This window comes from Anomaloglossus baeobatrachus, chromosome 6, assembly GCF_048569485.1.
Source record: "Anomaloglossus baeobatrachus isolate aAnoBae1 chromosome 6, aAnoBae1.hap1, whole genome shotgun sequence".
NCBI classification, from domain to species: Eukaryota; Metazoa; Chordata; class Amphibia; order Anura; family Aromobatidae; genus Anomaloglossus; species Anomaloglossus baeobatrachus.
The window spans coordinates 216,881,385-217,336,486 of record NC_134358.1 but is presented as its reverse complement, the minus strand read 5'-3'; the positions used below and the strand labels follow the sequence as shown (position 1 = coordinate 217,336,486).

The 455,102-nt window shown below is 46.9% G+C and overlaps 6 protein-coding genes across 8 annotated transcripts; 3 read left to right on the top strand and 3 right to left on the bottom strand.

The window, feature by feature from the left end:
* The first annotated feature begins 61,132 nt into the window (after positions 1-61,132).
* On the top strand, positions 61,133-104,718 carry MRS2 (magnesium transporter MRS2). Its single transcript, XM_075314689.1, has 11 exons — positions 61,133-61,396; positions 63,397-63,470; positions 63,865-63,901; positions 74,355-74,467; positions 77,867-78,040; positions 82,725-82,855; positions 82,954-83,070; positions 84,727-84,879; positions 98,597-98,714; positions 99,800-99,913; positions 101,142-104,718. Exons 1-11 carry the CDS (start codon positions 61,204-61,206, stop codon positions 101,202-101,204), a joined length of 1,287 nt encoding a protein of 428 aa, XP_075170804.1. The 5' UTR covers positions 61,133-61,203; the 3' UTR covers positions 101,205-104,718.
* Positions 104,719-130,473: 25,755 nt separating this feature from the next.
* On the bottom strand, positions 130,474-220,267 carry GPLD1 (glycosylphosphatidylinositol specific phospholipase D1). Its single transcript, XM_075316432.1, has 25 exons — positions 220,165-220,267; positions 205,468-205,523; positions 195,042-195,120; positions 188,211-188,308; positions 187,943-188,053; positions 183,133-183,181; positions 179,096-179,150; positions 177,377-177,484; positions 177,265-177,292; positions 177,044-177,183; positions 176,390-176,455; positions 174,675-174,807; positions 166,874-167,007; positions 166,397-166,583; positions 164,773-164,883; positions 155,624-155,698; positions 155,373-155,529; positions 155,142-155,283; positions 152,464-152,554; positions 150,356-150,449; positions 140,886-141,062; positions 135,957-136,117; positions 134,412-134,438; positions 134,289-134,339; positions 130,474-130,764 (listed from the first exon to the last, which is right to left on the bottom strand). Exons 1-25 carry the CDS (start codon positions 220,250-220,252, stop codon positions 130,684-130,686), a joined length of 2,499 nt encoding a protein of 832 aa, XP_075172547.1. The 5' UTR covers positions 220,253-220,267; the 3' UTR covers positions 130,474-130,683.
* Positions 220,268-228,511: 8,244 nt separating this feature from the next.
* ALDH5A1 (aldehyde dehydrogenase 5 family member A1) lies at positions 228,512-266,101 on the top strand. Of its 2 annotated transcripts, XM_075314687.1 has the most exons (11): positions 228,512-228,575; positions 228,753-229,045; positions 232,159-232,242; positions 239,555-239,725; positions 245,589-245,705; positions 245,795-245,938; positions 247,918-248,061; positions 249,409-249,567; positions 250,100-250,269; positions 252,717-252,775; positions 262,477-266,101. In XM_075314687.1, the coding sequence occupies exons 2-11, from the start codon at positions 228,791-228,793 to the stop codon at positions 262,680-262,682; spliced, it is 1,509 nt and encodes a 502-aa protein (XP_075170802.1). In that variant the 5' UTR covers positions 228,512-228,575; positions 228,753-228,790; the 3' UTR covers positions 262,683-266,101. The 2 variants fall into 2 exon arrangements, with proteins under 2 accessions (XP_075170802.1, XP_075170801.1); XM_075314686.1 differs by lacking the exon at positions 228,512-228,575 and having other exon boundaries at positions 228,583-229,045.
* Positions 266,102-282,094: 15,993 nt separating this feature from the next.
* Positions 282,095-357,522, bottom strand: KIAA0319 (KIAA0319 ortholog). Its single transcript, XM_075314685.1, has 21 exons — positions 357,355-357,522; positions 353,239-353,361; positions 349,486-350,198; positions 345,058-345,241; positions 341,896-341,994; positions 336,011-336,108; positions 332,562-332,649; positions 330,333-330,425; positions 329,977-330,109; positions 325,746-325,974; positions 324,214-324,337; positions 322,302-322,434; positions 320,475-320,623; positions 302,932-303,083; positions 299,787-299,925; positions 294,457-294,616; positions 292,905-293,047; positions 292,666-292,788; positions 286,855-286,945; positions 284,836-284,927; positions 282,095-284,564 (listed from the first exon to the last, which is right to left on the bottom strand). Exons 2-21 carry the CDS (start codon positions 353,300-353,302, stop codon positions 284,386-284,388), a joined length of 3,186 nt encoding a protein of 1,061 aa, XP_075170800.1. The 5' UTR covers positions 353,303-353,361; positions 357,355-357,522; the 3' UTR covers positions 282,095-284,385.
* Positions 357,523-380,080: 22,558 nt separating this feature from the next.
* On the bottom strand, positions 380,081-431,567 carry TDP2 (tyrosyl-DNA phosphodiesterase 2). Of its 2 annotated transcripts, none has more exons than XM_075314682.1 (7): positions 431,367-431,567; positions 415,648-415,766; positions 413,706-413,882; positions 396,819-396,910; positions 390,383-390,501; positions 388,859-389,029; positions 380,081-380,552 (listed from the first exon to the last, which is right to left on the bottom strand). In XM_075314682.1, the coding sequence occupies exons 1-7, from the start codon at positions 431,520-431,522 to the stop codon at positions 380,271-380,273; spliced, it is 1,116 nt and encodes a 371-aa protein (XP_075170797.1). In that variant the 5' UTR covers positions 431,523-431,567; the 3' UTR covers positions 380,081-380,270. The 2 variants fall into 2 exon arrangements, with proteins under 2 accessions (XP_075170797.1, XP_075170798.1); XM_075314683.1 differs by having other exon boundaries at positions 415,672-415,766.
* Positions 431,568-431,714: 147 nt separating this feature from the next.
* On the top strand, positions 431,715-438,872 carry ACOT13 (acyl-CoA thioesterase 13). Its single transcript, XM_075314684.1, has 3 exons — positions 431,715-432,041; positions 434,545-434,729; positions 437,566-438,872. The coding sequence occupies exons 1-3, from the start codon at positions 431,958-431,960 to the stop codon at positions 437,720-437,722; spliced, it is 426 nt and encodes a 141-aa protein (XP_075170799.1). The 5' UTR covers positions 431,715-431,957; the 3' UTR covers positions 437,723-438,872.
* The last annotated feature ends 16,230 nt before the right edge of the window (positions 438,873-455,102 follow it).

The following is a 455,102-nucleotide window of genomic DNA, read 5'->3' as shown; positions in this document are numbered from 1 at the left end:
CTCTGACGGCCTCTCCCTCCCACCCCCTCTCTCATACTCACCGATCCCCGATCACCGGCGTGGTGCTGCACGGCTGTCACAAAGCTCCGACGGCTTTTCCTCATTATTCCATCTAGTATTCACTACTTTCCCCGCCCACTGGCGCCTATGATTGGTTGCAGTCAGACACACCCCCACGTTGAGTGACAGCTGTCTCACTGCAACCAATCACAGCTGCCAGTGGGCGGGTCTATATCGTGCAGCAAATTAAATAAATAAATAATTTTAAAAAAATGGCGTGCGGTTCCCCCCAAATTTCATACCAGCCAGGGTAAAGCCATACTGCTGGACGCTGGTATTCTCAGGATGGGGAGCCCCACGTTATGGGGAGCCCCCCACCCTAACAATATCAGCCAGCAGCCGCCCGGAATTGCCGCATCCATTAGATGCGACAGTCCCGGGACTGTACCCGGCTCATCCCGAATTGCCCTGGTGCGGTGGCAATTGAGGAGTTAATTATAATAATAAGTAGTTAATGGCAGCAGCCCATAGCTGCCAATAAGTCCTAGGTTAATCATGGCAGGTGTCTCCCCGAGATACCTTCCATGATTAACCTGTAAGTTAAAGAAAATAAAGACATACACCAAAAAATCCTTTATTTGAAACACATACACCCGAAAAAAAAAATTATTTGGAATAAAAGACAAAAACCCCCCCACCCTCGTTCACCACTTTATTAACCCCAAAATACCCATCCAGGTCCGGCGTAATCCACACAACATCCCACAACGCTCTCAGCTCTCTCAGCTACATGAAGCTGACAGGAGTGGTCTCTCTGTCATCTCCACTCAGCAACTGAAGTGAGCCGCACGATCAGCAATGACATCAGTCAGGTTACCCGCGGCCACCACTAGATCCTCCAACTGTGACAGCAAGTCACCCGAGTGACTGAAGTGAGCTGCGCGATCAACGATGATGTCACAGGCGAGTTGCAGTCTCGGGTGGAGGACTCCAGCTGGCCACGGGTAACCTGAGTGACAGCAGCACTGATTGCTCTGCTCACTTCAGTCACTTAGGGGATTACCGGTCACCGTTGAGTCCTTCACGGGTGACCACTAATCAGGACGTGACACACAGACAGAGCCGCGGCATGACAATGAAGTCGGGTGAAGTTTATCCGAGTTCATTCTCATCGCGCGACTCTGTCTGCTGTCAGCGGGCATGTAGCAGAGCTCAAATGCCGTGGGACCGCACTGTCAAAAAATACATCCAAAACGCATGCAAAATGCATGGAAAATGCATCCAAAATGCATGCGTTTTGGATGCATTTTTTTTTTACAAACGCAGTGTTTACAGTTCTGAAGTTGTGTTCTTTTTCACACTGCACAGAATGCAACGTACGCACATACCCTCTATGCTCCTGTACATGACTGTAATGACTAATAGCTGCTGAGAAAAAAATGGATCACATACAGATTGAATACTCACATTGCAATTGCATTGCACACGACTCAACACTCGGACAGAGCTCATCCTACTCTCAGGCATGAGAATCGGACCGATTTTTCAATCGCAAGTGTGACTCCAGCCTAACACTGGTCCAGGTGCTATCCGATGTTCTATCACAGATCTGCACTGCCCCATAGTATAACACTGGTTTGTGTACTATCCAATAAAACATTGCAGATCTGCACTGCCCCATAGCATAACACTGGTCCGGGTGCTATCCAATAAAACATCACAGATCTCCACTGCCCCATAGCATAACACTGGTCTGTGTGCTATCTGATAGAACATCACAGATCTGCACTGCCCCATAGTATAACACTGGTCCGGGTGCTATCTGATAAAACATCACAGATCTGCACTGCCCCATAGCATAACACTGGTCCGGGTGCTATCCAATAAAACATCACAGATCTGCACTGTCCCATAGCATAACACTGGTCCGGGTGCTATCCAATAAAACATCACAGATCTGCACTGCCCCATAGTATAACACTGGTCCGGGTGCTATCTGATAAAACATCACAGATCTGCACTGCCCCATAGTATAACACTGGTCCGGGTGCTATCCAATAAAACATCACAGATCTGCACTGTCCCATAGCATAACACTGGTCCGGGTGCTATCCAATAAAACATCACAGATCTGCACTGCCCCATAGCATAACACTGGTCTGTGTGCTATCTGATAGAACATCACAGATCTGCACTGCCCCATAGTATAACACTGGTCCGGGTGCTATCTGATAAAACATCACAGATCTGCACTGCCCCATAGCATAACACTGGTCCGGGTGCTATCCAATAAAACATCACAGATCTGCACTGTCCCATAGCATAACACTGGTCCGGGTGCTATCTGATATACTATGGGACAGTGCAGATCTGTGATGGTTTATCAGATAGCACCCGGGCCAGTGTTAAACCATCACAGATCTGCACTGTCCCATAGTATAACACTGCTCCGGGTGCTATCTGATATACTATGGGACAGTGCAGATCTGTGATGGTTTAACACTGGCCCGGGTGCTATCCGATAGAATATCACAGATCTGCTCTGCCCCATAGCATAACACTGGTCCAGGTGCTATGCAATAAAACATCACAGATCTGCACTGCCCCATAGCATAACACTGGTCCGGGTGCTATGCAATAAAACATCACAGATCTGCACTGCCCCATAGCATAACACTGGTCCAGGTGCTATGCAATAAAACATCACAGATCTGCACTGCCCCATAGCATAACATTGGTCTGGGTGCTATCTGATAGAACATCACAGATCTGCACTGCCCCATAGTATAACACTGGTCCGGGTGCTATCCAATAAAACATCACAGATCTGCACTGCCTCATAGCATAACACTGGTCTGGGTGCTATCCAATAAAACATCACAGATCTGCACTGCCCCGTAGCATAACACTGGTCCGGGTGCTATCTGATAGAACATCACAGATCTGCACTGCCCCATAGTATAACACTGGTCCGGGTGCTATCCAATAAAACATCACAGATCTGCACTGCCCCATAGCATAACACTGGTCCGGGTGCTATCTGATATACTATGGGACAGTGCAGATCTGTGATGGTTTATCAGATAGCACCCGGGCCAGTGTTAAACCATCACAGATCTGCACTGTCCCATAGTATAACACTGCTCCGGGTGCTATCTGATATACTATGGGACAGTGCAGATCTGTGATGGTTTAACACTGGCCCGGGTGCTATCCGATAGAATATCACAGATCTGCTCTGCCCCATAGCATAACACTGGTCCAGGTGCTATGCAATAAAACATCACAGATCTGCACTGCCCCATAGCATAACACTGGTCCGGGTGCTATGCAATAAAACATCACAGATCTGCACTGCCCCATAGCATAACACTGGTCCGGGTGCTATGCAATAAAACATCACAGATCTGCACTGCCCCATAGCATAACATTGGTCTGGGTGCTATCTGATAGAACATCACAGATCTGCACTGCCCCATAGTATAACACTGGTCCGGGTGCTATCCAATAAAACATCACAGATCTGCACTGCCTCATAGCATAACACTGGTCCAGGTGCTATCCAATAAAACATCACAGATCTGCCCTGCCCCGTAGCATAACACTGGTCCGGGTGCTATCCAATAAAACATCACAGATCTGCACTGCCCCATAGCATAACACTGGTCCGGGTGCTATCTGATATACTATGGGACAGTGCAGATCTGTGATGTTTTATCAGATAGCACCCGGGCCAGTGTTAAACCATCACAGATCTGCACTGTCCCATAGTATAACACTGCTCCGGGTGCTATCTGATATACTATGGGACAGTGCAGATCTGTGATGGTTTATCAGATAGCACCCGGGCCAGTGTTATACTATGGGACAGTGCAGATCTGTGATGGTTTAACACTGGCCCGGGTGCTATCCGATAGAATATCACAGATCTGCTCTGCCCCATAGCATAACACTGGTCCAGGTGCTATGCAATAAAACATCACAGATCTGCACTGCCCCATAGCATAACACTGGTCCGGGTGCGATGCAATAAAACATCACAGATCTGCACTGCCCCATAGCATAACACTGGTCTGGGTGCTATCTGATAGAACATCACAGATCTGCACTGCCCCATAGCATAACACTGGTCCGGGTGCTATCCGATAAAACATCACAGATCTGCACTGCCCCATAGCATAACACTGGTCCGGGTGCTATCCAATAAAACATCACAGATCTGCTCTGCCCCATAGCATAACACTGGTCTGGGTGCTATCCAATAAAACATCACAGATCTGCACTGCCCCGTAGCATAACACTGGTCCGGGTGCTATCCAATAAAACATCACAGATCTGCACTGCCCCGTAGCATAACACTGGTCTGTGTGCTATCTGATAAGCCATCACAGATCTGCACTGTCCCATAGTATAACACTGGTCAGGTGCTATCTGATAAACCATCACAGATCTGCACTGCCCCATAGTATAACACTGGTCAGGTGCTATCTGATAGAACATCACAGATCTGCACTGCCCCATAGTATAACACTGGTCCGGGTGCTATCTGATAAAACATCACAGATCTGCACGGGCCCATAGCATAACACTGGTCCGGGTGCTATCTGATAAAACATCACAGATCTGCACGGCCCCATAGCATAACACTGGTCCGGGTGCTATCTGATAAAACATCACAGATCTGCACGGCCCCATAGCATAACACTGGTCCGGGTGCTATCTGATAAAACATCACAGATCTGCACTGCCCCATAGCATAACACTGGTCCGGGTGCTATCTGATAAAACATCACAGATCTGCACGGCCCCATAGCAAAACACTGGTCCGGGTGCTATCTGATAAAACATCACAGATCTGCACGGCCCCATAGCATAACACTGGTCCGGGTGCTATCTGATAAAACATCACAGATCTGCACTGCCCCATAGCATAACACTGGTCCGGGTGCTATCTGATAAAACATCACAGATCTGCACGGCCCCATAGCATAACACTGGTCCAGGTGCTATCTGATAAAACATCACAGATCTGCACGGCCCCATAGCATAACACTGGTCCGGGTGCTATCTGATAAAACATCACAAATCTGCACTGCCCCGTAGCATAACACTGGTCCGGGTGCTATCCAATAAAACATCACAGATCTGCACTGCCCCATAGTATAACACTGGTCTGGGTGCTATCTGATATACTATGGGACAGTGCAGATCTGTGATGGTTTATCAGATAGCACCCGGGCCAGTGTTATACTATGGGACAGTGCAGATCTGTGATGGTTTATCAGATAGCACCCGGGCCAGTGTTATACTATGGGACAGTGCAGATCTGTGATGGTTTAACACTGGTCCGGGTGCTATCTGATAAAACATCACAGATCTGCACTGCCCCATAGCATAACACTGGTCCGGGTGCTATCTGATAAAACATCACAGATCTGCACGGCCCCATAGCATAACACTGGTCTAGGTGCTCTCCCATAAAATATCAGGCAGTCCTCCGCTGTGTACGTTCGTGTGAGGGCGCCCTTACTAATATTATATACAAAAAGCTGCCTATCAGTGGTGGGGCTGTGTGATACAGAGCTCATAAGTATGCTGGACTACCTGACATCAGGTGATGATAAAGTGATTTGATCAAATCTATAGCAAGCAGCCCAGTAAGTGATACATCCTTGGAATTAGGGTCTCTGTCTCTACATCATGCTGCTCGAAGATTACATAGCAAAATCTTGGTGAAAGATTCTTTTCAATATTATTTTTTTTGTATAGTAATCTTCTACTATATACAAGTATTATTTCTGTTATCCGGTGTCCTACAATATCTACCAGTTTTTACCTACATTTAAGGTATACATTTCTCTTTTTAAAGGATAGACCCTTTTTTCTTACTCTCATTTCTCTTTCTAGCACCATGGTTGCCGTACATGGGAGTGGCCCCACCATGTGATAGCTCTATGGCAGTGTTGGCATAGCTGACTACACTTTTGTATACAGCTGAAACAATACAAATGTTGCCATCTGTCCAGTGAGTGGGTCCTTGTGAATATATTTGGCATCTGCGCTGGAAATCAGGAACATAAGAAATAGTTTTGAGATTTCCTATAGTGTTAAAGCGCCAGTCAAGCGTTTGGGTTTTTTTCAGTGCTGGAGTGGTGCCTTAAAGGGGTGGTTCACCCATATTTATTATTTGCTAGTTCGATATTATATTGAGAAACAATGTTTCTCTCAAATACCTTATGTTTGCAATAGTGCCTGTGAGTGGTGCTATTGCGGACCGCTCTTCCCAATCGCCTGACCCTCGGGCTCCATGATCTCAGGGATCCAGTGATGTCACGTTAACTTCCTGCTGACCTGACATCACCATAGCCGGCTGCAGTCTCCGTGAGTGATTGGCTGTGGGCGGTGTTTCACCGCTCATCACAGCCCAGCGTGACAGCCCATCAGCTCCCGGCTCCCTCACAGAAGAGCGCTGCAAGCAGGAGAGATGCTGGGCTGTGCTGAGCTGTGAAACACCGCCCATAGCCCAGTGACTCACGGAGACTGGGGCCGGCCACGGTGATGTCACGTGATCAGGAAGTTGACATGACATCACTGGATCCCCGAGGTCACAGAGCCCGGGGTCAGGCGATGGGGAACAGTGGTCCGCAATAGCGCCTCTCACATGCACTATTGCCAATATACGGTATTCGAGAGAAACTGTTACGTCACCGCCGGAGTCTGCTCCAGCGATTTCTGCTCCGATCGCCAGGCGACGCCGTGTTCCTGCCTTGGATGGTGCTGGTGATGGGAGAGGAGTCGATGCCAGCGGCACCGGTGGGCACAGGCTCAGATCATCCGCTGGGCTGGGTTATCTTGGGATCTGCAGTACCGCTGGCTGACTGTGGGTGGCATGTGTCCTCCAGCTGAAGTTGCCATTGTTCAGCTACAGCCAATGGGAAGACACCACACCCTTCTTATTCCCCCTCCTGTCACATGACCACTGCCAGAGATAGTTCTGTACTCCTGGCTCATGTGCTGTTTGTATTTTGATTCCTGTGTGCTGACGTCTGTGTGTTTTTTGACTACCCTTCTGCCTGCTGCTTTTGTACCTCGCTGCCCGATCCGGATCTGACCTCTGCTTCGTTTTCTGTTTACATCTTTGCCTGCTGATTCTGTCCCTGTTCTGCTATTCCTGGTTTGACCCTGCCTGACGACTACTCTCATCGGACTGCAGCCTTCCACAGGTAGTGATCTCCAGGGCCCTGTGTAATTCCAAATCCCTGTATAGGGGTTAAAGGGTTTCAGGGTTCTGGGGGTCCTGCTTGGTGAAGGGCTTCCCCCTAGTATGTCCATTACATCCCACCTGAGTCTGTTGATCCAGGCAGGCGTTACAGAAACATAGTTTCTCAACATAATATCAATCTAGTAAATAATAAATATGGGTGAACCACTTCTTTAAATCTAACCCCCTGTCATATACTCACCTTCTGGCAGCTTCTCCTTTTACCAACGCCACTCCGATGCCACGGCACCATCTTGTGACTGTAACTTCTGAATGGCCTGAAGTCAGAAATTACATCACAAGCTCCCAATGCAGCTCTATGAGAGCCAGCACGAGACCAGAATGAGGCCCTCAGATTTTCATTTAGTTGTAACTTCTGGCTGACTCCATGAAACACTGGAATTTTCGGCAGGTCACAAATTGCCAGAGACTGATCAAAGAGGTGGCGATAGAAGGTGAAGCCGCCGGAGGGTGAGTATCAGACAAGGGGCTGGGGACTAAAGGGGGCTTTACACGGTAGCGATATTGCTAGCAATTTCTAGCGATATCAAGCGTGTAAGTACCCGCCCCCGTCGCGCATGCGATTGTTTGTGATCGCTGCCGTAGCGAACATTATCGCTAAGGCAGCGTCACACGTACTTACCTGGTCGGCGGCGTCGCTGTGACTGCCGAACAATCCCTCCTTCAAGGGGGAGGGACGTTCGGCATCACAGCAATGTCACCGCAACGTCACTAAGCGGCCGGCCAATCAAAGCGGAGGGGCGGAGATGAGCAGGACGTAACATCCCGCCCACCTCCTTCCTTCCGCATTGGGGCCAGTGGCAGGTAAGGAGACTGTCCTCGCTCCTGCGGTGTCACACATAGCGATGTGTGCTGCCGCATGAGCAATGAACAACATGGATAAACAACCCTTACCGATTTTTGAGTTTGGGACGACCTCTCCATGGTGAACGATTTTCACCATTTTTGAGGCGCTTAAGGTCGCTGGTCAGTGTCACACGCTGCGATATCGTTAATGAAGCCGTATGTACATCACTAACAACGTGACCCCGACGATAAAACATTAACGATATCGTAGCGTGTAAAGCCCCCTTTAGATTTAACGGATCACTCCAGAGGTACAATAAAAAAAAACTATGGAGTGGGGCTTTAAGCAATATAAATTGTGACTATAAATCTATTAGCATAGCATTGCTGTGGTATCTGATCTCACACAACTTTTTTTTTTTACTAATGAAAACTTGCTCTTTGGAACACTTTCTGGAATGTCTACAAAACACACAATGATCCATCCTGTGGACCAAGGTCTTAACTGTTCTGCGGGCTGGAAACCCCCCACTGAGCTTAATAACACAGGGTTAAACATTAAATAGAGCCTGGTTACAGCCACACATTACACATAACATGCGGCCAGTCTGGGGATTTTTGCAGGATCACTGAAGAATTCACATAACTTTACCTTAGTTGTTCCTCTCTGTACAGACTAACATCGTCATGCGTAGTTCATTTTCTTACTCCCTTTCTTATTTAATTTTTATTTTTATTTTTTTTGCAATTTTGAATTTTTACAAGTAATGGACAAACACACATCAGATTAAAGTTGGCTTTGCCTGACAATTTCGGTGTGACCTGCGCGGGGCATCCTGACTCTCCACAAACTGATTGCATTAGGGAGAGAAGATTGGCAAGGTAGAATTAGAATGCCATGTCCGTTTGTTACCCTCCGGGAAATAAAAGATTTTTCTTTTTAATTTATGTATTTTGCATTAGGAAATATTGGTTGATTCAAATAAATATAGGGACAGCTGTGGTACAGCCTTAGTACCCATGGACAGCTCTCATATAGCCTTACTACCCAGGGACAGCTCTCGTATAGCCTTACTACCCAGGGATAGCTCTCATATAGCCTTACTAGCCAGGGACCGCTCTTCTATAGCCTTACTACCCAGGGATCGCTCTCATATAGCCTTACTACCCAGGGACAGCTCTCGTATAGCCTTACTACCCAGGGATCGCTCTCATATAGCCTTACTAGCCAGTGACAGCTCTCATATAGCCTTACTACCCAGGGATAGCTCTCATATAGCCTTACTACCCTGTGACAGCTCTCGTGTAGCCTTACTACCCAGGGATAGCTCTCATATAGCCTTACTAGCCAGTGACAGCTCTCATATAGCCTTACTAGCCAGTGACAGCTCTCATATAGCCTTACTACTCAGGGATAGCTCTCATATAGCCTTACTACTCAGGGACAGCTCTCATATAGTCTTACTACTCAGGGACAGCTCTCATAAAGCCTTACTACTCAGGGACAGCTCTCGTATAGCCTTACTACCCAGGGATAGCTCTCATATAGCCTTACTACTCAGGGATAGCTCTCATATACCCTTACTACTCAGGGACAGCTCTGATATAACCTTACTACTCAGGGACAGCTCTCATATAGTCTTACTACTCAGGGATAGCTCTCATATAGCTTTACTACTCAGGGATAGCTCTCATATAGCCTTACTACTCAGGGATAGCTCTCATATAGCCTTACTACTAAGGGACAGCTCTCATAAAGCCTTACTACTCAGGGACAGCTCTCGTATAGTCTTCCTACTCAGGGACAGCTCTCATATAGCCTTACAACCCAGTGACAGCTCTCATATAGCCTTACTACCCAGGGACAGCTCTCATATAGCTTTACTACTCAGGGACAGCTCTCATATAGCCCTACCACCCAGGGACAGCTCAGCTCTCCTCCAGCCCTTCTACACAGGGACAGCTCTCCTTCAGCCCTTCTACCCAGGGACAGCTCTCCTTCAGCCCTTCCACCCGGGGACAGCTCTCCTCCAGCCCCTCTACCCAGGGACAGCTCTCCTCCAGCCCTGCTACCCAGGGACAACTCTCCTCCAGCCCTTCTACCCTGGGACAACTCTCCTCCAGCCCCTTCTACCCTGGGACAGCTCTCCTCTAGTCCTTCTACCCTGGGACAGCTCTCCTCTAGTCCTTCTACCCTGGGACAGCTCTCCTCTAGTCCTTCTACCCTGGGACAGCTCTCCTCCAGCCCTTCTACCCAGGGACAGCTCTCCTCCAGCCCTTCTACCCAGGGACAGCTCTCGTGTTGCCCTTACACTCACGGAGAGCTCCAGTATAGCTCTTCTACCCAAGGACAGCTCTCCCACAGCATTACTATGCAGGGACAGCTCTCATATAGTCCTTCTACCCAGAGACAGCTCTCCTAGAGCCCTTCTACCCAGGGACATCTCTCATAGAGCCCATCTACCCAGGGACAGCTCTCGTATAGCCCTTCTACCCAGGGATAGCTCTCTTCAAGCCCTACTACCCAGGGACAGCTCCCGTATAGCCTTACTATAAAGGGATAGCTCTCATGTAGCCCTTCTATCCAGGGACAGCTCTTGTATACGTCTAATACCCAGGGATAGCTCTCCTATAGCCCTTCTACCCAGGGACAGCTCTCTTAAAGCCCTACTACCCAGGGACAGCTCTTGTATAGCCTTACTGTCATGGGATAGCTCTCGTGTAGCCCTTCTATCCAGGGACAGCTCTCGTATACGTCTAATACCCAGGGATAGCTCTCCTATAGCCCTTCTACCCAAGGACAGCTCTCCCACAGCATTACTATCTAGGGACAGCTCTCATATAGCCCTTCTACCCAGGGACAGCTCTTGTACAGCCTTACTACCCAGGGACAGCTGTAGTATAGTCCTTGTGTAGATTGTAAGCTTTCACGAGCAGGGTTGCCTTTTTTTACCTTTAAATATTGTATCTTCTATAATTGTTACTTGTTTGTATATGTTTATGTATATGATATGTATATGAGCCTCCTGAATTGTAAAGCGCTGCGGAATATGTTGGCGCTATAAAAATAAAGATTATTATTCTACCCAGGGACAGCTCTCACATAGTCCTTCTACCCAGAGACAGCTCTCCTAGAGCCCTTCTACCCAGGGACATCTCTCGTAGAGCCCATCTACCCATGGACAGCTCTCGTAAAGCCCTACTACCCAGGGACAGCTCTCGCATAGCCTTACTATCCAGGGATAGCTCTCATGTAGCCTTTCTATCCAGGGACAGCTCTCGTATACGTCTAATACCCAGGGATAGCTCTCCTATAGCCCTTCTACCAAGGGACAGCTCTCCTACAGCCCTACTATGCAGGGACAGTTCTAATATAGCCCTTCTACCTAGGGACAGTTCTTATATAGCCCTACTACCCAGGGACAGGTCTTGTATAGCACTACTACCCAGGGACAGGTTTTGTATAGCCCTTCTATCCAGGGACAGGTCTCATATAGCCCTTCTGTCCAGGGACAGCTGTCGTATAACCCTGCTACCCAGGGACAGGTCTCGTATAGCCTTTCTATCCAGGGACAGGTCTCGTATAGCCTTTCTATCTAGGGACAGGTCTCGTATAGCCCTTCTATTCAGGGACAGGTCTCGTATAGCCCTTCCATCCAGGGACAGCTCTTGTATAAACCTTCTACCCAGGGACAGTTTTATATAGCCTTTCTACCCAGGGACAGGTCTCATATAGCCTTTCTACCCAGAAGCCAAATTTCCAAACTGTTTGCCCTGCAAATGTTGGCGTTTAGGCTTGTGGACACTGATTATTTCCGCCATCTGATGGTGGTGGCTGTCTCTCGGTACCTGATCTCCAGCTCCCACTATTTCTTCTGCTGTGTCGTCCTTACCTTACACAACCTCGTGTCCCATAAAATCACCTCATAGTTATTTTGGTTAGGACTCGCACTGACTGCAGATCCTTTGCCAGTTTGAGAGTCAAGAATAAAGTGTTCTTAAAACTGATCCTAAACTGGAATTATAGTAGACTGTCTCCTTTATGTCTATTACTGACTGTAATGCCATGCCTCCTGCCCACTTTGACTAGGCCTTGCACTGACTGTAGATTTTTGCCAGTTTGAAAGTCAAGAATTAAGAGTGTTTCATTTTGGCTAGGCATCACATTGTCTGCAGATCTTTTACCACTTTGAGAGTCATTAACCCATTTACCCCCGGGCGATTTTCCATTTTTTATTTTTTTTTTTTTGCTCCCCCTCTTCAGAGAGCCGTAACCTTTTTTATTTTTCCGTCAATCTTGCCATACAAGGGCTTGTTTTTTGTGGGACAAGCTGTACTTTTAGAGTAAATCATAAGTTTTACCTATAGTGTACTGGAAATAGCAAAAAAAATTCCAAGTGCGGAAAAACTGCAAAAAAAGTGAGATCACACAATAGTTTTTGGAATATTTTATTCACCATGTTTACCATATGATAAATCTGATGTGTGGGTGTGATGTCTCAGGTCAGTATGAGTTTGAAGACACCAAACATGTATAGGTTTACTTTTATCTAAGGGGTTAAAAAAAAATCACAAGTTTGTCCAAAAAAAAGTGGCGCACTTTTTGCGCCATATTCCGTAACCCGTAGCGTTCTCATTTTTCGGGATATATGGTTCAGTGACGGCTTATTTTTTGCGTCTCGAGCTGACGTTTTTAATGGTACTATTTTTTGCACAGAAATAATGTGAGGAGATACTCCAGCTCACCCTTCTTCACTCCATAATCCACCACCAACGCACGGAAAATGCCCTGACCCGAGCGGGAACAGCAAAATCAAACGGAGGGATCCAGCGTCTCAAGGAGAATTGAAAGCGTTTAAAAAGTAAAAAACTTTATTGCATCCATTAAAACATTCAGAAGTGGACACACAAGAAGCACATAGGAACAGGACAGAGGATATTTCCTATGTGTTTCAACCTATTAAGGTCTTAATCATGGAATGCGCAAAAGTCTCCATAAAGGGGTTATTTAAATGCACCACACGTCATGAAACAGGTTTGAAATAATTAAATAAACACACCTATCTGAATGTTGTGTGAGCAACAATGAATGTGATATGTTAAACAGAGACAAAAAAATGCACTTTAAAACCGCACAAACAATGCATAGTGAAATTATAACTAAAATTAAAAAATATTAACAAAAATTATCAAAGAAGCCATATTTATTGCTATGGAAAATAATTTCTACATGACATTATATGGATATATATATATATATATATATATATATATATATATATATATATCTTACTCATGTTAGAATGAGAAAAACTCTCCTAGTATAAATATTATGACAGAGGAATATATCCATATAAAAAACATATAGAAACAAGCTATATACAATATGGTGGCTGTAAAACCAAATGTTAGAAAAAATAACACAGATATACTGTATAGCAAGACCCCATTTTAAATATATTGAATCCATATACGCTCTCAAATATGGGAGAGAAGTAACCAGAAATGTAATAAAACACCTTATAGAGAAAACTATTACATATACTGTATTATAAGATCCTTCCAGGTATTCCTGCCATGTGGAATCCTAGTGCCTAACTTGAAAATCCAAATAGATTCTTTGTTGAGAATCTTTCTCCTGTGGTCCTCTCCCCTGCCAGGTTTGTACACCTTTTCAATGCCGGTAAAAACTAAAGAATCCAAGCATCTATTGTGAACAGAGACAAAGTGTCTGGTAACCGCAGACACATTTGTCGCAGAGGGATTGAGTGTATCCGACATGTGTCTTCTAATACGTTTTTTAAGGGGACTCTCCCCTACCGTGGAAGAGGAACCTGAAGACCCATCTCTTCCAACAAGCCTACAACCTACAATAGCCCTCAGTCCAGTACACCACTGCGCAACCAGCTCTGTCCTCACCTATTGTACCATCACCCATTCCCTGTAGACTGTGAGCCCTCGCGGGCAGGGTCCTCTCTCCTCCTATACCAGTCTGTTTTGTACTGTTAATGATTGTTGTACGTATACCCTCTTTCACTTGTAAAGCGCCATGGAAAAAATGTCGCTATAATAATAAATAATAATAACTTGTACATACAACATACTGTATATGACAGGATGTACATTCAATCAAGTATATGACATTAGGTGTGTTATAGTTTATGAAATCTTTGATGTCATAGGAAAGACCAGTATTGGTCGAGGTAAAAGACTTGCTCTTTTTTACATGTTTGAATGAAATGTAATAATTATGACCGCAATCAAAAAAACCAGTACATGAAATCCAACTTCTATGAACATTGTTTTTTTGACTAACTGCTAGATTGGGTGAGAGGATCTTAGCAAGATTAGGTGTACGTTTGGCCACAAAATTAATTTGATTTTTAGTCAAAATTTGGTTAAGTAGGTTATCTTGGTGTAAAATCGGTAGATATTTCTGAATAATTTTAATTATATCGTAATATTATGGAGAAAAATTGGTAGCAAAAGTAATCCTGTCTTGATTGTTACTGCGTTTATTTTTGCCTTTGAACAAATCAGATCTATCGATTTTACTGACTATTGCTTGAGCCCTGTTCAAACACCAGTCTGGATAATCCCCTCTGTTTTAATCTGGTGAGTGTTTTCATGGATTCGTGGAGAAAAAGATCAGGTCTGGAACAGTTACATTTTAGTCTGATTAACTCCCCCACCGGAATGTTTTTTACAGTATGCGGAGGATGGCAGGAACCAGCTTGTAAAATGCAATTAGTGTCCGTATCTTTTTTGTAAGGCTATGTGCGCACGTTGCGTATTTGCATGCAGTTACGCTGCGATCTGCACCGCAGCGTAACTGCATGCGTCCTGCGTCCCCAGCATAATCTATGAAGATTATGCAAGAGACGTGCGTAAGTGGTGTATTAGAGTGCAGCGCTTCGGCTGCTGCCCGAAGCGTGCGTTCTAAGAAGTGACATGTCACTTCTTTCATGCGCTCTGCATGCATCCCCTGCTTTGTCTATGGGAGGGGCTGCACTCAGAGCACATAATCGGCTTTTTTTTTTTTCTTTACGGACTCTTTCTGTAGCGATTTGAAGTGCACGTGTGCTGTTCAAATTGCTGCAGAAATTTCTGCAGGGATAGAACACTACGTGCGCACATAGCCTAAGGATGTATTTCTACAACATTAGAATTACCTTTTAGGGTTACATCTAAGAAATTAATTTGATTGGGATGTATATTAAAAGTGAATCTTAGATTGAAAGAATTCTGATTCAAATAATCAATGAATTGATATGCTTGTGTAACATCCCCTTTCCATATAAGTAAAAGATCGTCTATGTAACGTGTGTAAAAAACTATTTTATCTGAAAAAATGTTGTCATCATTGAAGAAGTTCTTCAAAAATAGCCAACACCATATTAGCCAGAGAGGGGGAAAATTTCCGCCCCATAATGACGCCGCATTTCTGCAAAAAAAATACTCCTTTACTAAAGTGAAATAGTTGGGAGTCAACAAAAAAATTAATTGCAGTGATGATAAATTCCTGAATTTTAACCGGATAAGAACTGTGCTTAAAGAAAAACTGTTGCAAACAATCAATGGCCACATGGTGTGGTATGGAAGGATGTAGACTACGGTAACTATTTCACAGTTCAACCACTTATATTCTCTATGCCATGAGATAGAATTCATGTTGTTAATCAATGATTTAGTGTCTCTCAAGAAACCCGGGAGATCCCTCACAAGTGGCTGTAGGAAATGATCAATCCAAGCACCCAACATTTCACCCAGGGAGCCAATGGCAGATATAATTGGCCTGAAGGGAAAATACCCTTATGGATTTTTAGGAGGGCATGATAAAGGGGAGTAACAGGGTGATCCACCTTTAGATAATCATAAATTGTTTGCGAGAAAATGCCCTCCATAAGTCCCTCCTCCAAAAGTTTATCAATCTTTGTTTTAAAAAAACTTGTGGGGTCTCCCTGCAGATGGATATAAGTGTTCTGATCAGACGAAATGATGTTATTCATCTTGAAATACAAAGAGGAATCCAAAATGACAACCCACCCTTTATCAGCTTCCCTGATGATCAAATGGGTGTTGGATTGCAAATCCTCAAATCCTTCAAAGTCAAAATTTCAGAGGGATTGAGGTTATTGTGTTTAATACTCGCTGTTTTATCAAGAACAATAAGATCTTCCTCAATTTTTTCTTGAAAAACATCTAAAACAGATTGTCTGGACTGGATGGGGTAACAAAAAATGGATTAGATGTCATAAACGTGAATGATAATTGATCATAAGTCCTACATTCAGATTCCAGTAGTCATAAGTCTGATAATCTTTTTAACTCTTCAAACCCAGGAACGACCATAGATTGGTATCATTATAGTTCAAGTTGGATGAAAAACGGCTTTCCTCATGTAATGCATCCTCAGTATTGAAGTGACATTTCAAAGTCAAGTTTCTGGATAACTTGTTCATGTCCAGTAATGTATTGAAAATATTAAATTTGTTGGTAGGACAGAAACTTAAACCTTTTGATAAAACTAAGAAATTATGTTCTTAAAGAATTTGAGCAGAAATATTCCAAACGGGGCAGGTTAGTATTTCAGTTTCCGATGATCCGGGTACCTGGTGTTTCCTATGTTTCCGACCCCCTCTTCTGATCCATTTTTTGGCATCAGATTTTTTCTCTTATGTTTTTTGCTATGTGAAGCAGGAATTACTATTTCTTTGGATGAAGTATCAGAGGAGTTGTCTACAGAGTAACTCGTAGTAGCAGAGGAGACACTTGTATCTCCAAAACCTATTTTTCTGTTACAATTTCTCTGGAAAAATTTCTTGTTGCTTTTGTTATTATTCCTCAGAATGGAATTAAATTGGTGTGAAGTCCTCCAGGTATATACCTTATCCGTTTGATAGTCCATAATATCTCTATCAAATTTATGTTTTTTTCTCTCAATAATTTTATCCTCAAGAGCAGTAAGATGTTTATCCAGATTCTCTTGTAAAGTTTTAAACTTCGAAAAATCCTTAAATTTATCTAAGGCCCTTTCTGTTTCTTCAATGTAACTTTTGCACATATCCAGTTCATGCTCTTCATGTTTAACTATAAGCTCCATTAGTTGTATGGAGCATTTGGAAAGAATGGTATTCTAACTAACCAGAAAGTCCTCAGAATAAGCTGAAAAAGTGGGAGTTTTTAAAATCCTTAGCCCTCAAGGAATCATGTTCTTATCAATATGAGAGCGTAGTGAAGTGTAATTCCACCATAGTTTAGCTTCTTTGGACTTATTTTTTCCAGCAGCTTGTGTAGTTGTAGTAAATCCTCATTATCTTTATTGTAAACCTCTCTGGTGGAAGCATCATCATGTGTGTTGAAAATAGACTTAAATTTAGTTCTCCTATTGTTAGGTGGATCCATATGGAGTGGAATATAAAGGGTTTAAAAACCCTGGATAATAAAAGAACTCCAGTGAGTATAAGGGGAGCACGAAACAGTCAATTGCAAGAAAAAATGTGAGGAGATAATCCAGCTCACCCTTCTTCACTCCAGAATCCACCACCGATGCACGTAAAATGCCCTGACCCGGGCGGGAACAGCAAAATCAGACAGAGGGATCCAGCGTCGCAAGGAGAATTGAAAGCGTTTAAAAAGTAAAAAACTTTATTGTATCCATTTCAATTCTCCTTGAGACGCTTGATCCCTCCGTTTGATTTTTGCGCAGGTGCTACGTTTTGATCGCCTGTTATTGTATTTTGCGTAAAATTTGCGGCGACCAAATAATTTTGTCGTTTGGAATTTTTTTGCCGCTATGTTGTTTACCGATTGGATTTATTGATTTTATATTTTGATAGATTGGGCGTTTCTGAATGCGGCAATAGCACATATGTATAAATTTGTTTTAACCCTTTAATTTTCAATGGGCTGAATGGGAGGTGATTGCAACTGTTAGGTTTTTGGGGTTTTTTTACATTTTTTTAAAATCATTTTTTATTGTTTCATTTTACTAGTCCGCTTTTTTACTAGCCAGAATTTGAGGAGCATAACCGAGCTTACTACAGAGATATGGGAGCATTACTGAGCTTACTACAGAGGTATGGGAACAGAAATGACATTACTACAGAAATATGGGAGCAGAACCGAGCTTACTACAGAGGTATGGGAGCAGAGCCGTGCTTACTACAGAGATATGAGAGCAGAACTGAGCTTACTACAGAGATACGGGAGCAGAACTGAGCTTACTACAGAGATATGAGAGCAGAGCCGCCCTTACTACAGAAGTATGGGAGTAGAAACGAGCTTACTACAGAGATAAGGGAGCAGAACCGAGCTTACTACAGAGACATGGGAGCAGAACCGAGCTTACTACAGAGATATGAGAGCAGAGCCACGCTTACTACAGAGATAAGGGAGCAGAACCAAGCTTACTACAGAGATATGAGAGCAGAACCAAGCATACTACAGAGATATGGGAACAGAACCAAGCTTACTACAGAGATATGGGGGCAGAACCAATCTTACTACAGAGATATGGGAACAGAACCGAGCTTACTACAGAGATATGAGATCAGAACAGAGCTTACTACAGAGATATGGGAGCAGAACCGCGCTTACTACAGAGATATGGGAGCAGAACCGAGCTTACTACAGAGATACGAGAGCAGAACCGAGCTTACTACAGAGATACAGGAGCAGAACCAAGCTTACTGTACCCATACAGGAACAAAATCGTACTTACTCAGTCTACTACATAGAAACAGCAACAGGACACCAAGCCTCCTACATAGCTATGGGAACAGAACAAGCTTACTGTATAGAAATAGTACCAGAACTAAGCTTACTGCTTAAATATGGTACCATAACTGAGCTTACTGTATTGATATAGGAGCAAATCCACACTTGCTACATAGATACAGAACCATAACCCAGCTAACTACATGTACAACAATTACAAAGTTTATCCTTTATTTTCAATGTTAAACTCCTACGGAACACGGCTGGCACATGGACTATATACACTTATGCCATCTGTGTGCTGTACGTGTTTTTCACAGCCCCATAGACTTCTATTGGCCCTTGTCATGTGCGCTGCTGGGGAAAAAAAGATGTCTCTGTAGGGATCACACACGGTCTGTGTAAACACACAGACATGCGAGCAGCACCACAGGTTATAATGGGTATGTGTGGTAACCATAAGAAAAATGGATACATGGATACAACACGTACCAGATACATAGACACGTGAAGGAGGCCATAAGGTGGTGACATAGCTACGTCACAGTGCAGGGGTTAATTTCACTTTTCTTTTCATAAACATGGAAAGACAAATGAAATTCCCTGACACATATGTGAGTGACCTCTTAGGGCCCGGACCCACGATCAGTGTCATGAGCATCTTGACGCAAAGTGTTTTCAGTCCAAAATGCTGCATTATACAGTACAGGCACAGTGGATGGATTTATAGAAATCTCCGGCCCCCTGGGCTTCTTTTAGACGCTCCATAAACTGACCTGTGGCGCTGCTTTCCTATCCTCAGCATGTCAAATTATTCTAACAGCGATGCTAGTGCTCTGAGCGGGAGAATACAGCGAATATCTGCTGACAGTCACTCTGATGGTGTACATGGACAGCGCGATCTCCTGCCCAGGAGCCTTGCGTCTCCACCAGAGAAAGCACGCTGCATCTAGACTGTGAAGACGCCTGATGGTGGGCACTCACCCGTATAGATTAGTGTTGTGTCCTAAAGATACGTTTTACACATACACAATACGGTTACATGCCCACGGTTTGTACATGTTGTGTCCTGGACGCAACATATCCTCTCCTGCAGGGCCACGAGTGTTCTCCACAGGTACCACAGATGCCTGTGCCCACAGTCAGGGTTCAGGCCGCTGTGGTCTCTATCTTCTGTTCTGTCTGTGGAGACAGTTGTGGCTACACAGCAATAAACTGACATGCCAGGGCTCGGGAAGCCACACCACAGGTCAGTTTTCGCTGTGGGCTGTAGACACACAGTGGGCATAGGATTTCTAGAAATCCCATCCACTGTGCTTGTACTGTACAATGCAGCAAAAACACTCTGAATCTAAAACGCTGTGATCCCTGATGGTGGACACGCAGCCTTACATACAGGCATCGTATACACATACCCAACTCCAGAAACACGGACATGTAAACATACAGTACAAAGATATGTACACACCTGCGTACAGCCGTATACACCTACACACACCTGCGTATGGCCGTATACACCTACACACACCTGTGTACGGCCGTATACACCTACACACACCTGCATACAGCCGTATACACCTACACACACCTGCGCACGGCTGTATACACCTACAGACACCAGCTTACAGCCGTATACACCTACAGACTCCAGCGTACAGCCGTATACACCTACACACACCTGCGTACAGCCGTATACACCTACACACACCTGCGTACAGCCGTATACACATACACACACCTGCGCACAGCCGTATACACATACACACACCTGTACACAGCCGTATACACATACACACACCTGTGCACAGCCGTATACACCTACAGACACCAGCTTACAGCCGTATACACCTACAGACACCAGCGTACAGCCGTATACACCTGCACACAGCCGTATAAACCTACAGACACCAGCTTACAGCCGTATACACCTACAGACACTAGCGTACAGCCGTATACACCTGCACACACCTACATACAGCTGTATACACCTACACACACCAGCGTACAGCTGTATACACGTACACACACCTGCGTATGGCCGTACACACCTACACACACCTGCGTACAGCCGTATACACATACACACACCTGCGTACAGCCGTATACACATACACACACCTGCGCGCAGCCATATACACATACACACACCTGCACACAGCCGTATACACCTACAGACACCAGCGTACAGCCGTATACACCTACAGACACCAGCGTACAACCATATACACATACACACACCAGCGTACAGCCGTATACACATAAACCAGCGTACAGCCGTATACACCTACGGACACCAGCGTACAGCCGTATACACCTACAGACACCAGCATACAGCTGTATACACCTACAGACACCAGCGTACAGCCATGTACACATACACAGACCTGCTCACAGCCGTATACACCTACAGACACCAGCGTACAGCCGTATACACCTACACACACCTGCGTACAGCTGTATACACCTACACACACCTGTGTACAGCTGTATACACATACACACACCTGCGTACAGCCGTATATACCTACACACACCTGCGTACAGCCGTATACACCTACACATACCTGTGTACAGCCGTCTACACCTACACACACCTGCGTACAGCCGTATACACACACATATACACAGAACATACACAGATATAGTCACAAAGACACGTATACATATTTGAAAACATTAACATACAAATAATCATACACATAGACAGACACAATCCTATACACACAGACACATACTGGGGAGCTTTATACTGTTGATGATTGGGGGACACTTCTCTCCTTTTCTTCTCTCCTGTGCAGCCACAGACTTGTTTGATGGTAAATCCCTGTAGGTTAAAGGACCTGAGGTGATGTCACGCTCATGTGACCAGAAGGGGCGGGCCTCAGCAACACAGCTGATAACAGAAAGAAACTCCAGGTGTCCTGGAGTTCTTTATAATAGATGCAGGGTCTGAGGTAAGACCTCCTGATGGGGGGTGCAGGGAGGGTGGAGAGGGGGAGGGGTAAAACCTGCATGATTATACCAGATGGGAGGAAACATGGCCACGCCTACTTACAAAGCCGTTTACGCCCACTACCCAGGCAGCTTCTAGCCACTGGGATGTAGCAACCCTTGTCTGATGCTCCTCGGCTGGATGGAGGCAGCGCGCGCTGCATGACGTCATTATAACACACGTGGCCGTGCACTGTGAACTGCGCGCGGCCGTGTCTCTTGTACTATGCGGCCGCCCAGCACTGTCTGCACCTGTAATGTCAGTGGGCCCGGCCACATCACAGTGCAGGAGACACGGCCGTGCGCAATTCACTGTGCGCGGCCATGTGTGTTATAATGACATTATGCAGCAGGCGGCCGGCCCTCTACAATAGCTGGGAGAGCAGGTTGGGGGCAATAGTCGACTAGGTGGGCCAATTGCCTGGGTCCACGATCATTCTTTTCAGCTATTCAGGTGACCACACTGCCTCTTCCCCTCTGTGCTATGTGCTGTTCAATCCTCTGTGAAGGATGCAATTGTGGTGGTGGGCACCAGGCAGGCAGCAGTGTAGTCGTTTTGGCAGCAGAGGACCAACAGGTCACAGCACAACCTGCTGTTAACCCCTCACCTCCCCATCGCCGCACCACACACAGGACAGACTACGTTACAGTCTCTGGTGACAGAAATCTTCAGATAATAAAGTCCAGTCTAAGTGCTTCTTCATAAGCAGATCAACTTTATTTCTGGCACCAGGGCACTCCGTATTCAGTCTAAGGCCCTTCAGTTACCTCACTCCTCTTCATAGTCACCTGGGGTCTGCTTCACTGCAGAGGTCTCCCCTAGGTGACAGGTCATCCAGCTATACCCTCCTCACTCTCCAGGGGGGTGCACTGACCTTATCCAGGGTGGTGAAGTTTCCTCCTGTTCCCACCAGCAGGCACCGATGCTGATGTAGCGCCCCTGAAGCCATCAAGGAGCTACAAGGTACTGCGTCCCCACCAGGATGCAGGGCCTACTGTTATGATTCAGGGACCGAGGAGGATCAAAAAATGCGGAATCCTAAAAAGGTAACAGAGTGGTTGAAGACTTAACGGACTGCGGACCTAATCCTGACACACAACTAGAAGTAGCCGTGGGGCGTGCCTACGATGACCTGGACGCCTCGACAAAGCCGGAGAACTAAATAATCTCACAGATAGAGATATAAGAAAGCTAATCTGCCTCGGAGCAGTCCCCAAAGATAGATAGATATCCCCCCACATGTAAAGGCTACTGTGATATAGAAAAACACAATACAAAGCCAGAAAAGACAGATTTCAGCAAAGGTGAGGCCCAAACTATCTTTATAGGAAAGGATCGGAAAGAGCAACTGTCTGCTGCTGTAAAAACCCTAATATATACCAGCTACCAGCACTTCTGATATGGAAAAATCCTGAGGTCACACAACCTCTCCCCCACTGAATCAGCACTCAAATGTTACTGCGATCCAAAAACTCTAATACAGATGAGGGACTGAATTAATACCAAGCATGTCAAACACAATACCTTGCAGAATCATGGAGCAGATTATACAGACACTCCCAGCAGGCAATGATCCCATTCCACCAAGAACTCCACACAGACAAAATAGGAATCAAGCCCTAGTATTAAAGCAGAAAAAACAACAAGAAAGTGGAAAACAAACAGCAAAGGTACAAAGACCACTTATCTGAGAGGAGTTCTGCTAGTGAGCAGAGCTGGTTACAGACTGTCCTTAACACACAGGAGACATTGACCACCAGCAAGTAACAAGAGAAAACTACTCAGTTAAATAGCTCAATCTGACCCTGATTGCCAGTCCTCCACAGGTGTATGGCTTTCATTCCACACATCAACTGTACCGCCAGCACAGACCACAAGAGGGAGCCCAAAACTGGAAAACGTATTCATAACAGCCTAGCCCCCAGGAACCCAGAAGACCAGTGCCGGTAACAACAAAAACATTTCAGTTAATCCCTGTTTTTCACCAAATTCCCCAAAGTCTGGTGCCAGACTAGGGTTGGACCTAATAGATGGCTACCTAGTGGAGGAGCTGATCCAGTCCACTGGACGACCAGGTGGGAGGGGCAGACTGTGGACAGTGAGTTAGTTAGTTGGTGACAGAGGAAGCAAATGGAAGAACTGACAGGAGTGTGATGGTGACCTGAGGGCCCAGGCGTGTGGTTGCCGATAGAGTACGGCGGAGTGCTCCCGGAACCATAGCACCAATGGTGTACAGAATCCTAGGTCAGGCAAATGTTCCAGGCAGACCTGATAAAATCTGCACTGTAAGGGGATCATCAAGGACCTCACTGACCTTGAAGTTCAGGACACAGTAGCAACGGGAGAACCGGGGAACAGGACCAGAGACTCCGACCCCACAGGGTTCTCGCTACCGTCATACGGACTACCCTTGAGAGACTACCGGGAAGGGACCCCCAGATGCTCCAAGCCACTGAGACCCACTAACCAAAGACAGGTGCAGGGGAAAGAAGCCACCAGGTCATTAAACCGGCACTGGGACTAAGGGCACCAGCAGTCAAGACCAGCCTTCCTAGGGTGACCAGTTTCCATCTCACTGTGAGTAAATGAACCAGTTACAATGCAACCCCTTGTGTGGCCTACCTTCTTTCTGCACCCATCCACATCAACTATCCTCCGGGTCCCGGCCCTGCTTGCAGAGGGCCTAACATCCAGGCTGCCACCATCACCAGCCCCAGTAGTGAGAACCGTGCAGTGGCAGCTCCATCTATATAGCCGCAACCCGCAAGTGGCGTCACGTTATAAACTTTCATTTAACCTCTCCTGTATACAGTATATACCCCTTTTAAAAAACGTCCCCAGGGACACGGAACCGGGCAACAGCCACCAAGTGACACCTCCCCAGCACTACACCACCCTCGACCGAGTGCCCCATAGCCCAAGGCGACACAACTTTTTTCTGGAGCTGTGAACAGGATTGAACTGGACCCGGTTATACCAGGTGATGTGTGCCTTATAGACTGTTTCATGGACTTTGTTTTACTATTGATGAAACCGCCACCATTTTTGGTGTAAAAAGTGGCAGAGACGTCCCCGGCCCGATCAGACCAGGCCGCATCACGTTCTCTGAAGGAGAAGGATCAAGTAACACCTCCTTCTGACCCAGTGATGACAGACCAGGCTGCATCATCATAGGGAGCCGCGGGGAAGGCCGCCGCCATCACTGATGACTACTCCCAGGTGCTGTGCCCAGTCGCTGTCGGGGACCCGGCAGTGAGCTACCCTGAACCATGTAGCGGGAGAGCAGCGGTCGTCACCTGGGAGTGGGCCCGTGTTGAGGATGATACCCATGGGGCATGCCAGGCCCTCATCACCAAGCTGGCCCGGGAGCGGGAGCAGCGGGAGGCCCAGCGGGCGCAGGCGGAGGCCAGGGACCTCCAGGAAAAACAGTGCCTGAGGCGTGCCAGCTGCTGGGCACAGTGACTGACGTACCAGGGGATGGTGGAACGCTTCAACCTAAAAAGGGGGTGGGGTTTCATTGCGGAGCCCGGCTTGAAGGAAGGAGTCTTCATTTCCGGCCGGGATGTGAGACCCCCATCTCCCCAAAGGACAACCCGACCAGGACTTGCACGTTGGAGACAAGGTCACCTATATGCGTCACTACGGGGAGTGGGGCTGGTACGCCTTTAATGTGGAGGTCGTTGCAGAGAAACCAGCCCCGCTCCTACTACAGCACCAATTCCTCAGCTGCCACCAGGAGGCAGTAGAGGTGCATGGGACCAGTGTACCCAGACTGTGAGTGCTGATCCCAGGAGGCCAGTTGACCCAGATGGCTGCTTTCCAGTACCCTGGTAGCTGTAACCTGCTGAGCTACCCAAATGTTCTTTTTGTTGACTGTTCCAATTAAATAGTAGTGTAAATATAGAAAAATAAGAATAATTGAAAAATGTTGCATTTAACCAGTTTGCACAAGTTGATTAAAATGGACCCAGACTGCAGGACTGGCAGCAGTCAAAAACTTTAACCTTTAACCCCTTCACCCCCGGCCATTAAAACACCCTAATGACCGGGCCATTTTTTGCAATTCTGACCAGTGTCACTTTGACAGGTTATAACTCTGGAACGCTTCAACGGATCCTGGCGATTCTGACATTGTTTTTTTCGTGACATATTGTACTTCATGTCAGTTGTAAATTCAGGCCGATACTTTTTGCATTTAGTTGTGAAAATTTAGGAAATTGTGCGAAAAATTTGAAAATTTTGCAATTTTCAAACTTTGAAAATTTATGCCCATAAATCTGAGAGATATGTCACACAAAATAGTTACTAAATAAGATTTCCCACTTGTCTACTTTACATCAGCGCAATTTTCGAAAGAATTTTTTTTTCGTTAGGAAGTTAGAAGGGGTCAAAGTTCATCAGCAATTTCTAATTTTTCTAACAAAATTTACAAAATAATTTTTTTTAGGGACCACATCACATTTGAAGTGACTTTGAGAGACCGAGGTGACAAAAAATACCCAAAAGTGACCCCATTCTAAAAACTGCACCCCTCACACTGCTCAAAACCACATCCAAAAAGTTTATTAACCCTTTAGGTGCTTCACAGGAACCAAAGCAATGTGGAAGGAAAAAATGAAAATTTTACTTTTTAACACAAAAATGTTACTTTAGCCATAAAATTTTCATTTTTACAAGGTAGAAAAGAGAAAATTCACCCTACAATTTATTGTGCATTTTCTCCTGAGTACGCTGATACCCCATATGGGGTAAAAATCAATTGTTTGGGTGCACGGCAGAGGTCGAAAGGCAAGGAGTGCCATTTGAATTTTTGAACGCAAAATTAGCTGCACTCATTAGCGGACGCCATGTCGGGTTTGAAGACCCCCTGAGGTGCCTAAACAATGGAGCTCCCCCACAAGTTTATAACGTTGAGCCGTGAAAAGAAAAAAAAAATTTTTACCACAAAACTGTTGCTTCAACTAGGTAGCTTTTTTTTTCACAAGGGTATCGGGAAAAAATGCAACATAAAATGTATTGTCCATTTTCTCCTGAGTACGCAGATACCTCATATGTGGTGGAAATCAAATGTTTGGGCACACGGCAGAGCTCAAAAGGGAAGGAGCGCCATTTGAATTTTTGAACGCAAAATTAGCTGCACTCATTAGCGGACGCCATGTCAGGTTTGAAGACCCCCTGAGGTGCCTAAACAATAGAGCTCCCCCACAAGTGACCCCATTTTGGAAACTAGAGCCCTCAAATAATTTTTCTAGATGTTTGGTGAGCACTTTGAACACCTTGGGGCTTCACAGAAGTTTATAAAGTTGAACTGTGAAAAGAATTTTTTTTTTTTAACCACAAAACTGTTGCTTCAACTAAGTAGCTTTTTTTCCACAAGGGTATCAGGAAAAAATACACCATGAAATTTATAGTGCATTTTTTTCCTGAGTGCAACGATACCTCATATGTGGTGGAAAGTAATTGTTTGGGCGCATGGCGGGGCTCAGAAGAGAAGGAGCCCCATTTGACAGCAAAATTTGTTTGAATCATTAGCGGATACCATGTCACGTTTGCAGACCCCCTGAGGTGCCTAAACAGTGGAGCTCCCCCACAAGTGACCCCATTTTGGAAACTAGACCCCTCAAGGAGTTTATCTAGATGTTTAGTGAGCCCCAAGGGGCTCCACAGAAGTTGATAATGTTGAGCCATGAATACAATTTTCTTTTGTTTTACCACAGAACTGTTACTTGAACCAGGTAGCTTTTTTTTTCACAAGGGTATCAGGAAAAAATGCACAATAAAACGTATTGTGCAATTTCTCCTGAGTACGCAGATACCTCACATGTGGTGGAAAGTAATTGTTGGGTGCATGGCATGGCTCAGAAGAGAAGGGCACCATTTGACAGCAAAATTGGTTGGAATCATTAGCGGACGCCATGTCACGTTTTTAGACCCCCCTATGGTGCCTAAACAGTGGAGCTCCCCCACAAATTACACCATTTTGGAACTAGACCCCTCAAGGAATTTATTTAGATGTTTAGTGAGCCCCTTGTACCCCCAGGGGCTCCACTGAAAGTTGATAACGTTGAACCGTGAAAATTATTTATTTTTTTTAATTTTTTTTTTAAATTTTTGCAGCAACAAGATAGCTTTTTTTTTTCTTTTTACAACGGTATCAGGAAAAACTGCACCATAAAACGTATTGTGCAATTTTTCCCGAGTACGCAGATACCTCATATGTGGTGGAAATCAATTGTTTGGGCGCATGGCGGGGCTCAGAAGACAAAGAACGCCATTTGACTTTTCAAACGCACAGACGCAGTGCACTGATCGGCCGCTGCAGGAGGCACGGTCGGATGAGATACAAAAAGCGCTGGGGATACGGAAAAAAAACAAAAGTCACGCCAAAAATTGAGCAGGGATGCTGATCCGCGCTCAGCGGGACGCACGGACAGATGCGATACTTTTTTTTCCGTATCCCCGACGCTTTTTGTATCGCATCCGTCCGTGCGTCCCACCGAGCGCTGATCAGGGATGCACATAACGGATCGGCATCCCTGCTCAATTTTTGGCGTGACTTTTTTTTCCGTATCCCCGATGCTTTTTGTCACGCCAAAAATTGAGCAGGGATGCTGATCCGTTATGTGCATCCCTGATCAGCGCTCGGCGGGACGCACGGACTGATGCGATACAAAAAGCGTCGGGGATACGGGAAAAAAAGTCCCGCCGAAAACTGACCACGGATGCAGATAAGTTATCTGCATCCCTGATGAGCGCTCGGTGGGACGCACAGACGCATGAGGTGTAAAAATGGACAGGGGATAGAGGAAAAAAAAGAAAAAAAAAAAGTTATACTCACAGTACCCAGAGGTTTAGCAGGAGGAACAGCTTTACAGGAGCAGCAGGCAGGAGGTTGGACAGCTCAGCAGAAGACCCAGGAAGAAGGACCCAGCGATGGAGGCAGATGTGATCGGCCGGTGAAGACAGGTAAGAGGACGTCGGGGGGACAGCAGAGGGGGAGGGGGACAGCAGAGGGGGAGCGGGACAGCAGAGGGGGAGAGCAGAGGAGGAGGGAGATACCGGAGGAGCTGCAGAATAGAGATCACGGGGGAGGCCGGCAGATTGGGATGTCGGGGGGCAGATTGGGATGTCGGGGGGCAGATCGGGATGGCGGGGGCGGATCGGGATGGCGGGGGGCGGATCGGGATGGCGGGGGGCAGATCGGGATGTCCGGGGGGCAGATCGGGATGCCGGGGGGGGCAGATCGGGATGTCGGGGGGCAGATCGCAGGGGGGCACGGGCAGGGGTCATTACTGGAGCGCGCAGGAGCAATCACAGGAGCGCGCAGGGGCTGCAAGGTGAGCACAATACTCACCGCTCCAGCTCCGTGACGTGACAGCAGCGGCAGCAGCAGCGGTGGCGTGGTACCACTAGTACCAGCCAGTGCTGCACGCTGCAGACATGTTGGGGGAGGGTCCCCAGACCAGCACAGGCCTGGAGAGGGCGACCACCAGCAAATCAAACCGCCCCACTGTACACTGATTGGAGCGATTGCGCGTCATAGCACGATCGCTCCAATCAGTGCTGCAGGGGCTGGGGGCGGCATGTTTGAGATCCACCTATGATCTGCTGTACCTGCTACGGCGTCCCATAGCCGGATTTCACAGTATCGCACTATGTCCGGCATTATTTTTACCGAAATCAGTGCGAAAGATGTGGTTGGCGGTTCAGATTTGAACAGCCAATCACATCGATCGTCGATGGGGTGAAGCAAAGGTCCCCTGCTGTAAGAAACAGCAGGGGACATCATTTGAAAGCCGTTGCTATGGCCACGGCAATCAAATGAACTTTAGGCAGTAAAATTACATCCCTGGTCGTTAAGTCACGTTAAAATAGGACGTAATTTTACTGCCGCGGTCGTGAAGGGGTTAAATAGTTGCACCAGTTGTGCAATATTAGAGTACAACCTTACCAGTGGACCCTAATTGACACCACCACCAAGGAGAGGATAGTTGCAGGAAGGATCTGCGGCAGAGGCGGCTGAGACCTGGTCACCATGGAAACCGGTCACCTCCCTCCTTGCAGTTTTGGGACCAGGACCTTTGGGTGGTGGGTGAAGGGATAGGGGTACTCCAGTTGCAACGTTCAAGCAAATGCCTCCCCTGCAAGGGAAGAATGTTGTTGCTGATAATGTTTGCCATGTATAATAAAAAGTGTTAACCTGTGTCATATTTCAGCCTGAGGACGTGCTGGAATTAACCAACGGGGAGCTACAAGGTACTGCATCCCCACCAGGATGCAGAGCCTACCCCCAGGAACCCAGAAGACCAGTGCCGGTAACAACAAAAACATTCCAGTTAATCCCTGTTTTTCCCCAAATTCCCCAAAGACTAATGCCAGACTAGGGTTGGACCTAATGGATGGCCACCTAGGGATGAAGCCAATCCAGTCCACTAGACGACCAGGTGGGTGGGAAGGGCAGACAGTGGACAGAGAGTTAGTTAGTCGGTGACAGTGGAAACGAGTGGAAGCACTGACAGGAGTGTGATGGTGACTGAGGGCCAGGCGTGTGGTTGCCAGTGGAGTACAGTGGAGTAGTCCCGGAACCATTGCACCAACGGGGTACAGAATCCTAGGTTAGGCAAACGCTCCAGGCAGACCTGATAAAATATGCACAATGAGGGGACCATAAAGGACCTCAACGTTCGGGACACAGTAGCAACGGGAGAACCGGAAAACAGGACCAGAGACTCCGACCCACAGGGTTCACGCTACCGTCATACAGACTGCCCTTGAGAGACTACCAGGAGGGGACCCCCAGACGCTCCAAGCCATGGAGACCCACCAACCAAAGACAGGTGCAGGGGAAAGAAGCCACCAGGTCATTAAACCGGCACTGGGACTAAGGGGACCAGCAGTCAAGACCTGCCTTCCACGGGTGACCAGTTTTCATCTCACTGTGAGTAAAGGAACCAGTTACACTGCAACCCCTTGTGTGGCCTACCTTCTTTCTGCACCCATCCACATCGCCTATCCTCTTGTGCCCGGCCCTGCTTGTGGAGGGCCTAACATCCAGGCTGTCACTAATACCAGCTGCAGTAGCGAGAACTGTGCAGCGGCAGCCGCAACCCGCAAATGGCATCACATTATAAATTTTCATTTAACCGCCCATGTAAATATACCCCTTTTAAAAAGCTTCCCCAGGGACACGGAACCAGGCAACGGCCACCAAGTGACATCTCCCCAGCAGTACAGCGCCCGGGACGGAGTACCCCATAGCCCTGGGCAACACACTGAGCCCCCGACTACCAGACTAGACCCCTCTACATTGGGGAAGCGGTTCCGCCATTCATTCTGGAACACGCGCTTCGCAGTCGCAGGGATGATCCTTAAGGTCCGGATCCCACTTCAGGGACATCCTCACACTACATCTTCTCAGTCCCACTCTCCTGTTTCCTACTTCCTGTCTCTCCCTTATATCTAACCTACTCTCCTCCCATTTCTCTCTCCCTACCCATCCAGGTGCCACCTGGTGGATTTTTATACAATTTACACACACATTATACATTACACTTACATTTTACACAGTTTACATACACATAACACACTATGCATAGACCATCCGTGGACTTTATAAAGTCTTACCTTTTCCTATGCAAATCTTTTTTTATAGTCACGGGGGCGGGCTTTCTGGCGTCCATTATTCTCCCTCCTGGTCCTTAATGCCATCCCCAATCGCTCCTTTCCATAGCTGATGACACCGCCCAGTGCTCCTGCGGTCCCCGCGCATGCCCAGTGCCAGTCTCACGGGACTGAGCACTTAGCACAGTGTGACCGCTGGTGACGTGTGCGCAGGCAAGAGATTATGGGCGGCGCTGTGATTGTCATCAGCAAGTACCCGCCCATAATCTCATGCCCGCGCTTTCCCCTCTACCTCCACCGTTCTGCGCAAGTGCTGGCCAGATGACCCCACGTCACCTCCCATCTATTTCCTGCTCCAGGGAAAGATTAGTAAGAGGTGACGTGCGGTAAGGGACAGTAAAGTGATCGTGCTGCTGTGCCTTGCTGCATAAGTACACAAAAAATGTTCATACCAACCTTAGGCTATGGACCCACAGTGCTTTTTTTTCAGCACAAAAAAAAGCATGTCTTGGCAGGAAAAAAGCTGCTTTTTTCATGCTTTATTTGCTTATTTTCATGCTTTTTTAATGCTTCTTTTCTACTGAGATAGGGAAAAAAAAGTAGAAACAATTGACATGATGCTTTTTTTTCAGCAACAATAAAAGCAAGGAAAAAAAGAAGCAAAATGGGCACAGCAAGTCACGATTCTCATAGACTTTGCAGGGATGCTTTTTACTTGCTTTTTATCAATTCAAAAAAGCAAGGGAAAAAAGCCCTGTGGGCACAAGGCCTTATTGTACTGTGACGGCCTGGCCTATTAGGTCATCACAGGGTAATGTGAAATCTGCTCTTCTGCACAGTATCCACCTCCTCCTTGGTTACGGGTCCCTGACTTTTGGTGTTGCTAAGAACAAGCTAATCAAAATCCTAGAAACACTCTGCACCACACCCACGAGACACACCAGTGGCTAGCCTGAAGAGAATAGGGGTGGCCACTTGGGGGGTTGGTTAAAGGGTGGCCACAAGTGTCAGGAGACAGTTAGTTGAGTAGTGACTCTCGAGAGGAGAGGTCAGGAGCTAGGCTCCTTGTTACTACTAGGTGGCAGACGTAATCACCGGGCAGGGGCCAGGGCACGACGGGGTACGTGGACCCTAGGCTAGGAAGTAGCTTCAGGCGTCCTGGTAATTTACCCGACGAGGATGGAGCCTTCAAGATCTGTTCTCCACCCGCTCCAAAATCGGGGTACTAGCGCAATGAGGGGGATAGGACTTTCCCACTATATAGTCCAGAAAAACCCCAAGCGTGAACCCTGAGAGCAAGTTCACCCAGTTAGCCATACTGGTGAGCGGGACCAGATTAGTTCTATGCTAAAGGAACCGATTAGAAGGAAGGTGCCACAGAAAAAGCCACAGGCTAACAAGCAACACCAACGGGCACGGGATCCAGGCGTGCTCCCTCCCTGCTGCAGCGATATCAAGGACTTTGGTTTACCACAGTTGACGGTGTCAGCGTTATTGGACTGAGTGAGTACTAAAGTGGTCCCTGACCGTCCCAACGGCACCTCCCCGACACCCTCACCGAGCCAGGGGCATCCCCCCTACTCGTGGAGGGGTTAAACACCTGGCTGCCCACACCATCGCCACTGGGTACTCCCAATCACAGCGGTGGTACTCCATCTTACCACACACCACGGATGGCATCACGAACTTTCAACACCATCCCCTGTAAATACCCTCCTTTATTCCGGGTGGCCGCGCGACCCCGACCCCGGGTCCGGAGACTCCTCAAGCCACCATGGATCCGGATCCGAGCAGCAGTGGCAGGCTGCTGACGCGGGGGCGACACATCCTGGAAACTTTGGCGCCACGAACAGGATCCGAGCAGGACCCACTTACCTCGGTGACATGCGCCTTAGAGCCGAAAACTGCGAGTCAAGATTCCTTTTCCCGCCAATTCCGCCATTTTCCACCATCTTTTCATGCCAAAACGCCATCTTCCCCGTGAAAGTGCGCGAAGAAGAAGCCCCGCCCTTCGTCCTGCATGTGAGGCCGGAACTGGAAGTTCCCAGAGGGCCACAGCGTGCGAAAGAGTGCTGAGTGAAAACCGAGGGGGTGTGCTAGAATGTAACCACAGCGGAGGAAAAGCAGGGACGCCAGGACTCTGCCATAATGTTCCTGGATGACACATAGGAAAGATGGCGGAGCGGGACTGGTCACCGGAGCGTGCTGTTCCCGGAACCGCGTCTTGGATAGAGGAAGAGACAGAACAGCTGTGCAGGAGAATGCGGACGCAGTTCCTGTTCATCTTATACCACTGGAGGGAAGAGATGAGGAGCCTGGCGATGGTGGTGCGAGCCCGTGAGATTGAAATCCCACATGAAGAGAGGGTAATCAGTTACTCAGTCCCTATTGATTGCCCAAATTCGGCCACAGCGACTGAGGGATAGGGACCGCCCCCGCTCGCGGTGAGCCCTACACCGTCACCTACCCCGTCCTCGGCGGACGCCGAGCTGCCCCCACCAATCCCGGCAGTGGAACCTTCGGTGCCTTTAAACAAAGCTCCAGCTGCAGAAACCACAGTGCTGTCCCTCATCCCTGTCATGACAGCGGTCATCTGGACCCTGGCCGGACCAGAACCGGCCGCATCACCAGGCCCGTTCTCAGTGGCGGAGCACCCGGACCCTGCAACCCCGGCTGTGGAGCAGTCAGTCTTCCATCTACAGATGCAGAAGTGGAACCTAAAGATCCACTGGTTCCACTGCCGCGCGGCATACCAATGGCTGTTAGGGCCGCAAGAGTCCAAATGAAACCAGAGACAGCTAAGGAGCTGAGGCCGAACGCTAACGCCCCCTACTGGGAATGACATCACCAGCAGTTGCAAGCAGAAATAGCAACCCGAAGCCAGCGACAGCTGACACCAGCGATGACAACTCCAGACTAGCGGCAGCGGGAGATCGTTGCCTGTACACAGAGGGAGAAACAAAATCTGAGGAAAGCCACCTTTTCGTGTTCGAAGGCCGCAATGAAGGCGCCTCGTGTGGCGCTTCAGCCCTGAGAAGGGGTGGGGTTTCCTCTGGGAAGTGAGTCTCCCCGATGAAGTCTTTGTAGCTCGAAGAGATATCGAGCAGCATCTCCCGATGGATCACCCGGGCCGTAATCTGGAGCCAGGGGAAGTAGTCACTTACACACGGCACTGGAGTGAGCGGGGCTGGTACGCTCTCGATGTGAAATGGCTCGCTATGGTGAATGAGCAAGTTGTGCCAGCTGCTGCTGTTGACTACCAGCCTCCCAGTGAGTGGTACCAGTAATTTGAAAAATGTTGAAGTACCAATAGTTTAACGATGCCATAGAAATGTTAGGTATCGGTGCTTTCGTTTATTGTTTTTCACAGTTTGTTATTTTTCATATAGAGATGTTAGTAATTGAGTGCCTAATTAACCAGTTTTAATGAGCCAAGTGAAAATAACGAGATTTGCTAGTAGATTGCTAAAATGTGTACACCCGGTACATGGACTCCGTTAAGTTTTTATATTTAGTAAACATGGACCACGGTCACAGGACTGGCGTGACCAACACAAACTCGTGTTTTGTATATAGTTGCACCTCCTGTGCCCACCAGAGTCGTCTAACACAACGCCGGAGACCTTAACCTGGTCACGGACCCACCATAGTTATGCAGCGTGTCAGGTTGTTTGGGTGGCGAGTTAATGGGATCCGGGACACTGGGACTGGACTGTCGTGGGTAGAGGCTGCAACGGTGCAGGTTGAGTGTCCACTACCACTGAAACCGGTAGCGTCTCATCGTTGAGGAGATGAACTCTTTAAAACAGTTAGTAACGTTTAAGTGACAAGCCTCCCCTGCGTGGGATGAAAATGTAAATAAAAATGTTAACCTTTTTCTTACCTTTTCCTACAGTTTTCAAAATAAAAAAAATAAACCTCTGGTGTCCTGTAGCTCGGGGACAAACTACGTTTAACCAAGGGGGAATGTGATGCCCTGGCCTATCAAGTCGTCACAGGGTATTGTGCAATCTGCCCTTCTGCACAGTATCCACCTCCTCCTTGGTTACGGGTCCCTAACCTTTGGTGTTGCTAAGAACAAGCTAATCAAAATCCTAGAAACACTCTGCACCACACCCACGAGACACACCAGTGGCTAGCCTGAAGGGAATAGGGGTGGCCACTTGGGGGGTTGGTTAAGGGGTGGCCACAAGTGTCAGGTGACAGTTAGTTGAGTAGTGACTCTCGAGAGGAGAGGTCAGGAGCTAGGCTCCTTGTTACTACTAGGTGGCAGACGTTGGTCTGGGCTTGGTAGGAGCTGGACCCCGGTCGCAGGGGATCGTGACAAGGGGCACGGACTGTCGAGGAGGACAGCCGGTGGCCTTGTGTAATCACCGGGCAGGGGCCAGGGCACGACGGGGTACGTGGACCCTAGGCTAGGAAGTAGCTTCAGGCGTCCTGGTAATTTACCCGACGAGGACGGAGCCTTCAAGATCCGTTCTCCACCCGCTCCAAAATCGGGGTACTAGCGCAACCAGGGGGATAGGACTTTCCCACTATATAGTCCAGAAAAACCCCAAGCGTGAACCCTGAGAGCAAGTTCACCCAGTTAGCCATACTTGTGAGCGGGACCCGATTAGTTCTATGCTAAAGGAACCGATTAGAAGGAAGGTGCCACAGAAAAGGCCACAAGCTAACAAGCAACACCAACGGGCACGGGATCCAGGCGTGCTCCCTCCCTGCTGCAGCGATATCAAGAACTTTGGTTTACCACAGTTGACGGTGTCAGCGTTATTGGACTGAGTGAGTACTAAAGTGGTCCTTGACCGTCCCAACGGCACCTCCCCGACACCCTCACCGAGCCAGGGGCATCCCCCCTACTCGTGGAGGGGTTAAACACCTGGCTGCCCACACCATCGCCACCGGGTACTCCCAATCACAGCGGTGGTACTCCATCTTACCACACACCACGGATGGCGTCACGAACTTTCAACACCATCCCCTGTAAATACCCTCCTTTATTCCGGGTGGCCGCGCGACCCCGACCCCGGGTCCGGAGACCCCTCAAGCCACCATGGATCCGGATCCGAGCAGCAGTGGCAGGCTGCTGACGCGGGGGCGACACATCCTGGAAACTTTGGCGCCACGAACAGGATCCGAGCAGGACCCACTTACCTGGGTGACATGCGCCTTAGAGCCGAAAACTGCGAGTCAAGATTCCTTTTCCCGCCAATTCCGCCATTTTCCACCATCTTTTCGTGCCAAAACGCCATCTTCCCCGTGAAAGTGCGCGAAGAAGAAGCCCCGCTCTTCGTCCTGCATGTGAGGCCGGAACTGGAAGTTCCCAGAGGGCCACAGCGCGCGAAAGAGTGCTGAGTGAAAACCGAGGGGGCGTGCTAGAATGTAACCACAGCGGAGGAAAAGCAGGGACGCCAGGACTCTGCCATAACGTTCCTGGATGACACATAGGAAAGATGGCGGAGCGGGACTGGTCACCGGAGCGTGCTGTTCCCGGAATCGCGTCTTGGATAGAGGAAGAGACAGAGCAGCTGTGCAGGAGAATGCGGACGCAGTTCCTGTTCATCTTATACCACTGGAGGGAAGAGATGAGGAGCCTGGCGATGGTGGTGCGAGCCCGTGAGATTGAAATCCCACATGAAGAGAGGGTAATCAGTTACTCAGTCCCTATTGATTGCCCAAATCCGGCCACAGCGACTGAGGGATAGGGACCGCCCCCGCTCGCGGTGAGCCCTACACCGTCACCTACCCCGTTCTCGGCGGACGCCGAGCTGCCCACACCAATCCCGGCAGTTGAACCTTCGGTGCCTTTAAACAAAGCTCCAGCTGCAGAAACCACAGTGCTGTCCCTCATCCCTGTCATGACAGCGGTCATCTGGACCCTGGCCAGACCAGAACCGGCCGCATCACCAGGCCCGTTCTCAGTGGCGGAGCACCCGGACCCTGCAACCCCGGCTGTGGAGCAGTCAGTCTTCCATCTACAGATGCAGAAGTGGAACCTAAAGATCCACCGGTTTCACTGCCGCGCGGCATACCAATGGCTGTTGGGACCGCAAGAGTCCAAATTAAACCAGAGACAGCTAGGGAGCTGAGGCCGAACGCTAACGCCCCTTACTGGGAATGACATCACCAGCAGTTGCAAGCAGAAATAGCAACCCGAAGCCAGCGACAGCTGACACCAGCGATGACAACTCCAGACCAGCGGCAGCGGGAGATCGTTGCCTGTACACAGAGGGAGAAACAAAATCTGAGGAAAGCCACCTTTTCGTGTTCGAGGGCCGCAATGAAGGCGCCTCGTGTGGCGCTTCAGCCCTGAGAAGGGGTGGGGTTTCCTCTGGGAAGCGAGTCTCCCCGATGAAGTCTTTGTAGCTCGAAGAGATATCGAGCAGCATCTCCCGATGGATCACCCGGGCCGTAATCTGGAGCCAGGGGAAGTAGTCACTTACACACGGCACTGGAGTGAGCGGGGCTGGTACGCTTTCGATATGAAATGGCTCGCTATGGTGAATGAGCAAGTTTTGCCAGCTGCTGCTGTTGACTACCAGCCTCCCAGTGAGTGGTACCAGTAATTTGAAAAATGTTGAAGTACCAATAGTTTAACGATGCCATAGAAATGTTAGGTATCGGTGCTTTCGTTTATTGTTTTTCACAGTTTGTTATTTTTCATATAGAGATGTTAGTAATTGAGTGCCTAATTAACCAGTTTTAATGAGCCAAGTGAAAATAACCAGATTTGCTAGTAGATTGCTAAAATGTGTACACCCGGTACATGGACTCCGTTAAGTTTTTATATTTAGTAAACATGGACCACGGTCACAGGACTGGCGTGACCAACACAAACTCGTGTTTTTTATATAGTTGCACCTCCTGTGCCCACCAGAGTCGTCTAACACAACGCCGGAGACCTTAACCTGGTCACGGACCCACCATAGTTATGCAGCGGGTCAGGTTGTTTGGGTGGCGAGTTAATGGGATCCGGGACACTGGGACTGGACTGTCGTGGGTAGAGGCTGCAACGGAGCAGGTTGAGTGTCCACTACCACTGAAACCGGTAGCGTCTCATCGTTGAGGAGATGAACTCTTTAAAACAGTTAGTAACGCTTAAGTGACAAGCCTCCCCTGCGTGGGATGAAAATGTAAATAAAAATGTTAACCTTTTTCTTACCTTTTCCTACAGTTTTCAAAATAAAAAAAATAAACCTCTGGTGTCCTGTAGCTCGGGGACAAACTACGTTTAACCAAGGGGGAATGTGATGCCCTGGCCTATCAAGTCGTCACAGGGTATTGTGCAATCTGCCCTTCTGCACAGTATCCACCTCCTCCTTGGTTATGGGTCCCTAACCTTTGGTGTTGCTAAGAACAAGCTAATCAAAATCCTAGAAACATTCTGCACCACACCCACGAGACACACCAGTGGCTAACCTGAAGGGAATAGGGGTGGCCACTTGGGGGGGTTGGTTAAGGGGAGGTCAGGAGTGTCAGGAGACAGTTGAGTAGTGACTCCCGAGAAGAGAGGTCAGGAGCTGGGCTCCTTGTTACTACTAGGTGGCAGACGTTGGTCTGGGCCTGGTAGGAGGTGGACCCCGGTCGCAGGGGATCATGACAAGGGGCATGGATTGTTGAGGAGGACAGCCGGTGGCCTTGTGTAATCACCGGGCAGGAGCCAGGGCACGACGGGGTACATGGACCCTAGGCCAGGAAGTAGCTTCAGGCGTCCTGGTAATTTACCTGACGAGGACGGAGCCTTCAAGATCCGTTCTCCACCCGCTCCAAAATCGGGGTACTAGCGCAACGAGCGGGATAGAACTTTCCCACTATATAGTCCAGAAAATCACAAGCGTGAACCCTGAGAGCAAGCTCACCCAGTTAGCCAAGCTGGTGAGCGGGACCCGATTAGTTCTATGCTAAAGGAACCAATTAGAAGGAAGGTGCCACGGAAAAGGCCACAGGCTAACAAGCAACACCAACGGGCACGGGATCCAGGCGTGCTCCCTCCCTGCTGCAGCGATATCAAGAACTTTGGTCTACCACAGTTGTCAGTGTCAGCATTATTGGACTGAGTGAGTACTAAAGTGGTCCTTGACCATCCCAACGGCACCTCCCTGACACCCTCACTGAGTCTCAGGGCATCCCCCCTACTCGTCGAGGGGTTAAGCACCTGGCTGCCCACACCGTTTCACACCATCGCCATCGGGTAATTCCAATCGCAGCGGTGGTACTACATCTTACGACACACCACGGGTGGCGTCACAAACTTTCCACACCATCCCCTGTAAATACGCACTTTATTCCGGGTGGCTGCGTGACCCCGACCCCCGGGTCCGGAGACCCCTCGAGCTACCACGGATCCGGATCCAAGCAGCAGCCCCAGGCTGCTGACGCGGGGGTGACACAGTACCACTTAGCAGGGTGGTGAGAGAACACTCCTGAAGGCCGAACAGTGCCAAAAGGTTGTCGGTTGGATGGCAGATAATGTGTTAAAAATTATCCCAGAATTTAATCAGTCTTGCCTCTCCATCTCTTGCTGCATGTACAATTCCTTCCTTTGAATTTTAGATAGTCCTTGATATAAGTGCATAGGCTGTACCAGGGTAGGAGCTGAATCCTTTTACAATTGACACAAAATATAGCTGCAGGAGGTGGTCATTTTGTCCACACTCTTACTGAGCTTTATACTGTTTTATATGTATTATTAATACCGCAATTAGTCCAAAAACAGCTTTTAGTCATGACACCCAGGCACTAAATCTAACAACAATTCCATTATACTAATAAGACAATGGATACAGAAGATTCATGCAATATTGATTATTTTATTGTGATTATCAAAAATAGAAAATGTGTACATAAAACAGAGACATTCCATTGAGAGACAAATTAGATCCTGTTGAATTAAGCTGACATTTTTTCAATTGACCTAAAAAATAGCAAGTTATATATTATACCTTTATTGTGAGGATTGTTGGTGTATAACAGCATTCAAGTCTGTCTCTCCACCCCGACGATCGTTTCACTCCCAGGCTTCTTCCAGGGAGCATGTGGTGGTGGGGGAATTACTAGCTTTATATAGTACACACTGGTTAATCTGATACTGGTCAGCTGGGAGCCGCGTCACTTCCGAAGCAGGTGAACGAAGATGCGCATCATCACATCTGACGTAAATTCCCTGGTTGTATAGGTGGACCGCACGCTTAACATAATGACGCAAGCGGTTTCCAAGCAACAACCTGAAAGCTTCTAAAGTTAACGGTGGATGTGTGCGCATAGCGACCAAACAAATTACCTAATATAAACACAAGAGGGTATCTGTGGCGCATGCGTTGATATGCCAAGCCTCTCAAGGTGGAACTTACTGATACCGCACAGTCAGCGCACATCAAGAAAGAACCGAGGGTCGGTAAATCAACGCATGTGCACATCCTCTATAAGGAAACCAGTGTAATTATAAGGGTATAAATAGCGCATGCATGAGTATAGCAAAACCTCTAATGGGAGCCTTGATAATAATGCACAAATAGCGCACATCAAAAAAGCTCCAGAGTTTGCGAACAGACGCATGCACTCACCCAGAGGGAAAGAGATGTTTTCAGAATGGGCGTACTGTTCCAATTGTTACATTAATACAATATGGCATATATACCTGGAGATACATATAATAAGATACTATATATTTATATCAAAAGTGAAAAATATGACATCAAAGCAATTGCTGGAATAATTCTCTGAAAGTTGACTGTCTGGATAGATGAATTATGTCTTCAAGGTAGATTATCGCAAGGTGGTCTAATTATCAATTTCTCCCAAAATTATCCCTCTGGATGAGGGAAAAATGATGTAAGCTAGAAAAATATATAAGAATTAATTAAAATACAGAAAAATAAGAAAATTAAAATTAAAATCATATCCCCACCCCTAAAAAACTTCAATGGATAACATCGCTAGAGATAATGATACTGCACATTACAGAAAAGCGCTAAATCCCAAATTTTCATTCAATCCCAATGGAGGAAGAGCTTGTAACCTGTAAATTTATTTGCACTCTATTTGAGCAAGTCTTTTGGCCAGATCTCCACCGCGAACACTCATGGAGATCTGGTCAATGGTAAAAAAAATTAAACCCCTGGGGTTGCATCCATGGAATTGATAGAAATGTCTGGGAATTGTTTTTAATGTGGAGATATCTTCTATAGTTTTAGCATTTTCAATGTCACAAATGTGTTCGCGTACCCGCTGCATGTCAAATTAGCATATCCAGATCGGCTTATACTGGTTATTTGATATTAGTGCGGCACATATTCTGATTATTATGCCTGCTTTCTAACATTTTGGCAAAGCACATTTTGCACATTATTCCTGTACATATAAAATAATTTTTCTATAAAATTTAGTGTTGTTTTCCAAAATATCTTACAATATTAATATATTTATGGAATTTTTATAAATAATCAGTGTAGTAACTTTTGGAATATAAGTACAATTTAATCTAAATAGCGGGTCATATCTTCTACAAATTTATTACATATACATCAGAAATATTAATCTAATTATTTTTGTAGAGGAAAATAATTTCTTTTTTCCCGTTTTTTTGTCTTCTTGATTGAATCTGTATGCAACTTTGTGCTATTTTTGAGGTCAATTGAAAAAATGTCAGCTTAATTTGTTTTATGTACACATTTTCTATTTTTGATAATCACAATAAAAGAATCAATATTGCATGAATCTCCTGTATCCATTGTCTTATTAGTATAATGGAATTGTTGTTAGATTTATATGTATTATGTCAAGTGTGTATTGTATGGACTGTGCTGCTCCAGGAGGATGCGGTTCCCCAATGTAGCAGAGCGAAGACTGTGCAGTGGCCGGCGCCACCTAGCACTGAGGCCTGGTAAAGTCAATTGTGAGTGTGTGAGTGTATTGTGCTGTAATAACTGTATTTGGTAATGTGTAGTGTGACCTGTTACAGTATGTGCAGTTAATGTGTTAATAGTATAATGCCAAGTATAAAACTGTTAAGCAAGATGTCATTTATGAGAAGTAAGGCAAAAAAGCATAGAAATGTTATTTAGATAGATTTTGTTAGTGAATAGATGTAACAGTGAAGCTACGTTCCCTAGGAACAAAGGTGGGAGGTGTGACAGATAGCCATAGGGTTGGCCCTCTCTGGCAAAGGAGTGCGAAGCCCTCATGGCCCAGCATCCGAATCTCCCTTCAAGTGACCCTGATCGCAGTGTCTATGGCCTTTGTGGTGCCGGATTCTTCCTCATTCAATGTCCCATCGTCACCAAACTTTCAGGGTGCATAGAGGACTTATAGAAATTCATCTTCAGTGGTGTCACAAATTTTGAAGTTCTGGGGTTAGGGAACCCAATAAAACATCAGAGATACCTATTTTGTAGCCCTAGTTGTCGTCTACATACCCTGAAAACTTCAATGGTACATTTTTTAAGGGAACAGCTGCATCTATAAGTAAGGAAACTTAGATCCCTTGTTAAACCTATCAGCAGTGGGGGGTACCACACTTCTGTTGTCAGTTCTGTTCTCTGCCTCCCAAGAATCCATTGTCACCAAATTTTCAGTGTGTATAGAGGACATCTAGGGATACACCTCCAGTGGTGTCCGGGGGTTAGGGAACCAGGCTTCCTCGTACTCTGTTACCGACATCTCTGGTTCTGAAGGCTCAATCGAAAATAAGAGAAATATGTTTTGTAACCTTAAATGTTTTTTACAAACTCTTAAAATTTGGGAGGTTGCCATTTTTTGGGGGGAGCAGCCCGCCGAGAAGTGAGACAACTCGGGCTCCATGGTAAGTCTATGGGTGATTGGGGGTGCCCCCATTCTGGTGCCGGGTTTTCCAACATCCAAGGTCTCACAATGACCAAACTTCCAGGGTGCATAGAGGACATCTAATGCTACAACCCCAATGGTGGCACTAATTTTTGGGCTTGGGGCTCCCCCAAACTCCGGTGCCGCTATCTAAGGTACTGAAGCTCCAATAAAAAATATGAGATACACATTTTATAGTGCTAATGTCCTGTACAAAACTTAAAAACTTGGGGTTGATGCCATTTCTCTTTGGGGAGCAGTATACCAAAGAAATGAGGCAACTCGAGCCCAATGTTAATTTTTTTGGACTGTTGGTGTGCCCCCTACTGGTGCAGGGTTCTCCATCATCGAAGAATCCATTATAACCCACATTTCAGGGTAGGTAGAAGAAATGTATGGCTAGACACTCAGGTGTGTCACAAAATTTGTGGTTTGGGGGCTCAGGAACAACACTTCCCTGAACCCCGTTACTAATACCTCCACTTATGAAGATTCAAATAAAAATCTGAGATATCTATTTTTTAGCCCTAGATGCTTCCTACAAACTCTGAAAATTTGGGATGGATGCTATTGTTTATCAAGGAGCAGTACCCATGAGAACTGCAGCAACTCTGACTCCATGTTAAGTCTACAGGTGGTTTGGTGTGCCCCCATTACAGTGCCAGGTTCTCCACTGTCCAAGGTCCCATCATCACAAAACTTTCAGGCTACTTAGAGGACATCTAGAGTTACACCCAAAGGGGTATCACAAATTTTGAAGTTAGGGAGCCACACTTTCCCGAAATCGCTTAGTATCCCTTGAAGTACTCAACAAACTTTTCAAATCTGGTTTGAATGAACTTTTTGTTTTGAGGAGTAGCACCCACAAGAAGTGAGGCAACTCAGGCCCCATGTTAAGTCTATGTGCTGTTGGGGTTCTCCGCCATTCAAGATTCCATCCTCACCAAATTTTCAGGGTGCTTAGAGGACATCTAGATCTGCACCCCCAATGGTGTCACAAATTTGGGGTTTGGGAGTTTGAGAACCAGGCTCAAAAAAGACTCCAAAATTCCAGATATTTTTTTTGTAGTCCTAGATGTTCTGTACAAACCCTAAAAATTTGGGGTGGATGCCATTTTTTTCGGGAGCAGCACCACCGAACAGTGACACAATTCGGGCCCCATATTAAGTCTATGGGCTGTAGGAGATGCCCCCATTCTGGTGCTTGGTTCACCACCATCCAAATTCCATCATCACCAAATATTCTAGGTGCGTAGACCACACCTACAGCCAGGTAAGAACTTGGGAGCACAGAATGGATAAATGGGAGCTTGGGGTGATAACATGGATAAGTGGGACCATGGAGGACAGTATGGATAAGTGTGAGCATAGGGGGGACTATATGGATAAGTGGGAGCATAGGGGGGACAGTATGCATAAGTGTGAGCATAGGGGGAACAATATGGATAAATGGGAGTATAGGGGGCACAGTATGGATAAGTGGGAGCATAGAGGCGACAATATGGATAAGTGGAAGCATAGGGGTACATTATGGATAAGTGGGAGCATAGGGGGGACAATATGGATAAATGGGAGTATAGGGGGCACAGTATGGATAAGTGGGAGCATATGGGGAACAGTATGGATAAGTGGGAGCATAGGGGAGACAGTATGGATAAGTGGGAGCCTACGGGGGACAGTATGGATGTGGGAGTATAGGGGGACAGTATGGATAAGTGGGAGCATATGAGTGACAATATGGATAAGTGGGAGCATAGGGTGGACAGTATGGATAAGCAGGGGCATAGGAGGGACAGTATGGAGAAGTGTGATTGTAGGGTGGATAGTATGGAGAGGTAGGTGAACTATTGTATATCTTGAAGTGGGAGTGTGGGTGGACAGTATGGAGAGGTAACTCTGGTTTACCTTACCATTGTTAAAGAAACTTCCCATTAAATGTTGTATTTATTAAAAGTGTGTATGTGCATGTGATGTAGTGTCGTTGTGATAATATATGTACACATAGACCCCAACTAAAACATAACATTTAATGATTATTTTAAAATGGTCTGAAACCACAATACAAAACAGTAAATCAGTGCACAGGAAGGAGGAGGAAATAATTCCCTACAATGTCCACCCCCCTTGTGTCCTACCTAGTCATGGAGGTTGGCACCCTAGATGTACGATATGGAGCCCCACTCCTCGACAGCTTTCCCTGTCCTAACCCTGTAAACCCCTGAAACAAAAGATAAAGTGCAGTGGTCAAATTAAAGTGCTTCAAGTGCAATGGCTGGGTTCACAAAAACTCCACGGAATACCCAGGAGGTCACAATGGTTCTCTAGGAAAACAACAACTTAATCAGGGAAAGCCTAAAGTATAACTTATCTTATCGCCTCATGCCTTGAAGCATTTCCCCAGCTCTCTGGTTCATCAGGAGGCCGATAGTTACCAAATGTGGCTAGATAAACCAACAAGCAGCACCATACTGCTGGATATGAATGATACTAAGGCAGTGATGGCAGTGATAATATACTCACCTACCACTGCTCTCTCTGGTGTCCAGCACTGGCATCCTCCTCTCATTGACGTCACCATGCTCTAGACTCCCCGGGATACGCTATTCTGCGTGTCCCAGATGTGACTTTTAGCCTTGGGGGGGAGCATACACAGTTCTTGCACAGGGTCCCCTTGCTCTCAGCATCCGCCCCTAATATAACGCATTACATATTTCCTAATCCACAGTGCCCAAAGTTATTCTGGTACACTGGAACAATACTACTGCCACACAACGACTGTTTCACTCAGCAGTAGAATGGGTATCAAAATAATACATTTATATTGGTTATCGCGTATAGACTGTAGACTGTGAGCCCTCGCGGTCAGGGTCCTCTCTCCTCCTATACCAGTCTGTACCTTGTATTGTTCATGTTTATTGTACTTGATTTTATGTATACCCCTTTTCATTTTTAAAGCACTATGTAATAAATGGCGCTATAATAATAAATAATAATAATAATAGACAACCAGTGCAATGACTGGCACAGAGAGGATGCATTGGTGTAGTGGATAGACAGAAATGTGAGCCTGGCTGAATTTACAATAGATTGGAGAGTATAGAATTTAATAAGAGGGAGATTAATTAGAAGAAAGTTGCACTAGTCCAGATGAAACTGAATTAAAGCACCAGAATGGGTTTTTGCATTGTCAAAAGTAAGGAATAATTGTATTTTAGATATGTTTTTGAGATGGCGGTGTCATAAGTAAGCGATTGGAAGTGCAGGAAAGATCTGGATGAAATATAACAACTAAAACAACAGGCAGCTTGGGAGTTATGGTAGAGCCTTAAACGGAAATGGCAATATCAGCTTTAGGTAGGTTAGCAAAGAGAGGAAACACAAATTCAGTTTAAGAAAGATTTAATTTCAGACATGATATAAGAGACAACAAACAATCAAAGGTATTTTGTAGTAATGTGAAGGCAATATCAGGAGAAGATTGGAATAATTGGGTGCTATCAGCATATAGATGGTACTGAAAACTAAATCTACTAATGTTCAATAGGGTCAGTGTATAGAGACCAGAGGACGGTGCCCAGGAGTAGAGATGGGCGAACCCGCAGATGGTCAGGTTCTGCGAGTTCGGCCAAGAACCCGAACCACATATAAATCTATGGGAACCCAAACTTGTGTGCTGTAAAATGGTGGTAGTAAGGGTTGGGGGCTGCAAAAGGAAGCAAAATGGGGATTAAAGCAGGGCAATTATACAACTGAGTCTCCCCGCCCACCCTCTGTGACAGCATCTATGATTGGTTGCAGTCAGACTGCTGGCGTCTATGTTTGGTTGCACCTGTAGTAGGAATGTGAATAGCGCCCTCTTTTACGAATGTGATGTAACTATGTATTACAAGTGTACAGATACAGATAAGATATATTGTAAATGCTGTGTATGATATGTTCAGGTCCCCTTGTGCCCATGGTGTAAAATTATGTATAGTATTAGTAACAGATAAACTTAGGGGTACTTCTCACAAAGCGAGATCGCTAGCGAGATCACTGCTGAGTCACAGGTTTTGTGACGTACCAGTGACCTCATCAGCGATCTTGCTGTGTGTGACACTAAGCAGCGACTTGGCCCCTGCTGTGAACTCGCTGATCGTTACACACTGCTCTGGTTCATTTTTTGCTTGTTGCTCTCCCGCTGTGAAGCACACATCGCTGTGTTTGACAGAGAGAGAGCAACGATCTGAATGTGCAGGGAGCAGGGAGCCAGCTCCTGACAGCTGCGGACGCTGGTAACCAAGGTACACATCGGGTAACTAAGCGAAGTGCTTTTCTTGGTTACCCGATATTTACCTTGGTTACTAGCGTACGCCGCTCTCAGGCTGCCAGTACTGGCTCCCTGCACTCTGTTACACATCGGGTAACTAAGCGAAGCGCTTTGCTTAGTAACACGATGTGTACCCTGGCTACGAGTGCAGGGAGCCAGCGCTAAGCGGTGTGCGCTGGTAACCAGGGTAAATATCGGGTAACCAAGCAAAGCATTTTGCTTAGTTACCCGATATTTACCTTGGTTACCAAGCGCAGCATCGTTTCCGCGAGTCGCTGCTGGCTGGTGGCTGGTCACTGGTGAGATCTGCCTGAGTTATGGGGAGATAAGGTATGCACACCAGTGACTATGGAAGGGGAATACATGCAATAGCAGAAACTGCTGTGTGAATACTGACATGAAAAATTCAATAGCTATGTGTAAGAATGAAATGTGAAAAATGGAACCTGCATTACTGCCATGAATATATGAATAAAGAGAAATTTAGCTACTGAATTGATCAATGCAATAGAGCCCCAACACTACGCCAAAGTATTTCTCTACGTTGGGGTCCCTAGCTTGTGTGTGTCCTCTCATGCAGTTAAAAAACTTACCGTGTATGGGAAGCTGAGACCCATGCTATATATACGATGTGGATTGGCAATAGGTGTGTATGGGGAGGGTTCACAAACGAAAAACTACTAACATTAAGGAATAACGTTTGGAACTCCATTCTATGTCTGAACTGGGTGCAAAAAACCTAAAAAACATCACTATGGGGAGATAAGGTATGCACACCAGTGACTATGGAAGGGGAATACATGCAATAGCAGAAACTGCTGTGTGAATACTGACATGAAAAATTCAATAGCTATGTGTAAGAATGAAATGTGAAAAATGGAACCTGCATTACTGCCATGAATATATGAATAAAGAGAAATTTAGCTACTGAATTGATCAATGCAATAGAGCCTCAACACTACGCCAAAGTATTTCTCTACGTTGGGGTCCCTAGCTTGTGTGTGTCCTCTCATGCAGTTAAAAAACTTACCGTGTATGGGAAGCTGAGACCCAGGCTATATATACGATGTGGATTGGCAATAGGTGTGTATGGGGAGGGTTCACAAACGAAAAACTACTAACATTAAGGAATAACGTTTGGAACTCCATTCTATGTCTGAACTGGGTGCAAAAAACCTAAAAAACATCACTATGGGGAGATAAGGTATGCACACCAGTGACTATGGAAGGGGAATACATGCAATAGCAGAAACTGCTGTGTGAATACTGACATGAAAAATTCAATAGCTATGTGTAAGAATGAAATGTGAAAAATGGAACCTGCATTACTGCCATGAATATATGAATAAAGAGAAATTTAGCTACTGAATTGATCAATGCAATAGAGCCCCAACACTACGCCAAAGTATTTCTCTACGTTGGGGTCCCTAGCTTGTGTGTGTCCTCTCATGCAGTTAAAAAACTTACCGTGTATGGGAAGCTGAGACCCAGGCTATATATACGATGTGGATTGGCAATAGGTGTGTATGGGGAGGGTTCACAAACGAAAAACTACTAACATTAAGGAATAACGTTTGGAACTCCATTCTATGTCTGAACTGGGTGCAAAAAACCTAAAAAACATCACTATGGGGAGATAAGGTATGCACACCAGTGACTATGGAAGGGGAATACATGCAATAGCAGAAACTGCTGTGTGAATACTGACATGAAAAATTCAATAGCTATGTGTAAGAATGAAATGTGAAAAATGGAACCTGCATTACTGCCATGAATATATGAATAAAGAGAAATTTAGCTACTGAATTGATCAATGCAATAGAGCCCCAACACTACGCCAAAGTATTTCTCTACGTTGGGGTCCCTAGCTTGTGTGTGTCCTCTCATGCAGTTAAAAAACTTACCGTGTATGGGAAGCTGAGACCCAGGCTATATATACGATGTGGATTGGCAATAGGTGTGTATGGGGAGGGTTCACAAACGAAAAACTACTAACATTAAGGAATAACGTTTGGAACTCCATTCTATGTCTGAACTGGGTGCAAAAAACCTAAAAAACATCACTATGGGGAGATAAGGTATGCACACCAGTGACTATGGAAGGGGAATACATGCAATAGCAGAAACTGCTGTGTGAATACTGACATGAAAAATTCAATAGCTATGTGTAAGAATGAAATGTGAAAAATGGAACCTGCATTACTGCCATGAATATATGAATAAAGAGAAATTTAGCTACTGAATTGATCAATGCAATAGAGCCCCAACACTACGCCAAAGTATTTCTCTACGTTGGGGTCCCTAGCTTGTGTGTGTCCTCTCATGCAGTTAAAAAACTTACCGTGTATGGGAAGCTGAGACCCAGGCTATATATACGATGTGGATTGGCAATAGGTGTGTATGGGGAGGGTTCACAAACGAAAAACTACTAACATTAAGGAATAACGTTTGGAACTCCATTCTATGTCTGAACTGGGTGCAAAAAACCTAAAAAACATCACTATGGGGAGATAAGGTATGCACACCAGTGACTATGGAAGGGGAATACATGCAATAGCAGAAACTGCTGTGTGAATACTGACATGAAAAATTCAATAGTTATGTGTAAGAATGAAATGTGAAAAATGGAACCTGCATTACTGCCATGAATATATGAATAAAGAGAAATTTAGCTACTGAATTGATCAATGCAATAGAGCCCCAACACTACGCCAAAGTATTTCTCTACGTTGGGGTCCCTAGCTTGTGTGTGTCCTCTCATGCAGTTAAAAAACTTACCGTGTATGGGAAGCTGAGACCCAGGCTATATATACGATGTGGATTGGCAATAGGTGTGTATGGGGAGGGTTCACAAACGAAAAACTACTAACATTAAGGAATAACGTTTGGAACTCCATTCTATGTCTGAACTGGGTGCAAAAAACCTAAAAAACATCACTATGGGGAGATAAGGTATGCACACCAGTGACTATGGAAGGGGAATACATGCAATAGCAGAAACTGCTGTGTGAATACTGACATGAAAAATTCAATAGCTATGTGTAAGAATGAAATGTGAAAAATGGAACCTGCATTACTGCCATGAATATATGAATAAAGAGAAATTTAGCTACTGAATTGATCAATGCAATAGAGCCCCAACACTACGCCAAAGTATTTCTCTACGTTGGGGTCCCTAGCTTGTGTGTGTCCTCTCATGCAGTTAAAAAACTTACCGTGTATGGGAAGCTGAGACCCAGGCTATATATACGATGTGGATTGGCAATAGGTGTGTATGGGGAGGGTTCACAAACGAAAAACTACTAACATTAAGGAATAACGTTTGGAACTCCATTCTATGTCTGAACTGGGTGCAAAAAACCTAAAAAACATCACTATGGGGAGATAAGGTATGCACACCAGTGACTATGGAAGGGGAATACATGCAATAGCAGAAACTGCTGTGTGAATACTGACATGAAAAATTCAATAGCTATGTGTAAGAATGAAATGTGAAAAATGGAACCTGCATTACTGCCATGAATATATGAATAAAGAGAAATTTAGCTACTGAATTGATCAATGCAATAGAGCCCCAACACTACGCCAAAGTATTTCTCTACGTTGGGGTCCCTAGCTTGTGTGTGTCCTCTCATGCAGTTAAAAAACTTACCGTGTATGGGAAGCTGAGACCCAGGCTATATATACGATGTGGATTGGCAATAGGTGTGTATGGGGAGGGTTCACAAACGAAAAACTACTAACATTAAGGAATAACGTTTGGAACTCCATTCTATGTCTGAACTGGGTGCAAAAAACCTAAAAAACATCACTATGGGGAGATAAGGTATGCACACCAGTGACTATGGAAGGGGAATACATGCAATAGCAGAAACTGCTGTGTGAATACTGACATGAAAAATTCAATAGCTATGTGTAAGAATGAAATGTGAAAAACGGAACCTGCATTACTGCCATGAATATATGAATAAAGAGAAATTTAGCTACTGAATTGATCAATGCAATAGAGCCCCAACACTACGCCAAAGTATTTCTCTACGTTGGGGTCCCTAGCTTGTGTGTGTCCTCTCATGCAGTTAAAAAACTTACCGTGTATGGGAAGCTGAGACCCAGGCTATATATACGATGTGGATTGGCAATAGGTGTGTATGGGGAGGGTTCACAAACGAAAAACTACTAACATTAAGGAATAACGTTTGGAACTCCATTCTATGTCTGAACTGGGTGCAAAAAACCTAAAAAACATCACTATGGGGAGATAAGGTATGCACACCAGTGACTATGGAAGGGGAATACATGCAATAGCAGAAACTGCTGTGTGAATACTGACATGAAAAATTCTATAGCTATGTGTAAGAATGAAATGTGAAAAATGGAACCTGCATTACTGCCATGAATATATGAATAAAGAGAAATTTAGCTACTGAATTGATCAATGCAATAGGTTTTTTGCACCCAGTTCAGACATAGAATGGAGTTCCAAACGTTATTCCTTAATGTTAGTAGTTTTTCGTTTGTGAACCCTCCCCATACACACCTATTGCCAATCCACATCGTATATATAGCCTGGGTCTCAGCTTCCCATACACGGTAAGTTTTTTAACTGCATGAGAGGACACACACAAGCTAGGGACCCCAACGTAGAGAAATACTTTGGCGTAGTGTTGGGGCTCTATTGCATTGATCAATTCAGTAGCTAAATTTCTCTTTATTCATATATTCATGGCAGTAATGCAGGTTCCATTTTTCACATTTCATTCTTACACATAGCTATTGAATTTTTCATGTCAGTATTCACACAGCAGTTTCTGCTATTGCATCTATTCCCCTTCCATAGTCACTGGTGTGCATACCTTATCTCCCCATAGTGATGTTTTTTAGTTTTTTTGCACCCAGTTCAGACATAGAATGGAGTTCCAAACGTTATTCCTTAATGAGATCTGCCTGAGTGACAGCTCACCAGCGACCAGGTAGCGACACACCAGCGATCCTGACCAGGTCATATCGTGTTCGGAATCGCTGGTACGTCGTTTAGTGAGACGGTAACCTTAGTGGGAACTAGGGAACAAGCGGTAGGCGGTGGAGGAAGGAGTAGATCAGGCAGCTAGATAGTTAACAGGATTTAGTAGGAATACAAGAAAGAGCAGACGTGGGGTCGTTATAGAAACGGAGCTAAGAGGGGAGGAGAGAGCAGAGGGGACAGTAATTGTGAGGAAGGAATAGAATAAGTTTGGTGAGCGACAGCAAAGGTGTCAGGCATAGGCTTATGTTGGAGCTGGCCTGAATTGGAGGGAATCCCTTCATAAAGTGTCAAGACCTCAACCGGCTGACCAGCGGAAAATCGACTTCGGACCAGTTGGACACTGTAGCCAGCCAACTTCAGGGAGACCTCATACTGGTGCCAGGAGAAGTTGCGCATCCGGGGCGCGGGCACGAGTGAAACACCGCAGCTGCATAAGGAATGGATACCGGGTAAAATAAAGTTATAGGACTTAGCTGCTAGAGGAAGCTTCCTAGGGCAAGTCAGCAGAGTTTTCCCCTGAGGAGAGAAGGACACAGCATGGGGGTCCTAAGTGCCAGAAAAGTGGACGTTGAACGTGCAAGAATAAACAGGTTCCAGTTATATAAGGGGCCCCATGCAGCTTCTTTTAAATTATTTAAATTAAAAAAAAAAATAAAAAGAACGGCTTGCAGTCCCCCCTCCCAATTTTGATACCCAGCCAAGATATAGCAGACAGCTGGGGGCTGGTATTCTTAGGCTGGGGAGGCCCATGGTTATTGGACTCTCCCAAGCCTAAAAGTAGCAGCCTGCAGCCGCCCCAGAATTGGCACATCCATTATATGTGCTAATCCTGGCGCTTACCTGGCTGATGCCGATTGCCCTGGTGCGGTGGCAATTGGGGTAATATAAGGGGTTAATGACAGCTGTGATTTGTCAAAAAAAAATCATAGCTGCAACCAAGCCCTGGATTAAGAAAACCCAAGATAAAAATAATATCAACATATATCCTGCTGTAAATAAGTAAAAGCAATAGTGCATATAAATAAACATAGTGTACTTAGTAAACATTATTTTTGATCAAAAAGCCCTGGAAAAATAGTTGGGATGAGTTTATGAGACCCCTATTATTCAATGTAAGTAAAAGAAATAAACACAAAACACAGAGAAAAATCCTTTGTTTAAAGGAGTTGTCCGACATAAACTCAAAAATTTTTGTTAAACTAATCTGTTCTGTATTGACATATAAAACACCCCTACATTGTTATTTTTTGTTTTCTAACTTTTGTTCCTCTTGAATTATGACTTTATTCTCTGCAGCTCTTTGTTTACATTCAGCTCCAGGAAACATGATAACTTCCTGTGCCACACCTCCCAGTCACAGCTGGCACCGCCCGGCCTCAGTGTAAGCCCCACCCCAGTGTCCAGCCTCACCCTCTGCCCACCCCCTGCACACATATTCCCTGTCAGTATTCTGTCCCAATACCTGACCTGTTATTACTACAACATTGCAAATAACAGCCCCACATAGGGCTCTGCACCTCACACATCGGGCTCTGCGCCCCCCACACACATATGGCTCTGCATCACACACACATCGGACTCTGCACCACACACACACACATATGGCTCTTTACCCCACACCACATCGGGCTCTGCACCCCACACCACATCGGGCTCTGCACACCACACACACATATGGCTCTGCATCATACACATAGGGCTCTGCACCGCACACACACACATAGGGCTCTGCACCACACACACACACACATCGGACTCTGCACCGCAGACACACATAGGGCTCTGCACCGCACACACACATCGGACTCTGCACCGCACACACACATATGGCTCTGCACACCACACACACATATGGCTCTGCACCACACACACATAGGGCTCTGCACCGCACACACACATAGGGCTCTGCACCGCACACACACATAGGGCTCTGCACCGCACACACACATCGGACTCTGCACAGCACACACACATATGGCTCTGCACACCACACACACATATGGCTCTGCACCGCACACACACATAGGGCTCTGCACCCCCCACACACACATATGGCTCTGCACCGCACGCACACACACCCACACACGGCGCTCTGTACCGACCCCCCCACCATCGTTCTGCACGACCCCCCCTACCCTCTTAGGGAACACATGTAGGGAATACACACTCACCCGTCCTCGGTCCCTGCCGCTCCTGCACGTTCGCACGCTCTCTGTGCTCTGGCCATATCAGCACAGTAGTGACGTCACCTCTGTCCTGAACTGTCAGACACAGACTGCACGGGCAGTGATGAGAAGCAGCGCAGCGCTCTCTCTTTCATCAGTGCTTTCAAATATATCGGCATCTGTGATCTGTGATGCTGGTACATTTGAATGTGTGATCCTGAGCAGGGGATCGGTGCTGGCGCTGACACCACGGCAGCCGCCGCCAGGCCCCTCCCCCAGGTCACGGACCTCACAGCAGTGCCGGGGAAGGTTGCGGGGGGAGTACGGGGTGTGGAGGAATGTGTGGGAGGGTGCAGGGAAGGGGGCGGGGACTCCACGCACTGTAGCCGCCCAGCAGGGCGGCAACATGCTGTTTCCAGATTTGCATGTCAACATGGTCCTGCCCATGTTGACATGAAATGACAGGAAGTAGCAAAATCGCAGCAGGAGCGGTCACATGATCACTCTGAGCCGGGGGAGAGGGTCTGACAGCGGGGCAGGTAAGTGGTCTCTATCTACTTACCTGCCCCAATGTAGCCCAATAGGGTAATAATAAAAAAAAGTCAAAATAAGCTGGATAACCCCTTTAACAAACAAAACACCCTGTTTCTCCAATTTATGAACCCCTGCAGGTCCGACGTAATCCACACTATGACATCCCATGACAAACCCGACTCTGAGGTTGCAGTGCATGGTCACATAGAAAACTTGACCGACCACTACGGCATCAGGGACACACTGACGGAGCTGCAGCTATGAGAGTGGTGATGTCAGTGAGTTCACCTTAGGTAATAGCTGTTTTTTCCCACTGTTCCCCAGCTATGACCTCAGGTGAACTCAATTAACCCTCTCCCGACCTTGGACGTACTGGTATGCCCTAGATCGGAGGTACTTACCGATCTAAGACGTGTATGTACGTCCTGGCAATCGGGCGGGCATCGGCACTGTGTGTGTGTGTGCGCGATCACCAACGAGGACTCGGCTTTCCCGAAGGCCAAGCCCCAGCCCTCACAGCCAAGAAAGATCTTCTCATTGTCCCTGGCTGTTTAACCCCTTAAATCCCATGCTCTATATCGATTGCAGCACTTAGACGATGGATTGCACTCCCTTTCCAATCCGACGGGATCCTCGTGGGGGCCCGATCGTCGTCATGGTGACCCGAAGTCTCCAGACATTTTTCACAATGTCATTCTGGCAATTTTGACAGTTTCAGATTGACAGCAATTGAGTTGATATCACGATCTACCAGAGGGGGCGATAGAAAACATAAACTTCTTAAGACCCGCAACCCACATCCGTTTAATTTGTACGTGTGCGGTACGTATTTGCACGTACCGGAGACACGTACACACGGAGACCCATGTTATTCTATGGTAGATGGCACACACACGTAAAATCACACGGAACGTGTGTCCGTATGGTAAGTACGTGTGTGTGCTTTTCTACACGGACAACATGTCCGTTTTTGGCCGGCAGCACGCAGGCACGGACCCGCTTTAGTCTACGGGTCCGTGCCTGCACGTACCGCACACGGAGTATGTCTGTGTTCCGCACGTTTCGTGCGTGTGCGTTTTTACACTAGCGATCTTATTTTTTGTTTTTTTTAAATTAAATTCAGTATACTTACCTTTTTTTCTGCTGTTCTCAGTCATACTTACATTGGCGCTCGTTTTTTTTCTTCCCCCGGCTCATACCGCTCCCCGATCACCAGCGCGGCGAGGAACAGCTGTGCAGAGAATACGCGGCAACAATTACTTTGAATATGCCGGCCGCTCATTAATCAATCTCGCATTCCCTGCTTTCCCCACCCACAGACGCCTGTGATTGGTTGCAGTCAGACACGCCCCCCACGCTGAGTGACAGCTGTCTCACTGCAACCAATCACAGCAGCCGGTGGGCGTGTCTAAACTGTGCAGTAAAATAAATAAATAAATAATTTAAAAAAACGGCGTGCGGTCCCCCCAATTTTAATACCAGCCAGATAAAGCCATACGGCTGAAGGCTGGTATTCTCAGGATGGGGAGCCCCACGTTATGGGGAGCCCCCCAGCCTAACAATATAAGTCAGCAGCCGCCCAGAATTGCCGCATACATTACATGCGACAGTTCTGGGACTGTACCCGGCTCTTCCCGATGTGCCCTGGTGCGTTGGCAAATCGGGGTAATAAAGAGTTTTTGGCAGCCCATAGCTGCCAATAAGTCCTAGATTAATCATGTCAGGCGTGTCCCCGAGATGCCTTCCATGATTAATCTGTAAATTACAGTAAATAAACACACACACACCTGAAAAAATCATTTATTAGAAATAAAAAACACTAACAAATTCCCTCATCATCACCAATTTAATAAGCCCGAAAAAGCCCTCCATGTCCGGCGTACTCCAGGATGGTCCAGCGTTGCATCCAGCTCTGCTGCATGAAGGTGACCGGAGCTGCAGAAGACACCGCCGCTCCTGTCAGCTCCACGCAGGTAATGAAGGGAATAGCGCGATCAGCGGTATTCAGCGTTGGCCACGAGTAACCTCAGTGACAGCTCAGCTGATCGCGCTATTCCCTTTGTAGTCTTAGGGCTGCTTCTCACTTGCGAGTTTCTCGCAGTACAGCAATGCGAGAAAATCTCACATTGGAATCGGACACATGTTAGTCAATGATTCAGCTCGCATTTGCGATTTTTTTCTCAGTCCAAATCGGACTGAGAAAAAAATCGCAGCATGCTGCTTTTTTGCGAGTTTCTACTGTGAGTCTCTCCAATGCAAGTCTATGGGAGCGTGTAAAAAAATGGATGTCACCGGACGGCACTCACACCATCCTAGTGACATCTGATTTTCTAAATACATTTCTCGCATGTTTCCTAAAACACTGGAAACGAGTGATGTCTCACAATGTCTGTCAATCACTATTCTCTGTCAGTCGGTCTCTCCCTCTCAGTCTCTATTCTCTCTCTGTCGGTCCGTCACTATCTCTGTCCCTCTCTCACAGTCTGTCGGTCATTTTCCCCTCCTCTCTCATACTCATCGTTCCCCGATCTCCGGCGCGGCGCTGCATGGCATTCACACTGCTGCGGCGGCTTTTACTATTTTGAAAAAGCCGGCCGCTCATTAAACAATCTCGTATTCCCTGCTTTCCCCGCCCACCGGCGCCTATGATTGGTTGCAGTGAGACACGCCCCCACACTGAGTGACAGGTGTCTCACTGCACCCAATCACAGCAGCCGGTGGGCGTGTCTATACTGTGCAGTGAAATAAATAATTAAATAATTAAAAAAAATGGCGTGCGGTCCCCCCCAATTTTAAAACCAGCCAGATAAAGCCATACGGCTGAAGGCTGGTATTCTCAGGATGGGGAGCTCCACGTTATGGGGAGCCCCCCAGCCTAACAATATCAGTCAGCAGCCGCCCAGAATTGCCGCATACATTAGATGCGACAGTTCTGGGACTGTACCCGGCTCTTCCCGATTTGCCCTGGTGCGTTGGCAAATCGGGGTAATAAGGAGTTATTGGCAGCCCATAGCTGACAATAAGTCCTAGATTAATCATGTCAGGCGTCTATGAGATACCTTCCATGATTAATCTTTAAGTTACAGTAAATAAACACACACACCCGAAAAAATCCTTTATTAGAAATAAAAAACACTAACAAATTCCCTGGTTCAACAATTTAATAAGCCCCAAAAAGTCCTCTATATCCGGCGTAATCCAGGATGGTCCAGCGTCGCTTCCAGCTCTGCTGCATGAAGGTCGCAGGAGCTGCAGAAAAGACCGCCGCTCCTGTCAGCTCCATGCAGCAACTGAGGTGAGTATCACGATCAGCTGAGCTGTCACTGAGGTTACCCGCGGCCACCGCTGGATCCTCCAACAGTGACAGCGGGTAACCTCAGTGACAGCTCAGCTGATCGCCCTACTCACCTCATTTGCTGCGTGGAGCTGACAGGAGCGGCGGTGTCTTCTGCAGCTCCGGTCACCTTCATGCAGCAGAGCTGGAAGCGACGTTGGACCATTCTGGATTACGCCGGACATGGAGGACTTTTTGGGGCTTATTAAAGTGGTGAACCAGGGAATTTGTTAGTGTTTTTTATTTCTAATAAAGGATTTTTCAGGTGTGTGTGTGTGTGTGTGTTTATTTACTGTAACTTACAGATTAATCATGGAAGGTATCTCGTGGAGACGCCTGACATGATTAATCTAGGAGTTATTGGCAGCTATGGGCTGCCATTAACTCCTTATTACCCCGATTTGCCAACGCACCAGGGCAAATCGGGAAGAGCCGGGTACAGTCCCAGAACTGTCGCATCTAATGTATGCGGCAATTCTGGGCGGCTGCTGGCTGATATTGTTAGGCTGGGGGGCTCCCCATAACGTGGAGCTCCCCATCCTGAGAATACCAGCCTTCAGCCGTATGGCTTTATCTGGCTGGTTTTAAAATTGGGGGGGACCGCACGCAGTTTTTTTTAATTATTTAATTATTTATTTCACTGCACAGTATAGACACGCCCACCGGCTGCTGTGATTGGGTGCAGTGAGGCACCTGTCACTCAGCGTGGGGGCGTGTCTCACTGCAACCAATCATAGGCGCCGGTGGCCGGGAAAGCAGGGAATACGAGATTGTTTAATGAGCGGACGGCTTTTTCAAAATAGTAAAAGCCGCCGCAGCAGTGTGAATGCCGTGCAGCGCTGCGCCGGGGATCGGGGATCGGTGAGTATGAGAGAGGGCTGCTAACTTCAGTCGCTCAGGGGATTAGCGATCACCGGTGAGTCCTTCACTGGTGACCGCTAATCAGGACGCGGCACAGACAGAGCCGCAGCATGACAATGAAGTCGGGTGAAGTTAACCCGAGTTCATTCTGATCGTGCGGCTCTTTCTGTGTCTGCTGTCATCTGCCATTCAGCTCTGCTACATGGCTGTCTGTGTCTGCTGTCAGCGGCCATGTAGCAGAGCTGAATGGCAGATGACATAGTAAAAAATACGCATTACACACGCATTACACACGCATTACACACGCTAGTAAAATCATTAATTTATTCAGAAAAACCATCGCACTTGCGTTGCACTCGGACCTAACGTGAACTAAAATCAGCCGAGTTTTTTTCAGCCAACTCGGACCGATTTTACTCGCATAGATGTGTTTCCAGCCTTATGCTCTATCAGTGCTGGGTATCAAAATACGAGGGACCCTATTTTTTCCTATTATTTTTTTATTTTTACACTGGCTCCACTCTGGGACCCAGACAGCTAGTGTGAGGGCAACTAATAACAGATGCTGTCACAGAGGGTGGGTGGGGGAAGCAGGCCATATTCCAGCAGACCTGGATGCAGTGTGACAGCCATGCAGAGACTTGGTAAGCATAATTGTCCTGCTTTAATCCTCATTTTGCTACCTTTTTTTTTACATGTTTAGGCCCCTTTCACACGTCAGTGATTCTGGTACGTTTGTGCTTTTTTTAAAACGTACCAGAATCACTGACATACGCAGACCCATTATAATGAATGGGTCTGCTCACACGTCAGTGATTTGTCACTGCACGTGTCTCCGTGCGGCGTATCCGCGTGTGCGTGTTTGCCGCACGGAGACTTGTCCATTTTTTTCTGGCATCACTGATGTCCCACTGACCACGCAGTGGGGTGGTCCGTGAAACAATTGCCAGAAAAAAACGTGCTTTTAAAATAAAAATCATTTTTACTCACCCGGCTCCAGCGATGTCCTCTGCAGCCCGTTCTCCCTGCTGCTTCTGAGCCGGCTCATTATTGTCGCGCATATTCATTATGCGCGACACAGCCGACCCGGAAGCAGCTGCTGCGGAGGTCAGCGCCGGCCGGATGCTGCACCGCAGGAGCGATCAGCACCATGGACAGCGGGAGCGCGCACAGGTGAGTTGTTTTCTAAGCGCAATCACGGGCCACGGAGAACGGAGCCCGGATTGCACTTAGACAACCCACGTGTGCCGTGAATCACTGCACACGCAGGGACATGTGCAAAACACGCCAGTGAAAAACGTCTCTGTTTTTCACTGACGTGTGAAACGGGCCTTATGCAGGTGGCCAAAACCCGGACAGTAACACTTCCCTGAGAAGTCTGTGTTCGGGGTCCATGCACGGACATTAGGTGTCCGGTACGGACCCCAAACTTGGTAGTTCGGGTTCGCCCATAACTACACATGAAACAACTCCGCAGCTGTTAGAATGAGGAGGAAGGAAAAAGAGAAATACTATGCTGCTGTTCTATAGGGGGCAGTGTTATCCACTTTCCTACCGCTAACGCTAATGTAAGAAGGTCTCCGACAACATGGCTTCCACAGAGGAGACACAAAGTGATACAAAGTTTCTCTCTAGTAGCCGCAACCAATGAGAGCGCAGTAACAGTTTCCGGTCGGGCGACCCATGTGGAGTCCTGAATCCTGCTGAACTACTACCGTGTGCGAGGAGGGTCATGCGGTGCATGTGAAGTGATTGCCATGGGTGTCTGCAGAGCGCTCCACAGGCTGGCGGCGGCCGGCAGGAGGCTGCACGTGCCCTGTGTGCGCTCCCAGCAGGCGGCGACGGTCAGCACTCACCCCGGCTGCCTGCTCCGGAGCCACACTGTCCCCTACTGCCTGCTCCAATGCTCCTGGGTGAGATGTGGACGGCGGCGCCTCCTTCCTCTCAGCAGTGAGTGATACACTATTGTAGGCTCAATACTAGGACATTGCGCTCTATTTCTCTCCGGTATCAGCCACCTTAAGTTGGGGACAGTTTGTAAAGAAAATTACAAGTGCTGCCACGTGGGTCTGTAGGGTCTTTGTTGCAGTCCTATGTAAATCCAGCATCTTACTGCCCATTTCTCCTCTGGGACAGTTAACCCCTTGTGGGACAGGTTGCTTTTGGCAGCACTCCTGATAATTGTGCTGCCACAAACCGAGTAATCGCTGTAAGGCCGTGTTCACATGTCCCTTAATCATCCGGTAGAACGGCGGAAATCCATTGTCAAAAACGTTTTGCTGACACAAGTTTTCTTTATTTTGTGTCCGTTTTTAAACTGATTTCTACCAGATGAGTGTAACACTGCAGTCTATGGAAAATTGATCTATTTGTAATCCATTGGTTTTTCTTCAGGCTCAGGCTACTTTCACACATCTGGCTGTAGCAGTGCGGCACAATCTGGTGCTCTGCTGAAAAAACGAAAACGCCCCGCGGGTTTCGTTTTTTCCAGCATTGACTTGCATTGGCGCTGCATGGGCTTGCGTTCGGTCCGGTTTTTGCCGCATGCGGCAGATTTAGCCGATGCGGCGGCCGGATGGAACGTTCCCTGGCACGGTTTTTGTTCCGGCAAAAAAACGCATCGCGCCGCTGCGGCGCATTTTTCAAGGCATGCCTATGGATGCCGGATGCGGCGCCATGCGGCAAAAAACGCATCCGGCCGCCGCATGCGGTTTCTTCCACTGCGCATGCTCAGTAGCGTGCTGCAACCGGAAAAAAACGGACGGGCCATATGTAAAAACTTATACAAAGGATGCGGTGTTTTCGCCACATCCGTTGCATAGATTTCACAGCCGGATTGAGCCGCACTGCTCAAACCGGATGTGTGAAAGTAGCCTCAGTATACTGCTTACTGGATCAGTCTCAAATGGAAGATAACACATGGCTATTTAATGGATCTGTTTTGCATAGACTTCAAGGGATCCAGTGAAAATTTTTATTTTTTTTGGTTGGGACAAAAAAAATTGTCAGCACCGCTGCTGGGTCCGTTCTAACATGACTGGACTCGGTCTCTGGCCCTGTGCGCACACTGCATTTTTTACCACGGATTTGCTGCGGTTTTTGTTCCTAACCTTTCTGCAGTCCTTCCCAGCAAAATCTATGGGAAAACCAAAATGCTGCGTGCTCACTGCGGTTTTTTACCTATAGGTTTTGCTGCAGAATGAGCATGTCACTTCTTTTCCCCAGGTACCTGTTGTTTTGCCATAGATAATGGTAAAAAACCGCAGGGACCAACCCACGGAAAAACCAACAAACTGCGGTAAAACCGCATGCCAATTCCGGGTGCATTTTTACCGCGGGTGCGGATTTTTCCCAGTGTGCACAGACCCTAAAACTGGAAAAATCCCAACACTTGTTCTTATAAAGCTTTTACACTGTGCGATTAGGATGTTAGAAGACCGTGTTATTGTAATACAGTAATAATTATATAATGACAACATAGTTCAGAGGGGACATATACAGACAATATCGCACATTACAGAATATCACAATTCAACAGATACCAAGTGGAGAGTGGGTCCTGCTCGCAAGCTTAGTCTATGTTGGCCGGAGTTTAATAAATGGCTTTACGTGGGATAACTGCGCTTTAGGCGCTCACTGAGCGACCAGTAATTGTTCAGCGCACATTGGCATCAGTGTTTTTATAAACTCTAAAACCTATAGAGGTTTTTTTTTTCCCCTTCCTTTGTAACTAGTGATGAGCGAGCCCTGTCATGCTCTAAGAGCAATTGGCTGCTCGGATGGGCTCAACTCATGTAAATGAGTATACTGGAAGTCAATGGGGAACTTGAGCATTTTTCTCAAGATCTTCCCCATTGTCTTCCATTATTTTCAAGACGCCTTGTTACAAGCACCTGAGCATGGTAGTGCTCGCTCATCACTATTTGTAATGTCAAACCTCTGTTTTTCAGGTCCATTTTCCCGGCATATACAGTCTGACACGTCTCCAGCCACATTAGCCAGTGTTGCTCCAGTGTTCTCTGTGGTAAGTTTAAGTTTTACAGGTATCTCGTGTGTGTGTGTGTGTGTAATATATATATATATATATATATATATATATATATATATATATATATATATATATATATATATATATATATATATATATATATATATATATATATATATATATATATAATGTGTGTGTGTATAAAAAAAAAAAAAATCGCCCGCCTCTTGTTGCATCTTTACCACACATTTTCACCCTTTACTATGCATTGTCTACAAAGATTTAATTCCACAGGAAAATGTGCACTGGAAGAATCTGTCAGAATAGTTATTATTTTACATTAAAGAAAAATCTGACTTTTACAATAATGTCAGTGATTTATAGGTGGATGTTGTACTTTCCTGTGTGACATTTTGCTTCTTGTTCACAGATGAAATTTGACAAAGAAGGGAACATCCTGTCATTTGGTGAGTGGCGTGTGTGCCCGGCGCGTGTGTGCCCGGCGCGTGTGTGCCCGGCGCGTGTGTGCCCGGCGCGTGTGTGCCCGGCGCGTGTGTGCCCGGCGCGTGTGTGCCCGGCGCGTGTGGGCCCGGCGCGTGTGGGCCCGGCGCGTGTGGGCCCGGCGCGTGTGGGCCCGGGGCGTGTGGGCCCGGGGCGTGTGGCGCGTGTGGGCCCGGGGCGTGTGGCGCGTGTGGGCCCGGGGCGTGTGGCGCGTGTGGGCCCGGAGCGTGTGGCGCGTGTGGGCCCGGAGCGTGTGGCGCGTGGGCTGGATACAGTTCCCATTAGAGGGCATCCAGCTGATCAGGAGAATAGAGTACAGGCAGCAGTTGATGTAGTTGTATACTCGTAAAAAATGTACAATTGACAGAATCTGAAGTAAAAAAATATCACCAGTAATGTTTTCAATTCATTATCGGTCAGCAGGTTTTACATATGTCAGTAGTTGGATGGCGGTTTGGACTCTTGTCCCCATTAAAATATATACTTACTTTTTTTTTTTTTTGTAGAGATCCGATGTACTAGTCATAAGGAATCTAGCATAGAAGCCATATTCAATCGCGCTGGTACCTGATTAGAGGTGTAGAAAAAACCAGTCCAGGGTGATGACTCCCCAGTGCACTTCATGCCTCATTTGAACATGTATTTTATGGTGGATTCCTCATGACTGACACGTCAGATCTCTGGGGAAAAAAGTTACATTTTCATTGGGGAACCATTCTTTTTAACTCGCCCATAGATAAAAAAAAACGTTTGACCGGTCCGCGTGCCACTCCACAGTGGTATTCTAAAACGCCATGTCCTAGTAGAGCAGCTGCACACTATTATGCTGGAGCGAGGAGCTGGACAGCCATTAGAGAAGGCAGAGGAGGTTTATTATAGTCTCTGTCTTTCGGATCACTGGGTACACAGCATATATTAAGTTCTAACTGTGCCTCAGCCTTCGGTCATGTGATCACTGGGAGTATGCCGGAGCAGGGGCTGCTGGCTGATAGCTGTAGACCTACTTCATATGTCCATGTTTCCGTTGAACCCCACTTCCAGGAGGAAAAGAACTTAAATCATTCCAGCAGCATTTGGGTTTGTCACCGCTCTATATATGAAGAGTGGCGGCTGTAACCTGACTGATAGCTGCTCAACAAAAGACCCGGCTGTCTGTCAGTGCCGGGGGGCGATTACAGCCACCAATCTCCATACACAGAGCGGTTACTGAACCCATGCCACCTCGATGACTGAAACCCAAACGCTGCCGGGAGGAATAAAGTTAATTTCCTACCGGCAGCGGGGTTTGAATTGCAGGTGCTGGGCAGGTTCAGAATGCTATTAACCAGCAGATTAACCCCATATCTGTAGGTTAATAGCATTTTTTTCACATGACAGGTTCCATTTAACAGTGGTAAGGTTAGAAAGCTTGTAATTTTAATTACCATATTTTTCGGATTATAAGACGCACTTTTCCTCCCCAAAATTTGGGAGGAAAATGAGGGGTGTGTCTTATAATCCAAATGTAGATTACTGGGAGGTGGTGGAGAGGGTTAGCATGAGGCAGGTGCAATGCTGTGGGCTGCTATGCAGTGGACCACCGGGGGCCGCTGCGCCGGGGGCTTGGGGAGGCTTGGGGCCGCTGCGCCGGGGGCTTGGGGAGGCTTGGGGCGGCTGCTGCAGGGCTTGGGGAGGCTTGGGGCGGCTGCTGCAGGGCTTGGGGAGGCTTGGGGCCACTGCGCCGGGGGCTTGGGGAGGCTTGGGGCCGCTGCGCCGGGGGCTTGGGGAGGCTTGGGGCGGCTGCTGCAGGGCTTGGGGAGGCTTGGGGCGGCTGCGCCGGGGGCTTGGGGAGGCTTGGGGCCGCTGCGCCGGGGGCTTGGGGAGGCTTGGGGCCGCTGCGCCGGGGGCTTGGGGAGGCTTGGGGCCGCTGCGCCGGGGGCTTGGGGAGGCTTGGGGCGGCTGCTGCAGGGCTTGGGGAGGCTTGGGGCCGCTGCGCCGGGGGCTTGGGGAGGCTTGGGGCGGCTGCTGCAGGGCTTGGGGAGGCTTGGGGCGGCTGCTGCAGGGCTTGGGGAGGCTTGGGGCGGCTGCTGCAGGGCTTGGGGAGGCTTGGGGCGGCTGCTGCAGGGCTTGGGGAGGCTTGGGGCGGCTGCTGCAGGGCTTGGGGAGGCTTGGGGCGGCTGCTGCAGGGCTTGGGGAGGCTTGGGGCGGCTGCTGCAGGGCTTGGGGAGGCTTGGGGCGGCTGCTGCAGGGCTTGGGGAGGCTTGGGGCGGCTGCTGCAGGGCTTGGGGAGGCTTGGGGCGGCTGCTGCAGGGCTTGGGGAGGCTTGGGGCGGCTGCTGCAGGGCTTGGGGAGGCTTGGGGCGGCTGCTGCAGGGCTTGGGGAGGCTTGGGGCGGCTGCTGCAGGGCTTGGGGAGGCTTGGGGCGGCTGCTGCAGGGCTTGGGGAGGCTTGGGGCGGCTGCTGCAGGGCTTGGGGCGGCTGCTGCAGGGCTTGGGGCCTGGGGCGGCTGCTGCAACCCAGCAGTGGACTTAAGGAAAATGACACCCGGAGGTGGCGTGTGCACAAATGATATCTCGGGTTGTCATTGAGCTGATAGGTCATTCTGTGCATGCGCTGACTCTGGACGCCATTTCTTTGAAGCACGCACCGCCAACTATAAGGATTGCCCCTGCCTCACTGCCCGCAGCACAGCGGCCCACAGCAGTTTCTGGATCTTGCCTGCCTCAAGCTGCCTGCAGCGAGCATCTGGGACACCCACTGCACCATCGCCCTGCTCCACCACTGGCCCTGCCTCCTGTGACCCCGCTCCACCACCGCTACTGCCACCCTCCCTCCAGTAAGACTCCACTGGATTTATAAGACGCACCCCTTATTTTTAATTTTTTTTTTTCCTCTCTAAATTTGGAGTGTGTCTTATAATCTGGTGCGTCTTATAAACCGAAAAATCCGGTATTTCTTTATCCATACTGGGGAAAAACACTGATGCTAGAAACGGAATCACAGATGACACACTTATCCCAAACACTGATGACTTGTCACAGATGTGTGAAGAAGTCTTTACTGTGCAGCCAGGACAATGAATTTCTCCTGTAACTGGGGGTAATTTAGGTTAAAGGGAACCTGTCATCAGAAATTTCGCCCAAAAGCTAAAAGATTCCCCCTCTGCAGCTCCTGGGCTGCATTCTAGGAAGGTCCCTGTTATTATTGTGCCCCATGTGAGTCCAAAATAAAGCCTTTATAAAGTGCTACCTTTTTGTATGCAGCTTCTGTAAATGTGACACGGGGGCGGGCTCTCTGGCGTCCGTTATTCTGCCTCCTGGTCCTGTATGCCGCCCCCATCGCTCCTTTCCATATCTGATGCACCGCCCACTGCTCCAGCCATCCACGCGCATGCCCAGTGCCAGTCTCACGGGACTGAGCAGTGTGACCGCTGGTGACGTGTGCGCAGACAAGTGATTATGGGCGGGACTGTGACTGTTATCAGCAAGTACCCGCCCATAATCTCGTGAGCGCGCAAACCTCTCCAGCGGTCACACTGAGCTCAGTGTAGATGCTAGACTGTATGGGCTGCTTCCAGGGATGACGTCCCTTTGTCACGTGATAGTATTTTGAACACGCCCCTATCACGTGACAAAGGGACGTCATCCCTGGAAGCAGCCCATACAGTCTAGCATCTACACTGAGCTCAGTGTGACCGCTGGTGAGGTTTGCGCGCTCACGAGATTATGGGCGGGTACTTGCTGATAACAGTCACAGTCCCGCCCATAATCACTTGTCTGCGCACACGTCACCAGCGGTCACACTGCTCAGTCCCGTGAGACTGGCACTGGGCATGCGCGTGGATGGCTGGAGCAGTGGGCGGTGCATCAGATATGGAAAGGAGCGATGGGGGCGGCATACAGGACCAGGAGGCAGAATAACGGACGCCAGAGAGCCCGCCCCCGTGTCACATTTACAGAAGCTGCATACAAAAAGGTAGCACTTTATAAAGGCTTTATTTTGGACTCACATGGGGCACAATAATAACAGGGACCTTCCTAGAATGCAGCCCAGGAGCTGCAGAGGGGGAATCTTTTAGCTTTTGGGCGAAATTTCTGATGACAGGTTCCCTTTAAGAAAAAAAGTATATAAAACTTAAAATGCCCATCATAGGTCTTTTGTGACCTATAGGGTTTACTATGTGAAAAAACTGAAAAATAATAAGCAGGGGAAAAAAAACATTTCTGCCAATCCAAATTGCTGTTGACCATCAGGGGAAAAAAAAAAATAAAGTATCTGCGATTATATAAAAATATGTTTTGGAAAGAGGAACAATGTATTTCTTCATCGTTCCTTATGGGAGACCCAGACCATGGGTGTATAGCTTCTGCCTCCGGAGGACACACAAAGTACTACACTAAAAAGTGTAGCTCCTCCCTCCGAGCATATACACCCCCTGGATAACCAAATCTAGCCAGTTCAATGCTTTGTGTTCAGGAGGCACACATCCACACATGCATTCTCATCTGATTTTTGATTTTAAAGAGTTGGAAGAAAAGCGGGTCCAAGCTGGACCCCCGGCATGTCCCTTCTCACCCCACTGTGTCGGCGGTGTTGTTAAGGTTGATTTCAAGGCTGGAGCCTTACATGCCGCGCTCCTTCACCATCCCTCGGGCTCTGGCTTGAAGTGGGAGCCAGCACGGTTCTCACTGCTTTGCAGGAGACCGGTCTCCATCCGCAGCCCTTTCAGGACCCTGCCGGACGGAGCACTCATCCCTCAGGGACCTGGCCCTGCGTCTCACAAGCTAAGTATTTGAGACGTTATTGCAGGGGGTCCTTTGCATCTTTATTGTTGGGGAGAGTGTGTCAGGTTACTTTGGTGACATTTCCGGCCGGTTCTCCGGTTTTCACCTGAGAACTGCGCCGAGGGTGCCTGCTCGTCGGCCGCATTGTAAAATTTAGGCCCCGGCTTCGGCTGCGGCCTACTTTCGGTTTCACTGCCCCTGCATGTCAGTCATGCAGAGGGACAGTGCGGCGCCGCCCATCGGCCGTTCACCACAGGGGAGGACACTCCTCTCTGAGGAGATGTTTCCCTCCCCTCTATATCTCCTTGGCCCTCCGGTTCCCGCTCTTGGACTAGGCCCCGCCCGCCCCTCCTCACTCCGGCGCCATTTTATCAGCGTTCTCATCCAGTGCAGACTGTCACACTGATCGGCGCTGGCTGCTGCATCTCTGCAACCTGTCTGGGGGTCCGAGCTGTGGGATCCGGAGGGCACACAAAACGGTCTGGTAAGCCACAACCTCTGGTTGTGGACTTTCTTATACACTCTCTGGGGGTCATTCTGAAGGAGTGTGTTCTTTACTGCAGAGCCTCCACCTCAGCAGCATGTCTCACACTAGGAGCAAGGCTGTACTCAATATGCACTGCATGTAAGCTCGTACTGCCTAAACCGAGCACATATCCACATTGTGATGCCTGCTCTAACATGGTGGTGCCCCAGACTGGAGTCTCACTCCCAGTGGTCCCTCCAGCTGCTTCGGCTCCGGTGGCTGAACCCCCGGCTTGGGTAGAATCCTTCTCTAAGTCTATCTCCCAGTCCTTTGCCGACTCCATGGGACAGCTGTCCCGGACTCTGCTGAGCATGCATCAGCCCCCTTCTCAGGGCGCCTCTGCTGCTTCGGCTCGCTCTGCAGAGCTCACAGAGGATTCTTCATCTGCTCCCAGACCCCGTCCTCCTAAAAGGAGACGCAGGGTCCCCTCTCCCTCCTCGTCCCGCGGCTCTGATTCACGAGCCGACTCGCAGGACGAGGAGGATGTCTTTACTGGGGGCTCGGTCGCTACCTCCATGTGCCCCATTGATCTGACCGAGGGTGATGCGGATGTTAGTGATTTGATTGCTTCCATTAATTCCGTACTGGACCTCAATCCGCCAGTATCAGAGGAGCAACCCTCTCTGGCAGAAAAGCACCAGTTTACCTTGCCTAAGAGAACAAGGAGTGTGTTCTTTAACCACTCCAGTTTTCAAGCCACTGTGTCCAAGCCCAGAGCCTGTCCTGACAAACGCTTCCCAAAGCGTGGTTCTGATGACCGTTTTCCTTTTCCACCAGAGGTGGTCAAGGAGTGTGCTCACTCACCAAAGGTAGACCCTCCGGTGTCTAGACTCTCAGCCCGGACAGTTGTATTTGTGGCTGATGGCACCTCACTTAAGGATCCCACTGACCGCCAGGTTGACCTCCTGGCCAAGTCTGTCTATGAGGCGGCAGGGGCCTCGTTCTCCCCATCCTTTGCAGCAGTGTGGGCTCTCAGCCATCTCTGCTTCCCTAGAGGAGATGCATTCCCTCACTAGGGACTCTATGCCTGAATTGGTTGCCTTAACTTCCCAGGCTTCAGCCTTTTCAGCCTACGCCATGTCTGCCATGCTGGAGGCTTCTCACCGCACTGCGGTGGCCTCCGCTAATTCCCTCGCTATCCGCAGGATCTTGTGGCTTCGACAGTGGAAGGCAGATGCTTCCTCAAAGAAGTACCTTGCTGGGCTCCCATTTGCTGGGTCCAGGCTGTTCGGTGAACAACTGGATGAAATAATTAAGGAGGCTACTGGCGGGAAGAGTACTTCCTTGCCACAGACTAAAACCAGGAAACCTGTCCAGGGCAGGAACCAGTCGAGGTTTCGTTCCTTTTGTTCCTCTAACTGGTCGTCCTCTAAGCCCTCGGCCTCGTCCACTAACTCAGCCAAGGACCAGAAGCCCACCTGGCGCAAGAAGCCGCGTCCACAAAGGTCCGCAGGAGCTGCTGCCACCAAGGCAGCCTCCTCTTGACTATCTGGCCGAGCCAGCAACGTCCTTGGTCGGTGGCAGGCTCTCCCACTTTGGCGACGTGTGGTTTCAACACGTCTCCGATCAGTGGGTGCGGGATATCATCTCCCACGGCTACAGGATAGAATTTTCTTCCAGCCCGCCAAACAGATTCTTTCCGTCAACTCCCCCCTGCTCCAAGGCCGCCGCCTTCTCTCAGGCCGTGGCATCCTTACAGGCCAACGGAGTAATTGTACCGGTTCCCGCCAGGGAACGGTTCAGAGGTTTTTACTCAAATCTCTTCCTAGTCCCCAAAAAGGACGGTTCCTTCCGGCCCATCCTGGATCTCAAGCTTCTCAACAAGCATGTTCAGGTGCGGCATTTTCGCATGGAGTCTCTGCGATCAGTCATTGCCTCAATGACCCAAGGAGATTTCCTGGCATCCATCGACATCAGAGATGCCTATCTGCATGTGCCAATTGCTGTTTCACACCAGCGTTGGCTACGTTTTGCAATCTGAGAGGAACATTTCCAATTCGTGGCTCTCCCCTTCAGGTTAGCCACGGCCCCTCGAGTATTTACCAAGGTCATGGCAGCAGTGGTTGCGGTTCTGCACCTCCAGGGGTTGGCAGTGATTCCTTACCTGGACGACCTTCTTGTCAAGGCTTCATCCAGTGCAGACTGTCAGCGGAGTGTCTCGTTCACTCTCGCCACGCTTGTTCAATTCGGGTGGCTTGTCAATCTGCCCAAGTCCACTCTGACCCCGACCCAAAAACTTACGTACCTAGGGATGCAATTCGAGACTCTTCCGGCACTTGTGAAGTTGCCCTTAGTCAAACAGCAGTCCCTTCATCTGGCGGTGCGCTCTCTGTTGAGGCCCCGCCGTCATTCCATCAGGCACCTCATGCAGGTGCTGGGTCAGATGGTGGCGTCAATGGAAGCGGTTCCCTTTGCCCAGTTCCATCTGCGTCCTCTGCAGCTGGACATTCTCCGCTGTTGGGACAAGCGGACTTCTTCCTTGCACAGGTTGGTGGCTCTGTCGCCACAGACCAGGAGCTCTCTTCAGTGGTGGCTTCGGCCCCTCTCTCTGTCTCAGGGACGCTCCTTCCTGATCCCGTCCTGGGTGATTCTCACCACGGATGCCAGTCTATCCGGCTGGGGAGCAGTATTTCTCCACCACCGAGCACAGGGCACTTGGACTCCGTCCGAATCAGCCCTCTCGATCAATGTGCTGGAAATCAGAGCTGTGCTCCTAGCTCTCGTAGCCTTTCACCACCTGTTGGCGGGCAAGCACATTCGAGTCCAGTCAGACAACGCGACAGCAGTTGCCTACATCAATCACCAGGGCGGGACTCGCAGCCGCCTGGCAATGTTGGAGGTTCAACGCATCCTTCAATGGACGGAGGACTCCAAGTCCACCATATCCGCAGTCCACATCCCAGGCGTGGAAAACTGGGAGGCAGATTATCTCAGCCGTCAAACCGTGGACAGCGGCGAGTGGGCTCTGCATCCGGCAGTGTTCCGGTCGATCTGCCGCAAGTGGGGCACTCCGGAAGTGGATCTAATGGCATCCCGGCACAACAACAAGGTCCCGGTTTACGTGGCTCGCTCCCATGATCCTCAGGCCTTTGCAGTGGACGCGCTGGATCAGGATTGGTCCCAGTTCCGTCTGTCTTACGTGTTTCCCCCTCTAGCTCTCTTGCCCAGAGTCCTGCGCAAGATCAGAATGGAGGGCCGTCGGGTCATACTCATTGCTCCAGACTGGCCCAGGCGAGCTTGGTACCCAGACCTGCTCCGCCTGTCCGTAGAGGTGCCGTGGCATCTCCCGGACCGCCCAGACCTTCTCTCACAAGGTCCGTTTTTCCGCCAGAATTCTGCAGCTCTCAGATTGACGGCGTGGCTCTTGAGTCCTGGATCCTGACGGCTTCCGGCATTCCTCCCGAAGTCATATCCACTATGACTCAGGCTCGGAAGTCTTCCTCGGCCAAAATTTACCACAGGACTTGGAGAATTTTCCTGTCCTGGTGTCGTTCTTCCGGCCATGCCCCTTGGCCTTTTTTCCCTGCCGACCCTTCTGTCCTTCCTGCAGTCTGGTCTGCAACTAGGACTATCCCTCAATTCCCTCAAGGGACAGGTCTCGGCTCTGTCAGTGTTGTTCCAGCGGCGTATCGCACGGCTGGCTCAGGTGCGCACCTTCATGCAGGGCGCATCTCACATCATTCCGCCTTACCGGCGGCCTCTGGATCCCTGGGACCTTAATCTGGTCCTCACGGCCTTGCAGAAACCCCCTTTTGAGCCTCTTAGGGAGGTTTCTTTGTTTTGACTTTCACAGAAAGTCGTCTTTCTGGTGGCCATAACTTCTCTCAGGAGAGTCTCTGATTTGGCTGCGCTCTCTTCGGAGTCACCTTTTTTGGTTTTTCACCAAGACGAGGTGGTTCTCCGTCCGACTCCGGACTTTCTCCATAAGGTGGTGTCTCCTTTCCACCTTAACCAGGACATTTCATTGCCTTACTTTTGTCCGGCTCCTGTGCATCGCTTTGAGAAAGCGTTGCATACTTTAGATCTGGTGCGGGCGCTCCGGATGCTATGTGTCACGCACCGCCGTTCTTAGGCGGTGCACCTCTCTTTTTGTGCTGACCACAGGTCAGCGCAAGGGTCTCTCGGCTTCTAAACCGACCCTAGCTCGTTGGATTAGGTCGGCCATATCTGATGCCTACCAGTGTACTCAGGTGCCTCCCCCGCCAGGGATCAAGGCGCACTCGACCAGAGCTGTCGGTGCCTCTTGGGCTTTCAGGCACCAGGCTACGGCTCAGCAGGTCTGTCAGGCTGCCATTTGGTCTAGTCTTCACACCTTTTCGAAGCACTACCAGGTGCATGCTCATGCTTCGGCAGATGCGAGCTTGGGCAGACGCATCCTTCAAGCGGCTGTCGCCCATTTGTGAAGTTAGGTTTTGCCTACTTCTCAGTTTTCTGTTTATTCCCACCCATGGACTGCTTTGAGACGTCCCATGGTCTGGGTCTCCCATAAGGAACGATTAAGAAAAAGAGAATTTTGTTTACTTACCGTAAATTCTTTTTCTTATAGTTCCGACATGGGAGACCCAGCACCCTCCCTGTTGCCTGTTGGCAGTTTTCTTGTTCCGTGTGTTTTCACCGGCTGTTGTTGTAGACAGAGGTTCCGGTTGTTCCGGGTTTTGCTCTATCTCTACTTGTGGGTGGATGTCCTCCTTCAGCTTTTGCACTAAACTGGCTAGATTTGGTTATCCAGGGGGTGTATATGCTCGGAGGGAGGAGCTACACTTTTTAGTGTAGTACTTTGTGTGTCCTCCGGAGGCAGAAGCTATAGACCCATGGTCTGGGTCTCCCATGTCGGAACTATAAGAAAAAGAATTTACGGTAAGTAAACAAAATTCTCTTTTTTAGTCGTCCTTTTGTGGTTATATAAAAAAGTGAACGAACAAACACATTTATGAAAATAACTTAAATATTATGCGCCATGTATCATGAAACAGATGGAAAGTTATTTAAATATTCAAACAAGAAATAAATGTTCCCGCTTATTAAACAGCATGTTTTCAAAAAGGTTTGTGACTTTACAGTGCAGCCTATGTACTGTGAATTCTAACAAAAGTCTGGGTTCTCCTTTGTGATTGTCATTTTGTTTGGACAGAAAGAAAGAAAACGGAATTATATCAGGAGTTGGGACTCCACGCACGAGATCTGAGGTTCCAGCATTTAGTGAGCATCAATTCCAGAAACAACAAGATCATTTTAAGAATGGAGGTAATATTTATCCATCCTGTCGGAACGTTATTTAGATTCTGTTCAAATCTTAGAGCTGTGTGGTGTACGTGCCATTTATATTCTGATATATTTTATCAGCTCTATGGATCAGTATCGGATCCTGTGTTTTCAATAGGAGCTGATCTTCAGTATGCAGCCACAAAGCTGTGATACACTGGAGGTTTTCTTCTCCATGCACTATTTACATCTGCCTCTTCCAGCCCTGCACTTAGCTGATCGGTGGGCTGTCGGACCCTTACTAGTCTGATACTGATGACCACTTTGATAATTACTTTACCCTCTTAGGATAGATCATCAGTATCAAAGTAATTGAAATCCCCATTTAAAAAGGGTATTCCCATCTTGCCATGTTTATCGCATAAGATTAGCATGTGGGAGCCTTCATGCATACATTTTGGCATGTCCACAGTATATGCAATAAATGAATCCATAAAAGCAGAGAAGGTGGCACTTCACGATGGAGTTATGCAGTTTTTTTAATGTGCAGTTATAAGCGGATTACAGCATGAGTGGGGAGTGCAGGTACGCTGGACGACGGCCGTTTCGTACTGAGGCAAAGTGCTTCCACGGGTTCGAGGGTACTCGGACCCGTGGAAGCACTTTGCCTCAGCAGTTTGCTTCAGTGCGAAACAGCCATCGTCCGGCGTACCTGCACTCCCCCTTCCCCACTAATGCTGTAATCCGCTTATAACTGCACATTAAAAAAACTGCATAACTCCATCGTGAAGTGCCACCTTCTCTGCTTTTTAGGGATTCATTCGATTTCTCCTCTTATGATGGCTGAGCACCTCTGGGGATTGCTGGAAGTCTGTTATTAAGTAAAGCTACAATCCGTGAGTACCTACCTGTGGCTGCAGTGCCCGGCTGTTTCTACTTACGTCTGTATGCAATAAATGATTGAGATGGTAGATTTTTAAAACTTTTTTTTTTCTTTGTCTGCTGTTCAGTTTTGCACCATTTTCCTGCCCACGGATTCCTGCTTGTCTGGGATGGTGATACCGTGTTTTTCCAAAAATAAGACACTCTTATATTTTTTTTTTTGCCCCTCAAAAAAGCACTACGGTTTATTTTTGGAGGAGGTCTTATTTTTGGAGAAACATGGTTGGGGGTACGTTTTTACCCTCCCACCAAGCCGCTACACCCCCTTCCCCACTGCCCAGGGGACTCATACTTACCAGACTTGGATGTCTGCATGGCTCCCAGGTCCTCCCTGTGATCTCCAGCGGGTGCTGCACGCCATGCTCCCCTGCTTCTAGCTGACACACACACACACACACACACACTCTGCATCCAGCTTTACAGAATACGTCTGGCTTCAGGGAATGATTGGAGGAAGTCACGTGTCCGGCCCGCAGGTCCTGTAAGCAACTATTGTGGCAGGTCCTTGCGCTCCACAGCACAGCCTCCCAGGATTCTGCCAGCCAGAAGAAATCGGTGTCGATGGATGTGGTGAGTGTGTGTGTGTGTGCGATCTGATTGTGTGTGTTTGTAATCGGATGTGTGTGGGTGTGCGATCACTGCAGTTCCTCTGCTCGTCATCTGGTGAGTATGATCGCGGGGTGCCCGCTGTCTATAATGAAGTGTCCTGCAGTATCTGTAACATATTTTTAGCTGCATGGACACATCATTATTGAACCGCGACTAGGGTTTATTTTCGGGGGAGGGCTTATATTTAAGTCTTGCTCCGAAAATGCTGAAAATCTTCGCTAGGGCTTATTTTTGACGGAGGGCTTATTTTTGGAAAAACACGGTAGTTGGTAGTTCGGGGACCAGCAGTATGGCTGCACTTCTGGAAGCTTTGCCTCTGCAGCATCATAGATGTACAGGTGCACTGGAGCTCGGCAGATACAGTGATCTTGTCAGCTTCAGGGCAACACTTGCAAGCGCTATCGCAAAGAGCTTGTAAGACTTGTGCTTCTTGCTTATGAGACTGATCTCTACTGATAGGCCATGTGTCCACGGGACGCTCGTACCTGTTGATATATTCGCAGGTATGGCCACATGTTTCCCGCAACTGCCCGCCGGCATCCGCAGCTATTTTTAGCTGCGAGTTTCCAGCGGAATAGCTGCGGGAAACATACGGAGTTTCACGCGATTTATCTGCGGACGTCCCGGCCTCTATCTCCATAGCTTAGTGCCGGGATCTCCGCAAGTAAATCCACATGAATAATTGACATGCAGTTAGGTGCGGCTGAGGGATCTCCGCAGGAGATTCCACAGCCGCACTTTCCGCAGCGTGGACACACACTCCCCATATCACATGGGGAGTGCCTGTACATGCTAGAACCTGCGGATTTATCTGGAAAATCCAGAAATATCCGCAGGTTTTCCGCGGCAAACTCCACAGCAAAAAGCTCCCGTGGGCACATGGCCATAGACTCTAGCTGTGGCTAGTAACCTAGGCAACAAGCAAAAGGGTATTGAATTTAAAAATCATTAATTTCTTGAAAACTTAGAGGATTTTTCATAAGGGATACTTTGCAAAGTTTGTTTTTACACACGGTTTAAGAAGATGAAGCAACGCCATTACAATTAATTTTATTAAATGCCCAAAGAGTTATTACTTTAGCAAACCTTTTTATTAAAGAGGTTATCCACTACTAGGACAACCACATCTGATTCTATGTCCCCCCCCCCCCCATCCCCCGGTACAATTTAAAAGGCTGCACTCGCCTCCCATATCGGCGCTGTTCCAGCAGTGTCACGGGGCTCATGTGGGGTTGTGATCTGACGTGAGCCCTGCATACAATCAGCACTGGCTTCTGTCTCCCTGCTATTGGATCAAAGAAGGTAATCAACAGAAAGTGAGTGCTGCATTCAATTCCTGTTGATTGCTCGCTTGGTCCGAAAGCAAGCCGCCAGAAGCTGATGCTGAATATACGCAGGCTCACATGATGTCATAACCGCATGTGAGCTCCGGAAACACGAACCGCAGCACTGCTGGAACAGCACCGGTACGGGAAGGGAGTATAGTCTTTTTCATTTTACCAGGGGAAACATTGAATTAGAAGAATTTGTCTTAGTAGTGGACAATACCTGAGTAAAATAAAGAAAATATGATTATACTCTTCTTCTGTGTCATTCCAGTTATGTCAGTGGGGATTCCCTCAGCACTCCCGTAATATTACTTCACGTGTGTGCCGGTGCCAATCAGCACCTGCTCAAATAGCACCGGCACAGGTGTTGAGTATACGGGTTTTTTTTTTTACTTGGACTACAGTATTTAGGAAGGGATTATTCCAAGTAGTGAGCAGCCTCTTAAACATGCACCATATTCAATCTCATCAGAAAAGCCACTTCACCCCATCTTCACTCGTATAATCTCATCCTGTGATGCATTTTCAGTTCTGTACATCTTTTTCCCCTATGGTTTTGCAGTTTGTGAAGGCCGTTATCACTTCTGAGTATCTTCTAATATTGGATTATCGCAACCTCCATCTGGAGCAGTGGTTCCTCCGGGAGCTGGCCCCACAGTTAGCCGGAGAAGGACAACTGGTCACATACTCTTTACCTTTTGAATTCAGAGCTTTAGAAGCAATCCTGCAGCACAGGGTAAGACATTCTTGTTCAATCATTGTACATAAAGCTGGGTGTGATATTGTAGAAACTTGCTTTGCTTTTTGAGGCCTAAACGGAACTGGAAAAAAATCGTACTTTTTGCTCCATTGACAACAGCCGATGTACTCTCCCAGATGTCTGTTCCAATTGGGCTACATTCACACGACCGTACAGTTTTTCCACGGGTGCATCTGTGTGACAACTGCATCCATCTTGTTCTGTATACGGTCCGTGTGTCATTTATGTGACTTCCGGGTTTTTTTGCGGACCGCAAAAAAAAACAAAACAGAAAAAGTTACATACAGTCCAGGGTATCTGGCCAGATGCTGGTCCCCATTATAAGGTCTATGGGGAACAGAATCTGGCGCAAAGGGGTAGGAGCAAGCGCTACATACTCACCGATCACCGGCACGGCTGTCACTGCTCCCGTGGCAGCTCTTTGTTCTTCCCGAGGTGGCCGCTCATTAGGCTCATTTCATGTTCACTACTTCACTCTCTCACCAGCGTCTGTGGTTGCAGTCATACACTCCCTCACAGTGAGTGACAGCTGTCTGACTGCAACCAATCACAGCCGACGGTGGGCGGGTCTATATTGTACAATAGAATAAATAAAACAAAAACAGGGCGCGGTCCTCCCCAATTTTGATACCAGCCAAGATAAAGCCCCACAGATGCTGGCTGGTATTCTCAAGCTGGGGAGACCCACCTTATTGGGAGCCCCCCAGCCTAAAAATATCAGCCAGCAGCTGGCCGGAATTGCCGCATCCATTAGATGTGCCAGTCCTGGGACTTTACCCGAATGCCCTGGTGCGGTGGCAAAAGGGGTAATATATGGGGTTGATACTGGCTGTGTAATGTCACCTGGCATCGAGCCCTGGGGTTAGTGATGTTACGGCGTCTATCAAATACCTGAGATCACAAACCCAATCAATAATAAAGAAAAAACAAAATAGACGACAAACGCTCCCCAAAACATTCTTTCTTTCACCAATTTATTGGAAAGAAAAAACAAATCCGTGTCTGGCGTAATCCAATAAGGGGGTCCCACGATGATCCATACCATACTCTCTGTCCTAGTCAATGAAGATCAGAATGTTCCCCATTGGCTGGGAGAGCAGTGCAGTGACCTGAGGTAACATCATTAGGTCAGCCCAGGTCACCGCAGTGAATGACGAGCGCTGACTTCATGAGGTTAGCTAGGTATATTACCTGGGGGATGAACGCCGTTGCACTCCTGACGTTAGTGCTAGTCACTGACTTCCATTTTCCGCCGCGTTCACAAGCGAAGTATCACGAGCAGCCTGTGACGTCACCGCTAGTCAGTCTCGGCCGCCCTCGAGACTTGATGTGAGAACACAGATGGCATGGAAGTCTGTGCTGAGCTCTGACGTCAGGAGTGAAGGACTTCATCACCGCAGGTAATGAACTTTGCTAACCTCCTAATGTCGGTGCTCGTCATCTTCGCAGCTGCTAACACACTGCAGTGCAAGCAGCCGGGGGGGCTGGCACAGAAGCGGGACACAGACACCCGACGGAAGTCACACGGAAGTGCTTCCGTGCGGCTTCCAGGGATTTTGCAGAGTCGGAGACTGCACCGCTGGAGAGAGGTAAATATAGAAAATCTTTTTATTAAAAAGACCAGTGATTTTCTCTGGTACATGTCACACTGTCACACGGATCACATCAGTGTGCGATCCATCTGACACCCGTGCTACCGGTGAAAAAACGGACGTGTGTGTGTGCATGCGTGGCCACGAGGGGTCACGCGGTTTGTGTGAAAACACGGACGTGTGAGTAACAGCAAATAACAACATGGGTTCGTGTGGCATCCGTGTGAAAAACGGATGTCACATGTACCTAAAACATGGACATCTGAAACCGGCCTAAAGTTGACAATTTTCTAAAGTGAAGAATCACAAGTTCATTAAAGTATATCATCTCATCATTAAATGATGTAATTAGTTCCTCCATATTTTCATTGAATCTTTGTATTGTTTAACTTACTGTTTGTTTATGGAGGGTTAGTATATACACTATATACAGTAATGGGTAAAACTGAGTTAATTATATTAGTCCGGCCCTCTAAAACCATCCCAATTTCTCATGCGGCCCCTTGGGAAAATTAATTGCCCACCCCTGCTCCAGAGAGTCCTACGAGAGGCTCCCTCTTGTTAGGGATCACAAAAATAAGCTCCAAATAAAAAGAAATTTCAGAATCACAAGTTAAGATTGAATAAGGATGGCTTTACATGTTAGGGACTGTCAGCCTAATAGGCTGATTTCAGTATGACCGCCTGACCGTGTCCGGTATGTCCAGGGGCAATGGGTGGGCATTTTGGATTTCGGCAAGCCACATCTTTTTGTTCTCCCTTCTAAAAACAAACACAAAGTGAAATAGCTGTAATAAGTGATGAGCAAGCTCTGCCATGCTCAGTACTCGTAATGAGGAGTCAGATGCTTGTGTAGTGAGTATAATGGAAGTAAATGGGAAACTAGCATTTTTCCAGGACATCTTCAGGGAAAAATGCTTGTTTCCCATTGACTTCCATTATAGTTGGTTACTCGAGTCACGCCTATCTGAGCATCCAGCTGCTCGTTACAATGATGGCGCTCACTCATCACTAGCTGTAATATCTCAAGTGTGTGACCATCTTAAAAGGGATGTAGAGGCAGACAAAACTTATTTATTGTTTTAGAAATATAAAATTAAATGAGCTTCCAAATATACATAGGCCCTGACTCCTCACAAGACCATCCGCTAGTCTTGAAGGGCAAGGCACCTGATTTGTCAAGAGGAACACTCCTCTTAATGAACAGGTGTGTACTTCCATATGTGCCCCGCCACAAATCTTATTCTTCCCAGGGACTGGAGTAATTTTTGTGGCCTAAGGAACGCCATCGCTCATCATGAATTAAACAGCCAGGGGTTGCCACGCACCATCCCAGACCTGCCCACTTTGTTGAAGCTGGGACATTTTTGCGCAGCCTTGAATTGTGTAAAACATTTGCAAACTTTCAAAGCTTTTTAAGTCCGAATCCTGATGTAAAAGCTTTGATGAGGCAACCATTTTCGTTGCCTTCTTGGAGCCTTAAGTAGTCCATTTGCAGTTCCTCCACAGTAACCTCCCCCCATTCCTTACCCCAGCTGTCCTTATGCACACTGAAAGACCGTAATGGCTGCCATCTTGGTACTCCTGTGAGGCCCATAGGTTCATAGGAAACCAACCTTCACAATATATAATGTAATACTGTGGTATTATAGAATAAAGAACAGTTGATCAAAGGATCGTATTTTCAAGGTAAGGAATAAAGGAAAAAAGTTTTGAAAAATTATAAATATTTTCAAATCAACCCCCACTTCTTTTCTCACTTTAAAAATACATATCTGTCATCATCACAATCGTAAAAGTCTCATTTATTAAAATATAAAAGTAATCTCATGCGTTAAAGGGCATAGAGAGGGGGAAAAAAAACGCAAAACGCCACAATTAAGGTCTTCACACCTACTAGAGAAAAAAATAAATTAAAAGTGCTGAAGATGTTGTATGCACCTCAACAATGGCATCAGTAAAAATTCCATGCATAATGCAAGCCCTCATACTGACCCTTTGCTGAAAAAAAAAAAAAGTTGTGTCTCAGAAAATGCTGGGGGGGGGGGGAGGGGACACTTTTTCAAAGTTTATAATTAGGGATGATCGAATACCTCAAATATTCGGCTTCGCGAATATTTGCCGAATAGGTCGTCGCTATTCGACTATTTGCGAATATTCGATGCTCAATGGGAAACCCGAATAACAACTATTCTGAACTATTCGCCTTCCCATAGACTTACATTGCTCATCGAATATTTGCATAGCGGCGACCTATTCGTGCTTTTCAGTACATTGTATAGTAAAATGAATGTCATTCAAAACTGCGACTTTCCTGTAAAATCAAGCCTCTGCGCAGCTATGTTGATTGAAAAATAAAAACCAAGTTATGTCTATAGGGTAGGGGTAGGGTGCGACATAAAATTCAAAAGCTAAGAATCACCTGGTACTTACGGGAGTTATAATTGAGATGATCCATGCTGCTTTGAAAACTAAAATATTAGTTTTTTACATTTCAAAATAATAAAAAAAAGTTCTGATTTCTGAAACCTCTTTAACGTGTGTATTAAAGTAAAGGTATTACCTTAGGTAATGTGTAAATATTAAGTTAAAGGTAACACATTTCCCTGTTTGTTTTATCACAGGAGTGCAGTTCTGTGAGCTCTTCATAAATCCAGTCTGTGACATGTAGTCTCAGCGGCCACTAGAGCTCCTATACCACTGACAAGATTTATGATGAGCTCTGAGGACTGGTGACACTAGCCACATGGCAGAAGCGCTCCTGTGATAACACATTTCCCTGTCTGTTTACCTCAGAAGCCCTGGCTGTTACAACTGTATACTCACTTATCATAAGTGACTTATGCTTTGATCAGGAACTCTTACCATGAACTGGGGCAGCTCTGCATGATCAGACACAGCCATTACACAGTACATAGCAGGAACATTCTTTAACACCTCTAATTATGGATCTTATTATTATTCCAAGATCTATTGTTCAAAATCTACTTTCTTCTTGGGACAATGCTTTTAAGTGGATATACATGTATTATACACTGTATAATTTAATACATTCTTTTTGTCTCCAGATTAGTACTCTGCAAGGAAGACTTCATTTTTTACAACCTCGTATTCTAGAAACTCTCGAATCTTTGGTGGATCCCAAGCTTTTATCTGTAGATAGAAGTAAACTGCACATCCTGCTGCAAAATGGGAAAACGTGAGTATGATAGTGGGTGGGGGTAGAACTATGTGTTCTATATGAATCTGGAGGAGGCAAAATGTATCCACTGTATCCAATCCCCATTTATTTTACAGTCTATCTGAACTGGAAACTGATGTCAAAGTTTTTAAAGAAGCCATTCTGGAAATCCTTGATGAAGATGAGCTTATTGAAGAGCTGTGCCTGACCAAGCTGTCTGACCCTCAAGCACTGTATGTATTACCTTAACAAAATATATAAAATATACTGTAGTTTTATTTGAATTAACACTGAGTCACCATGATGGTGTCTGACATTTTGATTGCTGTATAGGGTAAAGCTGACCACTACAGGTATGTATAGAATCAGCATGATAGTGCCAGTATAGCACTGGCTTTAGCGTATATACGAAAATCCTGGTGATTGGTTACCTTTAAGCGGTATGTCTCTTTTAATTGTGCCAACTCAGATATGGACCCAAGCCATCGGCTGCTGTACATTGTTCCTAATTTATGCCTAGTCCTGCCTGAGTTCCACCCATTAAAAATAAAAAATAAAATGTAGCATGGCTGATCAGGGCTAATGCAAAACCCCCAAAAATCAGTAAACGTTTGCACAGCTTTAAGCTGAGAAAAAAGTGTTCTGATATTTCAGTTTTGGTGAAAATTGCCCCAATGTCTGTTATTTGGCTAGCATAATGATCATTAAAGACCCCTTTACACGCAACGACATCGCTAATGCGATGTCGTTGCGCTCACGGAATTGGTGACGCACATCCGTTCTCGTTAGCGACGTCGTTGCGTGTGACACGTACGAGCGACCACTAACTATCAAAAATACTCACCTTATCGTTGATCGTTGACGCGCTGTCCAGTTCCCAAATATCGTTGCTGTTGCAGGATGCAGGTTGTTCGTAGTTCCTGCGGGAGCACACATCGCTGTGTGTGACACCGCAGGAACGAGGAACCACATCGTACCTGCAGCTGCCCGCAATGAGGAAGGAAGGAGGTGGGCGGGATGTTCGTCCCTCTAATCTCCGCCCCTCCGCTTATATTGGGCGGCTGCTTAGTGACGTTGCTGTGACACCGAACAAACCGCCCTTTTAGAAAGGAGGCGGTTCGCTGGTCACAGTGACGTCGCTAGGCAGGTAAGTAGTGTGACGGGTCCGAACGATGTTGTGCGCCATGGGCAGCGAATTGCCCATGATGCACAACCGACGGGGGCGGGTACACACGCTAGCGATATCGGTAACTATATCGCAGCATGTAAAGTGGCCTTAAGATATAGTGCATTTCATATAAATATACTCTAGGAAACAAATATGTAGTAGCTTCTAATTCTGGATTACATATGGCTGCTGAGACTTAATATAATATATTTAGCAACACACTGTTCGCCGTTTTAATCAGGTCATGATAGAAATCAGGCAGAGTATGGGCTCATGGACGTTCGCTTGTCCCTTACACCACTTTTGTGCATGCAGTTCAGCCTCTCAATCAGTGCAATGCAGTTTTAAGCAGTCCGTGGGGTCTCTGAGCTGCAGCCCCCACAGATCTGCTGCACATGTGAAGCTAATGCCTATAATAAAAAATAAATGTAAATGAAAGGTACTTTAACTTGAGGAAACCAATAAGGTCTCATGCAGACGTCAGTGCAACATGGTCCAAGCATGGTTTGCAATGTGCAAACTGCCCGCGGGTTTCCCAACCCGTGAGTGGTAGCTTCGGGAGACCTTCTGCTAGTTCGTGCTTTGCAGTCCATGTACAGACGTCTGCATGAGACCGAAGTCTCTAATGCTAAAAGTAACTGGCTTAAATAAAAGGGCATCTTAAGAAAGACTGATGAGGAAATACCTGGTGAGTGATGGCTCTAATGTATGTTATTTGCAGTGAGGAGGGCACTTCTCGGATAGATCACTCAGAAGAAATGGAGCTGCTTCTTGAGAATTATTACAGACAAGCTGAAGATCTGGCAAATGTTGCCAGAGAATTGCGTGTGCTAATCGATGACTCGGAAAGTGTGATTTTTATTAACTTGGACAGGTCAGTTTGTCTTTTTATCTTGTACATGATATGTAATTATATACTGTACATCATACTTTTGTTCATGTTGTTGGGAAAAAAATAATCATGTACAGACCTTTTAATGATTGAATTCCGTTTTTTTTATACAGTCCCATTGCCACAAGTGTATAAAATCCACCATCTAGTGCTGCAGTCTGCCTTTACTGATACCTGTGGTTGTATGGGTGATTCTAACGAGCCTGCTGATTATGAGCATGGCATAGTAATAAGTTGCCAGTGAAATGTATCTCCTAAATACTCCACAATCAATTGTGAGTGGGTGTTATTGAAAAAATGGGATTGTTTAGGAGCCAGAACAATTTGGCACTGAATGCTAAGATGGATAAGTCACCAACGCTCCGTCAACATCAGCACAAAAACTGTGCGCTGGTAGTTTCATGGCATGGGTTTCATTGGTAGAGCAGCTGCATGCATGCCTTACATCACCAAGCACAATGCCAAGAGTCAGAGTTAGGTAGAGTATGCTAATAATGGTGGAGGTATAATGCTATGGGTTCTTTATCAGATTGTTCTTGGCCCCTTAGTTCCTGTGAAAGGAAATCTTAAGGCTGTGTGCGCTCGGCACAGCACACAAAAGGGCCGCTTCAGAGCGCAGCTGAAAAGCTCCGTTCTGAAGCGCCTGGTGCCTGCAGAATTCGTGGGCTCTGCATGCTGCCTCTCCCTACAGACAGCATGCAAAGCGCACGAAAGACGTGACATGTCACTTCTTAGAACGCACGCTTCAGGCAGCAGCCGAATCGCTGCGTTCTAATACGCCACGTGCGCACGTCTAATGCACAATCTTCATAGATTGTGCTGGGGACGCAGGACGCTGCGGTGCAGAACACGTGCGCACATAGCCTAATGCATCAAAATATCAAGACTGTTTGGACAATTGTATGCATTTAACTCTGTGATATCAGCATGTGGAAGGCCCCTTTTCTACTCCAGAGCACACAGCAGGGTCCATAAAGGCATCTGTTTTTCTCATGCGAGTACTATCCATGGTTTTCTCACTGATGAATTATTGAATTACTACAATATTGAACTATTATTAATTGTATGTATATTGTGTGTGTGTGTGTGTGTATATTTATGTATATATGTATGTACAGTTAGGTCCAGAAATATTTGGACAGTGACACAATTTTCGCGAGTTGGGCTCTGCATGCCACCACATTGGATTTGAAATGAAACCTCTACAACAGAATTAAAGTGCAGATTGTAACGTTTAATTTGAAGGTTTGAACAAAAATATCTGATAGAAATTGTAGGAGTTGTACACATTTCTTTACAAACACTCCACATTTTAGGAGGTCAAAAGTAATTGGACAAATAAACCAAACCCAAACAAAATATTTTTATTTTCAATATTTTGTTGCGAATCCTTTGGAGGCAATCACTGCCTTAAGTCTGGAACCCATGGACATCACCAAACGCTGGGATTCTTCCTTCTTAATGCTTTGCCAGGCCTTTACAGCTGCAGCCTTCAGGTCTTGCTTGTTTGTGGGTCTTTCCGTCTTAAGTCTGGATTTGAGCAAGTGAAATGCATGCTCAATTGGGTTAAGATCTGGTGATTGACTTGGCTATTGCAGAATGTTCCACTTTTTTGCACTCATGAACTCCTGGGTAGCTTTGGCTGTATGCCGTCCGATCAACTTTGCGGCATTTGGCTGAATCTGGGCTGAAAGTATATCCCGGTACACTTCAGAATTCATCCGGCTACTCTTGTCTGCTGTTATGTCATCAATAAACACAAGTGACCCAGTGCCATTGAAAGCCATGCATGCCCATGCCATCACGTTGCCTCCACCATGTTTTACAGAGGATGTGGTGTGCCTTGGATCATGTGCCTTTCCCTTTCTTCTCCAAACTTTTTTCTTCCCATCATTCTGGTACAGGTTGATCTTTGTCTCATCTGTCCATAGAATACTTTTCCAGAACTGAGCTGGCTTCATGAGGTGTTTTTCAGCAAATTTAACTCTGGCCTGTCTATTTTTGGAATTGATGAATGGTTTGCATCTAGATGTGAACCCTTTGTATTTACTTTCATGGAGTCTTCTCTTTACTGTTGACTTAGAGACAGATACACCTACTTCACTGAGAGTGTTCTGGACTTCAGTTGATGTTGTGAACGGGTTCTTCTTCACCAAAGAAAGTATGCGGCGATCATCCACCACTGTTGTCATCCGTGGACGCCCAGGCCTTTTTGAGTTCCCAAGCTCACCAGTCAATTCCTTTTTTCTCAGAATGTACCCGACTGTTGATTTTGCTACTCCAAGCATGTCTGCTATCTCTCTGATGGATTTTTTTTCTTTTTTTTCAGCCTCAGGATGTTCTGCTTCACCTCAATTGAGAGTTCCTTAGACCGCATGTTGTCTGGTCACAGCAACAACTTCCAAATGCAAAACCACACACCTGTAATCAACCCCAGACCTTTTAACTACTTCATTGATTACAGGTTAACGAGGGAGACGCCTTCAGAGTTAATTGCAGCCCTTAGAGTCCCTTGTCCAATTACTTTTGGTCCCTTGAAAAAGAGGAGGCTATGCATTACAGAGCTATGATTCCTAAACCCTTTCTCCGATTTGGATGTGAAAACTCTCATATTGCAGCTGGGAGTGTGCACTTTCAGCCCATATTATATATATATATAATTGTATTTCTGAACATGTTTTTGTAAACAGCTAAAATAACAAAACTTGTGTCAATGTCCAAATATTTCTGGACCTAACTGTATATGTGTATATATATATATATATATATATATATATATATATATATATATATATATATATATATATATATATATATATATATATATATATATATATATATATATATATATATATATATATATATATATATATATATATATATATATATATATATATATATATATATATATATATATATATATATATATATATACATACATACATACATACATACATACATACATACATACATACATACATACATACATACATACATACATACATACATACATACATACATACATACATACATATACATATATATATATATATATATATATATATATATATATATATATATATATATACACACACACACACACCGTATTTTTCGCTTTATAAGACGCACTTTTGTTCCCCCAAATTTTGGGGGAAAGTAGGGGGTGCGTCTTATACACCGAATATATGGATTATATACTGCAGAGTCCAGGGCTGGTGAAGCTGAGGGAGGGAATCTTTGATCTCCTGCTCTCGCTCATATATTATGCAAAGCCGCTGTCCATAGCTGTGGTGCTGAAACTACCGCGGCGATGGGCTGGGGGAACGGCGCATATTATACCTGCCCGTGTCCCTTTGATCGCACATGCACCCCTGTGTTAGCTATGGCCCCCATGCTGCTGCCCATAGTAAAATAAAAAAACTCTTTACATACCCCCTCCAGCGTGTCTCCCTCCTGGTGCTGGGATCAGGCACGCAGAGATTTCACTCTGCTGTGCCGATCACATGACTGGACGGTGAACCAGGAAATGCAGGCAGGAGGCCGGAGCTCAACCCTGAGGAGGGGGACACGAAGGAGCACAGTGCTGGAGAAGGTAAGGAAAGAGTTTATTTTGCTAAAAGCAGCAGCCTGGCGATATCTAACACAGGGGGGCCGTGTGTCAGCCACAGGGGGAGGGGGGGGCCGTGTGTGTCAGCCACAGGGGGAGGGGGGCCGTGTGTGTCAGCCACAGGGGGAGGGGGGCCGTGTGTGTCAGCCACAGGGGGAGGGGGGCCGTGTGTGTCAGCCACAGGGGGAGGGGGGCCGTGTGTGTCAGCCACAGGGGGAGGGGGGCCGTGTGTGTCAGCCACAGGGGGAGGGGGGCCGTGTGTGTCAGCCACAGGGGGAGGGGGGCCGTGTGTGTCAGCCACAGGGGGAGGGGGGCCGTGTGTGTCAGCCACAGGGGGAGGGGGGCCGGGTGTGTCAGCCACAGGGGGAGGGGGGCCGTGTGTGTCAGCCACAGGGGGAGGGGGGCCGGGTGTGTCAGCCACAGGGGGAGGGGGGCCGTGTGTGTCAGCCACAGGGGGAGGGGGGCCGTGTGTGTCAGCCACAGGGGGAGGGGGGCCGTGTGTGGCAGCCACAGGGGGGGGGGGCCGTGTGTGTCAGCCACAGGGGGGGGGGGGGCGTGTGTGGCAGCCACAGGGAAGGGGGGGGGCGTGTGTGGCAGCCACAGGGGGGGGGGGCGTGTGTGGCAGCCACAGGGGGGGGGGGGCGTGTGTGGCAGCCACAGGGGGGGGGGGGGCGTGTGTGGCAGCCACAGGGGGGGGGGGCGTGTGTGGCAGCCACAGGGGGGGGGGGGGGCGTGTGTGGCAGCCACGGGGGGGGGGCGTGTGTGGCAGCCACAGGGGGGGGGGGGGCGTGTGTGGCAGCCACAGGGGGGGGGGGGCGTGTGTGGCAGCCACAGGGGGGGGGGGGGCGTGTGTGGCAGCCACAGGGGGGGGGGGCGTGTGTGGCAGCCACAGGGGGGGGGGCGTGTGTGGCAGCCACAGGGGGGGGGGGGCCCGTGTGTGGCAGCCACAGGGGGGGGGGCCCCCGTGTGTGGCAGCCACAGGGGGGGCCCCGTGTGTGGCAGCCACAGGGGGGGGGCCCCGTGTGTGGCAGCCACAGGGGGGGGGGCCCGTGTGTGGCAGCCACACAGGGGGGGGGCCCCGTGTGTGGCAGCCACACAGGGGGGGGGCCCCGTGTGTGGCAGCCACACAGGGGGGGGGCCCCCGTGTGTGGCAGCCACAGGGGGGGGGGGGACCCGTGTGTGGCAGCCACAGGGGGGGGGGGGGGGGGGCCCGTGTGTGGCAGCCACAGGGGGGGGGGGGCCCGTGTGTGGCAGCCACAGGGGGGGGGGGGGGCCCCGTGTGTGGCAGCCACAGGGGGGGGGGGCCCGTGTGTGGCAGCCACAGGGGGGGGGCGGGGGCCCGTGTGTGGCAGCCACAGGGGGGGGGCGGGGGCCCGTGTGTGGCAGCCACAGGGGGGGGGCGGGGCCCGTGTGTGGCAGCCACAGGGGGGGGGCGGGGCCCGTGTGTGGCAGCCACGGGGGGGGGGGCCGTGTGTGGCAGCCACAGGGGGGGGGGGCCGTGTGTGGCAGCCACAGGGGGGGGGGGGCCGTGTGTGGCAGCCACAGGGGGGGGGGGCCGTGTGTGGCAGCCACAGGGGGACGAGGGGCCGTGTGCCAGCACAAGGGGGCTATATTCAATATAAGGTGGCCATATCCAGATTAAGGGGGCTAATTTTAGGATGGGGGGGGGGCTATGAGGGACATATACACTATATGATTTCTTAGACGGACACAGGCATTATAAGAATGACCCCATTTATTTAAAAAAAATTCTCTCTTTCTTCACCAAATTTGGGGGTGCGTCTTATAATCCAGTGCGTCTTATAAAGCGAAAAATACGGTGTATATATACATATTTACTTTTTTCTTAATCCAAATAAAATGGATGAATTTCTGAGCAAACTTTGGGTCTCTGGTCAAAGATACTGAAGAGACTCTGACCTTTTTGTTGCATATGAGAAAAAATTACTGACGTATGAAGGAGCCTTACTAGTGCAGGTGGTTGTGGGCATGTGCGGTAGGGACTTCCATCCCGGTACTTCATGTTTGTGAAGATGTACCTGCTGTGGACATTCTGATTGAAGGAAAAAAATGATTAGAAAGAATTCTGGAGATACCAGGGGTGCGGGATAAGAAACTGCGCACACTGCTGCCCACCCTGTCTTTGTGGAGATACTCGGGATACTGTGATAAGAGGCTGCTGTCCACACTGTGTTTGTGGAGATATCTGGGATACTGTGATAAGAGGCTGCTGTCCACACTGTGTTTGTGGAGATACCTGGGATACTGTGAGAAGAGGCTGCTGTCCACACTGTGTTTGTAGAGATACCTGGGATACTGTGAGAAGAGGCTGCTGTCCACACTGTGTTTGTAGAGATACCTGGGATACTGTGAGAAGAGGCTGCTGTCCACACTGTGTAGAGATACCTGGGATACTGTGAGAAGAGGCTGCTGTCCACACTGTGTTTGTGGAGATACCCGGGATACTGTGATAAGAGGCTGCTGTCCACACTGTTTGTGGAGATATCTGGGATACTGTGATAAGAGGCTGCTGTCCACACTGTGTTTGTGGAGATACCTGGGATACTGTGATAAGAGGCTGCTGTCCACACTGTGTTTGTAGAGATACCTGGGATACTGTGAGAAGAGGCTGCTGTCCACACTGTGTTTGTGGAGATACCCGGGATACTGTGATAAGAGGCTGCTGTCCACACTGTGTTTGTGGAGATACCTGGGATACTGTGAGAAGAGGCTGCTGTCCACACTGTGTCTGTGGAGATACCTGGGATACTGTGAGAAGAGGCTGCTGTCCACACTGTGTCTGTGGAGATACCTGGGATACTGTGAGAAGAGGCTGCTGTCCACACTGTTTGTGGAGATACCCGGGATACTGTGAGAAGAGGCTGCTGTCCACACTGTTTGTGGAGATACCCGGGATACTGTGAGAAGAGGCTGCTGTCCACACTGTGTTTGTGGAGATACCTGGGATACTGTGAGAAGAGGCTGCTGTCCACACTGTGTTTGTGGAGATACCTGGGATACTGTGAGAAGAGGCTGCTGTCCACACTGTCTTCTGAATGCGGAGTGTGTGCTGTGATCTAGAGATAACTGATACCAAGTAATGTCCTCTCTAGGTGACAACAGCTGGGCTCCCTACTGCACATGCTCACAAGCACCAGTCCAAATAACATTGTAAGACCAGCTTGTCAGTATAATAAGACAAAAGATATTTTAATGAACTTTTTGTAGCTTTTTCTAGATTAATTGAGCGTGATTGTTTTTTTTTCTTCAATCAGCATTTTTTTTTTTTCTGATCAGTTTTTTTATATAGAATATATGGCATGAGCTTACGGTTTTACGGATACCATTTTTGGGTAGATGCAATGTTTTGATCACCTCTAATTGTATTTTATTGCATATTGCTGGTGTCAAAAAACGTAACTGGCGGGTTTTTTTCTCGTTACACTGTTTACCGATCAGATTAATTTTTCTATAACTTGATCGGAGATTTCTGAATGCAGCGATGCTAAATGTATAATGTTTTTTATTTTTATTTTCAATGGGGCAAAAGGGGTGTGGATTTGAACCTTTATGTATTTATTCAGAGATTGACAGCGGGATTTAACTGGTTAACAGCGGCTTGTGGATTTCCAATGCACCCACGCCTGTTAGGGGCACATGTCTGCTGATTAGATCTAACGACTCCTCCCCCCATAATGTGTGTAGCAAGTAGTTGTGATACCCAGGATTACAGTAGTGGCGGATGATGATGACATAAGAGGGATGACAACGTGTACAATGTCAGTGTGCATGCTTGTTTCCCCCACTGCTGTGCGATCCTAGAGGGAGGTGACTGCGTACCTGCACTGATATGCAGGGGGTGAGCGCATGCACATGATGGCAGTGTGTGCCTGTGCCCATCCTCTCCTTTCAGCATCCGCTTTCTCTGCCTTGTAACCCTGTGGGCAGTGAGCGGCCTCCAGTGTCGGCACATCCAGGCGTTGTGGTGCTGGAGTGGTGGGGGTTTGAAGTGGTACGTAGCATTTATTTATTCTATACCAATTCTTTCTATCTGGACATTTTCAAAAGCTTAGGCTATGTTCACGTTATGTGATGAGGGGGGTTGTGTTCATTTCTCTATCGTTTCATTGGGGGACACAGGACCATGGGTTATGCTGCTGTCACTAGGAGGCTGACACTAAGTAAACAGAAAAAGTTAGCTCCTCCCCAGCAGTATAACCCCTGAGCCGGAGGCGGGCTCAATCAGTTTTTTGCTTAGTGTCGTAGGAGGCTGATGTGGGCCGACTGGGCCCCCTTCAGCCACTTGATTTTTTGCGTATATTTTTTTCATTTTTTCTCTCGGCGACGCTCGTCGCTCTCATCTGTTGGAATTCTTTTTTTCTGCAGGTATCGTTCTCTCTACTCAGCTCTCGCAGCCCGTGTGGGTACCACTCCCCTGGGTCGCAGAAGCTTGACTCGTCGGGCCCTCTCCCCCGTCCAATTCCACGGTACCACTCCCGGGTTGGCATGTGGGGCTATTCCTTCCGGGGCACCCCCTATTCACCCTGCGGTATCACCCCAAAGGGTGCAAGGGGCATACAGCAGGGACTGGACCTCGCAGCGCGTCTGGATGATGATCGGGCCCGCAGCGCTGCTTCACTACAGGGGGCTCCCTGCCCCCACCGGCGTCCACCTCCCTGCCTGCCTGCCTGCCTCATTCTTCTTCTGCGGCCCGCAGCCAGCCCTCCGGTGTGCGGAGCACGCAGACACAAGTGCAGAGCTCCACGCCTGCACACTGCCAGATGCGGCGCCGCCGACCAGGTAGGACACTCCCCCTACCTTCTCCCGGGCGGCTTCAAGATATAGGCCCCGGTCCGGGCCTACTCACAGTCACCGAGCACCTCGGCCGGTGCCCGGACATTCCTGCGCGCTGCCGCTCCCGCAGGTAGGACCGTCGGTCGCTACTTTTCCCTGCGCCGGCTGTTGCAAAATTTAGGCCCCAGTCCGGGCCTACTCACCGGGCGCCACCAGCCACGTCCCCATCTGGCCCTGGAGTCCTCTCTACACCCGCAGTGCTCGGCCGGTTCCAGCTGCCGCGCCGCCGCTCCCGCGGGTAGAACCGCGGTCTCTAGATCACACGCGCCGGCTGCCTCAAAATTTAGGCCCCGGCTTCGGCCCTGTCTCCGGCGTCACAGGCCCGCCCCCCGCCGCATCGCTATTGGTCGCTGGCCGCTCCGTCTCCGCCCTCCACTCAGCCCCAGGCATCACAGTGGGGGCGGTGGATGCTTTTTCCCGCTCTCCTGGGCCCGCCTCCAGCCTCCCCAGCGTTCATCAAAGAAAAAAAAAAAAAAAAAAAAGGGGATTATGTCAAACTCCTGGTATGCGGTTTGCTGACGCTGCAGCAGCCCGTATATCAGGGGAAAATAGACCCAAGTCTTCCATGTTTATTAAATACAGTGGGGTTTTTTACTCAGGGCTGGCGTTTTGTACATTATATTTTTTTTAACCCCTTCAGGTACCTTTTTCGGGCTTGCATCAGACACATCCCATAGGGTTAGTCTATAGAGCTCTCAGAGCAGAGTTTTTTGTTATTTGGGGCCAGTACCTCAAGTTTGCGTTTTCCTTAATGGTAATTTTCCGCACATAATGGCAGATTGGGGTTGACAGCTACCGCAGTCACTGGCTCCGCACGCCCCTGTATCTCGCCCCTGTCGGCTGGTTAATACCCTGTCTCAGGCCAGATATTCCCTCGCTGACGTCCCTCGGGTTCGTACACATGCGCCGCGTCCCCCGCCGACGCTTGGTCATACCATCCACAAAACGGCGCCATTCCCTCGGGGAGTCGAGTTCCGTACCAGGGACTTTTTTGCCTAGGCTAGAAGCGGACCCGCCAGGTCTCGCCTTTCGTGGCCCCCCAGTTTTTCCACCTTATTCCCAAGGTCCAGACTGCCCCTCCTCCGGTAGTCTTCCGACCTCCCGGGTGATGGCCCAGGCTTTCCACCTCCGCTGGACTCCGAGCAGGACCTGGATGTTTTGGCGCAGGACGAATAGCATGCTCGAAACGGTGAGTCAGGCCGTAAGGCTACGGACAGCCCCTCTTCTCTCTGTGCACCCAGGTCTCCTTTAGGGCGTTTGGAGCAGACCCTTGATGTGCTCGGGGGACATCCAGAGTTCGCCGAGTTACCGCGTGTTCACAGACATCCACCAGACACGACGTTTACCAGCGGTAAGCCATGTCATTGTCATTATTCCCTTCTCCAAAGGGGTTTTCGGAGAGTATGACCATGCTGCACTGGAGTCGTTGACCACAGACATCTACCAGACACGGCGTTTACCAGCGGTAAGTCGTGTATTTTGGTCATTATCATTCCCCCGTAGGGCTCTGGAGAGAGGGGGCAGTTACCTTGCAGAGACGAAGAGGGCAGGCCCCTGCGGTTTCATTGGAATACAGTTCGCCGTGTGACTGCGTTATCACGGATAATCCCAGGCCTTGATTTTTACCGGTGGTAAGTCCTTTTATTGTCATTACCCCTTCTAGAAAGGGGGCTCCAAATGGAAGGGGCACCCCACCCTGTAGTCGACCCGCCTGTGTTCCTCCGGGTTTCTCGTCCCGAACGTGGCGTCCCTCGGAGAATCAGCGAACTCCATACGCAGCGGACCAAGTTCCACCTAGGCTGTCCCAGGACTGGTTATCATCTTCAGTGAGTACCCTCTCTTCACATACCTGGGGCCTGCCTGCCGCTCGGCCTGAGCCTCTACCATCAGTGTGTCCACCCGTCGAGGCCTCTGACTCGGGATCAGGTACGCAGATTCGGCATCTAGGAGGCCGCTGACTTCCCTTCGGTCCTTAGGGAACGCCCCTCTGAAGATAGGCGAGTTCAGTGGCCCCCCTTGGCTACGTCAGGGTAGAGTACTTCTCTCCCCTAGACTACGTAAGGAAAGGGTTCATCCCTTTCCCGGCATCGCTCCAAAGGCATCAGGATCGTCCCCTCACACTAGGTTCCAGCCGTTCGCGCCGCTCTCGTCAGGAAGCCTCTATTCCTCCAACAGCCCCTCCGCCTTGCGTGGCAGTGGACCGTTCCAGTTTTTTATAAGAGCGCTGACAGGGATCTCTGTCCCTGCGCACCCTACTCTACAGGGCTGCTAGGTTCTCTACGCCCAAGTACGGCCGGGAGGTCCAGGGTTCTCCCTTCAAGGTTCCTTGCTTGAGGTTAGACCGTCATATTCACTTTCCGCTACTAGAGTAGCTGAGATACCGGAACGAGTCCTCCCAGACCCCGGCTCGGTCCATCATCCCTTAGGCACGGTTTTTTCGAGCCCGTTCAGGAGGAAGTACTCCTCACGCAGGAATAGTTTCCTTCCTGGCACAGAGTTCCGCGTACCCATGCCACCCGCTCCCGTTCTGGCTATGCGAGCCCTCGGCGGTTTGTGCAGGTGATAGCGACGGTGCACGTACCAGATTTCACCCCTTCTCTCCAGTGGACCACACTGAAGATTAAAGACAAAGAGGGTTCCGTCTTCATGGTTGATCCGCCAATTTTCTCATAGCGGACCAGTCTTCGAAATCGTCCCTTGAGAAGCTTCCCTTCCCTCCGCTGGAGGATATTCTCAACCGTCACCAGTCTCCCGTGCTGGGGTATGCTACCCCCACTTTTTCCTCGGCACGGTCCCGAGGGTCAGCCCTAGAGCGTTGTTTCCCCTTCAACATTCCGGAAGCCAGAGCCATCCGGTTAGCACGGCTACAATTCTTCTCTGGGTCGGGCCTTGCCCAGTCAGTTTCCAGTCGGACCATGCCACAGCGGTGACATGCATCATCCACCAGGTAGACCCAGAGAGTGTCATGGCAAAGGAAGAGGCCAAGAGGATTTTGCCCTGGGACGGGTCCATTAACTCGCTATCTCGGTCAGTCCATCCCTGGCATGGACGTTTTGGACGGCCGATTTTTTCGGTAGGAAAGACCTCCCTTAGGAAAAGTGCTCCTCAACAGGGAAGTCACCAGTCAGTTCACGGGCGAGGGAAGACCTCCAGTCGTGGACTTATTGTTCTCCCGTTCCAACTTTCAAGTCAATAGTGCTTCGAGTGTACCACCTGCTCTGGTCTAGGTGCGACTCCCTCGACCGGTCGTGTAGCCTGTTCAGGTTCTCCTGCATCTTCCCGCAGCTTCCCATGGTCTCGAGGGTTCTCAGGATGGACCAAGGCAACGATGCCTCTGGAGTGACCCAGGCGACCATACTTCGCAGAGCCTACTCAACTCCTCACGGAGGCCCCGGGGCTCCTTCCCGACCGCCAAGTTATCTGTGTCGGGGCCCCTCTCCTCTACCGGGACTCAAAGGCCCCAAGTTCGACGGCCTCACCAGTGGATCCCGGGTACTGCCTCAGTCATGCTGTTGACAAGAGGATTACAGACAACGTTGAGGGCCGGGAATCAAGTTTCCTCCAGGATTTATTTCCACTAGGAAAGAGCTCCCCCGGTGGGTGAGGACCACATCTTCCCTCTTTTTTGCTGGCATTCTTCCAGTCAGATCCGAACGCGACCCTCTCGCGCGTCCCTGTATGGGCCAGTTGTTGGCCCGTTTCGCTTCGGATTTTTTCGGAGTCTTTTCACTTCCGTCATCCAATCAGAGCCTTCGCTCTGAGAAGCGTCCATCTGGCTCGGCTGTTTCATCGTTTCACCAAAAACGTGGATTCTTTTTCCAGTGAGGGGTTCGTTCAAGGTACCCCCTTTTTCCCGGCTCCACCTGTTTTTGTTAGGTGGGCGCCTCGTGGCCATCTCGTTGTTACAGACAGCATCAGGGCGGACAGCCCTCTTGTCGTTCTTCTCCCCTTTTTGTTTTCCAGCGCCTCCAGCAGGACAGGGGGAGGCTCCGGCCAGAACTCTTCGTTTCTGTCCAAGGCAGCTCGCTGTTTCCTTCCAGAAGAAGTGTTTAGTATTGAGTTTTCGGTTCTAGTCTCCTCTCTCATCCGGGAAGGGGCCTAGTTCGTTCCAGAACTGGTACGAGCCCTCAGTCTTACATGTCTGCAGGACACCCTTTTCGGTTACACCGACAACCAGTCCACCCTTCCACCTGGTCCCAGTAGGCCCATGCCAGCGCCAGGGGCCTGATTTGTTCACATGGATCCATTACTCCATGTGTGAAGACTATCGCATGAAGGGCGGACTTCCGCCGCGGTCTACCGAGCAAGGGATACCCCTTGGGCGATTGGACTACAGATGTCGACCGTCCAGGTTCCCTGGGCCGCCACCCGATCTAGTCGGCATACCTTTACTAGTTTCTACCAGGCTCACACCCAAGCTTCGGCAACGGCCAGCCTTGGAGTAAGGTTTGCGGGTGGCAGTGACACACCTGTAACAACGTCGGTGCTTGTAAGTCTGGCGCAAGCCCGACGGGGAAGCGGTTACCTTCCTATCTCCGGTGATGGTTTTTCTTCCCACCCAGGGACTGCTTTTGGACGTCCCATGGTCCTGTGTCCCCCAATAAAACGATAGAGAAAGAAGGATTTTTGTGTACTCACCGTAAAATCTCTTTCTCTGAGTCTTCATTGGGGGACACAGCACCCACCCTGCTTGTGTTATTTGTTATATATATTTCCTGTCGGTTACCTCAGTGGCTATTTCCCCAGGCCACTGGTCACACGACTACTATTCATAGTTTTTATCTGTATTATCCAGAATGGTTTGATTCTCCTCCTACTGCTTGTGCACTAAACTGATTGAGCCCGCCTCCGGCTCAGGGGTTATACTGCTGGGGAGGAGCTAACTTTTTCTGTTTACTTAGTGTCAGCCTCCTAGTGACAGCAGCATAACCCATGGTCCTGTGTCCCCCAATGAAGACTCAGAGAAAGAGATTTTACGGTGAGTACACAAAAATCCTTCTTTTTGAGCTGGTCCTACGAAAAACTCTCACATAATGCTCAAGGGAATCTTTCTATTTACATCTATGGAAAAACAACTTTCTGTTCATATGTTCAGTCTTTTCAGCACCTTTCAAGAAAACCCGGTATCTCTTTTGACAGCTGTTTATACTTGTACAAACCATATGTATGTTACACTCAGGATTTGGTGTTTGTGGCTTTGCCGTCTTTCTAGAGATTTGTCACGTTTGTATCTTTCAGTCATCGGAATGTAATGATGAGGCTCAATTTGCAACTGACCATGGGAACCTTTTCCCTTTCTCTTTTTGGCTTAATTGGAGTGGCTTTTGGGATGAACTTGGAGTCCACTTTTGAAGAGGTTTGTTTTGCTTTATATTTTTCTTATCTGGGGAATATTTTAACCATACAGATGTATCCGGCACCTACATAGCAGGGAGCTGCATGTTATGGCTGCGATGCAGCCTATCCTATTGTGTAGCTTGCCTTTTGATGGATATGGAATGTGCTAAGGGAGGGTTAACTCTGTAGATTGTGCAATGTTGATTTTTGTGCCTGCTACAAACACATCTTTTGATATTAAAGGGGTTGTCCAGTCTAAAGCCATTAGTCAGCAGTCACTCTATGTAATCACTCTGACTGCACTTGTGAATCCTCACATCTTGTGCACTGAGCGGATCTCTGGTGTCATAGCTGGGAAAGGCAGGCACATGGCCGCAAGTATGTGGTGTATATATGCCTCTGCAGAATCAGACTATAGGGGCGCATAGCCATGTTCTGTACTTCGATTCTTAATGGACATATCAGTATTGCATACACGTGGCCACACAATCTACATTCCCAGCTCAGACATCATAGAATCCTCTCAGTGCACAGTGCATGAGATGTGAGGACTTGCAAGTCTGCAGTCAGTGATACATAGTGACTGCTGACTAATGGCTTTACACCAGGCAACCCCTTTTGAAGGTAAATTCGATGTACACTCCCATCAATCATTTATGTTGTGCAACTTGAGTCTTCACATTGAGGCTTGGGCAACACAGCTACATGTGTCGCACAACAGCAATTCTAAGACAAGTTGCTCAACACAAAAAAATTTGTGCAACTTGCTGACAACTGACTATTTGAGTGGTAATTGTGCTGCAAAAAAATAAATAATAAAAAGCCTAACTTGCTGGCAAATTGCAGTTGCGTGTGACTTGCATTAAAGTCTGTGGCAAGTGAGTCATGTGCAACTAGCAACAGTCCAGCAAGTCTGAAGAATTGCAACTCCGTCACAGGTCGCATGCAACACCATAGGAAAGCATAAGATGTAAAGTCGCAATGTGACACTTGTTGCACAGACTCAAGCCATGGTAAAAAATAAATATTAAAAATAAAAGGTTTTTATTCCAGCATTTCCATCCTTTAAGATTTTTTTTTTTTTAATCTCCTTCCCTTCTTTAGGATCCACAAGTTTTTTGGTTTGTTACTGGAGTTATGTTCCTAGGAAGTGGCCTGATCTGGAGACGCTTGCTCTCTTTTCTCGGAAGACATCTGGAGCCATCAAAGCCACCTTCAGTATGTAATAGTACAGTGTGTGTATGTGTGTGGATATGTGTGTGTGTGTATATATATGTGTGTGGATATATATGTGTGTGTGTGTATATATATATATATATATATATATATATATATATGTATATGTATATGTATGTGTATGTATGTGTATATATATATATATATAATATTTTTTATTATTATTATATGTATGTGTGTGTATATATATATATATATATATATATATATATATATATATATATATATATATATATATATATATATATATATATATATATATATAAATATACTGTGTGTATGTGTATATGTGTGCGTGTATATGTATGTATGTATGTGTGTATATATATATATATATATGTATACATACATACACACAGTATATAATATTATATATATATATGTGTGTATGTATGTGTATATATATACATATATAATTATAATATATAAATATATAATGTATATGTACTGTATATTATATATCCTCTAGATTTATCTGTATGGTAACGCAGAGGGGCGTATCCTCTTTTGGTGCCTATCTTGTGGTCTGAGACAAATTTGACCTTTCATACATGAGGTCCCCCCAAATTCCTAGTGGTAAAGTGTCCCCATCACAAGGTGTACCCTAATCGGGATGGTCCTATCCTCAAATATTAAAATCTCTGCCTGGTGACAAACGTCCTTCTTTGCCCCCATCTACATTGATGTAATTTGGCTTAAGGTGAGGTTTTAATATTGGAGGTCATGACCATCCTGATTGGGGTACACCTTGTAAACAATTCTTTATTCCATATGAACAATAACTATATAATGTCGTATATGTGCTTTATATTATTGTTATTGCTTTACTTGCATTATATATTATGTAACAATCTTATTATGATCTGCCATTGGTTAAACTTGATGGGGAACTAATCTGGCTGTTCCATTATTCAAGAAGGAGCAGTTTGTGGTAATATGTGCTATGTGGATGTGATTGATGTATGCAGTCGTCATGGTTGTTCTGAGACATCCCAGTTTGGACCTCTCCGGTCTGGGCATGTGCTCTGGATATGGTAGAACACCAATGATGGCGTCCTCTGTGGTTATGGCTCTGTATATCTTTTGTAATCAGGAAAGCCATTAGTGTACCCCCTTTAAAATTTAATTTCATTTTTTCATTTGTGAATTTTTCAAAAATGTTTTTTGTTTTCTTGCTGTTAATGGGTTTTTCAATCCTTTTGTCTTTAAGATCTGGAAGAGAGCATTTCCCTTCAATGGAAGAGCAGATGCTACAAATGGGCATAAAGTTTAATTTTCATTTAGGGGTCAGAAAACCAAGCTCCATAGACCGGACTGCTACTGACCTGACTGTTACAACGCTATTCTTGGTCATGTGGTTGCACACTCCAGGGTGCGGAAGTCAAGTTGTGTGATCTAATATTCTGCAGATCTGTGTGAAACACCACAAGGCATAGACGTGTCACCGAGCAAGCCCGCTTCCCTACAGCATATACTGTCCCTTGAGCTTCATTCATTTGCACCTTATGATATTTTTGGTTTATCATTATTTTTTTCTTAGAATTTAACAAATTTTGTAAAAAGAAGTATGTAATCAAAACCTCAGATTTCTTGGACTGACGTTGCAGTAGATTAGCCGGCTGATACTACTTTAATGTACAATGTTCATGTTCCCTGCTGTACTGTACTTTGCTGCTATTAATCTAAAACAACCCCTAACATTATGAGCATCTATTTATTATCTGTGGATCTAACGTTGCATCCTCTTGTGCCTTACTGACTGTTGTTCCTTACTAGCTTAAAGGGAATCCGTCACCATTTTTTGCCACCTAATCTGAGACCAGTATAATGTAGGTGCAGAGACCATTACTACAGCAATGTATCACTTACTGAGCTGCTTCTTCCAGTTTTGGTAGTCTGCTGGTGATAAAACAGGGATTTTTTCACTAGAGGACTAGTAAACTTGCTGACATGTAGTCCTCCATATTCATGGACTCTAACTTTCCCGTGTAAATAACATCAGAGAAAGACAAGGCCCTACCTTGTAGCCACCTGCTGTGTAATCATGATCTCTAGATAACCCCGCCGTCAACACTGGCAGCTCCCTACCTATGCACAATTTACATAGAAAGCTGGCAATCAGTGGTGTGTTACTGACCTCAGGATTCAGAGAACTAGTAGATCTGCAGCAGACACAACAGTAAAGCTAGGGTCACATGTTGCGACGCAGGAGCGATCATGACTGACGACCTACCTTATCATGATCGCTGCTGCGTCGTTACATGGTCGCTGGTGAGCTGTCAAACAGGCAGATCTCACTAGTGACCAGCCCCCAGCCAGCAGTGACATGTGGAAGCGATGCTGTGCTTGGTAACTAAGGGAAATATAGGGTAACCAAGCAAAATGCTTCGCTGGTTACCCGATATTTACCTTGGTTACCAGCACACACCGCTTAGCACTGGCTCCCTGCACTCCGAGCCAGAGTACACATCGGGTTAATAAGCAAACCTTTGCTTATTTACCCGATGTGTACTCTGGCTACACGTGCAGTGAGCAGGTAGCCGGCACTGGCAGCCTGAGAGCGGCGGACACTGGTAACCAAGGTAAATATCGGGTAACCAGTGAAGCACTTTGCTTGGTTAACCGATGTTTACCTTGGTTACAGCTTACCGCAGGTTGCCAGACGCTGGCTCCCTGCTCGCTTCAGTTCGTCGCTCTCTCGCTGTCACACACAGCGATGTGTGCTTCACAGCGGGAGAGCAATGTCCAAAAAATGAAGCAGGACATTCAGCAACGACCAGCGACCTCACAGCAGGGCCCAGGTTATTGCTGGATGTCACACACAGCGACGGGACGTCGCTGCTACATCACAGAAAATGGTGACTTAGCAGCGACGTCGTTGTCGCTGTGTGTGACACCACCTTAATTTTAGCAAAACTACAGCAAGTAGCTTAGTAAATGATACATCTTTGGAATCAGGGTCTCTTGCCTCTACATCTTGCTGCTCTCAGATGGGATAGCAAAAACTAGGTGACAGGTTTCCTTTTAAGAATTGAAGAACATGGCCATATAATAATTTATATATAATATATATTTTATGCAGGAATAGAGCACCCACAGCAATTCTTGGTGTCCTTACTCTACCTCAATTTGAGTTTGTTTTGGAATCTACAGATTTTGCAGACAAATCTTTCCATGTTTTTTCAGAAATGTCACTTCTAAACTTAGAAGTAATACTTGACCAAGCATTTTATGATGGTACACAGATTCCCTGCCTCTTCATAGCATGGAATCCAATTGGAAAGCCATAGATCACTAATATCTCCTGTGCCGTGTGGATCGGCCCCAAGATTTGTAGATAACTGAAGTACTTACGGGAACTAGTGTAATCTGAATAGTTAAAATGGCTTAAAGTGGTTTTCCAATAGGTCTAATCCACCTAAGCGCACATTTTATGATCACATTAGAGTCGGCCAAATCAGATTTTGTGTATGGGGGGGCCTCCTGATTGTCCCCCGACATGATATTGTAGGTAGGAATGATCAGCAATTGAAAGTTCCTTTTGTTTTCATGGGAGACCGGTTAACAATACATGAATACAGAGCTGAACAGAGTGCTCCTGTATGGGGGAGCTGGGAAAGATGATTGTCCAAATGTACATTCGGTAGACTGCCATCTCAAATATGTGGCTAATTTAAGAATAGACTATCGATGTTAAAGGGTTTGTCCCTTAGTGTTATACTGATGAACAATCCTTAGGCTAGGTTGTCAATATTAGATGGCTAGGGATGCGTCATCCGGCTCTTCCCGCTGCTGGCAAATGCAGGATGTGATCAGTTGTGGAGTGGAGTAACACAGCTCCGTTAACTGTATTGTTGCCACATTGGGGTTCTGCAGATCTGCCCCTATTCATTTTAATGTGGTACCCAGCAGAGCCCACTGTGCCGTTGGCAGAGCCCACTGTGCCGTTGGCAGAGCCCACTGTGCCGTTGGCAGAGCCCACTGTGCCGTTGGCAGAGCCCACTGTGCCGTTGGCAGAGCCCACTGTGCCGTTGGCAGAGCCCACTGTGCCGTTGGCAGAGCCCACTGTGCCGTTGGCAGAGCCCACTGTGCCGTTGGCAGAGCCCACTGTGCCGTTGGCAGAGCCCACTGTGCCGTTGGCAGAGCCCACTGTGCCGTTGGCAGAGCCCACTGTGCCGTTGGCAGAGCAGTGCTGTGCAGCTTTGCGACTGATCACATCTGGCCACCTCCAGCATCGGGAGCAGCTGATTGCTGGAGGTGCTGGTTCTCACACCCCCACAACTGAGGATAGGTCTGTAATATAAAAGTAGTGGACAACCCTTTTAATTGTTACAATTTTCTGTTTACTGCTTAGGCTGCTTTCACACTACGTCTTTTTAACATGCGTCCTGAACGTTTTTTTTGCTGCAAAAGCGGATCCTGCTTTTACAGCAAAAAATGCATGCAAACGCATGTCTTATTTTGCAGGATCCTGTCACTGGATGTTTAGGGGCGGGCATTGGAGTCATGTGATCGGGAGTGAGGGGAACTAAACGTGCCAGACTGGGAGCCGGCATCTGACATCTGCGAGGCTCGTAACCAAGGTAAACATCGGGTATACTTGCTTGGATACCCGATATTTACTTTGGTTACAAGCGTCTGCAGCTGCTAGGAGCCGGCTCCCTGCACACGTTACCAACGTAAACATCGGGTAACTAAGATAAGTGGTTACCCGATATTTACCTTGGTTACGAGTGTCCGCAGCTCTCAGGTGGGAGAGAGAGACAGGAGAGGGAGGGGGAGAGACAGGAGAGGGAGGCGAGAGGGAGGGGGAGAGAGACAGAGGGAGGAGAGAGAGAGACTGATCACGGAGGCTGGCTTCTGGGCATGCTCAGTAGAGCAAGCAGGATCCTGTCTATCAGCATGCCAGCGTTCACCTGCGTTTGCATGCTGTTTAGTCAGGATCCAGCAATTTGCAGAAGTTGGACGCAGCTCAAAAACGCTACAAGTAGCATTTTTGAAAGATGTTAAAAAACTGCAAGTCGCTGGATCCTCACTATAACGCACGCAAACGCAGGTGAACGCATGTTAACGCGAGTCCATTGCAAATGCATTGAAATGAAAACTTATTTGCACTGGATCCGTTTCTGCGTTAAAAAAACGTTCAGGACGCATGTTAAAAAGACGTAGTGTGAAAGCAGCCTTATAAAAGCTGTATGCAGTTATTACTTTACAGATGAATACAGGGACTTGTACCCATTAGTACATTAGATGGTTTATTTACCGTCATGTTAAGTGTCTAGTGTATATATTGTCACATGTAAATAGATTTTAAGTAAATTACGTATACTTTTGTGATTTTAATACAAATTGTATATTTATTATATTTGGAAAAGAGCTTTATGTATTTACTTTATTACTATGTAATTCTTCTGAAGAATCCAAAAATGAACAATAAAGTAACTATGAACACAATGAAAACTCTATTCATATTTATTAGCAGTCTGTACCAGAAGTAAAGATCAGTATGGTTAGGGTACATTTTCCATGAGACCATCCACCACTCTGCTTTTTGTTTTAGGGATCAGTCAGGGTCTCTGCATCTGAACCCCAGTGATTATAGCGTTTAACGTCACAATGTACCAATATGTACCCTTGAGGAAAAAACACAACAAAAACTAAAGATGACCAGTGTTGAGAATAAAAAACAATTTATTTTTTCTTTATCGCTCCTAATTGGGAGACCCAGACAATTGGGTGTATAGCTACTGCCTCCGGAGGCCACACAAAGTATTACACTTAAAAGTGTAAGGCCCCTCCCCTTCTGGCTATACACCCTCCCGTGAGATCACGGGCTCCTCAGTTTTCATGCTTTGTGCGAAGGAGGCACACATACACACATAGCTCCACTGTTTAGTCAGCAGCAGCTGCTGACTATGTCGGATGGAAGAAAAGAGGGCCCATATGGGGCCCCCAGCATGCTCCCTTCTCACCCCACTTTTGTCGGCGGTGTTTGTTAAGGTTGAGGTACCCATTGCGGGTACAGAGGCTGGAGCCCACATGCTGCATCCTTCCCCATCCCCCTTAGGGCTCTGGGTGAAGTGGGATTTACCGGTCTCCAGGCACAGAGACCGTGCTCCGTCCACAGCCCCTGGGGAATATGCTGGATATGGAGCGGAGTATCGTCAGGGACAGGGCCCTGCTACGCCAAGGTACTCTGTGTCCCCGTACAGTCCGCGCGCACACTGCAGCTTGCTGGGTGTGTTAGTGCGCCGGGGACAACAGCGCTGCGCGCTGGTGCCATTCCTATCTACAGCTTGCTGAGAGGGGACATGTATGTGAAACTGCCGCGCGGCCGCTGTTGTCAGTTTTTGCTGCGGCGCGGCTGGGACTTGTAGTGCGCCGGGGACTTCCGCGCTGGCCGTGCATATATCACGGCCGCGCTTATTACTAGAGTCCCCGGCTTTTGCGGCCTAGTTTCACTTTGTTCCCGCCCCCAGGCCTGCCAGTCAGGGGAAGGGCGGGATGCTGTACAGATTGTCAGCGCAGAGGGCTGGAGTCTGCTTTGCATACTCCAGCCCTCACACTGGGCACAGTGGGACGCCAGTTTCCCGCACTTTTGTTTGAGGCACGCCCACGATCCACCTCTCTTCTCAGGACGCCGGCAGCCATTCCTGTGTGCAGTCTGAGCTGGAGAGAGGAGGCTGGGAGACCCAGACACGGGATTCTGGTGCCCACACACCCGCTTTTCAGCGGGCGGTAAGCTGCCCTCAAGGGCTGACCCCCACTGGTGCCGAAGTGTATATTGTATTTTATGCTTACAGCTTTACATTGCACTGTACGGTCACTAGGGATCCTCTGCTATATACTCTCCTAGATTCTCAGAGGACACAACAGCATGTCGACCGCAAAAAGCAAAGGTGCCAAGGCACAGGTTTTCTATGCTGCTTGTACCGCTTGTGGGGCTGTTCTACCGGCAGGTTCCACTGACCCCCACTGTGTGCAGTGCTCGGCCCCTGTGGCACTTGCTCGGCCGGGGCCTCTGCTGGAGGTGACCCAGGCAGAACCGCCTGTAAATACTGTCCAGGTGACAGGGACGGAGTTTGCAGTCTTTGCTGACAGATTGTCTGTGACTATGACTAAAATTCTTGAAACATTGCAGTCTAGACCAGTACCTCAGGCCATGGGCACTGTTAACTCATTGCTCCCTGGTCCCCCTCAGTCGGAACAGCTCCTGGTTCCGGGGGTGTCTCTTGCATCCCAGGGTGATGGCTCTGACACGGACGACAGTCCCAGACAGCCTAAACGAGCTCGCTATGAGCGACCCTCGACTTCATCACACTGGTCAGGGTCTCAGCAGGACTCTCTGTATGATGAGGCGGAGATAGTTGATCAGGATTCTGATCCTGAAACCGCTCTCAATTTGGATACACCAGATGGTGACGCCATAGTGAATGATCTTATAGCGTCCATCAATAAAATGTTGGACATTTCTCCCCCTGCTCCTCCTGTGGAGGAGACAGCTTCACAGCAGGAGAAATTCCATTTCAGGTATCCCAAGCGTAAATTAAGTGTATTTCTGGACCACTCTGACTTTAGAGAGTCAGTCCAGAAACACCACGCTTATCCGGATAAGCGTTTTTCCAAGCGGCTTAAGGATACACGTTATCCTTTTCTTCGGCGCTCTATTGGGAGACCCAGACGATTGGGTGTATAGCACTGCCCTCCGGAGGCCACACAAAGCAATTACACTAAAAAGTGTAAGGCCCCTCCCCTTCTGGCTATACACCCCCAGTGGGATCACTGGCTCACCAGTTTTCTGCTTTGTGCGAAGGAGGTCAGACATCCACGCATAGCTCCACTGTTTGTAGTCAGCAGTAGCTGCTGGCTATATCGGATGGAAGAAAAGAGGGCCCATATGGGGCCCCCAGCATGCTCCCTTCTCACCCGCGGTGGTGCTTGTAAGGTTGAGGTACCTATTGCTGGTACGGAGGCTGGAGCCCACATGCTGTTTTCCTTCCACATCCCCTGGAGGGCTCTGTGGAAGTGGGATCTTGCCGGCCCCCAAACCCTGAGGCCGGGCTCCATCCACAGACCCAGAGAACCTGCTGGATTTGGAGCGGGAGTGCCGTTCAGGGACAAGACCCTGCAACTTTCAGGTACTCTGTGTCCCCAGCAGGCACGGACACTCTCAAGGCTTGCTGAGCGTTATAGTGCGCCGGGGACAGTAGCGCTGTGCGCTGGGGTTAGGTCACTGCAGCTTTGCTGAGTGACGTTACATGTTGGGAACTACTGCGCCGACCGCTACTGGAGCGGCGGCGCAGCTGCGACTTGTGGTGCGCCGGGGACTTTGCGCCGACCGCGCTTTTACGGCGGCGGCGCTTCTAACTTTAGCCCCCGGCTTCTGCGGCCTAGCGCCGCTTCGTTCCCGCCCCCACCCTGTCAATCAGGGTAGGGGAGAGACGCTGCTCAATTGGCAGCGCCGAGGGCTGGAGCCTTATTTACATGCTCCAGCCCTCTCACTAGGCACAGTGGGAAGCAGGCTTCCCGCTCTTCGTCTGTATACGCCCAGGGCCCGCCCCCCCTCTCCACAAGGACGCCGGCAGCCATTACACATGCGGTCTGGCTGGGGAAAGGCAGCAGGCTCTGGGAGACCCAGACTAAAGGGATTTCGGCGACCACACACCCGCTCCTAAGCGGGCGGTAAGCTGCACTTTAGTGCTGGCCCCACTAGTGCCTCAGTGTTATATTAGTGTACTTTTTTCTTGGTACCATATATATATATATAGTTGCACTGTAAGGTCGCTTCTTGGCTGGACACCCTGTACTGCTCTGAGGAGGCAGCAACATGTCATCCGCAAAACGCAAGGGTGCCAAGGCACAGGCTGTGTACACTGTTTGTACTGCATGTGGGGCTAATCTACCAGCAGGCTCCAATGACTCACATTGTGTGCAATGTTCAGTCCCAGTGGCACATCGTCAGCCAGAGCCTATGGTGGTAGTGGCCCAGGCAGAGACGCCTGTGAACCCTGCCCCGGTGACGGGGACAGACTTTGCAGCTTTTGCTGATAAAATGTCTGTGACTATGACAAAAATCCTGGAGACCTTGCAGTCCAGGCCAGTTACTCAGACCATGGACACTGCTGTGTCTATGCTCTCCGGTCCCCCTCAGTTGGAACTAATCCGTACTTCAAGGGGGTCTCAAGCATCACAGGCTGAAGTCTCTGACTCAGATGACAGTCCCAGGCAGCCTAAGCGAGCTCGCTGGGAAAGACCCTCGCCGTCATCACACTGCTCAGGGTCTCAGCGAGAAGAGTCTCTCTGTGATGAGACTGAGGACGGTGATCAGGATTCTAATCCTGAGGCCCCTCTCAATCTGGATGCCCCTGATGGTGACGCCATGGTTAATGACCTTATATCGGCAATTAATAGACTGTTGGATATTTCTCCCCCAGCCCCTTCTGCAGAGGAGGCAGCTGCACAGCAGGAGAAGTTCCATTTCCTGTATCCCAAGCGTAAATTAAGTGCTTTTTTGGACCACTCTGACTTCAGAGAATCGATCCAGAAACACGACGCTCATCCAGACAAGCGTTTCTCTAAACGTTCTAAGGATACCCGTTATCCTTTTCCCTCTGAGGTGGCCAAACGCTGGACCCAGTGTCCAAAGGTGGATCCCCCAATTTCCAAGCTTGCGGCTAGATCCATAGTCGCAGTAGAGGATGGCGCTTCACTTAAAGATGCCATCGACAGACAGATGGACCTTTGGTTGAAATCTGTCTATGAAGCTATCGGCGCGTCGTTTGCTCCAGCATTCGCGGCCGTGTGGGCACTCCAAGCTATTTCAGCTGGTTTAGCACAGGTGGATGCTATCATACATCCAGCAGTGCCGCAAGTGGCGTCCCTAACTTCGCAAATGTCTGCGTTTGCGACCTATGCTATCAATGCTGTCCTAGAATCTACGAGCCGTACCGCTATGGCGTCCGCCAATTCTGTGGTTTTGCGCAGAGCCTTGTGGTTAAAGGACTGGAAAGCAGATGCTGGTTCCAAAAAATGCTTAACCAGCTTGCCATTATCTAGAGACAGACTGTTTGGTGAGCCATTGGCTGAAATCATAAAACAGTCCAAGGGTAAGGACTCTTCCTTACCACAGCCCAGAGCAAGTAAACCTCAACAGAAAAAGTGGCAGTCGAGGTTTCGGTCCTTTCGAGGCTCGGACAAGGCCCAATTCTCCTCGTCCAAAAGGACTCAGAAAGAACAAGGGAGCTCAGATTCCTGGCGGGCTCACTCACGCCCCAGGAAAGCAAATGGAGGAACCGCTTCCAAAGCGGCTACCTCATGACTTTCGGCCGCCTCCCTCCGCATCCTCGGTCGGTGGCAGGCTCTCCCGCTTTTGCGACATTTGGCTGTCACAGGTCAAAGACCGGTGGGTAACAGACACTCTGTCTCGCGGGTACAGAATCGAGTTCAGTTCTCGGCCTCCACTTCGGTTCTTCAGAACCTCCCCACACCCCAACCGAGCAGATGCCCTGCTGCAGGCGGTGGACTCTCTAAGAGCAGAAGGAGTCGTGATCCCTGTCCCCCCTCAGGAACGGGGGCGAGGATTTTACTCCAATCTCTTTGTGGTTCCAAAAAAGGACGGCTCCTTCCGTCCTGTTCTGGACCTAAAACTGCTCAACAAGCATGTGAACGCCAGGCGGTTCCGGATGGAATCCCTCCGCTCAGTCATTGCCTCAATGTCTCAAGGAGATTTCCTAGCATCAATAGACATCAAGGATGCTTATCTCCACGTGCCGATTGCTACAGAGCACCAACGCTTTCTACGCTTCGTGATAGGAGACGACCATCTTCAGTTCGTAGCTCTGCCATTTGGTCTGGCGACAGCCCCTCGGGTGTTCACCAAGATCATGGCGGCAGTGGTAGCAGTCTTGCACTCTCACGGACACTCTGTGATCCCTTACTTGGACGATCTACTGGTCAAGGCACCCTCTCAAGAGGCATGCCAACTCAGCCTGAATGTTGCACTGGAGACTCTCCAGGCGTTCGGGTGGATCATCAACTTCCCAAAGTCAAATCTGTCACCGACCCAATCACTAACGTATCTTGGCATGGAGTTTCATACTCTCAAAGCGATAGTGAAGCTTCCGCTGGACAAGCAGCGGTCTCTACAGACTGGGGTGCAGGCTCTCCTTCAAAGTCAGTCGCACTCCTTAAGACGCCTCATGCACTTCCTCGGGAAGATGGTGGCGGCAATAGAGGCGGTTCCGTTTGCGCAGTGTCATCTGCGTCCACTTCAATGGGACATTCTCCGCCAATGGGACGGGAAGTCAACATCCCTGGACAGGAAAGTCTCCCTTTCCCAGACGGCCAAGGACTCTCTGCAGTGGTGGCTTCTTCCCACCTCATTATCACAGGGAAGATCCTTCCTACCACCGTCTTGGGCGGTGGTCACGACAGACGCGAGTCTGTCAGGGTGGGGAGCAGTCTTTCTCCACCACAGGGCTCAGGGTACGTGGACGCAGCAGGAGTCCACCCTTCAGATCAATGTTCTGGAAATCAGAGCAGTGTATCTTGCCCTACTAGCCTTCCAGCAGTGGCTGGAAGGAAGGCAGATCCGAATTCAGTCAGACAACTCCACAGCGGTGGCATACATCAACCACCAAGGGGGGACACGCAGTCGGCAAGCCTTCCAGGAAGTCCGGCGGATTCTGATGTGGGTGGAAGCCACAGCCTCCACCATATCCGCAGTTCACATCCCCGGCGTAGAAAACTGGGAAGCAGACTTCCTCAGTCGCCAGGGCATGGACGCAGGGGAATGGTCCCTTCACCCAGACGTGTTTCAGGAAATCTGTCGCCGCTGGGGGGTGCCGGACGTCGACCTAATGGCGTCACGGCACAACAACAAGGTCCCAACCTTCATGGCACGGTCTCGCGATCAAAGAGCGCTGGCGGCAGACGCCCTAGTGCAAGATTGGTCGCAGTTCCGGCTCCCTTATGTGTTTCCACCTCTGGCACTCTTGCCCAGAGTGCTACGCAAGATCAGATCCGATTGCAGCCGCGTCATACTTGTCGCCCCAGACTGGCCGAGGCGGGCGTGGTATCCGGATCTGTGGCAGCTCACGGTCGGCCAACCGTGGGCACTCCCAGACCGACCAGACTTACTGTCCCAAGGGCCGTTTTTCCATCGGAATTCTGCGGCCCTGAACCTGACTGTGTGGCCATTGAGTCCTGGATCCTAGCATCTTCAGGATTGTCTCAAGGGGTCGTTGCCACCATGAGACAGGCTAGGAAGCCCACGTCCGCTAAGATCTACCACAGAACGTGGAGGATATTCTTATCCTGGTCCTCTGCTCAGGGAGTGTCTCCCTGGCCATTTGCATTGCCTACCTTTCTTTCTTTCCTGCAATCTGGGTTAGAAAAAGGTTTGTCGCTCGGCTCCCTTAAAGGTCAGGTCTCGGCGCTATCCGTCTTTTTTCAGAGGCGTTTGGCACGCCTTCCTAAGGTGCGCACGTTCCTACAGGGGGTTTGCCACATCGTACCCCCGTACAAGCGGCCGTTAGATCCATGGGATCTGAACAGGGTACTAGTTGCCCTTCAGAAGCCGCCCTTCGAGCCTCTGAGGGAGGTTTCACTTTCTAGACTATCACAGAAAGTGGCTTTTCTGGTAGCGATCACATCTCTTCGGAGAGTGTCTGAGCTGGCAGCACTATCATCCAAGGCTCCCTTCCTGGTCTTCCACCAGGACAAGGTTGTGCTGCGCCCCATTCAGGAGTTTCTCCCGAAGGTGGTATCCTCTTTTCATCTTAATCAGGATATCTCTTTGCCTTCGTTTTGTCCTCATGCAGTTCATCGGTATGAGAAGGATTTACATTTGTTAGATCTGGTGAGAGCACTCAGAATCTACATTTCCCGCACGGCGCCCTTGCGCCGTTCGGATGCACTCTTTGTCCTTGTCGCTGGTAAGCGCAAAGGGTCGCAGGCTTCTAAGGCCACCCTGGCTCGATGGATCAAAGAACCAATTCTTGAAGCCTACCGTTCTGCTGGGCTTCCGGTTCCATCAGGGCTGAAGGCCCATTCTACCAGAGCCGTGGGTGCATCCTGGGCATTACGACACCAGGCTACGGCTCAACAGGTGTGCCAGGCAGCTACCTGGTCGAGTCTGCACACTTTCACCAAACATTATCAGGTGCATACCTATGCTTCGGCGGACGCCAGCCTAGGTAGAAGAGTCCTGCAGGCGGCAGTTGCCTCCCCGTAGGGGAGGGCTGTCTTGCAGCTCTAACATGAGGTATTTCTTTACCCACCCAGGGACAGCTTTTGGACGTCCCAATCGTCTGGGTCTCCCAATAGAGCGCCGAAGAAGAAGGGAATTTTGTTACTTACCGTAAATTCCTTTTCTTCTAGCTCTTATTGGGAGACCCAGCACCTGCCCTGTTGTCCTTCGGGATTTTTGGTTTGTTTGCGGGTACACATGTTGTTCATGTTGAACGGTTTTCAGTTCTCCGATGTTACTCGGAGAGAATTTGTTTAAACCAGTTATTGGCTTTCCTCCTTCTTGCTTTTGCACTAAAACTGGTGAGCCAGTGATCCCACTGGGGGTGTATAGCCAGAAGGGGAGGGGCCTTACACTTTTTAGTGTAATTGCTTTGTGTGGCCTCCGGAGGGCAGTGCTATACACCCAATCGTCTGGGTCTCCCAATAAGAGCTAGAAGAAAAGGAATTTACGGTAAGTAACAAAATTCCCTTCTTCCCCCAGACGTGGTCAAGGGCTGGACCCAGTGTCCCAAGGTGGACCCTCCAATCTCCAGGCTTGCAGCTAGATCCTTAGTTGCAGTGGAAGATGGGGCGGCACTTAAAGATGCCACTGACAGGCAGATGGAGCTCTGGTTGAAATCCATCTATGAAGCTATCGGCGCGTCGTTTGCTCCAGCATTCGCAGCCGTATGGGCACTCCAAGCTATTTCAGCTGGTCTTGCACAGGTTGACACGGTCACTCGTGCATCTGCTCCGCAGGTGGCACCCTTAACCTCTCAAATGTCTGCATTTGCGTCTTACGCGATTAATGCTGTCCTAGACTCTACGAGCCGTACGGCAGTGGCGTCCGCCAACTCCGTAGTTTTACGCAGAGCCTTGTGGTTAAGAGAATGGAAGGCAGATTCTGCTTCCAAAAAGTGTTTAACCAGTTTGCCTTTTTCTAGTGACCGACTGTTTGGGGAGCGCTTAGATGAGATCATTAAACACTCCAAGGGTAAAGATTCATCTTTACCTCAGCCCAGACAAAATAAACCCCAACAGAGGAGAGGACAGTCGGGGTTTCGGTCCTTTCGAGGCTCAGGCAGGTCCCAATTCTCCTCGTCGAAAAGGTCTCAAAAGGATCAGAGGAGCTCAGATTCTTGGCGAACTCAGTCACGCCCAAAAAAGACAGCCGGAAGACCCGCTACCAAGGCGACTTCCTCATGACTTTCGGCCTCCTCTCTCCGCATCCTCGGTCGGTGGCAGGCTCTCCCGCTTTGGCGACATTTGGCTGCCACAGGTCTAAGACCGTTGGGTGAGAGACATTCTGTCTCACGGGTACAGGATAGAGTTCAGTTCTCGTCCTCCAACTCGCTTCTTCAGAACTTCTCCACCTCCCGACCGAGCCGATGCTCTGCGGCTGGCGGTGGCCACTCTAAGAGCGGAAGGAGTGGTGACCCCCGTTCCTCTTCTGGAACAAGGTCACGGTTTTTACTCCAATTTGTTTGTGGTGCCAAAAAAGGACGGGTCTTTCCGTCCTGTTCTGGACCTAAAACTGCTCAACAAGCATGTGAAGACCAGGCGGTTCCGGATGGAATCCCTCCGTTCCGTCATCGCCTCAATGTCTCAAGGAGATTTCCTAGCATCAATAGACATCAAAGATGCTTATCTCCACGTGCCGATTGCTCCAGAGCACCGGCGTTTTCTACGCTTCGTTATAGGAGACGAACACCTTCAGTTCGTAGCCCTGCCTTTCGGTTTGGCGACAGCTCCAAGGGTCTTCACCAAGGTCATGGCAGCAGTAGTTGCAGTCCTGCACTCTCAGGGTCACTCTGTGATCCCTTACCTGGACGATCTACTTGTCAAGGCACCCTCTCAAGAGGCATGCCAAAACAGCCTGAACGTTGCACTGGAGACTCTCCAGAGTTTCGGGTGGATCATCAACTTTTCAAAGTCAAATCTCACCCCGACCCAATCGATAACATACCTTGGCATGGAGTTTCATACTCTATCAGCGATAGTGAAGCTTCCGCTGGACAAACAGCGTTCACTACAGACAGGGGTGCAATCTCTCCTTCAAGGCCAGTCACACCCCTTGAGACGCCTCATGCACTTCCTAGGGAAGATGGTAGCAGCAATGGAGGCAGTCCCTTTCGCGCAGTTTCATCTGCGTCCACTTCAATGGGACATTCTCCGTCAATGGGACGGGAAGTCGACGTCCCTCGACAGGAACGTCTCCCTTTCTCAGGCGGCCAAGGAATCCCTTCAGTGGTGGCTTCTTCCCACCTCATTGTCAAAGGGAAAGTCCTTCCTACTCCCATCCTGGGCGGTGGTCACGACGGACGCGAGCCTGTCAGGGTGGGGAGCAGTCTTTCTCCACCACAGGGCTCAGGGTACGTGGACTCAGCAAGAGTCCATCCTTCAGATCAATGTTCTAGAAATCAGAGCAGTGTATCTCGCCCTACAAGCCTTCCAACAATGGCTGGAAGACAAGCAGATCCGAATTCAGTCGGACAACTCCACAGCGGTAGCATACATCAACCACCAAGGTGGCACGCGCAGTCGGCAAGCCTTCCAGGAAGTCCGACGGATTCTAACGTGGGTGGAAGACACGGCTTCCACCATTTCCGCAGTTCACATCCCAGGCGTGGAAAACTGGGAAGCAGACTTCCTCAGTCGCCAGGGTATGGACGCAGGGGAATGGTCCCTTCACCCGGACGTGTTTCAGGAGATCTGTCGCCGCTGGGGGGTGCCGGACGTCGACCTGATGGCGTCACGGTACAACAACAAGGTCCCGGCTTTCATGGCACGGTCTCACGATCACCGAGCTCTGGCGGCAGACGCCTTAGTTCAAGATTGGTCGCAATTCCGGCTACCTTATGTGTTCCCACCTCTGGCATTGTTACCCAGAGTGCTGCGCAAGATCAGGGCCGACTGCCGTCGCGCCATCCTCGTCGCTCCAGACTGGCCGAGGAGATCGTGGTACCCAGATCTGTGGCACCTCACGGTAGGCCAACCATGGGCACTTACAGAACGACCAGACTTGCTATCTCAAGGGCCGTTTTTCCACCTGAATTCTGCGGCCCTGAACCTGACTGTGTGGCCATTGAGTCCTGGATCCTAGCGTCTTCAGGATTATCTCGAAATGTTATTACCACCATGAGGCAGGCTAGAAAACCATCCTCCGCCAAGATCTACCACAGGACGTGGAAGATATTCTTATCTTGGTGCGCGGCTCAGGGAGTTCCTCCCTGGCCTTTTGCATTGCCTACTTTTCTTTCCTTCCTGCAATCCGGGTTGGAAAAAGGTTTGTCGCTCAGCTCCCTTAAAGGACAAGTCTCAGCGCTATCTGTATTTTTTCAGAAGCGACTAGCACGACTTCCTCAGGTACGCACGTTCCTGCAAGGGGTTTGTCATATCGTCCCTCCTTACAAGCGGCCGTTAGAGCCCTGGGATCTGAACAAGGTTCTAATTGCTCTCCAGAAGCCGCCTTTCGAGCCTATGAAGGATGTTTCCCTTTCTCGTCTTTCACAGAAAGTGGCTTTTCTAGTAGCGGTCACGTCTCTTCGGAGAGTGTCCGAGCTAGCGGCGCTCTCATGCAAATCTCCCTTCCTGGTGTTTCACCAGGACAAGGTGGTTCTACGTCCGGTCCCTGAGTTTCTCCCTAAGGTGGTATCTCCCTTTCATCTCAATCAGGATGTCACATTACCTTCCTTGTGTCCTCATCCAGTTCATCAATTTGAGAAAGGTTTGCATTTGTTGGATCTGGTCAGAGCACTCAGGATCTACATTTCCCGCACGGCGCCCATACGCCGCTCGGATGCACTCTTTGTCCTTGTCGCTGGTCAGCGTAAAGGGTCGCAAGCTTCCAAATCCACCCTAGCTCGGTGGATCAAGGAACCAATTCTTGAAACCTACCGTTCTGCGGGGCTTCCGGTTCCTTCAGGGCTGAAGGCCCATTCTACCAGAGCCGTGGGTGCGTCCTGGGCTTTACGTCACCAGGCTACGGCTCAGCAGGTGTGCCAGGCGGCTACCTGGTCGAGTCTGCACACCTTTACCAAGCATTATCAGGTGCATACCTACGCTTCGGCGGACGCCAGCCTAGGTAGACAAGTCCTTCAGGCGGCGGTTGCCCACCTGTAGGACAGGGCTGTTTGACGGCCCTATCACGAGGTATTCTTTTACCCACCCAGGGACTGCTTTTGGTCGTCCCAATTGTCTGGGTCTCCCAATTAGGAGCGATAAAGAAGAAGGGAATTTTGTTTACTTACCGTAAATTCCTTTTCTTCTAGCTCCAATTGGGAGACCCAGCACCCGCCCTGTTTTCTTAGGGATTTTTGGTTTTTTCGAGTACACATGTTGTTCATGTTGAATGGTTTCAGTTCTCCGATGTTTCTTCGGATTGAATTTGTCTTTAAACCTGTTATTGGCTTTCCTCCTTCTTGCTTTTGCACTAAAACTGAGGAGCCCGTGATCTCACGGGAGGGTGTATAGCCAGAAGGGGAGGGGCCTTACACTTTTAAGTGTAATACTTTGTGTGGCCTCCGGAGGCAGTAGCTATACACCCAATTGTCTGGGTCTCCCAATTGGAGCTAGAAGAAAAGGAATTTACGGTAAGTAAAGAAAATTCCCTTCTTTTTTACATTATAAAAACTGTTCCACTCTTGTCCAATGGCTGTCTGGTATTGCAGCTTATCCCCATTTATTGAAAATAGAAGAAATTGAACTGCAGTGCAAGATGCAGCTCATTGACAAGAGTAGAGCTGTTTTATGGGGGTACAAATTCCATTTTTATCTAATTCTGGGCCCCTTTTAAATTGATAGGTCAGATATTGGGCAAGAACACTGAGCAGGGATTTAAAGTAACAACTTTTTTTTCTTTGTCGCTCCTAATTGGGAGACCCAGACAATTGGGTGTATAGCTATGCCTCCGGAGGCCACACAAAGTATTACACTAAAAGTGTAACGCCCCCTCCCCTTCAGCCTATACACCCCCCGTGCTGCTACGGGCTCATCAGTTTTTATGCTTTGTGCGAAGGAGGTCAGACATGCACGCATAGCTCCACAGCTTAGTCAGCAGCAGCTGCTGACTATGTCGGATGGAAGAAAAGAGGGCCCATAACAGGGCCCCCAGCATGCTCCCTTCTCACCCCACTCTTGTCGGCGGTGTTGTTAAGGTTGAGGTATCCATTGCGGGCACGGAGGCTGGAGCCCACATGCTGCTTTCCTTCCCCATCCCTCAATTAGGGCTCTGGGTGAAGTGGGATCCTTTCGGTCTCCAGGCACAGGAGACCGTGCTCCATCCACAGCTCCTGAGGACCCTGCTGGATAGGAGCCGAGTATCGTTCAGGGACATGGCCCTGCTACTTTGAGGTACTCTGTGTCCCCGTGGGGACCGCGCACAGCAACACTCCAGCATTGCTGGGTGTGCTAGTGCACCGGGGACAGCAGCGCTGACTGAGTTTGTGCCATTACACACTTCAGCGTCGCTGAGTGTGTTCGTGTAGGGGGACTGCCGCGCTGACCGCCGCTGCCATGGTTATCACTGCGGCGCGGCTGGGACTGTTAGTGCGCCGGGGACTTCCGCGCCGACCGCGCTTATACGGCGGCCGCGCTTATAACTCGAGTCCCCGGCTTTTGCGGCCTAGTCTCTTTTTCTTCCCGCCCCCAGCCCTGCCAGTCAGGGGAAGGGCGGGACGCTGTACAGGACGGCAGCACTGAGGGCTGGAGCATGCTTTGCATACTCCACCCCCCTCACTCTGCACAGTGGGGCACCAGTTCCCGCACTTTTCTGGGTCACGCCCACGGCTCCCTCCTCTCCTCAGGACGCCGGCAGCCATTCCTCTCAGCTCTGCTAACGCTGGAGAGGAGAGACAAGCTCAGGGAGACCCAGGCAGGAATTCTGGTGCCCACACAACCGCTTTGCGCAGGCGGTAAGCAGCACCTGTGGTGCTGGCCCCACTAGTGCAGAAGTGTACTTATAGATTATATGATTATAGACTATACTTTACACTGTATGGTGCACTGTTGATTTTTGGCTATATACCCTCCTGTATTGCTCAGAGGAGACAACAGCATGTCGTCCACAAATAGCAAGGGTGCCAAAGCACAGACTTACTATGCTGCCTGTGCAGCATGTACGGCTATACTGCCGGCAGGTTCCACTGACCCTCATTGTGTGCAATGCTCGGCCCCTGTGGCACTTTCTCAGCCGGAGTCTGCTAAGGGTGGCCCAGGGAGAACCACCTGTTAACACTGTCCAGGTGACAGGGACGGAGTTTGCAGTTTTTACTGAAAGACTTTCTGAGACTATGGCTAAGATATTAGAAGCCTTGCAGTCCAGGCCGGCATCTCAAGCCATGGGCACTGTGGAATCATTGCCCCCTGGTCCCCCTCAGTTGGAACAGCAATGTCCTCCCGGGGTGTCTCATGGATCCCAGGGTGAGGTCTCTGACACGGACCGCAGCCCCAGACCGACTAAGCGAGCTCGCTATGAAATCCCCTCGACATCATCACAATGTTCAGGGTCTCAGCGAGAGGACTCTCTGTATGATGAAGCGGAGGTAGCTGATCAGGATTCTGATCCTGAAGCCGCTCTCAACCTTGATACTCCTGATGGGGACGCCATAGTGAATGATCTTATTGCGTCCATCAACAGGTTTCCCAAGCGTACAAAGAGTATGTCTCTGGACCACTCTGACTTCAGAGAGGCAGTCCAGAAACACCGAGCTTGTCCAGATAAGCGTTTTTCCAAGCGCCTTAAGGATACACGTTACCCTTTCCCCCCTGACGTGGTCAAGGGCTGGACTCAGTGTCCCAAGGTGGATCCTCCAATCTCCAGACTGGCGGCTAAATCCATAGTTGCAGTGGAAGATGGAGCTTCACTCAAGGATGCCACTGACAGACAGATGGAGCTCTGGTTGAAATCCATCTATGAAGCTATCGGCGCGTCTTTTGCTCCAGCATTCGCAGCCGTATGGGCACTCCAAGCTATCTCAGCTGGTCAGGCGCAAATTGACGCACTCACACGTACGTCTGCGCCGCAAGTGGCGTCCATAACCTCTCAAAGGTCGGCATTTGCGTCTTACGCTATTAATGCTGTCCTGGACTCTGCGAGCCGTACGGCGGTTGCAGCCGCCAATTCGGTAGCAATACGCAGGGCCTTGTGGCTGCGGGAATGGAAGGCAGATTCGGCTTCCAAAAAAGTGCTTAACTGGATTGCCATTTTCTGGCGACCGTTTGTTTGGTGAGAGATTGGATGAAATCATCAAACAATCCAAGGGAAAGGAAACATCCTTACCCCAGGCCAAACCAAAAACACCCCAACAGAGGAGGGGACAGTCGAGGTTTCGGTCCTTTCGGGGTGCGGGCAGGTCCCAATTCTCCTCGTCCAAAAGGCCTCAGAAGGATCAGAGGAACTCCGACGCATGGCGGTCTAAATCACGCCCTAAAAAGACCGCCGGAGGTGCCGCTACCAAGGCGGCTTCCTCATGACTTACGGCCTCCTCACACCGCATCCTCGGTCGGTGGCAGGCTCTCCCGCTTTTGCGACACCTGGCTGCCACAAGTAAAAGACCGTTGGGTGAGAGACATTTTGTCTCACGGTTACAGGATAGAGTTCAGCTCTCGTCCTCCGACTCGATTCTTCAGAACATCTCCGCCTCCCGAGCGAGCCGAGGCTCTTCTGCAGGCGGTGGGCATTCTGAAGGCAGAAGGAGTGGTGGTCCCGGTTCCTCTTCAGCAACAGGGTCACGGTTTCTACTCCAACCTGTTTGTGGTTCCAAAGAAGGACGGGTCCTTCCGTCCTGTTTTGGACCTAAAGCTGCTCAACAAACACGTAAGGACCAGGCGGTTCCGGATGGAATCCCTCCGCTCCGTCATCGCCTCAATGTCCCAAGGAGATTTCCTAGCATCGATCGATATCAAGGATGCTTATCTCCACGTACCGATGGCTCCAGAGCATCAGCGCTTCTTGCGCTTCGCCATAGGAGACGAACACCTTCAGTTCGCGGCACTGCCGTTCGGCCTGGCGACAGCCCCAAGGGTTTTCACCAAGGTCATGGCTACAGTAGTTGCGGTCCTCCACTCTCAGGGTCACTCAGTGATACCTTACTTAGACGATCTGCTGGTCAAGGCACCCTCTCAAGAGGCATGCCAACACAGCCTCAACGTTACTCTGGAGATTCTCCAGAGTTTCGGGTGGATCATCAATTTTCCAAAGTCAAATCTGACACCGGTCCAATCGCTGACATATCTTGGCATGGAGTTTCATACTCTTCCAGCGATAGTGAAGCTTCCGCTGGACAAACAGCGTTCACTACAGACAGGGGTGCAATCTCTCCTTCAAGGTCGGTCACACCCCTTGAGGCGCCTCATGCACTTCCTGGGGAAGATGGTGGCAGCAATGGAAGCAGTCCCTTTCGCGCAGTTTCACCTGCGTCCTCTTCAATGGGACATCCTACGCAAGTGGGACAGGATGCCGACGTCCCTAGACAGGAACGTCTCCCTCTCTCAGGCAACCAAAGCTTCCCTTCGGTGGTGGCTTCTTCCCACCTCATTATCGAAGGCGAAATCCTTCCTACCCCCATCCTGGGCGGTGGTCACGACGGACGCGAGTCTGTCAGGGTGGGGAGCAGTTTTTCTCCACCACAGGGCTCAGGGTACGTGGACTCAGCAAGAGTCCTCACTTCAGATCAATGTTCTGGAGATCAGGGCAGTGTATCTTGCCCTAAAAACGTTCCAGCAGTGGCTGGAAGGCAAGCAGATCCGAATTCAGTCGGACAACTCCACAGCGGTGGCTTACATCAACCACCAAGGTGGGAGGTGGGACACGCAGTCGGCAAGCCTTCCAGGAAGTCCGGCGGATTCTGCTGTGGGTGGAAGCCACAGCATCCACCATATCCGCAGTTCACATCCCAGGCGTAGAAAACTGGGAAGCAGACTTTCTCAGTCGCCAGGGCATGGACGCAGGGGAATGGTCCCTTCACCCGGACGTGTTTCAGGAGATCTGTTGCCGCTGGGGGATGCCGGACGTCGACCTAATGGCGTCACGGCACAACAACAAGGTCCCAACATTCATGGCTCGATCTCAAGATCACAGAGCTCTGGCGGCAGACGCCTTAGTTCAGGATTGGTCGCAGTTTCAGCTTCCTTATGTGTTTCCTCCTCTGGCACTGTTGCCCAGAGTGTTACGCAAGATCAGGGCCGACTGCCGCCGCGCCATCCTCGTCGCTCCAGACTGGCTGAGGAGGTCGTGGTACCCGGATCTGTGGCATCTCACGGTCGGCCAACCGTGGGCACTGCCAGACCGACCAGATTTGCTGTCTCAAGGGCCGTTTTTCCATCTGAATTCTGCGGCCCTCAACCTGACTGTGTGGCCATTGAGTCCTGGATCCTAGCGTCTTCAGGATTATCTCTAGTAGCAGTCACCTCACTTCGGAGAGTGTCTGAGTTGGCAGCGTTATCATGCAAAGCCCCTTTCCTGGTGTTTCACCAGGACAAGGTGGTTCTGCGTCCGGTTCCGGAATTCCTCCCTAAGGTGGTATCCCCTTTTCATCTCAATCAGGACATCTCCTTACCCTCGTTTTGTCCTCATCCAGTTCACCAATGTGAAAAGGATTTGCACTTGTTAGATCTGGTGAGAGCACTCAGACTCTACATTTCTCGTACGGCGCCCCTGCGCCGCTCGGATGCACTCTTTGTCCTTGTCGCTGGCCAGCGTAAAGGGACACAAGCTTCCAAATCAACCCTGGCTCGGTGGATCAAGGAACCAATTCTCGAAGCTTACCGTTCCTCGGGGCTTCCGGTTCCCTCAGGACTGAAGGCCCATTCTACCAGGGCCGTGGGAGCGTCCTGGGCCTTGCGACACCAGGCTACGGCTCAGCAGGTGTGTCAGGCAGCTACCTGGTCGAGCCTGCACATATTCACGAAACACTATCAAGTGCATACCTATGCTTCGGCAGATGCCAGCCTAGGTAGGCGAGTCCTTCAGGAGGCAGTGGCCCACCTGTAGGAAGGAGCCGTTACGGCTCTATTATGAGGTATTATTTACCCACCCAGGGACTGCTTTTGGACGTCCCAATTGTCTGGGTCTCCCAATTAGGAGCGACAAAGAAGAAGGGAATTTTGTTTACTTACCGTAAATTCCTTTTCTTCTAGCTCCAATTGGGAGACCCAGCACCCGCCCCTGTTTTTGTATACACATGTTGTTCATGTTAAATGGTTTCAGTTCTCCGATATTCCTTCGGATTGAGTTTACTTTAAACCAGTTTATAATTTTTTCCTCCTTCTGGCTTTTGCACCAAAACTGATGAGCCCGTAGCAGCACGGGGGGTGTATAGGCTGAAGGGGAGGGGCGTTACACTTTTAGTGTAATACTTTGTGTGGCCTCCGGAGGCATAGCTATACACCCAATTGTCTGGGTCTCCCAATTGGAGCTAGAAGAAAAGGAATTTACGGTAAGTAAACAAAATTCCCTTCTTTTTAATGTAACTATTAATCTATTTCACTATTTTTCCTCTTTCTCTCTCAAACACCACCCTGCATTGCTGTTATAATGCCTAATTCACGCCGTCTCAGAATCTGCTTTCAATCTACACTCTATTTACAATCGGAGTATGAGACTTTCCCTGTCTGAGCCTCTGCTGTGATCCGCTGATCTGTAAATATTGTGGACTCTTGCTGAGCAGCAGTCGAAAGCAGATCCTGAGGGAGCTTGAACAAGGCCATTACAACACTGTGACCAATAAATAACTTTGGCAAGGTTAATCACTTAATGAATAAAATATACATGTTCTAGGCAATCACATCATTTCCAACCTTACAGTTTCTCTGTAAGCTACGCTCCCACAATGAGTTTTAGGTGAGTTTTTCACACTGGATTTTCATTGTCAAAAATGCAGCATCTGGGGGGGCGGAGCCTGGACCGGGATGTGAGCACACACAGGGAGACACTCCTGCTGACTCACCATGATACCGCTGGAGCCGCCGCACGGCTGACGATTATAGTGACACCGGAGGGCAGGGGAAGGTACCGGCATACAGCAGGAGAAGTCTCAGCTCCTGAACCGGCAGCATGTCCAGGTGGCGACAGAGGGAAGTTGGAGCAGGCAGAGGGCCTGGATCACAAAATGGCTCCGAGGTCAGAGAGGAGGCGGAGAAAGCAAACACAGCCTGCCAGCATCGCATGGAAGCAGCTGCAAAACTTGCACAGTTTGCAAGACAATCAGAGGAATCTCTGGAGGACAAACAGGAGGAGGATTCAGGAGAGCAGCAGGCAGCAGAGGAAATACAGGAGAACCCCACTATTAAGGATGTGTTTCAGGTGGGCTCCTTTTGCAAACAGGCCCTCACAACATTAACCCAGCAGGTGCTGGGAATACAGGGAGATATAGCTACTCAAAAAAGATCAGAAGAAAACTAATATGAGAACCAGTGCTGTAGAGGAAAGAGTGGGGGCAGCTGAGGATTATATAGTTACACTGCAAAAAGCAGAGAAAAAGTTCCAGCAGCAAATATCTGAGTTGTCCGTGAAAACGGATGACTTGGAGAACCGTTCCAGGAGGAACAATAACTGGTGGGCATCCCGGGAAAAAAAAGAGGGAAGAAATCCTACTGAATTCATAGAAACGTGGCTTAAAGAAAAGATTGGCGCTGATAATTTGACCTACTTATATGCAATTGAGAGGGCGCAGAGAGTCTCAATGCAACCACAACCACCTGGCAAGGGGCCACGTATGATGCTGGTGAAACTGCTTAACTACAGGGACCGGGATATTATTCTACGCAAGGCGCGGGATCTGGAGAACCTGACAATTGATGTGCACCCAGTGGCTATATAGCCTGACTACTCTGTACCGGTACAGAAGCAAAGAATGCAATGTACAGGGGTAAAGAGTCAACTCCGTGAGCTGGGGGTTAAATATTCCATGATGTACCCAGCAAAACTTTGAGTAGCAGCACTGGAGAAGGTGCACTTTTTTCTTGATCCAGAGGAGGCCATGAAATGGATAGACACCTATGCAAGAAAGCTGCAAACAGGAGGATAGAAGCTGGCTATGAGTGACACTGCAATTTCGTGATTTTCCTGGACTACAGGACTGGCTACTCATAAGTATTTGTATATGTTAGAGGAGAAGGAGACTTCATAAGCCCATTTTTATGGCAGTGATGGTAAACTTCTTTTTTTTTTTTCTCCCTTTTCTCTTCCAGGTTATTATTGTTGATCTGTTGCTCCTGTCCCTGAGTGTTAGATGGGGCAGGGAGAAGTTTCTTAACACTAAGCTGGACAATGACAGGAGGAGGATAATAATTCCCCTCTTTTTTTTTTTTTTTTTTCTTCTGGCCGTGCGGCGGCGATTGATAAATGTTTAAGTTTTCAAAAATTCATGTTAGTAGTTTACATTATATGATATATGCAAATGAAAACAAATTTGGTGAAGGCGGGAGGTGAGTTAGGGGGTTCTGCTCACTGGGATGAGACAGGTTTGGTATGAGAGAAAAGGAGAAAGGAGGTTGACCGGTCTAGGGGAGACTGACCTCATTCCCTATAAGGGAGTTAAAGATGTAAATCGGAGGTGCAGGAGTTTTGTTAGGGTGGTTCTAAGGGGCGGGTTAGGGAAGGGAAAGACTCAGGGTACAGAGGGACAGGATGTTTGTTTAAAGATAACCAGTAATTTTCAACATGGAGATTAAAATATTATGTTGGAATGTAAGGGGACTGTCAGAGGTAGAAGAGACGCAATGATAAAATATATGCTAGACCAGAGACCATCAATAATGTGTTTATTGGAGACGCATTTGACGAGCGAAACGACAAATGTACTGAACAAGCGATGGGTGCAAAAGGCGTATCACTCTACTTTTTCTACTTATGCTAGAGGGGTCTCTGTGTTGGTCCATAGATCCGCCCTATATGAAGAAGTGGAGACATGGATAGATACAGAGGGACAATATGTAATGGTAATCTGTAAGTTGTATGGACAATTATTATGCATTACTGCTATATATGTTCCACCGCCTTACACTAGTCTCAAAATTAGAGAGGGGAGAGAGCGTTCGGCTAAATGGGGGAATTTGCCATTCTTGTTGGTCGGTGACTTTAATAATGTCATAAATGCATATTGGGACAGGAGCAGAAACTCACGGGAGGCGAGGAGGGACGGAGCGATAGCATTTGATATCTTTATTCAAGAATTGGGGTTGGTAGACATTTGAAGGATAAGGAATTTAGGGGTGACCTGTTTTTCCTGTCACTCAGCCACCCATGGTACGCTTTCCCGTATAGACCTGGCCTTGGGAAATTAAATGATGGATTCTGGAATTTCAAATGTTGAATATTTGGCTAGAGTAATATCGGGTCATAGTCCAATACTGGTGTCTATTAAAAAACTGGGAGTAAGGGAGAGGCTAACAAGAGAATGGAAGCTACATCCGGTTTGGGTAAAAAGTATTGACATGGACGGTATAGCCAGTGAGATTCTGGAATATTTTGCTCTTAATAGAGGTAGTGCGGATCCATTGGTAGTTTGGGACGCCATGAAGGCATACCTGAGAGGCCTTTTATTTAGAGACGTTTGTCGGTGTAAGTCTCGTAGTAGACGGGGAAATTGATTGCTTAGAGGTCTTGAAGGGAGCAGAAGAAGAGATGGTAACACAGGCCACACCAGAGAATAGGCAGAAGCTAAAAGCAGCTCAGGAAGAAGTTAATAAGATGCTATTGGAGAAAGTAGCTAGAAAGCAGGCTTTTCAAAAAGAGAACTTTTATGCGGAGGGAGAAAAGGTGGGACATCTGCTGTCGGTGGTGACGGCAGCCCAGAGACAATCATCCTTTGTGCATTGCATTCGCACCACAACGGGATGTACTATATACGACGATTATACCTTAACATGCAACTGCCGGTGGACAATCCGGGACAGAGAGTAATAGCTTCATTAGATGCTCATAAAGCATTTGACAGTGTAGAATGGGGATACCTGTGGGGAGTGCTAAGACATATGGGATTTGGCCCTAATTTTATATCCTGGATACAGCTGTTATATACTAGACCAGTGGCTAAAGTGAGGATTAATGGAATGTTGTCACACACGGTGGCTCTACAAAGGGGTACTCGCCAAGGATGTCCGCTCTCGCCTCTCCTTTTTGCTCTGCAGTGGAACCACTGGCGGCTGCTATACGGCAGAACAGAGACACAAAGGGATTTGTATATGGCCATCTAGAAGAGAAGATGGCCCTCTATGCAGACGACATTCTATTGTTTCTGGGAGACCCAGGGGCATCGTTGAGCTGTGCCATGCAGGTGATCGAGCGGTACGGGGAGATCTCTGGACTATCAATTGGACCACATTGAATCTGTTTCAGGTGGACGCGGGAGTGGATAGGTCGATCCTGGGTGATGAGGTCAACAGACTGCGGGTTGTGGACCAGTTTAGATATCTGGGCATTCAAGTATCCATGCCAACTGGGAATTACATTACTATTAATCTAGTCCCTTTGCTGAAGCAACTGCGAACTAAGATAACTGCTTGGAATAAGCTTTATTTGTAAAGTAATAGGACATATTAATCTTATTTAAATGGTGCTTATGCCCAAGATACTCTGTGTTGCACAATTCTCCTGTTTGGATCCCTCAGAGTCACTTTAAGGAGATTGATTCCATGTTCCGTGCTCTAATATGGAAGAACAAACAAGCCAGACTTAAACTCGAGACGCTACAGAGACCGAAGGATGAGGGGGGGCTAGCACTACCAAATCTGGGAATATATTATCTGGCAGCTCAGAGTCAACATTTCAGGGGATGGGCAGATTTGGGGGTGGTAGACCCAGCATCCAGACTGTTAGGGCATGTTCTGCATCGGAAACCATTAGTGTTTGGACTGGAGGACGGATCATTTGGGAGAATAGGAAAAACAAGCCCCACACTTAAGCTGGTGTCACACATAACGACGACGACAACGACGTCGCTGCTACGTCACCATTTTCTGTGACGTTGCAGCGACGTCCCGTCGCTGTCGCTGTGTGTGACATCCAGCAACGACCTGGCCCCTGCTGTGAGGTCGCCGGTCGTTGCTGAATGTCCAGCTTCATTTTTTGGTCGTCACTCTCCCGCTGTGACACACACATCGCTGTGTGTGACAGCGAGAGAGCGACGAAATGAAGCGATCAGGAGCCGGCACTGGCAGCTGCGGTAAGCTGTAACCAGCGTAAACATCGGGTAACCAAGGGAAGACCTTTCCCTGGTTACCCGATGTTTACGCTGGTTACCAGCCTCCGCTCTTGCTGCTAGTGCCGGCTCCTGCACTGTGACATGTGGCTGCAGTACACATCGGGTAATTAACCCGATGTATACTGTAGCAAGGAGAGCAAGGAGCCAGCGCTAAGCAGTGCGCGCGGCTCCCTGCTCTCTGCACTGTGACATGTAGCTGCAGCACACATCGGGTTAATTAACCCGATGTGTGCTGCAGGAGAGCAAGGAGCCAGCGCTAAGCGCGGCTCCCTGCTCTCTGAACATGTAGCACAGCGACCTTATGATCGCTGCTTCTGCTGTGTTTGACAGCTAAGCAGCGATCATAACAGCGACTTACAAGGTCGCTGTTACGTCACCGAAAATGGTGACGTAACAGCGACGTCGTTGTCGCTGTCGTTTAGTGTGACACCAGCTTTAGCCTGATGAATAGAATCTGGATGAAGATCAAGCAAATAAGAGGGATTACAGCAATAACTGAATTCTCTCCATTGTGGGACAATGAAAACTGCTCTGAGATATACAAGATAGACAAAATTAAGGAATGGGCACGTAAAGGTATATGGTATATGGGACAAATTCTTAGCCAGGGACGTCTGAAATCGTTTACAGAAATACAGGATGAGTAGGGATATCCCCACTTGGGTGGTACCAGTACAAACGGTTGGCGCATGCAGTGGTGGCTCAGGGGGTTATACAATCATTTCTGGTACAGGCAGACCTAGTACTGAAATATGTGTGTAGTAGTGGACCCACAAGAGGAATCATATCTACTATATATAGGGACCTACTGCATACATACTTGCTTGATCACCCTGTAAACATTAGGACTAAATGGGAGGCAGAGCTAGAAGGGATCACTGATGAGGTATGGGATAGTGTTTTGGAATACGTACCGAAATTATCAATGAGTGAACCAGCAAGATTATCCCACCTCTACGTGGTGCATAGGGCATATAGATCCCCGCTAAATATGTGTAAAATAGGATTGAGGAGTAACTCCGACTGTCCTAGATGTAATGGAGAAGGTGGCGGCATTTTCCACATGATGTGGATGTGCCCCAGGTTGGCACCCTTTTGGATAACTGTTCTTAATAGAATAGAAGGAGTTTATAGATGTAAACTTCCCAGACAACCCCTGGTATGTCTTTTAGGTTACGTGGAAGAAATTAGAGTAGACAACAATTTTAAAATAGTGATAGCCAGACTGCTGTATGCGGCAAGGAAAGTAATTGCCAAACACTGGATGCAGGGGGACCCACCGACTAGAGGGGAATTTGTCACATATGTTAATCATATTGTTCGAATGGAGAGAAAACAATAGAAACAATAGGAAACAACTTGCACTTTTTGATAGATTGTGGAACCCGTGGTTGCAATATGGATAAATATTAGAGTTGGGAGATGTTGGACTAGGGGCAGAGATAGTTAGTTCTATACATTCCAATATATGCTATTGAAGGGTTAAAATGTAAGATCTTTGATATTGATATGGGTAATATGTACGCTGAGGGGGAGGGGATGTTGGAGAGGAAAAGTTTATAGTTCTGCTCATTATTGCTGAAAATTTAACACATGTTTTGTATACTTGGTGAAAAATAAAAATGTATTTGATTAAAAAAAAAATGCAGCATCTAACAGTTGAAGCAAAGTGGATGTGATTTATAGAAATCTCATGCTCACTGCATTTCTTTTATTTATTCATCGTAAACTGACCTATGGTGCGTGTTTTCAATCCGCAACAATTCCATTTCTCTACCGTACTCGAGTGTTATGTACAGATTTTGTTCCCATAGAAGTGCATTAGATGCAGAAAATTCGAGGGAAAAAAACTACACTGCCTTTTTATTGGGTTTCCATGGCGTAAGTCCATGTTCATATTACATGCATTTGACTGTATCAATAAGGTTTTGTCAAAGCCAAATACCAGGATTAATCCAAAAGAAAATAGTTTTGTTTAAAACCGGACATACCAAAGAGCAAAACTACAGCATTAAAAAGGCATATAAAAAAAATGAAACATACACTAGTAACCTAATTTGCTTAATAGGGGGAGTAATGCTGCAGAAAATCTGCAACATCAAAAATTCAAAAACTGCTCTTCATAGGAACGAAGCCTGTGGATCAGATCTGTTAGTCCACTTACAAATAGGCAAAATATACATTTATTGTACTTCATATTTACATGTAGATTTATATGTGGTCATATCGAATTAAAAAGATCAAGGGAAATGAAATTTAATTTTGCCTTCTTACATCAGTTTTCCACCAAAGTTGTTATTTTCATGTTTTGTAGAATATTCAGTATAGGTCGTAGATATAGAGGCTTCCAGCCAGTCTTGCTTTTCTAGAACTTCTTACAGCTGCTACCACAACCTGTTTCTGAAAAGATTAAGTGAGTAATTAAATGCCTCTGTACATACAGTTCCCACTGATCTCAATAATAAAGCTGTACGCTGCCAGCTCCCTCTAGTGGTGGCTACAGGTCTGCCCCCTTGCACCAATCTTGTGCACAAATTGTCTGATATTGCAGCATATTTGCCTTGAGTTGAATATTCTTTAAAAGCACAGCCGCCGCTCATGGTCCGTTATAAAACCAGCATCACCCTATAGTGTTTGTTTGGCATATTGTGTAAAATAGATATACACACTGTATATACTGTATAACACACACACACACACACACACACACACACACACACTGTTTCCCCAAAAATAAGACAGGATGTCTTGTATTTTGTATTGGTGTCAGTGATTGGGTCACCTGTTAATGATAAATTAATACCCCCCACCCCCCGTGCTGGCATCAGTGATTGGAATGTGTTAATAACAAACAAATATTCATCCCCTCCCCCGGACCATAATCCCACCCACCCCTCCTTGCGGGATTATGGGAGGGGGTGAATATTAATTTCATTAGCTAGCCAGCATGTGACTATAAACTGCTGTGCTTACAGTAGCACAACGGTGTAACGTACACCAATAAAAGTTAGATATCCTGAAAGAGCTTCCTAAGCACTGTTACAGGCTACTTATTAGTATGATGATCAGCATCTAGGGTTTACTTTTGGATTAGGGCTTATATCATCTCCAAAAAAGCAAAAACAAAATTATACTAGGGCTTATTTTAAGGGAAACTGCGAGTGTAATATATTTAGGCTACGTGCGCACACTGCAGTTTTTTCTTCAGCAAAAAACATACCCTGTGGCCAAAAAAAGCATAAAAAAGCATGCATTTTTGGCATGTTTTGGTGCGTTTTTGGTCCAATGATGGGTAGTTTTTGCCCATGCATTTTTTTTAAAGGAAAAACAAAATAGGATAATTGATGACCCAAAAAAAGCGCTAGAGGGGTCAAATCAACAATATGAATCAAAGTATAGTACACCCTTGCATGGTGATCAAAACACAATCAATTGAAAACACGAATAGAAGAACCAAAGCAAATAGCCAAAAATAAAATGTAAATTTCATTTGAAATTATTACATATGTGATTGATTTATTTATCCAGTCTCCTGGTGTCATATGAGCTTTGTTGTGTGGTTTGGCTGCATTCCTTACCTCTCCCTCTGCTGTGTTGTGCTGTCTTTTTCAATCACTATTTTGCACCTTGTATTTTAATTATTTTACATAAAATTTTAATTTTATTTTTGGCTATTTGCTTTGGTTCTTGATAGCTAGAATACATAGAAAAAATAGAAAGTATAGATAAAACTTATAGAATAGAAAAAAATAACATAACTCCATAGAGGGATAGCTAGCTTGACCAGCTGTTTTATTAATTATATACTGGTAAAAAAAAAAAATTACATGGGGTCGCCCCCATTTTTCATATCCAGCACAGGAACAGCAGCAGATGTGGGCTGCTACCCTCAGCTGTCTGCTGCACATTGGCTGGTGATGAAAAATTGAGAGCATCCCACGTGCTTTTTTTTAAATGATGTAGGGTCCCCTCCATTTTTCCCAAAACAAGCCAAGGTGCAGCAGACAACTGTGGGGACTGATATTATTAGGGTGGGAAGGGCCATGGTTGTTTGGCCCTTTCCAGCTTAACAATAGCAGCCTGCAGCCGCCCCAGAAGTGGCGTATCCATTAGATGCGCCAATTCTGGCACTGGACTTGGCTCATCCCATTGCACTGGTGCGGTGGTAATCGGGGTAATAAGTTAATATCAGCTCATAGCTGCCACTAAGTCCTAGATAAGTGATGGCAGGTGTCTTATCGAACAACCCCAATTACTAACCGGTAAGTGAAAGTAAATAAACACAAACACCAAAAAAAAATCCTTTATTTGAAATAAGACAAAAAAGCATCATCTTTCATCACTTTATTAACACCCAAAACACCCCTGCAGGTCCGAAGTAATCCACCCGAGGTCCCATGATGCTCACAATAAGCGCCATAGAACATGATTGCCCGCTGTGAGCTCTACGCAGCAACTGCAGTGAGTCGTGCTATCTGCGGTGACGTTACTCAGATTAGCCACAGCTGGAGTCCTCCACCTCTGACAGCAAATCACCCGAGTGACTGAAATGAACCGCTCGATCAGCGTGACATCACTAAGGTTAGTCGCAGCCACAGGGTGTCAGAATGAACTCGGGTGAACCCCTGACATCACAGCTGTGCCGCACTAACGCGAGTGTCGCGGCAGTGAAGATCGCGTGGCTCACTTCAGTCACTCTGGTGATTTGCTGTCACATCTGGAGTCCTCCACCTGTGACCAGAAAATCAGGCCGTGACTGAAGTGAGACGCTCAATCAGCGGTGACGTCACTCAGATTAGCCGCAGCTACAGCTGGAGTCCTTCACCTGTGACAGCAAATCACCTGAGTGACTGAAGTGAGCCACGCGATCAGCGGTGCCTTCACTCAGGTGATTTCCGGTCACAGCTGGAGTCCTCCACTTGTGACTGCAAACCAGGCAGTAACTGAAGTGAGCTGCAGGTGGAGGACGCACCTGTAGGACGTCCCTGCTGATCGCGCGGCTTACTTCAGTTAATCTCACAGTTGAACCTCACAGCGGGCAGTTATGTTCTATGGCGCTCACTGTGATTGTCAGATGTAGCAGTGCTGGAACAGTCGTGGGACCTCGTGTAGATTACATTGGACCTGGAGGGGTGTTTGGAGGGTTAACAAAGTGGTGAAAGAGGATGTTTTTTTGTCTTTTATTTCCAATAAAGGAGTTTTGGGGTGTTTGTGTTTATTTTCACTTACACACTAGCTAAGGGGTGTTTCATAGATGCCTGCCATTACTAATATAGAACTTCGTGGCAGCTGTGGGTTGCTATTAAATTATATTAAAATTATTTAAATTTATTGTACTGTATGGTATAGACCCGCCCACCGGCGTCTGTGATTGGTTGCAGTCAGACGCGTCCCCACGCTGAATGACAGCTGTCTGACAGCAACCAATCACAGACACCAGTGAGCGGGGGAAGTAGTGAATATGTATGAGCCTAATGAGCGGCATGGAAAGAAGGAGAGGCTGCTGGAGGAGTGTGACAGCCACGCTGGTGATCGGTGAGTATGAAGCGCTTGCTCCTACCCCTTTACACCAGATTCTAGCGCCCATAGACTTTATATGGGGCACAGCATCTGGCCAGATACCAGAGATCAATCCCCCGCTGACCCTGAGTCAGTGAAGGATTGTTCAGTTAGTCCTCCGAAACTCAGGGACAAAACACAAAAAGAATCGACATGCTGCTTTTTTCTTGCAGGCAAAAAAAGCAACGTGTGCACAGCCTTTCTGAATTCTTATGGACTTTGCTGGGGAAGGCAGTGCATGCAGTTTTGGGCAACAAACTGCACCCAAACACGCGGCAAAAAACGCAGCGTGCGCACATGGCCTTACAGTGTATTAGGAGTAAAGTGTACTATACATTACATAAATACAGTAAAGTTTTACCTACCTTGTATTTTGATTTGATGGTGGCAACTGCACTTCCAAATCTTGCCTTTTCCTAAAATAATGATCTAGATTAAAATTAAGATATTAAGATAAAGCCTTGCTTAGTACTTGCAGGTATACTTACTTCAGGAGAAATCAATACATATTGTGCCTACAGGGGAAAAAAAAGGAAATGGTTAGGTGCAAGATGAGTAATTTGTAGTGTGCTGCATTTACAACGGCCATCTTGCAGCAGTAAACGATTGACGGTCGATTAATATTCCTTGTGGTTTCTTTTGAAAAACAAAAATGTTCAAAGTCTTTGGGAGAAATGTAGACCAGCTACCACCCATCGGATACAAACTTCTTTTCGTTACTATATATATATAATTGTTTACATTAGAATCAAAGCCTATACAATTGTCCTACAGTTTCAGCACTAGTGTCAGAAGTAGAGATGAGCGGTGTTCGAATCGAACTGTTTGCCAATCTCAAATTTGACCTGTTTTAGGTGAAGGTCGAGTCGTTCGACGAACGCAAACAATTAGCTTCAAGTTCGACAGTTCGAAGTTATGTTCGATAACTGTTCGATCACCAAAAGCGTAACTGGCTTTTCACAGTAATACTGTAATTCAATGTTAATACCGTGGAACCTTGATTAACGAAAACAATCCGTTCTGGGAGTGTGCTTGTTAACCAAGTTACTCGTTCAGCAAAGCAAAATTTCCCTTAGGAAATCATTGCAATGCAGACAATTTCTTCCACAACTTGTTAAATGTGCCATTCCACACATGCACACACACAAACATACACACACACATATATTATGCTCACCTTACCTTCCGTTCCATTGCCGGCCTCCTGGGACTTGCAGTTCGCCGATACAAGATATGCATTGGGTAACCATCACGACGTATGCCTGAACTTCCGCTGCCAGAGCGCTGACGTCAAAGGCAGGAGCCGCTTGCCTCGGATTGTCCAGTGCGCTACCTTTTGAGTAGCGTCTGACAGAGGAAGTTCCTCCCTCGTCGTGATGGTTACCCGATACACGTAGTTCGCCGCTACAAGATGTGTATCGGGTAACCATCGCGACAAGGAAGGAGCTTCCTCTGTCAGACGCTACTCAAAGGCAGCGCGCTGGCCAATCAGAGGCAAGCGGCTCCTGCCTTTGACGTCAGCGCTCTGGCAGCGGAAGTTCCGGCATCAGTCACGATGGTTACCTGATACACATCTTGTACCGGTGAACTGCAAGTCCCAGGAGGCCGGCGATGGAACGGAAGGTAAGGTGAGCATAATATGTGTGCGCGCATTCGTGTTTGTGCATGTTTGTATGTGTTTGTGTTTGCCTGCCATTGTTTTCAATTGTGTTCGAAAGTGTTTGACGAACACACCCCAAGTTCGATGAACCGAACTGAACTCGAACACTAGGGTGGTGGCTCATCTCTAGTCAGAAGTGCTGGGGTAAATAAGTTTCCTAGATGGTAGAAACGACAGATGTCTGTACTTTTTGGAAAAAGCAATGCAATATTATATTGAAGATTGTTTAGATAGCAGCCATGTAAGTGTGAACTTGGCTTATGATAGCTGATTAGTCACCTCTAATATTGCCCTTCTGCATTGCATCCCACAAATTGGGTTCATCAGGAATATTCCGAGAACCCTCAGAAATACTATGGCTTTATTCTCATACCCAGTCATCCGGACATGGAGTAAACCACGACTTGCATCTTCCGGTTAGCAGTCCTGTAGTGGTGATATTGCCATTGTAGATATAAACTCTACCAGTCTGGGACCCGAATATTGTTGTGGTAATGTCACCAGTCCTTAAAGGTGAGGTCACAATGATTTCATCTGCAAAGGAAATTACATTGTCAAAATATTTCCATTGTTCTCTTGGATCTATTAGCAAGTTCTGTATGTTCATAAAATACTGTACAATATATGATAGACTTGCTTCAAAAGTAAGATTCTTGTGAAATGAATGCTGCTCTTTCAAGATACCAGATCATCCCTTTATATAACCAGAGGAGAACACAGGCCTCTTACACACCAATATAGCCATGTTGCAGTCACTCATTTGCCAGGAGTGTGTGGTGATAGTACGATCCCCAAACACCTGCCGAAACGTGTGTATGATTAGCAGGTGTGCATGTGTGTGCTGTTCGTCAGAATAGGACACATCCATGATACCTGGTGATCATTCATGTGTTTCATCAGCTATGGAGAAGCAGCATCATTTGCACTGTTCTCTTTCAAAGTGGAAATTTCTGGTGCCAGATTGGTTTTGTTAAAATTTAAAGGCCCTTATCCATATTGGATGTTATTTAGACCCACAGACTATCTCCTGACAGATGCAGCCACAAGGACCTTTGCAGGGAGAAAACGTTGAGTGAGTTTTGGTGGTTAGCATGGCAGTTGTATTTTTATATGATGAAACATAACCGCTGATTCATGCTGCCTTAAGTATGAAAACCTTCTTTTAGAAGCCATCCAGGGTCAATGTGACTCAGACGACTGATTTAAGAGGGGGTCCCAGGCAGATGCTCCACTTCCCGGCCCCCATGACTGACTGGTTTCTACCTACATACACTCATAAGGAGAAACATGTCGGCCTTTCTGAATGGGACAGGGAGAAGCTGACTTTTGACAAGTTATCCTAGTAGTATTGTCCCTGGTCGCAGCAGTATTTCAGAGTATAACATACCCATGTGCAATATTGGAGCTGGTCTCTGAAGCTGCTGTGGTCCATGCAGCAAGTGTCAGCTGTCTGGTTCCCTTTTTAGGCTTTTTTTTTTTATCTGACAAATCATTTTTTTTATATTTTGTTTAAATTGCTGAATGGTCTGCACTTTGGCTTTTGATTCCTCAAAACGGGCATTTGTGTGACGCCCCTGGACTATCGGGTCATCACAGGGTACTGCACAAACTGCCCTTCCATGCAGTATTCCAAGTCCCTCATGGTTCCGGGTCTCTATCTTGTGGTGTTCCCTACAACAGCAAATCAAATCCTAGATGCACACTGCACCACACCCACCAGCCACACCAGTGGACAGCTTGAGTGGAATAGAGTCGCCCACCTGGGGGGGTCAGGGAGGGGAGGTGAATAGTGTAGTAAAGAGTCTGTAGTGAGGAGGTTGGGAGTGGTGGCTCCCAGGAGAAGCTATCTAGGTTGCAGACTGTGGTCTGGACCTTGACCTTGAGAAGTCGGACCCCCGGTCGCAGGGGATTGCGGCTAGGTGCCTGGACCTGTCAAGGAGGATGGTCAGCAGCCTGGCACTATCACCGATCCGGGACCGAAGGCACGGCGGGGTACATGGACCCTAGGTCAGGGAGAAGCTTCAGGCAACCCGGCAATTAACCTGAAGAGAACGGAGCCTTTATGATCTGCTCCCACGCACTCCAGAATCTGGGTACAAGTGCAACGAGGGGGATAGGGCCTTCCAAACAAACGGTCCAGAAAATCCCAAGCGTGAGCCCTGAGAGCAGGCTCCCACACTTAGCCACAGTGGGGAGTGGGGCCCAGCAAGTTCCATACTACTGGGCCACCATGTTGAAGTTAAACTTAGTGCCAGGAGGCAGGTCATGGATCACCAAGCAACACCATAGGGGATGGGACCAGGACCAGGACGAGCTCCCCTCAAGCGGCAGCGACACCCTGAGATTTGGTTTACCTGATTGTCAGCATCTGCTTATTGACTGAGTGAGTATCTGAGTGACCCCTGCATCCCACGGCACCCCACCATTCAGAGTCCCGGGGCCTATCCCTACCCGTGGAGGGCAACGACACCTTGCTGCCCCACTCCATCACCCCGGGTACACCCAGCGGCGGTACTCCCAATTACCGCTCACCACGGGTGGCATCACGAACTATAACTCCCCTGTAAATATTCCCCTTTTACTTTAGAGTGTGGCGGCGGCCCCTAAGCCCCCGGGTCCGAAGACACTCGAGCCACGAATGGACACTACCCCCAGATCCAAGCGGTTCAATCTGCTGCTGGGGCGGCACATTTGTACTCCAGCCCTGATGAGAAGTGCCCTGGAATAAGAAGTGCCAGTTCATGTCTTTTTTCTCAATGAAGTTGGCCAGCTTTTGACAGCAGCACACTCCTGCAAAACAATGGAACATATGCACTGCAAGCTATTTCTAAATTGATGTGTATAATGTTCATTCTTTGTTTAGTTTTTTTAGTGCTATTTCAGGGGCCACCAGGCAGAATCTGCCTGAAAAAGACACTGTGCACCAAAGCTTTAGGGAGATATTAGAGGAGTTTTACATTTCCTGAAGCTGTTTTTGAAGCTTTGTGAGTGTTTCTTTTGTAATTTTCTCATTGGATATCACATTCCATCAAAAATGAAAAAAAAATGATGCACTTTCTTTTTTCACACCTGCCAGATGGTGGTAGGGGACTCTATAATTAGGCAGACAGAGGCATCTGCTGCCGAGTTAATGAATGCCGAACAGTATGTTGTCTGCCGGGTGCAGTGGTCATGGTACACATTGGTACCAAAGACAAAGTAAAAGGGAGGTGGAAGGTCCTTAAAAAAATTACAGGAAATTACGAGAGAAGCTGAAGTCCAGGACCTGCAAGATAGTGCTTTCCAGAATATTGCCTGAGCCACAGGTGTCACTAGAAAGACAGCAGGAGTTAGGGAGATAAATAAGTAGCTTTGAAATTGATGCAAGAAGGAAGGGTTCGGGTTCATGGAAAACTGTATTGACTTCTCTGTCGGGTACAGGCTCTACAGTAGGGACGAGCTGCATCTCAATGGAGAGGGTGCCACTGTGCTGGGGGAGAAAATGGTCAGACGGATGGAGGAGCTTTTAAACTAGAATCTAGGGGGAGGGAGGAAAGTGGAGCAAATAAAGGGGGCTTTACACGGTACGACTGATTGTGCAATTTCACAATCGATCATACCCGCCCCCGTCGTTTGTGTGTCACGGGCAAATCGCTGCCCGTGGTGCACAAAGTCTGTAACCCCCGTCCCACATACTTACCTCTCGTGCGACCTCGCTGTGGCCAGCGAACGTCCACTTCCTGGAGTGGGAGGGACGTTCGGCGTCACAGCGACGTCACACGGCCGCTGGCCAATGGAAGCGGAGGGGCGGAGATGAGTGGGACGTAACATCCCGCCCACCTCCTTCCTTCACATAGCCGGCGGCGGCCGCGTGACGCAGGTGAGCTGCTGTTCATCGTTCCCGTGGTGTCACACGGAGTAGCGTGTGCTACCCCGGGAACGATGAACAACTAAATTAAACGATATTATAGAACCTAGCGAGCAGTACACTACTCACGATTTGTGAGCGATACTGCGTCGCTAGGAGGTGTCACACAGGCCGGCATCGCCAGCGATGCCGGATGTGCGTCACAAAAACCGTGACCCCGACGATCTTTCGCACGATAGATTGTCTTGTGTAAAGCAGCCTTAAGAGTATAGATAGAGCAGATAGAGACAGTATGGGTAAATGAAGATTTAGGTGGGGCTCAGACATGCAAGGAAAGTAGGGAGGCAAGTAGGAGTAATAAATAAGAAAATAGTATTAAATATCTGCTGGCAAATGCAAGAAGTCTTACAAACAAAATTAATGATTTGCAAGCTCTTCTCTCAGTGACTGATTATGATGTGGTGGGCATTAGGGAAACCTGGCTGAATGAGTGCTATGACTGGGTGACCAACATAGATGGTTACACCCCATTCAGAAAATACCAGAAAGACAAGAAAGGTGGAGGGGTGTGTATTTTCATTAAATAGTTACCAGTGAAAATGTTTTGGTACCGTGTTAGCCAGTTGAAAAATTATTGAATGTTCTCAGTGAGAGGAACAAAATTAAAATCTTGTGATACTTTTTAATGGCTAACTAAAATAAAATAAAGTGATGTTACAAAGCAAGCTTTCGAGACAAAAGGGACCTGAGATGTCTCGAAAGCTTGCTTTGTAACATCACTTTATTTTATTTTAGTTAGCCAATAAAAGGTATCACAAGATTATAATTTTGTTTCTCTCACTGAGAACATTCAATAATTTTTCATTAAATCTAACTTAAGACATGTACTCAATGATGACATTGGGGTTACCTGTGACAATGTAGCGTTAGTATGGGTAAATATATAGTATAGCACAAAAGTGAATACAACCCTCACATTTTGATAAATATTTTATTGTATCTTTTCATGGGATAACACTGAAGATATGACACTTTGATACAATATAAACGCACTAAATATGCATGTGATTTTTTCACCTGTGGATTTCCAATATGTACTAAATCTATGGGGAAAATCTGCATAGAAAACTCAGCGTACCTAGAAGAGAAATTTACACACTGTGGATTTGAAAAAAACACTGCAAGTCAGTTTATGCAGAGTAAAAAAAGAAGCACAGTGGGCATGAGATTTATAGAAATCCCATCCACTTTGGTGAAACTATAAAATGCTGTGTTTTTCACCCAGTGTAAAAAAAACTCCCCAAAAACTCCTTGTGGGGACCATAGCGTAAAACTGCTCAAACCAGGAGCATTTCTTGAAGTGCTTTCTGCTTGATAAACTTGTTTAATGCCTAAAAACCCTTTCTGAACATAATTTTGTTGATATCTATAAAACAAAGACATATACAGTCTTACCAAGGCCATCGTCATCCAGGTCCTTTAACTGTAGTTTGGTTCCAAAGCGTGAAAACTCTCTGTCTCCCCTCATTGTGCCCATGAGAGATGGCTTAGACTTTCCTTTCAGTTCATACATGATGGCTGCACCTGCATGCTTCAGTTCTCTTCGTATAAATACAACCTTGGACGTTGTGCCTGAAATCCAAAAAGATCCATGATGAATATAAAGTAGACGACATGGCCCTGATTCATCATTATTTCTCCAATTTTCTGGGGTAATTTATATTTTTTAGCGTGTTTAGTATATTCGCCTTATTCTCCACAATTTGTGATTTTTTTTTTAAGTTACTTTTCTCATTTTTTAAGTGTTTTTTTTCATTTTTCAATCACAACTTTGCTTATCCAGATGTTTTGCAAAGATTCATAAAATGCGACTTTTACCAAATGTTGCATTTTTTGAGGGTGTATCTCACTCCAGTCCCTATCGGACTGTAAGGTTTGTTGGTGGGATTCTTAATTTGATCCATTTTTTGACAAATGTTCAACTTTTGATGCTAAAAAGTCAGTCGAAAAACAGTCTAAAAACTCAATTGTTGAAGTAAAAAATAAAATATAGGTTATTTTGCTTTTTGCACCAAATTCATGAACATTTTGAAGAATTTGGTATCAAATACTTCAGCAAATGAATAACATTACAAATAATGAATCGGGGCCTGCATTTGTGTATGAGACAACTTTGTAAAGTCAAATGAAACTCAAAATATGTTCTTGGCCATCATACATTTTTTATGATCACATATCGCCACTATGTGGGTGGAATTTTTTATTGCACTTTTAACCACAATTTGAAAGGTCTTAAAGTGCACCAATCACCATGATTTTACTTTTTAAACTAAAGCCAGGGCTATACAGGCACTATCATGCTGATTATATACATACCTTTAGTTGTCAGATTGGATTTATGGTTTTTGAAATACAGACAAGTAAATTTAAAGAAATTTACAGCTTTTTGATTGGCAGCAGCTGCCGAATAGCTAATATGTGGGTCAGGTTTTGTTATCTATTCCCGCCCCTGCCTGCCTGGCCTCTGTAGATGTTAAGCTGGTGTCACACTAAACGACAGCGACAACGACGTCGCTGTTACGTCACCATTTTCGGTGACGTAACAGCGACCTTGTAAGTCGCTGTTATGATCGCTGCTTAGCTGTCAAACACAGCAGAAGCAGCGATCATAAGGTCGCTGTGCTACATGTTCAGAGAGCAGGGAGCCGCGCTTAGCGCTGGCTCCTTGCTCTCCTGCAGCACACATCGGGTTAATTAACCCGATGTGTGCTGCAGCTACATGTCACAGTGCAGAGAGCAGGGAGCCGCGCGCACTGCTTAGCGCTGGCTCCTTGCTCTCCTTGCTACAGTATGCATCGGGTTAATTACCCGATGCGTACTGCAGCCACATGTCACAGTGCAGGAGCCGGCACTGGCAGCAAGAGCGGAGGCTGGTAACCAGCGTAAACATCGGGTAACTAGGGAAAGGTCTTCCCTTGGTTACCCGATGTTTACGCTGGTTACAGCTTACCGCAGCTGCCAGTGCCGGCTCCTGATCGCTTCATTTCGTCGCTCTCTCGCTGTCACACACAGCGATGTGTGTGTCACAGCGGGAGAGTGACGACCAAAAAATGAAGCTGGACATTCAGCAACGACCGGCGACCTCACAGCAGGGGCCAGGTCGTTGCTGGATGTCACACACAGCGACAGCGACGGGACGTCGCTGCAACGTCACAGAAAATGGTGACGTAGCAGCGACGTCGTTGTCGTCGTCGTTATGTGTGACACCAGCTTTAGACTGTATGGGCTGCATTTCTAACACGCCCTTATCACATGACAGAAATGACTCATACCTGGAAGAAGCCCATACAGTGTAGCATCTAGCATGGCCAGGAAGACACAGGGACGGAAACAGATAGCAAAACCCGACCCACATATTTGCTATTCGGCAGCTGCTGCCAATCAAAAAGCTGTACATTTCTGTAACTTTACTTGCCTGTATTTCAGAGACTATACATCCAATTTGACACCTAAATGTATGTATAGAATCAGTATGATAGTGCCAGTATAGGACTGGCTTTAGGTTATATAGGAAAATCCTGGTGATTGGTGCGCTTTAAAGTAAAAGTTATGTTGCTGTTTTTCTTTTTGCAGTTCATTTTACTGTTAACAAGGTTGTGGGAATGTTGGATGAGAATATCTCCAGAAAGCTCCAAAAATTGTATATTTGAGACTCTTGTAAGCAAAATAGCCCCTTCTGGTTGAAAATCACTATAGCCTAAAGAAGGTTAAAATGATATTAGAAAGGTTGCAAAGAATTAAAAAGTAAAATATCTGATGCAGTGCTTAACTAAATAAGTACTGTTATTTACACATAGTTTTGTGCCATTACAGATGTGTATGGGGTTGGGTGGAGGATTTGGGGGTGAACTACGTATTGAAGAAGATATAGGATTTGAAATCGAGATACAGGATAGAAAAGTGATTAAAGGAATTGTCTAGTACTTTAATATTGATGTCCTGTCCTTATGATAGATCATCAATAACAGATCGGGGGGGGGTGCGACACCCAAGACTGCATAGTATCCATACTGGGGAACTGCAGATCCTTTCCTATTCATTCAAATAGTGGCGGATGAGTAGTAACCGGTTGTGGACACTATGCAGTTGACAAAGCTGTGTAATATAGCTCCTCGACTGATCATACACAGCCACTTCTGCCACCAGGAACAGCTGATTGATGAAGGTCTAAGGTGATCTGGTTTTCCTAACTTATCCTAAGGCCCTGTTCACACATTCAGTATTTGGTCAGATTTTTTACATCAGTACTTGTAAGAAAAAAACAGGAGTGGATGAACAATACAGAAGTGGTGCTCGTGTTTCTATTATACTTTTCCTCTGGTTGTTCCACTCCTGTTTTTTCCTTACAAATAATGAGGTAAAATACTGATCAAATACTCATCGTGGCCTATGGAGAGGCCATCAATATTAAAAGGAATCTGTCAGCAGGGTTTTATTGTTTAATCTGAGAGCAGCATGTTATAGGGCACTGGCAGAAAGAGACAGAAAATATAAGATTCTGGATCCTGCTACTTAGTGTAGATGATAGCTTCAGCTTCTGCAGCGATTCCGGTCTATTGTGGTGCTCCAATTTTGGTGGTCTGTGGTGTGCTTATTGTGCGATGTGGAAGTTTCCCAGTTGTCTGTTTACTTCCCTTTTATGTTCTTTTCCCCTGTGCATGTATAGTCACACCTTTGTGTTTGAGTGCTGTGTGTACTAGTTTTGCTTCTTCACCTATCCGTGTTTAGTTGTGGGATTTGTGACTTCGGTCCTGGCTCACCCCTTGTGAGGAGCAGGGGGACGGGAGTTACACCAGGGCTTGGACATGAGTTATAGTCATGCTGGCGACTCAGACCTCGCTTCCATCAAGTATACCTCTGATCAAAGAGACAGTGCAGGGTCCCCAGTCTGCGGGTCAGCCTAGGTGTCCCTGTCCAGTCATCCCATCCCCGTGAGACAACCGTAGCTCGGATGACTTCAGACCTGCAGAGCTCCAAAACTCCTTTGGAATTAACATCAGCACATAAACTGTGCACCAGGAGCTTCATGGGATGGATTTCCATGACCAAGCAGCAGCAACTACAATGGCATGCAATCTTTTGGGCACCCCTAGTCAAAATTACTGTTATTGTGAGCAGTTAAGCAAATTGAAGATGAAATTATCTCTAAAAGGCATAAAGTTAAACATTACGCATTTCCCTTGTATTTTAGGCAAAAAAAAAATTATTTTCATCTTTTACATTTTTAAATAATGAAAAAGGAAAATGGTCTGACACAAATGTCTGGGCACCCTACATGGTTAGTACCTAGTAGCACCCCCTTTGTCAAGTATCACAGCTTCTAAACACTTTTTGTAGCCAGCCAAGAGTCTTTCAATTTTTGTTTGAGAGATTTGCATCCATTCTTCTTTGGAAAGTCTTCCAGTTCTGTGAGATTCCTGGGTCGTCTAGAATGCACTGCTTTTTGCTCATTTGAGGTCTAGCCACAGATTTTCAATGATGTTTAGATCAGGGGACTGTGAGGGCCATTGTAAAACCTTCAGATTGCGTCTTTTGAGGTAATCTGTTGTGGATTTTGACTTGTGTTTAGGATCATTATCCAGTTGTGGAAGCCATTCTCTTTTCAACTTCAGCTTTTTTACACATGGTGTTATGTTTGCATCAAGAATTTATTGAAATTTCATTGAATCTATTCTTTCCTCAACCGTGAAATGTTCCTCATGCTATTGACTGCAGCACATCCCCAAAGCATGACTGATACGCTCCCATACTTAATGGTTGGCAAGATATTCTTTCCTGAAATTCTGTGACCTTTTTTCTCCACACATACCTTTGATCATTGATACCACAGAGTTCTACTTTTAACTCATCGTCCACAGGACTTGTTTCCAAAATGCATCAGGTTTGTTTACATGTTCTTTTGCGTACTTATGATGCTCATTTTTATAGTGTGGTCGCAGGAGAGGTTTTCTTCTAATGAGTCTTCCATTAAGGCCATATTTGTGCAAGTGTCTCTGAACAGTAAAACAATGTACCACAACTCCAGAGTCTGCTAAATCTTCTTGTATGTCTTTTGCAGTCAAGTCAGGGTTTTTATTTGACTACATAAACGCTTTTCCCCCCTGTTGTCATGTTTGGGCTATTGTAATGTACCAATGGACATTATACAGTCATATGAAAAAGTTTGGGCACCCCTATTAATTTTAACCTTTTTTCTTTATAACAATTTGGGTTGCAACAGCTATTTCAGTTTCATATATCTAATAACTGATGGACTGAGTAATATTTCTGGATTGAAATGAGTTTTATTGTACTGACAGAAAATGTGCAATCCGCATTTAAACAAAATTTGACCAGTGCAAAAGTATGGGCACCCGTATCAATTTCTTGATTTGAACACTCCTAACTACTTTTTACTGACTTACTAAAGCACTAAATTGGTTTTGTAACCTCATTGAGCTTTGAACTTCATAGGCAGGTGTATCCAATCATGAGAAAAGGTATTTAAGGTGGCCACTTGCAAGTTGTTCTCCTATTTGAATCTCCTATGAAGAGTGGCATCATGGGATCCTCAAAACAACTCTCAAATGATCTGAAAACAAAGATTATTCAACATAGTTGTTCAGGGGAAGGATACAAATAATTGTCTCAGAGATTTAAACTGTCAGTTTCCACTGTGAGGAACATAGTAAGGAAATGGAAGAACACAGGTACAGTTCTTGTTAAGCCCAGAAGTGGCAGGCCAAGAAAAATATCAGAAAGGCAGAAAAAAAGAATGGTGAGAACAGTCAAGGACAATCCACAGACCACCTCCAACACCTGCAGCTTCATCTTGCTGCAGATGGTGTCAATGTGCATCGGTCAACAATACAGGGCACGTTGCACAAGGAGAAGCTGTATGGGAGAGTGATGCGAAAGAAGCCATTTCTGCAAGCACGCCACAAACAGAGTCGCCTGAGGTATGCAAAAGCACATTTGGACAAGCCAGTTACATTTTGGAAGAAGGTCCTGTCGACTGATGAAACAAAGATTGAGTTGTTTGGTCATACAAAAAGGCGTTATGCATGGAGGCAAAAAACCACGGCATTCCAAGAAAAGCACGTGCTACCCACAGTAAAATTTGGTGGAGGTTCCATCATGCTTTGGGGCTGTGTGGCCAATGCCGGCACCGGGAATCTTGTTAAAGTTGAGGGTCGCATGAATTCAACTCAGTATCAGCAGATTCTTGACAATAATGTGCAAGAATCAGTGACGAAGTTGAAGTTACGCAGAGGATGGATATTTCAGCAAGACAATGATCCAAAACACCGCTCCAAATCTACTCAGGCATTCATGCAGAGGAACAATTACAATGTTCTGGAATAGCCATCCCAGTCCCCAGACCTGAATATCATTGAAAATCTGTGGGATGATTTGAAGCGTGCTGTCCATGCTCGGCGACCATCAAACTTAACTGAACTGGAATTATTTTGTAAACAGGAATGGTCAAATATACCTTCATCCAGGATCCAGGAACTCATTAAAAGCTACAGGAAGCGACTAGAGGCTGTGATTTTTGCAAAAGGATGATCTACAAAATATTAATGTCACTTTTATGTTGAGGTGCCCATACTTTTGCACCGGTCAAATTTTGTTTAAATGCTGATTGCACATTTTCTGTTAGTACAATAAACCTCATGCCAATCCAGAAATATTACTCAGTCCATCAGTTATTAGATATATGAAACTGAAATAGCTGTTGCAAAAACCTAAAATTTTATAAAGAAAAAAGGTTAACATTAATAGGGGTGCCCAAACTTTTTCATATGACTGTATATATACAGTTAGGTCCAGAAATATTTGGACAGTGACACAATTTTCGCGAGTTGGGCTCTGCATGCCACCACATTGGATTTGAAATGAAACCTCTACAACAGAATTCAAGTGCAGATTGTAAAGTTTAATTTGAAGGTTTGAACAAAAATATCTGATAGAAATTGTAGGAATTGTACACATTTCTTTACAAACACTCCACATTTTAGGAGGTCAAAAGTAATTGGACAAATAAACCAAACCCAAACAAAATATTTTTATTTTCAATATTTTGTTGCGAATCCTTTGGAGGCAATCACTGCCTTAAGTCTGGAACCCATGGACATCACCAAACGCTGGGTTTCCTCCTTCTTAATGCTTTGCTAGGCCTTTACAGCCGCAGCCTTCAGGTCTTACTTGTTTGTGGGTCTTTCCGTCTTAAGTCTGGATTTGAGCAAGTGAAATGCATGCTCAATTGGGTTAAGATCTGGTGATTGACTTGGCCATTGCAGAATGTTCCACTGTTTTGCACTCATGAACTCCTGGGTAGCTTTGGCTGTATGCTTGGGATCATTGTCCATCTGTACTATGAAGCGCCGTCCGATCAACTTTGCGGCATTTGGCTGAATCTGGGCTGAAAGTATATCACGGTACACTTCAGAATTCATCCGGCTACTCTTGTCTGCTGTTATGTCATCAATAAACACAAGTGACCCAGTGCCATTGAAAGCCATGCATGCCCATGCCATCACGTTGCCTCCCCCATGTTTTACAGAGGATGTGGTGTGCCTTGGATCATGTGCCATTCCCTTTCTTCTCCAAACTTTTTTCTTCCCATCATTCTGGTACAGGTTGATCTTTGTCTCATCTGTCCATAGAATACTTTTCCAGAACTGAGCTGGCTTCATGAGGTGTTTTTCAGCAAATTTAACTCTGGCCTGTCTATTTTTGGAATTGATGAATGGTTTGCATCTAGATGTGAACCCTTTGTATTTACTTTCATGGAGTCTTCTCTTTACAGTTGACTTAGAGACAGATACACCAACTTCACTGAGAGTGTTCTGGACTTCAGTTGATGTTGTGAACGGGTTCTTCTTCACCAAAGAAAGTATGCGGCGATCATCCATTACTATTGTCATCCGTGGACGCCCAGGCCTTTTTGAGTTCCCAAGCTCACCAGTCAATTCCTTTTTTCTCAGAATGTACCCGACTGTTGATTTTGCTACTCCAAGCATGTCTGCTATCTCTCTGATGGATTTTTTCTTTTTTTTTAGCCTCAGGATGTTCTGCTTCACCTCAATTGAGAGTTCCTTAGACCGCATGTTGTCTGGTCACAGCAACAGCTTCCAAATGCAAAACCACACACCTGTAATCAACCCCAGACCTTTTAACTACTTCATTGATTACAGGTTAACGAGGGAGACGCCTTCAGAGTTAATTGCAGCCCTTAGAGTCCCTTGTCCAATTACTTTTGGTCCCTTGAAAAAGAGGAGGCTATGCATTACAGAGCTATGATTTCTAAACCCTTTCTCCGATTTGGATGTGAAAACTCTCATATTGCAGCTGGGAGTGTGCACTTTCAGCCCAAATTATATATATAATTGTATTTCTGAACATGTTTTTGTAAACAGCTAAAATAACAAAACTTGTGTCACTGTCCAAATATTTCTGGCCCTAACTGTATATATACCTGTGGATCTCATTGTCCTGGATGCCAATTTATCCTGAAGCCTCCTGATGAACTAGATGACAACAAGGGAAAAATGTATTAAGGTTACAATGAACGGAGACCATGATGCACAGCACCCTATTATGGAATGAATGATTACTGGCATATGGGAATGAGTGGATGCTAATCACTTGTGATGTGGATCTAAATGCCATGTCTCCGTTGTACATTTGAAAAAGTACTTTTCTTTGCTTATTGGCAATCTTTATAACCCTTGTTATTTTTGTTATTTACAGGTTCCTGAGGTAGCCCTTAAGTGAGAGCCTCCCTTTGATAATCTGGCATAGGGGTGGTGAGGGCAGATCAGGGATAGCCGTCATAGAGCAGGGGCACCATTTTCTAGAGGTTAGGGTGCTTAACCCCCACTGACAGGCAGGAGTAAGGATAACTGTCATTAGAGTAAGATTGACTTTTTGACCCTGTATATCTTAGCCCAACCTGGGTCTCATATGGTCACTGGAGTGTTTTTCCCACTACTGTTATTGTTAGGGTTTTTTTGTGTATATTTGTATTTTGTTACTACCTTTGGCTGTGTATACCCTTTTAATGTCCTATTAAAAGTTATTTATTACATATATTTGGGGTATGGTAATATGTTGAATATGTTCCAGTATGACTGGACTTCACTGCACAAAGCCATGTTCATAAAGGAATGGTTGAGATAGTTTGGTGTGGAAGAACATGACTGTCCAGTGGTGAGCCATCACCCCAATCCCATCAAACATGTTTAGGATGAACTAGAATGGAGATTGAAATCTAAGCCCTTTAATCAAACATCAGTGTCTGACCTCACAAATGCTCTTCTGGATAAATGGGCAAAAATCCCCACAGACAATCCAAAATCTTGTAGAAATTATTCCATGAAGAGTGGATTCTGCTATAGCTGCAGAATGGGCTAACTCCATATTAATGTCAATGGATTTAGGATGGGATGTCCTAAAACCTCCTGTAGATGTGATATGTAGGAATCCAACATTTTTGTCTATATAGTGTGTACCACTGGATGCCTATACAATGACATACCTCGATGCCTTACCTCGGAGATATATGTCATAGATCCTCTCCAAATACTTCTGACAAATGGTACTAAACCATTGTATGCACAGAACCTTTTTCTCTATCTTTGGTCCCTGGCAAAGTATCACTGTTTATAGATAGGTAGGCATGTCATTCGATAGTTTGGGAAAGCTCAAGGACAGACAACGATCTGGTGTAATGGCCACAGACAGGATCTGATGTAATTGCCACATTAGATGTAACCCAAGCTAAAATGTTGACCAGTTTTCCTAAGAGGCCTTTCTGGGACTCACTGGATGTTCATTTTTTTTATTTAATTTGGAAGGTAGTGCTAAAATCATTCACCTACTTTGCGTGGGTGCACTTATCATCATCACTTGTTTTATTTCTCCATTCACAGCTATGGTCCCACTTGCAAATGAGGAGCCCATCTTACTTTGGCCCTACAAAATGTTAACCATTGAAAATATATTTATTGTAAACTTGAACACATATAACAGAAACATTCTCAATACATGAAGCAATTTGATTGTATGTTCCATTACTTCTAAGTTTACAGGTCAATGTCCTTCCTAAATAGTCTGGCGTATCCCTACTATATACATTTCTGAAAATAAAAGTATTTGATACACTGCTGATTTTGCAAGTTTTCCCACCTACACAGAATGGAGAGGTCTGCAATTCTTCTCGTAGGTACACTTCAACTGCGACAGACAGAATAATAAAAAAAATCCTGAAAATCACATTATGATTTTTAAATAATTATTCTGCATTTTATTGCTTGAAATAAGTATTTGATACAATAATAAAACAGAACTTAATATTTGGTACAGAAACCTTTGTTTGCAATTAGAGAGGTCAGACATTTCCTGCAGTTCTTGACCAAATTTGCACACGCTGCAGCAGATTATTTTGGCCCACTCCTCCATACAGATCTTCTCCAGATCTTTCAGGTTTCGGGGCTGTCTTTGGGCAACATTGAGTTTCAACTCCCTCCAAAGATTTTCTATTGGGTTCAGGTCTGGAGACTGGCTAGGCCACGCCAGGACCTTGAAATGCTTCTTACGCAGCCACTCCTTAGTTGCCCTGGCTCTGTGTATCACGTCATTGTCATGCTGTAAGACCCAGCCACAACCCATCTTCAATGCTCTTAATGAGGGAAGGAGGTTATTGGTCAAAATCTCGCGATACATGACCCCATCCATCCACCCTTCTATACTATGAAGTCAGCCTGTCCCCTTTGCAGAAAAGCACCCCCAAAGTATGATGTTTTCACCCTATGCTTCATGGGTGGGACAGTATTCTTGGGGTTGTACTCATTCTTCTTCTTCCTCCAAACACGGCGAGGGGTGTTGATACCAACAAGTTCTATTTTGGTCTCATCTGACACGTGACTTTCTCCCATGCTGCCTCTTGATCATCCACATGGTCATTGGCAAACGTGTGCCCTGTAGGATTTTAATCGTTGTAGTGTGCTACTAACAGTGCTACTCCCAGTAATCTTTGAGACTGTGGTCCCAGCTCTCTTCAGGCCATTGACCAGGTCAGTTCTGGGATGATTCCTGACCTTTCTCAGAATCATCCGTATCCCATGAGGCGAGATCTTGCATGGAGCCTCAGACTGAGTAAAGTTGACAGTCAACTTATGTTTCATCCATTTTCTATTAATTGTACCAACAGTTGTTGCTTTCTAAACAAGCTGCTTGCCTATTGTACTGTAGCTTATCCCAGTCTTGTTTAGGTCTACAGTTTTGTCCCTGGTGTCCTTGGACAGCTCTTTGGTCTTGGCCATGGTGGAGAGGTTGCAGTGTGATTGAGTGTGTGGACAAGTGTCTTTTCTACATGTAACAAGTTGAAACAGATGCAATTAATACAGGTAATGAGTGCGGAGTAGCAGGGCTTCTTAAAGAAAAAAAAAAACAGGTATGTGAGAGCCAGAATTCTTGCTGGTTGGTAGGTGATCAAAGACTTATTTCATGCAATACGATGCAAAGTATTTTTTTAAAAATCATACAATGTGATTTTCTTGTTTTTTTTTTTTTTTTTTAATTCTGTCACAGTTGACAGACAACTCACAGACCTCTCCATTCTTCATAGGAGGGGACAACTTGCATAACTGGTAGTGTATCTAATACTTATTTTTATCTCTGCAGATCTACCAGTGCTCTAAATGCTGAGCTCCGTATAAAGGTACCCACACCACTGATAGGCAGCTTCCTGCCTATGCACAGTACACTCAGAAAGCAGCCAATCAGCAGTGAAACTAGGGTTATACAGAGTTCATGAATATGGATGACTACATGGCTGCAAGTTTAATAATCCTCTAGTGATCACTTCCAACAGTGATTTTAGCATAACTACAGCAAGCAGCCCAGTAAGTAACTCATTGTGGAATTAGGGTCTCAGTCTCCACATTATTCTGCTCTTAGATTCTAATAATAGAGAAAGGGCACTTACTTCATTCCCATGCAAAATGAAAGATACGTTTTTACTTGGTGGGTAGAATCCATACGTTTTGCCTAAATTTTGCAGATGATCACAGTTACGTCTGTTAAAAATAAAATCAGTTTTTTCGTTATTGAAAGCAAAAAGTTTAACACAGATTCAGAAGGTATAGGAGTCAAACATCAGATAAAACAAACTTCCACATTAAAATACATGTATTTTTCAAACCTTTGTTCTTAGTCATAACATACAGTATAATTTTGTGAAAGGACCATTCATCATACATTGTCTTGTTTAGTGGTCTACCAATCAATGTAGATACATTATTACACATACACTATTCGTAAAAACCATGCAGCCCAGCACCGCCCAACAAATTCGTCATAGTTTATGCAGCTAAACTGGCGTGTCTTGCGATAGAAATTTACTCCAACCGCTGGCACACGAGAGCTGATGAATGTGTTACATTCATTAAGCGGAACAGACCTCTTAAAGAATTTGGTGCACTGTACTCCAGTGTACAATGGTCCAAGACCGGTGTCCAAAATTCCAAGCTTGGTGAACCGCCTCCCTTTATGTCCAAGTAAGGAGTTTGAAGTGCTATTCAAAACTCCTCAAAGACAATGTGAAGTTTGGCAATGTAATGTACTATTTCCAATGAGGCTGAATGTATTTGTTGGTTGACCTGTATGTAGTCCTGCAAAGGTGGGGTTAATGTGTGAAGCTCACTCAGACTGGGGAGGAGTTATACGGGAAGACGAGAGGTGTTTCCTAAGAAGTGAGAATTAGAATTGAGAGTTTGTGGTTAGAGGACCTAAGGTCTGAGCACTAGCAGACTGTTGAGTTTGAGGTGTGTTGTGGAAACATACCAATACAGATAGTACAATTTAAAGTCTAAGTATCATGGCTTGACTCAACAACTCGATCCGGTGACCTCTGGTTGTTTGGTCACTTTCCCTCCCTGTTGGATTGCAGTTTGTTTTGTCTCGGCCCAACTGCCGTTAATTCTCTTTTCTTTCCTTTCCTTTGCCTTGCCTACTTATTTTATATTTATTCAGGTTTGTCTACTTCCTCGTTTTCTTTGCCCTATCACATCTTAGGAGGGGCTATAAATACTCGCCATGTACATGCCTTCAGTGCTGGCTATACTGTATTCCAAGGTTGATGGATCTTTGTAGTCCCGCTCCTCATTTTAGGATAATGTTGCTGAGTAATTACTTTTGCTTTTCTCTGCAAGTAATCACTTTTGCTTTTCTCTGAGATTTGTTTTGTGTTTCCCTTTTCAGCATTTTTCCATTCCGTTTCATTTGGGATTTTGATGAGTTCCACTTATTCCATAAGTCTTTCGGGGTTTCTCTCAGTTTCCTCCAACTTCCCTGTATGACTGTGTGAACACGTCTTTAGCTCTGTTTCTCACTGACTGCCTATGTACACTTCTTTTATGCTTATTGGTGTTTTGTGTTACACTTGGTTTGTAATTTAGGGCATAGTTAAGGACACACAGGCTTAGCCGATGTTGAGTGGGGGCACCATTGCGTAATATTAGGGTGCCAACCTCTGTGGTCAGGCAGGGACATAACAGCATCCGGTTTAGGGTACTTTAGTCTGTATTGGATACCTGTGGTTAACATCTCACCTGGTTTGTTCACCCCCATGTGAGTGGAAGCTCTCAGTTGTAACATCGAGAAATCGGAGAAGACTGTGAGAGACAGCGTTTGGTAAACAAGAAAAGACAAATGGATTGAAGCCTAGTACAGGGAGGTCGAGTGGGTTGAGAGATTGATCCAGGTGAATTGAGAGAGATGGATGGAGAAAAGACTTGTATCAGAGGGAAGTGAATTAAGGCCCCGTCACACACAGAGATAAATCTTTAGCAGATCTGTGGTTGCAGTGAAATCATGGACATATTGTTCCATTTGTACACAGCCACAAACCTGGCACTGATTTGTCCACAATTTCACTGCAGCCACAGATCTGCCGCAGATTTATCTCTGTGCGTGACAGGGCCTATACGCTATACTAGTGGAAGGCATCTTAGTTGTAAACACTGAACTGAATAATGGTCTCCATATTGGCACACAAATTCCTCTGTGGGGGATTGAGGGTGTGTCACAGCCTGAAATCTGTGACCCTCGGAAAATGTACACTATATGGTATCGTGAGGCGTCGTATCGACACAATCTCTCTAGAGGAGGACTAACAAGGGAGACTAGAATCATCACAACAATTAGCGGAACTGTAGTGGGATACAGGTGTGTGAGAGACATGCAAAAGGAACTGTTGAGTGACTTAACGAAAAAGTGTTTACGCCTGCTTATAGCAGGAGAACTGTACAAGAAGAACTGTACCTATCCACTGTATATAGTTGTTACCAAACTAAAGTTTAGTAAAAATCCAATTTTTGGACATTGGCCTCTCAATTCATTGTGAACCTAGCCTGCCATATCCATTGATAACAAGCAGTCTGCTAAGGTGTATCGCCCAGGTAAGGAGCAGAACAGGCTCACACACCTAGCCAGGAACCACAGTTTTATGAAGCGTGGCGGGGCGGGAAAAACGAGCACCTTGCCCACGACAACTGCGTCCGACCACGTTACATCTATAAAATTAAACAATTTATTATGATTAACAATATTTTTCTATATTTTGGGGTTTAAAACAGATAAGTTCATGTCCAATTAATAAAATACCTCTTGCACAAACTCCAGGTGGGACTCCCGATCGCTAGCAATGTTTTATTCTTGTGTTTATGGCTATGAATAGAATAACCAAACCAGGCATAATCATGTTCCCCGGAAATACTCCAGTCAGCTTCTTCCACAGATAAACTGCCTTGGAAAAGACATACCAGTCACTACATCCCATAATGCTATATAGAAACATGTATCCAATGTGTCCAGCATGGACATAACTTCTATCACCTTTAGTGGATTTTCTATGCCTTGCATAAAATGCAGCCACTACACCTCTCTGTTTTCCTCCACCGGGTGCATAAGGTGAGCCAACTACTAGGTCAGGCATCTTGTTTCTGTTCACATCAGCAGATAGTAGAGTCCATCCAAAGTTACAATATGAGAACTGCAATGTGAATAATATATACTTTCTTAGATGGAATGGCAAATATACAGTTTAATTTAAGTGTTGTAATGACATATCTTTAGAAATTACTTACTTGGCATTTTATGGTGACATTCGGGTGAGAGGGGAAACCTGTTTCTTTTGAACCATAATACACATATACAGAACCCTAGTATCAAGTAATGTAAAAAACAGTATTAGAAAATATCACCACAATTAGTAAAAGGTGTTTTAATCATGAAAACATTGAATTTACATGCAGCGAATATTGACTGACAACGACGTAACTATTGGGCTTGCAGACCGGACCCGAGGGTGGTGGGGTCACGCTGACCCCCAAATCCCACTTCAACTGGATGTGCCTCCAAGAACACACAGCTGAAATGCATAGAAGTGCAGGGAGCCATCAGGTCTTTGCACCACTAAACACAATGCCGGACAATCAGAGACTGGCTACTGATGAGGGTGTGCTCATATTTGGTGGCCCATGGCAGTGACGTCATGCGCCGGCTATAGTAGGCACGCCTATATCAGCTGCCAGCCACTGTGCCAGCTACAGAGGAGGACATCGCACAACATGGGAGCAGGGTAAGTTGAGTAGAATGCTTTGGCAGTTTTTTCTTCTGCGTTAGAGGCAGAGCAAGATTTATATGTACCAAGAGGAGGCCTAGAATGAGGTCATATACTGTATACCAGGATGGGCCCAGGATGAGGGACATATATAACAGGATGAGGGACATATATACTAGGATGGAGTCATATATTCCAGGATGGGCCCAGGATGAGGACGTATATACCAGGATGGGGGACATAGATATTAGAATGGGCTCAGAATGGGGAACATATATACAAGGATGGGGGACATATTTAACAGGATGGGGCATAGGATAAGAGGCAAATATACCAGGATGGGCACATATATACCAATATGAGGACATATATACCAGGATGGGGAATATATATACCAGGATGGGCCCAGGATGATGACATATATACCAGGATAAGGACATATATACCAGGATGGGCCCAAGATGAGGACATATATACTAAGATGGAGGACATATTTACTAGTAAGGGGTCCAGGATGGGGGACATTAGTATAGGATGGGGGACATAACTACATAATGAAGGGGGAGCGGGTTAAACTCATATATCTTTATGTTATTTAGAATGCCAGAAGGGCCCATACATCTAACCAATATGTGAGTGGGGCCAATATTAAATATCTAGCATTCCTGAAGATATGAAGTTGGAATCTAATGAGGTCATGTACCAGTATTTAGAGGTTGCTTCGATCATAATCATTAATTACTATTGAAGTGGCCTCGTCCCGACAGTCTGAAAGTGATCCAGCGGTTCCTTGGGTTTGCCAATAATTACAGGCAGTTCATCCTGCGTTTTTCATCCCTGGTCCTTGCCACCTCGGCCTTGACATGCAAAGGAGACAATCCGAAAGCATGAACCTCAGAAGCAGAAGAGGCCTTTATGTCCCTCAAGCAGGCCTTCGCTTCAGCCCTGGCACTACATAGACCAGAGATTAGCAGGCAGTTTATCCTGGAAGTGATTGCTTCATCCTCAAGTGCTGATGTGGTCCTCACACAGAAGTCTGCTACGGGTAAGACTGTAATCTGCGGATTCTTTTCCAGGGCTTTGACAATTTGATTGACAATCAGAAACTGTTGGCGATCAAGATGGCTCTGGAGGAATGGTGTTATCTGCTGGAGGGGGCGATGCACTTGGATGAACGTGGCCTACCTACAGTCAGCTCAGAGGCTGAACCCACGCCAAGCCCGGTGGTTGCTATTCTTTACTCTCTTCGACTTCGTGCTGCATTTCTATCCGGCTGAAAAGAACGTCAAAGCTGATGCGCTGTCGTGTTTATTTCTGTTGGCCAATCAGGAGGAGGATCCTCAACAAAAAATCAAACCTTCCAGAATGGTGACAGTGACTCCCATAGACATGTCCCAGGTTCCTCCCGGTAAGACGTTCGTTGCTGAAGCAGACAGGCAGCAAGTTCGTCCTTGGGATCAGTCCTCTTGGCTGGCTGGTCACGCTGGACAGAAGAAGTCGTTGCAACTGATTTTGTGGCAGTATTGCTGCCCTACATTGCAACAAGATGTCCCGGAGTTTGTGTCGGCCTGCCCGCAACAAGACACCGAAGGAGCTTCCTGCTGGTCCACTGCTTCCTTTGCCGGTACCATCTGCTCCCTGGCAGTACATCGGCATGGACATTATTGCAGATCTGCTGAAGTCCTCCAGTTGCACCGTCAACTGGGTAGTGGTAGACAGATTTTCTAAAACTGCCCATTTCATGCCCCTGACCGGATTTCCCTTCGTTCCAGTGCTCGATGAGCACTTCATCCAGCAAATCTTCTGGTTGCATGGTCTACACTCCATATAGTATCCAACAGAGGTGTCCAATTTACGTCTCGATTCTGGAGGGACACCTGCAAGTTGCTGGATGTCACCTTGGACTTCTCTTCAGCCTACCATTCGCAGTCCAACAGCCAAGGGAAATGGATGAACTAGATCCAGATGAACGTCCTGAGGCACTTTGTCAATCAGCATCACAGTGACTGGGTCTCCTATAACAATCACGTGAGTGAGTCCTTCGCTAAAGGCCACTTTACACGCAGAGATAAATCGTTGGCAGATCTGTGGCTGCAGTGAAATCATGGACATATTGTTCCATTTGTACACAGCCACAAACCTGGCACTGATTGTCCACAATTTCACTGCAACCACAGATCTGCCGCAGATTTATCTCTGTGTGTAAAGCGGCTTTAAGTCTCCTTCTCAGATTGTATATGGACAATGACCCAGAATTCCATTCCCAGTAGCGCTCACCTCCGGTAATCCTGTGGCCGATTCCCTTGTCAAGACATTCTCCGACATCTGGGCAGAGACCAAGTCCTCCCAGGAGAAATCCTCCATCCGTATGAAAAGGCATGCTGACAAGAGACGCCTAGACCCTCCTTTATTCCAACCTGGAGAGAAGGTATGGCTCTCTTCCAGATACGTCCGTCTCAAGTTGCCTTCTTACAAGTTGGGTACCCCCTTTATCAGTCCCTTTAAGGTGCTCCAGCAGATTAACGAGGTGTCCTACAAGCTGAAGCTCACTGCCCCGCTACGCATCCCCAACTTGATCCATGTGTCCCTCCTCAAACCTGTCATCCTGAGCCGTTTCTACAGGGATTCTGGTACCTCAGCCCCCCTGGTCAGTGATAAAGACACCTATGAGGTAAAAGCCATCCTTGCGGTGAAGGAGTTCAGAGGTAAAACCTACTACCTGGTGGACTGGAAGGGGTTCAGTTCTGAGGAGAGGCCATGGGAACAAAGGGAAAATATTAATGCTCCACATCTCCTTAATAATTTCTGGAAAAGGGAGAGCGTAAGTGGGGGGTACTGTAATGCCCATACTGGCACCCCCCGCACTGTCCTACCCCCCTCCTCCAGTGGGGACATCTGTTTCCTCACCTATCCAGATGAAAAACGGCGGAAAGAAAAGCGCAATAGGGTCTTACCCCAAAAGGGGAGGAAGATATGTAATAAAAACACACTCACCTATAATGGTTGTGCCAGTCACAACCACTATGCAGGCATATATAAGATCCAGGTCCAGGCAGCAGTCCCAAAGTTGGCTGATAACAGAGAGTGATAGAAGAAGGGTCTTAATTCCGCGCCAAGGACTCAATGGATCCAGGAAGAGATTTATGCTTCTTTAATAACATGCACAAGTCTACGCGTTTCTGGAGACACAGCTCCCTTCATCAGGACATTGGCAAGAGAACATCAAATCTGGTTTCAAGTGAGATGGTGAAGTATAAAAGAAATATATACTTTTACTCTTTTATACTCTTTTATACTTCACCATCTCACTTGAAACCAGATTTGATGTTCTCTTGCCAATGTCCTGATGAAGGGAGCTGTGTCTCCAGAAACGCGTAGACTTGTGCATGTTATTAAAGAAGCATTAATCTCTTCCTGGATCCATTGAGTCCTTGGCGCAGAATTAAGACCCTTCTTCTATCACTCTCTGTTATCCTCACCTATCCAGGCATCCTGCAGTGACTGTTCTGTCCCTGTCCCATGCTGCTGACTCTCAAAGCATCTGTGCAGCTTGCAAGTTTCCTGCCTTTGCCCGAAGGGTGTGCTCGCGGCCACGTCCCTTTTCTTAAAGAGCCAGCATCCCTTCACCTGGAAGTTCCTCTCAGCTTAGGCTGCTTTCACACATCCGTTTTTTCCTGTGCGGCACAATTCGGCGCTTTGCAGAAGAACCGACACTGGGGTTTTTTTTGCTGCCGGTTACGTTTTTTTTGCATAGACTTTCATTAGTGCCGGATTGTGCCGCATGGGCTTGCATTCGTTCCGTTTTTTGCCGCATGCGGCAGATTTAGCCGGTGCGGCGGCTGGATGGAACGTTGCCTGGCACGTTTTTTTGTCCGGCAAAAAAAACCCGCATTGCGCTGCATCCAGCCGATGCGGCGCGATTTGCAATGCATGTCTATGGACACCGCATGCGCCGTCCTGCGGCAAACACCGCATCCGGCCGTCGCATGTGGTTTTTCCACTGCGCATGCTCAGTTGCGTGCCGCAAGCGGCAAAAAACGGACGGGCCGCATGTAAAAACTATGCAAAGGATGCGGTTTTGTCGCCGCATCCGTTGCATAGGTTTTAGAGCAGGATTGGCAGGCTCTGCTAAAACCAGATGTGTGAAAGTAGCCTTAGCTGAGAGGCTTCAGCTATTTAACGTCCTTCCTCCCTTTAGGGAGTGCCTGGGCAACGTGTTAGTTTAGTTGCTAGTTCTCAGGTCCTCAGTGCTGCTGCTGCTGCTGTTACTGTTATTACTGCTGTTTATGACCTCTACCTAGTGTGCCCCTTTCTGCTGCTGCTGCGACCATCTACGCCGGCTGTCTGTTACCAAACAAGCTGTCACAAGCACCACGCTGGTCACTGTATTCATGCTGTTTCAATCAAAGACTGTTGCAGATGTCGCAGCATCAGTCTTTCCGAGTGGCACCCAGACTCACACCTGGAGCGTAACACCCTCACCATTAAACCCTCTGGTGAAAACCAGGTGTGGGTTTGTAGTCAAACCCCTCTGGGTTTTCTGTGTGCTGTGGCCCAGTGGGTCCATTATATACTTTGTTCACCCTGCAAGCATAACATGTACCAACCGCTTCACACGTAGATCTGCTAAATGAAGTGCATAATTCCGTTTTATCTAGGCATCCGGGTTCTTCTGCCACTTGGAGACCTTTTTCTAGGTCCATTTGGTGGCAGATTGCTAGGGACACTGAAGAGTAAGTATGTAAATTTAGAGTCTGTGGCAGGGCTAAAGCCTCTTGTCAAGCTCCTGACAGATAACTCTTACCTAACAATGTTCTATTGCAGCCCTGGACCCATTTGTCCATGGACTTTGTCACTGATCTGCCTAGCTCTAGTGGTAATAAAGTTGTGTAGGTTGTGGTGCTCCATTTTAGTAAAATGGTTAATTTGGTACCACTTTAAAAGTTGCCAACTGCTATGAGCTTAGCAAATTTATTCAGATAGCTTTTGGCGTAGTGTTTCCCCCAAATTGGAAATTAATCTGTCCTTTTCCTCAAATTATCATTCCTAGACTAATGGTCAAACATGATGAATCAAGAGTTAAGGCCGCTATACAAGCTACGATTTATCTGACGATATGTCATCGGGGTCACGGTTTTCGTGACGCACTTCCGTCATCGTTAGCGACGTTGTTGCGTGTAACACCTACGTGCGACTCCGAACGATCGCAAATAGGGTGAAAATCGTTGATCGTTGACACGTCATTCAGTTTTAAAATATTGTTCGTCGTTTGGAACGCAGCAGACATATTGCTACGTTTGACACCCTGACAACGACGAATAACATCCACACGACCGCCTTGGTCAAACAATATATCGCTGAACAATGTAGCGTCGTTTGTGAGATGTGTACGTGTGACCGCTACAAAACAACCTATGAGCGATCTTGGCAAATTGTAACAACGATCTGGGCGTGTCACATCGCTAACGAGATCGCTTGCGATATTGTTGTGTATAAAGCAGCCTTTAGAGCATGTTTTGTTTTCTCTAATCAGAAAGACTGGGTGAAGTCTCTGCCTCGTGCCTAATTTGCTCTAAATAACCATACCTCTACAGCTAGAGAAAAAGGTGGTCATTTTTCAGCCTTTCTTATCTTGGCCATATCCCTGAGTATGGCACACGTTGTGCTTTTTGATACTCCAGTAACGTTGCAGCTCTTAAATATGGCCAACCTGGTGGCAAATGGCATCTTGGTAGCTTCACGCTTGATTTTCCTCAATTCATGGGCAGTTATTTTGCACCTTTTTTGCCCAACACTCTTCTTGGGTCCCTGTTGGCTATTTGCCATGAAACGCTTGATTGTTCGGTGATCACGCTTTAAAAGTTTGGCAATTTCAAGACTGCTGCATCCCTCTCCAAGACATCTCACAATTTTTGGACTTTTCAGAGCCCATCAAATCTCTCTTCTGACCCATTTTCCAAAGGAAATGAAGTTGCCTAATAATTAAGCACACCTTATATAGGGTGTTAATGTCATTACACCACACCCCTTCTCATTACAGAGATGCACATCACCTGATTTACTTGATTGGTAGTTGGCTCTCAAGGCTATACAGCTTCAAGTAGGACAACATATATAAAAATTATCATGTTATCAAAATACTTATTTGCCTAATAATTCTGCACACGGTGTATATGTTCACCTCTCACTGCACTTCCTTGCTGGCTATATCTCTATGTGGACTTATTTCTGGGGAGTTCCAGCCTTTCAGCTTAGGGGTTTACATTTGAGGTAAACACCAATTGAGTGTCTATTGTGAGTCAATGTGTTTTTCTTCCAGGCCTTTAATCCTTTCATCTTATTTGAACTTGTTTCAGTTTATCTCACACTAGGTATCTGTTTGTGCCTGCACATCTTCTTCTTCCCTTGTACGAAGTGTGGTGGCCTCCCCTCTGGTACTTCAGGAGACATGGGAAACCCCTCGTTGGTCTTTGAGGCAGCAGGGACCAAGGTGGTGCTGTTAGGCTGCTTTCACACTGCAATTTTTTAACATGCGTGCTGAACTATTTTTGCTGCAAAAGTGGATCCTGTTTTTCCAAAGAGAAACTCATGCAAACGCATGTGTTATTTTACAGGATCCTGTCACTTGAAATTGTGGGCGGGTATTGGAGTCATGAGATTGGGAGTGAAGGCAACTGAACGAGACAGAGACAGACAGACAGACAGACATAGAGAGAGAGACTACCGCACCCATCATCACCGCACACACCGACACTACCGCACCCATCATCACCGCACACACGCAGGCACTACCGCACCCATCATCACCGCACACACACAGGCACTACCGCACCCATCATCACCGCACACAGGCAGGCACTACCCCCCCATCATCACTGCACACACCGGCACTACCACACCCATCATCGCCGCACATATGCAGGCACTACCTGAGTGACGTCACTGCTGATCGCGCAACTCACTTCAGTTGCTGCTCACAGAGAGCAGTCGTGTTCTACTGACATTCCTGTCAGCTTCATGTAGCAGAGCTGGATGCGTCGTGGGACCTCGTGTGGATTACGCCGGACCTGGAGGGGTATTTGGGGATTTTAATAAAGTGGTGAAAGAGGGTGTTATTTTTTGTCTTTTATTTCAAATAAAGGATTTTTTCAGGTGTATGTGTTTATTTACTTTCACTTACAGGTTAATCATTGGGGGTGTCTCATAGACGCCTGTCATGATTAACCTAGGACTTAGTGGCAGCTATGGGCTGCCATTAACTCCTTATTACCCCAATTGTCACCGCACCAGGGCAATTCAGGATGAGCCGGGTAGAGTCTTGTCCTGGGACTGTTGCTTCTAATTGATGCAGCAATTCCGGGCGGCTGCTGGCTAATATTTTTAAGCTGAGGGGCTCCCCAACGTGGGGCTCCCCTTCCTGAGAATACCAGCTTTCAGCCGTGTGACTTTACTTTGGCTGGTATTAAAATCGGGGGGACCGCATGCCGTTTTTTTAAATTATTTATTTATTGTACTGCACGATATAGACCCACCCACCAGTGGCTGTGATTGGTTGCAGTGAGACAGCTGTAACTCAGCATGGGGGCGTGTCTGATTGCAACCAATCATAGGCGCCGGTGGGTGGGAGAAGCAGTGAATACGAGCTGAAATAATGAGCGGCTGGCATTTTTAAAACAGGAGAAGCCGCCAGAGCAGTGTGACAGCCGTGCAGCGCCGCGCCCCTTGATTAGTCAGTATGAGAGAGAGGGTGGGAGGGAGAGACCGACAGAGAGAGAGAGAGAATGACCGACAGAGCGAGAGAGAGAGTGCTACCCTCGATCCAGCCTAAAATAATCACATTAAGATAAGCTGTAGAGAAAAAAACTGGCATGATAGAAGGAAAATAGCCACAATTTTGAAACCAGCATGACTATTAAGCGGGCTTTACACGCTACGAGATCGCTACAGCGATCTCGTTGGGGTCACGGATTTTGTGACGCACATCCGGCCGCTGTAGCGATCTCGTTCTGTGTGACTTCTAGGAGCGATTTTGGATCATTGCAAAAACGTCCAAAATCGCTCCTCGTTGACATGGGGGTCCTCTCCCAATTATCGCTGCTGTCGCTGGGTGAAGTTGATCCTCGTCCTTGCGGCAGCACACATCGCTACCTGTGACGCCGCAAGAACGAGGAACCTCTCCTTACCTGCCATACGCCAGCAATGAGGAAGGAAGAAGGGGGGCAGGATGTCCGCCCCTCCGCTTTGATTGGGCAGCCGCTTAGTGACGTCGCTGTGACGGCGAGCGAACCGCCCCCTTAGAAAGGAGGTAGTTCGCCGGTCACAGCGACGTCGCCGAGCAGGTAAGTACGTGTGACGCTGCCGTAGCGATAATGTTCCCTACGGCAGTGATCTTCACATATCGGCATAACGATAGGGGCGGGTGAGATCACGCTCGACATCACTAGCATCGGCTAGCGATCTCGTAGTGTGTAAAGCCACCCTTATAGTCTAAATCAGCAGAGAAATTGACTTCAACTAAAATTATGTTCAAAATTGTTCTCCAGTGTTTATGTTGATGTTTGTCTCACATTAGCAATGGTCATTGGTACAAAGGAATATTTATTTTCTAAAATTAATAAGTAACCTTTCATGTTAATTAGTAATCTATGGATGCTTTATTTTCATCCTTCTTACTTTGTATGTAAGTTGGCTAGCCCCAACAGAAGGAGCTCCCACAGCTAGATCTGGTTGCCCATCCACATTGAAGTCCAGCACTGCAACGGAAGAGCCAAATCTGCTGCCATACTGTAGAGTAAAGGTAAGTACATGACAGTCTATAGCAGATAAGTTTCATTATAGGGTCTTTATTCTGTCTTACTTACTGGCTATTTGCTTCCCATAAAATTCAAAGGTAAAGTTAGTTATATGCTTAAAGAGTTTATTTGCTTTCACTTATTTTTGTAGGAGCTCAATGCTCCCAGACCCTGGCTTCTTCCTTTGGTGGGGAGGCGGTTAAGAGAGTGGTCCTGATGATTTACAGTTCAAACTATAAACATGATTGTGTCACTTATCCAACCTGAGCGCACTCTCCCAGGCTACTAAAAGAGTCAGCATTGCCTCTGCATCATGGAAGAAGCATGGGGAGGTTGAGGCTGGCATGATCCAGCGATATGGCCAGCTTTGGATCCGTGCAAGCAGACTGTAAAATATAAAGCCTGTTAGTGGCACACGCTCCATACCCAGTTAACCAGCCAATCTCAGATTGCAAGGTGACCAGTAACACAGGAAAAGAGGTGTACACTAAAAAAAAAAATCCTTTCAGAGTATTTTTGATAAGAAGTAAATTGCAAAGTTCCTTGTTTTTACAAGCACTTTGTAATTTTAACCACTAACGAAATATAGACAACCCCTTTAAGATACTGTATTCAAAAGATGAAATATACAGAAATAAGTAGATGGGAAGTACACTGAGCAATGTCAGAGCCCTGTTTTCTGCTGCATTGGATAAAACATATTAAGCTTTTTATATGAGTCATCATAAAAAGCTATGATGCTTGACACCAACTTTTTATGGCCATGGTAAATTTTACCAGGTCTTTTCTATAAAAATAACACTATTACCAAACAATAAAGCAAGCCATTTCAAGACTGAATAGCCTATGATTGTTGAATTCAACAAGGAAAATAAATATTACTGCCTAACATACAAGGTTATGGCTGTATGAAAAAACCTTTGACTTTTTCACTTTTTCATACACCTCACTAATTAAAGGGAATCTGTCAGCAGGTTTTTGCTACCGCATCTTAGAGTAGCATTTTGTAGGCAAAGAGGCCTATGATGTATCCCTTAGATTAGTGTGTGCAGCCGTTCTGACACAATGAAAGATTTTTGATTTTGCATGTAGCAGTGCTGGGAGAGCTGTCCCCACCCACACCAGGATTTCAGTATACATTTCCATAGACACAAGCTGCTAATCACAGAAGGGGGTGAAGTCGGAGTACAACTCATGTGCACTGAGACCCACCAATGATAAAGATAAGAGGCTTAAACTATCATTGCAGGTAAAAAAAAGACTGTGAGATAACAGATGCAGGGTTGAATTCTCTGTTATAACTCTTACAGAATGCTGTCTTCAGATTACATAGCAGAAACATGCTGACAGAGTCCCTTTAAGTGCACATGGCATCACATTTTGAAGATATTGTCATTAGAATATTGCGCTAGTTTATGTCATGCATATCATCTATATAATTGTACTATGCATTCCTCACCTTCATGGCTATATATCAAAGAGCTCGTTATTCTACATCTTATTACCTCAGAGCCTCTCAGCATGACATCAGCTGTCTTATCCAAGTCCATGTTATCAGAAGGAAGTCCTGATTCATTACCGTAGATAATATACACACAGCCAACTTGAACATTGCCCATAGTGCCGTACCCGGGGGCTCCTACTACTAAGTCCTCCCAGCCATCATTGTTAAGGTCACCCGTGATGACTGACCTGTGAAAATATTACTTTGTCAGTCTTTTCCATATACGTATTTTTTAATCCAGACTGATATCCAGAAAGAAGTAAATTATTAGAAGAGTAGTATTTTCTGTCATAGAGAACAGGATGGCAATTATTGTGAGAGTAGGGACAGGTAAGTACTCATGGTGCATTGTATAGCACAATTGAGGATTCCTCACTTTTGTAAGGTCCTCAGAAAATAATTAGATGAGGTAGTAAGGTGGCCATGGTTGAGTTTATGGGAGCCGTAGAGCATTCCTCACAGTATTTTATACACTTACCATCCCAGCCTGGAATACGGAGAGTTCACAAAGTAGGTGGCTGAAGGTGTATAGATGTGGTTGGAGTATTGGAATGTAAACAGGTTTTTCATATTTACAGTTTGGGTGGCACTGGATAGCAACTGCATTGATCTCTGCAATGGTGACATGATAATACATATTAATGCACATTATTTCGGTTTTTTTTCTAGCTATAAATCCTCTTTCATTTGAGCGTATTACACAGCACAACAAATAAAATTGTCATCTACTAGGCAAAAACCACTAAATCGAATTCCAAATTCAAATCAGAATTATTGTAGCACGTTACGAAATATTGTTATGTATAAGTTTGCTTAAATGAATGAAGCACTTGGAAAGCATTGAATAATTTTGTACAGAACGAGTTTTACTTCAACAATTACCTGATCAGAAAAGTTTCTGCAGTTAACAGTATACGAAAATGTAATGTAATAAAAAAAAATTCAAAAAGTCTCATATTCCAGTTTAAAGTCTAAAGGGTGCTTTACACGCTGCAACATCGCTAGCGATCTCGTTAGCGATGTGACACGCCAAATCGCACATATGACCGGCGCTATAAAAATGACCTATGTGCGATCTGGCGTGTCACATCGCTAATGAGATCGTTAAGGATGTCGCAGTATGTAAAGCAGGCTTAACTTGAGCAAGGCTCAGTACTGTTAAAAGGGATTTAGGCATCTGCTGTCGCGCTTGTGAGTGGTCATATTTGCCCATTGCAAAAACTCGCAGAAGTCCCCCATCAAATAAAGTCTCTGCATGCATAAATTAAAATCTAGACGTGTCAGGCACATTTGGAGTTCATATTTGGAATCAGAGCGTTCAAATTTAGTAGAAATTACATTTTTCTCTCAGTAGCAAAATCATTGTTGCACAGTGTTATTATACAGCCAAAATCCGAATCGGCAGGATGGGCATATAATAAAACATGATGGGACGTATGTCATCAATATTCCATCATTATTTCATTAGTATTCTATCAGCGTTTGAATGCAAATACACCATGTTCCAAATTATTATGCAAATGATATTTTTCTCTGATTTTCATAAATGGTCGGTGCAAATGACAGTCTAATAAAAGTCATCACCCGTTAGAGTATACATCGAATTTTATTGAAGAAACCTCCCAATGATAACAGTATAATCTTCAAAATAAAAAAAACCCTCAAAATGCACTGTTCCAACTTATTAGACGCAGTAGAGTTTCTAAAAATTTTATATGTTTTAAAGAACTGAAAATGCTCATTTGTGGAATTAGGAGGTCACATTCACTGAAATAAAAATCTATTTAAATCCAAAACATCCTAACAGGCCAGGTTACATGTTAACATAGGAACCCTTCTTTGATATCACCTTCACAATTCTTGCATCCATTGAACTTGTGAGTTTTTGAAGAGTTTCTGCTTGAATTTCTTTTCATGATGTCAGAATAGCCTCCCAGAGCTGCTGTTTTCATGTGAACTGCCTCCCACCCTCATAGATCTTTTGCTTGATGATACTCCAAAGGTTCTCTATAGGGTTGAGGTCAGGGGAAGATGGTGGCCACACCATGAATTTATCTCCTTGTATGCCTATAGCAGCCAATGACACAGAGGTATTCTTTGCAGCATGAGATGGTGCATTGTTATGCATTAAAATGATTTTGCTCCTGAAGGCACGTTTCTGCTTTTTGTACCATGGAAGAAAGTTGTGAGTCAGAAACTCTATATAGTTTGCAGAGGTCATTTTCACACCTTCAGGAACCCTAAAGGGTTCCACCAGATGTCTCCCAATGATTCGGGCCCAAAAAATGACTCCTCCACCACCTTGCTGACGTCACAGCCTTGTTGGGACATGGTGGCCATCCACCAACCATCCACTACTCCATCCATCTGGACCATCCAGGGTTGCTCGACACTCATCAGTAAACAAAACTGTTTGAAAATTAGTCTTCATGTATGTCTGGGCCCACTGCAACCATTTCTGCTTGTGAGCACTGGTTAGGGGTGGCCGGATAGTAGGTTTATGCACCACAGCAAGCCTTTGAAGGATCCTACACCTTGAGTTTCGAGGGACTCCAGAGGGACCAGCAGCTTCAAATATCTGTTTGCTGGTTTGCAATAGCTTTTTAGCAGCTGCTCTCTTAATCCAATGGACTTGCCTGGCAGAAACCTTCCTCATTCTGCCTTTATCAGCACGAACACGTGTGTGCTCTGAATCAGCCACAAATCTCTTCACAGTACGATGATCACGCATATGTTTTAGTGAAATATCTAATGTTTTCATCCCTTGCCCAAGGCATTGCACTATTTGATGCTTTAAGGCAACAGAGAGATCCTTTTTCTTTCCCCTGTTACTTGAAAACTGTGGCCTGCTTAATATTGTGGAACATCCAGTATGTGATAAAAATTACTCCCATCACGTAATTCAACCTGCAGATCACGTGTCAGGATGGCATGTAGTTTAAAGAAAATCTGTTTGAGACCTCTGCTTCAACTGTCAGATGACCAGGATTGTAAACTAAATAGATGGAGATGGAGAATGGTTGTGTCATGAAAATAAATAAATCTTCTCTTCAGCTGAGTGTGCACAAAGGACTGAGGCTGAAGTACACAATCCTTTGTGCTAATGTCACACTAGGTACAAAGAAGTACTAAGAGCATGGCGAAAGGGAACTGAAACCCTGTGTCTAGGGAGAGGGAAGATGGTGACCTCTAACCGAACCTACTGCTGGTCTCTTGGGTCCCTCACCACCCTAGATAGGTTCTGCACCTATACGCTGAGCCGGACAACTGTCCCTAGGTATCTCTAGTGCTAGGCCCTAAATAGTGAACGGATGGGATGAGCTCTTCATCAACCCCAATAAACAACTATAGAAGACGCAAAGAGGACATACAGGGGGGAAAAGCATAGACTATTTATCATTAGATGACTCAGGTAGAGGTTTAGCAGAGCTTTCAACAACAATACTACATAGGAGTGCAAACCACTTGGTTGCAACTTCGGCTTGAAATAACTGAAAATATCACCAGCACAGTCCAAAGGAAGGAAGGGGTATTTAACACCAAGGGAAACTGACAATCAACAGCTGGGTGGAAGTCGAGCTCCTGCTGGGTCTTTAATGGAGGCACATAAATCCAGACACTGTGACCTTCGTTTGCCAGAAACCACATGACTGTCTGTCACGTGTGACAGCTAATTCAGCCAAAGAGAAGATTTATATCTCCTTATATTGCAGCCCTTCTCTGGCAGCTCCAGTAGGTTTTTGTTTTTACAATCCTGCTACTTTCAGTTGAGAAACAGGTCTCAGAAGTTGTGTTACTTCAGATATCAGCAATCTATGCTGACATGTGACTAGGTTGGGCTGCTGTTTGAATTACATGATGAGGGCCATTTTACCACATTGTTGGAGAACACATTTGAAGTATAATAATTTAACATTATATGAAATATCATTATAGATGAACAAATCACTTCACAGTACCATTGGTCAGCGGCCACCTCATTATTCCATGGCCACTGGACGGTGGCCCTGAGAAACCGCCTCCTACCTGCCAGTATTCCCAGTGCCTCTTCTGATTTTAATTCATTTGTCTTCTTTTGGTGAACATGAAAGATATGTACAATGATTGTATATAATATGTATATTATGATACTATGTTACGTTTTCCACACATTGTAAACATTTTTTTTCATTATGTTTGTACTGTACATATCTTTGTTTTATGACGAAGGCCCAAGGTTAGGGCCGAAACGTTAGATTTTTGCACTAATAGATTTGACCTTTGCACCAATAGAGACAAGCAGATTGAATTCCACGTTTTTCTTTTGTCTTGTTTTTAAACGTTTGTGTGCCCGAGTTATTTTTTGCAATATTGTTGATTTTCCTCGGTGGCACCAGACTTTATTCTTGAATAATGTCTTCTGATTTACAGGCCCTGCAGAACGTCATGCTTGCATCACGCCACAATGATGACATCACTTCTGGCCTATAAATCAAAACAGACACCAGGAATTCCAGAAGGTAGGAGGCAATTCACGTGATAAGAAAGTTCATTAGAGATGAGCAAAACTATTTGCAGCACTCTAGGCCATTGGCAGGTCACGATTCCATAGTCACTGTATGAGAGCCCTGGAAAACTGCTTCCTACCTGCCAGTATTGCCTTTTTTGATTTTTAGACCTGGAATAGTGACATAGCCGTTTTACCAGCTGACCCAGGGTCCTGCAAATTTATTTGCTCCTCTCTATAGATCAGGAAACTTAAAATGCAAGGTTTTACAATACACAATGCCAACTAAAATGACAATTTTACAAATTTTGGATATCAAGACTTGAATAAAAATGTCCTGTTGTGTCTTACGGTCTTATAAACCCCTTCCATTGTGACAGACGAAAAGCAAACTTTGTTAGATGACAGATAAGAGGTATAATGACTTAATGATCAGTGTACCACCCCTGTGGAAGCAGCCAAGCTGCTCAGATCCGGGTTCACTGTGGCTCGAGGGTCTCCGGACCCGGGGGTCGTGCGGCCACTCAAATGAAAAAGGGGGTATTTACATTGGAGTTATAGTTTGTGACGCCACCCGTGGTGTGTGGTAATTAGAAGTACCACTGCTGTTGTAGGGAGTACCTGGGGATGATGGAACGGGGCAGCAAGGTGTTGGAACCCTCCACGGGTAGGTGATGCCCCGGGACTCGGTGAAGGGGAGAAGTGCCGTGGGTATGAAGGGGTCACTCTCGTACTCACTCAGTTCATAAGCAGACACCAACAACTGGGTAAACCAAGGCTCTGGGTACCGCTGCCGCTGAGGGGAGCTCGTCCGGGTCCCGTCCCCAAGTGGTTCTGCCTGGTGGTCCGTGACCTGCCTCCTGGCACTTAGTTTAGACTTCAACTTGATGGCCCAGTAGCTTGGAACTAGCCGGGCCCCGCTCCCTACTATGGCTAAGTAAGGGAGCTTGCTCTCAGGGCTCACGCTTGGGATTTTCTGGACCGTTTTTGGTTGGAAAGTCCTATCCCCCTCGTTGCGCTAGTGCCCCGATTCTGAAGCGGGTGGGAAAGGATTGTGAAGGCTCCATTCTTCTCAGGTGAATTGTCGGGTTGCCTGAAGCTACTCCCTGAACTAGGGTTCGTGTACCCTGTCGTGCCTTCGGTCCCAGATCGGTGATAGGGCCAGGCTGCCGGTCGTCCTCCTCGATGGGTCTGAGCACCTTGCCATGATCCCCTGCGACCGGGGGTCCAACTCCTCTAGGCCCAGACCACCGTCTGCAACCTAGGCAGTTACTTCGAGAGTCCCCACTCCTGACTTCCTCTGAGCTCCTCTCAGCTCAAGGGCTACTCTCCAACCTCCTTCTCCACTCACTGACTCTACTCAACTCACTACACACCTCACCTCATCTCCCCTCCCTGACCCCCCCCAGGTGGGCGACTCTATTCCTCTCAAGCCGTCCACTGGTGTGTCAGGTGGGTGTGGTGCAGGGTGTCTCTAGGATTTTGATTTGCTGTTGGAGGCAACACCACTTAAGTAGGGACCCATAACCAAGAGGGAGGCGGAATACTGAATGGAAGGGCAGCTTGTGCAGTACCCTGTGATGACCTAATAGTCCAGGGGCGTCACAATCAGCCTAGCAGTTTATTTATCCTATTACTATGGACGTACATGGGTCTAGTTAAGAGCTGTGAAGGCGTTGAACATAAAATGAGAGGACATTTTTATAGACCGAAATTCCTTGAGCAGTTTTCTCCAAAATTTTGGCATAACACTTCAAGAAATATACATTTTTGACAAATTTGGAGTTGCACAAAAATGTATCACTTTATAGTGTGCCGCTCCCGCGTTAGCAGCCGGGCTACTCAGATCCGGATCCGTGGTGGCTCGAGGGATCTCCGGACCCGGGGGTCGGGGTCGTGCGGCCACTCGGAATAAAAAGGGGATATTTACACGGGGGAGTATGTTTGAAGTTCGTGATGCCACCCGTGGTGTGTGGTAAGGTGGAGTACCACGGCTGCAGTTGCGAGTACCCAGTGACGGTGGTGTGTGCAGCCAGATGTTTAACCCCTCCACGGGTAGGGAGAATGCCCCGGGACCCGATGAGGGCGACGGGGAGGTGCTGTTGGGACGGTAGGGGGGCGCTTGTGTACTCACTCAGTCCAATAACGCTAACACCGACAACTGTAGTAAACCAAATTTCTTGACCTCACTGCCGCTTGAAGGGAGCACGCCTGGATCCCGTGCCCGTTGGTGTTGCCTGTTAGTCTGTGACCTTTGCCTTGGCACGTCTTCCTATATTTGGTTCCTACAGTTTGAAACTGGTCAGGTCCCACTCACCAGTATGGCTAACTGGGTGAGCTTGCTCTCAGGGTTCTTGCTTGGGATTTTCTGGACCATGTGAGTGGAAAGTCCTATCCCCCTCATTGTGCTAGTACCCCGATTTTGGAGCGGGTGGAGAGCGGATCTTGATAGCTCCGTTCTCATCGGGTGAATTGTCAGGTTGCCTGAAGCAACTCCCTGACCTAGGGTCCACGTACCCCGTCGTGTCCTGGTCCCAGCTCAGTGATGGTACAAGGCCGCCGACTGTCCTCCTCAACAGTGCCGTTCCCCTTGTCACGATCCCCTGCGACCGGGGGGGTGCAGCTCCTACAAGGCCCAGACCACCGTTTCTCACCTAGTTACTTCCAAGGAGCCCGGCTCCTGACCTCCTCTCTCCTTCCCTTCCAACACTACACTGGCCTCCTCCTGACACTCCTGACCCCCACTTACCAACCCTCAAGTGGGCGACCCTATTCCACTCAGGCCGTCCACTAGTGTGTCTGGCGGGTGTGGTGCAGATTGTTCCTAGAATTTTGATTAACTGGTTTTGGCAACACCAAAAGTCGGGAACCCATAACCAAGGAGGAGGTCGATATTGCACAGAAGGGGCAGATTGCACAATACCCTGTGACGACCTGATAGGCCAGGGCGTCACAGATGCACTGTGTGAACATAGCCTAATTGGAAGTGCTAATGTTTAGAGTAACTGGATTTAGATAAGAAGCCTGAGCTGCGGGATCCTAGGAGACACAGTCAGTTCTCTATGCAGCGATGCAGCTGCATTTCCACTGTAACTGAGGCTTCAAGGGGAAATCATGTAAAAAAAAAAAAAAAAAAAAAAAAAAGGATTTAAATGTTGAAATACCCCCAAAGGTTTTTTGAGGGTCACAATGTGTGAAATAAATGCAAAGATAATAAATAGTAGGTAAAAACATTTTAAAAAGCAGTTGTCAATTCAAATTGCTGTTACTTTCCTTGGCCCTGTCGAGAAAAAAAACACATGTCCCATATATAAGAATTATTGTCACAGAAAGAGAAACAAATGTTATGTATTAAGTGGTCCTTTGTGAAATGTGAAAATCATACACGCATTTCCTTATTTTCACATCGCTATCACCCAATATTTGAAAAAAAAATAAAAAATAGATAAAAAAGAGATTGAAAATAAAATAAATTGAAGCCCAATATATCTAAAAAAAAAAAAAGAAGCAAATTTGAGAAAAAAATGTTACAGCTCTTTAAACATGAATGAAAAAATGTGAATATCTGCCTGGTAAAGAATGGGAGTAAATAGTCTGGTCTTGAACTGGTTAAGAGTGCTTCGAGTTACATGTACAATTTAATAAGTTAATGCACTTAATTAAAACCTATATGATATATAGGAATGAGGTTTCTATGAGTAAGCACCATGTCATAGCAGCGCAATAACTAGAGGTATACTATAAAACATGGTTAGTCTATACAGCTGGAAAGAGAGGAAAAAGAACTCCATACCTCTGCCCATTCATTTAATTGATAATAGACTCCAGATTCTGTAAAGGTTATATCAGTCCCCATTGACTTCATAGATGATGATGAATTAAAGTCTCTGTAGGATTCATTGTTCTGTAGTCGTATCTGTCCTGGACTATAAAGTAGTAATCTAAGTGTTACTACAAGAATAAAAACATATTGGTCAATAGGCATCAAGAGTACTTTACTGAAGCCACCAGGGTGAATTCACAAAGCGTTTGCAGTGTATTTTTCACTCATGCACCAGGAAAGATCCCGGAACATACACTAAAAGCATATTCATAGGGCCAAATTGACAGAAAATATCTGAAAGTCTGTTTTAGCATTCATTCTGGTGGACCTGTCATACATGTGCAATTTGGCTAGTCTTATTTTGACCCCTTCCACCCTCTACTATCTGATGTCATGGTTTTGTCTCTAGGCATTGATTCTTCCCACCTGTATCATCCCTGGTTTATTTATCCTCTTTCTTCCTGTCTATGCTTCTGATATTCTGATCTGTGATCCTGATGGTATCTATTTCATGGGCAGTATACCCTCAGCAAAGATCAATTCCTTTTTATCTATGTCTCTCACAGTAGTACACACCATAGAATCATAGAACGGTAGAGTTGGAAGGGACCTCAAGGGCCATCAGGTCCAACCACCTGCGAGTGCAGGTTTTCCTAAATCATCCTAGCTATATGTTTATCCAGTTTCCGCTTGAAGATTTCCATTGAGGAAGAGATCACCACTTCCCGTGGCAGCCTGTTCCACTCCCTGACTGCCCTCACTGTCAGAAAGGTTTCCCTAATGTCTAATCTGAATCTCCTTCCTTTAAGTTTCATCTCATTGCTTCTTGTACTTCCTTGTGCTAATGAGAATAGGGTAGTGACCTCTGCATTGTGACTACCTTTCAGATATTTGTGGACCGCTATTAAGTCTCCTCTCAGCCTTCTCTTTTTCAAACTAACCATCCCTAGTTCTTTTAGCCGTTTTTCATATGACATTGGTTTGCAGACCTTCTACCATCTTGGTTGCTCTTCTCTGGACTTGCTCCAATATATTGATGTCTTTCTTGAATTTTGGCGCCCAGAACTGTATACAGTATTCCAGGTATGATCTAACCAGGGCAGAGTATAGGGGAAAAATTACCTCTCTTGATCTAGGTTCAATGCTTGTCTTGATACAACCCAGAATTTTGTTGGCCTTTTTAGCTGCAGCTACGCATTGTTGGCTCATGTTGAATCTGGGATCCACTATTATGCCCAAGTGCCTTTCCCCAGTGCTATCACCTAGTTCTATTCCTCCCATACTATATATTCTTATTACATTTCTTTTATATGTAAGACTTTGCATTTGTCCCTGTTAAAAACCATTCTGTTCTCCTCAGCCCATTGTTCGAGTGTGTCTAGATCCTTTTGAATACGCTCTCTTTCCTCTCTAGTGTTGCCTACTCCTCCTAACTTATCCAATATAAATGAGATCCAAAGAGAAAATATAGTAAGGGCTTCTGGCTTCATTAAAAGTGCAAACAATTGCAAAATATATATATATTGTCAGCTCTTGGTGTCATTGTTGTCCCTGCTATTTTCAAAAGCAGGTGTAGCCACCAGAGCAGTGTGCAAGAAACTGCACAGAATGTATTCCTTTATTATTTAAATGGATTTTATATTAAATAGATGTGTAAATGCACTTACATAAAGTTTCCTACTTACAGATTATATTCTCTCTTCTGCACATTGCACTGAATGAAGAGTGGATTCTCAGGCATGTAGCAGCCACTAAACGAAATGTAGAAAACTGAGGCTACATTGTTATAAGACATGTATAATTAAGAGAATATTTCAGCCATGAACAATTATCGCATATTCATAAAATATGTGCCACATGTTAGATCAAAAGGGGTCCTGGTATGTAACTATAGGGGGTGCAGGGTTTGCAGTTATGACTGAGCCATGGAGCACAGTAGGACCCAAATGGTCTCTGGCCAGAGTGAGAAGGCCAGTTCTTTTAGACAACCATGATAGTTGGGGGCCCTGTTGGAGATTTTTTTTATTGGGGCACATGAACTTCATGTTTCTCCACTAGCTTGGACCCCCACAATCTCTTAAGCGTTGGCAATATCCCTACACAGTATTACATGAGCTGTAGGGAGGAGGAGGCAGAGAATCTTCAATGCTGCTGTAAGGAACTTCTTGGGATTTAGGAAAACAACCAAATCACACGGAGTAGGAATGTCAGGTGACACCACTGATTCAATGTCTATCACCTATGTCATGGACAGGTGATAAATGTTCATGGTTGCAATAGCCTTTTAAGATTTAATTTCAACCTGAAATTACCATGAAATCTAGAAATGTATAACATACCTTGTACCATTATCTAAAAGGAAGCTCATTACATGAAATATGTTGGTTGACCAAGCAGCCATGTCATCCACACCACCAAGAAAATATTCATGGAATCTCTCCACCAGGAAAGGCGATTTTTTAGCATATGTCGAGTAAAGCTGATGAACCATAAAAACAGTTCAAATATGGACCAACTATTTTTCATTTTTCATATATTTAATTTGCGTTAATGTATGTACCTTGGAAACAGCCAAATATTCCCCATAACTAAAAAAGAAAATAAACAAAAACAATTAAAAATTATCATTGCTTAATAAATCTGACTCTGAAACTATAATATTTTATACTCACAGTTCAAGATAAAGTATGTATGTGCACTCAGTGATGACGTCCTCTGTTATAACCGTCTTGTTGTAAAGCTCCTGATATATGTGAAAAAGGTCCTTTACTGGTATATACCTTAGAGAAGAAGAAGAAAACATGGTGAGCCATGTTTATGTGTTTCCCATTATTATGCATTGTTATACTGAAAAAAAAAATTTCATCACATTTTCAGATACATAAATAATTGTGACTGGCCATAGGTTAGTAATAAATGGAGCTCTAATAACTAATATACAACGCAAAATCTCCTGTTTACCAGTTCATAGAGATGGGCTCCATAACGATGTCAGGGACGGACATTAAAGGGGTACTACTTGGACAACCCCATCTCAATCAGCATGTTTGCCCCCAGTAAAATAACAACACTTATACTCACATCCGCTGCTGGCGCTGTTCCAGCGGTGTTGGCACTCTCTTTCCCAAAGCGCACTAGAGATTGTTATATCGCACAAGCCCTGCAGCCAATCAAGTGCCGGCTTCACTCTTACCGCCTTCGAACGTATCAGACATCAAGGGGAAGTGAGCGGCCAACTGCAGCTCTGACTTTCTTTTGATGTCTGATTAGTCCAAAGGGGGGAGAGTGAAGCAGGCAATGATTGGTTGCAGGGCTCGCATGACATCACAATCTCATGCGAGCTTCGGGAGAGAGAGTACCAACATCGCTGGAACGGCGCCATTGTCGGAGGTGAATGCATTATTTTAATGGTGCAAACATAGTGATTGAGTCAGGGTAGTCCAAGGCGTAGACACCCAATTTAAGAAGGTTGGCAGGTCACAAAATATTGATAGGTTATTAATATGAGATCAGTGGAGGGAAGGTCGCAACCTGGCACACCCACTGATCTGCTGTTATTTGCTCCGCCAAACACTTTGAAGAGCCCTGCAAAACTGAACTCCTTTCAATGTGCAGCGGCCACTGCTGGGTTCTGTAGCACAATTCCTATTCAAATACCACCAGATCAAAAAGCAACTGATTGGTTAGGATGCCGGTGGGCATTGGACTGTCACCAATGTCATATTGATGACCTATAATAGGGATAGGTCATCAGTTTGGTGTGACGAGATAACTCTTTTTAGCCTAAAAGCTATGATATCTCTATTTGTTGTGAAGTTGAATGCAATCTATAGTTCTTTATAAGCAGCAATAGGGAGAAAACCTCCTACGTCTTTTACAGGTACCCACAGGCTCGGACTGGCCCACCGGAAAATCAGTGAATCCTCCAGTGGACCCCAACTTCAACAGATGCTGCATGCCACATTTAAGCGCCAACCCTCCCCGTCCATGAAACGAAAAGAAAAAAAGCTGGGTAGACTGTATCTTCCTTACTGTTCAACCCCTGCATTGCCTGCTATATACCTCGCTTACAAAGAGGTGGGGATCACAGGGTCAGCCGCTGAATACTTATGACCATGTGATATTTCAGTTTTTCTTGTTTAATAAATTTGCAAAAATGTCTACATTTCTGGGTTTTTTTCTGACAAGATAGGGTGTAGAGTGTACATTAATGAGAAAAAAAATGAACTTTTTTGAATTCATCAAATGGCTGCAGTGAAACAAAATAGTAAAAATTTAAAGAGGTCTGAGTACTTTCCATACCCACTTATATGCATGTAATGTGTTCCATCCTTTCTGGGCAAGTCAGTGAAGTCATACATAGTGCATATAATATATATAATGTTGCTTACCATTTTTTCTGCAAGTAATCAAAATCAACTTCATATTGACTAATCACATCTCCACCTGCAAATTAGAAGAAAAAGTAGAGAAGTATAGAAAAACTTAATACACTAATAATAATAATAATAATAATATTTCATCTCAATATAAAAAAGAATAAGGTTAATAATTGTGCAAATTTGACCAATGGCTTTACTGTACACATAAATTACACTATATCTACCAAATGACTTCAAAAAGAATTAGGCATATGCAAATTTAGATAAAATGAAATGAGGCATTTTTGTGTTGTTTTCAGGTCATTCTGTAAGTATGTGCACAGGCTATTGAGTTCCCCCTGAAGACACCAATCATATTAAGGCCCAGTAACACACAGTGTCATGTTTTATGCCTTCTATGTTGTCTGGTTTTTAATTTGTGTTCAATCCTCCTTTAGGCTTCAGTCCCTGTTAGACAGGTATGACAGGCTTAACAGAAGGGCGAGTCCGTGGGGGGAGGAGTGATAGCAATGAGTAATGGTGAGTTCTTGTTTTAGCAGGGATTTGGGGAATAGATGGTGAGACAGAAAGAAGTAAGTACACCTGTAGAGAAAGCAGAACAACCTTAGGTATGTGTGTGAGAAGAACAGAGGAGCAAACCTCGGCAGGGAATGTACTGTGGTGGCAGTTTCTCTGAAGCAGTGGGAAATAGTCAATTTCTCTGAAGCAGTGGGAAATACTCTAGGACCAGATTAGCTGTAATGCAGCCATAAGCTGGGTTTACACACTGCAACATCTCAAACGACATCGCTGTAACGTCACCGGTTTTGTGACGCAATAGCGATGTTGTTTGCGATGTTGCAGTGTGTGAATCCTATCAGCGACCTGGCCCCTGCTGTGAAGTTGCTGGAAGTTGCTGATCACTACACGTCGTTCAGGACCATTCCTAGGTCCTTTGTTTCCAGCTGTGCAGCATGAAGTTTCAGTGTGTGAATCCTTTTCAGCGACTTTGTTAGCAACTTCCCTTTCAAAAGGCTGCTTATCAACGTCCCCAACAACCAGCTAGGTCGCTCTGCAGGTCCGGATCGCTGGTAAGTTGTTGGCCAGGTTTGCCGGTTTGAACGCTCACCAGAGACTTAGCAGAGACTTAGGGAGGTCGCTATTGCGTCACCAAACCGGTGACGTTACAGCGATGTCCTTTGCGATGTTGCAGCGTGTAAACCCAGCTATACTGTACTTTGTTCTAGAGGACAGACTTACAGTCTTTTAAAAAAGAGCTAGATGATTTCCTCGGTACACACAACATTTTCGGTTAGAAATAATTTAGTGACGAAATGTATAATTAGTGGAAGAAGGTTGAACTAGATGGCTCAAGGTCTAATTTTCAACCTTTGTAACTATGTAACATAGTGAGCTCACTACCTGTTACCCCCTGTGCATTAATGTGGTTATTAGTAAAAAAGGATTTTGTATTCACAAACTGGTTTCCTCATCCTGGGGTCCAAGGGAACTGGTGCCATGCAAAGTGTGGCCAAACTGAATATGGAGATCTCATTAACTGCAACACCACTACACATGCACCAAGAACCCCAAGCATCCCTATTTTTCTGTAGCGTGCCGAGATGTTAAAAAAAGGGATTATCTTGCCACAGCTGCCGCCCTGAGTCATGTTACAATTCCAGTGCAAAGTGAAGGCGGATCTTAAAGAGGACCTCTTACTGCCCCCTCAGTATTCTGCTTTTTCTTTTATTATAAACTTCCATACAGTTCCAGAGATATGGGCTTTATTATTTGGTTCTAATTTTTATGGTCTGTAACAGAAGATAAATATGCATAGTGGCCTAAATACATGCCCTTCCAGCGAATACCATGAGCTACACCCTTTTGGTAAAAAAATATAAAAATTAATCCTTTTGCGATGCTGCCAATTTTCATTTTTATTTTTATCTCACTTTCTTACCAGAGCCATAACATTTTTATTTTTCTGTCCATATAGACATATCAGGCCTTGTTTTTTGCCGAACGAGATGTACTGTAAAGTGGGGGAAAAATTGAAAATGGGGAGAAGTTGTGAAAATAATATAATTCTGACATGTTTTTTTGGGAATTGTTTTTAAGGTGTATATTTTGTTATAAAAACCATGCAGTATGATCTTCATCATCAATATGATTATGGTGATAACAAACATGTCAAGTTGTTTTTATTATTTTAGTGGTAAAAAAAATTCTGAAGTTTGCAAAAAAGAAAAAAATTATTTGGGGGGTTTGTGTCACCATGTTCCAAGATCCGTAATGATTTCATTTTCCTGTCAATGGAGCCATATGGTGGGTTAGTTTTTGCAGGGTGGGACGACATTTGTATTGATACCATTTTGGGATAGATATGATGTTTGGATTGCTTGTTATTTTTTGGATTTTTGGGGTTTACAGTGTTTACCAACTGTGTTAATTATTTTGAAAGATCTAACTTTTAATTATTTTGAAAGATCTAACTTTTACGAATGTGGCGATAACACATATGTATTTTTTGTTTTTATGGGGCAAAAAAGGGGTGATTGAAACTTTTCTGAGGGTGTTTTTCTAATTTATTTAAACAATTTTTTTTATTTTTTACTGTTCTTAATAGTCTTAAGGCCACTTTACACGCAGAGATAAATCTTTGGCAGATCTGTGGTTGCAGTGAAATCATGAACATATTGTTCCATTTGTACACAGCCACAAACCTGGCACTGATTGTCCACAATTTCACTGCAACCACAGATCTACCACAGATCTGCCACAGATTTATATCTGTGTGTAAAGTGGCCTTTAATCCCTTTACGGGACTATAACTTCATCTGATCACTTGCGCTATATTCAGTAATGCCATAGCATTGTTCCATATAATAAAAAGCAAAGTCTCCTTCACAGGCAGGATTTCAAAGAAGTGCTGCTATCACACAAGGCCTTCAGCAGACCCCCTACGGTCATAGCAAGCCAACAGCGACCCACAATCACGTCACCATGGGCCCTTAAAATGTTGCACCCCTTTGCCGGCACGTGTTAAATCCCGCTGTCAGAGTTGGACACTGTGATTTAATAGATTAGCGGCCGGTCCTCGCTGTAATACAAGGCTATTACCTGCTGAACCCACTCCATACACCTGCTTCCAACGTGCGCCGTACATGTACAGCGGATATCTTGAAGGGGTTAACACTGAATAAAAAGACCCATATCTTTGGAACCATATGTCAGATTTAAAAAAAAAAAGAAAAAAAGAAAAATACTCAGGGAAGCCCTGGGAATTTAATAAGAGTAAAATATAGGATAGGTGACCTGATCCTGTTTTAAAAGTATTTAAAATTTTCTGCATTTTTAGCACTTTACATGATGGCAGATTGGTGTAGGCCTGAGTCCTGCAACTCCACCGATCATCAGGCATGTGAAGCACCTGCAAACTATAGGAAAAATGCAGAAAACTTTAGTTACTCTTTAAAATGTTCAGCACTCCAATATTGGGAAACACTGTAGGACTTTAACATTAACTTTTTTTAGCTGTATAAAGCTATACTGAAAATGTATTATATATAAAAGACAGATAAGAAAAACCCTTTTTTTAAAAAAAAAAAATCCTGCTACTGTATACTCAATTTAAATGTGAAATAAGTTATTGTCTAAGTCTACTCCAATATATTAAAATTACTATTACCATATATAATACTAATAGACAAGATTATTACGGTACTTATTGGAAGTTGCTAATTTTAAGTGATTATATTGTAACTTAGTGTTAAGGCCCCGTCACACACACAGATAAATCTTTGGCAGATCTGTGGTTGCAGTGAAATCATGGACAAATTGTTCCATTTGTACACAGCCACAAACCTGGCACTGATTGTCCACAATTTCACTGCAACCACAGATCTACCACAGATCTACCACAGATCTACCACAGATCTACCACAGATCTACCACAGATCTACCACAGATCTACCACAGATCTACCACAGATCTACCACAGATCTACCACAGATTTATCTGTGTGTGTGACAGGGCCTTTAAACTCAGGTTATTATACTCAGGTTTACCAAAATCACCGGCCTGATGCGCTTCAGAGTATGAACCATGAAAATCAATCTGGAGAAAAAAAATGACAATAATTTATATGAAATTATAGCAATGAATACATTAGACGTAAAGAAGAAATAATGTGTAAAAATAGTTAAGAAGAATAAAAATTAAAGAGAATCTGTCAGTAGGATCAACTCTCCTAACTAAGCTCCAGACTATCGTGGGCTCTGGGCAAAAGAGTCTCAGTGGGCCTCATGCACATACAGACATACACATACAAGCATATGTACATATACACATTTGAAGACAAAATTACATATAAACAGACAAAAATATACACATTCATATACACTAACTGACATATATGGATATACACATCAAACATCCACACACAGATACATTAGAGATATTATTAATATAGGGAAGCCGGAACCTCCTCGCTTATCTCCCATCCAGCCACTCCCCTATGTGGCTGAGCTGGGCATAGGGGTTGATGTCCATCGCTTTAACAGACATGGCGGCGCAAAGAGCACACAGACTGCTGTGTATACATCACAGGGGAGGCTGTGGCATACACATTACTGGGGGGCATACAGCACTGGGGGCATACAGAACTGGAGACACATACAGCTCTGGGGGGGAATATACGTCACTGGGATGAGGGCATACACCACGGGGGGACATACATGTTACTTGGTTGGAGGAAGAATACAGCTCTAGGGGGGCATACAGCTCTGGGGAGCATACACATTATTGGATTGGAGGAATACAGCACTGGGGGGGCATACAGGTCTGGGAGTGGGTATTCAGCTCTGAGGGCATGCACGTTACTGGAGTGGAGCCATACAGCAGTGGGGTGGGGGGCGTACAGCACAAGGGGCATAGCTCTGGAGGGGCATTCTGCTCAGGGGGCATTCAACTCTGGGATGGGGGACATTCACCTCTGTGGTGAGACATTCTGCTGTGCGGGGGCATTCTGCTCTAGGGGAGCTTTCAGCTCTGGGGGGCATACACGCCTTACTACAGGGCCTAAGTCAGCACCTGGCTGAAAAAAAACATCTAAAGAATCACGTGTTAAGAAGCAGAGATGATGCAGAGATGCTGGAGAGGAGGCGTATTATGGAACCAACCAGGTGGGTGGGCATAGAGGGACGCTTGTGTGACGCCCTGGCAAAACCAGGGTGTCACAGAGCCTGCAGACATCCAGCAAAGTGCAGGCCATTCTCCTCCTTGGTAACCTGATCCCACACCAGTGCAGCAGGACAGACCCCCCCCCCCCCCCCAGTGTAAGAGCTAAACAGAGCAGGAGGGGAGGGGCTGGAGCAGAGTGAGTTTGGAGTGTGAAGAGAGCAGACCAGGAGAGATAGCTCCTGGCTGCTATAAGGAAGGGAAGTGTGAGGAAGGGACCCGAGGTGGCCAGGGCAGGGTAGTGGCCCGCCGGCATCCAGGGATTACCCGGATCACTGCAGGGGGAGTGGGCTCCCCGTTCCTGACTGAGGAAGGAGAAAGAAGCGTCTGGCTGCATAACAAGACCAGGATCCTGCTGTACTGTGTGTGGGACCCCAAACACCCTCCGCACCGAAGGCTGCAGACACCGGCAATTTCTGGTTAATTCCTGACTCTGTGTGAATTTCCTTGAAAAGCGAACTGTGAGTAACAACATCCCGCAGTCCAACCGGGCGCACAGCTTTCAGACGGTCTCCATCTCCTCCCTGCACCACCTCACCGGGGTCCCGGGACACCAACACCCTACCCGTGGAGGGAAATCACCACCTTGCTACCCACCACCATCCCTGGGATCCATTTACCGGCAGCGGCGGTGCTCCGTTACCTCACCGCACACCACGGGTGGCGTCACGGACAATCTCCCTTACCTAATCCCCTTCTTACTGTGGAGCCTGGGATCACAGACCGGGTCACGCCACCGTGATACCCACAGAAGTGACCCCGTGGCCCGGATCTGAGTACCCCTTATCCTCGGGCAACACACTAGCTCCTCTTCAACTGTGGACGGGTGCGCACCGCTTGCTAGCTTCGCCCACAGATGAACTACAATGCCCCTGCACACAGCATTCAGCAGTGAAAGATGTGTGCAAATGCGGATTTAAAGGGCCAGAAGCCAGCAAAGTGCGGCAGCCGGCCAGAGCACTGTAGTTCCTGGAAATAAGCCCAGGTCTGCAGAATACCTCACTGCCCCTGCCAAGTGGCGTCCCCGTCTGGCCTGGCCCCGACACTTGCCCGTGTGGTGACACCTGCCCTTCACTCTAGTAACACCCTCTTTCATTTCAAATAAGCTCTGGAGTCAAATTCTCAGGGAGACCTGTGCCTGACCTATAAATCTTAAATAACTCTTAATATGTCATTTACATGTTAAGAAAAACGTGGATATTTTTTAGAATGAAGCATGCGATCTGAGATATAAAGGTATTGTTTTTTTCAACTTTGTATGACCTCAATACTCATATACAGTGGTATGTAAAGTTTAGGCAACCATGGTCAAAATTACTGTTAGTGTGAACAGTTAAGTAAGTTGAAGATGAAATGACCTATAAAAGGCATAAAGTTAAAGATTACATAGATCCTTTGTATTTTAGGCAAAAAAAAAATATTTTCATCTTTTATATTTTAAAATGAAGCAAAAAGGAAAATGGGCAGATGCAAAAGTTTGGGCACCCTGCATGGTTAATACCTAGTAGGCACCCCCTTTGGCATGTATCGTAGCTTGTAAATACTTTTTGCAGCTAGTCAAGGGACTTTAAGTGGTACTTTGCACGTTGCAACATCGCTAGCATCGGCTAGCGATGCCGAGCGCGATAGTGCCCGCCCCCGTCGCAGATGCGATATCTTGTGATAGCTGCCGTAGCGAACATTATCGCTACGGCAGCTTCACACGCACTTACCTGCCCTGCGACGTCGCTCTGGCCGGCAACCCGCCTTCTTCCTAAGGGGGCGGGTCGTGCGGCGTCACAGCGACGTCACACGGCAGGCGACCAATAGAAGCGGAGGGGCGGAGATGAGCGGGACGTAAACATCCCGCCCACCTCCTTCCTTCCGCATAGCCGCTGGAGGCAGGTAAGGAGATGTACCACATTCCTGCGGCTTCACACACAGCGATGTGTGCTGCCGCAGGAACGAGGAACAACATCGTATCTCCTATTGGTGCGACATTATGAAAATGACCGACGCTACACAGATCACCGATTTTCGACGCTTTTGCGATCGTTTATCGGCGCATCTAGGCTTTACACGTTGCAATGTCATTACCGGCGCCGGATGTGCGTCACTTTCGATTTGACCCCGAAGATATCGCAGTAGCGATGTCGCAGCGTGCAAAGTACCCTAAGTTCTTGTTTAAGGGATTTTCATCCATTCTTCCTTGGAAAAGTCTTCAATTTCTGTGAGATTTCTGGGTCGTCTTGCATGCCACAAATTTTCAATGATGTTCAGATCAGGGGACTGTGAGGGCCATTGTAAAACCTTCAGCTTGCACCTTTACAGGTAGTCTATTGTGCATTATGATGTGTGTTTAGGATCATTATCTAGTTGTAGAAGCCATCCTCTTTTCAACTTCAGCTTTTTTACAGATGGTGTAATGTTTGCATCAAGAATTTGTTGTAAATTCATTGATTCCATTCTTCCTTTTATCCTTAAAAGTTTCCCTATGCCATTGGCTGCAACACAACCTCATAGCATGATTGATCTACTCCATTGCTTAATAGTTGGCAAGATGTTGTTTTTTTCCTGAAATTCAGTACTTTTTTTTCCCACACACTCCCTTGATCATTTTGGCCACAGAGTTTTATTTTAACCTCATTGGTTCACAGGGCTTGTTTTCAAAATACATCAGGCTTGTTTAGATGTCCTTTTGCATAATTCTGACACTGAAGTTTATGGTGAGGACGCAGGAGAGGTTTTCTTTTGATGACTCTTCCATGAGGACATATTTATGCAGGTGTCTCTGAACAGTAGAGCAATGTATCACAACTTCAGAATCTGCTAAATCTTAGTGAAAGTATTTTGCAGTAAAGTGTGGGGTTCTGATTTGCCTCTCTAGCAATCTTACAAGAAAGTCTCACAGAAATTTTGCTTGGTCTTCCAGACCTTATCTTGACTTCTACTGTTCCACCTGTTAACTGCCATTTCTTAATTAGATTTTGAACTGAGGAAAGGGCAACTTCAAAACCTTTGCTATCTTCTTACAGCTTTTTCCTGCTTTGTGTACCTTCACCATTTTCATTTTCAGAGTGCTAGGCAGCTGTTTAGAAGAACCCATGGCTGCTGTTTTTTGCACAAGGTTAGAGGAGGCTGAATTTTTATAAAGCTATGAAATTTGCATTGCTTCTCCTAATGATGATAGTGAACAAGTCATAACCCTAAGAGGCTAATTAAAGATTTGAAACCTTGGTCAAAGTTATCTGAGCACACAAATCTCCAAGGGTGCCCATACTTTTGCATTGGCCCACTTTTCTTTTTTTTGCCTAAAATATAAAGGAAATGTGTCATCTTTAACTTTGTCTTTTAGTGATCATTTAATCTTCAACTTGCTTAACACTAGAACTACTGAGGTAGTCATTTTGACTACTTTGCACCATGTATTTCTATATAGGTGTCATGAGTCCAGTAGTTCTAGTGTTAACTGTTCTCAATAACAGTAATTTTGATCAGAGGTGCCAAAACTTTTACATATCACTATAGATGGCTTAAGAGGGTTTATCCTACTGACATTAAAGTATAATCTCATTTATTTCCTATGGATTTATGTTACCTTTTATGCAGTGAAAGTATTAGACCAGAAGTGAAATTCTGGGTACATTTCTGTATACTTACTTCCCCCATTGCTTTTAGGAAGCCTTGGTCGATTCCCAAGCTGTGCCAGCTCACATCAGCCACCTGGTGGGAGGCTATACCAAAAAGGAAGGCCACCAGTTTCTGAGCTTCCTGTATCACAGTGAAGAAGAAAAATGTAGCAGTACCCAATGACTGGCCTATGAGCACACCACATGGAAGACATGATGTCATCTCAGACCAAAGAAATCATGATGCTTGAGGAAACTTCAGCTGACATGTAAAGAACAATGATAGAGTTAAGTAATACCTCATTCCAGGGTAGTTGATATGTTCTCCTTATGTAATTAACACTTGTCTCCAAAAACGGTGTCCAATGAGAGTCTTCTGACACATCATGATACTTCCCTAAAGATACCACAGAGATCAACATTTATTGAGTGCATTTTATCTTATGTAATAGTACAAAATGCATTCAATCCCTATGTTGTAGGTACGGTATGTTTTATTTATGTTATACTGGTAAGTGAGTAATGCTAGGGTGCTTAGTTCTTTCTAAAACTCATTGTCAACTTGCATATTAAGCTAGGAAAAATGGAAAAAAAATCTGTCAGTTACTGTAATAATATACATTGATAGATCTCAAAACATTTTTTTATCTAATGCCTTTGGATGGCTTTAGACAAGGAACAGTTCTCAATCAGCAATCTGTCACTAACCCCAGAAGCATATGTTCTTAAGAGTGCTTCAGAAGCTCCCATGTAATTTTTGACTACTCATGATGAGATATAACAACAAAGGCTACGCTAACACGGACCACTAAATTCATTGGACCAGTCACGTCTGCAAACTGGGGACATGACTGGCTTTGCTTGCAGCTCAATGTTTGGCGCAGCATAGTGCAAGAGCTGCCTGCTGTTGACACACCCTAACCTGGTCCATAAACAGACCAAACTGGTGAATGCTGCAACCTGAGGTTTTTGTGAAAAATAATATACTGGGCACTCTCACATATAGAAATGAATGAGAGGCTTCACTCCAGTATCTTTATAAAACTTTGCCTTCATTTCAAAACAGGAAGTGCATTAAAATAGCAGTGGCGTGTTCGGGCTCCCCTGGGACTACGGCCGTTTCGCAAGTGCTTCTACAAAATGCTGCCTCTGAAATTATCACAGCTTGTAGCTCACCACCTAGGGCTGCTGGACATGTGTTTGAAAGTTGCTGGTTTGATTCTAAGGTGGGGTGAAAATAAAGGTTTTTTTATATATATATATATAAATATATATATATATATATTGTGAGACTGTGACCGGGGTTATATATGACGGCCGGTATGTCTCGCCCAGGTTGTGCTCACTCCATGATAGAAAGTAAATCCACTATAGGGTTAATGCTGTTTCCCTACAGGCTTAAGGAAGGGTTAAAAGGAAACAGGAACGAGGGCAGGTGTGCCGGGTGTGGGGGAAGTGACCAGAACTTCCTGAGCCCTCTGCTGGAGAGGCACATGTATTTTGTTATGGACTTTTTGTTTGGACATTAAAACCGTGTGCTGTGAACCTTGATGCCTGGATCCCGTGTCTTCTGCTGCGCAGCCGACCGCGCTACCTCACATATGGTGGAGAATGCGGGCATGACAGCCGGTGAGGTGTAGCATCCATCCCTGGTGACCCAGCTGCGCATGTCCTGGATTCGAGCGGCTATACTACAGCCCAAACCCGGCGACGCCATGGAGGACATACTAAAGCATTTGGCTCAGGCTAATGCACAGCAGCAACAGGCTAATGCACAGCAGCTACAAACCAATGCACACCTGCTCCAATCCTTGCAAGTGCAGGAAAAAAAACTCCAAGAACAGTTGGATCAGGCCAATGCACGTCAGCAGCAATCCTTGCAAGTGCAGGTCAAAATGCACCAAGAACAGATGGAGCAGGCCAATGCACGTCAGCAGCAATCCTTGCAAGTGCAGGACAAAAGGCACCAAGAACAGATGGAGCAGGCCAATGCACGTCAGCAGCAAGCCTTACAATTGCAGGAAAAAAGGCACCAAGAACAGATGGTTCTCCTGGCCAAGTCGATCCGTGCCGGACCGGCAGCAACAACCCCGGGACCGGGTGACGACGGCAGCGTCCGGAAAGCGGTGAGACAAGCGTTGCAAAAGATGACCCCGGGTGATGATGTGGAAGCGTTCCTGGCGGTGTTTGAGCGGGTGGCCGAGCGGGAAAAGCTGCCGACCCCGCAGTGGGCTGAGGTATTGTCGCCCTATCTGACGGGGGAACCCCAAAAAGCGTACCTGGACCTCGGTACCGAGGACGCCATTGACTATGTGACCCTGAAAGCCGAAATACTGGCTCGGTTGGGGGTGAATACCTATGTACGGGCTCAGCGGGTAAATCAGTGGTTCTATGAGGAAGCCAAACCCGTACGCTCCCAGGCCTATGACTTATTACATCTTGTAAAAAAGTGGTTGCAGCCTGACACTCTGAGCCCGGCGCAAATGGTGGAAAGGGTAGTAGTGGATCGTTTTGTGCGCACTTTACCCGTCACCGTTCAACGGTGGGTAGGACAGGGTGACCCGAGTACCCTGGACCAATTAGTGTCCCTGGTAGAGCGGCATGTGGCTACGCAGGACTTGATACGGGACACTGAGACTTTGCGTACCGCCCGTCGGTCCGGCCCCTCCAAGCCTAGGGCCAAGGACCCACCGCTGACAACGGTACAGGAGTCCCCTACCGTCCCGTCTGAGGCCGCGGCCGCCATTCCTGAGGTCCGGAAGGTTCTGTACCCTAAACGACAACCCGTCAAGGGGGTTTCCGTCCCCATTAGATGTTGGCGGTGCCAGCGGGTGGGACATATGGAAGCCCAGTGTCCACTCACCACGGAGCCCATGGATTGTGGGGTTACCCGGCGGGGTTCAATGTATGCTCAGGTGGTGTGTACCGCTGACCTGGTCTCCCCAGAGACAGAGCCCCACTTGTGCCAAATACAGGTGAATGGATGTCCGGTTACAGGATTGTTGGATTCCGGAAGCTTAGTGACCCTTGTGCGATCCACCTTGAGAGCTAAAGTAAAGGCCACAGGACGCACTGTGGGGGTGGTTTGCATACATGGGGACCGCCACGACTATCCCACGGGGATTGTCACCATCACAGCACCTTGCGGTCAGGTGCAACATGAGGTGGGACTTCTTAACACTCTTCCTTATGACGTGATCCTAGGAAGGGATCTGCCCTATTTTTGGACTTTATGGAGGGGACCCCCTAAGTCCCCTCAGATATTGGTCGGTCCGGGACCTGAGCCCTACAATCCTGAATCCGGGACACCTGCCGTAGGGGTCACGATGATAGGGACAGAGTGTGAACCCGATAGGTCACCCCTAGAGGTATTGGCAGGAGAGGCTGAGACGGTCGAGCCCATCCCGGAGTTGGAGGCGTCCCCGGATACGTTTGGGACAGCCCAACTCCAGGACCCTACGTTAATACATGCCCGGAGTCGGGTGACAGTAGTTGACGGGGTGGCACAGCTGCCCAGTGCCCAGGTAAGGTACCCCCATTTCGCTCTTAAGCAGGATTTACTCTACCGGGTAGATGAAATACGGGGCGTAGGGGTAGAACAGTTGGTGGTGCCCCAGCCGCATCGCCGGCGGGTCCTCGACTTGGCTCATAAACACCTGATGAGTGGCCACCTAGGGGTCAAGAAAACGCAGGAGCGAATATTGCAAAGGTTCTATTGGCCCGGGGTCTTTGGGGAGGTAAAACGGTTCTGCGAAACCTGCCCGGAGTGTCAGCTTACTGCACCCCTGACCCATTTTCGCAGTCCGTTGGTACCGTTACCCATTATAGAAGTCCCTTTTGAACGGATAGGGATGGATCTGGTGGGGCCCCTCGTAAAGTCCGCTCGAGGGCACCAACACATCCTAGTGATCGTTGACTATGCCACCCGGTATCCCGAGGCGATACCTCTCAGACATACTGCAGCAAAGCTTATAGCTCGGGAGTTGTTTGCTGTGTTCTGCCGGGTGGGATTGCCCAAGGAGATCCTTACGGATCAGGGGACCCCATTCATGTCTAAAGTGACCAAAGAGCTATGCCGGCTACTCCAGATCAAGCAGTTGCGTACGTCTGTGTATCATCCGCAAACGGACGGTTTAGTCGAGCGTTTCAATAAAACCCTGAAAACCATGCTAAGAAGGGTGATTTCAAAAGACGGGAAAGACTGGGATATGATGCTTCCCTATTTGATGTTTGCCATACGAGAGGTGCCACAGGCATCCACGGGGTTTTCGCCTTTTGAATTGTTATACGGGCGACATCCCCGGGGATTGTTGGACCTGGCAAAGGAAACATGGGAACAAGAGCCCACCCCCCATAAAAGTGTGATTGAACACATTTTGGGTATGCAGAACCGCATAAGCGCGGTCATGCCAATTGTGAAGGAGCACTTACAGGAGGCTCAGGCCGCGCAAAGCGGCCGCTACAATAGACAAGCCACCGTGCGGACCTTTAAACCCGGGGATCGGGTGTTGGTATTGATCCCCACGGCGGAGAGCAAATTCCTGGCTCAGTGGCAAGGCCCCTACGAGATAAAGGAAAGAGTAGGGGTGGTTAACTATAAAGTATTGCAGCCCGGTAGGCGGAAACCTGAACAAATATACCATGTCAACCTATTAAAACCTTGGCAGGAACGGGAAAGCCTGATGGCTGTTTTTTCCCCACCTCCCTCCTCTTCGGGTCGTTCACATCCGGCTCCAGCGACCTCCGGAGAGGACGAACCGGAAGTAAGGATTGGAGAAGCCCTCACCAAGCAACAGAGGCGAGAGGCCAGACGGTTGGTTCAGCAGAACCCCGATGTCTTCTCCGAGCTGCCCGGTAGGACCAGTCTGATACGACATGATATTGTCACCGAGCCCCACCTGAAGGTACGCCTGAAGTCATACCGGGTACCGGAGGCTCGACGACAAGCCATATCGGAGGAAGTAAAGACAATGTTACGCCTGGGGGTCATCGAAAAATCCCGGAGTGAATGGGCTAGTCCGATTGTCCTAATACCAAAACCCGATGGCTCCTTAAGGTTCTGCAATGACTTTAGGAGATTGAACGAAATATCCAAGTTCGATCTCTACCCCATGCCCCGGGTGGATGAGCTGATTGATAGGCTGGGACAGGCGCGATATTTTACCACGCTCGACCTGACCAAAGGGTACTGGCAGGTGCCACTAACGGAGTCCGCCAAGGAGAAAACCGCTTTTGTTACGCCGGAGGGTCTCTTCCACTATGTTGTCTTGCCTTTTGGGTTACATGGCGCTCCGGCCACGTTCCAGAGGTTGATGGACTTAGTGCTGGAACCCCACCAGGCGTATGCATCAGCGTACCTGGATGACATCATTATTTACAGCTCCGATTGGCAGACCCACTTGGAACAGGTACAAGCGGTGGTGGACGCGCTTCGATCAGCCGGATTGACAGCCAATCCCAAGAAATGTGCATTGGGACTCACGGAAGCCCGCTACTTGGGCTACGTGATAGGCCAAGGAGTGATTAAGCCCCAAATTAACAAGGTTGAGGCGATCCAGAAGTGGCCTAGACCCCTGACCACGAAGCAGGTTAGGGCCTTCCTGGGTATCGTGGGGTACTACAGGAGGTTTGTAAAGGATTTTGCGGGACTATCAGCCCCCTTGACGGACCTTCTCAAAGGCAAGAAGTCCGTCATGGTGCGGTGGACTCCGCAGGCCGAGGACTCCTTCCGGGCCCTGAAGGGGGTCCTGTGCGGACAGCCCGTTCTGGTCAACCCTGATTTCCGGAAGGAGTTCATTGTACAGACTGACGCCTCGGAGGTCGGCCTGGGGGCAGTGCTGTCTCAGGTGGTTCAGGGGGAGGAACACCCCGTCACCTTCTTGAGTAGGAAGCTCACCCCTCCCGAGCGGAATTATAGCGTAGTGGAGAAGGAGTGCCTGGCGATCAAGTGGGCCTTGGAGTCCCTACGCTATTACCTGCTGGGACGGCAGTTTCGCTTGGTGACGGATCGCTCTCCACTGGTCTGGATGAGGTCCGCCAAGGAACGGAATGCCCGGGTTACCCGGTGGTTCCTTTCTCTGCAGAACTTCCGGTTTACGGTTGAACACCGGGCCGGTAGGTTGCTGGGCAACGCCGATGCCTTGTCCCGCGGCCCGTGCTTGATGGCTGGAGTTCAACCCCGCACGCTTGAACTGAGGGGGGGGGTATGTGAGACTGTGACCGGGGTTATATATGACGGCCGGTATGTCTCGCCCAGGTTGTGCTCACTCCATGATAGAAAGTAAATCCACTATAGGGTTAATGCTGTTTCCCTACAGGCTTAAGGAAGGGTTAAAAGGAAACAGGAACGAGGGCAGGTGTGCCGGGTGTGGGGGAAGTGACCAGAACTTCCTGAGCCCTCTGCTGGAGAGGCACATGTATTTTGTTATGGACTTTTTGTTTGGACATTAAAACCGTGTGCTGTGAACCTTGATGCCTGGATCCCGTGTCTTCTGCTGCGCAGCCGACCGCGCTACCTCACAATATATATATATATATATATATATATATATATATATATTTCTCTTTCCTCTATAGTAGCTTTATAGGAACAAAAATAATCTGACATTTTCCTTCAGCTGCCTAGTGATGCAGTATATATCTATCTATATCTCTATGTAGCTGAATAATCTGCTTCTGCCTGCTTTGCATGCAATACAGGTCAAGTTCAATAAATCCTCCTATACCTCTCAGTACAGGCAGTGGCTTAATGGTAGAGCTGCTGCTTATGGACACAGAGCTCACAAGCTGATGAGGTCTAGTCCTGTCTGGGAAGCCAGAGCAGATGACAGAGCCCTCAAATCAGCACAGTCCCAAATCCAGGATGGTTGGGAGGTATGCCTGTATGCTGTGAAAATTCACAAGTCTGCAGACATGTACCCCAAAGCAGGACAACACCTTTAAGTAAGATGTAATTGGAGTACCCAGTGGGACAGTAATCACATTCCGATTTCTAGATTTTACCCTCATGTTATGCCCCTCTACACATATCTCAGTTTGTCTATATGTTTAAGATTGTAAGAATGGAAACCTACATAAAATATCATGGCATAATCTGTACATCAGTACTCAGATCCATTTCATGTACTCACCTTCCCTGCACAGATCCTGATAAAATGTGTCAGGATAAACACTTCCAGCTTGGAAAGCATCCGAATGTTTCTGCAATAACTGGTATAACATGGCAAGTATGAACATAGAATCCATTCATAAATTCATATTTATAATATAGGGAGGAATACCCTGGAATTTCCTGATATTTTTTTAAATGTATTCACATTAACAAACAATACCAGAATAGAGTATATTAAACAATGCAAATATTGTAGTTCAGTGTAGGAGAAAAAACATTTTTCATTCTTATCAATAGTCTTTATAATCCATGATACACACTGTGTATTCCCTGAATCATGTGCTGCTTCATTCCTCAACCTCAATTAGGATGGAGAACAATCTTTGCTTTAGAATAGGCCTGGGCATACTAAGGCCCACGGGTCACATCCAGCTCTTTGGCTGTTACTGTCCAGCCTGTGGACCATAACACCAAATAAGCTTGAAACAGTAGGGGAATTATACTATGTTGGAAGTTCTGGAGGATTGTGGGGGCAATCATACTTTGTGGGACCATCATACTGTATATGGTGACATACTTTTAGGGGGTTGTGCGACTGATACTGTGTAAAGGATGGTGATTGCAATCATACTATGTAGGGGGCTGTAAGGGCATCATACTCTGTGTGAGGTGCTGTGGGAGCAACACACTGTCTTTTGAGGGAGCTGATGATTATGGTACAAGGGCTAAAAAACAGGTGCAGTATGATTTACTGCATTTTTGGACCAGGGCTACTTTTTATCAGACAATGTATCTTACAAAATTGAAATAAGATACATGTAAGCCTGCTTTACACGTTACAATATCACATACGATATCATATGCGATCGTACCCGCCCCCATCGTATGTGCGGCATGTTCAATTTGTTGACCGTGTCGCACAAACGATTATTTGCCGTCACACGTACTTACCCTTCCATACGACCTCGATGTGGGCGGCGAACATCCACTTCCTGGAGTGGGAGGAACGTTCGGCGTCACAACGACGTCATGCGGCAGCCGGCCAATAGAAGCGGAGGGGCGGAGATGAGCGGGACGTAAACATCCCACCCACCTCCTTCCTTCCGCATTGCCGGCTGGAGCTGCGGGACGCAGGTAAGATCTGTTCATCGTTCCCGGGGTGTCACACACTGCGATGCGTGCTGCCTCGGGAACATTGAACAACCCAATGTGCAATTTTAAGAAAATGAACGACGTGTATGCGATGAACGGTTTTACGTTCAATCGCAATCGCACGTAGCTGTCACACGCTACAACAACACTAACGATGCCGGATGTGCGTCACTTACGACGTGACCCCACTGACACATCGTTAGATTTGTTGTAGCGTGTAAAGCCCGCTTTAGGGTTTGGCTTTACTTGCCAGTTTGATTGGTCATCACATGATCGCATTTGCATTCCTGTGAACACATACTGATAGGCTTCTCTTCTTGCCTATCTAAATCAGCAAAACATTAGTACATGGCCTCATCATCTCCCACATCGACTACTGCAACCTCCTGCTCTATGCCCTCCCTTCCAACACTCTTGCACTCCTCCAATCTATACTAAACTATGCCGCCCCCTTAATCCACCTTTCCCCTCGCTATTCCCCAGCCTCGCCACTCTGCCAATCCCTTCACTGGCTTCCCATTGCCAAAACTCCAGTTCAAAACATTAACCACGACATACAAAGCCATCCACAACCTGTTTCCTCCTTAGATCTGAGACATAGTAACCTAGTACCTACCTGCTTGCAACCTCAGATCCTCACAAGATCTCCGTTTCTACTCCTCTCTTATCTCCTCTTCCCACAATCGCATACAATTTTTTCCCGTGCCTCCCCCATACTCTACACTCTACCCCAGCATATCAGATTCTCTCCTACGATGGAAATCTTCAAGAGGAACCTGAAGACCTATCACTTCCAACAAGCCTACAACCTACAATAACCCTCAGTCCAGTAGACCACTGCACAACCAGCTCTGTCCTAACCTATTGTACCCTTACTCATTCCCTGTAGACTGTGAGCCCTTGTGGGCAGGGTCCTCTCTCCTCCTATACCAGTCTGTTTTTGTATTATTAATGATTGTTGTACTTGTTTTTATGTATACCCTTTTCACTTGTAAAGCGCCATGGAATAAATGGCGCTATAATAAATCATAATATAATGTTATTGCATTGAGAGAAGCAGTAATAGAAGTCAGTCGGCATATGACAACAAATATGAAAATCACAAAATAATGATAATGTGATGACCAATCATACAACCAAGCATAGCTGAATACTAATGTGACGCCCTGGACCCCAGGGGTCACAGTACACGAACACCACACACACACACACCCTCCCCTGGGTAGGTGACACCAGTCAAACAAAATCCTTGTTGCCACCCTCCAGGCTTGATGTCCACACCAGGTGGGGCAGAGCCAGGCGGTTGACCCCACCCACCGAGGAGTTCACAGGCCTGGAGGCGGGAAAAGACAGTAGAGATTGTAGTAGACAGAGGAAGTGAGAGGAGTAAAAAACAGTGTGTGTCTGGGTTGGAGCCCGGGCATGATCAGCAAGGTTGGCAGACGGTGGTGGCCGTCTGCAGGAGTTGGTGGAGGTCAGCGGAACCGTAGGACCGGGGTCGGGCGGTGGCTCGCCGGTACCGAACCGGGGAGCAGATTGAAGCCAAGCACCAAGGCAGGGTGCTCAGACCCCGACTAGGCTAGGAGCCGCCGAAAAGGTCAAATTCTCTGATTGCGGTCTGGACCTCAGGGGTTCATTCCCACCCATGTCCCGTCAGAAGGCAACAGCCCAACCCGTCCGGATAAGTGCCACCGCCAAGGGCCAGAGATCCAAGGACCAGCGCCTGTGGGCAAAACGGGCTCTCCTGACACATACACGTCGGGGAGCAAACTACCCGTGGGAAGCCATAGGAGTCAAACACACATGCACAGGTGCAGGAAAATGACAGCCACCATCAACCCGTCCGGGGAGAGCGAGAACACCGCAGACGGCTGTGGTCCCCATCCATCCAGCCGTTTGGTTTACCAGAGACTCTATCCTTCTGTGCCTGAGTGAGTACAACAGTGCCATCCGGCACCACGCTGCACCGCAACGTTGCACCCACACCCACGCTGCCACCCCGCATCGGCACCTGCACCTGTACCCTCCTCCCTACCTCCCCAACCGGGGCCCCGGGACCCACAGCCCCTACCCACGGAGGGGTCAACACCTTAGCTGCTCTCCGCCATCGCTCCCGGGATCCCCCGTCACCAGCAGCAGTGGTGCCCACCATCACCACAACCCGTGGGTGGCGTCACGACCGACATCCCACCACAAACCTCCCCTTTTTCACTTGTGGGCGAGGAGGCGCTGCTCGAGCCCCGGGTCCGGCCCCGTGCTCGAGTCACTGAGGAGCAGAAGCACCGGACCCGAGCGCCAGCAATCCCAGACGAGCGGCGTTCCCATCCCCTCCACCTGCGACACTAAAAGTGAGTATACTACACACTGTTAGGATTCAACAATCGCCATGATACAGTACCTATAGAAGTTTAGCCCTGGCCTGGAAAACCTCTTTAATTATAATGCAAATCACTCATACAGTAGCTTCATAAATGTACACCAATCCGATATCCTTGATATAGCCGAGCGATAAATCATTACTGTAATTTGCCAGGAGGAGCCCCTTATTGTTTTCATCCCTTTTGAGTATGATGCCCCCCAAAATGCCCCCTTCCATTTACAGTGTAATTTCTTCAGGGTGAATTACCATACACAAGCACAGTATGATGATCCCAGAGTGAACTCAGCATAGGTTGATGCGCCAATAACACAGCATAATGTACCTCACACCCCTCCTATATCCAGTATAATGGCCCCATATATCCCTATATACAGTTGGATGTACCCTATAGCTTCCAATAAACAGTATGATGTCCCAACAGCTCCTAATATGAGGGCCCCACAGCAACCTATATGCAGTATGATTGACTCCACAACTCCCTATATACAGTATGATGGCCCCCACAGCTCCCTATATAAATGCTAACAGCACCCACAGTTTTCATACATACAGTATGATGTTCCCAACAGATCCCATATATACAATATGATGGCCCGCATCCCACAGCTCCTTATATGTAGTATTGTGAAGCCCCACAAGTGTTGTGTCGGTGCATTACCTTCAGGGACTCCACGCAGCTGGATCTTGTCACAGGTAGGAGATCTTCTATTTAGGATTGTCGTGACGCCACTCTCAGAATTGCGGTCAATGGGGACCGCCACTGCAGATTAAGGGATGCCTGGGGCTGATGGTGGGTGCAGTCAGTTGTAATAGCCTCCTGAGAGTGAGGCAAGCCCCAGGGCCCTGTGTAAGTGTGTGGAACCACAAGGCGCAGAATAACTCAACACAAGCAGAATGTCTTTCAGGGGTTTTACTCACTGTTGATGGCAGGGTGAGTAACCCGGGCGTAGCTGGGATGAACCAGGCTGGAACCAGGTATCCTTCAGGCTGACTGATGAGGGTGGCTACCGACTCGCCTTCCTTAGCCCTTCTGTGGTTTGTGGTAACCCCGACTTTTAGTCCCTATGGGGGTCACCCAGGGAAGTAACTGCTCCCCTCGTTTCGGCCCGTTTGCTTGTAGCCTGGACCAGATCACTCCAGCTGCTTGCCTCCTGTGAACTATGGGCCCTAACTGTGGCTACGTGGCTGCAGACTCTGTGGTGTTGTCTTGGGGGTTTGAAGTGCCCCCTCAAGCAGGTTTGGCAGAAGAAAGCTGGATCTATCTCCGCACTGGGACCTGCTACCCGTTTGGGCCTCGTAACTCCCTGACAGTCTCCTTACTTTCCACTCCGTTGCTCTCTCTTTAGCTGTGTGTGGATTTCGGGCAGCACTACCAGGTGACCGTTCTCCCCCGTCGGTAGTCACTGCGCGGACGCTGTTAGACTGCAACAGCTCCAGGGTCTGCTCCTCACGTCTGCTTTCCCTGAGCTGCACGCTAAACTGACTCACTGTTCCCTCCTCTCCTGTTCTTGCCTACGTCACCTAGCAACCAGGCTCTCTACCACACCCCTTGAGTGGAGATGGAGGCTTCGCACCGGCTTCGCCCCCTCCTGGGATCCCCAGGGGTCCTCCCAAAGGTACATGTGTGAGACCTGATCACTATGCGCCTGTGTAGTCACACCTCGGTCAGCCTTCTGGATTACCTGTGTTGCACTGTCCCCAGCATGGGTGCAGTACTCAGTGGTGCCTGACCAGGTCAGGGGCGCCACATTCCCCCTTAGTTATCACCAGCACGTCCTCGGGCTGCAAGACAACATTTTAAAATGCATAAAACATTAAAACATGGTAAAACATTTTAAAACCACCAGGTACCATACATCACCACCCTCCACCCACAAGTCCGTTAACCCACCCTAAACCCTCTCACGTTGGCCGCGCCTTCAGCCACTTCTGGCAGGATGTAGAGGCGGCTTTCATGGGCTGGTGGTTTCAGGGTATACCTGGCCTGGTGGAGCCGCGCCTTCAGCCTCTTCTGGCAGGATGTAGAGGCGGCCTCCACAGTTGGTGCTGACCAGGTACCCTCTTTGTGGTGGAGAGCCAGGCCCCATAAACAGGCGTGCTCCCTGGTTGCAGGCGAGCCAGGCCCCATAAACAGGCGTGCTCCCTGGTTGCAGGCGAGCCAGACCCCTAAACAGGCTGGCTCTGGTGGTGGTACCTCTGGGGTAACTATGTACACTGCGAGAGTTTGTGGCTATAGCCAGTTCATAGCTTTAAGGTTCATGGGTTTCTCACACTAGTTCATGTGGGCACATTTCTTAAACTTGTAAACGTTGCAAAACTTCAAACTTTAACTTCTGTACTTTACTTTACATGCTTTACACAGATTCCTCCTCACCAGGGCTTGGGCCTGTAGGGCTGTGGCACCTGTTGCTTTCTCCATCTCTGTCATCATCTGTAGTGGTCTCATCAATGGGTTCTTTGTCTTTTCTTTCCTCTTCTTCTTTGTTTCTGTAGGGATTTCTGGAACATGGTGTAACATCTAGGGCATACCATCCTCTTTCTCCTTGATGCTTGGTAAACTCCACTGAATCTCCCATCTGCAAGTTTCTTCCTGGATGTCCTCTAGGCAAATGGGCTCTAACATCCCTTCTGTTCACAAAGATGCCTTCTTTCATGCCAGGTGCAACTATGAAACCGTATCCAGATTTTAAACTAAATTCCTCTACAATTCCACGACAAAGTGGGCCTCTGACCTGGGATTTAGCTCTCCTTAAAGACCGTTTCTCTTCCAAGTCTCTGGCTGTTACTTCATCCTTCTTATCTGGAGACTGCTGTGCAGGTGGATCCCTTGTCCTGCTGCGGCGCCGTGTCCTGCGGGCTGGGTCCTGCCTGGCTGCTATCTCACCGCTTGCAGGCTCCCAGGTGATGTATCTGGACAGATCTTCCTCAGCGGAGGGTGTCGGGCTCTCTTCATCCCAGCGGGAATATGGCAACATCTCTGGCTCTGGGCATGGATCCACTGCTGATGGCTCCGGGGTCAGCTCCTCAGCCTTCTGGCCTCCTCTCCCCCTTAGTTCTTCTGAGCACTCCTGTTGTGGCAGCGCTGGGGATGGGTGTTCATCAGCTGGCCAGGGCGGTGGACTTTTTGGCGTGGATATTTCCAGAGTCTTCCTGGGGGTGTGCGGAGGGAGCAGATACCGGTCCACCATCTCCTGTGGGAACTGGGCCTCTAGGTCAGCCTTCAGCTTCCAGTATTCAAGGTCCTCTCCCAGCAGGGACTTCCTAGCAGGGACTTCCTTGGACTGGGGAGCGGTGTCTGCTCTGGCCTTGCAGGCCGGGGTAAATGATTGTACAGTCTTGTCTTTGTGGGCCGTGCCCTGCATGGCGGCGGCCTGGATCAGCGTCGCTGTCGCAGTCTCAATCAGGGTCGCAGCTGGAGTCTTAGCGGCCATCGCTACTGTGGCCGGTTCTTGGCGGGCCGGGCAGGGCATCGCTGCGGCGGCCTGGATTGGCGTCGCAGCTGCGATGGGATCTGTGCAGGCTGGGCTGGACGTCGCTGCAGCGATCTGGGCTTGGCGGGCCGCACCTGACGTGGCTGCGGCCTGGTTCAGCACCTCACTTGCGGCGCGGACGAACGTCGCTGCTGCGGTGGGGTCTTGGCGGGCCGGGCCTAGCATGGCGGCGGCCTGGGTCAGCGTCACACCTGCGGCGTGGAGAAGGGTCGCTGTGGCAGCCGGATCTTTGCGGGCCGGGCAGGGCATCGCTGCGGCGGCCTGGGGTTGGCGGGCTGCACCTGGCGTGGCTGCGGCCTGGTTCAGCGTCGCCGCGCCGGGCATCTCTCCAGGGACCGCAGGCATGGCAGCAGGGGTCGGGGCACTCGCGCTGGCAGGGGCATCACAGGACTCACCCATCGGTAACATCATCGGGGTCTGAGTCGTCGCCGCTCGGTCTGGCACTCGTCGTGCGGTTCCCCTCTCATAGGCCTGAACCGCTGCAGCCATCTCCAGAAGCTCCGCACGTCCCTCTCTGATCTGTTGCACGATTCTCGCCTCCAGCCGGTCACTGAACTGGGCAAGCTCCCGGGCCCACCAGGCAGCGGAACCCGGCTCTGGGCTCCTATCTTCAGACGCCATCTTCACCGCGTCGTCGCTGCTCTCCAGGTCTTCTCTCAGCAGCAGACTTCTGACTTCTTATTGCAGCCGAAGTGCCAATTCCTTCACTTCCTGCAACTCCTCTCCCAGCAGCAGGCTTATGGCTCCCTTTCTGTCCCGACGTCTCTGAACGCCTCCGCTCTCATCACTTGCGAGACCAGGACTCTGCAGGGGATCTCTGGGTAGCCACACCTCTTCGTGGGCGGTAACTTCTCCCAGCGCGGGCTGCTGTTGTTTTTCAGCACGCTTTTCATGGTGGCAATATGGCGGCGCTTCCAATTTTTCAAGCGGACCGCCCAGGCACATGGTCACCTGTCTGAACAGGTCTAGTCCTTATCCTGTTCGTGACGCCAGATGTGAAGCCCCACAAGTGTTGTGTCGGTGCATTACCTTCAGGGACTCCACGCAGCTGGATCTTGTCACAGGTAGGAGATCTTCTATTTAGGATTGTCGTGACGCCACTCTCAGAATTGCGGTCAGTGGGGACCGCCACTGCAGATTAAGGGAGGCCTGGGGCTGATGGTGGGTGCAGTCAGTTGTAATAGCCTCCTGAGAGTGAGGCAAGCCCCAGGGCCCTGTGTAGGTGTGTGGAACCACAAGGCGCAGAATAACTCAACACAAGCAGAATGTCTTTCAGGGGTTTTACTCACTGTTGATGGCAGGGTGAGTAACCCGGGCGTAGCTGGGATGAACCAGGCTGGAACCAGGTATCCTTCAGGCTGACTGATGAGGGTGGCTACCGACTCGCCTTCCTTAGCCCTTCTGTGGTTTGTGGTAACCCCGACTTTTAGTCCCTATGGGGGTCACCCAGGGAAGTAACTGCTCCCCTCGTTTCGGCCCGTTTGCTTGTAGCCTGGACCAGATCACTCCAGCTGCTTGCCTCCTGTGAACTATGGGCCCTAACTGTGGCTACGTGGCTGCAGACTCTGTGGTGTTGTCTTGGGGGTTTGAAGTGCCCCCTCAAGCAGGTTTGGCAGAAGAAAGCTGGATCTATCTCCGCACTGGGACCTGCTACCCGTTTGGGCCTGGTAACTCCCTGACAGTCTCCTTACTTTCCACTCCGTTGCTCTCTCTTTAGCTGTGTGTGGATTTCGGGCAGCACTACCAGGTGACCGTTCTCCCCCGTCGGTAGTCACTGCGCGGACGCTGTTAGACTGCAACAGCTCCAGGGTCTGCTCCTCACGTCTGCTTTCCCTGAGCTGCACGCTAAACTGACTCACTGTTCCCTCCTCTCCTGTTCTTGCCTACGTCACCTAGCAACCAGGCTCTCTACCACACCCCTTGAGTGGAGATGGAGGCTTCGCACCGGCTTCGCCCCCTCCTGGGATCCCCAGGGGTCCTCCCAAAGGTACATGTGTGAGACCTGATCACTATGCGCCTGTGTAGTCACACCTCGGTCAGCCTTCTGGATTACCTGTGTTGCACTGTCCCCAGCATGGGTGCAGTACTCAGTGGTGCCTGACCAGGTCAGGGGCGCCACAGTATGATAACCCTACAGCTCCCCATATACAGTATGATAGTGCTCCACATCAAGTTACGGGGCCCAATAGCTCCTCTATATACAGTATGTAAGCCCCACAGCTCCTTCATATAGCGTATGGGGCCTGCACTGGTAATGACTGATAAAATAAAAATAATAATAGTAATAATAATAATAATAATAATAAAAAAAAAATACATAGGCACATTCCTTCGACATGCTTCAGTGTCTGCAGCATGTGGTATAAGGCTCAGTACAGTAGGCATGATCTAGTGATGTTATTGCACCTCCTGTGTCCAGTATTAGGTGCAAAGGCAAAGAAAGGAAGAAGCCATCATCTCACTTCTCCACCATTATATTCAACAGAATCTGCATCCTTAGGATGTAGATACCACTGAAATCCAGACACCAGACAGGGAACCCAATGTCATTTAGCACAGGGTTGCCTCAACTTAGGGGCCCCATAGCTGTTATGAAGTCTGCCACTATGGATGCCCCTGAAGAAAAGGTCAGGGCCCACCAGCGGATTCTCCTGTCCTCTGGTGGGACAGTTTGAAGTTGCCTACCAATTTCTTTTCACAGACAACATCAATAAAGGAAAACCAGATCTATTGGAAAACCATATCTAGTGACAGAAAGGGGAAATCTCATCTACAGTATCCAAAAGCCTTATACTGCATCTGACTCCTGATAAACTGTACAAAATTAGGTGGTTAGGGATAACAATAGGAGTCTAGTATAAAAATAAGCACAATTGTGCTCCCAATAACTATAAATAATCTTTCTTTTATTTTCGAATCTTCATTTGAAAAATGTGTTACATGAAAAGGGAAATGCCACTGTTAATATGCTATATATATTTTATATATGGGCTTATTAAAAAGAGTATTAAGAAATGTAAAAATATAATTTTCCTATGCAACGATTAAAAAAAAAAGAAATAACATAAAAAAAACAACAATATAAACAAGCCTGGAATTATAGTCTACTTCTGGTGTTTTCATGCTTAGACTTAAATAATATATGGATGGGATATTTGCAGTAATTTAAAAAGTCCCAGTTGAGATTGTTAAATAGAATGATAACTCACTATTAAAAATGTTGCGGTTTAGTTGATACTAGTATATTGTATAATGTGCTGATATGTATTTATGCTAGTGACATATAAACATATACCCTGAACATTTCTGTCAGCTAGGCGTATGTGTGCCCCCTCCTCTAATGTTTATTACAGGACAGAAAATATACCACAATCATAATATCAATTGCTTCCAAACTATTTTCAGTAAGATTGTAACAGTACCTCTCGGTAATTTACTTTTCCATATTCTTCATTAAAATACTCCAGACCTCTGTGAGCTGTAAAAAAATACATTTTTCAACTTTCTTAAATAAATATCCTCATTGAGAATACATATATACATTAGCTGTAAGTTGGACAAATCTGTTAAAAGATGGCAGATCTTGCTCTATAGAAGTGACTGGAGTAAGATTTCTGGAGTAAGGAACATCACAACTTATCATGAATCTGTGGCACTATGGCTCTGTCTTGGCCCAGCTCAGCGTATGTTTGCGGAGCTGGGAGAAACTAGTTTCAAAACACCAAGAGTCACAACATTTTTTAGCAAAACTTAATTGTGCAAAATTTGTTAGACTTTTTAAAGCAATTAATGCCAGAATTCACCTATGGCCTCAATTCATTACTACTGTCAATTTTCACCCTGGTATTGATGAGGGGGTGAGGTGGGAACCTGTCAGGTGCAATATGGACCCAAAATCACTAGCAGTTCTGGGTGCATATTGCTAATCCCTGCCTAACTGTCCCTGTATCTAGTAGCATAGATAAAGGGATCTTTATAAATACTTTTTATAAAGATCCTTTATGATATGCTAATGAGCCCAGTGACTAGTCACAAGGGTGTTAGTTCCCTTGACTAGTCGGCCCCCTTAGTGTGGCGCCCTAGGACCTGGTCGCCACAACGGCATTGCCCTCCTGAGGGTTAATGCGGAGCCTGGAGGTAATGGGGAAATCTACTGGCCAGTAAGTTAACATCCACCGCAGTTTCTCCCTCAGGCCAGTAGGGGGAGCTCTGAACCTGAAGTTTCAGGGAGCTTCCTTAAGCCTGACCTGGGGGAGGAGTTAGTTAGTCTGTAGGGAGCAGCAGAAGTGAACAGACACAGAGTGAGCTGTCCTGTGAATCTGGGGCCTAGAGCTGGAGCAGTTTGGCCCAGAGAAGCAGGAGTAGCTGAGAGGCAGCAGAGAGACTCGGACATCGGAGTCTGTGGTTGCCAGGGTATAAAATCCGTCCCTGGTAGCCGAATCCGAAGGGCAGGGGAGCTGCAAGCCCCTGGCCCCAGACACATCCAAGGTACCGCTGCAGCATCAGGGCCCGGTGTGGACCCCAGCGGAGAAGCACCAGAGAGTGGGCCTGCGCAGCCACCTACAGAGGGAAGGGACGTGCTATTGGTCCCAGCAGCGAAGAGGGCCATTGCTGGATTCAGAGAAGCAGGGTCCTATCATCACCAAGAAAGGTACAGGAGTAGGCCTCATACTCAGCTGGCCAGAAAGATCACCCCAAGTACTTCCAGGCCGACCGGATCCCCATCACCACCTGTAACGGTCTCCCAGGACTGGACTGTTCCCAGAGTAAAAGAGGAAAAGGTAAAGAGACTGTTGTTTGTGCCTGGTTCTTTCCTCACCTGTCGGCCCTGCACCGTGTTAGTCACACAGCACCATAGACTTTCACAAGCACCAATTGTGCCCCGGGCATTGCTCCACCTGTGGGGAGCAGTACTACCATAGCTGCTATATCATCATCCCGGAGGCCTCACACAGCAGCGGCGGCTTAATAGCCGCATGCCACAGGTGGCGTCACGAACACAACCAGTAACAAGCAAGCCACATATTCAACTGACACCCACCAGGGCCACGGAGCCGGGCCCAGCCACCACTGACTACCACCGGACTAGTCCGGCCCGGCACCGGGTGTCCCATAGCCCTGGGGTGGGCGAGTCATTAGCATTTAAGCACACCCCTGTGGGAGTGCTAACATGCTAATGAATGCGTAGCATCAGAGGCATGGTCAGTCACCTCTCTGCTGTCACTGCGGCCGACGCTGGTTTTCGTCTCAGTGCGCATGATCAGAAGTCCCCTGACTTCTGGTTATGTGTACTATGAAGCCGGGTGTATGTGTTGTGTGTTCAAACTGGTGTAGTGCGCATGACAGAAAGTCCGGGGACTTCTGTTCATGACCATAGGCCCGGCGTTCTGAGATGGTGCAACGGACACAGGTACGCGCATCACTGCTGCGGATGATAATGGGCAATGAATAAGATGCTAAGATGAGCGGAATGAGCGCAGAAAAGTCCTTACAATTAGTCCCTGAGCTCAGTAGCATACTATAAGGGATCTTTAGAAATCGTTTTCTAAAGATCCCTTTATCTATGTTAGTGTAAACAGGGACGGTTAGGCAGGAATTAGAAATATGCACCCAGAACTGCTGGTGGTTCTGGGTGCATGTTGCACTTGACAGGTTCCCTTTAAAGGAAACTTGTCATGACAAATATTGCTATTAACCTGCAGATATAGGGTTAATATTGTTACAGATATGACTGGCTGATGTACTGAATGTGTTGCTCCAGATGGATAATGAACTGTATTCCTCCATGGAGCCGTCGACTTTCAGTCATACATGCATGTTGACACATCTTCAGTCAGGGCCGGCTCCAGGTTTTTGTGGGCCCCGGGCGGAAGAGTCCCAGTGGGCCCCATCCACACGCAGACACACATACGTACACATACATATACATATTTAACGACAAACTCACAAAAATACATATAGAACTGACACATCTATACAGTCATATACACTGACATACATAGATACACATTATACATGCATACAGACACACACACACAGCTCTGCTGGATACATACATACAGACACAGCGCTGCTACATACATACACACATAGCTCTGCCACATACATACACACATAGCTCTGCTATATACATGCACACATAGCTCTGCTACATACATAGCTCTGCTACATACATAGCTCTGCTATATACATACACACATAGCTCTGCTACATACACACATAGCTCTGCCACATACATACACACATAGCTCTGCTACATACACACATAGCTCTGCTATATACATACACACCTAGCTCTGCTACATACACACATAGCTCTGCTATATACATACACACATAGCTCTGCTATATACATGCACACATAGCTCTGCTATATACATACACACATAGCTCTGCTATATACATGCACACATAGCTCTGCTATATACATGCACACATAGCTCTGCTATATACATACACACAGCGCTGCTATATACATACACACATAGCTCTGCTATATACATACACACATAGCTCTGCTATATACATACACACCTAGCTCTGCTATATACATACACACATAGCTCTGCTATATACATGCACACATAGCTCTGCTATATACATACACATAGCTCTGCTATATACATGCACACATAGCTCTGCTATATACATACACACATAGCTCTGCTATATACATACACACATAGCTCTGCTATGTACATACACACATAGCTCTGCTATATACATACACACCTAGCTCTGCTATATACATACACACCTAGCTCTGCTATATACATACACACCTAGCTCTGCTATATACATACACACCTAGCTCTGCTATATACATACACACATAGCTCTGCTATATACATGCACACATAGCTCTACTATATACATACACATAGCTCTGCTATATACATGCACACATAGCTCTGCTATATACATACACACATAGCTCTGCTATGTACATACACACATAGCTCTGCTATATACATACACACATAGCTCTGCTATATACATACACACATAGCTCTGCTATATACATACACACATAGCTCTGCTATATACATACACACATAGCTCTGCTATATACATACACACCTAGCTCTGCTATATACATACACACCTAGCTCTGCTATATACATACACACCTAGCTCTGCTATATACATACACACCTAGCTCTGCTATATACATACACACATAGCTCTGCTATATACATACACACATAGCTCTGCTATATACATACACACATAGCTCTGCTATATACATACACACCTAGCTCTGCTATATACATACACACCTAGCTCTGCTACATACAGACAGAGACAGACACGCGCGGCTCCGGGGGGCATAAATCGGGGGGTGGGGAGGGCACATACCGCTCAGGTCACGGTGGAGAGGGGGCCCACACAGCGCCGGAGGGACACGCTGTGCTGGGGGTCGCTGGCTGGCACTGCAACTCTCATCTGTGGGACTGAGCAGGATGCCGGTCTGTAGCTCCGCCCACAGATGAAGTTCAAACCAGGAAGTCTGCGCGTCTTAAAGAGACGGCGCCGCAGATTCCTGCCGAGGACTGCGGTCCCCGGAACTCGGCCCGGGGACCGCAGAACTAAGGAGAGTGGGCCCCGGCCAAGGTGCACCAGAGCTGACGAGGCCGAGTGGGCCCCCCCGGCTCTCCAGGGCCCCGGCATTTGCCCGGGTATGCCGGGTGCTGACGCCGGCCCTGTCTTCAGTCACTGCTCATTGCAGTGTAAACGGCTGTTGTAAGTAGAAGTGAACGAACCTGAGGTTCGGTTTTCAAACCAAACGTTAAATTTGAAAATCAAGGTCTGGGTTCGTGGATCAGATGCTGTACGTGCAAACAAAACTCGTGCGAGCAACGCTGTGCTCTGGTACCCTTAGTGCTTAGCCCTGTGCGACAGCATGCAACAAAAAAAAAAGTATGAAAAAGGTCACCCACCCGTCGCCAGAAGTATTCTGCTTATGGCTGTCTGTATGTGGGTCAAAGTGCCAATCAGTGATTTGATCCGGGGTTGGGGTCAAGCTCAAGCCTGTGGAGCTAGGCTTTTTGCTGCCGGCAAACCGAGCCTCGCCGTAACCGCTCATCTGTAGTTGTAAGCACGTCCTGGCACTATGATTGACATGATGCCAGTGATCATAAGAATAAAAGATACACATATTTGGTATCACCGCATTCAGAATGACACGATCTAGCAAACTGTCACACTATTAACCCCTACAAAGAACATCATACAGAAAATAAATAAAAAAAACAGTTTGCCAAGATGTCATCCAGCTCCATTAGAGGAAAAATAAAAAAAGCTACAGCTCTCATTATAGTGATGCAAAAACTATACTTTTCCTATGAAATTGTTTTTATTGTGTATAAAATGGCAAAACATAAAAAATGTTATAAATGTGATATCGTTTTAATTGTACTGACCCGAAGAATAAAGCTCTTTTTACTTTTACCACACTGTGAACGGTATTAAAAAACCCAACAATCTAATAATTGCTGTTTTGTGTTCATTCTGCATCATAAAAATAACAAAAAATATTGTTTGCTCAAAAATGGTACCAATAAAAAGGTTAACTAATCACGCAAAAAAACAAACCTTCAAATGACTATGACGGCACAAATATATAGAATTATTATAGCTCTCAGATTAATGTGATACATAAACTTTTTTTTTTCTGTAAAAGCGTATTTCAGTGTGTGGTAGTTGCCAAACATAAAAAACGTATGTAAATCTGGAATTGCTGCAATAGTACCAAGCCGAAGAATAAAGCAGTCTAATTACTTATACCGCATAGTGAACCAAAATGAATGTTAATTCTGCTTCCCAAAGATCACAGTAGGTCTCATCCCATATTTATCCTGCGCTCTATGCTGAGCACTTATATTAGAGTTTCCATGTAGGTAAATCTCTGAAATACATGATTCAGACAGAATCTCAATGGAAAATTCCCTATAATGAGCTTGATGGAGACACTTGGGACTCTCTCTGCCCTCTGATCCGGCCGTACACTTCTTTTAAGGTGTGCATAAAAGTGTGGTCGACAACCTGTGTTGTGCACATCCTCAAGGCCAAATACCGCTGAACAGAAGCCCAGAGTATATCTGCTACCTCATTAGTGGGGGGTTTCATCTGAATGACAAATTTTGTATGTACAATTTTGTGTTCCAGAAGTCAAATGGTGCTCATTCCTTTCTCTGTCGTTAAGGGGTTAAAGTGTGAAAAAATAAATACCGTAAATAAAAATGGTAAATCATCTACACATTACAATGTTAATCACAGACAGCACATTGATAGTACACTGAAGCCATCCGTGTGCTGTCTGTGATTTTCACGAACCCATAGACTTGTGTGGATATATTTGATCCATGGCTCTGATCATAAATGGACAAGTCTTTATATTTTTTTTTCAACATACGATCGGCAAAAAAACATGAACATGTGAAAAGCATAAATAGCACCATAGACTCTTATGAGTACAAGTTCTATTCATGAAAATCACAGGTAGATGATTTATGGATGATGTCTTATGCGGGCGTCACGTGGTACGAAATATCGGGCGATATGCCGTCGGGGTCACGTCGTTAATGACGCACATCCGGCATCGTATGACATATCGTATCATGTGACACCTCGGAACGACTGTTAACGAGCAAAAATACTCACCTTATCGTTGCTCGTTAACACGTCATTCATTTTCAAAAAGTCGTTTCTTCTTCTGTGCTCCGGTTGTTCATCGTTCCCGTGGCAGCACACATCGCTCCGTGTGACACCCCGGAAATGATGAACACTGCTTACCTGCGTCCCGCCGGCAATGCGGAAGGAAGGAGGTGGGCGAGATGTTACGTCCCGCTCATCTCCGCCCCTCCGCTACTATTGGCCGGTCGCAGTGTGACGTCACTGACGCCGAACGTCCCTCCCCCTTCAGGAAGAGGATGTTCACCGCCCACAGCGAGGTCGTTTGGATGGTAAGTACGTGTGACGGGGGTAAACGAGTTTGTGCGACACGGGCAACAAATTGCCCGTGTCACAAACGATGGGGGCAGGTACGATCGCTAATGCGATCGCATGATAGATCGTCTCGTGTGACGCCCGCATTATAGTCAGTGGGATCCTTCTATCACTGCTTGCATGCATTACATAACAGATTAATTCGCTCTATAAATGTATGTTCCTGTTCCTAGAAAGGAACAGAGAAACAAAGTTCAAAAGAGCAGAGTAAATTCACGTAACAGCCAATATGGCCTTACTTGTTTTTACAAAAGTGGCTCTGTAATCTCTGGTCCATATTCATCATTTCATTTGCGCATGTGAAGTGATGGCCCAGGGGTACCTCCGGCCGTGTAGTCGTGGCACTGGTACTGAGGCAGACCCCCGGTTCCACCACTTCTTCAACTTCTGGGACTGACTTGAATGTGCAGGGTGTGACGTCTCTCTCTCCGGCCGATGCATAAAGAGTCTTCAGGCAAAAGTTGAGATGCATAAAAACTGACATTTATTCACACAGAAAATAACACTCCGGTCAGCAGATTCCGGCAATATTGGTGGAGCTGGGGACAACCTGCCCAAACGCGCCCTCTGGTGGGGATATGCCCTAGATACTCCTCTTCTCCGGGCTCCCACTCTCCGTTCAAGCACGCACTGGACCCACACCAGCGGAATAGACCCTGAGGTTGCGTCCACCTCCTTTACTCCGGTGTCCCCTGGTGTTCCGCTCACACACTCACACTTGCCGCTCCAGATGTTCACAGCCTGCTGTCCCGGATCCTTCTCTCACACACACACAGCCCCTTCCCTAGATATCCGGCCGACTCCTCCTTCCCCGGTGGCAACAGCCGTCCCACCCGGCCACTAGGGGGTGCCCTAACACAACACATACATAATAAAAATCAACACTTTTAATAATCACAATGCCGGGTAAACTATGCTAAACTAGTAGGGGGTAGGCCCACCCACTACATGCCTCCCCTCTTAAAATCCGAGCCTCCCGGCAAGGCTCTCAACTGTAAACACATTAAAACATCAAAACCTTTTTGGGTCAGTCAACGACCACAGCGGCACCAGTTCAGCGGCGCTCCCGGTCTTTAGGGGCGCTTAGTGGCGCAGCAGCGCTCCCGGTCTCTAGGTAGCGCCCGGAGGCTCAATAGCGCTCCCGGTCTTAGATGGGCGCCCGGAGGCTCAATAGCGCTCCCGGTCTTAGATGAGCGGGCAACAGACCCGTAAAACTTTAACATAACTGCTGCCGGTTAAACAGCACCGGACTTAAACAACAGGTGGACAGTGGAGACTTACTCTGGGGGCCAGGCCCGCTTCCATTCCTCTGCTTGAGCCTGGATGTAAGCCCCCAGAGATTGTCCCGGCTGGCGGCGGATTCTTCTGAAGGACACAGGGGCGAAAGGCGGCTCCACTGGCGCAGCTGCTGTAGCTCCTCGCGGCGGTGATGGCGTCGCTGCCCGGGATGGTGGTGGCGCGGGTGGCGACGCGTCTAGCATGATGACCGGCTTGTTGGTAACATTTTGTGTCACCGCTACCACGGATGGAATCTTCTCCGGGTCAGGGGTCGGTTCCGTCGCTGTTTCTGGGGCAGCAGCCATGATGCGCCGGGGACGAGAGGGCTCGGACGGAACCGGTCTGGCATGGCTCCGGCGTCGCTCTTGTTGTTCCTCCCACTCCAGCTCCTCTTGCCACAGTTCCGCTTCCCGGGTGGTTGGCATGCGGTTAACGGCCACTGCAAACAGGCCGCGACTACCCGCGTCCGGCAAAAACTGGACCTTTTCGCCCGGCCAAAGGGTGTGGAGACGTCGGGGCAACCCCTCCACATCCAGGTGGACCCTATTGTAAAAATAGTCATCCCCGGTGCTGATCTCGCGGATGAAGCCGTACCCTTCTTTCTGGTTGAATTTTACCACCACGCCGGTGGTAAACTGCAGGGCCAGCTCCTCTCCGCCCGGACCGGACAGCATCTTCCTGACAAGATTTTCAGCCAGGAGACGTTCCTGTACAGGGTCGAGCTTCGGGGACGGCTCTCTGGGGTGCGGCTCAGCGGGCGGGACGACTACCGTGTCCCAGACGAAGCCACGGTGGTCTTTCTCCAGTCGCTCGGCAAAGTCTTCGGCCGGCTCGGACACGGGGGCAGATGGTGGAGCAGCGGCGTCAAGTTGTGAGGTCTCCCACGGGAAGGCTGTAACTCCCGGACGGCTTCCTGATGGAGTAGCATAAACCGCCCGCACTTCAGTGATGGTGCTTCCGGTCTGTGCGTCCCAGGTAGTTTTCCACGACACTTTGTCAGGGCGTGTAGAACCTCCCGGTCCGGTTGGGAGATCCACCAAAGCTGCTTCACTGGCAGGAGCGAACCTGGGTCGGCCCCGGCCTAAGCTGATCAGCGCCATGGTGGTAGCCAATTCCTCCGGTTGTCCAAGTGCTGCCATCTCTAATCGCTGTATAGTAGCAAGCGGCAGAGTCATAACGCAGACTGAGGAAAAAGGAGGCGGGCTTCTGTTTCCCGCTCTTAAACAGAATCCTCCCCCAGCCTCACGCTTTCTCTTGACTCCTCCGCGGCGGTACTTCTTTCTTTTCCGAACTCCGCCCACTTTGTATGTTTTCCTCAATGCCCTGGAGCTGGCGCCTCCCCTCTTTGGGCGGAGTACTCCGTACCTCCTCTTCGGCACCGGCCAGCCCCAGGCTCTTCTTTCGGCGCCAACTTTTCGCGCCTTTTCTTCTTCCTGGGCCCGGTCCAACGCTACGGGCCCTGTGTTCTCTTCCCACCAGGGGACTCTTCTTCCATAATCAGGATCCTGTACTTCAGGGACTACCTGATCTTCAGCCTCTTGGGTCCCTGGCAGGAGACTCGGATCCTGCCGACTACGCCACATGAAGTGATGGCCCAGGGGTACCTCCGGCCGTGTAGTCGTGGCACTGGTACTGAGGCAGACCCCCGGTTCCACCACTTCTTCAACTTCTGGGACTGACTTGAATGTGCAGGGTGTGACGTCTCTCTCTCCGGCCGATGCATAAAGAGTCTTCAGGCAAAAGTTGAGATGCATAAAAACTGACATTTATTCACACAGAAAATAACACTCCGGTCAGCAGATTCCGGCAATATTGGTGGAGCTGGGGACAACCTGCCCAAACGCGCCCTCTGGTGGGGATATGCCCTAGATACTCCTCTTCTCCGGGCTCCCACTCTCCGGTCAAGCACGCACTGGACCCACACCAGCGGAATAGACCCTGAGGTTGCGTCCACCTCCTTTACTCCGGTGTCCCCTGGTGTTCCGCTCACACACTCACACTTGCCGCTCCAGATGTTCACAGCCTGCTGTCCCGGATCCTTCTCTCTCACACACACACAGCCCCTTCCCTAGATATCCGGCCGACTCCTCCTTCCCCGGTGGCAACAGCCGTCCCACCCGGCCACTAGGGGGTGCCCTAACACAACACATACATAATAAAAATCAACACTTTTAATAATCACAATGCCGGGTAAACTATGCTAAACTAGTAGGGGGTAGGCCCACCCACTACACATGTTCTTGTCTACTTTTGTGCCTTTTATTGTTTGCACCCTATTCTTTATTCTATTTGCACCTTTTTTCAATATATTTTCTTTGCTAGCCTGTTTTTTGTTTGTTTTTTTCCTGATTCATAAATTTCAATCTTTTATAAAGTCGTAAAATATGGCACAACTCGTCTCCAGTCATACCCTGGTATATTTTCTAGTGTGAAAAATTCATAGAAACAAAGGGCAAAAGTGTTTACCTGCCAAGGCCACAGAATCAAATGCACATGTGTGAACGCCATTTGTATGCAATTTTAATACTAAGCAATCACCCCCTCCATGAAGTGGCAGTGTGCGAGTGGTTTCTCCATCCGTACTTTGCACCTGTTGCCTCCATCTTTATTAGTGGGTTTTGCTGCATCCTGTGACTGCATTTGATTCTGTGGCCTGGGCAGGTAAACACTGTTGCCTTTGTTTCTGTGAATTTTTCTGACTTTTTTGGGGAAAATTTAGTTCCTCTTTTTGTGGTTTAGCTTTTATATTTTCGAGTGTGGAAGTATTTTAGCACAATTTTTGTGCCATTTTGTGAAACTTGCACCTTTTGACGCCAAAAGGTCACAAAAACAGATCGAGACAGAAAAAAATACCTTTTTTTCATGAATTGCGTACGCTGTTTTAGGCCTGTGCCACACATCCGTGCCTCCGGCACGTGTTTGTCATTTTTTACACGTACCGGCGGCACGGAGACACTTTAACCAATGCTACCCTATTGTAGCAGGCACACACACGTAAAACCACACGGAACGTGTGTCCGTGTGCGTTTGTACGTGTGTGCGATTTTCAAAGCGCTGACATGTCCGGTTTTTCACCGGCAGCACGGGTGTCACACGGCCCGCACCCGCACCACACGGGTGTAGTGTGGATGCGGTCCCGTGTGACACGCACCGGAGAAAACACACATGTCAGTTAAAAAAAACAAAACATTAACTCACCTTCTCCAGCCCTCCTGTCTCTGCCGCTGCAGCCTCTTGCTGCCGACCGCCGCTCATTATTCTCATTGAATATTCACTTCACTGCCTGGCAGCAGCAGCAGCGGGAGACGGGAGGGCTGGAGACCGAGGATCAGCACCACGGACAGCAGCGCGGACATCAGGAAGGACCAGGTGAGTATAATAATTACTGATTCTACGTGTGCTATCGCGGATAGCACACGTAGAACACACGTGTCACGCACGTACCAGAGACACGTACTTACCTGCACGCAACACGCAGGGAAAATACGTGTCTCTCGGCACGTGCGTGAAATTCACGTGAGTGTGGCAGAGGCCTTAAAGAATTTGGTGCCAAAACCAGCAATTAATATGAAAAGGCAAAAAAAGTAAAGTCACAAAGAAAATGCAAAAAATTAATCAGGGCCTATTTATGTTTGTAGATATTATAGAAAAACTTCTAATTTCTAGATGACAATTCTTACAAGCTTTCCCTTTCTTTTTTTCTACTGTGTTTACTTTTTAAGGCCTAAAACACACATCCATGAAAACCACGTCCGTGTAAAACGGGCCGTTTTTCGGGTCCGTTTTCCGTTTTTTAGGTCCGTTTTTATGGTATGTGTGGCCTGCGTATGTATCCCGTATGCTAGCCGTATGTGCGTGTGAAATGTCCGTGTGTGCCTGTGAAACTTAACTGACATGTGTTTGTGTTGTCCGTGTGAAATATCCGTGTGTGATGCAAAATGTCGTTTACTACATGTCGGCAGACAGCGGACAAAGTAGCAGGATGAGAATGAACTCAGGTGAACTTCACCCGACTTCATTGTCATGCCGCGACTCTGTCTGTGTGCCGTGTACTGATTAGCGGTCACCTGTGAAGGATTCACCGGTGACCGCTAATCCCCCGAGTGACTGAAGTGTCCCCCCCCTCTCATACTCACCGATCCCTGATCACCGGCGCTGCACGGCATTCACACTGCTCCGACGGCTTTTTCTAATTCATTAAACAATCTCGTATTCCCTGCTTTCCCCGCCCACCGGCGCCTATGATTGGTTGCAGTGAGACACGCCCTCACGCTGAGTGACAGGTGTCTCACTGCACCCAATCACAGCAGCCGGTGGGTGTGTCACTATGGAGTATAGAAATAAATAAATAAATAATTAAAAAAACCGGCGTGCGGTTCCCCCCAAATTTAATACCAGCCAGATAAAGCCATACGGCTGAAGGCTGGTATTCTCAGGATGGGGATCTCTACGTTATGGGGAGCCCCCCAGCCTAATAATATCAGTCAGCAGCCGCCAGAATGGCCGCATACATTAGATGCGACTGTTCTGGGACAGTACCCAGCTCTTCCCGATTTGCCCTGGTGCGTTGGCAAATCGGGGTAATAAGGAGTTATTGGCAGCCCATAGCTGCCAATAAGTCCTAGATTAATCATGTCAGGCGTCTCCCGGAGAAACCTTCTATGATTAATCTCTAAATTACAGTAAATAAACACACACAACTGAAAAATCCTTTATTAGAAATAGAAAACACAAACACATTCCCTGGTTCACCAATTTAATCAGCCCCAAAAAGCCCTCCATGTCCGGCGGAATCCAGGATGGTCCAGCGTCGCTTCCAGCTGTGCTGCATGAAGGTGACCGGAGAAGCAGAAGAAACCGCCGCTCCTGTCACCTCCACGCAGCAAATGAAGAGAGCCGCGTGATCGGCTGAGCTGTCACTGAGGTTACCTGGATCTAGCGGTGGATGCAGCGGTGGCCGCGGGTAACCTCAGTGACAGCTCAGCTGATCGCGCTACTCACCGCCGCTCCGGTCAGCTCCACGCAGCAACTGAGGTGAGTAGCGCAATCAGCTGAGCTGTCACTGAGGTTAATCGCGGCCACCGCTGGATCCAGCGGTGGCCGCGAGTTACCTGACTGACAGCAGCTGATCGCGCTGCTCACCTCATTTGTTGCGTGGAGGTGACAGAAGTGGCGGTGTCTTCTGCTGCTCCTGTCACCTGCATGCAGCAGAGCTGGATGCAATGCTGGAGGTCCGTGGATTACGCCGGACATGGAGGGCTTTGTCGGGGTTAATAAATTGGTGATGAGGGACTTTGTTAGTGTTTTTTATTTCTAATAAAGGATTTTTCGGGTGTGTGTGTTTTTTTACTGTAATTTACAGATTAATCATGGAAGGTATCTCGGGGAGATGCCTGACATGATTAATCTAGGATTTAGTGGCAGCTATGGGCTGCCATTAACTCCTTATTACCCCGATTTGCCAACGCACCAGGGCAAATCGGGAAGAGCCGGGTACAGTCCCAGAACTGTCGCATATAATGTATGCGGCAATTCTGGGCGGCTGCTGACTGATATTGTTAGGCTGGGGGGCTCCCCATAACATGGGGCTCCCCATCCTGATAATACCAGCCTTCAGCCATATGGCTTTATCTGGCTGGTATTAAAATAGGGGGGGACCACACGCCGTTTTTTTTAATTATTTATTTATTTATTTTACTGCACAGTATAGACACGCCCACCTGCTGCTGTGATTGGGTGCAGTGACACAGCTGTCACTCAGCGTGGTGGGCGTGTGTGACTGCAACCAATCACAGGCGCCTGTGGGCGGGTAAAGCAGGGAATACGAGATTGATTAATAAGTGGCCGGCTTTTTCAAAATAGTAAAAGCCGCCGGAGCTTTTATAACAGCAGTGCAGCGCCGCGCCGGAGATCGGGGAACGGTAAGTATGAGAGAGGGGGGGAACTGACCGACAGACAGTGAGAGGGATAGATAAGACAGAGAGACCGACCGACAGACATAGAGAGAGACCGACCGACCGACGGACTGAGGGAGAGAACGAAACAGAAAAAGAAAAAAGACCGACATCACATGAAAAAAGCACAAAACGTACAGGGAACAAACAGAGATGCGTCCGTGTCACTCGGACGTGCACACAGACCCATTGACTTTCATTGGGTCCGTGCTGCGTGTTGCGTGCTGAAAAAGGACATGCTTCCGTGCAAAACGGAGACACAAACGTAGCACGCACACGGACCTTAATGAAAAACGCACATGTGTCCTCAAACATTAAATAACATTGGTGCACGTTTAGCTGTGTCTCTGGTATATACGGAAACGGACCAAACACGCACGTTTTCTACGGATGTGTGTTGCAGGCCTCACATAGACATAGCACGTCCCATGCCATGACAGGTATGCACACAATACAGTCATCTCTTCTAGTCATTATGTGGCCTCTTCTCTGCTGTAAAACTTCCTTTTCTCCAAGTCTTGTAGATTGTGACCTTCTAGACAGAGCCTCCTTTGGTTGACTTAAGAATCTAGAAGGCCACATGCCAGCAAAATAACTCAAGAAGCCAAGGCCTTAAATGATCTGAAGAGTTCATGGAAAAATACTCTACCTGTAAATTCAGTAGGTGTACAGAATGCAATTACCATATATATTATACACTAATCCGATAGTATAAGGTATGGCAATGAAAAATAAGATGAACAGAAAAATAACCTTCCTTTTATACATTGAAAAATTTAAACTCCTTGGTACATCACTAAATATTCTTGAAACGATAAGTGCCTTACACAAGATTACCGAAATTCTTTGATGTTATAATATAAACCAACACCGACTTACCTATCTCTATATGTGTTGAGATACCACAAGGCTCGCTCAGCCGTATGTAAAGTGAGAGGACCACACATAACACCGTGTAAGGTACCATGCTTCCTGACAGCTCGCGTGGTCACCCAGTGTTAGAACAACCTTTGGAGTTTGCTGTCCCGGGGGACTGTGATATTGACACAAAAGTTAAACTGTCCAATTCTATTTTTTTTAACATGTGTTACCTGTACAACACTTTTTCCGTTGTTTTTCAGAAGTTAATTTTGGGAGGATTTCTAGACATGTAGAGCACCCATAGTTGGGTTATTTAGTGGCATCTATCAACCATAGGCTTCCATTGTAACAACAAGCATACAAGCGATACACTTTGGTATGCTGCGCTATTCCTTGCAGCAAAAAATTAAAGTAGGATGTCAAGATAATGCAGGACACAAAAAGCCACACTTGGGTCGATGTACAGGAACTATTGTAGAGCCTACAGCAAATGGACAGTAGAAGCTCAGTGTGAAATTAGATAGACCATAACGTCTACTGTCCCATACGGCCGGTTATAGTGGGGCAGTATCACACGTGCTTTAATGGAAATTGTACCATTTTTACTATGAGATCTTTGCATTTTGCTTTGTTTCACCTTAGTAAGTACCATGAATGGCCAGTGAGATTTGTTCTATAAGAAGCTATTAGGAAGCAGCTGTTGGCTGGAGTCGTCCATTTTGTTAAGAAGTGAGAAAGATGAAGATGGATTCTGGACCACATTGATATATAATTAGTACAGTGGAGCATGCTCAAGGAAATTACACTGTGTTGCAATTCTCTCCACAGCAGGTGGCAGAAGATGGAAATATTCCTGAGCCTTATAGGACAGTTTCACTCATTTGTGTTATACGTTTGGTACTACCACTGTGATGCACAGACTGGCCCCAAATTTAGGAGCCTCATATATTTCAATAATTTTGTCAAGCACTGGGGTGAAGGGTTCAAATCCCACCAAGGACAACATTTGCAAGGAGTTTGTGTGACGCCCTGAACTAGCCAGGAAGTCACAGACATAACACTACACACACCCCCTCCCCTGGATAGTTAACACCAGTCAAACAAAACCCTTGTTGCCTCCCTCCAGGGTCTGATGTCCACACCAGGTGGGGCGGAGCCAGGCGGTTGGCCCCACCCACCGAGGAGTTCACAGGCCTGGAGGCGGGAAAAGTGACAGATTCGTTTGAGAGTTGAAAGTGAGAGGACAGAAACTGTCGGTGTCTGGGTGGGGACCCAGACACAAACAGCAAGGTCGGCAGACGGTGGTGGCCATCTGCAGGAGTTAGTGGATCTCTGCGGAACCGTAGTACCGGGGTCGGGCGGAGGCCCGCCGGTACCGAACCGGGGAGCGGAGTGAAGCTAAGCACAAAGGCAGGGCCATCGGACCCCGACTAAGCTTGGAGCCACCGACAACGGTGAAATCCGAGAGTGACCGGAACCCCAGGGGTTTCCTAACACCCAAGACCCGACGGAAGGCAACAGTCCCCACCGTGAAGATACACAGCCACCGCCATAGGCTAGAGATCCAAGGGCCAGCGCCTGCGGGCAACACGGGCTCCTTCGGTACCTATATGCCGGGGAGCGGACTACAGTTGGGAAACCATTGGAGTTAACACATTCTACACAGGTGCAGGGAAAGACAGCCACCATCAACCTGTCCGGGGAGAGCAAAGACACTGCAGCCGGCTGCGGGACCCATCCATCCAGCTGTTTGGTTTACCAGAGACTCTATGAATTTGTGCCTGAGTGAGTACCACAGTGCCATCCGGCACCGCGCCGTGCTGCCCCTGCAACCCTGCACCCCAGCCATCCAGCCTCCCCGTTCCACAACCGGGCCACGGGATCACCAACCCCTACCCACGGAGGGGACAACATCCTAGCTGCTCCCTGCCATCGCTCCCGGGATCCCCGTCACCAGCAGCGGTGGTGCCCATCATCACCACGACCCGTGGGTGGCGTCACGAACTCTCTCCCAAAACAAACCACCCCCTTTTCACTCGTGGGCGAGGAGCGCTGCTCGAGTCCCCGGGTCCGGCCCATCGTTTGAGCCACCGAGCAGCAGCAGCAGCCGCGGACCTGAGCGCAGCGAGCGCGGCCCCTCCGCCCGCAACATTTGTATGTTCTACCGGTGTTTGCGCAGGTTTCCTCTAGGTACTCCGAATTCCTCCCACACTCCAAAGACATACTGATGTGTCACCCAGGGTAATAGGGTACTCGGTCCTGGGCAGTTTATAATTGGGGAATGTCACTTTGGTGGCGGTTGCCCGGTCCCGTGCCCTGGGTGCTTTTTTAAAGGGGAGTATTTACAGGGGAGATTAAAGTCATTGGTGTGACTCCACCTGCGGGTTGTGGTTAATATGGTGGAACAGCCACTGCTGAGTTGGTTATCCCCAGGGCTGATGGTAATGGCAGCTATGGTGTTAGGCCCTCCGCAGGTAGGGCTGAGCCTGGGATGTGTATGGTGGAGACTTTTGCCGAAGAATGGAGGCCACACCATGGGTTGCAGTTTAACAGTTCTTTACTCACAGTTTGGACCTTTGGACGGCTGGTTCAGGGCCCTGTAGTTCCAGTGCCAGTTTGATGACTCGGTTGCTCTGTCTCTGGCCCCCTTAGTGTGGTAGGGTCCCCGTAGCTTGAAGCGGTTTGGGGCCCGACTGTCCCTTTTTGTGGCAGTCTCCTTGTCCGTACAGCAGGCAGTGTGGACCCTGTAGGGCTGGTCTGTGTCCTGAACCTTGATCCTTGCTTTACTGCTGATGCCCCCGCATCTGTGGGTCAGTGAGGTCCGTGAAGGCCCCCTCACTGTGCAGGTATTTGCCAGACTGTATGAAACTGACGCCTGACCTAGGGCCCTGTGCACCATCGGTGCTCTGGTCCCAGCAGTAGTCAGGTGTACCTGCCCTGGCAACCACTCTCCTGTGCCCCTGGGTCACCGTTACACGACCCAGCTCTATGCACGTCTCTCCTCTCTCCCTCTCTACTTCAGACTGTCTGCTTTTTGGTCCCCTCCCACCAGGTTGTATAGTCCCATGGTCTGACTCCGCCCTCTAGGTGGGCATCCCCTTTGTGTCTGACTAGCCAATTACCCTTGTTGTGGAGTGGTAACTAGGATTTTGGTGTGTCTAGGTGTTGCTGGCACTGGTGTTCCAGGTCCCTGGGGATAGGCCCTGCATCCTGGTGAGGATACAGTACCTAGTAGTGCCCTGAGTGGCTCAGGGGCACTACACTGGTCCACATATCAGTTTATGGGGACCAGAATTCAGCGCTTAAAAAGGGTGGTAAAAGGGATAGGGGGATTAGAGCAAATGTGCTATACTTGGGGGTACTTTGCACGCTGCGACATCGCTACTCCGATCTCGTCGGGGTCAAATCGAAACTGACGCACATCCGGCGCCGGTAACGACGTTGCAACGTATAAAGGTATAAAGCCTAGATGCGCCGATAAATGATCGCAAAAGCGTCGTAAATCGGTGATCTGTGTAGTGTCGGTCATTTTCATAATGTCGCACCGATAGGAGATACGATGTTGTTCCTCGTTCCTGCAGCAGCACACATCGCTTTGTGTGAAGCCGCAGGAGCGAGGAACATCTCCTTACCTGCCTCCACCAGCTATGTGAAAGAAAGGAGGTGGGCGGGATGTTTACGTCCCGCTCATCTCTGCCCCTCCGCTTCTATTGGCCGCCTGCCATGTGACTTCGCTGTGAGACCGCATGACCCGCCCCCTTAGGAAGGAGGTGTGACGCCCTGGACTAGCCAGGTAGTCACAGGTACCTGCAGACCTCCTACACAAACACCAGCCCCTATTAAGGTGACAGCAGCCAACCTACAAAACCTTTTCACCTCTCTCAGTGTTCAATGGTCACACCAGGAGGCGAAGCCAGGCGGTTGGCCACGCCCACCGAGGAGTCCAGAGAGCCTGAGACAGGAAACAAACAGTCAGTTCAAGTTGAGTAGTCAGTGAGTGGAGTTCAAGTGCAGCAGGCCTGTGGCGTCAGGTCTGCAGCGACAACACTGACCGGTGCCGGGGTCGTAGCTCTGGTACCGTGGCAAGGAGGCAGACGGTGGTTGCCGCCTGCAGGAGTTGGGAATACGGCTGGTGGAACCATAAGGGACCGGGACAGGGTAGTGGCCCGCTGGTACCGAACCAGGGAGCCAACTGGAAACTGGAGCACCAGGAGTGGTACTCAGACCCAGAACGAGGTCCAGAAGCCACTGGACCACGTCGAATTCACTGATTGAGGTCTGGACCTTAGGTCCTTTCTCGTCCCAAGACCCGAAAGACGGCAACAGCCCACCGAGGGGGATAGAAAGCCACCGCCCAGGCAGAGAGATCCCACGGGCCAGCGCCTGCGGGCAAACGGGTTCCCCGACACACATCAAGCCGAGAGCGGACTACCGTTGCTGAAGCATAGGCAGTTAAGTTCAACCACAGAGGTGCAGGAGAAAGGCGGGAACCACCAACCTGAGCAAGGGGCAAAGCGCAGCCAGCTGCGGGCACTGACCACCATCCTTTTTGGTTTACCAGAGACTCCGGTGTATGTGTTATAGTGAGTACAACAGTGCCTTCGGGACGCGCACCGCACCACACCATCTTGCCCGCACCTCACAACCACAGGGCCCCGGGACCATCACCCCCTGCCCACGGAGGGGTCAACACCAGGCTGCATAACATCGTCCCCGGGAGCCTAGTTAACGGCAGCGGTGGTGTCCACAATCACCACAACCCATGGGTGGCGTCACGAACTTACACCTTTAAACTCCACGGCCTCGGCCGTGAACCTTCCCCACCGAAATCCCTACACGTAGCGCCAACTCCCTTTCAGAGCGACGTGACCCCCAAGTCCGGGAGGAGCTCGAGCTACCCACCGACGAGCACGGACCCGAGCGGCTCGGCAGCCGGCCGAGCCCCGGGGCGGTACAGAGGCGGGTCGCCGGCCAGAGCAATGTCGCAGGGCAGGTAAGTGCGTGTGAAGCTGCCGTAACAATAATGTTCGCTACGGCAGCTATCACAAGATATCGCATGTGCGACGGGGGCGGGTACTATCGCGCTCGGCATCGCAAGCATCGGCTAGCGATGTCGCAGCGTGCAAAGTACCCCATAGGGTCTCCGGCGCAGCTGTAACTTCTTCCAGATTGCTCATTCTACTTCCGTGGCCACTCATCAGCCTCATGCATATTCACTGATTCCCCACGCTCACAGGTGTCCGTGATTGTTTGCAGTCAGATGTGCCCTCGGTTTGCAGCTGACTGCTTCCAATCACAGTCCCTGTCTGCGGGTCTATAGTGATATAAAAAAAAAATGATAAAAAAAAAAAATTGGCGTACGGTCCCCCCGTATTATTATACCTAGCACAGATAAAGTATACGGATAAAAACTGCAGCCCTCACCTGTGCACTTATCTTGGCTGTGTATCAAAATAAGAGAAACCGCATGCGGCTTTTTTTAAATTATTTAAATAAATAATTTTAACAACTGGTGTGCTGTCCCCCCAATTTTGATACCCAGCCATGATAAAGCCCAACAGCTGAGGGCTGGTATTCTCAGGCTGGGGAGACCTGTGCTTATTGTTCACCCCCAATCTAAAAATAGCAGCCTGCATCCGCCCAGAATTGCTGCATCCATTAGATGTGACAGTCCCGTCACTTTCGTCACTTTACCTGGCCCTGGTGCAGTGGCAATTGGGGTAATAAGGGGTTAATCGCAGCTCACAACTGCCACTAAGCCCTAAATTAGTAATGTGGAGGCTCTATGAGACCTCCCCCATTACTAATCTGTAAGTAAAAAGAAATAGAGACAAACATTGAAAAAATCCTTTATTTGCAATAAAAGACAAAATAACACAATCTTTCACCTTTGTTAACCCCCCAAATACCCCTGACGGTCCGACGTAATCCACACGAGGTTCCATGACAATCCCAGCTCTGCTTCATCTGAAGGCAGGCACAGAGCGTGGTCATAGAACAATGACCGCCTGATGTGAGCTTCAGGCAGAGAGTGAATGAGCCACACAATCAGCGCTGATGTCACTCAGGTTAGTTGCGGTCACAGCTGGAGGTTCCCACGGTCCTCCACCTGTGAGCACAGGTAACTTGACTTCAGATGACTTAAAGTTACCTGCGGTCACAGATGGAGGACCAAGGGAACCTCTAGCTGTGACCGCAACTAACCTGAGTGATGTCACCACTGATTGCTGTGGCTCATTCTCTGCCTGAAGCTCACAGCGGGCAGTCATTGTTCTATGGCAGCGAGCTGTGCCTTCAGATGTAGCAGAGCTGGAATTGTCTTGGGACCTCATGTAGATTACGTCGGACCCAAGTACTTTGGAAGTTAATAAAGGGGTGAAAGGTTTTTTTTCTTTTATTTCAAATAAAGGATTTTTTCAGTGTTTGTCTTTATTTCTTTTCACTTACAGATTAGTAATGGGGGTGTCTCATAGATGCCTCCCATTACTCTTCTAGGGCTTATTGGCAGCTGTGAGCTATTATTAACCCCTTATTACCAAGATTCCCACCACTCCAGGGCAATTGGAAGAGTGGGGTAAAGGTCTGGGATGATCTCATCTAATGTATGTGGCAATCCTGGGCGGCTGCAGGCTGCTAGTTCTAGGCTGGGGAGGGGGCCCAATAAGCACCGGTCTCCCCAGCCTAAGAATACCAGCCCCTAGCTGCTGGGCTTTATCATGGCTGGGTATCAAAATTAGGGGGATTGCAAGTCTTTTTTTTAATTATTTATTTAAATTATAATAATTTAAAAAAACGCATGCGGTTCCCCTTATTTTAATACACAGCCAAGAAAAGGGCACAGCTGGGGGATGCAGCCTGTAACCATATGCTTTATCTGTGTTGAGCATCAAAATACAGGTGGACCATACACCAATTTTTTTATTTATTTTTAAAGTACGATATAGACGCACATAGCGTCTGTGATTGCAAACAGTCAGACACGCTGGCACTCAGGGTGGGGCCGTGCCTGACTGCAATCAATCACAGATGCTTGTGGGCAGGGAAAGCAGTGAATATATATGAGGCTAATCAGCGGCCCCGAAAGCCGCGCCAGAGACTCCGTGAGTATAAATTGCTGCTATTCGCCTATTCCTTCTACCACCATTTTAAGCACTGGATTCTGGTCCCTATAGAGTTATATGGGGACCGGCGTCCAGCTAGATACCCAGGATCAATTCCGGGTGAGAACCATTTTTGATTTTTGTTTTTTAACCCGGTTAGACCTGCCGACCCAGGTATCTGTGAGTCCCCCATCACCACTTACTAAAAAAAAATGCATGGGATAAAAATGTGCAAAAAAAAAATCACACAAATGCACAAAAAAATGAGTTTTCTGGCACAAGGTGAGTTTTTTGCCACAGGGTGCGTTTTTTGGCGAAGGCACAAAACTGCAGCGTGCGCACATAGCCTACAAACAACATGTCATATAGTGAAGCTACATTAAGTGCTGGCTCTTCTGACCATGAATGAATGAATGAATGAACAGTCCGCGGCACTTGCTGAATGCCCCTCACTGCAAATGGGTGTGGCTTGTGGTGTGGCTAGGAGCGTGGTCAAAATTTGCAGCGACGCACACAGGACGGCACATAATTTGTCCCTCTCTGTTCTTGTTGGGAGGTATGTGATAGGTGCACGTCACATTACTATGGGAGTTGCAAAAAAGGTAATCACACGGAACCCTCAGCTCTCCATACATTACCTATATGGCTACGGAGCCCAGTGGCCACTGGACACGTACTGGCCATTATCCATGCACACTAGCCCTGCCGCCACAAACACTGCAATGCATTGGTAACAGCCACATTTAGGAGGGTTTGCATGAGCCCCACCGTTTTTAGGGTCCAGTCCTCTGGGTTGTCCTGGCAAAATTGGCACTGTATGCTAGTATGGCACACCAAATCAGTGGAGGTGTAGCCAGCACCAGTCAGTCATCTTACAGATATGCCATAAATGTTTATAGAGAGAATAACTGTTTATTTTGTTTGCTTTTCTCTTGTCTTCATTTCATTATTGATACAGTATTAGCAGAGCAGCCATCTATAATCATCTCAACGACTAAATAATTGTGTCTCTGGCTCATTTTAAGGCCATTCCCAACTCCGACCACCAGAGGGCGACAATAACGCCTAATAGAAGGAACGGAAGAAAACTTCAGAAGGAAAAGAGCAGAGAAAAGACGTGAATGACTAGAGGAAGGCGATGATTGGGCGGGATAGATCAGAGAAAGGCTGTGATTGGATGGAAATGGCTGAAGGTCGATGATTGGAAGAACGTGATTGATGGAGAACACTGACAGGGGAATGATGATTGGAGCACAGCGCCTGCCGAAGAATGCTGATTGGATAAAGCTATCAACACCCCTTTATTACGGGGCATACTCTATAGGCAAGGTAATTACTGCACGGCGGCTTATCCCGGGTGTTTAGTGGTAGATATTGCATTATTGGCTGCTCTTGCACCGCAGCATACACACGGCTCACTTTACGGCAGCAGTGACATTCTTACCTTTGCACCTTGTGTGTTCCTAATGATTCACCTCCTGTAGATTAATGATTACTGTGTTCCAGTGATTGCGGTGCTCCCTGCATTCCAGTGACAGAAGGTGATGTCTGGCATCCTAAGGCTTCCATGTAGGATGGCTTCCACCTGTGCCCCCGCACTGCCCGCGTCTCTGCTGCGCTCCGCTGCCTATGTGGGGGGCTCCTGGCTGCAATCATCCGACTCCACTACATTCCCGGTTCTGGATCCGGCCACTGGGACCGAACTGGTTCAGGTCGCGGACTGTGGACCCAGAGAATGCAGGGAGGCCGTGAAGGCAGCCGCCACAGCTTTCCGGTCCTGGAAGGAGGTGTCCAGTAAGGTGAGTCCCAGACAACGGCGGAAGATCGCCAACGACTGTTACGGTGAGCCGACATTACTGTACCTGTGATGTCACGGGGTCATCTGTGTTCTGAAAGATTTGGTTATTAGATCCAGTGCTGATAACATCGCCACATTTGATACTTTTTTTGCAACTTCCCAAATAATACCAAAGTTACGTGGTCAAAATCCTACATCGCCAAGCTATGTAGGGTCTGCAAGGGCAGGGGGGCGATGCTTGAGATTTGGGAATCATTCATCAGCTGGCCAACCCTCCATTCCTCCCGAGTCCCGGGCATATGAAACAGGCACTTTAAGTGTGTGTGGATATATGTATGCAGACAGACCCACCCACACAGGTATTTTTCTTTCCCCCGCTCAATGTTTTGCAGGGTTTTGGCAAGGGAGGTGTAAACCTCTGACGCCTCACGGTCAGTGTACAATCTTTATACAGAACCCGGGGTGGGGGGGATTGCTCTCTCAGCTCTGCTACATGACTAAATCTTATCATTCTGATTGTGTCAGAACGGCTTCAGCCAGTAATCTAAGTGATACGTAGTGGGATTCAGGGTCTCTCTCCCTACATCATGCTGCTTTCAGAACCCGCTAACATATTCCCTTCAAGAAACTGGGAACATTGCTTCGGTGATTATGGCTCTTTATGGGGTGGAAAGCTTGGTAGCGTTTCTAAATACAGGCCACTTCTCCGCTGCATGTTGCCAGGACGGTTCTGACCACTGACTGTCACATTATTATCAATACAAACCAGCGCGTTTCACACCAGATAACATGGCACCGTGCTGGTTGTTGGAGATTTCTAGTCATTCTGTGCTCCACTACCACAGCTATACGGTGTCTCTCCACAGTTCTCTTGGTGCTCGCTCGTACACGGTACAGATGGTTTTCTTTCCCTTTGCTGTCTGTGTTCGGGCACCATGCTCCGTTTAGTGTACATTGCTCCCGCAGTTTCTAGATTTGTCTTTTCAAATTTCGGACCAAGCAAAAAGCTTCTCGTCAAGACGGGGTATATACAAGTAAAAAATAAAAAAGGAATAACGTTTGGAACTCCATTCTATGTCTGAACTGGGTGCAAAAACCTAAAAAAAATCACTATATGGAGATAAGGTATGCACACCAGTGACTATGTAAGGGGAATACATGTAATAGCAGAAACTGCTGTGTGAATACTGACATGAAAATCCAATAGCTATATGTAAGAGATTTTTTTTTTTTTTTCATGTCAGTATTCACACAGTTCCTGCTATTTCATGTATTCCCCTTACATAGTCACTGGTGTGCATACCTTATCTCCCCATAGTGATGTTTTTTTAGGTTTTTGCACCCAGTTCGGACATAGAATGGAGTTCCAAACGTTGTTCCTTATTTGTTAGTAGTTTTTCGTTTGTGAACCCTCCCCACTCACACCTATTGCCAATCCACATGATACGTATATATAGCCTGGGTCTTAGCTTCCCATACACGGTAAGTTTTTTAACTGCATGAGAGGACACACACAAGCTAGGGACCCCAACGTAGAGAAATACTTTGGCGTAGTGTTGGGGCTCTATTGCATTGATCAATTCAGTAGCTAAATTTCTCTTGATTCATATGTTCATGGCAGTAATGCAGGTTCCATTTTTCACATTTTCACTCTTACATATAGCTATTGGATTTTTCAAGTCAGTATTCACACAGCAGTTTCTGCTATTCCATGTATTCCCCTTACATAGTCACTGGTGTGCATACCTTATCTCCATATAGGGTATATACAAGTGTCTGTCTTGGTGCCAACTAATCCTCCCAAAAATACTTTTCTTGCCCTAATACCACTGGACAACACCCTTTTTTCACCACCAATGTCATATGGTTTTTGCCTGTATGATTTGCCTTAGATTGTATGGCACCAAGGGCCGCATCTCAGTATGGGGATTCTCACCAAAGAAAAGAGCATTAATCTAAGACCGAAGACACACGGCATGAAAATCGGTGCGAGTGGAGTGCCATAAAACATCGCATTCCACTCGGACTAATATTAGCCTGTGTGTCTGCACACATGAGCAATTATTTTCTCAGCCCTAATCGGACCGAGAAAACAATCGCAGCATGCTGTAATGTGAGACTTTTTCTCTCGCACCCATTCAAGTTTATGTGGCGAGAGAAAAATCACACTGCACTCACAATACAGCGGTGTACCGCGAGAATGGCAATCGCCAGCAATGGAGGAAAGAGGGAGAGATAAATCCCTCCCTCCCCTCCTCAGCGCCGGCCCGCCCCCCCCCCCAGCTAAGGTCCGCTCACACAGTCGGACCTCAGTCGCAGGGACACTCGCATGACACTCGGCTCTGCTGTACTGGCAGCGTGAGCCCAGTGTCATGGGAGGGGATCACAGTAATCCCCGTGTGGCCCCAGCCTAACAGAGGAAAACTACTCACTGGTGAAAACAGTGGTAAAAAATACATGCAATTAAAGATACATTTGCATTGCAATGCCCTTAACACACTAATATATCTACACCTTAGTATGGAAACGTGTTTTTGTTTTTTTTTTTTTTTCTTCCTCCTCCTACTACTCCTAAGGGTAAGGAAGGACACGAGGCGAGTAAAACAGAGTAAGTGGAATTGTGATTGTTTTTTTTTTTTTTAATCTCATTCTACTCGGACCAATGTTACTCTATGGAGTCGCTCCCATGTGCAATATATTTATTTATTTTTTCTTCTCAGCCCTAATCAAACCAAGAAAACAATTGCAGCATGCTGCGGGTGGAATCTGATTAGTTTTTCACTCGCACCCTTACAAGTCTATGGGTGCGAGAGAAACATCGCATTACAGCAGAGTGCAGTGCGATATATGCATCAGCTGATAATGGAGGAGATGGGGAGATTAGTCCCTCCCTCTCCTCTGCAGCTGTGCTCCAATCACAGGATCACATCACAGTATGACACTCGGCTTACACTCTGAGCAGAGCGGGAGTCGGGGATCATTAGCATATCTCATCTGATGCTCACACATTGGGTGCCAAATGCACGTGTCCTTAACCTAATATTGTGAGACCAGACATTAATGAAACCTATCCAGTCATTACAGCTTTTATGTTCATCTTATTTCTTTATTTAGGAACGAAGCATCCTCCTACGGAAGTGGTACGATCTGATGATCCAGAACAAAGATGAGCTTGCTCGCATTATTACAGCTGAAAATGTGAGTAACCGTTCTATCTTCCAGAATTGTGGGTTTGGCGTTCTGACGTTTTCAGTTCTCTTAGGTTCACAGTTGAGAAGACTAAAGGCAATATTGTTACACTTTTTTACTTTTCCAAGTGGATAATGAAAGCCGGAATGTTCTTCCCATTAAGCCACCTATCTATTGGAATCTCCAGTGTAAATGTAGGTGATCTGTGGATCAGGAGGCCATACATGCACTTTTGCATACATATGTTTGTATACTGTACATGATGCCTAGAATCCTAAGCAGTAGTGCAGCTGGGTTACAGCGGCCGCTTCAGAGTGAGAACAAGAGGCGAAGGAGAGAGGTGAAGAATACAAAGAGACAAGTTGAATAAGGGTGAAAAGAGAAGCAGAAGAGTTTGGAAGCAAGCCGGGGAGGGGGAGCGAAGGTTAGAATTCCACAGCTTATCCACTATAAGTGAGTGGGCAATTGAAAATTATGGGTTTTGTTTGTAAGTGATCCTCCTGAATTGTAAAGCGCTGCGGAATATGTTGGTGCTATAGAAATAAAGATTTATTATGGGGTAATGGCTGATAAAATGGTCAGACAGGTGGAGGCATGATGTAAGTGCAGCCAGGCTAAGGCTATGTGCAGCAGTAGGGCCTGTAATATCAGGTCTGTAAGGATTCAGTCTGTCTTGTCTGAAACTGTAGATGGATTGGTCTTACCAAGTAGTGGACAGCAAGCTGCTCTGAGTCACCTGGTCCCTGATTCATAAGTTTCGTTTTTGTTTGTTTTATTTTTAATTTTTTTTTTTTTTCGTTTGTCCTTTGGTATTTGCTGACTTTTATTGTGCTAAATTCATTCAAATGCCACATGCAATTCATGAATTTGACTTAAAGGGAATCTGTCACCAGGTTTTTGCTATTTCATCTGAGAGCAGCATAATGTAGGCAAAGATTCTGAAAGTGACCACGTTGATCTTGGATTACAGGGTGCAGCCTTTCTGACTTTATCTCAGAATTCATTGTAGCAGAGCTGAGAGCTGTCCCTGCCCACACCAGGCTCTTGGATTCTACACTCCTGAGACAACCCCATTCTGAATCCCTGTTTCCCTCCAGAAAAAAATTAAATAATAACATCTATTATTCTCCGGTGACCATTCCATTCCAGCCGTGTCGGTACTGACTCTTCGGGATATTGTGTCACACTGTTATGTCACGTACTTGCTGTGGCAAATTAGCGCTGGCTTCACTCTTCTCCCTCCTTTAGAAAAATAAGGCCTCCGGATGTCTGACTGAGGCCATAGTCTTTAAATTTATATTTTTCCTGCAAACAACCCTCCCCCCCATAGTTTTCTAACAAATGTGAGTTATTTCTATGATCTCCCCATTCTTGTATAACCCAGTTTTCTTTATCGTTCCTATGGGAGACCCAGACATTGGGTGTATAGCTTCTGCCTCCGGAGGACACACAAAGTACTACACTCAAAAGTGTAGCTCCTCCCTCTGAGCATATACACCCCCTGGATAACCAGATCTAGCCAGTTCATTGCTTTGTGTTAAGGAGGCATACATCCACACATGCATTCTCATTTGATTTTTCATTTTTGGAAAGTTTTTGAAGAAAAGCGGGTCCAAGCCTGGACTCCCGGCATGTCCCTTCTCACCCCACTGTGTCGGCGGTGTTGTTAAGGTTAATTCCAAGGCTGGAGCCTTACATGCCGCGCTCCTTCACCATCCCTCGGGCTCTGGCTTGAAGTGGGAGCCAGCACGGTTCTCCTTGCTTTGCAGGAGACCGGTCTCCATCCGCAGCCCTTCAGGATCCTGCTGGACGGAGCACTCATCCCCAGGGACTTGGAACCCTGCGTCTCAGCAAGCTAAGTACCTGAGACGTTTATATTCGGGGGGTCCCAGTACTTTATTATGGTGGGAGAGTGTGCTGTGTAACTTTTCTGACATTTCCGGCCGGTTCTCTGGTTGTCGCCTGAGAACCACGCCGATGGTGCCTGCGCGCCGGCCACATCGCTTAAATTTAGGCCACGGCTTCGCCGGAGGCCTACTTTCGATTTCACTGCCCTCGAAGGTCAATCATGCAGAAGGGACAGTGCGGCTCCGCCCAGCGGCCATTCGGCACAGGGGAGGGACACTCCTCTCTGAGTACATGTCCCCTCCCCTGTAAGTCTCCTTGGCCCTCCAGATCCCGCTCTCAGAGCAGGTCCCGCCCCCTCTCCTCGCTCCGGCACCATTTTCTCAGCGTTTTTCTCTGGATCAGCGCTGGCTGCAGCATCCCTGCTAAGCTGCTTGGGGGTCCGGGCTGTGGGATCTGGAGGGCACACAAACGGTCTGGTAAGCCACAACCTCCGGTTGTGGACCTTCTTATATACTTTCTGGGGGTCATTCTGGCTCAGAGCCCCCACTTCAGCAGCATGCCTCACACGAAGAGCAAGGCTGTACTCAATATGCACTGCATGTAAGCTCGTGCTGCCTGAACCGAGCACATATCCACATTGTGATGCCTGCTCTAACCTGAAATCGCACCCACAGTGGTCCCTCCGGCTGCTCCGGTGGCTGAACCCCCGGCTTGGGTAGAATCCTTCTCTAGGTCAATCTCCCAGTCTTTTGCCGACTCCATGGGACAGCTGTCCCGGACTTTGCTGAACATGCATCAGCCCCCTTCTCAGGGCGCCTCTGCTGCTAGGGCTCTCTCAGCGGAGCTCAGAGGATTCTTCATCTGGTCCCAGACCCCGTCCTCCTAAAAGGAGACGCAGGGTCCCCTCTCCTTCCTCGTCCCGCGGCTCTGATTCAAGAGCTGACTCGCAGGACGAGGAGGATGCCTTTACTGGGGGCTCGGAGGCTACCTCCATGTGCCCCATTGATCTGTCCGAAAGTGACTCAGATGTTAGTGATTTGATTGCGTCCATTAATTCTGTACTGGACCTGAATCCGCCAGTATCAGAGGAGCAACCCTCTCGCAGAAAAGCACCAGTTTACCTTGCCTAAGAGGACAAGGAGTGTGTTCTTTAACCACTCCAGTTTTCAGGCCACTGTGACCAAGCCTAGGGCCTGTCCTGACAAACGCTTCCCAAAGCGTGGTTCTGATGACCGTTTTCCCTTTCCACCTGAGGTGGTCAAGGAGTGGGCTCATTCACCAAAGGTAGACCCTCCGGTGTCTAGACTCTCAGCCCGGACAGTTGTATCTGTGGCTGATGGCACCTCTCTTAAGGATTCCACTGACCGCCAGGTTGACCTGGCCAAATCTGTATATGAGGCGGCTGGGGCCTCGTTCTCCCCATCTTTTGCAGCAGTGTGGGCTCTCAAAGCCATCTCTGCTTCTCTAGAGGAGATGCATTCCCTCACCAGGGAATCTATGCCCGAAATGGTTGCCTTAACTTCCCAAGCTTCAGCTTTTTCATCCTATGCCATGTCTGCCATGCTGGAGGCTTCTCACCGCACTGCGGTGGCTTCGGCTAATTCTCTCGCTATCCGCAGGATCTTGTGGCTTCGAGAGTGGAAGGCAGATGCTTCTTCAAAGAAGTACCTTGCTGGGCTCCCTTTTGCTGGATCCAGGCTATTCGGTGAACAACTGGATGAAATTATTAAGGAAGCTACTGGCGGGAAGAGTACTTCCATGCCACAAACTAAAACCAGGAAACCTGCCCAGGGTAGGAACCAGTCAAGGTTTCGTTCCTTTTGTTCCTCCAACTGGTCATCCTCTAAGCCCTCTGCCTCGTCCACTAACTCAGCCAAGGACCAAAAACCCAACTGGCGCACAAAGGCGCGTCCACAAAAGACCGCAGGAGCTGCTGTCACTAAGGCAGCCTCTTCTTGACTATCTGGCCACGCCAGCAACGTCCTTAGTCGGTGGCAGGCTCTCCCACTTTGGCGACGTGTGGTTTCAACACGTCTCCGATCAGTGGGTGCGGGATATCATCTCCCACGGCTACAGGATAGAATTCTCTTCCAGCCCGCCAAACAGATTTTTTTCTGTCAACTCCCCCCTGCTCCAAGGCCGCCGCCTTCTCTCAGGCCGTGGCATCCTTGCAGGCCAACGGAGTAATTGTACCGGTTCCCGCCCGGGAACGGTTCAGAGGTTTCTACTCAAATCTCTTCCTAGTCCCCAAAAAGGACGGTTCCTTCCGGCCCATCCTGGATCTCAAGCTTCTCAACAAGCATGTTCAGGTGCGGCATTTTCGCATGGAATCTCTGCGATCAGTCATTGCCTCAATGACCCAAGGGGATTTCCTGGCATCCATCGACATCAGAGATGCCTATCTGCATGTGCCAATTGCAGTTTCACACCAGCATTGGCTACGTTTTGCAATCGGAGAGGAACATTTCCAATTCGTGGCTCTCCCCTTAGGGTTAGCCACGGCCCCTCGAGTATTCACCAAGGTCATGGCAGCAGTGGTTGCGGTTCTGCACCTCCAGGGGTTGGCAGTGATTCCTTACCTGGACGACCTTCTAGTCAAGGTTTCATCCAGCGCAGACTGTCAGCGGAGTGTCTCGCTCACTCTCGCCACTCTAGCCCAATTCGGGTGGCTTGTCAATCTGCCCAAATCCACTCTGACTCCGACCCAGAGGCTCACGTACCTAGGGATGCAGTTCGAGACTCTGCCGGCACTTGTGAAGCTGCCCTTAGTCAAACAGCAGTCCCTCCATCTGGCGGTGCGCTCTCTGCTGAGGCCCCGCCGTCATTCCATCAGGCACCTAATGCAGGTGCTGGGTCAGATGGTGGCGTCAATGGAGGCTGTTCCCTTTGCCCAGTTCCATCTGCGTCCTCTGCAGCTGGACATTCTCCGCTGTTGGGACAAGCGGACTTCCTCCTTGCACAGGCTAGTGGCTCTGTCGCCACAGACCAGGGGCTCCCTTCAGTGGTGGCTTCGGCCCCTCTCTCTGTCTCGGACGCTCCTTCCTGGCCCCGTCCTGGGTGATCCTCACCACGGATGCCAGTCTATCCGGCTGGGGAGCGGTATATCTCCACCACAGAGCGCAGGGCACTTGGACTCCGTCCGAGTCAGCCCTCTCGATCAATGTGCTGGAAACCAGAGCTGTGCTTCTAGCTCTCCTAGCCTTTCACCACCTTTTGGCGGGCAAGCACATCCGAGTCCAGTCAGACAACGCAACAGCGGTTGCCTACATCAATCACCAAGGCGGGACACGCAGCCGCCTGGCAATGTTGGAGGTTCAACGCATCCTTCAATGGACGGAGGACTCCAAGTCCACCATATCCGCAGTCCACATCCCAGGCGTGGAAAACTGGGAAGCAGATTATCTCAGCCGTCAAACAGTGGCGAGTGGGCTCTGCATCCGGCAGTGTTTCGGACAATCTGCCGCAAGTGGGGCACTCCGGAAGGGGATCCAATGGCATCCCGGCAAAACAACAAGGTTCCGGTTTACGTGGCTCGCTCCCACGATCCTCAGGCCTTTGCAGCGGGCGCTCTGGTTCAAGATTGGTCCCAGTTTCGTCTGTCCTACGTGTTTCCCCCTCTAGCTCTCTTGCCCAGAGTTCTGCGCAAGATCAGAATGGAGGGCCGTCGGGTCATCCTCATTGCTCCGGACTGGCCCAGGCGAGCTTGGTACCCAGACCTGCTCCATCTGTCCGTAGAGGTGCTGTGGCATCTTCCGGACCGTCCAGACCTTCTCTCACAAGGTCAGTTTTTCCGCCAGAATTCTGCGGCTCTCTGACTGCGTGGCTCTTGAGTCCTGGATCTTGACGGCTTCTGGTATTCCTCCTGAAGTCATCTCCACTATGACTCGGGCTCGGAAGTCTTCCTCGGCCAAAATCTATCACAGGACTTGGAGAATTTTCCTGTCCTGGTGTCGCTCTTCCGGCCATGCTCCTTGGCCTTTTTCCTTGCCGACCCTTCTGTCCTTTCTACAGTCCGGTCTGCAGCTAGGACTATCCCTCAATTCCCTCAAGGGACAAGTCTCGGCTCTGTCAGTGTTGTTCCAGCGGCGTATCGCCCGGCTGGCTCAGGTGCGCTCCTTCATGCAGGGCGCGTCTCACATCATTCCGCCTTACCGGCGGCCCTTGGATCCCTGGGACCTCAATCTGGTCCTCACGGCCTTGCAGAAACCCCCCTTTGAGCCTCTTAGGAAGGTTTCTTTGTTTCGTCTTTCACAAAGTGGTCTTTCTAGTGGCCATAACTTCCCTCAGGAGAGTCTCTGATTTGGCTGCGCTCTTTTCGGAGTCACCTTTTTTGGTTTTTCATCAAGACAAGGTGGTTCTCCGTCCGACTCTGGACTTTCTCCCTAAGGTGGTTTCTCCTTTCCACCTTAACCAGGACATTTCCCTGCCTTCCTTCTGTCCGGCTCCTGTTCATCGCTTTGAAAAAGCGTTGCATACTCTGGATCTGGTGCGGGTGCTCCGGATCTGTGTCTCGCACCGCTGTTCTTAGGCGGTGCACCTCTCTTTTTGTGCTAACCACAGGTCGGCGTAAGGGCCTCTCTGCTTCTAAGCCGACCTTTAGCTCGTTGGATTAGGTCGGCCATTTCCGATGCCTACCAGTGTACTCGGGTGCCTCCCCCGCCGGGGATCAAGGCACACTCGACCAGAGCTGTCGGTGCCTCTTGGGCTTTCAGGCACCAGGCTACGGCTCAGCAGGTCTGTGAGGCTGCCACTTGGACTAGCCTGCATACCTTTTCAAAGCACTACCAAGTGCATGCTCATGCTTCGGCAGATGCGAGCTTGGGCAGACGCATCCTTCAGGCGGCTGTCGCCCATTTGTGAAGTTAGGCTCCGCCTACTTCTCAGTTTTCTGTTTATTCCCACCCATGGACTGCTTTGAGACGTCCCAATGTCTAGGTCTCCCATAGGAATGATAAAGAAAGAGAATTTTGTTTACTTACCGTAAATTCTTTTTCTTATAGTTCCGTATTGGGAGACCCAGCACCCTCCCTGTTGCCTGTTGGCAGTTTCTTGTTCCGTGTGTTATCACCGGCTGTTGTTGTAGACAGAGGCTCCAGTTGTTCCGGTTCTTGCTCTGTCTTTACTTGTCGGTGGCTATTCTCCTTCAGCTTTTGCACTAAACTGGCTAGATCTGGTTATCCAGGGGGTGTATATGCTCAGAGGGAGGAGCTACACTTTTTAGTGTAGTACTTTGTGTGTCCTCCGGAGGCAGAAGCTATACACCCAATGTCTGGGTCTCCCAATACGGAACTATAAGAAAAAGAATTTACGGTAAGTAAACAAAATTTTTTTTTTTTCCTTAGTATTGTATTCTAGTGTCGGAGGTTATTGTTGGATTGTTGGATTATTTCGTGTGTGTGTGTGTGTGTGTGTGTGTGTGTGTGTGTGTGTGTGTGTGTGTGTGTGTGATAATATAATATATATTATCCCTTAGGGAAAGCCTACTAAAGAAGCCCTTGGAGAAATACTCTATGCAGCAGGATTCCTTGAGTGGTTTTCAGAAGAAGCACGTCGCATATATGGAGATGTGATTTCTGTGCCCATGAAAGATCGCAGAGCTGTAGTCCTCAAGCAACCTGTTGGCGTTGCCTCCATTATAACCCCAGTGAGTGGTAAATTGGCTTTGAAAACCAACTTAGGCCTTGTCCACACCTTCAGTGATTGAGGGTTTTTTTCCTCCGCATTTGTAGCCAAAACCAGGAGTGGGTGATAAATACAGAGGTGGTGACTTGTTTCTATTATACTTTAACTCTTTCCCACTCCTGGTTTTGCCTTACGAATACTGAGGTAAAATACTCCACGTGTGCACATGGCCTAAGATGTTATAGCAAGTTTAATTGTGTAATGAATATTATCTCAGCTACAGTCATATGAAAAAGTTTGGGCACCCATATTAATGTTAATTTTTTTTTCTTTATAACAATTTGGGTTTTTGCAACAGCTTTTTCAGTTTCATATATCTAATAACTGATGGAATGAGTAATATTTCTGGATTGAAATGAGGTTTATTGTACTAACATACAATGTGCAATCCACATTTAAACAAAATTTGACCGGTGCAAAAGTATGGGCACCCATATCAATTTCTTGATTTGAACACTCCTAACTACTTTTTACTGACTTACTAAAGCACTAAATTGGTTTTGTAACCTCATTGAGCTTTGAACTTCATAGGCAGGTGTATCCAATCATGAGAAAAGGTATTTAAGGTGGCCACTTGCAAGTTGTTCTCCTATTTGAATCTCCTATGAAGAGTGGCATCATGGGCTCCTCAAAACAACTCTCAAATGATCTGAAAACAAAGATTATTCAACATAGTTGTTCAGGGGAAGGATACAAAAAGTTGTCTCAGAGATTTAAACTGTCAGTTTCCACTGTGAGGAACATAGTAAGGAAATGGAAGAACACAGGTACAGTTCTTGTTAAGCCCAGAAGTGGCAGGCCAAGAAAAATATCAGAAAGGCAGAGAAGAAGAATGGTGAGAACAGTCAAGGACAATCCACAGACCACCTCCAAGACCTGCAGCATCATCTTGCTTCAGATGGTGTCAATGTGCATCGGTCAACAATACAGCGAACGTTGAACAAGGAGAAGCTGTATGGGAAAGTGATGCAAAAGAAGCCGTTTGTGGAAGCACCCCACAAACAGTCACCTGAGGTATGCAAAAGCACATTTGGACAAGTCAGTTACATTTTGGAAGAAGGTCCTGTGGACTGATGAAACAAACAAAGATTTGAGTTGTTTGGTCATACAAAAAGGCATTATGCATGGAGGCAAACACTGCATTCCAAGAAAAGCACTTGCTACCCACAGTAAAATTTGGTGGAGGTTCCATCATGCTTTGGGGCTGTGTGGCCAATTCCGGCACCGGGAATCTTGTTAAAGTTGAGGGTCGCATGGATTCAACTCAGTATCAGCAGATTCTTGACAATGTGCAAGAATCAGTGACAAAGTTGAAGTTACGCAGGGGATGGATATTTCAGCAAGACAATGATCGAAAACACCGCTCCAAATCTACTCAGGCATTCATGCAGAGGAACAATTACAATGTTCTGGAATGGCCATCCCAGTCAACAGACCTGAATATCATTGAAAGTCTGTGGGATGATTTGAAGCGTGCTGTCCATGCTTGGCGACCATCAAACTTAACTGAACTGGAATTGTTTTGTAAACAGGAATGGTCAAATATACCTTCATCCAGGAACTCATTAAAAGCTACAGGAAGCGACTAGAGGCTGTTATTTTTGCAAAAGGAGGATCTACAAAATATTAATGTCACTTTTATGTTGAGGTGCCCATACTTTTGCACCTGTCACATTTTGTTTAAATGCGGATTGCACATTTTCTGTTAGTACAATAAACCTCATTTCAATCCAGAAATATTATTCAGTCCATCAGTTATTAGATATATGAAACTGAAATAGAGGTTGCAAAAACTCAAATTGTTATAAAGAAAAAAGGCTAACATTTAATAGGGGTGCCCACACTTTTTCATATGACTGTATATGGATTAAGAACGCCGGCCGGACCTCAAATCCGTATCAGATGGCTGGCCATTCCTGCTGAAATCTGCTGCTTTGCCGACGCAGTGGGTGGATTTTGGCACAAGTCACATGCAGACTTCATTGCGGTTCTGCTTTGCAAAGGGTAAAATGGTAAAACAAAGGATTGATATATATTCCACACAGATTACAGCAATGAGATGGTGCTGTATTAGTCTATATATTTTAGAAATAATTAATAGATATAGGTGTCTTTGTCTGGCTCACCTGCTGAAAATTAATATTGTGAACAGTTAAGCAAGTTGAAGAGGAAATGATCTCTAATGGGTATAAAGTTAAAGATGACACATTTTCTTTGTATTTTAGGCAAAAAAAAGAAAAATATATTTAATCTTTTTTAAATTGACAAAGGAAAAGGGGCTGATACAAACGTTTGGGCACCCTGCATGGTTAATACCTATTAGCACCCCCTTTAGCAAGTATCACAGCTTGTAAATGCTTCTTGAAGGCAGCCAACAATCAGTTCTTAGGATTTTCATTCTTCCAGTTCTATCAGATTCCTGGCTCGTCTTGCATGCACTGCTCTTTTGAGGTCTAGCCACAGATTTTCAATGATGTTCGGATCAGGGGACTGTGAGGACCATTGTAAAACCTTCAGCTTGCACTTTTTTTTTTTTTTGTTTTTTTTGTTTTAGACCTGTGTTTAGGATCATTATCCAGTTGAAGTCATCCTCTCTTCAACTTCAGCTTTAGTTACAGATGGGGTTATTTTTGCATCAATAATTTGTTGAAATTTCATTGAATCCTTTCTTCCCTCTACCCATGAAATCTTCCCTGTGCCATTATTTGCAACACAACCCCAAAACATAATTGATCCACCCCCCATGCTTAATTGTTGGCAACATGTTCTCTTCCTGAAATTCTGTTCTTCTTTTTTTTTTTTTTTCTTCTTTTTTCTTCTCCCCTCCATATATCTTTGATCATTGCTGCTAAAGAGTTTTACTTTAACCTCATCGGTCCACAGAACTTGTTTCTAAAATGCAACAGGCTTGTTTAGATGTTGTTTTGCATATGTCTGATGCAGAATTTGGATGAAGATGCAGGAACGGTTTTCTTGTGACTCCATCCAGAGTCTGATAAATATTCCTGTGGCTATGTTTGACACGTCCGCCCCAGGGCCTTAGGAATACTCTGAACTGGGCCGGACTAGTCCGGGGATGTCAGCGGTGGCGGGGGTCCGGCTCCATGACCCTGGCGGTATCTTTTAATAATAAAGGGGAGATGATGATGGGCATTGTAGTTAATATCTAGTAAAATTTCGTTACGCCACCTGTGGTTTGTGCAACTATGGGGCCGCGACTGCTGGCGGGACTCCAGGGGCTGCTATTGTGGCAGCTGAGGTGTTTCTTGCTCCCACAGGTGGAGTGGGTAACCCCGGGGCAACCGTTAGTAGAGTCTATGGTGGAAATAGATGGGGCACAGGAAGAAGCAGACGACAGGAGGCTTTGCAGTCAAGATGTTTTACTCAGTCAGTTCCAATACTGCAAATGAGAAAGCCGCGGAGACACCATCACTGTCTACTTAAGACTACTTAAGCAAGCATTGTTGACCTTTCCTGCCAGCGTTGAGAAACATGTGATGGTGTCTCCGCGGCTTTCTCATTTGCATACTTCCCAGGGGGCTTTGCTCTAGAATCACTGCGTTGAGAAACACGTGATGGTGTCTCCGCAGTGGATATGTTGATCTCCCTAAGGTCAACAATGCTTGCTTAAGTAGTCTTTTACTAGGCATTGCCCCCACTAGCCAGATTCCTACTCCACACTGATGCGGGGCAAATACCCCGAAACGGCTGTCTGTGGATGGATACCATGTTTGGTATAGGTGGTCTCCTTGACTGGAGACTGCCCTTCCCGTGGTTGTTCCTTCCCGGTGAAAGACCTGGCTAGTTTGCTGCCAGCGTTGAGAAACATGTGATGGTGTCTCCGCGGCTTTCTCATTTGCATACTTCCCAGGGGGCTTTGCTCTAGAATCACTGCGTTGAGAAACACGTGATGGTGTCTCCGCAGTGCATATGTTGATCTCCCTAAGGTCAACAATGCTTGCTTAAGTTCCAATACTGCAGCTGACGGGTTTTCCCGTGGTGTGCCAGGATTCACTGTTGTGGGCCTCCGCCGATCCCGAACAGATCAAGGGTCAGTACCGGTGCACCTCTCAATGTTCCTCTCCTGGCCATCTCTCTCTAGCGCTGACCTTCGGTGAACTGTCCTGCGCCTCCGCCACCGAGCTCTGACTAAAGGGTGGCTGACCGTGGTCCTTCATAAGCCTCCATGCAGAGGATGGGTGGCAGGTTGTGGCCTCGGGTGCCTACAGCAATCACCCAGGCCGTTGTATTGCTAAAAGAAATGTCTTTCTTCCTTTTGCCGGGGACCGTCCCCGTTATTGCAGCCAGATTCCTCCATCCCCGGTATTCTTGGTGGAACAAGCCCACGGAGGCTTCTCGCACATCCGTGGCACTCTGGAACCCCTTCTCTCGGTGTCACCTAGGCCTAGCAGGACCCCAGTCTTCACCATGAACCACAGCCTCTTCCTTCTGACGGGACTCCTTGTCACTCACTCCCGTCAACTTTCACTTCACTCTGACTGAAAACTCACTCTGACCAGACCTGGCTCCTTCTAACCGGTTCTCTAACTACCTCACTACCCCACTGACTCCTCCCACACTCCCTCTGCCTGGCAAGACTCCCCCCAGAACAGTGAATGGGACTTAAGGCTCCATAACCAGGTATACTGGTCGCTGCTTCTCAGCATTAATGGAGTGAGTACCTGCCTTAAACCTTGACCCGGTGTGTGACCTAACAATTTGTGTGTGCAGGTTCTGTCTGTGAATCGGTAGATGACCCCCTTCTCACCCAGGATGGAATACCACACCTCTGGCTGAGGTGCAGTATCTCTGTGGCGACGGAAGCCTCAGGGGCATCACATGTGCGCACTAGAAAGTGCCTTTTTCTTAAGAAAAAAACGGACCCTCAAAGAATCCCGCACCCGTGGTATAAACCGCGGTAAAACCGCACCTGGGGATTTTCCGCAAATTGGTCCCCGCGGTCTTTACCATTATCTATGGCAACCGCAGGTATCTGCGGAAAAGAAGTGACATGCTCATTAAATCCGCGGGTAAATCTGCAAAGATGAGAAAACGCAGTATGCACAGCATTTTTTCAAACCCATAGGATTTGCTGGGGAATGACTGCAGCAATGTTAGACACATTTTCTGCAGCAATTTTGCGGTAAATCTGCAGCGTGCGCACAGGGCCTGAAGGTCTTTTACAGTTACTGGGGGTTCTGATTTTCCTCTAGCAATCCTGCAAGTATATTTCACAGAAATTTTGCTTGGTCTTCCAGACCTTATCTTGACCTTCACTGTTCCTTTTTATAGCCATTTCCTGCTTTGTTTGCCTCCACCATTTTCCTTTTCAGAGTGCTAGGCAGCTGCATAGAAGAGCCCATGGCTGTTGTGTTTTTGTGTTTTTTTTGCACAAGGTTAGAGGAGACTGGGTTTTACAAAGCTGTGAAATTTGCCTCACCTGGCATCCCCTAGCAGCGGTGAACAAGCCATAACATTAACAGGTTAATTAAGGTCTGAAACCTTGGTCAAAATTATCTGAGCACCCATATCTCCAGGGGTGCCCAGACTTTTGCGTCGGCCCATTTTCCTTTTTGTAGTTTTGAAATGTAGATGAGGGGTTTTTTTTCTGTTTAATATACAAGGGAAATGTGTAATCTTTTAACTTTATGCCTCTTTAGAGATAATTTTATCCTAAACTTGCTTAACTGTTAACCATAACAGTCATTTTGACCAGGGGTGCCCAAACTTTTTCATGAGTGTATTGGTTGAAAGACATAAACTTGGCTGTAAAAGACTTTTTGTACTTGATTCCTAAATCTGATTCTTTATCTTCTCCTTCTCAGTGGAATTTCCCCAGTGCCATGATCACCAGGAAAGTGGGTGCTGCGTTAGCTGCTGGTTGTACAGTTGTAGTGAAGCCAGCAGAGGATACCCCATTGTCTGCCTTGGCGCTTGCAGAGGTAAATATTTAATATAAAGGTTTTTCGGTATTATTTAGCAAGTTTTTCGGTAGCAGTAATGCTCTTGCATGCTTCTGTTGTTTTTGTAGCTTGCTCACCAGGCTGGGATCCCAGCAGGAGTATATAACGTGGTGCCTTGTTCCCGAGAGAAGGCTCCAGCAGTTGGAGAGGTTCTCTGCACAGATCCGTCTGTAGCTAAAATTTCTTTTACCGGGTCCACTGCAACAGGAAAGGTAAAGTAGACTGTAACTCTGTCGTAAAGTCACCTACCATGGTTATGTGATTGTCTTGAATATGAACAATATGCAGTTAATGGAGTAAGGGCTTTAGGCTGGGGCCACACGGGGACTACTGCGATCCACTTGCATGACACTCGGCTCGTGCTGGCAGTCCAGCAGAGCCGAGTGTCATGCGTGTGTCCTTGCAACTGAGGTCCGTTCGTGCGAGCAGACCTCAGCTGCAGGGGGCGGGCCGGCACTCAGGAGGGGAGGGAGGGATTTATCTCCCTCTCTCCTGCATAGCCGGCTATTGCCATTCTCGCACTGCACTAGCGGTGCACCGGTGTACCGCGAGTGCAGTGCGTTTTTTTTTTTTTTTTTTTTCCTCTCGCCCCATTCACTTGAATGGGTGCGAGAGAAAGAGTCTCGCATTACAGTTGCAGCATGCTGCGATTGTTTTCTCGGTCCGATTAGGGCTGAGAAAATAATCGCTCATGTGTGCTGACACAGGCTAGAATTGGTCCGAGGGGAATGCGATGTTTTATCGCACTCCACTGGCACTGTTTTTCTCGCCGTGTGGCTTAGGCCTAAAGTGCAGACTCTCGGCTTTAGGCCGGGGTCACACTAGCTTTAAGCATCAGATGTGAGAGCATCATGTGGGATATGCTACTGCCACTCTTCTGCGAGCATGACCGAGTCATTCACTGATCAGTTTATCTAGCATGTGAGAATCTAATCACAGGTGAGAAGAAGAGATTAATCTCCATTGCCTGTCTCGGCGTATATTACACTGTATTCGGATGACCATGAACACTGCCCCATTGACACCCTTTGATTTCTATGGCGCTCTGTTCTGAGAACTTTCTCAGAACAGAGCTCCACAGGTAACTCCCTGTCAACAGCAGTCCAGAATTTCTCGCACACTATGACATCATGTTTTTAGGGAAATCCCTTGAATAACATTGGGTCAAGTGCAATACAATCCCCCCTTTTTTGGTAAAATCTGATTTGCACTCGTTCGATTCGTGTGACCACAGCCTTATTTGAGGGTATGCACATCCTAACTGCAGTAACTATTTAGGAATTACAGCTCTGTAAGATGTAGCTGCCTATTTTTAAACGGATCAAAAGTAATTGGACAAATTATCTGAAAAGCTTGTTAATGGGCTGCATGGGCTAGTCCCTCGTTAATATGGTTTAATGCAAATTAAAATAAGAAACAAGAAAAACTAAGACAGCTGGGGGATGGTATTATCAGACTGGAAAGGCCCATGGTTATTTGGCCAACTCCAGCCTGAAAGTAGCAGCTCGCAGTAGCCCCAGAAGTGGCGCATCCATTAAATGCACCAATTCTGTTGCTTTGCCCGCCTCTTTGTTACCGCACCAGGACAATTTGAATCGGGATAATACTTTTTGGATTGATGTCAGCGGTGAATTGACAGCTGGCATCAAGCCCAGGTGCTAGGAATGGGTAGGAGACATTACAATTACTAACCTGGCAAGTATAGCATTTTAAAAAAACAAAAAACAAAAAAAAAAAACACGCACTCCCTTGTTCACCAATGTATTAATAAAATAAATCCTTGAAGTTCTGACATAATCCAAAGAGTAATGTCCCATGACTCCTATCGATTCCTGTGGAGCTGCGTTCTAAGAACTTAGATTGATGCTCCACTGTCACTAAGCGATTAAAGGTCATAGGGGGATGATATTCCAGCTGCTGGTTCTGCCGTGATCAGTAGTGATCTAATCTTCTTTAATAAGATCATAGTTTGTAAAATGAATCCACTTGTCTGGTGTGGGTTTTCATACATGTGACAGCACTGGCGTCATAAATTGTGCATCTGACCTACTGTAAAATCTGTAATAAAAAAAAAAAAAATCTTAACCCCCAAATGTCTGTACCTGCCCTTCTGAATTCCTATATTAGGCAGTGTATATCGTACAGATGTATTTTTCTTCATGTGACTAACTGCAGTTATTCCTATATGCAGATTCTGCTTCGATACGCTGCTGATTCTGTGAAGAGGGTGTCTATGGAGCTCGGTGGACATGCTCCATTCATCGTTTTTGACAGTGCAGATGTTGACAAAGCTGCTGCAGGAGCTCTTGCTTCTAAATTTCGAAACTCTGGGCAGGTAATGAAGTTGTGTAACTTCAGCTAGTTAACGCTGGACAAACAAAACAAAGGATTCATTGCCGTAGTTTTCTAATAGCATCCATACCTGTGTAGTAGCCAAAGATCCGTTATAGAAGGCAGGTGACCAGGAATATGTTGGTTTTTGTCATCTTTTTAGGCAGTGTCATTTAGACCTAAAGTAGTCTTTTGAGTGTGGATTATTGATGGTGGTTAAATCCACAGCTTTCCCACCAATCAGCGAATCGAAGGGCTGCGGAGCTTCATGTCGCACTTGTCAGTCCATTTTGTACTGCAGTTCAGTCCCATTCAGATGAAGGACACTGACCTGCAATGCCATTCTCAGCCACTATAAATGACACTGTCCCTAATGAACAGGCTCACTTCAGTCTGCTGATTGTGGGGTTGCTGGGAGTCGAAAACACCTACTAATATCGCTGAACTATTAGTACTGGCCATCAATATTGAAATCCTGCTAAACCTATTTAGGAAAATAATAACCGAGAAAAATACACCAGGCTTGAAGTTAGAGACGCTAGGATTTTATTCATTAGGATATTTTAGATGCTAATGCTATTGACTTTGTGTTTTTTTTTTTTTTTTTTTTTTTTTTTTTTTTTTATGCACATAACAAAAACCAATAAGTTACTCTCTATCAGCTCTCTCTCTATCAGCTCTCTCTCTATCAGCTCTCTCTGTATCAGCTCTCTCTCTGTATCAGCTCTCTCTGTATCAGCTCTCTCTCTGTATCAGCTCTCTCTCTGTATCAGCTCTCTCTCTGTATCAGCTCTCTCTCTGTATCAGCTCTCTCTCTGTATCAGCTCTCTCTCATCATTCTTTTTTTTTTTTCTTTTTTTTTTTTTTTGTCTTTGGAACGTCCCTTTTGTTGCGTACTGAGATGTCATATCTAGGGCACATTAGATGGGGTGTTTCTACCTGGTTATAAAGTGACTACCTAAGTTCCGAATCTTAACCTTTGGGATGCACTTAGCTTCTGCTTGTCATGGTTTCTCTATATTTACACTCAATTTAACTGTAAAGCAACTCTCACCACTGACTGACTGTTCAAAACAGGCACTCGGTGCATCATGGCGGGGCCACACATTTAAGTGCACCATCCCTCCTGCTTAGTTTTCGTTTATCTCCACCTTTCTCGACCTCTATAAATCCAGAGCGGCCAATTTAAAGAAGGGCAGGTGATGATAGAGGGAAAACGAGCAGATAGTAAGGAGCACTTAAATGTTTGTCCATGCCATAATGTACTTAGTTTGAACAGTCCTTCTGTGCTGAGGAAGTACATTTTAAGCCACAATGGTTGTCTTACTGACTGTACATGTCTTCTATCCAGACTTGTGTATGTACAAACAGATTCCTGGTTCAGAAAGGAATACACGATGCCTTTGTGAAAAAGCTGTCAACATTAATGGGAAAGGAACTACACATTGGAAATGGATTTGATGAAGGCGTAACCCAGGGACCCCTCATTAATGAGAGAGCTGTGGACAAGGTAATGGCCTACTGGGTAATGACTTGAATTCAGTTGCACATATTGCTTGTAAGACTATAGAGGGTGCCCTGACAGTAGTTGGCGCCAGACTTTGTCCTAAAATTCATAGAATGTTAGAGTTTGAGTTAGAATTGATCCTCAGGGTCATGAAGTATTTACATGAGAAATGCTATAGTAGCATAGACGTTATTCATGTGAGCTAGATCACCTTGTCCTACTCATTAACCAGGCCATGATGGAGCCTGTGTCTGAACAAAAGGTGGACAACATCAATGGTGAGCTGGATTTTACTATATATGACCTCTAGGGTCATCGTGTTCAACCCCCTGCTCAATGCAGGATTCACGAAACCATCTCAGACAGATCTGTCCAGCCTCTGAAGACTTCCATTGAAGGAGAACTCGCCATCTTTCATGACAACCCGTTGCTCAATGATCACGCTCACCAGCAAAACGTTTTTTTTTCTAATATCTAATGTGGGTATATTTAGATCCTAAAAACAACCACAAATCTGCTGTTGATGTAATTGTAGGTGGAACACCATGTACAAGATGCAGTGTCTCAAGGAGCTCAAATTGTAGCTGGAGGCAAGCGATCCACTGTTGGAAAGAACTTCTACGAGCCAACCTTGCTCAGCAGTGTTACCACGCAGATGCTTTGTGCTAGAGAGGAAACGTTTGGACCTCTAGCGCCCGTCCTCAAGTAAGAAAGCATTTCATTTTTTTTTTTTTTTTTTTTTTTTTTTTCTTCTTACAGAAGACTCTTTAGTCCTCAGATTACTACTTATAAGACCGTTTACATCAAAAGATCATGACATCTTGATAACCTCATTTACCCATCAAGTTTGAGGTTTATGTAGGAAATCTATTCTATGAAATTGAAGGGACTATTACATTCTGGGTATGTTGGTTACAAGAAAAGGCCATCCTCTTCTTGTGATCTATACTGGCAGGCTGGTGTCATCCCTACCTTACAGCTGTGTAACTTTCCTGCCAAAGAGGATAATTCTAATAAAAGATAAGTCAAGCTATATTAAAGTTTGTCATCTTTCCGAAAACACTTTGTCCCTGGCTGTAGTTTGCCATATACAACGTATACTCTCCAGCTCAGAGGGGAGCACTGTGTCTACAAGGGCATAGCTGCTAATCTCGCTGGCTGTTGAGTTGATGTCAGCGCTGCAGCCAATCCCAGAATCCAGGAGCCAAAAGGTCAATGTAATTCCTAGAGTAGATGACAGTAAAAAATGTTTCCCTGGCTAAGCAGTCTTGTTAGTACAACTGTTATGTAGGCACATACCATGTACGGACTGCTGCCCTCAGAAACACTGCTAACAGTCCATGGCATTTTAGAATACTGGTGTAGCAAACAAAAATGGAGCTTCCCTATTGGTTCAATATCATGTCGATTTTTAAAATTCCATTGGGTGAACTTAATGCTTTAGGGTAATTGGTCAAAAAACCCCACAAATAACCAAAGAAAGAAACAAAACAGTAGGAATATGGAATATGCATTTCAACCCAAAACTGATATATTGTACATAATAAATTGTGGAGCACAGTTTTCAATCTGTCCTGAAAGAAACTGCAGGGAATTTAATTTAATGATTGCTGCCCTTAAAGGGAATCTGTCACCAGGTTTTTATTCCCCCATCTTAGAGACAGGGATCCTGATTCCAGTGATGTCACTTACTGAGCTGTTTGCTGTCTTTTTGATAAAATCACTATTTTCTATGCTTCAGATCTAGCAGGTATAAAGAGCAAATGACTATACTGGACTATCTGGAAGCAGGCCAAGTAGTCCTCTAATGGTAATCCACTGCTGATTAACAGTGATTTTATCAAAACTACACTTTGCAGCCCAGTAAGTGACACCGCTGGAATCAGGATACCTGCACCTATGTTGTGCTGCTCTGATTAGGTGCCAAAAACCTGATGACAGATTATTAATAATAATAATTTAATAATCCTTAAATGGTAAACCGAGCAATGAGGTAATTGTGAGACTACAGGATTTTCCTGACGTTCTGCCTACTTCAGCATATCCATGGCCAAATTGTCCTCGTTATAATTGTGTATATGTATGTATGTATGTATGTGTATGTATGTATGTATGTATATTATATATGTATGTATGTATGTATGTATGTATGTATGTATGTGTGTGTGTGTGTAAGCGCATACTGTATATGTGGTGGGGCTGTTTATTACAGTGTGTGTTCATTTTGTTTATAAGGAGGCTATATGAGGGCTCATACTGTATCTAGGGAGCTATGTGGGAGCTTATACTGTGTATAGGGGGCTACATGAGTTCTCATACTGTATAGAGGGAGCTATGTGAGGCTGCTTAACCAGATTACTGGTCGCAATGCATTAATGGGATCTGCGCCAGCCCTGATCTCATGTGTGAGCTAACAATTGGGTGTCTGTAGGCTTTTGGTGCATGAACCGATAGATGGCCTCTTTCTTACCCAGGATGGGGCACCACACCTCTAACTGAGGTGCAGTACCTCTGGGTGACAGCAGCCTCAGGGGCGCCACATATGCACAACTTCATCCCACTCTTGGCGTAAAGTTGTGTCATTTATGGGAAATGTCTACCGTCTGCAATGATAAGCCATAGCAGATCTTCACCTGATGGCTCTTCTATCTTTAATATTTGTCCTGTAACAGAGTAGATACTGTTCTTACTTGGGACCTCTTTATTTCCAGGCACTGCTATCTCATAATCTTTTCTTTTAGAACCATATGGACTTTATTCCCAGTTAATTAAGACCCGCATTATACACGCCAGTTTTGACAAAGGCACCACTCTAGTAAGGGGTAACTAATTCCTTGAGGCACACTCCACTTAAGGAGTTTCGTTAACCTTTTACATCTGATGTACGCCTCAGCCAGAAATGTTACCACTGTCAGGTTACGGAGCACATTTCAGTCAATTTACACCACCAAAGTGCCATATGTTTTAATGAATTAGAGATGTAGGCTTCGCCATGCCTTGTCCTGCCCATGCTTCATCCATTTTGGAAAAGCTGTCCAGGACTGATGTTAAAGAGTGCCAAGTGAAAATAGCGGATATGTCTGTCATTTGTTTAAGGTAACAGATATGTGCTGTTGTTGTTAATAAATTTAATATTTCTCTCGTTTTACCAGGTTTGACACTGAAGAGGAAGCGGTTGCGATCGCAAACTCAGCCAATGTCGGCTTAGCAGGTATATGATCACTCATGAATATTTAGGAAAGTAATAGTGAGGTTTTGTCTTTCTTAGGCCGGTTTCACATTTGCGTTGTTTTGACGGAAACTGAATCCAGCACAGATGCAGTACAGTTCATTTATTTACAGTAGAAGCGCGACACCATGTGGACACACGCGGGTGTGTATGAAGCACACAATCACATGGTGTCGCGCTGCCACTGTAAATAAATGAACTGTACTGCATCTGTGCTGGATTCCGTTTACGTCAAAATGATGCATTTCTCATCAGATGCCATACGCCAGTGTGACTCCAGTCTTAGGAGAATGTCTGTGTGCAGAATTATTGGGCAACTAAATGAAAAACGTTAATTTTCCAATCTCAATTGTCTGAGAATAATAACCAAACAACTCAATGCTGTAAAAGTCATCTGACATTTCAAAAACTACCAGTGACCAATCGAGCTAATTCTTAACCTCTTCCTGTTATGGCAGTTTTCATTTTGGTATGGCATAACTTTATTTTGTTTTGTTTTTTTTTTCCCCTCTGTTCACATTGACGCTTGAGGGCCTATCTGACGTTGGTTTTTGGGAAATGTATTTATAGTGTACATATTGTGGCAAAAAGAACCTAGTAGTATGATTCTACTTGTTGGTACGATTATGGCAATACCAAACTTGTTTTGGTTTTTTTTTTTTTTTTTTTTTGTTTTTTTTTATCATTCCATTTTAGTGGTCAATAAAAAATAAAAAAAAAAATTGCCACGATTTTCTGAGACCTGTAACTTTAGTCTTTTGGTCAATGAAGCTTTTTGGGCTTTTATTAATTAATTAATTATTTTATTATTATTATTATTATTATTATTATTATTATTATTATTATTATTATTTATTTTTTTTATTTTTTTGTGTATTGAGTCAACATTTTTATTATCATTTTGGGATTGATGTAAAATTTTGATCGCTTACAGCATTTTATATTTTGGCAGAGTTGCGGCAACCCAAAAAAAACTGGCATTTTAGTGAATTTTTTTTCTCACACTGTCTCAGTAAATTCACTTTATACTTTCCCATTTAGGAAGGGCCCACGAGTTCTCAATACGTGTTAGAATAAAGACTTCACCTGGAGGTCATTATTCTTTCTTTCTGTCCTTTACTTGATGGCCAAGTAGTGAAGAACTTTGATGCATGCGATGGACCATTGCCCTACATATAAATCATGATTTATTTATCTATTTTTAAAAAAAAAACTGTCAGTAGGTTTGGGAGTTAAATTTTTGAGTCAATATTCAACCCAGGTCCAACTAGCTCCCTTTTTTTAAAGGGAATCTTTTTTTTCAGCAGGTTTTTGCTGCCTCTTCTGAGAGCAACATGATGTAGGCAAAGAGATCCTGAATCAAATGCTGTATCACTTAGATTAATGTGTGCCGTCATTCTGATGTAAGTAGAATTTTTAGATTTAGTAATGTAGCAGAGCTGAGAGCTGTCCCGCCCACACCGGGCTCTGTATAGATATTGTATATTGACATTGAGGTGTCAGAGGAGGGGGAGTGCCGGACTGTTTTGTGTGTGTCACTTTGTAGTCCGAACAGTAAACAAACATGGCAAACAGATCGGACCTTGACAAGAAAGACATCCCTGAATTTTCTGTGTTATACCTTGCATCGAGCTGGCTTCAGCTTGCATAGCAAAAACCTGCTGACAGATTGCCTTTAATACAAGTCCATAGCAGTACTTGCGTCCACCTTGCTGGCATCTGAGTTGAAGTGAAGGTCTGTGCCCACTACTGATCCACACACAGGCCCATCTATCTGGACTGTCAAGAGTCGCTCTCATCTAATCAGTCCATAAAACATTTTTAAAAATCTGTCTTCAAATATTTCTTGGCCAAGTCTTGCTGTTTCAACTTATGTTTCTTCTTCAGTGGTGACCTGGTTTGAGCCTGCCTTAGGCTAAGTTCACATGTCCAGTAATCTTCCGTCAGAATAGATCCAGCTGCAATACGTTGGCAAAAAAGTTGTGCAAACAGAACTTTGACCATTTTGAAAAATTAGATTTATGCAGGATCCATTTTTTCTTTTTCGCTCCTAATTGGGAGACCCAGACAGTGGGTGTATAGCTACTGCCTCTGGAGGCCGCACAAAGAACTACACTTAAAAGTGTAAGGCCCCTCCCCTTCTGGCTATACACCCTCCCGTAGGAGTACGGATTCCTCAGTTTTAGCTTTGTGCGCAGGAGGTCAGACACGCACGCATAGCTCCATTGTTTTTAGTCAGCAGCAGCTGCTGACTATGTCGGATGGAAGAAAAGAGGGCCCATACAGGGCTCCCAGCATGCTCCCTTCTCACCCCACTGTATGTCGGAGGTGTTTGTAAGGTTGAGGTACCCATTGCGGGTACGGCGGCAGGAGCCCACATGCTGATTCCTTCCCCATCCCTTTTTACAGGGCTCTGGGTGAAGTGGGATTTACTGGTCTCCAGGCACTGAGACCGTGCTCCATCTACAGCCCCTGGAGAAGATGCTGGATGGAGCGGAGTACATCAGGGACATGGCCCTGCTTCCTCAAGGTACTCTGTGTCCCCGTGCATTTGGCGCTCACACCGCAGCATGCTGGGTGTTGTAGTGCGCCGGGGGACATCAGCGCTGCGGCGCTTGTGCCATGGCCTCATTCAGCTTCGCTGAAGCAGGCACACTTCTGGGAATCGGTCGCGCCGGCCGCTGGGACTGCGGCGCGGCTGGCACTTGTGGTGCGCCGGGGACTTCAGCGCGGCCCGCGCTTTTACGGCGGCCGCGCTGATAACTCGAGTCCCCGGCTTTTGCGGCCTGCTTCCGTTCGTTCCCGCCCCCAGACCTGCCAGTCAGGAGAGGGGCGGGACGCTGGCCAGTGCATCAGCGCCGAGGGCTGGAGTCGTTTTTACATACTCCAGCCCTCACAATCGGCACAGAGGGGACACTGTTTCCCGCACTTTTGTTTGGGAACTCCCACGGACCGCCCCTCTCCACAGACGCCGGCAGCCATTCCTGCTGACACGCTGAGCTGCAGAGGGGAGCCGGGGAGACCCAGACAAGGAATTCTGCGCCTTCTTACCCGCTATTCAGCGGGCGGTAAGCAGCCCTCAGGGCTCACCCCCTCTTGTGCCAGTAGTATTCTTAGTATTTTGTTTCTACAAATACTTGGTATTACATAGCGCTGGTCGCCCTTTGGCTATAGACTCTCTCACATTGCAGAGAGCCAGCAGCATGTCGTCCGTAAAACGCAAGGGTGCCAAGGCACAGACATTATATGCTTCCTGCACCGCATGTGGGACTTTTCTACCGGCAGGCTCCACGGACCCCCATTGTGTGCAGTGCTCGGCCCCTGCGGCGCTTGCACAGTCGGGACCTCTGCTGGACGTGACCCAGGGTGTACCACCTGTGAATGCTGTCCAAGTGACAGGAACTGAGTTTGCAGCTTTTGCTGACAGAATGTCTCTCACTATGTCACAAATTCTTGACACATTGCGAGCTAGGCCTGTACTTCAGGCCACGGACACTGTGCAATCATTGCCCCCTGGTCCCCCTCAGCTGAATTACCTCCAAGCTCCGGGACGGGCATATACACCTCAGGGTGAAGACTCTGACTCGGACGATGGCCCCGGGCAGCCTAAACGGGCTCGCTATGACGGGCCTTCACATTCATCTCAATGGTCAGGATCCCAGCGAGATGAATCTATGGGTGATGAGGCGGACATAACTGATCAGGATTCTGATCCTGGGACCGCTCTCAATCTAGATACACCAGATGGTGACGCCATAGTTAATGATCTTATATTTAACATCAATAAGATGTTAAATATTTCCCCACCAGCTCCTCTTGTAGAGGAGTCAGCTTCGCAGCACGAGAGAATCCATTTCAGATACCCTAAGCGTACATTAAGCACTTTTCTGGACCACGCTGACTTTAGAGACGCAATCCAGAAACCCCACGCTTATCCTGAAAGGCGTTTTTCTAAACGGCTTAAAGATACACGCTATCCTTTTCCCCCTGAGGTGGTCAAGGGTTGGACCCAGTGTCCAAAAGTGGATCCTCCAATTTCCAGGCTTGCAGCTAGATCCTTGGTTGCAGTTGAAGATGGAGCGGCACTTAAAGATGCCACTGACAGGCAGATGGAGCTCTGGCTGAAATCCATCTATGAAGCGATTGGAGCGTCATTAGCGCCTTCTTTTGCGGCCGTATGGGCACTCCAAGCTATCTCAGCCGGGCTTGCGCGAGTCGACTCAGTCACACGTGCATTTGCCCCGCAGGTAGCACCATTGACCTCGCAAATGGCGGCATTCGCGTCGTACGCGATTAATGCTGTTCTTGACGCTACAAGCCGCACGGCAGTGGCGTCAGCCAACTCCGTTGTTTTGCGTAGGGCCCTGTGGTTGAGACATTGGAAAGCAGATTCTCATTCCAAGAAGTGCTTAACCAATTTGCCTTTTTCTCGTGACCGATTGTTTGGAGAGCGTTTGGATGAAATCATCAAACACTCCAAGGGTAAGGACTCATCCTTACCGCAACACAGACAAAACAAACCCCAACAGAGGAAGGGTCAGTCTGGTTATCGGTCCTTTCGAGGACCGGGCAGGTCCCAATTCGCCTCGTCAAAAAAGACTCAAAAAGACCAGAGACGCTCAGATTCTTGGAGGTCTCAGTCACGCCCAAAAAGGACAGCCGGAGGAACCGTTGCCAAGACGGCGTCCTCCTGACTTGCGGTCTCCGATTCCCACACCCGCGGTCGGTGGGAGGCTTTCCCACTTTGGCGACATTTGGCTGTCACGCGTCAAAGACCGTTGGGTGAGGGATATTCTGTCTCACGGGTACAGGATAGAGTTCAGTTCTCGTCCGCCAACTCGTTTCTTCAGAACTTCTCCACCACCAGACCGAGCCGATGCTCTGTTGCAGGCGGTGGCCGCTCTAAAGGCGGAAGGAGTGGTGACCTCCGTCCCTCTTCAGGAACAAGGTCACGGTTTTTACTCCAATCTGTTTGTGGTCCCAAAAAAGGACGGATCGTATCGACCCGTCCTGGATCTAAAGTTGCTCAACAGACACGTAAAAGTCAGGAGGTTCCGGATGGAATCCCTACGCTCCGTCATAGCCTCAATGTCTCAAGGAGATTTTCTAGCATCAATAGATATCAAAGATGCGTATCTCCACGTGCCGATTGCACCAGAGCATCAGCGTTTCCTACGCTTCGTCATACACGACGAACACCTGCAGTTCGTAGCGTTACCTTTCGGTCTGGCAACAGCCCCCCGGGTCTTCACCAAAGTCATGGCAGCAGTAGTAGCTGTTCTGCACTCGCAGGGTCACTCGGTCATCCCGTATCTAGACGACCTGCTTATAAAGGCACCCTCTCAAGAGGCATGCCAACACAGTCTGAAGGTGGCACTAGACACTCTCCAGAGTTTCGGGTGGATTATCAACTTTCCAAAGTCTCATCTAACCCCGACCCAATCTCTGACTTATCTTGGCATGGAGTTTCATACTCTCTCAGCGATAGTGAGGCTTCCACTGGACAAGCAGTGCTCGCTACGGACTGGAGTGCAATCTCCTTCAGAGCCAGTCGCACTCACTGAGGCGCCTCATGCATTTCCTAGGAAAGATGGTAGCAGCAATGGAGGCAGTCCCGTTCGCGCAGTTTCATCTGCGCCCTCTACAATGGGACATTCTACGCCAATGGGATGGGAAATCGACGTCCCTCGACAGGACTGTCTCCCTCTCTCAGACTGCCAAGGACTCTCTGCGTTGGTGGCTTCTCCCCACCTCATTGTCACAGGGAAAGTCGTTCCTTCCCCCGTCCTGGGCAGTGGTCACGACGGATGCGAGCCTATCAGGGTGGGGAGCGGTGTTTCTCCACCACAGGGCGCAGGGGACGTGGACTCAGGAAGAGTCCACCCTGCAGATCAATGTTCTGGAAATCAGAGCAATCTATCTTGCCCTGCGAGCCTTCCAACAATGGCTGGAAGGCAAGCAGATTTGGATTCAGTCGGACAATTCCACGGTGGTGGCGTACATCAACCACCAAGGGGGAACACGCAGTCGCCAAGCTTTTCAAGAAGTCCAGCGGATTTTGACGTGGGTGGAAAGCAGAGCGTCCACCATATCCGCAGTTCACATCCCAGGCGTGGAAAACTGGGAAGCAGACTTTCTCAGTCGCCAGGGCATGGACGCAGGAGAATGGTCCCTTCACCCGGACGTGTTTCAGCAGATCTGTTGCCGCTGGGGGACGCCGGACGTCGATCTGATGGCGTCACGGCACAACAACAAGGTCCCAGTTTTCATGGCACGGTCTCACGATCACCGAGCGCTGACGGCAGACGCCTTGGTTCAGGATTGGTCGCAATTCCGACTCCCCTATGTGTTCCCACCTCTAGCATTGTTACCCAGAGTTCTCCGGAAAATCAAGTCCGACTGCCATCGAGCCATACTCGTCGCTCCAGATTGGCCAAGAAGGTCGTGGTACCCGGATCCGTGGCATCTCACGGTAGGCCAACCGTGGACACTACCATTTGCTGTCTCAAGGGCCGTTTTTCCATCTGAATTCTGCGGCCCTGAACCTGACTGTGTGGCCATTGAGTCCTGGATCCTAGCGGCCTCAGGTTTATCTCATGAAGTTGTTGCCACAATGAGACAGGCTAGAAAACCATCCTCAGCTAAGATCTATCACAGGACGTGGAAGATATTCTTAGCGTGGTGCTTGGCTCAAGGGTTTTCTCCCTGGCCATTTGCATTGCCAATTTTTCTTTCCTTCCTGCAGTCTGGGTTGGAAAAAGGTTTGTCGCTTAGCTCGCTTAAGGGTCAAGTCTCCGCGCTATCCGTATTCTTTCAGAAGCGCTTGGCACGGCTTTCTAAAGTACGCACGTTTCTCCAAGGAGTTTGTCATATCGTTCCTCCTTACAGACGGCCATTGGAACCCTGGGATCTGAACAAGGTTCTCATTGCTCTCCAGAAGCCGCCTTTCGAGCCTTTGAAAGAGGTTCCCCTTTCTCGGCTTTCACAAAAGGTAGTTTTTCTTGTGGCGGTCACGTCTCTTCGAAGAGTGTCCGAGCTAGCGGCGTTATCTTGCAAATCTCCCTTCCTGGTGTTTCACCAAGACAAGGTAGTACTGCGTCCAATTCCAGAGTTTTCTCCCAAGGTGGTTTCTTCCTTTCATCTCAATCAGGATATCACTTTGCCATCTTTGTGTCCGCATCCAGTTCACCAATTTGAAAAGGGTTTACATCTGTTGGACCTGGTGAGAGCACTCAGGATTTAAATTTCTCGCACGGCGTCTCTACGCCGTTCTGATGCGCTCTTTGTCCTAGTCGCTGGTCAGCATAAGGGATCGCAAGCTTCCAAATCCACCCTGGCGTGGTGGATCAAGGAACCAATTCTTCACACATACCGTTCTGCTGGGCTTCCGATTCCATCTGGACTGAAGGCCCATTCTACCAGAGCCGTGGGTGCGTCCTGGGCATTGCGGCATCAGGCTACGGCTCAGCAAGTGTGCCAGGCGGCTACCTGGTCGAGTCTGCACACGTTTACCAAACACTATCAAGTGCATACCTACGCTTCGGCAGATGCCAGCCTAGGTAGACAGGTCCTTCAGGCGGCGGTGGCCCACCTGTAGGAAGAGGCTGTCTGACAGCCCGTTCATGTGGTATCTTTTTACCCACCCAGGGACTGCTTTTGGACGTCCCACTGTCTGGGTCTCCCAATTAGGAGCGAAAAAGAAGAAGGGAATTTTGTTTACTTACCGTAAATTCCTTTTCTTCTAGCTCCAATTGGGAGACCCAGCACCCGCCCTATTTGTTCTTAGGGTTTCGTTTTTCGGGTGCACATGTTGTTCATGTTGTTTCTTAAGTTCTCCGATCTTGTTATCGGATTGAATTTGTTTTTGAAACTGTTATTGGCTTTCCTCCTTCTTGCTTTGGTACTAAAACTGAGGAATCCGTACTCCTACGGGAGGGTGTATAGCCAGAAGGGGAGGGGCCTTACACTTTTAAGTGTAGTTCTTTGTGCGGCCTCCAGAGGCAGTAGCTATACACCCACTGTCTGGGTCTCCCAATTGGAGCTAGAAGAAAAGGAATTTACGGTAAGTAAACAAAATTCCCTTCTTTTAAATAGGAGTATCAATCTGTTTAATTGATTACCGGATCAATTTCAAATGGAAGAGCAATCCGTTAATTTATTTGCATTCTATAGACTCATGTTAAATAAATAAATAAATAAATAAATAAATAAAATCCCAAAATATTTTAGTGTGTGTGTGTGTGTTACGGTACTTTTGTGACAACGGATTGCTGCTGGGTCTGATCTAGCAGATTATTACTGGTTGTGTAAAGTTAGCATTACCTTTGCCATGTCTGAGCACTAAACAGCTTGTACTTCTGGGCTCTCTCCAGGGAGGCTGCGGTTCTGGAATATGGCAGCACTGGAGGATAATGGGTTCCTGGTCACTTTACATTCGATTCTTCTCAAATCTTTCTTTCACAGTTAATGTGTGTTTTTGTTTTGTTTTCTTTCTCATGTTTTTTTGCAACCTTCTTGATAATTTACAGCAAAACGTTTGATTGGTTTTTGTGATCAGGCGAAATATCCTAACAATTTCAAGAGTGCTGTATCTCTAAGACTTTTCATAGTCGGTTACTTTTTTTTCTATTCCAATTTTGAGGAAAACAAGCTGTCTAATAATTCTGCACACTTTTTTCATAAAGGGTATTAATATTGTTAGTCCACACACCCATTACACAAATACACCATCTGATCTGCATCATCCAATAATCATTCAGGTTTATACAGATGGAGTTGGAAAAGCTGCATATATACCGTATTTTTCAGAATATAAGACTCACTTTTCCTGCCAAAACTTTGGGAGGAAAATGAGGGGTGCGTCTTAAAATCCAAATGTAGCTTACTGAGGGGTTGTGCAGAGGGGTCAAAGGAGATGGGGAGATTCTCCAAGCAATGCGCTGTGCTGCAGCCGCTGCTGGTCTGTGCGACACTGTTCTGTGCATTGGGTGGCTCCGCTCTGCTCTGTGTGGGGCCGTTCTACTCAGCTGCTCCGTTCTGCTGGGCGCTCGCCCGGTCCGGCGACGTGCTGTCAATCTGAAGAGGTCAGGGTTTCAAATAATGGCACTCCAGGGTCAGCACGTGAGCAAATGGAGCTCTCAGCTCAAGCTCTCATCTGCGCACGTGCCGACTCTGACCGCTATTTGAAGCGCTCACCGCCGACCGCTAACATCTTTAGACTGGCTGGTGAATCACTGCCCCCTGCACAGCAGAGCGGTCTCACCGGCCCCGCACAAAGCAGCACCCGTAGTGAGTATCTGGGCCCCCCTCTATACTACTCGCAATATTTCAATACTCTAGTACTGCCCCTGCCTCCTGTGACCCCCACTCCGCTGCTGCCCCCTCTCCCTGGTAAGACACCACCAGACTATAAAACGGACCCCATATATTTATTTATTTCTCTTCAAATTTGGGGCGCGTCTTATAAAACAAAAAATACGGTATATATGATGCCTAAAATTATGCACACTGTTCAGACTTTCTATTTCTTTTTATATTTTATATACTAGAGATGTTGTTCCTTGGCCCTTATAGCGCACCTGCAGGACCTTTTTACATGGGTGTCTTCATAGCTAATCTAGTGGAAGGATGTATAGGATACAATGCAGATCTTGACACCTAACACTGTATATATCTCTATGCAGGTTACTTCTATTCCCAGGACCCCGCACAAATCTGGAGAGTAGCAGAGCGTCTAGAAGTTGGTATGGTGGGAGTAAATGAAGGATTACTGTCATCAGTTGAATGCCCATTTGGTGGAGTGAAACAGTCAGGCCTCGGAAGAGAAGGATCCAAATACGGAATTGATGAGTATTTAGAAACTAAATACGTTTGCTTTGGAGGTCTCTAACAAGATGAGATGTGACTACTGTAGACAACGTATTCAGAGTCATTGTGCCACAAGGAAATCTAGTGGATATATCTCACTGCAGCAACACCTCTTTCCCAGTGCAATATACTAGACTTATTGACTGCCATAGTATTTAACCCAATAAACAGATGTTTTGTGAATCTGTAAATTTAGAATCAGAGTAAGGATTTTAACAGAATTTCTAGTAAATCCCATTGTGTCTGAAATACACTGGCATACGCATACTGTGAAAGCTGCTCATCACTTCAAATATGATGTCAACACTATTACTGACAATTAAACTGTATTGTTGGGGGGTATTTGTATGTGATTTCTTGAGAGGAAAAAACTTATCACAAGCAGGAGGCAGGGGAGACGGAGTAGTATCATAGAGTACATTTGAGACTGCAGAGGAGAGAGCCATCACTGCTGCTATTAGCTAAGACTTCGGGTGGAGTATCATAACATTGCATATGCTCTTCTCTAAATATTTGTAAAGTCGGAGGCACCATAGGTAATGCCTTACTGCTTAAGGGAGCCATATTAGAAGGAATTGAGATGGCAAACGGCCTATAAATAGAGCATCAACTAAGCCAGACACATACAAGAGCATGTACAGTACTCTTTAATAACTATGTATATTGTACTATGTAATGGGTAAAACAGATCTGCTGGAGTGTTGCTTTAAATGATGAAAATGTCTCTCGTTCCAGCCACCACTATGGTGAGTTTATGTACTGTAGTCATACATTAGAACAGTGTGCAATAAACACTACTCCTTACTAGTGGTATAACAATTACCAATACATACAGCAAGGTATATACACAAATCCAGCGTTCACATCTTTCAGGCCCCTGAACATTACTAAACTGCCTCCATTGTGATTTATGCACTTTTTCTGATTTTAAAGTCACCTCTTTATTGTTACATATGCACACCTGTGTGAAGTCCGCTCAGACGCTGCTGCTTGGGCAGTGTGAGGAGTGTCAATAACATCCAGGAGGGGATGAGTGGCGCTACAAAGACCAAACTAGTCCAGATTCATTTGCATTTGGTGACCGGAAGCATATTTAGGTGGATTTTGCAGAAATGTGTACATGTAATAATAAACACATGATTGTAATGCTGGAAAAGGGCTGTGAAATGTAATGTGGGCACTTGTTGATATTGATGGTGGAACTGACTGGTTCTTTGTATTTAAAAAAAAAAAAAAAAGTATAGGGATGTGTTCTACAACTACTAAAACCACATTGTGTTAGGACATACGCGACCGAACAATGACCAAAAATCTAACTTGAAACACAACCCAATTTTTTTTTTTTCTCTTTTATGGGGGTAAATGTTCATATTAACATGCATTTTGTTAAATTGCTGATTACGAATAAAGGTTATAGGCTTATTTTTGTATTACTGTCTTTAACACGTTTTCCTTACTCTACAGTCAGCAATTTTAGGCATGACAAAAAAACTATCTAAACTTGTATTCAACTTTTTTTTAATATATAATATGCAGAGGATTTGTAGCTCTGTATTATTCCAAACTAAGGTATTCACCTTTTCATAAGCAAATATTGACTAAGAGCACAAAATGATGGACCTAAAAGCAACATACATTTCACATATTTTTAAGGCCTGAAGTGGTAAATTCCTCCTTCTCCTGTTGGCATGTGTGTTGGAACTTGGAACTCTCCTTTCCTTGTGTTTTGTTTTTACCCTTTCGTAGCATTACTCTACTCTTCATATTAAAATGAAAGTCATTGCATTTGTAGTATTGAAACAAGACTGTGTGTATATGTGTATATATGTATGTGTATATATATATGTGTGTGTGTGTGTGTGTGTATATATACATATATATATTACATACATACATACATACATGTATATATTATATGTGTGTGTGTATATATACATACATACACACACGTGTGTATATATATATATATATATATATATATATATATATATATATATATATATATATATATATATATATATATATATATATAATATATTATAGGTTTTTTGTTTTGTTTTGTTTTTTTCCCCCCCCAGAAGTGCTCATGAATTTCTTAAATTTAATGTGCCAAATACTCGTTTGTGGGGTTTTTTTTTTTGTTTTTTTCTTTTATGAAAATTTGTCAACATATTATTCTGCCCCATGTGTTAATAGCAATAGCATGAAATAGGAACAAAGACTGATTCCAGTGTTATCAAAACTACGGCTTGGAGTCCAGTAAGGGACACATCACTGCAATCAGCCTGTTACGCTGCCCTCAGATTGAGAATCAAAGACTTGCTAACAGATTCCCTTTTAAAGTCTATTTAAATGGATTTTCCTCTCTAAGGCCATGTGCCCACAGGAGCTCGTACCTGCGGATATATTCGCAGGTATGGCCGCATGTTTCCCGCAGCTGCCCGCCGGCATCCGCAGCTATTTTTAGCTGCGAGTTTCCAGCGGAATAGCTGCGGGAAACATGCGGAGTTTCACGCGATTTACCTGCGGACGTCCTGGCCTCTATCTCCATAGCGGAGGGCCGGGATCTCAGCAAGTAAATCCGCATGAATAATTGACATGCAGTTAGGTGCGGCTGAGGGATCTCCGCAGGAGATTCCGTAGCCGCACTTTCCGCAGCGCGGACACAGACACTCCCCATGTCCCATAGGGTAACATGGGGAGTGCCTGTACATGCTAGAACCTGCGGATTTATCTGAAAAATCCGCAGGTTTTCCGCTGCAAACTCCGCAGCAAAAAGCTCTTGTGGGCACATGGCCTTAGGCTATGTGCGTTTGCTGCGGATTTTGCCTCGGATTTGCTGCCGAAAATGTGTAACATTTCTGCAGTCATTCCTCAGCATAACCTATGAATATTAAAAAAAAAAAAAAAAAATGTTGTGCGCACTGCATTTTTTTTTGTTTTTTTTTTTACCTGGTGATTTACCTGCAGAATTTTCGCTGTGGAATTAATGTGCATGTCACTACTTTTCTGCAGGTCCCTATGGTTTTACCATTAATTATTGGTTAAAAAAAAAAAAAAAAAACCTGCAGGGACCAACCTGCGGAAAAACTGCAAAAATTCCGCAGAAAATCCGCGGTAAAACTGCATGCAGAATTTGTGCGCGGGATTCTTGCAGAGATCCGGGATTTTCTAGTGCGCACATGACCTTACAAAAGTTGACCCCAAACGCTTCCTGTAATGTAAAAAAAAAAAAAAATGGATATTACATACTGATGAATTTAGATTGTGAGCCCGAAAGGGGACCGTGATAGGGGGAAAAAAATGTTTAAACTGCTATGAAGTATGTTGGTGCTATATAAGCAAGCATTATAAATAGTTTAACAAATTCTTGAACTGACCTTTGGTACATGTTGTGATGTCATCCAGTGTGATCATGATAATAAATCTTTTGATACCTTTTTGATTTTTCCTGTATTTAATTTTAAATGTGCTTTTTTTTTTAAATTTATTGAATAGTGACTCTATACAATGATGATCAAAGATGTTTTTTCATAATCCATGTTTGCGTCATTGTGGATATTCTATCTATGTCTCTGTCCATTTCAGAAGAAAATCTGTATTGTACTTCACTTGTCACACTATGAAGAGGTGGTAGAACATTTTTCTGCAAGTGAAATGTTTCAAAGGGACTGTCAGCAGGTTTTTGCTATGTAATCTGAGGATAGCATGAGGTAGGGTTTAAAACATTGAATTCAGTGATGTATGTGTGCTGTTGTCTACTTATGATGGTTTTTTCACCAGCAGTTTCACTTTTCGGACTATAGCAGCATGTGAGCCCTGGTCCAACCAAATGCTTCCTCCTGTGATAAGCAGCTCACTGTACATAGACCGCTGTGGTGTGGGTGGGTTAGCTTTTCTCACATTATGCCGCTCTGACAAGATGGTAAAAACCTGGTGACAGATTTCTTCGGTTTGAGATATTTCAGTTAACTTAGAATAAACTAAATTCTCTGGCAACTACATCCGCTCTGGCAACCAAAAATCTCGCATTGTACTCGGACACATGTTTGTGAATAATTCAGCTCTCATCTGCGATGATTTTTTTTTTTTTTTTGCTGTCCAAATCGGACTGAGAAAAAAAATCGCAGCATGCTGTGTTTTGGCGAGTTTCTCCTGCGAGTCTCTCCAATGCAAGTCTATGGAAGCGTGTAAACAATCGGATGTCACTGGACGGGCACTCGTGTGAGTGCCCGTCCAGTGACATCCGATTTTCTAAATACATTTCTTGCATGTTTCCTAAAACACTGGAAATGAGTGAGGTCTCACAATGTCTGTCAATCTCTATTCTCTGTCAGTCGGTCTCTCCCTCTCGGTCTCTATTCTCTCCCTGTCGATCGATCTGTTGGTCGGTCACTATCTCTGTCCCTTTCTCTCTGTCCATGTCGGTCTATCCCTCTCCCACCCCTCTCTCTCATACGCACCGATCCCCGATCACCAGCGCGGCGCTGCACACTGCTCCGGCAGCTTCTCCTCTCCTTTGAAAAAGCCGGCCGCTCATTATTCAATCTCGTATTCCCTGCTTTCCCCGCCCACCGGCGCCTATGATTGTTTGCAGTCAGAAACGCCCCCACGCTGAGTGACAGCTGTCTCACTGCAGCCAATCACAGCAACTGGTGGGCGTGTCTATGCTGTGCAGTAAAATAAATAATTAAAAAAAACGGCGTGCAGTTTCACCCAATTTTAATACCAGCCAAATAAAGCCATACGGCTGAAGGCTGGTATTCTCAGGATGGGGAGCCCCACGTCCTAACAATATCGGCCAGCAGGCGCCCAGAATGGCCGCATCTATTAGATGCGACTGTTCTGGGACTGTGCCCGGCTCTTCCCGATTTGCCCTGGTGCGTTGGCAATCGGGGTAATAAGGAGTTAATGGCAGCCCATAGCTGCCACTAAATCCTAGATTAATCATTGCAGGCGTCTGAGACACCCCCAATGATTAACCTGTAAATTAAAGTTCATAAACACACAGTTAAAAAATCCTTTATTTGAAATAATAAACAATAACAAAGACCCTCGTTCACCACTTTATTAAGTACCCAAAAAACCCATCCATGTTCGACATAATCCACGGAGGTCCTGCGTCGCTTCCAGCTCTGCTACATGAAGGTGACAGGAGCTGCAGAAGACACCGCCGCTCCACGCAGCAACTGAGGTGAGTATCACGATCAGCTGATGTTAGGTTACTCGCGGACACTGCTGGATCCTCAAACAGTGACAGCAAGTCACCCGAGTGACAGCGATGAAGTCACAGGTGAGTTGCGGTCACGGGGGGAGAATACAGCTGGCCGCAGGTAACCTGAGTGACAGCAGCACTAATCGCACTGCTCAATTCAGTCACTCAGGAGATTAGCGGTCACCGGTGAGTCCTTCACGGGTGACCGCTAATCAGGACGCGACACAGACAGAGCCGAGGCATGACAATGAAGTCGGGTGAAGTTCACCCGAGTTCATTCTGATAGTGCAGCTTTGTCTGTGTCTGCTGTCATCTGCCATTCAGCTCTGCTACATGGCTGTCTGTGTCTGCTGTCAGCGGCCATGTAGCAGAGCTGAATGGCAGATGACATGGTAAAAACGGATCCCATACGCATCAAACACTGCTATCCTTGAAATAATTTAAAAAAAGGAACGCACTTGCATTGCACACTGACCTAACGTGAACTAAAATCAGCCGAGTTTTTTTTTTCAGCCAACTCTGACCGATTTTACTCGCATATATGTGCTTCCAGCCTAACAGTAAAATATTCATTATTCTGTGTGATTTATTTAATTTTTTTTTTTTTTCTTGTTCAGTGCAGTTTTCTTTTTCGCTCCTAATTGGGAGACCCAGACAATTGGGTGTATAGCTACTGCCTCCGGAGGCCACACAAAGTATTACACTTAAAAGTGTAAGGCCCCTCCCCTTCTGGCTATACACCCCCAGTGGGATCACTGGCTCACCAGTTTTGTGCTTTGTGCGAAGGAGGCAACACATCCACGCATAGCTCCACTGTTTAGTCAGCAGCAGCTGCTGACTATGTCGGATGGAAGAAAAGAGGGCCCATACAGGGCTCCCAGCATGCTCCCTTCTCACCCCACTTCATGTCGGAGGTGTTTGTTAAGGTTGAGGTACCCATTGCGGGTACGGAGGCTGGAGCCCACATGCTGCTTCCTTCCCCATCCCTTTTTACAGGGCTCTGGGTGAAGTGGGATTCTATCGGTCTCCAGGCACTGAGACCGTGCTCCATCCACAGCCCCTGGTATCTGCTGGACATGGAGCGGAGTATCTTCAGGGACATGGCCCTGCTACATGGAGGTACTCTGTGTCCCTGTGGGGACCGCGCAGACACACGGCAGCACTGCTGGGTGTGTTAGTGCGCCAGGGACAGCGGCGCTGTCCGCACTAGTGCCATCGCACACCACAGCGTTGCTGGGTGTGTTAGTGTATTGGGTGACTACTGCGCTAACCGCCGCTGCCATTTTTATTTAAGGCGCCGCTGGGATTTGTGGTGCGCCGGGGACTTCCGCGCCGGCCAGCACTGATATGCCGGCCGCGCTTATTAACTCGAGTCCCCGGCTTCTGGGCCTAGTCTCCCTTCGTTACCGCCCACAGACCTGACAGTCAGGGTAGGGGCGTGACGCTGCATAGCACAGCAGCGCTGAGAGCTGGAGTATGTTTTGCATACTCCACCCCTCTCACTGTGTGCACTGTGAAACCGGATTCCCGCACTTTCTCAGGCACGCCCACGGCTTCCTTCTCTACAAGGACGCCGGCAGCCATTAGTGTCAGTTTCTGTACGATACAGAGACAAGTGTGGAAGACCCTGGCATTCTGATAGTCACACAATCGCTGCAACAGGCGTTAAGCAGCACCTGTGGTGCTAACCCCACTAGTGCAGAAGTGCACTTATAGATATGCTTGTACTATATACATTGCACTGTTTGGTCGCACGTTGTATATACCCTCCTGGATTGTGCGGAGGAGTTATCAGCATATTCTCTGTGTAAAACAAAGGTGCAGAACCACATGTTTTTCTATGCAGCCGGTACAGCATGTACGGCTATACGGCCGGCAGGTTACATAGACCCCCATTATATCCAACTCAGCCGGAGTCTCTGCTAATGGCCAGAGGATGAGGACGGTGTCTGCAGTATTTACTGACAGATTTTCTGAGACTATGGCTATGATACTAGAAGCCTAGCAGTCCGGACATGTCTCTCACAACATGGGCACTGTTGAATCATTGATCCATGGCCCCCCTCAGTGTGAACAACTAACAGCTCCGGGAATGTCACACGCATCCCAGAGTCACGGCTTTGCACAGACGTCAGTCCCAGACAGCCTAAGCGGGCTCACTATGAGCGGCCCTCGGTTTCATCAGGGTCCTAGCAGAAGGACTCTCTGTGTAATGAGGCGGAAGTAGCGGCTCAGGATTCTGATCCTGAGACCGCTCTCAATCTGGATACACCTAATGGTGACGCCATAGTGAATAATCTTATAGCGTCCATCAATAGAATGTTGGTTATTTCTCACCCAGCTCCTCCAGTGGAGGAGTCAGCTTCACGTATTTTTCTGGACCACTCTGCCTTCAGAGAGGCAGTCCAGGAACACCACACTTATCCAGATATGCGCTTCTCCAAACGGCTTAGGATACACGTTATCCCTGCCCCCTGACGTGGTCAAGGACTGGACCCAGTGTCCCAAGCGGCATCCTCCAATCTCCAGGCTTGTAGCTAGATCCATAGTTGCAGTGGGAGATGGAGCTGCACTTAAAGATGCCACTGACAGACAGATGGATCTCTGGTCTAAATCCATCTATGAGACTGTCGGCGCACCGTTGGCTCCAGCATTCTCACCCTTGGGGCACTCCAAGCTATTTCAGCTTGTCTTACACAGATTGACACGGTTACACGTACATCTGTGCCGCAGGTGGCATCCTTAACCTCTCAAATGTCTGCATTTGTTTCTTACGCGATTCAGGTTGCCCTAGACTCTGCGAACCGTACGGCAGTAGCCTCCGCTGCTCCGTGTTTTTAAGCAGAGCCTGGTCTGCTCGTTAAGTGAATGGAAGGCAGATTCTGCTTCCAAAAAAGGTTGCTTAACCAGTTGCCTTTTTCTGCTGACCGACTGTTTGGTGAGCGTTTGGATGTAACCATTAAACAGTCCAGGGGTAAGGATTCATCCTTTCCTCAGCCCGGACACAACAAACCCCAACAGAGCAGGAGGCAGTCGTGGTTTCGGTCTTTTCGAGGCTCGGGCAGGTCCCATTTTTCCTCGTCCAATGTGGACTCAAAAGGATCAGAGGAGCTCAGATTCTTGGCGGGCTCAGTCACGCCCAAAAAAGAGACAGTCTGAAAACCCGCTTCCAAGGCGGCTTCCTCATGACTTGCGGCCTCCTCTCTCCGCATCCTCGGTCGGTAGCAGGCTCACCCGCCTTGGCGATATTTAGCTGCCATAGGTCAATGACCGTTGGGTGTGAGACATTCTGTCTCACGGGTACAGGATAGAGCTCACTTCTCGTCCTCCAACTCGATTCTTCAGAACTTCTCCACCTCCCGGCCGAGCCGCTGCTCTTCTGCAAACAGGGTGCACTCTATAGGCAGAAAGAGTGATGACCCCCGTTCCTCTTCAGGAACAAGGTCACGGTTTTTACCCCAAATTATTTGCGGTGCCTATAAGAACGGGCCGTTCCGTCCCGTTCTGGATCTAAAACTGCTCAGCAAGCTCGTGGACACCAGGCGGTTCCGGATGGAATCCCTCCGCCATGTCATCGCCTCAATGTCCCAAGGAGATTTCCTAGCATCATTAGGCATCAAGGATGCTTATCCACACGTGCCGATTGATCCAGAGCACTAGCGTTTCTACGCTTCGTTATAGGAGACGAACACCTTCTGTTCGTAGCTCTACCTTCCGGCTAGCGACAGTCCCACTGGTCTTCGCCAAGGTCAGGGCAGCAGTAGTCACAGTCCTGCACTCTCAGGGTCACTCTGTGATCCCATATTTAGACGATCTACTTGTCAAGGCACTCTCTTAGGACACATGCCGACACTGCCCGAACGTTGCGCTGGAGACTCTCTAGAGTTTTGGGTGGATCATCAACTTTTTGAAGTCAGATCTGACCCCGACCCTATCGCTAACATATCTAGGCATGGAGTTTCATACTCTCTCAGCGATAGTGAAGCTTCCGCTAGACAAACAGCATTCTCTACGGGCTGCAATCTCTTCTTTAAGAACCAGTCGCACACATTGAGACGCCTCATGCACTTCCTACGTAAGATGGTAGCAATGGAGGCAGTTCTTTTCGCGCAGTTTCATCTGCGTCCACTACAATGTGACATTCTCCGCCAATGGGACGGGGAGTCGACCTCCCTCAACAGAGTCGTCTTTCTTTCTCAGGCGGCCAAGGAATCTCTACGGTGGTGGCTTCTTCCCACCTCATGGTCAAAAAGAAGGTCCTTCCTATCCCCATCCTGGGCGATAGTTACGACAGACGCGAGTCTATCAGGGTGGGGAGCAGTTTTTCTCCACCACAGCGCTCAGGGTACGTGGACTCAGCAAGAGTCCACCCTTCAGATCAATGTTCTTGAACACAGAGCAGTGTATCTTGCCCTACAAACCTTCCAACAGCAGCTGGACAGCAAGCAAATCCGACTTCAGTCGGACAACTCCACAGCGGTGGCATACATCAACCACCAAGGAAGAACGCGCAACCGGCAAGCCTTCCAGGAAGTCCGGCAGGTTCTGATGTGGGTGGAAGACACGGCATCCACCATATCCACAGTTCACATCCCAGGCGTGGAAAACTAGGAAGCTGACTTCCTAAGTCGCCGGGGTGTGGCCGAAAGGGTATGGTCTCTTCACCCGGACGGGTTTCAGGAGATCTGGCGCCGCTGACAGGGCCGGACGTCGATCTAATGGCGTCACGGCACAACATCAATGTGCCAGCTTCATGGCACGGTTTCACAATCATCGAGCTCTGGCGGCAGACGCCTTAGTTCAGCATTGGTCGCAGTTCCAGCTACCTTATGTGCCACCTCTGGCATTGTTGCCCAGAGTGCTGCGCTAGATCAGGACCGACTGCGGCCGCGCCATCCTCGTCGCTACAGATTGGCCGAGGATGTTGTGGTTCCCGGTTCTGTGGTGCCTCACGGTAGGCTAACCGGGGGCACTACCAGACCAATCAGACTGGCTGTCTCAAGGGCCATTCTTCCATTTGAATTCTACGGCCCTCAACCTGATGGTGTGGCATTGAGTCCTGGAACCTAGTGTCGTCAGGATTACCTCAGGACGTGGTTGCCACCATGAGACAGGCTAGCATACCAACGTCCGCCAAGATTGACCACAGGACGTGGAAGATATTCTTATCTCGGTGCTCGGCGCAGGGTGTTTCTCCCTGGCCGGTTGCATCGTCTATGTTTCCTTCCTTCCTGCAATCTAGGTTGGAAAAAGGGTTGTCGCTCAGTTCCCTTTAGGGACAAGTCTCAGCGCTATCTGTATTTTTTCAGAAACGACTTCCTCAGGTACGCACGTTCCTACGGGGAGTTTGTCGTCTCAGCACTCCGTACAAGAGGCCGTTAGAGCCCTGGGATCTGAACAAGGTTCTAATTGCTCTCCAGATGCCGCCTTTCGAGCCTTTGAAAGAGGTCTCCCTTCCCGCTTTTCTCGGGAAGTGGCCTTCTAGTAACGGTCTCGTCTCTTAGGAGAGTTTCCGAGCTAGCAACGCTCTCATACAAATCTCCCTTCCTGGTCCTTCACCAGGACAGGGTAGTTCTGCGTCCGATTCCGGAATTTCTCCCTAAGGTGGTATCCCACTTTCATATCAATCAGGATATCACCTCACCTTCTTTGTGTCCTCGTCCAGTCCATCAATTTCAGAAGGATTTGCATCTGTTGGTTCTGGTGAGAGCACTCAGGTTCTACTTCCCGCATGGCGCTCCTGCGCCACCCGGATGCACTCTTTGTCCTTGTCGCTGGTCGGCGTAAACAGTCGCAAGCTTCTGAATCCACCCTGGCTCGGGGGATCGAGGAACCAATTCTTGAAACCTACAGTTCTACTGGGCTTCTGGTTCTCTCAAGGCTGAAGGCCCATTCTACCAGAGCCGTGGGTGCATCCTGGGCATTACGGCACCAGGCTACGGCTCAGCAGGTGTGTCAGGCACCTACCTGATTGAGTCTGCATACTTTTACCAAGCATTTTCAGGTGCATACCTACGCTTCGGCAGACGCCAGCCTAGGTAGATAAGTCCTTCAGGCGGCGATTGCCCACCTGTAGGAAAGGGCTGTTTGACGGCCCTATCACGAGGTATTCTTTTACCCACCCAGGGACTGCTTTTGGACGTCCCAATTGTCTGGGTCTCCCAATTAGGAGCGAAAAAGAAGAAGGGAATTTTGTTTACTTACCGTAAATTCCTTTTCTTCTAGCTCCAATTGGGAGACCCAGCACCCGCCCTGTTTTCTCGGGGTTTTTCTGGTACACATGTTGTTCATGTGGTATGGTTCAGTTCTCCGATGTTTCCTCGGATTGAATTGGTCTTTAAACCAGTTATTGGCTTTCCTCCTTCTTGCTTTGGCACTAAAACTGGTGAGCCAGTGATCCCACTGGGGGTGTATAGCCAGAAGGGGAGGGGCCTTACACTTTTAAGTGTAATACTTTGTGTGGCCTCCGGAGGCAATAGCTATACACCCAATTGTCTGGGTCTCCCAATTGGAGCTAGAAGAAAAGGAATTTACGGTAAGTAAACAAAATTCCCTTCTTTCACAATAGACAATTTAACATGATTACATAGGAATCAGTCAGCAGCTTTTTTTTCCTTTTTAAATCTGGACAGCAACATGAGGTAGGGACAGACCTTGGTTTATCACAGCTGCAATCAGTTTTCTCTGCTGCAGAGCTCAGTGTTGAGCAGCTTTCTGTCAATATACAAGGTACACAGAAATCTGCCAATCAGTGCTGGGGCTTGACCAGAATTCAAAAGACAGCTCATCCTGTAGTGATATTTTTTTGCTGATAAAACACTAGTTCTATTGAAACAGCATCCCACACCCTATTCATTGACATCCCTGGAATCAGGCTCTCAGCCCTACATCATGGTGTTCTTAAATTATTTAGCAAAAACCTGGTGACAAAACCCATTAAAGTGGATCTGTTAGTGAGCCTAGTTTCAAGTTTCACACATCCGACTTTTCGCTGGTGTCCCAGATTCGGCACACGCCAGTGTATACAGTAGAGTGGCAGCGCGACAAGCGCCGGTCACATGCTGTCATGTGACCGGAGCATGTGACCCGGAAGTTAAAGCGCTGTCATTGTACTGTACACACTGTACGGGAGTTCGCCGCATCCGCTAAACCTTGCGAAAAGAAGGATGTGTGAAACCGGGCTTAAGTGCGAATGCCCCAAACTGTTTATATGTGAATGTAGCCCAGTGAAAGATTAACTTCTAGGTACATCTATTATGTCAATTTGTTGCCTGAATCTTGAGAAATCCACAATTTCATTATTTTTGTGAAATTGAGGTGTTAAGTGTATGCTTCGGTCTACTGCACTTTCCCTCATCAGGTTATTAACTTTCTTGGTGGCTCTCTTGATCTTTATCTGATGTATATCGGACATTAGGCGCTAGATGGGAAATGGTGCACATGCGCAGATCAGTGGTCCCTTCAGTGCTTTAATTTGCTCTCCTGAGAGCAGTCTACATAGCCTTAGTCCAGTGAAAGATTAACTCTATGTTCACTGTACGGCATCTTTTATTGCGTTTTTGGTGCATTTTTTTTTTGGTCACAAAGATGCACCCAAATGCATAAATTTCCTTCTCCCAGCAAAGCCTATGAGATTTCCATTTTGCTGTCCGAACTGCATATTTTTTTTTTGGTCTGCATCTTGGCTGCGTTTTTGAAGATGCAGTATGTCAAATCTTTTTTGCGTTTTTTTTTTTTCTTTTTCTAGCTTTTTTTTTTTTTTTTTTTTTTTTTAAGCTCCTCCAGTCAATAGATTTGACTTAAAGGCATTGTGCAAAACGCCTCAAACGCATGCGTTGTTGCCACGGGTGTTTTGTGGGTTTTTTTTTGTTTTTTTTTTGGGGCGGCCAAAAATGCATCTTTGTGGATAGAAAAGATGCAGTGTGTAAACATAGCCTTAATGTGCATATTTTAACCTCCCACATCCATAAATTGTTATATCTACTGATTTAGAATTTTTATTCCCTTGATGTGATATTACGTATATGATAAGCAGGGTGATTCTATGTAGAGAGGGCTTCTTCATATGAATAGCCAGCATCCAAGGAGAAAAAATTAAACACCCACAGAGTGTCTGTGGCATATACCAAGCTGTTTGAAGGAGACATTTGCAGCTTTATTAAGGCTGCTTTCACACTACGTTTTTTGCTGCAAAAGCGGATCCTGTTTTTGCAGAGAAAAACGCATGCAAACACATGTATGATTTTTGCAGGATCCTGTCACTTGAAGTTTATGGGCGGGCATTAGAGTCATGTGAGGGGAACTGAACGTGAGACTGGGAGCCGGCATCTTACAGCTGCGGAGGCTCGTAACCAAGGTAAACATCGGGTAACTTGCTTGGATACCCGATATTTACCTTGGTTACGAGTGTCTGCAGCTGCTAGGAGCCGGGCTCCCTGCACACGTAACCAAGGTAAACAAGCAAGTTACCCGATGTTTACCTTGGTTATGAGCCTCCGCAGCTCTCAGGCGGGGGAGGAGGGTAGGGTGGAGAGAGAGACTGATCACGCCAGGCTGGTTTCTGGGCATGCTCAGTAGAGCAAGCAGGATCCTGTCTATCAGCATGCCAGTGTTCACATGCGTTTGCGTGCAGTATAGTCAGGATCCAGCAATTTTCAGGATTGGACGCAGCTCAAAAACGCCACAAGTAGTGTTTTTGAAAAAAGTTAAAAAACTGCAAGTTGCTGGATCCTCACTATAACGCACGCAAATGCAGGTGAATGCATGTTGACGCGAGTCCATTGCAAATGCATTGAAATTAAAACGCATTTGCACTGGATCCGTTTTTGCGTTAAAAAAACGTTCAGGACGCATGTTAAAAAAACGTAGTGTGAAAGCAGCCTAATGGGTGAAATAACTTTGGAATAGAATGGCACAGAAGGTAAGGTTAAAACTGTTCCAGTATCGGTGGATTACCAGAAATTCAAGGTAAGGAAATACTCTGCTCAATTACAAAATAGATCCAGTGATGGCCTTCTTTAAAGGGAACTTGCACATTAAACCTCACTGCTGAAAGAAAAGGAACTTTAATCCGCCTCCTCTAATGCTGGAATCACACTTGGGAGTGTAAAATCGGTCCGATTCTCATTCCAGAAATTAGAACGATTTCTTCTCACATTTCATCAGTGTGCTGTCGGTTTTTACCCTCAGCAGCTGTTACTCATGTACTGTTATGTACAGGAGCATTTACAGTATTCTCTGCTACTTGCTAGAAATTTATTGAGAAAAACGATGTCACTAGGATGGTGTATGTGCCGTCCGTGTGACATCCATTTTTTTTTTATTTTTTATTTTTTTTGCCACGCACCCATAGACTTGCATTGAAGAGACTCGCACGAGAAACTCTCCAAAACTCAGCATGCTGCGATTTTTGTCACAGTCCGATTTGGAGTGCGTAAAAAATAGCAGATGGGAGCTGCCTCATTGATCAACATTGGTCCGAGTACAATGCGAGACTTTCTCACATTGCACTCGTGCGAGTTAATCTCAATGTGTGACTCCAGCCTAATGCTCCGCAGCTTTGATATTGTGGGGGCATCGTTACAGCCGCCGCTAACTATATACCACCTTCATGACAAACCTGAACACTGCCGAGAGGATTTAAGCTCTTTTAGGCCTGTTTCACACGTCAGTGAAAAAGAAAGAAATACGATGGAGAAAATAGCGCAAATAGGATCTTATCCAGTGATATATAGTAAGAAGCGATGTTGATTTAATTATTCTCTTTATTCATGTACAGGTCAAGTCAACGCCTTTCTGAGATCGCAGCCTCCTTCATCAGGACAACAGATTTTCTCTGTTGTCCTGATGAACGAGGCTGCGACCTCAAACGCGTTGACTTGACCTGTACATAAATAAAGAGAATAATCAACATCCCTTCTTGGTGATAGCGCGGCAAAAAAAACAAAAACCCAAACCCCAATTCTTCTCTTCACTTCAGTGAAAAACACAGACTGTTTTCATTAACGTGTTAAAAATCACGGCACACGTGGGTTGTCTAAGTGCACTCCGGGCTCCGTTATCCGTGGCCCGTGATTGCACTTAGAAAACAACTCACCTGTGCCCGCTCCCGCTGTCCATGGTGCTGATCGCTCCCGCGACGCAGCATCCGGCCGGCGGTGACCCCCGCAGCAGCTGCTTCCGGGTCGGCTGTGTCGCGCATAATGAATATGCGCGACAGTAATCAGCCGGCTTAGAAGCAGCAGGGAGGACGGGCTGCAGAGGACATCGCTGGACGCCGGGTGAGTTAAAATGTTTATTATTTTAAATGCACGTTTTTTTCTGGCACGTGTTTCACGGACCACACCACTGCGTGGTCCGTGGAACATCAGTGATGCCAGAAAAAAATGGACATGTCTCCGTGCAGCAATCACGCACACGCGGGTACGCTGCACGGAGACACGTGCAGTGAAAAATCACTGACGTGTGAGCAGACCCATTCATTATAATGGGTCTGCGTATGTCAGTGATTCTGGTACGTTTGCTTTTTTTTTTTTTTTTTTTTTAAACGTACCAGAATCACTGGCGTGTGAAAGGGGCCTAATAGTGTTTATTCGTTTTACAGGTTCCCTTTAAACAGGACTTTCAGGGGGTCAATAGCTATAGGTGCCCCAAAGTAATTTTAAAATTGACTAATGCCCCAAATAAAAAAAAAATAAAAAAATGCTGCAAAGTTTCTAAACCTTCTAACATTTCAACAATGTAAAAGAACCTCTTACAAATGGTGCTAATGTAAGGCAGATGTTGTTTTTTAACTGTTATGTGTGGTATTATTAGTTAAGTTAAAGATTCAAAGCTTGAAAAAAAAATATAATTAAATGTCTGACTTTACATTGCAAAACAAATGCAAAACCATACCAACTTAAGTTTACTACTATAATAAAGTACAATGTGTCATGAAAAAGTGTCTCAAAATCACTGTGATAAGTTGAAACATTCCAGTTATTGGCACATAAAGTGATGGATGTCAGATTTTAAAAAAAATTGGCTTTGTCATTAAGGGGTTCAGAGTGAGAGCGCTCAGAAGTCCAATCCTAGTTAGGCTCTGCCAGGCATCCTGACTAGCAGCTGCGTCTTGTATTCAGCAGTATGAGATCTCAGCAGCAGGATGGAGACTGAAGGTGAACATTCAAAATATACTTTAAAGTATGTACACCAACCTTCTCAGTTGTAACAGACCTATTTTATGTATTTAGTTGTTACTGTAAAATATGTAAATCCTTTAACACCCCAATTTTGTTAAACCATCAAGGAACAATAAATGGGAAAATTATGATTAAGGATCTTATAAACATACCCTGCAGACTGAATGGAAGTCTTACACACCTGTCCTGGATCCGGACTTTGCTTCTCTTAGGGTACATTCACATGACCGAACTGTTTTTTTTGCGGTCTACAAAAAAAGGTCCGTTTTTTTTTCACGGATGCATCTGTGTGGCATCCGTTCCATATGTCATCCGTTTGTCTTCTGATTTTTTTGCGGACCGCAAAAAAACGGAAGCAGCAAGAAAGATAAATAGATAAGTAGATATGGAAATGGATAGATAGATATACAGACCGAGAGATAGAGGGATGAATGAATGAATGAATAGAGGGATAGATGGATAAAGGGATAGATAGATAATATAGGAGAAAGACATATATAATGTCCCACCCCCCTGCATATTTAAAGCTGGAACCTTTTGTGACTTTCATGTGGCACTAAAGGGTGCTTAGCCTTGTATTTAGGCCAAAAATAAATTAAAAAAATAAATGACGTGGGAACCCCCCCTATCTTTTGTAGCCAGCTAGGGTAAAGCAGATGGCTGCAGACCACAGCTGGCAGCTTTACCTTGGCTGGTAATCCAAAACTGAGGGCACCCCACGCTGTTATTTTTAAATTAAATAAATAATAAAAAAAACACGTGGGTGTCCCCCCCCCAAAATTGGATCTCCAGCCAAGGTACAGCGGACAGCTGGGGTCGGATATTCTCAGACTAGGGAGGTCCATGGTTATTGGAATATATTATTATTGGAAAAATAGCAGGCCACAGCCGCCCCAGAAGTGGCGCATCCATTAGACATGCCAATCCTGGCGCTTTGCCCCAACTCACCCCGTTGCCCTGGTGCGGTGGCAAACGGGGTAATATATGGGGTTGATGCCACATGTGCAATGTCACCTGGCATCAAGCCCTGGGGTTAGTGATGTCATGGCGTCTATCAGATACCCGACATCACCAATCCAGTCAGTAATAAAAAAAAAAAATAGACAACAAAAAAAGTTTTATTTGAAAAAACACTCCCCAAAACATTCCCTCTTTCACTAATTTATTGAAAAGAACAATCAAATCCGGATCCGGCGTAATCCAATAAGGGGGTCCCATGGCGATCCATACTATAGTCACTGCCCCAGTCAATGAAGAACAGCATGTTCCCCATTGGCTGGGAGAGTAATGCAGTGACCTGAGCTAACATCATAAGGTCAGCCCAGGTCACTGCAGGGCATGACCAGCGTTGCTGTCAGGACGTTAGATGAGATCATTACCTGAGGTGACGATCTCCTGCTCTGCTGACGTCAGCGCTGTAACTGCCTTCCATTGCCCGCCACGTTCTCAGCAGTATCGCGAGAGCCCGTGACGTCACCACTAGTGACAGTCTCAGGCCGCCTGCGAGACGTGACGTGAAAACGCGGCGGGCATAGAAAGCAGTGACAGCGCTGACGTCAGCAGAGCAGGAGATCGTCACCTCAGGTAATGATCTCATCTAACCTCCGGACAGCAGCGCTTGTCATCCCCGCAGCTGCAGGCACTGCGGGCAGACACTGACACTGCAGTACGAGCAGCCGCGGGGCTGGAGCGGGACACAGACTGCACGGGTACCCGACGGAGGTCACATGGAAGTGCTTCCGTGCGGCTTCTGGGTATTTTGCGGGCCCATTAACTTGTATTGAGTCACGGCCCGTTATTACAGAACAGAATAGGACATGTTCCATAATAACGGAGCGGACATACGGCATCCGATGTGGTTTTTTTGTAGGATCGGATGCACACGGAAGTTCTTCCATGTGCCATTCGATCCTACACAAAAGACATTGAAAAGATGGTCCTGTCCGTGGGTCCGCCAAAAAACAGGAACTGACCAGGACAAACGGATCGGTCATGTGAAAGTACCCTTAACCTGATCTGCTGAATTAGGGCACGCTCACACGAGCGTATAAATCGGATGAGTGCAATGTGAGAAAATCTCGAATTACACTTGGCCCCATGTTAGACAATGTTGCAGCTCAGATCTGCAATTTATTTATTTTTTTTTTTTCTCAGCCCTAAACGGACTGAGGAAAAAAAATCACAGCATGCTGTGATTTTCTGCGAGAGGCGTATCACTCGCACCCATTCAAGTGTATGGGTGCGAGAGAAACATCGGACTGCACTTGGATGTTATCCCAGTGCAGTGCGATATACACACAGGCTCCCAATGGAGGAGATGGTGGGATTAACCCCTTCATCTCCTCCGCAGAGCCCGCCGTCAGCTTCGCAGCTGTGACCTGATTGCAGGATCGGGTCACAGTCGCATGACACTTGGCTCATGCTCACAGCAGAGCCTAAGCCGGGAGTCATTAGTATATCACATCCATTACTCTCTCATTGGATGCCATACGCTAATGTGTCTGCAACCTTATATTGTGCTCCATGTCGGGCATGACTGGCGTGCTCCCATGTGATTGTTTTGGTGAGCAGATGCACACCTGTGTCTTGGTATTAAGACTTTGTTTTCTTGTGTCATGTCTGCATGCGGCCTCTGTTGCTTCTGCTACCTTCTTCCTGTTCTTCTGTACGCCTGCGGCCTCGGGTGCTTCTAGTACCCATTTCCCACATGTCTCAACAGCCTAATGCACCGACACCTGTGTGCCCTCCCAGACCTTGGATTATCCACCTCCTCAGACTAAACAGGAGGAAACTACATCTAGACAAGGAGCGTCATGGTCATTTTTGATTCAAGGAACTATCACCTTATCTCATCATAACCGCTCCCACCTGAATACTGGATGACCCCTCCCAATCAATAATCTTTTAGATTCCATGTGAATACTTCATAAGCTTCCTGAATGTCAGGAGGTTTGTCATCGTCGACTTCCATGACAATGATGGATCTCTTAACTAATAAATTACAATGACTGCACAAATAACGAAGGACAAACTAAGTAGTTTTAGTAAATTTATTATAAATCTTTATACCTTTCTCTAATGTTCAGATTTTGAAATAAGACGACACTAGAAACAAATAATTGTTAACAGTACAAACTTTTACCTGGTTAGTAAAAACATCATTCATGTATTTCCATGTGACAACGTTTCAGGTACTCTATATACACCCGGAAGCAAGTATACACCTTTTAAGTAATGGTATTATGACCATAAATACATCCCAAAAACACCTGCAAAAGTAGAATGCTCTGAAAATATACAATGAAATGCTACTGCAAATTAAAAAAAAACCAAAAACCTCCCTCGAAAGTCCAGGGTTTATTGAAGAACATTGGTATATGTTAAAATGTGAAATCATATCTGTGATGATATGGTCGCAGGGCTTACAGTGCTTACCTGAGACCACATAGGTACAGATATTATACTGGGAAGTCTGCCTTTTTCTCATGAGGGTCTCCATTACTATTTTCTTTTCCTCTAACTCCTCTTAAAATAATTTTAAATATGTCTATAAAATGAGCAAAAGTATGTTGTACAGTAATGAAATAAGGGTATCTCCACCTTGAGTATCACTTTACACTACTGAGATGTCATCGATATAAAAAGATGAGTAAATCTGTAATTACATTGCTTTACTTATTTTGTGTGGATCTTATTTAGCTGATCACAGATACAATCTATGGAGAAATGTATTGTGGCGCCTACACATTACATCTAAGGGAATATTCTCAATATAAAGACAATAATATGGAGCTGGTTCTACCTTTGCAGCTATAACAGCTTCTGTTCTACTGGGAAGGCTTCCTACAAGATTGTGGGGTGTGTCGGTTGGGGATTTTTGCCTATTTATTCAAAAGAGCATTTGGTTGGTCAGACACTTATGTTGAACAAGAGGGCCTGCTCGCAATATATGTCATGGTTGGATAGTGCTCATTGCTAGTCAAGTTTTTCAATACTTCGCCATATCTTTATGGCTTTTACTTTGTGCACTGGGACACAGTCGAGCTGAAATAAAGGGCCTTCCCCAAACTGTTGCCATAAAGTGTGAATCATGCAATTGTCCAAAATGTCTTGATATGCTAAAGAATAAAAATGGATTGTTTGCATAACCTCAGTTTAATCAATTTAGGACCCTATATAAAATAAAAACGGTGGATTCATACCTCCTACAGCAGTGTGAGTGCCAATGCAGCCAGAGGGTGACGTTGTCACGTGTTGACTGCAGCCAATTACAGCTACTTGTCAGTCACAACCTTTACTATTTCGCTGGATGTCTAACCTGATGTATCATTAGTTAATTGCAGCCGGCACGTAACGCAACAATGTCAAGTCACCCTCCTAGAAGAATGGCGCCAATATCGATTGGCTGCTCCACTGCAGTAGGGAAGTATCCACTGTTTTTATTTTATATAGCATGCTGAATTGATTAAACTGGTGCTGTCCATTAGTAGATAACTCCTTTAAGATTTACCTTCAATGGAACTAAGGAAAACCCCTGAAAAACAACCCCCCAGCGTTGTCCCATCTCCAACAAACTTTACAACTGGCAAAATGAGCAGATGGGTAATATTTCCCTGGCCTTCGTCAAACCTAGTCTCATCCAACAGACTGCCAGACACAGAAGGGTGATTCATGATACCACAGAAGACATTTCCGCTGCTCCATGGTACAGTAGTGGCGTGCTTTACACCACTCTATCCAAATCTTAACATTGTGCTTGGTGATTTAAGGCTTATATCCATCTGTTCAGCCATGAAAACCCATGCCATGAAGCTCCGGCCACACAGCTTTGTGCTGGTCTTAATGGAGGAGGAGGTTTGAAACTCTATAGAGTACTGTGGTTCATAAACACTTCCACAGTTGATTGTGGAATATGTAGACCAGAAGAAATTCAAAGAACTGGCTTGTTAGAGCAGTGGTATCCTAGATTTATTATTAATTATATTAGATATCTTAGATATGGCAGAGTAACAGTAAATTTCCTCTATCATATGTTACTGTAGAGTGCTGGGTGTGAATCCGAAATGAGTTATTGAGAAATAAGCTCTGGCGACTTTAGAATTGTGATTGCGGCTCCGGAGTATGATCCAACCTATAACCCAGGGACAATATAAGATAAGTAATGCAACATATTTTCTGAGTTACTCTGCTTTATATATAGATCTAATCTCTGCGTAAGATGTAAAATGTGTTCACTCAAATCTACTTAAATTGTAAACATATACATTCTCGGTTTTGGTCAAATATAGTTTCCTGCAAAATCCATTTAGTTTCCCAATGACCTCAGTTTATCTGCATTTTGAGCTAAAATTAAAGGGAGCACCATTTTTGAGGGCACCGCTGGAGATATTTTTGGGGTTATCCTGGTCCGCTTTATCACGATTGAAAATTGTGTCTTGGTCACTGTCAAACTCAGACTCTGAAACCATAAGGCTAGAATTATGTTCTGTGCTTCTGTGTTTTATACCTGCGAAAAAGAACATTTGTCAATGCCAATACTGCCTGCATGTAAAATTAACCTAAATATACAACTTCTGGAGATGTCCTCCATCAGTAGAGATCTCTGATAACGGATCCAGGAACTCTACTTATCACATGATTAAGTAACATGGCCCACAGGTGCATGATTTTGAACATGTGATAAGTAGGGTTCACAGCTCCTCTGAGATCATGTATAATCTAGTTCCATATTATGATTTTGCAACTAAATGTGCTGTATTAGTTGTTTTTCTACTCACCATACTTGGGTCTTAATGCCATTCTTTCTTGCTCATCAAAATTATCCAGGATTGTATACTTTGTTTTTTTCCGTATTTTTGTCCTTTTGCGGCTAAAAAGTAAAAATATATTACATGTGCGCATCATACAAAAAAGATAAATGAAGGGGACAGTGGCGGGGTATGAGGTGCCTGATTCATCAAAAGGTGAATGTTACTTAAAAGGAATCTATCAGCAAGATTTTGCTACCTCATCTGAGAGCAGCATGATGTAGGCAAAGAGATCCTGAATCCAACGATGTATCACTTAGATTACTGGGTGCAGCCATTTTGACACAATCAGAATTTTTAGATTTAGTCATGTAGCAGAGCTAAGAGTGCTGTCCCCGCCTACTCTAGGCTCTCTATAGAGATTGCACATTGACAGTGAGGTGTTAATTAGAGGAGGTGGTGTGCCGGACTGCCATGCGCTTGACATTGTATTTCAAGCAATGAAAAGTTCTGCCATGTCCTACTGCTTAACCCCTTAATGACTGTGAGCCATAAAATTACGTCCTAGTGGTCATAGTGTTAATCCCCCCCGACTGCTACAATCTGCCCGTACCTGTTAACCTCTTAAATGCCTCTGTAAAACTGTCACAGCGGCATTATAATAGCGGTAGCGGTGCTCCATTTACTCACCACCCGATGCCGGAAGTCACGTGACGATAGTTGTCATGGTAGCACAGGGTCATGTGAGGACTCCTGTAGCTCACATGACTCACTTCCTGTCTCACACGGCTGAGAGCTGTGTGAGATAGGAGATGAGAATACCTGGTGTTCACAGCTGTGTAGCTGTGATCAGTAGATATGGAAGAGCGATCAGACTGCTAATTGTTATAGACCCCCCTAGGGGACTAGTAAAATAAAAAAAAAACAACAACTTTTTTTAAAAAATAAACCTAAAAAGTTCAAATAACCCCCCCTTTCGCCCCATTGAAAGCTAAAGGGTTAAAAAAATAAAGATTATACACATTTGGTATCGCCACTTTCAGAAATGCCCGATCTATCAAAATATAAAATCAATCAATCTGGTAAACTGAGTAGCGGCAAAAAAATTCCAAATGCCAAAATTACGTTTTTTTTGGTCTTCGCACATTTTGCACAATGAGCCATAGAGTCCGAATAATGAGAACACTACGGGTCGCGGAAAATGGAGCAAAATGTACGCCACATTTTTGGACAAACTTTTGATTTTTTTTTAACCCCTTAAAAGTAAACCTATTTATGTTTGGTGTCTACGAACTCGCACTGCCCTGAGGCATCACACCAACAAAATATCTCAAAAATAATTGTGCAATCGCACTTTTTTTTTGCTGTTTTTCTGCATTTGGAATTTTTTTGCCGTTTTCCAGTACACTAGATGGTAACACTCATGATTTCATTTAAAAGTACAAGTCGTTCCGCAAAAAATAAGTCCCCACATGCCTATATTGACGGAAAAATAAAAACGGAAGAAGGGAAGCAAAAAGAACACAGAAAGCGCAAAATGAGCCGGTTGTGAAGGGGTTAAACAAAAATAACAAATAACAGATTGGACCTTGATAAGCCAGGCATCCCTGAATTCTATGTTTTAACCCTTGCAAAATGCTGTCTTCAGCTCACATAGCAAAAATCTGCTGACAGATACCCTTTAATGAAGCAAGTACATCTTACAAGTGGCGTATGCATCGCCTGAAATGTTACTCCAGGCACGGACTAGAGTTAGATATCTGGCATTAGGTATGCCAAAACTAATCATGAATTAGACATGAGAGCTTTGCCATGCCCCTGACCCTCCCGATCTCCATCTACTTTTGCAGAGCTGGCCGAAACTGTTGTTAAAAAAAAGCTGCAAGATTTTTGCACAACCCTATGGTGGCCCAAAATTTTGCACCTTGCAGATGATACACAAAATATACTTTATAAAGTATATATAACTGGGTTTTTTTTTTTTTTTTTTTTAAATAAACAAAAAAAGGTAAAAAAAAAAGTGGAGTCTCATTCATTCATACTGTTTACCTTTTGTAGCAACACATGCAGACCCATGTCAGTCCCATTAGGAAGGCAACCAAGGCAAATGTTAAGACAATTATGTAAAGAACACTCCATTCTGAAAAACAAGATGTTTAAGTCATATGAGATGCTATTACCTCAATTATGTATTTTACTAAATTAATTTTCAATATTAACACAAAATACACAATAAGAGTCAAGTCACACATGGCAGATGTTTTGCATCATTTTTTTGACTCCTGTAAAACCTCCGCTGGACAGGAGCCGCTCTGTGTCTATCCTCCGGCTGTGTTCACAAGTTGCCGCTTCTGTGCATTTTTGGCCCACAACTCCGACCAAGAAATGCACCATGTTCTGTGTTTTTTAAAAACCACAACAAAACTGCGCGTTTACTGAAATTGCAGCAAAAAAAAATGCAACGGGTACACAACGCAGCCTTAGCTATTTAAGCAAACAAACAAGAAAAGAAAAGAGTACTATATTATGGGATCACCACACCATAAATAGGTCATGTCCAAAATCTTTATTACATACAAATTGAAAATCTACACAAGTGAAAAAACACTTATTAAAAACAGAAAACAGTGTCTGTTGGCACCCCCATTCCTCCCTAATACTGGACACAATCTTTAGCAAGGAATAACAGTATGGGTGAAAAAATTCCGGTCAGATGAGAACCATGATTAACAAATAGTATCACCATATACAAAATTTATACACAGCTGTCTGTGGATGGATACCATGTTTTGGTATGGGCCAGACCTGGGCAAGGGGCAGCCCGCGGACCACATCCAGCCAGCCTACTGTCTGTGACAGGCCCGCCCGTCTTTAGCCGGTGCAGTGGAGCCGAGCTGCTGCAAGCCGGGCACGGAGCGATCCTGCAGCTCCGCACAGTCAGCGGAACGCAGGAAGATGTCCTCTGTTCCCTGCCCTTCCGGCACTTTCTCTGTGACACACGCGCGCGCTCTGATGTTGTCAGTACTGTGCGGCGTGTGTCATTTCAAAAGTTCCCGCCAGGAAGGGTAAGAAGCAGCACAGCCGGGGCCTTCACGGAGAGAAGCAGTGGCGGGGACCACTCGGAGAACAGCATTAGTGCAGCCAAGGTCAGCACAAGAGAAGGAGCAGCTCTGCTGGGGGCCTGTACGGAGGTTCCTGAGGACGGGGACAATAAGAAGGGAGAGGTAAGTAGTGACTGATAACCTGAAATGGTGCAATGGGGGAGGGGGGAACTGCTGACTAATACTGGGGGTGTAGTGGTGTAGTTTTACAGGTGTAGTATATGGTGTTGTGTATATAGTGGTATAGTATATACCGTGTTTTTCCAAAAATAAGACACTGTCTTATATTTTTTTTGCCCCCCAAAAAAGCACTAGGGCTTATTTTTGGAGGGGGTCTTATTCTTGGAGAAACACGGTTGGGGGTAAGTTTACCCCCCAAAAAAGCAGACCCCACCACTTCCCAGGAGACTCATACTCACCAGACCAGGACGTCTGCGTGGTTCCCAGGTCCTCCTGTGATCTCCGGTCGGTGCTGCACGCCGTCCTACCCTGCTGCTAGCTGACACGCTGACACACACAGCAGATCACAGACACACACAGCAGATCTCACACACAGCAGATCTCACACACACAGCAGATCACAGATATACACAGCAGATCACACACAGCAGATCGCAGGCACACACAGCCGATCACAGATACACACAGCCGATCACAGATACTCACATCCGATCACAGGCACGCAGATCGCAGATATACACAGCAGATCACACACAGCAGATCGCAGGCACACACAGCCATCACAGATACACACAGCCGATCACAGATACACACAGCCGATCACAGATACTCACATCCGATCACAGGCACGCAGATCGCAGATATACACAGCAGATCACACACAGCAGATCGCAGGCACACACAGCCATCACAGATACACACATCTGATCGCAGGCACACACAGCCGATCACAGATACACACCTCCGATCGCAGGCACACACAGCCAATCACAGATACATACATCCGATCGCAGGCACACACAGCCAATCATAGATACACACATCCGATCGCAGGCACACACAGCCGATCACAGATACACACAGCCAATCACAGATACACACATCCGATCACAGACACACACAGCCGATCACAGATACACACATCCGAACGCAGAAACACACAGCCGATCGCAGAAAAACACAGCCGATCGCAGACACACACACAGCCGATTGCAGACACACACAGCAGATCGCAGTCACACACACACACACACACACACACACACACACACATCATACAGTTAGGTCCAGAAATATTTGGACAGTGACACAATTTTCGCGAGTTGGGCTCTGCATGCCACCACATTGGATTTGAAATGAAACCTCTACAACAGAATTCAAGTGCAGATTGTAACGTTTAATTTGAAGGTTTGAACAAAAATATCTGATAGAAATTGTAGGAATTGTACACATTTCTTTACAAACACTCCACATTTTAGGAGGTCAAAAGTAATTGGACAAATAAACCAAACCCAAACAAAATATTTTTATTTTCAATATTTTGTTGCGAATCCTTTGGAGGCAATCCCTGCCTTAAGTCTGGAACCCATGGACATCACCAAAGGCTGGGTTTCCTCCTTCTTAATGCTTTGCCAGGCCTTTACAGCCGCAGCCTTCAGGTCTTGCTTGTTTGTTGGTCTTTCCGTCTTAAGTCTGGATTTGAGCAAGTGAAATGCATGCTCACTTGGGTTAAGATCTGGTGATTGACTTGGCCATTGCAGAGTTTTCCACTTTTTTGCACTCATGAACTCTTGGGTAGCTTTAGCTGTATGCTTGGGGTCATTGTCCATCTGTACTATGAAGCGCCGTCCGATCAACTTTGCGGCATTTGGCTGAATCTGGGCTGAAAGTATATCCCGGTACACTTCAGAATTCATCCGGCTACTCTTGTCTGCTGTTATGTCATCAATAAACACAAGTGACCCAGTGCCATTGAAAGCCATGCATGCCCATGCCATCACGTTGCCTCCACCATGTTTTACAGAGGATGTGGTGTGCCTTGGATCATGTGCCGTTCCCTTTCTTCTCCAAACTTTTTTCTTCCCATCATTCTGGTACAGGTTGATCTTTGTCTCATCTGTCCATAGAATACTTTTCCAGAACTGAGCTGGCTTCATGAGGTGTTTTTCAGCAAATTTAACTCTGGCCTGTCTATTTTTGGAATTGATGAATGATTTGCATCTAGATGTGAACCCTTTGTATTTACTTTCATGGAGTCTTCTCTTTACTGTTGACTTAGAGACAGATACACCTACTTCACTGAGAGTGTTCTGGACTTCAGTTGATGTTGTGAACGGGTTCTTCTTCACCAAAGAAAGTATGCGGCGATCATCCACCACTGTTGTCATCCGTGGACGCCCAGGCCTTTTTGAGTTCCCAAGCTCACCAGTCAATTCCTTTTTTCTCAGAATGTACCCGACTGTTGATTTTGCTACTCCAAGCACGTCTGCTATCTCTCTGATGGATTTTTTCTTTTTTTTCAGCCTCAGGATGTTCTGCTTCACCTCAATTGAGAGTTCCTTAGACCGCATGTTGTCTGGTCACAGCAACAGCTTCCAAATGCAAAACCACACACCTGTAATCAACCCCAGACCTTTTAACTACTTCATTGATTACAGGTTAACGAGGGAGACGACTTCAGAGTTAATTGCAGCCCTTAGAGTCCCTTGTCCAATTACTTTTGGTCCCTTGAAAAAGAGGAGGCTATGCATTACAGAGCTATGATTCCTAAACCCTTTCTCCGATTTGGATGTGAAAACTCTCTTATTGCAGCTGGGAGTGTGCACTTTCAGCCCATATTATATATATAATTGTATTTCTGAACATGTTTTTGTAAACAGCTAAAATAACAAAACTTGTGTCACTGTCCAAATATTTCTGGACCTAACTGTATCCAGCACTTACAGCAGCAGGGAATGAAGCAAGTCACGTGTCCGGCCGCAGGTCCTGTTCGTCGCGCTGCACCGCACTGCCTCTCAGGATTCCCCCGGCGAGAAGAGATCGGTGTCACTGGATGAGGTGAGCGTGTATGCGATCTGATGTGTGTGCGATCCGATGTGTGTGTGTGTGTGTGTGTGTGTGTGTGTGTGATTTGATGTTTGCGTGTGATCCGATGTTTGTCATACCTCCCAACTGTTAAAGAAGAAAAAGAGGGACAAAGTTTGCGGCGCGCGTAGAAAATTTTTAGGACACGCCCCCTAACCACACCCATTTTACAGCCACGCCCATATCCACTCCCCATCCACACCCATTCAGCATGGACACGCAGGCAGCCGGCGGGCCTCCAGCATGGACATGTAGTATATTGCAGGTGTAGTATATGGGGGGTGTAGTGGTGTAGTATATTATAGGTGTAGTGATGTAGTATATTGAAGGTGTAGTATATGGAGGGGGTGTTGTGATGTAGTATATTACAGGTGTAGTATATGCAGGGGGTGTTGTGATGTAGTTTATTACAGGTGTAGTATATGGAGGGGGTGTAGTGGTGTAGTATATTGGGTAGAACAGAGTCAATTATATTAGTCCGGCCCTCTAAAACCATCCCAATTTCTCATGCGGCCCCATGGGAAAATTAATTGCCCACCCCTGGTATAGGTGGTTTCCTTGACTGGAGACTGCCCTTCCCGTGGTTATTCCTTCCCGGTGAAAGACCTGGCTAGTTTTCCTGCCAGCGTTGAGAAACATGTGATGGTGTCTCTGCGGCATTCTTTTTTTTTGCATCATGTACAGTACAAGTATAGTGAATGGGATTTATAGAAATCCCACGCGCACTGCATGTGCAGTCTGCAGCGTAAACTGACCTGTTGTGCGGCTTTCCGAGCCTCAAGCATGTCAATTGTTTGTTGTGGAGATGCGAGTGTCCTCCGTAGGGAGAAGATAGCGAGGAGACCGCAGCGCCCCGAACCCTGATCGTGGGCACGGGCAGCTGTGGTCTCCTGCGGAAGAGACTCGTGGCCCCGCAGGTCAGGACCTGCTGCGTCCAGGATGCAGCTAGTGCTGATCGTGGGCATGTACCCTAATATGGCAATAAAAACAAAATAAGCAGTATGAACTGCCTGTCAGTCCAAGAATATAGCCCAATCCAGGAATACTACATAACAGATTAACCAGTTAAAGGCCATTTTTCCCCTGACCAGGCATATTTTTGTATTATTTTTCATTAAAGAGCTGTACAATTTTTTTCTCATTCAGATAGTCAATATAACCTTTCTTCTGTGATACATGGGGCCTGATTTTTGTTATTTTTATACTTTTTATTATTATTATTATTATTATTATTATTATTATTTTGACAACATCTGGCAATATTGGTGGGAAATTGAAAGAAATGCATCTGTTTTTCAAAATATATTTTTTTCAGCACTGTGTATAGAGTTATCGGGAAATTAGAGATGGTAGCAAACCATCTCTTCCAGCTCTGTGGGGAGTCTGGCTGTGACTGACAGCTGGCTCCCTGCTCTTGCTCTACTAGGCAGTGATGTTATATAACGTCACTGCAGGGTAGAACGCTACCTGCCCAGATGTTTATCATGTCTATGTGTGTGGTCTGAAAGTACGGTAGTTAATAATCTAAGTAAAATTAATGTTGACTGAATCCTAGAAACATTAGAAATTATCTGAATTTTAGAATACTTATTTGTTCAGTAGATGATTATCATTCAGTTATATATATAGTATATATAACTACATACTATCTAGGAGTAGCATTATCAATGTAAAACAGAAGAAGGCTGGGAAAATAAATTAGGAATATACTTACCACAGTTGCTCTCTCCATCCGTCACATACCGTCGCAACCAATTCTCCATCCAAAATGGATAGCAAATACAGGATTTCGTTATTGGGTCACAGTGTCCATGGCCCGAGCATTTTAAAAGACACACTAAAAAATTAAAAAAGGTTTAGCATATGTGGAAACACCGGGCGTCAAAGCTTATATTTATGGTGATAGATAATCGCACACTGTAATATATGATCTGTCCATAGAGTGAAACTTACCAGCACTGTCCACCCGGAGCACCTTGTACAGTAGAAAATCCGCCTTTTCCTTTAGAAGCTGTCTCTGTAGTGTGCGTGCTACTTCAGATGACTTTCTTATTTTAACAGGGTGACCACTCTGGACATAGAAGAGAATCACAGTGCTGTACGTGGAGACAAATATAGAGGCTGTCATACAGAGGGTAAGAAATAACACTATAACGTTACGCAAAGAGTGGACATACAAATCTACATAAATGGCCAACACTGAAACAAGAAGTACATTAAAAGTTAGTGGAGCTACAAAGCCTATGATATAGCATACCCTCGAAATTCGGCTTTGGGCTTAAAGGTGCCTGTTACTTGATATAAGTATGCTACCAGGTCTAAATGCGGCATTGTTTTTTCCTTTTTAGTTCCTGCTCCTCTGCGTTCCTGACATATGGCTCATTCTTCCTTGTATGTAAATCTAATCTTTTTAGCCAACTGTGTGGCCCTCAAGAAAACTCCCATAGACTAAAGCCCCCGTCACATTTAACGACTTACCAGCGTTCCCGAAAATGATGCGTCCTGATAAGGATCGCTGGTAAGTCGCTGGGAGGTTGCTGGTGAGATGTCACACAGTCAGACCTTACCAACGATGCAGTAACGATGAGCAACCTGTATAACGATGAGCGACCTGTATAACGATGAGCGACCTGTATAGGACGTCATTATTAGGTGTCAAACACAGCAATGCGTCCTGCCCAGCAGGACATAGCCTTTGAAGAAAATAGTCCGGACCCTCCGGCAACAAGATTGCTGGCGAGATCGTTACTGCGTCACAGAAAAGGGTGACGCAGCAACGATCTCGTTAGCGATCTCATTGTGTGTGACAGGACCTTAAGATTTGAAGACCAAGTACAGTTGGTTAAAAAAAATAAATTTACATACAAGGAAGAGCGCACTATACATCCCCTGGGCCGGGGAGGAAGTAAAAAAGTATACAGACATTATAGCACCGGATCGCAAAACAACTCTTTCGTTGAGGTAAAATATTTTTTAAAAACAGGCAGGGAAATGTTTTACCTCACAAAAAGGATCAACATTGACCCCAAGCGGAAAAGTCTTTATACTCTTTTGCATCCTCTCCGCCCCAGGAGATGTGGTATGATCAGACCATGTCCCTCTATGGTCAGACACAGCCATTACACAGTACATAGCCGGGGCACATTTATAAGATTATCTCAGTACTTTTTTTTTTTTTTAAAAAACACAGAGTTGTGGAAAATTTTATTATTACAAGATCTATTGATTAAAAAGAACTTTAAAATAAACTTTGGTCATGGGAACCCCCCTATCCCCCAGGAATGGTGTACACATTATCAGTCCTATTGAATTTGACCGATTGAACCCAATTTTGTAATAACTACCTGTCTGAATGTTTACAGTGTTATCCCTAAAATATTAGCGCTAAAAATATAAATTAGAAACCCCAGAGATAACCTACTTATTACCACAGCTTACATTTGTGGTGTCATTCTGTCTGGGAATCACATTTCATCAATTTATTAAGACTAAGAAAGAAAAATACCTTAAATCTGAATGTGCTTGTACCTTCTGGACCTTGACGTCAGAGTCCAGGACATTAAGGAGGACAGCCAGCTGTCTCACCAAGGTGTCTTTCTGTTGTTCGCTGAGCTGACGGACTGCCACTTCTAAGATCAGCTCCACTAAGTTTCCTTTCCGTGGGTCTTTAAAAATGTAAGGAAAATTGTGAAAGATTATAGAGAAAAAGTAATAATTATAGAAAAGCCGATGCAGAATCCAGCAGTCCAAAAAGCATCTCTGGCCTATTACATCAGTACAAAATAAGGATTACAACTTATCTCTAAAGTTACTTAATATTTGATGACAGGGAGTATTCCACATATTTATTTTTCTTACGAATTCCATGGGATCCCATCAGAAAAACTTCTGTGTGCCTCCATATAAAATCAGAGGCTCATGGAGGCTCAGTTCATGGACTCTTGTGCATGTGCACACGTTGCGTTTTTTTTGCGTTTTGGTTGTGTTTTAAACTGCACTGTGTCATTGACAAAATGCATGCATTTTGCTTCCCCAGCAAAGTCTATGAGAAATCAAAAATTCCATACGCACGTTGATTTTTTTCAGCAGCGTTTTGTTTGACAAATGTTTGTTAAAATCGTTGCCTAAAAAAAAGCAGCATGTCACTTCTTCATTGAGTTTTGTGAACATTTTCCACCCATTGAAATGAATGAGGTGTCAAAACGCAACCAAAATGTTTTGCTGTGCGTTTGCGCTGCCTTTTGGTTGCGTTTTGGATGCATTTTTGTCAATAAAAACGCAGGTCACCAACTTTTCTACATTCTCTCACTCGCTCGCTCTCTGTCTCTCTCCACTTCATAATCACCGATCACTAGCGCAGCGCGGCTGTCACACTGCTCCCGCGGCCTCTCCTGCTTCTAAAAGTGCCGGCCACTCATTAAGCTCATCTCATATTCACTTCATCCGCTCATTAGGCTCATCTCATATTCACTGCTTCCCCGCCTACCAGCGCCTATGATTGGCTGCAGTCAGACACCCCCCATGCTGAGTGACAGCTGTCAGACTGCAACCAATCACAGCTGCCAGTGGGCGGGTCTATATCACACAGTAGAATAAATAAATAAGTAAAAAAAACAACGTGCGCCCATCCCCCCCTCCCAATTTTGAAACCCAGCCAAGATAAAGCCTCACAGCTTGAGGCTAGTATTCTCAGACTGGGGAGATCCACGTTATTGGGAGCCCCCAAGCTTACCAATAGCAGTTAGCAGCTGCCTGAGATTGCTGCATCCATTAGATGCAACAGTTCTGGGACTTTACCCGGCTCATCCCGATTGCCCTGGTGCTGTGGCAATCGGGGTAATGAGGAGTTAATGGCAGCCCACAGCAGCCACTAAGGCCTAGCTTAGTGATGGCAAGAGTCTGAGATACCCCCTCATCACTAATCTGTAAGTGAAAGTAAATAAACACGAACACCAAAAAATCCTTTATTTGAAATAAAAGATTAAAAAGCCCCCCTCTTTCACCACTTTATTAACCCCCCAAAACACCCCTCCAGGTCTGACATACTCCACCCGAGGTCCCACGACGCTTCCAGCACTGCGAAATCTGACACTCACTGCGAGTGCCATAGAGCAAGACTGCTAGCTGTGAGCTCCACACAGCAACTGAAGTGAGTCGCGCTATCAGTGGTGACGTCACTCATGTTAGCTGCTGCCACACCTGAAGTCCTTCACCTGTGACTGCAAATCAGGCCACGTCACAGAGCCACGTGAGGAGAATGAACTCGGGTGAAACTCTGACGTTACAGCTATGGGCCCCACAGTACTGTCTGTGTCGCGGTACTGATGTTAGAGGTTCACCCAAATTAATTTTCATCCCACGGCTCTGTCTCTGTCTGCGGGCAGTCATGCTCTACAGTGCTGCTGTGACAGGATAGGGATGTAGCAGAGCTGAATCGCTGTGGGACCTCGTGTGGATTACTTCGGACCTGCAGGAATGTTTAGGGGTTAATAAAGTGGTGAAAGATGGTGTTTTTGTATTTTATTCCAAATAAAGGATTTTGGAGGTGTATGTGTTTATTTGCTTTCACTTACAGATTAGTGATGGGGCTGGGTCTCATAGACGACTGCCATCACTAATCTAGGGCTTATCGGCTGCTGTGGGCTGCCATTATCTCCTTATTACCCCGATTGCCACTGCACCAGGGCAATGGGAAGAGTCGGGTCCAGCGCCATTTCTGGGGCGGCTGTGGGCTACTATTGTTAGGCTGGAAACTGCCAAATAACAATGGGCCTTCCTACCTTAATAATATTAGCCCCCAGTTGTCTGCTGCACCTTGGGTGGTTTTAGAAAAATGGGGGTCCCCATGTCTTTTTTTTTTTTTTTTTTTAAACAGCTGTCTAAGCTAGCTATCCCTGAAGCTGTTCTGTTATTTCTTTCTATCTATTCTATAGGTTCTTTCTTATTATCTATTCTATATGTTCTTTCTATCTATATCTATCTATCTATATCTATCTATATCTTTATATATCTATTCTAGCAATCTATCAATTATCCTATCCTATTTTATTTCTCCTTTAAAAAACACACTGACAAAAATGCATCAAACGCATGCGTTTTTACCACGTTTTTTTGTCAAACGCAGTGTTTACAGTTGTCAAGTCTGCCAGAGGGTGCATTTTTTATGTCAAATCAAGAACGTAGCGTGCGCACATACCCTTATTGTTCTGCTCTACAGCCCTTGGCATCTGGTCTCCTAGGAGCTATTAGGTGCTTTAGTAGGACTGTTAGGTGCTACTGTAAGGCGGGCTTTGCACGTTGCGACATCGCAAGCCGATGCTGCTATGTCGCACGCGATAGTCCCCGCCCCTGTCGCAGGTACGATATCTTGTGATAGCTGGCGTAGCGATAATTATCGCTACGCCAGCTTCACATGCACTCACCTGCCCTGCGACCGTCGCTCTGGCCGGCGACCCGCCTCCTTCCTAAGGGGGCGGGTCGTGCGGCGTCACAGCGACGTCACACGGCAGGCGGCCAATGGCGGCGGAGGGGCGGAGATGAGCAGGATGTAAACATCCCGCCCACCTCCTTCCTTCCGTATAGCCGCTGGCGGCAGGTAAGGAGATGTTCCTCGTTCCTGCGGCTTCACACACAGCGATGTGTGTTCCCGCAGGAACGAGGAACTACATCATACCTGTCGTGGCATCGGCATTATGGAAATGTCGGAGCCTGCACCGATGATACGATAACGACGCTTTTGTGCTCGTTCATCGTATCATCTAGGATTTACACACTACGACATCGCAAGTGACGCCGGATGTGCGTCACTTTCGATTTGACCCCACCGACATCGCACCTGCGATGTCGTAGTGTGCAACGCCGCCCTTAGGCTGTACGGCTCTTTAAACCTATTACTAGAGATGAGCGAACCCGAGGTTTTATGCTCGTACCAAACACAGACTTTAGGAAAAAAAAGAGATTATTATTTTCTCGTGAAAATAATAATCTCTCTGATAACATATATCAAAACGTTTCTTATATTTATAGTATTGTACTATTGAGTTGTGCAATGTTTGTGGAAATGACAGTGACGATTTAAATAGTCTTTTTTAAAATTGTCTCTTTACCATTCTAGACATGTTTGTGTTCATCCCCTTCACAAAGATTATCTGCATGTATATTGCCTTGCAAAAGTATTTGGCTCCCTTGAATTTTTCAACCTTTTCCCACATTTCAGGTTTCAAACATAAAGATAAAAATTTTAATGTTATGGTGAAAAATCAACAATAAGTGGGACACAATTGTGAAGTTGAACGAAATTTGTTTCTTATTTTAAACTTTTTAAAAAAATAAATAACTGAAAATTGGGGCATGCAATATTATTCATCCCCTTTACTTTGAGTGCAGCAAACTGACTCCAGAAGTTCATTGAGGATCTCTGAACGATCCAATGTTGTCCTAAATGACTGATGATGATAAATATAATCCACCTGTGTGTAATCAAATCTCCGTATAAATGCACCTGCTCTGTGATAGTCTCAGTGTTCTGTTTAAGAGCGCAGATAGCATCATGAAGACCAAGGAACACAATAGGCATGTCCGTGATACTGTTGTGGAGAAGTTTAAAGCTGGATTTGGTTACAAAAAGATTTCCAAAACTTTAAACATCCCAAGGAGCACTGTGCAAGCAATCATATTGAAATGGAAGGAGTATCATACCACTGCAAATCTACCAAGACCCTGCCGTCTATCCAAACTTTCAACTCAAACAAGGAGAAAACTGATCAGAGATCCAGCCAAGAGGCCATAATCACTCTGGATGAACTGCAGAGATCTATAGCTAAGGTGACAGAGTCTGTGCATTGGACAACAATTAGTCGTACACTGGACAAATCTGGCCTTTATGGAAGAAAGGCAAGGAGAAAGCCATTTCTCAAAGATATCCATAAAAAGTGTTGTTTAAAGTTTGCCACAAGCCACCTGGGAGACACACCAAACATGTGGAAGAAGGTGCTCTGGTCAGATGAAACTAAAATCGAACTATTTGGGCACAAGGTCAAACGATATGTTTGGTGTAAAAGCAACACAGCTCATCACCCTGAACACACCATGCCCACTGTCAAACATGGTAGTGTCAGCATCATGGTTTGGGCCTGCTTTTCTTCAGCAAGGACAGGGAAGATGGTTAAAATAGATGGGAAGATGGATGGAGCCAAATACAGGACCATTCTTGAAGAAAACCTGTTGGAGTCTGTAAAAGACCTGAGACTGGGACGCAGATTTGTCTTCCAACAAGACAATGATCCCAAACATAAAGCAAAATCTACAATGGAATGGTTCACAAATAAACATATCCAAGTGTTAGAATTGTCAAGTCAAAGTCCAGACCTGAATCCAATCGAGAATCTGTGGAAAGAGCTGAAAACTGCTGTTCACAAACACTCTCCATCCAACCTCACTCGGCTCGAGCTATTTGCAAAGGAAGAATGGGCAAAAATTTCAGTCTCTATGTGCAAAACTGATAGACACATACCCCAAGCGACTTGCAGCTGTAATCGCAGCAAAAGGTGTCGCTACAAAGTATTAACTTAAAGGGGACGAATAATATTACACGCCCCAATTTTCAGTTATTTATTTTTAAAAAAAGTTGAAAATAAGCAATACATTTCGTTCAACTTCTCAATTGTGTCCCACTTGTTGCTGGTTCTTCATCATAACATTAAAATTTTTATCTTTTATGTTTGAAGCCTGAAATGTGGGAAAAGGTTGAAAAATTCAAGGGAACTGAATACTTTCGCAAGGCACTGTATTTCATATTCTATTTCTCCCATCTACTTGTCTTTTAAACTTTCATACCAGGACGCACTTCCACTGTTGCTGTGTCAATATCTGTATCTCCTTTGCCATCTGTGACCTTCAAATGAAAGATATAGATTCCCTCTACCAGATTGGTGAGTTGGAGAACTGGTTTATTCTCAGATGAGTCCATCACATCCTGAAAAATGAAAATATGTATGTGGTTAATAGGTATAGGAGCAAACTGAAGAGGGGAAGATAAGAACACTATTAACACCAGATATAACATTTTAAATACCCATAGAACATAAAGGATCTGGAGCTGTATGGTTTGTAAGGTTGACTGAAAAAATAAATGTACGTCCTATATAAATGGCCCAAAAAAATAATGTCATATACACAAATTGCACATGGAGGCTTCAATTATAACCTGAGTTTTAGGCCAGCGTAGACTTTACTAGATTCTGCATATAGTAGTGGCGCACTTGGTTGGTATCTTACAGGAACAGTAGATTGCAGCTGATTACTCCCGCAGTCTATGTCTAAGTGACTCTGAATATTTAAAGAGAATCTATTATGTAAAAAAACATTATTAACCTGGAGACATGATCTTAATCTGCAGGTTAATAGCGTTCTAAAACTGCCCAGCTACCACACCTAAAGATCGGCTACTGGGAAGAAATGAGGATTATTCCTTCCTGCAGCCTCTGGCTTTCAGTCATAGAGGCATGGTCGGAGGAGTTTCAGTCACCATATACAGTGAGCCGCAGCTGTAACCACACTTCGGCACTGACTGACAGCCGTCTCTGCATTGTATCAGTACAGGTTTAAGTTTTGGGTTTTTTTTTTAACCATACCATTTTTTATGCCATTTACTGAACACCATAAATACAGTAATCTGTTAGCTGTGGTGTAAGGATTGTTATAATTACAGGGATACTAATTTGCTTGTTAGTTACTGGTTAGTATTTATTTTGTAAAAAGTGTATGAAAAAATGTGACTATTGCAATTGTTTTTCATTATTTTAGTAATAGTTTTGTAGGGAAAAAAATCTGAACTTTTATTGTAATTCTTCTATACAGGTATATACTGGTTTATAGAGATTAATTTAAATGTACCAGTGCAATATGCCTGTAAAGAAGAAGCACAACTTTTAGCTTTTTAAACAAGAAACATTTCCCATTCTTAAGGCCTAAGACACACGGCAAGAAAACGGTGCGAGTGGAGTGTGATAAAAAAACGCATTCCACTCGGACCAATATTAGCCTGTGTGTCAGCGCACATGAGCGATTATTTTCTCAGCCCTAATCGGACCGAGAAAACAATCACAGCATGCTGCGACTGTAATGCGATCATTGTTTCTCTCGCACCCATTCAAGTCAATGGGGCAAGAGAAAAATCTTGCAGTACATCGGTGTACCGTGAGTGCAGTGCGAGAATCGCAATAGCCGGCTACGGAGGTGAGAGGGAGATAAATCCCTCCCTCCCCTCCTCTGTGCCAGTCTGCCCGACCACAGCGCCAGCCCGCCCCTCCTCAGAGCCGGCCCGCCCCCTATAGCAGAGGTTCGCTCGCATGAACGGACCTCAGTCACAGGGCTCTGCTGTACTGCCAGCGTGAGCCGAGTGTCATGCGAGGGGATCGCAGTAATCCCCGTTTGGCCCCAGCCTAACAGTGAAGCTACTGCCTGCCCTATAAGAGTTCATGAATTTGGATCGCTGTAGAGATTACTCTTCAGAAGAAGGAAATACTTAATCAACTATAAATGATACCATAGAGCAGTGATCCCCAGTCTTTCTGATCTTGAGAGCCAAATTCAATTCTCGCCCCTCACAGTAGTGACTCCAAGAGCCCCCATTACCAGTATAATGACAGCCAAATCTTTTAAACAGAAATCACCACACCGAGGCAGTATGCCAAGTTCCAGAGGTGCCTACCTCCACCCCGATCTTCTCTTCTATGTGGGGATACTCACAAATGTCACCATCTGGAGACCTGCTCTTCATAGCTGTTTGCAAGACTTGGTGCTAATGCATCTAGCTGGCTGACATCCATGAGTCACACATCATGGGCTCACGAGCCACACATCATGGGCCTTCAAGACACATATGGCTCCTGAGTCCTGAGTCACAGGTTGGGGAACCCAGACAGAAAGAAATGCAATGGGGCCCTTTATCCTATGTCCTGAGTCAGAAAAGGAGACGCTATATGGTGAGAAATTGCAACGATCACAGAAGCGTCTGACATTTGTGGTTGAACATATAAGATGTCCACCCATGGAATTAGGACTTTGCCTCTTAGTTTATCTAATCGTAACACAGTGGGTCCTGCCTTCTGTCCAGATACTTAACTGTGATGCAAAGGTAAAAAAAGGCAACAACTGTCTTCCTGTTGGGGTAACTGCGCCTTGAAATATTGAAAACAATGAATTCCGCCATCATTGCTTGGTTTGTTTGTTTTTTTACTTTCATTGTGGTAAAACTGACCTGGTAAAGAAGATATGTATTATGGGAATAACGAACGTATATAGATTTCATTATAATTACTGCTTATAAACACATTGTAATTCTGGTTTAAGTCGCCATTTTTGGTGACCAATAACGTTTTTTTACTTTTCTGTTGATAGAGCTGTCTGCTATATACCACTTTTTATTATGTTTTCCAAAATGTAATAGTTTGAAAGACTGGACTTTTACAGACGCAACAAATATGCCTATTCATTACATTTTTATGAATGGCAAAAGATGCGAGATGAGAACCTAGGGTTTGTTTTTGAGTTTATGTAATTTTTCCCATCATGTTTTAGTCCCCTGAGGTCAGTTGAAACTACAATAGTTTTATTACTTGTACAAAACAGTGCAATGCATTAGTATATGGTCAAATGTCCAATCTACTTTGAAGTCCAACCACAGATAGGGCTTCATAAGACTATCAATATGTCGCAGAGCAACAGATCTATCCAATTAAATGCCAATGTTAGCAGATTGTAAGGATATTTTCACATATGGAAAGATCTGTTGCTGAATTCACTACCACTGTGAATGGAGTTGATTCTGCATTATGTTCATGCATTTCTGCACTCATTCATGTGAATGGGGAAGTTGAAAAAATTTCTGTAGCAAATTTGCCTTGAATCCACCCTTATGGGCATAGGACAATTATACCAGTAGAACAATGTGGAACAGAAGAACAGTGTCTGTAGGTACCCCGGCTGCTGGGCTCTGGCCATCTCTTGTCCACTTGTATGACGCTATACCCTGGTCATCAACAGATTTTGATCCATCCAGTGAAATAGAACTATTAGGAAGCACAAGAACATGTGTCCCACCAGCATTAGCTTTCGGGGGGTTGTTCCTTCCTAAAATACAAATATTTTTGTTAGAAATATAGTAAAAGAAACACACATATATAATAGTTTGCTCAGCGTGTCTAGGTGAGCACATTGTGCGGCATGTTTTAATAGTACTGTATGCTATATTGTAATTATATGACAACTGGTACAAATATCTGGTGGAAAACCCTAATATGTGTTACTACATTTCCTTCACGTCATGTAGCCATGTGAATGCAGCTTTTGGTCATGTAGGCACTTTGTATTCAGTAATATGGTGCCTCTGTACAGTGTAACATGATCTTCTACTTTATTATTTCCAGGATATAGTATATTATGATGCATAACACAATATTTTAAAACCTTTTGAGTCCGAGTATTATGGAGCCACAAATTCCTATCCGTACTTTTATCAGATTTTGCATGGAATTGTAATACAATGGCTGCAAATATACACTGGAGATCAAAATTAGAGACAAATGTACGATCACTTGCTTTTTTCAGAAATAATGTAATCTACATTGATGAACATTTGAGGTTTTCTTTTGTAAGAGGTGCACCATGCCACTCTAGAACAGTGTTCTCCAAAAGAGCCAAAGTTTATCAACATAAAACCTTTATTTTGCCCAAAACGTGATGATCATAATTAAAGAACAACAATGACTGTAGCACAAAGAAAGATTAGAACAAAATTTTCTGAAGGTAACAACAGTCACCAATCAGTAGGAAGTGTACAGGCCTTTGCTTTGAATGACTTCAGCACATCTGCGGCCACAGGACTTCACTAGTCTCTCACACTGCTCTGGTGTGATTTTGGTCCACTCTTCTTCCAGTCTCTTCCACAGTTCTTTGACTGTTGTGGGTTTCTTCGCTATAACTTTGTCACCAAAGATTTTCCAGAGGTTTTCTATTGGGATTAGAGTAGGACTCTGGACTGGCCATTTGATTGTTTCAATGTTTTCTGTTTCAAGGAACTGCTTTACCCATTTTGCTGTGAGACATGAGGCATTGTCCTGCATGAAAATTGTTGGCTGATTGAGTGATGAACGCAAGTAATGAACCATGTGTTGTTGAAGAATGTTCTGAAAAACACTTGCATTTACTCTGCCATGTAGCTGTATGATAGGTGCAACTTCTGCTCCAGAAAACATTCCCAAACCATAACACTTCCTCCACCATCTTTCACTGACTTCTTAACACACTTTGGGTTCAGTCTTTCCCCAGTTTGTCAATGAACATAAGGTTTCCCATTAGACCCAAATGAATTAAACTTGCTTTCATTACTATAATGAACTGTGAACTGTGGACCACTTCTCTGTCCACACAACATGCTCCTCACCAAAGGTGAGTCTAGCCTTTTATTCTTTCTGCTAATGAGAGGTTTGGTCACTACACAGTGGACTTTCAATCCAAATGCTCTTAAATGTCATGACAGTGTATGACAAGACAGATCCTTACCCTGTTCAGTGCTGAACTAGTAAGCAATTCCAGCTGCAGTGTTGAAACGATTACACAGGAAGAATCTCTGCATTATACTGTCCTCTCTTGCTTCTGTCTTTCGAGGGCAACCAGCCTTCTTGGGGGACTTGAAAGAGTTTGTGATGTTGTAAAGATGCAATACTCTTAAAATCACAGACTTGGAAAACCAACTTCTCTTTCTATGTCTGATAGGGTTACCCCTTTGGCCTTCACCTGGACAACCTGCTGCCGGAGGGTTTCAGTCACTTTGGAACGCCACACCATTTTTGCAAAGTTAGTGCAAACTCGAAGGTTAGGCTGCCAGTTAAATAGGATTTGTTGGATAATTAAGGAAATTAGCACCAGGTGCCAGATTAACACCAATAACCTGCAGGTATCTTTTTCATTTATCTGATTTACATTATTATTATGTGCTTTTGAAAAAATTCAATTTATGAAATAAGCTTAAAATACTGCTAGTATACGCATGTTAGGATATAATCACAATGATCTTAACATGTAGGAAATTGTGTTTTTGTTCTCTAATTTTGATCTCCAGGATATATATAGTTATATATATATATATATATATATATATACATACACATTATATATATATATATATATACACAGTATAGTATGTATATATATATATATATATATATATATATATATATACTATTAATTTTTTTTATGTTGTAAAGGCTCAAATATACACATTTTTTTCGTGTTTAAGGGACAATGTGGATATACATGTAATTTGCCATAAGATTTATCATATATACTGTATGTGTGTACTGAAGAATGAGATCCAATTTAGCAGCACCTAAATGTCGTGTAACTCAACACCTTTCACTATACAGCTTTAACACAACAGCATGAATTATTTCTGGGCTAATTAGTTAAAAAGCTATGTGCTTGGCTGAGTGTCTAAATAATTCATTAAATTCATATCTACGTGATGAATTTGGCAAGAGAAAAAAGCAAAAATGTCTTGACAGATGGTATGGAAATCAATAAGCATGTACAATATACAGAGAACTAATAAAACCCAATGTACTGGCTATGGTCAAAAGGAGATAGAAAGTAGCTTTCTGACCATGCTATAATCTAATCTAATATATATAGATAGATATATAATGTATATACACACACAGTGTGGAAAATAAGTATTTGATATACTGCTGATTTTGTAAGGTTTCCCATCTGCAAATAATGGAGAGGTCTATACTTTTTATCATAGGTACACTACAACTGTGACAGAATCAACCAACAAATCCAAAAAATAATATTGTATGATTTTTAAATAATTAATTTGCTTTTTTTGCATAAAATAAGTATTTTATCACCTACCAACCAGCAAGAATTCTGTCTCACAGACTTGTTATTTTTCTTTAAGAAGCCCTGCTACTCTGCACTCATTACCTGTATTAACTGCACCTGATTAAACGCTTTACCTCTATAAAAGACACCTGTACTCACACACTCAATCAATTACACTCCAACCTCTCCACCATGGCCAAGACTAAAGAGCTGTTTAAGAACACCTGAGCCAAAATTGTAGACCCGCACAAGGCTCGGATGGTCTACAGGACAATAAGCAAGCAGCCAGGTGAGAAGGCAACAACTGTTGGCACAATTATTAGAAAATGGAAAAAAAACAAGATGACTGACAATCTTATTCAGTCTGCGGCTCCATGCACTATATTCCCTTGTGGGGTTAGGATGATTCTAAGAAAGGTCAAGAATCAACTAAGAACTACATGGCAAGACCTGGTCAATGACCTGAATTGAGCTGGGACCACAGTCTCAAAGATTACTGTTAGTAATACACTAAGCCATCATGGATTAAAATCCTGCAGGGCATGCAAGGTCCCCATGCTCATGCAAGCACATATCCAGACCCCTTTGAAGTTCACCAATGACCATCAGGATGATCCAGAGGAAGCATGAGAGAAGGTCATGTGGTCAGATGAGACCAAAATAGAACTTTTTGGTATCAACTCCACTTGCCATATTTGGAGGAAGAAGGATGAGTACATGCTCAAGAACACCATCCCAACCGTGAAGCATGGTGGTGGAAACAAAGGGAATTTTGTTTACTTACCGTAAATTCCTTTTCTTCTAGCTCCTATTGGGAGACCCAGACAATTGGGTGTATAGCTTCTGCCTCCGGAGGCCACACAAAGTAATACACTTTTAAAAAAGTGTAACCCCTCCCCTCTGCCTATACACCCTCCCGTGGATCACGGGCTCCTCAGTTTTGGTGCAAAAGCAGGAAGGAGAAAACTTATAAATTGGTCTAGGGTAAATTCAATCCGAAGGATGTTCGGAGAACTGAAGACCATGAACCATAAGAACAAATCAACATCAACAACATGTGTACACAAAAGAACAACCAGCCCGAAGGGCACAGGGGTGGGTGCTGGGTCTCCCAATAGGAGCTAGAAGAAAAGGAATTTACGGTAAGTAAACAAAATTCCCTTTTTCTTTGTCGCTCCATTGGGAGACCCAGACAATTGGGACGTCCAAGAGCAGTCCCTGGGTGGGTAAAAGAATACCTCAATAAAAGGAGCCGAAAATGGCCCCCTCTTACAGGTGGGCAACCGCCGCCTGGAGGACTCGCCTACCTAGACTGGCGTCTGCCGAAGCATAGGCATGCACTTGATAGTGCTTCGTGAAAGTGTGCAGACTAGACCACGTAGCTGTCTGACACACCTGCTGAGCCGTCGCCCGGTGCCGCAAAGCCCAGGACGCACCTACGGCTCTGGTAGAATAGGCTTTCAACCCTGAAGGAAGTGGAAGCCCAGAAGAACGGTAGGCCTCGAGAATCGGTTCTTTGATCCACCGAGCCAAGGTTGACTTGGAGGCCCGAGAGCCCTTACGCTGGCCAGCGACAAGGACAAAGAGCGCGTCTGAACGGCGCAGGGGCGCCGTGCGAGACACGTAGAACCGGAGTGCTCTCACTAGATCCAAAGAGTGCAAATCCTTTTCACACTGGTGAATTGGATTAGGGCAAAAGGAAGGCAAGGAGATATCCTGATTTAGATGAAAAGGGGATACCACCTTAGGGAGAAATTCCGGGACAGGACGCAGAACCACCTTATCCTGGTGAAAAACCAGGAAGGGGGCTTTGCATGACAGCGCTGCAAGCTCAGACACTCTCCGAAGTGATGTGACCGCCACCAGGAAGGCCACCTTCTGAGAAAGACGGGAGAGAGAGACATCCCGCAGCGGCTCAAAAGGCGGCTTTTGAAGAGCCGTCAGAACCCTGTTAAGATCCCAAGGTTCCAACGGACGTTTGTAAGGTGGGACCATGTGGCAAACCCCCTGCAGGAACGTGCGGACCTGCGGAAGCCTGGCTAGACGCTTTTGAAAAAACACGGAGAGCGCCGACACTTGGCCCTTGAGAGAGCCGAGGGACAAACCCTTGTCCATTCCAGATTGTAGGAATGAAAGAAATGTGGGTAAAGCAAACGGCCATGGAGGAAAACCGTTATCAGAGCACCAGGATAAGAAGATTTGCCAAGACCTGTAATAGATTTTGGCGGACGTAGGCTTCCTGGCTTGTTTCATGGTGGCAATGACATCCTGAGATAACCCTGAAGACGCTAGGAGCCAGGACTCAATGGCCACACAGTCAGGTTGAGGGCCACAGAATTCAGATGGAAAAACGACCCTTGTGACAGCAAGTCTGGGCGGTCTGGAAGCGCCCACGGTTGACCCACCGTGAGATGCCACAGATCCGGATACTACGACCGCCTCGGCCAGTCTGGAGTGACGAGAATGGCGCGACGGCAGTCGGACCGGATCTTGCGTATTACTCTGGGCAGCATCGCCAGAGGGGGAAACACATATGGCAGTCGAAACTGCGACCAATCCTGGACCAGAGCGTCCGCTGCCAGAGCTCTGTGATCCTGAGACCGTGCCATGAAGGCCGGGACCTTGTTGTTGTGTCGTGACGCCATGAGATCGACGTCCGGCGTTCCCCAGCGGCGACAGATCTCTCGAAACACGTCTGGGTGAAGAGACCATTCCCCCGCGTCCATGCCCTGACGACTGAGAAAATCTGCTTCCCAGTTTTCCACGCCCGGGATGTGAACTGCGGAGATGGTGGAGCCTGTGACTTCCACCCACTGCAGAATCCGCCCGACCTCCTGGAAGGCTTGACGACTGCGAGTGCCGCCTTGGTGGTTGATGTAGGCGACGGCAGTGGCGTTGTCCGACTGGATTCTGATCTGCCTGCCCTCCAGCCACCAATGGAAAGCCAATAGGGCTAGATATACTGCCCTTATCTCCAGAATATTGATCTGAAGGGACGATTCTATTGGAGTCCAGGTTCCTTGAGCCCTGTGGTGGAGAAAAACCGCTCCCCAACCTGACAGGCTCGCGTCCGTGGTGACCACGGCCCAGGTTGGGGGGAGGAAGGATTTTCCCCGAGACAGAGATGTGGGTAGGAGGCACCACTGAAGTGATGTTTTGGTTGCAAGTGAAAGAGATGTTCTTGTTGAGGGAAGCCGAACTCTTGTCCCATTTGCGAAGAATGTCCCATTGGAGTGGCCGTAGATGGAATTGCGCGAACGGCACTGCCTCCATAGCTGCAACCATCTTCCCCAGGAAGTGCATGAGGCGCCTTAAGGGGTGTGACTGACTCCGAAGAAGTGACTGCACCCCCGCCTGCAGAGAAAGCTGTTTGTCCCGCGGTAGCTTGACTAACGCTGGAAGGGTATGAAACTCCATCCCGAGGTAAGTCAGTGATTGGGTCGGCGTCAACTTGGATTTCGGGAAATTGATGATCCACCCGAACTGCTGGAGAGTCGCCAGAGTGACGGTAAGACTTCGTTGACACGCCACCCGAGAAGGGGCCCTGACTAGGAGATCGTCCAAGTATGGGATCACCGAGTGGCCTGAGAGTGCAGGACCGCCACGACGGATGCAATGACTTTGGTGAAGACCCGTGGGGCTGTCGCCAGGCCGAAGGGCAATGCGACGAACTGGAGGTGTTCGTCCCCGATGGCGAAACGCAGGAAACGTTGATGTTCGGGTGCGATCGGCACATGGAGATAAGCATCCTTGATGTCGATCGATGCTAGGAAGTCTCCTTGTGACATCGAGGCGATGACCGAGCGGAGAGATTCCATCTGAAACCGTCTGGTTCTCACATGTCTGTTGAGCAGCTTGAGGTCCAGAACGGGACGGAATGACTCGTCCTTTTTTGGCACCACGAACAAGTTGGAGTAAAATCCGCGACCACGTTCCTCAAGGGGAACGGGAATCACAACTCCTTCCATCTTTAGAGCGTCCACCGCCTGAAAAAGTGCGTCGGCCTGTGCGGGGGGTGGGGAGGTTCTGAAAAAACGAGCCGTAGGTCGAGAGCTGAACTCTATCCTGTAACCATGAGACAGAATGTCTCTCACCCATCGGTCTTGAACGTGTGGCCACCCGGCGTCGCCAAAGCGGGAGAGCCTGCCACCGACCGAGGATGTGGCTAGATGAGGCCGAGAGTCATGAGGAGGCCGTCTTGGAGGTGGTGCCTCCTGCGGCCTTTTGGGGGCGTGACTTGGACCGCCACGCATAGGAGTTCCTCTGGCCTTTCTCCGGCCGGTTGGACGAAGAGGATTGGGGCTTGGCGGAGGGACGAAAGGACCGAAACCTCGATTGGATTTTTCTCTGCTGAGGTCTCTTAGGTTTGGACTGGGGTAAGGAGGAGTCCTTTCCCGAGGATTCCTTAATAATCTCATCCAACCGTTCGCCAAACAAACGTTCGCCAGAAAAAGGCAAACCAGTTAAGAACCTTTTGGAAGCAGAGTCTGCTTTCCATTCGCGCAGCCAAATGGCCCTGCGGACTGCCACGGAGTTAGCAGATGCCACAGCCGTACGGCTAGCAGAGTCCAGGACGGCGTTCATGGCGTAGGACGAAAATGCTGATGCCTGAGAGGTCAAGGAAGACACATGCGGAGCAGAATTCCGCGTGACAGCATTAATCTCAGTCACACATGCCGAGATTGCTTGGAGAGCCCACACAGCCGCAAAGGCCGGGGCAAAAGACGCGCCCGTGGCTTCATAAATAGACTTCACCAAGAGCTCTATCTGTCTGTCAGTGGCATCCTTCAGGGATGAGCCATCGGCAACAGACACAACGGACCTAGCAGCCAATCTAGAGACTGGCGGATCCACCTTGGGTGAGTGTGCCCAGCCCTTAACGACTTCAGGTGGAAAGGGATAACGCGTGTCAGAGTGCCTTTTAGCAAAACGCTTGTCCGGGACCGCTCTGGGCTTCTGGACAGCGTCCCTGAAGTTAGAGTGATCAAAGAACGTATTGCGTGTACGTTTGGGGAATCGAAATTGGTGTTTTTTCTGCTGAGAAGCCGACTCCTCTACAGGTGGAGGCCGGGGAGAGAGATCCAACACCTGGTTGATGGACGAAATAAGATCATTTACTAAGGCGTCCCCCTCAGGGGTATCAAGGTTGAGGGCGAAGTCAGGGTCAGAGCCCTGAGTTCCCACGTCCGCCTCGTCATCCTGAGAGTCCTCAAGCTGAGATCCAGAGCAGCGTGAGGAGGCCGGGGAAGAGTCCCAGCGAGGCCGCTTAGCCGGTCTGGGACTGCGATCCGGGCAGGAGTCCTCCGCCTGGGACCTAGGGGCTATCCTGGGAGCGCGCTGCGGCGTGGACCGAGAAGGCCCTGGAGGAGACAAACTAACAGGGGCCGGGGCCTGTGAAGAGCCCAGTCTGGACTGCAATGCCTCAAGGAGCTTAGATGACCATTTGTCCATAGACTGTGCAATGGATTGAGAAAGTGACTGAGAGAGTTTCTCCGCGAAAGAGTCCAATGACGGTGACTCTGTCCCTGCAGCCTGCTCAGGAGGAGCAGGGGGATCTACATGAGCCGAGGGGCCCACAAGTGCCCTAGGCTCCGGCTGAGCAAGCGTGGCAGGAGTCGAGCATTGATCACAGTGAGGGTAGGTGGATCCCGCAGGCAACATAGCCCCACAAGAGGTACAGGCTGCGAAAAAAACCTGTGCCTTAGGGGCTTTGCTCCTTGTGGACGACATGCTGTAAGCAATAAGTGTCCCTTAGGAGAGCGACCACTGAGGGTATATGGGAAAGGGTTATACAGCCGTTCCGAATATATATAATATATATATATATATATATATATATATATATCACGGCACCCTAGGGGAACCAGCACCGGGTGACCGGTGTGGCTTACCAACCGCTGGTGTCCTCCAGATTCCCTGTCGTGGGTCCCCCAGAGCTGTAGAGCTGTGCAGCTGCAGCATACACCGGCAGAATGCCAAACATGGCCGCCGGAGCTCTCAAGGGGGGAGTGGAGCCATGGGCGGCGCCGTCAAAAGGCGGGAATCTGGAGGCCCCATAGTGGTCAATGAGAGGGGAGGGGAGACATGCAAAGATGCTCCAGCCCTCTGTCGGTAATCCCGCCCTTACCCCTGACAAGCAGGCCTGGGGGCGGGATTTTTCGCGACTAGGCCGCGATGAAGCCGGGGACTAAATTTAAGGCCGTGCCCGACAAGCAGGCACGGCCGGCGCGGAAGTCCGATGAAAAAACAACGGACGGCGCTACTGGGGAGAAAGGCGACCTCTCTCCCCGTACCGTCCCCCCATGGGGACACAGAGTACCTTGAAGGTGCAGGGCCCGTTCCCTGGGGATGAAAACGCTCCGGTCCAGCAGGTTCCACCAGGGGCTGCGGATGGAGCACGGTCTCAGCAGGTGAATAACCGGTGAGGCTCCCACTTCTCCCAGAGCCGCATAAGGGATGGTGAAGGAGACGGCATGTGGCTCCAGCCTTTGTACCCGCAATGGGTACCTCAACCTTAACAACACCGCCGACATAGTGGGGTGAGAAGGGAGCATGCCGGGGACCCCATATGGGACCTCTTTTCTTCCATCCGTCATACTATGTATGAGAAATCTTTTTTTTTTTTTTTTTTTTTTCATGAGTGGATGTGTGCCTCCTTCCACACAAAGCATAAAACTGAGGAGCCCGTGATCCACGGGAGGGTGTATAGGCAGAGGGGAGGGGTTACACTTTTTTAAAAGTGTAATACTTTGTGTGGCCTCCGGAGGCAGAAGCTATACACCCAATTGTCTGGGTCTCCCAATGGAGCGACAAAGAAATCATATTTTGGGGATGCTTTTCTGCAAAGGGGACAGGATGACAGCACTGTATTGAAAAGAGGATGCATGGGGTCACGTATTGTGATATTTTAGCAAAAAAACTTCCTTCCCTCAGTAAGAGTATTGAGGATGGGTTTGTGGCTGGGTCTTCCAGCATGACAATAACCTAAAATACACAGCCAGAGCAACTAAGGAGTAGCTCTGTAAGAAGCATTTCCAGGTCCTAGAATGGCCTAGCCAGCCTCCAGACCTGAACCCAATAGAAAATCTTTGGAGGCAGCTGAAACACAATGTTTCTCAGTGACAGCCCCAAAGCCTGAAAGATCTGGAGAAGATCTGTATGGAAGAGTGGGCCAAAATCCCTGCTGCAGTTTGTGCAAACTTGGTCAAGAATTACAGGAAACGTCTGACCTCTGTAATTGCAAACAAAAAGGTTTCTGTACCAAATATTAAGTTCTGTTTTTATATTGTATAAAGAAGGGAATTTTGTTACTTACCGTAAATTCCTTTTCTTCTAGCTCCAATTGGGAGACCCAGACGATTGGGTGTATAGCTACTGCCTCCGGAGGCCACACAAAGCATTACACTAAAAAGTGTAAGGCCCCTCCCCTTCTGGCTATACACCCCCCGTGGGATCACGGCTGCTCAGTTTTAGTGCTAAAGCAAGAAGGAGGAAAGCCAATAACTGGTTTAAACAAATTCAATCCGAAGTAACATCGGAGAACTGAAAACCGTTACACATGAACAACATGTGTACCCGAAGAAACCAAAAATCCCGAAGGAAACAGGGCGGGTGCTGGGTCTCCCAATTGGAGCTAGAAGAAAAGGAATTTACGGTAAGTAACAAAATTCCCTTCTTCTTCGGCGCTCCATTGGGAGACCCAGACGATTGGGACGTCCAAAAGCAGTCCCTGGGTGGGTAAAGTAATACCTCAAGTTAGAGCTGCAAAACAGCTCTCTCCTACGAGGAGGCAACCGCCGCCTGCAGGACTCTTCTACCTAGGCTGGCGTCCGCCGAAGCGTAGGTATGCACCTGATAATGTTTGGTGAAAGTGTGCAGACTCGACCAGGTAGCTGCCTGGCACACCTGTTGAGCCGTAGCCTGGTGTCGTAATGCCCAGGACGCACCCACGGCTCTGGTAGAATGGGCCTTCAGCCCTGATGGAACCGGAAGCCCAGCAGAACGGTAGGCTTCAAGAATCGGTTCCTTGATCCATCGAGCCAGGGGCGCCGTGCGGGAAATGTAGATTCTGAGTGCTCTCACGAGATCCAACAAATGCAAATCCTTTTCATACCTATGAACTGGATGAGGACAAAAGGAAGGTAAGGAGATATCCTGATTGAGATGAAAAGAGGATACCACTTTAGGGAGAAACTCCTGAATCGGGCGCAGCACTACCTTGTCCTGGTGAAAAACCAGGAAGGGAGCTTTGGATGACAGCGCTGCCAGCTCGGATACCCTCCGAAGAGACGTGACCGCTACCAGAAAGGCCACTTTCTGTGAGAGCCGAGAAAGTGAAACATCCTTCAGAGGCTCGAAGGGCGGCTTCTGGAGAGTAACTAGTACCCTGTTCAGATCCCATGGATCTAACGGCCGTTTGTACGGAGGGACGATGTGACAAACCCCCTGCAGGAACGTGCGTACCTGAGGAAGTCGTGCTAGACGCTTTTGAAAAAATACCGATAGCGCTGAGACTTGCCCTTTAAGGGAGCCGAGCGATAAGCCTTTTTCCAAACCAGATTGCAGGAAGGAAAGAAAAGTAGGCAATGCAAATGGCCAGGGGGACACTCCCTGTGCCGAGCACCAGGATAAGAAAATCTTCCACGTTCTGTGGTAGATCTTAGCAGACGTGGGCTTCCTAGCCTGTCTCATGGTGGCCACGACCCCCTGAGATAATCCTGAAGAAGCTAGTATCCAGGACTCAATGGCCACACAGTCAGGTTCAGGGCCGCAGAATTCAGATGGAAAAACGGCCCTTGTGACAGTAAGTCTGGCCGGTCTGGTAGCGCCCACGGTTGGCCGACCGTGAGATGCCACAGATCCGGATACCACGACCTTCTCGGCCAGTCTGGGGCGACGAGCAGGACGCGGCGGCAATCGGACCTGATCTTGCGTAGCACTCTGGGCAAGAGTGCCAGAGGGGGAAACACATAGGGCAGTTGGAACTGCGACCAATCTTGTACTAAGGCGTCTGCCGCCAGAGCTCTGTGATCGCGAGACCGTGCCATGAACGTTGGGACCTTGTTGTTGTGCCGGGACGCCATTAGGTCGACGTCCGGCCTTCCCCAGCGGCGACAGATTTCCTGAAACACGTCCGGGTGAAGGGACCATTCCCCTGCGTCCATACCCTGGCGACTGAGGAAGTCCGCTTCCCAGTTTTCTACGCCGGGGATGTGAACTGCGGATATGGTGGAGGCCGTGGCTTCCACCCACATCAGAATCCGCCGGACTTCCTGGAAGGCTTGCCGACTGCGTGTCCCGCCTTGGTGGTTGATGTATGCCACCGCTGTGGAGTTGTCCGACTGAATTCGGATCTGCTTTCCTTCCAGCCACTGCTGAAAGGCTTGTAGGGCAAGATATACTGCCCTGATTTCCAGAACATTGATCTGAAGGGTGGACTCCTGCTGAGTCCACGTACCCTGAGCCCTGTGGTGGAGAAAAACTGCTCCCCACCCTGACAGACTCGCGTCTGTCGTGACCACCGCCCAGGATGGGGGTAGGAAGGACCTTCCTTGTGATAATGAGGTGGGAAGAAGCCACCATTGAAGAGAGTCCTTGGCCGTCTGGGAAAGGGAGACCTTCCTGTCCAAGGACGTCGACTTCCCGTCCCATTGGCGGAGAATGTCCCATTGAAGTGGGCGCAGATGAAACTGCGCAAACGGGACTGCCTCCATTGCTGCCACCATCTTCCCCAGGAAGTGCATGAGGCGTCTTAAGGGGTGCGACTGGCCTTGAAGGAGAGAGTGCACCCCTGTCTGTAGTGAACGCTGCTTGTCCATCGGAAGCTTCACTGTCGCTGAGAGAGTATGAAACTCCATGCCAAGATATGTTAGTGATTGGGTCGGTGACAGATTTGACTTTGAAAAGTTGATGATCCACCCGAAAGTCTGGAGAGTCTCCAGCGCAACGTTCAGACTGTGTTGGCATGCCTCTTGAGAGGGAGCCTTGACAAGTAGATCGTCCAAGTAAGGGATCACCGAGTGTCCCTGAGAGTGCAAGACTGCTACCACTGCTGCCATGACCTTGGTGAAAACCCGTGGGGCTGTCGCCAGACCAAATGGCAGGGCTACGAACTGAAGGTGTTCGTCTCCTATAACGAAGCGTAGAAAACGCTGGTGCTCTGGAGCAATCGGCACGTGGAGATAAGCATCTTTGATGTCTATTGATGCTAGAAAATCTCCTTGAGACATCGAGGCAATGACGGAGCGGAGGGATTCCATCCGGAACCGCCTGGTTTTCACGTGCTTGTTGAGCAGTTTTAGGTCCAGAACAGGACGGAAAGAGCCGTCCTTTTTTGGCACCACAAATAGATTGGAGTAAAAACCCTGACCTCTTTCCTGAAGAGGAACAGGGATCACCACTCCCTCTGCCCTTAGAGAGCACACCGCTTGCAGAAGAGCATGGGCGCGGTCGGGATGTGGGGAAGTTCTGAAGAACCGAGGCGGAGGACGAGAACTGAACTCTATCCGGTACCCGTGAGACAAAATGTCTGCTACCCACCGGTCTTTGACCTGTGGCAGCCAAATGCCGCAAAAGCGGGAGAGCCTGCCACCGACCGAGGATGCGGAGAGAGGAGGCCGAAAGTCATGAGGCAGCCGGCTTGGAAGTGGTTCCTCCGGCTGCTTTCTTTGGACGTGAGTGAGTCCGCCAGGAATCTGAGCTCCTCTGCTCCTTCTGAGTCCTTTTGGACGAGGAGAATTGGGTCCTGCCCGAACCTCGAAAGGACCGAAACCTCGACTGTCCCTTCCACTGCTGAGGTTTGCTTGATCTGGGCTGGGGTAAGGAAGAGTCCTTACCCTTGGACTGTTTAATGATTTCCGCCAATTGCTCACCAAACAGCCTGTCTTGAGATAATGGCAAACTGGTTAAGCATTTTTTGGAAGCAGAATCTGCTTTCCATTCCTTTAACCATAAGGCTCTGCGTAAAACCACCGAGTTGGCGGACGCCATTGACGTACGGCTGGTAGAATCCAAGACCGCATTGATAGCGTAAGTCGCAAACACAGACATTTGTGAGGTCAAGGACGTCACTTGCGGCACTGATGGACGTATGATCGAGTCCACCCGCGCCAGACCAGCTGAAATAGCTTGGAGTGCCCACACGGCTGCGAATGCTGGAGCAAACGACGCGCCGATAGCTTCATAGACAGATTTCAACCAAAGGTCCATCTGTCTGTCATTGGCATCTTTAAGTGAAGCCCCATCTTCCACTGCAACTATGGATCTAGCCGCAAGCCTGGAGATTGGGGGGTCCACCTTTGGACACTGGGTCCAGCGTTTGACCACGTCAGGGGGAAAGGGATAACGTGTATCCTTAAGACGTTTGGAGAAACGCTTATCTGGATAAGCATGGTGTTTCTGGACTGCTTCTCTGAAGTCCGCGTGGTCCAGAAAAGAGCTCAATTTACGTTTGGGATACCTAAAATGGAATTTTTCCTGCTGTGCTGCTGCCTCCTCCGCTGGAGGGGAAATATCCAGCAGTCTATTGATGGCCGCTATAAGATCATTCACCATGGCGTCACCATCAGGGGTATCCAGGTTTAGAGCGGTCTCAGGATTAGACTCCTGATCACCTAGTTCTGTCTCATCATACAGAGAATCCTCTCGCTGAGACCCTGACCAGCGTGATGACGCCGAGTGTCTCTCCCAGCGAGCTCGCTTAGGCTGCCTGGGACTGTCGTCCGAGTCAGAGCCTTCAGCCTGTGATGCCTGGGACCCCCTTGGAGCACGGATTAGTTCCAACTGAGGGGGACCGGGGAACATTGAATCAGCAGTGCCCATGGTCTGAGTGACCGGCCTGGACTGCAAGGTTTCTAGAATTTTTGTCATAGTCACAGACATCTTATCAGCAAAAACTGCAAACTCTGTCCCCGTCACCGGGACAGGGTTCACAGGCGTCTCTGCCTGGGCCACTACTAGCATAGACTCCGGCTGACGAAGTGGCACAGGGACCGAACATTGCACACAATGGGGGTCAGTGGAACCTGCCGGTAGATCAGCCCCACATGCGGTACAGGCAGCATATGAAGCCCGTGCCTTGGCACCCTTGCTTTTTGCGGATGACATGTTGTTGTCTCCTCAGAGCAATATAGGGGTATAAGCCAAGAAGCGACCGTACAGTGCAATATATATATATGTACAAACAAAAGTACACAAAAAACACTGTGGCACTAGTGGGGTCAGCACTTAGGTGCTGCTTACCGCCCGCTTAATAGCGGGTGTGTGGTCGCCAGAATCCCCTGTCTGGGTCTCCCAGGGCTATGTCCGTTCTCCAGCTCAGACTGCGTGCAGGAATGGCTGCCGGCGTCCTGTGAAGAGGGGCGGGCCGTGGGCGTGTGCAGACAACGAGCGGGAAACTGGCGTCCCACTGTGCCCAGTGAGAGGGCTGGAGTATGTAAATAAGACTCCAGCCCTCGGCGCTGACTATTGTACAGCGTCTCTCCCCTTCCCTGACTGACAGGGCTGGGGGCGGGAACGAACGTAACTAGGCCGCGAAGTCCCCGGCGCACCACAAGTCTCAGCCGCGCCGCAGGGCGGCCGGCGCTGTAGTTCCCCACACATAAACTCACTCAGCTAAGCTGCAGTGAGTAAAACCCAGGCGCGCAGCGCTACTGTCCCCGGCGCACTAGAACACCCAGCAACGCTGGAGTGTGTCTGTGCCTGTCTGTACGGGGACACAGAGTACCTGAATGTTGCAGGGCCTTGTCCCTGACGGTACCCAGCTCCGTATCCAGCAGGATCTCCGGGTCTGTGGACGGAGCCCGGCCTCAGAGTCTGGAGGCCGGTAAGATCCCACTTCACCAGAGCCCTCAGGGGGATGGAGAAGGAAAACAGCATGTGGGCTCCAGCCTCTGTACCCGCAATGGGTACCTCAACCTTAACAAACACCGCCAACAAGAGTGGGGTGAGAAGGGAGCATGCTGGGGGCCCTTTAAAATGGGCCCTCTTTTCTTCCATCCGATATAGTCAGCAGCTACTGCTGACTAAACAGTGGAGCTATGCGTGGATGTCTGACCTCCTTCGCACAAAGCTTGAAAACTGAGCAGCCGTGATCCCACGGGGGGTGTATAGCCAGAAGGGGAGGGGCCTTACACTTTTTAGTGTAATGCTTTGTGTGGCCTCCGGAGGCAGTAGCTATACACCCAATCGTCTGGGTCTCCCAATGGAGCGCCGAAGAAATACTTATTTTATACAATAAAAATTACATGAATTATCATACGCTGTGATTTGCTGGATTTTTTTTTTGTGGATTCTTTCTGTCACAGTTGCAGTCTACCTATGATAAAAATGACAGACCTCTCTAATCACACCTGAAACCAGAAAAAAAGGGAAGAAATTGATGCAATCTTTGCATTGTATTTCTGTGAGCCACACCAAGCATGGAGACCATAAATATATGAAGAGAACTGTCTGAGAACTTGATAACCAAAATTGGAGAAAATATCGACAATCTCAAGGTTACAAGACCATCTCCACAGATCTTGAGGTTCCTTTGTCCATCAAGAAGTTTACAACTCATGGCAGTGTAGCTAATCTCCCTGGACATGAACAGCAGAGAAAAATTGATAAAAGGTTGCAACGTAGGATTTTTTCAGATGGTGGATAAGCAGCCCCAATCAAGTTCCAAAGAAATTCAAGCTCTCCTGCAGACTCAGGGTGCATCAGTGTCAGCACGAACTATCCAATCAAATGAAATGCTGCAGCAGTAGAACCAGGAGGACTACCTGCTGACACAGAGAGATAAAAAAGCTAGACTGCAGTTTGCGAAAATGTACGTGAGCCAAATTCCATCTGGGAAAGCATCTTTTGAATAGATGAGACCAAAATAGAGCTTTTTGGTAAAGTACATCATTCTACTGTTTACATAAACTGGAATGAGGACTACAAAGAGAAAAAAACACAGTACATACAATCAAAAGTGGTGGAGATTCAAAGATGTTTTGGGATTGTTTTGGTGTCTCGGACATTGGGTGCCTTGACTGTGTGCAAGGCATCTGAAATCTGAAGACTACCAGAAGATTTTGGGTTGCAATGTAGTGCTCAGTGTCAGAAAGCAAGGTTTAGATCCTAGGTCATGGTCTTCCAGCAGGATAATGACCCCAAACATTCTTCAAGAAGCAACCAGATATGGATAGAAACAAAGCGCTGGAGAGTTCTAAAGTGCAATCCCAAATCCAAGAAGACGTGATATTGGAGTAGCACTCACCGTCCTTGTATATAAAATTTAAATTCTTTACTAATAAATTCATCTTAAAAAGCATGAACATAGGGAGTAGCTGGAACACAACGGACGACGGCCGTTTCGTGTACCTCAACACAACTCCAGGTGGGACAATTTTGTCAGGTTCATTTTTGGAGTTTTGTGTGAAATTATGTCGAATTTGTCTTTAGTTTTTTTTGTGTTGTTCCAATACACACAAAGAAAATAAATATGTGTACGCCAAACCATGTAATTCCAATAATTTTCTTGGAGAGTATTTCATTTTCTGGAATAATTTTAAGGATGCACTTTCAGCCATGAGTGAACATGTCTCTTGAATGAAGGTCCCTACAATAGTCAGCATTATTCCAAATAAAGTAAAAAATAAAATAATATACCTTCTTTAACAGTTACAGAGAGGACAGCTGAGCTCTCCAACCCTTGATGGTCTTTTACAGTCAAACGAAAGTGGTAGGTACCAATCTGAAGATTAGAGACAACGGCCACTGGTTTATCACTCTCCTGTATAGTAACCACAGACGGCCCACTGAAACAACACACAAGGATATAGCTTAGATGAAAAACACATTTGTGAATGTCTTTATTTCTATGTACATATAGATAATAATAATAACAACAACATAACATAATGTTAATAGTGATGTTATCAATACTGTCTATGATGAAGAGGAAGTGAATTGTACAAACGGAGGTCAATTAATATTGAGCCTCAGTTGAAGCTATATTTTGGGAGAAGTTCCTGCAGTATAGCACTGAAAGGCTGATTTTTGCCAATATATAGGCACACCAAAGACAACGTCTGCAAGGAGTTTGTATGTTCTCCCCATGTTTGCTTGCGGTCTCCGGTTTCCTCCCACACTCCAAACACATACTGATAGGGAATTTATTTTGTGCGTCCCAATGGGCGATTTATGAGTGCAGTGCTGTGCTACATAAGTGAGTAAAATAAAAAAAAATATATACATAAATAAATACACTGGCATACAAAGCCAATAGGCTTCGAGTATTACAAAAATAAAGTAATAGAATAGCACAGTCTTATGGTATTTCAACTAGCAATAAAAAGGTATGCCAGAACATTCTTGCTTATGCCAAAAGTACAAACTTATCCAAAAGGCCAAGAACCTAAAAAGTATTACTTCTTTGGTGTTCTTTGATAATTCAACCAACTAATGTTCATACAATGGCTGTTCATGAAATGGCTTCTCTCTAAGAATGTTCAGAAAAATCTGGAAAAATGTCAGGGCCTATAGGGCTTGACAGGCAATGACAAAGCAAGTTACATACTGTGCGTTTCTGACTATAAGACGCACTTTTTATCAAGACAACGTCTTGCTAAAATTCATGTGCGTCTTATAGTACACAATCAGTAAGGTCAGCCGTTTCAGACCTCCCTGACTGCTTCCTTTTATCACATGATCCAGAAGAACAATGAGGTTGTCTCTGTGCTGATGGAGAGTGATGTGATAGCCCGACATTGAATGCAGATGAAAGGTGAGGTTTTTTTCATTGCGTTTCAAAGTGATCCTCACTACTTCAGGAAAACCAACAGGTACAAAACAATGAAAGTAAGGCCGGTTTCAGACGTCCGTGTTTAATCAGGTATTAGTCACAGGCATGGTTATGGTCATACGTGTGTCACACGTGTGTCACATGTGTGACATCCGTGTTTGCATACATGTGACAAGTCCCGGAGAAAACACGGGTCTGTGAAATAAAATTATTTTCCATATGTACCTGTTTTCTTATATGCTGCCTCACGCTCACGACCGCCGCTCATTATATTTATCGATTATTCACCGCACTGAGGACCTGAAAGCCGGAGCATCGCGGGGACAGTGCCGGGCACAGCACCGCCGAGGACAGCACCGCGGGGTAGGTCAGTATTCTGCAAGCACAGTGACATCCAGGAGGTCATCGGAGTTCCCAATGAACTCTAATGATATCCTGATGACCCCCGCGACACCCGCGCTACAGCTTCACAGGTTCATGAGAGTTCATTGGGAACTGTGATGAGCCCCCAATGCTGTCCCCGCGATGCTCTGGCTTCCAGGCTCTCACTACACACACACACACACACACACACACACACACAATGCTTTATACTACTGTATGTTTCAGCTTATATAAGAGTTTTTCCAAACTAAGCACATCCTCTTACTTTCTTAGAAATCATAAACAGACAAACAAATGTGGCCATATACCTTATGTTTTCCCATTTATATGAGACAATTCCATGGTCATCTCTACTTCTACTACCATCCAATGTCGTGAAGTCCACTGGAAAAATGATTTCTTCATCAGGACTTGTCTCTGCAACTGGCGGACTGTTACTCTCTATGGAAAAAATTAGAAGCAATAGAATTCTGCTCCGTCATCACTATATTGCTGAGACAGTACATAGGCAATGTGAAACCATGGTAGGTTGGTAACTGCATAGATGTGTTCTTTTATAGTTGTTGTGTGTATGTAGTGCGTTTTTTAAAAGTTGAGTGACCACTATTTGTGTACAGCACTGTGGAATATATTGGAAATATACAGAAACAGATGAGAAATAAATACTAAATACCGTAGTGTAAATAGATCATAGAAGTTCCTTATCTGTAAAAACAGTTATGCAAATGTAACGCCCCTGCAACTGGGTCATTACAGGTATTAAATGTTACCCCATTTTTCCCGGGTAGGAGGAGAAGAGTCCACACACACACACTGGCAGGAAGGAGTTAAAAATTCTTCAGCATGTAGTTTTAGCCTGCATGACTGACTCATCCTGTCTCCTTAAGGAGCAGGTGTGCAGGTCCCCATGACAACCTGATGGGAGGGGGGCCTGAAATGAGGAGTGAAGTGCAGAGCAGGCAGAAAAGTTTAGCAGAACTTATAGGCTGCAAGAGAGTGCTGACCTCCAGAGACAGCTCCTGATGAGGAGATGCCACGAGACCAGGGCTGATAACATCTGAGGAAGGGAATGGAGCTGTGGACTAGGGGATCTTTGGAGAATTATGTACCCGGTGGCGGTTGGTGTTATGCTACCGGAAGAGAGAGAGACGGAATGGCGGCGGGTCCCCAAGATGCTCCATGCCACGGGGATAGCATTAACGCACTGAAAGAGAGGGACCCCCAGATCACTCCACCGGACCCTTCCTCCTACCTGCCCGGGACCGACCAGAGGCTACAGGCGGCGAGGACCAGCACCCGGGTGCGATGTAAAACGGACTTTAAATAAACAGAAACTGGAACCCGCACTCCGTGACTGGTGTGAGTAATGCCGCCGCCTTGTGCCCCCGGTATCCCTGAGGACTGTTGCCCTGGGTCTCATTAACCTCCCGGGGCTCCCCTGATCCACCCGTGGGGAGCGATTCCATCTAGCTGCTTATAACACCTGCCCCGGAGAAAGACTGTGCAGCGGTGGCTGAACACCTGGCCACATACTACGAGTGGCGCTGCTAGCATCCCCCGTCCCCGTCTCGTTTCTTGGGGGAGAGCGGTGGCAGAGGAGGCAGAGACCTCAGTGGCCGCCGTGAGCGATGGCAAGCTCCCCAGGAACCCCGTTACCCTCCTTCCACCCCCCTTGTCACACCGGATTGGCTGTCAGACTTTCCTTTTATTGAAACCCGCCGGGGTCACAGAAGCCGGGTCGGGCCACTCACAGCCTGACCCCGAATACCACCGGCCCGGTGACCGTGCCATCCCTGCAGGCCCCGGCGCAGGCGTTTCACAAATATAGCATGTGAACTCTGTCTTGAAGGTGTTGAAATAAAAATGCCCTTTTTTCATGATACCATGGCCTGCAGTATCTCACAACTTGTCTCCTATAGAGCACATCTGGGACATTATTGGTTGGGAACTGCGAAGGGAGCTACCAGCAGTGGATCTTGATGATTTGTGTATCCAAGTGCATTTAGCGTGGTAGAACATTCCATAGATAACCATAAATAATTTCATTTATAGCAGCCAAATGGCCAGTGCTAGTATTTCTGTGTGTGGCGTTTATGCTCAATATTGAATAATTTGAGAAGTTTTGAAAAATGTACTTCTATTTTAAAATAAAAAAATATATAGTATTTACATACATTTTGTATATTGTACAAGGTTTATTGGGTTAGATAGTACACCTACCAGCGCCCACAATCACAGTGACTTGAGCAGTAGATTGTTGGTTGGAGGAATCAGTCACTGTCAGCTGAAAGTTATATTCTCCGGCCTCCATCGCTGTAGCTTGAAGGTAGGGAGAGTGCACGCCCTTTATAATACAAGAGGTACAAAACTTTGTAAGACTAGTAAAAACTATCTAATGGAACGACATTTCATATAATTGCTGATAGCAGTGTACAGTATCCTAGTAAATTGAGTAATTGCTGGTACATGTTCTGGTTGATTCTATATATAATCAATACATTTTACATTTAAAATTTTAAAATAGTTCTTTTTTTAACAATACCAATGCTGCTACTGAGTAAAGGCTATGTATACTTTTGCAGCCATTTTTACCATAGCCTGCCATTAATGTGTCCAGACCATAATGTCTCCATGTTTGCATACTCCAAATAAAGCTATATGTAATGTGATTGCAGTTGTGTTGCCATATTCATCTATAGCAATGAGCTAAGATTGAACTTTACACAGTGTATTTACTTTGTACCCATGAACACTTATAGGTCTGCATAGGAGCTGCATTTTAATGAAAGCTATTTACAAATTATGTAGTATATAAATGCAATTTATCTGGAAAAGTGTGGTTATAGGTCCTCGGGCAACCTGAACCCCCCGATCCGGTTGCGATCCCGACCCCTGCGACTGCGATCGTTCCGCCCCTGGTTATATACACAGACTGAATGCTGTACGGCTTGTGGATACCCTTGTAGAGCTTCCCTTATTGAAATCTACAGTTTTAATAGGATAAAGATATTGATGGTATAAAACGTCTGCGTGTGGCTCTCACCAGTCATCAGGGTGGTGCTGAAGCGCTGACTAGTCATGATGTCTTTGAACGAGATGTCACTCAAGGTAATGTGGGTGTACATACATCAAGGAGAGAACAAATACTCAGAGTTGTAGCACCGCCTAGATGACACGCCGCTCACATCAGTGGTATTTTGCCGGAAAGCCAGATCCAGCACAAATGCGTTTCAGTTCCATTCTTTTCCTATGGACTCGCGGCAAGATGCAGTCACATGTCTGTATTTATTACCCACTCCTGGTTTTGCCTTACAAATACTGAGGTAAAAAACTCACCAAATACTGAATGTGTGAATGTGGCCTTAAACTGCTAATTTCAAAAAGGGAACCCCTGCCAAAGTATTTGAGCCTTATAGCATCCTGTATTTTTTTGCTGATAGGTTCCCTTAAATATTTTTATAAGGTTTTGTTTACACAGTTTTTTTTGCCCTTTTTATTAGCGGTATTTATTAGGAGCATTCTTCAAAGTATGCCTCTGATATAAGCCACTGTACATCGGCCTTAGATTCCCATTGCAAAAAAAAAAATCTGTGCTTTCATGTACAATCATTTATAGAACTTTTTATTACTATAAATGTTATAATATTTTCTCACTTTTGTCTTAGAAGAATGATAATATATCTGCATGAGAGATACAATGTACTCATATAATGCTGCCTATTAAATAAACCTGACAAATCCATTAAACTTACCTTCATGGCCATCACCTTTCCGGTACTACTGGGGCTTAAGGACCACTCATAGCTGATGATCTGGTGGTCATCACTGCTCAGATTTCCATTTAGAGAGATGTGATTTTGTGGAAGGGTTATGAGCTGATTCGGTCCAGCGTAGGCAATGGGTGGGTGGTCCACAACCTTGTTCACAATGACATAGGCTTCAGTAGAGTTTGTAGCTCCATCAGAATCAGCCACGGTTATCCTGAAAGTAAGAATTAAAACTAAAAAGGACACAACAATGCTCCTAGGGTAAAACAATGTCCAACATGGAACATTGAAATTAGCACTATATTTCTAAGCATTTTGTGGCCTATGCACCAATCTCTTCTTTGATCTATAGAAGTGATATCGTTTTCATATATAGTTTAAAGGGAACCTGTCATCAGAAATTTTGCTTTCAACCTAAATGTTTCCCCCTCTGCAGCTCCTGGGCTGCATTCTAGCAAGGTTCCTGTACTTTTTGTGGCCCCTTTTAAACCAAATTAAATACTTTATAAACTTGTACCTTTTGCTATGTAAATTTTGTAAATCGTCCATGGGGGCGGGCTCTCTGCTGACCGTTGCTGTTCCTCCAGCAGATTTACGCCGCCCCCCAACACTGAATTTCATATCTCAGGACGCTGCCCCTGGGCGCCCGTGGTACCGCGCATGCGCTGTGCGACTGTAGTGGGACTGTGCACTGTGTGCATGTGTGACCGCTGGTGACGTTTTGCGCAGGCACGAGGTTATGGGCGGCGCTGTGAGTGTCATCAGCAAGTGCCGCCCATAACCTCTTGACCGCACTTTCCCCTCTTCCTCCAGCGTAGTGCGCAAGCGCTTGCTGGCCAGATGACCCGACGTCACCTCTTTCCAATCTTGCCCTGCTGCAGGGTAAGATGGGAAGGAGGTGATGTCAGGTCATTTGGCCGGCGAGCGCTTGCGCAGAGCGCTGGAGGCAGTGGGGGAAAGCGCGTCCACGAGATTATGGGCGGGCACTTGCGATGCAATCACAGCGCCGCCCATAATCTCGTGCTTGTGACACATGTCACCAGCGATCCTGGCGTGGGCGGCACCTCGGGCGCAGTGGGCGGCTTCCTGATAGATGAAATGGAGCGTGGGGGGACGGCGTCAATGTGCTGGAGGAACAGCAACGGTCAGCAGAGAGCCTGCCCCCATGGACGATTTACAAAATGTACATAGCAAAAGGTACAAGTTTATAAAGTATTTAATTTGGTTTAAAAGGGGCCACAAAACGTACAGGAACCTTGCTAGAATGCAGCCTAGGAGCTGCAGAGGGGGAAACTTTTAGGTTTCAAGCTAAATTTCTGATGACAGGTTCCCTTTAAACTTCTTATTACTTATGAAAGGAAAACTTTATTTATACAACTAGAAACATTCAAAATCCCGTCCTGTTTATATGATACTGATCTGTCAAATGGAGCCATAGGATAATGTGGGCCTATACTGTGTCTCTGTGTCCACTGATTCCATATTATGCTATATAACATCTGTGACATAGTGCATCGAATGCCGCATAATGCATATATTCCCATAGAGAAGCATTGCCTTACTGCAGTCTCTATATGTTAGCACATGTAGTCCCTAGAAGTCCGCAATAGTTCATTAGCCATAGTAAGACCCTGTGAGCATGGTATATGTATACCAATTAAAGAGATCCTGTAGGTAAATGGCATTTCAATTCCACAATTCCACCTGATTGCCTTACGTAAAAGGAGGCTACTGGGAGAAAATGAACTTTATTCCTCCCAGTAGCTGCTGGCTTTCAGCTATACCGGTGTGCCTCGAGCAGCTACAGTCACATCTCAGTACCTAATGAATGACACACCCCAGGAGCAGAACCAGCTGTCAATCAAATTACAACTACACCTGTAGCCGCTCTGGCACACCTCTATAACTGAATACTGGCGGCTTCCAAGAGGAGCCAAGTTTATTTTCTCCAGGTAGCTAACCTTTCAGTAAGGTGGCCGGACAGCATTGTAACGCTACTAACCTGCAGACTAAAGGGTACTTTACACACTGCGACATTGCTAGCGATCTCGTTAGCGATGTGAAATTCTAGATCGCAAGTGCGATCATTTGAGATTGCACATAGGTCATTTTACGCATGTGCGATCTCGAAAGATCGCACGTGCAATCTAGAATTTCACATCGCTAACGAGATCGCTAGCGATGTCGCAGTGTGTAAAGTACCCTTAACTCTATATCTGCAGGTTAATAGTGTTTGTGGACATGGCAAATTCCCTTTAACTGTACTGTTACAAATGGGAAATGGGAACAGGAAAATGCAGCATTCACGTCAGCCTATGCTATGGCATGAGGTAAACTGTAATCTACCTCAGACGTTTTGTACACAGTGAGGTTGGGTGGGTTTTTCCATGATGTCACTAGGATAATACAATCACATTGAATGAGGAGAGCTGAGTGCCAGGGCCCCAGTGGTGTTGGATTGGCACTGCTTCTCCCTCACACTTTCCCTCATGGCTCTTGGTCAGGTGTTAGGCATGAACACAAATATCAAAAAGAGTTATGTATGATGCAGCATACAGCTAGTCTGCATGCCCGACACCGCTAGGCTAACACACACCCTTGTACGAAGTCCATCAAAAGCAGAGCCGGCAGCAGATATCAGATTACAATCTGGTTTCTTTCCTAGTTTATTTACAACACTGAGTCCATGAAAAATGTCAGCTTGTACAAGGCTTTATATTACGATTCTCAGTTATCCAGCATATAACAGAAATAAATACGCCTCTCTGTGCTTATGGTAGCACATTTATTTTCTTCCACAGAGTGTAGTGTCATTAATTAATGAATTGTTTATTGCTAATTAACATGTCTCTTCTGTGCGGGCAGATGAAGCATCTTAACCCTTTTGTGTGCCCGCGAGGGAATACATATACACTTGTGGGGAATAAATGACAGGAAAAAATCTACTCCATTCCATTGTAGGCCGCAGCCTTTTTTTTTGCTTTGGATGAACTAAAACTCAAACAAGTTCACCATGCAAGGAAAAAACTGACTGGAGCTTCATACCACTGTTCTAAACATTGGTAGAGGTCCTCGAGATTAAACTTAGTAATGCCTTAAATCGGTTTTCCGACCTTCAAATGACAAATCTGCAGTCATTCTATATAACTGCAGACTTGTCAATCCTCACATTGGGAGCACCGCGTTCTGTGAGCATTTTCTGGTGTCATCACCAGGATCTGTATGCATAATCTCAACCAGAATCCGCAAAATATACCTCCATTGAGCGTGCCAGAAACAGTCTAGTCTGATTCTGTCCAGGAGTGTACATATCACATACTTGTGGTCACGTGACCACCATTCCTGGATCTGATACCGAACAGTGCACACAATATGGGGGTTCACAAGTCTGAAGTTACATAAAGATGTGGTTTTAAACCAAACAACCCCTTTAAGAGGGAAACCTTTTTCAGCAACAGCCTCTGATCATATCTCTGCCATTATAAAGCCGAGTAGCTAACACTATAAACAATATATAAATATAATTGATATAGATAATAATATCTAGGGATCATGTCATATGATGAATGCTGCCCGAACCATGAGCAGCATGAATCCGACCAGCTTCTTCATTCAAAGAAAACTGTAATTGAAAGTGTGACCACGGATGAAGTGACTAATCCATGACGTACGTCCCCTTCCGGTTATCCCACCGCCTAGCTAGGCTGACAGGTCCATATGTGTCAGGCTGAGTGGAAGCGGAGAAGGTGACAGGAACATAACTCAGGGACAAGTCACCTCACTCTTGACATGTTTGTAAGAAAAGAGCAGATTTCTAATTCATAACATCATGGTTCTCTTCAAAGAGGACATGCCAGGTTTAAAAAAATGTAAAAAGTAGGAAAAATAAATGCAAACCCTGGCCGCGTTTGTCCAGATGAAAGGTCTTTTTTAATAAAATGTGGGCTGAATTTAGTTACATTCTTTATATGGTGCATAACCGTGCAGCTTAGTATATACTATATCTGTAGATTTAGCCACCTATGTTGTACTTTACAAGTCTATACTCACCAGCAAAGTTTAACCAAGCAAGACCCAATGGTAAATCATACTACCAACCAGTATCCAATACAGCATTGCCAAAGATTTCTTACACCGCATTACTTTTCACTGCTATATGTTATAGTATAATTCATGATAAACCAAGACTAACTGATGTAGAAGGTTTAGGCCTTACCTAAATGTATAGTTTCCAGGTACCAGGTTGGACAAATGTAGAATTGGATTATCCCCTCCAGTCTTCATTTCTTGTAATGACCCTTCAGTCTGTTCCCAATGATATGCTACTATTGTATCATCGTCTGTGCTTTCTGCATTGGAATCAGAAGAGAATGGGAGATTTTCCACAAAGTTTATACACCTATTGCAATACTGGGATGCTTGGTGAATCATGTGCACTAGTGTCATTAACAAAAACGTTAGATTTTCATCATATAAGATCTAAATGAGCAAATAATGACATTGAGGTTATAGAGTCTGAGACAAAATAAGTCTGCAAATATCTCCTGTGATAAGAATAGCCAGAGCACTTACGGCTTGCATCAATGAAGGCAGATGTCGTGGGCAGCCACACGTGCTGTGCTCTCGGAGACACAACTGCAGTCGGAGGACGATTGATTCTGACAGCTTCAGAAATGAAGGGAAACAGTTTGTATCAATTATTTTTGTTTAATTGGCTATTTGCATTTTATATTTTTACACAATTACAAACAATGGGTGAATATGTGTGGGATTTTACAGGATCCAGTACAAGGAATCATTTCAATACTCTGAGACTGTTGTATACACATCACAATAGATAAACTATTGCTGCTGTTTATATTTCACATAGGATACAATTCAACAGATGTATATCCATCACATAAGTTATACTGAAAGTGTGCTGGACATACATCACATAGGACATACTGAGACTCTGCTATAACATCACATAAGAGACACTAAGACTGCTGCATACATCACATGGGAGACAATAAAACAGCTGTGTGAATCACATAGGATACACTGAGCCTGCTGTATACATCATGTAAAATACATTGAGCCTCCTGTAGATACATCAAATAGGATACGTGAGACTGCCGTATACAGTGTGTCCACCCATATCCTGTCCACCGCCATTAACTTGAGAACGGTGGCAGCTATAGGCATAGAAGTGGTGGCTAGGTATAGTAAGGTAGCGATACGCTACGCATTGAAACCACCTATAGCGCCACCTGGTGGAAAACAACAGAGTTAGCATTTTTATCTTGAAAACGGAACGAGATAGAGAAAAATGTGAATTACAAAGTTGCAGGGTATCGTCAATTCAATACGAATCAACACCTTGTGTACAGAAATGCTATGATATGAAACCCATGACCCCCCCCAAAACATTGAATGCTGGTCATGCATATGGTGCTCATTTAACTTTAATGCTCAAAGTGGCCACCGTCAGCTGCAATGCACATCTGGACTCTGGACAGCATACTGAATCTTGCTGCACGTTGTGCAATATGGTAGGTGACACGTTTGCACAAGAATCTGTGATACGTCGTAGGTCCTGCAATGTTGGTGGAGGGGTCGCATACACCTGCTGTTTGATGTGACCTCCCTCACAGAAAGAAGTCCAATGGGGTCAGGTCAGGTGAGCGTGGAGGCCACTCAACGCAGCCACCATACCTAATGACTTGTAGGAAGGTTTCCATGAGGTATCGCTTCACGTCCGCAGCCTTGTGAGTTTTCCACGTTCTAATCAAAGCATTTCTGTATGCAAGGTGTCGAATCGTATTGAATTGATGATGCCCTACAACTTTGTAATTCACTTTTTTTCTCTATCTCATTCCGTTTTTGAGATAAAAATGCTAAGTCCGTTGTTTTCCACCAGGTGGTGGTAAAGGTGGTTTCATTGTGTAGCACATGGCTACTTTACTATACCTAGACACCACTTATATGCCTATAGCCTCCGCCATTCTCAAGTTAATGGCAGTGGACAGGATATGGGTGGACACACTGTATACATTAAGTAGGGGACATGCGATTGTTGTATATACAGTATATTATAGAAGAAATAGGAGACTGCTGTATACATCATACAATATACTGAAGCAGCTATATATACACTCAACTAGACTCTGGAGAGGCAGAGCTGTGGTACTACAGAGTTGCAATGGAGACAGTGGGATAATAAGGAGTGCACATTAAATTCGCCCACAAAGAATGTGCTGATGCTGGCAATGGCCAGTGTCGGACTTAATACACTGTTGCATGTGTTGCGGCAGCATTCAGTACAGAATGCTATACGAGCGCAAAGTTCTCGACAGAGAAATTAGAAGTCCGGTGGCTGGAATAATTACATTGGCATGATCACTATGCAATACAGCACTGCGGCCCACTTTAAATCTAAAGTCAACAGCCATCTTGGGCCACAGGCTGGACACCACTGCTCTATTATATCAAGCTTTTTCTTGTAATTTTATTTATTGCTATTATTTAAAAAGGTTCATTACTATATGTCATTGAGTACAAATATAATTTAAAAACAATCGCTATATTTTACATACTTGTACCCCACTGAACAGCTATTCCTTCTTGTGCAGACTGTATGCTGAACATATTGTGCAATGTGGTATACTAATATTGTATATGGTAACTGTACAAACACAATAGGGACTGCATGATACATTTTATGGAGGACTGGTTTTAGACATGGAGAACTGAGATGATTACATTACTGGAATACAGATGCAATTTGATTGACTTTATCAATAAAAATGTGATTTTTACCTGGCTTTACAGTAATGTTAACAAATCCTTCTCCGGCCACATTTTCTTGTGAAACAGATATTCTTAGTCTATACAGTCCTGCTGTAAGCTAAAACAGAAAAATAAAAAAAGGTTTGAAAACACAAATGAGACTGTAGCTTAACATGACATTTAGAGTTCATATTTTGTTGGTTGTCCTTATGGCAAAAATCAGAATTGATGACCCTAATTCATCAATATTGGTGTTCTTCACACCGATGAGGGGGCGTGATGAAGGCAAATGCCTCTTAATGCATCGGGAGCTATCTTAAAGTGCGGCTCAAACAGATCTAACTGCAGACAATGAATGAAACGAGCATACATAGGCATGCATCATCCCACCCATGTTATGCTCCAGCTCTGTCCATTTTGACATAGCTGGCATGAAAACGCCAATAGTCGCAAAATTTTTATACAACTTCTCAAAGCGTTTTATCACTTAGACGAATCAGGGCCAAACTAAATCTGTAGGACTGATTGACACCACGCTTATCCCTATTAAAGCCTGCTTTACACCTTACGATATCACACACGATATTGTATGCGATCGTACCCGCCCCCATCGTATGTGCGGCACGTTCAATTTTTTGACCGTGTCGCACAAACCATTATTTCCCGTCACACGTACTTACCCTTCCATACGACCTCGATGTGGGCGGCGAGCATCCACTTCCTGGAGTGGGAGGGACGTCCGGCGTCACAGCGACGTCACACAGCGGCAGCCAGCCAATAGAAGTGGAGGCGCGGAGATGAACGGGACGTAAACATCCCGCCCACCTTCTTCCTTCCACATTGCCGGCGGGAGCCGCGGGACGCAGGTAAGATCTGTTCATCATTCCCATTGTATCACACACTGCAATGTGCGCTGCCTCGGGAACATTAAACAACCTGACGTTCAATTTTTAGTAATTTAACGACGTGCATGCGATCAACGTTTTAACGTTCAATCGCACGGAGGTATCACATGCTACAATGTAACTAAAGATGCCGGATGTGCGTCACTTACGACGTGACCCCGCCGACACATCGTAAGATATATTGTAGCGTGTAAAGCCCGCTTAACCCTCTGACCTTTCCTCACCCTTTTTGGGACATGATTAGAGGCAAGGAAAGTCTCAAAGTTTTGCAAAGCCATAGTATGTGTCGTGTGTAGTTTAATTTTAAAGCACTACTCAAACTACTCAAATTTTAAAGCACACTCCTCTGCCACATGTCTTATACTCGCCCTCCAGCATCTTCACCTTTTTTGTGGTCGCTCTAGTCCTCCAGTGCCATCTTGTGCCTGTAATTTCTGACTGTAAAGAAGTCAGAATTTATGTCACAATTACTCAATACAAATCTATGAGAGCCAGAACAAAGCTCTGATTGACTTGTATTGAGTTCTGACCTCCAGCTCACTCCATGAAACACTGGAGCAGCCAGCAGGTCTCAAACTGGCCAAGACCGACCGCGGCAATGACGATAGAAAGTGAAACCACCAGAAGGTGAGTATAAGACGGTGGCAGGACACATAGATTTAAAGTACCACACTGGCAGTGAAATAAAAAAAGGACAAAAAATAAAAATACTCGAGTGGTGCTTTAAAAGGAATCTGTCAGCTGATTCATAATGCCTAAATTTGAATATCCACTAGATTAGTGCAATGTGGTCCCCGGTCGGATTATTCCACCAGTGATTGACAGGATTTTTTCCAATCCGGTGCCTCCTCTCTTCAGTCTGTCACCTCCTCTCTGTAGCGATCGCCGTCCTCTATCTTCTGAGGCCCGTGTGCATGACGCATCCTACGTCATCCAGACTGGCCAGGATTGAAGTCCTGCGCAGGCGCACTTTGATCTGCCCTTTTCAGAGCACATCAAAGTACTGTAGTGCGCATGAGTGGGCAGTCTTTAACCTTTCCTCACACCTGCGTATTACAGTGTTGCGGGCGGCGGCCGCTGCCGCTTCTCTGTGGGGCCCACTCGGATCCAGGTTCGCTGCTGCGGCTCGAGTGGTGACTGGACCCGGGCTCGCACGGCCACCTGTCCTCACAACAGTCGGAAAAGAGGGTTATGTATAGGGGGAGTTGTCTGTGACGCCACCCGTGGGTTGCGGTGAGGGATGGTGACACCGCCACTGCCTGGTGATGGGGCGCCCGGGGCTGGTGAAACGGGGCAGCTAGATGGGATCCCCTCCACGGGTAGGGGAGGTGTAGTCCCGGGGCCCTGCTTCGGTACACGGGAGTGATGGTTGCTGGAGGTGGCGGGCCGGATTTTACCGGGGCTCAATGGTGTACTCACAGTTTAGTCATTTCACACAAGTCCAGTAGTAAACCAAGTTGCCAGTGACCGGCTGAGTTGAACTCCTAGTTCTGTATGTATTTGGGAGCTGTGGCCCAATCTGGCCCTTGGGATCTCTGTGGGTTCTGACGGACACCCTATCCCCTGCGTTGGGCTTCTGTTTCGCTCTCTGGGCTTCGAGAGAACAAGGTCTGAAACCTCTTCCTCTGCTGGTGAATTAACAAGGGGCATGCAACCTTCCTCGTCTTAGTTTCCAGGCACCCCGACTGTGCACGGCCTCCGGACCGGATTCCTGCTGCCGGCACCGGCGGGCTACAACCCTGCCCCAGTCCACTTTAGGTCTCCCGCGACCAGATCTCCGTCACCTGTGGCCCTTGTTCACTGTTTGCCACCTAGCCGGGTAGTCCAAGGGCCCCTGACTACACTTCTCAGTCTGTACTTCACTTCCACTTCCCTACTCCTCACTTCAACAGTCAAAACTCAACTCTTCTCCTTTACCTCTTCCACTAACTGTTGTGTTCCCCACCTCTGACACCTCAGGACCCCTAAGTGGACGTTCTCATCTGCCTGATCCCGCCCACTGGTGTGTCCTTATTATCATGAGGGGGTGGCTAGGCTTTTATAGCTGTGTGTTGTACCCGAGTGTGGGTTTTCGGTGGTGACAAGGAGGATGTACACTTTTGTGACTTCCTAGTTTTGCCAGAGCGTCACAACAGTACTTTGATCTGCCTTCAGCAGGGCAGATCAAAGTGGGCCTGCGCAAGACCGCAATGTTGGCTTGTGTGGATGACGTAGACACATCATCCACACTGGGCTGGGAAGAAAGAGGACGAAGATTGAAGCACAGAGGAGGCGCTGGACCGGAGAGAGGAGTTGCCGGACTGAAAGTGTTTTTTATGTTATATAGAGTGGCCTGAGTTCTTATATACAGCATGTTAGAATGCTGTATATAATAGCTCAGTGGTGGTGGCCACAGCTTATAGTCACCAAATCTGGTGACAGATTCCCTTTAAAGCTGTCCATTGTTTGAGTAGCATGAATCAGGTGTCAGGTTCCCTTTAATGCCACAAATCTGAAGCAGATCTTTAATTCCCCTAAAGGAATTCATAGACTTTCATTAGTATACAATAGACAGAAAATGTGAAGCTCACTTACTTTTGACAGAGTAGGTGACCTTGTATTTGTCATTTTCAGCTCACCCTGAAATTCTGCAGGTTGTGATATCAGTTCCCAGACGTAGGTATAAGGCATGTCTATAAGTGATCAATAGAATATGATTGAAGGTGGTCATACTGGCATCAGGAAGATTAGAACACTCAGATATTTTTAATATTGTCTGTTATTAACTTATATTAGGACCATTATAACGTATAATCTCTGCTATATACAGATATACACTTCCTACCACAAAATAAATACAGTAAATAGATAATGCAGTAAAATAGCAAAGCATCATATGTGTACAATGTACAGTATAATCATGAATTTCTGCCAAGCAACCACACGCTGACCCAGGTCACACTCATTCTGAAGATTCAATTTGCCATTATTCTTAAAGGGAATTTGTTAGCAGGCTTTTGCTATGTTATCTGAGAACAGAATGGTGTACAGACAGAGACCCTGATTCCAGTAATGTGTCAGTTGCTTGTCTCCTTGGTGTCATTTTCATACAATCACAGTTTTCTATGCTGCAGATCTAGCAGAGCTCAGAATGTTGAGCCCTGTAAATCTTCACCCACACCACTGATGAGCAGCCTTCTATGCACACTGTAGATTGACAGACAGCTGCTAATCAGTGGTATGGGTGGGGTTACATGGATCAGTTGACTATGAGTCACAAGACACTTATGGGGGTGTTACATGCAGCGATATCGCTAGCTATATCGCTGGGGAAAGCACCCGCCCCCGTCGTTTGTGCGTCACGGGCAAATCGCTGACCGTGGCGCACAAAATCGTTTGGAGCCGTCACACGGACTTACCTGCCTAGCAACGTCGTTGTTGCCGGCGAACCGCCTCCTTTCTAAGGGGGCGGCTCGTGCGGCGTCACAGCGGCGTCACTAAGCGGCCGCCCAATAGAAGCAGAGGGGCGGAGATGAGCGGGACGTAATATCCCGCCCACCTCCTGCCTTCCGCATTGCCGGCGGCTGCAAGTAAGTTGTAGTTCGTATTTCCCGAGGTGTCACACATAGCGATGTGTGCTGCCTTGGGAACGACGAACAACCTGCGTGCTCAACAATCAACATTTTTTTAAAAAGGAACGACGTGTCAACGATGGACGATAAGGTGAGTATTTTCCATCGTTAACGGCCGTTCCTTGCTGTCACACGCAACGACGTCGCTAATGATGCCGGATGTGCGTCACGGAATCCGTGACCCCGGCGATATATTGTTAGATCCGTCGTTGCGTGTAACGGAGCCTTTAGTCCAGTAGTTATGATCTCCTGCTGATAAAACAATAATTTTATTGAAATAGTAACACACAACATAGTAAGTGACACATCAAGGGAATTAGGCTCTGAACCCCCTACATCATGCAGCTCTTACATTACATAGCAAAATACCTGCTGACAGATTTGCTTTTAAGTGAACCTGTCACTTTCTATAAATATTTTATTTTTTTTACCTATTGTGGTGTCGGCACTGGCTCTCCTGAGGGTAGCATTGTCTTGCGAACCCTGTGTGCAATGAATACTGGCTTCACTACCCTGTCCTTTGGACTAATCAGGCCTCTAGAGGAACCACAGCTCTCACTTCCTCTGAATGACAATTACGTCCTAGTGGGGGGACAGTGAAGCCAGTGTTGACTGGCCGCAAAGAATACCAGGAGAGCCAGTGCCAACACCACTAGATCGAAGCCAGAACCAGATGCCAAAATAGGTGTTATTATTTTACTGGCAGGAAACATAGCAAGTTAGAATGTGTTGTCCAAGTAGTGGACACAACCCATTTAAAAACAAATCTCCCCCGTCGATTCAAAACTACAACTTGTCCCACAGGAAACAAGCCCTCATATGGTTGTTAGGATAGAAAAATAGAAAAAAAGTTATGGCTCCTGGAAGAAGGGAAGGAAAAAATGAAAACGCAAAAAAAAAGTAAAAAAATTGCCCAGTTTGGAAACGGTTATATGGGACATAAGAGAGCTATGTTTATTTATGGTAATGTTACATACAATATTCCCAACATAATATTCCAAATTACTTTTTTAATAATATATAATAATTCTAATATGAAAACGTGTGCTTAAAACATACAGCTGGTGAAATAAGTCACACATTTTCTAAGTAAATATATTCCTAAAGGTGCTATTGACATGAATTTCTCACCAGATGTTGGTTATAACCCATCGAATCCACACAAGCAAAGAAATCAAACCATAAATGTTCTTAAATTACGTTATGTGTAATAATGAGAAACACAGGCAAAAAGAATTGAACACATGAAGAAAGAGAGGTGCAAAATGCCATGGAAAGTCATGAGACCAGCTGAAATCTATCAGTAATTAGAAAGCAATCCTGCCACTTAGTGAAAAAACATCAGCTGGTTCAACTGATGACCTATAAAAAGGTGACTTATTACCAAAGTGCCACACAAGAAACATCTCATGATGGGTAAAAACAGTGAGATGTCTACAAGTCTTCGCAATCTGATTGTTGCAAAACCTAGTGATGGCATTGGTTACAGAGGAATTTCTAAACTACTGAATGTTCCAGTGAGCACTGTTGGGGCTATAATCCGGAAGTGGAAAGAGCACCATTTCACCACAAATCGTACACGACCAGGTACTCCCAGAGTACTGAACAGAATTATCGGAAGAGTTGTCAAAGAACCACCTGTACAGAGCTACAGAAAGAAATTAAATCAGAGGGTATAATTATTTCTGAAAAAATAATCAGTAATGCACTCAACCTTCATGGCCTGTATGCACCCTCCTCAGAAAAGACTCCATTGCTGAACAAAAAGCATGTTCAAACAAGTTTAAAGTTTACTCAACAACATTTAGAAACCTTAGGAAATACTATGTTTGGAGTCCAAAAGGCACTGCATATAACCCCCAAAACATCATACCAATAGTGAAGTTTGGAGGTGGAAGCCTCATGGCGTGGGGCTGTTTTTCAGCATATTGTAGTGGCAAACTTCATATAATTTAAGGAAGGATGAATGGACAAATTTACATTCTTGATAAAAATCTGCTGCAATCTACCAGGATGATGAAGATGAAACGAGGGTGGACATTTCAGTAAGTCAATGATTCCAAACACACAGCCAAGGAAACTCTCAATTTGTTTCAGAGAAAAAAATAAAGCTGGTAGAATAGCCCAGCCAATGACCTGACGTGAATCCAACAAAAAATTATGGAAGAAACTAAAGCTCAGAGTTCATAGAAGGAGCCCACAGACGCAGAACCTTCATAAGGGTAAGTTCACATGGTGCGTTTTTCGCGGCGTTTTTGCGCGTTTTTCGGGCGCGTTTTTGCCCAGAAAACTGCATGACTTTGCTTCCCCCAGCAAAGTCTATGAGTTTTCATTTTTGCTGTCTGCACACAGCGTTTTTTTTCAGCTGCGTTTTTGTGGTGACCACAAAAACGCAGCATGTCAATTATTCCCGCGTTTTTCACCGCGTTTTACATCCATTGAGTGCAATGGGATGTTGAAAGACGCAATGAGAAACGCAAATTGTTATTATAGCTGCCTTTTGGTGCGTTTCTAAGACCAAAAGCGCAGCTATAAACGCAGGGGGTGGGTAGTAAAGTGAGATGTATAGGAAGAGGATTCCTTCTGTCAGTAAATACAGAAGCGTAAATCCTCCCGGTACCGTCACCGCCGCTTCCACCTCCAGTCCTGTGCATGTCAGCTCCCGTGCGGCGTCTTGTCTGGGCGGGAGGTGGAGGCAGCTGCGAAATCAAAAGTGAACAGTAGAAAAAAAAAGTCATACTCACCTGTCTGCAGACTCCCGGTGCCATGCCCGCTCCCATCTCCTCTCACTGTATCGCCGCTCCGGCTGTGTGCAGTCTTCCCGGGTACGTATGCCTGCAGGACCTGGCGATGGATCACCTGATGCAATCACCTGACGCATCAGCTGATCGTAAGTATCGCGGTGACGCGGGCCCCCGGCCGGCTTAACCTATCAGCGGATGCTGTCAGGAGACTTCATCCCTGATTACCGGCAGCTCCTGCAGCGATCGGACGGGATCAGACTCCTCCAATCGCTCCAGGAGCTGCCGGTAATTAGCACATAAGTGAGTATTTTTTTTTTTTTTTATTTTGCACTGATGCATCTGCTGATTGTATAAATGGCTTTTATACAATCAGCTGATGTGTGATGTGATTCAGGCACTTGAAGCTGACACATCATCTGATCGCTTTGCCTTCCAGCAAACCGATCAGATGATATTGGATCCGGATTGGACGGCGCGGGACCCTGCCCCAGGATTACTGCGGAGGGGGGTGCTTTATTTCAATAAAGATGGAGTCACTAATTGTGTTGTGTTTTATTTCTAATAAAAATATTTTTCTGTGTGTTGTGTTTTTTTTTATCTGTACTAGAAATTCATGGTGGCCATGTCTAATATTGGCGTGACACCATGAATTTCGGGCTTAGGGCCAGCTGATAATATACAGCTAGCCCTAACCCCATTATTACCCATCAAGCCACCGTCACGAGGGCAGCTGGAAGAGTTGGACATGAAAGCGCCATTTTCTGGGGTGGCTGCGGACTGCAATTCGCAGCGGGGGTGCCCAGAAAGCATGGGCACCCTGCACTGTGGATTCCAATCCCCAGCTGCCTAGTTGTACCCGGCTGGACACAAAAATTAGGCGAAGCTCACGTCATTTTTTTTTTTTAAATTATTTCATGAAATTCATGAAATAATTAAAAAAAAAGGGCTTCTCTATATTTTTGGTTCCCAGCCGGGTACAAATAGGCAGCTGGGGGTTGGGGGCAGCCCGTACCTGCCTGCTGTACCCGGCTAGCATACAAAAATATGGCGAAGCCCACGTCATTTTTTTTGTTTGGGGGGGCAAAGAAATCCTGCATACAGTCCTGGAAGGAGGATGCTGAGCCTTGTAGTTCGACAGCTGCTGTCTGCTCTCCTGCATACACTATTGGATGGAGGATGCTGAGCCTTGTAGTTCGACAGCTGCTGTCTGCTCTCCTGCATACACTATTGGATGGAGGATGCTGAGCCTTGTAGTTCGACAGCTGCTGTCTGCTCTCCTGCATACACTATTGCATGGAGGATGCTGAGCCTTGTAGGTCTGCTCCCCCTGACTCTCCCTCCAGCATACAGTCCTGGATGGAGTATGCTGAGCCTTGTAGTTCTGCAGCTGTCTGCTCTCCTGCATACACTAGTGGAGAATGAAGAACATATTGAAGAAGGAAATGACATCAGACCTTTTTTTTTGTTCACTGATAAAAAACGCATAAAGACGCAGTGAGCAAAAACGCAGCAAAATGCATCAAAAAACGCACCAAATCGTGGCAAAAACACGTGCGTTTTTTGCCGCATTTATTTGACGCAGGTGCGTTTTTATGCGTTTTTTGCCGCAAAAAAACGCACAAAAACGCAGCGTCAAAAAAACGTAGTGTGTGAACCCAGCCTAATATGAAGTCTTTGTGTGGAAGAATGGACCAAAATCACACTTAAGTGATGCATGTGACTAGTTTCTACATATATGAGATGTCTTTAAGCTGTCATCACCAACAAAGGCTTTTGTACAAAGTATAAAATAAATTTCAGTTACCGTGTTCTATACTTTTTCCCTGTGTCATTTCTCATTACACATGACTAAATTTATGGACATTTGATTTCTTTGTCTGTGTGGATTGGATGGGTTGTTACCAACATCTGGCAAAAAATGAATGTCAATCGCACCGTTAGAAATAGATTTACTTTGAAAATTTGTGATGTGTTCAATATTTCTTTCACCCACTGTATAATATGAATTCTCTTCCTGTCAGGCCACACAAAGCAGACATATGCATAATGCAGTACTGTGTTTGTCTATATTGTACTGAGCGTGGTTATACATTACATGAGTCACCTGCTGGGGCTTCAGGGCTCACAAAGACATTAAGTTGAACTTCATGAGTTGGCAAAGTCACCTCAATGTTGCCTGCAGTGGTCACTTTGAGCTCATTCACTGTAAGAAAAACACCATGTATAATAAGATTACATCCATTGTTTATATCTACAAAATATAGCAGATTTTTGTTTTAAAGGGAACCTGTCACCAGATTTTTGAGCTATTAACATCGTCTAGCACCTTAAGCAGCGCCTGTGCTACATTCCCTAAAGGTGCATGTCATCCCCTGACTCCCCCTGTACAACCCACAAATACCTTTTATATTCTCCCGTGCTCTATGGAAATCTTTGGATCAGTTTAGATGGGCATCCTCATTTGCGGCTCCTGTCCCTCCGCTTTGCACTGATCGCCATCCTCTTGTGATGATTAACCTGGATGACATCTGCTGCGTCATCCACATACTCGAGCAAAGTCTTGTGCCTGTGCAGAGACCTCGCCAGTTCGCGCATGCGCACCTATATGTTCGGCTCTGCCCGCAGTAAGGCAGAGTGAAGTGCGTCTGCGCGAGCCAGCAATGGCTCTGTGCATGCGTAAGATTTTGCCGAGCAATATGGATGGTGCAGGAGTCGTTATCCATGTCACTCATCCCAAGAGGACAGCGATCAGCACAGAGAAGATTGACTGGAGCCACAATCAAGGACGCCCATCAGATTTATAGAGCGCAGGAGAATATTTGTGGAGTATACAGGGGGGAGCACGGGCACTGCTTAAGGTGCTAGTTTTGATTTATACCTTTAAAGGGAACCTGACTATCACCAGATTTTTAAGTTCCCCATGCACAAGGCCTCATTCATACACTTTGTATAGTAACTCTGTTTGCTAATAGGCTTCCTATTCTAGAGTAAGAGACTTTTATTGTACCCCAATATGTCTCAGCATAAAAAATTTTTTTGAACAACAATGAGCAAAATTGAATACATTCAGCATTGAACATAAAATTACATGCGGGAGTGGAGAGCCCTGACTGACTCTAGTAAGAAGCTTCCCATTTTCCACAATACCGCCTCTCTACTAAGTGCATAAGACCTACGGGCCCCCACCCACAATATGTATGGGACCTCCCAAATATCTCTTGATGGATGCTGTTGAGTAGAAAACTATACACTGTCAGATTTTGTACAACTGAACCTTTAGTTTTCGGTGACATAAGGTGCTTTCAGGGGAGTCTGACAGCGGATCACTCACATGGGTCACTGGAGAGCTCAGCCTGAGCGTTATTGTATATGGGAGAGTTGTGCGAGGTAGTTGTTGGACATCACGTGGTTAAAAGCAATTTCTTGTGTATGCGGGGGCGCTATAGGGTACCGTATTTTTCGGACCATAAGACGCACTTTTTTTGCCCCAAATGTTGGGGGAAAGTTGGGGGTGCGTCTTATGGTCTGACTGTGGCTGCGGGGAATGAGGTGCTGCGGTGGAGCGGGTCATCGGGGGCACGAGCAGGCTATAGCAGCCTGCTGTGACCACGTGGGCCCGCTCATTACATATGCACGCCCATCCTCCCGCCCATTTCTCAGCGCAGAAGCCGGCGCTGACAGGTGGGCGGGAGGACGAGCGGGGACGCGCGCATAGTAAACAGCCGGTCCAAATGATCACCCCTGGCAGTTACAGCCTGGAGTGATCATGTGCGGCTGTATTCACTGCCCCCCGCGCGTCATCATCAGCGCGGGGTGCAGTGAATCAGTACACTCACCCGTCCCCGTGTGTGGAGCCGTCCCCCTGCACCACGCGATGTCTTCCTGTCTGTGCCGGTCAGCTGATCTGTGCTGATCAGCTGATCAGCACAGACAGGAAGACATCGCGTGCTGCAGGGGAACGGCTCCACACACACACAGGTCAGTGGTGCAGAGAGGAAGATGATCGGCTGCAGGGAGTGAGGAAAAGGTGAGTATAAAAGTTTGGTTTTTTTTCTCTGTGCTATAGGATACAGGCCATATACCAGGATGGTATATGAGCACGATGGGGGCATATAGCAGGATGGGAGTATATGAGCAGGATGGATGGGGGTATATGAACAGGATGGATGGGGGGTATATGAACAGGATGGGGGTATATGAACAGGATGGAAGTATATGAACAGGATGGAAGTATATGAACAGGATGGGGTATATGAACAGGATGGCAGTATATGAGCAGGATGGATGGGGGGTATATGAACAGGATGGATGGGGGGTATATGAACAGGATGGGGGTATATGAACAGGATGGAAGTATATGAACAGGATGGAAGTATATGAACAGGATGGGGTATATGAACAGGATGGCAGTATATGAGCAGGATGGATGGGGGGTATATGAACAGGATGGATGGGGGGTATATGAACAGGATGGGGGTATATGAACAGGATGGAAGTATATGAACAGAATGGAAGTATATGAACAGGATGGGGTATATGAACAGGATGGCAGTATATGAGCAGGATGGATGGGGGGTATATGAACAGGATGGGGGTATATGAACAGGATGGGAGTATATGAGCAGGATGGATGGGGGGGTATATGAACAGGATGGATGGGGGGTATATGAACAGGATGGGGGTATATGAACAGGATGGGGGGTATATGAACAGGATGGGGGGTATATGAACAGGATGGGGTATATGAACAGGATGGCAGTATATGAGCAGGATGGATGGGTGGTGTATGAACAGGATGGGGGTATATGAACAGGATGCGGGAATATGAGCAGGATGCTGGTATATGAGCAGGATGGGGGTTTATAGCAGGATCATATACAAGGCAGGAGGATCATTACCAGGATAGGGTACCTTGGTAGAGAATTTGGGGACATTACCCCCATAATAGTGTCAGCAGCAGATCCTCGCCCCATAACAGTGTGTCATGACCACATTTTTTTGCTTAAAGTTTCATTTTCCTCCTCTAAAACCAGGGTGCGTCTTATAGTCCGGTGCGTCTTATAGTCCGAAAAATACGGTAATTGTATTGAAAAGTCTGTATATTAGATCTTGATGTGATAAAGTTTTCGATACTGATTTCTGATTTCATTCCCGACCAGCCTGTCCAGTGAGGACTTTCGAGAAGGTCATCATGTCTTTATGGTTTTAACTGAATCTGTGCCTCAGATTTGGAGGTACCATACTTCACATAGTAACTGTTATTTACCTGTATTGGCTGCCACAGAAGTGGATACCACATTATTTATGATAGAGGGACTGGTTGGTACAGTGCTATTCATGTTCTCCACGTTCTCCTGAGGCTCTAGAACAGTCTGGAAAGTTGGTGACTTTTCAAGAACTTCAGACGACAGATATTTCTCCAACGAGGAATTTGGTAAAAGAGTTGGAAGCTATAGATATGTTAGCAGAAAGTCTTAGTAAACAAATAAATATTATATATTATTATAGTACTGATATTATATTTCATTAGGACATACTAGACAGTCCTATACACACAGGACAAAAGGTAAAGTGTCATAATGGTATATAGTAGAAAGTTTAAAGGGAATCTATCAGTAGAAATAACCCTCCTAGGCCTTCTATATAGTAATGTAGGTCATAGAAAGGTGAATAAAATGATACCTTGATATCTGCGATCCGATGTCTTATTCAAGAGAAATCCACATTTTTCTTAATATGTAAATGAGCTGTTAAGATCTATGGGCTGGACATAGATCTTCCACAAAATCTGCATCCAAAAATTATTTTAAAGGAAAGGTGTCATTACCAGTGTGAGAGATGGAATGCCTGACAGTCTGCTCTCCCAATCAACATGTCTCACACTGGTAACGCCTCCATTAATTTAAAATAAAATCTGGAGGCAAACATTCAAGGACATCAGTGTCCAGTCCATAGATCATAACTGTTTATTTACATAGTAGGAGAAATGTGAATTTCTCCGGAATAAGAAATCGGGTAACAGATATCAAGGTCTCATTTTAATCAACTTTCTATGCCCTACAAATGGGTTAAAGGGATTGCCTGGTCTAAATTCATAAGTCTACAGTCACTCTTAAACGGGCTTTACACGCTGCGATATCGGTATCGATATCGCTAGCGTGCGTACCCGCCCCCATCATTTGTGCGACACGGACAAATCGCTGTCCGTCGCACACAAAATCGCGCACCTCGTCACATGGACTTACCTGTCCTGCGACGTCGCTCTAGATGGTGATCCGCCTCCTTTCTAAGGGGGCTGGTCGTGCGGTGTCACAGCGACGTCACACGGCAGGCGTCCAATAGAAGCGGAGACGTGGAGATGAGCGGGACGTAAACATCCCGCCCACCTCTTCCTTCTCCATTGCCGGTGGAGGCAGGTAAGGAGATGTTCATCGCTTCTGCGGTGTCACACACAGCGATGTGTGCTGCCGCAGGAACGACGAACAACATCGTTAATTAGAAGAGAACGATTTTTTGTTTTAGGACGACCTCTCTGCGGCAAACGATTTTGGCTGCATTTGCGATCGTTTTAGGTCGCACAAAAGTGTCACAAGCTGCGATATCGTTAATGACGCCAGATGTGCGTCACTAACGATGTGACCCCGACAATAAATCATTAACGATATCGTAGCGTGTAAAGCCCCCTTTAGAGTGACTGCCGACTTAGGGCTCATTCACATGACCGTTCCGTTTGTCCTGGTCAGTTCCTGTTTTTTTCCGGACCCACGGACAGGACCATCTTTTCAATGTCTTTTGTGTAGGATCGGATGGCACATAGAAGCACTTTCGTGAGCATCCGATCCTACAAAAAAACACATCGGATGCAGTATGTCAGTTCTGTTATTATGGAACATGTCCTATTCTGTTCCGTAATAACGGACAGTGACTCAATACAAGTCAATGGGCCTGCAAAATCCCTGGAAGCCGCATGGAAGCACTTCCGTGTGACCTCCGGGTGCCCATGCAGTCTGTGTCCCGCTCCCTGCCAGCCCCGTGGCTGCCCGCACTGCAGTATCAGCAGCTTCTCACACTGCAGTGCGTGCAGCTGCGGGGATGACGAGCGCTGCTGTCAGGAGGTTAGATGAGATCATTACCAGCTGTGACAATCTCCTGCTCTCCTGACGTCAGTGCTGTCACTGCCTTCTATGCCTGCCGCGTTTTCACATCAAGTCTCGCGGGCGGCCCGAGACTGTCACTAGCAGTGACGTCACGGACTCTCGCGATTCTTTGCTGTGAACGCGGCGGGCATAGAATGCAGTGACAGCGCTAACGTCAGGAGAACAGGAGATCGTCACAGCAGATAATGATCTCATCTAACCTCCTGACAGCAGCGCTCGTCATCCCCTGCAGTGACCTGGGCTGACCTATTGATGTAAGCTCAGGTCACTGCACTGCTCTCCCAGCCAATGGGGAATGTTCTGTTCTTCATTGACTGGGACAGTGACTATGGTATGGATCGCCATGGGACACCCTTATTGGATTACGCCGGACCCGGATTTGATTGTTCTTTTCAATAAATTGGTGAAAGAAGGAATGTTTTGGGGAGTGTTTTTTCAAATAAAACTTTTTTTGTTGTCTATTTTCTTTTTATTACTGACTGGGTTTGTGATGTCAGGTATCTGATAGACGCGTGACATCTCTAACCCCAGGGCTTGATGGCAGGTGACATTACACATCTGGCATCAACCCCATATATTACCCCGTTTGCCACCGCACCAGGGCAATGGGATGAGTTGGGGCAAAGCGCCAGGATTGGCACATCTAATGGATGCGCCACTTCTGGGGTAGCTGTAGCCTGCTATTTTTAGGCTGGGGATAACAGTGGACCTCCCTAGTCTGAGAATACCAGACCACAGCTGTCTGCTTTACCTTGGCTGGTGATCCAATTTGGGGGGGACCCCGTTTTTTTTGTTTTAAATTATTTATTTAATTTAAAATAACAGTGTGGGGTGCCCTCTGTTTTGGATTACCAGCCAAGGTAAAGCTACCAGCTTTGGTTTGCAGGCTGCAGCCGTCTGCTTTACCCTAGCTGGCTACAAGAAGGGGGGACCCCCACATCGTTTTTTTAATTATTTATTTATTTTTTTGCTAAATACAATGCTAAGCACCCTTTAGTGCCACATGAAAGTCACTAAAGGTGCCAGCGTAGAATATGCGGGGAGGGGGGGGGGTAGGACATTATATATGTCTTTCTCATCTATCTATCTTTCTACCTGTCTATCTATCTATTTATTTATCCCTCTGTTCATTCATTCATTCATTCATCTCTCTATCTCTATGTCTGTCTATCCATCTCTATATCTACTCATCTATTTATCTTTCTTGCTACTTCCGTTTTTTGCGGTCCGCAAAAAAAAGCCGGAAGTCACACGGATGACACACGGACCGTATACGGAATGGAACGGATGTCACACGGATGCATCCGTGAAAAAAACGGACCGTTTTTTGCGGACCGCAAAAACGGAACGGTCATGTGAATGTAGCCTTATGGATTTAGACCAGACAACCCCTTTAAGAGTGTTGGTCCTACTGACAGATTCCTTTTAAGACCGTATTCATACATATCTATCATTTTGTCCAAGAACATGCATAGACCATCTATAAAGCAGGTATATTCTCTAATTTAATAATCACACATGTTCATGGCAATCTTGAAAAAGTGCTGTATACAATACCCTCTATACAGTGTGTCCACCCATATCCTGTCCACCGCCATTAATTTGAGAACGGCGGCAGCTATAGGCATAGAATTGGTGTCTAGGTATAGTAAAGTATCCATGCGCTACTCAATGAAACCACCTATTGCGCCACCTGGTGGAAAACAACGGAGTTAGCATTTTTATCTCGAAAACGGAACGAGATAGAGGAAAAAAAGTGAATTACAAAGCTGTAGGGCATCATCAATTCAATACGAATCGACACCTTGCATACAGAAATGCTATGATTAGAACGTGTAAAACTCACAAGGCTGTGGACATGAAGAGATACCCCATGGAGATCTTCCTACAAGTCATTGGGTATGGTGGCTGCGTAGAGGGGCTTCCACGCTCACCTGACCTGACCACATTGGACTTCTTTCTCTGAGGTCACATCAAACAGCAGGTGTATGCGACCCCTCCACCAATATTGCAGGACCTACGACGACGTATTACAGATGCTTGTGCGAAAATGTCACCTACCATATTGTACAATGTGCAGCAAGATTCAGTATGCTGTCCAGAGTCCAGATGTGCATTGCAGCTGACGGTGGCCACTTTGAGCATCAAAGTTAAATGAGCACCATATGCGTGACCAGCATTCAATGTTTTGGGGGGGGTCATGGGTTTCATATCATAGCATTTCTGTATGCAAGGTGTCGCTTTGTATTGAATTGATGATGCCCTAAAACTTTGTAATTCACTTTTTTTTCTATCTCGTTTCGTTTTCAAGATAAAAATGCTAACTCCGTTGTTTTCTACCAGGTGGCGCTATAGGTGGTTTCATTGCGTAGTGCATGGCTACTTTACTATACCTAGACACCACTTCTATGCCTATAGCTGCCGCCGTCTCAAGTTAATGGCAGTGGACATGATATGGGTGGGCACACTGTATATGTTCTTCATAATATATAACACAAACTCTAATAAAAATAAATGGAAGAAATAAGAATATATACCTCTTCTACAAAAGTTGCAGTTGTTTCCCTTGATCTTGTTGAGATGATCTCGCTTGTATTTGAACTTGATTTCCCTGGTGGTGTCTCAGATATGTGGTTCATATTCTCTTTAGTCAAGGACTCTCCTCGGAGAGGATCTATTACATCATCATCACGTCTGCCAATTTCTATAGAAGTGATGTTCTTATTGAGTTCAGGCAAAATCCAACTTAAATAGTCCAAGTCAGGTCTAATCTTATCCCCTTCTTTAGTGTTTAGGTGAAGTAAATCTAATTGGGGGTTACTATAGTCATCCCCATAGTCGGACAGATCTTCAAGGCTTGGATTCTTAATTAGTGAAGAAAGATCTTTAAAACTGGTCATTCCCTCCTCTTGGTCATCTTGATCTGTCAATGAATATTCTCGATTGGGTGGAATGTTTTCGTAGAGTGCATATGGAATAAATCTTGAAGGCCTCAGGACAAAAGTCAGGAAAGACTGCATATGGTCGGATTTTTGGGGTTCACAACTCTCTTTGTGTTGGCAGTTTACAATATAGCACTGCCTGCCCAACATCCAGGAGAGGTCACAACCGGAGTGGTTACAACAAGCCATGATGCAGTCAGACATAGTTCTGGCATTCGCCACTCTCTTCAAGTGCGTCTTTTGTAAATCAGGCGATATAGCGGCATTACTGAGCACGGCCCCTTCTCTGCACTGGTCACAAAGATGTCCTGGAAATGACATAATTAAGACAAGATAGTTGTGACAAGAAATCTGGCTTTTAGTTAACTAGTTCAGCTTTTTAACGTTTTGTATGTGAATTTATGTCAATATTTCAAATGGATAGGCTGCCTTTTATCTTTCATTACTAAATAGTGTTTTCTTTCCTGATCTAGAGAGCTAGATTTCTGTTTTATTTGAAAGCTTGTAATTAAAGAGGTATTTCCATCTCCAAGATCCTATCCCATTATGTAGTAGGCGTAGTAATAATAATCATATTAGCAAATACCTCCAATTATAGTTCTCCTGATGTAGAAATTTCTCTTACCTCATGTGCAGGGTATTACAGCTTAGGTATCTATGGTTACAACCAAGAACAACTAACTGTCGCTATATGAGTGGATGTAACCATAGATTCCTAAGCTGCAATGCCCTGCACATGAGGTAAGAGACATTTCTAGATCAGGAGTGCTATACTACATTTTTAATTGGAGTTATTTGCTAATATTATTACACATACTACATAGTTACCGACAAGGGAAAAGAAAGCGCAAATAGGGTATTACCAGATATATAAAAGGGCAGTGTGTAGTGGTATACACTCACCTTATGTGGTTGTGAGGGTCACAACCACCAGAGATAATAATAATAACAATAAGTTTTATTTCTATAGCGTCAACATATTCCGCAGCGCTTTACAATTCAGAGGGGACATGTACAGACAATGTGAGACAATACAAAATAACAAAATTAAGATACCAGGAGGAGTGAGGGCCCTGCTCATAAGCTTACAGTCTATGAGGAAATAGGGGAGACACAAAAGGTGAATGGGGGGGAGAAAAGCTTGTCATATGTGGTCCAGCCATCGATTTAATAGGGGATTCAAAAGCAGCTGCATGAACCCGTCGGTGAGAATTTATACAGGTACAGGGGACGAGAACTGGAAGTAAGTTTTTGGGAAGGGCAGAAAGGGACTAGATTAGATCAGGGCAGTGAGGTGATAGGCTAGTCTACAGAAATGCGTTTTTAGGGCCCTCTTAAAGGTGTGGATGTTGGTAATTAATCGGATTTCTCTACAAATAATGGTGGCTGCCACAGCCCCACGTGGTTGAGTCTTCAAAGCTGGAGAGGAGAAGGGGTTAACACTGCGCTGTCGCCAAAAAAGATGAAAAATTGTTGATTAACTAATAATTTTATTCCATAGGTTTACGCGTTTGGAGGTATAGGACCTCTTCTTCAGGACAAAAAAAATCAACAAACTGTTGATGGTTGATTTGTTGATTTTTTTGGTCCTGAAAAAGAGGTCCTATCCCTCAAAACGCGTAGACCTATGAAATAAATAATTCTTAGTTAATCAACAATTTTTCATCTTTCTTGGCGTCAGCGCAGCATTAACCCCTTCTCCTTTCCAGCTTTAAAGACCTACTACATTGAAGGATAGCAACCTGGAGATAAAAATACCCCTTTAAATGTATCCATGCTTAATATCAAATTACAGGGGTAACAGTACACAACAAGAATCTATGAGAGTTTGTGTCTTCTGACATGAAATGATAAAGAGCAATGTCAGATTTTCAGTTTATTTAAAGGGTTAATGCTTAGCACACAACTGTTCTACAATGGGTGGAATCTTGTAGCTCAGCCCTACTCAAGTTAATGAGGCTATCTTGCAATAATAGAAAGGAAACCACTTCTTTTTTAATCTTATAAATCCCTTTAGGAGTGCAGATGTTTCAGAGTATGTGCACACATTAAGTATTTGGCGCAGAAATTTCTGCACCATTTGTGCATCTTTTGGTTGCAAAAATGCAGTGCTCAAAACGCACGTTTTTAGTGCAGATTTTTCCCATACATGCAGCAAAAACACTGAAAGAATTGATAGGGTATGTGTCCACACTGAGTTTTTGGTGCAGAAATTTTCTTCACCAAAATCTGCACCTTGTGGCAGAAAAATGCATCAAATGCATGCGGGTTTTTTTGTGCATTTTGGTGAGGTTTTTTTGTGTTTTTTGTAACATGTGTTTCTTTAGTGAAATCAATGACTGGAAGGGATACAAAACACAGGAAAAAAACCCAAAAACAATTGTCATGCTGCTTTTTTTTTTTTTTGCACCCAAAACTGCAAGGCAAAAAGAAGCAATGTCTGCAGAGGACTTCAGAATTCTAATTGACTTTGCTGAGATAAAGATAGACATGCAGATCTGGGCAACAAACTGCACCCAAAACTGCACCAAAAATGCACAAGGCCATAAGCTGCAGCTTTCAATCTTCACATTTTCTGCAGGGAGAAAATAAGCAATGTGTGCATGGGACTTCAGGATTCTCATTGACACTGGCATCGGGGTTCTCATTGACACTGGCATCGGGGTTCTCATCGACACTGCCATCGGGGTTTTCATCAGGTTTGTTGAAAAATCTACACTAAAAAAACAACGTCTGTCTTAAGGGAACGTGCACAAATCAACTAAATCTGAGAACGGCAACATTTTCTAAAATCTATAGCATATCAATTCTTTCAGTGTGCTTTCACTCATAGACAGGAATGAGAAAGTGAAAAAAGCTGCAAAAATGTTACAGCATTTTTTGCTGTTTTTTGGTGAATAAAACTAACTTTATTAAACATGTACTGTATCTAAAAAATGCTGGAAAAAAATGGGACAAAAACGCTGCTAAAATGCCACGAAAAATACAGAAAAAAACGCTAAAATATTCCTTGTCCTCTTGAGTCCTAAGTTATATAGCCTTATGTGAAGAGTAAGGAATGTTTGCCCTTATATCCTCACCTTTGGGAAATCTTGTAAATGCAGCCATATCATGAACGCAGCATTTTTATTGCTGATAGAGTAGGTTTTGTGTGTAGCAAAAATGTGTGTGAATAAAGTCTTACTTCGCTCTATCAGAGAAATAGGACTCCAATGGGACAACCAGCAATATGTAAGCAATATGTAAGCAGATTTTCCCAAATGTCAGCGGCAAATATTAATCCTCAAAGAGTGCGGGAGGAGAAGCATGATCACATTAGCTAACCTCCAGCATGATATTATCACTTACCAGCTATTGTGCACAGCCAGATAAAAAGGGAGTATACACACAGGGTGAAGACGTTCGGTGCCATCACTGTGTGCTGAATGTGAACACCTCCTTCTGTGAAAAAATCATATTCTGGTTTGATGCCTGAAAGGGAAAAAAAAAGATTGAGTCCAAAAAATTATTATTAAATTGCAAAAGTGTTGGACACTTGATACATACAATATGTGTCAGTATTAGTATGTATAGTATTGACAAAAGAAGATAAAAATATCATTGCTGTCTTCAAGATCTCTAAAAAAAATGACCATGCACCTGTATGGGGCACTTCCACATTCACGTCGATAGAGATGACCTCCGATGATACACCCATGAACAGAGGTTGGAGGAAAATAGATATGTTTTCCAGTCCTGAATGACCCGTTTAAACCAGGGTTACTGACATTTTCTATATCAATGTCTGCAGCTGCTCCTTATCGACAGACCAAGAACATATAATCCTTTGGTGCGTCCCGACTCTGAATAGGATCCTACAGATCCAGCAGGGGACAACCCCACCTGGATCTGATTTTGGAGCCACTCACATGCCACTCGGGTCAAGATTTTCATTTTCTTACAAATAACCTCTTTAACCTTATTTATTATATGTCTTATGTGTCCAATGATAAAATATATTACAAAGTAATTAAACTGTCATGAGTGTGTCATGAGTGACAGACAGTCCTGTGGTGTCTAGCTATAGAAGGTCACAGCGTTTGGCTGCGCAAACTGCTCCCAGATTTTCTATTACTTCTGCTTGGTTTTCATCCCTTTCCCTTTAGGACCCTGTGGAGTTCCTCAGTCTTTCAGCTTCTTTTCATCAGCACTTGCCTTGTGGCTTTATGTTAGTGATAGTTCTAACTTTCCACGGATCCTGAGTGCAAGCAGTCAGCTTGCAATCATCTGGAGTACTTTGTTGCATTTTGCAGTCCATCTCCCTGTATCTATTGTGAGATAAGTTGCTTATTTTCCCTTGTTTGTTATGACTGTGTGTCCTTTAGTGCCTAGTGGGGTTGACGAAGAGCTCATCCCATCCACTCCCTACCTAGGGCCCAGACCAAGGACAGCCTAGGGCCACGTATCCAGCTTGGTGCATAGGTGCGGAACCTATATAGGGCGGTGAGGAAACCCAGGCTTGGTCAGGGGTCACCATCTCCCCCTTCCCTAGACACAGGGTTTCCCTTCCTTCCCGTAGCAAGCGTGATGTAAACATTGTCGTATAGATGGAGGAATCCCAGTTAGATGTTTGAACTCATATACGTACATAAAGAATAATAAGTAATAATTAATTAAATAGTATTTTTGCATATTTTACTTAAAGACTGAAATGCTTTGATATAAAAGACAATGTCTAATCTATGTTATGTATTTGCAATAACGAAAGTGTCTTGTGCATTATAGCATAAAATAAGTCAACTGTAATAGTATTCTTCCATCCATTTACAGATTAATACAAAACTCTGGTTATACCTGTTTTTGGGAACCTGTATGTCAATCATTACATCCTATGTATCATCATTACTTGGATTTCCATGAATACTGAACTGAAATTCTGCCAAGTTATACAGCGGTAAACTATTCTCATCTATCTTGGCACATGTATGGAAATGATCTGTTTCTCAGGACTAAGGGGTACTTTGCATGCTGCGACATCGCTAGCATCCCCCGTCGCACATGCGATATCTTGTGATAGCTGCCGTAGCGAACATTATCGCTACGACAGCTTCACACGCACTTACCTACCCTGCAACGTCGCTCTGGCTGGCGACCCGCCTCCTTCCTAAGGGGGCTGGTCGTGCGGTGTCACAGCGACGTCACACGGCAGGCGGCCAATAGAAGCGGAGGGACGGAGATGAGCGGGACGTAAACATCCCGCCCACCTCCTTCCTTCCGCATAGCCGGTGGAGGCAGGTAAGGAGATGTTCCTCGCTCCTGCGGCTTCACACACAGCGATGTGTGCTGCCGCAGGAATGAGGAACAACATCGTATCTCCTATTGGTGCGACATTATGAAAATGACCGACGCTACACAGATCACCGATTTTCGACGCTTTTGCGATCGTTTATCGGCGCATCTAGGCTTTACACGTTGCGACGTTGTTACCGGCGCCGGATGTATGTCACTTTCGATTTGACCCCGACGATATCGCAGTAGCGATGTCGCAACGTGCAAAGTACCCCTAAGGGAAAGCCATGGGAGAACACTTCTAGGAACGTCTATGGGAACCTAACTGGCTGTTAAAGGGAACCTGTCACCAGATTTGGTGACTATAAGCTGCGGCCAGCACCAGTGGGCTCTTATATACAGCATTTTAACATGATGTATATAAGAGCCCAGTCCGCAGTGTAGAACGTAAAAATCACTTTATAATACTCACCTAAACGGTCGGTGAGGTGCAGACTGGTCGGTTGGGTGTCTCCGTTCTCCAGGACCGGCACCTCCTCTTTCAGCCATATTTGTCCTCCTTCTTCTGAAGCCTGGGTGCATGATGTGTCCTACATCATGCACAAAGGCCAGCATTGAGGTCCCGCTCATGCGCACTACAATACTTTGATTTGCCCTACTCAAGGCAGATCAAAGTGAGCCTGCACAGGACCTCAATGCCGGCCTGTGTGCATGACGTAGGATGCGTCATGCACCCAGGCTTCAGAAGAAGGAGGACAAAGATGGCCGAAGGAGGAGGCGCCAGACCCAGAGAACGGAGACACCCATCCGACCAGTCTGCACCGCACCGACCCTTTAGGTAAGTATTATAAAGTGATTTTTATGTTCTACACAGCGGCCTGGGCTCTTATATACAGCATGTTAGAATGCTGTATATAAAAGCCCACTGGTGCTGACCGCAGCTTATAGTCACTAAATCTGGTGACAGGTTCAGCTTTCCCAGAAACAGATATGGTGGAATAAAATTTTTCCAACATCATAAACAGCATCAAGTTTATAATTCCGGATTTGTATTTCTCTAGGAGGTGATATCCTTCATATGTTTAAGGGACAGAAAATCTTGGGCTAAAAAGGGAAATTAATTCCACAGTGTAGGGTGCACTCAAAAAAGGCTACGTTCAGACGATCAGTATTCGTTGAGTTTTTGACGCTGCAGAATTTCTGCACCATTTCCGCACCTTAATTTACTTGAATCATTTTTATTGCATTTCTGAAGCTTCGTTTTTATCGTTTTCTTTATCTCTGTTTGGAGTGTCATCCATTAAATTAAGCTGTTTTGTTTTTTTAAATTCCCTGGTATTTACATCGTTAGGTGCGGATTCTATGCATTTTTATGCATTTCTACAGCGTAAATGCACCATAAGCACACGTGTTTTTGACCTGCGGATTTTTCGCATCTAATGTATGTCTATGGGGAAAATCTGCACAGAAAACTCAGTATACCAGGAAGAGAAACTGACATGTATCTGATTGGAAAAATGCACCGCAAGTGAGTATATGTAGCGTAAAAACAAAACGCAGGAGACAGGAGATTTCTATGAATCTATCCACTTTAATTGTACTGTAAAACGCTGCGTTTTTGACACAGCATCAAAAACGTGAGCAAAACTCATTCTAAACTTTGCATATTTAGCAAACATACGTGTATCGTAATCATTGTAAAATAAATATGAATTTGTGAAGTAGAGAAAGGATATTCCTATGTCCTCGAGTCCTACAATATACCGTATGTGTAGAGTAAGGATTATTTGCTCCTACATCCTCACGTATGGGAGATCTTGTAGGAGCCATATCTTCAGTATATCCTGTTTCATACATTCCCTGTATCAGTGCGTATAATAGTATCAGAAGGTATACAGCTGAAAGGGGAGGTGCATAGTATATACTGTATATATAGTTATATATAATGTATTGAAGAGTGTAAATATCTGACTGTTTAGGATGGAGCAGTCATTTCAGCTGACAATAACCATACACCATTATGAGGCATCACTGCTGGCGCAATGTGTGGCAATGGTTTCCAGAGGTAAGCAGCTCCCATGTGGCAGATGACAATGCTTACAGCATGAGCTTGCAGTTTCTGGCCCTCAGCTAATGACAGCAGGCAATGACAGACCAGGATTTGCAGCGCAAGACGCACAGTCCTTTGTTTCCTACCTGATAATGGTGCTGAGATGCTGACTGATGCTGGTGCGATGCTCAGGATTCCGGCTGGTGCTTGTCAGAGGCTCTTTATGTTGTGCTGCCTGATGTCTTCCTCTTGTACACAGATGGGCTGGAGGTGAGGGGAGTGGTGGTGGAGCTGCTGCAGGGGGTGGTGGTGGAGCTGCTGCAGGGGGTGGAGGTGGGGCTGCTGCAGGGGGTGGAGGTGGGGCTGCTGCAGGGGGTGGAGGTGGGGCTGGTACAGTACTGGTACACTGTGGATCAGACAAGGAGAGCTGATGATGGTGTATTCATAAAGAAGAGGAAGGAATCACCCATATACAATCACTTCCAATACGTTTTATTGGACAGATTTCAATATGTATTCATTGCAGAGAATTCCAAAAATCAGTGTTTATTCCGGTGGGATCTTGTGCGATATATCTGGAGCTCTTCCCCCCATCTGCTCACAGGTGGCAACTACATGACCATGGTTCATTTTCACAACTGATCATTTTTGTTTCATAACATAAGTAAAGCCAGAAATGTTGTGCAGCTTCTCGCCCTCCGTCCTATGTAGGAGGTTAGAATGATAGATTATCCACAGATATGGGATATATTTGATGTATCTATTAACCTGTTGTCGCGCAGTGACTACCAGGTTCTGCCAGGTATAAGGGAACACCCGCCGAGCACCGCACACACAGGGTACACCGGGAACACTATACAACAGTGGGCCCTGGCGCAAGGAAGAGGGGAGTGGGGTCACCTCCTAACACTCACCTGAGGCTTCTACCTGCACTACCTAATGTCCCAATACGGGTCCTTCCTGCTGTCGCCAATCACATGCCTAGGCCCTCGTTGACCCTAAACTCACCCTGGCTAGTGAGGGCCAGTGAGACACCAATCTCGCCACTACGAGACAAAAAGGAATAAAGACACAACAAATAAAACTCCGGCAGGAACTTTCCAGCTGCAACTGAAGTGACACCTAAGCCTCCTCCAGAGACTAGTTCCTTCCAAGTTAACAGCAATAGGAATGAGCTATAGCCGACATGGAGAGAAGTGAGAAGTGGATAATTATAGCAGAAGGGAGTGGCTGCAGTTGAGGTTACAACTACCTGTTAGAGCACTGCAGGATAGAAAGGAACCGTAAAGGGGTATTTCCGTCTACAAGATCCTATCCTAATATGTAGTTGGGTTATTAATAATAATAATAATAATAATAATAATATTAATATTAGCAAATACCTTCCATTAGAAATGCATAATACTTCTGATATAACCATGTCTCTTACCTCATGTGCAGGTCATTGCAGATTAGGTATTCATGGTTATCATGATAAGCAACTAACTGTCACTAAATGACTGGACGTAACAATGGATACCTAAGCTACAATGCACCGCACATGAGGTAATAGACATGGCTATATCAGGGGAACTATAGTACATTTCTGTTTGGAGATATTTGATAATATTATTATTACACCTACTACATATTGGGATAGGATTTTGGAGATGGAAATACCCCTTTAACACCTTCAGTGCCAGATGGAATTAAATAGGTTCCAACTCAGGGTATATGGCGAGCGGCCACCAAAATGGATCTGCAATCCACAACGCGAATCAGCAATCCACCTTCTGGCCGCAGATTGCCCCAAGATCACATCACTCTCGTGACACCTGTGCTGTCTGTATAAATGAAATCATGCAATCAGGACCTTGAACTAAGATTGACAAATTTTAAAGTATTATGGAAAGCTATCTTAGAAGGGTAGTGGCTATTATAGCTCCAAAAGGAACATCCAATTTTATTTTAAGACCTGTGGATTTGGAATAGGGTTCCAACAAGAAGGTACCTTGGCTAGGTGCCCTCATACTTTTGTCCAAATACTATAGTCTATGACAGGGGTGGGGAACCTGGGCAGATCCCGGGGGCTGCAGTACTGGGGCCGCCGGACCTTTAAATCACCACATGCGCTGCTTGTGTGAACCAATGGGCTCTCCCGCTGTCCAGTATCAGTGTGCTCAGCGGTGTGTGCCCGCCTCTCTGCCTTCCGAGCGGTGTGCCCGCCCCACTGCCCTCCGAGCGGTGTGCCTGCCCCTCTGCCCTCCGGCGCAGTGTGCCCGTCCCTCTGCCTTCCGGCGCTGAGTGTCCGGCGCTGAGTGTCCGGCGCTGAGTGTCCAGCGCCTGCTTTTCAAGGCTGTTTGTCCAGCGTCTGCTTTCCAAGACTGTGTGTCTGGCGTGTGCTTTCCTAGGCTGTGTCCGGCGTCTGCCCTCTGTGCGCTCTGTGGCCCGATTAGTACTTTGTGGCCTTCCAGTTTTGTGTACCACCTCCCAGAGTTGTGTGCAACGCTCAGTGCTGTGTCTCCCCCACCCATGCTGTCTATTACCCCAGGTTTGTGTCACGGGCGGGGAGGATGCCGCCGCTGCGCTCGCTAACGCTCGGGTCCGGCGCTGCTGCGGCTGTTGCTCGGTGGCTCGAGCGGTGGGCCGGATCCGAGGACTCGAGCGGCGCTCCTCGCCCGTGAGTGAAAAGGGTGGATGGTTTGGGGGATTGTGGTGAAGATGGGCACCACCGCTGCTGGTGACGGGGATCCCGGGAGCGATGGTGGGGAGCAACTGGGATGTTGTTTTCCCCCTCCGTGGGTAGGGGTCGGTGGTCCTGGGGCCCGGTGGTGTGACGGGGAGGCAGGGTTGGTGAGGTGCAGGGTTGCAGGGACAGCGTGGCACGGTGCCGGATGGCACGGGTGTACTCACTCAGCAAGAGATGCTCTTTTGATGTCTGTGCCCCAGCCCCTCTTGTGATGTCTGTGCCCCCAGCCCCTCTAATGATGTCTGTGCCCCCAGGCCTTCTTGTGATGTCTGTGCCTCCAGCCCCTCTTGTGATGTCTGTGCCCCCAGCCCCTCTTGTGTTGTGTATGCCCCCCAGCTCCTCTTGCGTTGTGTATGCCCCCCAGCACCTCTTTCGCTGTATATGCCCCCAGCATCTCCTGTGATGTGTCTGCTCCCTCAGCCCCTCTTGTGTTTGCCGCCAGCGTCTCCTGTGATGTGTATGCCCCAGCGTCTCCTGTGACGTATACATCACATTGGAGATGCTGGGGGCATATACATCAAGAGGAGACACTAAGGACATACACAACACAGGAGGGGCTGGGGGCATATGCATCATAGGAGGGCTGGGGGCATTTACATCATAGGAGGGGCTGGGGGCATATACATTATAGGTGGGGCTGGGGGCATTTACATCACAGGAGGGGCTGGGGGCATTTACATCATAGAAGGGGCTGGGGGCATATATATATATATATATATATATATATATATATATATATATATATATATATATATATATATATAAAATGTCCCTAGCCTCTCATATGATGTATGTACCCCCAGTGTCTCCTGTAATGTATATTCAGCAGCCCCATCGTCTCCTATCTGATGTATATATGTCAGTCCCAGTGTCTCCTTTGTGATGTGTTTGCCCCCAACCCCTCCAGTGATGTATGTGCCTTCAGCGTCTCCTGTGATGTATATACAACAGTCCCAGTGTTTCCTATGTGATGTGTGTGCCTCCAGCATCTCCTGGGATGTATATACAGCATCTGTTATGTGATGTATATGCTTTACCAATATTATTATCAGAAGGAGTTGACTGTGCTCCAGACCAAAACAAACCTGAAAAAGCAGCTGTGAGAAGAAACATGATTAGTATCATAAAGCATCACAGCCGCACCACAGACAAGCAGCTCCAGACACCACTGTAGGGGCAGTTAATTAATTGTTTGACCAAATATAGCAGGGTCATTTTCACATTGATAATTTTGTGCGGCCCCCGAAGGTTGGTAGAAATTTCCAAATGGCCCCCGGCAGTAAAAAGGTTCCCTACCCCCTGCCTGGTGCATGATAAAGACACAGACCGAGTTTTAAGCCCAACCCTCTTTAGTCACGCAGATTAAAAACACAAGGATTGTTGTTAAGATTAAGGTTGTTGATATTAATTGTTAATTGATGTTAAGATTTCAAAATATCATCTATATGGGGTGAAAGAATGACAGCAGTAAGTAGCCTTTTCAAATATGGCAACTGTTCTTTTTTTGTCATAGGAAACAAAACAGGGTATTTTAACAAACATTTGATATGTCAAGGTTTTGATCCACCCTGCAGCTGAGACTCCAGCGATAAAACTAAGCTACAGGAGTGCTCAGCTTTTGCTCATGAGGCACCCCATGGGGCCGGGGTTTCTTTTACTCGTCACCGAGCTGGTGACGAAGGGGTTTTTGGGGATGTCACAGCGGTCTGGCCCGGCTTCATGGCCCCAAGGTGTCCATGAAAGGAGGAGGGATGAGGGAAGGGGGTTGATGGATGGGGAAGATGTTGTGAGTAGTTGTCTCATGACGCCACCTGTGGTATGCGGCTATGAGGAAAGACGCCGCTGCGGGATGTCACTCTCTTCTGGGGCAGATGGTAACGCAGCTCTGGTTTTTCAGCTCTCCACAGTTAGAGCTAGGTGCCGGGGAGGATGATGGGGGTGGTAGTAGCCGATGGCGCTGGAGCGCGGAACGACGGCACCGGCAATGACAGGGACGACACAGGGGCTGCGGTTCAAAGTTCTCTTTACTCACTGCAATTATCGTCACCATTGGAGGGCCGGTTTCCACTATGATGGGCTTCCGCTGATCTCGGATAGTTCAGAGGTCACCACTGGTGTTCCCATTGTGTGTCCTTCCTGGTAGGGGGTCCCTCCACTCCAGTGTCTGGTATATGGAACGGGCTGCGGGTGCGTCCTGCACGCTCCGCAGACCCTGAGATTCCCCTGCGCTGTGGAGAGCCCGGGCTGAGCTTCCTGCTCCAAATCTCAGGCCCCGCTGAGCTCCCAGAAGTGTAAAATGTAGCTTTGGACCGAGGTCCCGACTTGTTTCCCTACCCCGAGCTGTGTCCGGGGTTGACTGCCTATGTGAGATGCTCCTTCCTTTCCCCCCAATGGTGCCCACCCCCAAGGTGGTTGTCCTAGTGACCGGAAAGTCCCGTGCGTCATGATGGCCACCCCCTGTCCACCTTAGGCCAAGCCCAGTGGGAAAGCACCTAACTGCATGTTATGTGTGAATGTGGTAAACACCAGCGGTTAACCCCTTCTTTACCCGGGATAAATACTTCACCTTAAGTGAGCTGCAAAACCCTGGGGCGACTTAAGCCTCAGGGGCGCCACACTCACAAGCAGCCATAGTCATTCTATTTGTATATTCTTCCTTTTTTCCCAGGGTTTCTGTGGTATGGTGCCCCGTGTCTGCATCATACTGGTGCTTTAGGCCTTCTTTTAGCAGTAAGATGCTTTGCAGTGGGTTAACTTACCAGTGGATGTGGCAGATGACCTTCTGTCTGCTGCCAAGACCAAGGTAATGTCTTGAGACCTGCGTTCTTGCCAAGAATGACGTTCTTATAAGGATTTGTCAGGTGTCCGAAACCTTTATTTTTGGATGGAAAATGGGAGTAATTCAAACTTTTATGGGGTTTTTTTAAAATTACAAATCTTTTTTTTTTTTTTTTTACTTGAACTTATGATAATTTGATTGCTTCTACTTTATCCTGCAATATTTCAGTAGTACAAATCGGTCTTCTATGTAGTGGAGTGTAGCCATAACTGAACCTCAGGTACTGTCCAACCTGGAATTTCTCCTTAGTACTGGAGCTGCTTTCATCCAATCCCTTCGAACTACCACTATATTAAAACTTTCTTCAATTAAAGTGATTTTTCTTATTGCCATCAGTATGGAATTCGGAGTCTCACAGTTGCAAGCCTTCTTGAGCAGAAAATCAGTTTTCTGACCCGAACTAATAAACAAAACGAACACTCCTGGCCATTAATGACAGCGACAACACAATCTGAGAAAGTTAGCCCAAAAAGCAAGAGAGTGACACTGATAAGCAATAGTAAATGTAAATAGCATAAAAGAAAACTATTAATAGATATCATTATAAGATCTATGCTCTTAAGGACACAATAGACAAAACAAAACACTAATGGTTAAAAAGTGGAACTATATACAGCTGCAATGTACATGGCTACTTTACTATACCTAGACAGCACTTCTATTCCTATAGCTGCCGCCATTCTCAAGTTAATGGCGGTGGACAGGATATGGGTGGACACACTGTATATATATCACTGCAAAATTTTCAGATTTTCTGATTTCTCTCTTTATAGGTATATTTTTGAGTAAAATGTAAATTGTTCTTTTAGTCCACAAATTACTGACGTCTCTGACTTTCCAGGCAATACATTTTTTTATTTATTTTCTGAAAATGAGAAATGGTGAAAATAGCAAAAAAATGCATTGCTTTCAGACCTCAAATAATGCAAAGAAAACAAGTTTATTATCATTTAAAAACAACAATACAAATGTTTTAACTCAGGAATCATTCAGAAATCAATTTTTTGTGGAATAACCATGATTTTTTTAATCACAGCTTTCATGCGTCTTGGCATGCTTTCCACCAGTCTTTCACACTGTTTTTGAGTGACCTTATGCCACTCCTGGTATAAAAATGTAAGCAGTTCTCCTTTGTTTGACGGCTTGTGACTATCCATCTTCCTCTTGAATACATTCCAGAGATTTTCAATGGGGTTCAGGTCTGGAGATGGGGCTGGCCATGACAGTGTTTTGATGTGGTGGTCCTTCATCACATTGATTGACCTAGCTGTGTGGCAGGTTGCTCCTAATACAACATCATAATAGATTAAGGATATTCCATGGAGATAATATAACAGAGGCAAAGACACAAAAGAAGGAAGGTAAATGGGCGAGCAAAACATAAAAAGTGAGGGCGGAAAGGGGAGAGGCAGCCCAATCCCAAACACAAAAGGGAGGCAGATACGGGGAGGAACATCTCAAAGAAAACAGCTGAAAATCCGTCCTCCCTTTGAAGAAGTCTATCAAAATCTTCTCCCCTCTTAGGTGGCCTAAATAAATCAAATAAATGAATACCCATGAACCTGAGGCCAATGGCATCCCCTCCATGCATTGTATTGATATGTCTCATCAGGGATGTATGCCTCAGGAACGACGAACAACCTGCGTCCACAACGACCAACGAGATTTTGAAAATTAACGACGTGTCAACGAGCAGGTGAGTATTTTTGATCGTTAACACTCGCTCGCAGCTGTTACACGCAACGCCGTTGCTAACGACGCCGGCTGTGCGTCACGAATTCCGTGACCCCAACGACATATCATTAGCGATATCGTTGTGTGCAAGCGGGCCTTGACTTGGGCCAAAATCCACAGACCAAGCAGCAAAGTACATACTGTAGCACTACCTGGACATTGAGAAGATCATTCTATCCTAACTGGACAGAAGAAATTCAGAAAACCAGACACTGTATTCATTGTTAGGGTCGCAAAAAGGGGACTTTAAAGGAAAGTGTAATCAGACAATGATTTATGGTGTAATTTGGGTTTTTGTGTTAACGGTGTTGTCCACCTTGGGGAAAGTGTCCCCCAAACTGTGTAAAATACCCAAAATAAACTCAACAGGTACTCTTCTTCCCTTAGAGACTGGAGCTGCAGCAGGGAGGCAGCGCAGGACCAAGTTTTGGCTGCAGCCGTGGCGTGCTGTCAACAGTGCAAGTAACTACTCTATAGCCAATCACTGAGCTCAGTGGATGGCTAGAGCGCTGAAGTACGCTGGTAATGGGGGTCATTGGTTAACCTCTTAATGACCGCAGGCAGTAATATTACGCCCCTGTGGTCACAGTGTTAGGCTTGTTTCAGACGTCCGCGTTTAATCAGGTAAAAGTCACATGCATGGTTATGGTCACACGTGTGTCATACGTGTGACATCCGTGTTTGCATACATGTGACACGTAATGGGTAAAACACGTGTCTGCAATGAAAAGATGTTCTATATTTACCTGTATCCAGCAATGCCGTCTTTTGCTCTGCTGCGTCCCGCTCCTAAACCCCGCTCATTTTTTTTCATTGATTATTCACTGCCTGAGGATCTGGAAGCCAGACGGAGCACCACCGGGGACAGCGCCAGGGACAGGTGAGTATACAGCAGTTTGTGCAGGGACATCCAGGGGGTCATCTGAGTTCCCAATGAACTCTCATGAAACCCTGGAAGTCACCATCGTGACATTCGCTGTAGCGCAGTTGTCGCAGGGGTGTCATCAGAGATCATTGGGAAATCAGATTGCCTCCTGGACGTCCCTGCACACACATTGCTGGCAGGATACTCGCCTGTCACTACCGATGTTCCCAGCGATGCTGTCCTCGGCAGTGCTGTCTCCAACACTGTCACCGCGATGCCCCTACTCCCAGCTGCTGACTGCAGTGAATAATCAATGAAAATAATGAGCGGGGGCTCAGAAGCGGGAGGCAGCAGAGCGCCGGAGACAGCATCGCTGGATAAAAAGGTGAATATAGAAAATCTTTTTTATTTAAAAACCCGTGTTTTCTCCGGTACCCGTCACACGGATCACATCAGTGTGCGGTCCGTGTGACACCCGTGCTGCTGGAGAAAAAACGGGCACGTCTCCATGTGAAATAGCGGGGCCACACAGTCCGTGTGAGTACACAATAAGATAACATGGGTACGTGTGACATCCGTGTTAAAACCGGATGTCACACGTACGTAAAACATGGACGTCTGAAACTAGCCTTAATGTGATTTGTACAGCTGAGATATGTGCCTTGCAGGCACAAGTGGAATCACTATCCACCCGTACCTGTTAACCCTTTAAATGGCGCTGTCAAAATGTGACAGCGCCATTTAGATCTGTACTCACTGGCCTCCAATGGATGTCACGTGACAAGATCACGTGAAACCGATGGTTGTCATGGTAGCACAGGGTCATGTGATGACTGTAGCTCACATGACTCCGGTACTGTAACAAGCAGCCGAGTGCTGCAAGTTACAAGAGATGAGCATTTCTCCCGATCTAAGCGGTGCTGCTCTGATAGGGAGAAAAGAATGAGCGAGAAAAGAATGAGCGATCAGACAGCTGATTATAGTCCCCTAGGGGGACTAGTAAAATAAAAAAAAGTTTTTTAAAATTAAAAAAAAAAATAAGAGAAACCTAAAAGTTCAAATCACCCCCCTTTCGCCCCATTGAAAATTAAAAAAAAAACAAAACAAAAAACACATTCGGTATTGTTGCGTTCAGAAATGCCCGATCTATCAAAATATAAATTTTATTAATCTGGTCAGTAAACGGCGTAGCGGCAAAAAAATTCCAAATGCTAAAATTACTTTTTTCTGTTGGCGCAAATTTTGCACAAAATGCAATAACAGGCAACCAAAACGTAGCATCGGCGCAAAAATTGTACCGTTAAAAAACATCAGCTCGAGATGCAAAAAATAAGCCATGATTGAGCCATAGATCCCGAAAAATGAGAACGCTTCGGGTTGTGGAAAATGGCGCTAAATGTGCGCCACTTTTTTTGGACAAACTTCTGATTTTTTTTAAACCCCTTAGATAAAAAGCAAGCATATACATGTTTGGGGTCTACGAACTCGTACCGACCTGAGACATTACACCAACACATTAGTGTTAAAAGTACAACTCGTCTAGCAAAAAACAAGCCCTCATACGGCAAGATTGACTGAAAAATAAAAAAAAGTTACGGCTCCTGGAAGAAGGGGAGCAAAAATCGGCTGAGGATGAACGGGTAAAAAGAAAATGCCAGTACCACAGCAATAGTGGGAAGCCGATTCTGGACCCAGGGAGGGTGAGTACCTATTGAGCTTGTTACTTTGGTGTTTTACACAATTTAGAGCCAACTTTCCTGAAAATGGATAACTTCTTAAAATCTATTTAAAAAACATTGTTTGCAATTTTTTTCCATATCACAATATTTATTAAATATAAAAATTAGAAATCTTGAAATTTTCACTGTAGCCACCGGCGCTTTGTATACTTTAACTTTCTATTGTTTCAGGAGATCCATAGCAATAGACGGACTCAGACTATAGTTTGTCTTGAGGAAACTGAAAATGTGCATAGGCCATTTTGAATTGAGAGGTAGCAAGGTCAGTTGTGACGTCGCCCATTGTGATTGTCATTGAAATCCTGCCTCCGCTAAGGAAATAGCGGTAAACTCTTTCTGAAAAGACTGGAACTTAGTCTAAGATAGCCCCAGTGGTTATTTTGAAATTTACATAATTACTAATAAGGGTATGAAAATAAATGCCAGGATTTTTAATTCATGTAATACAAAAATGTGATTTAAAGGAACCTGCCACCAGTTTTTTGGCCTATAAGCTGCGGCCAACACCAGTGGGCTCTTATATACAGCTTTCTAACATGCTGTATATATGAGCCCAGGCCACGGTGTAGAACATAAACACTTTATAATACCTAAACTGGTCGCTGCGGTGGATGTGGCTCAAATGGGCGTCTTCGTCCTCTGGTGCCGACGCCGCCTCTTTCGGCCATCTTTGTCCTCCTCCTGAAGCCTGTGTGCATGACGCGTCTACGTCATACACGCTCACTGATCCCGCGCATGCGCACTACAATACTTTGATCTGCCCTGCTCAGGGCAGATCAAAGTGCTCCTGCACAGGACCTCAATGCCGGCGAGTGTGTATGACGTCGGATGCCTCATGCACCGCGGCTTCAGAAGGAGGAGGACAAAGATGGCCGAAAAAGGAGGCGCCAGCACCGGAGGACGAAGACGCCCATTTGACCCACATCCATCGCAGCGACCAGTTTAGGTGAGTATTATAAAGTGTTTATGTTCTACACAGCGGCCTGGGCTCTTATATACAGCATGTTAGAATGCTGTATATAAAGAGTTCACTGGTGGTGGCCACAGCTTTTAAGCCAAAAAAAACTGGTGACATGTTCCCTTTAAACAATAGATCGTTTTCTGATGACACGTTCCCTTTAAAAGAAGAAATCAAAATGTTGTTGCTTTGCTGGCACATAGCCTTTAGAATTTACACTCAAATTGAAGGTTGGTAGTTACATACTGGACGATCTAATATCTTATTACGCTCTATGTATTGGCCTGGTTTTATCAGAACTACATGAAATACTAGAGCAGGGGTCAGTAACCTTTTTTTGTGTAGAGTAATAAGTATAAAATAAAACAGAGCTAAAAGTACTCCATTATATAAAACACACTGTTATGGGTCTTAGCGATCTTGTCAGCAGTCTTATGTTGTGGTCATGTTAGCAGCTGTATATGACCCATGTGCTTGCTCTTTCCTGCAGTACCAGAAAGATGTTGCGCCCTGTGATTGATATAATAAAGTTTGAAATGATAATTGTCACCAGACCAAACCAATATAATTTAGGCCCTAAATGTACCGCCTTGGAAAGGAAGACAGATAGCACTCAGTGTAAGCTATGTGTCTCTTCACATATCGGCACACTTGACTAGCCCAAACTCAGCTATATTTGTGCACTACATATCTTGATTTGTGCACCTTGCCAGCTTGGTATTATACCCATTTGGGTATTCTATTGATAAAGACTACCATCTCTCTACATCTCGCTACCACAAAATCCATGCCCACCCACAGCTGGCCAATTACTTTTGCATAAGCCTTTCATTGGGCAACCAGAGGTTATTAGGAGTGGCCAAACCTCTTCCTACCTGCACATGCGCCAGGAACAAGAAATCAAGTTTTGATCAGAAAGCTAAGTGGTAATACCAAAAGACATGAAGATATAGAATATGTATTACACATCAATGTGTAACTATGCGGGCACTGTGTAATATAGCTATAAATGTTTGTTGATTGTATTATGTGAAATCGAGAATGACTGTATACAATCATGCTGAGCTACCCTAGTGGCCAAAATTGAGCAAACACCTGCAGTTTTTCAGCATCACCAATATTTAATGAACGTTTTCACTGACATACTCGAACGCACGCCCTCTTTTGCGATATGTATTCTATATTAGTTTATATTGAGCTGTGTGTGATTTAAGACCGATATTGTGCGATTAAAAAGGCAGTTTTTATATTTTAAAGCCAGTTTGTTATCAAAAGGTAAGCAATTACATGTTTTTATTCAGTTATACTGTCTCTGGATTTTATGATATAAAATTGACACATTTGATTACCGTATTTTTCGCTTTATAAGACGCACTTTTGTTCCCCAAAATTTTGGGGGAAAGTAGGGGGTGTGTCTTATAAACCGAATATACGGATGGGGGGGGTGTATATATATATATATATATATATATATATATATATATATATATATATATATATATATATATATATATATATATATATATATATACAGTTAGGTCCAGAAATATTTGGACAGTGACACAATTTTCGCGAGTTGGGCTCTGCATGCCACCACATTGGATTTGAAATGAAACCTCTACAACAGAATTCAAGTGCAGATTGTAACGTTTAATTTGAAGGTTTGAACAAAAATATCTGATAGAAATTGTAGGAATTGTACACATTTCTTTACAAACACTCCACATTTTAGGAGGTCAAAAGTAATTGGACAAATAAACCAAACCCAAAAAAAAAATTTTTATTTTCAATATTTTGTTGCGAATCCTTTGGAGGCAATCACTGCCTTCAGTCTGGAACCCATGGACATCACCAAACGCTGGGTTTCCTCCTTCTTAATGCTTTGCCAGGCCTTTACAGCCGCAGCCTTCAGGTCTTGCTTGTTTGTGGGTCTTTCCGTCTTAAGTCTGGATTTGAGCAAGTGAAATGCATGCTCAATTGGGTTAAGATCTGGTGATTGACTTGGCCATTGCAGAATGTTCCACTTTTTTGTACTCATGAACTCCTGGGTAGCTTTGGCTGTATGCTTGGGGTCATTGTCAATCTGTACTATGAAGCGCCGTCCGATCAACTTTGCGGCATTTGGCTGAATCTGGGCTGAAAGTATATCCCGGTACACTTCAGAATTCATCCGGCTACTCTTGTCTGCTATTATGTCATCAATAAACACAAGTGACCCAGTGCCATTGAAAGCCATGCATGCCCATGCCATCACGTTACCTCCACCATGTTTTACAGAGGATGTGGTGTGCCTTGGATCATGTGCCGTTCCCTTTCTTCTCCAAACTTTTTTCTTCCCATCATTCTGGTACAGGTTGATCTTGGTCTCATCTGTCCATAGAATACTTTTCCAGAACTGAGCTGTCTTCATGAGGTGTTTTTCAGCAAATTTAACTCTGGCCTGTCTATTTTTGGAATTGATGAATGGTTTGCATCTAGATGTGAACCCTTTGTATTTACTTTCATGGAGTCTTCTCTTTACTGTTGACTTAGAGACAGATACACCTACTTCACTGAGTGTGTTCTGGACTTCAGTTGATGTTGTGAACGGGTTCTTCTTCACCAAAGAAAGTATGCGGCGATCATCCACCACTGTTGTCATCCGTGGACGCCCAGGCCTTTTTGAGTTCCCAAGCTCACCAGTCAATTCCTTTTTTCTCAGAATGTACCCGACTGTTGATTTTGCTACTCCAAGCATGTCTGCTATCTCTCTGATGGATTTTTTCTTTTTTTTCAGCCTCAGGATGTTCTGCTTCACCTCAATTGAGAGTTCCTTAGACCGCATGTTGTCTGGTCTCAGCAACAGCTTCCAAATGCAAAACAACACACCTGTAATCAACCCCAGACCTTTTAACTACTTCATTGATTACAGGTTAACGAGGGAGACGCCTTCAGAGTTAATTGCAGCCCTTAGAGTCCCTTGTCCAATTACTTTTGGTCCCTTGAAAAAGAGGAGGCTATGCATTACAAAGCTATGATTCCTAAACCCTTTATCCGATTTGGATGTGAAAACTCTCATATTGCAGCTGGGAGTGTGCACTTTCAGCCCATATTATATATATAATTGTATTTCTGAATATGTTTTTGTAAACAGCTAAAATAACAAAACTTGTGTCACTGTCCAAATATTTCTGGACCTAACTGTATATATATATATATATATGTACACTGCAGGGTCCAGGGGAGGTGGGGGCGGCGCTGCTGGGGGCAGGTGAACGCTGCCGTGAACGTTTGATCTCCTGCTCCCGCTCATATAATATGCACAGCCGCTGTCCATCTCCGGTGGTGCTGAAATCGCACGCAGTGAAGGGCTGGGGCATCGGTGCATATTATATGAGTCTGCGGCCCCCTGTGATGGCACATGCCCCCCTGTGTTAGATGTGGCCCCCATGCTGCTGCTCATTCTAAAATAAAAAAGCTTTACTTACCCCCTGCAGCGTTCCTCCCCGGTATCCCTGCTTCCACTGTGATCAGGCAGGCAGAGATCTCAGTCTGCTGTGCCGATCACATGACGGCACTGAGAACCAGGAAGTGGAAGAACAGAAGCACGGCGGGAGACAGGAGGGAGATCAGCGCTGCAGGAGGTAAGGAAAGAGTTTTATTTTACTATGGGCAGCAGCCTGGGGGCGATATCTAACACAGGGGGACTTGTGCGATCTATATAGAGGCCATGGGCAGCACTATGGGGGCGATATCTAACAGAGGGGGACTTGTGCGATCTATATAGGGGCCATGGGCAGCACTATGGGGGCGATATCTAACACAGGGGAACGTGTGCAATCCATAGGGGACCATAGGCAGCACAGGGGAATGTATGCAATCCATAGGGGGCCATAGGCAGCACAGGGGAACGTGTGCATTCCATAGGGGGCCATAGGCAGCACAGGGGAACGTGTGCCATCAGAAGGGGGCTATATTCAATATAAGGGGGTCATATCCAGATTAAGGGGGCTAATTTTAAGATGGGGGGCTATGAGGGACATATACCCTATATGATTTGTTAGAGGGACACTGGCATTATAAGATGGACCCCATTTAACATTAAAAAAAAAAAATTCTCTTTTTCCTTCACCAAATTTGGGGGTGCGTCTTATAATCAGGTGCGTCTTATAAAGCGAAAAATACGGTAACTTATTTCACATGCAGCATTAATGACTGCATGTTTGTATGGTAGACAGCTAATAAAAATTAAGCTTCAATTTAATTTAATAATTAATTAAATTTGCGGTTTAATGATGTGATATAATGACATATTAAGTGATTTTCACCATTTTTTGTTTAAATTTGAGATTTATGAAATGGCCACTAGTATTAGACAGGAGTGGTCACCTAAGAAGAGAGCCAAAGCTGTTACTTTAAGAGAAGTGAGAAGGGGAGACTGTGGAACAAATAGCGCAATAGGGTCTTATTTGATATAATAGGGTGTAACAAATGTATGGGTACACTCACCTGTCAGGGTTGTGAGAGTCACAACACCTGTGCAGACGTGGTCAAAGGTGAATAGCCGCAGCCACGCAGAATCAGGAACAATATAGGTGGAGGAGAACGGGTCTAAAGCCACGCTCATCACCAGAAGTTTAATCCATGCCTTTATTCAAGGGTTTAAACCAGGTCTACGCGTTTTAGGGTACACAGACCCCTTCCTCAGGACCAAAATGATAAATGACAGGATAATCAAGATTATCCTGTCATTTATCATTTTGGTCCTGAGGAAGGGGTCTGTGTACCCTGAAACGCGTAGACTTGGTTTTAACCCTTGAATAACGGCATGGATTAAACTTCTGGCTTTCTACTGGCGGTAAGCGTGGCTTTAGACCCGTTCTCCACCTATATTGTTTAAGAGAAGAAAGGTACAGTTACCGGGAAATTGTAGCACGAATTGGAAAAGGGATCTCACCAGCCAGCGTTCTCAAAGTGTGTAAGTGGTTTCAAGAGACTGGTTCAATAAAGAATAAACTAGGTAGAGGAAGGAAGAAGGCTACAACTCCTCAGACTGATAGAAGAATTGTTAGAATCGCCCTAAATAACAGGAAATCAATTGCTGTTGACATCAACAAGGAGCTTGTCAACACTGGAGTGACAGCGTCCGATCGGATGGTTCGACGACGATTGGTAAATGCGGGGTGAAGAGCCAGAATACCTTGTAAAAAGCCATTTTTGAATGCCTCACAGCGGCAGAAACATCTGCAGTGGGCCAAAGAACATTTTAAATGGACCATTGAACAATGGAGAAATGTGTTATGGAGCGATGAGACACGCATATCCATCTTTGGCAGTGACGGTGTCCACTACGTTTGACGATGACCTGGAGAGGATTGCTTGCCAGAGTGTACAGTACCCACCATGAAGCATCCGCTGAGGGTTATGGTATGGGGCTGCATGTTCAGAGATGCAGTTGGTAGACTGCAGGTAATTGCTATCCAACTAAGTGTTAACATTTTAGTGTTAGATATGAAAATAGGACAAATAAATGGCTTTTCTCCCAGTTATAGTGACAATAGTGTCCAATTTGTTGACAAATGAACAAATTTCCTGCTAATATTGTGTTTCTATATGAGATTGTTATTTCTACTTAAAAACTTTACTGTGAAATAAAAAAAACATTAATGAAATTTGGATTTGTATTGGAAAAATGCTAAAAATTCATAAATCTTGAGGGTGTTGCCTCAATTTTGGCCAATAATGTATGTTCTCACAATTTGTTTCTGTGCCCATTGTATACCAATTAATGCCTCTCGATGAGGTCAGTGTTATATATGCAGAATGAAGGCGATGGAACTCCTAATTTTGGAATTTTGGAAACCATTTCCCCTTTGACAAAGTAACAGTGTAATACACAATAAATAAAAGTTTTGTGCAATGTGATTTTAGTCAGTTACATTATTGGTTTAATATTTAAAAGAAAAAATAAAGCAAGGCTTCATACACAATAAAAACATTCCTAATTACATGAATACAAAAGATAAAAAAGAAGGGAATTTTGTTTACTTACCATAAATTCCTTTTCTTCTAGCTCCAATTGGGAGACCCAGACAGTGGGTGTATAGCTACTGCCTCTGGAGGCCGCACAAAGAACTACACTTAAAAGTGTAAGGCCCCTCCCCTTCTGGCTATACACCCTCCCGTAGGAGTACGGATTCCTCAGTTTTAGTACCAAGCAAGAAGGAGGAAAGCCAATAACAGTTTCAAAAACAAATTCAATCCGATAACAAGATCGGAGAACTTAAGAAACAACATGAACAACATGTGCACCCGAAAAACGAAACCCTAAGAACAAATAGGGCGGGTGCTGGGTCTCCCAATTGGAGCTAGAAGAAAAGGAATTTACGGTAAGTAAACAAAATTCCCTTCTTTTTCGCTCCTAATTGGGAGACCCAGACAGTGGGACGTCCAAAAGCAGTCCCTGGGTGGGTAAAAAGATACCACATGAACGGGCTGTCAGACAGCCTCTTCCTACAGGTGGGCCACCGCCGCCTGAAGGACCTGTCTACCTAGGCTGGCATCTGCCGAAGCGTAGGTATGCACTTGATAGTGTTTGGTAAACGTGTGCAGACTCGACCAGGTAGCCGCCTGGCACACTTGCTGAGCCGTAGCCTGATGCCGCAATGCCCAGGACGCACCCACGGCTCTGGTAGAATGGGCCTTCAGTCCAGATGGAATCGGAAGCCCAGCAGAACGGTATGTGTGAAGAATTGGTTCCTTGATCCACCGCGCCAGGGTGGATTTGGAAGCTTGCGATCCCTTATGCTGACCAGCGACTAGGACAAAGAGCGCATCAGAACGGCGTAGAGACGCCGTGCGAGAAATGTAAATCCCGAGTGCTCTCACCAGGTCCAACAGATGTAAACCCTTTTCAAATTGGTGAACTGGATGCGGACACAAAGATGGTAAAGTGATATCCTGATTGAGATGAAAGGAAGAAACCACCTTGGGAGAAAACTCTGGAATTGGACGCAGTACTACCTTGTCTTGGTGAAACACCAGGAAGGGAGATTTGCAAGATAACGCCGCTAGCTCGGACACTCTTCGAAGAGACGTGACCGCCACAAGAAAAAACACCTTTTGTGAAAGCCGAGAAAGGGGAACCTCTTTCAAAGGCTCGAAAGGCGGCTTCTGGAGAGCAATGAGAACCTTGTTCAGATCCCAGGGTTCCAATGGCCGTCTGTAAGGAGGAACGATATGACAAACTCCTTGGAGAAACGTGCGTACTTTAGAAAGCCGTGCCAAGCGCTTCTGAAAGAATACGGATAGCGCGGAGACTTGACCCTTAAGAGAGCTAAGCGACAAACCTTTTTCCAACCCAGACTGCAGGAAGGAAAGAAAAATTGGCAATGCAAATGGCCAGGGAGAAAACCCTTGAGCCAAGCACCACGCTAAGAATATCTTCCACGTCCTGTGATAGATCTTAGCTGAGGATGGTTTTCTAGCCTGTCTCATTGTGGCAACAACTTCATGAGATAAACCTGAGGCCGCTAGGATCCAGGACTCAATGGCCACACAGTCAGGTTCAGGGCCGCAGAATTCAGATGGAAAAACGGCCCTTGAGACAGCAAATCTGGACGGTCTGGTAGTGTCCACGGTTGGCCTACCGTGAGATGCCACAGATCCGGGTACCACGACCTTCTTGGCCAATCTGGAGCGACGAGTATGGCTCGATGGCAGTCGGACTTGATTTTCCGGAGAACTCTGGGTAACAATGCTAGAGGTGGGAACACATAGGGGAGTCGGAATTGCGACCAATCCTGAACCAAGGCGTCTGCCGCCAGTGCTCGGTGATCGTGAGACCGTGCCATGAAAACTGGGACCTTGTTGTTGTGCCATGACGCCATCAGATCGACGTCCGGCGTCCCCCAGCGGCAACAGATCTGCTGAAACACGTCCGGGTGAAGGGACCATTCTCCTGCGTCCATGCCCTGGCGACTGAGAAAGTCTGCTTCCCAGTTTTCCACGCCTGGGATGTGAACTGCGGATATGGTGGACGCTCTGCTTTCCACCCACGTCAAAATCCGCTGGACTTCTTGAAAAGCTTGGCGACTGCGTGTTCCCCCTTGGTGGTTGATGTACGCCACCGCCGTGGAATTGTCCGACTGAATCCGAATCTGCTTGCCTTCCAGCCATTGTTGGAAGGCTCGCAGGGCAAGATAGATTGCTCTGATTTCCAGAACATTGATCTGCAGGGTGGACTCTTCCTGAGTCCACGTCCCCTGAGCCCTGTGGTGGAGAAACACCGCTCCCCACCCTGATAGGCTCGCATCCGTCGTGACCACTGCCCAGGACGGGGGAAGGAACGACTTTCCCTGTGACAATGAGGTGGGGAGAAGCCACCAACGCAGAGAGTCCTTGGCAGTCTGAGAGAGGGAGACAGTCCTGTCGAGGGACGTCGATTTCCCATCCCATTGGCGTAGAATGTCCCATTGTAGAGGGCGCAGATGAAACTGCGCGAACGGGACTGCCTCCATTGCTGCTACCATCTTTCCTAGGAAATGCATGAGGCGCCTCAGTGAGTGCGACTGGCTCTGAAGGAGAGATTGCACTCCAGTCCGTAGCGAGCACTGCTTGTCCAGTGGAAGCTTCACTATCGCTGAGAGAGTATGAAACTCCATGCCAAGATAAGTCAGAGATTGGGTCGGGGTTAGATGAGACTTTGGAAAGTTGATAATCCACCCGAAACTCTGGAGAGTGTCTAGTGCCACCTTCAGACTGTGCTGGCATGCCTCTTGAGAGGGTGCCTTTATAAGCAGGTCGTCTAGATACGGGATGACCGAGTGACCCTGCGAGTGCAGAACAGCTACTACTGCTGCCATGACTTTGGTGAAGACCCGGGGGGCTGTTGCCAGACCGAAAGGTAACGCTACGAACTGCAGGTGTTCGTCGTGTATGACGAAGCGTAGGAAACGCTGATGCTCTGGTGCAATCGGCACGTGGAGATACGCATCTTTGATATCTATTGATGCTAGAAAATCTCCTTGAGACATTGAGGCTATGACGGAGCGTAGGGATTCCATCCGGAACCTCCTGACTTTTACGTGTCTGTTGAGCAACTTTAGATCCAGGACGGGTCGATACGATCCGTCCTTTTTTGGGACCACAAACAGATTGGAGTAAAAACCGTGACCTTGTTCCTGAAGAGGGACGGAGGTCACCACTCCTTCCGCCTTTAGAGCGGCCACCGCCTGCAACAGAGCATCGGCTCGGTCTGGTGGTGGAGAAGTTCTGAAGAAACGAGTTGGCGGACGAGAACTGAACTCTATCCTGTACCCGTGAGACAGAATATCCCTCACCCAACGGTCTTTGACGCGTGACAGCCAAATGTCGCCAAAGTGGGAAAGCCTCCCACCGACCGCGGGTGTGGGAATCGGAGACTGCAAGTCAGGAGGACGCCGTCTTGGCAACGGTTCCTCCGGCTGTCCTTTTTGGGCGTGACTGAGACCTCCAAGAATCTGAGCGTCTCTGGTCTTTTTGAGTCGTTTTTGACGAGGCGAATTGGGACCTGCCCGGTCCTCGAAAGGACCGATAACCAGACTGACCCTTCCTCTGTTGGGGTTTGTTTTGTCTGTGTTGCGGTAAGGATGAGTCCTTACCCTTGGAGTGTTTGATGATTTCATCCAAACGCTCTCCAAACAATCGGTCACGAGAAAAAGGCAAATTGGTTAAGCACTTCTTGGAATGAGAATCTGCTTTCCAATGTCTCAACCACAGGGCCCTACGCAAAACAACGGAGTTGGCTGACGCCACTGCCGTGCGGCTTGTAGCGTCAAGAACAGCATTAATCGCGTACGACGCGAATGCCGCCATTTGCGAGGTCAATGGTGCTACCTGCGGGGCAAATGCACGTGTGACTGAGTCGACTTGCGCAAGCCCGGCTGAGATAGCTTGGAGTGCCCATACGGCCGCAAAAGATGGCGCTAATGACGCTCCAATCGCTTCATAGATGGATTTCAGCCAGAGCTCCATCTGCCTGTCAGTGGCATCTTTAAGTGCCGCTCCATCTTCAACTGCAACCAAGGATCTAGCTGCAAGCCTGGAAATTGGAGGATCCACTTTTGGACACTGGGTCCAACCCTTGACCACCTCAGGGGGAAAAGGATAGCGTGTATCTTTAAGCCGTTTAGAAAAACGCCTTTCAGGATAAGCGTGGGGTTTCTGGATTGCGTCTCTAAAGTCAGCGTGGTCCAGAAAAGTGCTTAATGTACGCTTAGGGTATCTGAAATGGATTCTCTCGTGCTGCGAAGCTGACTCCTCTACAAGAGGAGCTGGTGGGGAAATATTTAACATCTTATTGATGTTAAATATAAGATCATTAACTATGGCGTCACCATCTGGTGTATCTAGATTGAGAGCGGTCCCAGGATCAGAATCCTGATCAGTTACGTCCGCCTCATCACCCATAGATTCATCTCGCTGGGATCCTGACCATTGAGATGAATGTGAAGGCCCGTCATAGCGAGCCCGCTTAGGCTGCCCGGGGCCATCGTCCGAGTCAGAGTCTTCACCCTGAGGTGTATGTGCCCGTCCCGGAGCTTGGAGGTAACTCAGCTGAGGGGGACCAGGGGGCAATGATTGCACAGTGTCCGTGGCCTGAAGTACAGGCCTAGCTCGCAATGTGTCAAGAATTTGTGACATAGTGAGAGACATTCTGTCAGCAAAAGCCGCAAACTCAGTTCCTGTCACCTGGACAGCATTCACAGGTGGTACACCCTGGGTCACGTCCAGCAGAGGTCCCGACTGTGCAAGCGCCGCAGGGGCCGAGCACTGCCCACAATGGGGGTCCGTGGAGCCTGCCGGTAGAAAAGTCCCACATGCGGTGCAGGAAGCATATAATGTCTGTGCCTTGGCACCCTTGCGTTTTACGGACGACATGCTGCTGGCTCTCTGCAATGTGAGAGAGTCTATAGCCAAAGGGCGACCAGCGCTATGCAATACAAAGTATTTGTAGAAACAAAATACTAAGAATACTACTGGCACAAGAGGGGGTGAGCCCTGAGGGCTGCTTACCGCCCGCTGAATAGCGGGTAAGAGGCGCAGAATTCCTTGTCTGGGTCTCCCCGGCTCCCCTCTGCAGCTCAACGTGTCAGCAGGAATGGCTGCCGGCGTCTGTGGAGAGGGGCGGTCCGTGGGAGTTCCTAAACAAAAGTGCGGGAAACAGTGTCCCCTCTGTGCCGATTGTGAGGGCTGGAGTATGTAAAAACGACTCCAGCCCTCGGCGCTGATGCACTGACCAGCGTCCCGCCCCTCTCCTGACTGGCAGGTCTGGGGGCGGGAACGAACGGAAGCAGGCCGCAAAAGCCGGGGACTCGAGTTATCAGCGCGGCCGCCGTAAAAGCGCGGCCCGCGCTGAAGTCCCCGGCGCACCACAAGTGCCAGCCGCGCCGCAGTCCCAGCGGCCGGCGCGACCGATTCCCAGAAGTGTGCCTGCTTCAGCGAAGCTGAATGAGGCCATGGCACAAGCGCCGCAGCGCTGATGTCCCCGGCGCACTACAACACCCAGCATGCTGCGGTGTGAGCGCCAAATGCACGGGGACACAGAGTACCTTGAGGAAGCAGGGCCATGTCCCTGTGTACTCCGCTCCATCCAGCATCTTCTCCAGGGGCTGTAGATGGAGCACGGTCTCAGTGCCTGGAGACCAGTAAATCCCACTTCACCCAGAGCCCTGTAAAAAGGGATGGGGAAGGAATCAGCATGTGGGCTCCTGCCGCCGTACCCGCAATGGGTACCTCAACCTTACAAACACCTCCGACATACAGTGGGGTGAGAAGGGAGCATGCTGGGAGCCCTGTATGGGCCCTCTTTTCTTCCATCCGACATAGTCAGCAGCTGCTGCTGACTAAAAACAATGGAGCTATGCGTGCGTGTCTGACCTCCTGCGCACAAAGCTAAAACTGAGGAATCCGTACTCCTACGGGAGGGTGTATAGCCAGAAGGGGAGGGGCCTTACACTTTTAAGTGTAGTTCTTTGTGCGGCCTCCAGAGGCAGTAGCTATACACCCACTGTCTGGGTCTCCCAATTAGGAGCGAAAAAGAAAATATTATTTACATTTCCCACACCAGAGATTGCCATTTATTTATATGCAAAACTGAGTAAAGGATGGAAAAAGTAATTCTAAATCAAACAGTTTAATTAAATGAAATTTAAAAAAAGTTGAGCTTCAATTGGACTTTTTACAAGACCAGCTCAAAGTCACAAAAGAGACCCCAGTGATCACTCGGAAACCTTCCACAATCCAGCTTTTCGGTGCCAATTAAATCAAGAGATTGAGGAACAACTTGGCTTCCATCCTCCGCAGCTCGATAGAATATGCGGTCAAACCGTAGCCTGCAAGTATATGGAGCTTTCAGATTGCTATTTATCTTCGTGTCCCAAGTATAGCGACAATGTTCGGGCTTCCCCAGGTACTCCCAAATGTCCAAAACTTTACTCGGTAAACCTCCAAGTTTTGCAACCTGTAACATAACAAAAAAAATAAAAATATTGTAGCGATAAACTAAAGTCTATTAGGCTTTCCTCACATACACTTTCACAATTGGAAACTTTGGAACCTCGTTATAAATCAGTAGGGTTAGTCTTATGGAATGGAGGCCATGAAAGCGGTCATGAAAAATAGTCTGAACCATCAATTCAGCAGAGTGTTTATGCCTTCAAATGGTAATTTTTTTTTTTTTTGCGCAATACTAACACTGCACAGCTTTGTGAGTTTTATGCCAGTTGTGCCCAGATCTGCAATAACATATCTAGAGAGGCGCTCACCACTGATAAGATGACCCTAATTTATTAAGTGGCCTAATTATTAATGGCCTGTTTATTAAGTGGTGCGCTCCTCTTAATGAATTAAGAGCCTCTTACTCCTGCACACCCATCATGAAGACTGGCGTACAGAATGCCAGTCTTAATGAATTGGAGCCTTAGTGTTCAACTACAATATAAGCGGTTTTTTTTAATATATAAAAAAAGGTAATTTAATAATAAGAGGACCTGCCATGGATACAGCTTCTCATTCTATACAAGCTATTATAATAACCTATAAGCACAGCAAAAAGTATTAAAAGGGGTTGCACTAAACAATTGATGACCTATTTTTAGGATAGGTCATGAACTTGAGATGATCCCCCCCGCCCCCAAACAATGAACTGAAAAGTGCACAAGCCAGAACTAAGCACTTTGAGGTGGAACACAGCAGCCTTGTAAACTGCTTAGGGCAGTTTCACACATTGGCAGATTCGGCGCACTCCAGTATAGTGTATACAATACAATGGCAGCGCGACAAGCTCCGGTCACATGCTGTCATGTGACCGGAGCATGTGACCTGGAAGTTGCCGCGCTGCCATTGTACTGTATCACACTAAACAGGAGTGCGCCGGATCCGCCAATCCAGCGAAAAGCCGGATGTGTAAAATGGCCCTAAGTGGCCACCATAAAGTATTGCGATCGATCACCCAATCACTTGAACAGTAGATATACTGCAGACGATAGCTGCTAAGTAGAGATGAGTGGATCCATGGAAGTTCAGTTACTACTGGTTCGCCTGAACATTTTAACACTCAGTTTGGGATGCAGGCTTGACCTCAACTTCATTGAAGTCACTGATTGGCAGTTCTGGTCTCTGCCCACATGCAGCCAGCCATAAACAGAGCAGTTCCGGGGCGGTTATTTTCCATTTTTTTGGTGCACACTACATCTGAACACGCTGTGGTTACCCAAAGTGTGCGCTGTTCAAACACTTGCACTTGGCCCAGCACCGAGTGTACCAGAGCACAGCGATGCTCACACAAGTGTTTTGCATTCGTAAAGTATCCGAACTTTTTTTTATTTAAAAAGTCTGAGTTTGTACCGAACACCGAACTTTGGGTTCGTTCATCTCTACCGCAGAGCAATGTACGCGGCTGTTGTGCAGGCACGGTCACCCCCACAGACCCATTAAAGAAAACCTGTCAGAAGGACTTTTATAATTAGTACAGAGAGGGCCATATTGGCACTGATTAAACCGATACCTGGGGTGAAGGAATCTGTTTTGTAAATTATTTGTAATGATTGTTTGATGTTTTCTTGTAATCATAGCTTCATGCACTGAGGTGGGCCTGTGGGTAGTGTCTTCGGCTCTACTACAGCCCCTCCGCTGCCTCTGGTGTGTATTGTATTTCTGGCTTAAATTTTGCGCTTGCGCCGTCCTAGCTGCGGACGACACTTGCACATATTGATCTCCTGGTAGTTTTCAGGAGTAGTTTTCAGGAAAATGGTGCCAGTAGCGGCACTTACACAGATTGCCCTCCTGGAGGTCTTTAGTAAAATGAAGCCGGTGGCAGCACATGAGCAGATTGAGATTACGGCTCATCATTGAGCCAAGACTTAAAACTGCGCATACACCACCATTTTACTGAAGACTTTGAGTAGATCAATATGCGCAAATGCTGCCCTTGGCTAGGACGGCACAGACGCAACATTTAAGGCAAAGAAGGGAATTTTGTTTACTTACCGTAAATTCCTTTTCTTCTAGCTCCAATTGGGAGACCCAGACAATTGGGTGTATAGCTATGCCTCCGGAGGCCACACAAAGTATTACACTAAAAGTGTAAAGCCCCTCCCCTTCAGCCTATACACCCCCCGTGCTGCCACGGGCTCCTCAGTTTTGGTGCAAAAGCAAGAAGGAGGAAAAAATTATAAACTGGTTTAAAGTAAATTCAATCCGAAGGAATATCGGAGAACTGAAACCATTCAACGTGAACAACATGTGTACACAAAAACAGGGGCGGGTGCTGGGTCTCCCAATTGGAGCAAGAAGAAAAGGAATTTACGGTAAGTAAACAAAATTCCCTTCTTCTTTGGCGCTCCATTGGGAGACCCAGACAATTGGGACGTCCAAAAGCAGTCCCTGGGTGGGTAAATAATACCTCATAATAGAGCCGTAACGGCTCCGTCCTACAGGTGGGCAACTGCCGAAGCATAGGTATGCACCTGATAGTGTTTCGTGAAAGTGTGCAGGCTCGACCAGGTAGCTGCCTGACACACCTGCTGAGCCGTAGCCTGGTGTCGCAAGGCCCAGGACGCTCCCACGGCCCTGGTAGAATGGACCTTCAGCCCTGAGGGAACCGGAAGCCCCGAGGAACGATAAGCTTCGAGAATTGGTTCCCTGATCCACCGAGCCAGGGTTGATTTGGAAGCTTGTGTCCCTTTACGCTGGCCAGCGACAAGGACAAAGAGTGCATCCGAGTGGCGCAGGGGCGCCGTACGAGAAATGTAGACTCTGAGTGCTCTCACCAGATCTAACAAGTGCAAATCCTTTTCACACTGGTGAACTGGATGAGGGCAAAAAGAAGGTAAGGAGATATCCTGATTGAGATGAAAGGGGGATACCACCTTAGGGAGGAATTCCGGAACCGGACGCAGAACCACCTTGTCCTGGTGAAACACCAGGAAAGGAGCTTTGCATGACAACGCTGCTAGCTCAGACACTCTCCGAAGTGAAGTGACTGCTACTAGAAAAACCACTTTCTGCGAAAGGCGTGCGAGCGAAATATCCCTCATTGGCTGGAACGGTGGTTTCTGAAGAACCATCAGCACCCTGTTCAGATCCCAGGGTTCTAACGGACGCTTGTAAGGAGGGACGATGTGACAAACCCCTTGCAGGAACGTGCGTACCTGTGGGAGTCTGGCCAGGCGCTTCTGAAAAAACACAGAGAGCGCAGAGACTTGTCCCTTAAGGGAGCCTAGCGACAAACCCTTTTCCAATCCGGATTGAAGAAAGGACAGAAAAGTGGGCAAGGCAAATGGCCAGGGAGAGAAACCCTGAGCAGAGCACCACGACAGGAATATTTTCCACGTCCTGTGGTAGATCTTGGCAGACGTTGGTTTCCTAGCCTGTCTCATGGTGGCAATGACCTCTTGAGATAATCCTGAAGACGCTAAGATCCAGGACTCAATGGCCACACAGTCAGGTTGAGGGCCGCAGAATTCAGATGGAAAAACGGCCCTTGAGACAGCAAGTCTGGTCGGTCTGGCAGTGCCCACGGTTGGCCGACCGTGAGATGCCACAGATCCGGGTACCACGACCTCCTCGGCCAGTCTGGAGCGACGAGGATGGCGCGGCGGCAGTCGGCCCTGATCTTGCGCAACACTCTGGGCAACAGTGCCAGAGGGGGAAACACATAAGGAAGCTGAAACTGCGACCAATCCTGAACTAAGGCGTCTGCCGCCAGAGCTCTGTGATCTTGAGATCGAGCCATGAATGTTGGGACCTTGTTGTTGTGCCGTGACGCCATTAGGTCGACGTCCGGCATCCCCCAGCGGCAACAGATCTCCTGAAACACGTCCGGGTGAAGGGACCATTCCCCTGCGTCCATGCCCTGGCGACTGAGAAAGTCTGCTTCCCAGTTTTCTACGCCCGGGATGTGAACTGCGGAGATGGTGGAGGCCGTGGCTTCCACCCACATCAAAATCCGCCGGACTTCTTGGAAGGCTTGCCGACTGCGTGTTCCACCTTGGTGGTTGATGTAAGCCACCGCTGTGGAGTTGTCCGACTGAATTCGGATCTGCTTGCCTTCCAGCCACTGCTGGAACGCTTTTAGGGCAAGATACACTGCCCTGATCTCCAGAACATTGATCTGAAGTGAGGACTCTTGCTGAGTCCACGTACCCTGAGCCCTGTGGTGGAGAAAAACTGCTCCCCACCCTGACAGACTCGCGTCCGTCGTGACCACCGCCCAGGATGGGGGTAGGAAGGATTTCCCCTTCGATAATGAGGTGGGAAGAAGCCACCACCGAAGGGAAGCTTTGGTTGCCTGAGAGAGGGAGACGTTCCTGTCTAGGGACGTCGGCATCCTGTCCCATTTGCGTAGGATGTCCCATTGAAGAGGACGCAGGTGAAACTGCGCGAAAGGAACTGCCTCCATTGCTGCCACCATCTTCCCCAGGAAGTGCATGAGGCGCCTCAAGGGGTGTGACCGACCTTGAAGGAGAGATTGCACCCCTGTCTGTAGTGAACGCTGTTTGTCCAGCGGAAGCTTCACTATCGCTGGAAGAGTATGAAACTCCATGCCAAGATATGTCAGCGATTGGACCGGTGTCAGATTTGACTTTGGAAAATTGATGATCCACCCGAAACTCTGGAGAGTCTCCAGAGTAACGTTGAGGCTGTGTTGGCATGCCTCTTGAGAGGGTGCCTTGACCAGCAGATCGTCTAAGTAAGGTATCACCGAGTGACCCTGAGAGTGGAGGACCGCAACTACTGTAGCCATGACCTTGGTGAAAACCCTTGGGGCTGTCGCCAGGCCGAACGGCAGTGCCGCGAACTGAAGGTGTTCGTCTCCTATGGCGAAGCGCAGGAAGCGCTGATGCTCTGGAGCAATCGGTACGTGGAGATAAGCATCTTTGATATCGATCGATGCTAGGAAATCTCCTTGGGACATTGAGGCGATGACGGAGCGGAGGGATTCCATCCGGAACCGCCTGGTCATTACGTGTTTGTTGAGCAGTTTTAGATCCAAAACAGGACGGAAAGACCCGTCCTTCTTTGGAAACACAAACAGGTTGGAGTAGAAACCGTGACCCTGTTGCTGAAGAGGAACCGGAACCACCACTCCTTCTGCCTTCAGAATGCCCACCGCCTGCAGAAGAGCCTCGGCTCGCTCGGGAGGCGGAGATGTTCTGAAGAATCGAGTAGGAGGACGAGAGCTGAACTCTATCCTGTAACCGTGAGACAAAATGTCTCTCACCCAACGGTCTTTTACTTGTGGCAGCCAGGTGTCGCAAAAGCGGGAGAGCCTGCCACCGACCGAGGATGCGGTGTGAGGAGGCCGTAAGTCATGAGGAAGCCGCCTTGGTAGCGGCACCTCCGGCGGTCTTTTTAGGGCGTGATTTGGACCGCCATGCGTCGTAGTTCCTCTGATCCTTCTGAGGCCTTTTGGACGAGGAGAATTGGGACCTGCCCGCCCCCCGAAAGGACCGAAACCTCGACTGTCCCCTCCTCTGTTGGGGTGTTTTTGGTTTGGCCTGGGGTAAGGATGTTTCCTTTCCCTTGGATTGTTTGATGATTTCATCCAATCTCTCACCAAACAAGCGGTCGCCAGAAAATGGCAAACCAGTTAAGCACTTTTTGGAAGCCGAATCTGCCTTCCATTCCCGTAGCCACAAGGCCCTGCGTATTGCCACCGAATTGTCGGCTGCAACCGCCGTACGGCTCGCAGAGTCCAGGACAGCATTAATAGCGTAGGACGCAAATGCCGACGTTTGAGAGGTTATGGACGCCACCTGCGGCGCAGACGTACGTGTGAGTGCGTCAATTTGCGCCTGACCAGCTGAGATGGCTTGGAGTGCCCATACGGCTGCGAATGCTGGAGCAAAAGACGCGCCGATAGCTTCATAGATGGATTTCAACCAGAGCTCCATCTGTCTGTCAGTGGCATCCTTGAGTGAAGCTCCATCTTCCACTGCAACTATGGATCTAGCCGCCAGTCTGGAGATTGGAGGATCCACCTTGGGACACTGAGTCCAGCCCTTGACCACGTCAGGGGGGAAGGGGTAACGTGTATCCTTAAGGCGCTTGGAAAAACGCTTATCTGGACAAGCTCGGTGTTTCTGGACTGCCTCTCTGAAGTCAGAGTGGTCCAGAAACATACTCATTGTACGCTTAGGAAACCTGAAACGGAATTTCTCCTGCTGAGAAGCTGACTCCTCCACTGGAGGAGCTGAGGGAGAAATATCCAACATTTGATTGATGGACGCAATAAGATCATTCACTATGGCGTCCCCATCAGGAGTATCAAGGTTGAGAGCGGCTTCAGGATCAGAATCCTGATCAGCTAGCTCCGCTTCATCATACAGAGAGTCCTCTCGCTGAGACCCTGAACAATGTGATGATGTCGAGGGGATTTCATAGCGAGCTCGCTTAGGCGGTCTGGGGCTGCGGTCCGTGTCAGAGACCTCACCCTGGGATCTATGAGACACCCCGGGAGAACATTGTTGTTCCAACTGAGGGGAACCAGGGGGCAATGATTCCACAGTGCCCATGGCTTGAGATGCCGGCCTGGACTGCAAGGCTTCTAATATCTTAGCCATAGTCTCAGAAAGTCTTTCAGTAAAAACTGCAAACTCCGTCCCTGTCACCTGGACAGTGTTAACAGGTGGTTCTCCCTGGGCCACCCTTAGCAGAGGCTCCGGCTGAGTAAGTGCCACAGGGGCCGAGCATTGCACACAATGAGGGTCAGTGGAACCTGCCGGCAGTATAGCCGTACATGCTGCACAGGCAGCATAGTAAGTCTGTGCTTTGGCACCCTTGCTATTTGTGGACGACATGCTGTTGTCTCCTCTGAGCAATACAGGAGGGTATATAGCCAAAAACAACCGTGCACCATACAGTGTAAAGTATAGCCTATAATCATATAATCTATAAGTACACTTCTGCACCAGTGGGGCCAGCACCTAGGTGCTGCTTACCGCCCGCGCAATGCGGTTGTGTGGTCACCAGAATTCCTGCCTGGGTCTCCCTGAGCTTGTCTCCCTTCTCCAGCGTTAGCAGAGCTGACAGGAATGGCTGCCGGCGTCCTGAGGAGAGGAGGGGGCCGTGGGCGTGCCCTAGAAAGTGCGGGAATCTGGTGCCCCACTGTGCACAGTGAGGGGGGTGGAGTATGCAAAGCATGCTCCAGCCTCAGTTGCTGACGTCCTTTACAGCGTCCCGCCCTTCCCCTGACTGGCAGGCCTGGGGGCGGGAAAAGAATGAGACTAGGCCGCAAAAGCCGGGGACTAAAGTTATAAGCGCGGCCGCCGTATAAGCGCGGTCGGCGCGGAAGTCCCCGGCGCACTAACAGTCCCAGCCGCGCCTAGTGATAACAATGGCAGCGGCGGTCAGCGCGGCAGTCCCCATACAATAACACACTCAGCGACGCTGCAGTGTGTAAAGGCACAAACGCAGTCAGCGCCGCGGTCCCCGGTGCACTAGCACACCCAGCAATGCTGGAGTGTTGCTGTGCGCGGTCCCCACGGGGACACAGAGTACCTCAAAGTAGCAGGGCCATGTCCCTGAACGATACTCGGCTCCTATCCAGCAGAGTCCTCAGGAGCTGTGGATGGAGCACGGTCTCATGTGCCTGGAGACCGATAGGATCCCACTTCACCCAGAGCCCTAAGGGGGATGGGGAAGGAAAACAGCATGTGGGCTCCAGCCTCCGTACCCGCAATGGGTACCTCAACCTTAACAACACCGCCGACAAGAGTGGGGTGAGAAGGGAGCATGCTGGGGGCCCTGTTATGGGCCCTCTTTTCTTCCATCCGACATAGTCAGCAGCTGCTGCTGACTAAGCTGTGGAGCTATGCGTGGATGTCTGCCTCCTTCGCACAAAGCATAAAAACTGAGGAGCCCGTGGCAGCACGGGGGGTGTATAGGCTGAAGGGGAGGGGCTTTACACTTTTAGTGTAATACTTTGTGTGGCCTCCGGAGGCATAGCTATACACCCAATTGTCTGGGTCTCCCAATGGAGCGCCAAAGAAAAGACAATAAAGACACTAATGGTAGTGAAGGGCCTGTGGCAGAGCCAAATGCACTACCTACAGTCCCCTCCCACAGTCCTGAACCGATGTACAAAGCTTTGATTACAAGAAAACTTCAAACACTCCTTATACAAAATCTACAAAATGGATTTCTTCACCAGAGGTTTAATTGTAAGCAGTAAGAGCAAATGTGGCCCTGTCTGTACTTTAGTTAGAAACATCCTGCTGACAGGCTCTCTTTACTGAAGAGTTTATACTGGTGATTGGAACAGACCTCTTGGTCCCTCAGGTTTGTATCTCCACCAAATATGACCGTGGATGAAGCAGGGATTTCCTGGATCTTCTTCAGTACGATCTGCAGCTGTTTCCGTCGTTCATTTGCATGTTCTTTGGTACTTTCTAGATGGGAAGTCATAAGCCAAATATTCTGCCCACAGATATTCACCTATCACAAAAGCACACACAAGAGTCACGTTTACTCCCATGTCACAGAAGGAAAAAAAATGAAAAAGGGATGAGTTAGAAGGATTACTATTATAAAACAGAATGTTTAAAGAAAAGAAGAACTCAAACATTTAATAACTACAAGTACAAAGATATTTTAATTAATGACATTAACTAATGGGATATTGTTTCACTGACATCATTCTAGAAATGCATGGCATCCCTCCTGCATGCATTCTAAGCCTTAAAGGGAGTGTGTCGGCCCACATATATTCTTCGGGGGAAAGAAAGGCCCTACAAAAACTTTATCTTTAGGCCTCGATTCATCAACACTTTCACTTTGTGCGCCACGGACAGAAATATTACTCCAGGCAGGGCCTGGCATATATTTCTGTCATAAGTTACAGGACTTTTGTGGCATTAGTTAAGATGAATTTGATAGCCGGTCTTGGACATGTCCTGTCTAAGCTCTACCCACTTTTCAAAAAGTTGCCGGAGCTGGCAGGCTTTGGTATAAAAACAACAAACGTCACAAAATTATTGTTTCAAAATTGTTGTACATTTCAAGCAGCTTTAAACCAGAAAACTGGGAAACACTGTTTGATGAATCCAAGTGATCTAACTGCTCCCTCAGTTCTGCAGAAACAGAGGTTTAATAATATAATTTAATAATTCGGCGACTCTGCGCACCCTTGGTGTGACCAAGAGGCTCTGTGCACCATTTCACCCACTAGTTTTCTAGTTTTACATGTCCCATACTGCTGACAGTGCATTCATCCACCAGTGAAAAAGGCGGGGACATGCAAAACCAGTGGGCAGAAATGATACGCAGAGCCTCTTGGCCACTCCAAGAGTGCACTGAGTAGACTAGTTAGCATATATTAGTAAAACTCATTTTTTTGTCATGATAGACAACAAAATAGAATGGATTGCCACTTTGGATTAGATCAACTGGATATAACGTTGGCGCACTATTGGTCCAATGACTTTCCGCTTACCTGTAGAAGACTGTGGCGTTATCCTAAGCCGTAACCCTGAGGAAGGAGGATGATACCTCCGATACATGTATGATCTCTTTTTGTCTCACAAAAGAGCTTGCAGCAATGCTAGAGTGCCTCAGCAAACGCCACCGGCCGGGATGCTGCAGACATCATCATACCTAATATCGCAACCATAGCGCACATTCTATGCAGTGAACATCCAGAAACGTATGGACACTCACCGTTCACACAATGCCAAACACCAATAGGTAGGCACAGCATTGATTCCATTATATGTTTAGTACTGTCATCTCGTTCATTACTACTGTAGTTTATATTTACCTAATAGTTGTGATTTTACTCTACATACTTACATTTGCCATCAGCAAATTTCTCATCATAACTGTACTTGGGAATGGAACAATTTCTTGACTTAGGAGTTTTACTCTTGACTTTTTCAGCATTATGGCGGTAAAATATCCATCTTCATTTCCTAGAAAAGTTATCAAATAATAGTAACAAACATAAAAACACAACACTAGCAGATATTCCAACACAGTTGTTACAGACAAACTTACACAAATGTCTACTCCATTTCATACCATCATATACTATAAGTAACTATAAGTATGGCAAAAAATGTATCAGAGAATACGCTAGACATTTTAAATCAGATTTTTAATATAACTTTTGGATTATTTATTTTCAAGTTTTAGTACTTTTTCTTATTAGTATCTAGCTAAATAAATCTTGATTTCTTCCTCACTGGCCACTAGAGTAGTCAGATAAGATAATGAGATGCCTTGATATTAGCAAGTCAATTAAAACCCATGTGTTGAAGAAGCAAGACACAATATACAGGTTACTCTTCTGTCATCAAACCTGAAGTACGAACTCAGAATATAAACTGTACAGATTTAACAATACGGATACGGTTCCACTTGCATTTTGCACGGACGAGTGCAAGCCGATAAAACATCGGATTGCACTCGCACCAGTGCAAAACTATGGGGCAGTGTCCATCTGCGATTGATTTCTCATGCCATATCAGCCAGAAAAATAAAATCACAGCATGCTGCGTTCGGAAGCGATTCTCAGCTCACGCACCCCCATACAAGTCTATGCACTCGCTTGTCATGAGAGTGCAATGCGATGTACACAGAGACAGGCAGCGGAGGAGATGGGGAGAAAGTGTTCCCTCCCACTTCCCGCAGCTGTGATCCAATTGCAAGATAGCATCACAGCCACATGACTCTCGGCTAACGCTTGCAACAGAGGCTCATTAGCATATCGCATCCAATGCTTTTGCATTTGAAGCTATGCGCAAGTGGAACCGTACCCCAACAATAAGATTCCCACCTACAGCACTAAAATGTGTAACCTTTAACTAGTAGTATAAATGATTCCTCAATTGTGAAAGACCATCTTGCGCGGATGAGTACCCTATGTCCCATCCTCTATTATGATACACTGTTTTCTAATATGTGCTTACAGAATCAGTCCAGGCCCTTAATTACCCATTCATTTTAAAGCTATCAATTTCCTGGCAAGAAATAAAGTTTCTCTAAGAAAGATTTTGGTATGAGGACTCCATATTTCCTCCTCCAGTAGCCCAAATAAACTTGAGTAATTTTAAGTGATATACCAATACAAAGTAGCAAGTATTTGTGAAGTAAAGGAAATGATACATGGTTTTCTAAATAAATAAGTCTGAAAATTGTGACGTGCATTGAATTCAGCCCCCTATGGAGTAATACCCCTAAATAAAATCCTGACTGACAACAAAAGTTACCTAATAAATAAATTGAGTCCACCTGTGTGTAATTTATTCTCTTTATACATTTAGCTGTTCTGTGATAGCCTCAGAGGTTTGTTTGAGAACAATAGGGATCAAACAACATCATGAAACCCAAGAAAGACAGAAAACAGGTCAGGGATAAAGTTGTGGTGAAGCGTAAAGCAGGGTTAGATAATAAAAATATAGTCTAAGATCTAAAAATCTCAAAGCACTGTTCAATCCATCATCCAATAGTGGAAGGAGTATTGCAAAACTACCAAGACATGGCAATCCATCTAACCTGACATCCCAAGCAAGAAGAGCACTAACTAGAGAAGCAGCCAAGAGGCCCATGACAAGTCATAAGCATACCTGCTTCCAATTTGCAAAAAGCCATGTCATGTCGGCAACAGGACACAGTTAGCATGTGGAAGAAGGTGCTCTGTTCAGATGAGAGCAAAGTCGAATTTTTGGCCTATATGCAAAACTATATGTGATGGAAAAACTAAGCACTGGGGATTGTGTTTTTTGATAGATGTGCAAAGTCAAACTTAGTGGTGTCAGCATCATCCTGTAAGGGTGCTTTTCCTCAGCAGGGATCGGGAAGCTGATCACAGTTGGTGAGGAAGCTGGATGGAGCTAAATACAGGGGAGTCCTGGGGGAAAACCTCTTAGGCTACTTTCACACTTGCGTTGGACGGCTTCCGTTGCTATCCGCAGCCTTGAGGAATTACGGTAACCGTTGCAGGAATCCGTTATATTCCTCATAGACTTCTACTAGCTATGGATAGCAACGGATGGTCTGGCGTTGCATCCGCTGCACAACGAAGCGTTTTTATTTTGACGCTGCATCGGGCGGAGGGAATGCTGCATGTAGCGTTTTTTGAGCAGCGCAATACGTAGGATTTCGCTGCGCATGCTCTCTCTGGCTCCCTGCACACGTAACCAGGGTAAACATCGGGTTACTAAGCAATGCGCTTTCCCTAGTTACCCGATATTTACCCTGGCTACATGTGCAGGGAGCCCGACACTTTCCCGCTCGGCTCCGCCCCCTCCCGCACTCCACTCCACATGTACACACGCACGCACACACACACACACACACACACACACACACACACACACACACACACACACTCACCTGTCCCCAGCCTTGCATTCCTCGCTGCACTGACATCCTCAGCGCCATGGTCCCGCTCGGCTCCACCCACCCCGCACTCCGCCCCCCGCCCCCTCACACATTCTCGGCAGCCGAACGATCAGCTGATCACCCAGCGACCGGCTGCTGTGAGGTGAGCGATCAGCTGATCGTTCACAATAGTCTGCCGCCGGTAAAAAGAAAAAAAAAAAATTCCGTTGTTTTGTACGATCCGTTGCATCCATTGTGCCACTACATGCAACACATCCGTTGCATCCATCACACAACGCAATGCAACTGATGCCGTTCAACGCAAGTGTGAAAGTAGCCTAAGAGACTGAGACTGGGTTCACTTTCCGAGAGGTCGACGACCCTAAACATACTGCCAGAGCTACAATGGATGGTTTAGATCAAAGCATATTCATGGATTTGAATGATTCCAGTCAAATACCAGGCCAAAATCCCACTGATAATTTGGGGCATGACTTGAATATTGCTGTTCACAGACATCTCCATCCAATCTCACCGAGCTTGAGCTACTTTATAAAAGAAGAATGGGCAAAAAGCTCAGCCTCTAGATGTGCAAAAAGGTAATAGAGACGTACTGCAAAAGACTTACAGCTGTAATTACAGGGAAAGGGGTCCAACTAAAGTATTGACACAGGGGAGCTGAATACAAATATTAGAAAACCTATGTATCATTTCCTTTACACTTCACAAATACTTGCTATGTTGTGTTGGTATAGCCCAAAAAATCCCAATAAAATACATTTAAAGGGTTTGTTCGTTCTAAAATGACGAGTCTGGATCCACTCTATGAATCACTGTGTGACTGCAGACTTGTGAAACTTCACACTGTATGCACTGTCCGGCACTGAGGATTCTCTGGTGTCACGTGGCTGAAAGTACGTGGTATGCATACTCCAGGCAAGAATCCGACGAGACTGACACAGGCTCGCTCAATACACAAGAGTGTCTGCAGACTTGTGGATTTAGGCTGGACAACCCCTTTAAGCTTGTGAGTGTAAGGTGAAAAAGTTCAGGGGGTGTGAATACTTTTCCAAAGCACTGTATATCCGTCTCACACCATGACGGATAAGCTATCTTGGAGTAGTGAGCAGTACTCACTAGATCACGGTTGAATCATTGATGTAATGTACAGCCAGGCTGCACCCACAACTTGTGGCACCAAAATGACTGACAATGTCAACAGTGTAACACTTTAAATGTTGCAATCAGTATAATGGGAGGCATTTAACCCCTTCACCCCTGGCCGATTTCCCATTTTTCTTTTTGCTCCCTCTTCTTCTGAGAGCCGTAACGTTTTTATTTTTCTGTCAATCTTGCCATATGAGGGTTTGTGTTACCATATAGCGTACTGGAAAATGAAAAAAAAAAAATCCCAAGTGCGGAAAAAGTACAAAAAAAAAAAAAAGTGTGATTACATGATAGTTTTTGGGATATTCTATTCACAGTGTTCACTAAGTGATAAAACTTATATGTTGGTGTGATGCCTCAGGTCGGTATGACTTCGTAGACACCAAACATGTATACTTTTACCCAAGTGGTTAAAAAAAAAAATTCAGAAGTTTGTCCAAAAAAAGTGGCGCACATTTTGCGCCATTTTCCGCAACCCGTAGTGTTCTCATTTTTTGGGATCTATGGCTTATTGACGGCATATTTTTTTGCGTCTTGAGCTGACGTTTTTAACGGTACCATTTTTGCACGGATGCTACATTTTGATTGCCTGTTATTGCATTTTGTGCAAAATTTGGGGTGACTAAAAAAAAGTAATATTGGCATTTGGAATTTTTTTGCCGCTGCACTGTTTACCGATCAGATGAGTTGATTTTATATTTTGCTAGATCGAGCGTTTCTAAACGTGGCGATACAAAATGCGTATATTTTTTTAACCCTTTAATTTTCAATGGGCCAAAAAGGGGGTGATTTGAACTTTTAGGTATTTTTATTTTTTAAAACCTTTTTTGTAAAATTTTATTAGTCCCCTTAAAGGGCTATATGGATCAGCAGTCTGATTGTTCATTCATTTCTCTTGATGAGAGCTGCACAGCTCAGAACAAAAGAAATGGTCGTGTTCTTCTAAGACTCGGCAGAGCAGCCTCTGTTACAGAAGTGAGTCATGTGAGCTACAGGAGTCATCATGTGACCCAGTGCTACCATAGCAACCATCGGCTCCACGTGATAATGTCACTTGACTTCCAATGGCGGCGGGTGAGTGAAAATTTACCACGGCGGGGATTTAAATTGCGCCGTCAGATTCAAAATGTGACAGCGTGATTTAAGGAGTTAACAGGCGCGGGTGGATCGCAGATCCGCCTGTGAGGCACACATGTCTGCTGTACAAATCAGCAGACATGTGCGGGGGATCACCACCGGCTGCCTGAAGCATCCACAGGTGATTACCCCTTGATGGCTTAGGTGGCTCCCTCTGCAAGTCTACTGGCCCCTACGACTGAAGGGTGCAGATGCATTAACCCCTTCACCCAGAGCTCATTTTCACCTTCCTGACCAGGCTAATAACCCTGGATCGCTTCATCGCATCCCACTGATTCTGAGAATGTGTCTCTAACAGATTGTACTTCATGTTGGTGGTATATTGAGGATGATATTTTTTGTGTTTATTTGTAAAAATATTTCCTAATTTTCAAACTGAATTTTTATGCCCTTAACCCCTTCTTGACATTAGATGTACCAGTACATTCTGGTGGTCGCTGCTCTCCATCTGTGGAACGGGAGCGCATCACACACACTAACTCTGCCTACAAAGTACGTCCTCATGCTGGGACTGGTCAGTGTGAGGGCGTAATCCTTCAATTCATGGGCTTGCAGCGTTCAGTAGTGAACAATGCGTGTGCGTGCTCACAGGCCAAGTGGGAATTAAAGGGCTGGCAACTGGTAAAATATAGCTGCCTGGCTAAGCACTGCTGTCCCCGTGAATGTGTCCGGGGGCTGCAGAAAAGATCGTGGGCCGGAGGTCCCCCACCTCTGCTGTAGACCGATATTGATCTGATTTTTTTTGCGTAGTAAATGGTGTAATAAAGAAAGAATAGTGCAATTGCTATTTTTTATTAATTGCATTCCCTCGGGGCCTTTAGAGACCATGAAGAATGTACACCCTGCTGCACTGTTGAGGGGAGAGCCAGCACTGCCTATGAATGGCATGCAACAATAAAAAGTGTAATATTCACAAATTCATTCCTACTGTAATAATTCAAATGAGATTTTTTGCAAACGATTGATCAATGATTTGAGCCCCCCTGCCACGTCATGGCAAATCTCTATAGGGGGGTTCCTACACTATGTTATAAATTATTATTGTACCATACGGTCTCATATAATGAGCAGGACCATATAAAAACAACACATACCTGAGACATGTCTGAACCGTTCCCATGCTGCAAGGACTGACAACTGCGAATAAAGGCAGCCCAGGTGCCAGCATGTGCAGCGAAGCCACACACACCAGCACAATGTCAGAACTGGCCCTCACAATGTCAGACACGCAGCCATGGATAAAGGCAGAACAGGCTCAGGCAGATGGTGCTTAAATAATGATGCCTGTGGAACAGGGGGCGGTGGCTGTGTGTGAACAGCCTCCAACATAAAATTTAGATGGCAACAGAAGGAATTTGCAAACCACACTGGGCGTGCACGGCAAAGTGGGGGTCAGCCACCGAGCAGAAATCGCTGAGGGGAGAGCTAGCACTGCATATGAATGTCCATGACATACAGGATGGACGCATTTCCAATATGGTGCCGTTTACAATATTAAAAAATTAAAAAAAAATAATCTGTTCTACAGATACTTTATAAATGAAACTAAAAACAAAAACTAAACAATAGCGTTGTATGAGTTATCACAATAGCTACATACCTGTGATGATGGTGTAGCTGACCGCTCTTTTCTTCAGATAATCATAGTATGGTGGAATAACTTCTTGCAAAAATACTATGTCGGGACTGTACCTGTAGAAGCATGGACATTAACAAAAATCTATAAACTAATCTCCATGATTGAAAGACTGTATCAACAGAAAATTCTCTAATGTTTCAAATCAGGCGTTTAGGTTAAATGTGTTTAAAAAAAAATAAATCCAAAAAGATGTTTTTAATTTTCCGTATCTTGATCTAGATTAACAAATAGAAAAAAGTAATCTAGCAATATTCACTGGCTGCTAGTCCTGATATTAGACTCCTACGTCCTATTCTTTTCAGAAGCCACATGGACATTATTAGAAATAGACTGGCTCTGTTCCCAATGTCTAGAGTAGATTTTCTTTCTGCTCATGCATGGATCTCAGTAAAGATCATTGTGAAGGAAGGTGGCAGGTGAGCTGAAGACAGGATGTGGGACTCTAGTATTAGACGTAGTAGCCAGTGTGAAAGTTGCAAAACTTCTTTTTATATAGTTAGGTTTACAATTATTTGGACAGTGATAAATTTTGGCATCTTACCTCTTTACCAAAACATATTGAATATACAGATATGTAATCAATATGTGTTATTAAGTGCATAGTCTCAGCTTTAATTTGAGGGTATTCACATCCTAATGGTTTAGGAATTACAGCTCTTTAACATGTAGCTGCCTCTTTTTCAAAAGAACAGAAGTAATTGGACAATGATCTGAAAACGGTTTAATGGGCTGCGTGGGCTATTCCCTCATTAATCCATCATCAATTAAGCAGGTAAAAGGTCTGGAGCTGATTCCAGGTGTGACATTTGCATTTGGAATCTGTTGTTGTGAACCCACAACATGCAGTCAAAGGAGCTCTCAATGAAGGAGGAAAAAAAAACATCTGGCTGAAAAAAAAAAGAAAAATCCATCAGAGAGATAGCAGTAATGTTAGGATCGGCCAAATCAACAGTTTGGTATATTCTGGGGGAAAAAATGAGCTTGGGAACTCAAACATGCCTGGATGTCCAAGTAAGACTATAGTGGTAGATGATCAGAGAATCCTTTCCTTAGTGAAGGGAAACCCCTTCACAACATCCACCCAAGTGAAGAACACTAGTCAAGAAGAAGGTGTTTCAGTATCTACCATAAAGCGAAGACTTCAGGAGAGCAAATACAGAGGGTTCACCACAAGGTGCAAACCATTAATTAGCCTTAAAAATAGAAAGGCCAGATTAGACTGGCAAAAACATCTAAAGAAGCTAGCTCAGTTCTGGAAAAGCATTCTTTGGACAAACTGAACGAACATTAACCTGTAACAGAGTAATGGAAGAAGAAAGTATGCAGAAGGCTTGGAAGGGCTCATGATCCAAAGCACACCACGTCCTCTGTAACACATGGTGGAGGCAGTGAGATGGCTGAGTATGCATGGCTTCCAATGGCACTGGATCATTAGTGTTTATTGATAATATGACTGAACACAGAAGCAGACAAATGAATTCTGAAGTGCACAGGGCTAAGCTTTCTGCTCAGATTCAATCAAATGCAGCAAGGTTGATTGGATGGCGCTTCACGGTACAAATGGACAATGACCCAAAATATACTACGAAAGCAATCCAGGAGTTTAAGGCGAAGTAGTGAAATACTCTGTAATGGCCAAGTCAATCACCAGATCTTAACACCATAGAGGTGCATTTCAGATAATTAACACAAAACTTAAGGCAGAAAGACCCACAGACAAGCAACAGCTGAAGTCAGCTGCAGTAAAGGCTGGCATAACATTGCAAAGGAGGAAACCAAGTGTTTGGTGACCTCCAAGGCTTCAGGCAGTGATTGCCTGTAAAGGATTCTCTATGAAGAATTAAAAATGAACATTTTTTTTTTTTTCCAAAACGTTTTTTATTGATTTTTCAAATTTGTAAAAACATGACAAGTATCATTGCAAAAGAAGAACATTCGTCTGACAAAATGTGACATAGAGGTGGGTGATACCCCAATTTGGAGTTCCATGTTGCTGTTCGATTTAAGATAGTATACAGTAACATTAAACCAAAACATAGGTAATGAAATATAATATAACATATGCAATACAATTCGTTAAATCTCTGTGTCGTCCCTGAATGATTTCAATTTTGCTAGCGTGTCTTGGTATTCCCAACCGTCTCGTCTCCCCCTCCCGCCAGAGCCCCCTCCTAGGTGATTCTCAGTTTACCCAGGCTGTCCTGAATATCGCTCAGGATATACCACTCCGAGTGAACAAAAGGTGCCATCAGGTTAATTATTTCTCCCTGTGTGAATTGGCTTTCAATAAAATGTCTCCATCTCACAAAAAACTTGGCTGTCAACCCATCTTTATCCCTCTCCGCTTCTAGTTTTTCCCACTTCAGAAGGTTGTGTAGTTCGCCCACAACCTCCTTTATGGATGGGCCCTCCCTTTGAATCCAGTGTTTTAAGATGCAACGCTTAGCTATCATGGCTATGTCATTCGTTATTGCGTATTTCCTCTTTTCCTGCGTGCTCGGTCCTCCTCCTACTCCTCCCTCAAAGGAGTGGAAAATCCACACCATTAAGTCTAGTTTGCTGAAAATTCCCCATGTTGACTGGGCAAATAGTCTGACTTGGTTCCAGAACCTAGCGATTGTCTCACATTCCCATAGCCCATGCAGCATATCCGTTTTTTCTTTTTGACACTTAGGACACCACCTATCCCTACCTGGTATGTTGAAACCTATAATGGCCCTATGTAGAATTCTGAATTGAGTGTCTCTCCATCTCTCATTGGTAATGTGTTTCCGCACTTGTACCCATCCTCTCAGTATATCATCCACCACTTCTTCCCTTCCCAATTGTTTCCCCCACGCTTTTAAAGTCCGACTATCCTCCCGAGAGATAAGCACCCCCCTTAGCGATCGATAAATTTTAGAGACATTTATACTTGTTACATCACATTCCAGTAACTCATCAATCGAACTTCTGTTCAGCTCTCTTCCAACCACACCCAGGTCTCCTATTATTCCATGTTTCAATTGTTCATACTGGATGACATGTGAGCTATTAAGGTTGTACTTATCCAGCACTTCCCGACCTGTCATCCACCTCCTGTCCTCCACATTCATAACATCTATCATTCTCCTGACTCCCCTCTCTTTCCATCTAGTAAATAGCTTGTTTTCTCGTCCCAGGGGAAAATTTGGGAATGCCCAGGGGTTCAAGTACTTGGACACTTTCCATGAGAGCCCCAGTTTTTTCCTTACCGACTTCCATGTTAGCATGGTGTCTCGGAATATAATTGAGTTCCTTATGTGCCCTTCAACCCTGGATAGTGGGGAGTGCAGAATGGACGTCAGATCCCACGGTGACGCATATTTAGTTTCCATCGCATGATCTGAGTGCCTACTCGTTCCTCTCACCCAATCAATTACATGCCTCATGATACATACAAGATTATACCCTTGGACATCTGGAAAGTTTAGACCTCCCTCCTCTGCTGACTTCATCAGCGTACGCAGCTTTATTCTGGGTTTCCTTCCCCTCCACAGAAATTCTGTATACGCGGAGTTGAGCTTATTCACATCCTTTAGTTTTAGCAATAGCGGGATTGTCTGGAAGGGATACAGCAGCCTAGGAAAGCTCATCATTTTTATCAGGTGACATCTTGCCAGTAATGGAAGTGGCAGACCTTTCCATCCCTTTAATTGAACTATAATTTTCCTGATTAGCGGTCCATAATTCAAGTTATAGATTGTTTCCACCGATCTTCCTATATGCACTCCCAGGTATTTAATTGAAGATTGTGCTATAGGAATTCCACATAGACAGCCATCCCTTATTTGTCCCCCCATTGTCCCATGATGCCCCTTTAGGAACATGATCTCGCATTTTTTTTTGTTCAGTTTGAAACCGGAGAATGAGCCAAATTTTTCAATCAAAGCAAGAGTCTGTGGCAAATCCGCACCGGGGTCCCCCATATAAAGTATGATGTCATCAGCAAAAAGCGCTGTCTTTACTTCTGAACCCCTTATCTTGATTCCTTTAAAGCTATTTTGTCCCTGTAGTATTCTTGACAACGGCTCGATTGCCAGGTTGAATAAAAGAGGAGATAATGGGCAGCCCTGTCTTGTTCCCTTCATCAAAGGGAACACGTCTGATAGAAAGCCCGGAGTGTGAACCCTAGCTCCCGAGTTGGCATAAAGGTTTCTAATGTAAAGTCTCATCTTGCCTACAATCCCTATGGCCTCCATTACCCTGTCTAACCACCCCCAATTTACATTATCAAACGCTTTTTCTGCGTCAAGTGTAACTAGGGCAGGTCTAGCCCCTCCCTCAGTGAGACCCAGTCTAACCGCGTCTACCACTAGAATTGTCTTTCGGATATTGGTAACGGCATTTCTCCCCTTAATAAACCCCACCTGGTGATTCGTAATGATCCTAGGTAAGATCTCGGCCAGTCTATTAGCCATGATCTTGGACATAATTTTTAAATCCTGATTTATGAGCGATATAGGTCTATAACTAGAGGGATCATCCAGGTCCTTGGTTCCCTTGGGGAGTAATTTAATATATGCTATGTTGGAATTTTTGGGTATTTCCGCCCCTCCCAGGAAAGCATTAAAGACTGAGGTTAGATCCGGCGAGATCAGATCCTTCAGAGCCTTATAGAATTCACTATTGAAACCGTCAGGTCCCGGTGCCTTGTTGGTGTTAAGCTCCCCAATTGTTCTCGTCACCTCCTCTACTGTGATATCTGCGTTTAAGGCACTCAAATCTTCTTCCGTCAAGCTAGGCATTTGGGCTTGTCTTAGCCACTCTGCCTCATCAGTCATGTCGTTATTCCCTGACCCATATAGTTTTCTATAGTAATCTCCCAACAGTTTATTAATGTCCTTAGGATCCGTAGTCACCTCTCCCCCCTTTGTTTTCAGTTTAGAGATCACTGTCATCTTTCTGCTGCCCCTTGCCAGATTGGCCAACATCCTTCCCGCCTTGTTGCCAAACCTATGTAAGTCAACCTCCTTGTGCGACCAGAATAGTTGTTCCTTTTTTTTGGCCCATTCGTCAAATCCCTCTTTTGCCTCCAACCATCTGCCTTTTGTCATGGGAGATCTATTTGTCCCATAATTTGTATATGCTACCCGTACTGCTTCACTATGGAAATTATAATTCTCATTGGTTTTCCGTTTGATCATGGCTGCGTACCCCACCAGACGGCCCCTTAGGACCGCTTTTGCCGTTTCCCAAAATATCACTGGGGACTCTCTATGTTCCTTATTGTCCTCTGCGAATTCTCCCCACCACTCCTGTAGCACCTTGTGGAAATTATCTTGCCTGAGAAGGAACGATGGGAATCTCCATATGATATCTGTACCTCTCCTGAATTTCTCTCTAATGCCCAATCTCACCGGACTATGATCAGAGATCACCATATTCTCTATCACACAATCTTGCGTTCCACTCAGTAAGTCTTGCGAGATCCAGAACTGATCAATACGTGACCAGCTATCATGAGGGTGAGAGAAGTGTGTATACTCTCTGTCATGTGGGTGAGTTAGTCTCCAGATGTCTTTCAGTCCTACGTCTTCTAATGTTACATCCCTATTGTCTAAACTCCTGCTCACATTAGCTGTCCCCTCCTCGCCCCTCCTCCTATCTTCAGCTGAGTCTGGGACAGTGTTAAAATCGCCTCCCACTATAATGTTAGCCTCCCCATCTGCTAATATGGTGGCCTTTATGTCATCATGGAATGTGATTTGTTGTGAATTTGGGCCATAGACATTATAAATACTGAGTTTACCCGCTGGACTAACGATTGTTAAGTGCTGCCACCTTCCATGGTCGTCTGCCTCATGTGCCACTACCTCATGACTGAATTGTTTATTTATTAGAATCATAGTGCCCGCTTTTCTACCTTGTGCCGCTGCCCCGTAAACGGTGCCCACCCAATGTTTCTTCATGCGGAAAAAGTCCTCCCCCCCCAAGTGGGTTTCCTGTAATAAGGCAATGTCTGTCTTTAGTCTTTTCAGATGTCTCAATATCATTGCTCGTTTGTTAGGTGATCTCAGCCCTTTAACATTCCACGTAGTTATCTGTATCATGTTAACCTGTGTATTCTGCTTTTACTACTCCCTCCCCTATGGGCCCCTGCATCAAGGAAGACGAGATGTTCGACACTAGAATCACAGTTGGTACCACAAAATCGACACTCCCTTTCCCCACCTTGCAAATATAACAAATACAACAAAAAGCATGTAACTGTAAAACATATTTTCCCTTCCGAGAAATCCACGGCGTTTCCCGCCACGTTGGTGAGCTCCCCTATTCCTAGCCAAAATATGTAGCTCCCTAATCACCCCCCAAAAAATATATGTTCTATCCCCGGACTAACTTGAATAAGCCTTTGAAAATTATGCAAAAATTAGCACAGTATGTCAAAACCTCAGCAAGATTCTCCAGTCCTACTTATCTCTGACTCCAGGTAGCCATCAGTCCGCCCAGAACAGGCCCACTTCATTTGAATTTGGATGATGTTCCTGGACAAAGGAGAAAAAGAAAAAAAGAAAAAAAAAGACCAAGGGGAGAGAAGATGGAGAAAGAAAGGAGAAGAACAAAAAAAAAAAAAAAAAAAAAAAAAAAAAAAAAAGAGGGGGGGAAGAGGACCCAGACTTTGGGATGTTTTCCTCTCTTTTCTCCCTTCCCCCTCCTCCTCTCACCTCCCCAACCCTCTCTCCGTAATGCATCCTCCTCAACGCCTCTCCCTGTTTGGGAAGAGAGAAAAAAAAAAAAAAAAAAAAAAAAACAGGCAAAAAAAGGAAAAACAATGAGCGAGTTCCAGTTCAGGTATCATGGTTTCTCTCCAAGGGTTGGTTCCTGTGTTCCAGGCGAGAATTATGCTGTCGACCCGGGCTTGGCCTCCTTTCCTCCCTGGTCTCGACTTGCTTTTGTCCCCCAAGACGTCCCACATCTCTTCCTGAGCTTGTGGGGGATCCTCTTCTATTATTCCCTTCTCCACTAGCTCCTTTTTCTTGCCTTTCTGACCTAGTCTTGTTGAGCTCTGCCATGAGAATGTTTTCTGCTTCTTTGTAGTCCTTGTAGTATACAAACGAGCCATTGGGGTTTCTAACTTTCAGTGTAGCAGGGTATAATAGCTGGCACTTTACTTTTTTGTTGTACAGAAATGAGCAAATTTTGGTAAATTCTTTTCTCCTTCTGGATACTTCCGCTGAATAATCCCCAAAAATTAGCAGTCTGTTGCCTTGATATTGTAGTGGACGCTTTCGTTCTCTAAAGGCCCTCAATATTTCCTCCTTATGCTTATAATCAAGGTACTTGACAATCACCTGCCTGGCTCTTATCGGGGTATTCTTGTTTGAGTTTTGGCCCTCTCCCTTATTCGCCTCCTGGTGTCTCAGTGGACCCACTCTGTGGGCTCTTTCAACTCTGAATTTCGCCTTTATGCCCAGGGCCTGCGGTAGCTCCAACTCGCATATATTATCCAACCGTCCAATCGACACAGACTCTGGCAACCCGACTATACGTAAGTTGTTTCGTCTCGATCTGTTTTCCAAATCGTCCGCTTTATCCTTCAAGTATTCATTAGATTTTGCTAGAGCTGCTATTTGTGCTTGCATAGCCAGTATTGTCTCCTCGGAGTCAGATATTCTCTGCTCTGATTCTGCCAGTCTAGAGGCATGGGCATTTATCTGTTTTTGCATATTAGCTAATGATGTTTGTATGGCTGCCTCAATAGCCACTTTAACCTCTTTTGACAAGTGTGATGTCACTTCTTCAGCCAGTTTTTTATAGTCCACATTAAGCTTTTGTGTGTACTTGTCTTGGCCTGCAGGTGGTGCTGTTTTCTTAGTTCTCTTTGTCTGGACTGGGCCACCACCTCCATCCCCCAATAGCTTGCAGGCTTGTGATGTTGGTGTAGTAGGCTGCTTTTTGTTTCCTTTGGAAGGGGTACTATGAATTCTTGCATTTGACTTCCTGTGAGTCTGAGTGGGATTAATCTCCCTGTGCTGTTTGTCAGTTTCATCCTCCAACACTGCTGTGTCTCTGAGCTGCCCTGCTTTGTCTGCATCTTCTCTCCCCTCTGCCTCCATATCTCCTTCATCCTCCCATTGCGATCCACCATCATCAGTCCCCTGCATCCACCTCTCTCCTGCTGTGTCCTCCTGTGACTCCTCGCTCATATCTTCCTTATCTCCTGTCTCCTCGCTCATATCTCCCTTATCTCTCCCCTTCCAGCTCTGTGTTTGCTTTTCTGTGTCTCTCACCATGCGTTCAGGCTCCTCCCCCATCAGGCTCGGTGCCATTATCTTATCTTCTCCTCTGTCCATATCAAAGCTTCTCCAGGCTGATTCACTGCTCCCAGAGCTTCTCAGGAGGTACCGTTCCATAGCTGTCTGCTTTAGGTAACCTCCTGTGCTGCTCTCTGTTTGGTGGCTCGTCCGGGGGGTCTGTTTTTAGTCGGTTTCTGTGAGGGGTGGCAGGAGCTTCTCCCCTAAGCTGCCACCTCAGCCAGGACAGGAACAGGAAGTCAACATTTTTTTATGGTAAAGGTGTCCAATTACCGTATTTTTCGCTTTATAAGACGCACTTTTGTTCCCCCATATATATATATACACACACACACACACACACACACACACTGCAGGGTCCAGGGGAGGTGGGGGCACTGCTGGGGGCAGGTGAACGCTGCGGCGGCAGTGTTTGATCTCCTGCTCATATAATATGCACAGCCGCTGTCCATCTCCGGTGGTGCTGAAATCGCACCGCAGTGACGGGCTGGAGGAGCGGTGCATATTATTTGTCCCTGCGCCCCCCTGTGATGGCACATGCACCCCCCTGTGTTAGATATGGCCCCCATGCTGCTACTCATTCTAAAATAAAAAAGCTTTACTTACCCCCTCCAGCGTTTCTCCCCGGTGTCCCTGCTTCCACTGTGATCAGGCACGCAGAGATCTCAGTCTGCTGTGCCGATCACATGACCGGCACTAGAACCAGGAAGTAGAGGAAGAGAAGCACGGCGGGAGACAGGAGGGAGATCAGCGCTGCAGGAGGTAAGGAAAGAGTGTTTTATTTTACTATGGGCAGCAGCCTGGGGGCGATATCTGACACAGGGGGACTTGTGCAATCTATATAGGTGCCATGGGTAGCACTATGGGGGCGATATCTAACACAGGGGGACTTGTGCGATCTATATAGAGGCCATGGGCAGCACTATGGGGGTGATATCTGACACAGGGGGACTTGTGCGATCTATATAGGGGCCATGGGTAGCACTATGGGGGCGATATCTAACAGGGGGACTTGTGCGATCTATATAGGGGCCATGGGCAGCACTATGGGGGCGATTTCTAACACAGGGGGACTTGTGCGATCTATAGGGGCCATGGGCAGCACAGGGGAACGTGTGCCATCACAAGGGGGCTATATTCAATATAAGGGGGCCATATCCAGATTAAGGGGGGCTAATTTTAGGATGAGGGGCTATGAGGGACATATACCCTATATGATTTGTTAGAGGGACACTGGCATAAGATGGACCCCATTTAAAATTAAAAAAAAAAAAATTCTCTTTTTTTCCTTCACCAAATTTGGGGGTGCGTCTTATAATCAGGTGCGTCTTATAAAGCGAAAAATACGGTACATTTGAGCCACTGAAATGAGGAGGCTTTGTAGAAAAATGATTATAGCCTAAACGCGTCACAGCATATTTTTGTCCAACCCCATTAAACCTGAAAGTCTCCACTTCAATTGCATCTCAGAGGCCAAATCACGAAGATTCAGTCACTGTCCAAATATTCCTGAACCTAACTGTACAAAGTGTTATGAAAAGAAGGGAATTTTGTTTACTTACCGTAAATTCCTTTTCTTCTAGCTCCTATTGGGAGACCCAGACAATTGGGTGTATAGCTTCTGCCTCCGGAGGCCACACAAAGTATTACACTTTAAAAAGTGTAACCCCTCCCCTCTGCTATACACCCTCCCGTGCATCACGGGCTCCTCAGTTTTGGTGCAAAAGCAGGAAGGAGGAAACTTATAAATTGGTCTAAGGTAAATTCAATCCGAAGGATGTTCGGAGAACTGAAAACATGAACCAAAGAACAATTGAACATGAACAACATGTGTACACAAAAGAACAACAGCCCGAAGGGAACAGGGGCGGGTGCTGGGTCTCCCAATAGGAGCTAGAAGAAAAGGAATTTACGGTAAGTAAACAAAATTCCCTTCTTCTTTGTCGCTCCATTGGGAGACCCAGACAATTGGGATGTCCAAAAGCAATCCCTGGGTGGGTAAAAGAATACCTCGATAAAAGAGCCGAAAAACGGCCCCTTCTTACAGGTGAGCAACTGCCGCCTGAAGGACTCGCCTACCTAGGCTGGCATCTGCCGAAGCATAGGTATGCACCTGATAGTGTTTCGTGAAAGTGTGCAGACTCGACCATGTAGCCGCCTGACACACCTGCCGAGCCGTAGCCTGGTGTCGCAATGCCCAGGACGCACCCACGGCTCTGGTAGAATGGGCCTTCAGCCCTGCAGGAATCGGAAGCCCAAAAGAACGGTAGGCTTCAAGAATCGGTTCCTCGATTCACCGAGCCAAGGTTGACTTGAAAACCTGAAATCCCTTACTCTGGTCCGCGATAAGGACAAGAGTGCATCAGACCGGCGCAGGGGCGCCGTGCGAGAAATGTAGAGCCGGAGTGCTCTCACCAGATCTAATAAATGCAAATCCTTTTCACATTGGTGAACTGGATGCGGACCCAAAGAGGGTAAGACGAAACGGGGATACCTTAGGGAGAAAGTCCGTGACCGGACGTAGAACCACCCTATCCTGGTGAAACACCAGGAAGGGGGCTTTGCATGACAGCGCTGCCAGCTGAGATACTCTTCTGAGTGATGTGACTGCCACTAGGAAGGCCACCCTTTGCAAGGCAAATGGCCAGGGAGTAAAACCCTGATCAGAGCACCAGGATAAGAAGATCCTCCAAGTCCTGTGATAGATCTTGGCGGACGTTGGTTTCCTGGCCTGTCTCATGGCGGCAATGACATCTGGAGATATCCCTGATGACGCTAGGAGCCACCACACAGTGAGGATTAGAGCCGTAGAATTCAGAAGGAAATATGGCCCTTAAGGCAGCAAGTCTGGTCGGTCTGGGAGAGTCCACGGTTGACCCACCGTGAGGTGCCACAGATCCGGGTACCACTATCACCTCGGCCAGTCTGGAGCAACGAGGATGGCACGGCGACAGTCTGACCTGATCTTGCGTAACACTCTGGGCAGTAGTGCCAGAGGAGGAAATACATAAGGCAGTCGAAACTGCGACCAGTCGTGAACTAGCGCGTCTGCCGCCAGAGCTCTGTGATCCTTGGACCGAGCCATGAATGCCGGGACTTTGTTGTAGTGCTGAGACGCCATTAGATCGACGTCCGGCGTTCCCCAACGGCAACAGATCTCTAGAAACACGTGCGGGTGAAGACCATTCCCCTGCGTCCATGCCCTGGCGACTGAGAAAAATCTGCTTCCCAGTTTTCTACGCCCAGGATGTGAACTGCGGAGATGTTGGAGGCTGTGGCTTCCGCCCACAGCCGAATCCGCCGAACTGCTCTGAAAGCTTGATGACTGCGTGTGCCGCCCTGGTGGTTGATGTACGCAACTGCCTTGGCGTTGTCCGACTGAATTCGGATCTGCCTGCCGTCCAGCTACCGCTGGAACAGCCTTAGGGCTAGATCCACTGCCCTTATCTCCAGAACATTGAACCGAGGGGAGGACTCTATCGGAGTCCAGGTTCCCTGAGCCGAGTGGTGGAGGAAGACCGTTCCCCACCCTGACAGACTCGCGTCCGTCGTGACCCCAGCCCCGGTTGGGGGCCGGAAGGATTTTTCCTTCGCCCAGGAAGTGGAAAGAAGACACCACTGAAGAGAGGTTTTGCTGCAAGGGAAAGAGAGACGTTCTTGTCTAGGGACGTCGACCTCCTGTCCCATTTGCGGTGTCCGATAGAATCGGACGCAGACGAAACTGCGCAAGGGAACTGCCTCCCTTGCTGCCACCATCTTCCTGGGACAGTGCATGAGGCGCCTCAAGGGGTGACTGGGCCCGAAGGAGAGATTGCACCCCTGTCTGTAGTGAACGCTGACTATGCAGCGGAAGCTTCACTATCGCTGAGAGAGTATAATACTCCATCCCGAGATAAGTCAGTGATTGGGTCGGTGTCAGTTTTGACCTTGGAATTTTGATGATCCACCCGAACCCCTGGAGAGTCTCCAGACCAATGGTCAGGTTGTGTTGACATGCCACCCAGGAGGGTGTCTTGACTAGAGGATCGTCTAGGTAAATGATCACCGAGTGGCCCTGTAGGACCGCCACCACTGCTGCCATGACCTTGGTGAAGACCCGTGGGGCTGTCGCCAGGCCGAATGGCAGTGCCACGAACTGAAAGTGTTCATCCCTGATGGTGAAACGCAGAAAGCGTTGAAGCTCGGGTGCGATCGGCACATGGAGATAAGCATCTTTGATGTCAATTGATGCTAGGAAGTCTCCTTGTGACATCGAGGCTTCAGAGTGTTCACCGCCTGAAAAAGTGCATCGGCTCACTCGGGGGGCGGAGATGTTCTGAAGAAACGAGTCTGAGGACGAGAGCAGAGCTGTATCCTGTAACCGTGAGACAGAATGTCTCTCATCCATCGGTCTTGGACTGGGGCAAGGACGAGACTGTCTAGTAACTTCATCCAATTGCTCGCCAAACAAACGGTCGCCAGAAAATGGCAAACCGGTTAAGAACTTCTTGGAAGCAGAGCCTGCCTTCCATTCACGTAGCCACATGGCCCTGCAGACTGCCACTGAATTGGTTGATGCTACCGCTGTACGGCTCGCAGAGTCCAGGAACGGCGTTCATGGCGTAGAACGAAAAAACCTACGCCTGAGAAGTGAAGGACACAACCTGCGTGGCAGAGTTATGTGCAACCGCAATAATCTCAGCCAGAGAAGCTGAGATAGCTTGGAGTGCCCTCACGGCTGCGAAGGCTGGAGCAAAAGATGCGACTATGGCTTCATAGATGGATTTCATCATAAGCGTTATTTGCCTGTCAGTGGCATTCGTGAGAGATGGACATCTGCCCCTAATACTACGGATCTAGCCGCCAGCCTAGAGACTGGAGGATCCACCCTGTGACACTGAGCCCAACCCTTAAGCCCGTCAGGGGGGAAAAGGGTAACGCGTGTCAATAAGGCGCTTAGTAAGCGCTTGTCCGTCAAGTTCTGTGCTACTGGACGGCCCCTCTGGAGTTAGAGTGATCGAAAACACGCACTCCTGATGAATTCGGGGAAGGTTCCCAGCGGGCCCGCTTAGCCTATCATAGGCCGCGGTCCGTGACGGAGTTCTCACCGTGGGATCTGGGTGTTACCCCAGGATGTTGTACCGACCCAGAGGGACCCGGGAGCGATGAACTCACAGCTCCCTGGCCCTGTGTTATCGGTCTGGACTGCAAGGCTTCCAGTATCTTAGCAGACCCTCTGTCCATAGACTGAGTCCTGGAATGTGAAAGCTATTCAGAGATTTGCTGATTCCATCATGCAAACTCTGTCGCTGTCATCTGTGCAGTGCCTGTAATATAGCCGCACAAGAGGTACCGGTTGTAAAATAAGCCAGTGCCTTGGCACCCTTACTCTTTAAGAGCAGACAACAGCATGTCGTCCGCAGAGTAATCTGTGAGGGTATACAGCCAAAAGCAAATAATGCTGCCGAACAGTGAGATCATATAAATAAACATAGATTATATATATATATATATATATATATATATATATATATATACACACACACTGCGGCACCAAGGGGGGGACAGCACCTGAAAAACTGGTGCCCCCCAGTGCTCAGTGAGGGGGAAGGAGGATACCAATGTATGCTCCAGCCCTCCCTGCCGACGTCCAGTCGGCCGTCCCGTCGTTACCCCTGACTGGCAGGCCCTAGAACGGGAGTATATGGCACTAGGCCGTAAGAGCCGGGGGCTAAATTTAAAAACGCGGCCGGCAAACATGGCGCGGTCGGCGCGGTAGTCCCAGTCTCACAAACCAGTCAGCAACCGCTGCGGCGTTTGTAACACAGATGCTGCATGCACCGTCCCTCAGGGGACACAGAGTACCTTATGATGCAGGGCTCTGTCCCTGTAGTCACAAAAGTGCGGGAATCTGGTGGCCTATAGTGATCAGTGAGGGGGGCGGAGGACAGCGAGGTGCGCTCCAGCCCTCACTGTCGGCATCATACCGACCGTCCCGCCTTTCTCCCTGACTGGCAGGCTCAGGGGCGGGAGTTTAACACACTAGGCCGCAAAAGCCGGGGACTAAAGTAAAAACCGCGGCCGGCAAACAGGCACGGTCGGCGCGGCAGTCCCAGACAAAAAAATCCACACCGCAGTCGCAGCTGCGTCTGAGGCCAAGGTGCTTCATGCACCGTCCCAACGGGGACACAGAGTACCTGTAGATGCAGGGCCATGTCCCTGACGATACTCCGTCTCCTGTCCGGCAGATTCCCCCAGGGGCTGCGGATGTGGCTTGTGGCCACCAGATTCCCTGCCCCGGGTCTCCCTCAGCTGCAGCCAGAAGTTGCTGAAAACATGGCTGACGGCGTTCTCTGAGGAGGAGGGAGGCGTGGGCGTAGTCACAAAAAGTGCGGGAATCTGGTGCCCCAGCGTGAGTAGTGAGGGGGGCAGAGGACAGCTCAGTGTACTCCAGCTCTCACTGTCGGCGTCATACCGACCGTCCCGCCCTTTTCCCTGACTGGCAGGCCTGGGGGCGGGAGAATCCCATACTAGGCCGCAAAAGCCGGGGACTAAAGTTAAAACCGCGGCCGGCCGGCAGTGCACGGTCGGCGCGGTAGTCCCGGACCCATACCCACGCCGCAGTCGCTGCAGCGTCTGGGCCCAAGGTGCTTTATGCGCCGTCCCAACGGGGACACAGAGTACCTGTGGATGCAGGGCCATGTCCCTGACGATACTCCGTCTCCTGTCCGGCAGATTCCCCCAGGGGCTGCGGAGGGAGACCGGTCCCAGTGTCTGGATGACCGGATAGGATCCCACTTCCCCAGAGCCCCTAAGGGATGGGGAAGGAAAACAGCATGTGGCTCCTGCCTTTGTACCCGCAATGGGTACCTCAACCTTAACAGCACCGCCGACTCAGAGTGGGGTGAGAAGGGAGCATGCCGGGGGCCCTGTTATGGGCCCTCTTTTCTTCCATCCGATATAGTCAGCAGCTGCTGCTGACTAAGATGTGGAGCTTGCGTGAATGTGTGCCTCCTTCAACACAAAGCATAAAACTGAGGAGCCCGTGATGCACGGGAGGGTGTATAGCAGAGGGGAGGGGTTACACTTTTTAAAGTGTAATACTTTGTGTGGCCTCCGGAGGCAGAAGCTATACACCCAATTGTCTGGGTCTCCCAATGGAGCGACAAAGAAATGTAAGTAAATATGATCAAAAATTATGACACATCTTAGAAACTAGGATGGTAGAGGACACAAGTATTCCCACTTATTTTCCGGCATGTTGAGTTTCTTGTAATAAAATGTTATATGATCATTTCATCTCTCTTGTGACATTACATTGTACCCAACATTGCATCCTTAAAGGGAACCAAACATCAGCATTTTCCTATATAAGGTGCAGCCAGTGCAGTACTGGCACTATCAGGCACATTGTGTACATACCATTTAGTGGGCAGCTCGGGTGTTTAGGCTGTGAAATTCAACTGCATAAAGTTTGAAAATTCATGCACTTTTTGATTGACATGTGCACCTTGCTGCTAATGTCCGGGCGGGTTATGCACGTATATCCCCGCCCCCCCACTGCCTGTTCCTCCCTCCCTCTGGCTGTATGTAAATTTCTAATCTTCAGTCACACGGCGTCGGAGTTAGCGCCTGCGCAATGTTTCTGAAGCCCACAGTATTATGGTGCATGAGAGGGCGGCGCATGCAACCTCGCTTCTTCAGATCTGTTGTGACCGCGGGAGCGCGCGCGGTCACAACAGGACTGGAGAACAGCTGATTTTACCGATTAGCTGCAGCAGACGATATCGTAGGAGACGTCTGCTGCAGCTAATCAGGGTAAGATCAGCTGTTCTCCAGTCCTGTTGTGACCGCGTACGCTCTCGCGGTCACAACAGATCTGAAGAAGCGAGGGTGCATGTGCCACCCTCTCATGCACCATAATACTGTGGGCTTCAGAAACATGGCGCCGGAGATGAGCGCTATGCGCAGGCGCTAACTCAGACGCCGTGTGAGATTAGAAATTTACATACGGCCAGTGAGAGGGAGGAACAGGCGGCGGGGAGGTGGGGATAAAAGTGCATAACTCGCCCGGACATTAGCAGCGAGGTGCACACGTCAATCAAAAAGTGCATGAATTTTCAAACTTTATAAAGTTGAATTTCACTGCCTAAACACCCGAGCTGCCCACTAATGGTATGTACACACTGTGCCTGATAGTGCCAGTACTGCACTGGCTGCACCTTATATAGGAAAATGCTGATGTTTGGTTCCCTTTAATATCTACATTCTAGCAGAGAACCAGTGTAAAACTTTACTGGTCAGTAGTAAATTCTTATTTTATCATTTTTTCACAACTTGTGGTAGGCCGGTTCCACACGTCTGACATTCATGGACCAAGTATGAATTGTGAGATCTGGTCCAGCCTCATGTTTCCTGATCAAACTCAACAGCCTAATAGGACATTTATAACCCAACCTAAGTAAAGATTACCAAAATCATGCCTAAAAAAAAAAAAATCTACTTTGTACTGTCTCATCTGCCATTCATTTTAGTTATCCAACCTTTAAATTAGGGATCATCAGGCATAACCACACCGACAGAATAGACTTACAATGCCAAATAAGAGCACACTCCTCGCGCTCTCTCCTGAAGGTTGGCCTGGTCAAGCCCATCAATGTTCCAGGTAAGGAGAGTAATGTGGCTCTCATCTTCTTGGCTCAGCTTGGTGGGATCATCTACGACAGGTGCCTGCTTTATAAAAACTGGGGTGTCTTCGGTCAAGTCAATGCTAGATGGGGAATCCAAAAGCATCACCATTAACAGTGTTCTGTGCACCTACTCTAACAATGAAAGACGTAAAAGATGATATGTCTCATTCAGAAGTCAATTATTTTAGCAAGAATAAAAAATAGGGACCGTTTTTTGTAATCAGCGGGATGGAATGGATTGCCAAAAACTTTTAAAAATCCATTTTATTGTGCCAATGCATATTAAAATTCCAGCAGGTGCAGCATATCAGTCGGATGACTGCAGAACAACGCGTTTCGACGCCTCAGGTCTTAATCATGATGATTAAGACCTGAGGCGTTGAAACGCGTTGTTCTGCTGCCATCCGACTGATATGCTGTACCTGCTGGAATTTTAATATGCATTGGCACAATAAAATGGATTTTTAATTTTCTAATTCCTGGCGCTGGAACTCTTTTCCTTTTCTATTATTGATTGACTGCCAAGTCAAATCCGTGCGCAGGATCTGGAACACACCAGCAAGGCAGTACGGTGAGCTGGATTACCCCTTTTCCCTCTGCGCCAAAAACTTTTGGTTTGCGTGGCAATTTTTACAAACACTGGGACATCTGGTTTACTCATGTGAAAATAAGTAAAATAAATCTCTAAAACTTCAACCCACAACAGTAAATTTTCAAATTGACTACCAAAAAATAAAAATTGCCAATCAGTCTGCAAAACAATGGACACGTGAACAGCCCCATGAAGTATAATTCTTATATGTTATAGCAGAAAAAAAAACCATCATGGATAGAACATATATGTGAAACACGGATGTCTGAGTGAGGCCCAACTAGAATATTTCCCCTAATAGCCATTTCTAGTTGTGCACAGTAAGAAAACATTTCATATACTAGTATAGAAAACAAATCAGTGACAAGTGCCCTAAAGCTGGGTTCACACATAGCGACAACGACATCGCTGTTACGTCACCATTTTCTGTGACGTAACAGCGACCTTGTAAGTCGCTGTTATGATCGCTGCTTAGCTGTCAAACACAGCGACGCAGCAGCGATCATAACGTCGCTACATGTGCAGAGAGCAGGGAGCAGCGCACAATGCTTAGCGCTGGCTCCTTGCTCTCCTAGCTACAGCACACATCGGGTTAATTACCCGATGTGTCCTGCAGCTACATGTGCACAGAGCAGGGAGCAGCGCACACTGCTTAGCGCTGGCTCCTTGCTCTCCTAGCTACAGTACACATCGGGTTAATTACCCGATGCGTACTGCAGCTACATGTGCACAGAGCAGGAGCCGGCACTAGCAGCAAGAGCGGCGGAGGCTGGTAACGAAGGTAAATATCGGGTAACCAGGGAAAGGTCTTCCCTTGGTTACCCGATGTTTACCCTGGTTACAGCTTTCCGCAGCTGCCAGACGCCGGCTCCTGCTCCCTGCTCGCTTCATTTCGTCGCTCTCTCGCTGTCACACACAGCGATGTGTGCTTCACAGCGGGAGAGCGACGACCAAAAAATGAAGCAGGACATTCAGCAACGAGCAACAACCTCACAGCAGGGGCCAGCTCGTTGCTGGATGTCACACAGAGCGACAGCGACGGGACGTCGCTGCAACGTCACAGAAAATGGTGACGTAGCAGCGACGTCGTTGTCGTCGTCGCTGTGTGTGACACCACCTTTAGAAGACTTGTAAATAGCAGATTATCCAGTCAGTCGTTAAGAACTGTGAAAGCAAGCGCTGTCCATTGTGCCTCATATATCACTTTACATCTCTATGTAACAAATATTCATACAATTGGATTTTAATCTTACCATGTATCTGATGAGATTACAGACATGGTTTCTGATGTAGGTGAATTTGTCAAATTTGTTGAAGTCTCTTCTCTTGGAAGTATCTCAACTTCCGGTTCGAAGAAAGAGTTAATCGCCCTCTAAAAAGAAAAACAAATTTCGGGGTTCAATTACAATTATTTAAACAGTCGTCCTCATCCTGCTATTCACATTTTGACATCATGAGACCAAGACGACACACGTTAATTGATTAACAGTACCTCGCTATTTTGAGGCTTCAAGCAGGACGTTCTCAGACAAAAGTGACCACTGAGCTTAGAGTGTCATCATCAGGTTGTATCAGAGATACAGAGAGACTGGAAGAGTCACAGAAAGGCATAGCAGTGGATGCCACATTCCACACGGATGATCGCTTCATTGTTAACAATGCCCTTCAGAACCGGATGATGAATGGTGAAATTGCAAAAAAAAGTGCAATTGCACAACGGTTTTTGGGTCTTTTATTTACAGTGTTCACTATATGGTAAAACTGATGTGTCAGTGTGATGTCTCAGGTCGGTATGAGTTCGTAGATACCAAACATGCATACGCTTACATTTATCTAAGGTGTTAAAAAAAAAACAAAACTAAAGACTTTTTCCAAAAAAGAATTGCACTTTTGTTGCCATTTTCTAAGACCTGTAGTTTTCTCACTTTTCGGGATCTGGGGCTCAGTGACTGCTTATATTTTTAATCTTGAGCTGATGTTTTTAATTTTACCATTTTTGGAATTTTTTTCTCACCACAAGGTGTACCGATCAGATGAATTTATTTTAGATTTTGATAGAGCGGGCATTTCTGAATGCAGCAATACCAAATGTGTATATTTTTTAATGTAACGATTTTTATTTTCAATGGGGCAAATGGGGGGTGATTTGAACGTTAAGGGTTTTTGTTTTTTTCATATTTTTAAAAAAAAATTTTTTTTTTACATTTATTTATTTTACTAGTTCCTCTAAGCGCCATTTCAGACATCTGGCATTTTGCCGGATTCGGCGCACTCCAGTACAGTGTATAGAATACAATGGCATTGCGGCAACCTCCGGTCACATGCTGTCATGTAACCGGAGCATGTGACTGGAGCTTGCCGCGATGCCATTGTACAGTATTAACACTGTACTGGAGTGTGTCGGAGCCGTCAAAACGCCAGATGTGTGAAACGGCCCTAAGTGGACTTTATCACTGCACAGTCCAATCGCTTGTTTATTTCTGCTTACCAGAGCAGCATCGCTCTGATCAGCAGAAATGCTGCTTTCCTGTGAGTGCCAGCGCTCTGTTGGCTCTCACAGGAAGTTAGTCATGGTACCGTTATGGTCATCAGCTGACCCTGCGCTACCATGGCAACACATTGGCGCCCCATGATCGTGACCCAGGGCCGCCGATGGTGGCAGGAAACAGCGCGATCACCACCGTGCGGCCATTTAAATTGTGCTGTTAGTATTTGACAAAAGGTTAACAGACCCTCCACCTGTGACCGCAGATAACCTAAACTCAGGGCACTTCATTTAGCCCTTCACGACTGGCCGATTTTGCGCTTTTCTTCGCCCTTCTTCAGAGATATAACTTTCTTATTTTTCAGTCAATCTGGTCATATGAGGGCTCGTTTTTTGCGGGACGAGATGTACTTTTACATGAAACCATGAGTTTTACCATTTAGTGTAGTGGAAAACGGCAACAAAAATTCCAAATGTGGAAAAATTGCAAAAAAAACTGCGATTGCACCATTGTTTTTGAGATATTTTATTCACTGTGTTCACTATATGGTAAAACTGATGTGTCAGTGTGATGCCTCAGGTCGGTGTGAGTTTGTAGACACCAAACATGAATAAATTTACTTTTATCTAAGAGGTAAAAAAAAAAACCCTATAAGTTTGTCTGAAAAAAGTGGCGTATGTTTTGCAACCCATAGCGGTCTCATTTTTCGGGATCTATGGCTCAGTGACTGCTTATTTTGTGTGTCTCAGGTTGACATTTTTAACGGTACCATTCTTGCGCCGATGGTACGTTTTGATTGCCTGTTATTGCATTTTGCGCAAAATATGGGGGAGACAAAAAAAACGTAATTTTGGCGTTTGGAATTTTTTTGCTGCTACACCACTTATCGATCAGATTAATTGATTTTATATTTTGATAGATCTGGCGTTTCTGAATGCAGCGATACCAAATCTGTATATTTTTTATTTCTTTACCCCCTTTAATTTTCAATGGGGCGAAAGGGGGAGTGGTGATTTCAACTTTTAGGTTTTATTTTTTTTTTTAATTTTTCAAAACTTTGTTTTAAACTTTTTTATTTTTTTTATTTTACTAGTCCCCCTAGGGGACTATAAAGGCCCCGTTAAGGCCCTGTCACACGCAGATAAATCTGCGGCAGATCTATAGTTGCAGTGAAATTGTGGACAATCAGTGCCGGGTTTGTGGCTGTGTACAAATGGAACAATATGTCCATGATTTCACTGCAACCACAGATCTGCCAAAGATTTATCTCTGTGTGTGACAGGGCCTTTACAAGCAGCGATGTATTTAACGACATATCGCCGGGGTCACGGATTCCGTGACGCACATCCGGCATCGTTGGCGACGTCGTTGCGTGACACGTACGAGCGACTGCTAACGATGGAAAATACTCACCAAATCGTCCATCGTTGACACGTCGTTCATTTTCAAAAAATCATTGATTGTTGAGGACGCAGGAGGTTGTTTGTCGTTTCCGAGGCAGCACACATCACTATGTGTGACACCGCGGGAACGACGAACTACAGTTTACCTGCGGCCGCCGGCAATGCGGAAGGAAAGAGGTGGGCGGGATGTTCCGGCCGCTCATCTCCGCCCCTCCGCTTCTATTGGGCGGCCGCTTAGTGACGCCGCACGAACCGCCCCTTTAGAAAGGAGGTGGTTCGCCGGCAACAGCGACTAAGGCTACTTTCACACATCCGGTTTGAGCACAGCGGCTCAATCCGGCTGTGAAACCTATGCAACGGATGCGGCGAAAACACCACATCCTTTGCATAAGTTTTTACATGCGGCCCGTCCGTTTTTTTCCGGTTGCGGCACGCTGAGCATGCGCAGTAAAAGAAACCGCATGCGGCGGCCGGATGCGTTTTTTTCCGCATCGCGCCGCATCCGGCGTCCATAGGCATGCATTGAAAAATGCGCCGCAGCGGCCAGATGCGGCTTCTTCCACTGCGCATGCTCAGTAGCGTGCCGCAACCGGAAAAAAACGGACGGGCCGCATGTAAAAACTTATGCAAAGGATGCGGTGTTTTCGCCGCATCCGTTGCATAGGTTTCACAGCCGGATTGAGCCGCACTGCTCAAACCGGATGTGTGAAAGTAGCCTCAGTCTCCTATAGCAGCAGATTGACCAGATTTCAGCAAAATAATTCACTTGCTCTCAAAGAAATAGAAAAATTCAACCGTTCATCAAAACTGACTGTGCATGAGGCAATTCCTTTATACCCTGAAATTGTTAGAGATGTTGCCCATGTGGTTACGGCTTTTCCTCCAACCCAAGTTAGTGTAGAGAGGTTGTTCTCTAGCCTTAAAATTATTAGGTCAGATTTCAGGTCATCTGTGAAGGAGGATCTGATGGAGGCAATTCTATTTCTTACAAAAAATTCATAGACTGCACAAATGTTATTTAGTATGTTTTTGTTGAAAAACTGTTTTTTGCCACTTACATAGTGTATTACATAGTGTTATATATATGTAATCTATATTACATAGTATATTACATATTTACAATTTATTACAGTTGTGTTCTAAAGTTGTATTCCAATAAATATATTTTATGTTCTAATATCTTGAATATTGTATCATAAAAATGATTAAATGTCTGATGTTCACATTGCACTACAATTTTTCACTTAAATATAAGCAATATATGTGGGAGTCAGAGTCTGAGTCGGTGCAAGGGAAATTGAGGAGTCGGAGTCGCAGGTTTGGCTTACCGACTCCACAGTCCTGATTGAAGGGGCACAGCATTGTGTGGCGCCCCTGAGGCTTCCGTCGCCACAGAGACATTGCACCCCAGTCAGAGGTGTGATGTCCCATCCTGGGTAAGGAAAGGGGTACATGCCAGTTCACAGGTAAAACTGCACTACACCCATTGCTAGGCACACACTGGGACCAGGGACAGTGGCAGCAACCCTCCCATGCTGCATGCTGGGAGGGGTCGTAAGACCCATCCCTGCTCCCATAGGGTGGTAGCTTAGCAACCGGGGGGTGGGAAGAGCCAGCCGAGTGTAGAGCAGAGAGGAAGGTCAGAGTTTCAGTTTACCTCAGAGTGAGAGAGTGAGGAGACAGCATGTAGCTGTGAAAGAGAAAGGAGCTCTGTGAGTTCAGAGTGTCTACAACAGAGAAAGAAAGCAACAGAGAAGGAGAGAAACAGAGAGTAGAAGAAGAGCTCTAGTCAGGCAGGAGCTCAAGAAAGAAGAAAGTGACGCTTCCTGGTGAAGACCCTGGGACTCGGAGGGTCCAGGTGACACCAAGCAGGGAAAGAAAGGATTCCAGGGCCACAGATAGCTTGAGCTGGTGGCCTGTTCCACAGGAACATCGGTGGAGGGATCAAGCTGCATCAGGGGACGGTCCCTAGTCACTGGAGGAGGAGAAGTCATCTCCAAAGGTTAAAAGACCGAGGTCCAGGGAAAGCTGCATGCTCCCCGGACAAAAGCCCACAGCAAGAACCTCTAGAAAAGGGGCAAGTAACCGACAGGCGAGCTCCCAGCCCGGAGGCTGCAGTGGAGGCCGAGCCAGGTTCATCCAACAAGGGCAAGGCTAGTGAAGTCAGCTGAGAAAGGAAGGGGTGCACTGGCATTTACCCCCAGATCTACCCGGGATCGGCGGAGGTCCCTGACGGTGGTCCCAGCAGTCTAAAGGCTCCTGCAAGCCTTGACAAGAACTGTGAGTAAAGACCTTGAAACTGCACCCCTGGTGTTGCCTCAGTTATTTATCTGCATAGACACTTACGAGCACCAACAGTGTCCCCGGGGCACCGCTCCACCTGTGGGGAGCAGTACCACCATTGCTGCCATTCCATCACCCCGGAGGCCTCACACAGCAGCGGCGGCTTAATAGCCGCAAACCACAGGTGGCGTCACGACAACCATAAACTTTATTCACCAGCCATATTTAATTGACACCCACCAGGGCCACGGAGTCGGGCTCCGCCACCACTGACGACCCCCGGACTAGTCCGGCCCGGCACCGGGTGTCCCATAGCCCTGGGGTGGGCGAGTCAACTTTGGCGTCACGAACAGGATTTCGTGCCCGGACCCACCGGGTACTGTGCGCCTGAAAAGACTGTGAAAGAACTGTGTTTTACTGAAAAAAACTGCCGCCATTAGCCTGGCTGAGCGCGGGAAGAAGAGGGGCGTGCCTGCAGAAAGAGCGCGAAAGTAAGCCCCGCCCCCTTTGATCTTGCAAGGAAGAGAGCGAAGCGGTATCCACTATGGAGAGCGGACGGAAGATGTCTGCATTCAGCCCTGTCGGCGGCATGGCGGGACTCCGTAGTGGAGGAGGCGGAGTGGCTTTTGATGTGGAGGATCGCGGCCCGAGTGAGCTCCCCGCGGGAACCACTGCCTGGCTGGAGCGGGAGCTGGGTCGATTCGGTGTCCGGGTGAGAGCACAGACGCTGCAGCAGGTGCTCGACTGGAAGGCGGAAGTCCGGAGGATGGTCGCCGTGGTGTGGGCCCAGGAACAGAGGGCCGCCGCAGCAGCCGTGTCGCGTGAAGATAAAGCCACGCAGACCCCCACGGCATCCCTCCTCAGCTGGGAGCCAGGACCCGACAGCACCATGACGAGTGAGCCCTGAAAAGCACCACTCCGGGATCAAGAGGTACCGTGTACGCTGCCCCCGCCACCGTTCCTGCTGGAGGTTCAGAGCCCAGGGATGTATTGTGCCTGGAGAAGAAGTCCGGTGTCCCGTACGACATTGGCACAGTACGGTCCCCTGCAATGGTAACCGCATCCGTAAGTTAACCCCTGAAGTTAAATGTTCGAGTTGAAAGTTTTAAAGGACCTGCTCCAGAAATAATGCCTCCTGCCTTTGTTGAACGTCCCTAAGTTCTCCAGGAGACGCCACCCAGCACAAAAGGTGGAAGGAGGAGGACCTTGCCTGACTTGTTGACCGTCGCTGGGTCGGAGTCCCAGTGGGCGCCATCAAGGGTCGGAGCCCCTGGTGGAGGACGACAAGGAGTTAATGGAGTCAGGACAGTACATAGCCCCTGAATGTCTGCCCATTGTTCTTTTCGAAGATGACACCCTATTCCTGAATACTTGTGCCCTGTTCTTTTTGAAGATGACCCCCCCTGTTTATGTGTTACCGGACCACTGGACTGGAATGTGGTCCCCGGTGAATGTGTTATTTATGTGCCTCCCATAAAGTGATGTAATGTCCTAAAGTTTTAATGTTTTATGCATAACAAAATTTTGCAGTTTCTTCCATTGTTTTTGTTGTTTCAGCCCAAGGACGTGCTGGGATTCGCTGTGGGGGAGTGTGGCGCCCCTGAGGCTTCCGTCACCACAGAGACATTGCACCCCAGTCAAAGGTGTGATGTCCCATCCTGGGTAAGGAAAGGAGTACATGCCAGTTCACAGGTAAAACTGCACTACACCCATTGCTAGGCACACACTGGGACCAGGGACAGTGGCAGCAACCCTCCCATGCTGCATGCTGGGAGGGGTTGTAAGACCCATCCCTGCTCCCATAGGGTGGTAACTTAGCAACCGGGGGGTGGGAAGAGCCAGCCGAGTGTAGAGCAGAGAGGAAGGTCAGAGTTTCAGTTTACCTCAGAGAGTGAGAGAGTGAGGAGACAGCATGTAGCTGTGAAAGAGAAAGGAGCTCTGTGAGTTCAGAGTGTCCGCAACAGAGAAGAAAGCAACAGAGAAGGAGAGAAACAGAGTAGAAGAAGAGCTCTAGTCAGGCAGGAGCTCAAGAAAAAAAGAAAGTGACGCTTCCTGGTGAAGTCCCTGGGACTCGGAGGGTGACACCAAGCAGGGAACGAAGGGATTCCAGGGCCACAGATAGCTTCAAAGCTGGTGGCCAGTGAAGTCAGCTGAGAAAGGACACAATTAGAGGGGTGCACTGGCATTTACCCCCAGATCTACCCGGGATAGGCGGAGGTCCCTGACGGTGGTCCCAGCAGTCCAAAGGCTCCTGCAAGCCTTGACAAGAACTGTGAGTAAAGTCCTTGAAACTGCACCCCTGGTGTTGCCTCAGTTATTTCTCTGCATAGACACTTCCAAGCACCAACAGTGTCCCCGGGGCACCGCTCCACCTGTGGGGAGCAGTACCACCATTGCTGCCATTCCATCACCCCGGAGGCCTCACACAGCAGCGGCGGCTTAATAACCGCAAACCACAGGTGGCGTCACGACAAATATAAACTTTATTCACCCCAAGTTACCAGCCATATTTAATTGACACCCACCAGGGCCACGGAGTCGGGCCCCACCACCACTGACGTCCCCCGGACTAGTCCGGCCTGGCACCGGGTGTCCCATAGCCCTGGGGTGGGCGAGTCAATTGCATCATGTATTATTACTATCTGGGCTATGATTTATCTAGCTTAAATACTTTCCATTACAAACAGTGGAAGATCCCTAGTAGGTATCATGAAATGTGCTGCACAGCTTCCCTCATAAAACCAGGGAACATTATTTAGGTTCTTCGACATACTTTATATTTACTTTAATAATCTGACCCCTATATTATATTATTATTATTATTTTAGGACTTCGATCTATTATAAAATTTTTGTACAAGGTCAGAGTATGTGTCATATGAATGGTTGCAATACTTCTGTTATTCTTCATATGGACTTAACTTTTGTACTTTAAATTACTAGGTGCTACTATTCAACATATGACTTAGATCTATTATACACTTAGGGCATGGGGTAAGACTATGTGCCACCTGAATGTTATTACGGTATATAAGAAGGTTAAATTTTTTTGCTACATAGTGTAAAATTAAAAGTAACGGATGCTTTACACACAACGATATCGCTAGCGATCTCGTTAGCGATGTGACACGCCAGATCGCAGATACGATTTGGCGAGATCGCACATAGGTCGTTTTTGTAGCGCCGGTCACATGTGTGATCTCGGCAAATCGTATCTGCGATCTGGCGTGTCACATTGCTAACGAGATCGCTAGCGATATTTTTTGTGTGTAAAGCAGCCTTAAGGCAGATTTGTTGCAGAAAATGACGGCAAAGCCACAGTGAGGCCACTTCAGGAAAAAAGATGTCTGCCACTTTCCTGAAGCGGCTTTGCCTGGAAAAACTCAGCTGAACAGACGTTGTATGCACATACCCAATGTAGGTCTATAGAGAATCAGAACAGGCGCAATTGACTTTAAGCCTATTTACGCACTAGGTGTTTTTCGTGGCGTTTTTGGGCTAAAAACTGCATGACTTTGCTTCCCATTTTCATTTTTGCTGTCCGCACACAACTTTTTTTTTGCTGCATTTTTGAGCTAAAAAAAAATGGATGTCAATTCTTTCCTGCGTTTTTCACCCATGCAATGCATTGGGAAAACGCAGCAAAATGCAGTGATCAGAAACGCACCGCAACGAGGTAAAAATGCATGCTTTTTTTTGCAGCCAAAAACGCAGCATCAAAAATACACAGTGTGCACACATAGCCTAATAGTGAAAGAAACTACTGGCTCACACAGAGCGAGCCATGGAGTCTGAATCGCCGGCACAAGACTCAAAGAGGAGCAGCGCTGGATACCGGAGAGGACAGCAATATACATGTATAGTAACATAATCACACTATACTACATACACACAGATTTAAGCAGAAAACAGTTGATATAAAGTTATAGCCTTTCTTTGTAGTGGACCTGGTTCCATTTAGAAATATAGTGCAAATCCATGTTAACGGTTGATCACGTTACGGCCGAGTATGTATTAAAAAAACAACACAAAAAAGGAATGGGAAGCTCCTGCCCGGCAGAGCCATAGATTGCAGGGATCACACGTAGTGCACATAATACTGTAAAAGAGGGGGAGCCAGCACTGCTTCAGAATGGCATGCAACTAATAAAAAGTGTAAATTAACAATTATTCCAACTGTACTATAATTCAAAATGAGATTTTTAGCAAACAATTGATCAATTCTTTGAGCCACCCCTGCCACGTCACGGCAAATCTCAATAGGGGGGTCCTATTATGTATTCCATGTGCCATGCGGCCTCCTAATTAAATTAAAAGCAGAACCATATTGAAGCAACACATATACCTGTAACATGTCAGAACCGCTTCCGTGTTGCAAAGAGAGGCGACTGCAAATAATGGCAGTCCAGGTCCCAGCATGTGTATTTATTAGGCTATGTTCACACTTCCGTTGTTTTAGGATCAGTCACAATCCGCCACTCTGATAAACAACGCAATCCGTTTGGCAGATTCCATTGTTTCCCATAGACTTGTAGGAGCGGCGGATTGTGACCGATGACCCTGCGTTGTATCCGCTGTGCAGCGCATCAGTCGTTTACTGACTGACCGTCGGGCAGGAGGGGCGCAGCATGCAACGTTTTTTGTTGCGGCAAAAACAAAAACGCACCCCGCAGGATTCCGTTGAAATCCGTCAGGAGGCATAATGTAAATCTATAGTGCAGGATTCCGTTATCCTGCGTCACGCAATGGATTCCAGTGCAGGAATCCGTCACATTTTATTGTGTATGCCCAGCATGTCTCCCCGCCCCCCCTACGTTTTAAACTGAAATGATCGCCCGACTTTACAGAGCGATCAGCTGATCGTTCTCTCTCTCTCTCGTTATACCAAAGGAATCCGCTTTCTCATGACAATCAATTCCATTTCTTATCACCCATTGTACAACGCACCAGTCACAAGCGTCAAATAACGCAGGTGACTGATGCAAAAAAACGGAAATGTGAACATAGCCTTACAGTAGGAATGAATGTGAATTTTACCCTTTTTATTTGTTGCATGCCATTCATAGGCAGTGCTGGCTCCCCCTCTCTATAATCACATTATGCTTCCGTATTACCTTTAGGCCAGTGTTACGTTTTTAGAAGTGCAGTAAAGCTGAATACGCTGTGCTTTTCTACACTAATACAAAATACAACATATACCCGGTGTAAAGGTGGTAACACATAGTTTAGGGTACTAGTTACCGTACCTCTGAATACCTTCTTTGTGTTCAGCAAGTCACCAATGTAAACAAACTGCACAACAATGTCATAGTATAGAATATACCAGTCACACATTATCCTGTATATACACCTGGATTATATGAACATACAGTATACAGAATATGCTGTGCCTACAGACATCACAAGTGATGGTATATGATACGAGTACAGACTTCAGATATTATACCAGTCCTCCTATACTCTCCTGTATAAGATAACATATCTGTGCACAAATATCACATACAGTAAATAGGAGATTACATGACGGTATATAAAGTACAATAAAGGGAACCAATCACCAGGATTTTCCTGTATAACCTAAAGCCAGTGCTATACTGACACTATCAGGCTGATTCTATACATGCCTTTAGTTGTGAGATCGGATGTATACTTTCTGAAATACAGGCAAGTAACGTCTATGAAACGCAGTGTGATATTATTATAGGTGCAACAGAATATCTAATATGTGGGTCAGGTTTTCTAGTTATTCCTGCCCGTCTGCCTGCCTGTCCTTCCTCCCTCCTTCCTTCCCCTGTAATAACAGAGATGGGGTAGGGAGGACAGGCAGCAGACAGGGGCAGAAATAATTGTCAAAACCCAAACCACCTTTTAGATATTCTGTTGCACCTCATCAAATAACAGTGCATTGCACAAACTTTACTTAAATTTCTAACATATTTGAAGTAACAATTCCCTCTCCTTCCTCAATTGCACTATCTACAGCCCCCAATTCCTTTTTGATGACATTTCACATGAGAATTCCAGCGCATGCGGAGATACTCAAACAAAGCATCATTAGGGGCAGAGGCTGCTATCACTGCTATGAAGCGTCATTAGTGACATTTGTTTCAGCGCCTTGGATAGTAACAGCGCAAAGTGCAATGTGCACAATGACAGCACGCTGTTGCCAGTTCAGATCAGCAGTAACGAGCTGGCTGGGTTCTAAGACTATATGGTGTGCAGATCACTGCGCTGCCCCCGCAAGTGATGTATCTTGTGAGGGTACCAAAGGGAGGGAGGACCCCTGATGAAGCTGCTCTAAGCGACATGCATTGGGTCAGGTTGTTTTGCACCTCGTCTGCCTCTATGCTATACATTATTGATGTGCAATTAGTGTTTATCAAATATTTTGCATAATGATTTGTTTACCTTTTTCACATGTATTTTGAGCAATGATTTCTGAAATCTTGATCTCATCGCTGCACTTGTATTATTGTGCTGCACTAATTGTATTTTATTTGCCGATAGTAGGAGGCTACCTGTACAGTGTACTGTATTTTTCAGATTATACGATGCACTTTTCCTCCCAAAATTTGGGAGGAAAGTGAGAGGTGCGTCTTATAATCTGAATGTAGCTTACCAGGGTGGTGGATAGGGATCGCAAGAGGCTAGGGGAATGCTGAGGCGGCTGTGCAGTGGCTGGGTGCTGCTGGGGCTGCGGTGCGGTGTCTGCAGCGGCTGTGCGGGGTCTCCGGTGGCTGTGCGGGGTCTCCGGCGGCTGGACTGGCGCTGCAAGTCTAGCGGTGACTTCAAATAATGCCACCCGGAGTTTGCGCGTGCGCAGATGGAGCTCTGGGCTCAAGCTCTCATCTGCACAGGCGTCGCCTGCGGCCCATTGATCTCTCTCCAGCAGACTTCAGGAAAATGGTGCCCAGAGGTGGCGCTTCCGCAGATGAGATCTTCGCTTGCCATTGAGCCTAGAGCGCAATCTGTGCTGACTCATTGCGCCATTTCTTTGAAGCCCTCACTGCACACAGCCGCCGCCACAGAAGCTGCCCTAGCACAGCAGCCCGAGCCTCCACCGCGGCCCCAGCACAGCTTAGTTTCTGGGACACCCACCGCCCCTGCCTCCTGTGAATCCTCCACCACCGCTACTGCCCCCTCCTGTAAGAGACCACCGGATTACAAGACGAACCCCCCCTTTTTTTTTTTTTGCTCTGATTTTGGGGTGCGTCTTATAATCCAATGCATCTTATAAAACTAAAAATACGGTATTTTGCAAGATCTACGTGACTGCAGGCGGGGCCCGGGACGGGGACGTGACTGCAGGCGGGGCCCGGGACGGGGACGTGACTGCAGGCGGGGCCCGGGACGGGGACGTGACTGCAGGCGGGGCCCGGGACGGGGACGTGACTGCAGGCGGGGCCCGGGACGGGGACGTGACTGCAGGCGGGGCCCGGGACGGGGACGTGACTGCAGGCGGGGCCCGGGACGGGGACGTGACTGCAGGCGGGGCCCGGGACGGGGACGTGACTGCAGGCGGGGCCCGGGACGGGGACGTGACTGCAGGCGGGGCCCGGGACGGGGACGTGACTGCAGGCGGGGCCCGGGACGGGGACGTGACTGCAGGCGGGGCCCGGGACGGGGACGTGACTGCAGGCGGGGCCCGGGACGGGGACGTGACTGCAGGCGGGGCCCGGGACGGGGACGTGACTGCAGGCGGGGCCCGGGACGGGGACGTGACTGCAGGCGGGGCCCGGGACGGGGACGTGACTGCAGGCGGGGCCCGGGACGGGGACGTGACTGCAGGCGGGGCCCGGGACGGGGACGTGACTGCAGGCGGGGCCCGGGACGGGGACGTGACTGCAGGCGGGGCCCGGGACGGGGACGTGACTGCAGGCGGGGCCCGGGACGGGGACGTGACTGCAGGCGGGGCCCGGGACGGGGACGTGACTGCAGGCGGGGCCCGGGACGGGGACGTGACTGCAGGCGGGGCCCGGGACGGGGACGTGACTGCAGGCGGGGCCCGGGACGGGGACGTGACTGCAGGCGGGGCCCGGGACGGGGACGTGACTACAGGCGGGGCCCGGGACGGGGACGTGACTACAGGCGGGGCCCGGGACGGGGACGTGACTACAGGCGGGGCCCGGGACGGGGACGTGACTACAGGCGGGGCCCGGGACGGGGACGTGACTACAGGCGGGGCCCGGGACGGGGACGTGACTACAGGCGGGGCCCGGGACGGGGACGTGACTACAGGCGGGGCCCGGGACGGGGACGTGACTACAGGCGGGGCCCGGGACGGGGACGTGACTACAGGCGGGGCCCGGGACGGGGACGTGACTACAGGCGGGGCCCGGGACGGGGACGTGACTACAGGCGGGGCCCAGGACGGGGACGTGACTACAGGCGGGGCCCAGGACGGGGACGTGACTACAGGCGGGGCCCAGGACGGGGACGTGACTACAGGCGGGGCCCAGGACGGGGACGTGACTACAGGCGGGGCCCAGGACGGGGACGTGACTACAGGCGGGGCCCAGGACGGGGACGTGACTACAGGCGGGGCCCAGGACGGGGACGTGACTACAGGCGGGGCCCAGGACGGGGACGTGACTACAGGCGGGGCCCAGGACGGGGACGTGACTACAGGCGGGGCCCAGGACGGGGACGTGACTACAGGCGGGGCCCAGGACGGGGACGTGACTACAGGCGGGGCCCAGGACGGGGACGTGACTACAGGCGGGGCCCAGGACGGGGACGTGACTACAGGCGGGGCCCAGGACGGGGACGTGACTACAGGCGGGGCCCAGGACGGGGACGTGACTACAGGCGGGGCCCAGGACGGGGACGTGACTACAGGCGGGGCCCAGGACGGGGACGTGACTACAGGCGGGGCCCAGGACGGGGACGTGACTACAGGCGGGGCCCAGGACGGGGACGTGACTACAGGCGGGGCCCAGGACGGGGACGTGACTACAGGCGGGGCCCAGGACGGGGACGTGACTACAGGCGGGGCCCAGGACGGGGACGTGACTACAGGCGGGGCCCAGGACGGGGACGTGACTACAGGCGGGGCCCAGGACGGGGACGTGACTACAGGCGGGGCCCAGGACGGGGACGTGACTACAGGCGGGGCCCAGGACGGGGACGTGACTACAGGCGGGGCCCAGGACGGGGACGTGACTACAGGCGGGGCCCAGGACGGGGACGTGACTACAGGCGGGGCCCAGGACGGGGACGTGACTACAGGCGGGGCCCAGGACGGGGACGTGACTACAGGCGGGGCCCAGGACGGGGACGTGACTACAGGCGGGGCCCAGGACGGGGACGTGACTACAGGCGGGGCCCAGGACGGGGACGTGACTACAGGCGGGGCCCAGGACGGGGACGTGACTACAGGCGGGGCCCAGGACGGGGACGTGACTACAGGCGGGGCCCAGGACGGGGACGTGACTACAGGCGGGGCCCAGGACGGGGACGTGACTACAGGCGGGGCCCAGGACGGGGACGTGACTACAGGCGGGGCCCAGGACGGGGACGTGACTACAGGCGGGGCCCAGGACGGGGACGTGACTACAGGCGGGGCCCAGGACGGGGACGTGACTACAGGCGGGGCCCAGGACGGGGACGTGACTACAGGCGGGGCCCAGGACGGGGACGTGACTACAGGCGGGGCCCAGGACGGGGACGTGACTACAGGCGGGGCCCAGGACGGGGACGTGACTACAGGCGGGGCCCAGGACGGGGACGTGACTACAGGCGGGGCCCAGGACGGGGACGTGACTACAGGCGGGGCCCAGGACGGGGACGTGACTACAGGCGGGGCCCAGGACGGGGACGTGACTACAGGCGGGGCCCAGGACGGGGACGTGACTACAGGCGGGGCCCAGGACGGGGACGTGACTACAGGCGGGGCCCAGGACGGGGACGTGACTACAGGCGGGGCCCAGGACGGGGACGTGACTACAGGCGGGGCCCAGGACGGGGACGTGACTACAGGCGGGGCCCAGGACGGGGACGTGACTACAGGCGGGGCCCAGGACGGGGACGTGACTACAGGCGGGGCCCAGGACGGGGACGTGACTACAGGCGGGGCCCAGGACGGGGACGTGACTACAGGCGGGGCCCAGGACGGGGACGTGACTACAGGCGGGGCCCAGGACGGGGACGTGACTACAGGCGGGGCCCAGGACGGGGACGTGACTACAGGCGGGGCCCAGGACGGGGACGTGACTACAGGCGGGGCCCAGGACGGGGACGTGACTACAGGCGGGGCCCAGGACGGGGACGTGACTACAGGCGGGGCCCAGGACGGGGACGTGACTACAGGCGGGGCCCAGGACGGGGACATTACTACAGGCGGGGCCCAGGACGGGGACATTACTACAGGCGGGGCCCATTTGCCCCTCTGCTGCCGGCAAGTACCTTGCATAGTAATAATCTTGCGCAGCCCCCACTCCTCTCTATACAGTAAATATTGTGCCCGTTTACAGACTATTTGTTAACCCTCTGCAGCACGGGATCCCAGGGGCTGAGGTGCCATGTTTGATATCTCCAGGGAAAGCCCCTTTATCCTACAGTACTGGTAAATCCAGTGTTCTTTGTCACTAATGTGATTTTATTGCTGCTCATGCATTTCCCCTAGTTCCCTCACATGGCCCCTTACACATAAAAAAATAGGGACTGTCCATAGAAGACAGGGAAAAGTGGGGAGGGAGATAAGGGGCTTTTGGGTGAGGGGCGTGGCTGTAGCAGGACGCCCGTTATCAGTCTGGTGTCGGCAGCATTCCCATACAGGACAGTGACTCCTGCACAGACATACTTCCAGCTCCCAGTCATTCTCCGCCAGGTAACACTGCGCCACTGCCCGGTCACAGCCCGCAATGCTGGAGAACTCCGCACACGTCCGCTCCCTGTCCGCTATTAGAGCCGCATCTCCAGGTGGGGTCTCCGCAGGACCGGCCACACACTGCTCCATGCCTCAGTCCAGAGTCGCTGCCGACTAGGAGCCACGCCCCCCTACAGCTACCACACCTGCACGCCGCCTGATCCGACCAATCAGTGATCCTGCTGCACGAAGAACTTCTCCCAACGGCTAGCACGCCTCAGCCAGAATTATCGCGAGACAGTGTATCACGTGATGCGTTCCAGTGTGAATCCAGGAAGTAGAATAGCTCCTAAGTGTTATATGTACAGCATTCTGTAGCATTCGCTCTGCATTGCTTCGTGTAGATCTGCTGTGTAAAGGAGTTCCGTTGCTGATCTGCGGATCCGGTCTCGGGAGCTCCCGCCAGTGGCGCCCCATTACGTGGTGGGGGAGGGGGCTTGTCAGCGCGTAGCTTCACTTGGAGGTGACCTGCTCTCCATAGACGCCGCATAGTGGTGCCGGGCTGCGCTGTCCTGTGCGGTCATCATGAGCGCTCTATCCACGAGCACGTTACGATCGATTATGAAAGTCTTGGGAGAGGGGTCGGGATTTGACCGAGTCTTGAGCAAGGTACACAGCTCCGTGACCGAAGCCGCACTGACCGGTGCATGGTGCCGGGACCTGGCGTGCGGAGCCTACAGACACGTGTCCTGCAGCAGCCAGTCATATTGCAGCTTGTATGTAAAACATTCTTCTGAAAGAATGAGAGCTGGACTCTGATTGGTGGAGATGGGTAACGCCTCCACTAATGTCTGTGCTTTGGTGTTGTTTTGTTTATTAATTGTTTGAAAGATAAAATAAGAACGTCTTATGTTTTGGGGTAGAGAAAGGGAAACTGTCAGTAAGATCATCCCCCCCCACAGGCAGGCGAGCACTACCATGCTCGATACTCGCAATGAGTAGAGACAGGCGAGCACTACGGTACCATGCTCGATACTCGCAATGAGTAGAGACAGGCGAGCACTACCATGCTCGATACTCGCAATGAGTAGAGACAGGCGAGCACTACCATGCTCGATACTCGCAATGAGTAGAGACAGGCGAGCACTACCATGCTCGATACTCGCAATGAGTAGAGACAGGTGAGCACTACCATGCTCGATACTCGCAATGAGTAGAGACAGGCGAGCACTACCACGCTCGATACTCGCAATGAGTAGAGACAGGCGAGCACTACCACGCTCGATACTCGCAATGAGTAGAGACAGGCGAGCACTACCACGCTCGATACTCGCAATGAGTAGAGACAGGCGAGCACTACCACGCTCGATACTCGCAATGAGTAGAGACAGGCGAGCACTACCACGCTCGATACTCGCAATGAGTAGAGACAGGCGAGCACTACCATGCTCAATACTCGCAGTGAGTAGAGACAGGTGAGCACTACCATGCTCGATACTCGCAATGAGTAGAGACAGGCGAGCACTGCCACGCTCGATACTCGCAATGAGTAGAGACAGGTGAGCACTACCATGCTCGATACTCGCAATGAGTAGAGACAGGCGAGCACTGCCACGCTCGATACTCGCAATGAGTAGAGACAGGCGAGCACTACCATGCTCAGTACTCGTAATGAGTAGAGACGGGCGAGCACTACCATGCTCCATACTCGCAGTGAGTAGAGACAGGTGAGCACTACCATGCTGTAGTGCTCGATACTCGTAATGAGTAGAGACGGGCGAGCACTACCACGCTCGATACTCGCAATGAGTAGAGACAGGCGAGCACTGCCACGCTCGATACTCGCAATGAGTAGAGACAGGCGAGCACTACCACGCTCGATACTCGCAATGAGTAGAGACAGGCGAGCACTACCACGCTCGATACTCGCAATGAGTAGAGACAGGCGAGCACTACCACGCTCGATACTCGCAATGAGTAGAGACAGGCGAGCACTACCACGCTCGATACTCGCAATGAGTAGAGACAGGCGAGCACTACCATGCTCAATACTCGCAATGAGTAGAGACAGGCGAGCACTACCATGCTCAATACTCGCAATGAGTAGAGACAGGCGAGCACTACCATGCTCGATACTCGCAGTGAGTAGAGACAGGCGAGCACTACCACGCTCGATACTCGCAATGAGTAGAGACAGGCGAGCACTACCACGCTCGATACTCGCAGTGAGTAGAGACAGGCGAGCACTGCCACGCTCGATACTCGCAATGAGTAGAGACAGGCGAGCACTGCCACGCTTGATACTCGCAATGAGTAGAGACAGGCGAGCACTGCCACGCTCGATACTCGCAATGAGTAAAGACGGGCGAGCACTGCCACGCTCGATACTCGCAATGAGTAGAGACGGGCGAGCACTGCCACGCTCGATACTCGCAATGAGTAGAGACGGGCGAGCACTGCCACGCTCGATACTCGCAATGAGTAGAGACGGGCGAGCACTGCCACGCTCGTGCTGGGTAAGCAATCTCTGGGGCCAAGGCTGGGGAAGGGCTTTGTCATCCTCTGAGCACTTAACGCCTCATTTCCATATGAATAGACAATGATTTCTTGTAAATGCAAGGATGGGCAGAACATAAAGGTGTGAACAGATTTCGCTTTCAGTGACCTGCATGGTGGAGTTGAGGGAATAATAGAGGAGCTGAATTCTACTCTTAATTTTGTGAAAATCTGCGTATATCAAAATGCAGGGTTTTTTTTGTAAAATGCTACTGTGCAGATTCAGCAAAATGGCAGGAGCTGGCTGTCTTGTTTCTGAACTGTAAAAAGTCATCTAAATGTATAAAACAATCCTTATACTCATACTCATTCTCCGCTCTGCTCACTGTAGAGAAATCCCCAGGCCTCACTTGCTAGGTTGAGGTGTCTGGGTTTGCTAGCCCCTGGGTGGTCCTGCTCCTGTTCCTACAAAGGTCGCAGCCCAATTCTAGTATCAGTAAAAACAAGACATTTGAATAAGACCAAATTCTGATGCCATACGCAATATTCTGCCCACTTTGTCCAGCCATTGGGCACTACATCGGGCAGATTACAGATGCCTAAAGCAGCACTTGAAGGAAATCAGATCATCCTTTTTGTGAATAAACTATATTGTGTTGCTTCTGCGTTTCCTCAGCTCCAGCTTGTGTCTGCAAGTCCTGGTAAAGTTGTTTGTGAGCTGAAAGTGGATGAGGAGCACACGAATCGTGCTGGCACGATGCATGGCGGCCTCACGGCTACCTTGGTTGACACGGTTTCTACAGTTGCCTTGATACACACGGAAAGAGGAGCTCCCGGAGTCAGTGTGGACATGAACATCACGTGAGTGTGGTTGCTTGTTTTTTTTATTAAGTTCTCTACTTCTATAGAAATAAATGTGCGATGTACATTACTTGAGGGTTCTAGTCCTTGTTTTTGGTCAGTGTCTCATTTTACTGGTGTTTCCCAAAACGTGAGTTGGGGGAGGTGCGTATGGTCTTGAGTTACCTGGTCCTCCTCAGGGCAAGACCACACTGTGGATAACTATGATTAATCATGTGCTCTGATGTTTATCTTAAATGGAACTTGTCACCAGATTTTGGCCTTCTAAACTAAAACTAGCACCTTAAGCAGTGCCTGTGCTGCATTCTCTAAAGGTGCACGTTACCCCCTGTAGACCCCAAAAATACCTTTATAAAATTTCCCGCCCTGTATGTCAATTGTCCAGTCCGATCCGATGGGCTTACTACTCCGCACCTCCTGTCCCTCCTTTCGCCCTCCTCCTGTGCTGATTCACATGGATGATGCCTCAGACACTATCCACATAGGCCGGCAAAATCTCCATATTCTCGGCTTGCGCAGGCGCACTTCACTCTGCACTATTGCGGGCAAAGCCAAAAACATAGGTGAGCCTGCGCAAACCAGCAAGTTCTCTGCGCAGGCGCAAGATTTTGCCTGGCAATGTGGATGACGTCACCAGCTTCATTCACATCGATGGGCAAAATCTCACGCCTACGCAGAGAAATTGCCGCTGTAATAACTTGGCAGGTTCATACACATCTAAGAGATGTTGTGTTGTACCAATACAGTTGAAAAAAACTACGAAAAATAAGTGGTAATATATGAGCGTGTAAGCCCTGACACTGGTTTTACACAGATTTTTTTTGAGAGATAAAACAGTCACTCCTTCATATTTCCAAGTCCTTTTAAATCCAATGCACTTCTGTCATAATTTGAGTGGGTCCACTCTAGGGGTCACAATTGATCACTTTTTTTGGTCTCCACAAAACACACTTAACCATTCTCCAACCTTGGCATTTTAATGAGGAAAAATAGTTGATAATGGGGTTCTCTGGGCTTAAGATCTCGGTGACCTCTCCTTGGCATAGGTTATCAATATCGGGATGGTGGGTGTTCAACACCTGACAGTCCAATCCGTTCAGATGGCACCAATCTGATATTGATCACCGATCCCAAGGTGAGCTCATCAATAACATAAGCCCAGACTACCTTGTTAACTCTATAGTCAAGTAGATCAGTCGATGCTCTGTAAGTTTCAGTGGTTCTCATGGACAAGGATGTGATATGCAGTATAGCAACAAGACCACTCGCAGATCTTCATAATGCTTTTTGGTTTCAAAAGTCGGGTTAAAACTCATTGATGCATCTGTCTTGTTGGCACTGAAAAAGCAGATCGTAAGTAAATAACAAGCTTTAGGAACTTCAGTGCTGGGACTTCTTTCTAACTCTTTTTAACCTGGGCAAAGTCCCTGTTCTTTTGAGAGAATATGAGAAATCTAAGACAAGGGTCACGGAGCAGGTAACTTGTGACAAAGCATTGTTAGATATTCAGTGATAATTGCCATGAATATTCATATTGTGTAGAGACCATGATTACAATGTAAATGTGTTTAAAGGGAAGGTGTCATTAACAATTTTTTTTTTTTCAATAACTGAAAAAATGTAAACTATTAATGTTTTGTTTAATACTATCATTTGTTTCTAGTTGCGCAAAATATAAATTTTTTTTTTTAAAAAAGATTGATATTTTCCACTCTCAAACACAAGGGGGAGCAGCTGCTGAAATCCTACTGTACAATTACAGTAAAAGTGGGCAGAATCTGCTCTCATGTGAGGGATGTCACACCGCCACCTCCACTTCTGGGTGTTTCCAAAAGGATAAGTTTACTATCAGTGTGGAGCCATTTTGTTGGTGACTGCAATGTAATCCTGAACTGTGGAGTCACTGGATGGCTGGCATAGTGCTCCACTGTATACTCTGCCTCCATATTACTATGCCCCATATACTGTGCCACCATATTACTGTGCCACCTCCGACCCCAGCAGCTGCTCCTGTCGGGCGAGGAGCGACGGTGATCTGCAGTCTAGTATTGTACTATACAGTAGATATCACGCTGCGATCACCACTCAAAGCCCACCCCCCCCCACTGTATATAACTCACCTTGGACCTCCGCTCCTGTCAGCTCCTCCTGTCAGCCTGGTGTCTCGGTAGTTCCTCCTGTCAGCGCAAAGAGCAGTGATAGGAGGAACTGCCAGGAGCAAAGGTCCAAGGTGAGTTACATACGTGGGGGGAGTGGTGATCGCAGTGTGACATCTGTAGTACCATACCAGGCTTCAGATCCCCGCTCACCATCGACCCCATACTCAGGGGGAAAGTGGAGCACACAGTATATGCTGTGGATTTCACAAAAATGGCTGTGGTTCCCTCCCAGACCTTTTTTCTGGACAGCCCACGGTGCATGTTCAGGTCACAGCAGGAAGCAGACACAGTGCAGGAGATGGGGTGGGATCCTGACTATCATCTCTTATGCACAGGGACTTTCATATTTACACACTGCAAATCCAAGATGGCAGCCCCCAGTGTTTGTGTAAAAATAGATTTAAACACAAAATTAAAATTGTTTAGTTTTTATTAAAAATAATTGATTCCAAATCAGTAATCATTAATACAAAAGCTACAACTGCGGCACCTTCCCATTAAGGCTGATTCACTTAGGGGTTTTCTTGTTTCCATGATTTTCAGACCAACAAACACTCTTGAGACATCACAAGCGAGGTTGTGGGAAGAGGACTCTGCAAAGATTGTTGTTTATTAGCTAAGTATTTTTAAAACCGCTAAAAAAAATAATCACTAACATTTCTCCTCCTCTCTTAAAGGTATATGAATGCTGCCAAACTTGGAGAATCTGTTCTGATTACTGCGCAAGTATTAAAGCAAGGAAGAACGCTGGCATTCGCAACTGTGGACCTGGTTAATAAAGAGACGGGGAAACTAGTAGCACAAGGAAGGCACACAAAGCATCTTGGAAGTTAGAGCCTTGAGTTCTGGGAATTAATGTTATGACAATTTTCACTCTGTTCACTTTTTCTCACCCATCATAAAGTTCCTATTAATAAAATTCAATGCCTAATATCCCATAATCTTGGCACTTTTAGCTTACATTGAAGAGGCAAAAGGTTTAACAAAATGAAAGCATTTAATAGTTTTCATTCTTTGATATATCGGAAGACCATCTAAAGTATAAAATCACATACCCTGGGTATAGTACAGTGTAAGGGTCTGTGGTGTACATACCTAAAGTGCATTTTTACTCTTTAAAAATCAGCCTATATATAAGTGTGAGACTGAAGAAAGTGCATAAGATGAGAGCGGAGTCACGGATCTGTACAAGAACTGGCAGGAGGGAGTAAAACACGTACTGATGAACAAGCGTGCTGCACAGTCAGCAGGTCTGCCGCACTGAATGGCGGGATTCTTGGGATTTATTAGCATCAGAAATAAAGAGAACCCGTGGAGGAACTGCTGGGAGGTCACATGCTGTAGTATAGCTGCTATCACATTAAGGCTAGGTTCGCACACTGCATCTTTTTGACGCTGCGTTTTTGTGCGTTTTTGGCCGCTAAAAACGCACAGACGCACATGCGTTGAAAAAACGCATCAAAAAACGCATGCGTTTTTGCCGCGATTTGGTGCATTTTTGGCTGCGTTTTGCTGCGTTTTTGATCTCTGCGTTTTGCTGCGTTTTTCCAATGCATTGCATGGGGGGAAAACGCAGGAAAGAACTGACATGTCCATTTTTTTTTTTTTTAACTCAAACGCAGGTAAAAAAAACAGATGTGTGCGGACAGCAAAAATGAAAACTCATAGATTTTGCTGGGGAAGCAAAGTCCTGCAGTTTTGAGGGCAAAAACGCACCCAAAAAACGCGCAAAAACGCTGCGAAAAACGCACTGTGCACACATAGCCTTACAGAACATAGCTTACAGTAAAGTAGGCTCCACATAGTGCAAGATCTGCTATACACTGACTCATTCCGAGCACTACTATCCAGCTTTGTTGCTTGATTTTCCTTGTCTGCCTCTGAAGAAAGATTGATTGCTCTCAGTGGGAAAAACAAAATAATAATCTTATAGTTGTGATACCTTTTTAATGGCTAACAAAAATAAAATATATGATGTTACAAAGCAAGGTTTCAAGACTTATTAGGTCTCTTCACCAGGCATGGTATAACAAAGTATCTGAAGAAACACAAATATATGCACAAACAGGGCAGAAGAAGAATGGTATAATAAATGGATATTTAAATAAACAATCACTGAGCTTACAGAGAGAATTTTTAATAAGCTTATATTAGTGGTGTGAAAGTCTAATTGTCTAATATCCATGTAAGATCAGAGGCCTGGTGCCCTCATTGTCCCTGGGGCAGATTGCTCAGATTTTGTAGTGTGTCATAATTCCTCCTGACCGATTTAGTTCTGTGCGATTCTACTTAGCAGGGCTGGTATCAGGGCATAACAACCATGACTGGTGTATGGGGCCCAGGTGACGAGGGGGGCCTGTAGGTAAGTACTTAGCTTTAGCGACTTAGCCGTGTCGCTTCGGCCTTTATATATGGCTAATTTGCATGTAAATCAGCCATGTGCTGGAGGCATGATCAGTGTGGCAGAGCAGGGTGCCGGCGCGTCATCTCACAGCTCAGCGTGCAGCAGCGTGATGAGGTCATCACTTTGCAACCGCATTACACTGCTGCAAGTACCAAAACCACAGATTTGGCGATATTGCGGCAGCCAGCGGTGACAGGTAAGCGCTCGATGACCTGAAGATGGGAGCGGGAGATCCCAGAGGTGGTGGAGGCCAGCCGACCCCAGCCCCTGCCTTGCTTCAGCTGGATGGGACATATTTACCAGGATGAGGGCATATACCATGAAGGGGACAGAAACCAGGATAAGGACATATATACCAGAATGTGCCCAGGAGGGGGATATATATACCAGGAGACCACCAGCATGGGACATGTATACCAGGATGGGGACAAAAAAACAAAACAATGGCACAGGAAGGGGGACATATATACCAGGAGGAGGACATACAGTATATACCAGGAAAGGGATAGATAAACAAGGATGAGAACATATATACTAGCATGGGCCCAGGAGGGGGACATACATACCAGGATGGGGACATATATACCAGGATGGGGAGATATATATATAATATATATCAGGATGACAGAAACCAGGATGGGGACATATGTACCAAAATATGCCTAGGAGGGGGATATATATACCAGGAGGAGGACATACATACCAGGAAAGGGACAAATAAACAAGGATGGGGACGTATATACTAGAAAGGAGACATATATATATATATATATATATATATATATATATACACACGAGGATACATATATACCAGGAGGGGCCCATGATTGGGATATATACCAGGAGGGGAACATATATTTTTATTTATATATAAACTTGGCTTTCTTTGTCGCTCCATTGGGAGACCCAGACAATTGGGTGTATAGCTTCTGCCTCCGGAGGCCACAAAAAGTATTACACTTTAAAAAGTGTAACCCCTCCCCTCTGCCTATACACCCTCCCGTGCATCACGGGCTCCTCAGTTTTTTGCTTTGTGTGGAAGGAGGCACACATCCACTCATGAATTCTCAGATTAGTTATATCGGTTGGAAGAAAAGTGGGCCCCTACGGGGCCCCCGGCATGTTCCCTTCTCACCCCACTAAGTCGGCGGTGCTGTTAAGGTTGAGGTACCCATTGCGGGTACAAAGGCCGGAGCCTCATGCCGTCTCCTTCACCATCCCTTAGCGGCTCTGGCAGAAGTGGGAATCTTCCCCTGTGGGAATCTGTCGGACAAGAGTTTATTTATCCTCAGGGACCGGGCCCTGCATCACTAAGGTACTCTGTATCCCCATGGGGGATGTGCATGGAGCGCCTTCATCCCGGACGCTGCAGCAGCTGCTTATTTGTGACGGCCGGCGGACTTCCGCGCCGACCGCGCCTGTTTGTCGGCCGCGGTCTTAAATTTAGTCCCCGGCTTCAATTGCGTCCTAGTAGCAAAACTCCCGCCCCCGGGCCTGTCTATCAGGGGTAAGGGCGGGACGGCCGGCCTGACGTCGGCTGTGAGGGCCGGAGCATCCTGTATGTTTCCTCCCCCCTCACTGATCACTGTGGGGACTTCAGATTCCCGCACTTTTTCTAACGCCGCCCACGGCTCCACTCCTCCCCTGAGAGCTCCGGCAGCCATTTCTTTGGCATTCTGCCTGTGGAGGATTTCCTGGAAAGAGCTCTGCAACGCTGGGAGTCCTAAGGCAGGGAATCTGGAGGACACACACTCCGCTTTTTAGCGGTCGGTAAGCCACACCGGTCACCCGGTGCTGGTCCCCTTAGGGTGCCGGAATAGATACTATATATATATATTTATATATTTCTGTTCGGTCGGGCTGTATACCCTTCCCATATACTCTCAGTGATCACTCTCCTAGGAGACAACAGCATGTCGTCCACAAGGAGCAAGGGTGCCAAGGCACAGGGTTATTTTGCGACCTGTACCTCTTGTGCGGCTAAGTTACCTGCGGGTTCCACCTACCCTCACTGTGAGCAATGCTCAACCCCTGTTTTGCTTCCGCAACCCGAGCCTCGGTCACTAGTGGGCCCCTCGGCTCAGGTAGAACCCCTTGCTCCCCCTGTCCAGGCGGCAGGGACAGAGTTTGCAGTTTTTGCTGAAAAACTCTCTGAGACACTCACAATCCATGGCTCAGTCTATGGACAAATGGTCTGCCAAGCTGCTTGAAGCTTTGCAGTCCAGACCGGTCCTTACACAAGCCCCGGGCCCTGTTGGATCTTCACCTCCAGGCCCCTCTCTGTCCGCGCCGCAGCACGTTCCCAGGGGGGCCCTAGGTCTCACGTGGAGGACTCCGGCCCGGACCACAGTCCCAGACCGGCTAAGCGGGCCCGCTGGGAATCTTCCCCGACTTCTTCACGCTGCTCGGGTTCCCAGCGTGAGGACTCTCTGGAGGACGAGGCGGACGTCGCAGCTCAGGGCTCTGACACTGATGTTGCTCTCAATTTTGATACACCTGAAGGGGACGCCATAGTAAATGACCTTATCTCGTCCATCAACCAGGTGTTAGATATCTCTCCCCCGCCACCACCGGTAGAGGAGTCGACTTCTCAGCAGGAGAAACACCAGTTTCGGTTCCCTAAACGTACACGGAGTGCGTTTTTCGATCACTCTAACTTCAGAGATGCTGTCCAGAAGCCCAGAGCGGTTCCGGACAAGCGCTTTACTAAGCGCCTTACTGACACACGTTACCCCTTCCCCTCTGACGTGGTTAAGGGTTGGGCTCAATGTCCCAAGGTGGATCCCCCAGTCTCTAGATTGGCGGCTAGATCTGTGGTATCGGTTGCAGATGGATCATCGCTAAAGGATGCCACTGACAGGCAGATAGAGCTCCTGGTAAAATCCATCTATGAAGCCACGGGCACGTCTTTTGCCCCGGCCTTTGCAGCCGTGTGGGCACTACAAGCTATCTCAGCTTGTCTGGCTGAGATTAATGCGGTCACACGTAATTCTGCTCCGCAGGTTGCGTCTTTGACTTCTCAGGCGTCAGCTTTTTCTTCCTACGCCATGAACGCAGTTTTAGACTCTGCTAGCCGTACAGCGGTGGCATCCGCTAACTCTGTGGCAGTCCGCAGGGCCATGTGGCTGCGCGAATGGAAGGCAGACTCAGCTTCCAAGAGGTTCTTAACCGGTTTGCCGTTTGCTGGCGACCGCTTGTTTGGTGAACGATTGGATGAGATTATTAAGGAATCCAAGGGAAAGGACTCCTCCTTACCCCAGTCCAAACCTAAGAGACCTCAGCAACGGAAAATACAATCGAGGTTTCGGTCCTTTCGTCCCTCCGCCAAGCCCCAATCCTCTTCGTCCAGCAGGCTGGAGAAAGGCCAGAGGAACTCCTATGTGTGGCGGTCCAAGTCACGCCCCCAAAAGGCCGCAGGAGGCACTGCTTCCAAGGCGGCCTCCTCATGACTCTCGGCATCCCCGAACCGCATCCTCGGTCGGTGGCAGGCTCTCCCGCTTTTGCGACGCCTGGTGGCCACATGTTCAAGACCGATGGGTGAGAGACATTCTGTCTCACGGTTACAGGATAGAGTTCAGCTCTCGTCCCCCGACTCGTTTCTTCAGAACATCTCCGCCCCCCGAGCGAGCCGATGCACTTTTTCAGGCGGTGAACGCTCTGAAGACAGAAGGAGTTGTGATCCCTGTTCCCCTCCAGGAACATGGTCGCGGCTTTTACTCCAACTTGTTTGTGGTGCCAAAGAAGGACGGCTTGTTCCGTCCCGTTCTGGACCTCAAACTGCTCAACAGACATGTGAGCACCAGACGGTTTCGGATGGAGTCTCTCCGCTCTGTCATCGCTTCGATGTCACAAGGAGACTTCCTAGCATCGATCGACATCAAGGATGCTTATCTCCATGTGCCGATCGCACCCGAACATCAACGCTTTTTGCGTTTCGCCATCGGGGACGAACACCATCAGTTCGTGGCATTGCCTTTCGGCCTGGCGACAGCCCCACGGGTGTTCACCAAGGTCATGGCATCTGTTGTGGCGGTCCTACACTCTCAGGGCCACTCGGTGATTCCCTACTTAGACGATCTTCTGGTCAGGGCACCCTCTCAGATGGCGTGTCAAAACAGCCTTTCCGTCGCTCTGGCGACTCTCCAGCAGTTCGGGTGGATCATCAACTTCCCAACATCCAAGTTGACACCGACCCAATCACTGACGTACCTTGGGATGGAGTTTCATACTCAGTCAGCAGTAGTCATGCTACCGCTGAACAAGCAGCTTTCGCTGCAGGCAGGGGTGCAATCTCTTCTTCGGTGTCAGTCACACCCCTTGAGGCGCCTCATGCACTTCCTGGGGAAGATGGTGGCAGCGATGGAGGCAGTGCCCTTCGCGCAATTCCATCTGCGGCCACTCCAGTGGGACATTCTCCGCAAATGGGACAGGAGGTCGACTTCACTCGACAGGAACGTCTCTCTTTCCCTTGCAACCAAGACGTCACTTCAGTGGTGGCTCCTTCCCAATTCTCTATCGCAGGGAAAATCCTTCCTACCCCCCACCTGGGCTGTGGTCACGACGGACGCGAGCCTGTCAGGGTGGGGGGCGGTTTTTCTCCACCACAGGGCTCAGGGAACCTGGACTCCGATAGAGTCATCCCTTCAGATCAATATTCTGGAGATAAGGGCAGTGTATCTAGCCCTATTGGCCTTTCATCGGTGGCTGGAGGGCAGGCAGATACGGATCCAGTCGGACAACGCCACTGCCGTCGCATACATCAACCACCAAGGCGGCACTCGCAGTCGTCAAGCCTTCCAGGAAGTCCGACGAATTCTGCAGTGGGTGGAAGCCACAGCTTCCACCATCTCCGCAGTTCACATCCCGGGCGTAGAAAACTGGGAAGCAGATTTTCTCAGCCGACAGGGCATGGACGCGGGGGAATGGTCTCTTCACCCAGACGTGTTTCGCGAGATCTGTCGCCGCTGGGGAACGCCGGACGTCGATCTCATGGCGTCACGGCACAACAACAAAGTCCCGGCATTCATGGCCCGGTCTCAAGATCACAGAGCTCTGGCGGCAGACGCATTAGTTCAGGATTGGTCGCAGTTTCGACTGCCCTATGTATTTCCTCCTCTGGCGATGCTGCCCAGAGTGCTGCGCAAGATCAGGTCCGACTGTCGTCGCGCCATTCTCGTCACCCCAGATTGGCCGAGGCGGTCGTGGTACCCGGATCTGTGGCATCTCACAGTGGGTCAACCGTGGGCGCTCCCAGACCGCCCAGACTTGCTGTCTCAAGGGCCGTTTTTCCATCTGAATTCTGCGGCCCTCAACCTGACTGTGTGGCCATTGAGTCCTGGCTCCTAGCATCCTCAGGGTTATCTCAAGATGTCATTGCCACTATGAGACAGGCCAGGAAACCAACGTCCGCCAAGATCTATCACAGGTCTTGGAGGATCTTCTTATCCTGGTGCTCTGATAATGGTTTTTCTCCCTGGCCCTTTGCCTTACCCACTTTTCTTTCATTCCTTCAATCCGGAATGGACAAGGGTTTGTCTCTCGGCTCTCTCAAGGGACAAGTATCGGCGCTATCCGTATTTTTTCAAAAGCGTCTAGCCAGGCTTCCGCAGGTTCGCACGTTCCTGCAGGGAGTTTGCCACATAGTCCCACCTTACAAGCGTCCGCTAGAACCCTGGGATCTTAACAGGGTGCTAACGGCTCTTCAGAAACCACCTTTCGAGCCGCTGCGGGATGTCTCTTTATCACGTCTTTCGCAGAAGGTGGCATTTCTAGTGGCAGTTACATCGCTCCGTAGAGTGTCGGAGCTGGCAGCGCTGTCATGCAAAGCCCCCTTCCGGGTTTTTCACCAGGATAAGGTGGTTCTGCGTCCGGTCCCGGAATTTCTCCCTAAGGTGGTATCCCCTTTTCATCTCAATCAAGATATCTCCTTACCTTCATTTTGCCCTCATCCAGTTCACCAATGTGAAAAGGATTTGCACTCGTTAGATCTGGTGAGAGCTCTCCGGCTCTACGTGTCTCGCACGGCGCCCCTGCGCCGTTCAGATGCGCTCTTTGTCCTTGTCGCTGGCCAGCGTAAGGGTTCGCAGGCTTCCAAGTCAACCTTGGCTCGGTGGATCAAGGAACCGATTCTTGAAGCCTACCGTTCTTCTGGGCTTCCGCTTCCTTTGGGGCTGAAAGCCCATTCTACCAGAGCCGTGGGTGCGTCCTGGGCATTGCGGCACCGGGCTACGGCTCAGCAGGTGTGTCAGGCAGCTACCTGGTCTAGTCTGCACACTTTCACGAAACACTATCAGGTGCATACCTATGCTTCGGCAGACGCCAGTCTAGGTAGGCGAGTCCTTCAGGCGGCGGTTGCCCACCTGTAAGAGGGGGTGACTTTCGGCTCTTTTTATCGAGGTATTCTTTTACCCACCCAGGGACTGCTTTTGGACGTCCCAATTATCTGGGTCTCCCAATGGAGCGACAAAGAAGAAGGGAATTTTGTTTACTTACCGTAAATTCCTTTTCTTCTAGCTCCTATTGGGAGACCCAGCACCCGCCCCTGTTCCCTTCGGGCTGTTTGTTCTTTTGTGTACACATGTTGTTCATGTTGAATTGTTCTTTTGGTTCATGGTTTTCAGTTCTCCGAACATCCTTCGGATTGAATTTACCTTAAGCTGGGTTTACACACAGCAACATCGCAAAGGACATCGCTGTAACGTCACCGGTTTTGTGACGTAACAGCGACCTCCCTAAGTCTCTGCTAAGTCGCTGGTGAGCTGTCAAACAGGCAAACCTGGCCAACAACTCAACAGTGATCCGGACCTGCAAAGCGACCTAGTTGGTTGTTGGGGACGTTGATAAGCAGCCTTTTGAAAGGGAAGTTGCAAACAAAGTCTCTGCAAAGTCTTTCACACACTGAAACTTTCCAGCGATGCATGCTGCACAGCTGGAAACAAAGGACCTAGGAATGGTCCTGAACGATTTGTAACGATTACAACTTCACAGCAGGGGCCGGGTCGCTGATAGGTTTCACACACTGCAACATCGCAAACAACATCGCTATTGCGTCACAAAACCGGTGACGTTACAACGATGTCGTTTGAGATGTTGCAGTGTGTAAACCCAGCTTTAGACCAATTTATAAGTTTCCTCTTTCCTGCTTTTGCACCAAAACTGAGGAGCCCGTGATGCACGGGAGGGTGTATAGGCAGAGGGGAGGGGTTACACTTTTTAAAGTGTAATACTTTGTGTGGCCTCCGGAGGCAGAAGCTATACACCCAATTGTCTGGGTCTCCCAATAGGAGCTAGAAGAAAAGGAATTTACGGTAAGTAAACAAAATTCCCTTCTTTATTGATACAAAACATATAAGGCTGACAAAAACAAAGGTCGAAAACCTACCCTCTATTGACTTACTGCTACATTACCTTTACGGTGAGGCTCTACAGCCAGGTATTGTGTGTTTTGGTATGTGTGTGTGGGGGATATTATACAGAGAGGCAGTGTGTGGTGGGATATTATACATAGGGGCAGTGTGAGATTATGGAGAGGCAGTGTAGAGGGTGTATTGGGTAAAGGGTATAATATGGAGAGGGGTGGTATAGGGGGTGTATTAATTTTCTGAGGGAAATACTTCATTTTCTGGAACAACTTCAAGGGTGCTAACTTTTGCTAACAAAACTGCTAATTTTTGGCCATGACTGTGTGTGTGTGTGTGTGTGTGTGTGTCTGTGTCTGTGTGTATACGTTTTTCCAAGAGTAATGGTGAGACTGTGGAAGGTTTGATCGATGGAGGTGGAACTTGGGTGGAATCTCCTGGGGACCAAAAATGTTGCCAGTATGGGGCTCTGAAATTCCTAATGGCAGTCCTGCCACTTAGTCCTTTGTGGTAGCCAGGTACCACTCCAGGTCAGTCCCTGGCTCTGCGGAAGCTTACAACAGGGATCAACCAAGCAGGTAAATTGTCTGAGTTACGGATGATACAACAGGACAGCTGGTACTGGTGCGGACTGCTTTGCAGAGGAATTGCTTGGTTGACAAGTACTGACAGGACGACAGGTACTAGCAGGATGGCAGGAACACTGACAGTAACACAGTTTAGTGTACAGCGAATGAGCACAGGTTGTTGGGAACTTGACAGCTAGCAATATGCAGAGGCTGAATGCCCACGTTGCCCAAGCAACTCCCTAACCGGAAGATGTGCTAAGTTCCCAGTGACTCTCAGCCATTCCGCATTAAGCGGAAGCCAGCTGCTGAAAACCTACTGTACAACTAGCTCACATTACAACTGCAGTAAAAGTGGGTGGAATCTGCTCTCATGTATGTGATGTCACACCTCCCCCTCCCCTTCTGGGTGTTTCCAAAAGGATAAGGGAGGATGACGTTTAGGGACACAGTGCAGAGCATGGTCATTACTGTACGCCTACAGCGATTAAACACGCCCGCTGCCTACAGAACACAGTGCAGTGTTTGTCCATACGGACAGTAATGAGCATGGATTCAATACTCCCCTTATGATATAAAAGCAACGCGTTGGGAGAAGGTATCTGCTGTGGAGAAAAACGGTGTGATATGTAGGGATCCTGAGTCATTTTGCTGAGGACCAGGTGGTCTACCCTTTTTTTGCCGTATGCTCCTTGAATTGGGTGAGCTTGTTCCTTTTCCATTATTTGTGAATACACTAATGAACATAGTTGATCTGAGCTCTAGTGACAGGATTGGTCAATAAGAACGGAGAGTCTTGACAGGCTGTGACACCTGATTTTGATACATCTTGTGTCTTGTATGTCTTTTATGTTAGGCCATTAAATTTGGTGACCTAATTTTAACTAATCGATTTATTAAAAGGTAAATTTTAGGCGTATTTATTTATAATTTTCACCTAGCTGTCTACCAGGAAGTTCCTTACCTCGAAAACATCCTCTAAGCTGATAGGCTGAGGCAAGGTACCAGGATCCTTGAAGAAGTGACTCAAGATGGCAGACTTGAGGAGAGACACGCGGAAGGAATTGGGAATGCATAACTAGGCCGGAAGCTTTAACTTGTAGGAGCATTAAAGGGGTATTCCCATATCCAAAATCCTATCCAAATATGTACTGTATTTTCCAGCATATAAGGCGACTTTTTAACCCCTCAAGATCTTCTCAAAAGTAAAGGGTTGCCTTATATGCCGGGTATTATTATTATTATTTATTATTATAGCGCCATTTATTCCATGGCGCTTTACAAGTGAAAGAGGGTATACGTACAACAATCATTAACAGTACAAAACAGACTGGTATAGGAGGAGAGAGGACCTTGCCCGCGAGGGCTCACAGTCTACAGGGAATGGGTGATGGTACAATAGGTGAGGACAGAGCTGGTTGCGCAGTGGTCTACTGGACTGAGGGCTATTGTAGGTTGTAGGCTTGTTGGAAGAGGTGGGTCTTGAGGTTCCTCTTGAAGCTTTCCACGGTAGGTGAGAGTCTGATGTGCTGAGGTAGAGAATTCCAGAGTATGGGGGATGCACGGGAGAAATCTTGTACGCTATTGTGGGAAGAGGAGATAAGAGAGGAGCAGAGAAGGAGATCTTGTGAGGATCTGAGGTTGCGTGCAGGTAGGTACCGGGAGACTAGGTCACAGATGTAGGGAGGAGACAGGTTGTGCATGGCTTTGTATGTCATGGTTAATGTTTTGAACTGGAGTCGTTGGGTGATGGGAAGCCAGTGAAGGGATTGGCAGAGTGGTGAGGCTGGGGAGTAGCGAGGGGAGAGGTGGATTTGGCGGGCTGCAGAGTTTAGGATAGATTGGAGGGGTGCAAGAGTGTTGGAAGGGAGGCCAGAGAGTAGGAGGTTGCAGTAGTCAAGGCGGGAGATGATGAGGGCATGCACTAATGTTTTTGCTGATTCTTGGTTAAGGAAAGCACGGATCTGTGAGATATTTTTGAGTTGTAATCGGCATGAGTTGAAGAGGGCTTGGATGTGTGGCTTGAAAGATAGAGCAGAGTCGAGGCTTACTCCAAGGCAACGTGCTTGTGAGACTGGGGAGAGTGAGCAACCATCAAGTTTGATGGAAAGGCTTGTTGGAGGAGATGAGTGAGGAGGGGGAAAGACAATGAACTCTGTTTTGTCCATGTTAAGTTTTAGGAATCGTGCAGAGAAGGATGAAATAGCAGACAGACATTGTGGGATTTTGGTTAGTAGAGAGGTAATGTCAGGTCCAGAGAGGTAGATCTGTGTGTCATCGGCATAGAGATGATACTGGAAGCCGTGGGACTCTATGAGCTGTCCCAGGCCGAAGGTGTAGATGGAGAACAGCAGGGGTCCAAGAACTGAGCCTTGGGGGACACCGACAGATAGGGGGCGAGATGAGGAAGTGGTGTGAGAATGGGAGACGCTGAAAGTTCGGTCGGTTAGGTATGAAGAAATCCAAGATAGGGCCAAGTCTGTGATGCCCAGAGATGAGAGAATCTGTAGTAGGAGGGAATGGTCTACTGTGTCGAAGGCAGAGGACAGGTCCAGTAGGAGGAGGATAGAGTAGTGGCGCTTGGCTTTGGCGGTTAGTAGGTCATTAGTGACTTTAGTTAGGGCAGTTTCAGTGGAATGATGCGGTCGGAAGCCAGATTGTAGCTGGTCAAAGAGGGAGCAGGATGAGAGGTATGAGGACAGTTCAAGATGGACATGCTGTTCTAGTAGTTTTGAGGCATAGGGGAGAAGGGATATGGGGCGATAGTTTGACACAGAGGATGGGTCAAGGGAGGGCTTTTTGAGGATGGGTGTAATAGAGGCATGTTTAAAGCATGAAGGGAATACACCAATTGTTAGTGATAGGTTGAAGAGATGGGTTAGGGCTGAGATGAGGACTGCAGTGATGTTGGGGATGAGGTGGGATGGGAGCGGGTCCAGTGCACAGGTTGTTAGATGTGATTTTGAGAGTAGAGTGGAAAGATTGTTTTCTCTCATGGCGGAGAAGCTGGATTTGGAGGAAGAAGGCTGAGTAGTTGTGAGAAGTGGCTGTGGTGATTGTGGGCCAAAGCTTGCTCTGATGTTGTCAATCTTCTGCTTGAAGAAAGAGGCAAAGTCTTCAGCTGAGAGGAGAGGAGAGGGAGGTGGTGCTGGAGGATGGAGGAGAGAATTGAAAGTGTTGAATAGCTGTTTAGGGTTGTGAGAAAGAGGATATGAGGGATGAGAAGTAGGTTTGTTTTGCAGCAGTGAGTGTGGACTTGAAAGTGGTCAGGAACTCTTTATATGCAATGAAGTGCTCAGTGGAATGAGACCTTTTCCATCTGCGCTCAGCAATTCTGGAAGCCCGTCTTAGTTCTTTAGTCTGCCTCGTGTGCCAGGGTTGCCTGTTGATTGTGCGGGTTTTGGTGTGTGTGAGGGGGGCAGCTGATTCGAGAGCTGCAGAAATTGTAGTGTTGTATAAAGTTGCAGCAGCATCTGCATCGTGTAGAAATGCAATGTCTGTGAGAGGGAGAAGGGACTGAGAAAGGGCGTGTAAATCAATGTGTTTGATATTTCTGCGAGGGTGTGAGAGTTTGTGGAGGGGGGGTTGCGTACTTGGCGAAGAGAGGGAAGAGAATGTGAGTTGGTTGTGGTCAGACAGGGGAAGAGGCGAGTTAGAGAGGTTAGATAGGGAACAGAGGCGAGTGAAGATGAGGTCCAGCGTGTGGCCATCTTTGTGAGTAGCTGCAGAAGACCATTGGGTGAGGCCGAAGGAGGAAGCGAGTGTTAGAAGTTTGGAGACAGATGAGTGGGAAGTGTCAATGGGGATATTGAAATCACCCATGATGATGGTGGGGATGTCGGTGGAAAGGAAGTGTAGTAGCCAGGTGGTGAAATGATCAAAAAAGGCAGTGGCTGGCCCTGGAGGGCGGTAAATGACAGCCAGTTGAAGGTTGGAGGGGGCGTAGATGCGTACGGAGTGCACCTCAAAAGATGGGAGAGTAACGGAGGGTGGTAGTGGAATTGGTGTACAGGAGCATTGGTCAGACAGGAGCAACCCAACTCCTCCACAATGCTTGTTGCTGGGGCGGGGGGTGTGAGAGAGTTGGAGACCACCATAAGAAAGTGCAGCAGGAGAGGCAGTGTCAGAGGGGGTGAGCCAGGTTTCTGTGATGGCGAGGAAGGAGAGTTTATTAGTAATGAAAAGATTATGGATGTAGGATAGTTTGTTGCAGACCGAGCGAGCGTTCCATAGAGCTCCTGTTAGTGGGACTGGGAGAGCGGGGATGGGTGGATGGGTATGAGGATTGAGAGGGTGGGGAAATTTGTGTTAGATTGTGGATGAGGGTTTGAAGTGCCAATAGGAATGTGGTGAGGAGGACCAGGATTTGGAGAGATATCTGAAGCAGTGAGAGTGTTAGTAGGTGGGAGCAGGAGAGGCCGTGAGGTGGCCGTGTGTGTCTGGAGACACTGGGTGAAATGTGGAAGAAAATATGTGAGGGGAAGGTGAGATGGGTGGGGAGGATGGAGGGAGAGATGAAAAGTTCATTACTGGGTTTAGGGATCAGAGGGTGCAGTAGAAAGTGAAGTATTATAGAGGTGAAAGTTAAGAGACACACAAACATACAAACATTGTTTACAGTGACTATGTATGCAGTTACCTTCCAGTCACTTCCGGCCCAATTCTGGCCTAATTCAATGCATCATACGTATATGGTGCATACTTGTCATGGTGCGGACAAAGTCTGGGGCAGACTTTTAGTTGCCCCAGTATATAGACATACAAGTGCAATCAGCTGTGAAGGGGTGGGGTGCAACAAAAACCCCTTGATCACTCAGATTGCCAGATGCAGCTTCACATAGGCAAAATATACAAAGGTCATAAAAGTAAGGTGGGGAACGGGGGGGAAAGAGATCACAGTGAGATGCTGGAGCATGCCAGGGAGATATTGAAGCAAAGAGGGAACAGGTCAGATATATTGGAAAGGTAGGCTGGATGATTTGACATACCATGTATTAAAACACACAGGAGAGAGAAGGGGAGAGCAGGTCAGTTCATGGGAAAGTACGATGGATGATTTGACATACCTGTGGGAAGATAGACATGGTGATTAGATGATGGCAGAGAAGTGATGGAAGATTACCAAGTGCATCATAATAATATCTCTGGCCTAATTCAATGCATCATACTTATATGGTGCATACTTGTCATGGTGCAGACAAAGTATAAGACATATTTTCAGTTGTTTCACACTTTTTTGTTAAGTATTTCATTCCACATATGTTAATTCATAGTTTTGATGCCTTCAATGTGAATCTACAATTTTCAGAGTCATGAAAATAAAGAAAACTCTTTGAATGAGAAGGTGTGTCCAAACGTTTGGTCTGTACTGTACAGATATATATTTTTTTTTCTCAGTAATGTTGCATTTTCATTTTTTTTACATTGTCTGTATTTTTCTCTTTTTAATAATGTGATATTTTGTTGTTCTGTATTTTGTTGTTTTTTTGTAATTGGACAATTTTAGTGTGATAAGATCTTATTTGTTGATTGTTTTTGCTCCTCTCCTTCCCCTTATTTATAACTCACGGTAGCTGTGCTTTTTTTGATGTGCATCAGAGTGATTCCTTTCCTGAAGAAGGGGGCTCAGACTCCCGAAACACGTTAAAATAAAGTCACTCCTTTTATAATATAATTTTTTTTTTTTTATTTTTCCTGTTACGGGCAGCGCAGTAATACCTCCTTCTGCTCCTCCAGTCTACATTTGATAAAAGGAATACTATAAGTGCCAATTTCTTATGCACTATGTACAGCCCTTATCATTATAATCGTAAAATTACAATATCTCGGAAATTGTACATGCTACAGAAATTCTGATTACATTTCGTTAATCAGCGCCTCAAAATATATAAGGCAACATAATTAAAAGCAGGAAACAGATAAAAAGGTAAAATTTGTTGACCAGTGTTATCCCTCCCCCTCTCCTCCCTGCACTTACGAGGGAGCATTAAGGAACAGGTGCATGAAAAAAAAAATATTCTCCTGCTCAGACATTACCCCCACAACCTGCCACCCTAGGCATCGGACTTTGAGTGCCTAGAGGTAAATATGGGCCTGGTGAAATGACTAGATATTACGGGGTAAAACAGGCCAGATTATAGAATTTTAAATCACAGCATGAAAAGCTATATTGCTTTGCGATATATACACTGTGTGCAGACTTATTAGGCAAATGAGTATTTTGATCACATGATAATTTTTATACATGTTGTCCTACTCCAAGCTGTATAGGCTTGAGAGCCAACTACCAATTAAGTAAATAATGTAATGTGCATCTCTGTAATGAGGAGGGGTGTGGTGAAATGACATCAACATCCTATTTAAGGGCTGCATACTTATTAGGCAACTTTCTTTCCTTTGGCAAAATGGGTCAGAAGAGAGATTTAACGGGCTCTGAAAAGTCCAACATTTTTAGATGTCTTGTAGAGGGATGCAGCAGTCTTGAAATTGCCAAACTTTTTAAGCGTGATCACCAAATAATCAAGCGTTTCATGGCAAATAGCCAACAGGGTCACAAGAAGCGTGTTGAGCAAAAAATTCGCAAAATAACTGCACATGAATTGAGGAAAATCAAGTGTGAAGCTGCCAAGATGCCATTTGCCACCAGTTTGGCCATATTTCAGAGCTGCAACATTACTGGAGTATCAAAAAGCACAAGATGTGCCATACTCAGGGACATGGCCAAGGCAAAAAAGGCTGAAAAACGACCTCCTTTGAACAAGAAACAGAAGATAAAACGTCAAGACTGGGCCAAGAAATATCTTAAGAATGATTTTTCAAAGGTTTTATGGACTGATGAAATGAGAGTGACTCTTGTTGGGCCAGATGGATGGGCCAGGTAGATGGGCCAGAGGCTGATCAGTAAAGGGCAGAGAGCTCCACTCCGACTCAGACACCTGCAAGGTGGAGGTGGGATACTGGTATGGGCTGGTATCATCAAAGATGAACTTGTGGGACCTTTTCGAGTTGAGGATGGAGTGAAGCTCAACTCCCCGACCTACTGCCAGTTTCTGGAAAACAACTTCTTCAAGCAGTGGTACAGGAAGAAGTCGGTATCTCTAAAAAAAAAACTAAACCATGATTTTCATGCAGGACAATGCTCCATCACATGAATCCAACTACTCCACAGCGTGGCTGGCCAGTAATGGTCAAAAAGATGAAAAAATAATGACATGGCCCTGAACCCCATAGAGAACCTGTGGTCCCTCATAAAATGTAAGATCTACAGGGAGGGAAAACAGTACACCTCTTGGAACAGTGTCTGGGAGGCTGTGATGGCTGCTGCACGCAATGTTGATCGTAAACAGATCAAGCAACTGACAGAATCTATGGATGGTAGGTTGCTGAGTGTCATTGTAAAGAAAGGTGGCTATATTGTCACTAAGTTTTTGGGTTTTGTTTTTGCATGTCAGAAATGTTTTTGTTCTAAATTTGGTGCAATTATACTGGTTTACCTTGTGAAAATAAACAAGTGAGATGGGAATATATTTGTTTTTTATTATATATATATTTGTTAAGTTGCCTAATTAGTCTGCACTGTAATAGTTACCTGCACAAACAGATATCCTCCTAAGATAGCCAAATCTAAAAAAAACTCACTCCAACTGCCAAAAATATTAAGCTTTGATATTTATGAGTCTTTTGGGTTGATTGAGAACATAGTTGATGATCAACAATAAAAAAAAGTCCTCTAAAATACAACTTGCCTAATAATCCTGCACCCAGTGTTATGTATTTATAGTGGTGACTGCAGTTACACTTTTTCCGCTAATCCACAAAAACTCATTGAGCTGTCCTTCATGATGGGAAAATAAAGTGTATCATGACTGGCTGTTAAGGAATGGAGG

Bases quoted from the DNA above. Each gene is read 5' to 3' on its own strand.
- GPLD1 (XM_075316432.1), bottom strand. From the start codon at position 220,252: ATGGTACCTTACACGGTGTTATGTGTGGTCCTCTCACTTTACATACGG. The intron at 155,699-164,772 runs GTAAGAAGGATG...ACTTGATACTAG, and splicing joins CTAGCCAACTTACATACAAA to GGTTCTGTATATGTGTATTA. The intron at 136,118-140,885 runs GTAAGACTGTAT...TTTCCTTTGCAG, and splicing joins CCTGGATGACGATGGCCTTG to ATGAAATCATTGTGACCTCA.
- KIAA0319 (XM_075314685.1), bottom strand. From the start codon at position 353,302: ATGGCACCGAACGTCTTCACCCTGTGTGTATACTCCCTTTTTATCTGG. The intron at 330,426-332,561 runs GTAAAAATCACA...TCATTTCTGAAG, and splicing joins TAACATTACTGTAAAGCCAG to CTGTCAGAATCAATCGTCCT. The intron at 294,617-299,786 runs GTATGAAAGTTT...ACATTTTTAAAG, and splicing joins AACAGTGGAAGTGCGTCCTG to ACCCACGGAAAGGAAACTTA.
- ALDH5A1 (XM_075314687.1), top strand. From the start codon at position 228,791: ATGTCTGGCATCCTAAGGCTTCCATGTAGGATGGCTTCCACCTGTGCC. The intron at 239,726-245,588 runs GTGAGTGGTAAA...TCTCCTTCTCAG, and splicing joins TTGCCTCCATTATAACCCCA to TGGAATTTCCCCAGTGCCAT. The intron at 252,776-262,476 runs GTATATGATCAC...ATCTCTATGCAG, and splicing joins AGCCAATGTCGGCTTAGCAG to GTTACTTCTATTCCCAGGAC.
- TDP2 (XM_075314682.1), bottom strand. From the start codon at position 431,522: ATGGAGCAGTGTGTGGCCGGTCCTGCGGAGACCCCACCTGGAGATGCG. The intron at 396,911-413,705 runs GTAAGTCTATTC...ATGCTTCTACAG, and splicing joins GTGTGCTCTTATTTGGCATT to GTACAGTCCCGACATAGTAT. The intron at 380,553-388,858 runs GTCTGTTCCAAT...GTTATGTTACAG, and splicing joins CAAACCTGAGGGACCAAGAG to GTTGCAAAACTTGGAGGTTT.
- MRS2 (XM_075314689.1), top strand. From the start codon at position 61,204: ATGGGTGTCTGCAGAGCGCTCCACAGGCTGGCGGCGGCCGGCAGGAGG. The intron at 63,902-74,354 runs GTGAGTGGCGTG...TTGTTTGGACAG, and splicing joins AGGGAACATCCTGTCATTTG to AAAGAAAGAAAACGGAATTA. The intron at 78,041-82,724 runs GTAAGACATTCT...TTTTGTCTCCAG, and splicing joins AAGCAATCCTGCAGCACAGG to ATTAGTACTCTGCAAGGAAG.
- ACOT13 (XM_075314684.1), top strand. From the start codon at position 431,958: ATGAGCGCTCTATCCACGAGCACGTTACGATCGATTATGAAAGTCTTG. The intron at 432,042-434,544 runs GTACACAGCTCC...GCGTTTCCTCAG, and splicing joins TTGACCGAGTCTTGAGCAAG to CTCCAGCTTGTGTCTGCAAG. The intron at 434,730-437,565 runs GTGAGTGTGGTT...CCTCTCTTAAAG, and splicing joins AGTGTGGACATGAACATCAC to GTATATGAATGCTGCCAAAC.